The sequence below is a fragment of the Callithrix jacchus genome, chromosome 12 (genome assembly GCF_049354715.1).
Source record: "Callithrix jacchus isolate 240 chromosome 12, calJac240_pri, whole genome shotgun sequence".
NCBI classification, from domain to species: Eukaryota; Metazoa; Chordata; class Mammalia; order Primates; family Cebidae; genus Callithrix; species Callithrix jacchus.
Genome location: NC_133513.1, coordinates 88442188 through 88910309, shown reverse-complemented (window position 1 = coordinate 88910309; position 468122 = coordinate 88442188). Strand labels below are relative to the sequence as shown.

At 40.4% G+C, this 468122-nt stretch overlaps 5 protein-coding genes, 3 long non-coding RNA genes, 2 other non-coding genes and 2 pseudogenes across 44 annotated transcripts; 7 read left to right on the top strand and 5 right to left on the bottom strand.

Moving 5' to 3' along the window:
* Positions 1–6231: 6231 nt before the first annotated feature.
* Positions 6232–26506, bottom strand: CCNJ (cyclin J). 6 transcript variants are annotated; one of them, XM_035268613.3, is made up of 6 exons: positions 26349–26506; positions 25495–25721; positions 17651–17861; positions 10140–10439; positions 9893–10052; positions 6232–9260 (listed from the first exon to the last, which is right to left on the bottom strand). In XM_035268613.3, the coding sequence occupies exons 2-6, from the start codon at positions 25678–25680 to the stop codon at positions 8849–8851; spliced, it is 1269 nt and encodes a 422-aa protein (XP_035124504.1). In that variant the 5' UTR covers positions 25681–25721; positions 26349–26506; the 3' UTR covers positions 6232–8848. The 6 variants fall into 6 exon arrangements, with proteins under 6 accessions (XP_035124504.1, XP_035124505.1, XP_035124506.1 ...); XM_035268614.3 differs by having other exon boundaries at positions 9893–10019; XM_035268615.3 differs by having other exon boundaries at positions 9893–10016.
* Positions 26507–36926: 10420 nt separating this feature from the next.
* CC2D2B (coiled-coil and C2 domain containing 2B) lies at positions 36927–162359 on the bottom strand. 13 transcript variants are annotated; one of them, XM_078346157.1, is made up of 34 exons: positions 162142–162359; positions 154726–154786; positions 153116–153192; positions 152624–152689; positions 143952–144035; positions 132980–133178; positions 132519–132655; positions 132296–132424; positions 117709–117918; positions 112282–112379; positions 104871–105011; positions 101382–101484; positions 101089–101201; positions 98192–98369; positions 94835–94985; positions 92933–93083; positions 84707–84845; positions 76649–76852; positions 74010–74102; positions 70907–70998; positions 69656–69826; positions 68140–68236; positions 67255–67376; positions 62735–62831; positions 59114–59212; positions 56680–56862; positions 56316–56513; positions 55187–55276; positions 52902–53015; positions 49582–49716; positions 49110–49232; positions 43395–43453; positions 41286–41463; positions 36927–38517 (listed from the first exon to the last, which is right to left on the bottom strand). In XM_078346157.1, the coding sequence occupies exons 2-34, from the start codon at positions 154772–154774 to the stop codon at positions 38329–38331; spliced, it is 4269 nt and encodes a 1422-aa protein (XP_078202283.1). In that variant the 5' UTR covers positions 154775–154786; positions 162142–162359; the 3' UTR covers positions 36927–38328. The 13 variants fall into 13 exon arrangements, with proteins under 13 accessions (XP_078202283.1, XP_035124473.1, XP_078202284.1 ...); XM_035268582.3 differs by having other exon boundaries at positions 161807–162206; XM_078346158.1 differs by lacking the exon at positions 153116–153192 and having other exon boundaries at positions 162239–162359.
* Positions 162360–162382: 23 nt separating this feature from the next.
* LOC103796768 (uncharacterized) lies at positions 162383–237685 on the top strand. 6 transcript variants are annotated; one of them, XR_013525032.1, is made up of 10 exons: positions 162383–162626; positions 204858–204901; positions 208957–209057; positions 211113–211293; positions 212213–212353; positions 215544–215680; positions 215776–216958; positions 231043–231208; positions 231970–232086; positions 234194–237685. It is a non-coding gene; the product is annotated as an uncharacterized LOC103796768 (long non-coding RNA). The 6 variants fall into 6 exon arrangements; XR_013525031.1 differs by lacking the exon at positions 208957–209057 and having other exon boundaries at positions 215776–215892; XR_013525028.1 differs by lacking the exon at positions 208957–209057.
* Positions 180699–351813, bottom strand: ENTPD1 (ectonucleoside triphosphate diphosphohydrolase 1). 7 transcript variants are annotated; one of them, XM_054243174.2, is made up of 12 exons: positions 351601–351813; positions 347428–347537; positions 342909–343042; positions 232376–232503; positions 214714–214831; positions 212322–212472; positions 210240–210399; positions 209311–209550; positions 207415–207675; positions 188169–188282; positions 184074–184211; positions 180699–182756 (listed from the first exon to the last, which is right to left on the bottom strand). In XM_054243174.2, exons 3-12 carry the CDS (start codon positions 342943–342945, stop codon positions 182550–182552), a joined length of 1554 nt encoding a protein of 517 aa, XP_054099149.1. In that variant the 5' UTR covers positions 342946–343042; positions 347428–347537; positions 351601–351813; the 3' UTR covers positions 180699–182549. The 7 variants fall into 7 exon arrangements, 5 of the variants coding, with proteins under 5 accessions (XP_054099149.1, XP_078202289.1, XP_078202288.1 ...); XR_013525026.1 differs by lacking the exons at positions 342909–343042; positions 347428–347537; positions 351601–351813 and adding an exon at positions 294317–294405 and having other exon boundaries at positions 180699–182243; positions 182347–182756; XR_004732083.3 differs by lacking the exons at positions 342909–343042; positions 347428–347537; positions 351601–351813 and adding an exon at positions 293842–293928 and having other exon boundaries at positions 180699–182243; positions 182347–182756.
* Positions 256733–263561, bottom strand: LOC108587793 (prefoldin subunit 5 pseudogene; annotated as a pseudogene). Its single transcript, XR_013525027.1, has one exon. The product of XR_013525027.1 is annotated as a prefoldin subunit 5 pseudogene (transcript).
* Positions 274584–274686, top strand: LOC118146534 (U6 spliceosomal RNA). The gene has a single exon (XR_004732394.1). It is a non-coding gene; the product is annotated as a U6 spliceosomal RNA (small nuclear RNA).
* A 122-nt stretch (positions 351814–351935) lies between the features above and the next one.
* On the top strand, positions 351936–378510 carry TCTN3 (tectonic family member 3). 2 transcript variants are annotated; one of them, XR_013525025.1, is made up of 14 exons: positions 351936–352278; positions 352446–352569; positions 352879–352997; positions 358130–358257; positions 358493–358601; positions 358685–358800; positions 359304–359339; positions 360199–360279; positions 361405–361530; positions 362413–362503; positions 362847–362941; positions 363251–363404; positions 365520–365657; positions 377609–378510. XR_013525025.1 is itself a non-coding variant. In XM_009010067.5 (14 exons), exons 1-14 carry the CDS (start codon positions 351939–351941, stop codon positions 377840–377842), a joined length of 1908 nt encoding a protein of 635 aa, XP_009008315.3. In that variant the 5' UTR covers positions 351936–351938; the 3' UTR covers positions 377843–378510. The 2 variants fall into 2 exon arrangements, 1 of the variants encoding a protein (XP_009008315.3); XM_009010067.5 differs by having other exon boundaries at positions 362413–362520.
* A 5865-nt stretch (positions 378511–384375) lies between these two features.
* LOC118146489 (U6 spliceosomal RNA) lies at positions 384376–384478 on the bottom strand. Its single transcript, XR_004732349.1, has one exon. It is a non-coding gene; the product is annotated as a U6 spliceosomal RNA (small nuclear RNA).
* A 1484-nt stretch (positions 384479–385962) lies between these two features.
* Positions 385963–424433, top strand: ALDH18A1 (aldehyde dehydrogenase 18 family member A1). Of its 5 annotated transcripts, none has more exons than XM_009010066.5 (18): positions 385963–386057; positions 388870–388985; positions 393247–393461; positions 395865–396014; positions 396104–396208; positions 400396–400548; positions 400997–401087; positions 404637–404761; positions 405536–405680; positions 406360–406433; positions 407988–408081; positions 411489–411709; positions 413599–413736; positions 416321–416516; positions 416618–416739; positions 418960–419146; positions 420137–420232; positions 423230–424433. In XM_009010066.5, exons 2-18 carry the CDS (start codon positions 388898–388900, stop codon positions 423409–423411), a joined length of 2382 nt encoding a protein of 793 aa, XP_009008314.1. In that variant the 5' UTR covers positions 385963–386057; positions 388870–388897; the 3' UTR covers positions 423412–424433. The 5 variants fall into 5 exon arrangements, with proteins under 5 accessions (XP_009008314.1, XP_009008311.1, XP_035124465.1 ...); XM_009010063.5 differs by having other exon boundaries at positions 400396–400554; XM_035268574.3 differs by having other exon boundaries at positions 385963–386138.
* Positions 424434–424517: 84 nt separating this feature from the next.
* LOC144578714 (uncharacterized) lies at positions 424518–427931 on the top strand. The gene is made up of 2 exons (XR_013525022.1): positions 424518–424636; positions 425533–427931. It is a non-coding gene; the product is annotated as an uncharacterized LOC144578714 (long non-coding RNA).
* Positions 427932–433545: 5614 nt separating this feature from the next.
* Positions 433546–450723, top strand: LOC144578715 (uncharacterized). The gene is made up of 3 exons (XR_013525023.1): positions 433546–433673; positions 440956–441039; positions 450596–450723. It is a non-coding gene; the product is annotated as an uncharacterized LOC144578715 (long non-coding RNA).
* On the top strand, positions 438544–439245 carry LOC100395372 (large ribosomal subunit protein eL15 pseudogene; annotated as a pseudogene).
* Positions 450724–468122: the final 17399 nt, after the last annotated feature.

The window sequence follows — 468122 nt, the reverse complement described above, 5'->3', positions numbered from 1 at the left end:
TCACCACACTGTCTTCCACAAGGGTTGAACTAATTTACACTCTCACCAACAGTGTAAAAGTGTTCCTATTTCTCCACATCCTCTCCAGCATCTGTTGTTTCCTGACTTTTGTTTTGAGTCAGAGTCTCGCTCTGTCGCCCAGAGTGGAGTGGAGTGCAGTGGCATGATCTCGGCTCACTGCAAGCTCTGCCTCCCAAGTTCAAGTGATTCTCCTGCCTCAGCCTTCTGAGTAGCTGGGATTACAGGCACCCGCCACCACATCCAGCTAATTTTTGTCTTTTTAGTAGAGACAGGGTTTCACCATGTTGGTCAGGCTGTTCTCAAACTCCTGACCTTGTGATCCACCTGCCATGGCCTCCCAAAGTGCTGGGAGTGAGCCACCGTGCCCAGCTGCTTCCTGACTTTTTAATGATCACCTTCTAATTGGCATGAGGTGGCATCTCATTGTGGTTTTGATTTGCATTTCTCTAATGATCAGTGATAATGAGCCTGGTCATTTCATATATTTGTTGGCTGCATAAATGTCTTCTTTTGAGAAGTGTCTTCATATCCCCCACTTTTTGATGTTCTTTTTTCCTTGTAAATGTAGTTAAGTTCTTTGTAGATTCTGGATATTAGCCCTTTGTCAGATAGACGGATTGCAAAATTTTTCTCCCATTCTGTAGGTTGCCTGTTCACTCTGATTTCTTATTTGACCTAAAGATTATTTGAGTTCTTTGATTCTATTACATATATCTTTTTAGTCACATTTTCATCAGAATATGTCTTCTGTATTCTACTTTTTAGAATTGATGCAAATTTTTTGGTGGATTAACACATAGTCAAGTTTGTAAAACTTCACATTAGAGTTTATATTATCAAAGAAAACTTACAGAAATACAGTCAGTTATTAGTTCACTGGTGTGTACAGTGAAAGCCAGTAATGGATTAACCTCATCTAACAAAGGCAAAAGTGGAAGTGTTTTTGCAGTTTGGAAACCATCAATTTTATTTTCCCTGGCTAGGCTGCAGATTTGCAGGTAGCTAGCAAAGAGGCCAGTAAGGGTATTCTAATCTCAGGCACCTAGGTGGGTCAACAAAGAAAGCAATTTCAGTTGTCTAATGACTCTTTAGAAGACAGAATTGTGCTGTTGGCGTGCATGACAGGCTGTCTCTGTACATCTGGCAGTGTCCTTTGTTTTCTCTGCCATCTTTGTTATTCCAGGCTTGTACTATTTCCTTCTCAGAATGTGTCCACTAGATGTACCATAATGATATTATTAGGGTTTTTATATCCTTACTTACTTTTTATGTTTCTGATATGTCATGGACTTAGAGAAATAAGTTAGTTTCTCACCTACCATCATGTTTTCCTTTTATTTCTCCATATACCCTTTATAGTTTTTGTATAATATTTCTACAGTTATTTGATCCAGAAGTATTAATAACTGTTCATCCTTATCATGAACTGTAACCTTTAGCATTATAAAGTGCTCTTTTAAAAATCTGGTTTAATACATTTCGGCCAAAATTCAGCCTTGTCTGTTATTAAGATCTTGATCCTTGTTTTTGTTTGAGTTTTTTCCAGTGTCTTTTTACTCATCCTTTGATCTTCAATCTTTCCGAATCATTTTATTTTAGACCCATTTCTCATACAACATAGATTTGAGTTTCACTTTGTGATTTAATCTGAAATTCTTTTTCTCTTAAGAATTTAACTTGTTTTCATTTACTGATATGTTTGGACTTAGTTCTGTCAGACTATTTTGTTATACTTTTGCTATTTATACCTTTAAAGCATATTTTACTATATGGACAATTTGCTTTGTTTTCTTCTTATTTTTTTTTAATAATAAGCTTAGTGTTTTTTTCCCATACTTAACCTTTGTAATGCCGATTGTACAATACCGTTTTCTATTTAGCCAGTATCTCAGTATCTGTGATTCACTTTCATAAGTAATAACAGAATTAGCATATTTCCTTTAATTTATTCTCTCAATTCTGTTATCTTTCTTAGGATTTACCTTTAAACCATTAAATATTAATGTACCACTTTTACTCAACTTGTCAGTATTACAGAAAGCTTTCTGACTCCCATCTCCTCTCACTAACCTACCCTGATACTGTCAGATCTTTCTTGCTAAAACCACCAATTTCTAAAATCATTCTTTCTAAAACCAATCTTTCTAAAATCATTCTTTCTAAAACCAATCTTTCTAAAATCATCATTCTTCCTAAATCACTAGTATCACATCACAAATCCTCAGCAATATCTCTGACCCCACAAAGTCTGCATTCTCTTCTGGCTTTCAAAACTCTATAACCCAACCTCATTCTACTCACTCAATCTTACTTCTTCCAAAACTGCTCAATGAGTCTGCCCTCACTGTCCAACAGTTGAGCTGAGACTGCAAGAAGGGAAGGGCTTCAGCCAAGCTAGTGCAGTCTGCTTTGTGCCAACACTAGGGATGATGACCCCTTCCTACAGACTGCTGATTAGTTGAAGCTTTGCCCTTCTTTCTACACCCAGCCCAAGTCCCAGATCCATAAAGCCTTTAGAAACACTCCAGAAACTCTTTAGAGCCTCAGAAGCTCTTGAGAACAGGAAGATGTCTTTGAAGTCATCCAGTCTGATATACACCCAAGTTCAAGGATTACTTCCATCCCATTTCTGGTCTATGTCAGGGACCTATGTTAACTAGGAACTCAGGAACTCTTAAAGCAGCACTGCTGTGTTTGTAACATTCTGGCTTATTCATTGAAATGTGAGAAACTTTTGACCACTGACTTTATTCTGCCCTTTGGAGTAATGTGACTTCTCACATCTGGGAAGACAGGCATTTTACCTTCCCTTAAGTTTTCCCAGATGAAAACACCACCAGCTCCTTCAGTTGTTACTCACATTACATGATTCCTGGACCCATCACCAGCTTGTGGCCAAACCTGGGTTTATCACCATTCCTCTTAAAATTCAGTCCACACGATCTTTGTAGATACGATCTAACCAGTGCTGAATCTGGTGGGACTGTGCCTTCCTATGATCAGAGTTCTCTATTTTTTAAATCAACCCAAGGTAGCATTTGTTTATTAGTGACTGCCTACTTCTGGACTGCATTTATTGTTTTTGTTGGTGCTGGTGGTGGTGGCGGCGAGACAGGGTCTCACTTTGTCACCTAGGCTGGAGTATTGTGGCACAAACACGGCTCACTGCAGCTTCGACCTCCTGGGCTCAAGCAATTATCCTGCTTCAGCCCCACAAGTAGCTGGGACTATAGGCACACACTACCATAGCCAGCTAATTTGTGTATTTTTTGTAGAGATGGGGTTTTGCCAAGATGGCCAGGCTGGTCTTGAACTCCTGAGCTCAAGTAATCCACCCACCTTGGCCTCCAGAAATGCTGGGATTACGTGAGCCACTGTGCCTGGCCAATTTTTTGTTACCTAAGTCCCAAGAGCCTATGATATGCTATCATACATATCACACAAATCCCCATCACACACAGGGGCATAAGATGAATAAAACAAAATCTCTGCTCTCAAGAAACATATGTTAATTCTGTGAAATACCTAACCAAGGGTCTTTAGAACTGTTAAGGTCATCACAAAGTCTGAGTAACTGTCACAACCCAGAGTTGCCTAAGACCTGAGTGCTAAAGGTAATGTGATATCCTGCATAGTAATCTGGAAGAAAAAAAGGGTATTAGGGAAAAACTAAGGAAATCTGAATAAAGCATGGATTTCTGTTAGTAATAATACATCAGTATTGGTTCATTGTGACAAATGTACCATCCCAATATGTTAATAAGAGGGGAGACGTTGTGGGATATATGAAGGACTCTCTGTACTATCTTAGTAATAATTCTGGACATCTAAGCTGTTCTAAAAAGCTTATTTTAAGAAAAAAAAGGACAGCCTGGGTAACATGGCAAATCCCCATCTCTACAAAAAATCCTAAAAGTTAGCCAGACATGTGGTGGTGTGTGCTTATGATCCTAGCTACCCAGGAGGCTGAAGTGGGAGAATTGTTTGAGCCCAGGAGGTTGAGGCTACAGTTAGCTGTAATGATGACACTGCACTCTATCCTGGCAGACAGAGGAAAATATGTTTAACATAGTTTGGATATTTGTCCCCACCCAAATCACATGTTGAAATATAATCCCCAGTGTTGGAGGTGGGGCCTAGTGGGAGGTGTTTGTGTCATGGGGGCAGATCCCTCATGGCTTGGTGCTGTCTTCACGATACTGAGTTCACTTCACGTGAGATCTGGTTATTAAAGTGGGTGGCACCTCTGCCTATCCCCACTTGCTCCCACCATGTGAGATTCCTGCTCCTGCTTAACCTTCTGCCATGAATAAAAGTTTTTGAGGCCTCCCAGAAGCCAAGCAGATGCTGGTTCCATGCTCCCTGTACAGCCTACAGAAGCATGAGCCAATTAAACCTCTTTTCTTTATACATTACCTGTCTCAGGTATTTCTTTATAGAATGTGAGAATGGCCTAACACAGCGTTCTAGTAGGGAGAAACTAGAAAGTACATGGATAGAAGACAGTGACTCTCACCGTTTTTAATTACAGGTCCCTTTGAGCAACTGACAAAACTTTTACAACAGGGGAAATCATTTACATATAAATTGCATACCATGTCAAGACTTCACAGACTTAAGAACTCTTCAATTCAGGATGGTGATGCTTACCTGGGAGGCAGAGGGTGTTACAGGAGGAAAGACAAGAGTGGTAGTCAGACAAGGATAGGATAGCAGGTGTCCTTCCCATATAACGCCTGAGCCTGGTCTTTATGCTGTTACTTTAAATCTAAGGGAGTGAAAAATGAATGTTGAGTGATGCCTAAGCCAACGTGATATTAAACCAAGTTTCAGACCACAGCAGTCTAATTTTGTGGCAGAGTCTAGCTCTGTTGCCTAGGCTATAGTGCAATGCTGTGATATCAGCTCACTGCAGCCTCCATCTCCTGAGTTCAAGTAATTCTTGTGCCTCAGCCTCCTGAGTAGCTGGGACTACAGGCACATGCCACCATGCCCAGCTAATTTTTGTATTTTTAGTAGGGACAGGGTTTCACCAGGTTGCCCAGGCTGGCTTCAGACTCCTGGCCTCAAGTGATCTGCCAGCTTCAGCCACCCTAAGTGCTGGGATTACAGGCGTGAGCCACTGAGCCTGGCCTATACTAGCCTAATCACTTCAAGTGTGCCAGTCGTATTTATCAAACTAGATGTAAGCTGCTTGAGGCTAGGGAGGCTTTTTACCGTGTGCCTGAGAGGCAGTTATTGGTTGTAAACTTGTCACATGGGGCTCAGATCACCTTAAGTCAAAGCTACCTGGCCTGGTTTGGAATGCTTGTTCTTTTTCTTAAAGTTAGCCCTAAAGAATATGGTATATTAACTCTTGAGGGCTGCTAAACTCTGGCAGTGTGCCAGAACAAGTGACAATACTTTTGAGACTAATTTCAAAAATACTTTTAGAAAAGGCAGTGTAAGCCAGGCGCGGTGGCTCATGCCTGTAATCCCAGCACTTTGGGAGGCCAAGGCGGGTGGATCATGAGGTCAAGAGATCGAGACCATCCTGGTCAACATGGTGAAACCCCGTCTCTACTAAAAATACAAAAAATTAGCTGGGCATGGTGGCACGTGCCTGTAATCCCAGCTACTCAGGAGGCGGAGGTTGCGGTGAGCTGAGATAGCGCCATCGCACTCCAGCCTGGGTAACAAGAGCGAAACTCCGTCTCAAAAAAAAGGAAAGAAAAAAGAAAAGGCAGTGTAAATTCCTAACCCACTTATATAAACCTGTTAAATTTTACTCAAAACAAATTCCAACTGCTACACTTTGAGTTGAATTAAGTAGCAAATAATTATACTCAGGTGAGCAGACCATTCTCACTCACTGTAGACCCTATGTCCCTTCTCACAGCTTTAACCATTTTGTGTCGCTACTTTTGAGATCAAACTTCAGATTTTCTGAAGTTTGCATGATTGTTGAATAAATTAGATTCTGTAGTTGCTAAAATACTAACAACTGGTTTTAAGATCAAAAGGCAACAATGGTGTCCAATATACTTTTGTGGGCTTTAATGCTCAGTATGGAACACATCATGAAAAGATGTTTCATGACACTAATGGTTATATTCTATATCTTGATGGCTCTTAGTAAACATAATCATGATTCCACGTCTGAATTACATGGTGGCATGGTTCAGTAGAGCTGCAAATATGTTTGTATTTAAAACAAAAATACCAAAGCCATTTTACTGAAAACTAGTTTTATTTTAAAATTAAGTGCATAGCACTCATCTAATTCCACTGGCGTAGACTTTAGCACCATACTTGCTATTTGCAATTAATGTCATAACACAGATACATTTTGGTTTGCAGTCTATACTTGAGTAGTGTTTATTTAGTGGACTTTGGTAAAGCCCTTCATACATATTAATCTCTTCACAGTACACATTTAATGATGGTCCAGTAATGTCAAAAAAAAAAAAAGCCTAAAGACTAATCAATAAATTAAAACAAAACCCACACAGTGCTCCCCCACCCCCCAAATCTAGCAGTTATGAGTTGTATTTATACTGAAACCTAATGTTTTAAAAATAGTTCTGGTTTTCCAACCATCCCATCCCACCCCGGGTATGCAGCAATAGTAATCAATTATTTTATTCTACCCCCAAAAAAGATTATTAATCCAGTGTTCTTTCGCTTTTTAAAATATAAATTGGGAAAGTGTTATTAATAAACTTTTTTTAAAAGGCATATTCTTCTATAACAAGAATGGCGTATAAACCAATCAATAAAAGTATTTGACAGACATTAAGTTACCACAGGCACTGGTTGTTGTTTCAAGTTGGGATCTCTATCCCAGTATCTTACATTCATAGCATTATTGAGGTAGTTAAAATACTGAAAACTGGACTCCAGGTTGCTGGGTTCTGAATGTGAATGTGAAAGATATATGCTCTTTTGAGCCCACTGTCCCCCAAATAATTCAAGTTTTCTAGATATAAGAACTACCAAAATCCAGTTAGCAGCCTTCTTTAAAAAGTGATGATATTTTCAGAAAACGATTTTCATGCTTAAAAACTGCCATGAGTGAGTGTTCTTACCTGAGTGGTTTTTCATTTTATCTACCAGACTTATAAATCCACATCATGCCCTATGTACTCTAAATATAAGATATTTTCTGTTTAAGGAAAGGACATTTCTCCAAGCATTCATGCTGGCAGGAGCCACCCACCCACATTCATCCCCAGGAGCCATCTGGATCAGTCCATCACTGTGTTGAGCCCCTTCTCTTCCTAACAAAGGCCATTGGCTTGATTACTGAGACTCCTGCTGCATACCCACGACAACTTTATAATAGTTTGTCTTCAATGTATGTTGTGGCAGTCACATATCTGCCATGCAGATTCCCTTCTATTCAAGTGCTATCTTAAAAAAACACAAAAAGACACACCTTACTAATTTTTAAACCAGAAAGCTTCCCTCCACCAAATCTTTCTTCTCCCACAGAAAGGAGCACAATGTATACAGTCTATCAGTTATTACAATGACTTTTTAACTTTTTAAGGTTATTCCTCCAAAATGCTTTACCCCAAAACTGCCCTTGCTGTAATGACCATTATTGCTGTTTGCAGTTAATACGAGTACAGTGAAATGTCCCAGGGCAATTGCAGGGTCAATCCAATGAAAGTAGCTACTGAAATTTAGTCATCAGTTACCTTTGCCTGCTTAGACTGACTAGCTGGATTCAAAGGTTGCTTAAAAAACCTGTCTTCCATAACAAAGTGCTGCTCTAGCACAACCTGAGAACCACCCTAACTACCCTGGCCACAGTCCCCTCCAAAATAAACCTACGGGACTTTATTCTAGCACTGACCTCTTATAGTTATGCCTTCTCTTGAAATAACTTTTTTTAAAGAATGTCAATTCTGAATATAAATCACGGATTGCACTGAGAAATGCAAAACCTATATATGTATTATGAATCACAGGAACTACCACTTCATTCTGAGCTATAATATTATGCTCTCATTTGAAAACATACCCTCGCAAGAGTATTTTAACCTATGTTATAAAGATAGTTCATACTATAACATTCCCAAGGTATGTTCCATTATAGTTAAGTGTTTCCAAGTAGTACAAATTCCCTGAGTTAAATGTGTTTCAATTCTAAAAATTTGAGGTTGATCACTTAGGGAAAAAAAGAAAAATTATGACCATGATTTAAAAATAAGATATCTACTCCACCCTTAATTTTAGTACATAAATCCAGATACCTATACTATTTATGAGGAAGTTATATAGAATCATCTAAAAAATTCTTTTTTTTTTAAACTGCAGATTGGTATAGTGTAACAATTCATGAGTTTAAACTTAGTCGAAAATTCATCTGTAGAACAAAAATAAAAAATTGCAGAATAAAAATCTTTTCAAAAATTAATACTGTAACTTTCCTTCATAAAAGACTGTTTGGCAAGTTCATAGATAAGATAAATATTTAGTCTTTGACTTAGAAGTCAACATTAGGCCCAGATGCTACTACAGGTCAAATCTCAAAATGGCAAATTGGAGTCTGTCCAAATTTTCTGTTGAATATTTTTGAAATATTTGGACCATCAGCCAGGACTTGAACATTTTTGTCATACAGGGATTTGTTGTAACAGAATTTGACACACTGTTAATTTGCTCAGTCCTCCCAGGATTCACGGTGCATTAAAAGGGATATTCAGTCTTCTTGGTGCTGGTACCTGAAGAGTTCTGATGTCACTTAGATCCCTTTCCTTTTGAACAGAAGTTTACAAAACGTTTACCCATAGCTTCATGTCACAAAACAGTCTGGGTCAGTTATCAGTTTCACACATAATCACCTTTCAAAACATGGAGTAATACAAGGGTAATGTTCACTTATTTGATAACTCCGGTTATAAGAAACACTCAGACAGGGCTTAACTTCTACTGGTATTGCCAGTGACATCCCAGCACCAGTCTGCATGTGCCCAAGGCCCTGAACACTAGTTTGGAAGCCAGCAGGACATGTCTGTAGTGTGTAAGATGAGGTGTGTGTGGTCGATACAATCTGCTGACAGCTTGGTTGTTCTGATGTAGGATGGCGATACTGCAGTGAGGTCTGATGTGTCTGATGGAGATACTGAGGTTGCTGAAAGTGAACTGGCCGTGAGGGCTGGGAGGCTGTCTGGAACATACTTAGTTGTGATGACTGAGGTCCTGCTTGTCCTCTCTGTTTGTTTGCTTCTTTCACATCATTATCGTGAGCGCTGAAACATATAGAGAAAGGAAACTATTAAAAATATTACTTGAGAAGAATTTGCAAGAAAGTCATGCCCCATCCCCAACTCCTCAACAGCTTCTTCTATGACCTGCCTCCACTACCCAGGTAGCAGTCACTGCATCATAATTCCAACAACAGTGAGACCTCACTTGTGTCCTTCTAAAGCTATTTCCCTTGATGTGAACCTTCCTGGTAGCTTTGAGGATTATTTCCAGTTTGGGAGATGTGTCCACAATAAGCACTTACATGTGGCAGACACTTTGGTTAACATTCTGGTGGCCCTCAAAATTCAAAGATGTAGGAATGGGGCACGATTGGCCTGGACCAATCTCAGAGTTACTGACTTACAGACAGACGAGCAACTCTTTTCCTTATCATGTGCCCCTTATCATTGCAGAATCATTCTAGCAATGACACCTTCTAATTGGTTAATGGCCAAAAGGGACTCTCCTTCCCCAGAGTTCTGCTCATGCATGGGCTTGCTCATGGCAGCAAGTAACTCCTACCAAAAGCAAATATCCTTGGAACTCTGTGCCCTTCAGAAGTTGTTTTCAGGGCACCTCATGCATAAAGAAAACTGTTAATGAGAAATTTAGACAGAAGAATAAAAAGGCTTACATCAATAGCCGTTCAATACACTGCATTAAGAAATCCCAAGAGTAAGCAGTAAGACGATGTAGTCTCGTAGGCCATGTTGGAGAAAGACGAAGTATTATCCTCGAAGAAGCCACACATGCAGCAGCTACTAAAGAAGGTGCATAATTTAGAAAGGCATAATCTGTGGAGACACCAAAAACGAACTTAAGGAACAGAATACATGAGTCACAAGTGCACAAGTCACTTACTGGTATTCACAACAACCAACCTTGCAAAGATACTTCCAGGAAGTAATCTGCGTATTTGGCCATGTAGAGTTTAGTCTTTTCCAAGCAAATCATTGGCCAGCCATCATGAAGATCTGTTTCGTGTACTGCTTCAGAGAGATAATACTCAATGAAATGGGCAGCTGTTGGAAGGCAGAGGTTCCACTGAAAGGTTTCTAATAATAATAGTTCCATATGTAGCAAATTTTGTTTTGTTAATACTAGATTCATATTAGTCATACAACCCAGGCTGTTGAGCTGCTCCAGCTTAGGCACACTATCTTCTTTTTCTTCAAATTTACCTTTTAAGAAAAGGGGATGGGAGGGGAGAGAAAATGTTAGGCAAGTGATCATTATAAGTCTAATCAGTAAAATGGGATTTGCTGTCTTACTGCCAGGATCCAAAGATGTACTTACCTTACACAGAAACAACTGTGCCAGAACCCTGTGGTTCTCACATTTGCATATGTTTTCTTTCCCAGAGCCACCACCCCCGACCTTTCCCCAATCCCCTGAAAAAAAAAATCCTTGAAATATGTAAACATTTTGATCTATGTTCTAGTATATAATGGAAATAGTCATGTGCCAATGAAAAAACTAACTCAAATCTCATCAGCTGAATCTTCTCAGGAAATTTTTTTGCTGGTGGGTGGTAGCTGGTAAAATAAATTATTGGATTTTAGAAAAGGTAGTTTTAACAATTTAATGTCATAGCTTTGTCTGAAATCAAAAATAGTTAAGTTTTAAATGTTTCATTCTGGCATATTTTCAACATAATCTCAATTTCAGAGAGAGAGAGAGAGACTGGAGGGAAAAACTGGGTGAATATTTAACAAAAGCACTATCATTCCACAAAAAACCCCATCCCCACCACTTCTAAATTCAAAATAAATATCTAGTTAAGTCTGTTAAAGAAAAAAGAGGCATGTGGGAAATACTTTATATCTGCTTTTAAACTCCCTTATTGAAAGCAGAATAGAAGTAAAGACAGTATCATGGCTGAACATTATTCAAAGTGATTAATTTCTTTTCTGGAAATACTCATCTGTAAGGTTTTACCTATGCACAGCTGAAGAATAAGATTCTATTTCCAGCCCCAGAATAATGTTTCTATAGATTATGTACCATCTTACACGTTACTTTCCAAACAAGCATTTTACTGTGTATATAAAGCCTTCATTTTAGAAAGTATTTCTAGAACTGATGGCTAGAGAACATTTACAAACTATTAAGTACTATTATGATTTTCCAGATGCAGTAACAGAACCAGAGTTGTTATCAGGTCTCTTTGGGTCTTTCTTCCATAGTGGTCCACAGAAGAAAGGAAATTATAACTAAAGCCCCTACTATTGTGTTCTAGTTTAGATTTAAGGTTTAAAACTGTCCTATTGAACTATAATTATTATAGATTTATCAGAATAGGTTTTACACTCATATTTGTTCAAAATCATTTGAATGTTACCAAAGCAACAAATACTACTATATAAAAATTATTTTAATATTTTTATATATTTTCATTTCCTTAGAAATTTTATAATTTTATTATTTAAAACTTTTTTTTTTTTTTTTGGGACAGTGTCTTGCTCTGTCACCAGGCTGGAGTGCAGTGGTGCAATCTTGGCTCACTGCAACCTCTGCCTCCTGGGTTCAAGCGATTCTCCTGTCTCAGCCTCCTGAGTAGCTGGGACTACAGGCATACACCACCACCCCTGGCTAATTTTTTTTGTATTTTTAGTAGAGGGAGGGTTTCACCATATTGGCTAGGATGGTCTCAATCTCTTGACCTCATGATCTGCCTGCCTCGGCCTCCCAAAGTGCTGGGATTACAGGCGTGAGCCACTGCGCCTGGCCTAAAATCATTTTTTTTTTTTAAAGAAGTACCAGAAGGACTACCAAATCAGGAGAAGCCAGAAGAGTTTCTCTGTGATGTTTCTCTTCTAGAGGAGATGGGTTTGCACCGCATGTTAAAGTTGCTATACTCAGCCCAGCCCAGATGCTCAGTGTACAGGCAATGGTGATGGAGCCAGTGGGGGTTTGCTCCCGTTGGTTTGCTTTGGAGCTGGTGGGGAAATGCTGCTGACTGCCTTGGTCTTTGCTTAGGGAGTGGAACTGGGATAAAAGGCATTTGTCTCCTATGCCAGGAGATTCTAAGATCATGTGTTATGAAGAACCTAAGCCGAAAGGAGCAGGAATGATGGCAGAGAGGTGAACTTCCTTAAATCTGAACCACTCTCACTAAATACTGCTGCAGGTAGAAGTCGATCCAAAACTTATGTAATTAAGACTTTAAGAATCTAGATAGCTCTTCTTAATTCAAATCACATAAAGTTATCAATTTCACAAGCTTGCCAATAGCAAATACTTAGTAAAGTTGAAAGCACTAAAGTGGTCTGTATGACATAGTTATCCAGCATCTTGTCTGAAAAAAGAAGAGGAAACCAATATTCTTAGTATGAAGCAAAATTTTTCAGAAGGAGAATGACCTAGGAATTTAGTTCAGTCCTTCTGGATGAATCATTACAGCTTACAAACACCATGCCACTTGTGTAGCAACAGCAATACTGGCAGAATACTTCAAAGTACTACTGTAGAAATTAATGAGTTTATTTATATCATGCTTAAAGTTCCTTTGAAGAAATCAGTAAATCGTAATTCGAGGAGCAAGAATGTTTCATATTATCTCCTTGAAATTTTTAACACTGGAAAAAAAATTGTATATAACCAATTTCATTGCTCAAAAACCAAGGTAGTGAGGGTGGCCAATCCACTTAAGGTCAAATAAGTTAAATCAAATCAAAAATTGAGGGCAAAAGGAAGATTTATGTTTGAATTCCCAAATTAGCACTTCTAGAGCAGAACTGACAGATTTCTATATTATTATGCATCTGTGGGATGTTTACATTTATAAAATATTTGGCTACTATAAGTGTAAAACATTTTGTGTATTGATCTTGCAAAGTTAAGAATAATCTACGTTCTTAACAAATACCCATACTTGGGGTTTTAATTCAGGGTTCAAATTTTTGGAACTTTTTCATTATGTATAGTGATATAAATATTCAGATACATGGATATTAAAAGATTTCAGAACGTGTGATAACATCAATGAGTACCTGCATATCTTTTTTTTTTTTTTTTTGAGATGGGTCTCACTCTGTCACCCAGACTGGAGTGCAGTGGCACAATCTCAGCTCACTACAACCTCCACCTCCCAGTTTCATGCTATTCTCCTGCCTCAGCCTCATGAGTAGCTGGGATTACAGGCGCTGGCCACCATGTCCAGCTAATTTTTTGTATTTTTAGTAGAGACGGGGTTTCACCATGTTGGCCAGGCTGGTCTCAAACTCCTGACCTCAAATGATCCACCCGCTTTGGCCTCCCAAAGTGCTAGGATTACAGGCATGAGCCACCAAGCCCGGCCCCTGAATTCATATCTATAGTTTTTATTGTGTTGACTGCTATGTGTATGTGCATTTTAAGTTTACTTATCCACAATACCACACACAGATTACAAAGATCAGTTTCTTAAATTGAAAGGAAATACCAGAAGCCATGTGATTATATTGATAAAGGCCCCAAACAGGAAATAAGGGCACAGGAAATTCATATCTGCTTCCCAGAAAATAAAGAATTAGAGGCCACAGAAACAAAAACACTGGGTTGTCTTTCCTTTCTAGGATATATTCAGATCAGCCATGGAAACTGATACATTTTCAAAGCCAGCAATGAATGGTAGGTATGTGGTAGAGAAGATTTATATACTGAATAGGGCACGGATCAGATGTCACTGGTGCTCTGCCAACTCACATTCTATTTTTTGTTACTAAGTGGGGGAAAAAAGTCATCCTTAACATGTATGAAGAATTATCACAAATTTATAAGACAAATCTAATATAAAAATGGGCAAAGAAAAAGGTCATTCATAGAAAACAATTCTAAGCTCACTAAAAATTGAGATGTAAATTAAAACAACTGTGAGATAACAAATTTTCACAGATCAATAAAAAGCTTTGCTAATTCAGTATTGGTCAGCAAGTGGAAACAAGCACTTGTCACAAATTGTTACTACTAAAAGCCTCTGTCTCACTTTTCATTTCATCTTGACTGCAAGATCATTTCTTAGTTATGTAAGATCTTGAGCACATTATGAGAAATCTTATCTCCAAGATTACTTCCACGTGCTCCATAAATGTAATGCTGGTCACAGAAGTCAAGGGAAGCCAGGGCATACATGTGAAAGAGTTGGAATAGGAGAACTTCCCTGGACAAATTCGAGACCAGTTTGGAATAGGTCAAAACCTTTAGAGTAATGGAGGCAGGCTAAAGGAAACAAAGCAACTTGGGGGGGAATTAATTATTACCATGCTAATCTTTTTATGTTTCCATTTCCTACATGCTTTTAAACACATTACCCCCAACTTGATCCTCAGAACTACTTTGTAAGGTGTCTTTATTTCCATCTTAAACAACCTGATATTCAAAGGTTGTTGAAATTCATTCTGCTGATGAGAGATTCCAACCCAGGGAATCCATCACTATGGTCATTGCTGCATTTGCTTCTAGAACTTACAAGGTGTGCTCCTTCTTTGGCCAAACCACCTATAGCTTCCCAATATAATGAACTCCACAAATTTTAAACAGGAATCAGACACTGAAAATAGGTTATCAGTTTCTAAGACTCCTAAGCTCAGCTAGACGCGGTGGTTCACACCTGTAATCCCAGCACTTCAGAAGGCAGAGGAGGAAGGATCATGATGTCAGGAGATTGAGACCATCCTGGCTGACACAGTGAAACTTCGTCTCTAATAGAAAAAATTCGCTGGGCATGGTGGCACATGTCTGTAATCCCAGCTACTCAGGAGGCTGAGGCAGGAGAATCGCTTGAACCTGGGAGGCAGAGGTTGCAGTGAGCTGAGATGGCGCCACTGCACTCCAGCCTGGCCAACAGAGCGAGACTCCATCTCAAAAAAGAAAAAAAATTCCTAAGCTCTTCTGCTGTAAAGTTATGGACTGGAGTTGGGGGGCAAGGGTAGAGGCTGCTGCCTACAAAGGACCAGCCTCTTCAATTCCTGACCCTGATGTGAACTGATAGCTCAAACTGTTTTGAACAACTTGCTAGTTGGGAGGAGCAGAGATCCTGAAGAATACCTCACATACATTCCCACTCTCCAGTGCAAAGGAAGAATGTAAAAGCAATTCTCTCCTCAAGGAAAGGGAAATCAAGAGTCAGCAGAAAAAGGAGGGAGGCATCCAGTTCTTTCGGTAATAGGTGATAATTCATATTTGAGCAAATACAGATCCTAATGCCTGATTACTGGAAAATGAGTCCCAAATAACTACATCTTACAACTCATATTAATCCACATATTTCAATACAATAAATTGTTCATGACTTTAAATAGACATATATAATTTAAAAATAAGAACAACTGGAAACTCCATTCCAGCCAACCTAAGATGGTACACAGAGGTGACCCTCCACTTGGCCCACACTACACTTTAAGAATCACAGGCATAAAGCAGGTGGTACGTAGTAGTGTTAAAAAGACAGTGATGGCCATAGCAGGCAACACAATTACTTTCCATTAATGATACCAAGTTTTTAAAAGAATCTAACCTGCATGTGTGATTTCCAATGACACTCTACTATAAACTGATTCTATAATAAACCAACATTCTGTACAGTAACAGAAAGCCATTTTGTGGACTCCCACACATCTAAACTGTCAAGTGTGAGCTTTTCCAATCTTACACAAACTATTAAACCCTAAAGGGCTTCACAGCCAGTGATGAAACATATAGTATTACACACGATTACTTACAAGCATGAAACTTTAATTAGAGGCTAAATTAAACGTTAAATGTACAAGCATTACCTCTCCAGCTCCTGAGTTGGAGGTGAGTGGTGAGTGAGGTGTCTGAATTTTAGAGAACAATAGATTAAAAGGGAAATGTAGATATTCAGGAAGTAAATGGTATTCTAAGAATTTCACTCAGTGTGCATGGGGATGAGACTAGAAAGGTGGCTGGGTCTAGATGAAAGATTCTAAACACTACATTAAGCAGGTTCCACCTTAACATATAGGCAGTGGAAAGTCATGCTGCAGCTGTGTTTTATTTATATTCAGCCTGGTTCTATAATGGATCTGAAATAACTTACGAAAGGACATTCCAGGAGACAAAATAAGTAGTTGAGGTCATCAGAGCAAAGGAAGAATAAGGGTCAGAAAATAAAATCTAAGAAGAGATTAGTACCAGAAATGATACTATAAAGGACTACATTTGGTTTTAGATTTATAAGCAGCCAAGCACAGAGGTGCTAAAGAACTCTGGTGACATGGATGTAGGTGGAATGTTCCTTATTTGATCCCAGCCATATTTGACCCCAAAACCTCAAGTGGGAGTTAGAGGTGAAGGTTATTGATATATCTACATACTACTTTAAGTTTCTATTATAATGACATGGATGCACATTACTGATTTAACCTCAATATCAAATACAATCTTTCTCCCTCAAATGGGAGTTAAAGGTGAAGGTTATCAATATATCTAGATACGACTTTAAATTTCTAATGTAATGACATGGATAATACAGAAACTACAATATTGATTCAACTTCCATATCAAATACAATCTTCCACATCACTAAAAGAAAAAAACACAATTTCAATTTCTTTACTTGCCCTTCAAGGAGAGTACAAATAAGCAATGAAATGAGATATAGAAAGATGAAAAGAGAAAGAGGGGCCAAAAGGCCCACCAGTAAATTCTGTACTGAGTTAAAAATATGGTTGTATCAGATTGTATCTTGGAACCTACTACATGGTTGGCCCAATGCATAAGCAAAAGTTTTCACATTTGTAATAGGTGCACATTAACTTTGAGTTCATTAAGCCAACTCTTCATGTACCAGTAGAAAGTATTCTAATATAAGAGTATGGTGCCTTTAAGACAGTTTCTCAATTTTAGTGCCATTGATGTTTGGGCTGGAGAATTTTGTTATGGGCAACTGTCCTGTACACTACAGGATGTCAGGAGCATCCCAGGCCTCTATGTACTAGATGCTAAAAAAGCATCCTCTACTCTGCCACCAGGTGACAACCAAAACGTCTCTACACATTGCCAAGTGTTCCCTGTGGGACAAAATTGCTCCTGGTTTAGAATAACTGCTTTAAGACAATGGTTCTCAATTGGAAAGGTACATCAAAATCACCTTTGGGACTTTTTAAAAAAGTTAAAAAATACCCAGGACCCATTATGTAGATTTTGTTTTAGTAGATGTGGGGTGGCCTAGGATGTAGGGTTTAGGCACAGATTTTGAACAAGCTCCAAAGCCATTTTTCGATATCTGGTTAAGAATTATTGCACTGAGAAGAACTTTTAACATAAAGTTCCTGATACTAGTGAACTGGAATGAAAGGGATTTAATGATATTTCATTCAGTTTTACATAAATTTATTTTGTTATAGAAACAATAGAAATTTCTAGTCATGCAACTCAGATTCATACTTACTTGCTAGAAGCAGGCAGGAAAGCGCAACTAAATGCAGCTGCTGGATAGAGATGTCATAGCGGTCCATAAACAGGTCCAGTAAATAGACAGCAAGATGGCGGGCAGAAGGGCAGAGTGTGAAGCGATTGCTCACAATGGCAATCAAGTCAGCAAAATACCGTCTGAGACTTAATTGAGGGGACTGGCCTTTGTAGGAGGGCAACTTCAGCTCCTAAGTCAAAAGGAACAACGTTTAGTCTGACCTATCTGTAGATGTATCCCCACTATGCAATGACTTAATGAACATTGTTTTTCCAATATATTAGTATTATGAGTGCCTAAAACGTACTTTTCTTGACTGGAATACAAAAATGAAAAAGTAGAAGGATAATGAATGACATTTAAAATGAAAATTTTCTCCTTATTCTTAACCACCTCTGATGTAAACAATTATAGATGTTCTTGTTTTTTGCTTTCTAGAATGGGTATATTCTAGAAAGATTTTTAGTAAGGGAGTCCTGTTTTCCCTACCAAGTATTTTCAGAAAAACATCCCTGCCAAAAAACCAACTACATACCACACAGGCACACACACACACACACACACCCCTTTTGGTTAGAAGGTAATAGATAAGTGGATATGCTGCATACTGTATTATACTTGCAGTAGTGTAGAAACCAGTATTAGTATTTCTAATTTTGTTTCCCTTTGAACAGTTTTATGATCTGTCTCCTTTGCCATCATCCTCTCATACACCTAAAATCACTGTCCAATCTCAGAACTATATCAACTTGTTTTTTAAAAATTGGAAAAATTCTATACTATTAAAATATTTCCAGAACATAAAGATGGAAAGCTTCCAAATTCATTTTATAAGATCAGCATAATATTGATACTAAACCCAACAGGTATCACAATAGAAGGAAGTAAAAAGGATATGATAACATAAGCAGAACTCCCCCTGCCCTGCAAAAAAAAAAAAAAAAAAAAAAAAAAAAAAGGAGAGAGAGAGAGAGAGAGAGAGAGAGAAATGGGACTTTAACAAAATTAAAAACTTTTATCAAAAGATGCTATCAACAGAGTAAAATGTCAAGCCACAGAATGGATGAAAATAGTTATAATCATATCTGCTAAGGGGTAAATATCTAGATTATAAAGAACTTACACAACTGGCCAATAACAAAAAACCTGATTATAAAAATGGGCAAAAAACTTGAATAGACATATCTCCAAAGGAGATATACAAATACCCAACATGCAAATATCATGAAACATGAAAAAGATGTTTGTTCAGCATCACTAATTATAGGAAATGCAAATCAAAACCACTAAGAGCACTTCATACCTATCTGGATTGCTATTATAAAAAACAAAACAACAAAAAAAAATCACAAGTGTTAACTTGAAGATGGAGAAATTAGAACCCTTGTGCATTACTGGTGGGAATGTAAAACGATGTAGTTGTTTGTTTCAGATAACAATATGGCAATCCCTCAATAAATTAAACATAGAATTACCACATGATCCAGTAATTCCACCTTTCCTACTTGAGTAAAATTCCACTTCACTCAGAAGAACTGAAAGCAGGGACTTGAAGAGAGATTTGTACACACATATTCGTAACAGGATTATTCACAATAACCAAAAGGTAGAAACAATGCAAATGCCCACCAGAGATGAATGCATAAACAAAATGTGGTATATATATATATATATGGAGTATTATTCAGCCTTAGTAAGAAAATTCTGATAATATGCTACATGGATGAACCCTGAAGACAGTATGCTAAATGAAAAACAGTCACAAAAGAACATTTATTATATGGTTCCACTTAATTAGGTACCTAGAATCGTCATACTTATAGGGACAGAAAGTAGAATAGTGGTTATCAAGAGAGGCTAGAGGGTAGCAAATTGGAGAGTATTGTATGGTGTTTCAGTTTGGGAAGATGAAAAAGTTCTAAAGATAGATAGTGGTGACAACAATGCAAAGTACCTAATGTCACTGAACTGTACACTTAAAAATGGTCAGAATGCTAAGTTTTATGTTATGACAGATGCTGGCAAGGTTGTAGAGAAAAAGGAACGTTTTTACACTGTTGGTGGAAGTGTAAATTAGTTCAACCATTGTGGAACACAGTGTGGTGATTTCTCAAAGACCTAGAGGCATAAATACCCTTTGACATAGCAATCCCATCACTGAGTATACAACCAAAGGAATATAAATCATTCTATTATAAAGACACATGCATGTGTATGTTCACTGAAGCACTATCCACAAGAGCAAAGACATGGAATCAACCTAAATGCCCATCAATGATAGACTGGATAAAGAAAATGTGGTACATATAGATCACAGAATACTGTGCGGCCATAAAAAGGAACAAGATCACCTCCTTTGCAGAGATATGGATGGAGCTGGAGGCCATTATCCTTAGTAAATTAAGGCAAGAAAAGAAAACCAAATACTGCATGTTCTCACAAGTAGGAGCTAAATGATGAGAATACATAGTGGGGAGAAAAACACACACTGGGGCCTGTTGGAGGGTCGGGGTGGGAGGAAGCAGAGGATCAGGAAGAATAGCTAGTGGATGCTGGGATGAATACCTGGGTGATGGGATGATCTGTGTAGCAAACCACCATGGCACATGTTTACCTAAGTAACAAACCTGCACATCCTGCAAATGTACCCCTGAACTTAAAAGCTGGGGAAAAAAGTTTTGTTACATACATTTTACAATAAACAAAAAAATGGAAGTTACATATTCACCTATATATTCACCTAATATTCACCTTAATATTACCCAAGATAAATGGATCATAGTCAGTGTAATTTAGTAGGGTAGCCAAAGAATATATCATCAATTATAGAACATCCCAGGAATGCAAGAATGATTGAATATTAGAAAAGCTCTATGACACATTAAAAATTCATACATAAATACACCCAATCATACTGCCAAAATGGCACTTAAAGCCAACCCTGGAAGAAATAAGAACAGATGTACATTTCTTTGATGAAGGAGACAGGTAGGTAAAAAGATGTCAAATATAAGAGCCAGCATCTTACTTGGAGGTAAAGCAACAGAAAGATTACCATTTTAGTGTCTACCATTAGAGTATTATTTAACATTATTTTGTGAGTACTCATCAATCCAAATAGAAAAAAGAGAAAGCAGAATTATGGAAAGGAAGAATCAAAGGCCATCTTCAGGCACACATTATTTTCAGATGGTAGACTGCACATCCAGAAAAACCAAAAAAAATCAAGAGAAAAAGATTAGTAAGAATTTAATAAGCTGCCCAATTATAAAATTAAAATAAAAATTAACAGCTTTTCTGTATACTAACCAGTTAGAAGAATTCATATTCAGTAACTATAAAAATGAAAACCTATATGCCAGCACCGTATGAAAATAACACTAAAATTCTGATGGGATATGGAAGACATACATCCATGGAAGGACTTTTTCTCGGATAGGAGAATCTATAATAACAATGGCATTTCAAATCAGGAGAGAATAGATGCATTTAATATTTCTGTTACATGTGACAAAGACTGGACTTCTTTGTTAGAGAACTATAAAATCAGTAAGACTATATATAAACAGTTCCTAAGAAAAATACAACAAGGTTAAAAACATAACACAATTCCTGATGTAATTAAAAGAATTATGTAACTTTTTCACTTACCAGATTAGATTTTCTCAATTTTTGCTTATGCTATCAAAAGGGAAAATAGAAACTCTCATATACTGTTGGTATGGACAACTGATAACAATCTTTTGGAGGGCAATTAGGCAACATAAATTTTTTTAATCCAGATACTCTTTAACCTAGCAACCCCTACAAATAATCCTCCATATAAGCAGGTCCTTTGCTATTTGTAATAGCAAAATAGTGGAATTAAAAAATTTGATGTCCAAAAACCCATATCAATCCCCAGAGAATTAGACTAAGTAAAAAAGTTAATCTCAAAAGTTCACATACTGTATGACTCAATTTATATAACATTCTTGAAATGACAAAATGACAGAAATAGATCAGATTATTGGCTGCCAGGGGTTAAGGTGCTACATGAGGGTGGGAGGGAACAAGGTATGGCTTATTATAAAGGGGCAACATGAGACATCCTTTGGGTGATGGAAATGTTCTGTATCTTGATTTGGTCTCAATATAAATACCCTAGTTGTGATACAGTACTAGTTATTCAACCTGGTACTACTGGGGGAAACTGAGTAAAGGGTAAAGGGGATCTGTTTGTATCATTTCCTACAATTGCATGTGAATCTACAATTTCAAAATAAAAAGTGTAATTTAGAAAAACAAAAACCTTGATGTCTATGAAAAGGGAACTGGTTAAATAAACTACGAGGTACTGAATAAAGGGCAGGAGAAATATGTGCTGACATAAAAAAATCTGATAAATTGAGGGTGGAATAAAAACAAGGTGCAGGACACTGAATATATATTATGACTTCTGTATCAACAACAAAAATATTTTACTTGAAGATATACTAATTTACGGGGTATCAGGAAAACAAAAGCAGTAACCATAGACCGCCAAATAAGCCTTAAAATGAAGGCTCATTTTAAACCTTCCTCCACTATCTGGATTTTTTTTTAACCATGCGTATACATCACTTAAAATTTTTTAAAATTAAAAATATATATATCAACAGGGGTTACTTAGATGATAGGCTAATGAGCCAATTAATGTTTTACATTTTTGTGTAAGTGAGAAATGCCTAAACAAATGCTACTAAGGGAAAAATATATATTTTTTTTTTTTTGAGTCTCCTTCCATAGCCCAGGCTGGAGTGCAGGGGTGCCATCTTGGCTCAAGGCACCCTCTGCCTCCCAGGTTTAAGCAATCCAACCACCTCAGCCTCCAGAGTAGCTGGGACTATAGGCACTCACTGCCACGCCCAGTTAGTTTTCATAGAGAAAGGGTCTGTGTTGCCCAGGCTGATCTCAAACTCCTAGACTCAAGTGATCCACCTGCTTCCCAAACTGTTGGGATTACAGGTGTGAGCCACCACTCCTGGCCAAAAAAAAAAATTTGTTTTCAAATAAAGGGAAGATGCTGATTTCTCATGTAGCACCTAGGATTTTTCTTTTCTCCTTTTTTTCAGATCTTTACAATGGTGAAAATGAGCTGCAACTTTACTTTTGCTGCCATGATGTGACATTTATTGAGCATCTCTCATGTAGCAGACACTATACTAACCCAGGGATAAAAGCTGGAAAACAGTCTCAAACCTATCTCTAGCAGGTGAATCAAATACAGAGATTACCACACAATATAGTAATCACAGGTTATTATGGCAACAGCTAGGAAGAAAATCTAACTTAGTTAAGGAAATAGGGAATTGGGGAAAAAAGGCAACACCAGGACAGGTTTTCCAGAAAAGTGGCCCAAACATGGTCTTAAAGACTCCCTGGGAAACACCTGGAAAACACTGATGGCCTTAACTTTCTTAATGTTTCCAGAAAAGTGGTCTGAACATAGTCTTAAAAGACTCCCTGGAAAACAATGATGGACTTTATTAAAGTTTCTCACAAAGCTAGAATTGTTCCCATTTGTCATTAAGGCTCCTAAAAACACTTTCCCAAACAGCCTAGGAGACAAACTATACATAGCTAAATAAGAAAAAAAGGAGATAAAAGGGAGTAAGGGGACAGCTACTTTGTAGGGGCTTTTTTTGAGGGGGTGGATAGCTAGCATGAGGATTTCCATTCATTGTCATTTTCACTGTTCCTAAGACACAATGCTAGTCACACCAAATATTTCTCCACAAACCTTGGGTCTAAACACAGAACACCTTCCGCAGTATCTCAATGGCAACTGCCCAAAGGAAAAACCTAAATGTGGATGCTCTAAATTAGAAATAAGATTAGACTATAAAGGCAAGGATCATGTCTGTCTTGTTCACTGTTATTGCTCTAACACCTGGAATATCATTTATGTTATAAATAATCAACGTGTTGAAGAAATAAACAGATGACTATCCAACTGAATCACCAATTAATAGCCCGGAATTACCATGTCTTTTCTATGAGAAAAGTTCATTTTAAATTTCCTCAGTGTATTACAAATAGAGGTCTCTCCAGTTCCACAAGTTTAAGTTTTACTGACTAATGTAAATTCTTTATAAAGTGTTACCAGTAAAAACCGTGGTTTGCATAATGCTTAAATATAAAGACAACCCAGGGCAGTAGGCCATAGGTGGCCCAAGAAAACTTTCAATGGCATTCCTTCAGACCCTGAGTTACCTTGTCCTCTAATAGTTTATAAGCAACTGGAGCATGGAGTTGGGTCTTATGCCTTGGATGCTCCAGAAATTAATGCACAAAAGCCTTCAACAAATCTAAATCTTAAAAAAAAAAAAAAAAAAAACCCATGTCCAACCTCAGCTGACAAAGTTCAGATAATCACTCATGAATTAAAATGATCTACACATAATATGATTGAAAACTATAAAAATCACCAAGAAAAATCTTTTAAGTTTCATGTCCATTAAAAAAATGTACTCTTGGCCAGGGAAAGTGGCTCCTGCCTGTAACCCAGCACTTTGGGAGGCCAAGACAGGCAGATAACCTGAGGTCAGGTGAAACTCCGACTCAAAAAAAAAAAGGTACTCTTAACATCAACTAATTAAAGTCACCACATACCAGAGGGATAAAGAGGCTGACATTTATGTACAACTATTATGTATCACTCTTTTTAAAAAAGAAAACATTTCAAATTGAAAGATGACATCTACCAAAGAAAAAAGATCAAAAATGTATCTGGACAATTTTCCAAGTAAAGAACCTGAAACTCTTTCCTAACCTTCCAAAGATCCCATTAGTTAGAATTTTTATGTGGAACAAACCATCTCCTAGGGGGTTGAATGTATTTTAGTGAATCTAAGACTGAATGTTCGAATTAGTAAGTAGCATTTAGAAATCTCAGGCCTAAAAAAGGTTAACAATTTAAGTCAGAATTAGGTTTTCCAATCTACTTGACCTGGTCAGAAACTCAGGATAAAAGTTACTATCATTCCAGGATCTCAATCCCAAGAGTCAGAATCCTTTTTATTAAAAGTCAGCTGTTTTGCTTCTTTCTCAATTTTCTACATTTAACAAATGGCCTTCTATATCCAAAGTGAAACTGAGTTGAGCTAGAGATCATTTTGGATCTGGTCTCTCTTTTGATTATCAAAGAGGCAGAAATGCCTCATTAATCTGCCTTGCCACACGCAGAGTAAAATCGTTACTTAACAGCAACAACACACAAACTTTGCTTTGTGTTGGAAATTTTCTTTTCTCCAATGTCTATTAAGTATATTAGGTCTACTTTCTGCCTTTATCAGCAGGAAGGAGCAGCCAACTCCCTCCACCTTAGGAGAACAGCCCAAATCTTGAGGGGTAAAAGATAAGACGTTATCACGTAGTGCTGACTATATTGCAAGAGCAGTTTCTAAGCACATGTACAGTACTAACTTAAATTCCACAATCGCCAGAATCATAAGGCACACACTTATTATTCCTCATTTTACAGAGGAGGAAATTAAGAAACAAATTTAACTCGTCCAAAGTCTTACAGCAATTTATGTACAAAAGCGACTTAAACTGGCTGCACGCAACGGCAACTCTCGAACAAAGAGGGCTGTTCTGCCCAACAAAATTCACTGTAGGTATCTTTTAAAATACACGATCAAATTCATGATCCACCCGGAAATCAGAACATCAGAAAGCCCCTTTTCACCTTTCCTGGCCCAACTACCATCTCCCTCCTCATTCAAGTTGCAGGTTCTTCTGATATATCCCAGGGAAGGAGCCAAGAAGTTAATTAACCTTGAGCAAATGAGCAAACTCGCCTTTTCTGGCCCGGAAGGTAAGGAGTAAAGAACCTCATTAGACTTTCCAGGGAGTCGAGGTTCAGAACAACTGGCGAAAGACACCGAAGGAGAAGGCAGGCCGGGCCTCGGAGTTACCTTGTAGCGAAGCGCTTGGTGAATGTCGGCGGCCAGTTGTCCTCGCCACCACTGCCCCTCCAGCTCCATGGGACCCAGCGGCGCGCCCAGCCCGACGCGGCAACTCGAGTCTGTAAGACACACCCCAGGCGCGGTCACGGCCGGCTCTCCCCACGACCCTCTGCGCCCTCTCCCCCGGGGGTGTGACCTCAGGCCACCCGGTGTGGCTGCTCATCTTCATCTGACTTCCTCAACCCAGTCCCGACCCAAGCCTGTTCCCCAACGCCACATGCGAGGCCAGGTCTGCCCCCTCAGGAGGAGCCGAAGGACTTGGAGACTCTGCCCGATTGCGTGTTGGGCAAAAAGGGATCCACTCGGGCCCCGACTTGCCAAAGCGGGGAGCCGGGCGCGAGCTCGAGAAGAGCTGCGGAAGGCCGGGCTGGGGCTCCCTGCGTCCGGGGCTGGAGCTCTCCCGCCCGCCCTGAGGAGTGCGGAGAGGTGACACAGTCACAGCCCCGCTGAGGGGAAACGCTCCCACGGAGAAGCCCGGGGGTGAGCGTCTGCCTGGCCGGGAGTCTCTGCGCAGACATCAGGCGCCTGCTTCTCCCCGGGACCCCCGAGAAACGCACGGTTCCGCGCGGCCTCAGGCGAACAAAAGGCCGGGCCAGCCAGACTCCGCGCCTCGCCCCGGGAGGGTCCGCTGCCTCTCGCCTAGCCCAGGCCTGTCGGGCCGCCAGGTCCCACGCTGGCTCCCTTACCCGGAACCGCGGCCCTCACAGCCCCAGCCCCGCCGGCGTGATAGAGACGCCGGCCCCGCTCATGCTGCGGACAGTCGGCCGCTAAGCGCGGACCTCAGCTCCGGCCCAGCGCCTGGACGCTCGCGCCGCCCATTGTTAAAGGACCGGCAGGCGGCTCTGCGTACAAAGCCAGCGCGGGGGCACTTGAGGCCCCGCCGCTGCCAATCTCGTCTCGCGATACAGTGGGGTCACCCTGAGCCGTCCAATAGGCGGCCGGGCCGACCCAGGTGCAGCTCCCGGTGGCGGCGCGGCAGCTCCTGCCTGGGCCGGGTCAGCATCCCGAACGGCGCGGCGTGGCCTGGCGCTTCGGTTGCGGGGACGCTCAACCGCCACCAACTGCGAAGCCGGCCTGGACTCGTGCTGGGGTCGGCAGAGCGCGCCAGAGAAACTGTAACGTGGATCACTGCAGCCAATCCAGTCAGGCCACTCACCTGCTGGGAACCTTCGATGACTTAGGTGCCCGCGGAGCAAAGTTCCGACGCCTCAGTTTGACCTTTAAAAGTCTTCACAGCATGTATTCAGTTTGCCTTACTTCACATTGCACCAGCCCCTTCCATCCCAGGGGCTGCTGCGTGGATCATCAGGCTCTCCAAATGTGCTCTAGCTGTTTCTGCAGCCCTGAAGCGCTTTTTTTGTGTGAAATTCTGCTGTCTTTTTAAGTTTCACCTCACACTCCACCTTTCTTCTAGAAATCTAATCAGTCTCTCCCCGCTCGTTATTTTCGTTGCTGTAGGGATTCCCAAGAGCTTTGAATGAGATTTAAGATTACTTCTAGTAACCTTGCTTGCCAGACCCATGGTGCATGTAATTAACCATCTGTGCTCGTAAATCAGGAAACTGAAAAACTGTGAAAACCCTCCGACCTCAATTGAGGTGATATGGGGGGCTGAAATGTGATTAGAGGAAACCTAATCAATTGTATTTTAACCTCTTTAGTGGACTATCACAAAAGAAGTGGATGGTAACCCTACCGACAGTGAGACTGTCCACTTTTCTGAGACTGTAGATCAATCTCTTTTAATAGTGAAACGTGAATATTTTTAAAACGTCACCCCTTTTATTTTGAATCCTTTGTCCAAAAAGATACATGATAAAGAATTACTACAAAGTGATAAATAAATGTTATGTGATTCTGACATCTTCATCCGTTTGAAGATATCGGCAGAAGTGTATATAACCCATAGCCTATCCATAGACGATGCTTGTACCCAGGAGAGCAAGGCTGCAGGAACCAAAGGCAAGAAAAGGGAAACTCGGAAGTCGAAGTTGGCAGATGCCAGCCTGGCCCGACATAGTCCAGGGAGGCTGCCCTGGCCTGTCGCAGTTGCAGGGTTCCTCTAGAGAGAAGGTAGACACATCAAGCTAAAAGCTTTATGCCACTTTTAATGACATTTAAATAGTATCTACCTTATTGGGTTCCATTTCATGACTATTAAACAACTTTATAATAATAATTTGGTTTCTATATGACTTAACTGTCCAGGGCCATTTAAGAACACTTTCAGAAAAACGGGTCACAGACTAATCACTAGTATAAGAAATAGACTGTATTTTTGGTTTCTACTTTGAAGATATTGTTCATTGGGATGTATTTGTTCAGAAATCATTATTTTCTGGATTTGCCTTGTGATGAGAAGGCTTCAATGTTCATTTCCTTTTATGAATTAATGTTCATTTTATAGACACATACATATATTTTGCCCCAGTGTGTCTTAGATTGTAAATCCTTAAAAATGGAAAGTTCAGGTTTATTATGATTTCTTGAATTCCTTTAGAGCAAGGTGGACACAATTTGGGTATTTACTTCTAAATAAAGTCTCTGGTCTCATAGAGTTTATATTCTACCAGGAAGAGAGATATAATCAACAACAATAAAATAGCACATGATGACAGTGATATGAAGAAAAACAGAAAAAAAGGCTAGGAAGTGACCATGGGTGGGCCGAGCATGATGGCTCACACCTGTAATCCCAGCACTTTGGGAGGCCAAGGTGAGCAGATTACCTAAGGTTGGCAGTTTGAGACCAGCCTGGCCAACATGGTGAAACCCTGTCTCTACTAAAAATTCAAAAATTAGCTAGGTGTGGTGGTGGGCACCTGTAATCCCAGCTACTCGGGAGGCTGAGGCAGAAGAATTGCTTTAGCTTGGGAGGGGGGAGGTTGCAATGAGCCCTGATCACACCACGCACTCGGGCCTGGGCAACAGAGCCAGAGTCTGTCTCAAAAAAAAAGAAAGAAAGTGACTATGGGTAGACTTTGTTTCATGATAAAGTGAGGCAAGCAAAGGCCTGAGGGCAGTGAGGGAGTAGGCACATACCAGGTGGCTGAGCATTCCAGGCAGAGGGAATGGTACATGCGAAGGCTCTAAGGTGAAGGCATGTTTGGAATGAAAATAGAGGCCACTGTATGCCACTGTATGTCTGGAGTGAAGAGGAGATAGGGAAGACATTCCAAGTCAAGGAAGCAGTGATCAGCAATGGTATGAAACAATGGAAGTAAAAAAGGCAGGACATTCATGTAAAGAGCAGAATAGGGAAACTGCAGAGTCCATTGTGACTGTAGCTAAGGCATTGGTAGATTTGACAGAGATGAGGTGGGACCAGATTCTCTTGAGAGCTTCTGTAACTCATGGAACTTTAGGCATTGGAAAAGCACTGATTTTTGTTAAGTTTTTTGAATGAACGCATGAAAAACGGTAGAAGATTTCAAGCCATAGAAGACTGTATACAGTGACTAGCAAGTCTCTTTCCCTTCCCTGGTCCCAGTTTTTCCCAGAGGTGACACATTACTCTTTTCTTTTGTGCCCTTCCAGGGATATCCAGGTATTTATAACCATGCATAAATTATATATATCTCCCTTGCCTCATTTTGTGTACAAATGGTAGTATGTTACAGGCACTGTTGTGTACCTATATTTTGTCATACAGAATATTCCAGCAAACATTCCATAACAGGACATCCAGGATTCCTTTTAATGGCACCATCATACTCTACTGGATGCAAAGGCCTGGGAGCCAAAAGCCCTTGGCTCTGGTTCTTAGTTCTTGATTTGTTGCTATTTGTAGTATTCAACTCATTGCAACTACTATTCATATCTACCTTCTCTCAGTTGGACTTGTACAGTAGTCTCTTAACTGGTCTTATTGCAACTACTCCTGTCCTTCTTCAAAATATTCATCACTTACCAGTTGGATTGGTCATAAAAAGGTAAATCACATGTTATCAGCTTGATATTAAAAGAGTTCCTAAATCACATTTCTAAACTTTTAGCTTGTTGAAGAATGTTAAGGATAGTTTTTAAGTCTACCTTATAAAAAACTGGTGCCAGGATATGTAGATATTTGTAGTCTGTAATTTATGAAAAGTATTCCAAATTTTAAAATGCTACATAGGATTCTATTTCTGGACAAGATGGATGTGATAGTTAATTTTTTGTGTCAACTTGATTGGGCTACAGGGTGCCAGATATTTGGTTAAATATTATTCTGGGTGTGTCTGTGAGAGTGTTTTTGGATGTGGTTAACATTTGAGTCATAGAGTGAGTAAAGTGGAATGCCTTCCCTAATGTGAGTGGTCCTCATCCAATCAGTTGAAGGCCTGAATAGAATAAAAAAGTTGACCCTTTGTTGAGGAAGAGAGAATTCCTCCTGCCCAACTTATTTGAGCTGGGACATAGGTCCTTTTTGGTCTTCAGACTCAAACCAAAACATCAGTTTTTCTTGCATCTTGAGCTTGCCAGTTTTCAGACTAGAGCTACATGTCAACTCTCCTGGTCTCCAGCTTACTGACAGCAGATGTTGGGACTCCTCAGCCTTTATGATCATGTAAGCTAATTCCTTAGTTTATATATCTATATCTCTCTGTATGTATACACATACATATGCATATAGATATGTATACACACACATATGCACATGTACATTCTGTTGGTTTGGTTTCTCTGGAGAACGCAAACACAATGGATTAAGCCAGCTTCACCATGTCTCTCCCACTAAATGTAACTATACAACCTGCACAGACTGCATGAGCAGCTATTTGAAGACACTGTAGATAGTTGCAGGCAATTGGGGAAGAAGACCATAATTTGAAATATTACCAAACAGGTGGTGAATTACCCCTTCTTCCTCCAGGATCCCCCAGCCTGGATTCAGGCAGCCTAAAATCTAGAAATGGGCATCAGGGCACAGAAAGAGAGAGCCCTAGGAGAATCCCTTTTGTCATAACAGCAAAGGAGTCTCCTAAAGCTCAGAGTGAGGCAATTCCCATTTGTTTTTTTTTTTGTTGTTGTTGTTGTTCCTTTTTTTCTTTCTTTTCCCTGTCTCCTGCTGTAGCCCCCAGGTAATCTTCAGCAGATTGGTGGTAGCCACAACAGTGGTAATAGGGGCCCACAGGTGCCTAAAACTTAAAAAAGGAAAGCCTCCTATCTGATCAGAGCAGCTGTGGTTATTTTCCTTTGTCTTCCCACTGCTTTACTCTGGATGGAGGTACAATAATGGGAAGCGTGGGCAAAGAGGTGTAACTAAAACCACAGCTCTATGGCTGGAGAACTGAAAAAGGGAGACCCAGGGAACTGAAGATTACTGGGGAGACTGTGGAGACGGAGGAGCAGCTTTGGAAAATGATCCCACAAAGTAGTTATGAACGACTGGGCTTACCTCTGATTCGTACATACATAGATCCACTCTGAAAAGACTGAAAACTCTGAGAACTGCCCAGAACACTGGCTGGCCACTAAGCAGCACACACATGTGACAGATTTGAGTAGCACTGAAAGACTTTGAAAATGGACCTGACATTGAAACCACAACCCACAAAAGGCTAGCCAGAACTTGAAGCCTGAACTCAACCAGGTTGATTCCTAGCTTTAACAAAAAACATCAACACTCTCCAAAAGATTTCTTTTCTTTTTTTTTTTTTTGAGGCAGAGTCTCTTACTGGGCTGGAGTGCAATGGCGCGATCTTGGCTCACTGCAATCTCCACCTCCCAGGTTCAAGCAATTCTCCTGCCTCAGCCTACCAAGTAACTGGGATTACAGCCACCCACCACCATGCCCAGCTAATTTTTTGCATTTTTAGTAGAGATAGGGTTTCACTATGATGGCCAGTCTGGTCAAACTCCTGACCTCATGATCCGCCCGCCTGGGCCTCCCAAAGTACTAGGATTACAGGCATGAGCCATTGTGCCTGGACTCCAAAAGATAATAAGTAACACACAGATCTAACATATAGCATTTTCAAATTGACCCAGATATAATCCAAGATTACTCAGCCTATGAAGAACAAAAACAAATCTCAATTCTCATGGGAAAGACAATCAACGGTCCAGGCATGGTGGCTCATGCCTATAATCCCAGCACTTAGGGAAGCCGAGGTGGGCGGATCACTTGAGGTCAGGGGTTTGAGACCAGCCTGACCAACATAGAGAAACCCCATCTCTACTAAAAACACAAAATTAGCTGGGCATGGTGACGCATGCCTGTAATCCCAGATACTGGGAAGGCCAAGGCAGGAGAATCACATGAACCCAGGAGGTGAAGGTTGGGATGAGCCAAGATTGTGTTTTTGCACTCCAGCCTGGATAGCAAGAGCAAAACTTCATCTCAAAAAAAAAAAAAAAAGACAATCAACAGATACCAAAACGAAGATGACAGAGAATTATCTGAAAAGACTTTAAAATAGCTATTAAAATAATGCTCCAAGAAGAAAAATCTTTCTTGAATTGAAAGATAGGAAGTTTCAGCAAAGAAATAGAATACATAAAGAAGTAGGTGGAAATTTTATAACCAAAAAAGAAAAAAACGAAACTTAAAAACATTCCATGGGATCATTAGTAGAACGGAGATGACAGAGTAAATAGTAAGTGAACGTCAAGGTAGATCAATAGAAATAGTACAGTCTGAAAAATGATGGAAACAAATGAACAGAGACTTGTAGAGCTGTGGGATAATACTGAATGGTCTAATGCTTATGTGATTGGAGTCTCTGAAGGAAAAGGGAAAAAGTATGGTACAGAAAGATATTTGGGAAAACAATTTCTCTGAAAATTCCTCTAATTTGGAAAAAAAGACAAAAACTTAACAGATTCAGAAACTCAAGTGTGCTAACAAGGACAAACCCAAAGAAATCTATATCCATACACAGCATCATAAAACTGCTAAAAACTAGGCTGGGCACAGTTGCTCAAACCTGTAATCCCAGCACTTTGGGAGGCAGATTGCTGCATGAGACCAGGTGTTTGAGACCAGCCAGGACAACATGGTGAAACCCCATCTCTACTAAAAATACAAAAATTAGCCAGGCATGTTAACACACACCTGTAATCCCAGCTACTTGGGAGGCTGAGGCAGGAGAATCACTTGAACCCAGGAGGTGGAGATTGCAGTGAGCTGAGATTAAGCCATTGCACTCCAGCCTGGGTGACAGACCAAGACTCTATCTAAAAAAACAACCTGCTAAAAACTAGAGAAAAAAATAATTGAAAACAACCAGAGAGAAACAAACATTATTTCTAGGGGAACAATGAAAAATTCAAAGTATGGTGGGTCTCTCACCAGAAACCAAGAAGACCAGAGAGATTTTTGACATGCTGAGGGGCCACAACAAAAGAATGAAATCATGTCCTCTGCAGCAACATTGTTGCAGCTGGAGACCATTATCCTAAGTGAATTAAGGCAGGAAGAGAAAACCAAATACCACATGTTCTCACTTTTAAGTGGGAGCTAAGCACTGGGTAATCATGGACACAAATATGGCAACAGTAGATACTGGGTACTACTAGAGCAGGGAGGGAGAGAAGAGGGCAAGGAATGAAAAACTAACTGTTGGGTACTGTGCTTATTACCTGAGCAATGGGATCATTCATATCTCAAATCTCAGCATCATCCAATATACCCATGTAACAAACCTACACATATACCCGCTTAACCTAAAATAAAAGTTAAAATTATTTTTTTAAGTGCTGAGAGAAAAGAACTGTCAGGCCCAGAATTCTATATCCTGCAAAAATATCATTCAGAAATGAAATTAAAGACATTCACAGATGAAAGAAACCAAAGATTTGTTGTCAGTAAACCTGCTCTAAAAGAATTGCTAAAGGACATATTTTAAACAGAAGGGAAGTGATACCAGAAGGAAGCTTCACACATCAGGAATGAAGGAAGAACAACAGAAAGCTAAATGTCTGGGGAAACATTCTTCTCCACTTGAATTCTTTAAAATACATTTGATAGTTAAAAGCAAAAAATCTGAACATTGTCTTCTATCGTTTGCAACATATACTTCAACAGATACAATATATTAGAGAATTATACCATCAAGGCAAAAGAACAAAAGAATCTGTGAAAAGTTAAATGTATATTAGAATAATCCCTAGAAAAACTTTAAAAAATATATACAAAAATGTATAGTCAAAAATATAATAGATACATTAAAATGAAATAATAATAAATGTTCAAATACCTTGAGAAAGCAGGAAAGAGGGAACAGTGGAACTGAAACAGAGAAAGCAAATGAAATACAAATAATGAAATAACAGACCTAAGTCCAAACATACCAATAATTACATTAAGTGTAAATTGTCTAAACATACCAATTAAAAAAGAGATTATCAGAGGATATAAAAAAATACCGTAATCCAGCTATATGCTGTCTAAAAGAAACTCATTTCAAATATAATTATATAGGCTATGTTAAAAATAAAAAATGAAAAAATATATATCACATAAACCCTAATCAAAAGAAACCAGGAGTGGCTACATTAACATTAGAGAAAACAGAATTCAGAGCAAAGAAAATTACTAAGACTAAAGAGGGACACTGCATAATGATAAAAGGGTTAATTCATTAAGAAGACATAAATACTAAATGTGTGTGCATCTAACAATAGAATTTAAAATACCTGAAGCAAAAACTAACAAAACTGAAAGAAGAAATAGATAAACTCCCTGGCCAACATGGCGAAACCTTGTCTCTGCTAAAAGTACAAAGGTTAGCTGGGCATGGTGGCAGGTGCCTGTAATCCCAGCAGAATTGCTTGAACCAGGGAGGTGGAGGTTGCAGTGAGCCAAGGTTGTGCCACTGTACTCCAGACTGAGTGACAGAGTGAGATTCCTTCTCAAAAGAAGAAAAGAAATAGATAAACTCATTACAGTTGGCAACTTCAACACTCCTCTTTCAGTAATAGAACTCATAGACAGAAAAGTAGCAAGGATATAGGAAAAATAAACAACATGTCAACAAAGTGGACCAAAAGAAATTCCCATGAGTAGGGGAATCGTTGAATAAGCTGCAACAAATAGCATTTACAAGCAAGGTTGCTGCATACCACACAACTCTAGGGGTCCTTGCACATACACTTTTGAGTCATGTGGTACATAACCTCCTTAAGTGTATGCAGCATAACCCCTGCCCACACTGTAGAATGTTATGCATCCTTTAGGGAACATGAATAGTTAGTTCACTTGGAGGGGTTTTGCTATTTTTGAAGAAAATAATATAGAGAAAAACATACATTATGTGATCTCATTTTTCTAAGACAGTAACAGATGCATATATGTGCATGTGTGTGTGTGTTGGCATATGAACACTTGAGAATGTTGGCAAAGTGAAAGGATAACATACAACATGGTTGGTAAGAAGGTAGAAGAAGTGAACAATATGGGTTGGGGAGGGGAGAGCAGTGGTTAGGGACCCAAGCAAAATAAGGAAAGAAAAATAAAACCTCCATTTCAAAAATCATAACATTTGTGGACTTATATGAGTACCTCTTAAAAATAGTTTTTAAAGTAATATTGAATGTAAAAATTCAGTTGCTCAAAACTTTTCAAAGATTTCCTATTGCACTGTAAATAAAATGCAAACCCTTTACCAAGACCTAAGTGATTTGGTCCTATCTACGTCTCCAGACTTATGTGTTACTACTCTCCCCTCCCCAGGCAAGTCTCTTTCTGGACTGAAGGACTTCACAGTTGCAGCGTTTTCTACCTCAAATGCTTTTTGCACTGGTCTTTGCATGACTGGCTTCCTCTCATCTGTGGCAGATTCTGTGATTTGCCTACCCAACGGTCTCCCTCACCTTCTTCTTTACCAATAGGATACTGATTTTAGTTGGGAGTGCATTATGTCCATTTAAAATACTTGATCTCCAGTCTCCCTTATAGCTAGGAGTGATACAGTTCTGGCCAAAGGGATATTAAGTAGAAGTTACTGGCATGGCTTCTTGGGAAGCTTTCTTAAAAGAATCGAACGAATCGTCATCCTCTGTCTTCCCCTTCCTTTTCCGCATTTTTAAGCCATGAAAATGGTTGTAAAGTTAGAGCTGAGGTTCTCAAAGTGTGCTCCCCAGATGAGCCCGTCTCAGCATCACTAGGGAACTTACACACAGGCAAATCATCAGGCATCATCTCAGACCCACTGAATCAGAAACGCTGGGGATGGGACCCAGCAATCTGTGTTTCAACAAGCCCTTCAGGTGATCTTTATACCTGCTGAAATTTGAAAGTCACTGGGCTAGCAGATAGAAGTTCCGTTCCCCTCCGCTCCCCTCCCCTTTTCCTCCCCTCCCCTCCCCATTTCCTCCCCTCCCCCTTTCCTCCCTTCCCCTTTTCTTCCCCTTCCCTCTCCTCCCCTCCCCTCCCCTCCCCTCCCCTTCCCTTCCCTTCCCTTCCTTTCCCTCCCCTCCCCTTCCCTTTCCTTTCCTTTCCTCTCCTCTCTTTCTCTCTCTCCTTTTTTTTTTGAGATAGAGTTTTGCTCTTGTTGCCCAGGCTGGAGTGCAATGGTGTGATCTCAGCTCACCACAACTTCTGCCTCCTGGGTTCAAGCAGTTCTCCTGCCTCAGCCTCCTGAGTAGCTAGGACTACCGGCATGTGCTACCACCCCTGGCTAATTTTGTATTTTTAGTAGAGAGGGTTTTTCCATGTTGGTCAGGCTGGTCTCAAACTCCTGATCTCAGGTGATCTGCCTGCCTCAGCCTCCCAAAGTGCTGGGATTATAGGCATGAGCCATCGTACCCAGCCAGAAGTCTCTTTAGAGATGGGAAATAAGTTGGATGAAGTTAGTATACCTCTGACATCGAGCCACTGCACCAGACTTGGACTGCCTCCTCTGGACTTGCAGATATGTGGAAAACAATCCCTATTTGGTTAAGCTACTGTGGTTAGGTTTTTGTTACATGCAACTGAACGTAATTCTAATGTTAAATCATTTTTAAAATATCAGCTTAAACATGATCTCCTTAAAGAGGCCTTCCTTGACTGCTCTGCTTACTCCCTTCATCCCCAGAGTCCTTCTCTATCATTTCATCCTATTTGTTTCCTTTACAGCACTCATCATACCCTGAAATCTTTTGACTTACTTGCTGTGGTTTGTTTCTCCTTTAAGAATGTAAGCCTGGCACCAGTAGAGTCTTTGTCTTTTCACTGCTCTGCTCCAGCACATTATTAAATAGATAATACACACTATCTGGCATGTAATGAATGCCCTGTAATTATTTATGGAATGATATAACGAACTTTGCAATTATACATTCCACTTAAAATCATGCATTTTTAAAACGTTTTAATGAACAAAATGATTCACTGCAGATTTTCAGGAAAAAAATTAATTGAAAAAGTAACACACATGTAAAAAGCATACAATATAGAAAGGTCCTCCATGTTTCCCGTGAACACTTGCTACCTTACTCATAAGCAGCCTATCAATTCTAAAAACTGTGAACAACTAATAAAATTGCTGTGTAAATATTCAAAGCTGAACATAAACAAATTGCATGAATTCAGCCTGTCTTTGGCATCCTCATCTTTCCAACAGCATTATTTTGTGCTAAATCAATCGAAGTGGGAGACTTGTTTAATAATAAAACTTTACATTAAATTTAAACAAAAACATTCAAATAAAAGTAAAAATTTTGGTCAGTTTTCTTACACATTCCACAAGACACATACAGTTAGGTTTTAACCTTGGAGAAAAAAAAAAACCATTCCTTCACCTATGTCCCTACTTTGCCTCTTCTAGTAATCTCAAGCTTGGTCCAAGACTAACATCACCATCAGCAAAATGTGCCAGAGGCAGAGTGGGGACTTCTCACTAAGGAGAAAAGGAGTCCTAAGATTTACCAAGACCATTTCCTCCCTCAGGGAATTGGGAGAAATTAGGTTAGACAGTTTCTTGGGAGTTCCTTCCAAATACTTGGAGCTGTAAGAATTTCATGTCAGTAGCATACCAAGTGCAAGCTTTTGAGAAGCTTCCAGAAGCCAACATCAGCCCAACATGTGGATTTTCTTTTTTTCTTCTTACCAGTGAAATAACGTTTTATCCATGAGAGGCAATGACCTTAGTTTTCCGCTTGAGCAGTTTCCATCTTGAATTGTATCAGAACCAGCATCAAATGTGTTAGCTTTAGTTTAGCAATGACAACATTCTTTAAAGCTGGGTTCTGCTTCATCTCAGTGCATCATAATTATCTGGGGAGTTTGCTGAAAATAATGCAGGTTCTGTAGCTTCACTCCCAGAGGTGCTGATTCAGGCTGTCTTGAGTAGGATCTAGTAATCTACATTTTCAACAAAGCTCTCCAGATGATTCTGACAGAGGTGGTATGAGTTCTACAATTTGAGAAACATTGGTCTTAGGAGAAGAGGCCAAAACTGCTTATTTCCCAGAATGAGACCTATTGCAGACAGTGACCTAAGACAGCCAGACTACTCAAAGGTCCTTCTTTTCTGATGAGAAGGTGAAGTTTCTGGTGAGAAGTTCATCTAGACTCCTCCTCAAAGACTCACTCAGGGGTCCGAGTCTCCATAGTGCCTAATTCTGTAAGTGAATAAAAAATTGGACCCAGCACTTGGCTGGACTTGAGAATAAACAGCAAAATTTCAAGGTACCAGAAAAGTTTTTGTTGGTACTAGAGGCCCACAATACAATCTTTTACTTTGCTCTACTTCCTTTTCACTGATGATGAACTAAGGAAGCCAAATAGACCCACACAGATAATATGTTGTTTGGGTATGGGTGAATGTATACAGCTATAGCAAATTCTGTCTGGGGAAATTCAGCAGAGTGAATTCCAGTTTGATAAACAGCATCAATAACTGACTGTACATCAGTGTATGGCATCCGGATGGGAAATCCTGTGACCTAGATCAAAGACAGAACAGCACATAAACCCACATTACAACTGCATAATCTGGAATTACTGTGTACAAAAGGTCACAAAAGCCTCAAAGAAATAGGACTCATAAAATAGTGTAATAGTTGTCTGTGGATGCTGAATTATGTTCTGGGTACAGCTAAATGCTTCACACACATATTTAATCTTCAAACAGCCCTATTAGGTAGGTATTGTTATAATCCTTACTTTACAGATAGGAGCACAACCAGGTCTGATTCCAAAGTCTGCACATTTAACATTCCACAAACTTTCTAGATAGCAAACTGCTGGTGAGAAAATTACTTGGTTCTATATATGAGGGATTTAAGTAAGAATTTCGGAACAACATATTCAATATCAATTCAGTTTATGTTTACTAAGTGACTACTCTGTGATGGAATTAAAGGATTGTGGAGCATGGTCCCATGGAAAAAATTACCTATTTAATAATACCTCGGTGACAACCATAAACCTCTTTCACACTATAATTGCTTAACTCAGGAGGATTTTCCTGATCCTTAAATCTGTTCACATGCTCTTCCGATGTGGTTGTTTAGCATGCTGCCCTTCCCTGAACTTACTTAATAAAATATATTGCAGTTACCTGTTTTCTGGTTACTCTCTCAAGCCCATAATCTCTGCAGATGCACAAGATTTTATCTGTTTTGTGTACTATTATAACTCCAGTACCCAGCACAATGCCTGGCACATAGAAGAAAAAAAATAGCATATACTAAATACTTACTAGGTTTTGGGTGCCATGGTAAGTATTAGCTCACATAATCACCAAGACAATGACAAAATAACTTTTATTATTCCTGTTTTCTAATGGAGTAGAGAGTGTAAATAAAAACAAAACCAAAAATGCCTTGCTTCTTTTAACATATGAGGAAATAGCAAGAAGCTGTATTATATGTAGAAGAGCCCTTTTTCTGCTAGCACTTTGATCTTGGAGTTCTCAGCCTCAAGAACCATGAGAAATAAATTCCTATTGTTTATAAGCTTTAAAATAAAGCAAAGCAAAAACAACTTCCTCCCCCCATTCATGAGTGAATAGTGTCTGTAAGTCTCTCCTGCCCACCTAAGTACTCAACTCCCAATAGATTCCTTACTTCTTCATCTCAGAGAGTTCCCTAGACTAGAAGGTAACTAGAAGGTGTCTACCTTCTAGTCTATTGCATGGTAAGGGGGAAGGAGTCTCACTCTTGGGAGACTGAGTTTTTCAAAAACCCACTAGTCCTGTTTATAGGAAAGAAGAGGTGAAAAGATACCCAGAGTTTGGGGTAGAGTAGGAGAAGGAAAGGAGGATCCTAACAATATAGTAGATGCCCACCATGTTTGCTTATGGACTTGCTGAGTTTGAGATGTCTTTTTACCATCCGAGAAGATGTCAATGGCCTGGTAAATATATGAGAGTGGTGGGGTCAGGAGAAAGGTCCAGACTGAATGTATAAATTTGGAAGTACAGTTGGTCCCTCATATGTGAGTTTCACATTTGAGGATTCAACCAACCACAAATTGAAAATATGCAGAAAAAAATTAAAAATAGGCTGGACACAGTGGCTCATGCCTTTAATCCCAGCACTTCAAGACCAGTCTGGGCAATATCGTGAAACCCCATCTTTACAAAAAGATTTCTCTCAGTCTTTTCACTTCGTTGATTGCTTCCTTTGCCATGCAGAAGGTTTTTAACTTGATGTCATCCCATTTGTCCATTTTTTATTTGGTTGCCTGTGCTTACTCAGGCTGTAAGCCCATTTCTTACTGGGCTCAAGAAATTTTTGCCCAGACCAACATCCTGGAGGCTTTCCCCAATGTTTTCTTGTAGCAATTTCATAGTTTGAGGCCTTATATAAACTCTTTAGTCCTGTGTGATTGGATTTTTATATAAGGTGAGAGATGGGGGCCTCTTTCATTCTGCATATGAATATCCAGTTTTCCCAACATAATTTATTGTCTTTGTTGAAAATGAGTTCACTTAGGTGTGTGGATTTGTTTCTGGGTTGTCTATTCTGTTCCATTGGTCTATGTGTCTATTTTTATGCCAGAACCATCCTGTTTTGCTTACTATAGCCCTATAGTATAATTGGAGTCAGGTAATGTGATTCAGTTTTGTGTTTTTTTGTTCAGGATAGCTTTGACTATTCTGCATCTTTTGTGGTTCCATAAACATTTTATTCTATTTTATTTTATTTTATTTTTTGAGACAGAGTTTTGCTCTTGTTACCCAGGCTGGAGTGCAATAGCGCGATCTCGGCTTACTGCAACCTCCGCCTCCTTGGTTCAGGCAATTCTCCTGCCTCAGCCTCCTGAGTAGCTGGGATTACAGGCACGCACCACCATGCCCAGCTAATTTTTTGTATTTTTAGTAGAGACGGGTTTCACCATGTTGACCAGGATGGTCTCGATCTCTTGACCTCGTGATCCACCCACCTCAGCCTCCCAAAGTGCTGGGATTACAGCGCCTTTGAGCCACCGCATCTGGCAGCCATAAACATTTTAGGATTGGCTTTTCTATTTCTGTGAAGAATGTCATTAGTATTTTAATAGGGATTGCATTGAATCTGTAGATTGCTTCGAGTAGTTTGGACATTTTAACAATATAGATTCTTCAATAAGTATATATTAGTGCTATAGTATCTATCTTTCAGGATGAAGATAAAAGGCATTTCAGAAATATTTAAGATTGCTATTATTTAACAATTAACAACATATATAAAGCAAATGCCATTAATGGATTAAATCATATACAAACCCAATAAAATTGTAGTATTCTGTCAAATTCATTATCTCCTTCAGATGAAACAAAGCTTCCTCTGCCAAGTTCCAGCTTAGGAAGGATGTGTCGCAAAATCAAAGTACACTGTCGATTCCAACGTGTTGGGCATTTAGGTCGCCATTCCATCACTTTATTCTTCAGAGTCCTTTCGATCCTAAGAATGCAAAGCTAATTTTATGTCAAGTTATAACTCATTTAGTAAATGTAGTAAGAGTTTTGTGACTTCTATTCAACTATGAGAATGAATATTTGGACTTAGGAGGAAATCAGACCTCTACTGCTAGAGGTGTCTGCCACCATTCACATTAATGAAACTGGGGAGAGGCAGGCTCTTATTGGGCTTGGGAAGGCAAGAAGTCTCTTGGGGATAGCCAGCAATTAACTCTCTAATTAACCCAGCAGCTGCCTACTGGATATGATTTGACAACACCTACCATCTGATTACTGGGTTGACATTCCTACTCTTCAAGACCCTCCCTTGACTTGGACATTGTTTCCAAGAAACTGCCCTTATGAAAATCCAGAAATCTGGTCTGGGATGATGTTACCAGGGATGGGATTATTAGATGAGTTAATTTAGCAAGCAGAGTTGGGAAGAAGCAAGGCATTGGACTGGTTAAGTTTGGTGATCAGCTTCCCCCTACTTGAATGTAAGGTCCATAAGGAAAGGGATTTTTACCCATATATATCCAGCCCCTAAAACAGTGCCTGGGGATGAATATGCCAGGGAGGAGAGAGGGGCACAATATGGTTGGTGGGGCTCTCCTGAGAAGCCTCTCTGTACAGGATGATTTTGTGGCATTGATTCTCTAACTGCAGTGTATGTTATATAAGAAGGTGCTAGAGGTCTCTTCTTAGCTGAGTTTATGGTGCAACTAAGTAGACTGGAGTTTGTAGAGGGTCTCAACGGTGGCTGTGCATCAGAATCAACTGCAGGGCCTTATCAAAATGTTTCAGCACCAGATATTGATCCAGGGATGCTGACACCTGTATTTTTAAATAGTTCTATAACGATTCTGATGAAAACCAGTTGGGAACCATTTCCTTATTGCATTTCTTTCTTTTTTTGTTAAGAACTGAGAAATGAGGAGTAGGAATGACAGGGTGGGGGGTTGGGAGGAGATGTGTGCTAGTGAGAAAGGGAGCAGCAAAGCTGCCTTGGTCATGCTCTTTGTTGCTTGGTTGGTAGTGGCTTCCATGCCAGCCTGCTGTGTGAGTGTAAGCCACTGGAGGCAGGCAGACCCAGAAGCCTCTGGCGCACATAGCCTGAGAGTAAGTCCTGCTGCAAAGCCTGTGACCCTTCGGGCCTGACCCACTGATTTCCTCAGGCACTATGTGTATGTGCTTGGGAGGCTGGGAGTGTCCAGGAGTGGCAGTACTGCTGTTTCTACTGCCTAACTGGGATTTTTTACCAGACCTTGAGTCATGGGCCATTGACCTTCACGTCCTTTCAAGAAGTGTTAGGTACTGCATTGCTATTACTATAGGCTCAACAGGCAGCTATGTTGAGAACTTTCCAGTCATGACCCACAATGTTTCCAGAGTTAATTTAGTCTGTCCCTCTGCCCTGGATGGCAGAGGGGCCACTTTTCAATGCATGTACCAAGAGCCAGGTGATTCAATGGAACTGTTTATTTTGTTCTTTTTTTGTTTTTTTGTTTTTTAGCAAGGCCTTACTCTGTTGCCCAGGCTAAAATGCAGTGGTGTGTGGTGTGATCATACCTTATTGCAGCCTCAAACTCCTAGGCTCAAGCGATCCTCTCCCTCTCAGTTGCTGAGATTACAGGTATATGGCATCATGCCCAGCTAATTTTTTATTTTATTTTATTTTATTTTATTTTATTTTTTAAGCAGAGATGAGGTTTCCCTATGTTGCCCAGGCTGGTCTCGAACTCCTGGGCTCAAGTGATCCTCCCACCTTGGGTTCCCAAAGAACTAGGATTATAGGCATGAGCCACTGTGCCAGCTAGAAATATTATAATCTCCCTTTTCACACTTCTGTTGCTGAATCTAGCAGGTATTTTGAAAGGCTGGATCAGAGGACTGAAAGGTTACCCAACAAGAGATTAGGGAAAAACACAGTACCTATTCCTTAGATCTTCTACCATGCTTTTATCAGTTTCAGAATAAATTATTTCTTCAGGCTGAAATAGACAACCAAAAGTTAGGAAACATTTTGGAGACCACATTTACATCAGTTACTCCTAGATTGCCAGCTATAATGAGGAGGAAGAAAAGCCAGGCTTCTGTGGCAAAAACACTCAACTCCATAGGTAAAATGCAGACCACAGCATTTTCTTTGATTTTCACACTTCACCACAGCAGGGGATGGGGATGCATTTACAAAAGAAGATATTTTTTCATGGGTAAAACAGACCTGGCATCCCAATTCATTTTTCAAACAAGCATTTGACATGATATGGATTCTACCAAATATTCTTTAGCAGCTGCATTGGTATCTTCCACTGTGACCTTGGCGAAGTCTTCACCTCTCTGTTCTGAGTCTTTAAGATGGGGTAATAATAGTGCCTACTACTCTAGGGTCTTGTGAAGATTTTAAAATAAAGAAATACATGTGAAGACTGACACATATGGAATGCTCAACAAACATCAGACGTTATTATTATTCTTTTTGTTTTTTTTTTTGAGATGGCGTCTCACTCTGTTGTGCAGGCTGGAGTACAGTGGCGTGATCTCAGCTCACTGCAACCTCCGCCTCCGTGGTTCTTGTAATACTCCTGCCTTGGCCTCCTGAGTAGCTGGAACTACAGGCGCACGCTGCCACACCTGGCTAATGTTTTGTATTTTAGTAGAGATGGGGTTTCACTGTGTTGCCCAGGCTGGTCTCAAACTCCTGAGCTCAGGCAATCCGCCTACCGCTGCCTCCCAAAGTGCTGAGATTACAGGCATGAGCCATCACGCCCAGCCAACATTATCATTATTCTAATGTGGTTGATCATCCTCCTTCTTTGATTGTTTCTTTCAGCTGGAAGAAGCCAGTACTTTGTGCACACACGCACGCGTGCACACACACACACACACAATCCATTTCAGTCTCCCCTGTCTCCAAGCCTTTGCCTGGAACAGTGCTATTCCACGTTTCTTCCAGTTCGCTTCCTGGGCAGGATTTGCTGGGAGGAGAGGAGGACTTCTCAAGTTCCTTCCCAACCCATGCTTCAACTCCTTGCAGGGCTCACATGGACAAGAGGTAGGGGCTGGGTTTAGACAGTTTTTACTTTGGTTATTCCTGAGCTGAGGAAGAGGCAGCTGTAGGGACAGGGACAGATGTTCCCCCCTCGTGAGTGGAATGAGGGTTGTGTAAAAAGGAGGCAACATTTGATAGGCCTCTAGATTCCCACGTGTGACCTCCAGACTGGCAACCTCAGATCTGGGAACTTGTTGGAAACACAAATTCTTGGCCCTCACCTGAGATCTACTGAATCAGAAACTGGGGAGGAGGCCTAGGTACCCACATTTCAACAAGCTCCTCCCCCACCCCCTGCTAGCTCTGATGTCTGCCGTGGTGGAGAAGCACTGCATTAGAGATGGTCCCAGGCCCAGGGAGGAGCCCCACACTGCAGCATGGTGGGAGACGGGAGATACTGAGGAAGGGAAGGATGACTTCGTGTCATCTTGCAGGAGCCAGCAGCTATCTCAAATGGGACAGCTAGACAGAATTCCCTGATTACTGTCACCAATGGCTATCTACCCCGCACTGGGCAACTCCTCTGGATTAGTTAGGCCACCTTCAGGCCTGAAAAGGAGGCGTGGTTTATGCTGACTTGAGAAGTTTATGGTGTGTTTGTCCTTTCCTTTTCTGGCAAACAAAGAGCCCTCTTTCTTTCTAGGAACTCATATCCTTTGAAACTCCAAGGGGATTTCCCTGTTAACACCACTTCTGAGTACCCACATTCTCCTCACATACATTCAAATTTGTGTGCACAATTGTGTGTAATAGTGTTCACTCTAGATAGTGGTTTATTCTGGGATGTATGTAGAAAGGCAGCAGGCTGGGCGCGGTGGCTCACACCTATAATCCCAGCACTTTGGGAGGCTGAGGCGGGTGGATCACGAGGTCAAGAGATCGAGACCATCCTGGTCAACATGGTAAAACCCCATCTCTACTAAAAAATACAAAAATTAGCTGGGCATGGTGGCACACGCCTGTAGTCTCACCTACTTGGGAGGCTGAGGCAGGAGAATTGCTTGAAGCTAGGAGGTGGAGGCTGCGGTGAGCTGAGATCGTGCCACTGCACTCCAGCCTGGGTAACAAGAGTGAAACTCCATCTCAAAAAAAAAAAAAAAATAAGAAGAAAGGCAGAATATGGAAAGCCATGAACCCACAGGAAAGAAGTTGATAGAGATACAAGTTAAACACAACTATGAGTTTATATTTATAGATTGAACTTGGCAGAAGGCTTTAGTTTCAGCCCTAAGTAAGAGTGGCTTTTACAAACACAATTTTGATCACAGCTGCCCTTGCCTTGGAGATGCTGGCTTCTGACTGCCCTGAGGACAAAGGCCCCAAACTCTCACCAGGACTCTTCACCCCAGCATTGGCCAGCCTGGCCTTTCAGCTCCTGGACAGATATCTCCTTGCTACTACAGATCTTCTGTTCGCTATTCCCGCTATCTGCCAGGACCATTCTCATTCCTGACTTCTATCTAGGCCAGCTTCTGCTCACCCTTCCTCATTCATGCTTCTCATCACTCTTTCCCAGGAAGCCCCTATGACTCCCCCATCTCTCAGGGCCTCCTGCTGCGTGCTCCCCAAAGCACCATTATATGTTTTGTAACAGCATTCATCACTCTGTACTGCACTTACTTGTTCCCTTCTCTTTCTTCCTCTAGAATACAAGTACCAAGAACAGAGACATGTCTCCTTCCTTGTAGTATCTACACCTAACATCACAGTGGCTCATAGCAGGAAATCAATAAATATCATCTGAATGGAACAGGAGAATGACTATGCATTAAAGAAATAAGAACCTCATCTCAAAATAGATTATTCTCCCACTAGGAGGCGGCAATGCTTTGGGATGGGCAAAGCAAGAAATGGGCTGTACATGCTTTAAATGTGGATGGCTCAAGAGAGATAAGCACATTTCCCCTTCTTTAAAATGAATTTTCAAACAGGAAATATAAAAATACCTACATATGCTTGCAACTGCATGGAGAATGTTAGAAGGATGCATGAGAAACTTCTGATAGCAGTGACTTCTTTGAGAGTGGGAAGATGTGGAAGGAGAAAGAAACCTATGACTTTTTTTTTTTTTTGGAATCCCAGACTGGAGTGTAGTGACACAATTGCCCAGACTGGGGTACAGTGGCATGATTTCAGCTCACTGTAACCTCTGCCTCCCAGGCTCAAGTGATTCTCCTGCCTCAGCCTCCCGAATAGCTTGGATTGCAGGTGTGTGCCACCAAACAGCTAATTTTTTTTTTTTTTTTTGTATTTTCAGTAGAGATGGGATTTTACCATGTTGGCCAGGCTGGTCTTGAACTCCTGACCTCAAATGATCTCTCTGCCTCACCTCCCCAAGTGCTGGTTTTTACAAGTGTGAGCCACCGCACCCAGCCAGAAACCCATCATTTTATACACTTGGGCCTGTTTGATTTCTTCCCCTACAGTCACTATACATTCTTTTTGATAGTGTGAATTGCCTCGAATATACAGGCAAACATAGAAAATAATGTAATGAGCATCCACCTAGCATACCTACCACCTAGCTACATCTGATCTTTGCATTCTTTCATCTTTGTTTTAGACTTAAAAAAATAAGATACTACAAACAGACTTGAATACTTTGTATTCAAGTATATTCTGAATACAGAGCATACTCTGTATACCGCTCCTTGATCTCATTCCTTTTTTTCTTTTCCCAAAAGTGACCTCTAATCTGAATCATTCCCATAATGCTTTTCTACATCACCACATCTATATATACATAAATAATATACAGCTTTCAAACTCCACATAAATGGTTTTGTACTGTATGTTTCACTTCATGTCTTTTTATTTTGCTCAGCATTACATTTTTTTATATTCTTTCACGTAGCTAACGCTGACTCTAGGCCAGTGATTTTCAACCTTGACTGCGCATTGGCATCAACTGTGGAGCCTTCAAAACTACTGGCATGGGGGTTCCACCCTTAGAGATTCTGATGTGATGCATGGACAGTCAAATTGGGAACAACTGTAAATTGGCTCGGTTGGTTCATCTTTTACTGCTGTATAGAAGATTTCATTATATAAGTACTTCACAACTCAGGTACTGATTTCTAGTTGATGAACCATTTCAAATTTTTGTTATTTCAAGCAATACTATAATGAAAGTTGTTGTGCTTGTCCCTGTGAATGTTCCTCTGGGGTATATACTAAGAAGTTTGAATTGGCAGATCAAAGGTTGAACATCTTCAACTTTACCAGGTATTATCACCATATTGTTTTCCAAAGCATTTACAGCAACGTACGCTGCCACCACTTCTCTGCCTCTTTGCCAACACTTAGTACGATCACACTTTTTTGCCAATTTTATGCATGTGAAATAGTTTTATTGTTTTATTTATTTATTTGTCTTATAGACAAGGTCTTGCACTAGGCTCCTAGGCTGGAGTGCAGTGGTGTGATCATAGCTCACTGTAACCTCAACCTCCTCTCACCTAAACAGTCCTCTCACCTAAGCCTCCTAAGTAGCTGGGACTACATGTGCGCATCATCACCATGCCTGGCTAATTCTTTTGTTTTTATTTTTAGAGACGGGTTTTGCTATGCTGTCCAGGCTGGTCTCGAACTCCTGGCCTCAAATGTTCCTCATGGCTTGATCCCCCCAAGTGTTTGGATTACAGGCATAAGCCACCATGTCCAGTGATGGTTTCCTTGTTTTAAATTGTATTTCCTTGATTATGAGTGAGGTTTAGCACTTAAGCTACTGCTTCTATGAATTGTCTTTTGCCTAATTTTTCTATTGTTCTTTTTCTCTCTCTTATACTCTCTCTCTCTTTCTCTCTCCCTCCCTCTGGGCTCCTGTCTCCTCATTTGTGGGCTTTGCAATTGCCTACACCCTGCCACAGCTTGGCCCTCAATCCAGAAACAGGTGTTGACATGGTATTTCTAGTGCCTTCTCAAAGTAGTACTGAGTGTGTCACAGATCCATTGGCCAAGCTATGTAATGACTGGGTTATTTCTTGGTCTCCTGCCTCCTGAGCCCCAAGCAGTGAGTCTACAGCTTTCCGTCCCATCTTCTTTTAAAAACAAGGGAGTAAAAGTAGCCCCACCACAGTCCCTGTCTTTAAAAAGTAATGCTTGCTCTGATTCTCTAGCTTTCGTGAAGCATTTTCAGACCTTGCTGCCATCCCTGCTCCAGCTTACCACTGCTGGTGTTTCTGTCCTTCTATTCCATGAGATAACTATCATGGTTGGGAACCCCAGAAAGCTTTTTGTTTACCAAGTTTTATACTTGATCATCACCATGGATATGGTGCAGGAGGGCTAGGTCAGATTAAGAACTTACTATACATCTTGAACATTATATGCTACATTTTATGATGAAAAATTTTTAAATTCTATTTTGGCATCTAAATTTACATTTGAGTTGTCACTTTCTTCTCAATTTATTTTTCTGCAAATAGGGGAAAGGGGCCATGAGCTGGTTGACAGAGAAAACTAGTTTTTGATTAATATTGCCAAATATTTCAGTAAGCAATCAACTATAAAACATAACAAGAGCTGTCACAACTAGTAAAGATTAGAATGAGTGGTAATTCTCATACAGACACACGTGGAAAAATATCATTTACCTGTATGCTTTGTACTTTTGTCCCTTGAACATTTTTTGGAAGCAATGGCTTCCAGAAACTTTCCTTTGAGTAGTCAAACAATACAGCCATTGGTATATTACTTTGTTGAATATTAAACCAGACCTATGAAAACATCGACATAAAATTAGCGTAGGTCCATGGGAACACAAGTCCCATCATTGGTAAGGAAGGAGCAAAATTTTACAGTCTTACTACTCAATGAAGTGGCTGAATCCCAGGGGAGGTCTGAGGCAGAAGATAAAGAGATTCTGGGGTTTCACGATCATTAGACTACCTCATTGGTTCTCATCCTTGAAGGCACTACACAATCACCTGGAGGAGCTTTAGGGATAAAAGACTGCCCCAGCCCCATGCCCTAGAGAATCTGATAGAATTCCCCAGGTGATTCTAGGGTGTAGGCAGAGTGACTTTTGAGGAGATAACTCAAGACCTTTTTTCCCCATGTACTTACATTTCTATCATCAAACAAACAATCTACACTTTTTAAGGGACAAAATGGGTCAAACTGCTTATAACATTGGCCAGTTGATGGATTCCAAAGCAAATATTCATTAGTTTCTTGAGTTAATACATAAGCCACATGTCCCTGTATGAGAAAAAAAAAGTAATTTTTGGTGGATTTAAGTTATTTCTGTATATGCAAATTATACTCTGTTGATTCTGATTTCTAAAGCCTTTTTTAGCTGAGTGTGGTGGTTTATGCCGGTAATCCCAGATCTTTGGGAGGCTGAGGTAGGAGGATCGCTTGAGCACAGGAGTTTGAGATTGGCCTGGGCAACATAAGGAGACCCTGTATCTACCACAAAAAAAAAAAAAATTAAAAATTTGCTGGGCTCGGTGGTACACACCTGTAGTCCTAGCTACTTGGGAGGCTGAGGTGGAAGGATCACTCGAGCCTGAGAATTGAGGCTGCAGTGAGCTGTGATAATGCCACTGGCCTATAGCCTGAGTGACAGAGTTAGATCCTGTCTTAACAACAAACAAACAACAAAAATAGATAAAAGCTTTTTTGAGGGCTTTTACATTTTCTTTGGAAAAAAACAAACAAACCCCCTCCCCCCGGCAAAGCTCCAGAAATCCTCAGCCCCAGGTTAGCATGAGGATTCAGATGAAAGAACTTGTGAGCCAGTGCTGCCATGTATGGTTCTGTGTGCCCTGATGGCAACACAGCTGTTGTTTTAACAAGTCAGTGTATTACAAGGATTTCCCAATAGATAGTACTACAGTGTTTTAAGGTAGACGCACTTTTGTCTAATCCACACAAGGTGCTATGTGAACTATCCCTGCTTTGGTCAGAATATACTTAGAGACTGAGGGTGAACACCAGGCAGAGATAGGAAATGGAAACTGGCTTAAGGCTCTGACAAAACCAAGTAAAGTTAAAAAGCCATTAAATTAAATTTGGGAACAAGATTTAGAATTAGAAGCTAAAGGGAAAGTATTCAGGAAATCAGTTAAAGGAATAAAAAGTAGTTATTATGTTGTTATTATTTTACTCTGAATGATAGCCCTTTTGTAGTGTAAGCCTATCCTAGCAAATAATAAAACAATTTAGGTAATAATAATGAGACTGCTGGGCATGGTGGCTCATGCCTATAATCCCAGCACTTTGGAAGGCTAAGACAGGTGAATCACAAGATCAGCAGTTCAAGACCAGCCTGGCCAAGATGGTGAAACCCCGTCTCTATTAAAAACACAAAAATTAGCCAGGCATGGTGGTGGGTGCCTAAAATCCCTGCTACTCAGGAGGCTGAGGCAGAGAATTGCTTGAACCCAGGAGGCAGAGGTTCCAGTTAGCTGAGATCGCACCACAGCATTCCAGCCTGGGCAACAAGCAAGACTCTGTGTCTCAAAAATCATAATCATAATAATACTATTTAACACTTATTGAGTATATATGGGCACCAGATACTATGCTAAGAATTAACACTAACTTTCTCACTTTCATTCACATGAAATTCTGAGAGGAAGGGGTGATTATTATGCCCATCTTTCAGATAAAGAATCAGAGGTTAAGGAGCTTGTCAAAAGAGCCCATGAATGGCATTATTCCTGCTTCATGAAGAGGTAACTGAGGCTCAGAGAAGTAAACAAGGCTGAGATCATATAGTTAGTGGCATTGCTGGGTTTTTTTTTGTCTGTGTACGTGGCAGGGTCTCATTCTGCTGCCCAGGTTGGAGTGCAATGATGCTATTATAGCTCACTGCAGCCTCAACCTCCTGGGCTCAAAAGATCCTCCCTCCTCAGTCTTCTAAGTATGTGGGACCACAGGTATGTGCCACTATGCCTGGCTTATTTATTTATTTATTTATTTATTTATTGTAGAGGTGGGGGTCTTCCTATGTAGTCCAAGCTAGTCTTGAACTCCTGAGCTCAAGCAATCCTCCTTCCTCAGCCTCCCAAAGTGCTGGGATTATAGGCATGAGCCACCATGCTCAGCAATTGCTGGGTTTTAAACCTGTGTCTGACTGTCCCCCAAACCCATGTTCTTAACACTACACTGTTCAGTCTGCTCTCCTTTACTCCACAGCCCTTGCTCTTGGTCTCTGTGCTCATTGTCTTTAGAGTAAAGAGGAGGCTTTGCCTTAACCACATGGCTGAGGCGAAACTGCGCAGGGCCACCTCTGGCAGTGCTGGGCCACAGGTACTAACCCAAATAGTTGCCAAAATATTATTGACTATTTACTGCCATCTAGTGGCACTAAAAATATGGCAGGAGATCATATAGAGGGAATGAACCATAGGCTTTTATTAATAGTTAAGAAACTTGGCAATGAAACAGTAAGTGATGCCAAGAAAATACAGGGAAATAAATCATCATAACAGGAACCATAAGGCAAGACTGCAAATACTGACACTTAGCAAGATACTCATGGTAGGGCTAGAAACAATTAAAAAAGAATAGCCTTCTGATGGTACAAATGTAGAAGCATGTAACTTAAGCTGTAAACATTTCAGATAGGGAAACATGAATTCCTGGCTCACTTCTTATAAGATTCAAACCTCAGCAGTGGAGTATGAGGAAAATCATTTTTTACAGACCCTAAAATACACTTATTAGAAACATGATAGGCCAGGCACGGTGGCTCACACCTGTAATCCCAGCACTTTGGGAGACCAAGGAGGGAGGATCACCCGAGGTCAGGAGTTCAAGACCACCTAGCCAACATGATGAAACCCTGACTCTACTAAAAATACAAAAAAATTAGCTGGGCTTGGTGGCAGGCACCTGTAATCCCAGTTACTCAGGAGGCTGAGGCAGAAGAATCACTTGAACCCAGGAGGTGGAGGTTGCAGTGAGCTCAGATTATGCAACTGCACTCCAGCCTGGGCAACAAGAGTGAAACTCCATCTCAAAAAAAAAAAATGAAAGAAACATATAATGATTATGATGTTAAAGATAGATAACAGCTGCCACAACTGTATTATAACTATTACTACATCACCACCACTACCACCACCTTTATTCAGTCCAGGTGCTGCTCTCAGTGCCTTAATATGTACTAAGTTATTTAATATTCCAAGTAACCCTATGACATAGCACCATTTTTAGTACTCTTTTACAAAGGAGAAAAGCAAAAGGAAATCACTATTTATATTGCAGAAATTTTGATGAACCAACATTATCCGCTTAACTAATCATTGCTTGCCCACGAAATTCCAAATTAGTTTGTGAAGACATGGACACCTGGGTTTGAAGTCCTCTAAACTTGCCACTGAAATCTGATTTCCTTTTGCTTACATTATTTCAGTATGAACTCCAGCACTTACTTCTAACCCTGAGGTTCCCAAGAGGACCAGTGCCTTCTTTCCAAAATACAGAAAGAAATTACAGAGAAGGACGGCATGCTCCTCCTTATTTCCAATAGCCAAACTGATGCAGTGCTAAGGCAAAGCAAAAGCAATAGGAATGAAAAAAGAAAGAAAAAGGACAGGAAAGTTGAATAATGCAAGCATCCAACTGATACGGAGCACCTCTACTCACTCTAGTTCCAAACACACTTAAAGTTGCTAAGACGACAGCAGAGCAGACAGCTCTGGCTTTGCTAGGGCATTAGAAGAAGAGAACATTGACTTGGAGCGTTGGGGCCAATGGGACACTTTATTATGGGACACTTAATATAGGTATTGTATAGAGTGACCAATTATATCCAAAATGGGATGTTTTTGTTTAGGAGAAATATTAAAGTGCCCTGGGCAAGAAGGGACATATGGACTGGTATTTTGAGGAACCTTATCTGAAAGAGAATCATATAGTGTTTGTAGGAAGTGATTCTTTGGGCTGTGGAGCCACATCCTGTCCTGTACCAATATTGTACTCTCAACTTAGAGAAAGGAAGAGATCTGAGTTGGATCTTAATCAGGAAGAGTAACTGAAACTTCTTCAACTGAAAGAGCCGAACAGCTGAGCAGGGTGTAACAGATCAAATAGAGATTATCCAGTAAAGCACAGCAATATGGCAGGAGAGAAAAAGTATAGCAGAAGTAGACTGGTGGTCTGTGACCTAGTTCTAGTCTACAGGTGTGTTTTTATTTTTATTTTTTGGCTCCCAGAATATAAAAAAAAAAAGAGAGAGGAAATTTTCATATAAAACTCTGGCTTCTCTTGAAAAATTAAAAAACCTCTAGCAAAGACTTGGGTCCAAATGTTCAGATGGCAACCATTTCTTGCTGACTAGTGGCTATACCATTTAAATGGGACATGTGCTCCCTAGTTCAATACAGTCCCAGAGAAGGGGTTGTGGGGGCCAGGGAGGTGGGGGTAAGGGATAGGGAGCTAGAGAGCTCATGGCAGTGACTATTTGCCAATCAGTATGGAAGCATTGCAATGTTTTTAACAACTGATATGGCCCTATCAGTGTGCACTGGCTGAGCGTTATGGTGAAGGATGGGGGTTAGGGAGGATAGTTAAGGAGGCCCTTCTGAAAGAACAGTGTGACTAGGTGAGCTAACAGCAGAATATGAGAAGAGGAGGGAGAGGATGATAGTTGGAAACTAAGTTTTCCTGAGGTCCAGATGCTTTGCATGTTACTACATTTAGTCTTTTTTAAACTCCTATATGACATAATGAGGAAATTGAGGTCCAAAAAGGTTAATTAACTTATCCTTAGGTCACACATCCATTAAGTCTTTGATCTAGGATTTGAACCAAGGTTTTTTGTTTGTTCGTTTTACTCCAAAGACTGTGTGTTAGGTGAGAGAAAATAACTCTTTTCTTGTGAAATTGAATCAGTTGTACACTCATGGCCATTCTGTGGCTGAACAGTTTGCGTCAATGAGAAGACAGAGGAATCCCAAGCCTGCAGTAACTGCTTAGCTATGTGCATTGTTTGGATTGTGGGGGACACAGGGGAACTAGTATTTTCTTGGATGGTTATTTTTAGCTCACCCTCTTTCAACATTCTGCAGGATCATAATACCACTGAATACAATTGGGATGTACATATATGGGTATGGGTGTGCAGTCCACATATTAGTAATGAAATATAATTTAAGCTGAAATGGAAGAAATGCTCTACTTAGGGTTGCCAAGCTTAGAAAAGAATTTATAGGATGCCCAGTTAGATTTGAATTTCAGATAAACAATAAATCATTTCTTATTATAAGTTTGTCCTGAATATTGCATGGGGCCTGTATTTTATTTGGCAATCAGAATTTAATCCAAGTGCCAAGGAAGAACACTGCTGTATGAGCTCTTCACTCAGATGGGGGCGATGGGGGAAAGCTTTGGAGAGGTGACAGCACTTGCACAAGACTTCAAGGTCTGACCAACTCCATAGTGACAGTCATCTTGCTCTCTGGAGGATGGCATAATATTATACTCCTGGAATTCCCATTGACTCAAAATATTTATGAGCTACCACTTAGAATCTTGAAAAGATTTTTGGTCTTTATGAATTATTTCCATAGACTGTTATAAAGCTGAAGATGATGTATAAAATTATCAAATACTTTTAAATTTCACAAGGCAAAGTAATACAGAAATACATAATATTTTTAAAAGGCTTCCTTAAAAGAAATACTGTACATTTTAATTATAAAATGTAAATTGTTACCTCGGATGTCATCCATATATCAGAACCATCATTTTCCTCTGGTGTATCAGGCATAAAAGGAATCAAAGATACAAATCGAGCAATGAGGTCCTAGAATAATATTAACATCTATTGAGTATGTACTGTATGTCCATCCCTGAGCACAATGCTTTACATGCATTATCTCATTTAGCATATACTCTAAGCCTTTGAAAGCAGACACTATTATTATTCAAGTATTACATAAGAGGAAAGAAGCTTGGAGCGATAAAATAACTTGCCCTGGGTTCCATGGCTAATACAATATGTGAAGTCTCTGGGAAACTGAGCCCAAGTTGGCCTGACTGCACAGGGTGGATGTAACCATTATATTTTATTGTAATAAATTACTAATATTTTAAATATTGTAATAATATGTATCCACATTAAACATGTACTTTAAAGTACAATTGTTAAAAATTTTTAAGATCTTGAAGCACAGCAAAGGTTTTATTGATTTTTGGTTCAAAATCTATCAGAATTATTTTTGTGAATATAATTTTATAATAAGCTGCTACAGCCAGGAGCTCCTAGAGTAGTACAGTGTGCTTTCTCAAACAATAGAAATTATACTATGGATTTTTGCCCTATAGTGCTAGAGACAAAAATTCAGACTAATCTAGGAAAAGAGAAAGGGTGCAAAACAACGAGTTAACATACAAAGTTCATTAATATTTTAACTGATGTTCAATTGCTGCCATTTGTGCACTATTATGACCCTCTACACTGGTGACTTCATGCAATGAATAAACAAGTCTCACAATCCTTGACAAGCAAAAGAGCTATGATTTGTATAAATTTTTTAAAAGATAAAGATAGTCTTTGTAATAGATCCGAGAGGACTGTTGCCTCCTTGGATCCTGGATGTCAGAACACACGGGCAAGAAGAAAACCCATGATGGAAAAGCAGTGTAGGCAAAGCCAATCTAAATAAGACTTTGGATTTTAGCTTAAAGGGTTCAGCTAAGGGAGCTTTACAACTCACAAATAGTACAAATATTCTGAGGACAAACAATGCACTAGATTGAAACCAAATACACAAAAGGTAAAAGTGATTCTTCACAGATGCTCTTCAATCATAATGAAGCTGTTAAAAATAGTTATAACTTACAAGTGTTGCATTAGAATCGTGAAGAAATATATCCAGAAGTTGCTGAGGTGGATTTAATGCCTTGATATATCTTGTGACTAAGAACTGTATCCCTTCATCATTAAAAACAGTAGTTACGATTCTTCGGTTGGGAAAGATTGCCTTACAATTCTTTTTAAAAATCTGTGCTCTCTGCAAGACCTCTGTTTGATCTAAAAACTAGAATCAAATTTAAAGTATTTCAACATTGTGCTATATTGTTCCCACAGGAAATATCAAGAACCAATGTTTATGTTTGCCAGCTTTGAAATTATTATTACTGGTTTTTAAAGTACTTCAAACTTTTTTGATGGTATATATAAAATAAATTCAATGGAAAACCTACCTTATCTAGTGTTGGATTATAGGTGACATATGATATTTGAGGTTCAATGGTAGCAAAAATATTTAAGAATGTACATTCTTTTAAATTCTGTTCATTGGAATCTTCTCTAGGAAATACGTAAGTATTATTCCAAGTATACCCAAGCAAAACTGGTGGAATAGTTACTTGAAATGTTCCACTAATCTGAAAGAGCATATCAGTATAATGGCTTATTCATGATGAAAATAAACATCAGTCAAATATTATAGCCCAGTAGAGTCCTCTCCATCACAGAAAGCATGCTTACTTGCAAGCAGGGGCTTCTAGTCATTTGTACTTGCCCAGGAATGGGCAGGTCCTCTGGGGTGATGTGTTCATAGGCACCCTTGACACCGTGGGACCCTGCCTAATATGTACTATGTAGAGAGGGTAGGAGTAAGAAAGGAATGAAACAAAGAAGCAAGTTACTATACCAGTAATAAAGCTCTTAGAAAATCCAATTCAGGCCCAGAGAAGAAGCTAAAAGATCATGTTACATTTTGTATTGGGTCTAGAAAGAGAAAATACATAACAGCAAGAAAGACAACCCTGAGGTCCACATAGGAGGAAGTGTGTGTGTGTGTGTGTGTGTGTGTGTGTGTGTGTAGGGAAGAGGTAAATTATAATAATAAAAAACATTAGCTGGGAGTGGTGGTACATACCCGTGGTCCCAGCTACCTAAGTGGTTGAGGTAGGAGGATCATTTGGACTCGGGAGGTTGAGGCTGCAATAAGCCATGATTGTGCCACTGCATTCCAGCCCGGGCAACACAGTGAGACTCTGTCTCCAAAAAACATGATAACTAATAGTTACTGAGTGCTTACCATGTGCAAAACCCTGTGCCAAGTGCTCGATGTAGATTGCATCATTCAATGGAGTAGACACTGCCCTTATCTCCATTTCACAAATAAGGAAACTGAGGGTCAGAGAATTGAAGTATTTATGCAAGACCACAAAACTAGTAAGTAGTGGAACCAGGATTACAACCCAGATGTGTCCACCTTTGAAGCTCACACTCTTAACCACCTCTGTATCCTGTAGTCTGGCCTGAGACAGAGCAGTGTCCACAGGGACTTATAAACAGGAAGCCCTGTAGCTGTACCTCCAACAATGTATATTCCTATTACTGTTCTTTGCAACATGCAATATCATGACTTCATGTGACTGCACGTTGTGCGGGCACCTCTACTCTCCTACCTGATATTCCTTCTTTCCTACTTTCTTACCAATAGCTTTAGTTGGTAACAGGACAGCCAGGTAGTAAGAACAGAAACTTCATTAACACTTTAATTGGTATACAATGGCAGCCATTTATGTACTATTGTGAGACTCTACAGTGGTAACTTCCTGTAATTAATAAACAAGGCTCACAATCCTTGACAAGCAAAGGAGCTAGTATTTGTATATATTTTTAAAAGATTGTCTCTGAAATAAATCTGAGAGCACTGTTTTCTCCTTGGAGATTGGGTGTCAGGACACATAGGCAGGAAGAAACCCAGGATGGAAAAGCAGTGTAGCAAAAGGCAATCTAATTTAACCCCTTATTTGCTTGACAAATTCATCTTTAAGGACTTAATTCAAAAGTTATCACCTAAGTAAAGTCTTCTTTGATCTTTCATTTTCCTCCTTAGTCTCCTCTTATCTACCAAACTCTCTGAACTACTCCCCCTGCATTTCCACTTGCAACCCACGGAGAGTAAAGTACTCCCTACTGTATGTTCCCCTGTACTGATCTCATGCCTCTATTAAAGCACTACAGCATTATCACATTGTACTGAAATGTTAGTCTTATTTCATAGACAGTGAACTCACTGAGGTAAAAAATTCATTTCTGAATTTTCACTTTCCAGTGTCTGGCCTGGCGTCACAGATGTCTAGTGCCTTACCTAAAATCACTTAGTGAAGAAGTAACAGTGGAGTCTGGGCTGGTGCTTTTCTACTTTGCTAGTCATGTAGGCATTCTCCTGCTACATAATAACCCAACAGCAGAGCCCTCTGAGGGTCTCACAGAGACCAGGTACAAATCATAGGTCTTACCATTATCAATAAACAATGCTGAAAAGCTGAAACTCCTGGGACCCATGATTACAAAGCAACACCATTAATCAGAATGTTCTATGAATTTGATCTTATAGAACTCTGACATGCAAATACAAATGTTGCTTTAAGATCTAAGACTGGCTGTCCTATTCTTTGTTAGTGAACATTGTAAAGATATAAGAAATAAATTTGTGGGTATCCTCTATTCTAGAGACGGTTCAAACACTTGAAAAGTCCAGAACATTCTAATACAGGATCATCTTAACTGACCTACCAGCCTGCCAATCACAGAGTCTGATTCAAAGACAACAGAAAGTGTTACTATTAGCCAGAGGTCAAAAGTTAGAATAATTAGCAAATAACCATTTTCTCTTACCTCAGACTGTTGCAGAAGAGCAGAAAAAGGGAAGACAATGGATCCAAGCCAATTCTTTCTTATATATGAGTGAACACTACAGCTCTTGAGACAGTGATCCTGGGAAGATAAATAATTTTTATTACCTAATTAATGTCATGTGATGAATAGTTTTACAAACTCATAAGTAAATATAAAAAGTCATTCTCTTTCTCTTAAAAAAGAAACCAAAAGGTAAATAGAAAAGATATATTTTAAAGAAATTTAAAAGCAAGAAAAACATAACTACTTCAAGCAAAAAATAATAGTCTGGGAGAAAATGATCTGTTGTAGAGTTTATGACTTGTGTAAAGTAGAATGTATCACAATACTAGCACAATGCAAGGAGGGGGAAATGGAGGCATTATATTATAGGATCCTGCTCTTACACTGTCCAGAGGCTGACTAGCAACAACAAAGCTGAGCAGATGGACTGTGCTGCTCTAGTCTAAAAAGTAATAGGTACACTTAGGTAGCTTTGTAGCAATCAAGGCCTTGGAATTCTAACTGATGTGCTCCCAACTGAATTAATCTTTTCATCCTAAGTCCCAGGGATGCTGCAGGCTTTTTAGGTCTACCTTGCCTAAGATATAGTTATAGCTCTATCAAGGTTTACTTTAAAATTGGTTCCCTACATGAATGGAGCTGGAAGCCATGATCCTTAGCAAATTAACACAGGAACAGAAAACCAAATACCACATGCTCCCGCTTATAAGTGGGAGCTAAACTATGAGAACGCATGAACACATAGACAGGGATAACACACACTGGGGCCTATTGGAGGGTGGAGGGTGGAGGGTGGGAGGTGGGAGACGATTAGGAAAAACAGCTGATGGGAACTAGGCTAAATACCTGGGTGAAGAAATAATCTGTACAACAAACCCCCAGGAGACAAGTTTACCTGTATAACAAATCCTGCATGTGTACACCTGAACTTAAAAGTCAGATAAAAAGTTCCTTATGCATCCTCTCTGAGATGCAATGAAAGAATTTTAAGATCAACAATATGAATTATATATGAAACAACGTTTAAGGAATATATTAGTATGGGAGTTGTATATATCAAGTGATAAAACGGGACTTAATATCTGGAGTAATAATGTGTGTTGTAAGTCTGCATATCCTGGTGTGAGTTGAAGCAGGGCCAGGCAGTCTGATGGTAAAATAGTGGAAGAGATGCTGCTATGATGGGACCATCTCTTTAAATAACTCATATAAATAAAACTCAGATATTTGTACATTTCATTTCTCAACCCCTTGTAAATCAAAGTAACCCCTTCATCTTTGTACTAGAAGATCATTTCTTCAGGAGTAACATAGCTTGTCCAATAGGGTCCCTTGTCTTGCCATCAGGACGAATACCTTTGTATGTTAATTAGCAGTCATAGAGCTGGGACAGTGGCTTGACTACTGTGGACTAAAGGCTCAAATGTACAGTACAATTTCTACAAGGTAATAAAACTGAAATTTAAAATCAAAAGTTTACAGAAAAGCCTCTCAAACATTTGAAAATGCAAAGATATGATATTGGAAAACAGGCCAAGCAAGAAAATGTAATATATATATAAAATAACAAAAAATAAGTAACTAAATATAAAATACATAGTCTAAGATGTTTTCAGAGATAAAATTATAGTCTCAGAATGTTTCCATTATTTATGAGAAGGCAAGAGATCAAACAAACTAGGCATTGAATACATTTGGTCAAAGTAAGTACAAAAATTATAGGCCTAGGGAAATAGGGAGGAAGAAAATAATTAAAATACAAGCAGAAATAAATGAATTCGAAAACCAAAAAAGAGTGAAAAGTAAAAACAATTTCAGTAGTTGGTTCTTTAAAGAATAGGCAAACATCTTCCAAATTAAATAATTTTTAAAAAATTGAAAGACATGGTTGGATAAAGTTAGAAACCAGAGGATAGTAGATAATGGCAAGTCAAAAATTATAGACTATGCTGAAAATTTATATGATAATAAATTTTAAAATCTTAAAAATAACTAAAAAAAAAGCATTTAAACCAATATTTGAGTTTCAATTTAGTTTAAGGTCTTTCTGTGGCTACTGGGATTTTTGTTAGAGTCACATTTAACCTAAGTTTTAAATCTGGAGTATGCATGGGGCTTGCTTTGCCAGCTCCAAAGGCAGTTCAGTCCATCTCTTTCTTGCCGAGTGTTAAAAATAGGCTATGTGTCTGTGAGAGTTCCAAGTCTTCAGCTTTCTGCTAATACATAACTAAAGAAAGGGAGATCTGTGGGGAGTAAGAAACAGTTGATAGCAGGAAGAAAATATACAGGAGGGGCACAGAGGAAAGAAAGGAAAAATGAAACACTTCTAGACAAAATAGCATTCAGTGATAACTTTAAACCATCTTTCAACTAGATAGCTATCTCAGGGCTCAGTCTAGCACTAGTCTTTTAAAAGACAATGAAATGTTAAAACCCAGTCCATGAGAGGAGGGCAAGAATGCAAGGACCTTTCCTTTTCTGAAGAGCATGCCAACATTGTCACAAACAAGTCTGATACCTAAAGCATGTGGATCTCATTCCAGTAACAACAATCTCACAATGCAAAGCACTTTCAAGGCTTCACTTGTTAACCAACTGCTATTCAATTCTGACCAAATTAGTCTTTGAGATAATTCACTTTTGAGAGAGAAAACTTGTTAGACATTCTTTTGAGATTTTTAAGCTTTCCCATTTATCAGTTTTGATTATCAGAACACTACTCAGTTTAATTCCTTGGAAAAAGCGATCACCAAATTATTGTTTAATATTTTACACTTGGCATTTATCATGTTTGATTTAAAGTTCCTTTAATAAGAATGTGTGTCGTATCTCCTGGAAAACCGGGTTTGAAAACATAGCCATTATGATTTGCAGTGGTTTTTACGAAGGCTCATTCCTGAACCATTCTCTTCAAGGTCTTGTTCAACTTCTCTGACATGGATCCCCAGTCCCTCCAGGTAGAATTAATTGCTCCTTCAACAGCGTTGCCATAGAATTTGGAAAACATTTCTATAGACCTGAAAAGAGTAGATATACTACACCTACTATATATACTATATATAGATCTACTATGTATACCATGGATATGCATCTTTATATTTTTAGTGGCAAGTCCAATAGGGAGGAAACTAACATTTATTTTGGAACTTGCTAGGGTACTAGGCATTGTGCTAGGAACTTTCATACATCTATGAGGAAGACAGTAGAACTGAATTTTAGCCTTAGGAATAATTTGATCTCTTTTGTAGGAGTCATGCATTTTCTTTGATCAGATAATGAGAAATATGTAACCTATTTCTGTATTGGCTACACAAAGCTCACATTTAAATGTAATGTTCAGTTGCAGAAACCTATGTCTCCCAAGTTCTTGGTATATTTATTCCTCCTCCTCCTATATGTGGTTTATGATCTCTGTTATTTTTTAACTGACTTGTCGTATATCTGATTTTATTTCAAGTTGCCTCAAATCCTTTCAAGAAAATGTTGGATACACTCATTGCATCTAAAAGCATATTTACAAATATGTTACTAGACTTCATTCAGTTTGACCTTCTTAGAATAATTTCAGCATTGGCTATTATAATTATTCTACCTTACCTCATGTTTTTCAATCATCATTTCATCAAAAATGTTGATATATATATTATCTTTTATTTTAGATAAGCTTGAGAAGCTATAATCATGTCCTGGTGAGCTGCAAATTAAAAAAATATATATTCAAATGCTTAATTTTCTCAAAATCCACTTATTTTCTAAGAGCATTATTCATAAAGAGCTATAAAATTACCTGTGTTGTTTTCTTTTATGAAGTATGAACTAAGAAAAAGCTATATGCTTTGAAGACTGGCTGCTCCCTTTCATTAGAGCCAGCATGTGCTTTGTAATTTACATCTCTCTTACGATGAAAAATAAAAATGTTTACGTGTAAAACAGAAAGGGCTTTCACTATAGGTATCCACATTGCAAACAGATTATTTGGAGTATTATATAGGTTTTTCAACTGTCTTAAATTCTGCTAGTTTCTGCTAGTTGACACACAGAGATAAAATGCTCTTTTATTCTCAGTTAATAGATATGACTTTAAATACAGAATTTATGGCTGGGCATGGTGTCTCATACCTGTAATACCAGCACTTTGGGAGGGTGAGGTGGGTGGATCACATGAGGTCAGTAATTCAAGACAAGCCTGGCCAACATAGAGAAACCCCATCTCTACTAAAAATACAAACAAACAAACAAAAAATTAGCCAGGTCTGGTGATGGGTGCTTGTAGTCCCAGCTACTCGAGAGGCTGAGGCAGGAGAATCGCTTGAACTCAGGAGGCAGAGGTTGCAGTGAACCGAGATTGTGCCACTGCACCCAGCCTGGGCGACAAGAGCGAAATTCCGTCTAAAAAAAAAAAGATAAAACAGAATTTATTCCCATTCCCATGTCAATTTACTCCAAGCAGAAACTGGAATAATGGAGTGCACTTCATTTTGCAAGCTGTCTGCTGATGGCATTCTTGATTAGGTACATTTTGGAGGTAGTTGAAAGGATAATGTATATCATAAGCAATGAATTTTTACTTTCAGCTCCACCTTGTGCACTGAATCTCCATCAAACATTTAACAGTGATGGAAATCTCAATTCTGTATAATAGGTTACTGTACATAGAGAAACTGAAGCTCAGAGAAGTTAAATAATTTATTCAAGGTAATGCCACCAGCAAATGACAGAGCCTAATATGGACCCAGCTCTTCTTTTAAAATATTTTTGTTTAGTTTACTTATTTATATATGTGTTTTAGAGACCGGGTCTATCTTTCCCAGGCTGATCTTGAATTCCTGGGCTCAAGTGATCCTCCCACCTCAGCTTCTTGAGTAGCTGGGTCTACAGGGTGTATCACCACACTTGGCTGGACCCAGTTCTGACAGACTCCAAAGACCTTTTCACTACACAGCTGCCACTGACATTACTTGTTGAATCTTGTGGCTTAAGCAAGCAACCATATTTCAAAGGATCTTCAACAGCTTCTGTAACTTTCTGAAACCTACAAGCAATGATGATTGAAAATGCTAGTTGAATTTAGAGGACAATTTTAAGTGGAAGTTTCCTTATATTTCCTAATGATAAAACAACTAGCTGATTCCCCTACTTTGTTCCTCAAGGATTTCCTTTCATGTTGCCAGGACCTAAGAAAGAGCAGGGGAGGCAATATTTATTTACAATCTTATGCTAGCAGGAGAAAGGACAACTGACCTCCTTACAACATTTTTTAGCTTGTTAACTTAGTATATTCCTTACATCACTTAAGTTCTTCTGCATTATCTTGCATTTTGTATTTGATTAAAATGTTCTTTAAATGTTATCATAATTCTCCCTCCAAGAAGGGCTCATGGAGCTAATTATTTAATATTACTCATTACTTACACATAATATTTATTATGACTGCTTATCCATTTGCTTATGGTTTTTATTCACTAAAATGTCACAAGAAGAGGGGAGTAGGATCTTGTATCAGAGGCAACAAAAAGTCGTAGCTGGATGGTTTTGGCTTATCTGAAGCCTCTGATCCACCTGGTTGTACTCCAGATTGTTCTTGGCTTATCTCACTGCTATAATTGCAAGGATGTAAACACTCCCAAGTCTTCTCATTAGTTTACTTATAAGTTTATGTATCTTATTGACTGTTTGATATTCTCCTAAATTTATTTAATAAAGTATATTTCTTCTAACACTAATGTCTAAATTAATATTCCAAATATTTCCAAATACACATGACCACATGTTACATTTACATACTGTTCAAACAAATACATTTTATATGTTAATTATTTAACTTGCTATTATATGATATTATATAATAGATTTCCCTTTAAGTCAATAATTTCCTTTACACACAAAGAGTAAATAGTTCAAGAAAGCAAGTGTCAGAGAACAAGGCAAAGTGAAGGTACAAGGTTCAGACAGACAGCCAAATAACAAGAATATCTATTTAGGAACTCTGGCCAATGACTCTGAAAATATAATTGAGCCTATGTTGAATCCGGAAGAACAAATTTGATTTCTGCTAAAAGCAGAAGTTCCATCGCATCTTAGCTAACAAAATCCTAAAGTTTTCTTTGTTATAGTTCTCCTACCCCTAAGTTGAAATAATGGGATAAACAGCATCTCCCTTTCCCTGCAAATCCTGTTTAGGATCTGAAATCTTTCACTTTCAGAAGGGGTGGCTGAGATGTGAATGTTTATTTAGCCTCCAAGATGTCACCACATATATGCAAGTGATTATGTCAGTTCTTCTGAGTTCCTTTAGCCTTTGTTAGTGGGGAATATATGTTAACACAGGCATTGAACAAATCATAGAAATCCTATGAAATCATATAAACTATGAAATAATATGAAATATAAAATATTCACAGAAAATTATGTAAAATAAATTATAGAAAAATAATATAAAATGATGGCTAATCCATAAGATAACCCTGCTCTACATGTATGAATAAGAAGTCAATTTTCCCACCTTTCAAAGTAAAAAGACTCATATTATTGAAAAAAATGTTTAGATGTTTAATAGCTACACATACCTGCTCATGAAAGAAATTTATACCCAGCAGTAAAGCATAGCAATACTAAAGGAAGCAGCCATAGAATTAGATCCATTTTACTGGGTCATGTGTGTGTGTGTGTGTATGTGTATGTTCCTAAACACCATATAAAGGATTATTCTAGTCTATATCTGTTTGTTTCTTCTTGGTAGCAAGCAGGAAGATAGGTGTATATTTCTTCTTGGATTTAAAAATCTGATTTGTTAACTATTTTAATTAAAAATACCTTTATAAACAGGAATATTATTGAAAAAGATATCCTCACTCATTCTTCAGAAAGTGCAATGGTCTAAAATTTTAATGCAAGTTAATGTATGTTTAAAGTAAGGAAAGTAAAGGAAGTCCACTATTTATTAAATTAGACTTTTAAAAGGATATACCATAAAGAAAAGCATTGGTAAAATTTAAAACTTATTTTCATCAAAATACATCATAAAGAAAATGAAAAGTCAAACCATTAGGGAAAGATAGTTTTAACACATATAACTGACAAAGGGCTGGTATCCATAACATATAGAGAACTGCTTTAAAAAAAAAAAAAAGACAGACAAAATAATAGAAAAAGAGAGAAAACTATCCTTTTGGCTGGAATTCCTGTAATTCGCCAAAATGACGAACACAAAGGAAAAGAGGAAAGACACCCAATGTTTGTTCTCTAGGCCGTTTAGAAAACATGCAGTTGTTCCTTTGGCCACGTATATGTGAATGTATAAGAAAGGTGATATTGTAGACATCAAATGAATGAGTACTGTTCAGAAAGGAATGCCCCACAAGTGTTACCATGGCAAAACCAAGAGTCTAGCATGCTGTTGGCATTGTTGTAAACAAATAAGGGCAAGATTGTTGCCAAGAGAATTAATGTGTGTATTGAGCACATAAAGCACAGTAAGCACTCTAAGAGCTGAAATAGCTTCCTGAAATGCATGAAGGAAAATGATCAGAAAAAGAAAGAAGCCAGAGAGAAAGGTACCTGGGTACAACTGAAGCGCCACCCTGCTCCACCCAGAGAAGCACACTTTGTGAGAACCAATGGGAAGGAGCCTGAGCTGCCTGGAACCTCTTTCCCATGAATTCATGGCATAATCAGTGTTAAAAAAAAAAAAAAAAAAAAAAAAAAAGACCTCTGGACTGTAAAAATGTTTCTCTTCATTCAGTGGAAGTGTGGTGCACTCTCCCCCAAGGAAATATTTAAAGAAAATTTTAATTGTGCCCTAATTCATTGTGTAATATCTTCACTATTCAAATTTAATGTATATCTTGCCTAGATGTGAGGTGGCTTATTGTGCAACAAATTACTCAACTGGTTAGAAAACAGACAGATATTATTTATGAAGTATTCGTACTGGTTTGAAGATATTCCCTTTAAATCATCATGGAAGAAATAAAATAATTTACAAAAAGGAAAAAAAAGAAAAACAGATAAAAGTAAATAAAGCCTGTTTCAATGATTATTTCAATAAGTAGCTCAACAAAAAAATTTTGTTTTTGCTCTTTTTTTTAGGAGCTATGGAACAATGAACTCCAACTTACAGAAAGTCTACTTTAATTTCTTCATTCCAGCATGGATGAGATCCACTTGCTGTACTGGTTTGGTATACAGTGTGCTGGAAAGAAACTTCCACAAATGGATATACAGTATCCTGAAACACAGAGTAAACATTGACTAGATTTTGAAATACTTTATATAGTCAATAAAAGTAGAGGTCTAGGAAATTACTTGGCAAGTACATGGCTTCATTTTCCTAGTTTTTCAAACAGCCATTATTTATTTATTTATTGAATCAACATCTATTGGCTCTATTCTATATCAGGTACTTTTCTAGGACCTAAAGATAAACAGAACTTTCTCTTAAGGATTTTATAGTCTTTCAGGGGAAAATATACAGGTAAACAAAGAAGTGCAATGAAATGTGAGAAAAGAGAGAAACATCTTAAAGGTGTGAAAATTATTCAGGAAAAGGCATGATTAACTTTTGGGGGTGACAATAAGGTGGGCATCATGGAGAAAACATTGCTTGAGTGTGTGCTTGGAAACTTCAAGTCATAGTTCATTTGGACAATAACATGGTAATGTGTCGAGGCCATTCCAGGCAAACGAAACAACTAGTAGAGGCCTCGTGGAACAAGGAGTAGCACGACATGGCTACGGGATACAGAGAGATGAGGCTAATTGTAGGCGCAGGCCAGATGCCTGAAGATTTTGTAGCCATTTTAAGGTCTTATACCTTATCATATAGACCCCAAGAGCAGGGAATGAAATGGTTAGAACTACATTTTCTAAAGGCCTCTTTTACTGTGTTATGGAAAATAAACTGGAAGCCAAATAAAATATAGATGGAGAGATTAATTAAGAGCTAACTGTAATTCAGAACAAACATAATAATATTGTACTTTATAGAAGTGTTAAATACTTATCTCACGTAAGATCTCTTCTGAGGCTACTGATTTGATTGTTTCTTTATGTTTGAGGAAAGATATGGATGATTTCAAATGAGTAGACATATCCAAGGCTCTTCAGGGAAAACAATTAGAGACATACACCTTAATTAGTTTTAATATTAGTTTTGGTAGAAGTGGGTGGGTTTTTCCTGTGCTTATGAAGATATATAAGTCAGTTTCTCTGGTTCATACCGAGTTTGCTTTGAATTGTATTATCATGTGTGGTTACAGCTAAACATTTGATAATTACTACTCTGGAAGAGCAACTCCTAAATACTGAACTATGGATTAGATCTAGTCTAAACAAAATATTCACAGGTATTCAGGAAAAGGAAAAGAAAAGGCAAGTTATTCATGATGGATGCCAATTAAAATATAATTATATAAATATTAAAAAAGACAAATTATACTTTAAGGATATATCCTTCCAACTTTTTTGATGTTATAATTTTTTTTAACAGTATGATGCTTTTAGAAAATGGTGATGATTTTATATGTCCTTATTTCACAAAACAGCCTTTGAAATGTAAATTTGTTTTGAGCATATTCAATTCTTTTAGATGAACAAGGCTGTAATTTATTAAGACACTGGCAAAAGCTTCAAGAGGTGTTAACTACAGATTAGCAGAATGTTTGTTTTTCATAGGGAGAATTCATGAGCTGTGGTAAGCATAAATGTAAGCAAGTAGGGCACATGTGTTGGACACAACACCCTCAAAATATAGAGGGGAATGCCTAATATTCTTAAGGCATTTGGATACTGGATATTAGTAATATATAAATCATACTGACGCTAAATATCAGAGACACTAAATAACCAGGATACACTAAATACACATGGGCACTTAATATTCATGATGCCATACTTTGGCCACACACTGGTGATATCCACTCTGGCCCCATGTATCCTCTGCCCCCAAAACACAAATAAAACCCACTGGGGCACCTACAGAAAGGATGGGTGAAGTCCTATATTTGTAGATGTTACCTAAAAACAACAGGTCTAAAACAGAGCAGGGTGTAACTGTAGCAATTCTGATTTTATACACCATTCCACATTTGCTTCACAGCTTTTCTGGGGCATTTCCCAAAACAAAATTAGTGTCCCATTGACTTTCTCCAGCTTTCTGCTTCCAATACTGAGAGAGCCAGTGGCATGGAATAGGGCAGTTGGCAGCAGAAGCTTCAGAATTTTTACAACAGGAAATAGAGATAAAAGCATTTATTTGATATAATATGTGAAGGTGAACATGCAGCCAACACCCTCAAAATATACATGTTAAAGTTACTCTGGGAATGACGAACTTGAGAAAACTCTTAATACATGGCATTGACAGGTTTGATTATGCAAATCAAGATTTCAATTTTCATTCATTTTATGTTTATGGAGCATTAACAAAGTGTAAAGGTTTCCAAATATAACCGCATGAAGAATTAATCACATTTAAGATAGACCTTTTGCAACTCTAAAAATTGGGGCATATTGCCTTACCTATTAATTGCTGTTTTTCTCATAGGAATATTATAGGCCCTCACTATTCGAACAAGAATCTTAATATCTCCATCAGAGATCGTCTGTGCTGTGACTTGTTTCCTTTCTTTCCTCTGAGGTTTTAACTTTCTCCGTGGTTCAACAAACTTAAAAACTGCATCTGTCAATTGGCTAAAGAATAAACAAATGATCATCAGTCTCATTTACATTTTTTTTTAAAAACATGGTTTTAAAAGATATCAGTCTTTTGAGTAACTGAAAGGAGACCATTATTCTGAATCATATTCTCTGCATTGTGGAGGGGAGACGGAGTTGTCTTAAACTCAAGGAAGAAATATTTTTCTTAGCGTAGGAAGGAAAAGATGCCATGTTCCCTCATATTAAGAAAGACCGATTGTTCCTTGCCCTTTGGGTATACGGTTCAAAGAGAGATAGATGTGAACATGGAGCGGTAAAGCCATGAAACATAATGATCTTTTGGAAGATTATTTTTTGTTGAGGAATCATTCTCTTGACAGTGCCTGAATATTAACATTTTCTCCATGGCTCTGAAACTAGAGTTAGTTATATATGCCGCCAACCCGGGCAACACAAATCCATGGAAGTATAGTTTTATGGTCACACCCATTTTTCCCCCGAAAGGACTGAAAAGTAGAACACAATAGAGTTCAGCATCCTAAACCAGTTAAACCTCATTGATCATTCCAAGAGTCTGCATGTGGCCTCCAGGAAGTTTTCCCAGAGACAGCCCTGTTCCTACCCTTAGTTCACAGATAGGACAGTATGATAATCGAGTTACTTCAGCAAACACTCCCCCAACTGCTGCGTGTGGATCTCAGTGCCTTTGTACAGCTGAGGATTCTCCATTTTGCAAAGGGGAGCAGGCTTAGCAAGATGCTAGCAGCAAGAACTTTTCCCACAGCAGTCTCAAGACAGGAAATCTAAGGGCAAAACTAATTTGGGACAAAGATGCTTCTTGTATTTTTCTTTCTTGCCCTAAAGTCTGTCAAAGGAGAGGGCAAAATCTGCCCCCAAATACTATATAATTGAAAATACATCATGTAGATATTCCAAAATGCAACTTTAAGTTGACCAAGTATTTTAAGTCATCATATTTTACTTTATGATCTGAAACTGTATCTTTTGACATATGGCTTAATTAAAATAAAAATAGAAAACTCAGAAGATTTTAAAGGGATAATCTTAAAGGTTATATTTCATACTTTCATATATTTCATCTTTAGCAGTTACCTTGTAGATATAATTTTTTCATAATCAGTCACAATATCTGACAAGTTGTATTTGGTAATTTTAACAGTTCTCTTCATTATCAACCTTCTCACCTAAAAAAAATTAGAATTTAATAAATAAATGTATTGTTTATATTTTAAGGTTAAGCATTTATAATGCTACTGGTGCCACTAGATTTTACTCCTAATTTTTGCCAGCAATGGATGGAGCAGGGGATTAGACAAGTGAAAATACTATTGTTTGTTGCCATTATTAAAGTCATTTCCAAATTTCACATGGTCTCACCAAAGTGAGTTTATTTCTTTCCACTTTTTTTGTGCTTCTACATCCAGTTCATCTCATCTTAAACTCTTTGCTCTCATATCTTTTTTCATCTAACTCACAGTGTACGTTGCCAGAACTAGTTTTCACCAAAGGAGACAACTGCCCTGTGAATCCACTTCTATGATAGCCACTAATGGACATGAGTCTTGATCTGCAAACCCAAGGAAATGTGATCCCATTTCTGCATTTCCTTTGAGTCAATCCTATTCTGACTTTAAGACCTCATTCTGGCAGCCTGGCATGAAAGTCAGTGCTTGAAGGGAGCCATCTCCCTTAGCCCTTCCTACCTGGAGAACTCACTGACCTTAGTTCCTCCAAGGACTCTGAACATCTCCTTTTTAGTCTGAGGAAATCCTTCCCTTTCTTATTTTACCCTGTCTTTGGGTTTTCAGATATGAAACCAGGCAGGGGTGTGTCTGGAGGCGATTTTCTGCTTTCTGTCCTTTCAAAAATCATTCTGGAGACAACATAACCTAGGCCCTAGTTGTCTTCTTGAAGTGGGTAGGAAATGGGAGTGGTGGGAGACAAATGGGAAAAACGTCAACTCCTAAAAACCATCTTGGCACACAGACAACAAATTGTTTACCTTGAAGGTGAACAAGACCCCAGTGGCCCCTTCACTGCCCACTCTCTCTCTTCTCTCCCTTGGCACGACACAGACTGAGCTCCTGGCTGTTTCTCCCACAGGCCAGGTGTGCTTCTACACCAAGTTTTCACGTATGGGTTCCATCAGCCTAGAATATTCTTTTCCAAAACTTCCATGGCTAGGTTCCTCATCTCCTTTAGGTCTTTTGCAGAAGTGCTACCTTCTTACCAGATTCTTTGACCACTTCTACTTAAAATTGTGCCCCTGCTCACCGCAACCCCCACCCCCCACAGAACTCTTGTTCTCTCTTCCTACTTTATTTTTCATAGCACCTTTCGTTCTGTAACATACTAATAACGTGTTTCCCATGATCTGACATAGAATATATACTCAAGGAGCTCAGGGATTACAGTAGGTGCTCAATAAATATTCATTGAATAAATTAATGAAATGGACAGACTGAAGTGATATGCTACCCTCTTAGAGAAAACGCTTCAGTAAAAATTTATCTAGTAATATTTGAGACTACTGGGACCTCACTCTGTACTGCTGTAACCCTGCCCTCAGCCATCACTGACTCCAGTAACACAGCAGGAAATGGAATGCACATAACTCACAGTTCCATGAGTTCCTCCCATGGAAGGATTTGGGCACCTATGGCCCCAAAAGTCCTCCAGAAGAAAACTTTTCCAGTGTCTTTGATTACAGTAATTATCACATAAAACTACCAAACCTGTAGTTTCATTTTAGTTTATTTTTCAAACCTGTAGTTTTAAACTGTTGTCAGATAGCAAAGAAGTCTTCATAAGGAGTTAAAATCTAAACACAAAATATTTATAAAGTTCATGTCCAGGATTCCTGTATGAAGTTCAAGCATCCTCAGATACTTGCTCTCTTATGTCCTTCCTAACCCTCTGCTACCCTCCCTCCTGGGCTTCTCCTTATATAAAAAAGAAGAAACAGGATAAGAAGAGTGTGTGTTCCCCTTTTTTATAAGCAAGAACACATTTTTGTTTCCTGAGACCGCAAACTCGCTATTAAAGCACATCCAAACTTAAAAAACACAGAGAGAGAGCTAGTAAAGAAGGAGTGAGAGAGGCAGGGATGAGTGGGAAAACACATGCCAGTGATAAAGGGGCTCTCTCATTTCTGGAAGAGCTAGAGCAGTCCACATTCCATCTCACAGTTGTGGTGTATGAACTGGAATAGCACTTGTGGTTTTATCTCATTCACCCCTCACATTGGACGTAAAGCAAAGCAAGTGTTAATATTGTCCGGTTTCATAAAATATCAAGTGGGACTCAGTGATTCAGTTACTTGCCAGTGACACACATGGTAGTAAGAACAGATTTTCAGACACCTGCCTGGGGCTTTACTAGCTATATGTGGTTGCCTCTCACCTGTCCCCATGAGGGATCTGGAATGTGTCTCTTATTTATTTCTGTAGCTTTCCTTGCTTCTTTTCAAATTACCCTGCAATGCTGCTCTGGTGCTCTACAGCAAAGAAGATGTAGGGGGTGAGAATCTACTTTTGTAGGAGTTGTTGAAACCACCTCAGCTCTCATCCTTTACTTCATTAATTTCTCAAACATTTATCAGCATTTTCCAAGTGTAAGGTACTACAGTAGGCACTAAGAATCTGTAGATGTAGCCCCTGCACTAAGCTTCTAAGTCTAGTGGAGTGATAAGGGGTTGATAGAAATCGGGTATGAAATGCAGTGAAGGATTCCACTCAAACCTGGTTTGCTAGAGTGTTCTGTAAATGTTTACTATTTGGCTTAGTTTCAAAGCATATCTATTTCTCAAATACTGTCTCTGTGCCTCTGGTAGCTCCTTCATCCCTTCATCTCCTGAATTGCTATGGTTCATGATATGAGGCACCAGTAAATACAGTTCTGGCAAAATGCTGTAGTATCTCTCAAGGTGAACTTTTAGAGTCAAAGAAGAGGTGGGAATTTTTAAAAATTTAAACAGAAAAGGTTGGGATGTGCTTTAATAATGAGTTCACTGTCAATGAAGGAAACTAACTCTGAAAGAACAGAAAACTCCTCAGTGATCAGAAAAGTAACGAGTGAGTGGATTTGTCCATCTGACTCTCTGGAAGGACTGTAATACCATGTATCTAGCAGCCCAGTTTTCATAAAAGCAAATGCAAATATATTGATAATATTGTGTTGCTGTTGCTGTTGTTACCTTTTTCAGAAAATTGGCAGAATTAATCCTTTGTGCTATAATAGAATTTACATCTGAAATGGATACCTCCTTCTCTTTCTGACTTTCATACTCCTAAAAACAGAATTGTTAGTTCCGCTTCTTGAATGTAACAAAGAGTTCATATATGACACATTGCAATAAATATCACTAGTCACTTCAGTTCATGTGTAGGACATTGGAAACATTCTGGCACTTCACTCAGTGCAGCTAGATGCTTCATCGAAATAAAGTAAATTTGCATTTGTTATTTATGCATTTTCTGTATTATATATCCCCAATGTATGTGGAAACAATTTTATATTATAGATATTATTAAAGATGATACAAAAATAATGAAATAAATACTTTAGAATCTTCAGCCATGAAATGACGCATGCTCCATTATCTGAAAGTACATTACTTGTCCTTCTAATTAGCCATTAAAAATCCTGAAATTAATTCTTTTGCAAGTAACAACTTTTATTTAAGAAAATATCATATTACTATTTCATATCACTTTATTTAAAGTATTAATTTTTAGGAGTTAACATAATACTCTGTATATAAATATTTTAATGTTATATGTGTTGGGAATAACTTTTCTAATCTCTAAGTTTTTAATTTTAATGTTACAAAATTTATTAATCTGGCCAGGCACTGCGGCACATGCCTGTAATCCTAACACTTTGGGAGGCAGGGGGGGCGGATCACTTAAAGTCAGGAGTTCAAGACCAGTCTGGTCAACATGCCAAAACCCTGTCTCTATTAAAAATATAAAAATTAGCCAGGTGTGGTGGTGCACACCTGTAGTTCCAGGTACTAGGGAGACTAAGGCATGAGAATCACTTGAACTCAGAAGGTGGAAGTTGCAGTGAGCCTAGATCATGCCATTGCACTTTAGCCTGTGCAACAAAGTGAGACTCCATCTCAAAAAAACAAACAAAAAAACAAATTAATCTTTTTCTTTATAATTTATACTTTTTTGTGTCTTATTTAAGAAATACCTTTGTATCCCAAAATTGAAATGCCCATTTGAAATTTTGCTTTTTACAAGTAATCTTCACGACACAGGGTATTTATTTCTTTTATGATGTCTGAATCTAATTTTATTTCTTTCCACATGTATGAATAATGATTCCAAAACCACTTAATGCATCCTTCGTTCTTTTCCAACTGATTTGTAATGGCAATGCTATCAAATATAAAGTTTCCACATATACATAATAAGTCTATTCTATTTCATTGGTTGGGAATTACATTTCTATATTTACCACTTAATATAGGTAGAATTGGCAGTTTACAATATTGACTCTTCCTATCAATGAACATTTACTCAGATTCTTTTGTCTATCATTCAAAAATATTTCAAAATATTATTTGTTGAGTTTTGCACAACTTTTGTTAAACATATTGCTATGTATCTTACAGTCTTTATTGCTCTTACAAGTGATATATTTGTTAAATTACATTTTTAGTGGGGTTTTACTGGTATGTTAGATGCTATTTATTTTTGTTTAAAATTTTTTTCAAACTTTCAAACATAGAAAAGTAGAAATACATATGCACACACACACCCACACACACATGTGTGTGTGTGTGTAATTTTTTTTTTTTAAGACAGGATCTCACTCTGTCATATAGGCTGGAGTGCAGTGGCGCAATCTCAGCTTACTGCAGCCTTGACCTCAAGTGATCTTCCCACCTCAGCTCCAAGTAGCTGGCACTACAGGTGTGCTCCACCATGCCCAGCTAATTTTGTTTATTTTTTGTAGTGATGAGGTCTCACTATTTTGCCCAGGCTGGTCTCAAACTCCTGGACTCAAACTATTGTTCTGGCTTGGCCTCCCAGAGAAATATTAAAATCCGTATCTCTACCCTGTAGATTAAATAATTAATATTTTATCATATTTGTTTTATCTGTTTTTATTTATTTTATTTTTAGCTAACATATTACCAAGTAAATTACAGCCATCATGACACTTTAAGCATCTCTAGAGAAATACATCAGCATGAATCTTCAAGGACTAAGGACATGCTTCTATGCAACCACAATGCTGTAAGCACTGCCAGTAATTCTCCAATATTATCTAATATTTGATCCATATTCAAATTTTACCAAGTAGCAAACTTAAAGAAACTAATATGAAAAGCTTATTTGAGAGTATGGTAGAGCTGGCTGGCACCAGCTGATGACAACCTATTGTGCATTCCAGCTTTTGTTTTCTTTTAAAAATATTTCAAAGATTCTAACATTGAGATGTGCCTTATAATTGATGTTTAAGTTTATTGTTAATTAATGTTTAAGTTTATTGTTAATTGTTAATATGTTAATGCTTAAGTTTATCTCTCCCCCTTTCTCCCAAAGCTGTGATAACAAAAATATAATAGTAACACACATTTAGAATATGCCTAAAGGATTTGGGCTGTTGAATACTGAATAGACTGTTTGGACAACACTAAATTGCAAAGTCAAGCTGAAGAATTTCTGGAATTTGGGAGATATGTACATTTTTAATCCCTAAAGAGAAGGGAGGAAGTCTGTCTACAGATTATTAGCTTTAGAAAAAAGAAATAAGGTTAAAGCAGCAAAATGTTAACTTTATCATACAAGAAGCCATATTCAAATAGAAACCAAATACCTGGAAGACTAAATCTGGAATCTCTGTATCATGGAGGGGCATTTGCTGTAGAAGGAAATTATCTAATTGACCTGCATTTCTAAGTTGCAATAGCTGGAAACGTTTACTCTTTTCCATTTCCTCTTCTGAAACAAAGTTAAATTCATTTTGCAACTGTTCAAGACGGAAATACTTTGGAATATCCTGCCCCTTGAGGCTCATGTACTGTAAAACATAAAAATGTAAAAGTCTTTACTTAAAATATTATTTTTTTAAATTCAGGAATTACTTCAAAAGACTTTTTCCCTTCAACTGTGAGATCTAAGAGTAGCAATATAAATAGGAAATGGAGCAATTGAATTTGTAGGCTAGAACATACAAAAAACAAAACAAAACAAAAAAATCCAGAATCTAGCCTTTGTGACTTCCCAACCTTTTCCCAGTCATGACTTACAAAGAAAATGAAAATATTTGTATTGTACACTGAAATTTGTATTGTACACTGATAGGACAGATGTGACTGTTTCTATATGGTAATCCTGAGTTGAGCAAGGATCAATATTTCTGTATACTTATAACCAATTCTGCACCTCAGCTGAGCAGCTCTAATCTAGGGAGCTTACTTCCAGTAATCTAATTTATGGGTTGCTTTATTCAACAAATGCAAAGGCAAGTGCATTGTCCATGCAAGGAACAATGCTAGCTGCCATCAGAGAGACACAGATTTATTAGCTGTAGTTCCACAAGGAAAAATAAAATATATGAATGAATAACTACAGTAGGCCAGGCAAGGTGGCTCACGCCTATAATCCCAGCAGTTCTGGAAGCTGAGACAGGCAGATCACCTGAGGTCAGGAGTTTAAGACCAGCCTGGCCAACATGGTGAAACCCTGTCTCTAATGAAAATACAGAAATTAGCCAGGCACAATGGTGCGTGCCTATAATCCCAGGGACTTGGGAAGCTGAGGCAAGAGAATCACTTGAACCTGGGAGGTAGAGGTTGTTGTTAGCTGAGATGGTGCTACTGCACTCCAGCCTGGGAGAGAGAACAAGACTCCATCTCAAAAAATAAAATAAAATAACTATAATAAAAGCCAGATAGAGTCATAAGAGTTGTTGTTGTTGTTGTTGTTTTTAAAAGAAGAAGAAGAAGAAAGGATAACAGGAAAGCAAGGAAAGAAGATGCGGTGCCTAACTGGTTACCAGGTAAGCATTTATCAGCCTTGCAGGGTTAGTAAGATAACCACTATGGATGCCCGTCTAGGCAGAGCAGTGGCATGAATAAAGGTATGAAGAAAGCATGTTTGGGGTATATAGAGAAGTTCAGTTGGGTATAAAGAAGAATAGAAGGGGGAGGACTCAAGATGGCGCTGTGAGAACAACCCAGGATTGAAGCTCGCGGTCAATGCGCAGAGGGGGTGAGTCAGGCCTGCATTTCCAGACGGATCGTTGTTGCCCACAGAACAAGGAAATTCCTAGGTATAGAGGAGACGAGGGACGCCAGCGCAGAGGTTTTGGCTAGCGCAGCCGGCAGCCGGTGCGGCGGCAGCCCATGCTGTGGCGGAGATACACAGCGCTCCACACAAAGCGCGCTCATCCGGGTGCCCTGTTGGGCCGGCAACCTGAGACTTGGGAGGGCTGAACTTGAGACTGAACGGGACTTGGACAGTGAGCCAGCCCAGGAGATTCCAGGGTGACAGCGTTTGGGTTAGCGCAGTGGGACAAACAAAACAGTGATTCCAAACACTCCCCGTGGAGGGGTTCCCTGAGGCCGCAGCTCCATGGGGGAGGGGCGTCCACCATTACCGAGGCAAACCGCCCCTACTGAGGTACACACCCATTGCTGATGCAGCCTGCCGTTGCCGGGGCAACCTGCTACAACAGAGAGACTCCGCAGCAGGGCATAGCCTGTGGCAGCAGGGCGGAGACCACAGCAGAAGGGCAGAGCCTGCAGTAACAGGTCGAACCTCACAACAGCAGGGCGGAGACTCGGCAGGCAAATAGTGACTAGACTGCCTCCTAGCTGGGCAGGACAGCACAGCAGACACTCACAAGGAAAGCCCCAACCCCCCCCCAGACAGAGCATCTGAGAAAAAAAGGGTTTTTTTATGAGTTATGTTGCAGCAGAATTAAACATAGCAGCCTAACAGCCCTGAATGAACAACAGAGCTCACAGCTCAGCAATTGAGCTCCTATAAAGTACAGACCGTCTCCTCAAGCAGCTCCCTGACCCCTCTATATCCAAAAGACTGACATTTGGCAGGCATCATTCTGGGACAAAGATAGCAGAAAAAGAAACTGGTAGAATCCCTTACTGTTCCGCAGCTGCTATAGGTGCACCCCAGACAAGCAGGGCCTGGAGTGGACCTCAGCAGTTGTACAGTGAAGGGGCTAGACTGGTAGAAGGAAAACCAAGTAACAGAAATACTTCAGTATCAACAATCTGGGTGTCCACTCAGAGACCCAATCGAAAAGTCAGCAACTACACAGAAGATAGGTGGATAAATCCACAAAGATGGGAAGAAACCAGTGCAAAAAGGAGGAAAACACCCGAAACGAGAACACCTTGCCTCCTAGAAAGGACCAAAACTCCTCACCAGCAAGGGAACAAAGCTGGATGGAGAATGACTGTGACGAAATGTCAGAATTAGACTTCAGAAGGTGGATAATGAGAAACTTTTGTGAGCTAAAAGAACATGTTTTAAATCAATGCAAAGAAATTAAGAACCTTGAAAAAAGATATGAAAAAAGATTCAAGGAAATGATAACAAGAATGGATAACTTAGAGAGGAATATGAATGAATTAAAGGAGCTGCAAAACACAATACGAGAACTTTGTGAAGCATGCACAAGTTTCAATAGCTGAATTGACCAAGCAGAAGAAAGAATATCAGAAGTCGAAGATCAACTCAATGAAATAAAATGAGAAACCAAGATCAGAGAAAAAAGCGCAAAAAGGAATGAACAAAGTCTCCAAGAAATGTGGGACTATGTGAAGAGACCCAACCTACGTTTGATAGGCGTACCAGAATGTGACGAGGAGAATGAATCCAACCTGGAAAATACTCTTCAGGACATTATCCAGGAAAATTCCCCCACCTAGCAAGACAGGCCAACACTCAAATGCAGGAAGTACAGAGAACACCACAAAGATATTCCGCAAGAAGAGCAACCCCAAGGCACATAATCGTCAGATTCAACAAGGTTGAAATAAAGGAGAAAATACTAAGGGCAGCCAGAGAGAAAGGTCGGGTCACCCACAAAGGGAAGCCCATCAGACTCACAGCAGATCTCTCAGCAGAAACTCTACAAGCCAGAAGAGAGTGGGGCCAATATTCAACATCCTTAAAGAAAAGAACTTTCAACCCAGAATTTCATATGCAGCCAAACTGAGCTTTAGAAGTGAAGGAAAAATAAAATCCTTTGCGAACAAGCAAGTACTCAGAGATTTCGTCATCACCAGGCCTGCTTTACAAGAGCTCCTGAAAGAGGCACTAAACATGGAAAGGAACAACCAGTACCAGCCATTCCAAAATCACACTAAATGCTAAAGAGCATCAACATAATGAAGAATCTACAACAACTAAAGGGCAAAACAGCCAGCTAGCTTCAAAATGGCAGTATCAAATTCACACATAACAATATTAACCCTAAATGTAAATGAACTAAATGCACCAATCAAAAGACACAGACTGGCAAATTAGATAAAAATCCAAAACTCATCAGTGTGCTGTATCCAGGAAACCCATCTCACATGCAAGGATACACAAAGGCTCAAAATAAAGGGATGGAGGAAGATTTACCAAGAAAATCGAGAGCAAAAAAAAGCAGAAGTTGCAATTCTCATCTCTAATAAAACAGACTTTAAAGCAACAAAGATCAAAAGAGACAAAGAAGGCCATTACATAATGATAAAAGGATCGATACAACAAGAAGAGCTAACGATCCTAAACATATATGGACCCAATACAGGAGCACCCAGATACATAAGGCAAGTTCTTAACGACTTGCAAAGAGACTTAGACTCCCACACAATAATAGTGGGAGACTTTAACACTCCACTATCAATATTAGACAGATCAACCAGACAGAAAATCAACAAGGATATCCAGGGCTTGAACTCAGACCCGGAGCAAGCAAACCTGATAGACATTTTCAGAACTCTCCACCCCAAATCCACAGAATATACATTCTTCTCAGCACCACATCACACCTACTCTAAAATTGACCACATAATTGGAAGTAAAGCACTGACCAGCAAATGCAAAACAACTGAAATCATAACAAACAGCCTCTCAGACCATAGTGCAATCAAGTTAGAACTCAGAATTCAGAAACCAACCCAGAACCGCAGAGCTTCATGGAAACTGAACAACTGGCTCTTGAATGTTGACTGGATAAACAATGAAATGAAGGCAGAAATAAAGAAGTTCTTCGAAACCAATGATAACAAAGACACAACATGCCAGAATCTCTGGAACACATTTAAAGCAATCTCTAGAGGAAAGTATATAGCAATAAGTGCCCGTATGAGAAGAATGAAGAGATCCAAAATTGACACCCTATCATCAAAATTGAAAGAGCTAGAGGAGCAAGACCAAAAAAACTCTAAACCCAGCAGAAGACAAGAAATAACTAAGATCAGAGCTGAACTGAAGGAGATTGAGACACGAAAAACCCTCCAAAAAAATCAATAAATCCAAGAGCTGGTTTTTTGAAAAGATCAACAAAATAGACAGACCACTAGCCAGATTGATTAAAAAGAAAAGAGAGAACAACCAAATAGATGCAATAAAAAATGATAAAGGAGAAATCACCACAGATTCCACAGAAATTCAAACCATCATCAGAGAATATTACAAACAACTCTATGCACATAAACTAGTAAACCTGGAAGAAATGGATAAATTCCTGGACTCCTGTGCCCTCCCAAGCCTAAACCAGGAGGAAGCTGAAACTATGAATAGACCAATAACAAGGTCTGAAGTTGAGGCAGCAATTAAGAGCCTACCACACAAAAAAAGCCCAGGTCCAGACGGGTTCACAGCCGAATTCTACCAGACACACAAAGAGGAGCTGGTACCATTCCTTCTGAAACTATTCCAACTAATCCAAAAAGAAGGAATCCTTCCCAAATCATTCTATGAGACCAATATCATCCAGATACCAAAACCCAGCAGAGACCCAACAAGAAAAGAAAACTTCAGGCCAATATCCATGACGAACATAGATGCTAAAATCTTCAATAAAATATTGGCAAACCGATTGCAACAGCAAATCAAAAAACTTATTCATCATGATCAAGTAGGATTCATCCCGGGGATGCAAGGCTGGTTCAACATACGCAAGTCTATAAATGTAATTCACCACATAAACAGAACCAAAAACAAAAACCACATGATTATCTCAATTGATGCAGAGAAGGCATTTGACAAAATTCAACAGCCCTTGATGCTAAAAACCCTCAATAAACTCGGTATCGATGGAACGTATCTCAAAGTAATAAAAGCTATTTATGACAAACCAACAGCCAATATCATACTGAATGGGCAAAAACTGGAAGCATTCCCTTTGAAATCTGGCACTAGACAAGGATGCCCTCTTTCACCACTCCTATTCAATATAGTACTGGAAGTTCTAGCCACAGCAATCAGGCAAGAAAAAGAAATAAAGGGTATTCAAATAGGAAAGGTGGAAGCCAAATTGTCTCTATTTGCAGACGACATGATAGTATATCTAGAAGACCCCATCGCCTCAGCCCAAAAACTCCTGAAACTGATAAGCAACTTCAGCAAAGTCTCAGGATATAAAATCAATGTGCAAAAATCACAAGCCTTCCTCTACACCAATAACAGACTTAAAGAAAGCCAAATCAAGAACGAACTGCCATTCACAGTTGCTACAAAAAGAATAAAATACCTTGGAATACAACTCACAAGGAACGTAAGGGACCTCTTCAAGGAAAACTACAAACCACTGCTCAACGAAATCAGAGAGGACACAAACAGATGGAGAAACATTCCATGTTCATGGTTAGGAAGAATTAATATCATAAAAATGGCTATACGGCCCAAAGTAATTTACAGAATCAATGCTATACCCATCAAGCTACCATTGACTTTCTTCAGAGAACTGGAAAAAACCACCATGAACTTCATATGGAACCAAAAGAGAGCCCACATAGCCAAGTCAATTCTAAGCAAAAAAAACACAGCGGGGGGCACCACACTACCAGATTTCAAACTATACTACAAGGCTACAGTAATCAAAACAGCACGGTACTGGTACCAAAACAGAGATATAGACCATTGGAACAAAACAGAGGCACCGGAGGCAACACAACATATCTACAACCATACAGTCTTTGATAAACCCGACAAAAACAAGCAATGGGGAAAGGATTCCCTGTTCAACAAATGGTGTTGGGAAAACTGACTAGCCATGTGCAGAAAGCAGAAACTGGACCCCTTCCTGACACCTTACACCAAAATTAACTCCAGATGGATTAAAGACTTAAACATAAGACCTGGCACCATAAAAACCCTAGAGGAAAATCTAGGCAAAACCATCCAAGACATAGGAGTAGGCAAGGACTTCATGAACAAAACACCAAAAGCATTGGCAACAAAGGCCAAAATACACAAATGGGACCTAATCAAACTCCACAGCTTCTGCACGGCAAAAGAAACAGTCACTAGAGTGAATCGGCAACCAACAGAATGGGAAAAAATTTTTGCAGTTTACCCATCTGACAAAGGGCTGATATCCAGAATTTACAAAGAACTCAAACAGATTTACAGGAAAAAAACAAACAAGCCCATTCAAAATCGGGCAAAGGATATGAACAGACACTTTACGAAAGAAGACATATATGAGGCCAACAATCATATGAAAAAATGCTCATCGTCACTGGTCATCAGAGAGATGCAAATCAAAACCACATTGAGATACCATCTCACGCCAGTTAGAATGGCGATCATTAAAAAATCTGGAGACAGCAGATGCTGGAGAGGATGTGGAGAAAAAGGAACACTTTTACACTGTTGGTGGGAGTGTAAATTAGTTCAACCTTTGTGGAAGACAGTGTGGCGATTCCTCAAGGCCTTAGAAATAGAAATCCCATTTGACCCAGCAATCCCATTACTGGGTATATATCCAAAGGACTATAAATCGTTCTACTATAAGGACACATGCACACGAATGTTCATTGCAGCACTGTTTACAATAGCAAAGACCTGGAATCAACCAAAATGCCCATCGATGATAGACTGGATTGGGAAAATGTGGCACATATACACTATGGAATATTATGCAGCAATCAGAAATGATGAGTTTGTGTCGTTTGTAGGAACATGGATGAATCTGGAGAACATCATCCTCAGCAAACTGACACAAGAACAGAAAATGAAACACCGCATATTCTCACTCATAGGTGGGTGATGAAAAATGAGAACACATGGACACAGGGAGGGGAGTACTAAACACTGGGGTCTATTGGGGGGAAAAGGGGAGGGCTAGCGGGAGGGGGCGGTGGGGAGGGATAGCCTGGGGAGAAATGCCAAATGTGGGTGAAGGGGAGAAAGGAAGCAAAACACACTGCCATGTGTGTACCTATGCAACTCTCTTGCATGTTCTGCACATGTACCCCCAAACCTAAAATGCAATAAAAAATTAAAAAAAAAAAAAAGAAGAATAGAAGTGACCATATAATGGAGTCTGAGAGAAGGAGCATGTCTAAAAATCATCTCGATATCTCGATACCTTCAGTGTCTAATACTATGGCTGGCACATGGTAACTGCACAATAGATGTTAGCATGAAAGACTGTCAGATATGCTGTGGCTGCTAAGTGGTGGCAGAAGACCATCATCTATCAGGCCTAAAGGAGGAATTATTTCCATTGCTGAGTTTCTAATTGCCTTTACAGTATTGTACACTGGTTGAAAATGGTCTCTGTCCTCAGATTTACTTTTACATGGCCCCAGAGCCTAGAAAAATATATAGCAAACTATGCGGGAGGGAGGGGGTAGAGCTTAGGAAATAGAATATGTTCACAGTATTAATATTTGCTTTAACTCACCATAACAAATTCCATTAAATCAGAATATTCTGGATTATTTGGATCAATTCTGACTTCATTTGCCCATTCAAAAAGCTTCTGTTCATTAATGAGCCATGGAATTCCAGGAACACCTCTTGCATCAACATTCCTTAACATACTAACATAGAGAAAATATCTTATGAACTTGCATACAATATCCAATATATGTATTATATACAGTACATTCTTGTATAGGGCAAAAACATACCCATTCTTGGTATTTGAAGATAAAATTTATCCATCCTCTGTATTTATGGATAGAATAGAAAGTTGAGATGTGATATCTTTCCTAGTTCTCATTCTAACTTCTTCATAGCTTTTTGATTAATGTTTATAAGAGATAGTAACTTTATTAAGAATAGTCTGTAAATATTCATCCTTGCCATCTATATGCCATGTAGTAGCCAAAATATAGTAGATGCTTAAGTGAATGGTGCTTATTGGATATATTATGTAAACCCTAAGCATAGTAATTTATTAAATATTTTCTTTTCACAGGATGGACAATATTGAAATTTAATCAAAATATTCACTTAAGCAAAGTTCAGAAAGCACACAAAATAAAAATCACCTTTAGGCTACATCCTTACAGTTGAAACAAGAAGTAATGCAATTAACTGGGTAAGTATGGGCCAGAGGACCATCCTTGGTCATATGAGATTATCTTAAAAGTTGGAGAGCTATAAAAGATAGGCTAGACTCATAAGATATCCTTAGCGACCTTAGTTGTAGACTAAGTGCAAAAGGAATTCAATCCTAATGAGTAAGGATTTCTTTAGAACCATCGGTTATCCCAACTATTTAATCTCTATCTTCATAGAGAATTTTTCTTACCATGTGTAATTAGAGGAATTTTGACTAGAAGATTTTTACTATCCTTTCTTTAAAATAGTCCAGAAAGGTTCCTGTCTATAAATTGGGATTCCAGAAATACAATTCTGACACAGATTCAACAATGTCTTTGCCCAAGCATGGGCACACATTTTACATTGTCTGCTTCCCATCTCCTCATATTTCTATGATGAATCTTCTGAGGCTATTGCTACAGAAACCAATGTGTGGTATGGTAAGATGTAAGCAAAATTACAAATAGGCAAAATTTACGTATTCTTCTTTTCTTTTGCTTCCTATGTCTGCCCTCATTTTGAACTATTTTGATATCTGTGTCATAAGGGATTGCTAGGACCTGACACCCTTGACACCATGATATAATAAATTTTCCTTCTAGAAACGTCTTAGCCCAGATCCCCTAGAAGACAGCCTCAGGTAAAGCTTAAATCCTAACAAATAGATTAGAGGGAAGCTTATCCCATTATAAGCTTTGTAAGGATATATCCCATTATATCCTTTAACAACAATAAACAACAAAGAAAGTTGTGATTGGATTTCAACATAGTCCCATGATTTCTGCCTCAGAGAAAGTAATAAAAATCTCAGAGCCTTGATGGGAATACAATGATTCCACACCACTCCCTCATAGATGTTTAGCTCCTATATGCTCCTATAGATGTTTAGCTGTGGGCTATGGCTCACAGCAGTGCTGTTCCTTGTGTCAAAACCAGTCAAATGATTGAAGATTTCCCCACCCTCCATCCCTCTCTCCCTCTTCCTTTCAGTTGAATACTACTACTTTGTAGATAGAGAGCTAGAAGCTATGCTTTATAAAAGACATGGGAAACTCTTTGATTGTTGTCTATCTAAAACAGTCCTGACATTTACATCTTATTTCAGACAGAAGAATCGAAGTATAGCATGGCCCCAAGAAAGAGGTAAGCTTTAATACTAGCAGACCCCAAGACACATGGCTTATATACCCAAATGCTAGGCCACAGCTACCATGTTTTTCAATTGAGATAAAATATACATAACATTTATCACTTTATTTATTTATTATTATTTTTTTTTTTTTTTGAGACAGAGTTTTGCTCACTTTACCCAGGCTGGAGTGCAATGGCACGATCTCGGCTCACCACAACCTCTGCCTCCTGGGTTCAGGCAATTCTCCTGCCTCAGCCTCCTGAGTAGCTGGGATTACAGGCGTGTGCCACCATGCCCAGCTAATTTTTTGTATTTTGAGTAGAGACGGGGTTTCACCATGTTGACCAGGATGGTCTCGATATCTTGACCTCGTGATCCACCCGCCTCGGCCTCCCAAAGTGCTGGGATTACAGGCGTAAGCCACCGGGCCTGGCCCCACTTTATTTTAAAATACACAATTCAGTGGCATCAAGTACACTCACAATGTTGTGCAACCATCACCACCTTCTATTTCCAGATTGTAGTGATGGTTGTACAACTCTGTGAATATATTAAAACCACTGCATTGCATATTTTAATTGGTTGAATTTTATGGTGTGTGTATTGTATTTCAATAAAGATGTTAAATAACAGTTAAAAATATAATTGTGCTCAAGCTAAGATAAACATTCCTGTGAACCAGAAATGGAAAAGAATGGGCAGAGTGGTGAGTGGGGATAGTGCTGGGCTTCAGGCCTAGGAGCAGTCTGTGGTGGGTGTGGGCTCAGTTCCTGAGACAGGGAATTAGCACCAGGCTTATTATTTTAAGCCAAAGATTTGGGTGGGATTTTACTTAAATAAAGGGACCATTAAAAAAATACTGACCACTGCATGGGGCTGTGGCTTTTAGAAAGCTAAGTCTAGAGAGGGAAAAGGATATAGACACTGCCTCCTAATGAGGAACTGAACCAGGCTCACAGTTCACCAGATGCCTAGATCTATGATGACTCCAATAGCAAACCAGTATAACAACCTAACCACCCAACCTACCCAGTAATTAGGCTTATGGCCTATTTTTGGATTTAGGAGGACAGATGAAGTCAAATTCAGAACCATTAGGTAAGAAGGGCAGATGCAGAAGGAGAGAGAGGAAAAACAAAAACCAAAGCAAAAACCCAGAAACCTCCAAATCAAAATCCCCTGAAAGTTCTCCAACTCAAAATGACCGGGATAACCAAAACTTCTGAGCAAAGAAGCCACGCTCAGAAAAATAACTAACAGTATCGACATCAGAATATGAATTAATTCTAGCTGAATTAACTTTATGAAAATCTGCCAGACACATTTTAATGAAGTATGCCTAAGATGTTAAAACAAATGAAAACTAACAATTCAGTTTTAAATGCAAGAAATAATGCAAAAAAATGCCAAAATGAAATAAAAAATATAAAGAGAATCAAACAAAACTTAGTAGCAGAAAATACAAGTAAAAATTATAACTTTAAAATCAAATAAACCTTATACTAGACAAAGTTAAATAACAAATTAAGGAACTAAAAAGTAATACCCAGAAATTCACCCAGGATGCAGATGAAATAAATACACAAAAAATATGAAATAATAGGTAAGAGATGTAGCTAAGAGGCTGAGGCTTGGCTGGGCTCAGTGGCTGAAGCCCGTAATCCTAGCACATTGTGAGGCCAAGGTGAGAGGATCTCTTGAGCCCGGGAGTTTATCAGCCTGAGCAACATAGCAAGACCTCCTCCTCTCTTAAAAAGAAAACCAAGAAAGCAAGAAAAAAATTAGCTGGACATAGTGGCACCTGCCTATCATCTCAGCTACTCAGGAAGCTGACACAGGAGGATTGTTGAACCCAGGAGTTTGAGGCTGATACACCACTGCATTCCAGCTTGAGTGACAGAGCGAGACCCTGTCTCAAAAACAAATAAATGAAAAATAGACTGAGAGGCTCCAATACAAATTCAATAAGAAGTCCTGAAGGATACAAAAGTCAGCTTGGCGTGGTGGCGGGCATCTGTAATCCCAGCTACTCGGGAGGCTGAGGCAGAAGAATCGCTTGAGCCCGGAAGGGGGAGGTTGCAGTGAGTGGAGATTGCACCATTGCGCTCCAGCTTGGGTGACTAAAGAAAAACTCCATCTCAAAAAAAAAAAGAAGTCCAGAAGGAGAGAAGAGTGGGAATGGTGAAGAAGTAATATTCAAATACATAGTGGCTGAGAAGTTTCTATAACTGTTGAAAGATGTGAGTCTTTAAACAAAATTTATTCTGCTAAGCAGGAAAAAGAATAATGATACCCCACACATGTATAGTAAAGTTGCAGTACTTTAAGGATAAAGCAAAATATTTTTCATGGCTCAAATGGCAATTTCTTCCTTTTCTATAAAGGTAAAAACACATAATATAAAATTTATCACCATTCTAAAGTGTAAATTCAGCAATATTAAGTATATTCACGGTACTGTGCAACCATCATCACTACCTATTTCCAGAATTTTTTCCTTCATCCCAAACTGAAACTCTGTACACATTAAACAATAACTCCCATTTCTCCCTTCACCATCCCTAGTAACCTTTTTCCACTTCCTGTCTCTGAATTAAGTGAAAAATTTCAACATTATCAGAGGGAAAATATACCCTATAAAAGCCCAACATTTAGACCAACAGGGGACTTAAAAACAGCAATGATAAATCCCAGAAAATAATGCAGTTCTCTAACAGCTTCAAAGTGAAAAATATATAACATCCTCAAATTTTCTACTCACCTAAACTATTACTTAATGAGGCCAAAATAAAGACACTTTTAGATCAAGAAAAGTTAAAGAAATTTGCTACCCATAGAAACTAACTGAAAGAATCATTAAAGGAGCATGCTTTCAGCACAAAAAGTAAATCGAGAATGAAGGACGAGAAATAAGAAATAGAGGTAAACATAAAAGTCAATTAACTATGTTAAAAATTTCATTAACTAGTGAGTGTAAGAAAAACTGTTTTACTTTTAAAAATGAAAACTCTGGACAATGATCATTGAGATTGGAGAGGTGTGGGGTTTTTTGTTTTTGCTTTGTTTTGTTTTTTGTTTATTGAGACAGAGACTCGCTCTGTCACCTAGGCTGGAGTGCAATGGCACAATCCTGGCTCATTGCAACCACCACTTCCCAGGTTCAAGTGATTCTCTTTCCTTAGCCTCCCAGGTAGCTGGGACAACAGGCGCATGCTACCATGCCCAGCTAATTTTTGTATTTTTAGTAGAGATGAGTTTTTACCATGTTGGCCAGACTGGTCTCGAACTCCTGACCTCAGGTGATTCATCCGCCTCAGCCTCCAGAAGTGCTGAGATTATAGTCGTGAGCCACTGCACCCAGCTGAGAGATGTGTTTAATGTGGTATTACAGCATTAAAGCTTGCTGAGACTCTCTTTTGGTTCACTGCTTTATCTCCAGTTCAGTCAGTAGTTAAATGAGTAAGTAAATGAGTGAGTAACAAAACTGTCTTTCAGCTCTCCTTTGGCTTCATTCTCTGATTCCCACAAGTCAGTCCTGCCTTCTGGAGCACCCATCCCAATTCCTAGAACTACTGCTCACAGACAGTCAGTCCTTGAGCTGCCACAAAAGAACTGTGGGAAAGTTCTGTAACTTCCTCTAATTGTAAAGTTTGACTCAGAGAGGGCCCCGGACTTTGAAAACCTCTCTTGCAATTTACTTCTTGCTGAAACCTGTCATTTGTCACACTCTTGCATAGTACTGCTTTCTATCTTTTGTAAGCTTGAGTTTCCAAGTAATAGGAATTGTAAGACAACGAGGACAGGCCAATGAATATGGCTTGAAGGCTTGCTAGTAACCTTAGGTAACAAGTGGGCAGGGTTAGGAAAGGACTGTGTGAACAGTGGAGGGAATGTATGCAGGCCAATAGGCCACACATAGCAAAAACTAGCCAAAATGGGTTTCAGGATTTAATCAGGAGCTTGAGTTTTGCTTGTTTGTTTTAATGCAAAGAAGTGTACAAAAGACTAACGGCCTAGGGAGATGGACAAGTTGAAGATAATGGAAGAAAAAGATATAAATGCATCAGTAGAATTGTAAAAGACAAAAAGCTCCAAATTACCTGCATAAAAGTTAGCCTCAGAGTGAGGAGGACAAACATCTCAAAGTTCCATTTCCGTCTTCATAGTGATGTTGTCTCTTTCCCTGAGTAGAGGAAGAGAAAGTTTCTCTTCTCCAGAACCATACATAGCTTTTCACTTGGGTTCACTTGGGTTCTATTCATGGCTTCAGGGTCCTGACTCTGAAGGACCTCATACTCTTTCCAATATATTGAGCCTTTTCCCCCCACTGATTTCAATCTTTTGTAAGCTTATCACTTGTAATCACTTCTTTTAAGAAGATAAATATTGCCCCAGCTTTCAAGAAATTTGTCCCTTGATTCATTTGTCTTCTATTTTGTAGCATATTTTTTATTGTCAAACTCCTTGGTAAGTAAACTACCCCCACTATTTCAGTTTCCTCCACACCAATGATCTTCTTGTGCTACTGCCATTTAGTTTTTTCTCTCTCAATTTCTTATATACTGAAGAAAAGCATTTATGAACTCTTACTGTGACTCTGGCCGTATGCTTCTGTTTTTCTTTTAAGTTGTACTTTAAGTTCTGGGGTACATGTGCAGAATCTTACAGGATTGTTGCATAGGTACACACATGCCATGGTGGTTTGCTTCTCCATCCCCCCATCACCTACATCAGGCATTTCTCCCAGGAGGTGGTTGTTTTTTAAAAGATCAGCAAAACAGACTGATAGCTAGACTAATAGAAAAGACAGAAGAATTGAATAGATGCAATAAAAAATGATAAAGTGTATACCATCACCAATTCCACAGATAGGCAAACTACCATCAGAGATTACTACAAACAACTCTATGCATATAAACCAGTAAATCTGGACGAAATTGATAAATTCCTGGACACTTGCACCCTCCTATGACTAACCTATTCAGAAAGCAGTTGAAACCCTGAATAGGCCAATAACAAGGTCTGAAGTTGAGGCAGCAATTAATAGCCTACTGACCAAAAAAAGTCCAGGTCCAGATAGGTTCACAATCGAATTCTGCCATACATACAAAGAGGAGCTGGTATCATTCCTTCTGAAACTATTCCAAACAATACAAAAAGAGGGAACCCTCCCTAACTCATTTTATGACACCAACATCATCCTGATATCAAAACCTGGCAGAGACACAACTAAAAAAGAAAACTTCAGGCCAATATCCATGATGAACATCAATGCAAAAATCTTCAATATAATACTGGCAAACCAAATGCAACAGCACATCAAAATGCTATTTTTTTTATATATAATGTTCTCCTGGTTATTTTTTAAACAGTCTCTAATTTTAGTTTCGATTTTCTGTTTAATCCAGTTATATATAACAATTTTCAAAACTATAGTATTTTTAAAAGATAATTTTTAAGAGAAGTTTTAGATTTGCAGCAAACTTGAACAAAAGGCACAGAAAGTTCCCATGTACCCCATCCCCATAAACACACACGGCCTCCCCAGCTGTCAACATCCCACGCCAGAGTGGTACCTTTTTTACAATCCGTGAACCTGCATAGACACATCATTGTCACCCAAAGTCCATAGTTTACATTAGGGTTCACCCTTGGTGTTGTACATTCTCTGGGTTTTGACAACTGCATAATGACATGTATCCATCATGATAATGTTATGCAAAATAGTTTCACTACCCCAAAAATCCTGTGTGCTCCATCTATTCATCCTTCCTTCCCCCCAGAACCTCTGGCAACCAATGATCTTTCTACTGTCTCCATAGTTTTGCCCTTTCTAAAATGCCATAGAGCTGTACATAGCTTTTTATTTCTGTTTGAATATGTGGAGATGGGGAGGAGAGAGGATATCTTTTTGTTATTGTTCATTATTTTAAATGATGAAATCAACTTTTTCCTTTATATTTACCATATCCCTCAAACATAGCACATTATGGAAGCCAGTATTATTATCATTTTTATAGAATTTACTGCACTTATTTCTAGTAATCCTATAAATAATTAATCTGAAAATTAACCCCAGCTCTTCTGGGAACTCCCAGAATGATAATGCATAAATGATTCTTTGCTAATCCAGAATGACTTGGAGATATACAGGCCCCAGAAATAAAGTCCCTGGGAGTCTTGACCTTTGCCTACAAGCAAAGGACTCTGGGAATGCCTCTCTCATCATCCATGTGGCTATAATTCTAAGCATTGAAGGAACACATTCTCTTACATATAAATACACCTACTGCCTTAGTAGAGTGATTTAAATAAAAGATAAATCAACATTCAAATAAACTAAACTCTTCCTATGGCTGCTTGAGTTTTCTCTTTTACAGGTTATTATGTTTTGTGTGATGCTTTGCTGAGATCTGGCATTATTTTTTAAAGACAAAAGCTTATTACCTGCAGTAAGCAGACCTTAATGACTGTGATTTCAGAGGTTTCAGAGGAATACCATTTTTATCTAAGCTCCATGATAGAGAATAGCTAAGTTTTCCTGATGTCAAAAGACAGAGTTCTTCAGTTCCATTTCCCTCAAGAAGAAAAGGCACATCTGTTTAAAAAAGGCATTAAAAACATTTGAATTGTTTTAAGTGCAGTTGGAGCACATTGTGGGTTTTTCTCCCTGACTTTTACTTGTGGAACTCTAAGAACACAATGGAAGATCTGTGCTAACCCCACTGTTATCTGAGTGCTCTCCCTCATCGCTTTACGATACTTCAAGGACAACAAAACAGAAGGTAAAGACTGAGATGAATATGTAGAGGTGAATATCACGCTTTCCTCCTTTTATGTCTGGAGGTTTCTTAACCATTCTCTGTAGGCCTGGCTTTCAGCAAGAAAGGACCATTGACAGTAGAATAAGAGGCCAGCAAGCTGCTCTTTCTCCTCTTCCCCTGCATTCCCGAGTCTTCTGCATCTCCTCTTTTTCTTTCTTAATCTCCAAAGAGTCCAACAACACTTCTTAAAACTTTTGCTGAGTGCCCAGTGTTCCCTAAATTTTTCAAGTCCTGAGTCTTTTCTCCCCTGTCTCCATAAGCCTATTTCTCTGCTTTATCTGGACTTGAAGCAAACTCCATTCTTTCCTCATTCTCTGCCCTTTTTCTTCTCTCTTCCCTTTGCTCACTTGTTCATACTTCCTTACTTTTCTCCAAATGGGCCCAAGTAGTTGCAAAACCCCTAGAAAGATATAAGAAAGGAATCATGGGGAGAAAGAGAGGAACAACAGTGCTCTCAGAGACACACTAACTTACATTTAACCGTATAAAAGCAGCAAAATCGGGCCGGGCGCGGTAGCTCACGCCTGTAATCCCAGCACTTTGGGAGGCCGAGGCGGGTGGATCACGAGGTCAAGAGAGCGAGACCATCCTGGTCAACACAGTGAAACCCCCGTCTCTACTAAAAATTCAAAAAAATTAGCTGTGCATGGTGACGCGTGCCTGCAATCCCAGCTACTCAGGAGGCTGAGGCAGGAGATTTGCCTGAACCCAGGAGGCGGAGGTTGCGGTGAGCCGAGATCGCACAGCCTGGGTAACAAGAGCGAAACTCCGTCTCTAAATAAATAAATAAAAATAAAAGGAGCAAAATCAATTGAAAAAACACAAAGAACAGAAACATCCCTTCTTTCTTCTCCCCTTTTCTCTGTCCCTCCCTCATTTTCTTCTACCCTTCCCTACACAGTTCAAAGACAAATCCATATGTCCACGAGCACCTGTAGGTTCAGTAAAGGAGAGGTAGAGCAAAGCGGCCAGCCCACTCAAAAGCAGAGCTCGCTTTCCAGAGAGCATTCTATCCTTGCCTTGGACGGCCTACAAAAAGCACGGGTGCTAACTGCTCATTTGAAATTTCCCGAAAATCTGACCCAAGACAAGCTTTAAACAATCTAGTTTAACATCTGAATTAATAATTTAATTCATTTTTAACAGAATACTGTAAATACAGGGCCAGGCACCTGTAATCCCAGCACTTTGGGAGGCCGATGTGGGCAAATCACCTGAGGTCAGGAGTTCGAGACCAGCCTGGCTAAAATGGTGAAACCCAATCTCTACTAAAAATATAAAAATTAGCCAGGCATGGTGGTGGGCATCTGAGGCATGAGAATCACTTGAACCTGGGAAGTGAAGGTTGCAGTGAACTGAGATCGAGCTGCTACACTCCATCCTGGGTGAGACTCTGTCTCAAAAAAAAAAAAAAAAGAATATTGTAAATATAGGATTTTGTACTTATGTGAATGACCCAGGGTCATTTAGGAATATGGTACTCAGGAAGAAAATAGGGAGAATGTAATATTTTTAATAAACTCACTGCTTCCTACTTCTCCATCGGCAGGCATAACCAGCTTATGAGAGCTAAACTCTACATATTCCAAAATGTTTTTACCTTTCACCTCTGTGTAGTTAGGTAAAGGTAAATATAGTTTGGCCAGTAAGCTTGTCCTTTTACTTTTTTCATAAACCTAAATATAAAAGAAATGGTTGATAGCTCACCTAAAATACAACATAGAAAAAAGGAAAAAAGAAGCACCCTTAACAACATATTTTTATTCATTTTTTTTAAAATACCAGACTATAAAATAAATATTGCTCTATAGTATTTCCTCCACATGATTATTATAAGAGAAGCCAGTCATGTCCTTGAAAGTGTAATGCCTTTTACTGGCTTCATAGAAAATGAATTGAATACAAGGGATTATGAATACGGTTGTGAGAATACATATCTGAAGTACATATAACATAAAACCATAGTAACTTAATTTTAGGTAGCGCTTAATTCTTTATCTCATGTAAATCTGATAGTAATTATAGGAAATAAATATTATTCTCATTTTATAAATGAGGAAATGGAAGCTCTATATGAAAATATGTTTGTTTTTATTATAAGTGATTCAGACCCAGTTGAATTGCTTAGGAAAAAGGTAGAGTCATTGGTTCATGAAATCCAAGGATGAGTTAAATAAGCCATGGCAGGCAGGGAGGGAGGAAAAGCTCCAGAAGAAAGGAAAAGGGGATGCTGAGTAGACCATCCCATAGAGGTTCACTGAGTGCTAAACCCAGGTCTTCTGATTCTATAGGATAGGCTTTTTACTACAATTCCATGTAAGTTCACTTCCATAACTATAAGCCAAACTTATTTTTTTTTTTTTCTTGAGACGAAGTCTTGCTCTATCACGCAGGCTGGAGTGCAGCGGCTCAATCTTAGCTTACTGCAACCTTTGCCTCCTGGATTCAAGTGGTTCTCCTGACTTGGCCTCCTGAGTAGCTGGGACTACAGGCGCCTGCCACCATGCCCGGCTAATTTTTGTATTTTTAGTAGAGATGAGGTTTCATCATTTTGACCAGGCTGACCTCGAACTCCTGACCGCAGGTGATCCACCTGCCTTGGCCTCCCAAAGTGCTAGGATTACAGGCATGAGCCACCGCACTCAGCCTAAGCAAACTTTTCAATTAAAAAAAACCTCATTTTGATCCATACTCTGTTGCCAGTACATGGGAAAACAGTGGTTGTGCTCTAAGAAGGAAATCAGAGGGGAAGATTTCTCCTTGAAAGATAAGAAAGAATATGCCAATCAAAGTGATGACTTATTAGCCAAGAAATTAAAGAAAAAGTAAAGTCGAAGAGGCACCTATTTTTTCTGGTTATCTAAATACTTCCTTGCAAGAGAGAATTTAAGACACCACACTGGTACCTTTGACGAAGGCATCCCTACTGCAGAGGTTTGTAGGAGTTACAGTTCTGTCAAATAAGTTTCTTATTGTAAATCAGTAAATTGGCTAACTTTCAGAGAAAATGAACTGATAAATATATTCCAATGTTGAGTTGGCATTTACACTTCAGCCTTGTAAATTTGCTTAGGGTGTGTAGGATGCATTCTCAGTGGACTGTCAAATCCAGGTTCTTGGACTACAGGCTGGAAACCAGCCTCTGGACAGCACAGTAAGTGTATTAAGATAGAGAATTGTAACAGTTGAGGGATCCTAGGAGCCAGTCTTGTCCCCTGATTACAACTGTCAACACCATGTTGCAGATGAGATTGAGAATCTAAAGTGTTAAGAGTGAAAATGGGTGTTTTAAATGGAGCAACTAACACATACAAAAGCTCAGAGGTAGGAAATTACAAGGACATATGGCAAAAGACAAGCAGCTCAGTTTGGCTGAAGTGATGAATGAATAAAGAGGAGTAATAAGAAATGAATTAAAGGCAGGGCATGGTGGTTCATGCCTGTAATCCCAGCAGATGCTGAGGTGGGCAGAACCACTTGAGGTCAGGAGTTCAGGACCAGCCTGGCCAACACGGTGAAAATCCATCTCTACTAAAAATACAAAAATTAGTTGGGTGTGGTGGCAGGTGTCTGTTTCCCAGCTACTTGAGAGGCAGAGGAAGGAGAATTGCTTGAACCTGGGAGGTAGAGGCTGCAGTGGCGCCGGGGCCATGCCACTGCACTCCAGCCTGTGCAACAGAGCGAGACTCTGTCTCAAAAAAGAAAAGAAAAGAAAAGAAAAATAAAAAAGAAAGAAAAGAAATAAATGAATTAAAATGTACGTTAAAGTCTGTTAGGCCAGGGCATATCAATTTATTTTGCAATTTTTGCACTTGCTAATGGTGAATTCATTTCTAACTAGATTCATCTCCCTCCCTGCCTCTTAGTTTGTTAGGCTCATACACTAAGTGATAGAATAATAAAGGACTCAAAATACACATTCACCTATTTGGGGAGGCAGATTTTAAACTTCGATTGATTGGATTATTATATCGCCATGTACTTCAGGTACAACAGTAGGAAAGTATAGGCCTCTTTTTTTTTTTGTATTAGGAATTCAGTGTGGAAAGTTGGCATATTTTTAATGTAGGAATTTCAACAGAGGGACATTGTAAGATGATGGAAACTTGGATACATGAATAATGAAGAGAATATCTATCAGGGAGAGAATAAAATTATTCTAGACATTTTAAAATATTTTCATTTATATGTGTAACTATAGTTCTCTCCCTACTCCTCAAGCACTCCCACTTCCTACACATAAATCTTTATTCCCGCCTAACTTTTTATTCAGATCTAGCTTGAAGTTTAACCTTTATATTAGCCACCAGGACTTCTTGTCTAGATTCCTACACTGTCTCTCATTTTTCCCCATCATCCTATTTTCTTCTTCCATTAGTGTGGGGGTTTTTACAGTGGGATCTTTGGACAGAGACTGGGGGTCTCTTGTGTGTATGTTCTTTCATCTGATTCTGAGAGGGATCTAACTTCCAAAAAAGAGGAAGACCAAATACAGCAAGAGACTGAAGCCACCAAGTTAGGGGTGTGGAAGTTTGTATTATTGAAATCATTCAACATTTAAAATAGCTATGCTACTCATTACACTTTAAACAGAACTTTTCTGCCTCATTGCTAATGAATAGTAGTGCTGCACATCTAGGAGTGCAGAAATTTTAGCATGAGAGGAGTATTTGGAACATTACAAATCAAATAACATTGTACTTACAGCATAAAAGACTGTTGGTGAATTATACATTTATAAATATCTTATCATCTATCCATAAAGATTAGTCCATCTCTCAACATCAAAGAAATTACTTATCACATGTAATCATAGCTAACAAAAAGTTTTAAATTACGTATGGCATAAAATAAGATAAAAAAGTAAATGACAATGGCATACCTCCAAGCAAATCACTTCAGGCCAGTATATTAACTGAATATTGAAAATTTGCTGAAACGTGACTTTAAAATCCAACTGTAGGGTAGATATTGAAGTACAAGAAACCTGTTTATTGTTGTAGAATATTTTAATAAAGTATTTGAGCTTTTGAATTTTGGCTCTCCTCTTTTGTTCATGCCTAAAAATTAAACAAACCTTTAAATTACCGTTAAGGAGTAGAACAGATATAAAATATTGTTCTTTCAAAATGTATATTATCATGTTAAACAGAAGATAATTTCAGAGGACCCGTGTTATCTTTACATCAAATAACACTTGTCTACATATGGATAAAAATTTCTTCCCAGTCAAATGTTTTTAATGAAAGAAATATACTCAAAATATGTACTCAAAAATAGAAGAACTAAAATCAAAGTACTATAAATCATTCAGCTATTATATTACTAAATTATAATTTAAAGAGATTACAGCACTTATCTACCAGATGTCTTATGAGAGGAAAAAACTGAGGGGCTTGGGAATGGGTAGGGGAAGTTGAATCAAGAATTTAAAAATATTTCCTAACTTTAAAAAGACATGCACATAGATTACATACACAAACACACAACCCTCCACACACCATACTGTCAATAACTTCAAAGATGGGGCTCTAAGGCAACAGCCTTGCTGTGTCCTCTTAAAGGTCTTTGTAAATCATCATAAGCTTTAGGCTGTGTACCCCTTTTCTCCAGGACAGTGGGGAAGTCACCCTATCTTTGAACCCAAAGATCAAAGGAAAAAGCCAGGTTACTTCCCTGGGGGAAACACTTGTTGAGGCATAAGTTGATCCCTTGACTAATATAAAACTCCTAGAGTCTAAAGTACAATAAAATACATATATATATATATATATATATACACATATACATATATATAAAACTCCTAGAGTTTTTCATTCATTAATTAATTCACTCAATCAACATTTATTGAATATCTTCTTAGCTGCAAGAGAACTGACCTAATGATGTTTAAGACTTGACCCTCTTTTTTAGAAGGGAGAAGGCTGGGTGGAAGATAAATCCTAAGTTGAAACGTAAAATCCCTTTCTGCTACCCAATCTAATCACCCTATGGGCCCAGTATGTTCCTCTCCTATTACCTGTCGGTCTCTGTAAACTTCTCAGAGAGTTAGGGCACAAAAGATTACCTATTCTTATTATCTCCCTGTTGGCCTCCTTCGACCATATTCCCAATCACCTTTCAAGAAATAGCTAAGTAAAAGTTACCTTTCTGTTGTCCTCTAAAAGTAGTTTTAACAATGAGTTCATGGATTGATTATAAAAATTCATTGATTTAGGATTATATTTATCTTCAGGATATCTTGCCTTTCTCTTTACCTATAAACTTTTAAAAATTCTTCTCTAATCTCTGTATTCTTTTCACTTCTATCCTCTATATCAACATATTATTCTTTTCTGGAGAATCAGTTTTTATTCAATTGTTTTTGTTTTTTTTTTTTTTTTTTTGAGACGGAGTTTTGCTCTTGTTACCCAGGCTGGAGTGCAATGGTGCCACCTCGGCTCACCGCAACCTCCGCCTCCTGGGTTCAGGCAATTCTCCTGCCTCAGCCTCCTGAGTAGCTGGGATTACAGGCACACGCCACCATGCCCAGCTAATTTTTTTTGCATTTTTAGTAGAGACAGGGTTTCACCATGTTGACCAGGATAGTCTCAATCTCTTGACCTCGTGATCCACCCGCGTCGGCTTCCCAAAGTGCTGGGATTATAGGCTTGAGCCACTGGCTTTGCAAATGTACAAAACATCATACGTCTTTTTGCCTTGACTTCCACTAAGTTTTAGTCTAGGTTTCCCAGCACAAATATGTTCTTCCTCCTTTCTTCTCTCTCCCTCCAACTTTCATTTTATGGCTCCTGTATTCTTACCCTTATTTATATGGTCTTTTGTATATGGGTGTCCTATATAATAAAAGATCTCAGACCCTTTCTGGAAGGAGGTACAGAACAAATAAAGGATTTCTCCACTGCTGCTCTTCTCTGGTCAGAAAGTGGGTGGTGATAATTGTGACTTTGTGTCTACTACTCTTTAGGTTCATTGTTAATGTAATCATCCAATCATTCATTTAATAAATGTAAACATTTATTGAATACCCACTATGTTCCAACACTGCTAAATGATGCACATTCCCAATAATCAAAGATGGACTGGTACCAAGTGTGCCATGGGATAGAGATGTTGAAAAATTAGACCTGGTACTCTGCCATATCCTCTTTAAGGCAGATGGGATCCATAGGCCTAGTAGATGGAGAAACGGGTTTCCTATGATGTTTGTTTTTGCATAATGTTGTAGGCATAGGGAGAAACATCATAGCTCAAGGAAGAAATCAGAACTGGGAAGTAAAGAAGTTCATAATGTCAAAGAAAATTGTTCAGAGCACCCTCATGATATGAAATCGTTTTTATGAGAACCAGAGTTCCTTTAACAAGCAAAGGCAATGGTATATTACTTTTTACAGTAGCTTTCTATCTCACCTATTTATACCTGAACAAAAATTACTACCATAGCAAACCGCTCCCCCCAACAAAGTATCAATATATGAAGGCTAGCAGTGAAGATACCATAGTTTCTATAGAAAACCAAACTGATTTATGTCCCACCTAAGTCATGTATTAGATGTGTGAACCTGGGCAATTTCACTTCCTATAAGCTATGTTCCTTCTTTAAGATGAGGATAATATGGAATTCCATAGAGCTATGATGACAATTAAATGTGAAAATGAGTTTTTAAAAACTTACAGTGCCTGGCATATGATACTCACTCAAGAAATCCCACTTTAATATTAAAAACAATACAATTAATAGACAATATATAATTTAAAAAATTCTTTAAACATGCTTACAATGAACACTTGGATAAGCTTGTTAATTCTGCAGTGAAAGAAAGTTGTGGCCTCAAGGTAATTGGCTTCATTCTTTCAATTTCTGTTTCATCTGAAGCTAGATATGAGAGGCTCTAGAAATCAAAAAGTAAATATACAATTTACCATGTACATCCCTTGTGTGGGACATTTATTCTTAAAATCCATTTATTTCTTGTATTTGTCATTTTGTTGAAATACTAAGATTTCACATTCTACCAAAAAATGAAATATTATTACTAGTTGAGTTTAATGTTATTTTGTAATATAAATACCTCTTGTTTTTTCCCATTCTTAAGTTCTTTTCCTTCAGTTTTCTTTTCAGTTTCAGACATTTCTGAGATTTGTTCTTGTTCATCACATTTATTTATTTTTATCCTAATTAATAATAAATTTAGAATTATTGAAAGCAGAAATAATGGTGGTATTTGAGAGTTGTTTGAGTTTTTGCCAACACACACACACACACACACACACACACACAATCTATTACAAGTAATTTTATATTCTGAGGAAATTACCAATTTTATAAACATTTTTAAAATCTTTATAAATTTGTTCTTAGCTTTCACAAATTTCTCCCTGCTCAGTAAATTTATCATTGGTGTTTACAGTCCTTTCTAAAGGCATCAAGAAACCTTTCCTTTGGTGAGAGTAAGTAACAGGGCAATACGGAGACAGAAATTAAAGGACACATACCCTATTTCCTCTCATTTTTCTTCCTCTCAGATTTTTTAAGCTGTGAGAACTTGAGCAGGTGATCAGGGTGATATCAAGTGGTGAATCATAGTTGGTGTTTATGCATAAACAGTAAACAGCTCATGGCATTAGCACCATTGCCACTGCTGCTGCTACTACTATTACTACTACTAGCTAATCCTTATATAGTATTTACTAAGTGTGTGCCAATAGTGTAAGTACTTTATTAACTGATTTAATTATCACAACCCTATGAAGTACTATTATTCCCCTTTTATTAGTAGTTCAATAAAATCCCAGTTACCTGATCAGTTTCAGAAAATTATTGATCTAGGAGTCAAGTTTTTCTGATAGTATCAAAGTTTATTGTTTTCAGTATAAGGTTTTGTTTTCCATTTTAATGATTTAAGAAGGAAATCCTTTGGTAAAATATTATATGCTCTGTTGGGAATGTAAAATGGTGCAGCTATTTTGGAAAACAGTTTGGCAGTTCCTCATAAATGTTAACTACAGAGTTACCATATGACCCAGCAATTCCACTCACATACCAAAAAGAAATAAAAGCCTGTGTTTGCACACATGAGGAGTGACCGCTACTGGGAAGAGTATTTCTTTGGCATGAGGGTGACTAAAATGCCCTAAGATTAAATTGCAGAGAGTGTTCTACAATTCTGTGAATTTATTAAAAACCACTGAACTGGATACTTTGAATAGATGAACCACATGGTATGTGAATTATATATCCCAATCGAACTGTTTAAAAGCTATTATATGCTTTTTGCCTTCTGAAATAGAATACAGAGGACCAAGTGCAGGCATTATCTATATGGTACTATCCTGTGCTGAAGACTCAGTCCCATTAATGGAACTAAAGAATTTGGGTGAGTTACTTCAGAACTCTATGCCTTAGTTTTCTCATCTGAAAATTAGGTTGTGAGGAATAAATGCACTAATTTAAGTAAAGTGCCCAGCCCAGGACTTGAGTAAAACAAATACTTAATGTTATTATTGTATTCTTCTGATTCAGGGCAACCAATATGATATCAATTAACTTGCTGTTCTTTAACACAATGGCTTTTAACCTTTATTACATGTTAAAAATCACCGGGGATGCATTTTAAAACTCCTGATGTCGAGACCATTCCCCATACCAATTAACGAGAATAGTGGTTTTTAGAACTTCCTAGGTGATTTCAATCTATAATAATTTAGAGAATAAGTGCTACGAGTAACTTAGAGAATGGGTATAGCTAGATTCTCTTCTGAGGGAAACCATTGAGGCAGTGATCTTGGGCCTACAGCTTCCTCCTTTCTATTCTGGGCCAAATGTCTCTGGCAAATGATGAAGGTCCTGATGCTATTCTACCAAACGTTGTTGCATTTCCTATTTACATAGCTTTCACTTTCTTTCTCATTTTAAAAGTTTATTTGGCAGTTGTCTGAATCTTCTGCAGGTAGGTAGTGCCTAACAGAGAACACAAATGAAGACAAAATAAGAAATCTGGGTTCTTTGTGTTATTTGCCAGTGCTGTGGTTTGGGTTCAGGGGCAGAAGACAATACAATCTATTATCTATAGAGGCTGACTGGGCCAGACTCTTTAAGTTGATTACAGTGTTGCTAACATTTGACAAGGAGAGTTTATCACCTGAAAGAGAAGACAGGGCTATATCCTCAACTTTCTTCCACCTCATTTCTGCCACAATCACTTTATAAAACTTGCTGTAGCTGAGATTATCAATAACCTCCATGTCAGAAAATCCAATGAACATTTTTAGTCCTGAATTTAACTGATAGTAACTACTGACCATTTCCTCCTACTTAAAATATTCCTGTTCCCTTGCCTCTGCGACAAAATATTCTAACTGGTGCTTCTCTGTCCTCTCTGTCCCTCTTCTGGTTTCTCCTCCTCTAACAAGCCATTCAAGCATTTTCTCAAGACTCAGTGCTTGGGGTCTCTTGCCTTATTATCTGTCTCAGCTCTGTAAGCATCATCTCAGCCCAACCTTGGCGGACTGCATGGTGACCACTATGGTGCTCTCCTCAATCTGCTGAGATCAGTATGTGTCCAGCTCCTCTCTGTTCTTACAATCCAGCTCATCACATTGGGCCCAGGTGTCTGCCATGATCTTAGTAAGGTCCTGAGATTTGGGAGCATCTACCTCCATGGTCAACCCAGAGCTGGCAATCTGGGCTGGTAGGCCTTTTACTTCCTCTTTATGGTTCTTCCTCATGAAGACCAGCTCCTCCTTGAGAGCCTTGATCTCTGTCTCTAGCTGCAGTCGAGCGACACTGGTGTCATTAATGACCTTATGAAGCCCATGGATGTCACTCTCCACAGACTGGCACATGGCCAGCTCTATCTCATACTTGACTCTAAAGTCATCAGCAGCAAGATGGGCACTGTCTATCTGCAGAACGATGTGGACATTGTCCACAGCATTTGCGAAGATATGAGCCCTCAGGTCCTCGATGGTCTTGAATTGATGGCTCCAGTCTCTGACCTGGGATTCCTTCTTCTCCAGGTGCTTCCGGATTTTGCTCTCCAGCTTCTGGTTCTCAGTTTCCAGGCTTCTCACTCTGTCCAGGTAGGAGGCCAGGTGGTCATTTAGGCTTTGTATGGTCTCCTTCTCATTCTGGATGTCTCCCATTCCCACCAGACCCCCAGCCATCCCCACAGCGAGGCCCCTGGACCCCATGCTGCCCTGGAAGCTGGTGGATTGGGACACAGAGATCCTGGCAGAGCTCCCGGAGCCTGCATAGACACTGGCCATGCTGCTAACCAGCTGGGCGCTATAGCTGGGCACCTGGATAGAGCCCAGGGACCAGTACTTGGTGGAGAAGGTATAGCGAGTAGTAAAGCTCATGCTGTCCAGGGAAAAGAGTGAGAGGACAAGACTCAGGCTCTGCCAATGACATATATGTTTATATATTTAAGATACAAATTCTTAGTTGACTACATGGAATAGTTGCCTAGCTTCTGGATGTCTTCCTAGTCACTGTGAATTCTGTTATTCATGAGCATTTCCTTAGGAGACCAATAAGAGCAAATAGAGCAGCCACTCACCTCTGAACCTGTAACTTTATTGGGGTGCTCGTAAACCCTTGGTGCTGTCGAAGAGATTTAATCTGTTTCCAAGTTCGTAATATACTGCGTAGTAGGGAGAGGTCCTTTCCCCTTTCTAAGTCATAGAGCTGTTTTGTATTACTACAACAAAAATGCCAGCAAAAATTTGTCAGTGGATTAGAACTAAAAGCCTACAAAAGTGGCATGGAAGAATATATTGCAATAACTCTTGTGAACTCTCTCCCCACTTTCTTTTTTCATTTTATACACATCTGAACCCCCCATCTTACCATATTTTATGTTAACCATGGCAATTCCATTAGAAATTCATTCCTTTATGACTTAAAGGTTTTTCACTATTCAAAAATGCCCTACTAAAATGCAAATGCTCCTGAGAAAGGAACTATCCTAGCTAGAACTCTACAAGATTTTTTTTTTTTCATTTTTGAGACAGAGTCTTGCTCTGTTGCCCAGGCTGGAGTTCTGTGGTGTGATCCCAGCTCACTGCCACCTCTACCTCACAGGTTCAAGCAATTTCCTGCCTCAGCCTCCCAAGTAGCTGGGACTACAGGAATGCACCACTGTGTCTGGCTAATTTTTATATTTTTAGTAGCAATGGGTTTTACCATGTTGGCCAGGCTGGTCCCAAACTTCTGACCTCAAGTGATCTGCCTGCTTCGGCCTCCTAAAGTGCTGGGATTACAAGCATGAGCCACCGAGCCCTGCCAGAACTCCAAAAGATTCTGAAGTACCAAAAAGAGAAGAGCAATAGTGGAAGAAAGCAGTAATAAAAGAAAGGGAGTGGAAAGCCCATATGTTTTGATAATTGCGCTTGCTATCTATTCAGCATTTAGTTAATTTCTGGTTGGCTCTTCACTATTTATAAAAAAGAAGATGCAAACCAGCTGGTGCATGTCCCTTCCAACACTTTGGCGCTCCCACAACTTTTATTTTGCCACCTAAGTTCTATTTGGATGGTTCCAAAGCCACTAGTGAGGGATTGGCTTAGATTAAGGATGGCAAAATCTCAAAAGGTTTTGATGGGAAAGGATGGTGGTAGCCCAACACCATAGAGTTTGAGTCACTCTAAGAAAGGGTGGGGAGGGATTCTTATTTAGTTAAAGTGCATGAAGACAGAAAATATGTGTTTCAAGGCCGAGCATGGTGGCGCATGCCTATAATCTCCGCATTTTAGAGGCCAAGGTCAGGTGGATCACTTGAGCCCAGAAGTTCAAAACCAGCCTGGGTAACATGGCAAAAACCTGTCAATACAAAAATTAGCTGGGCATGGTGGTGCACACTTCCAGTCCCAGCTAACTCAGAAGACTGAGGTAGGAGGACCACTTGAGCCCAGAAAGTTGAGACTGCAGTGAGCCGTGATTGTGCCACTGCACTCCAGGCTGGGTGACAGAGGGAGACCCTGTCTCAAAAAAGGAAAAAAAAAAAGAAAAGAAAATACATATTTCAAAACTCAGTTTATATCACTTCCTCAGTACAGCCTTGTTTGAATACCCCCATAACAAAATTAAATTTTCTTATAGCCCTTCATGCTTTTCTTCTTAAATATCCATCACATTTTTAATAAGTTTTTCAATGTCTGTTTCCCCATGCGATTTCAAGTTTCAGGGTACTGTGGGATGACAGGTGTATATTGTATATGTTACCAACATTTTTTGTAAGCCTAAATTACCTCCCAATCCACTCATGTAGCTGAAGTGTGAAACAAGAATACTTAAAGGTGTGGTCATTTTGAGTAAGTGCTATTGGAAATGTGATGCAGTAGAAAGAAAAGCAAAATACTTGGGAGTCAAACAAACCCAGTGTTAACTGTGGTTCTCCCACTTACTTAAGAAAACTGCTTAATTGCTCTGGGTCTTCATATGCTCAATTTTTCTTCAACCTCCTGACACCTATTTGAATGAAACATCTCTAAACTGAAAGCAATGGATCAAATTATTAATCAGGAAATAATAAAATAAATACACTATTCTCCATGTATTTCCAGATTTTTCTGGAAATTGTATGATGTATTTATTACACTTTTTTCAGGTTAACAATTAGAACATTGCTTGAAGTTTAGAGGTACTTTGCCTGATAGGTTGGTAAGCATATTTTTAGAATATTTAAGTAACATACAGTTTTTAAAAAGTTTCTTCTATGTTTCATAACTTTGCATACACATTGTATTAGTATGTTAAATTACACTAATTAATTTCTAATGTTAAACCATCCTTGTATTCCTGGAATAATCCCAATTTGGTTATAATGTATTATTTAATAAAATTCTGTTTAGCATGTTAGTTTCTATGTTCATGGATGAAATTCAGTTGCAATATTTTTATATGGTTGCCAGGTTTTAATTTCAAGGATATGATAACCTCATTAAATGAGCTGAAAATGTAGCCTCTTTTTCTTTTATTGGAAAGAGTTTGTGAAGAATAGTAGTTATCTTTAAATAAGAGGTTGTGAAACATTTTTTGTGCATCAGAATCACCTGGAGGGCTTGCTAAACACAGATTGCCAGGCTCTACCTGTAGAGTTTCTAATTCAGTGGTCTCTGGCAGACCTGATAATTTGCATTTCTAACAAATTCTCAGCTGATGATGCTGGTCTGGGGACCATACTTTGAGACCCACTGTTTTAAATTTTCTAGAAAGTATTCTAGTCATTTGAGCCTGGAGGGTTTTTTTGCAGAAAGGTTTCAGATTAATGGTTTGATTTCTTTAACAATTATTGAATTACTTAAGGTTTGTTTTTTCTTCTTTGTCTTTCACTTCTTGAATATGTTCTGGTTAGTTGTATTTTGTGTAGATTTGTCTTCTCCATAGAAATATTTACATTTGTTAGCATAAAGTTATTTAAAATATACAGTTCCTTTTCTTTCCTGCCATTGTATATTTGTGCTGTTTCACTTTTCCCCCTTGATCAGCTTTCCCAGAGTTTATCAATTGTTATTCAACATTTGAGTGTGCTGATTTTCTCTATTATAGTTTTATTATTAATTTCTGTCTCTTCGATGCAAATCAAAACCACATTGAGATACCATCTCACGCCAGTTAGAATGGCGATCATTAAAAAATCTAGAGACAACAGATGCTGGAGAGGATGTGGAGAAAAAGGAACACTTTTACACTGTTGGTGGGAGTGTAAATTAGTTCAACCATTGTGGAAGACAGTGTGGCGATTCCTCAAGGCCTTAGAAATAGAAATTCCATTTGACCCAGCAATCCCATTACTGGGTATATATCCAAAAGACTATAAATCGTTCTACTATAAGGACACATGTACACGAATGTTCATTGCAGCACTGTTTACAATAGCAAAGACCTGGAATCAACCCAAATGCCCATTGATAATAGACTGGATTGGAAAAATGTGGCACATATACACCATGGAATATTATGCAGCAATCAGAAATGATGAGTTCGTGTCGTTTGTAGGGACATGGATGAATCTGGAGAACATCATCCTCAGCAAACTGACACAAGAACAGAAAATGAAACACCGCATATTCTCACTCATAGGTGGGTGATGAAAAATGAGAACACATGGACACAGAAAGGGGAGTACTAAACACTGGGGTCTATTGGGGGGAAAAGGGGAGGGCCAGTGGGAGGGGGAGGAGGGGAGGGATAGCCTGGGGAGAAATGCCAAATGTGGGTGAAGGGGAGAAGAAAAGCAAAGCACACTGCCATGTGTGTACCTACGCAACTGTCTCGCATGCTCTGCTCATGTACCCCAAAACCCATAATCAAATAAAAAATTAAAAAAAAAAAAAATTTCTGTCTCTTCATTATTTCATTCCTCTTATCCTTTATCCTATTTTCCTTCTCTCTATCTTTTCCTTTTGAATTTCCTCCAGTGGGTCTGCTGGTCCACTTAATGGTGTTCCACAGGTCTCTTAGGCTCTGTTTGCATTTCTTCAATATTTTTTCTTTCTGTGGCTCAGTCTCAATGATTTACATTGTCCTATATTCAAGATCACTAATTCTTCCTTCTGCTTGCAGTAATCTGCCTTTGAATCTCTCTAGTGACTTTTTCATTTCAGTTATACTTTTCAGCTTTATTCTTTTTTGCAATTTTCTATCTCTTCATTGTTACTTCCATTTTGCTTATGTGTTATTTATTTATTTAGAGACAGAGTCTCACTCTGTTGCCCAGGCTGGAGTGCAGAAGCACAATCTCGGCTCACTGCAGTCTCTGCCTCCCAGGTTCAAACAATTCTCCCACCTCAGCCTCCTGAGTAGCTGAGACTACAGGTGCACACCAGAACATCTGGCTAATTTTTGTATTTTTAGTACAGACAGGGTTTCACCACGTTAGCCAGGCTAGTCTTGAACTCCTGGCCTCAAACAATCTGCCCACCTCAGCCTCTCAGTGCTGAGATTACAGGCTTGGAGCCACCACACCTGGCCTATTTTGTGTATGCATGGTTTAATGTATGGTTTTCTTGACTTTCTTGACATCTTTCTTTAGTTCTTTGAGCATCTTTAAGACAGTTGTTTTAAAGTCTTTATCTAGTAGGTCTTTATCTAGTAAGGTTTTTCTGGCACAGTTTCTGTTGACTTATTCTTTTCCTTGGAGTTGTCCATACTTTCCTGTTTCTTTGTATGACTTTGTGGTTTTTTTTGTTGTTGTTGAAAACTGGATATTTGAATCTAATAATGTGGTAACTCTAGAAATCACTTTGTCCTCCTTTCCCAGGACTTGCTGTATTTTTGTTATTTCTATTTATTTATTTATTTATTATTTTTGAGACAAAGTCTCACTCTGCCACCAGGCTGGAGTGCAGTGGCACAATCTAGGCTCTCTGCAACCTCCACCTCTCAGTTCAAGTGATTCTTCCACCTCAGCCTCTGGAATAGCTGGGACTACAAGCACGCACCACCACATCCAGCTAATTTTTTTTTGTATTTTCAGTAAAGACAGGGTTTCACCATATTGGCCAGAATGGTCTTGATCTCTTGACCTCATGATCTGCCCACCTTGGCCTCCCAAAGTGCTGGGATTGCAGGTGTGAGCCACCACACCCAGCTTGTTATTGTTATTTTTTAGAAAAATCATTGTCATCTGTCTCTGCGCCCGGGGTCAGTCTGAGGTATAAACATAGGGTCCTCTCAGTTCTTTTCTGAGTCTTTGCCTTTCCCTAGGCATGTGTGGTCACTTTCTAATTTTCCCTGAATATGCAGTTGCCTTTAAATGTCCTAGTCTTGGCCGGGCGCATTGGCTCACGACTGTAATCCCAGCACTTTGGGAGGCCGAGGCGGGTGGATCACGAGGTCAAGAGATTGAGACCATCCTGGTCAACATGGTGAAACCCCGTCTCTGCTAAAAATACAAAAAATTAGCTGGGCATGGTGGGGCATGCCTGTAATCCCAGCTACTCAGGAGGCTGAGGCAGGAGAATTGCCTGAACCCAGGAGGCGGAGGTTGTGGTGAGCCGAGATCACGCCATTGCACTCCAGCCTGAGTAACAAGAGTGAAACTCTGTCTCAAAAAAAAAAATTGTCCTAGTTTTTAATATCTGACTCCCAAAAGAGGAAAAAGGAAAAATGAAGGGAGGAGAAGGGGCACCAGACTTTTCAATGCCCTGGAAGTCACTTTACCTAAGATAGAGGGTCTTGCAACAATGGGGATAAGTGCAACAATAATGATTCCCCGCTCACGGCACCTCTGTGATTAGAAGTAAGCAGTGATCAGAGCACAGTCCCCATTATTTGTAGCAAAAGGTCCTTTTTTGCTTACTTTGGCTCCTGAAAACTGTGTGTGGGTTACTCCAGTAACATGCACAGCCGCCTGCCATGGGGCTGAAGGGCAGGGGTGGGGGAATAGCTGATACTGTGCTAAAAGCTGACATTGACCAAAATTAATTCCAATTTACCACCCAAGCCTTCCTCTGGATGTGGCAAGCCTTCCATAGACTCCAGAGTTCCAAAATAGAGGCTTTTCATATCCATAAGTTCTGCATCTTCAGATTAACCAATCTCAGATTTAAAACAGTTTTTAAAAAGCCAATAAAAATAACATGAGTAAAAGATAATGTGAATAAACAAATACAGTAGAACAACTATGTAATAGCATTTACACTGTGGTGGGTATTACAAGTAATCTAGAAATGATTTAAAGTATATGGGAGGATATGCATAGGTTATATGCAAATACTATGCCATTTTATACAAGAGATTTGAACATTCATGAATTTTGGTGTCTGTACGAGATCCTGAAACCAATCCCTTGCAGATACTGAGGGACAACTGTAGTTACATTAGATGGATTCTCTGCCAGTACAACTGTTGTCTAGGTAGGGAGATGAATTCATGGTGCTTCTTCCTCTTCCATCTTCGTAGAAACTACTTCCACTGAATGTTTAAATGTTCATTTTATGTTTTTCATTTCTATAAATTCTCTTTGGTTCTTCTTATATAAAAATAGCTCAAGAAGTACTCAGTAATTTACTATATTTTGTTTGTAGATCACATTTTCAAGCTTGTCTTTTATTTTAAAATCATATTAAACAAAGTTATGTTATTTTCTGTATTTGATAATTCTATTATCTTAAGCTTTTGCCTGTATGAGTCTTCTATTATTTCTACTGGCTCTTATTCATGCTGTCTGTGTGTGTGTGATAGAAGAGGTTGTAAACTATAAGCTCATATTCCTTAGAATGTTATATCTTTGAATAATCTCCTATCTAGGATTAAAATTGTGCTCTTCCAGAAAAAAATATATATTTTATTTGCCAGTTGTTTGGTGCCACTGCCAATCTGGGACTATTTTAAGTTAAGTTCTAAATCTGAGAGTTTAGGCTAAATAAATAATATCAATTCACATCAGAAATCTGAATAAAGGTGGTCTTCTAATTATAAATACCTTCCAGTGAATTTTCCTGCTTTTGGAGATTCTGTGACACATGAATATGTTTTGTCTTGAAATTACCTTTCCAGTTATTTCATACTTCATAACTTTGCTTTGCAGTCTATAAGCCAAAGGATCCCAACTTGTAGACCATATTTTTTACAGGGGTCCTTAAATCTACTGCTTATGAAATATTGCCTTTAGATTGAATTAATAATATATCTTGCACACATGTAAAATGTGCACTAATTCTTAAATATATATTAATACTTCAGATCAATGTAATCCAAGTCAATTTCAAAGTACTCATGAACTCATAGTTGTTCAACGTTTTAAAAAAAATCAGTGGATGTTAAAACTACAACTACTTTCACGTGGCACCCCTGTGAAATATTTTTACACAAACATGGGTCTTAAAAAAGATTGAAACCATTTTTGTAATCTCCTAAAAAGTAGGAATTGTGTACTTTTCTTTATCTTCCATAGAAAGTGCAGTATTTTGTCTAAAGAAGTTACTTAATGAATGCTTGACGAACATGAATGGCTCAAAACCTACCTTATTTGCCAATTATAATCTTGTAAAGATTTCCTGGTCAGCTGGTTTATTTCTGAATTTTCATTTGATAATTTGGTAGCATCCGTCAGTGCTTTCAGCTATAACAAAGAAAAGAGCTCTTTGGTATATTTTATCTACCTGTTACCATTACTCCAACTCACCTGTAGGTTAAGGTATGTGCAGCAGCAAAGCAAATGTATAACTTTGTGTGCATTCTTGGCTTATCTTCCACAATATATTTTATATAAGCACCTTGGAAAATAACTGAGAAGGGCCTCAATATGTATTTAGGCAATAAACATCAATTTAGTATCTAATAACATCTAGTATTTTGAACATTACTAGACTATCAATTAATCAATTGATATAAAGAAATGCCATGAGATCAAGAACGCATGTTGAGCACAGGTATCAATCTTATCTTCCACCTAAAATCCCATAGTTACATAAAAAATATATGTCTCTTTATCCATATCCATTGCCATAATCACATCCATATCTGTATACATATATTGATAACGATCTTTATCTATGCCTTCCATGAAAGAATAAGTGCATAACATAGGAAAACAAGAAAAATAAAATCAAAAGAACAAGATACGCTGAAGAAGGTACAAAACAGTAACATCCATAGAACAACACAACTGAAGGAAACCGGGCCCTAAAACACATAAAGGAGAAGGCTGTCACAGTTGGGGGTAATTTGTGGGAATTTCAAGCCTAGAGTCAATTGATATAAACTTTTACTGGAAGACATATGAGAAGATCTAAACAAACAGGAAAACAAACTATATTCCTGGAAGAGGAAACTCAATTTTTATGAGGATAGAATTTCTTTCAAAATTAATGTAATACCACAACACTCTCACAATAAAGATGGTAACCACGTTCTAAAAATAGAAGGTGACAAGCTAATTCTAAGGCTCATATGGAAGATAAAATCTATGGGGTATACAAAAACATTTTAGAAAAGAACAACAATGAGGAGGCACTTGTCCTATGATATATAATTTAATAATTAATTATGTATGATATATAATTTAATAATTAAATATGGTAATGAAACAGGACAGAACTAGACCAATATATCATATAAGGAACAGGCAGTCCTCAAATAAACCTATAGATTAATAAATATGTATGGCTGGCATAGGATAAAGTTAGTATTTTAAGGCAATAGAGAAATAAATGATGGTATTTGGATATTAGGCTAACCTTTTGGGAGAAGGAGTGGAGTTAGAGCCCAGTCTCACCTGAGACACAGAGATAAACTCTAGATAGAATAGAAGGCTAGAAGTTACATACACACATGCCATTGACACACACACATATATACACACATCCATATGTATACATACACACAAATACATATATAATATATACCACAAGGATATATAAAAGGAAGTCTTTATAATTTTGGTCTTTCAGACACTATTCATTGCCCATAAAGGATCATTTTTCTTCATTGGCAGAACACCAATTTTGTTCAATTGCTCAATCATTTTCCATGTGTTTTTGAGGTAAACTGATTAGCATAGCTATTTGCAGCAATTTTATTCTTGCCAATAAATAGTTTAGGCATGATCATGTGAATTAATTCTAGTCAATGAGATATTAGAGAAAATCTGCTGCAGGGCAGGAGAGATTGGAGAAGGCTCTCAATGTGAGACACTATGCTGCATATTGTGTGTCTGGCCAGCATGCCTTGAGCTGGAGCAGCCACTTGGTTAGCTTTCATGAGTGGAGCTAACCCCAAGTCGACTTGCTGAAGATGAAGAGAAGGACAGAAAAGGCTTGTTGATAATACTGTCAAGACACCAAATTAACCAAACCTAGAGCTGCCCTAACTTGGACAATAGGAGGTAATAATGCCTTTTCCTTATTGTCTGAAGTAACTTAGATGAAGTTTTCTGTGAATTATAACCAAAATATGCTAATTGATAAACTTGAGGTAGAGAAGGTTTTAGGAAGCAACAAAAAAATCTAAACTTCACATGGGAAAAGATTAACAGATTTGAACTTATAAAAATGTAAAATTCTTGCCAAGGTCAGCGGCTCACACCTGTAATCCCAACAATGCAGGAAGCTGAGGTAGGAGGATGGCCTAGATATCAAGGCCATCCTGGCAACACAGCAGGACCTTGTATCTAAAAAAATCTTTTTAAATGATCTGGGAGTTGGTGGCATGTACCTGTGTGTAGTCCCAGCTACTTGGGAGGCTGAGTGAGAGCATCACTTGAGCCCAGGACTTAAAGGGTGCAGTGATTTATAACTACAACACTACACTCCAGTCTGAGTAACAGAGTGAGACCTTTCCCAAAAAAGAAATTTTTTTAATTTAAAATGTTTGCCAAAATATAAAATAAATAAAGTTCAAAAGCAAGTAACAGAATAGGACAAAAATATACAAAACATATTTAAAAGAAATACTACTTTTATGGACTTACATCTAGAATATATATGTATATACTTTCTTTTTTAACTCATGAATTAATTAAAGATAAAGCTAGAGAAAAATACTGAATATTGGTGAAGGCTCTGGGAAGTCAGCTCTGTCCTGCCTTGCCAGTGGAAATTCAAATTGGAAAAACATTTGGGAAAGGCATTTTATCACTTTATTATAAAATTTAAACTGCATATACCCTTATCTTTGACCAGGCAACTTCACTTCTACGGATCTATCCCATAGAAGTTTTCATATGTGTGCTCAAATATATAGGTACAAGGATATTCACTGCTTCGTTATTAATCATAAAGAAATGACCTAAGTGTCATTGGATGGGAGTGATTAAATATATTACAATAAACCTATATTATGGATATATATACACACACATACACATATAGTGATAAATAAAAAGTTCCAAGGTAGAGTATTAATTTTAGAAAACCAGCTGGGCACAGTGGTGCACACCTATAGTCTTCACCTACTTGGGAGGCTGAGGTGGGAGGATAGCTTGAGCCCAGGAATTTGAGTCCAGCCTGGGCAATATAACAAGATGCTGTCTCTAAAACAAAAAACCAAGTTGCCAAATAATACATATGGTAAGATCCAATTTATGTTAAAAACAATCATAGCATACATACATACATATAGAAATACAGGGAAAAGAGAACCATGAGGTGAAGAATGAAGTAGGGCTTTCACATCTTGACACTTCAACAATTAATCTTTTCCAGTGATAATGTATTCCTGTATTACTGTATACTTTTGTTAAAGCTAGAGGGAAAAAGAGCAGAAGTCAGCAGAGCTGAGCATCCTTTCTCCTCACATACTATCTGCAACATCCCTCTTTGTTCTTTAAGTGGAATTCATATTCATATAAAGGAGCATATTTCAGTTTAAGAACTCCTTGGTGCCAATGAGTCTTCCACTATGAATTGGTCTGAAAACACTAGGAATAGGCAAAGCCATACATTTCACACCCAAGGACTAAGTTACCCATGTTTAAGAATTAATCTTTTGGTGGGAGACCAATGGACATGCTCTGCACACCTGGCCTTTTCTTCCCTTCCCCACTGCTCCTCTCCACCTCAGAAGAGATTATGCATACTTCTACCACAGTTATCTTTTTACAATTTACTGGGATATCAGAGAAAACGTTTATATTCACATAAGATAATAAATTTTTAAAAAGTAAAAATCTGCTAACAAATTACCTTTGGCTCCTAATACAATAATAATACTAAAACATGTTGCAAATAATAATCCCAAAAGTTTCATTTTATGCAGAGAGCCATGCATATATATGAAGCATAAACCTAGAGTCTATATATACTTTAATAGATGGTACTCTAATAAACTAAAATTGATATTGCTAGATCAGACTTTAAAGATTCTATAATATTGTTGGAAAAAAATCTGTAAAGTAGTAATCTGTAAATCAAATCATTTTTTAAATGACCTGAATCTTAATCTGAGTTGTTTCCTTCATTCGTTTAAAAAATGGCTGTATTTCACTAAAAGAATATTCAACATTTACTTTAGGAAATATTCTGATATTGCTAATATGGGTGTTCATCTATTAAGTTCTCCTACACAATTGCTACATCAAATCAAATAGATTAACTCCTGGCTGGGCATGGTGGCTCACACCTGTAATCCCAACATTTAAGAAGGCTGAGGCAGGCAAATCGCTTGAGTCCAGGAGTTCAAGAGCAACCTGGGCAACATGGCAAAAGCCTGTCTCTATGAAAAAACAAAACAAAACATTAGCTGGGTGTGGTGGTGCACACTTGTAGTTCTAGCTACTCGGGAGGCTGAAGTGAGAGACCAGTGTGAGCCTGGGAGGTTGAGGCTGCAGTGAGCTGTCACTGAGTCACTGCATTGTAGCCTGAGTAAGACTTTGTCTCAAAAAACTTAAAAAAATGGATTAAGTCCTGTGGGTTTTAAACATATATTTTAAAAAGCAGATATTGGCCAGGATGGTGGCTCATGCATGTAATCCCAGCACTTTGGGAGACCGAAGCAGGCAGATCACCTAAGATCAGGAGTTCGAGATCACCCTGGCCAACATGACGAAACCCCATCTCTACTAAAAATAGAAAAATTAGCCACATGTGGAGGTGGGCACCTGTAGTCCCAACTACTAGGGAGACTGAGGCAGGAGAATTGCTTGAACTTGGGAGGCAGAGGTTGCAGTGAGCCAAGATCATGCCACTGTACTCCATCCTGGGCGACAGAGCAAGACTCCATCTCAAAAAAAAAAAAAAGCAGATATTTATGAAGGTGTAGTTCATGTCCAGTTTATTGAGATGGCTTTGTGACTCCAACAGTATTGAATGTTTCATTAAATACCTTAGTGTGTATTTTATTTCAAATGTATTCATTAGTTGAATGAGACATACTATCAAAATACCTTTCTCAAGAGAACACTAGTTAACAAAATGCTCATATATCAGAAACCCAGCAGAGAGTTTAAATGAACCACAAGTCTGTAAAAGTAATCAGTGGGTACTCCTATTTCTCTTCGGACTTCATATACCCCTCCATATACCCATATACCCTTCTAATGATATCATGATGTCATTAGATTACTATTTGGATCAATCATCTTCAGACCAAGACTCTTCACATTTGTAATGAGAATCAAGATTTCTAATATTTTAATTAAAATACTTCATTGCAAGACTTAAAACAGGTACATGGCTCTTTTCAGTAATAATCATTTCAAATACTCTTCTTGAGTTATAGGACCAAGAATACCATTGATTAGTAAACCATTTGTGGTAAATATCCCATAGAATATATTTAAAGCTTTCTCCCCAGCCAGTCAACTCCTACAGTTTCTTTTCACAGAAACTGAAATTGAACCATTGTTCTACTTAGTTAAATATTTAGAAAATGTTCTGATAATTTGCTCTGCACTAGGAATTTTTTCCCTTTCAATACTAAATGTTTAACTCTGTAGTGAAAGTCATTCTCACCTTCTCATAAAGTAGCTGAGAAACATTCTGTTGCTGCCTGTCCTGAAAACATTCATAAAGATGGAGCAGCCTAGCACATAATACCTGTTCTTGATTGAAGAGATGATGATGGCTGAATTGCAAACCCACAATATTGAGGTCTAATTGGTATATTTCCCTTGGGCCTTCTATTTTGTTCATAAATGAGCTTCCCAGGTCACATTTTACTGCCTTTTAAAGAAAAATAAGTGCACGATGTTAATTTGATTCAGTATCTTTTGAAATTATAAGTAACTTTTCCTTATAAAAGTAACATTTCATTGTAGGAAAATCGATATAGAAAAAAATAATAATTTGATTCTTTTTCTTTAAATTGATTATAGCCCTTAATTTCATCAAATATATTTATATTACAGCATTTTAATCATTGTGCTATTAACTATTGTCGTCTATCTCACTACTGTGTGCTGGTGGAGTGGAAGTTGGACTTTGAATTTATAAAACCAAAAAAATTTCCTATAGAAACACTAAGACAAATGGTGTTTAGAACCTGTGGGCCAGAGTCAAATAATAATTGCTTATTAAAACATTGTTTAGGTTGGGCACGGTGGCTCACACCTGTAATCCCAGCACTTTGGGAGGCCGAGGCAGGTGGATCACAGGGTCAGGATTTCGAGATCAGCCTGATCAATATGGTGGAACCCCATCTCTACTAAAAATACAAAAATTAGCTGGGCATGGTGGTGGGTGCCTGTAGTCCTAGCTACTGGGAAGGCTGAGGCAGGAGAATCACTCGAACCAGGGAGGCAGAAGTTGCAGTGAGCCAAGATAGTGCCACTGCACTCTAGCCTGGGTGATAGAGTGAGACTCCATCTCAAAACAAAAAACAAACAAACAAATATTGTTTATAAATGAATACATTGGTGAACCTCTGGAAAATTTTCTTGAGGAGGCTGGGCCCTCTAAGAAATTTCTATGTTGTAAGAAGAGCACCTGTTTTTGTACATGAGATTGTCTCCATTTGGATACCCAATTGCCCTTAAATTAGCTGAAGTCTGTAGGCCTTAGATCATAAGGAAGATGATTCTTTTGTTTTAGTCCACTTTTTTGTTTCAGATGGAGTCTTGCTTTGTCACCAGACTGCAGTGGTGCGATCTCGGCTCACTGCAACTTCTGCCTCCCTGGTACAAGCAATTCTCCTGCCTCAGCTTCCCAAGTAGCCAGGTTTACAGACGTGTGACATCACACCCAGCTAATTTTTGTATTTTTAGTAACAAGAGAGTTTTGAAATGTTGGCCAGGATGATCTCAATCTCCTGACCTTGTGATCCACCCACCTCGGCCTCTCAAAGTGCTGGGATTACAGGCCTGAGCCACTGCATCCGGCCAACTATTTTTTTTTTAAGTAAAAGCAAATTTATTAAGAAAGGGAAGGAATAGGCTCACATTTGTAACCGTAGAACTTTAGGAGGCCAAAGCGGGTGGATCACCTGAGGTAAGGAATTCAAGACCAGCCTGGCCAATATGACAAAACCCCGTTTACATTAAAAATACAAAAATTAGCCAGGCATGGTGGTGGGCACCTGTAATCCCAGCTACTCAGGAGGCTGAGGAAGGAAAATTGCTAGAACCCAGGAGGTGGAGTTTGCAGTGAGGCAAGATGGCACCATTGCACTCCAGCGTGGGCGACAGAGCCAGCCTCTGTCTCAACAACAACAAAAAAAAAAAACAAACTTTTTTTTAGTCCACTATTTTGAATTTATGCACGTTTGAATACACATGTGCTCAGTATCACTGGCTTTTAGTGAAGCAATTTGTGAGGGTTGGTAAGTTACTTAGAATATGCAGCTTGATTCATCAATGCCTACCCACTCCAGATAAAAGCCATGAATGCATTAACCCAAATAGGAGCACACTGAGCCCACTCTGGATCATTCTGGTGTAATACGATACACTCTCCAGTCTGTGCCATTGCTGTTACACCTGCTGTTACACTAAAGAAGAAAAAAATGTTTTCTCCCCTCTAACCTGGTGTGGCAGACCCAATGTTCCTCTAGGACTGAAAGTCATCTGTACAGTGCCTACATCTCTGCCTCCCTATTTTTTCCTGAGTTAGGAACCTTTCCTTTTTCCTCACTGGGTTTCAGGGAGGCAGAGAAACAGCCATAAAGCTTGTTTATGCCTGGTAAGTCTTTGTTCTCTATGGAAGAGCCAACCCATAAAAAGGGAAACCTACTCTTGATTTCACCTGAGAGATTTAGTCAATTGGTATAGTAAGTTGGTAAATCAGTCATTAAACAGGAAAGAAAACACCAAGGAAAAAATCATTTTGAGTTTAAAACAACAAAATTATAAAGAAACTTTTGAAAATTAAAGTTCCTAAGCTAGAGAAGCCTGTCTTGTTAAGCAGATCCAGCACTGGCTGAATAACTGTTGCTCAGTTGCTTTGGATTTCTACTGGAGTGATACAAGCCTCTGCCCTTGGTCCTATCCTCTTCAGCACCTACTGAATACAGTGCTAAGAAGCTAGAGGATGGTAAATGAGGTGGTGGAATATCTAACAACAACCAAAGGAGGCAATTTAGACTGGAAAGCAAAAACTAAAGGTGGAAGCTACTATAGGCTTCAAATATTTGAGGCGCTGTCACCTAGGTGAAGTACTTTATGTGTTCCCTATGGCCAAACAAAGTCAAATAAGTAGAAGTGATCCAGAGATAGACTTTAAAAACAGAAAACAATCAACAATTAGAACAGTCCACTGGGTGCAGTAGCTCACCCAGCGGACAGTTCTAATCCTAATCCCAGCACTTAGGGAGGCCAAGGTTGGCAGATCACCTGAGGTAAGGAGTTTGAGACCAGCCTGACCAACATGGCAAAACCCCATCTCTATTTAAAATACAAAAATTAGCCAGGAGTGGCGGTGCACACCTGTAATCCCAGCTACTTGGGAGGTTGAGGCAGGAAAATCACTTGAACTTAGTAGGCAGAAGTTGTAGTGAGCCAAGACCGCACCACTGCACTCTGGCCTGGGCAAAAAGAGAAAAACTCCATTTCAAAAAAAAAACAATAGTCCAACATTAGAATGAATTCTCTTGGGAAGTAGCAAACTCCCTGACATACAGGTTATAAGCAGCACCCCACCAAGTGAGTTAAATAGGCTTCTAGAACTAGGTAAGTGTGTTATACCAAAAGCATAAAGATTTGGGAAACAATGAATGAAAGGTTACATAAAAGCACAAAAACATCCAAGCTGGTTGACATATATAAAATCTATGTAAATATAAAAAAAGAGTGCTAGAAATGGGAGCAGAGGGAAGGCCATAGTCAAATGGTCAGACGAAACTTATCGGCAAATAGGGTACCTGGGATAGTAGAGACACAACAAGCTGTTAAAGCACCTGGCAGAGGCAGCAGTGAAGACAGGACTGATACACATGCAACGATTATATCTACTTTGGTTGGTATAAGAATAAATACTTATATTTATTCTGATGAGAGACCGCAAATCAGCTTTTCCTTCAAGACTGGCTGGGCAACACAAAAAATGTAAAAAGGATAGAAGAGAAAGGCAGGTAGAGGCATTTGTCTGACACAAAATCTAGAACATCATCTGTTAAAGATGCTACTGTCTTAGTCAATTTGTGCTGCTATAACAGAGTACCTGAGACTAGGTAAATTATAAAGAACAGAAATTTATTTCTCAGTTCTGGAGGCTGGGAAGTCCAAGATCAAGACACCCACATTTCATGTCTAGTGTGGACCTTTTTGTGTCCACTGGAAGGGAGGAATGCTGTGTCCTCTCATGGAAGATGGTGGAAGAGCAAAAGCTTCTTTATAAGGGCACCTAATCCCATTGACAATGGAGGAGGAGCCATAATGGCCTAGTCACCACTTGTAGGCTCTACCCCTTAATGCTATCACAGATAGATTTAACTAGAGATAAAATATGGCAGAAAATTATGTAAGTGAATGGTAAGACAGGTCAATAGAATATATACAAACTAAAACTCAGAGAGAAAAAAGACTTTAAAAAAGCAAAAGTAGAAGACAAATTAGAGAAAATAGAAAATCTGAATGGGCCTCTTTTTTGTGGTAAAAAATGCAAAGCATTAGATCTACCGTCAACGAATGTTTAAGTTTGCAATACAGCACTATTAACTATAAGAATAATGTTGTACCATAGATCTCCAGAACTTTTTCATCTTGCATGACTGAAACTCTATACCTTTTGAACAGCAACTCCCTATTTCCCTCTCCCCCAAGTGCCTGGTAACCACCATTCTACCTTCTGCTTCCATGAGGCTGACTACTTTGGATACCTCATATAAGTGGAATCACACACAATTTGTTCTTCTGTGATTGACTTATTTCCTTTAGTATAACATCTTCAAGCTTCATCCATGTTTCAGCATATGACAAGATTTGTTATTTATGGCTAAATAATATTCCACTTCATGTACATATACCATGTTTTCTTTATTCAACTGTCAATGAACAGCTAGGCTGTTTCCACCTCTTGGCCATTGTGAAAAATGTTGCAGTAAACATGGAAATGCAAATATCTCTTGAAAATCTTGAATTCAATTTTTCTAGATAAATACCCAGAAGTGAGATTGCTAGATCATATTACAGTTCTATTTTAAATTTGCTGAGGGACTCCATACCACTTTCCATAGTGGTCACACCATTTTACACTCCCACCAACAGTATACAAGGGTTCCAGTTTCTCCATATTGTTGCCAACACTTGTTATTTTTTGGGATTTTAAAAAATAATGACCATTCTAACAGGTATGAGGTGATATATCATTGTGGTTTTGATTTGCATTTCCCTGACAATTAGTGATGTTAGGCATATTTTATATGTCTGTTGGCCATTTGTATGTGTTTTGGGCCTTTTTTGGGGGGTAGAAATGTCTATTCAAGTCCTTTTCCCATTTTTTAAATTGGGATGTATTCTTGTTACTGAGTTGTCGAAGTTCCTTATACATTTCGGATTTCAACCTCTTATGAGATGTATGGTTTGCAAATATTTTCTCCCATCACATAGATTGCCTTCTTTCCCTGGTGCTTGTTTCTTTTGCTGCAACAGATGCATTTTAGTTTGTTGTAGTCTCAGTTCTCTATTTTTGTGTTGTTGCCTATGCTTTTGGTGTCATATCCCGGAAACCATTGCCAAGAACAATGTTATAAAGCCTTTCTGGGGGGACGGATCCAAGATGGCTGATTAGGAGCAGCTCAGGATTGCAGCTCCCAGTGAAAGCGCAGAGGGTGAGTGGACACTGCATTTCCAGACAGATTTTTATTGCCCACAGACAAAGAGATTCCTGGGCTGAGAAGCCCCACGGTCACCAGTGCGGCTGATTTGGCCGGCAGGGCTGTTTTGGCTGAAGTGGCTGTTTTGGCCAGCACCACGGGTCTCTGCACAAAATACACGGGTCCAGGAGCCATTTTAGCTGGCGAGTAGAGCTCCTGGGAGACAGAGTCGCCCATTCAACTGATAAAAAAGGGGACTGAACCAGGGAGCCAGTCCAGGAGATTCCTGGGCAAAAAAGTGCCACAAATCTCAGCGCAGCTGTTTCAGCCAGCACAGTGGGTCGCTTCACGGGAAATCACACAGATCCGGTGCCTTTTCAACAGGTGACTAGAACACCTGGGAGACAGAGTTGCCTGTTCAACTTAAAAAAAAAGGGCTCTGAGGCAGGGAGCCAGGTGATCAGGCTCAGCTGGTCCCACCGCGACAAAAAACAGCAATCTGAAACACTCTGAATGGAGAGTTTCACAGCAAACACAGCTGAACATGGGATGGTCCAGCTCTGTGGGGGAGGGGCGTCCGCCATTACCGAGGCAGTCCACCACTACGGAGGTAGTCCACCATTGCTGAGGCAGCGCACCATTTCAAAGAGAGTCCGCCATTATACAGGTGGGCCGCCATTGCTGAGGCAGTTCTAACTATACCAATATAAACAGGATGCAAGGAAGTTCACATGGCAGTTGGGTAGAGCCCACAGCAGCTCAGCAAAGCCTCTGCAGGCAGACAGTGACTAGGCTGCCTCCTCGCTGGGCAGGCCAGCCCTGAAAAAAGGAAGCAGCAGAACAGAAACTCATACATAAAGCCCTAACTCCCTGGGAAAGAGCACCTGGGAAAAAAAGTGGGGGGGGGTACATGAGTTCTGCTGCAGCAGACTTAAATGTACCTGCCCAGCAGCTCTGAATGAACAATGGGGCTCACAGCTCAGCACCTGAGCTCCTATAAAGGACAGACTGTCTCCTCAAGCAGCTCCCTGACCCCCATATATCCAAAGAGTCACCTCATAAAGGAGAGCTCAGATTGACATCTGGCGGGTATCCTTCTGGAACAAAGATAGCAGAAAAAGAAACTGGCAGCAACTCTTACTGTTCTGCAGCCCCTGCAGGTGATCCCCAGGCAAGCAGGGCCTGGAGTGGACCTCAGCAGTCCTACAGCAGAGGGGCCTGAATGTTAGAAGAAAAACTAAGAAACAAAAAGAAATAACTTCATAATCAACAAACCGGACGTCCACTCAGAGACCCAATCTGAAAGTCAACAACTACAAAGACAACAAGTGGATAAATCCACAAAGATGGGAAGAAACCAGTGCAAAAAGGATGAAAACACCCAAAACCAGGATGCCTCTCCTCCTACAAGGGATCACAACTCCTCACCAGCAAGGGAACAAGGCTGGATGGAGAATGAGTGTAATGAATTGACAGAATCAGGCTTCAGAAGGTGGGTAATAAGAAATTTCTCTGAGCTAAAAGGACATGTTCTAACCCAATGCAAATAAACTAAGAACCTTGAAAAAAGATTTGATGAAATGCTAGCAAGAATAAACAACTTAGAGGGGAATATAAGTGAATTGATGGAGCTGAAAAACACAAGAACTTTGTGGGCATACACAAGTTTCAACAGCTGAACTGACCAAGCAGAAGAAAGGATATCAGAGGTTGAAGATGAACTCAATGAAATAAAATGAGAAGGCAAGATTAGAGAAAAAAGAGTAAAAAGGAATGAATAAAGTCTCCAAGAAATATGGGACTATGTGGAAAGACCTAATCTACATTTGATAGGTGTATCTGAATGTAATGGAGAGAATGAATCCAAGCTGAAAAATACTCTTCAGGATATTACCCAGGAAAACTTCCCCAACCTAGCAAGGCAGGCCAATATTCAACTCCAGGAAATATGGAGAACTCCACAAAGATATTCCTCAAGAAGAGCAACCCCAAGGCACATAATCATCAGATTCACCAGGGTTGAAATGATGGAGAAAATGCTAAGGGCAGCCAGAAAGGTTGGGTTACCCACAAAGGGAAGCCCATCAGACCCACAGCAGATCTCTCAGCAGAAACCCTACAAGCCAGAAGAGGGTGAGGGCCAATATTCAACATCCTTAAAGAAAAGAACTTTCAACTCAGAATTTCATATCCAGCCAAACTAAGCTTTATAATTGAAGAAAAAATAAAATCCTTTAAGAACAAGCAAGTACTCAGAGATTTCATCACCACCAGGCCTGCTTTACAAGAACCCCTGAAAGAGGCACTAAACATAGAAAGGAACAACCAGGAGTAGGCAAGGACTTCATGACCAAAATACCAAAAGCATTGGCAACAAAAGCCAAAATAGACAAATAAGACCTAATCAAACTCCACAGCCTCTGCACAGCAAAAGAAAGTCATTAGAGTGAATCACCAACAAATAGAATGGGAAAAAAATTTTGCAGTTTACCCATCTGACAAAGGGCTGATATACAGAATTTACAAAGAACTAAAACAGATTTACAAGATAAAAACAAACAAGCCCATTCAAAAGTGGGCAAAGGATATAAACAGACACTTTACAAAAGAAGACATACATGAGGCCAACAAACATATGAAAAAATGCTCATCATCACTGGTCATTAGAGAAATGCAAATCAAAACTAATTGAGATACCATCTCACGCCAGTTAGAATGGTAATCATTAAAAAATCGGGAAACAACAGATGCTGGAGAGGATGTGGAGAAATAGGAATACTTTTACACTGTTGGTGGGAGTGTAAATTAGTTCAACCATTGTGGAAGACAGTGTGGTGATTCCTCAAGGACCTAGAAATAGAAATTCCATTTGACCCAGCAATCCCATTACTGGGTATATATCCAAAGGATTATAAATCATTCTACAATAAGGACATATGCACATGAATGTTCATTGCAGCACTGTTTACAATAGCAAAGACCTGGAACCAACCCAAATGCCTATGGATGATAGACTGGACAGGGAAAATGTGGCACATATACACCATGGAATATTACGCAGTGATCAAAAACGATGAGTTCGTGTCCTATGTAGGGACATGGATGAACCTGGAGTCCATCACTCTCAGCAAACTGACACAAGAACAGAAAATGAAATATTGCATGTTCTCACTCATAGGTGGGTGTTGAACAATGAAAACACATGGACACAGGGAGGGGAGCACTACACACTGGGGTCTGTTGGGGAGAATAGGGGAGGGACAGCGGGGGGTGGGGAGTTGGGGAGAGATAGCATGGGGAGAAATGCCAGATATAGGTGAAGGGGAAGAAGGCAGCAAATCACACTGCCACATGTGTACCTATGCAACTATCTTGCATATTTTTCACATGTACCCCAAAACCTAAAATGCAATTAAAAAAAACAGAGAAAAAAAAGGAACAACCAGTACCAGCCACTTCAAACACATACCAAAAGGTAAAGAGCATCAACACAAAGAAGAAACTTCATCAAGCAATGGGCAAAGCAGCCAGCTAGCATCAAAATGGCAGGATCATATTCACATATAACAATATTAACCCTAAATGTAAATGGGCTAAATGCAGCAATAAAAAGACACAGACTGGCAAATAGGATAAAAAGCCAAAACCCATCAGTATGCTGTAACCAGGAAACCCATCTCACATGCAAGGATACAAAAAGGCTGAAAATAAAGGGATGGAAGAAGATTTACCAAGCAAATGGAGAACAAACAAAAAAAAAAGCAGGAGTTGAAATTCTCGTCTCTGATAAAATAGACTTTAAACTAACAAAGATCAAAAGAGACAAAAAAGGACATTACATAATGGTAAAAGGATCAATGCAACAAGAAGAGCTAATAATCCTAAATATATACGCACCCAATACAGGAGCACCCGGATACATAAAGCAAGTTCTTAATGACTTACAAAGAGACTTAGACTCCCACACAATAATAGTGGAAGACTTTAACACCCCATTTTCAATATTAGACAGATCAACAAGACAGAAAATTAACAAGGATATCCGGGACTTGAACTCAGACCTGGACCAAGCAAACCTAATAGACATTTACATAACTCTCCACTCCAAATGCACAGAATATACATTCTTCTCAGCACCACATCACACCTACTCTCAAATGGACCACATAATTGGAAGTAAATCACTGCTCAGCAAATGCAAAACAACTGAAATCATAACAAACAGTCTCTCAGACCACAGTGCAATCAAGTTAGAACTCTGAGTTGAGAAACTAACTCAGAACCGTACAGCTTCATGGAAACTGAACATCTGGCTCTCGAATGTTGACTGGATAAACAATGAAATGAAGGCAGAAATAAAGAAGTTCTTTGAAACCAATGAGAATGAAGACACAACATACCAGAATCTCTGGGACACAGTTAAAGCAGTGTCTAGAGGAAAATATATAGCAATAAATGCCCACAAGAGAAGCAAAGAAAGATCTAAAATCAACACCCTATCGTCAAAATTGAAAGAGCTAGAGGAGCAGGATCAAAAAAACTCAAAACCTAGCAGAAGACAAGAAATAATTAAGATCAGAGCAGAACTGAAGAAGACAGAGACCACAAAAAAAAAAACACCTTTAAAAAGAATCAATAAATCCAGGAGCTGGTTTTTCAAAAAGATCAACAAAATAGACCACTAGCCAGATTAATAAAAAAGAAAAGAGAGAATAATCAAATAGATGCAATAAAAAACGATAAAGGGGATATTACTACAGATTCCAAAGAAATACAAACCATCATCAGAGATTATTACAAACAACTCTATGTACATAAACTAGTAAACCTGGAAGAAATGGATAAATTCCTGGACACTTGCATTCTCCCAAGCCTAAACCAGGAAGAAGTCGAAACCCTGAATAGACCAATAACAAGGTCTGAAGTTGAGGCAGCAATTAAAAGGCTACCACCCAAAAAAAGCCCAGGTCCAGATGGGTTCACAGCCAAATTCTACCAGACATACAAAGAGGAGCTGGTACCATTCCTTCTGAAAGTATTCCAAGCAATCCAAAAAGAGGAAATCCTTCCCAAATCATTTTATGAGACCAACGTCATGCTGATACCAAAACCTGGCAAAGACTCAGCAAGAAAAGAAAACTTCAGGCCAATATCCATGATGAACATAAATGCAAAAATCTTCAATGGAATACTGGCAAACCGATTGCAACAGCACATCAAAAAGCTTATCCACCATGATCAAGTAGGCTTCAACCCGGGGATGCAAGGCTGGTTCAACATACGCAAGTCTATAAACGTAATTCACCACATAAACAGAACCAAAGACAAAAAAACACATGATTATCTCAATTGATGTAGAGAAGGCCTTTGACAAAATTCAACAGCCCTTTATGCTAAAAACTCTCAATAAGCCAGGTGCGGTGGCTCACGCCTGTAATCCCAGCACTTTGGGAGGCCAAGGCGGGTGGATCACGAAGTCAAGGGATCAAGACCATCCTGGTCAACATGGTGAAACCCCGTCTCTACTAAAAATACAAAAAATTAGCTGGGCATGGTGGCGCGTGCCTGTAATCCCAACTACTCAGGAGGCTGAGGCAGGAGAATTGCCTGAACCCAGGAAGCGGAGGTTGTGGTGACCTGCGATCGCGCCATTGCACTCCAGCCTGGGTAACAAGAGCGAAACTCCGTCTCAAAAAAAAAAAAAAAACACTCAATAAACTAGGAATTGATGGAACATATCTCAAAATAATAAAAGCTATTTATGACAAACCAACAGCCAATATACTGAATAGGCAAAAACTGGAAGCATTCCCTTTGAAATCTGGCACTAGACAAGGATGCCCTCTCTAACCACTCTTATTCAATATAGTATTGGAAGTTCTAGCCAGAGCAATCAGGCAAGAAAAAGAAATAAAGGGTATTCAAATAGGAAAGGAGGAAGTCAAATTGTCTCTCTATTTGCAGACAACATAATTGTATATCTAGAAGACCCCATTGTCTCAGCCCCAAATCTCCTAAAACTGATAAGCAATTTCAACAAAGTCTCAGGATACAAAATCAATGTGCAAAAATCACAAACATTCCTATACATCAATAACAGACTTAAAGAAAGAATGAACTGCCATTCACAATTGCTACAAAGACAATAAAATACCTAGGAATACTACTAACAAGGAACATAAAGGACCTCTTCAAGGAGAATTACAAACTGCTGCTCAACGAAATAAGAGAGGACACAAACAGATGGAGAAACATTCCATGTTCATGGTTAGGAAGAATCAATATCATGAAAATGGCCATACTGCCCAATTTACAGATTCAATGCTATCCCCACCAAGCTACCAATGACCTTCTTCACAGAACTGGAAAAAAACACCTTAAACTTCATATGGAACCAAAAGAGAGCCCGCATGGCCAAGTCAATTCTAAGCAAAAAAAACAAAGCAGGAGGCATCACACTACCAGACTTCAAACTATACTACAATGCTACAGTAATCAAAACAGCATGGTACTGGTACCAAAACAGAGATATGGACCAATGGAACAGAACAGAGGCCTTGGAGGCAAGATCACACATCTACAACCATCTGATCTTTGACAAACTTGACAAAAATGAGCAATGGGAAAAGGAGTCCCTGTTTAATAAATGGTGTTGGGAAAACTGGCTAGCTATGTGCAGAAAGCAGAAACTGAATCCTTTCCTGACACCTTACACTAAAATTAACTCCAGATGGATTAAAGACTTAAACATAAGACCTAACACCATAAAACCCTAGAAGAAAACCTAGGCAAAACCATTCAGGATATAGGCATAGGCAAGGACTTCATGACCAAAACACCAAAAGCATTGGCAACAAAAGCCAAAATAGACAAATGGGACCTAATCAAACTCTACAGCTTCTGCACGGCAAAAGAAGCAGTCATTAGAGTGAATAGGCAACCAATAGAATGGGAAAAAAATTTGCAATCTACCCATCTGACAAAGGGCTGATATCCAGAATCTACAAAAAACTAAAACAAATTTACAAGAAAAAAACATAAGCCTATTCAAAAGTGGGCGAAGGATAGGAACAGACACTTTACAAAAGAAGACATACATGAGGCCAACAAACATATGAAAAAATGCTCATCATCACTGGTCATTAGAGAAATGCAAATCAAAACTACATTGAGATACCATTTTGCACCAGTTAGAATGGCGATCATTAAAAAATCGGGAGACAACAGATGCTGGAGAGGATGTGGGAAATAGGAACTCTTTTACACTGTTGGTGGGAGTGTAAATTAGTTCAACCATTGTGGAAGATGGTGTGGCACTTTCTCAAGGACCTAGAAATAGAAATTCCATTTGACACAGCAATCCCATTACTGGATATATACCCAAAGGATTATAAATCATTCTATTATAAAGACACATGCACATGTATGTTCATAGTGGCACTGTTTACAACAGCAAAGACCTGGAACCAACCCAAATGCCCATCAACAATAGACTGGACAAGGAAAATATGGCACATATACACCATGGAATACCATGCAGCCATAAAAAACGATGAGTTTGTGTCCATTGTAGGGACATGGAATCTGGAAACCATCATTCTCAGCAAACTGACACAAGAACAGAAAATCAAACACCACATGTTCTCACTCATAGGCGGGTATTGAACAATGAGAACACATGGAAACAGGCAGAGGAGCATCACACACTGGAGTGTGTTGTTGGGGGCCAAGGGAGGGGCAGCGGGGGAATGAGGAGGTCAAGGAGAGACAACATTGGGAGAAATGCCAGATGTAGGTGATGGGGGGATGAAGGCAGCAAACCACATTGCCATGTGTGTACCTATGCAACAATCCTGCATGATCTGCACATGTACCCCAGAACCTAAAGTACAATAATAAAAATATATATATATATATCTCATCAAAAGCCACCATTAAGAGGGTGATGTGGTTTGAATCTGTGTCCCCACCCAAATCTCATGTTGAGCTGTAATCCACAGTATTGGAGGTAGGGCCTGGAGCAAAGTGATTGGATCATGGGGGTGGGTCCTTCATGAATGGTTTAACACCATCCCCTTGGGGTTGTTCTAGTGATAGAGTTCTCCTGAGATCTAGTTGTTTAAAAGTGTGTGGCACCTCCCCTTTTCTCTCTGTTCTTCCTACTCTGGCCTTGTAAAGTGCCAGCTCCCTCTTTGCCCTCCATCATGATTGCAAGTTTCCTGAGTCCTCCCAAGAGGTTTCTTGAGGCCTCCCCAGAAGCTGAGCAGATGCCAACATCATGCTTCCTGTACAGCCTGTAGAACTGTGAGCCAATTAAACCTCTTTTCTTTATAAACTACCTCGTTTCAAGTATTTCTTTATAGCAGTGTGAGAATGGACTAATACAGACAGTGAGAAGATTAGCCATAGAGTAGATTGAGGGTTCATATCTAGAAATCAACACATCAATAAAAAAAAGCAGACAATCCAACAAGAAAAAGATGGGTAAAAGTCTTAACCAAGCTTTCATAAAAGAGGCTGTCCTAATAGCCAACAGACATGAAAAGGTGTTCAGTTTCATTAGTCATCAGGGAAATGCAGATTAAAATTTGAATAAGTTCCACTTACATACACTAGCATGGCTATGATTTAAAAGGTAATACCAAATGTTGGCAGGAATATAAAGCAGCTGAACACTCACACACTTCTTAGTTTGTGTATAGTTTGGTACAACCATTTTTGAAAATCATTTGGCACTATATAGTAAAACTAAACACACACAAACTGATAACCCAGCATTTCTACTCAGATACATACCCCAGAGAAAATGCATATACATACAGTTATCAGAAGATGCATAAAATTTCATGGTACTGTTATTAGTAATAGCCAACAACTGGATGTAACTTATATCCATCAACAGAAGAATGGTTAATAAATAAATGTATTTTTCATACCATGGAGTTCTATACAACAACAGAAATGAACAAGCTATTGCTGTACACAACAATACAGCACACCTATTGTATTATTCCATTCATACAAAATAGGTAAAACTAACAGACGAGTAATCTATAGCGGTGGAAGTTATAACAGTAGTTATGTATAGTATCATTCATTTACTATTTTTGTAAAATTAAGATCATATATAATTTTGCATTATGCTTTTTTCACTTCACATTTTATTTTGAGCATTTCCCCATATCATTAAATATTCCTTAAACTATAATTTGAAGGGCTATTTAACATTTCATCATAATTTAGACATATTAGTATACATAGTATTTTTAAAGGATAAATCAATAGCACAAAAACATCAGTTATAATTGATATTAGAATTTTAACCATAATTACAAATAAATTGTTGTTGGTTACCTTTCTGTATATGGTCTTAAGTAATGGATTTAAAGATTCCTTCCTTATGTTTAGTCTGAAATTCCATGACTGTTTAATAGGTGTAGGCAATGACAGTATTTCTCCACTTTCTCCAAACCAACGCTTTCCCTATCAAAAATATTTAAGTATAGTAATTAAATATTTTAATTACTATAAAGTCACATACTAGCCAGTGTTCTAAGTTGTTAGCTGCTGCACTTGCCTCTTCTAGTTTAAGCAGGCGATTTTCCATTTTGTTGCAGGTCTTTTTACGTATTTCTGGCTTTCTCTGAATATAGAATCCTTCATCTTCTAAAATACGTGGCATCATATCTTTTGGCAGTTTGCGCTGGTTGACCACTTAATAACAATGAAAGTTAGACATCAAAGTCCAAAACGTTAAATGGATATTGATCAAATAAGTAGTACAAATGACTATAATTACACTCTACTACTTAAGTCTAGCAAAAAGCCTCTCTCTCTACATATATATGTACATTTTTTAAATGGAGAACGGGTTCTCTTAATCAATTCCCTTAATTCAGGAGAGTCATGAAAAACAAATACAGAAAAGTTACTATAATTTTAGATCAGTACTTTTTATTTATCTGGCATACAGAAAAGCTATTATTCCATAATATAATTCATTAATGACTTGAATATTTTACTGGAAAAGAATATTACCTGGAGAACTACTTGGTACAAAAATATTTGCCTTCTGTTTTTTAATTTGTTCTTGATCATCTTCATATTCAGCAGCTTTTACTTTGACTAAATCTGTCAAAATGAATTCTTTCATAAACTCTCCATCTTCACTCTCATCAACATTTTGTAAATCACCACCAAGTGAAAAGCATTTGGGATAACTATGATTTACTGGTCTCTGTTGAATACCAAAAAGGAAAATAAGTTTTCATGCTTGTCTTCAATGATTAATATGCAAATAAATAAAATGTACTGGAACCTTACTGTGAACTGTGCTTCTGATCTTGTCACTCACAGACCAAGTGCTAGCTGAAATTGTGTTACAATGAAATTTCACGGAACTTAAAACTCATTTAAGGTTTAGTATACAATATGATTTTTCTATAGCCTATCTTAGCAATTCTTCACTGAAAGACTGGAAGAGCTGAAATAGCTCTTTCTCCCCTGTGGAAAATGTTCTGTATGGATATGGAAAATGTTCCCCTATGGATAATGAACTGTAATATTTCAACTACTAAGAATACACAGTATAGGGCAGGGTCCAAAAATATCAGACCGTGTGATCCTAAATCCCTTTTTCCCCATCATTGAGAAAACAGTACCACCTAAAGTGTTGTAGAGTAGGCATGCTGTTTTCTACGAGGTATTCATGAAAAAAAAGAAAGATGAAGAAAAAGTAAAGATTCAGCACAGTAGTCTGGCGGAGTGATTACAGTGAAATTCTGAAATATGATATTGATAAAGGTTATAAACAATCTGAACATAGATGTGGAAACAGATACATTATTAAATATTAAAATGAATCTATCATACTCATAAATTTAATATGAGTTAATTTATGAAAGCAAAATCATTATTTTGGATGACTTTACCTGTCTAGTTTGAAATATACACATATTGAACAACAAAGACAGTATGTGAGTCACACAAAAATCCCTTGATTCTCAAAAACATACATTTAGGGTAAATAATAAAGTTTTAAAAGTTAGTCACAGAATTCCTTTGAATAGAGACTCCTACATGGCCTTGATCAACAGTGACAAAGTTAAATAAGTAATGTCACTAGACATCAACTAGGTTCATATAAAATATCATCATACCCTCCCTCTTATATCTCTATCAGGAAATCAGGATATTTTATATCTGGAAATCTTTGTGATATCTTCTTCAGAATTCAAATAAAGAATACCAATGCCTAGGAGCAAGACTTGGGGGATCTCCAAGTGGGAGCTCTCTTTGAAGATTCCAGTCATAGACTACAAAGGCCTCTTTGCTCCAACTGGAGCTCCCATGACAAGCTTCTTTTATAATGGCCATGGTGTGGGCCAGGGTTTGCCACCTGCTTTCAGAGCTAAGGTCTGCCCTCATGGTAGAGTATGTTGGGCTCTCATCTTGGACTCTAGCCTCTGAGATATGACCCTTTGGGTCTTTTTTAATGAGCCCTACCTATATTTTTATCTTGAGACAAGCTGCCTATATTTTTAGCTTGAGACAAGCTGTGATCTGGACTAATGCAAGTCCTACCTACTCAACTGTTCCTCACTTAGTCTAAGTCCAGCTGCTATCCCAGATTACTTCCTTCGTCTTCCCTGTGTAGCTCACAGCAGAGCAATGTGTGTGCTGTTGGCTGTTATGTGATGGGGGAATGGGGTCAGAAGATATAAGTCTAGATGGATACAAGTGAGTATTGTGCAGTAAAAAAGGGATGGTGTCCTCTGTCCCTTCTCACAGGAACATCCTTGTTCACTGTGGTGCAACAAGCAGAAGTTTCTGAAAGTAACCCTAGGCCTCACTTTGAGTTGCCCAGATGAGTTATTTGAAACCAGGGGTACCCTTTCTCCCAGCAGGAAAGGGCCACATTTAAACTCAGCCTCCTACAAAAGGAGTAGCTTTCTCCTTTATGTAATGGGGACAGTAGTCACCAGCTTCAGGGGAAACAGCTTTTCCAAACAACTCCTCTAAACAGCTCACATCTAAACCTTGACTTCCTCATGCCCAAGAAGCCCATTTGCCCCACCCTTTACTCCTACTGACTTAATATCCTTATGCTTGCCCTTCGAGAAGGAAGAGTGGCCACAGCCACAGCACCTGGCCCTGGCATACTCTGCTAGCTGGGAGGATCAGAGTCAGGGCCCACTTTTGTTTCTCCAGAGAAGCCTATTCCTTAACCCAAACTGTGGGATGCTGGGAAGTCGGATGACTAATTAAGATCACAGGAATGTTTGATACCTATTTCATCAATAGTCATACAAATATTCATTGTGTGTCTAATATATTCCAGAAAGAAAATAAACAGACAAATAAGTATATGTTAATTGGTGATAAGTGTTATGAAGAAAAATAAAGCAGGGTGAGAGGATAGGGAATGCTGGGCTGGGTAGGTTTGGGGTGCTATTTTAGATAGGGTTGTCTGGCATAGGATCTTTAATACTATGTCATTTGAAGAGAAATCCAAAGTTAGTGGGGGACAGAGCTTAAGGATAAGCAAAGAGCTTTCCAGGCAGTCACCTCGGTACAAAGGCCCTGAGGCAGAGCTTGCTATAAATGAGAAACAGGAAGGAAGCCAGTGTGGCTGGTGTTAGATGAGAGAGGGGAGAGTAGTGAAAAATAAAATAAAGTCAGAGAGGTACTTTATTTTACAGAGAAGGATCCTGTAAGGACTTCCATTGTGAGTGAGATAAGAAACCATTAGAAGGTGTAAGCAAAAAAAATGATCTTAGATTTTGACAGGTTCACTGTAATAACTGTATGGTATGGAAAATGGACTACAAGGACAATAATGAATACAGAGAGAGACGGTGGCAATGATTCTGATGAGAGGCTATGGTGAAATACCAGATAGGGTGGTGAAAGTGGGTCCGATTCAAGAATACTTTGAAGGCAGAACCAACAGGATTTGTGAGAAATTGGATTTAAAGCATGTGAGTAAATGTGAGTCTAAGGATGATGCCAGGGTTCAAATGAGCAATTGAACAAAAGGAATTGCCATTTACACTATGATTCTGTTTATATAAAACTCTGTGTGGCCAAGTGTGGTGGTTCATGCCTGTAATCCCAGCACTTTGGGAGGCTGAGGTGGGTGGATCAGCTGAGGTTAGGAATTTGAGACCAGCCTGGCCAATATGGCAAAACCCCACCTTTACTAAAAACACAAAAATTAGCCAGGTGTGGTGGCACACACCTGTAATCTCAGCTACTGGGGAGGCTGAGGCAGGAGAATTGATTGAACCCGGGAGACAGATGTTGCAGTGAGCCAAGATCACACCACAGCACTCCGTCTGGGCAACAGAGCAAGACTCCCTCTCAAAAAGAAAAAAAAAACCCTGGTGGCTGGGAAAATGGTCAAATAGGAACACCTCCCATCTGCAGCTCCCAGAGAAACCAATGCAAAGAAAAGAAGGCAGGTAATTTCTGCATTTCCAACTGCGGTACCCAGCTCATTTCATCTGGACTGGTCAGACACCAGGTGTAGCCAATGGGGGGTGAGCAGAAGCAGGGTGGGGTGTCTCCTCACCCATGAAGCACAAGGGGTTGGGGAACTCTCTCCCCTAGCTAACCTAGGGAAGCCGTGAGGGACAGTGCTATGAGGAATGGTGCACTCCGGCCCAGATACTATGTGTTTTCCCACTGTCTCTGCAACCCACAGACCAGAAGATTCCCTCAGGTGCCTATGCCACCAGGGCCCTGGGTTTCAAGCACAAAACTGGGCAGTCATTTAGGCAGACACTGAGCTAGCTGCAGGAGTTTTTTCTTTTTTTTTCATACCCCAGTGGTGCCTGGGAACACCAGTGAGACAGAACAGTTCACTCCCCTGGAAAGGGGGCTGAAGTCAGGGAGCCAAGTGGTCTATCTCAGTGGATCCCACCCCCATGGAGCCCAGCAAGCTAAGATTCACTGGCTTGAAATTCTTGCTGCCAGCACAGCAGTCTGAAGTCAACCTGGGACACTCCAGTGTGGTGAGGGGGAGGGGTGTCCACCATTACTGAGGCTTGAATAGGGAGTTTTCCCCTAACAATGTAAACAAAGCCGCCAGGAAGTTAGAACCAGGCAGAGCCCACCACAGCTCTGCAAAGCCACTGTAGCCAGACTGCCTTTCTACATTCCTCCTCTATAGGAAGGGCATCTCTGAAAGAAAGGCAGCAGCCCCAGTCAGGGGCTTATAGATAAAACTCTCATCCCAGGACAGAACACCTGGGGAAAGGGGCGGCTATGGGCACAGCTTCAGCAGACTTAAACATTCCTGCCTGCCAGTTCTGAAGAGAGCAGCAGATCTCCCAGCACAGTGCTCAAGCTCTGCTAAGGGACAGACTGACTCCTCAAGTGGGTCCCTGACCCCCATGCCTCCTGACTAGGAGATGATACCTCCCAGTGGGGGTAAATAGACAACTCATACAGGAGAGCTCCAGCTGGTATCTGGTGGATGCTCCTCTGGGACAAAACTTCCAGAGGAAGGAACAAGCAGCAATCTTTGCTGTTCTGCAGCCTCTGCTGGTGACACTCAGGTAAACAGGGTCTTGAGTGGATCTCCATCAAACTCCAGCAGACTTGCTGCAGAGGGGCCTGACTGTTAAAAAAAAAAAAAAACTAACAAACAGAAAGGAATAGCATCAATATCAACAAAAAGGACATCCACTCAAAAACACCACCAAAGGTCACCAATATCAAAGACCAAAGGTAGATAAATACACCAAAATGAGGAAAAAAAACAGCACAAAAACGCTGAAAATTCCAAAATCCAGATGCCTCTTCTCCTTCAAAGGATCACAACTCCTCACCAGCAAGGGAACAAAACTGGATGGAGAATGAGTTTGACAAAATGACAGAAGTAGGCTTCAGAAAGTGGGTAATATCAAACTTCTCTGAGCTAAAGGAGCATGTTCTAACCCAATGCAAGGAAGCTAAGAACCTTGAAAAAGGTTAGAGGAATTGCTAACTAGAATAACTAGTTTAGAGAAGAACACAAATGACCTGATGGAACTGAAAAACACAGCAGAAGAAGTTTGTGAAGTATACACAAGTACCAATAGCTGAATCGATCAAGCAGAAGAAAGGATATCAGAGATTGAAGGTCAACTTAAAGAAATAAAGCATGAAAACAAGATTGGAGAAAAAGGAATAAAAAGGAACAAACAAAGCCTCCAAGAAATATGGGACTAAATTCAGATAATACAGAGAACACCACAAAGATACTCCTCAAGAAGACCAACACCCCTGTAATCCCAGCACTTCGGGAGGCTGAGGCGGGCAGATCACGAGGTCAAGAGATTGAGACTAACCTGGCCAACATGGTGAAACCCTGTCTCTTCTAAAAATACAAAAAAAGTAGCTGGGCATGGTGGTACATGCCTGTAGTCCCAGCTACTTGGGAGGCTGAGGCAGGAGAATTGCTTGAACCTGGGAAGCAGAGGTTGCAGTGAGTCGAGGTCACACCACTACACTCCAGCCTGGTGCCTGGTGATGGAGTGAGACTCTGTCTCAAAAAAAAAAAGAAGACCAACACCAAGACACATAATCATCAGATTCACCGAGGTTGAAATGAAAAAAAAAAAAAAATTAAGTCAGCCAGACAGAAAGGTCGGGTTGCCAATATAGGGAAGTCTATCAGACTAACAGCAGATCTCTTTACAGAAACCCTACAAGCCATAAGAGAGTGGGGGCCAATATTCAACATTCTTAAATAAAATAATTTTTAACCTAGAATTTCATATCCAGCCAAACTAAGCTTCATAAATGAAGGAGAAATAAAATCCTTTACAGACAAGCAAATGCTGAGATATTTTGTCACCACTAGGCCTGCCTTACAAGAGCTCCTGAAGGAAGTACTAAATAAGGAAAGGAAAAACCAGTACCATCCACTGCAAAAACATGCCAAATTGTAAGGACCATCAACACTATGAAGAAACTGTATCAACTAATGGACAAAATAACCAGCTAGCATAATGATGGGATCAGATTTGCATATAACAATATTAACTTTAAATGTAAATGGGATGAATGCCCCAATTAAAAGACACAGACCGGCAAATTAGATAAAGAGTCAAAACCCATTGGTGTGCTGTATTCAGGAGACCCATCTCATGCACAAAGACGTGAGGAAGATTTACCAAGCAAATGTAAAGCAAAAAAAAAAAAAAAAAAGCAGGGATTTCAATCCTAGTCTCTGATAAAACAGACTTTAAACCAACAATGATCAAAAAAGACAAAGAAGGGCATTACATAATGGTAAAGTGATCAACACTGCAAGAAAAGCTAACAATCCTAAATATATATGTGCCCAATACAGGAGCAACCAGATTCATAAAGCAAGTTCTTAGAGACCTACAAAGAGACTTAGATTCCCACACAATAACAGTGGGAGACTTTAACACCCCACTGTCAATATTAGACAGATTGATGAAATGGAAAATTAACAAGGATATTGAGGACTTGAACTCAGCTCTGGACTAAGCAGACCTAATAGACATCTACAGAACTCTCAACACCAAATCAACAGAATATACATTGTTCTCAGCACTACATCACACTTATTCTAAAATAGACCACAATTGGAAGTAAAACACTCCTCAGAAAATGCAAAAGAATGCAAATCATAACAGTCTCTCAGACCATAATGCAATCAAATTAGAACTGAGGAATAAGAAACTCACTCAAAATCACACAACTACATGGAAACTGAACAACCTGCTCCCAGATGACTACTGGGTAAATAATCAAATTATGGCAGAAATAAATAAGGTCTTTGAAACCAATGATAACAAAGACACAACATAGCAGACTCTCTAGGACACAGCTAATGCAGTGTTTAGAGCGAAATGTATAGCACTAAAATGCCAACAGGAGAAACCAGGAAAGATCTAAAATCGACACTGTAACATCACAATTAAAAGAACTAGAGAAGCAAGAGCAAACAAATTCAAAAGCTAGCAGAAGACAAGAAATAGCTAAGATCAGAGCAGAACTGAAGGAGATGGAGACACAAAAAAACCCTTAAAAAAAATCAATGAATCCAGGAGCTGGTTTTTTGAAAAGATTAACAAAATAGATAAACTGCTAGCCAGACTAATTAAGAAGAGAAGGAGAAGAATCAAATAGACACAATAAAAATGATAAGGGGAATATCACCACTGATCCCACAAAAATACAAACTACCATCAGAGAATACTATAAACACCTCTACACAAATAAACTAGAAAAATCTAGAAGAAATAGATAAATTCCTGGACACATGCATCCTTCCAAGATTAAACCAGGAAGAAGTCAAAACCCTGAATAGACCAATAATAAGTTCCAAAAATGAGGCAGTTATTAATAGCCTACTAACCAAAAAAAAAGTCCAGGACCAGATAGATTCACAGCTGAATTGTACCAGAGGTACAAAGAAGAGCTGGTACCATTCCTTCTGAAACTATCCCAAACAATAGAAAAAGAAGGAATCCTCCCTAATTCATTTTATGAGGCCAGCATCATCCTGATACCAAAACTTGGCAGAGACACAACAACAACAAAAAAATTTCAGGCCAATATCCCTGATGAATATTGATGTGAAACTCCTCAATAAAATACTGGCAAACCGAATCCAGCAGTACATCAAAAAGCTTATTCATCACAATCAAGTTGGCTTCATCCCTGGCACAAGACTGGTTCAACACATGCAAATCAATAAACGTAATCCATCAAATAAACAGAACCAATGACAAAAACCACATGATTATCTCAATAGATGCAGAAAAGGCCTTCAATAAAAATCAACGCCCCTTCATGTTAAAAACTTTCAATAAACTAGGTATTGACGAAATGTGTCTCTAAATAATAAGAGCTATTTATGACAAACCCATAGCCAATATCATACTGAATGGGCAAAAGCTGGAAGCATTCCCTTTAAAAACCAGCACAAGACACTCCTATTCAACATAGTATTGGAAGTCCTGGCCAGGGAAATCAGGAAAGAGAGAGAAATAAAGGGCACTTAACTAGGAAGACAGGAAGTCAAATTGTCTCTGTTTGCATTTGTTCTGATTGTATATTTAGAAAACCCCATGGCCTCAGCCCAATCTCCTTAAGCTGATAAGTAACTTCAGCAATGTCTCAGGATACCAAATCAATGTGCAAAAATCACAAGCAATCCTAAACACCAAAAACAGATAGAAAGCCAAATCATGAGTGAACTCCCATTCACAATTGCTACAAAGAGAATAAAATACCTAGGAATACAACTTACAAGGGATGTAAAGGACCTCTTCAAAGAGAACTACAAACCACTGCTCGAGGAAATAAAAGAGAACACAAACAAATAGAAAAACATTCCACGCTCATGGATAGGAAGAATCAATATCATGAAAATGGCCATTATAGATTGAATGCTATCCCCATCAAGCTACCATTGACTTTCTTTACAGAATTGGAAAAATTAAATTTCATATGGAACCATAAAAGAGCCCATATAGCCAAGGCAATCCTAAGCAAAAAGAATAAAGCTGATGGCATCATGCCACCTGACTTCAAACTATACTACAAGGCTACAGTAACCAAAACAGCATGGTACTGGTACCAAAACAAATATATAGACCAATGGAACAGAACAGAAGCCTCAAAAATAACACCACACATCTACAACCATCTATCCTTGATAAACCTGACAAAAGCAATGGGGAAATAATTCCCTATTTAATAAATGGTGTTGGGAAAACTGTTTAACAATATGCAGAAAACTGAAACTGTACCCCTTTCTTATATCTTATATAAAAATTAACCCAAGATGGATTAAAGACTTAAACATAAGACCTAAAACCATGCAAACCATAGAAGAAAACCTAGGCAATACCATACAGGACATAGGCATGGACAAAGACTTTATAACTAAAACACCAAACTCAATGGCAACAAAAGCCAAAATTGACAAATGGGATCTAAGTAAACCAAAGAGCTTCTGCACAACAAAAGAAATTGTCACCAGAGTGAACAGGCAACCTACAGAATGTGAGAAAATCTTTGCAATCTATTCATCTGACAAAGGGCTAATATCCAGAATCTACAAAGAATTTAAGCAAATTTACAAGAAAATAACAAACCACCCCATCAAAAAGTGGGGGAATAATATGAACAGTCACTTCTCAAAAGAAGACATTTATGCGGGCAACAAACATATGGAAAAAAGTTCACCATCACTGGTCATTAGAGAAATGAAAATCAAAACCACAATAAAATACCATCTCATGCCAGTTTGAGTCATTAAAAAGTCAGGAAACAACAGATGCTGGAGGGGATGTGGAGAAATAGCAATGCTTTTATACTATTGGTGGGAGTGTAAATTAGTTCAACCATTGTGGAAGACAGTGTGGCGATTCCTCAGTGATCTATAACCAGAAATACCATTTGACCTAGCAATCCATTACTGGGCATATACCCAAAGGATTATAAATCATTCTACTATAAAGACACATATACATGTATGCTTATTGGAGCCCTGTTTACAATAGCAAAGACTTAGAACCAACCCAAATGCCCATCAATGATAGACTGGATAAAGAAAATGTGGCACATATGCACCATGGGATACTATGCAGCCATAAAAAAGGATGGGTTTATGTCCTTTGCAGGGACATGGATGAAACTGGAAACCATCATTCTCAGCAAACTAATACAGGAACAGAAAACCAAACACCACATGTTCTCACTCATAAGTGGGAGTTGAACAATGAGAACACATGGACACAGGGAGGGGAACGTCACACACTGCAGCTTCTCAGGGGGTTTGGGGGATAGAGGAGGCATAGCATTAGGAGAAATACCTAATGTAGATGACAGGTTGATAGATGCCGCAAACCACCGTGGCACGTGTATACCTGTGTAACAAACCTGTACGTTCTGCACATGTATTCCAGCACTTAAAGCATAATTTAAAAAAAAAACCTCTGTGTGCATGTATAGGGCTAAGCATAGAGAAAAGTATGAAAAAACGATAATAGTGACTATCTTAGGACAGCGGGATTTCAGGTGATTTTTATTTTCTTCCTGGAGGCTTCCTGCATTATGTTTTTATACTGTGTATGTTTTATTTCTTCAAAATTTTAAGAATTGTTTTTTTTTAATTGTGGGAAAAACAAGAAAAGAGAATGAAAGGACTGGAGCAGAACGCAAAGAAAGGGGACGGGAAGGGACTGGGAGTTAAGTAGGAAGGCAAATGAGGGTCCTAGAGGGACTTGACAAGAGGCCCCGAGGGATGTGGAGGGACTGAGAGGTGTCAAAAGATATGACGTGGAACTGTGGGGAATAATAGGAGGACTGGGTAGCAGGGGGCTCGAGAAAACCGTGGGGAGACTGGAGGTACAGAGGAACTGAAGAAAGTGTCCGGGAACAACAGCAGACAGGGAGACAAGTGAGGAGATGGGAAAGACCAGTGAGGCTAAGTAGGACTGGAGGAAAAGGCAGCCCCAGAGAAACAGGGAGACTACGCAGTTTGAGGGGTACTGGGAAGGACTGACTAGAAGCAGGGCTTGGGATTGGATTGGGAGGAATGAAGGACGGGGAAACCATGAGGAGTAGTAGAGATTCTGGAGAACAATGTGGGGCCCTTGGAAAGGATAGGAACAAAAAAGATAAAGAAAACACAGGCTTTTGAGCTGACAGCCTAGACTTTCCAGCTCTATCAAGGCTTAACCCTCTTTGCCCGATTTTCCTCACCTGTGAAGATAAGCATGATGCCTGCCTCACAGGGCTAAGATGAGGATTGAATACTACAATCCGTGTTCAAAACTTAGTCATCACTGGGCGTTCAGAATGCACTCAATAAATGCTAGGTTTTATTATTATGAACGGTTCCTTAATTCAAAGAGAAGAGGAAGGCACAATAATAGAACTTCATCTCCTGTCCATGTATTTCATTCTGTGCTTTTAATAAAGAATCATTTTTTCCTGAGAGTGAGATGATGAGAGGGAGGCGAACAAATCCAACCTGCTCTGAAGATTTATCCAAAGCTGAACGTTCTTCACCACTCAGAATGAAAAATGAAAGGCTTTCATCCAATGAGACTTCAGTCTGTGGAGAAAATGATAAACCAGTATTTAGTGTTAAAATAAATACTTTTTCTGCTTATGAGTAAAGGAAATACTATGGTAAACATAACTGTTATCTCACTAGCGAACAGGGAGCATCAAGGCAGAGTATGTCAAGGTATGTTTAGGTCTGAGTTTGTTTGGTTCATGAGTTTTTATTTTTGTTTTGGTAACTGCAAGAAAAGCTAGAATATAGGGCCAAAATCTTTCCCTTCTTTCCAAACTGTCTCCTCACTCTAGTCTGGGTGGTAAGAGTTTAACCAAAATGCTGGCTCTGGTGGAACTTTCTTTTCTCTCCTTGTTTTTGGTGCTGTCTTGTTCAGGTACCCCGACCCCCACCCACCCCACACACAAGTGCCACCTCAGCCCACAATCTTTCATGGAGTTAGAAGTAATTAACAGTCTGAAAAGTGGTATATTCTTAGCTGTAAACTCGCTGATAAAGAAGCTCTCATTTTCCACTCCCGTAAAGTCTGAATCTTTGAATTAACAAATCATATCACTTCTTTCTTACACACATATATTAAAATGAACTGTTTTAAGGAAAGCTTGGGAAAGGAATTAATTCTATAATGAAAAGTAAAACATAGTTACTAGGAATCAAATAATTTAAAATATGTAAAAACAAAAATCATATGAATTTTATGTAAGATATTATAATTTTATAAAATATAAATTTAGAAGATTTTATCTTATAAGATAAAGGCTATCTTATATTATTTGTATCAACAATGTAGCCATCACATTAACTTAAAAGTTATTCACCTTATAACAATGCTGCTTATATGAATTGTCAGTATATGCTTTTATCTCCTATTATCTCTGCACATCTCAAAATCACTTGCTAAAATCGTCTGCTTCCTGAGCAGATATCCCTTGTGTGGTCATTGGGATCGTGTTTCTTAGAAGGGCCAATTTCTCTTCCTTTTAACCCCTTTTCTTGGTACTCAGTGGATTGACCTTGATAAACTTTGTAACTCTTTATAGTTTTTACTATTCATAGTGAAATGAAATCCAATTCAGGCATGTTTTAATTCATGTGTTGAGTGAATAACATGCATATAAACATTACTTTTTAGTCTTTTACCTTTACATTTAATTAAAATAATTTTATTAAGCACCTAAGAGAGGCACTGTGAAGGAGCCAAAGATAAATTAAAAAAAAAAAATCCAGGTAGGGGACTCAAGATGGCGCTGTGAGAACAATGCAGGATTGAAGCTCTCAGTGATTCCGTGGACAGGTGAGTCAGAGCTGCATTTTCAGACTGATCTTTGTTGCCCACAGAACGAGGAAATTCCCAAGTATAAAGGAGACACGGGACGCCAGGCAGAGGCTCTGCCTGGTGAAGCCAGCAGCCAGGGTGGCGGCAGCCGGCCCTACCCAGCGCTCCCCACAGGGCGCGCTTGTCCGGGTGCCCTGTTGAACCAGCAACCTGAGACTTGAGAGGGCTGAACTTGAGACTGAATGAGACTTGGACAGTGGGCCAGCCCAGAGGATTGCAGGGACACAGCGTTTGGGGTAGCACAGTGGGATGAACAATATGGCGATTCCAAACGCTCCCCGTGGAGATGGTCCCTGAGACGCTCCGTGGGGGAGGGGCATCCACCATTACCAAGGCAACCCGCACCTACTGAGATACACGCCCACTGCTGACGCAGCCTGCCGTTGCTGAGGCAACCCGCTACAACAGAGAGACCCCGCTGCAGGGCGTAGCCCGTGGCAGAGACCGCAGCAGAAGAGCAGAGCCTGCAGCAACAGGGCGAACCTCACAACAGCAGGGCGGAGCCTCGGCAGGCAAATAGTGACTAGACTGCTTCCTAGCTGGGCAGGACACCTCAAAGGACATCCAAAAACAAAGCCCCAACCCCCCAAGATGGAGCATTTGAGAAAAAAAGGGTTTTTTAATGAGCTCTGTTGCAGCAGAATCAAACATAGCAGCCTAACAGCCCTGAATGAACAACAGAGCTCACAGCTCAGCAATTGAGCTCCTATAAAGTACAGACTGTCGCCTCAAGCAGCTCCCTGACCCCTCTATATCCAAAAGACTGACATTTGGCAGGCATCATCCTGGGACAAAGATAGCAGAAAAAGAAACTGGTAGCATCCCTCACTGTTCCGCAGCTGCTATAGGTGCACCCCAGACAAGCAGGGCCTGGAGTGGACCTCAGCAGTTGTACAGCGAAGGGGCTAGACTGGTAGAAGGAAAACCAAGCAACAGAAATACTTCATCACCAACAATCTGGTGTCCACTCAGAGACCCAATCAAAAAGTCAGCAACTACGCAGACGACAAGTGGATAAATCCACAAAGATGGGAAGAAACCAGCGCAAAAAGGAGAAAAACACCCGAAACCAGAACACCTCGCCTCCTAGAAAGGACCAAAACTCCTCACCAGCAAGGGAACAAAGCTGGACGGAGAATGACTGTGATGAAATGATGGAATTAGACTTCATAAGGTGGATAATGAGAAACTTTTGTGAGCTAAAAGATCATGTATTAAATCAATGCAAAGAAACTAAGAACCTTAAAAAAAATATGAAAAAAGATTTGAGGAAATGATAACAAGAATGGAAAACTTAGAGAGGAATATGAATGAATTAAAGGAGCTGAAGAACACAATACGAGACCTTCGTGAAGCATGCACAGTTTCAATAGCCGAATTGACCAAGCAGAAGAAAGAATATCTGAAGTTGAAGATCAACTCAATGAAATAAAATGAGAAATCAAGATCAGAGAAAAAAGCGCAAAAAGGAATAAACAAAGTCTCCAAGAAATGTGGGACTATGTGAAAAGACTTAACCTACGTTTGATAGGTGTACCAGAAGGGGACAAAGAGAATGAATCCAAGCTGGAAAATACTCTTCAGGACATCATCCAGGAAAATTTCCCCCACCTAGCAAGACAGGCCAACACTCAAATGCAGGAAATACAGAGAACACCACAAAGATATTCCGCAAGAAGAGCAACCCCAAGGCACATAATCGTCAGATTCAACAAGGTTGAAATGAAGGAGAAAATATTAAGGGCAGCCAGAGAGAAAGGTCGGGTCACCCACAAAGGGAAGCCCATCAGACTCACAGCAGATCTCTTGGCAAAAACACAAGCCAGAAGAGAGTGGGGGCCAATATTCAACTTCCTTAAAGAAAAGAACTTTCAACCCAGAATTTCATATCCAGCCAAACTGAGCTTCAGAAGTGAAGGAAAAATAAAATCCTTTGCGAATAAGCAAGTACTCAGAGATTTTGTCACCACCAGGCCTGCTTTACAAGAGCTCCTAAAAGAGGCACTACACATAGAAAGGAACAACCAGTACCAGCCATTCCAAAATCACACTAAATGCTAAAGAGCCTCAACATAATGAAGAATCTACAACAACTAACAGGCAAAACGGTCACTTAGCATCAAAATGGCAGTGTCAAATTCACACATAACAATATTAACCCTAAATGTAAATGGACTAAATGCACCAATCAAAAGACACAGACTGGCAAATTGGATAAAAAGCCAAAACCCATCAGTGTGCTGTATCCAGGAAACCCATCTCACATGCAAGGATACACAAAGGCTCAAAATACAGGGATAGAGGAAGATTTACCAAGCAAATGGAGAGCAAAAAAAAAGCAGGAGTTGCAATTCTCATCTCTGATAAAATAGACTTTAAAGCAACAAAGATCAAAAGAGACAAAGAAGGCCATTACATAATGGTAAAAGGATCGATACAACAAGAAGAGCTAACGATCCTAAACATATATGGACCCAATGCAGGAGCACCCAGATACATAAGGCAAGTTCTTAATGACTTACAAAGAGACTTAGACTCCCACACAATAATAGTGGGAGACTTTAACACTCCACTGTCAATATTAGACAGATCAACCAGACAGAAAATCAACAAGGATATCCAGGGCTTGAACTCAGACCCGGAGCAAGCAAACCTGATAGACATTTACAGAACTCTCCACCCCAAATCCACAGAATATACATTCTTCTCAGCACCACATCACACCTACTCTAAAATTGACCACATAATTGGAAGTAAAGCACTGCTCAGCAAATGCAAAAAAAATGAAATTATAACAAATAGCTTCTCAGACCATAGTGCAATCAAGTTAGAACTCAGAATTCAGAAACCAACCCAGAACCGCACAGCTTCATGGAAACTGAACAACTGGCTCTTGAATGTTGACTGGGTAAACAATGAAATGAAGGCAGAAATAAAGAAGTTCTTCGAAACCAATGAGAACGAAGACACAACATGCCAGAATCTCTGGGACACATTTAAAGCAGTCTCTAGAGGAAAGTATATAGCAATAAGTGCCCATATGAGGAGAATGGAGAGATCCAAAATTGACACCCTATCATCAAAATTGAAAGAGCTAGAGGAGCAAGACCAAAAAAACTCAAAACCCAGCAGAAGACAAGAAATAACTAAGATCAGAGCTGAACCGAAGGAGATTGAGACACGAAAAACTCTTCAAAAAATCAATAAATCCAAGAGCTGGTTTTTTGAAAAGATCAACAAAATAGACAGACCACTAGCCAGATTGATTAAAAAGAAAAGAGAGAACAACCAAATAGATGCAATAAAAAATGATAAAGGGGAAATCACCACAGATTCCACAGAAATTCAAACCATCATCGGAGAATATTACAAACAACTCTATGCACATAAACTAGTAAACCTGGAAGAAATGGATAAATTCCTGGACTCCTGTGCCCTCCCAAGCCTAAACCAGGAGGAAGCTGAAACTATGAATAGACCAATAACAAGGTCAGAAGTCGAGGCAGCAATTAAGAGCCTACCACACAAAAAAAGCCCAGGTCCAGACGGGTTCACAGCCAAATTCTACCAGACACACAAAGAGGAGCTGGTACCATTCCTTATGAAACTATTCCAAATAATCCAAAAAGAGGGAATCCTTCCCAAATCATTTTATGAGACCAACATCATCCTGATACCAAAACCCGGCAGAGACCCAACAAGAAATGAAAACTTCAGGCCAATATCCATGATGAACATAGATGCAAAAATCTTCAATAAAATATCAGCAAGCCGATTGCAACAGCAAATCAAAAAACTTATTCATCATGATCAAGTAGGATTCATCCCGGGGATGCAAGGCTGGTTCAATATATGCAAGTCTATAAACGTAATTCACCACATAAACAGAACCAAAACCAAAACCCACATGATTATCTCAATTGACGCAGAGAAGGCATTTGACAAAATTCAACAGCCCTTTATGCTAAAAACCCTCAATAAACGTATCTCAAAGTAATAAAAGCTATTTATGACAAACCAACAGCCAATATCATACTGAATGGGCAAAAACTGGAAGCATTCCCTTTGAAATCTGGCACTAGACAAGGATGCCCTCTTTCACCACTCCTATTCAATATAGTACTGGAAGTTCTAGCCAGAGCAATCAGGCAAGAAAAAGAAATAAAGGGTATTCAAATAGGAAAGGTGGAAGCCAAATTGTCTCTATTTGCAGACGACATGATAGCATACCTAGAAGACCCCATCGCCTCAGCCCAAAAACTCCTGAAACTGATAAGCAACTTCAGCAAAGTCTCAGGATATAAAATCAATGTGCAAAAATCACAAGCCTTCCTCTACACCAATAACAGACTTAAAGAAAGCCAAATCAAGAACGAACTGCCATTCACAATTGCTACAAAAAGAATAAAATACCTTGGAATACAACTCACAAGGGACGTAAGGGACCTCTTCAAGGAGAACTACAAACCACTGCTCAACGAAATCAGAGAGGACACAAACAGATGGAGAAACATCCCATGTTCATGGTTAGGAAGAATTAATGTCGTGAAAATGGCTATACTGCCCAAAGTAATTTACAGAATCAACGCTATCCCCATCAAGCTACCATTGACTTTCTTCACAGAACTGGAAAAAACCACCATGAACTTCATATGGAACCAAAAGAGAGCCCACATAGCCAAATCAATTCTAAGCAAAAAGAACACAGCAGGGGGCATCACACTACTGGATTTCAAACTATACTACAAGGCTACAGTAATCAAAACAGCATGGTACTGGTACCAAAACAGAGATATAGACCAATGGAACAGAACAGAGGCACCGGAGGCAACACAACATATCTATAACTATACAATCTTTGATAAACCTGAAAAAAAACAAGCAATGGGGAAAGGATTCCCTGTTTAACAAATGGTGTTGGGAAAACTGGCTAGCCATGTGCAGAAAGCAGAAACTGGACCCCTTCCTGACATCTTACACTAAAATTAACTCCAGATGGATTAAAGACTTAAACATAAGACCTGGCACGATAAAAACCCTAGAAGGAAATCTAGGCAAAACTATCCAGGACATAGGAGTAGGCAAGGACTTCATGAACAAAACACCAAAAGCATTGGCAACAAAAGCCAAAATAGACAAATGGGACCTAATCAAACTCCACAGCTTCTGCACGGTAAAAGAAACAGTCACTAGAGTGAATCAGCAACCAACAGAATGGGAAAAAATTTTTGCAGTTTACTCATCTGACAAAGGGCTGATATCCAGAATTTACAAAGAACTCAAACAGATTTACAGGAAAAAAACAAACAAGCCCATTCAAAAGTGGGCAAAGGATATGAACAGATACTTTACGAAAGAAGACATATATGAGGCCAACAATCATATGAAAAGATTCTCATTGTCACTGGTCATGAGAGAGATGCAAATCAAAACCACACTGAGATACCATCTCACGCCAGTTAGAATGGCGATCATTAAAAAATCTGGAGACAACAGATGCTGGAGAGGATGTGGAGAAAAAGAAACACTTTTACACTGTTGGTGGGAGTGTAAATTAGTTCAACCATTGTGGAAGACAGTGTGGCGATTCCTCAAGGCCTTAGAAATAGAAATTCCATTTGACCCAGCAATCCCATTACTGGGTATATATCCAAAGGACTATAAATCGTTCTACTATAAGGACACATGTACACAAATGTTCATTGCAGCACTGTTTACAATAGCAAAGACCTGGAATCAACCCAAATGCCCATTGGTAATAGACTGGATTGGAAAAATGTGGCACATATACACCATGGAATATTATGCAGCAATCAGAAATGATGAGTTTGTGTCGTTTGTAGGGACATTGATGAATCTGGAGAACATCATCCTCAGCAAACTGACACAAGAACAGAAAATGAAACACCGCATATTCTCACTCATAGGCGGGTGATGAAAAATGAGAACACATGGACACAGGGAGGGGAGTACTAAACACTGGGGTCTATTGGGGGGAAAAGAGGAGGGCCAGTGGGAGGGGGAGGTGGGGAGGGATAGCCTGGGGAGAAATGCCAAATGTGGGTGAAGGGGAGAAAGGAAGCAAAACACACTGCCATGTGTGTACCTATGCAACTGTCTTGCATGTTCTGCACATGTACCCCCAAACCTAAAATGCAATAAAAAAAAATCCTTGCATTTAAAAATTTGCAGAGCTAAATCCTCTAGGTGCTTGTGGCAGAAACTACTAGTTGCCCATTACAGGCTTTTCTCCCATTTCTAATAGTAGAACCTAGACACTTCTTCCACGTTCATTTGGTGGAAATGGTATATGCAGTTTGCAGATCTTGTCCCCTAAAAGATCAACGCAAAATCCTTTGGTTCTTTCTTTCCTACTTCCCTTTTGCTAGCAAATAGAAAAACTAGAGCTTTGCCATTGAACTCATGGATGGAAACCACATATTGGAGATAGCAACACTCTCCTGTCAGCCTGGATTACTTAATTGTTACATTAGAGAATAAAAGGAAACTTCTATCTCAATGAAAACACTTTACTTTGAGTCTTTTTGTTACAGCTACTTAGCTTGTACTCTAAATGATATAACTCTCTAAAAAGAGGAGTTGTTTTATCATTTCAAGTTCCAAATATGTAACTACACATAGAATTTTCAAATATTGGTTACACATTAAAAATCTGTCAGTTGGATATCACCTATAACACTGTTAAAATAATTCATTGGGAGGCCATTAGACTGAAGCAGCTCTAGGGCCCTGAGTTCCTATGTAAGCAAACCAAAACCCAACTCAGTGTGAATGGTCCTATCCAAAGAAAATCAAACTTTAGTTTTACCAATCGGAAACTGCCAACTAATCTCTAACTAGGAACTTTAAGACTATTGCTCCACTTTAGTCAATCAAATGTTTTCTTTGCCTTGCTTCCACATGCACCGTTTAAAAGTTTTCCCCATGTGCCCCTTTGGTAGAGTCCTAACCATCTGTAGATTGGCACTCCTCAATTCACAAATTGTGGTCTGTTCAAACAAACTCTTTAAAAGTTTAAAGTTCCTAAGTCTATCTTTTAACAATATTTTATTATAATTTTTTTAGGATAAAAAGTAACGCAAGTGGGCAATCACTGATAAAGTAGAATCTTTTTCAAGTGATAATTAAACTGTGGTATTGATTGAATAATTCTGTAAATTAACTAAAAATCATTCAGTCATCCACTTCAAATAGGTGAAGTTTCGCTACGTAAACTATACTTCCATAATGCTGTTTTAAAAAGTAAAAAAAGAAAAAAGTTATTCACCTTGGTTCTTTGATATATTTTGCTATCAATGAGCTGCTCAGTTGAAGATTTTTCATCTTTGTTAATCTGAAACACAATATCAATACATCTTTACAGAAATAGACATAATTGTGCTCAAATCTTTTGTCCAAAATGTATAAATATCAAGATTTTGCGATGTTTTCCTTTTAAAAAGTGTGGTATGTGTAGGTGCTCAATAAACATTAGTAGATGAGTGAATGCTCATTATTTTTCTTTAAAGTGGGGTATGTATAGAAGAAATGTCATTTATAATTACTATGACCAAATCACCTAACTCTTCTTGGCTTTAGGTTTGACATCCTAAAGATGTTATGAGACAAAGGGAAAAAATATATATATAGGAAGCTTTTAGGAATTAAGGAGCTATATTAACATTTATTTTTGGCTCTCTTTTGACAAAGAAAACTTTATTGTGCTATATGTCTCATTTAAATAGTAACTTTGAAAACAGGAAAATTTAAAAAGCATTACCTTAGAATTTTTTTGCTTTTCTCTCACTTTGCCTCTCAACGTCTTTACTACATTTTGATTTTCTTCTGCATCTAAATCTATCAGGAAACCAACATAATAAAGGGTTTTTGACACTTTATTATAATTAAACAACAATAGCAGCAAAAGTATTTATTAAATACTTTAATTGCATGCATTCCTAAGACTCATGACAATTATGAAAACTAGGTTACCATCCACTGAGAGCTATAAGATCAATAGATGTCCTTTCTCCTTCTCCATCTGGAACACTTTCACCCATTCAGGACTGATTTTTTTCTTTGTGACAACTTTTCTATCTTCTGTCACCTTCTTTTTACAATTTTTTTTTCTTTGAGATGGAGTTTTGCTCGTTGCCCAGGCTGGGGTGCAGTGGTACAATCTCAGCTCAGTGCAACCTCCCCTTCCTGGGTTCAAGCGATTCACCTGCCTTAGCCTCCAGAGTAGCTGGGACTTGGAATCAACCCAAAAGCCCATAAGTGATAGACTAGATAAAGAAAATGTGGCACATATGCACCATAGAATACTATGCAGCCATGAAAAAGGATGAGTTCGTGTCTTTTGCAGGTACATGGATGAAACTGGAAACCATCATTCTCAGCAAACTAACACAGAAACAGAAAATCAAACACCACATGTTCTCACTCATAAGTGAGAGTTGAACAATGAGAACACATGGACTCAGGAAGGGGAACATCACACACTGGGGCCTTTGGGGGGTAGGGGGAGAGGGGAGGGATAGCATTAGGAGAACTACCTAATGTAGATGATGGAGTGATGGATGCAGGAAACTACCATAGCATGTGTATAACTATATAACAAACCTGCATATTCTGCATATGTACCCCAAAACCTAAAGTATAAAAAGAAAAACTCCCAAGCCCTTGTGTGTACCCCGAGCCATATATTATTTTCTGCTCATCCACTGGGTGGACTGAAAAAAAGATAATGCAAGATCATGCAGGCCTAAGTACAGTAAAAAATTGGGGACCTATAGACCTCTTTGCCTTGCCTTTTGTTTTTTCTATTCCCTGCCTTTGAGTGGTTAAAGGTTAAATAGTAAGATTGTAGAAATAAAGAGTAAGCATAAAGCTAAATAACTGACTATAGGTCATGTTTAACCACAGTATTCCTTGGTAAAATTTAAAAATTACTAGTTGGTTTTGTTTATACTATATTCCCATAACTTAGAATGGTAGATGGCATATAATACATGCTCAATAAATACTTGCTTGGTGAATGAACCAGGGCTCAACCATTATTTTTGTATTTTTCTCCCTAAGAGTTGAAGTTTGCTGAAGCAGGTTCTGTACCTATGTATCTTTGTGGTCTAAAACAGTCTCACCGCCAGTGGACTCTCCATGTTTGTAATGACAAAAAGAAAATGGAATTCAGTTATTTATTATATCCATTGACTTTTCTATGTGTTTTCTTATGCCCATCTTGTTCTATTTAGGAAGTTTAATTTCTCTTTAAACTGATTCCTTAGGAAATCTGTGTTCCCAGCTGAAACTCTGGAACAGGATTAATCGTTTACATCTGTTAAAAACAAAAATGAAGAATATCAGAGTTATGGTATACTTATTGAGAACCTTTTTGAAGATGCTTGTCTCTAATTTCTTCAGCTGTAACGTGATCCATCTCTTCTGATAACTGCAAAAAAAAGCAAGGAGGGTTAAACTTGCATCTTGTTTTGTCATTGAACATCTTTTCAAATATTCATCAGCCCCTTGAACATCATCTCCTTTAAAATACCAGTTCATATATTTTGCTTGTTTTCTTAAATTTCATCTTTTTATCAATTTGCATGAGCTCTTTAAATATGGTGAAACTACTCACTCTTACAAGGTAAAGCAAGATGGCTGAACAGAATCCTCCAGCAATCACCTGCCCTGCAGGAACAACAAATTGAACAACTATCCACATAAGAAGCACCTTCATAAGAACCAAAAAATCAGGTGAGCAATCATCGTGCCTGGTGTTAACATCATATCAAGGAAGGAGCCACTGAAGAGAGTAAGAAAGAAAATCTTGAATTGCCTACACCACCTCTCTCTCATCCCCACGCAGTGTGGCAGGAAGAGAGAATTTGTGCATTTGGGGGAGGAAGAGCAAAGTGACTGGGGAACTTTCATTGGAACTATCTGCTCCCCTAACCTAGTGGAAAGCAACACAGGGCAGAATTTGGCCAGCATCCACAGAGGGAGCATTTAGACAAGCCCTAGCCAGAGGGGAACTGTCCATCCCAGCAGTCAGAACCTGACTTCCAGCTAGCCCTACCACCATTGGCTAAAGCACTCTGGGGTCCTAATAAACTTGAAAGGCAGTCTAGCCCACAAGGACCACAATTCCTGGGCAAGTCCTGGTACTGTGCTGGGCTCAGAGCCAGCAGGCTCAGGGTACACATGATCCAGTGAGACAGCAACTGGGACGGCCAAGGGAGTGCTTGCATCACCCCTCCCCCAACTTCAGGCAGTACAGCTCACAGCTCTAGGAAGAGAGAGAAGAGCAAAGAGTACTTTGTGTTGCAACTTGGATACCAGCTCAGTCCCTGTAAAATAAAGCACCAAGCAGAGTCCTCAAGCCCCCACTCCTGGCGCTATCTCCCAGGTAACATTTTTAGACCAACACGGGGCCAGAAGAGAACCAACTGCCCTGAAGGAAAGGTTGCAATCCTGGCAGAATTCACCATCTGCTGACTAAAGAGCCCTTGGGCCTTGGGTAAACATCAGTGGTAGCCAGTCAGTAGTGATTAGATCATGGGGGTGGTTCCCCAAGCTGTTCTCATGACAGTGAGTGAGTTTTCATGAGATGTGATGGTTTTACAAGCCTCTGGTATTTCCCCTGCTTTTATTTCTCTCTCCTGCCACCATGTGAAGAAGGTCCTTGCTTCCCCTTTGCCTCCCACCATGATTCTAAGTTTCCCAAGGCCTTCCCAACCATGTGGAATTGTAAGTCAATTAAACCTCTTTCCTTTATAAATTACTTTTTAAAGGGTAGTATCTTTATAACAGTGTGAGAATGGACTAATACACTTGGGTATCCAACTCAGCCACAGTCAAATAAAGTGCACCTAGCAGACTCCTTGGTCCCTGATTCCATACCTTAGCTATTGGAGGGCATTTCTAGATCCGTCCGGGGCCAGAAGGGAACCTGCAGCTCTGAAGGGAGAGAACCAGGCTTGCTAGGACTCATCAACTGCTGACTAAAAACCCCTTGGGCCTTGAATAAACATCAGTGGGTAGCCACAGTACAGTCACCACTGGCCTGGGGCAGTGGTGGCCATGAGCACATAGCCCTTCTGCTTAAGAAAAGAAAAGCAGAGAGGATTTAAGTCTTGCAACTTTGGTACCAGTTCAGCCCCAGTAAAATAAAGCACCAGACAAATTCCTAAAACCCCTGACCCCAGGCCCTCATCTTTTAATGGCAGTTCTAAACCCACCCTGGGCCAGAAGGGAACGTGCCTCACTGGAAGGGAAAGACCTAGTCCTGGCAGGATTTAGCGGGTGGCAGGGGAGGGAAGGAAAGCGAAAGGATGGGAAGGGAAGGAGAAGGGACAGGGGACGGGAAGGTAATTTTGAATTTATTATCCATTCTGCAAGAATTCGAAAATACACTTAAAATCAATGGCTGGCTTATTGATGCCTACACTTGTAAATGTTGTCTGCTCAACTAGAGAAAGCATTAGCAGTAGCACACATCCTACAGACAGTAAAATTATAACAAACTATCAAATGAAATGTTATCGTAGAAATTATTAATCATATTTTTTGCAGACTTGGAAGTGTTCCTAACCTGTTCATCTATCATTCTACATAATAGATAAGATAAACAGTCATTTAAAAATTTGGATAAAATTAACAGATCTAAGTGAAAATTACACTTGCTCTGCTGAAATCTCAGGCAGAAGGAAAAATCACAGTGCAGACTTCTGCCTTCTTACAGCAGTTCAATTTTCTGTGTTAGAAAATTGGCTCTAACAGTTAAACCCTATTTTATCTTTGAGGTTACTACAATTTCGATTCTTGCAATTAAAGCTTTTTCTAAAAGGCAAGGAAATTGAGAATAGCTATTTTTGTATCAGATGACCTGAAGTTTCTCTATCACTATGGTGATTTCTGAAATGAAATTTCATAGGGCTTATGTTGTAAGTTTAATATTCAAAAAGAAATGTATCACTTGAAACTTTGAAAAGCTAAAAAATAAAATTAAATTAAATAAAGGTGGGGGCATTGTTCAGGAGATTTTTTCCTAGCTAGGCTTGGTATATGAAAGTATGCAAAAGTCCAATTTGTAGCTTTGCAAGCATTTACCTTTCTATTAATGATGTGCCCACAGGATAACAGATGTAATAAAACATAAAAACTTCTGGCCAGGCACGGTGGCTCAGGCCCTGTAATCTCAGCACTTTGGGAGGCCGCAGTGGGAGGATCACCTGTGGTCAGGAGTTCAAGACCAGCCTGGCAAACATGGTGAAACTCCAACTCCACAAAAATGCCAAAATTAGTTGGGCATGATGGCAGGTGCCTGTAATCTCAGCTACTCAGGAGGCTGAGGTGGGAGAATCGCTTGAACCGGGAGGCAAAGGTTGCAGTGAGCTGAAAGCATGCCATTGCACTCCAGCCTGAGTGACAGAGTGAGACTCAGTCTCAAAATAAATAAATAAATAAAAATAAAAACTTCTTTAGTATTAGTACAATAGATTTTACCATAGTTTATTAATTTATGTTTGTGATTAATGAAATTAAAGTCAAAGATGAAACCAAACATTTTTTTTTTCCATGATTGTAAAGGCCAGAATTCCTAACATGTCATATTCTCATTCGTAGAGTCTTTGGGATGGAAGCCAACTTTTGTAAGTTGGCTTACAAAATAAAAACCAATAAAACATCAATTTAAAAATAATAATAAAAGAACAACTTGTTGATGGTAACACAACAAAATTAGAGGCAATTAACTGATTTCAAATTACTATATTTCTAAATTATAGAAAACATTAAATTTAATTAAAATAGTTTTGGTCAGTGGAGGCTGAAAAGATGAAAAGGGATTTACGTCTCTTTCCACATTCTTTTTTTGGCTCCACAAACAGTTTGCAGCAGAGTTTATATGGTTTGAATGTTATTTTCCTCTTCAATTTTCATGTTGAAATGTATTCCCAATGTTGGAGATGGAGCCTGGTGGGAAATGATTGGATTGTGGGAGTGGATCCCTCAGGGATGGCTTAGCACCATCCCCTTGGTGATGAGTGAGTTCTTGCTCAGTTCACTCACATGAGATCTAATTGCTTAAAAGAGTCTCACACCTCCCTTTTCTCTCTCTTGCTCCCTCTTTCACCATATGGCATGCCAGCTTTCCTTCCCTTCCACCACAATTGTAAGCTTCCTGAGGCCATCACCAGAAGCAGATGCTGGAGCCATACTTGTGCGGCCAGCAGAACTGTGAGCCAATTTAACTTCTTTTCTTTATAAACTACCCAGTCTCAGGAATTCCTTTATAATGACACAAAAACGACCTAACACAGAAAGTTGGTGCCAAGATGTGAAGCATTCTGTACAGATACCTGAAGACATGGAAGTGGCTTTGAACTTGGTAATGGTTATAAGAGTGTGGATGGCTCAGAAGAAGACAGGAAAATGAGGGAATGTTTAGAACTTCTTAGAGACAGCCTAAATGGTTGTGACCAAAACGCTGATAGAGATATAGACGGTGAAGGCCAGGCTGATGCGGTCTCAAACAGAAATGAGAAAGTTATTGGGAACTGGAGTAAAGGTCATCCCTGTTATGCCCTAGCAAAGAGCTTAGCTGCACTGTGTCTATGTCCCAGGAATCTGTGGAAGTTTGAACTTAAGAGTGAAGACTTAAGGTATCTGGCAGAAAAAATTTCTAAGCATCAAAGCATTCAAGAAGTGACATGACTGTTTCTAACATGCTATTATCAGATGTGGGTGTAAAGGAATGATTTAAAGTTGGAAGTTATATTTAAAAGGGAAGCAGAGCACAGAAGTTTGAAACATATGCAGCCTGGCCCTGTGGTATAGAAAGAATTTAAGCAGGCTGTGGAGCAATCACTTGTGAGAGAGATTAACAAGACTAAAAGAGAGCCAAGTGCTATTATCCAAGACAATGACAAAAAGGCCTCAAAGGCATTTCAGAAGTCTTCCAGATTGCCCCTCCAATTACAGGCCCACAGGCCTAGGAGGAATGAATGATTTCAGGGAGCAAGCCCAGGGTCTCACCACCCTGTTCAGCCTCAAGACACTGCACCTTGTATCTCAGCTACTCTGGCTCTAGCCTTGGTTCAAAGAAGCCCAGGTACAAGTCAGGCTGCAGCTCCAGAGGGTGCAAGCTGTCAGCCTTGGTGTTTTCCACAGGGTGTTAAGTCTGCAGATGCTCAGAATGCAAGCATGAAGGAGGATTGGCAGCTTCCACCTGGATATCAGAGGATACATGAAGAAGCCTGGGTGCCCAGGCAGAAGACTGCTACAGGGGTGGAGCTGTCATAGAGAAACTCTACTATGATAATGCTGAGGGGCAGTGTGGGGTTAGAGACCCCACACAGAGTCCCCACTGGGGCACTGGCTAGTGAAGCTATGGGAAGGAGATCATCACCCTTCAGATTCCAGAATGGTAGATTCACCCACAGCTTGCACCCTCTGCCTGGAAAAGCTGCAAGCACTCAACTTTAACCCATGATAGCAGCCATGTGGGCTGCACCCTGCAAAGCCACAGAAGCAAAGCTGCCCAAGACCTTGGGAGCCTGCCCCTTGCACCAGTGTGCCCTGGATGCAGGATATGGAGTCAAGGATTATATTGGAGCTTTAAGATTTAATGCCTAGCCTGCTAGAGTTCAAACTTGGATGGGGCCTATTACTCCTTTCTTTTGGCCAATTTCTCCCTTTTGGAATGAGAATGTTTACCCAATGCCTGCACTGCCATTGTATCTTGGAAGTAAATAACTTGTTTTTTTTTTATTTTACAGGCTCATAGGTGGAAGGAACTTAGCCTTGAATTTCAGATGAGACTTTGGACGTTGGGATTTTTGAGTTGAGGCTGGAATTAATTAAGACTTTGAGGGACTACTGTAAAACCATAATTATATTTTGAAATGTGAGAAGGATATGAGATTTGGGAGGCTAGGGGTGGAATGATACGATTTGGATGTTTGTCTCCTACAAATCTCATGTTAAAATGTTATTCCCAGTAATGGAGATAGGGCCTGGTGGGAAGTGATTGGATTGTTGGGGTGGATCCTTCTTGGCTGGCTTAGTAGCATCCCCTTTGTGATGGCTGAGTTCTTGCTCAGTTAGTTCACATGAGATCTAGTTGTTTAAAATAGTTTGTCTCAGCCCCGCCCCCCCAGCCTTCTCTCCCTTACTTCCTCTCTTGCCTTGTGACATGCTGGCTCCCATTCCCTTCTGCCATGATTGTAAACTCCCTGAGGCCCTTACCAAAAGCAGATATTAGAGCCATGCTTGAATAGCCTGCAGAACTGTGAGCCAGTGAAACCTCTTTTCTTTATAAATTACCCAGTGTTCTTTTATTCCAATGCAAGAATGGCCTAATACAACAGTATCATTCAACATGACAGTTAAATCCAAGTTCATACAATTCCTCAGACATTTATAGAAACTAGCATGCCACACAAGTTTTTGTTTATCTATTTGTTTTTTAGAGACAGGGTCTCACTCTTTTGCTCAGGCTGAAGTGCAGTGGCATGATGATAGCTCACTACAGACTTGAACTCTTGGGCTCAAGGAATCCTTCTGCTTCAGCCTCCTGAGCTGCTAGGACTACAGGCATGTGTCTCTAAGGCTCAGCTAATTATTATTGTTGTTATTGTTATTATTATTATTATTATTATTTAGAGACAGGGTCTCGCTATGTTGCTCATGCTGGTCTTGAACTCTTGCCCTCAAGCAATCCTCCTGCCTTGGCCTCCCAAAGCACTGGAATTATAGGCATGATCCACTGTTCTCGGCCTAAATAAATTTCTAAATCAATTCTGCAGGCACAAAACTATGCAAGATCCCTTGATACTTGCTTTAGTTGTGACAGAATGCTGAAGTGCTGACTACTGCATAGAAATGTACTATAGGAATCAGCAGACTTATTTTTGGCACAATTTTCAATCATCTTGGTTACTTCTGTCACATGCCATTTGGTTTCAGGAGTGTTAGCAAAATAAAACCACAGAAAAACTTCTAGCATGTGGAAATGGTTACACAATGCATCATGAAAATGTGGAAACAGGTTACAAAAACTGTCATATTTTGTAAATTTATATCTAACACACACCATGCAATGTAGTTTTGCTACTCAAAAGTGAATTACAAAATTTATAAAAATGTATTAATTCTTAGAGCAACCACTGGCCAGGAGGTCCAGAAACTCAAAACAATTAAGTCCTGTAATGTTGTCTTTTATTCAAACCTGAAGATGTATCTGTCTATACTTATAGTCTCAATTAGAGAGAAAGTCAACCGGGAGGCCCTTTCTGAAAGTGAAGCCAAAAACTCTCACATCCACTTCCCCATCTAAGCCGCAGTGACCACTCTCCAACATAATCCCTCAATTATAGCTGGATGGGGTTCTTGTTTATACTCCCTGGCATCTCCATACTTTAATTTTTACAACTTTCCCACAAATGGATAGCACACCATGTTTCAAAACCTGATTCAAACTCCACATCTTCAGGAAGTTTTTTCTGTCTCTTGATTTCCAACAGCATTTGTAGTTCGTAATGCGAATTTTTGTTCATTACATTCTACCATGCAAGTTCATCTTTCTGCTTATCCTAATATGAAGACCAAAACTAGGGCAAGGCGTTCAGCACAAACAGTAGGCGCTGAATTAATAATATGCCGACCCGTATTTGATGTAACTCAAACACTGCTCTCGAGTGATTTTCTCATACTCATTCCTAAATTGGACAACGAACGGGTCGGCAAGGCTCCGGGACTACAAGTCCCAGCGACCCGCACGGCCCCGGCTCTGGTTATCCCTACCCCGCTGGTTCTCCCTACGGTGCACAGCTCCACAAAAATGCGGGAATGTCTGACAGGGAAGAATCAAAGGAACCTTCACCAGCAGCCCAATATTCACCTGGACGGATAATGCACTTTTGTTACGTCTGGGCAGCGCAAGCAGAGCGCTTCTTCTACCACCGCAGAATAGGACAATCACCAACCGTCCCACCGCATCCGGCGCCCGCCACACGGCGTCCGCGGGCTGCACCGCGTAGCCGCCAGGAGCGTGCGCGCTGCGGCCCCTGACCGGCCGGGGCCCAACGGGCCGGAGCGCGCGCTTCCGGGAACCTTCGAGGCGCGGGGTCTCTTCGCTGCCTGGGTCTATCACCCTCGCCTTCCCTCTACCCGCGCGCGTTGTAGCGTCCCCTGGAGTCTGTTCTGGAGGAGGCCTGAGAGCTGGGTTGCCTGAGACGTGGGGCCCGCACCCCTCTCGTCGTGGTGAAGAAAAACAGTATCCCCAGCGGGTGAGTACCGGCCGCGAGCTCCCGGCTGAGCGGGCGTCCCCGGGGAGGACGCGCTGCGGGGCACAGCCATGGGAAGAGCGATCGCCCGCGCTGGGCGTGGAGGCGCAAGACCGGGGTACGCTGGCGGGCACGTTGCACGGGTTACAGCGTCCGGGGACCTGCTTTCTCTTTCCCGTAGCCCCTGCCTTGCCAGGAAAAGAGGGGTGCTTTGAATTCAAGTGGTTCCATTGTGGCTTCCAAGAGAGCCCCCTAAGCCGTTCCTTTTATTTCCAGAACTTGCTGTTAGCATGCTAATGTACTGTTTAAAGTCTTAAAAGAGGGCGTGCTAGACACGCTCACCCACGTGCCGTCATTCATTGCTTCATAAACAGAGAACATGCCTCATTGTTTTCTTCCGTTGCCTCGCTCCGAGTTAAGGAGTTAAACTAAACATGATGCGGTTGGGAACTTGTTCAGGGAAACCGGGTGGGACGAACCTCGGAAACTTGCTAGTGTGGAGAGCCGCACGGTGGCGTCTTGTAGCTTTCACTCATTCAAGCTTTCCACAGTGTTTAACTGCGTTCTGTGTCAGTCACTGTGCTTGGCATTTAATTCTGGAAAAATTTAGGTGTTTCAACTTTGGACAGTTTTGTACATTGGGAAAGAAGAGGTGTGGAGATAAACTGCTGCAAAAATAATGTTCCGGGTTATATGGATACATTACGGCATTAGTAGAAGTGGAACTCACGTTCCACTCACCTTGTAATCGAAATAACTACATACCATTAAATGTGTCCAAACTTCAAAATAATTTTAAAATCATTTGCCCAAAATGTCGTTCTGGATGAAATCCTTGATGGTTCTCCATCTATTTTCTAGGGCCCATCTGGTATAGCAGTTTAGAAACAATGATAGTGGAGAGAGAAGAAAACACAAGAAATGCTTTCCTTAAATAGCACTGTAGCAGACTAAACAGAATATGTGTGCATGTTGCAAATATATTAATTTGTGGTGCTTCTTAAGAACACCTAACTTCTGGAGTTATTATAAAGTGGTATTTTTAAAAATACATATAGCATATGTATATTTATATATAGTGATGTATTATATCAACACCTAAGTATTGTGACTTATTTTCCTGTGTAGATACCCAGGAGTGGGATTGCTGGATTAAATGGTAGATCTACTTTTAGTTCTTTAAGGAATCTCCACACTGTTTTCCGTAGTGGTTGTACTAGTTTACATTCCCACCAGCAGTTTAAAAGTGTTCCCTTTTCACCATATCCACACCAACATCTATTTTTTTTTTTTTATTTTTTGATTATGGCCATTCTTGCCAGGAGTAGGTGAAATTGCATTGTGGTTTTGATTTGCATTTCCCCGATAATCAGTGATGTTGAGCATTTTTTCATATGTTTGTCGGCCATTTGTGTATCTTCTTTTGAGAATTGTCTATTCATGTCCTTAGCTCACTTTTTGATGGGACTGTTTATTTTTTTCTTGCTGATGGTTTGAGTTCCTTGTAGATTCTGGATAATAGTCCTTCGTTGGATGGATAGTTTGCAAAGATTTTCTCCCACTCTGTGGGTTTTCTGTTTACTCTGCTGATTATTATTATTTTGTTGTGCAGAAGCTTTTTAGTTTAATGAAGTCCCATCTATTTATGTTTTTGTTACATTTGCTTTTGGGTTCTTGGTCGTGAAGTCTTTGCCTAAGCCAGTGTCTAAAACAATTTTTTCTGATGTTATCTTATAGAATTTTCAGGTTTCAGGTCTTAGATTTAAGTCTTTGATCGATCTTGAGTTGATTTTTTTAATAAGGTGAGAGATGAGGATCCAGTTTCATTCCTCTATATGTGGCTTGCCAATTATCCCAGCACCATTTGTTGAATAAGGGTGTCCTTTCTCCACTTTATGTTTTTGTATGCTTTGTTGAAGATCAGTTGGCTGTGTTTGGCTTTATTTCTGGGTTCTCTATTGTCTTCCATTGGTCTGTGTGCCTGTTTTTACACTGGTATGTTGTTCGGGTGACTGTAGCCTTATAGTATAGTAGGAAGTCGGGTAATGTGATGCCTCCAGATTTGTTCTCTTTGCTTAGTCATGCTTTGGCTGTGTGGGCTCTTTTTTGGTTCTGTATGCATTTTAGGATTGTTTTTTCTAGTTCTGTGAAGGACAGTGGTATTTTTATGGAAATGCATTGAATTCACAGATTGCTTTTTGTGGTATGGTAATTTTCACAATATTAAATCTACCCATCCATGTGCATGGATATGTTTCCATTTCTTTGTTGGTTAGGTATTTAACATACCATACAAATCACCCACTTCAAGGATCAATTTAATGATTTTTATTAAATTTACCAATTCATGCATCTACTACTATAAATCAGTTTTAAAACATTTCTATCTCCCTAATAAGATCCTTCATGTTCATGAACTGTTCATTCTTATTCCACCACCCCAGGCAACAACTAATACAGTTTGTGTCTCTAGAGATTTGCCTCATGTGCACATTTCATATAAATGGAATCATACAATATTGGTCTCTTGTGTTTGGGTTCTTTCATTTAGCATAATGTTTTTGAGGTTTGTCCATGCTGTATAGCATATATCTGTAGTTCATTCTTGTTTTTGCTGAATAATATTACAGTATATGGATATACCACAGTTTGTCTAGCTAGTCATCAGTAGGTGGTGTGAAAGGAAAATTAATCTTGGGGCCCCCAAATCACTAAGCTAAAGAGAAAAGTCAAGCTGGTAACTGCTGAAAGCAAACCTGCCTCCCATTCTATTCAAAGTCACCCCTCTGCTCACTGAAATAAATGCATATCTGATTGCCTCCTTTGGAGAGGCTAATCAGAAACTCAAAAGAATGCAACCATTTGTCTCTTTATCTCCGTATTACCTGGAAGCTCCCTCCCAGCTTCGAGCTGTCCCACCTTTCCAGACCAAACCCATGTTCATCTTACATGTGTTGATTTATGTCTCATGTCTCCCTAAAATGTATAAAACCAAACTGCTCTGACCATCTTGGCCACATTTTGTCCGGACCTCCTGAGGCTGTCTCATGGGCATGCATTCTCAACTTTGGCAAAATAAACTTTCTAAATTAACTGACACCTGTCTCAGATATTCAGGGTTTACAGTAGACATTTAAGATGTTTTCCATTTTTGGCTACTGTTAATAAGGTTGCTAAGAACATTCATGTGGAGGTCTTTGTATGGATATATGTTTTCATTTCTCATGAATTGATATCTAGGAGTTAAATTTCTGGGTCATATGGTAAATTTATATTTAATTTTTAAACAAATTGCCCAACTGTTTTCCAAAGGAAGTTTAGCCATTTCTCTGTATCCTCGCCAATACTTGTTGTCTATCATTTTCATTATTTTAGTGGATTTGAAGGGGTATCTCATTGTGCTTTTAATTTGCATATCCCTATTGACTGTTACATGTAATGCATTTTGTATTACTAAGTTGCTTTCTGTTATCCCATTTAGATTGATTCTTTACAATACAGTTTATGATTATTGGCAATAGAATTTAATTAACACTCTTATAGATCACTACCCCTCTTGCCTTTTTATTAGTCTTTTGCGAAAAAGTTACCATTTTTTTAAAGAAAAAAATCTTTCATTTCTACAGAATATGATTCCGTTTAGTTCTGCAATCTCACTGTCCTTATCACTTTTCCCTGTGGCATCTTAAATATCTCTTGCCACTTTCCTCTTGCTTTCAAACATACCTGGAAGTGTTCTTTTGGTCTTACATGAACTACCATTACATTTTCTTGGTGTATTTATTGTCAAACATTTAAAAACACCTTGTCTGTGATTTCCACCTCTATTTCTGTCCCATTTACTTCCTAAATGTGTGGTTTGTTTTAACTACTTAAGTGCCTTCTCATAAATCACCAACAACCTAGCCAAATCCTGCAGCCTTTTTTTTTTTTTTTTTTTTTTGAGATGGAGTTGCCAGGCTGGACTGCAATGGTGTGATCTTGGCTCACTGCAACCCCCGCCTCCCAGGTTCAAGTGATTCTCCTGCCTCACTCTTTTGCCAGGCTGGAGTGCAATGACGTGATCTTGGCTCACTGCAACCTCCACCTCCCAGGTTCAAGTGATTCTCCTGCCTCAGCCTCCCGAGTAGCTGGGACTACAGGCATGTGCCACCATGCATGGCTAATTTTTTGTATTTTTAGTAGGGGTTTTACTGTGTTAGCCAGGATGGTCTAGATCGCCTGACCTGGTGATCCGCCCACCTCAGCCTCCCACAGTGCTGGGATTGCAGTCATGAGCCATCCCGCCCAGCCTCCTGCAGCCTTTTCTTTTCAGCATCTGGCATCTACACATATAGATTGAAAATCCCAAATCCAAAATTCTGAAAATAGAAATGTTCCAAAATATGGAACTTTTTGAGCACCAACATGACGCTCAAAGGCAATATTCACTAGAGCATTTCAGATTTCAGATTTGGGGATTATGGATGCTAAACTGGCATAGTGCAAATATTCCAAAATCCATAAAAATCTGAAATCCAAAACACTTCTGGTCCTAAGCATCACAGATGAGTGATCCTCAACCTGTACTTAATTTTTTTTTTTATTTTGGACACAGTAATTATCCAGGTTTCCCTCTTAATTTTGTGATAGCTCTCAATCACTTTGGTTGTCTCCTATTATCACTGCAGAGGTTTTCTAAAACTCTGTTCTTTGGCTTTGCTTTTATTCTCATTCTCTTGTCACTTTGGCTGTCATGTCTACCAGATGACCCCTAAATGTTTCTCATACCTCAGTCATGTACAAAATCCCCACTTCTCTAAGGAACACTTTCTGTTCAAATCACAGGTCTTTGGGATAGTTTGTATAGTTCACAAAAAGAATGAATGTTTTATGTATATTTGTTTGTTTGATGCCACATTTGTTTTGTTTGCACTGTGGTCTTTCAGTGTTTCATAAGCTAAATAAAATCAAACCAGAAACTGAATTTTGCCTGAAAGCTAGGGATCTCATTCGCAGTATTTATTCAGGTATTCTGGGAGGAAAATTTATTGGTTACTCATTTCTTATAAGAGCTGCTTGATTAAATGTTCTCCGCTTATAGTCTTCTTCCCTTTGTGCAACCTTTTACTTGTGCTTGCTTCTAGTCCCTACCTAAAGAAATGTTCTTCCCAATAGAGGACATTGAAAATTAACAATACCAGAAAATCTACTTGGGGACCTTTTACTAGAATTCAGATGAGTCATTTTCTGAGCTTATGTCAACATTAATATCCATCTAAGGTTTTGACTGCTATTTATAGATACTATTTTTCCTGTCTTCTCTGGCCTTTAGCCCTGAGAAGATTGCTTTTATAACATGCCTAGATGTCAGTTTCCTACTTTATGAAACTAAACAACACTGGAACAATTCAAAAATCTTAGTGCCTTTTAGCATAAACTCACTGGCATATTCCTAAAGAATACTTTCCATTTAATTTTCTCTTCTCCAATGAAGATAGAGTATTCATGCAACATCTTTTATATGCTGTATGGTACCGAAGAAACATCTTTTATATGCTGCTCAGCAATTCTGTTAAGCACCTCTATGTGCCAGGCATAGAGCTCAACAGTAGACTTACAGCAGTTAGAAGGAGCCCTTGCTCTCAAGGAGATAGGTAAGTAAACCAGAAAATAGACACTTTATCCATTTCTTTCCATTCCACAAGTATTTAGGGAATACCTGCTGTGTCGTGGCACTCTGCTTAGCTCTGAGGATTCAGCAATGAATAAGACAGGTGTGAAAAAAAGTAATTCAAAATCTAAGCTGTTGGAACTCCAAACTATTTTGAACCTTAAAGAAATGTGATTATGGGGCCTGAGTCACATGACAAGTAGCTGTAACCTGGGAAGCTGTAACCTTTGTTTCTATGATTATAGATTAGCCTTCTTCTTACCTACATTATTTTATAAAATGATGCAAATGACTAAAGGGCATCAGGAAAGACTCCTTCCTTCCCTCTTATCATTGATTTTTATTATAGATTAACTTCTCTTTTAGTTTATCATCCAAAGGTTTCATGGCTATCATACTGTGTTAAGATGGAGTGTTAAATATCTCTTTTGAAATGGAAACCAACTGTAAAGAAAACAAGCCATACAGGAAAGAAACTCATAAACTAGCCTTCTAGAAAATGTTATAAACATACTAAACTTCTTTGTTTTCTGCCTATATATGCAAGAATTAACTTTTAACCTTGGAACACTGACCCTATTTCCCTGGAGTCTGTGTCTCCCAGATGGCTATTCGCAGCTTTTTCCTTGAATAAATTCAACTGGATTCCAATCCTTTTGATGATTTCAGGTTAACACAGACCAGGCCATAAAGCTTGTAAATCTATGTGAACTTGCAAGGCTTTATATGATGTGATTTTGCACTCGCTGTTTACTCTGCCTGGAATGCTTTGTCTTTGCATGGCTGACGCCTCAGTTCAAATGTCACCTTCTCAGAGGGCCAGCCTTCCATGACTGTCTTATTTAGTGCTGTTCCTCTCTTCCAGTCACTGTTGATTGCCTGATCTTGGATTCCTTCAAAGGACTTATTACTATCAGAAATTATATATGTATTTGTTTACAGCCTCTCCCTCTTTTGGGGGCATGGACTTTGATTGGTTTGGTATCTCTAAGTGTTAAACGGTGTCTGGAATATTTTGGGCACCTAAAACACATTTGATGATGGGATGAAACAACGAATGTGTGTATGGTGCTGGAGAAAGGCACTCAACAGATAAGGCAATTTCAGATAGTGAAAGTATGGGTACTCAGAGAGGGTAAATGGAGGAGCAGAGTCAGGGTATTCTGTTGTCTGAGCAGAAATGTAAAGGAAGAGTTGGCTAGGCAAAGAAAACAAGGTAAGCTGGGTCACAGAGGTGTGAAAGCATGACACATGTGGGATTCACAAGTAGTGAGAATGTCTAGATTATAGGTTCACTTTGGGGCAGAGCCTAAAGGCATATGTAGTTGTGGAAGCATTTTCTGTGGAAGTCACATAATAAGTTATGTATCTTAGATCACTCTGGCACCAGAGAGTAAGATGGATTTGAATAGATAGGTTATATATAGGGAAAAAAGTGTTTTCTCTGCTCTTACACAGCTACTCAACACTTGTGACACCAGATGTATGGGGATTTTCCCACATACATCAAGCAGTTCTGCTGTGGACACCATCTCGGTGTCATCTAATTCAATTTTGTTGACACTGTCTACCTGGAGATACCATCAGATCCCATAGGTTCAGGACTTAGTCTCACAAAACTGTTCCCCACTTCAGATCAAGCCCCAGTTTGCAGTCTGTTCTTCTGACCTACTGGCTATAAATCAGAGTTCCCACAACCCCTCCTAAATTATTCCATTAATTTCCTAGAATGCATCACAGTATGCAGGGAAACATTTAGGTTTACCCATTCATTATAAAGGACATTGCAGGATAGAGGAACAACCAGACAAGAGATGCATAGGGCAAGGTACACGGGAAGGGGTGCCGGACTTCCGTGCCCTTTCCAAGCAAGCCACCTTCTAGGAACCTCCATGTGTTCAGCTGTCCAGAGGCTGTCCAAACCCAAGCCTTTTGTATTTGATGGAAGCTTCATTAGGTAGGCATGATGGATTAAATCATAGGCCATTAGTGAGCAGATTAACTTTCAGCCATTCTCTCTCCTAAGGTTGGGAGATAGAGCTGAAAGTCCCAAAACTTTAATCCTGCCTTGGTTTTTCTGAGGACCAGTCCCCCATGCTGAGGCTATCAGGGGCCCCAAAGACCAGTCATGTCATTAGTAAACAAAAGGCACTCTTACCATTCCAAAGATTCCAAGGGTTTTGGGAGTTTTCTGTCAGGAAACGGACTATGACCAAATGTATATTTCACAGTATCGCAGAGTGGAAGTAGGTTGGGGGAACAGACGTAAGTTTAGGAACAATTACAGAAATTAAAGGAAAAATTAATCAAGGTCTAATGTAAGGCAGTGGCAGAGGAGATGATGAGGAAAACAGCTGAAGGTTTTTAAAGAGAGACTTATTAAAATTATAGTGAAGAGATGTGGGTGAGTGAGTTGGGTGGGGGCAGGGAATGGATTGATTCCCAGGTTTCTGACTTGGTACCAATCACCCAGGTTGTTGCATTATGTAGAGAGGAGATATTCAGCCTCACCAGCTCTCAAAGTCATTGAACTGTTGGGGCACAGGTGACTGCTGTTGTGTACACAGCCCCTTGGCTAAGATCTAAAGGACAGCCCTTGTAATACTTTAATGAAACACAACTTTGCTCACTCATCTTGGCAACCTGTGTTTACTGCGGTCTATAAAACTGCCAGCTGTACCAGTTTGGGAATAAAGATATGGTGTTTGTCTTCTAAGAAATTCTAGCTACTGACCAGGCACAGTGGCTCACACCTGTGATCCCAGCACTTTGGCTGAGGCAGGAGGATTGCTTGAGCCCAGGAGTTCAAGACCAGCCTGGGCAACATACGAATATCCCACCTCTACAAAAAATAAAAATTTAGCTGTGCATATGGTGTGTACCTGTGGTCCAAGCTACTTGGGAGGCTGAGGTAGGAGAATCACTTGAGCCTGGGAGGTTGAGGGTGCAGTGAGCCATGATGGTGCTGCTGTACTCCAGCCTGGGTGACAGAGACCCTGTCTCTGAAAAAAAGAAAAAGTCCTAGGTAATTCAGGTGTCTGGGTAATCCACAGTTCAGAAAGAGGAAAGGCTTATAGAGGGTGAGTATCAAGATATTTCAGACTAGGGCCAGGTGTGGTGGTTCACACCTGTAATCCCAGCACTTTAGGAGGCCAAGGCAGGTGGATCACCTGCGGTCAGGAGTTTGAGACTAGCCTGGCCAACATGGTGAAACCCCGTCTCTACTAAAAAAAAAAAAAGCGGGGGGACTGCAGTTGGAAAAAAATAGAGTTCTCTATAAACACAATGAACCAGATACATTTAAAACATAGTAGATTATCCCACAAATGTGTATTTCAGTAGAAGTTTACTAAGAGGTTTTAGGGGCCGGGCACAGTAGCTCCCGCCTATAATCCTAGCACTTTGGGAGGCCAAAGTGGGTAAATCACAAGGTCAGGAGATTGAGATCATCCTGGCCAACATGGTGAAACCCCGTCTCTACTAAAATACAAAAAATTAGCTGGGTGTAGTGTGCACCTGTAGTCCCACCTACTTGGGAGGCTGAGGCAGGGGAATTGCTTGAACCAGAGAGGAGATTGCAGTGAGCCCAGATTGCGCCACTGCACTCCAACCTGGTGACAGAGTGAGAGACTGTCTCAAAAAAGAAAAAGAAGTCTTAGGCTTTAAGCAGATGTGAAAAGCAAAAATTACATTTTAAATTATATGACTTGTTTGCATTTTCCACCTTCTCAGTGTCAAAGAAATACTCTAGAGAGACCCTGTAAGTAAGATAGCCAACTGATTTGCTACTACCCTTAAATTTTAGCTTTGTAATTTAAAGATGAATAGGCCAATAGAGCTGCTGTGGTCCTGGTTCTCCCTGCAGGATGAAGGGGTCCTGCAAAATGTCTCCTACTTCCATTCTAGTCAATCTGCAAGGTGCCTTCCTCTGGATGTTTGTTCACTTTTGCTGTGTTGCATCCCATAATGATTCTACCCACCTTCACCATTTGAAACTCTGTCTCTACTAAAAAGTACAAAAATTAGCTGGGTGTGGTGGCACACACTTGTAGTCCCAGCTACTTAGGAGTCTGAGGCAGGAGAATTGCTTGAACCTGGGAGGTGGAGGTTACAATGAGCCACTGCACTCTAACCTAGCACCTGGTGACAAAGTGAGACTCTGTCTCAAAAAAAAAAAGTATGTGCTCATTTCTTCTTTTATTATAGCACAGTGCTCTTCATGAAGTCTGAATCTTGTTTCATCTGTGATTAAAGCAACAATTATTTGTACTCCACATTAGCAGTTTTCTTAGGTATATTTATAAATACTACAAAAAATGGAAAGAAACATAATGTAGATTGCTAATTTTATAATAATGCAAGTTGATTCTGACATCCAACTTTTTTTTATTATGAAATGACTTTTGGCCTAGTAACAATGAAAAGAGGGACAAATACAGATAAATGATAATTCTTAGAATGAACTACTCAGCACCAGTTCTAAGTTTAGCATTTGCTTCTTCAGCACTGGCTAAATGATGATAATCAGTGAAGTTCTGTGATGGGCACATAGATGTGTATTATTCTACTTCAGTTAATATTTGAATATTCCAATGAGTTTTAAAAATAATTTGTTTCTGTTATTAGAATGGCTTGTCCAGGAGACAGTCAAAGAATACATCCTCCAAATGGATTTCACTTCAGGAGACAGAGCAGGTTCATACTGTATTCTTCACATGGACTTCCATCTTCATGAGTATTCCAAGAAGATAGTTCAGTTGACTATTGCAAAGATAAAAATCCAAGAGATACAGAATAGGACAGATAGACATATTTTAAACTATTGATTATAATTATGGTATGCCTATAGATTGCAGAACCGAGTAGAAAGGGAGCATTATGATTTACCATCAAGAAAAACTTAGAATTGGTGCTGAGTAGTTCATTCTAAGAATTATCATTTATCTGTATTTGTGCCTCTTTTCATTGTTACTAGGCCAAAGGTCATTTCATAATAAAAAAAAGTTGGATGTCAAAATCAACTTGTTATTATAAAATTAGCAATCAACGTTATATGTTTCTTTCCATTTTTCATAGGAGTATTTATAAATATACCTAAGAAAACTGACAATGTGGAGTACAAATAATTGTTGCTTTTTCAAAACTGGAAATCTATTTATTGACGCTCTATTTTTAGTTATGTATGATAATAGATTGCATTTCAGGTTTCAAACCTTGTAAAAAATTATTTCCTTATGTTGTAATTACTCATTTTACAGATAATTACTGTGTGCATATGGCAAGATTGTACTTTCATTCAGCTGGTTAAAGTACAAAAATCATTGATATGGTTTGGCTGTGTCCCTACCCAAATCTCAATTGTATCTCCCAGAATTCCCATGGGATTCGGGGGGAGGTAACTGACTCAGGGGGCTGATTTTTCCCATGCTAGTCTCATGATAGTGAATAAATCTCACAAGTTCTGATGAGTTTATCAGGGGTTTCCACTTTTGCTTCTTCCTCATTTTTCTCTTGCTGCTGCCATGTAAGAAGTGCCTTTAGCCTCCTGCCATGATTCTGAGGCCTCTCAGCTATGTGGAACCATAAGTCCAATTAAACGTATTTTTGTTCCAAGTCTTAGGTGTGTCTTTATCAGCAGCATGAAAATGGACTATTACAGTAAATAGCTACCAGTACAGTGGGGTGTTGCTGAAAAGGTACCTGAAAATGTGGAAGCGACTTTGGAACTGGGTAACAGGCAGAGGTTGAAACAGTTTGGAGGACTCAGAAGAAGATAGGATGTTCATCAGGAATATTGGCCTGACATTTTCTTTTGCTGTTGTATCTCTGCCAGGTTTTGGTATCAAGATGATGCTGGCCTCATAAAATGAGTTAGGGAGGATTCCCTCTTTTTCTTTGGTTTGGAATCGTTTCAGAAGGAATGTTACCAGCTCCTTTTTGTACCTCTGGTAGAATTCAGCTGTGAATCCATCTGGTCCTGGACTTTTTTTGATTGGTAAGCTATTAATTACTGCATCAATTTTAGAACTTATTTGTCTATTCAGGGATTCAACTTCTTCCTGGTTTAGACTTGGGAGGGTATATGTGTCCATGAATTTATCCATTTCTTCTAGATTTTCTAGTTTATTTGCGTAGAGGTGTTTATAGTCCTCTGATGGTAGTTTTAATTTCTGTGGGATCAGTGGTGATATCCCCTTTATCATTTTTTTTTATTGCATCTGTGTGATTCTTCTCTCTTTTCTTCTTTATTAGTCTGGCTAGCAGTTTATTTTGTTGATCTTTTCAAAAAATCAGCTCTTGGATTCATTGATTTTTTTTTTTTTTTTGAAGCGTTTTTCATGTCTCTGTCTCCTTCAGTTCTGCCTTAATCTTAGTTATTTATTGTCTTCTGCTAGCTTTTGAATTTGTTTGCTCTTGCTTCTCTAGTTCTTTTGTGATGTTAGGGTATTGATTTTAGATCTTTCCTGCTTTCTCTTGTAGGCATTTAGTGCTATAAATTTCCCTCTACACACTGCTTTAAATGTGTCCCAGAGATTCTGGTATATTGCATGTTTGTTCTCATTGTTTCCAAAGAACTTATTTATTTCTGCCTTAATTTTGTTATTTACCTGGATTCAGGATCAGGTTGTTCAGTTTCCAAGTAGTTGTGCAATTTTGAATGAGTTTCTTAATCCTGAGTTCTAATTAGATTGCACCATGGTCCGAGAGACTGTTTGTTACGAATTTCTGTTCTTTTGCATTTGCTAAGGAATGTTTTACTTCCAAATATATGGCCAATTTTAGAATAAGTATGATGTGGAGCTGATACAAATGTCTTTTCAGTTGATTTGGGGTGGAGAGTTCGGTAGATGTCTATTAGGTCTGCTTGGTCCAGAGCTGAGTTCAAGTCCTGAATAACCTTGTTAATTTTCTGTCTTGTTGATCTAATATTGACAGTGGGGTATTAAAGTCTCCCACTATTCCACCCATTTTTTGAGGAGAAATTCAAGCCAGTTGCAGAAATTTGCATAAGTAGCAAGGTACCTAATGTGAATCCCTAAGACCCTGAGGGAATGTCTCCAGGCCTCATCAGAGACCTTCACAGCAGCCCCTCCCACCACAGGCCCAGAGGCCAGGGAGGAAAAAGTAGTTTCATGGGCCAGGCCCAGGGTCCCATGCTGTGCGCAGCCTAGCGACTTGGTACCCTGTGTCCCAGCCATTCCAGCCATGGCTGAAAGGGGCCAACATAGAGCTTGGGCTGTGGCTTTAGAGGGTGGAAGCCCCAAGCCTTGGTAGCTTCCATGTGGTGTTGAGCCTGTGGGTGCACAGAAGTCAAGAACTGAGGTTTCAGAACCTCTGCCTATATTTCAGATGATATATGGAAGCACCTGGATACCGAGGCAAGTTTGCTGTAGGGGCAGAGCCCTCATGGAGGACCTCTGCTAGAGCAGTGCAGAAGGGAAATGTGGGGCAGAGCCCCCACACAGAGTCATGAAAATGAAATAATACAATCATAGTTTTTAAAAACCCGTCTAAACTTAACTCTTGAACATGATTAGCTCTTTCATCCCTAGTAGAGTGACAGGAGAAGTTTTATTATTATTTATTATTTTTAAGATATTTATTTTATTATTTGTTATTTTTCTATTTATTCCATAGACAGGAATAATAAGAAACCAGCTAAACTTTTAAACCATTTTTAAAGGATGCATGTGAACTGGCAAAACCTACCTACTCTTTCCTATGGGCCTCTACTAACAGCATGGAGGTAATACACCTAATACACTGAAGGGCAGGGAAAGAGAGCTGGGAGAAATCTTTCTGAGGCACTCCAGGCCTTGACTGAGTGCAAGGTGCTGGTCCCCCAAAGGCAGAGGGCAAGGCAGAGAGGGATCTCCTGGGGCACAGAAAACTGACAAAAGAAACACTTGGATTATTGTATAAGAGGAGTGAGCTTTGTAAATGCCACTTTAGTTGGCCCACTGTGGAACAGACTGCCTATGAATGGTAGCAGTCAGGTAGTAGATGAACACTGATCTGTAAAAGAAACTCTTTGGACCCATAATGTGATGTACACCTTTAATACTCAAAGTGTGGTTCCTGAACAGATGTATTGGCATTACCTGGCAGCTTGCTGGAAATGTAGAACCTCAGGCCTCACCCTATTGAATCATTTATGTTAATTAAAATTAATCATTTATGTTAATTAAAATTAAATAATTTTTATTTCAACAAAATCCATTGATAATGTAAAGAGGATATAAAAACAAAAAGTCAACTCTAGTGCTGATGAGGGTGATTATCATCACTGATGATCATGACAGATGATTATCGTGTCAGTTTATAACAGTTTATCTAAAATAGAGCAATGCAAAAGATACAGCAGTCCTCACATCAAATGAAGAGTCTTGAATGCCACTTTTCTAAAGAGAAGGCTCACAGAAGCACCTCTCTCCTCGCTATTGTAAAAAATCCATTGTACCTGTGATAAAACTGATTGTGTTCAGTTATATTAGATTTGTGTGCAAATAAAAAGCTGGATAATTAGCTACACATTGTCCTAAACATATAAAATAAGAAAAATAAATAGATGTATGGTTTCCTAGGAAATCTACCAATTTAGAATGTGAAGCTAATGTGGGAGCTGGAGAGCATCTCGATTAAGGATATGGAAAGAAGTTGCAGACTGATGACGTCCTAGAAGTAATGACATTTTTTAAAGATAATATTTCTTTGGTGAGATAAGCAGATTATATTTTACAGTAAACATATTTTATATTTCAGTTAATGAGACACTGAATATTAAATCATCGAGTTTAATGCTTCACTTTTTTCCTGTGTTAAAATTAATCATGGCCTTTGCCATGTGACTTTGCCATTCTTTCCATTGTTTTTCTAACTCGTTTATATTTTGTTGAGCTTGGTCATATGAGTTACAGTAATAGCCTGTGACGAAGTGACAGGAGACCCCATCCTGGCCAAGGCCTTAAGAGGCATCTTGGCTTCCTCTCACCTTCACAAGCCTCTGTGGAGTTCATTATGAGAACATGTCCTGAGAAACCTCTGGACAAGGAGAACAAGAGGTATATGGAATAGGTCTGATCCAGCCTTACCACCTGAAATAGAGCTGCCAAGCTGGCTTGCAGACCCACAAACATGAAAATCAACGTTTATTGCAGCAAGCCATGAAACTTTGAGGCTGTTATAAAAAGTAAAAAACCAAATACAAATGGAAAGAAACATGGTTAGTAAGCACAGCTAGTTATGAGCAACTATCATGTTCTAACAGGACAGCAACTATTGGAATCTGAATCAGAGAGGGGCCAGACCAGTTCGGGTAAAACTCAGTTCATCTTTTAAACTGACAACAAACGGAAATACATTTTAATAGTAATTTTATCATTACATGGCAAACTTTGTTCTGTGAGCTATTAAAATATTCATCTTGGCCAGGTGTAGTGTCTTACACCTGTAATCTCAACACTCTGGGAGGCCAAGGCAAAAGGATTGCTTGAGGCCAGGAGTTTGAGACTAGCTAGGGCAACATAGGGAGACCCTGTCTCTACAAAAAAAAAAAATAGCCAGGCATGGTGGTGCACACTTGTAGTCTTGGCTACTTAAGAGGCCGAGGCAGGAGGATCGCTTGAGCTTAGGAGGTTGAGACTGCAGTGAGCCATGATCATGCCACTGTATTCCAGCCTGGGCAGCAAAACAAGACTAGCTCCAAAAAAAATTCATCTTTATTTTAATATTGAAATTTACATTTTGTGTATGGAATGTAAGCATCAAGAATTATCTTTAAATCCAGATGAAACTGTCCTAAGGTCTCTTGTCAGGCACCTTGGCCTGAATAACAGACATCCCTTGCCTTCACATCTTTATATGACAGCAACAAAACCTGAGGAATACAATGAGATTCTAACCTAGGATCTCAAAAGCTTTTTTAGGAATAATATTAAGCTTCACATATAATAAATAATAGCAAGAATGTTACAGAATCTATAGCCCTTTCAACTACCTCCCAAGGGAAAGACAATCAGGGCCTAGTTCCTGTGTCTTTTAACCTTTAACTTTATTACATGTATTATTTTGGATATGTGCTGTCCAATATGGTAGCTACAAGCCACATGCGAGCTAAGCACTTGAAATATGGCTAGTCCTAATTAAGACGTGCTGTAAATGTAATATACACAACATATTTTGAAAACTTAGTATGAGGCTGGGTATGGTGGCTCAGGCCTGTAATCCCAGCACTTTGGGAGGCCTAGGCGGGCGGATCTCCTGAGGTTGAGAGTTCGAGACCACCCTGACCAACATGGAGAAACCCCCGTCTCAACTAAAAATATAAAAATTACTTGGGCATGGTAGCACATGCCTGTAATCCCAGCTACTTGAGAGGCTGAGGCAGGAGAATCGCATGAACCTGGGAGGCGGAGGTTGCGGTGAGCCAAGATCACACCATTGCACTCCAGCCTGGGCAACAAGAGAAAACTCTTATCTCAAAAAGAAAAAACAGAAAGAAAGAAAGAAAAAGAAAACTTAGCATGAGAAAAACAAAGATTAATTTTATATTGATTCCTTGTTGATAGTATTTTGGATTTAGTTGCTTTCTTAAAACTCTCCTGTGTTACCCAGTTTGAGTGTGCCATCTGTTTCTTCTAGGGACCTTGACTGATAAAACATTAAAGTGAAGTGTACTTTTAAAAACTTGTATTTATATATTTCTTATTAAGAATTGGATGAACTGAAACTTTTACATTTTCTTTCTCTTTCTCTCTCTCTTACACAGAAAGCCTGATTAAGTAGTGTTATTCTTTTGTCTACAGAAGTAACCACTTCTGGCCGGGCACAGTGGCTCACTCCTTTAATCTCAGCACTTTGGGAGGCTGAGGCAGGTGGATCACCAGAGGTTGGGAGTTTGAGACCTGCCTGGCCAACATGGTGAAAGCTTGTTTCTACTAAAAATACAAAAATTATCTGGGCGTGGTGGTGGGTGCCTATAATCCCAGCTACTCAGGTGGCTGAGGCAGGAGAATCACTTGAACACAGGAGGCACAGGTTGCAGTGAGCCGAGATTGTGCCACTGAATTCCAGCCTGGACAACAGAGTGAGACTCTGTCTCAAAAAAAAAGGAAGTAAGAACTGCTGATCTTTTTTCCCATGTAGATTCAAAGAAAAAAAACCTCCCATCTTCCCATCTTCTAACGGAACAGGGTTAGCAGAACCAAGTTTTGAGTCCTGGGTGAAAATCCAGGGAAGAATGGTAATCAGTTACAGCCAATGACAAATCCAATATTAAAATTAGTTGATAGTGACCCATCTTATTTCACTTACCCCACCCAGAGTGGCCCAAAGCAGATTGCTAGATCTGTCTCCAAACCAACCTTCTCTCTAAAAGAATTGGGGTTGGGTTGTGTCTGCTGATTGTCTCCATAATTTGAGATTTTAACAAATGGAGTTTGGCTCCCAAATACCTTAAACGATTTTTTGTTGTTGTCTGTGGGGAGGGGGAGATTGGACCTAGGCAACAAAACAGGAATGGAATAAGAAAAGATTTATGTTCTCTGAAGGAGACTTGTGAGATCTAATTCCAACTTGCTGAGGGAGAAAGAAAAAGCAATAGACTTCAAGCAGAAAACATGAGTTTGAGTGTCTGCTGTGCCATGTAGTAGTTTGTGTAACTCTCATTTGTAAAATGGAAATAGTATTTACACTTTCATGGGTTGTTGTGAGGGTCAGAATAGATTGTGTACATGACAGTGCTTTGTATATGCAGACAGAAGGAAGAAGGGGGCTGTTATTGGCTCAACTTACTTGACCTTTATTTTTATCATTATCATCAGCCACTATTTTATGTCAATCTACTGTGCAGTGAGCAAGCAGTAAACTTAGGAAGCCAGGAGTATGGGAACGTGATTAGCATCATATGCCACATATGCTTCCATCCAAAGCACATGAACAGAGTATTAAATTACAAGCCTATCGGGAACAGACCAGCTATCTGCCTCCCTTTTTATTAATACCATGTCCCATGAACTCTGTATTCATGTGGAGTTTCAAGTGCATGCTTGGGAGTTATGAGGAGACAGCCTGGTATGTTCAGGAAAGAAAATAACGATTAAGTGCATGCTGGGCTTTGGCTCAGCCATTTGGGCAAATGACTTAATCGTTATTTTCTTTCCTGAACCTCAGTTTCTGTTTCTACGAAGTGGAAATGGTAACACCTACCTTCTTCAGATTGTCATGAGAATTAAATGAGAAGATGAATGTAATGCCCTTGAGCACAGAGCGTGCTACACCACAAATGCTCAGTCAATAAGCAGTGATGACAGTATAGGCAACTACCACTAGAAGGAGAATCTGAACATGTCCCAATTTTAATTTTGATTCCTAATCAAAGTCCAGTGAATTTAATTATAAGTAGCAGAAAAGAAGATTAAGAGTTCCTTTCCACAGCTTTATTAAGTTTTTATATTCACCTGGCTGTTGTCAAAAGTCACTTGATCATTTAAGAGATATAGGGACATGTGGCTTCTAGTTTGTGTGAGAGCTTTTCTCTCCCCATCAGCTCAACAGTCAGTCCCCAGATCTAGAGATGGAGAGCTTGGGACAAGGTCAGAATGAAACATCACGAGGCAATCCTGCTTAACAGGTAACTCTTGCAGCAGTGCTTAAAGGAAAGGGGTACAGTCTCTTCATGTTTCCATGGTAAAGTCCATAGCTGCTGCTTCTTCCACAAAATATTTCATGGAATAAGCAAACAAAGCCCATATTGTAAGATGGGAGTGGCAACAACACTTTCAGACTTGGCTCCTGCACATCTTGATGTGTAAATTCGGCATGATACGGCAAAAGCATGCCACTCTACACTAATGCTGCCCTCTCACTAAATTAAACCCTGGAAATATAAGATGTGGCTTGGCTTTAAAACTCAGTGAGCCATCTTTATGGTACAGTTGGTTTGCACAGCTGTAAACAGAAAGATCTATAATTTGTGCCTACCCAGGATGGTCTTGTCTCTAGACAATTTCTTGATGATGCAAATGTTCTGGAACTAAATAGTGGTGATGGTGGCACAACAAAGTGAATGTATGTATTTATGTATGTCACTGATTTGTATGTATTTAATGGGAATTAAATGTTAAAATGGTGAATTGTATTTATGTATATTTTACCATAGTAAAAAGATGCATTGGAAGATGCATTTTTGTGACCCTGAGTTGTAACTATTTTTCTTTGTGATATGTATATACTACCTACCACATAGTAAGCCCTGATGTTTGAATGCCTATATGTATATCTGCTTTTTGCAAATCTCTGGTCTGAGTGTTCTACTCTGTAGCATTTAGGTATCACCTAGGGATATGTGATTTATTGACATCCCTGCTTTGGGTGGGATTAAGAACTGTACTGACCAGGGCTAGGCACGGTGGCTCACACCTGTAATCCCAGGACTTTGGGAGGCCAAGGCGGGTGGATCACGAGGGCAAGAGATCGAGACCATCTTGGCAAACATAGTGAAACCCTGTCTCTACTAAATACAAAAAATTAGCCGGGCATGGTGGCACATGCCTGTAATCCCAGCTACTTGGGAGGCTGAGACAGGAGAATTGTTTGAACCCAGGAGACGGAGGTTGCGGTGAGCCAAGAATGCGCCATTGCACTCCAGCCTGGGCAACAAGAGCAAAACTCCGTCTCCAAAAAAAAAAAAAAAAAAGAACTGTACTGACTGCATGAGCACATACATTTCCTTATAAAACTGTTTTGCTTTAGCACGTATTTGCCTACTGTAGAAAATTGTCCTACCCATAGGGCAGGCTGGGAATGTGATGTGTATCTGCCTTCTCCAAAGGCATTGTATGGCTTTCTTAATGGATGGCAAACAGGAGAGAGAAAGGAGTTCTTCAAGAGTACAACTGAATCAGTTCCTGAGATTCTTCTTTCAGCCAGCTCAGCCTCCATCACAGGACTCAGGACTCTCAGTTCTTCTAGACAAAGACAATATTGTTCTTTTATAAAGCAAAGATTTTGAAAGGTAGCAGGTCAAGCACAAAGTACAAAGGAGAAAGGGGTAGCTGGGGAAAAACTCACAAAAGAGACTGTTTCTGCCGGAAGTCCTTGAAGCAGAGGATGTTGAATATCTCCAAAAGAAAGGCTTCAGCAAAAGCCAAGGAAGCATCACACTGGTCAAGACTGGCCCTGGCAAACAGGGAAGGATGGCCTTGAACACTGTGATAGAGGAAAATGCTTTATGGACAATTTTTTCTCCAGCCAGCATATTGCAGTTGCTCTTGCTATACCGTATCCTTCCAGAAACATGAAGGCTTGTGAAAGATAAGCAAGCCTATTATGGCCACTGCGACAAGGACCAGGGAGAACAGAACCATGAGGAAGACATAGGTGGAGTGGGAGAGAGGTGCAGACAATGGTTGCTCAGCTGGAATCATGTTGGTCAGGTTCAGCATGTAGCCCAAAGTCCAGCCGGCGTCGCTGCCCTGGATCTGCAAACAGCGGGGAAAGTCTTGTTTGTGGTTGGAGGAGTTAGAAGAGTTATCACCTAGGGCTTACAATTATTAGATCATGCATTGGAAGAGTTCAAAAAATATAAATCACTGGCTGGGCACAGTGGCTCATGTCTATAATCTCAGCACTTTGGGAGGCTATGGAGGGAGAATCACTTGAGGCCAGGAGTTTGAGAGTAGCCTGGGCAACATAGTGAGACCCTGTCTCTCCAAAAAAATCAAATTAGCTGGGCATGGTGGAACATGTCTGTAGTCTCAGCTATTTGGGAGGCTGGGTGGGGAGGATCAGTTAATCCCAGGAGTTGGAGGCTTCCTTCATTGAGCTGTGATTATACCACTGCACTCCAGCCTGGGTCACAGAGTGAGACCCTGTACCTTTTTAAAAAAAAATGTATACTCACACACATATCATAACTGCCTAGTGTGTCAGTCCTAAATTTTGACATAAGTATAATGCTTCAAACAAATAAACTGCTGGAATTAAAGGAAGTCTCAAATACTATAACAAGGAAAAGATTTAAGTTTGAATTAGCAAGATCAGTACCGCCAAGAATGTAATGACACTATTACCCTCAGGGCTGTTACAGCCCTTTCCCTCAATGCTTTGTCGTGCTTGAAATCACCATATTTAATATAGGGGGTGAAATGTTTTCCCCACTAGTGAGCATGGGCTTAAAAAGGTAGAGACACGCTGCTCTGGGTGTTTTTGGTCAAGCATGAGTCACTCAGCTGGGTTCTCTATTCCTAGATGCCTGCAGGTGGTGCTATGGTAAAGCACAGCACTGAGGTTGCTTCTTCAGGGTTCATGCTAACGCTGGCTTCTAAGCAATGGTCTCATCATTCACAGCCACTCAGTCCCCTTCACACAGAGCTTTCAAATTGGTCAACCTTGAAGTAATAAGCAACAAGGATGATGAAACAATGATCATACTTTCCTAGCTTATGGAAGGGGCCTTTCAGAGGGCTGTTGAAGTCAGCACACAGAGTCACTGGGGCTGCTAAAATGCTGTTACTTTAATATCTCATTTTGTGTTTTGTTTTGTAAGGAATTAGTCACTGTTATGTGGGAAGGTGCAACTGAGAATGCAAGTAGCTGTCCTTAGAGAGGATGCTCACAGTGGGCCAACAGACCCAGGAGGGCTTGACACAGAATGCCAGGGTTAGAAGCAGCACGATAGAACAGAACATCCGGCCAAAGCCACACCAGGCTGCCTCCCACCTCTTCCAAGCCCCAAAGTGCTTCAGTCACTACCACTGAACCCCAACTTTCCCCAACCCAACAGGCCCCCAAATTACCTTGCCAATGAAATGGATGTGCTCCCAGGAATCAGCCGTGAAATGATAGCCTTGCAGAAGGAGGGAGAGGATGTAGGTACCAGAAAAGCAGTATTCACTCAGGTACTTCTCCTTTACTCCAGTGAAAGATGTTTTTATCTAGAAGTAAAGTGAAGGAGAGATTATATTCTTACAATAGGCATCTCTCTATGACCCTCTTTTTCTTTACTAGACCTGACGAAGAGAAGGGAAAGCCCCCAGTCTGGTGCACCTGAAGGTTGGCCTCTTCCAGAGACGAAGGGAAAGCCCCCAGTCTGGTGCACCTGAAGGTTGGCCTCTTCCAGAGGCTTTGCGGGTGGTGCTGCACTCCTTCAGTGGGAGCAGGGTTCTATAGTTTAGAGTCTCTTAAGGAAGCTTTTCCTGCACAGGCTTCTATGAGATAATAATAGGTCCTCGAGGAAAAAAAGTAGTTCCTGTGGTCTAGTAGGTTCCAAAATACTAAATTTTAGTACCTCTCTTCATCCCCTAAACTTTGTTTAATCTGAGTTTTCTATATGCTCTTGACCACAGCCTTTGGCCCAGAGCCCCTATGAGCATCTTAACAGTGTCATAAAAAGCCTTACCACTCAGTTTAGTCCCTGGACTGGCAGCATCAGCATCACTTGGGAGCTGGTTAGTCCTCACCCCAGAAATATCAATTCAGAATCTGCATTCCAATATGATTCCCAGGTGTTTTATGTGCACAGTAAAGTTTGAGAAACCCAGCTCTGGAACACCATTTAGGAAGCATTTTGCTGAGGACTGCTAGCAGTGCCCAACATCTCACCTTCTGTCTTCTGTCTTAACGTCTTGCTTTGCATCTGAGTCATGCAAAGTGGTTGTTTCCTTGAGTCCTTCCTGTGTTTACTCATCCTATTCCCTACTAAAAATATTAACAGCTGCCTGCCATCCCTTGCCCTTACCTAGCCTAGCTGTTGTGAATGTACACCTGCATACCCACAGCCTGCTCTGTTCATCTCCTGCCCTCAATTTGAGGACAACAGGCCAAGACCTCTCTATATTCAGCTTGGACTTCTGTCTGCTGCCCTATTCTCTGCCCTTCAGATAGGCATTCCCTCCTGAACACCCTTGGCAGAGAGAGAACATTTGTTATGCATGCATCATGTACCATCTGGAACTATGGCAGGTGTTTTATATGCAGTATCTCCTGGATGCCTAAACCATACCCCTCTTTTCCCAGATTTCTCTCCCTCCCGTGGGTTATCCCTGTGCAAATTCTAACTGCTGGCTGGGTTCTGTTTCTCACTTGGTTCCTGCCTGCCCCCCGTTTCTGGAAGGATAAGTCCATAACCAGACTGCCTTGTCTTGCTCTGATGAAATTCTTAGAATGACCCAGCTTGGAACTTGTCTTTTCAGCACAGTTTTGGAAATTACCCTGTGATTGATTCCTCTGCATGTGACATCCTCTTGAGACCTTGGTGTGGACATCAGTTGACATTGCCTGTCCAGGTCCCTCCCCTTCCTTTCAGTCACTGCATTCTGCTTTCCCTTTGTGGAAAGACCTCATCCCCATCAATGTTGTCTTGGTGGGCCTGTCAACTGAAGGATGCCTATGGGATACAAAATCCCAAGAATTTACTTAGGTCCAACTTGAAAGTGCTGAGCCCCTGTAGGTCCTTGAAGGCTGGCCTATCCCTTGAAGGGGACTGGGAGATGCAATTTGGGCCTAATTTCCCTGAATTATTCAATACCCCTATTCCCATCCTCTTTCTGACAAGCAGTACATTGGCTATGCAGTCTGGCCTCCTGAACGTTATGACAGTAGCCAAAAATATAGAAGCCAAAAAGGCATCCACCTTCTTCATCAATCCAGACTGATCATGCTCATGCCTGTGGGTGGATTCATTACTATGTGCTCTCCAAACTGGGAGGGGAGGCCACACTCCTCTCTCTCTCCCACCTTCCTCTCTCCCTTCTCTCCTTTCTATTCCCAGGACAGTGGAACATGATGAGGTCCTCTTCCCTTCATGGATATCCTCTTTCCGCCCTCAACATAAAGGGGCATTGACAGATCTTCAAGAATGGGACAGCTTTCTCTAGAAAGGCTAAATATTCATGAAGCTGAATGTGCCAATCCAGAGTACACTGAGATATAACCAGTCATCAGTACAAATAGAATCTGATCACATTGTTCTCATGGGCTGACCAGATCTTGAATGACCAGATTTTCAGAGTAGAAGAGTGGCTGTCTTCTGGTTGCTGAAAGATTCTACTAGCCTTCTAATGAAGCTGCCGGAAGACAACTGTGGAGTGTCCCTTCCACTTACTCTCCTAGTCTCTCCACTTCAGAGACACAATTACTTCAGGCACCTGACTGTCAGCAGATATGGTTTGCATTTTATTTCCCTTGCCATAGCAGGGCAGGCAGCATATGATATGATATGCATAAAGCACAGAAAGCAAACGTCCACCACTGTCAACCCCACAGTACATGCTTAAACATTGTTAATTCTCTCTCTACCAAAGGTGGTTAGAAGGAGTATTCCCAAGCACAAGCCATACTGGAATAGCAGTCCTTTCCTATGGTGAAGTTAAGAGGTAAAAAAGAGTCACCTCCTAACAATGTACTCGACAAAACTATGCTTTTTGCCTGGGTGGACGATGCAGCTTGGGAAGATGAACTCTGTAGGCTCTGGGTGAGGACAGGGGTCTAACCCTGCAGCCCCTTCCCCAAATGCTTCAGGAATCCTCCCAAATGCAGGCCCTGCTTAGCTTATTTCTGGGGCTTCTGAACAATTCCCCATGTGACCTACCTGAACAGACCTACAGGTCTGCATATAAGTATTCCTAGCCTAATATAATCTGATGGAGTAAAAATTTAGATGTTGATAAGAGAGGAAACCCGACAGAACTTCTAATCTAAACCATACGTCATTTTTTTTTTTCAAAGAGCAGCATAAGTCTGCTTTCTCAGCAGCCACACATAGGCCTGGTCTCAAATGCCTCCACTCCAACATGCTTGTCTTCCTCCACAGATTACCGCCAGCTGCCAAAAACCACCGCTAAGCATTTTGCATAGTTCTGAGACATATTTGAGCAGCTCTTGCTGAAGGCCCTGACCACATTTCTTTTATGTTCTAGATAAAATACCTGGAGAGAATGCCAAGCTTCCAGGCTCTTGCTCAGCCTTTCTTCCCCCTTGTCAGTGCAGACAGGGATAATCATCTATTTTTAATTAATGGTATTTCTTAAGAAAACACCATTCACTTTTGCAATTGTCAACTTAAAAGCAGCTGCTGTTCTGAGCTATGTCTTTTATAATCAGAGTGGATCCCATGCCTCTCATCCCTGGATTTTCATCCTGTGGCACTGGATGTTAAATGGCTCAGTGCCTTGATAAGAAAAAAATTGTGCTTCAAATTTATGAATAAACAGGAGATATCTTGGACCTGGGGGAAATGCAGAGGATTTTATCACAATGGTGTCTGTGGCAGACTCTTTGAATTGCCTGCTTTCTTGCTAATAGAACTCTGATTTGGGGGTTGGAGGAGGGGAGTAGGCCACAATGTGCCTATCCCAAGGCAGCGGCTCATGATAAATATAAGTCTCTAAGCCAGTGACAAAATTCAACACCTGGTTTTCCCAGTCAATCCTGGCCATTGAGATATAAGGGGAAGACTGCTGAGTCTGGGATAGATTTTGCTTTCCTGTAAAAAGGAACAAATGTATCTGGTTCTATCCCTTTTCTGATCTTTCTGAACATGGCTGTGATGTGTGAAGCTACAGCCACCATGTTGTGTCCATGAAGAAATAGGCACAACAGCAGAGCTGAAGAAGCAATGGCTGAGATAGAGCAGAGCTGCTGACCCCATGTCAGCAACTGCCTACTGCCAGACTTTGTATTAGGTGAGAAATAAGATCTTATTTAAGCCACTGGATGTCAGGTTATTAAGGAATGCTGACAAATTCATTCCTGAGTCCACCATCTGGTCTTCTCTAACACATTTGCTGGATCTTGGTCAAACCAGCAGGAGTTTAAGAGCAGACTCACATCCTCTGCACCAGCAAGGGTACAGGGCACTCATGCTGTTATAGCTGCTGCCCCTAGTCACTTACCTCCTCCCAAGGCTGTGAGCAGAACTTTTTCATCATCTCAGTCACCTTTGCCTGAGAGACTTTCTCTGATGTGAAGTTTAAAAAATTCATCACAAAGTAAAAAGCTGAAAATGCCTACGAGAGAAAAATTGCAGTTTTAGACTATGTTCCACACAGAGGAATGCCAACTTGCTCTCCTAAAAGCTGTATCTTTTGTGCAGGTGCCTGGAAAGTTCTACTGAGTAAATTAACACACAAAGTGATATTGCAGGCCCAAGAACTGTTTCCTTCCTGGAAGAGGAGCCACTGTGCTGCTGACACACATTTCTAAGCCAATTGGCAGTTACTTTTTTCCATAACTGTAATAGGAGAGTCAGGAGAAAGAAAACTGGGGAAAGAGAATAAGAAAAGGAGAAAAAGGTGTTACAAAAATCCCATTTAAAAATACTATGCACTATATATGAATGTTTAATAAATATATAAAACTGGAAAATTCTATACAACATGAGTTATCTCTGCAGAATTTTTTTCCTTGTGCTTATTTTTTGCCTATTTTCTATAATGAATATGTACTGCTTTCCTTTAAAAAATCCATCTTTATTCAACAAATTTATTGCAGGTCTACTATGAGCCAGGTGCTATTTTAGACACAGCCAAAAAACTGCTTTAAATTATTATCATCATCATACATGAGAACTATAGAAAAAAGTTTAAAACAAACAATAAAACAATTCATTAAACAATTTTCTGTTTTTTATTGTTTTGTTTTAAAACAATAAAACAATTCATTAAAATGACCTCTAAATTCTACTACTTAGTGACAACTGCTATTAAATATAGTATGTAGGCTTCTAGCATTTTTTCATTCTATGATACATATATAATTTTTCATACCACCCTATAACTGCCTTTTTTACTCTTTTAATAGAGCATGAATTTAAAGGGGAAAAAATAACTGAGCAGAGCTTGCTGGATGAGAGACAATTCAAACCCCAACTCTAGTGCTTTTCCTCTTTCCTACCCCAAAGGGTGCCAGTTTTTAGGAGAATTCATGTTGGAAATTAAAGGAGCACATCATTTGTTCATTTAGTAAACACACTGAGCTCTGTATGCTAGGCACTGTGCTGAGTCATAGTTTATTGGGATTATTTGAGGGGAGCATAAAGTTTTCCCTGTGACAACATGGTTCAACTGGGGATTATAATTTACCTTCTGTAAAATTACTTAACTAGAAGTGAATATAGAAAGAAAATGTGATTCCCAAAGTGTAATTCTCATAGGTAAAGAAACAAGAGTTTTGGTGGGCAAAGAAACAGGAGGTAGCAGAGATCCCACTGGGGGTGCACTGTGACTCAGATGAGGGAAAATAACCTCCACTAGGAAATTTCCTGCTGCAAACAGGCTGTAGGCCTCAGTTCCAGCTGACATAAACCCAATGCCAGCTTCTTAAAAGTTGCATTTTTTAGTATTCTTATATATATATAACATGTATCTAATATAACAAAAATAAGTAAGTGTGAGCATATTAGTCCCTTTTAATAAATTTTCTTTTTTTGGGAGGAGGCCTTGATTTTTTTCCTTCCACTTTCAGTCCCAACAGGAGTTCTTACTAACAACTTAATATGAAGACTTCCATTTTCCCTGCTCCCATAATCATATACAAACTTTAGAAATGAAATTTTAAACAGATTCTTCATCTTGCTTTTCTTAACAATCCTTTATAGAAATCCCTCCAAGTCAGCTGGGGCCACACTAATGGCCACACGAGAGTCTACGATGTATAAGTATCTTAATTCATTCAACAACTCTCTACTGGTAGATATTCTCCTTATTTCCAGCAATTTCTCCTGTGAGCATTGGTATAAATATTCTGTACATTTAGCCTCTGAACTGGTATGCTCATTCCTTGAGGAAGTTGAGCTTCCCAGAAACTGGAGCGCCTCCATATCCACTGAACTCAGGAATTCCAGCACTTTATCATTGTATCCCAGTTGCAGAAAAAGATGTTGGTATGGTCCTACTTCCACCCTTTTAACCCAAGCCACTATCATCTCCTGTGGACACTGGAATGGCCTCTTAATTGGTCTCCACATTAGATTTCTGGTTCTATTACAACCCATCATGCAAACAGCAGTTACAAGAATCTTTTAAAAACAAATCTGATCATATCACTCCCCTACTTAAAACCTTTGGTGGCTCCTAATTATACTTAAGAATAAAAATCAAATTCTACCAGGTCTCTGAAAGCCAGGCATGTTCTAGCCCTGCCCCCATGCCCACCATACCCAGCCACCCTGACTTTCAATCCCTGCCAAGCCTTTCCTCCCCTAGAGCCTGTACACTTGCTATTCCCTCTGCTGGAATTCCCTAGATTTCCACATGCTCTCCTCAGAGAGGTCTCTAAAACCCGCTGTTACCTCCTTTCACAATGTCTCTTTCTTCCCAGCAGTTCCTTTGGATTTGCAGCAGTCTGATTTTGATCAGCAGCAGTCTGATTTGCCTTTGTTTGTGTTTCTGGTCTCATGTGTGCCTGCCTTCTAGAATGCCAGCTCTGTGATGGCAGGCATGGAATCTCCCTTGTTCTTGGTTGAATCTGCCCCCACTAACATGGCATTTGGCATATGTGAGCGCTCTATAAATAAGTGGCAGAAAACTGCTCTCTTTCTAGTTCCTAAGGCACTATTGTGCCTTAGTTAACAACTGTCTGTTGTTGACTGACAGACTGGATAAATTTATATATGCTTGGATTCACATAGCCAATGCCGGGAAAAGTTCTTTCTGTTTATTACAACTTATTCCTCATTTTTCCTCTAGTGAACTGATGAGGGAGTGAGAGGGTAAGAGGAGACCTTTTTAGCTTTTACTTTCAGCTTTTTGTACACTTTGATTTTTTATAATGAGCATGTAATAAACCAATAATAAATATTTTCTTAAATTGTTAACATTTCAAAAGACTTTCTGAAATTAGCTCTAGAGCTTATCCTATTAGCAAAAGTCTTAATGAGTTAACTAGAAATTCTCTTGCTTTTGCTAAGTCGTGACATTTGCTTAATAAAGTAAGTAAAAATTCTAAAAAACAGATGAACAAACAAAAACTTTCTACCAGGTAGATTTAGCATCATATTGAGCCTTCAATAGGATACACAGCAAGCAAGTCAGCAGAGCCTCCTGGTCCATGCCTCCTCCAACCCCCCAAAACACTATATGCCATGGGCTCTTGAAAATTTTCCCATGACCTTCAGAAGCCTCCCTTTGGCATCTTAGAATCTTACTCTTATTTATTTCTTGACACATGAAGTTTCCCTCTTCCTTTCTTTTCCTTCAAAATAGAAATGTCTTTAAAATGCTGGCTTATTCAAAAGAAACACATGTTTATTGTATAGAATTTAAATAATACAAGCTAAAAATGGAAGTCTCAATCTAACCATCCTCTATAGATATACTACCCTTTTTAATAATTTACTGTTTAATATTTATAGGAAATAAATATGTAATGGAAAATAGTAAATACATATTCTTATAATTATGTGTGTGTGTGTATATAATATGTATGACATTATATCATATATAATATGATAATGCTAGACAAAATGTTTTCTAATACTACTTTGTTTTACTTAATATATCATGGGCAAATTTCCATATATGCTTATTCATTTAAATAACTATAATAGGTTCTTTGTATAGATATATCATAATTTAAACAATCTCCTATTCACGAGTATTTGGGCTTTGTAATATTTCACTTTTATAAACAACACTGCAATATACTTGCATCTTTGTACTTTGCCTACTCACTTCTTTGAGATAATTTCCTTCAGGTAAAATGTTTGGCAACAAGGGAAATATATTTTATGAGAACAAATATCCACTAAAAGACATGAACAAAAATATCTATAAAAACTGAAAACAACCTAAATATCCACCAATAGAATAGGTAAATTTTAGTGTATTCCTACAAAGAAATACCACTTGCAATGAAAGAATAAACTACTGTTACATGCAACAACATGGATAAATCTGACAATAATGAGTGAAAGAAGTCAAATGCAAAAGAATATATACCATACAATTCCAAGAACTGGCAATGCTAATCTATTTTGGTAGATGTCAGAGTAGTGGGACTCTCTGTAGTAGTGGGACTTGGAGAGGGGACTATCAACTAGGAGGCTGGGAAAAGGGAGCCTTTTGGGGTACTGAAACTGTTCTATATCTTCATCTAGATGATGGACTCATGGGTAGATAGCTTTAAAACAATTAGGGTGTGCCCTTAAAATGTGCATACTTTACTGCAGGTATGTCAGACTTAAATTTACAAAGCAGAGGTAAACATATTTTAAAAATGTATCTATCTCTTGTCAGATCTTCTTTCAAAAGATCACTTTACAACTGTTGGAGATAACTTTTTTTTTAACCCTAGTACCTGAAATAAGTTCTATTTTCTGAGGCCCAGAAATGGTCCTTCTGTATGTACTGCCTCACCCCCTCGCTCCCACAACCCCTGCCAAAAAAAGAGCTATTCATTGACTCCAAAGCCTGGAATAATTTTCTTTCCAGACTCTTTTAGCCTATTTTTGTCTTCAGTCTCCCTAAAATTACCATTATTTTCCTGGACTACAGAAACTTGAGTTTATGGATCATAAGCCTCAAACAAAGTCATCTAAAGATCAAAAAGATGGGCCAGGTGCAGTAGCACATGCCTGTAATCCCAGCACTTTGGGAGGCTGAGGTGGGCAGGTCACCTGAGGTCAGCAGATCACCTGAGGTCAGGAGTTCAAGACCAACCTAGTGAAATCCCATCTCTACTAAAAATACAAAATTTAGTCAGGTGTGGTGGCAGCCACCTGTAATCCCAGCTACTTGGGAGGCTGAGGCAGGAGAATCGCTTGAACCTGGGAGGCGGAGGTTGCATGTCCCTATGGGTACATATGGGAACCACTGAATTGTGCCATTGCACTCCAGCCTGGGTGACAGAATGAGACTCTGTCTCAAAAAAAAAAAAAAAAAAAAGATAAATAAAGGTCAAAAAGATGATATTTCAGCTTGGGAAAGAAGCCATCAGTCACTTCCAAAACACAAAATATATAAATAATTTTAAGAAAGACATTAAGGTACCTGAAGTTCTTAACTCAGTAATAATGAGTATAAGAAAATGGATTTAGGTTTTGGTTTATTTGGGGCAGATTCAAAAAACTACAATATAACCAAAATTTTTAAAATGTGAAACATAATCAAAATTTGAAATTTTAGGAAGTTATAGCCCAATAAAAGTAAATCCTTAAAACTAAAATCATTCTAAGGAAAAAATGAAAGGTTTGTAATACAGTGTGCTTTCTGTCTATATAGAGATCCCAACCAGTTGGTAGACCTTTTACTTGGAGCTGTGGTAGAATAGAAGGTATTTCTGCAGGAGATAGAACATCAGATAACATATGTGCTAATGTTCCTTTCAGTACTACATTCTAAAATTTAGGAGGTTGGCTATGGCCAAGAAAAGATTAAGGCAAAATTGATTAATATCAATAAAGATAACACAATAATCACTCTCAAGCTACTGAGAATATATCTAGAGCACCTTACATAAGAGTGTGAATCTCTGGATAGCTCCTACAGTTAATCTCAAACCTCCAGTCAAAGAGAATAAACTGGTGACTTTTTTTCAGATGCTAATACGAAAAGGGAGCCAATCTCAGTATAATTTAAATATCAGAGCTGCCTGAAAATTCTAAGGAAATGGAAAGAAAGCCAGAAATATTCCATTTCAAGCTCATTATATAATTATACTCATCGAGATCTTACAAAGAGGTGAAGAGGAGGCTGTAAAGACATTCGCTTTTTTAAATAAAAATGAAAAAATATTCACAAAAGAAGAGAAGAAATATGTCAGCATGGCTGCTGACACTTTGCACTTACTAATAAACCAAATCTTGAGGATATAGAACCTATGTCAGAAAAAGGTACTTTTCAAAATATGCTCTGGGGGATGATGTGAACAAAAATGTATGAGTGCATGTACTTCTATTAATAAGTGGCTTGGGGGGGTGAGGTCCACATTCTTCTGTTTTGGTTTCATTTTTTTAATATTACCAGAGGCAAGTCTCCTGACTGGTACATATGGGAACCCACTGAATTACCTACAGGTCTCTGAACACGTGTCACTCTTTCCCATCTTCAGGATTCTACGCATGCTGGTCCTCTCCCTAGAATAGTCCAAATACCAGAGTTCTTTTACTGAGCATATACAATGCTCCAGGTACTCTGGCTGGCCCAGAAATGGAAAGATGAAAAAGATAAACCCTGCCTTCCAGGTCCTCAGGACATAATCAAGGAGAAAGACATTAACCTATAAAAACAATTCCTATTCTTTTTTTAAGTTTTACTTTAAGTTCTGGGATACATATGCAGGACCTGCAGGTTTGTTATATAGGTACACATGTACCATGGTGGTTTGCTGCACTTATCAATCCATCATCTAGGTTTTATGTCCCACAAGCATTAGGAAAATACCCATTCTTGCCAGCTATACTTCTGCAACTCATAACCTATGTCAAAATGCAATACAGATGCTCCTCCACCTAACATGGGGTTATGTCCTGATAAACCCATCATAAAGTCAAAAAAAATCTTTAAGTCAAACCATCCTGTTGAGGACATTAATTCTTATCGAATTTAATTGAGTTGGCTTCAGTCCAGCACTCTATTATCTCTCAAATTTTTTCTTGTTTTTGTGACATATTACCCACGCTCCTTCCTGCTCCCCCAACTTTGGGGAGCATCTCCCAGTTATACCTTAATCCAGTCTGACATGACTTCTAAAACTATGGTCATTAAAATCACCAGTGACCTACTATCTACTAAAAATAGCCATTTACAAAATTCCACATCTTAACTTTTCGGCTGTATTTCATTCACTCATTCATTCAGCAAACATTTACTGAGTAAGAGCTACCTTGCAAGAACTATATCTGGCACTGAAATGCAGTGATCAAAACAGATGAGAATTCTGCCTTTGAGTGGAAGGTAGCAGAACTCAAACAAATAAATAACTGATAGAATGATTTACTCTACAGTAAAAGTGCTATAGAGACAATGTCTTTTGTTATATAATCCAGATATACAGCTTTTATGTGGATCAAGGAAACCCATAAAGGTATAGTTTATTTATAATTTCTTCAGTCCAGATGCAACTAACTTCTCAACAGTCATTTTTATCATAAACACTGTTACCTGATAATGTAGCTGACATTCCACTTTTATCAGGTTTCCAGGGGGAGTAAATTAACAACCTAACATCTCACCTCAAGGAACTAGAAAAGCAAGAAAAAAACAAACCCAAAATTAGCAGAAGAAAAGAAATAACAAAAAGATCAGAGCAGAACTAAATGAAATAAAGACAGAAAAAAAAAAAAAAAACACTGCCACAAAGGATCAAATGAAACAAAAAGTTGGTTCTTCAAAAGATAAACAATGAGCTAGCTACATTAACCAAGAGAGAGAATTCAGCATGCCTTCATGATAAAAACCCTCAATTCACTAGTCATAGAAAGAATATACCTTAAAATAATAAAAGACATATCTGACAAGCCCACAGCCAACATCATTTCCTATAAAATCTGGAACAAGACAAGGATGCCCACCTTCACCACTCCTATTCAGCACAGTACTGGAAGTCCAGGCCAGACCGATCAGTCAAGAGAAAGAAAATAAAAGGCATATAAATTGGAAAAGAGCAAGACAAATTATTCCTGTTTGCTAATGATTTTATCTTATATCAGTAAACACAAAGACTCCACCAAAAACTGCTAGATATGATAAATTAGTAAAGTTACAGGATACAAAATCAACATACAAAAATCAGTTGTGTTTCTATATACAATCTAGCTGAGAACAAAATCAAGAAGGCGATCTTATTTACATAGCTATGAAAAGATTAAATACCTAGGAATATATTTAACCGTAAAAATATATTAAATACCTAGGAATATATTTAACCCTAAAAATACCTAAAAATATATTTTACCTCTAAAAATAGAGGTAAAAGATCTCTACAAGGAAAACTACAAAACATTGGTGAAAGAAACTTAGATGATACAAACAAATGGAAAAAATTCCATGTTCATGTATCAGAAGAATCAATATCATTAAAATGACCATACTGCCCAAAGTAATTATAGGTTCAATGCAATCCCTGTCAAAACACCAATATCATTTTTCACAGAATTAGAAAAAACAATCCTAAAATTAATACAGAACCAAAAAAGAGCCTAAATGGCCAAAACAAAAAGATCAAAGCTGAAGACATCACATTATCTGACTTCAAATTATGTATTACATGGCTAAAGTAGCCAAAACAGTATGACACTGGTATAAAAAGTGATATATAGATCAATGGGACAGAGTAGAGAACCTAGAAATAAAGCCACATATTTACAACCAATTGATCTTTAACAAAGTTGACATGATTCACTGGGAAAAGGACACCCTTTTCAACAAATGGTGCTGGGAAAATATGATTTCCATATGCAGAAGAATGAAACTGGACCCTTTCTCTCACTATATAAAAATCACCTCAAGATGGATAAAAATACTAGAGGAAAACCTAGGGAAATCCCTTCTGGGCATTGGTCCAGGGAAAGAATTCATGACTAAGTCCTCAGAAGCACAGCAACATAAACAAAAATAGATAAATGGTTATTCAAAACTAAAAAGCTGCTATACAGCAAAAGAAATAATCAGCACAGTGAATAGGCAATCTGTAGAGCAGGAGAAAAATTTGCATAATATGCATCTGACAAGGGTCTAATGTCCAGCATATACAAGGAACTCAAACAACTCAACAGCAACAAAGGACAATCCCATTGAAATGTAAGCAAAGGATAAGAATAGATATTTTTCAAGAGAAAACATACAAATGGCCAACAGGTATATGAAAAAATGCTCAATATCACTAACCATCAGAGAAATGCAAATTAAAACCACAAGAAGATATCATCTTACTCCAGTCAGGATGGCTATTCTGCACTCATATGTTCAGCACAGCACTATTCACAACCGCAAAGATATAAAACCAACCTAAGTGTCCATCAGTGGACACAATGGAATACTATTCAGCCATAAGAATGAAATCATGTCTTTTGCAGCAATATAAATGTAACTGGACTTTACCATCTTAAATGAAACAAATCAGACACAGAAAGACTAATATTGCATGTTCTCACTCATAAGTGGGACTAAAAAATGTGTACACATGGACATAGAGTATGGAATGATAAACAGTGGAGACATGAAAGGGGGGGGATGATAAGAAATTACTCAATGAATACAATGTATGTTATTTGGGTGATATATACCCTAAATACTCTGACTTGACTACTCCACAATCTATAACAATTGCACTTGAAGCCCATAAATTTATACACATTTTTAAAACAATCTCTAGTTTCTGTGTACTTTTTTGGTTTAGGTTAAGGGCTGATAACCTGCGGTTCACAAATCCACCTCAAGAGATCATGAAGTCTTTTTAATTGTGTGCAAAAATTTTGATAGACCTTTATACATCCATTTTTCTGCTTAGAAGATTCTTAGCTTTCATTAGAGTCTTGAAAGAGCCTTGTGATCCCTTGAAGGATTAAGAATGACTGGACTATTGAAGACAGTATGCCAAATAAAATAAGGCAGTCATAAAAGGACAAATATTGTATGATTCCACTTATAGGATAGTACCTGGAATAGTAAATTCACTCAGAAAGTAGAATGGTGGTACCAGTGGCTGAGGGGAAGAAGTTAATGTTTTGATAATGGGTGCAGAGTTTCAGCCCATCCATCTCCAAATTTCTGGAGATGGATGGTAGAGATAGTTGTACAACAATGTGAAAGTATTTAATGCCACAGAATTGTACACTTAAAAATAGTTAGAATGATAAGTTTTATGCATATTTTACCACATAAAAAGATGAAAAATGACTAAACAGCCTTAGTGTTTTGCTTCTAGTTCTTGCCTTACCTGTGCAGGTTATGACTTAAGAGTTCTCTCATAATAAAATCAAATAAGCAATATGTAATCATGCCATTATACAGGAATAGAAAATATAATAAATATGGTTATGATCTTCTAACTACTACAAACATCTGAATCTAATTTAAGGCCGTATTTTAAATTCTCTCTTCTTCATATATTTTTTAAATTTCTAAAGTAATCATGTTACTTTTGTATTCCACTCCCCCTCAAAAAAAGGGTATGAAAGTAGACCATTTCTCAATAGTCAATAGAGATCAAATCTTAGAATCAAGGGCAAATCCTGCTGCATGAGCAGGGAATATGTTTATTAATCTTTCTCTCTTAAACAGCTATGCTCCAGAATAAGATTACTTATTTCTCTTCCCTTGCTCCAGGGACCAGTTCATTCATATTCACGTTCATTTACTTTTTCATTCCATCTACCTGTCACGCTTCATTGAAAGCCTTCCGTGTGTCAGGGCATAAGTGGTTTTCCTTTTTGTACATGTTCTTCAGAAATTCACCAGCTATTGGGTTAATATCTAAACTGGCCTCTAAAGTTCCTTAGAAAGGTCTCTTCTATAGTAAAATATTGCTTATACCTATGGATCAAAATTGGATCCCCAAAAAATAGTGTTGATGGGATGAGATGGCAGGGTTTAGGGTATTTTTCCTTGATTTACACATATTATATAATGAAAAATAAACTTAAACATTATTCAGAATGCTTTTTCTTTTAAAAAAAAAATAAGGTTATTTTAAAACCCTAAATTTTACCAGTATATAGTCTTCTGAAATTTTAAATTGTAGCATTAAACAAGGAATCTCTAAAGAAATGTTAAAATTACCTAGTTTTATTATAATCCTATATTTTATTACTCTTCAAAGTAAAGACATTTCACATAAAAATTCCCAAATTTGGGAATGTATATCTTTTAAAAATATTTTCCCCAATCTTTTACAAAAGAAAATGTAGGAGTGGTTTGGTTTTCCTTTTATGCATTAGAAATTATTGCTTCTTTGGCTAACATTGAAGATAATTTTTTTTTTCTTAAAACTTCAGTTTTTAAGGAACCAGGTATTTTACTGTATATAATTTCAAATTTTTTTCATTTCAATAGTTTTTGAAGAACAGGTGGTTTTGGTTATATGAATAATTTCTTTAGTGGTGATTTCTGAGATTTTGTTGCACCTGTCACCCAAGCAGTGTACACGGTACCCAATGTGTAGTCTTTTATCCCTCACCCCCTCCCACCATTTCCCCCAAGTCCCCAGTGTTCATTTTATCATTCTTAAGCCTTTGTGTCTTCACAGCTTAGCTCCCACTTATAAGTGAAAACATAGGATGTTTGGTTTTTCATTCCTGAATTACTTCACTTAGAATAATAGTATCCATTTCCATCTGAGTTGCTGCAAATACCATTATTTCATTCCTTTTTATGGCTGAGTAGTGTCCCATAGCGTGTGTGTGTGTGTGTGTGTGTGTGTGTCTCACATTTTCTTTGTCCACATGTTGATGATGGGCATTTGGACTAGGTTCCATATTTTTGCAATTGGGAATCATGCTGCTGTAAACATGTGTGCAAGTATCTTTTTCATATAATGACTTCTTTTCCTCTGGGCAGATATCCAGTAATGGGATTGCTGGATCAAATGGTAGTTGTACTTTTAATTCCTTAAGAAGTCTCTGTATTGTTTTCCATACTGGTTGTACTGGTTTACATTCCTACCAGCAGTGTAAAAGTGTTCCCTTTACACAACATCTATGCCAACATCTATTCTTTTTTTATTTTTAAGTTGGACATTCTTGCAGAAGAGTAAGGTAGTGTCTCACTGTGGTTTTAATTTGCATTTCCCTGATAATTAGTGATGCTGAGCATTTCCATTGTGTTTGTTGGCCATTTGTATATCTTCTTTCAAGAATGGTGAACAGGCAACCTACAAAATGGGAGAAAAGTTTTGCAAGCTACCCATCTGACAAAGGTCTAACATCCAGAATCTACAAGGAACTTAAACAAATTCACAAGAAAAAATACAAACAACCCCATGAAAGTGGGCGGAGGATATGAAAAGACATTTCTCAAAAGAAAACATTTATGCAGCCATCAAATGTGAAAAGAAGCTCATCATCCCTGGTCATTAAACAAATTCAACTCAAGACCACAATGAGATATCATCTCCCAGCCAGTTAGAATAACAGTTATTAAAAAGTCAGGAAACAACAGATCCTACAAGGCTGTGGAGAAACAGGAAAGCTTTTACATTGTTGGTGGGAGTGTAAATTAGCTCAGCCATTGTGGAAGACAGTGTGACAATTTCTCAAGGATCTAGAACCAGAAATACCATTTGGCCCAGCAATCCCATTACTGGGTATATACCCAAAGGATTTTAAGTCATTCTACTATAAAGACACATGCACATGTATGTTGTTTATTGCAGCACTATTTACAATAGCAAAGTAACTTGAAACCAACCCAAATGCCCATCAATTATAGATTGGATAAAGAAAATATGGCACATATATACTGTGGAATACCAGGCAGCCATAAAAAAGAATGAGTTCATGTCCTTTGCAGGGACATGGTAAAGCTGGAAGCCATCATTCTCAGCAAACTAACACAGGAAAAGAAAACCAAACACCACGTTTTCTCACTCATAAATGGGAGTTGAATAATGAGAACACATGAACACAGGGAGGGGAACATCACATAATGGGGCCTGTCAGGGGATGGGGGGCAAGGGGAGGGAGAGCATTAGGACAAATACCTAATGCATGTGAAGCGTAAAACATAGATGACAGGTTGTTAGGTGCAGCAAACCACCATGGCACATGTGTGCCTATGTAACAAACCTGCACATTGTGCACATGTATCCCAGAACTTAAAAATAAAAATTTTAAAAAGAATGGTCAGGCCAGGCACAGTGGCTCACACCTTTAATCCCAGCACTTTGGGAGGCCGAGGTGGGTGGATCACGAGGTCAGGAGTTCAAGACCACCTTGGCCAATATGGTGAAAACTCATCTCTACTAAAATACAAAATACAAAAATTAGCTGGGCATGGTGGCGCGTGCCTGTAGTCCCAGGTGCTCAGGAGGCTGAGGCAGGAGAATCACTTGAATCCAGCAGGTGGAGGTTGAAGTTAAGGAGCTGATCACAAATTTTTACTTCAGTGGTGGAGCATCTCTTTGACATCTAAAGGCAAACTCAGGAAATCCTAGAGCTGAGTCAGTATTTTTCTCAAGAATTAGCTTTGGTTCGATTCTGGCCAAAGAATACCTATGGAATTAACACCACTGTACTACAGCCTGGGTGACAGAGCAAGACTCTGTCCAAAATATTTTTTAAAAATTTTAGGAAGAATGCTCTGTAATGCTTCCATTTTTAATCCCAAGAATTATACTGAAGAGCAAGAACTATCTTCTTTTAATACCCCAGGAAAATACGTTGCTCAAAATCAGATGGTTCAAGGTCACATCACCAAGTTCCTTCCTGTGACTGTGGTAGATGACTCTTTAAAAGTCTTTAGGAATCATCCTGATCCTGTTTTTAGGGGAGGGTTTTAGAGATTGAATTCCATAGGTAATCTTTGGCCAGAATGGAACCAAAGCTAATTCTTGAGAAAAATACTGACTCAGCTCTAGGATTTCCTGAGTTTGCCTTTAGATGTCAAAGAGATGCTCCACCACTGAAGTAAAAATTTGTGATCAGCTCCTTAACATCCAGATTAGAAGTCACCCTTACTTGATAATCTTTTTACTTGATTGGTATCTGTAACCCATGAGTATGTATTAGGTTCATGCAAAAGGAATCGTGATTTTTGCATTGTTGGAATTTGCCCTTTGATGTTGGAATATATTCTTAAATGTGGTTATGTTATACATCATTTTAATGGGCATCTCTTGTTTTATGCTTTTTTGCTAATGAGTTATTTGTTATTTTATGTTTATTTTAGATTATGGAAAAATGTTAGGCAAAAAGCAAATTTGAGCAATTTTCTTATTCAAGTTCAAAATGGGTTATAAAGCAGCAGAAACAACTCACAACATCAACAATGCGTTTGACCCAGGAAGTGTTAACAAATGTACAGTGCAGTGGTGGTTCAAGAAGTTTTGCAAAGAAGACGAGAGCCTTGAAGATGAGGAGCATAGAGGCCGGCCATCAGAAGTTGACAACAACCAGCTGAGAGCAGTCATCGAAGCTGATCCTCTTACAACTACATGAGAAGTTTCTGAAGAACTCAACATCGACCATTCTACAATTGTTTAGCATTTGAAGCAAATTGCAAAAGTGAAAAAGCTTGATAAGTGGGTGCCTCATGAGCTGATCGAAAATCAAAAAAATCATCATTTTGAAAGGTCATCTTCTCTTATTCTGTGCACAACAACAAACTATTTCTCAATCAGATTGTGATGTACAATGAAAACTGGATTTTATATGACAACTGGTGATGACCAGCTCAGTGGTTGGACTGAGAAGATGCTCCAAAGCACATCCCAAAGCCAAACTTGTAACCAAAAAAAAGGTCATGGTCACTGGTGGTCTGCTGCCAGTGTGATCCACTACAGCTTTCTGAATCCCGGCAGAAACATTACATTTGAGAAGTATGCTCAGCAAATTGATGAGATGCACCAGAAACTGAAACACCTGCAGCTCACAATGGTCAACAGAAAGGGCCCAATTCTTCTCCACACAATGCCCTACCACACATTGCACAATCAATGCTTCAAAAGTTGAACAGATTGGGCTATGAAGTTTTGTCTCATCCACTACATTCACCTGACCTCTCGCCAGCCAACTACCACTTCTTCAAGCATCTCAACAACTTTTTGAAAGGAAATCACTTCCACAACCAGCAGGATATGCAGAAAATGCTTTCCAATAGTTCGTCAAATCCCAAAGCACAGATTTTTATGCTACAGGAATAAAGAAACGTATTTCTCATTGGCAAAAATGTGTTGATTGTAATGTTTCCCATTATGATTAATAAAGATGTGTTTCAGCCTAGTTACAATTATTTAAAATTCATGGTGCAAAACTGCAATTATTTTTTCACAAAAAATAAATATAAATATACACACATATTTATGTATTACCTATGTAAACAAATATGTTTTTAATGTTCTTTAATTCCAGTTCACCATTGAACTTGTTTCCTCCCTTTCTTGTTTATATAAACAGAACAATGTGATCTTTAAAAATAATTTCTAAATTACCTCATAAGTAATTCCCTACAGATGTTCCCTCTTTCTTGTTGGTGTTTCTAATTTGCCCACAACATTGGATTCTGTTTAGCAACCAAGGCTACAGTGTAGCCAGGCCGACTAGAGCACTGACAATTTTTAATACTATATTTACGGACTAAGAATTAGATCATCAGTGCTAAATACAACTATGGCAAAAATTCTGTCCCCAACAAATTTTCTGTAACTTGAGAACACCCAAGCTAACTGGTTCTGGAAATAATGGGAACAAAACTGGATTTTTGTGTTGCAAATAGTTACGCTTCAAGAGGCAGGACTTGATCATGGGAACTCCCTGCAGGAAGGACAGCATAGAGTAAAGACTGCTAGGATAAAGAGCTAACCTTGTTAAGAGTGGTGCTGTGGTATGTCAGCTTTTTGCTATTTACAGTGGTGTGCTGAAGCTGACTCTTATGCACTCACAGGAGCTGATTCTTAAAATTTCCAGATTTTTGTGAGCCAGTTGATACCATGTTGATAGCTTGAAATAGGCTATGGTAGAACTATTTACACCATGGAAACTGGTAAATGCTACAAATCAGCTCCCCATTCCTCAAGAGCTGGTTGTTAGGTATTTCCCAGACTATCACTATTGGTCTGGCTCACAGCCATAGATGAGGTAGGTATTACTGCCCCCATTGTACAGATGAGGAAACAGACAAAAAAATCTTTAGGTTTTAGGGAGAAATTACAGAGGGGATAAAACAAAACAGAAAGCCCACTAAAAATCTGAAGCAGAAGGAAATTGCCAAAGTAAAAATAGGGACAGGACAGTCCTGACCCTGAGGGCTGTCTCCAGAGGAGAAAGATACACAGAGGCAGGCAATGAGATAATCTCAGGGAAGGGACTGCCAAACTGAGGTTCAGAAGGCTGGGAGAACAATCTCAGTGAGGAACTAAGGAATCAAACAGAAAAGCCTCAGGAAGAGTTCAAGACTCCTCCACCCTTTTCCAGCCCCTACCTCTCCCTGCTTTGGTTAGATGAATCCCATTCAAAGGCAAGAAATTCCAGTCCCCTAAGGAGGAAGGGTTTGCTCAAGCTTGAAGACAGGAATTGGGCCATGTTTCCCAGGAAGCAACGTTTTCTGGGAAGTTGCAAACTCAAGACACAAGGGTATGTTCATTGCCTTTAGATTTACATCCTTGCTGTGACTGGATTGACAAAGGCCCTTGGCCAAGGTGTTGCTCCTAGAATTACACCTCTGCCCAGGGCCCAGGTGGTTTCTCTATAAGATGGCAGTGCTTAGGCTTCTGTTTTTTCCCCTATCTCAAAGGTGGCACCCTCCTTCCTCTTCAAGGAGTTCAGTGTAAGGCAAGGGCCCTGGCCCCACAAAAGTCCAAGGCAAGCAGTCAGTGCCAGCTCAGCCACAGGGCATTCAAGTGAGATTCCATTTCTTCTGAATTTTGGTTTGCAGCCAACTAATAACCAAATATTACTCTGCCAGTCATTGTCTTTCATGTATTCTCCTCAGGAACCTTGAGGCAAGGGGAGGCTGTGGTTTGGACCATGATTAAGGTAAGCCTGGATCTATGACATTACCTATTGTTGTTTTCTCAAAGACCAAGAAAATGAAGAGCTCATACAGTTCACAGGAAGCCAGAAACAGAATCAGGTCTGATTACGACAGGGCCTGTGTTCTCTTCTTAGAGCTTTGTCGTGGGCCAGGGCAGGTGATCTTGGGAGAAACTCTCTTGCTGGTGTCCTGGAGGGGAGGAGCTAAACCTCCCTTCTCACATACTGATCTGTTTTCTGAAAAGGGAGAAAGCATAAAGGCAGGCAAAAGCCACTGTTTCTTTGGCTTTCTTGATTGAATAAATGAGATAATGGGTCAGGTGCGGTGGCTAGCACCTGTAATCCCAGCACTTTGGGAGGCTGAGGCAGGTGGATCATGAGGTTGGGAATTCAAGACCAGCCTGGCCAATATGGTGAAATCCTGTCTCTACTAAAAATACAAAAATTAGCTGGGTGTGGTGGTGCGCACCTGTAGTCCCAGCTACTTGGGAGGCTGAGACAGGAGAACCCTTGAACCTGGGAGGTGGAGGTTGCAGTGAGCCAAGATTGCACCACTGCACTCTAGCTTGGGCAGCAGAGTGAGACTCTGTCTCAAAAAAAAGAGAGAGAGGGGCCGGGCACAGTGGCTCAAGCCTGTAATTCCAGCACTTTGGGAGGCCGAGTCGGGTGGATCACGAGGTCAAGAGATCAAGACCATCCTGGTCAACATGGTGAAACCCCGTCTCTTCTAAAAATACAAAAAATTAGCTGGGCATGATGGCGCGTGCCTGTAATCCCAGCTACTCAGGAGGCTGAAGCAGGAGAATTGCCTGAACCCAGGAGGCGGAGGTTGCTGTGAGCCAAGATCGTGCCATTGCACTCCAGCCTGGGTAACAAGAGCGAAACTCCATCTCAAAAAAAAAAGAGAGAGAGAATGTACATATAGTGCAATAATGCTCGGCCTCTGGGATCAACATATGAAATCTGAAGAATGAGTTGATTAAGAGGTATCTCTTCTGTCTCTGCTCAAATATTTTATCTTATTCTGGAGTTATTAAGAAAATAAGGAATTTGGAGCTAGGATTCAAATAATCCCCTATCTCTTCAAAACATAATGACAATGATGTTATATTCAATGTTTTCTTGGGATTTCCTGAGTTTCTACTTCCTAAATGTCTTTATAGAGGGAAAATCCCCTCAGCCATGTCATCTAACTGCTGCTTCTCCTCTTTCTGGCATTTGAGAAGCCACCTATGGCAGACTCTAACAGGTACATACCGCATAGCTAGCCCCCTTCTTCCTTGCTTATGAAATCCTGATTTTACCCAAGTAGAGGAAAGCAATATGCTCAGGAAAGACTCCTCAAGAGAGAAACAATAATTAGTCTAAACTAATTATTAATAATTTTAATTATTAATAATTTTAATAATTTTAATTTTTATTTTTAATAAAATCTTTATTTTAATAATTTCTCTTTATCACAGATTGGTTTAGAGTGTATATTTCACCAACTTATGGCCAGCAGGATCTGAAAAGATGTCAGTTGGCACTTCTGCAAAATGTGTGTGCAGAGATGTGTGCAATGGAAACCTCTAAACATCTTTCCTGCTTTGGCTTTGCACGTGAAAGAAAATATGATGCTTGGATGTCTGACTCCAAAATGTGGCATGGAAGCAAGCTGGCTTCATGTCCCCCAACCACAGAAAACCAAAAGCAAATGTACAGCCCTGAGATTATCACCAGCAATATCCCAGAAATCAAATACGAAAATAAGATAGTTCCAGGGCCACAAAGAAGTAAAAAAAACTCCAAGTAGACAGGAAGAGAATCAAACTTCCACATCCATGTCACCTCTTCCCCCATTCTGCCTGGTACCAAGCTTGTGGAAAATTTTCCCCAACAGACAGTTTCTACCATAGAAAAAGTGAGATCAAGGTGGACAATCAGCTTCCCCACCATCTTGGGTTTCCCTAGCAGGAAACTTGTCCTTGTCTTAACCCACAGTAAGCATCATGACATCCTGAAGGGAGAAACATCCCTGGGGACAGGTAGAGACAAGGGAGAGACAGATTTAGCATCCCTAGCCCTGAGAACTCCGCTCTGGGAACTGACCAAAAAAGATGACAAATCATAGTGGCCATTCAGTGGCTGGAGGAGGTTTCTCCCACAAGATCCCCTGGGCACAACCCCCTAGTTAGTTTCCCCACACTGCTGGGGCTAACCTCTTTGGGACCTCCCCAACTCAGGAAAGGCAGTGCTCCTATTGTTGACTAGAATGGAGTTGAACCCAAAAAGGAGGCAGTGACCTAGTGATGTGGTGCTTGGAGCAGTAATATACCTTAGCACGAAAAGATCACCAAGATAGTGGAAAAGTTGATCCCAAGTTCTCATGTAGTTGAGCTAAAGAACCAACCCCCAATCATCTACCTTAGGACATAATGTGAAAGAAAAATACATCCTATTATTTAAATCCTTCGTAGGCACATATTCTATAATTGTAAACAAGACATATATACCTCATCATTTCACAAACTTACCCCAAAATCCCCCTGGAGTGGTGGCAAGAAAATCCCATTAAAGGCACATTGGGAGTAAGGGCAGTAAGTGGTGTTGAAGAGCTCCAGGATGCTTTGATGGCACTGTTGATAGTTTCCAGTACCCTGGATTTCAAACTGCTGGAATGGAAGAGTCATCTCAAATCTTTTGGTGCAGGGGGTCTTGTAAAGGTCACTCACATTCACTACCTTCTTATATCCAGGATGAAAGCATGGGTCCCTGAGAATTTCATTACTTGCAACCTGGATGGAAAAATCACTTGAAAGCATCATTTGTGAATGCTTTGGATACAAAAGGCACAGTCTGACTTAATCAATATGCAGGCACTATACAATGTCCCACCACTTGGCATTGACATCAGTATGTCCTGCCCTGCCTTTTTCACCCTTGGGAATAAATATGAAAAATGGATTGTGAACAGGCACCAGAAGTGGTATCAGATATAAATGTATTTGGCTATTCAAAGAATGCTGATGTAGTTAAAACTGGGCCCAGAAATGCCATTAGTTTGAAATGTCCCTGAGTGCTTAGTCCTAATCATATAGGTCAGGAGCAGATTCAAAAGGAAACTCTCAAGGTTGTCAAAATTTGGGGCCTGAGGGTAGTTCTCCAGAAGCCTACATGATGATAATGATGTTATTACGGATCAACCCTCCCTCCAAGGAGAATCAGAAGCTCCCAGATGCTTTTAGGTCATTCAAGCCAACAGTATCAAAATAATTTTTTTTAAATTATTATTTAAACTTCTTTTAAAAAGTTTTTTTTCCTCCCTCAAACATTCTCCTATGCAATAAAAATTAAAAAAATAATTTCTAACCCACAACCTACTAAAGGAGGCTAGGCTGCTGTGGGTAAGAAGCTTAGTGGAACTTTAAGGCTCAGTGGACATCTCTCAGCACCCCTTACTCCCAGGACCATCTTATTGATAATGGCTTTAAAAACCAGAGAGAATACTTTGGAGGAGACCAGAGAACTGGTTATCCTTTCTGTGGAGACAGGGAACAGCTGGATGTGACATCCTGGCTTTGTGTTTACTTGTCAGGGTGTGCCTGTATACTCACATGATGTTGAGTATGTTTAACGTTATTTATTTTATTTATTTATTATTATTTTTTTTTTTTTAGATGGAGTCTCTGTTGCCCAGGCTGGAGTGCAGTGGTGCAATCTTAGCTCACTGCAACCTCCGCCTCCCGGTTCAAGTGATTCTCCTGCCTGAGACTCCCAGGTAGCTGGGATTACAGGTGTGTGCCACCATGCCCAGCTAATTTTTTTTTTTTTTTTGTATTTTTAGTAAAGATGGGGCCACCATGTTGGCCAGGCTGGTCTCGAACTCGTGATCTCAAGTGATCCACCTGCCTTGGCCTCCCAAAGTATGTTTAGCTTTTCTTGTCTTCAAAATGCAGAAAGCATCTGGGGGCAAGAGTTGAAGTGTCAATTGATACATTTTGTGTTTTACCTGAAGTGGTTTTTTTTCTTCTCCTCTCCAGGTCATTCCTAACAACTCTGTTTTTTGTACTTTGTAGGAAAAGGAGCTTTAAAAGTGGTCTAAAAGAGGTTATAAATTGAATTCCCCCTCCAACAAACAATATTCTATCACATAATTTTTATTATCAACCCCATAAAGGTGAGAAATTACGTCCTGAGAGATATCAGTTGTGTTCGTGGAAATAATGCAGTAAACAAACATGGGAGGTGATGTCTGGTTGAAACAATTTATACGGGTAGACCAGATGTAGTTCAATATCCTGCCTAAAAGGGTTTGGAAAGTACTATAACTAAGTTCAGACAAACTATTGAATTTGAAAGAGAAAACAACAGGGTGTGGGGGCTGGAGGCACAGATGTGAGGAGAGCAGGTCTGGATTGAGTTATACTTGCCTGAATGTCCTTGGCCAGTTTCTGCCAGAGTGCCTGATCCTTCCCATAGCACAAGAAGCTATGTGTGTAGATATTGTAGTCCTTGCCATACAGGCGAAATTGCAGAGCATTATCTGTGGACTCAATAGTCTGGTTTTGGGGTACAAAAGTGATTTGTGTAGAGGCTCCCCCAAGGTCCAAAGCTCCAAAGGTTTTCTGATTATCAGTTTTATATGGGATTATGCTGAACCATCTCCGTTTCTGAAAGACAGTACAGTTACCAGTGCTAGAAGTCCCTGGATACACTGCTTTTCATGCTATTTCTTGGAGTCAGGGATTTCCTAAGGCAAGAAAGAGGGGCATAAACCTCACTAGAGGCTCCTGATCTACAGCAGATTATCAGCAAGAAAAGAGGGGTTTCAAAGCCCTAGCTTAGACTGCCGGACATAGAAGCAGTGTAACTAGTGTTTACAAACAGGAGGTCTGAGGGCAGACACATTCCAGTTCAAATTCTCACTCAGTCGCTCGTTAACTATACAGCCATGGGCAGAATAATGACCCTCTCTAGGCATCAGTACAGGGGTCTAAAATGGGGATGAAGTAGTACCTCATACAGTTGTTCTAAGGATGAAATCAGAGAAAACAGAAGTGCTAAGCACAGCACAAGACAAATAGCAGTAGACAAATGTTAGCTATTCTAATTTTTAATGATAGATTTTTAATTTCCTTTATGCCTCCATAAGGTAAAGACATGTCCTCCTTATTCTCCTAATAATAGAAGGTCTTGTAAGAGACCCTTACAAATATGAGGGTAAATTCATTCATTCATTTATTCATCCATCTATCCATCCATCATTCATTCATTCTGCCTAGCGACCCAAGTACTGCCTGAGATAGCAATGACATTGGCCTCCATGGAGCCACCTTCATGGATGCTGTGAGATATTCACCTGACTGAATTTGCCCAGCAAATAGTTGATAGTAATCCAGCCATAAGCACCTTCCTCTTGGCCAGTAATGATTCTGGCACCCTGGAAGTCAAAAGGGTAGTTGCTGAGGCTCCTCTCTACCATACCCAGGACCCTGTCCGCCAACTCTTCACTTTCCATCCTGCACAAAGGAAGAGCTGAGGTTATCATTTTTGTTTTAATAAGTCACTACCCATTTCAGCTACAGCATCCACACAGTGCTACTAAGAAGTGAGCCATAATACACTGGAATAGAGAGATGAGGATCTCCACACATGGCTGTCAGAGGAACCTTTCTTTCCGATGAGGCAGAATTAATCTTTTCTTTGTCTCTCTCCAAATCCACATCCTTCAAATCCTTTCATAAGTTGGTTTTCCTTAAAATGCTATTTTTGTTCTGAAGTTCTCTGGCTCAAAAAGTTATCAAAGGCTCTTAAAATTACTGTGGTAGTGATAGCTGAGTTAAGTTTGATGACCACACCTGGAGCTGATGTGTGCTATATTAGCCATTGTGGGTGGCTCCTAGCTGGTTACATGGCCAGACTCTGCTCAAGGTTTTTAATTAGAATTTTAATAGAAACCAGGTGACAAATAACCTCTGCTACCAGGCTGGGAAAAATCTTCTTCATATTATAGCTTAGTTCTTGGGTCTGTTTGAGACCTTGAGACCTAAAGAAGGAATCTTCCATGGTTGTCTCAATGAAGATGGGATGCAGTTGCTTCCAAGATCTAGGCTACGCAATACTGGGAGTCTCTCTGAGCAGGAGGATGCTGTCTTCCAGCTGGCATTAGGCCGCTGTAATCGCTCATCTAAATGGCCTCCACGCCTACTAACTGCCTTCCTTTTATCCCCAGCTTTTTTTCCAGCCAATCCATCTTCTCTACCAGTGTCACCAGCTGTGTAGCATCCTTTAATGGCTTCCTGCTATCTCTAAGATAAACTCCAAACTTCCTAGCATGGCCCATGGGGCACTTTGTGACCTGGACCCTGTCTTTTCAGAATCCCACTCAGAATCCCAGCTCCACCACTTCTCAGGTGTGTGACCTTGGGTGAGTTTCTTAACATTTGTAAGCCACAGCTTCCTTATCTGGTTAATAATAATTAGAGTTATTATGATGGGTGCTTAAGAACATAGTATGGGCTCAATAAGTATGAGCTGCTATTATTATTATCATTATTATTTTACACTACGCACCCTATCTTCTATCTATGGAGAACTACTTACAGTCCTCTGAATATGCCCTGGTCTCTCACACTTCCTTGCCTTTGCACATCCAGTAGAACACAAGCTGCATGAAGTCAGACTTTGTCCTGTTCATTGTTATATCCCCAGTACTTAGAACAGTGCCTGACATATAATAGGTGCTGAATAAACATCAGTTACTGAATGCAGGCTGTCTGCTCTGCTGATAAAACCCTCCCCCAATCCACCAACTCATTTTTCATGATTCAGTTCATGCATCCCTTCCTCTAAGTCTTCCTGACCTCCTCTCACCCTGGGCAGGGCCAACTGTGCTCCTGGAGCAGCTCCGAGCACTCCTCTATTAAAACATTGATAAGCCTCTATTGAAACTGATTTCTTTGAGGGTTGAGAGTTTTCATATTCTGGATAGAGCAGGCACTCAATACATGCTGAATGAATAAATGAACAAGTGAACAAATAATTCACACAGGTATCAAGTGATATAAAGATGTGCAATTGTGATTATTTATGACCTGTGATGTCGATGAGTCTCCTCTTATCTTCCTTCTCCCACATATTGAATAGCTAAATATGTAGCCCCAAACCCCAGAGTATGCAGGCCCAGTCTTTCTCTCCCCATGCCCATCCTGCTTGAATTCCCCATAGGGAGATGCACAAAGGCTTTTTTTTTTTTAACATACTTAAAATCATACCTCTATATATACTAAGAATTTGGAATTTGTATTCACTTACTGAAATTTTCTTTCTTAGGTATGGACTTGGGTGTGTAGAGTTTGGGGTATTAGGGAGTGTGGCCCTCTCCCATAACGACAGAGGCTCTTTCACTGCCAAATCTAACTCCCAGATACTCTTGATATACCTGAGCAACCGCATGCCTGCCGTGGCTCCCAGGTAAACGGGTGTCTCTTGGTGTTGGGACCTTGGAATCACTTCCCTAGCTCTTTCCATGCATTCAGTCAGGTACATGCCAATTTCATTTACTTTCTGAACATATTTTGAGATTCCAGGACCTAAGAAAAGATGTAGAAGATAACAATCTTTAAAAAAATACAAAACATACTTTGGCAATAGATCAAAATCTGGTGTTTTGAAGAAAAATAAGAAAACAATTTCCTGATGTACTATACATTATGTTATTATACTTAGAGGGTAACTCACTGGACCTAGCCTTGATAGGATTTAATTTCCAAACTTCGAGTTGAGTCTGTCCAGTGTTCAATAATTTTGCCACTGGATGGTGCAATTTCATATTCACACTGCATAACAGTCTCAGACTTTAATGGGGATCTTATAGCTACTCTATTAGCTGCTTTTTGATATTTCTTCCACAACATTGTAATTAATGACACTAGTTCCTAAAAGACCTAAAGATGACACTTAGAATAAAAATTAAGCAGCAGACAAATTGGCTTTTACTGAAAAGATGGAAGCTGCTACTACCTACCTGTGTGATCCTGGCCAGCACCCTAAGATTTCTGAGGTGGGCTTGCTTCCTGTTACAAGACAGAGGAATAGAATCTACGTCTCCTCAATGACTTTTCTACTCTGATATCCTGCCTCCCTAGCAAAACTGTTTTTCCAGTTTTAGAGCAAAACTGACTGTTGCTGTGGAGGATTGGAGCCAAGTTTCCTTCAGCTTTTTGAAGTTAACAACACTTTCATCTCACATTAAGATAAATGTCTACATTATCGGTGCTTCATAGCAGAGTATTTGCTTTAAAGATAATTTAAAAATAAGTTATCCAGATCATTCATAGGTTTTAAGACAGCCTGATTTCTTAACCATGAGAAAATCAGCTGTAATTTACCAGCTAATTGTTTCGCTTCAGAAAATCTGGTGTTAAATATTTGATTAATTAGAGAACTCTCTCTTTTGAGCAGCAAAAATCCTGCATTTGTTAGGCCAAACGCTCATGGGATGCATCTCATAAGAAAGACATCTGCTGGAGTAAAAATTAAAATAACTTGTAAAAATGAAAGGCAGTGGGTTAAATAAAAGCCAATAAAATGAGGAATTTGGGCTTTAAGAGAGGCTAGAAGTACTGTCTCAGTATTATTGATGGGGCCAAAGTCTCAGGATATCGGGGTACAGTGTAGAATGATCTGCTCTATTGGAAATATCTCCTCTCTACTACTTTCTTGACAAACCGTGAAAATTAGTGGATTCCACAGACTATCAAACTAAAAATCAGTTATCTTCTAGGATCTAGGTTATCACTCTGACTGAAAATAAACAGTGGGTTCCCAGCTCAAAAGGCTAAGAGATATATAAGTCAAGAGATTATGGTGCAATAGTGCATGGTGGGGTCCTGGATAAAGGGAGTGAAAGAGCTGAATGTCACAATTCTAACTTATATTACGACCTTAAAAAAAGTATTGATATATAATGCAGCAGTTCAGAGTAGCAGGAAGCCTAGAGTGTAATTAGGAGACCTAGATTCTTGTCCCAATTCTGTTGCTACTTGCAAGGCACTAATCCTCCAGGTTTTTGTTTCCTTTTCTATGAAACAAAATTTAAATGATCCGTAAGTTCCTTTTCCCAGCCCTAAGAACCTGTAATTTGGTATTTCCTGTCTACACAGAGGCTGAATGCTTTGAAAATTTTCTTCCACACTACAGATCAGAGCACAAAAATTAAGAGAGCAATAAATCTCCAAACCAGCAGGATTGGCATCACCTAGGAACTTCTTAGAAATACAAATTCTCAGCATCCCAGACCTGCTGACTCAGAAACTCTAGGGGATGGGGCCCATCATCTGTGTTTTTTAACAAGCTCATGCAGTTTCAAGTTTGAGAAGCACTGGCTAAGATGTAGATTTGAAGTTGGGCAAAATTTAGTTCGAACCACAGCTCCGTCACTTAGTAGCTCCAGTAACAAACAAGTAGTATAACCTCTCTCAACCTCAGTGCCCTCATTTTAAGAGAAATTAGATAATAATACATTCCTCAAAGGGAGATGATAAGGGTGAACTGAAGTAACACGTTTGGTACTAACTACATAGCATGTAGATGTGTTCTGTTGATGGGAGCTACTATGAATTATATTTATGTGTGTTTATTAGGGTTTGATCATTAAGGACTGATTTCAGTATAATTTCTGTAATAATAACATAGCAATAGCAGATGCAGTGTGTTCTTCACTTGGCGTCCTATGCTTTGGGCTCCTTTTCCTCTTGTGTTCTACTGGCCATACACCTCCCATGTTCTCATGCCCCATTGTCAGCCTCCCCTTCCCTTGGAATTCATCTTACCTTTAACCCTGCATTCTTCTACTTGATGCACCACCCCTGTGTCATTCTCCTTTTCTGCTGGCCACTTATAGATGTATAAACTTGTGTGAGAAGAACCTGCATCCAGCACAATCCCATACTGAAAGCAAAACAGACCAAAAACATCAGTATCACATCACTCATCTCCATATTTGGCTTGCAAGAGAAAGGACTAGAATTTTCTAAAACATGAGGAGAAAGATTTGAGAGGAGCACTGAGCGGGTGGCGCTGGAGTCACTCCAATCACAGGATCTACCAGCCCTGCTAGAACGGGGCTCTTCATGCTGGTTGCACATTAGAAATATTCAGACCTTATGCAGAACAGGGCCCAAGTATTGTTTAGAAGCTTCTTAGGTGATTCTACTGTGCAGCCAAGATTCAGAACCACCTGCTGAAGTAGCTAAGACACTGTGGAAGGAACAAAAAGCCATTAATCTATAGTCCCCAAACTTGTCTACACATTGGAATCAGATTGGAATCACCTGGAAAGCTTCAACAGCTACTGATGCTTGTGTCCTAGATCCAGATATTGTGATCTGACTGATCTGGTATGTGGCCTGGGCTTTGGAATTATTTTATAAGGTCCCATGTGAATCTAATGTGCAGATAAGTTTGTGAACCTCTGAGTTACTCCATTGAGTGCCAGTAAGACATAATAAATACCTCTAATTTTAGTTCAGTAAATGCAGAATTTGTTTTAAAGAGAGGTATAAAAAAACACTAAATGCACTCACTTTTAAATTATGAATATAACTAAAATTGTATTTATTTTAAAAGGTACTTAAATTTCATGTTTTGGCTTTACAATTAGGGAAAAATAAAAAGAAAAAAGGAAAGAAAGTTGGCAGAGGAGGATAGAAGACAGCATGAGGAAGAACTAGATGGTCAGAAGACAAAGAGAGAACAAAGTCGCCATGTTATATTTCATGAGTGTACTAAATGTACCAGGCAGGTATTGTATTAAAGCAACCTATATGAATTATCCAACTTAACTCTCAAAACAATGCTATAAAGCACGTACTATTTTTATCTCTCCTATATAGGTGAGAAACTAAAGTACAAAGAGGTTCAGTATTTACTCAAGATACACAGCTGATGGGTGACAGAGCCTGGACTTGAATCAAAGTCACACCCAAGACCTTATACACAGAAACACAGAAGTGAGGACCGGGCAATAGTTTTCAAATTGGTGCCCCCCCGCAACTTTTTTTTGAGATGGCGTCTCGCTCTGTCACCAGGCTGGAGTACAGTGGCGCGATCTCAGCTCAGTGCAACCTCTGCCTCCCAAGTTCAAGCGACTCTCCTGCCTCAGCTGCCCGAGTAGCTGATAGTACAGGCATGCACCACCACGCCTGGCTAATTTTTGTATTTTCAGTAGAATTGGGGTTTCACCACATTAGCCAGGATGGTCTCGATCTCTTGACCTCATGATCCGCCCACCTCGGCTTCCCAAAGTGCTAGGATTACAGGCGTGAGCCACCGTGCCAGCCAGTGCCCCCTTTTAAGGACATTAAATGAGGGTAGCTACAGTAAAGTATGCACATATTAGGTATATACCTCAATAAATTTTTGCATATGTGCACATCTATATAACCACCACACAGATCAAGATACAGAACACATTCCAGCCCTCATAAGGCTTTCCGATCCCCCCTCAGTTTCCCGCTCTCAGTCAGTTCCACTGTCTTGACTTCTACCACCATGTATGAACTCTGCCTGTTTTTGAACTGCAGTGCATGAACTCACATAGTATGCCTCACCTCCTTTATGTCTAACTTCTTTCACTTTACATTATGTAAGGTGCACTCAAACTGTGTGTATAAGTAGTTCATCTTTTTCCATCACTGCAGAGTATTTCATTATATGGATATACTATATTTTTGTCCATTCAACTTGATGGACATTTGGGTTATTTCCAGTTTGGGGCTACTGGAAATATAGCTACTAGAAACATTTTGTGCATTTCATTTTGTGGAAGAAAGCTTTCATTTCTTTGGGGTATTTACCCAGTAGTACAATGCCCATTTTGATCAATTGATAGTCACCTTCAGTTATATCCCTAGGCTTACTCAGGATTAAAAAAATGCCATGATTAATTAATGACATCTGCCCTGAGCTGGAGAAGAACATGATGGCATATGTGCTTTTTAATCTTTCTGAGAGAAGAAACATAGAGGGAAGTAATGGTGAAGCAAAAGGAAGAGAAGCAGGAGACGCTTCTGAAATGTGAGCCAACTACTTTTGTCACAGGGCTACTTATTTAAGCTACAGTCCTCAAAGTGTGGTCTGCTACTTTAAAATTGCTTAATTTAGCTGTGGGTTTTGTGTGTGTGTGTGTGTCTGTGTGTGTGTCTGTGTGTGTATCACCCTACATACATACACTAGGTTGCTTGAACAGAAGCAGCGGTCTGGAAAGAGGAACAGTAGAAATGACTTTGTTTCATTCATGGAGACACCAATGCAGGGGCCCCAGTGAAGAACTGAAAATGTAGGTGGCAATGGGTACATATATCACCTGCTGGGAACCTAAGAGACTCCAGGGAGAAAAGAAGACAAGAAATAGGTTTTAAGAGACCTCCCTGGACCACTAGGAATAGCTAAAAGTAGAGTCTATTAAGTGTCAAACCTTATTCCATTTCACTAGACCAGGGAGTATCACCATGCAGACCTTGTGAGGATCCTTGACCTTCCATAACCTCCACAGTGGTCTCTTCCTTGTTACACACAGTGGGGATTCCCTCCAGCAATTAGCATTATGCTTTTAGAAAGAAAAGGGCCTGTATGCTTGCTTTGGGCACAGCAAGGAAGAAAGCTGGACAGACTCCTCTGCAGCTAGGCTTGCAGTGAAAGGAATCCAAGAAATGGCTTAGGTGGTGACCATTGTGGGCACAGAGGAACACTGACTGAGGTCTGGGGCCACTGGACCTATGAGAAACCTTCCAGAGTGGAGAAAGAGGCTCGGGGATTACCTGGCAGAATATTCTGTTGCTCCCTAACAGGGCCCCTGATTTCTTCTTGCCAGAAAATGTTCCAACCACAGCAGCATATGACAAAAGCTGGCAAGGTAGAAGCAGCAAGCAGACTTTATCTGGGATCAGGACATTTTATTCTAACTTTGTTGATATGAAAGTCATTCTCCCATAGAGCCAAAGAACAAGGCTTGCTTCTGTCAGCTTGTTTCTCTAAGGCCTTACACAGTGAGGTAGTGGAGAAACAAGAGCTTTTACTACATTTTCATTTGACAAGTGTTTGAGAAGGGAGTAAAGCATATTTTAACGCAGAAATTGAGGACATTTCATCTTGTGTACACAGTACACTAGAACACTAACCTGTGCAACAGTGCCAAACATTGTGTCCTCTAAAATGGCTTGCAGAATAAAAAACTGGCATTGCTTGCTGCTTGAGAGACAGATAAAGCTTGACTGAAAGTTCAGTTTGAGCATTTGGGGAGTTTGCCTTTCTTTGTTACAATATCCATCAGAGCCCAGGTAGCCACAACGTTTTGTTCTCTTTCTACCACGAGCATTTTTCAATCCATGTTCCAGAGAATATGAGGCCGGCAAGGGCTTCAGTAAATAAAGCTTCCAAGAAATTTGGGGAATATTCATGTTCTTGCTGCCTCCTGGGTTCACATGCCCATTAGCTAGTGAATGCCTCAAAGTCTGGCAGTGGAGAAACCCAGTATTTCTCTGTAGTTCATATTTAAAATATTTCCAAAAGTCCCTTTGAGTATATCTTTTAAAGAAAACAGCAAGGTTTGGGTGGTAAGGAAGAGAACTGACACTCCCTCATTATTATTTCATTATTCTTTTCTTTTTTTTTTTTTTTTTTTTTTTGAGACGGAGTTTCGCTTTTGTTACCCAGGCTGGAGTGCAATGGCGCAATCTCGGCTCACTGCAACCTCCGCCTCCTGGGTTCAGGCAATTCTCCTGCCTCAGCCTCCTGAGTAGCTGGGATTACAGGCACGCACCACCATGCCCAGCTAATTTTTTTTTTTGTATTTTTAGTAGAGACGGGGTTTCACCATGTTGACCAGGATGGTCTCGATCTCTTGACCTCGTGATCCACCCGTCTCGGCCTCCCAAAGTGCTGGGATTACAGGCTTGAGCCACCGCGCCCGGCCCATTATTTTCTATTTTAAGAGTACTAGCCCAGGCACGGTGGCTCACGCCTGCAATCCCAGCACTTTGAGAGGCTGAGGTAGGCAGATCACAAAGCAAGAGATCAAGACCATCCCAGCTAACATGGTGAGACCCTGTCTCTACTAAAAATATAAAAATTAGCTGGGTGTGGTGGTGTGCACCTGTAGTCTCAGCTACTCAGGAGGTTGAGGTAGAAGAATTACTTGAATCTGAAGGCAGAGGTTGCAGTGAGCCAAGATTGTGCCACTACACTCCGGCCTGGCGACAGAGCAAGACTCTGTCTCAAAAAAAAAAAGTACTAAAAGTTTCTTAAATATCACTTACAAAATAAAGTAAAAAAAAAAAAAAAAAGATGTTTAAGATTCTACCATTTAGATATCACTGTTATTTTTATTTTCTTCCAAGTATTTTTTGAATGCATAGTATTGCCCAAAGAAATCATAGAATTAGAAAAAAAACTATTCTAAAATTCATATAGAACCAAAAAAGAGCTCAAATAGCCAAGGCAATCCTAAGCAGAAAGAATAATGCCAGAGGCATCACATAAGCTAAGTTTAAACTATACTACAGGGCTATGATAACCAAAACAGCATGGTACTGGTACAGAAATAGACACATAGACCAGGGAAACAGAATAGAAACCCTGAAATAAAGCCATGCACTTACAACCAACTGATCTTTGACAAAGCTGACAAAAATTAAAATGGGAAAAGGACTCCCTATTTAATAAACGGTGATGGGAAAACTGGCTAATCATATGCAGAAGAATGAAGAGCCCTACATTCTCACCATAATCAACTCAAGGTGGATTAAAAACATATCTGTAAGACCCTCAAACTGTAAAAGTCATAAAAGCTGGGCATGGTGGCACATGCCTGTAGTCCCAGCTACTTGGGAGGCTGAGGTGGGAGGATTGCTTGAGCCCAGGAGTTCTGGGCTGTAGTGCACTATGCCAATCAGGTGTCCGCACTAAGTTCAGCATCTATATGGTGACCTCCCAGGAGCAGAGGACCACCAGGTTGCCTAAGGAAGGAGGAACCGGCCGAGGTCGGAAATGACACAGTCAAAACTCCCCTGCTGATCAGTAGTGGGATCTCACCTGTGAAGAGCCACTGCACTCCAACCTGGGCAACATATCGAGACCTGGTCTCTTTAAAAAAAAAGTCATAATGCCAGGCGCGGTGGCTCATGCCTGTAATCCCAGCACTTTGGGAGGCCAAGGCAGGTGGATCACAAGGTCAAGAGATCGAGACCATCCTGGTCAACATGGTGAAACCCCGTCTCTACTAAAAATACAAAAAATCAATTGGGCATGGTGGGGCATGCCTGTAATCCCAGCTACTCAGGAGGCTGAAGCAGGAGAATTGCCTGAACCCAGGAGGCAGAAATTGCGGTGAGCCGAGATTGCACCATTGCACTCCAGCCTGGGTAACAAGAGCGAAACTCCGTTTCAAAAAAAAAAAAAGTCATAAAAGAAAACCTAGGAAATACCCTCCCAGACATTGGCCTCAGTAAAGAATTTATGACTTAAGTCCTCAAAAGCAAATGCAATGATAACAAAAATTGACAATTGGGACCTAATTAAACTAAAGAGCTTCTGCACAGCAAAAGAAACCACTGACAGAGTAAACATGCAACCTACAGAATGGGAGAAAATATTTTCCAACTGTGTATCCAACAAAGGACTAATATTCAGAATCTACAAGGAACTCAGCTCAACAGGAAAATAAATAAACCCATTAAAAAGTGGGCCAAAGACATGAACAGACCACTTCTCAAAAAAGAGACATATAAGAAGTGGCCAATACACTGTTGAAAAAATGCTCATCATCACTAGTCATCAGAGAGATGAACATTAAAACCACAATGAGATACCGTCTCATACCAGTCAGAATGGCTATTAAGAAGTCAGAAAATAACAGATGCTGGCAAGATTGTGGATAAAAGGGAATGCTTACACACTGTTAGTGGGCATGCAATCTATTCAGGTTAGAGATTTCTCAAAGAGCTAAAACTAAAATCATTGTTTGACCCCACAATCCCATTACTAGGCATATGCCCAAAGGAAAACAAATTCTACCAAAAAGACACCTGCATTTTATGTATTTTATCACAGCATTATTCATAATAGAAAAGACATGAAATCAACCTAGGTGTCCATCAGTGAAATGTGGTACATATGTACCATGGAATACTATGCAGCCATATAAAAGAATAAAGTCATGTCCTTTGCAGCAACATGAATGCAGCTGGAGGCCATTACCCTAAGCGAATTAACACAGGAACAGAAAATCAAATACTGCATATTCTTAAAAGTGGAAGCTAAACATTGGGTTCACAGGAACACAAAGACAGGAACAATAAACACGGGGATTTCAAAAGGGGGTGGGGGGAGGAGGGCAAAGGTTGAAAAACTACCTATCAGGTTCTATGTTCACTACTTGGGTGACAGGATCATTAGAAGCCCAAACCTCAACATCGTACAATATACCCATATAATAAATCTGCACATGTGCCCCATGAATCTAAAAATAAATTTTTTTTAATTTACATGTATATTATTTTTATATAGTTGTAATTTTACTGTGCATACAGTTTTGTTCTAAGGTAGCTTTTAATCATGCACATGATTTTAGTGATCATAACTGATCTTCACGAGCTAGGTTGCATGAACAGAAGCGGTGGTCCAGAAAGAGGAACAGTAGAAGTGACCTTGCTTGGTTTATGGAAACAGCAATGCAGGGGCCTTGGTGAAGACCTGGAAATGTAGGCTCAACAGACCCTGAGCTCGCTGAGACTGGAGGCCACATAGAAATGGGCAGATTTCTCCTTAGGATGGAGATAATTCTACCTACACAATGTCATAGTTCCAGGCTTCTGGGTAAATCTCTTTAGAAGCAGAAAGAAAGAGAAACTGGGGCATCAGACAGCCTGCTTCCTGGCTCTATAGAAGTAGAATATTTCACCTTCTGCTCATTCAGAAAACACCCCTGGTGGAACTGGTCTGCTTACAGTTGCCCATACATGGCTTCTTCTCCAGGGCCTTTACCCAGAAAGCCCTTCACTTGACCTCTCAGCCTTCTCTGACCTCAGTTTAGATCCTACCCTCCTGATTAGAATGCCTGTATTTTCCCTCTAAAGACAGTACTGGCCACATGGCATATTTACATATTTATGCAGCTATTTTATTAATGTCTATCTTTCCTATTAGATTATAAGCTACATGAGGGCAGGTATACTTTGTTTACCACAGTATATACAGCATCCACGGTGGCATATCTTACTATACATTAGGCACAGAGAAAGAATTCAACAGATAATTATTAAATCAAAGGGATGAATGAGGGGGGTTGGAACTGGATGGTTCCTAAATTCCTTCCAGTCCCAAAAGAGGTTAATATTCATTGTCTAATATAAATAGCACCATTGGAGTTGTCCTATATGGCCTCTCCAAAGCCCGTAAGACAGATGCTATGGTTTGAGTGTTTTCCCCTCCAAAACTCTGTGTTGAAAACTTCATCAGCGTCAGGAGGTGGGCCCTAGTGGGAAGTTTTTAGGTATTCTAGTACTCTGCCCTCTTAAATGAATTAATGCCACAATTAAATTGAGTTTGGGGAGTTTGCTATCTCCTGCTCTTCTGCCATGTGAAAAACAGCACTCCTCCCTCCAGAGGATGCAGAGACCAGGCCCTTACCAGACACCAAGCCTGCCAGCACCTTGATCTTGGGCTTCTTGGCCGCCAGAACTGTGAGAAAATTAATTTCTGTTTTTTATATTAGTAAATTACCAAGTTTGCCATATTCTGTTACAGCCACACAAAACAGACTAAGACATCTGGTAACACAGGCAACGGTATGATCGTTAATTTCTCATGGTCTCTTCAGACTCAACAGGCCTTCAATAGCTTTCTTAAAAGTTCCTGTAGCTTTAATGGTAACTTCAGCAGACTCATCAGTCTGTCTCAGTGAGCCTGGGTTTATAAACAAAGCTTATAATTTTGAGTAAGACTGTAGTACTGTATAAACAAACCAGATTAGCTACAGAGATGCTAGCGGGCCTATAAACATTTAGAGACCATTTTCTTCCTTTCCTTTTTCTTTAATTAGAATTACTAGATCTTTAATACAAACCACAGATCTCTTATTGTCTTATTTTTTAATTGCTGTAAAACATACATAACATGTACCATTGTAACCATTTTTAAGTGCAGGTTTGTGCTAGTAAGGATATTCACATTGTTGTGCAACCATCATCTATCTCCAGATATTGTTTTTTAAAACACACATTAAAATCCAATAGAGTAAAAATAATACATATATTTTCCAAGAGTATTTGAGGTTGGAAATCAGAGCAAATCTTTCCAAAGTCTCTGTTAAAAAAAAAAAAAAAAAATCACAAATGCTTATCTAAGAACAGAACTTTTGTTCATTTTGAAAAAGCAGATGCATGAGGAAAGATCATTACCCTTTACCAGTAGTTGGAAATCCTACAGAGTGCTGGTTCCATGACCATAATACACTAATAGCTAAGGGCATTCCCTAGGACATCTCTTCATTAAAGCAGGTAGTCTCCATTGAGGACCTCTGATGTGCTGGTAACTCTGACAATTAAATTACTTGTATTATTCCATTTAATCTTCACAGTCGTCTCCTCAGTAGGTACTATTACTATCTTGATTTCACATAGAAGGGTAGGCATAGAGAATTTTTTTTGTCCAAAGTCTCAGCTAGAAAGTAGCATATCTGATATTAAAATCAAAGTGGCCTGGTCCCTGAGCCTGCATTCACAGAAGAGGCAGCTTTTGATGAAGCCTAGTTGTTTGGTATTGGGTCAGTCTGGTACTTGTGTGATAGAGCCTCAGTATGTGCCAACATGTGGAATGTTTGTGCTAAAAGGAATATCCAACAACCACTAACTGCCACTGTTCAGTGATGAGTAGGCAAGGAAGTGGGGAAGTAGGCAGATGTCAAAGCTACCTCCCTACCTAGGCCCACCAGAACAAAGGTACTTTCCCAGGGGAAGTACCTTTGGGTACAGGTAATGACTCTTAAGTTCATTAAGGCTATTTTTTTTAAGTTCTTATTCTGTCTAATAGGCCGTGGTTCACAGACTTCAGTAGCATAAGAATGCCCCAGAATGCTGCTAACACATGTAGCTTCCGAGGCCCTGTACTCTGAAGGTTCAAAGTGAGAGAGCTCTGAGGGTAAGAGTGGGGAAGCAGGATCTCTAGAGAACTCTGAGGCAGAGGTCTGCTTTCCACACTGACACTGCATGGCTACCATGCTGGTCCTGGACTCTTCACATACAAGGAGGGAACAGTTTTATCTGTTCAAGGTGCTTACTCTATTCAGAGTCAGCAAACTTCTATGGAGCAACTATCCAAATCAGATACTGTGCTGGCTGTAACTTAACATTTATTTTATTATTATATGATTAACAGTTATCTCCCTCACTAGACTATAAGTTCAACAAGGGTATAATAACTTTGCCCATCTTGCTCACTGATATATGCCAGGGCCTATAATAGATTTGATGTTCAATGGCTATTTGTTAAATGAATGAATGGAGTCAATGAATAAATAAAATGCACACAAAGACAAATCCAGTCCCTGTCTTCAGTGTGCTTATAACTGGGTAGGTAGCTGGTCAAATAAATATATCAGAACAATAGAGTTCTTGCTGTGTTATGCCACATGTGGCACAAGCATGAGGCCACCACCTCCCCAGCAAGTCTGAACCCAAACTAAAACTAGGTCAGGCAGAAAGATGACAAGACTGGATCATCAGCACAGGTGGGCTGACCTGAAATGGGCTAGACAAGGGCAAGTTAGATGGGGAATAGTGTGAATAAAATAAAGATAACTGTCAATTTGTCACTCAGGCAGGCAAGCTGCAAAAACGATAAAACATGAGTTATCAATCACTGAGTGTTTGCAGTGGGCCAGGCCTCCTGCTTTGCACTCATATTTGCATGTACTTTATCCCACTGAATTCTTATGGTAATCTTACAATAGAAGAATCATCAGCTCCATCATACAAGTAGAGGAACTAAGGCTTAGAGAGGTTAAGTCCTGTGACTCTAAGAGCACAGCTGGCCGGGCACTGTGGCAAAGTGCTAGGATGCACCTGTAATCTCAGTACTTTGGAAGGCCAAGGAGGGTAGATCATGAGGTCAAGAGATCAAGATCATCCTGGCCAACATAGTGAAACTCCGTCTCTACTAAAATACAAAAATTAGCTGAGTTGGTGACACATGCCTGTAGTCCCAGCTACTCAGGAAGCTGAGGCAGGAGAACTGCTTGAAACCCAGGAGGTGGAGGTTGCAGTGAGCTGAGATCGTGCCACTGTACTCTAGCCTGGCGCCTGGGACAGAGCGAGACTGTCTCGGAAAAAAAAAAAAAGATCAGAGCTAAGATTCAAACCCAAGGCAGTGTAAGTCCATGGCCCAAGTTGTGCTGTATTCTGGGCAGGCAGAATAATGATGCCTGCAAGAGTACAGGGATGACAAATCAGAGGAAATGAGTACAGGGACAGGTGAAAGTCTTTCCATGTATGAAGTTGCACCAAAAGACACTTGTGGCCAACATCCTCTTTAAACAAGCATTCAGAGCTTTCTCTCAGCATTTACTGTCCCAAGGTACCTGTTCTATCTTAACCTTAAAAGGTCATTTAAGGAATTTGGTCACGAAGATCTGGTCAACCCAAGTGTTGTTCACGTTATCCCCTCCCCTCATGCCACAGACAGTGCCTTAATTCTGGCCTTACCTGCCTTGCCTAGACCGTGGCAGGAGCATCCTAACTGGTCTCTCCTCCTCTAATCTACTCTCCAGCCAAAAGGAATCTTGGGAACACAAATCTTGGATCACTTCCTTGTATGAAACCCTTCAAAGAAGTGGTCCTCAATCAAAACTGCTCATTAGAATCACATGAAACCTTTTAAAACCTATTGGTCCCTGGGCTTTAACTGCCAAAGATGATTTAATTGACCCAGAATGGGGCCCAGCCATATTTTTTAAATCCTCCCCAGGTGCTTCTAATATGGAGCCAAGTTTGAACACCACTGCAGTTTAATGGATGAGATGACCGCTTTTAAGCCGGAAATACTAAGCTCAGATTTGGACCTCATCTTCCACCACTCCTTCCTGCCCCCATATTCAACATTTTAGCCATACTGAGCTGCTGATTCCTCAGGGGATTGCGCATGATTAAAAGCTGTCACTCTTCAACACATGATATGATCTTTGTCTGGAACATGTCGTCCTACACCACCTTCTGGAAAACTCCTTACTATTTGTCTTAGTCCGTTCTCTGTTGCTATCACTGAATACTTGAGACTGGGTAATTTATTTTAAAAATAAATTTATTTCTTACAGTTCTGGAGGCTATGAAGTCCAAGGTCAAGAGACAACATCTCATGAGGGCCTTCTTGCTGGTGGGGACTCTCTGCAGAGTCCCAAGGTGGCACAGGGCATCATATGACAAAGGGGGCATACTGAGAGACACACTAGCTTTTAGTACAGACCTACTCTAATGATAACTAACCCACCCTGTGATAATTTGATCCATTTATCCATGAATGACTTAATCCATTCATGAGGTCAGAGCCCTCATCACCCACCACCACCTCCTAAAGGCCCTGCCTCTTAATATTATTACACTGGGGATTAAGTTTCAACATGAGTTTTGGAGGGATCAAACATTCAAGCCATAGCACTTAAGATTCAGCTCCAAGGCCATCTTCTCTGGGAAGTCTCCATGTAATCAGGCACAATTGGCGGCTTCTTTTTCTGGGCTTTCATAGCACTGTCTACCTATCTCCGTATGACTGTATCTCTATTGTATTGAAATTATTTGTACAAAGAACCCTCACCTCCACAAAAAGCAGGAGGTACAATGATACTTCAGATACCTCTTATGTCCATTTCACATCTTGGCCAACTTTTTACTCCAGCCCCAGCAGTATCTCCTTGTCTCTCTATTTCTGCTCAGGAGCTTCTCTCCTGCTGCCTAGGTCATCACCTATGGTACCCACATGGCCCCTGTGACACACGTGCAAACATTGAAGTGACAGGGACTTAACACCAGATGGGAGCAACCCTTGATGGGAGCAACAGGTGATAAGAACCAGGGGATAAATCCCTAGGGCAGACAATTCTAAAGTTCACTCTCCACAGCTCTTCAGGGGGTCCCTGGGAGGATTAAGCCTCAGTTGCCCAATGTGGTAATTTGTTCCTGACTCTCTCTTGGGATAGCTTTCCCTCTTTGTTTCCTTGGAATCACTTCCCAAAATAAACATCCTGCATGCAATTTCTGTTAATAGAATGTGTTGTTTGGAAAAACTCACTAAGACAAATGAAAAGAACATTAGTCTTCGGATCAGAAAACTGGAATTCTAGTTTTAGCTCCACCTCTGCCTTGGGTTAGAGAACATCTTAGGTTTTGATTTTGTTATGTATAAAATGGGGATAACCTTCCATTCTTCACAGTACTGATAGGAAGAAACAATGGAAATGCATGTGGAAATGATTTATAACTGCAAAACACTACATAATGTTATTATGCTTTAGGAAAAATTCCTTCCCTATTCACCCTTTAAATTAGTGGTCCCCAACTTTTTTGGCACCAGGGACCAGTTTCTTGGAGGACAATTTTTCCATAGACCCAGGGGTGGTGAGGAGGGAGCAATGGTTTTGGGATGATTTGAGTGCATTACATTTATTGTGCACTTTATTTCTATTATTACATTGTAATATATAATGAAATAATTATACAACTCACCATAATGTAGAATAAATAGGAGCCTTGAGCTTGCTTTCCTGCAACTAGACAGTCCCATCTGGGGGTGACAGGAGACACTGAAAGATCATTTGGCATTAGATTCCCACAAGGAGCGCGCAATCCAGATCCTCCCACATATGTGCAGTTTGCAATAGGGTTCGCTCTCCTATGAGAATCTAATGCTGACACTAATCTGACAGGAGATGGAGCTCAGGCAGTAATGCAGGTGATGGGGAGCAACTATAAATACAGATGAAGTTTTGCTCACTCACCTGCTGCTTACCTCATGCTGTTCTGGTCTGTGGCCTGGGGGATGGGGACCCTGCTTTAAATGATAGAGCTTCTCAGGAGTTGGACCTTGACCCTCTTCTTACTTTATACCTGCTTCCTAGATGAACTCTTCCATTTCTAAGGCATTAGTCAATCAATGCCATTAGAGACATACCTTTAATCTAGGCCTGTACTATCTAACAGGGCAACAAATAGCTGGTAACTGAGCACTTGAAATGTGACTAGTTGGAATTCAGATATGCTGTAAGTTAAAATTTGAAGACAGTATGAAAAAAGAATGTAATATATATGATTAACAATTTTATTTTGAGACAGTCTCACTGTGTCGCCCAGACTGGAATGCAATGGCATGATCTCGGCTCACTGCAACCTCTGCCTCCTGGGTTCAAGTGATTCTCCTGCCTCAGCCCCTCCCAAGTAGCTGAGACTACAGGCACCCGACACCATCCCTGGCCTTTTTTTTTTTTTTTTTTTTTTTTTTGTAGTTTTAGTAGACACAGGGTTTCACTATGTTGGACAGGCTGGTCTTGAATTCCTGACCTTGTGATCTGCCTGCCTCAGCCTCCCAAAGTGCTGGGATTACAGGCGTGAGCCACCCCGCCCAGCCAACAACTCTTTATTTTCATGAAATGTTGAAATAATATTTTGGATGCATTGGACTACATAAAATATGTTATTAAAGTTAATTTCACCTCTTTAACTTTTTAAAATGTGGCCCTTTGAAAATTAAAATTTGGCTTGCATTATTTTTCTGTTGAGCACGGCAGTAGACATCTGCTCAGAAAAGAAAGGTCCAAAACTGATTATCCAACTGCTTTCTTGACATTTCCCCTTGGCTTTCCAACACTCAAAACAATTCTTCAAAAACAGAACCCAAAACCTCCCCCTCTTTCCAAATTTTTGTCGTAGCCTCTTATTGGTATCCTCCTCCATCTCATCCCCCTCTAATTCGTTGAAATCAGAGTGATCTTTGCAAAAACAAATCTGATCACATAACTAGCTTCCCACTGCTCTGAGGATTAAAACTGAAATCCTCAACCTGTCTTGCAGGGTCCTGCCTGTACCACCTACCTCCCCATCTTTATGTAACATGTGGCCCACTCCTGTGCTCCAACTAGTTTCTAGGAGATATCCAACTCCTTCCTGTTTCAGGACTCTTATACCTACTTTCCTTCTGCCTGGAATACTCTTTTTTTTTTTTTTTTTTGAGATGGAGTCTCACTCTGTAGCCCAAGCTGGAATGCAGTGACACAATTTTGGCTCACTGCAACCTCTGCCCCCAGGGCTCAAGCAATTCCAAATTTCCTCAGCCTCATGAGAAGCTGGTATTACAAGTATGCGCCACCACACCCAGCTAATTTTTTTGTATTTTAGTGGAGTCAGTGTTTCACCATGTTGTCCAGGGTGGTCTTGAACTCCTGAGCTCAGGCGATCCACCCACCTTGGCCTCCCAAAGTGCTGGGATTACAGGCATGAGCCACTGCACCTGGCCTTGCCTGGAATATTTTTTAACTGTCTCTTTCTCAGCTAACTTCCAATCATTCTTTGGATATTATTGTTAATGTCATTTTTTTTTTTCAGGGAAGAACTTGCCTGGCCCCAAAACTTTCATTTGGTGGCAATTTATCACAATTATAATTAATAATATGTGTTACTAAATATGTTTGCTTCCCCAGATGGTAAGCTCAGTCATATCTATATATACTGGCTTCCCAATTGTGTAGCCCAATGCCTAACACAGACAATGAATATTTTTTATTTTACTTTTTTTTTGAGACAGAGTCTTAGCTTGTCACCCAGGCTGGAGTGCAATAAATTTCATTGCATAATTTTATGAAAAATGAATGAAGAACTGCTGAATGAGGTATGGTCATAAAGTCATGTCATTGTGTGTTCTTAAAACACATGTATCAGTACAAATATCCAAACAAGTATTATCTTTTAAATGGTCATTTTTGGAAGCAAATATATTTATTTCAATAAACTACTCAAAACAGTTTAGTAGCCCATCATATTTGGGATGATCCTGAACTAGTTTACAGATCACGCAAGAAAAAAAGTTGTTTTGTTTCTTTTTTTTTTTTTTTTTTGTTTTTTTGTTTTTTTGTTTTGTTTCTTATTGTAGATTTTATAAAATGTTTTATCATATACCTTATTCATTAAACTTAGTTTTGAATGATTTCAGAGTTATCATTAAAGAGTATGCTTTAAAGTGGCAATGTCCGATAGAACTTTCTGCAGCAATGGAAATATTCTTTACCTGTGTTGTCCAATTCAGTAGCCACCAACCATGTGTGGCTATTGAGCACTTGAAATGTGGCTAATGCAACAGAGGGACAGAATTTTTTATTTTATTTAATTTTAATTGACAGCTGTAAAGATCTGCATGTGGCTAGTGGCTATCAAATGGGACAGCACATCTGGTTTAAAGCCATCACCAAAATACAAGTTCCTGAAATATTTTGCCCCCAATATATGCCAGGAATCTTACTAAAATTATTGTATAACTTCAACAAATGGCTAGTTTGCATAAATAAAACTATCTTTCTATAAAATGAATCGGTGAAAGTATTAAAAAGATTCACTTCAGATGCCAGTAACTGCTCTTCAATACTCCTACCTTTTATTTAAAGAAGGCCAAATAGCCGGGCACGGTGGCTCACGCCTATAATCCCAGCACTTTGGGAGGCAGAGGCAGGTGGATCACAAGGTCAAGAGATCGAGACCATCCTGGTCAACAAGGTTAAAACCCCGTCTCTACTAAAAATACAAAAATTAGGTGGGCATGGTGGTGCGCACCTGTAGTCCCAGCTACTCGGGAGGCTGAGGCAGGAGAATTGCTTGAACCCAGGAGGCAGAGGTTGCAGTGAGCCGAGATCGTGCCATTGCACTCCAGTCTGGGTAACAACAGTGAAACTCCGTCTCAAAAAAAAAAAAAAAAAAGAAGGCCAAAGACCTTGTTCCATTTTTCCAGGCCCATATAACAATGCAGAAGCACAACAGACTTGAAGGAGACCACTGTGAATGAGGGAAGGTTGTCCGTGACCACACATATTTTTGGGAACATAATTCAAGTTTGTCATGGATTTTGTCTCCTAGGCGTCCCCCTCTCCAGTGATGCAATACTGAACATGCAAAAAGGTCAAATTAAGAAGGCAATCATGTATTTTTGGAGCTGGTAAACAAATAATGGAACCAAGATGTCATGAGGCTTCAACTGTGAGTGAAGTTCTGCCAAGGAAACAACATCACTCAACATTAAAAGGCAAGCGACCCTTCACAATGAGATAGTATCAGCCTTCTGTCTTGACAAAGGGGCTGCTGTACACAGCCCCACTGGGTTGAACTTGACAAAAAGATGCCAGTGTGACACCCACGCTTCTTCTATACAGTGATTTGGGTGGATGGCAAAAGTTTCAGAGGCCTGGTATATGTAACCATCCTTATTGCCTCCCAGTTCAACATCTTCAAATACAGGAGAATATACTTCTACACATGTATTCTCAGGCCTCCACGGTCAAGTTAACTTCTGGATATATTACTGCCCACATGTACATACATGCTTATTAACATATTGGTATCATCTAGGCCCTTGTATATTTGTTTACTATAATTTCAGTGAAAGTTTAAAATGGTATATTTACAATATAAATTTTGATTTACCACATAGTTTTTAATTAACTGATTAAATAATGACCATATTACAAAGTACTTGTGAGATATTCGTGTCTGAAATTTTATTTCAATGAACTGGAAAGAAAACAGAAATATGTTACAGTTAATGATCCTAATGATTTTTAATGATATTAACTAGTTGTTCAAATGTAGAGATTTCACAAGAAATCTGCCTATCCGTGAATTCATTTCAAATGACTATATCAATACATATATATGTTTGCTGATTTGCTTTTATTGATTTTTTTGATTCTTTACTATATCTGGAGATAGCATGTCTTCTCTACAATCTCTGACTTCCAAAGTGCTTTATACAGAGTTGTATAATAAACATTATTGTTTTGGTGATAGTGATAATAATGAAGTAAAAAGAACAGAGTGCAGTACTGTGATCCACCCATGATGAAGAAGTAGAAATATACTAGAATATAGAATCGTGTGGCATAGTATTACACAGATCTGGATGAGGTGAGTAAAGCATTCATTTCTGTCAGAGAATCAATTTAATGAGTTTTTGCTAAACAATCATAAAGGCAGTTATCTTCCCACCACTAATTGATTCAAGGCATTTTCTCTTCTAGAATGAGCACCCATTTCCATTTTACTTGCCTAATTCAGTGAAAATGGACTTGTTCCTGGGCTGTTAGAACCTCAACTCCCCTCTGATGCTCTGTATTCCTTACCCGTCCTCCCCTGTCCCACCCAGATCTCTTCTTACATACACATACACACAAACACACACACGTATTTGACTTACCTTAACATTTTCTGGCAATGCTTTGTTCTGAGTCAGCCCTACAGCAAGCAAAGCTATCACAGCTATGATAGAGGCGAAGCCAAGGATGGCTAGGATATTCGTGGAGCAAAATGTCTTCACGTTAGACTCTAAAACCAAAAGCAGAAGAGAAAATATCAACAAGAAATCAAAAACACTGATTTTCCTCCCTTTTCTGTTTGGTCTTGTAATGGCTACCTGGGAACATCAGAGACAGATTAGAAGCCAATCTTTTTATCAGTGAAGCACTTAAAAGTAATTGGGAAATTTCAAGAACAAAAGGATTTATTTGTACTTTGACAAAGGCCAAGACTGAGTTAGTGGCTGTGGAAAGGACAAAACTAAGTCAGTAATCAGATATGGAATGAGGAGTGAGAAAAGCCCTGATCTATGAAGGTACAAGTAACAAATAAAACACACACACACACACACACACACACACACACACACACACAAGGCTAGCCCTCCTCATTTTTGAAATCTACTACAAAATGTTTAAGATGTTAAAAAGTATTAAGAATGTATCCTCAAACAACATATCCCATTATTCCATGACATTTCCTGGCTTGACATACCTCTTGCATTTAAACCACCCTTATATAGTCAGCAATTGGTAATGGCATAGAGGCTGAGGAGTCTTGAACATTTTGGATCATAATTCATATTATCTTATCTATTTTGTCCTTAGTCTCATTCTGTCATGGGACATTTAAAAAGCTCCAATAGAATTATATAAAAGGCAAAAGAAGCCGGGCACAGTGGCTCACACCTGTAGTCCCAACACTTTGGGAGGCTGAGGTGAGCGGATCAGAAGGTCAGGAGTTCGAGACCAGCCTGGCCAATATGGTGAAACCCCATCTCTACTAAAAATACAAAAATTAGCTAGGCGTGGTAGCAGGTACCTGTAGTCCCAGCTACTCGGGAGGCTGAGGCAGGAGAATCACTTGAACCCGGGAGGCGGAGGTTGTGGTGAGCTGAGATTACACCACTGCACTCCAGCCTGGGCGAGAGTGAGATTCCATCTCAAAAAAAAAAAAGAAAGAAAAGGCAAAAGCTACTTTGGTCAGATGTAAAAAGACTGCATAGAGGAAGTGAACAGGAAATGAAATGGTTGCACCATTCCCTCCATTTTGACAACTCAACCTCCTCCTCTCTCACCTCCCTAAACTAGCTCCATACATTTTTCTTAGGCTTTGGGAATAAAGGATAAGATAACATAATTTAAAAGCATATGGAAATGGGATGGGTTCCCTAGAATAGTTTATACTTCTCTAAGGTCAGATAGGGGGATCAAAAAGCTAAAAGAGGAACCCAAGTCTCCTCTTTCTCTTTCCCCCTTTGGAGTAGAAGCTGGCTGGGCACTGAAATGGGAGCTCCCCTTGAAGCTTTTGAGTGGAAGATTGAACTTAATCCAAGTCCAAGCTTGGATTAAGGTATGGGTCTCCATTCCATCTCAGTCCCCAGAATCTTGAAGCAGTCTTTACCCATCAGACTAAACAATACAAAATTTAGGAGAAAAAGTTTTAGCAACATCATTATCTGTTGCTTCCAAACAAGGAACAGCAGATTAAATATACAATACTTCCCTGTTTCTTCCTTCACAAAAGAACCTCAATTTTGTTCAGATGCCTGCCTCTCCCCCAAGCTCAGGTATAAACTTATCTGTGTAATTTATTCCCTTACCAATGATTGGTTTAACAATGGGTATGCCAACCTAATTATGGCCCATGAGACCTATCAGGAAGTCTTCTGGGTCAAGTCTAGGAAAAATAAAAGAAAACATTCTCTCTTCATCCTCAGACTTTGTCCTGCCTGGAAGGGATGACATCCAATGATGGCAGACCAGAGAGATGTAGAAAACCTGAATCCGGGGCCGGGCGTGGTGGCTCAAGCCTGTAATCCCAGCACTTTGGGAGGCCGAGGCGGGTTGATTACGAGGTCAAGAGATCGAGACCATCCTGGTCAACATGGTGAAACCCCGTCTCTCCTAAAAATACCAAAAAATTAGCTGGGCATGGTGGCGTGTGCCTGTAATCCCAACTACTCAGGAGGCTGAGGCAGGAAAATTGCCTGAACCCAGGAGGCAGAGGTTGCGGTGAGCTGAGATTGCGCCATTGCACTCCAGCCTGGGTAACAAGAGCAAAACTCTGTCTCAAAAAAAAAAAAGAAAAGAAAACCTGAATCCTTGATGGAATTTTAAACTGCTAAATCAACCAATGCTGAGCCCTTCCTTCCATAAGACTTATGTTTTCACCCGATTAGAGTCAGGATTTTAATTACGTGAAGCTAAAACATCCTAATACAACTGGTATGGGAGAGATGTCCTCTTTGATGCCAGTGTTCTGGAATCTGGAAAAGAGCCCTCTAGGTGCACCCCACTTTGGTTCCCAAAGTTGTGATGTTGACAAATACAGCCCTAATGAGCATGTGCTTTAGATAAACAATTATAAATATAACAACCAAATATAAATATAACAACAAACTGTATCAATATTTCTACTATAATAAAATTTTTAATGTTTTACTCCCTCAAGCTATTCAACAAGGTCTACCTATTAACTTCTTTTGTTTTTGTAAATATAACAATATTGCTATCTCATTGTCCATCCACGTCCATTTCGGGCACTATTCTTAGCATCCAAGTTACTACAGTAAAAAAAACTGATATGGCCCCTACTCTTTGGAATTTACAGCCAAGTTAGGGAGACAGTTAAACCAGAAAAGCAACACATAAATAGGTGATTTCAGGACAGGATTCGTGCTAAGAAAAAATGTAAACCAAGGAATGTGATAAGAGTTGGGAATGAAGGGAAAGGTATCAGATTGAGGGTCAAGAAAGCCTCTCTGAGATGATGACATTTGAGCTGAGACCTAGAAGGTGACATTTGAGGAGAAAACACCAGCCTGGAAAAAGAGTAAGAATGTAAGAGGAAGAAGGAATAGAAACTGCAAGAGCCCAGAGATGGGAACCAACTTGATGTGACTATAATTATCTTCCTTTTCCTAATGAGAATATTACTAACTTCTTCTTGTCATTGAAGAGTTGGATGTATAGTTTTCCACATTTTCCCAGCTTTTGCAATGATATCCAGGTTACAAGAATATAAGCAAGCCTTTCTTCCTACTCTTATTTCTTATTAAAAATATAATAAAAAGAATTTAGGTCAGAGAGAAAAATCTAGGAATTTTTCGTACATGATTTTTCAAATGTTTTTGTTACCAAAAAAAAACTACAATGTTTTTCATGTAACGGACTAGATTACCCAGAGAGCAGTAATTTTAAAAATGCTGTCTTCCATGGGTTATATGACAGGCAGTTTTCAAAAGCCTGATCACATGCAGGGAGCAGGAGAGTTGTCTCAGAAATGGTGCTAGAGGTATGGGATGCAGGTTCACATATCTTGGATGTGCTCATAAAAAGGGAATTACTTAGGGAACTGCCCCTTCTTCTTGGACCCCCCAGAGAACTTTCAGATCCCATGACTGCCACAGTCAAGCTCTATTATGGAAAATTCACACCGATTTTCAGGAAGGGCTTCCCCCTGAAAAGCCCTTCATTTGACTTGCGGATAACAGAAATGTGGTTTCTGTCATGCAATACAAAATGGTATTTCAAAACAATTTCAACAAATGGTTTTACCAAAAATATCCCACGGCAAAGTGTTATCATTGTTTTCCCTTTGAATTGGCTTAGTGTACTAAAGAATTTAAGACTGCCACTTCCTTTGCATTTTTTTCTTTTCATGTGATATGACAAGGGAGAGGAATTTTCTGTTTAAAGTGAGAGAACAAGGTAATGTTAATAACTTCAACTCTTCACCTGACAGAGAGACAAAACTGAAGGAAACCCAAGCTTTGAAAAAACACAGGCTGATTTCAAGCCAGTTAGTTGTGTCAGAGGAAAAATACCTTCAAGATTTTTTTTAAGAATCAAAGGAAGCAAAAGTTATTTTGATTCTCATAGAGATAGCCATCATGAAGTACACTTACAATCATACTAAGGTGAAAATCAAAATTATTTAATTTTGGCAAGGTGCAATGGCTCACACCTGTAATCCCAGCACTTCAGGAGGCCAAGGTGGGTGGATCACTTGAGTCCAGGAATTTGAGACTGGGGGTGAGCATGGTGAAAACCTGTCTCTATAAAAAAATACAAAAATTAGCCAAGCGTGGTGGCACGTGTCTGTAGTCCCAGCTACTTGGGAGGCTGAGGTGGGAGGATTGCTTGAGCCCAGGACACTGAGATTGTAGTGAGCCAAGATCACACCACTGCACTCTAGCCAGGGCAACAGAGTGAGACGCTGTCTCCAAAACAAATTATTTAATTTTGTCCATAGTCGAAATTCTGTTGTACAGAGAAATCACAGCATTGCTACTTTGTGATAATAAAAATATAACATCTTAACATTTTACTCCATGAATAATCAGATTTGGGGTGTTGACAGATGTGGTGGATTTCAGGCAAAAACAAGTTTTGCTTTGTAGATCCAATGTGACTGACTAGATTCAAACTGTTTCCAAGTTCTTATGGGTCATATCTGGACTAAGTTTTCTTGTCATATAGAGAATAAAACAGCAAATGTGGACAAGTGTTGATGAGCAAACATCCAAGGAACGTTGAGGTCCTTCCTGTGTTTACATAGTCTAATGATGGAACAATCACTGAAGCCCATAAGACTGGTCCTAATCTGGCCTTGTCATTCCTCCAACTCCCAGAGTCAGAGTTTCCACACCACCTCTTCTACCTTCCTTCTTCTCCATCAGGGGACTCTTCTTGAGGATACACATATGGGTTGTTCTCACACTCAGGGGTTTGAAGATCCTTTCTCAGTTACTTCATCCCAAGCCCCTTAAACCTACCTTCTTCTATAGTGATATCTACATCCCCCATTCCAGTCACCCTTACCGCATATCTGATCTTGTACAATGGCCCTCTCTGGTGACTCCCACACTTCCTAATTCTCTTCCTTATCAGAATCCCTCCTTCATGTGGTGGTAGAAATCTTACACAATTGACATTCCTAAGACTCTTCCTTATCAAGAACCTATGGCCTGCTGTGTGCCAGATGAAAGCCATATTGGTCTACCTAGACCTCCAAGCCCTTCAGAAATTTCAGTCCCTCCCATTTTACCATTCCAACCAACATATCAGTTTGGGTCCAAGATGAGAATTCCTGACATAATGACTATTAGAATGTAAGCTCCCTGAGGGCAGGGACTTTTTCTGGCTTGTTCCTTGCTATATCCCATGCTGAATGAATGAATGAATAAATTAATGGACAAATGAATGAATTTTGGATTCTCTGATATTTTTTCAATGTGGGACTTCCTTCATTTGTAATTCCATTCCCCCCATTCTCCAAGTCTTTTTGTCTCCTACGAAATCAAACTCAGCTGGAAGCTATGTACCCCCCATAGTCTACAAAGCTCAGTTATGTCAGTAGTCCTCTCTTCATGTGCTACCTCTAGTTTATAGTTTAAACAATTTCAGTTTAGGAGTTCTATAGTTGTTTGAGAGGGGGCTATGCCTCATTCAGTTTTTCCAACTGGTCACTCAACAATTATTTAATGAATACATTATTACTATGAATTAGATCTTCCCTAGGCACTGAGCTACCACAGTAACCCAAACAGAAATGTCCCTATCCTCATGGTACTTATATTCTAGTTTGGAGAAAAATACAATAAGCAAGATAAATAACAAAAATTAACAGTATATTACATAATTTTACATGCTAAAGAGGAAGAAAAAGCAAGGAAGTAAAGAGGAAGGATGTAGTGATTAGGACTAGCCTGAAAAGGTGATTTCTATCGTAGGGAGATAGCCTGCATAACTCTGAGGCAAGAGCTTTACAGCAACATGGAAAGGCCCTGAGGGGAGAATAGTAGTAGGAGCTGGTCAGAGGAACAATGGGGTACCCTGCTCATAAGGCCTTGAAGGCACTAGTGAGGGCTTTGCCTTATTCTAAGTGGTGTAACTTACTTCTAAAGCCATTTGTATAATCTATGCTTAGCAATTTAGGGGTGAACAAGGAACTATGGGGGCTGTTGAAGTCCCTGGAGAGTGAGGGTATGGCCTTTTAGGGTGGCACACCCCTGCCTCTTATGGTAATGATGTGCTGAGGCTACCCAAATGAGGTCAGGCTACACAGCCAAGCGTGGACAGAGCCTGGCTCCGTCAGCGCAGAGCTTGTGCCAAAACCAGGTCTAGGCAGATGCAACCAGGAAGAGTAAACATAACCACATGAGACAGCCTTCTCAATACCTTCTAGACTTCTCGATGGCTCAGCACTGGAGAGTCTTTTCCGAGAGTCCATCATCAGGAAGGTCACTGAGCCAACAGTCACCAGGATCCATCACCAGATAGTCAAACTCCACAGACTTCTGGGGAATGATTCAAGCTAGAACAGAGTTCAAACCAGCTTACCTTTACTTAGTCTCTGTAAGCCTCTATTTCCTCATGTGTGGAATGGGAGTGACAATAGTATCTGCTTCATAGGATGCCTATGTGAGTGTCAATGAGCTAACAACACATAATAGCCTGCACTAAAGAGTTCTTACTGTATTCCAGATTCCACTCTTAGCACTTTAAATGCAGCCATTAATTTAAATGGCTACAATCCTATAAGGTGCATGTAATATTATCATCTCTATAAAATCTATATCTGCATTTTTACAGCGGCCACAACAAGTTATCACGAACTTGCTGGTTTCAAACAGAAATTTATTCTTTCATAATTCTGGAAGGCCAGAAGTCCAAAAGTTAAGGTATCAGCGGGAATCCCTTTGAGGGTTCTAGAAGAGATGACTTTCTTGTCTTTTTCAGCCTCTTAGCATTCCTTGGCTTTTGGCTGTATCGCTCCAATCTCTACCTCCGTCTTCATATGGCCTTTTCCCCGGTTGCTCTGTGTGTCAAATTTCCTTTTCCTTTCTCGTATAAGGACACCAGTCATCAGATTTACAGCCCATCCTAAATTCAGGAGGATTTCATCTCAAGATCCTTAGCTTAATTACATCTACAAATACCTACCGTTTTTCCAAATAAAGTCACACTCACAGTCACTATTATTGTCATTATTGTTACTTAACAGATGAGGAAACTGAGTCACAGATTAACTTCCCAAATTTACACTGATGTAAATGTTGGGCTGTTACAGGTAGTTAGACAGGCATGGCAGGAAAGGGCTCTTCTCCCCCACCCACTAGGAATGTCAGGTGATAGTCTGACAATGATCACGTTGCCTCTCTAAAAATGATAATTTGGCAGCTGGAGCCAGGGAGAGAGACAATCTCCTGCTGATCCAGCAGGAGATTTTTTTTTCACTGTTAGCATTAGAGCGTCAACTGAATTCAGGCACCAGGGAGAAGCAACTTCCTGGGCATGCACATTAAAAGACAAATGGTGGAAGATGACTTCCCAGGGGCACTGCATGAGAAAAGGAAAGAAAGCCTCAGATGAGCATGCACACAACTTCCTAAACACACTGCTCAATTTACAAAGGTAAGGAGGGTACTATGCAGGCAGGCAGCCCACTCTAAGGGAGGAATCACAGGAAAAGGGCACAAGGTGGCAGCCTATAAAGTCCTAGGATCACAGTTAAACACCATGTTTGTTCTCCAAGTTGCCCATTTGGATTTCTTCCTGTTCTAAAACCTTTTCAATAAACTTCCACTCCTGCTCTGAAACTTGACTCACTCTCTTTTCCTACTTTATGCCCCTCAAATTCTTTCTTCTGAGGAGGCAAGAATTGAGGTTACTGTAGACCCGTATGGATATGCCACCAGTAACTCAGATATCTGCCACGGGTAATGGGGCCAGGAATTAAACATGGGCACTCTGGCTTCAAAGACCAGGCCTTTAGCCATCACCCTACCCTACAATACATGACTGAGGCTCATACAGTGCCTGGGCTGTGCTACCAGTACTGTTATGTGGTAGCCAATCTCATTATCCAGAAATAAAAAGTAACTAACATTGAGGATTTGGCTGGAGGGGTTGTCTGGACTGTTCTCCCTGAGGACACCAGTGTTTCCTACCTTTTGAAATCATGAATCTGATCCCTGACTGTCAGAAGCTTACAGCTAAATGACAAAAGGCTGAGACTGTGATTCTCAGGAAGCTTAAGGGACTTCCCCAAGTCATATACCTTACACATGGCAGAGCAGGGATTTGATCCAAATGGCTCAATTCCACTCCAATGCCTTAAACCATTGTCCCACATTAGAGATGTGTACACATTTTTCAATTCTATTCTTTCTCAGCTGACCCGATGCAAAAGCACTAGTCCAAAACTCTATCTAAATGGAAAGGTCTTATTCTATTTCAGACACCCCCACTCTATATTTCTCCAATTAACCAATCCAGAGTCACATTCAAGGATAAAGCAGTTTAATTTAGTGGGTTTTATCCTGCCTATATTTTACTTGAAGTCAGCACAAACATCAATAAAAACACAATTGCTATCCAGGATTATCCGGAATGGCATGGAGGCGGGTGGGGGGGGTTCTGTCCCTCCCTCAGGAATAAAATAAAAAATAAATTTAAAAAGAAACACACACAAGTGCTAAAGATGAACTTTGAAGCTAAAGACCTCAGTGATGACCAGTTAGTTAAAGGGCAAAAGGCAAAAGAGAAAGAGGGAAAGTAAGATGGACACTGCGTTGGGAGAAACAGGCAAGAAAATAGAGCCAAAAAATAAGAAGGAAGGGGAGGGGTGGGGGTGAGAACGAAAAGAGAGGTAGAAAGACAAGGTAATTGAGTAAATAACCTGTGTCCTGTTCCACTGATCTCCTGAACAACAGAGGAAGAGGAAGTTACTGGCTTTTTTTTTTTTAATTGCATTTTAGGTTTTGGGGTACATGTGAAGAACATGCAAGATAGTTGCATAGGTACACACGTGGCAGTGTTATTTGCTGCCTTCCTCCCCTTCACCTATATCTGGCATTTCTCCCCATGCTATCTCTCCCCAACTCCCCATCCCCCGCTGTCCCTCCTCTATTCCCCGCAACAGACCCCAGTGTGTAGTGCTCCCCTCCCTGTGTCCATGTGTTCTCATTGTTCAACACCCACCTATGAGTGAGAACATGCGGTATTTCATTTTTTGTTGTGTCAGTTTGCAGAGAATGATGGTCTCCAGGTTCATCCATGTCCCTACAAAGGGCACGAACTTTTTTTTTTTTTAGGCAGGAAGGGAGGGAAGGAGGACGGTAGGGAGGAAGGAAGGGATGAAGGAAGGAAGGAAGGGAAGAAGGGGGGAGGGAGGGTGGAAGGGAGGGAGGGAAGGGAAGGAAGGAAATCAAGCAATGAGAGAGACATCGCCGACCTGGATCTAGAGGTTTACAAGTTGATTTCTTTTTCTGAGAGAAGGAAAGAAAAAATAAAATAAAAATAAGTAAAGGAGAGGAAGAAAGAGAAAGAGGGAGAGTAAACGGAAATATTGCTATATTCTGAAAAAAATTGGGTATTAATAATGGCCAATCACTGTTTCATTTAAACTTATGAGTAGGTGTGATGTGGTATTGACAAGAATGTATATTTTGTGTATTTGAAGTGGAGAGCTCTATAAATATTTATTAAGTTTACTTGTTCCGGATCTGAGTTCGAGTCCTTGATATCCTTATTAATTTTCTGTCTCATTGAGTCTAAGTCTTTATGTATCTGGGTGTTAGGATCGTTAGCTCTTGTTGTTGCATTGATCCTTTTACCACTGTATCTTTGTTGCTTTAAAATCTATTTTATAGGATACGAGATTTGCAACTCCTGCTTTTTATTTATTTATTATTTATTTTTGCTCTCCATTTGGTTGGTAAATCTTTCTCCATCCCTTTGTTTTGAGTCTTTGTGTATCCTTGCATGTGAAACAGGTCTGGATGTAACATGCCGTTGGGTTTTGGCTGTGTCTTTTTATTGGGAAATTTTAGTCAATTTAAATTTAGGGTTACTGCCATTTGATGTTGACTGGCTGTTTTATCCATTTGTTGGTGTAAATTCTTCTTTATGTTGGTGCTCTTTACTTTTTGGTGTATTTTTAGAAAGGCTAATACTGGTTGTTTCTTTCTGTGTGTAATGCTTCTTTCAGAAGCTCTTGTAAAGCAGGCCTGGTGGTAATAAAATCTCTGAGTTCTTGCTTGTTCATAAAAGATTTTATTTTTCCTTCAGTTGTGAAGTTTAGTTTGGCTGGATATGAAATTCTGGGCTGAAGGTTCTGTTCTTTGAGGATGTTGAATATTGGCCCCCACTCTCTTCTGGCTTGTAGAGTTTCTGCCGAGAGATCTGCTGTAAGTCTGATAGGGTTGCCTTTGTGGGTAACCTGACTGCCCTTTCTCTCTGGCTGCCCTTAGTATTTTCTCCTTCATTTCAACCCTGGTGAATCTAACGATTATGTGCCTTGGGGTTGCTCTTCTTGAGGAATATCTTTGTGGTGTTCTCTGTATTATCTGGGGTTAAATATTGACCTGCTTTGCTAGTTTAGGAAAATTTTCCTGAATAATATCCTGAAGGATATTTTCCAGCTGGGATTCATTCTCTCCATCGCATTCAGGTACACCTATCAAATGTAAATTTGGTCTTTTCACATAGTCCCACATTTCTTGGAGACTTTGCTCATTCCTTTTTATCCTTTTTTCTCTAATCTTTTCTTCACATTTTATTTCATTAAGTTGGACTTTGACCTCTGATATCCCTTCTTCTGCTTGAACAATTCGAGTGTTTAAACCTGTGCACACTTCTCGGAGTTCCTGTATTGTATTCTTCAGTTCCATTAATTCACTTATATTCCTCTCTAAGTTGTCTATTCTCAATAGGATTTCATCAAACCTTTTTTCAAAGTTCCTAGTTTCTTTACGTTGGGTTACAACATGTTCTTTTAACTCACCGAAGTTTGTTATTATCCATTCCTTGAAGAGTACTTCTGTCATTGGGATGCGCTCGTTCTCTATCAAGCCTTGTTCCATTGTCGATGTGGAACTGTGATCATCTTTAGAGGGAGAGGCGTTCTGACTTTGAGTATTCTCAGCTTTTTTATGCTGGTTTCTTCCTGTCATTGTAAATTTATCCTCCTGTCGTCTTTGAATTTACCAACTTTCAGATTAGGTCTCTTGAGTGGGCGTCCAGGTTGTTAGTTCCCAGGGCCAGAGCAGCGGAGTTAAAACTGATGGTGCTTTTCTTCCCAGGATTCTCCTGTCGGGCTTCCTTCTTGTGTCCCTAGTAGGCGACTCTGCCTTCCCGGGGCTCCAAACCTCGGTCAGAAGGGGAACCGGTCCCGTTTACTCTGCACCGAGCGCTGCCGCGCCGAGGTGCCGTCACAGCCACTGCGCCGGGCTCTGGTGTTGTGCTGGGGGCCTGTGCAGGTCCTCCAAACCTGTTTACTCTGCTCCAAGAGCTGCCGTGCCTAGGTGCCGGTGGAACCGCTGCGCTGGCCATGAGAGTCGCGCTGGCGACCCGTGTGTTTCCTCCATTGGGGCTCTTCTTCTCCGTGAGCGACCAGAATTTGTCTGAAAGTGTGGCGTCCTCTAGTTCCCCCTGCCTTCACTGAGAGCTGCAATCCCGGGATGTTAGCGATCGGCCATCTTGGATCGTCTCTGGGCACGAACTTTTTAATGCTGTTTTATTTCTACTCTTTGAAATTTTAATTAACTGATTAATCTCTGTTTGCAGCTCCTTAGAAACGAATACATTTATTTTAACAACGTTGTCTTGCTGATACTGAGTAGACCCCTTGAGACTCAGCTTTGGGTGGGGACAGCCTATTTGGTGACATCCAAATAGTGGAGATGTGGGTGGGGGTTCAGAACAAGCTCTTCCTGCAAATCAGATTCAGACCACCTTAGGCTCCCCACCCACAGTTCTTAGGCAACAAGCTCCTCTCCGATTAGTAGCACATAACTGACTTAGCACTTGGTTGTACCTGACTCTAAAAATGTTAATGATCATAAAACTCAAATACTGACAGAGGCTCTATGTGTGGGAAATAAGGAAGCCAAGGAGTCCCCTTCCCTGGTTTTTCTCACTTCTTCCCACTAAACCATCCACTGTCTCTTCACCCACCCCTTCTGGCCTTCCCTGAATTCTTTTGCCCATAGATTGCATTGAGTATAATAGGCCTTTGTGGTCAGTGTGGAATCCCATGTTTAAGTGTAGGGTTGGCAGGGAGAAAGGCTGTTTCCGGCAAAGTGATGTCACTGACACTGCAGATAGGAATTCCCTGTGTCCCAGCCAAAAGGCATAACAATCTGGTGTATTGATGGCCTCTCTAATAAGCACATTGCTTCCACTAAACGAGTCTTCTTCCACATCTGAAATTGAGAAATTGTGCCCTGGGGACTCTACCCTTTCTCAAAGCAGCTGCCTCTGTCAACAAGCCTTGGTTATTTGCAGATGGTGAGAAAAATCAAGAAAATCTGTATTGGCCATGCATCTCTAGTGTTGGGCAATAGTGAAAGCAGGGTGAACTGACTCAAGTAGGGTCCCTAGCCTTATAGTCCTGTCTTGTATACCTTGCCTTTATAAACTCTCTCGTTTCTACTACCTTATTTTTGTACCAATGAGGTACAAAATTTAGAGGTTACATACAAATATTACTATAGAAAAATATGCTATAAGCTATAAAAAATAAAATTCTAAGCACCCCCAACTGACTGACCAGACCATCTTTTGATCAAGGGGACCCCAGAGAAACCCTGAAAACTGAGTTCTCAGCCAAGATGGAATGGAGGGTGAGAGGGGCTCAGACCCTCTCCCTTGCTAACCAGGATTGGGTTTTCCTTCTCAAGGGCCTAACAGAAACCAGCCTTTTCAAAAGGCTCCACCACTGATATCAACCAAACACCTGATGTTGCCTCACCTTTTCTGCCTAATAAGAGACCACTGACCATGGGGTGGTTCTGGTCAGTCTACAAAGAATAGGTAGCAAGTGTTTTCACATCCTCTGCTTCACCTTTTGATGTCAGAGGGCCAAAAACTCCCCCTAAGATAACCACCATTTTTTTTTTTTTTTTGAGACAGAGTCTCACACTGTCGCCCAGGCTGGAGTACAGTGGTGCAATCTCGGCTTACTGCAATCTCTGCCTCCTGGGTTCAAGCAATTCTCCTGCCCCAGCCTCCCGAGCAGCTGGTACTATAGGCATGCACCACCACACCCAGCTAATTTTTTTTTTTTGTATTTTTAGTAGGGACAGAGTTTCACCATATTGGCCAGGATGGTTTCGATTTCCTGACCTGATGATCTGCCCACCTCAGCCTCCTGAGCCCGGTTGATCAGCACCAGTTTTTTTAACATGGAAAAGCAGAAGTCTCAATTACACATGCACATGGTTCTCCCTTCATAAATATTCATGAATCCTTCTATAGCTTATTGAATATGTACATTTGGCCACCAGCTCTGTGTAAATTCCTGTTCACTTCCCCCAAAGTATGTTTGTGGCTTCTGACTGGAGACTATGCTTCCCAATCTGTCAGAATGGCCACCCTACAGGCTATAATAATTTTTATAAAAATAAAAAATAAAGTCTCCTCTTCTCTTCTAAATTTGTAAATTATATTTCTTTAAGTTAACAAATCAAATTTTGAAAATGACAAACAGAAAAAAGTTTGCAACAATTATGAGATAGTTGGATTTGCTAATATATAAGCATCATTTTAAAATCATTAAGAAAATGATCAGCTCACCTAATAGAAAAATGGGCAAAGAAGATGAATAGGCAATTTAAAAAAATAATAAATATGTGTTATCAACATACTGAATGTATTCTAACTATCCTTAAAGAAATGTAAATGAAAAAAATAATTCAGAATAGCAAAGTTTTTAAAGTTTAATAAATACCTAATATTTACCACATACTTATTAGAATGGCCAAAATTTTTTAAATATTGACAATATGAAATGTTGGTAAGAATGCACACACTTGTGCATTGCTGCCAGGGATGCAAAATAACAAAGCCATTTTGAAAAAATGTTTGGCAGTTTCTTATAAAGTTAAATATAAACTCACCATAAAATCCAGCAATCCCACACTGAAGCATTTACCCGAGAAAAGCAAAGACCTATGTCCAGATAATGACATGTACCTAAACATTTCTAACTGCTTTCTTCATAATTGCCAAAAACTCAAAACAATCCAAATGCCATCAACTGGCAAATGTATACAAACTGGAAACAATCATACAATAAAATTCTACTCAGCAACAAAGAAAAAGAATAAACTACTGATAAATGTAACATGTATGAATCTCAAAAGGATTATGCTAAGTAAAATAAGTCATCTCAAACAGGATATTAACTTTATGCTTTCATTGGTATGATATTCTGGAAAAGGCAAAATTAAGAACAGAAATTAGATCAGTAGGGAAAGACTCAGGATGGGGCCAGAGGATTGACTACAAAGGGCCACAAAGGAGCTTTTTGAAATAATAGAAATACTCTAGATCTTGATTGTGGTGGTAGTTAAATGACTTTATATATTTGTCAAAATTCATAGAACTTTACACCTAAAAAGAATGAAGTTTACCCTAAATTCGGTAATTATATATGTTGACAAAGATATGGGAAAACATACTTCTTCCTGTATGTTGGTAGGAGTAAACATTTGTAGAACGTTTTGATGGGGAGGCAATTGAGCAACAACTATCAAAGGGTAAAGCACATATATCCTTTGACTGAAGAATTCTAGAAATTTAACCTGCTGATATACTTATGCATGTGTGAAAAGATGCATAGATAGAGATGTTCAGCGCAACATCGTTTGTAATGGCAAGAGACTAAAAATGATTAAAGGTCCATCAACTAGTGTCTGGATATATAAACCTACTGCATTCATATGCAGGCATGAAAAAGACTGAGCTAGATCTAGGAATGTTGATGCAAACTGTCTTCAAAACATTCATTATGTGAAAAGCAAGATGTGGGGCTAGGCGTAACGGCTCATAATCCCAGTGCTTTGGGAGGCCAAGGCAGAAGAATCACTTGAGCACAGGAGTTCGAGACTAGCCTGGGCAACATAGGGAGACCCTGTCTCTATAGAAAATTTAAAAGCAGCGACCTTTGGGTTTCCATTCATTCTTTCTTGCCAGATCAATGTAATTTCTGTACTTTTTGGGCAGAATTGTGAAGTCTCACTTGGTACACTTTGGGTGGATTCGACTTTATTTTGAGAGAAATTTGACATCTCCCTCTCTGCCTCTCTGGTGTTATGTATCAGTGTAAATTAGAAATGCCATCTGGGTAAGATATGGTCACACAATTAAGTGTCTATGGTAACACTGTCACGGATCACACTGTCACGGATCATCTGACATATAACCAGCTGGCTCTCTCTTTAACTATCACCACAGAGTATCTGAACTTTAGATATATGAAAACTCAATCTTATAAATTGATTAGTTCATGTCAAAATGTGACACATACAACTGATATTTCAAAATGACAATATAAGAGTCCCCTGCATTTTTTTTTGAGATGGAGTCCCACTCTGTTGCCCAGGCTGGAGTGCAGTGGCATGATCTTGGCTCACTGCAATCTTCGCCTCCTGGGTTCAAGTGATTCTCCTGCCTCAGCCTCCCGAGTAGCTTGGACTACAGATGTGTACCACCAGGCATGGCTAATTTTTGTATTCTCAGTAGAGATGGGATTTCACCGTATTGGTCAGGCTGGTTGTGAACTCCAGACCTCATGACCCACCCAACTCAGCCTCCCAAAGTGCTGTGATTAAGCTATGAGCCACCTCGCCCAGGCCCCTGCATTTTTTTCCTAAGTATATTTTCTGTACCCTAACTGATTCTGTGAGGCCAGCATCATCTTGATACTAAAAGCTGGCAGAGATGAAAAAAAAAAGAAAGAAAGAAAACTTCAGTCCAATATCCTTGATGAATATGGATGCAAAAATTCTCAACAAAATACTGACAAACCAAATCCAGCAGCACATCAAAAACTTATCCACCACAATCAAGTAGGCTTTATCCCTGGGATATAAGGTTGGCTCAAAATATGCAAATCAATAAATGATTCATCTTGTAAACAGAATTAAAGACAAAAACCACGATTATCTCAATAGAGGCAGAAAAGGATTTCTATAAAATTCAACACCCCTTCATGTTAAAAACTCTCTGTAAACTAGATATTGAAGGAACATCCCTCAAAATAATAAGATCCATCTATAACAAACCCACAGCCAACATCACACTGAATGGGCAAAAGCTGGAAGCATTCCCCTTGGAAAACTGGCACAAGGCAAGGATGTCCTCTCTTACCACTCCTATTCAACACAGTATTGGAAGTCCTGGCTAGGGCAATCAGGCAAGAGAAAGAAATAAAGGGCATCCAAATAGGTAGGGAAGAAGTCAAACTATCCCTGTTTGCAGACCACATGATCCTATGTCTAGAAAACCCATAGTCTCAGCCCCAAAGCTCTTTAAGCTGATAAACAACTTCAGCAAAGTCTCAGGATACAAAATCAATGTGCAAAACTCACTAACATTCCATACACCAACAACAGTCGAGCCCAGAGCCAAATTAGGAAGAGCTCTACAAGGAGAATTACAAAACACTGCTCAAAAAAGTCAGACACGACATAAACAAACGGACAAACACTCCATGCTCATGTATAAGAAGAACCAATATGGTTAAAATGGCCATATTGCCCAAAGCAATTTATAGATTCAATGATATTCCTATTAAACTACCACTGAGATTCTTCACAGAACTAGAACAAGCTATTTTAAAATTCATATGGAACCAAAAAAGAGCCCAAATGACCAAGGCAATCCTAAGCAAAAAGAATGAAGCTGGAGGTATCATGCTACCTGACCTCAAACTATACTACAGAGCCACAGTAACCAAAACAGCATGGTACTGGCACAAAATTAGACACATAGATCAATGGAGCAGAATAGAAAACCCAGAAATGGGCTGAGCATAGTGGCTCATGCCTGTAATCCCAGCACTTTGGAAGACCGAGGTGAGCAGATTATGAGATCAGGAGATCAAGACCATCCTGGTTAACATGAAACCAGGTGAAACTCTGTCTCTACTAAAAAATTTTTTAAAAATTAGCCAGGCGTGGTGGGGGGTGCCTGTAGTCCTAGCTACTCGGGAGGCTGAGGGAGGAGAATCTCTTGTACCCAGGAGGCAGAGGTTGCAGTGGGCCAAGATCACGCCACTGCACTCCAGCCTGGGTGACAGAGTGAGACTTGGTCTCAAAAAAAAAAAAAAAAGAAAAGAAAACCTAGAAATGTGGCCACGCATCTACAACCATCTGATTTTGGATAAGCCTGATAAAAACAAACAATAGTGAAAGGATTCCCTACTCGATAAATGGTGCGGGGATAACTGGCTAGACATATGCATAAGATTGAAGCTGGACTCCTTTCTTATGCCATATACAAAAGTTAACTCAAGACGGATTAAAGACTTAAATGTAAAATCCCAAACTATAAAAATCACCAGATATAGGTGATGGGGAGGAAGGCAGCAAATCACACTGCCATGTGTGTACCTATGCAACAATCTTGCATGTTCTTCACATGTACCCCAAAACTGAAACACAACAACAAAAAAAAGAAAAAAGAAAAATTATATATGTATATACATATATATAAAAAATCCTGGAAGACAGCCTAAGCAATACCATTCCATATGTATGAATGGCCAAAGATTTCAAGAGGAAGACATCAAAAGCAATAGCAAAAAAGAAAAAATTGACAAATGGGATCTAATTGAACTACAGAGCTTCTGTACAGCAAAATAAACTATCAACAGAGTAAACAGACAACCTACAGAATGGGAGAAAATTTTTTCAAACTAGGCATCCAACAAAGATCTAATATCCAGCATTTAAAAGAAATTTAAACAAATTTACAAGAAAAAACAACCAACCATTAAAAAGCAAGCAAAGGACATGAACAGACACTTTTCAGAAGAAAACATACATGTGGCCAACAATCATATGAACTGATCATGAGAGAAATGCAAATCAAAACCACAATGAGATACCATCTCACACCAGGCAGAATGGCTATCATTAAAAAGTCAAAAAATAGGCTGGGTGCAGTGGCTCACCCCTGTAATCCCTGCACTTTGAGAGGCTGAGGCAGGTAGATCAGGAGGTCGGGAGTTTGAGACCAGCCTACCCAACATAGTGAAACCCTGTCTCTACCAAAAATACAAAAAATTAGCTGGGCATGGTGGCACACGCCTGTAATCCCAGCTACTCAGTGTTAGGGAATGAGCTGTGCTGCCTCAGAAAACCCCTTCCGCACAGGCTGACCCCAGCCCCCTCTGATTGCTCTGCAGCTGTACTGCTGAACCCCTACCTAGGCACCACACCAAGGCAGCTAGACATGTGGCAATTAAGCAAAGCCTGATTACTGCCATCTGGGCAGTTCGAGGGAGGACAGGGAAAACATATGTTGGTTATCCATACTTGTAAATTCCTGTTTGACACATATCTGTAAAAAATCCTAGTTTCTGTCTTTTTTTTAAAAGACTGCCGCCACAAAAGTCACAGGATGATGTATTGTAGGTCTGTTACAAGTTAACAAACTATGTCTGTGCCTGTTACTTGAAACTCCCTTATGTCCCTCTCAGCCCACATAAACCGCTTGTTTTATAAGCCCGGGGCTGCCTCCTCTGACTGTTACGGACCAGTCAGGCAAGTTAATAAAACTTTCTTGCCTGACTTTGGGTCTATTCTCCTTTCTCTCAGCTACCCTTGCACTCAGGAGACTGAGGCAGAAGAATCGCTCCAACCCAGGAGGAGGAGGTTGCAGTGAGCTGAGATCATGCCATTGCACTCCAGCCTAGGCAACAGGGCAAGATTCCATCTCAAAAAAAAAAAAACCAAAAAACAAAAAAAACAGATGCTGACAAGATTGTGGAGAAAAAAGAATGCCTATACATCACTGGTGGTAGTGTAAATTAGTTTATTTTTTAAAACAATGCAGTGATTCCTCAAAGACCTAAAAACAGAAATAAAATTTGACCCAGAAATCCCATCACTGGATATATACCTAAAGTCAAATTATCCCTGTTTGCCGACAACATGATTCTATGCCTAGAAAACCCCATGGTCTCAGCCCCAAAGCTCCTTAAGCTGATAAACAACTTCAGCAAAGTCTCAGCATACAAAATCAATATGAAAGACAAAATGGATGGATGTCTTTAATCCATTTTGAGTTAACTTTTGTATATGATATAAAGAATAAATCATTCTATCATAAAGACACATGCACAAGTATATTCACTGCCGTACTATTCACAATAGCAAAGACATGGAATCAGCCTAAATGCCCATCAATAATAGACCAGATAAAATGTGGTACATATATACCATAGAGTACTATGCAGCCATAAAAAAGAACAAGATCATGTCCTTTGCAGGAACAGGGATGGAGCTAGAGGCCATTATCCTCAGCAAATTAATGCAGGAACAGAAAACCAAAAATACCACATATTCTCACTTGTAAGTGAGAGCCAAATGGTAAGAGTACATGGACATATAAAATGGCATAACACACACTAGGGCCTACTGGAGGGTGGAAGGTGGGAGGAGGGAGACGATCAGAAAAAATAACTAATGGGAACTAGGCTTAGTACCTGGGTGATGAGATAATCTATACAATAAACTCCCGTGATACAAGTTTACCTATATAACAGACCTGTACATGTACCCCTAAACTTAAAAGTTTAAAAAATGAGCTGATCATTGTTAATGAGTATTATGCCTTAGACACCCATCTTTTGTATGTTTGGTTTCACATGATTCTCACTCTTTTCATTCCATAAAGTGAAACAGATTGTCTGTCTGTATAAAACCTGGGCTACCTATAGAACACAGAAGCAATGTGAAGACCACCGAAATCACATATCCAGCAAAATCTACATGCTTCTTGCACACACGCAGGTGGTCTGTGTTCTCATTTGCTCAGATTCACAGAAGCAGGAGTGGTGTAGCCACGGAAGGAAGGCCAATGCAGACAACAGTTACTGTACATGCCTCTTCTCCTTCAGAGTTATAATAATGTTCTGAGTGGAGGGAAATGTATCTCCACCTTAGCAAAAGCTTGGGATACTAAACTGAAGGAAGAATATATTGTGGTACTTGGAGATGACTTGTAAAATATTTGAAAATCTTTATAGAAATTCCTAAAAACCCAAAGACTCTGGAGAACACATGAGTTAAAGAGGAAAATTTTACCCCACCTTCTGGGAAAGTCTCGTTACCTAGAACTGACCTCTGGGAATGGCTTGTCCCATCTTTAGGGAAAGAATAGCTAGCAAAGACAATGTTTGGATAACAAAGACAATATTAGGCCCACCCTCCACCCATTCTCTCAGGATTGGGTGGGGTGAAGCCACATCCTCTCTTCTCAGAGTTTTTTGTGTTTATTCCACTTCTCTTCCCTTCAGTTCTCTCCCTCCAGCATCCCCAGAGAGCTGATCCATGCCACACCAGTTCTTATTATTTGACTTCCTCTAATTTGCTTTCTTTTAAAAATTCTCCTGGCACTAAGTGCCTTTCTAAACTCCACCTCCCTACAACCCACTCACTGAATCCACTGCATCTGGCTCCTGACCCCCATTCCACTAAAGCTGTTCACACAAATATCACCAACAACCTCATAGTGCCAAACCCAGAGGACACATCTCAGCAACTACATTTCATGTACAATTTGGCATTTGACATCTCAGCACTCAGAGTACATAAGCACTCTCCATTCCTGGCTCCCATGACACCAGGTTGTTCTAGTAACCATCCTACTTCCCCTACTTTGCCAGCTCCTCTTTTACAGCATACCCTTTAAACATGAATGATCTACAGTGCTCCATCTTGGGATACTGGTTCATCTCATTTTACATACATACGCCAACTGAATGGTGATGACTCCCTACTCTCTCTGGGGATGGCAAGTCCTTAATCTCTATGAGGGCAACTCCCCAACCTCTATAGGAACAACATCCTACTCTCTATGGGGACGATGCTTGATATAGTCTGGATGTTTGCCTCCTCCAAATCTCATGTTAAAATGTGACCTTCAGTGTTGAAGGTGGGTCTAGTAGGAAGTTTTTGGGTCATAAGGATGGATCCCTCATGAATGGCATCGTGCCCTCTCCATGGTAATGAATGAGTTATTGTTCTGTAGTTCACACAAGAGCTGGTTCTTTAAAAGAGGCTGGCACCTCCTCCTTTCTCTCTTGCTCCCTCTCTCACCATGTGATATGCCCATTGCCTTCTGCCATGATTGTAAGTTTTCTGAGTCCCTCACCAGAAGCAATTGCTGGCACCATGTTACAGGCTGTACCTGCAGGACCGTAAGCCAAATAAACCTCTTTTCTTTATAAATTACCCAGTCTCAGGCAGTCCTTTATAGAATGCAAACAGACTAACAACACAATGCCTTAATGTCTATGAGGATACCTTCCTAATCTCTATGATGACAAGTCCCCAGTCTTTATGGCCATGATTCCCGGATCCGTATTTTCAGCCCAGGCCTTTCTCTTGAGCTCAAGATTCATAATGCTAGTCACCTACTGGACATACCTGCTTGATGTTCTACAGCCAAACTTACCATGTCTAAAATTTAAGTTTTTACCTACTCTAATCTTTTTGCATAATCAGCCCAGTAAAGATCACCGCTTTCCTTCTAAGTCTCCCTATATTCCCTCTTCTCCCTCCAATCCCCAGGTTTTATTCATTCCACCCACTAAATATCCTTCAAATCCATTTGTTTATCTGATTTTGTTTTTGTGTTTTTTTGAGATAAAGTCTTTCTCTGTCACCCAGGCTGGAGTGCAGTGGCACAATTATAGCTCACTGCATCCTTGAACTCCTGGACTGAAGTGATTCTCCTGTCTCAACCTCCTGAGTAGCTAGGGACTATGGGTGTTCACCATCGCACCTAGCTAATTTTTTTGAAGAGACAGAGTCTCACTATATCGCCCAGGCTGGTCTCAATCTCCTGGCCTCAAGGGACCCTCCTGCCATAGCCTCCCAAAGAACTGGGATTACCAGTATAAGCCACCATGCTCAGCCCATTTCTCTCTGTATTTCTTCCCCAGACTCCCACAATAACTTCTGTAGAGGCCTCCCCACCTCTAGGCTCTTCCCCTTTCAACCCAACATCTACTTAAAAGCTCACGTGATAATCCTAAAAACACAAACCTCAATATGTGCCCCTAACCAGTGTGAAGCTCTTCAATTATGCCTCTATGTCTCTTAAAAGCCAAATTCTTTAACAATTTTAAGGCCATGCTAACCATCTACCTACACGATCCATGCGTAGTTTTAGGTGTTAGTCTCTAAACGGGGTCTTTTTGTCCTATTCTTCTGCCTTGTATATGTTCCTGTTTCTTTCTTGTACCTGAAACAGTATTTTTTCCTCTCTTATTTATTTAACTAAGTCTACCTTATGAGGAAATTGAGGCTCAAATAATTAGTTTATGTGTCATCCCTTCCAGGAAGTCTCTGAGAAAGGCTTGCCCCTCCTCTAATGATGGATGAAATACCCTCCTCTGCAATCCTCTCACAGCACCCTTCTCACAGCGCTGTAATAGCCTTTGACTTGTGTCAGTCTTCCCCGTGAGACAGAGCACCTTAAGAACAAGGTGTGCCTCTCCGGAGCCCAGCAAAGGGTCTGGCCTATAGCAGTGTTCCATATGTCAGTTGAATGGGTGAAATGGATTTAGACTTTTAGTACACAATGTTTTCCATCAAAAAAGTGGAGGTATTTATTTGAGGTATCAAATGTGTTTTAACTTCTCAATTCCATGGTTCTCACTATTTTTACTAAGCTTCCAGGCAACCTCAACTTCAGTTTGTGTGTTTTCTAGGAAGTAAGGGGACAGATGTTTGGGCAGTAAACCCAAAATCTGGATCTCAGAGCTTAGTCATAACCTCCATGGGATATTTTTTCAGTGAATTTCCAAGAATAGTAGACTCAAATGCCATGTTTATAATGGAAGGAAATATATACTCAGCTGGTTATTGGTCATTCCTTAGCAAACATGGTTAACTCTCCATTGTGTCTGAGAATCAGTCATTCTGATTAAGGAAATGCAGTTTAAGACTAGGTACTAATGCATCTCCTGTGAGATAGGATCTCAAACCCTGCCTCTTACTAGCTGCATGACCTGGGCAAGTTATTTAACCTTTCTAAATTTTCATATCCTAGACTAAAATTTTAAAGACATTAACTTATTGGCCAGGCTCAGTGGCTCACGCCTGTAATCCCAGCACTTTGGGAGGCCAAGGTGGGAGGATCACAGGGTCAAGAGATCGAAACCATCCTGCCTAACATGGTGAAACCCCGTCTCTACTAAAAATACAAAAAATTAGCCAGATGTGGTGGTGGGCGCCTATAATCCCAGCTACTGAGGGAGGACAATCGCTTGAACCTGGGAGACGGAGGTTGCAGTGAGCTGAGATTGCACCACTGCACTCCAGCCTGGGTGACAGAGGGAGACTCCGTCTAAAAAAAAATGATATAACTTATTTTGGTAAGTTGACATGAAGATATAGTGAGCTCTGTGTGAAAATAATGATTAGCGTGATCTCACTGGACCCCGTGGTCTTAGTTATTGTTCATATGTGGAAAATACACTATATTTGGTCCAGACATATGTATTATTGAACTTTCAGCTGCCTCTTTTACCTTTTAGCTTGGATATCTCACAGGCACCTTAAACCTATTGTGCCCAAACAGAATTCATGCTTCCTCCTTTCCTCTGCAAAACTGTTTCTCCTCCAGCTTTCCATAGCTCAACATTCATAGCTCAGTGAACAAATCACTACTCATTCAGTTACTGATACCAAGAACAGTGGCATCATCCTGTATTCCTTCCCCACCCTCACTCTTTACAACCAAGCAACTCACTAATTCAGCAAATGTCCCTGAGGCCTTGTACCAAGTCTTGGAACCTCCCAAAGATTCTGATGCCATGTACCCCTCTCCATCACTCTAGTGTCTTCTTAGTCCAGTCATCATGCCCTCCCCCAGAAGACTCCTAACTGCTCCCCCTGCATCCACTCTTACCTATCACCAATCTGCTTTCCAACTACAGCCAGAGTAATCTTTTCAAAGTGTCTATATGAGCACATCATCCACTAGTTATTTAGAATACTGCATAGCTTCCCATTACTCTTACAAGAAAAAATACAATCCTTTATATAGCCCATATATCCTGCATGTTCTGGCCCCTTCCTGAGTCTCCAGCTTCTCTAATCACCATCTTTCCTTCACTGTTTGCCCCCTTTCAGCCCTCACTTCACTATGCTGTCCCTGCCCAGAGCCCTATCACGATTTATGTACTCTGCCTAGAACATTCTCTCCCCACCCTGTTTGCTTAGCTATTTTCTTTTTGTTTTTTTGTTGTTTTTTTTTTTGCCCAGCTGGCACATTTATTGGCATTAAACACAAGACCCTTCCCTTTCCAGCACCAGGAAGCCACGCCCAAAGGGTGTCCCTCTGCCCAATTTCTGCAAAAACTCTCAGGCCTTAGCAGTAACCTGAGCTGCCCCCAGGGCTGTGAGCTGCTGAATCTTCTGGCTCATCATTTCCATGACAGCCTGTTTCATGGCGTGCTTCTCCTGGAGAACTGGTTGGATTTTCTCCATCTGCTTGGTTAGAAAATCTGTCTTCCTCTTGAAGAAGTCCTTGGCATCCTCAGCTGTCTTCTCTACATAGTACCCAGTTCCCACATCGATGAGCACATGCTCCACATCATGCAGCTTCCCAGGGACATACATAGAACTTGTCAGTGGGACAAGTAGTTCTTTCCCCTCGTTGCTCTTGTTCAGCACGTTCAGACAGTCCTTGGCTTCCACATACTTGGTCTGTACCACTTTGAGCTGGGCAATGGACGTGGACAAGAACTCTACTTCCTGGTCCAGCGCGTTTTTGAGCATTTCTAGCTGCGGCAGATTCAGCTCCGTGATGTTAATCAGCTGCGCCGTGTTGGGAAGGAGGACTAACCTGCTTAGCTATTTTCTATTCATCCTTCAGATCCCAGCTGCAAGTCATTTCCTTAAGGATGCCTCAGAAAATCCTACCCTGAATCCCATGCTAGCCAGTGCCCTTCACAGCACTCTGAGCTTTTTTTTTCATAGCACTTAAGGCTATTATAATGAATTGTCTACATGTGTAAGTCTTTCACCAGAACAATCCTCAATTCTGGATGTATACATTAAGTTCACTGGAGACCTTTGTAAAAATGCCAACTCTGGGGTCCCATCTCAAAGCAATTAAATCAGAATCACTGGAGATGGGCCCTGGGCACTCACATTTTTTAACAGCTCCCTGGTGCATCTAATGTGCAGCCAAGGTTGGGAATCACTGAGTAGGAGGGCAAGGGCCATGTCTGCTGCTTACCCATGACTTTATCCCTCATGCTGAACACTCAGAAGTGTCTGCATGGAATAGGCACTCAATAATGGCAACTGTAGTTACGACTTGTTTTTGTTATGGTTGATAGGGTTATAATTACAAAGATCATTAAGCCATATGATCTTTTTTTTCACATTTTTTTGGCCTCTGCGATTCTTTGCCACAGAACTCTAAAAAAATAAATAAAACTGTAGTAGTCAAATCATCTTTTTAAAATTCAATAAGTTTCCATTTTCCTGTCAAAATAGAGCTTCAATTAAGGATTGACCAGAACCTTCTAGACATGTTTTTACTAAAAGCAATATCTCCAAAATGAGACAAAATACAGTGTACTTTAAAATCCAATTCATATCATACAGGGCCCTTTTGTACAAGTATAGATCAGAAATTATAGTCATTAGTGACTTTCTAATTTTGTAACAATATGAATTAAGTGAATTGACCACTGTGACATCATTCTTATCCTATTTGATTTCACAGTTCTCTATCCATTTTTCTCTCCTGTCACATTACCTATCTTACCACCTAAATGTCAAACCACCACCCACCATGCCTCGGCGGTTACTTCTGAAGTTTCTTCAGCTTGCTGCTTTCCTGTTCAGCCCCGTATCAGAGGGCAGGCCCTGGACAACTTCTCCTTTAAAGAACCTTCTAAAGACATAGTTTCTCCAATCCAATTCTTAACCATAAACCTGCATCAGAATCACCTGGAAGGCTTGTTACAACTGCTGGACCCCATCCTCAGAGTTTCTGATTCAATAAGTCTGAGGTGAGGCCAGGGGATCTGCATTTCTAACAAGTTGCTAGGTGCTCTACTGCAGGGCCAAGGACTACACTTTGAGAACCACTGCTTTAATTCATAACACACAGAGCTAACCCCGATTAAAGGCAGATGAGAGAAGGAGAGAGAGAGAGAGAGGAGCAACTGTGAGGCCTTTTAGGAATACAGTGGGTGAAGATTACCCAATTTATCCTCTATAATTAAAGCACACCCAGGAGGCTTTTCCCCATAATTTTAGGGGGATTTTTCCCTTTGTTATTTTTTATAAACAACTCAGCATATCCCATCCTTACTTCTCTTTTCATAAGAAAGAGATTATGAAGGTATGTAGGGGCACCATGCCTCCCGTGTATTCCCTATTAGGCAATTTCCTCTCACTACTAGACTGCTTTTTAGAAGTAGCTGTAGTTCACCATCCCTGAAGTCAGCCATTTAATGAAATTGCTTTTGGGATTGTTTAACACAATGGTGTGAGGGGAACTAAAATAGCAGTGAGGAAATTGCTAAGAAGCTATTCAAAGAAACAAGCTTCAAAATCACATTAGGAGGTTTCAGCTGGAGTTGGGAGGAAGGGATGACATAGGAAATGCCCAGGCACCCCAAAGAAGGCATAGTAAGCCCAAGACCAGCACCCTGGCAAAATGCTGGGCATGCGAGCAATGTACTATGATTGGAATACACAGCCGGAGTGAATGCGACATTTCAGTCTTTGCAGTTACACACACCAAAGCCGTGAATTCAGACGAATGCTGAGCACATCTTTACTCTGCAGGAAAAGTGACTAGAATAACAAAAGGTTTCCCAAGTTGCCTTCATTTATGGGTATTAAAAAGTATAGGAGGACACTGTTTTGGACTCAAATCCTGCACTAGGCCCCAACAGACCAGACTAAAAATCAAAAGGGAGTCATTTATCTAAGGTTCTGCTTCTCTAAACCTTGAGTTGGTTATCTGTCCTTCCATAAAATCAGGAGAGAGGCAACAGCCTAATTTCCCAACAGGCTAGTTTCAATGTTCAGTTGACAATCATGAAGTTCCCTCTGTTTTAATACTTACAACAGAGTAACCTGATGTTAACCAGTTATCTTTATATTGTTCTATCTCCCTATTGCCACAAGGAAAATAACTTTGAAATGACCGATCTATTTTTCGTTCTTCGTTTCTAATTTCTTCAGCTCTTTCTCCATCTAGAAAGCCTGCCGCCTCTCCTCAGCTCATTGGAACCCTTTGACGTGTTGCCCAATTCTAAAATTGCAATAAAGTCTATTGAGATATTTAAACTAAATTTGTCGTAATTTTGTCTTTTTACAGGGCCCTGCAGGGCACTCAGGTGACCAACCATTCCAGTTTGCCTGAGATTGTCCTGGTTTTAACACTGAAACTGCTGCATCCCAAGAAACGTCTCAGTCCCAGGCAAACCCCATCAGATGGACACTCCCATCGTCTTCAGCCACATTCTCTTCTCCTCATACCATCACACTCAGCCTCACTCCTACCCTTTTGTTTTTTTAACTATGCAAGGCACCCTCTCCTCTAAGCTGTGCTGTCTCCTGGTAAGCTCTGGCACTTTTAGTCTCTCCTAAGCAATTCTCTTTTCTCCCCTGAGCTCAGTTTTGTGCCTGACTTCACTGTCATCTTCAGGTTTTCTGCCATTCTGATTTCTAAAACACCCCCCGTGAACACAGTTTCTCTTTATCAGATCAAAAAAAAATCTCAAAGTTGAAAGGATCCTTAGAGTTCACTCACTCCAGAATTCCGTGGGTACTTTCTGCAGTCCTGCCTAGAGCAATTGCATCAGAATCTCTGGCATGGGGCCCAGGCACTGTTCACTTTTAACACCTTCACCCCCTGCCAGGTAATTCTAATGTATAGCCAAGGCTCTCCCTGTGAACCTCTGACTTAGTCCAACTCCTTCCAAGTGGCAATCTTGTTTAAAAGATGGAAATTTAACCTCTGCAGTACAATTCTCCACTGATGGGACAGAAGTGCATATCCATATATTCCAGGCCATTGCCAAATATCTGTGTTAGCAATCTGTCTCCACTCAAGTTCTGTTTCATTCTAACTTATACTCTCTGATCCCAGCTTGAACCTTACAAAGCAAGTTAAAATTTGTTTACTTCGTTAAAAAAATTGTTTTCAAGTTCTCAAAGGTTGCCAGTATATAGACCCCTCAAGTCCTCCTATTCTCCAGGCTAAATAGCTCCAGTTCCATTTATCATTCTTTACATATCATGATTTTCAAATTTTATGTCATCCTAATTACCCTCCATGAGATGCCCTTCAGTTTGTAATGTTCCTCTCAAAATATACTGCTCTGAACTGAATAGCAGATACAGTGAAGTTATTATAGCCCTTCACCTGGAAACTAAACATTAATTAACACTGTTTGACATGACTCATCATTATAGATACTCATACTGAGGACTATGGTCTAGTTAAATCTACAGATCTTCACATGAACTACCTCCAAGTCAGGAATCTTACCCTGTGTGTATCAATTAAATGTCAACCTATGGTTTCAGCTCATTTTTCCAGCCTGATGATACTTGATCATCTCATGTAATAGATGTCTCACTAAAAGCTATGTATTGTTGGCAAATCTGCTAAGCATACCTTCTAAATTTTTGGTCATATCATTGATAAATCATGCCATATAAGACAAGGACAAGGACAGAATTTTGTGGTATATTTTCCTACCACCTTTCGTCAAGGTAGATTTCAAACTATTTATCAACATTTGGCCATGGTTTATGTTAGTACCAATCCTTTTAGTTCATTCTTATCCAATCTCTATTTCTCCAGCTCACCTTTAAGCATATCATGACAGACTCTGCTATCCATTTTTTTATACTGAAGTACTTACAAGTAAAATGATATCTAGGATTTGCTTAAAATATTCCAATAACAACAAAAAAGGAAAGTGATAGATGAAACAAAAAAATCTTAGAATCTTGATAGTTTGTGATGATGGGTAATGGGTATATAGTGGTTTATTATATTTTTCTCTTCATCTTGTATTTGTTTGAAAATTTCTACAACTAAAAAAACATTTTAAACCTCTTGATGAATAAACTTCAGTTAACCCTTGAACAACATGGAAGTTAAGGGTACAGACCTCCACACAGTTGAAAATCTGCATGTAACTTTTGACTCCCCAAAAACTTAACTAGTAGCCTGTTGACCAATAACGTACACAGTCAATTTATACATATTTTCCATTTTACATGTATTATATGTTCTATTCTTACAATACAGACACATAAAAGAAAATGTTATTAAGAAAATCATAAAGAAGAGAAAATACATTTATAGTCCTGTATTATATTTATCGATATCATAAGTTTGCAAGACTCCCATCTACTAGATGAATCATCTGTCTGAAGTGGTGGGCAACCACTGCTGCAGACCTCAACCTACAGTTCATATCAAGCAATTCAACTTTTTCTTGAAATGTCATGAGTCATGTATTTTCTCTGCTTCTTGAGAGCAGTTCCAACATCGCTAGTGGTACTTGGTATGGGTCCCATGGTATCATTCGAAGTTTACAGTGTTGTACTAAACACAATGAAAAATACTCAAACTACTCGAGAACTATTAGAGATCACTTTTTACTGCAGTGTATGGCATTCTAAGCAGATACTTGGAACACCTGAGCTCAGTGTAATAGCAAGAAGAGGTGGCTACAAAATTATCACAGTAGTATAGTATGAACTGCAGTTAATTTGGTGCAGTTATGACTCAATACTGCATCTTTATATTTGTTTAAATTTCTCCCAACTGTAAGTGGTGCCATGTATGGTCTTTAAGGTATACACATTGATAAATTTTAACTTTTTATAATAGATTTGTGCATATGTCATGGTAGTAATGATAGAATAGATTAATAACTACATATATTTTATGCATACATGACATGACTTTTACCTAATTTTTTTCAATATTTCTAGCCTATGTGGTTCATCTTTGAGTTTTTCCAGTTGTTGCAGAGTGGACCCATATAATTCAAACCTATGTTGTGCAAGGGTGAACTGTACACTATTTATATGAATTTGGGAGACTGCCAAAATTTCTTAACCCTAGAGCCCTTGTAAATATTTTACAAATTGAAGTAATTTGATATAAGTTGATCCAGTAAATGCCTGCCAGTTTCAAGTGAATAGAGCTTTCTTTTTTATGTGCTAACAAATCTTTCATATTTATTTTAAGACTTTGCCAAGTATCAACTCATATGGAGTTTCCCGGATCTATCCTCTTTCATCTTTTACTATTTAGATTACCAATTTCAAGAATTTAAAGAGCATATCTCTCTAAAATTCTTTAAACTCGTTTAGAAAAGAGCTGTCAATAAATTCTCACCCTTTTCAATGACTTCTTAATTATGTATGTTTTACTTTATACTGATTGAGCTCCATTTTTTTAGATGGAAGCAAAATACAAGTTCAGAAGTTCCAATTCCTTTGCATCATCCATTATCACTGGTCATCTCCTTTCCTGTTCATGTACTTGCACTGAACTGTAATCCAAATAACTTTTGTTATCTTTAGCATTTTTTCCTCCATGCCTCATCGCCAATAGATATTTAGTCCAAGTGATGCTACTTTTAAAAGAATTCTCCTAGCTTCTAAACATTCTTCTCAATTACTTGCCATCCCCTTTCTCTTTTGTACAAATCCTTCCTTGGGGGAAAGCTGTTTATTTTATAAATGCCATGGTCACCATAGATATTTTTAGAAAATAGAGAAATAATACATAAGAAAATCAAACTCACCCATACTTTCTGGGCTCCTCATAAAGTTTCTCTGATCAAATAAGTGTTTTAACTGTTTGTCATTTTTCTTTTCTTTTTTTTTTTTTTTTTTTGAGACGGAGTTTCGCTCTTGTTACCCAGGCTGGAGTGCAATGGCGCCATCTCAGCTCACCGCAACCTCCGCCTCCTGGGTTCAGGCAATTCTCCTGCCTCAGCCTCCCGAGAAGCTGGGATTACAGGCACGCACCACCATGCCCAGCTAATATTTTGTATTTTTAGTAGAGAAGGGGTTTCACCATGTTGAAACCCCTAGCCATCCTAGCAGGTGTGAAGTGATATTTTATTGAGTTTGATTTGCATTTCCTTAATCATTAATGATATAGATGATTTTATTTTTTTTGAGACAGGGTCTCATTCTGTTGCCCAGGCAGGAGTGCAGTGATACAATCACGGCTCACTGCAGCCTCAACCTCCCCAGGCTCAGGTGATCCTCCTAGCTCAGCCTGCCAAGTAGCTGGGACTATAGGCACATACCACGACGCCTGGCTAATGTTTTGATTTTTCGTAAAGATGGGGTTCCGCCATGTTGCCTAACCTGGTCTCAAACTCATGAGCTCAAACGATCTGCCCACCTCAGCCTCCCAAAGTGTTAGGATTAACAGGAGTGAACCACCATGCTTGGCCCAGACAATTTTCTCACATACTTATTGGCTACTCGTATATTTTTTTTAAGAGCAACATCTATTCAAGTTCTTTGCCCCCACCCCTTTTGTTCATAAATAGAGATGGAGTTTTGCCATTTTACCCAGGCTGGTCTCAAACTCCTGGACTCAAACGACCCTCCCGCCCCTGCCTCCCAAAGTGCTGATATTACAGGCATGACCCACTGTGTCCAGCCCTATAGCACTGTTTTTAACTAAGCCTGGATAGGGTTTCCCAATCCTCAACCCAGTACTCTGGGCAATTGATCTCGATCTCTTGACCTCGTGATCCACCCGCCTCAGCCTCCCAAAGTGCTGGGATTACAGGTTTGAGCCACTGCGCCCAGCCAACTGGTTTGTCATTTTTCTTACCATTATGATTATTTATCATTATATAATCAGATTTCTCATTTGGTTATTTCTTTTTAGACTTTTTTTTTTTGACAGAGTTACTCTGTCACCCAGGCTGGAGTGCAGTGGTGCAATCTTGGGTCACTGCAACTTCCACCTCCCATATTCAAGCGATTTTCCTACCTCAGCCTCCCAAGTAGCTGGGATTATAGGTGTCCACTGCCATGCCTGGCTAATTTTTGTATTTTTAGCAGAGATGGGATTTTACTATGTTGGCCAGGCTAGTCTTGAACTCCTGATCTCAAATGATCGACCCACCTCAGCCTCCCAAAGTACTGGGATTACAGTCATGAGCCACTGCACCCCAACTAGCTCTTTTTTTTTTTTTTTTGAGACGGAGTTTCGCTCTTGTTACCCAGGCTGGAGTGCAATGGCACGATCTCGGCTCACAGCAACCTCCGCCTCCTGGGTTCAGGCAATTCTCTGCCTCAGCCTCCCGAGTAGCTGGGATTACAGGCACGCACCACCATGCCCAGCTAATTTTTTGTATTTTTAGTAGAGACGGGGTTTCACCATGTTGACCAGGATGGTCTCGATCTCTTGACCTCGTGATCCACCCGCCTCGGCCTCCCAAAGTGCAGGGATTATAGGCTTGAGCCACCACGCCCGGCGTTAGACTCATCTTTTAAAGCCATATTATTTTGAGTAAATTTGATCATGAGAATTATTTTTTCTGGTTTTATTTTTAAATTTTATATACGTATTTGTTTTTAAATCTGCCTTCTTAAAAAACTGAGGCTATGTGTTTGGTTGCCTTACAGTTCCCTCTTTTAGGATTATTAATGCCTAAATGAACTAGTCAGTCATTTCTCCTACCTTGTCAATCATGTCTTTCTTTTGAATTAAAATTAAACCAAGGAAGACAGGCACTACTATATTCCTCTAACTTGCAAAGGAAAAATCAGTAATTCTTCACATATTCTACTTTTGGAAAAGTAGATATCCAATAAAAATATAGGTACAGTTACACTGTTTCAGAATTTTCATAACTGAAAGGAATTTGGGGGTGGGGTTGGTAGAGGAAAGTGTTGCCATATCCACTGCAACATTCTTTGTGACAGGCACTGTAGCAGCCACTTCACATAATTTTTTTCATTTAATACTCTCAAAGATTATATATGATAAGAACTGTACTGTTTTAGTCCCATTTTACAAATAAAAAAATGCAAATGATATAGGTTAAGCAACTTCCCAAAGATGAAAGAATATCTTTAAACTAACAATAATAATTTACATATCCAATATGCAAACTCCCCTCGAGATACTCCATCAACAGTCTACACTGCTTCTGTCCCAGCTTTGTAATTTGTAATAGAAACATTTCATACAGAGCCTGTACTTAACTGGAGTGGTTTATATTATATTCATACAACAATGTACTTCTCAAGTTCTCTCCTTTGTATTCTCTCATCTAAAGCCCTCTACAGAGCTGCCAATCTCATACTTCCATATTTTCATAGAGCCAAATACTATTTTTAACAGCCCTTCTCCTTTCTAAAACATCTATATCTTTAGATTAAAAATAGACTTTGTTGCTCTGTACTAATTAGTAGGCCCATCCTTCCAAGCCCTCTTGTAATATATGGAGCTTCATGTTTACACAGAGTAAAAGAAGATGTCTATTTTAACAGCTTAAACTCTGGCTTGAAAATTATCAAAATAAAGCTTGGAATACTACACTGATCAAATTTCCCTAAAAGTTGTATCAATAAATCATATTCCCAGGCCAGGCACAGTGGCTCACACTTGTAATCCCAGCACTTTGGGAGGCCGAGGTGGGCAGATCACCAGGTCAAGAGATTGAGACCATCCTGGCCAACACAGTGAAACCCTGTCTCTATTAAAAAAAAAAAAAAAAGATAAAAATCATATTCCCCCTTTTTTCTTTTTTCTCCCTCAGCTGTTTTCCTGAAAATTAATGTATCTTATTATGTTTTATTGGAAGATGCAAAGACCATAGCCCAACACCTTTCTATGTGTCATTCTAATATTGGTAGCTCATTACCTAAATTGAAAACAAAAAAAAAGAAAAAACCTCAAGGTACTAGCTCTGGGATCTTGAGTAAATCACCTTTCCACCTGGTTTCCTCAGCTGCAAAATGAGGATTAATGGTAATACCTACTTGATAGGGTTAAGAGGATTAAATTAAATTTAATAACGTATAAGAAACTGCCATATGAACCATAAATTCAATGACTATAATGATGATTATGATGGTTCACAGGGCCACAACTCCATTTGCAATCAATATACAAAATCAAATATGTAAATGTGCAACACTCAAGTAACCAGAGACTTTTTATATCTGTAAATGGTGTTGAAAATTTTAAGTTTTCCAGATTTCCAGGGGTCATCTTTTTCCCATGGCAGAAAAGTCTAGGTTGGATATGGTGGTTTCCAATTTGCTGAAAAAAAGTTTCCACTTGCTGAAACATTTTCTTACTGGATTTGGTGCTTTTTCTGCTGACTGTGGGCACAGGGAGCCAGAATCTAGGACTGCACTTGGTTTGGTTGGAACCAGTCCTGAGTTGCCCTCCTCCTTGGGGAACAACATTAGTCTCAGATTATAAAACTAGGGTTCACTTTTCTCAGGCAAAGGAGGGTCGTACAGTATGGAAGCTCGGGATATGCATACCTTCTCCCTTCTCTACTGATCCTGCCCCTCCTTCAAGCTTGTCTTTCAGGGTCCTTTTCAGGGCAATATGGAAGTCCCTGTGCTCAAAGTACCCTCCGTCCTCCATCGCTTATTGCTCCACTAATTTCCAATTTGGTGGAGTTAATGGCCTTAAAGGTCAAAGGGAGCTGCGTAGTAATTGCTGTGGCAAAGGTGAAGAGAATAAACAGAAATTTAGAGTCATTATGGGAAGGGGAGGGGCAAACCAACCCTAGGAAGTTTGCAGCAAAGGGCTTTAGGCAGCACGCAAGCACTGGGTAGCAGGGTGGGAGGACATAAGGGGTCAGGAGGTAGAAGACAGGCTCAGAAATGAGGCCCTCACATAAACACATCTCTTTCAACTACATCCAGTTTTTACCAAGTACCCACTCTGTCTCCTTCCTGCCTCCTTAGATAACAAGAGCAGCATTACTGGATGTTAGGCCAAGAAAAACGCCTGCCATCTTCACAACCATCCTTTTCCCCTTAGACACAGTCTCACAATGTCACCCAGGCTGGAGTGCAGTGGTGCAATCTTGACTCACTGCAACCTCTGCCTCTCGGGTTCCAGCGATTCTCCTGCCTCAGCCTCCTGAGTAGCTGGGACTAGAGGTGCCTGCCACCAGGCCTGGCTAATTATTTTTTTGTATTTTTAGTAGAGACAGGGTTTCATCATATTGACCAGGCTGCTCTTGAACTGGCCTTGTGATCCACCCACCTCGGCCTCCCAAAGTGCTGGGATTACAAGTGTGAGCCACCATGCCTGATGTCCCCATTTGTTACATGCTTACTGGGTAGCATGCACTGTGCTAAGTACTTTATACTCATTTTCCATGAAATTATCACACCATAGATATCATTAGCCTATTTTGCATGTGAGAAAACTGGGGCATGAAAGTTGGATAACCATGGTCACACAAGTGGTGAGCACAGAGCTGGAATTTGAACACAAGCTTGTCTGACTCTGGGTATTCTAAAGCTTTCCATTATTAGGAGACATTGACACTCAAGATACTCATTTAACTCTTCTCTTTTATTCCCCTAATCTACCTTCAGCCAAATGAGGCCAGGTTAAATAACCACCTTCTGAGAAAAGTTATCACAGGTGGTTTCTGTTTCATAAGTTGCTAGGTTGGTTTTGTGGCCAGCCTTGTATCCTGAGACCTTATGATGTTGGCCACAATAGATTGTTCTAACAACTGCTGCGTAAGCCAAAGTCAACTATAGGCTAGACTTGCATTTAATCCTCATAACAAAGCTTTAAATTAAGTACTAATACCAACTGCATTTTACAAGTGGGAAAACTGACATTCAGAGAAGTTACCTGCCTATGGAGGAACAGCTAGTCAGAAGCAGAACTACGAAGGTAGGCTTATCTGAATGCTTGAACACTGTTCTACCTCCCATTTTTTCAGAGATCAATGGAGTTGGCCTGGAACAAGAGATGCTCTTGAATGCAAGTTGTAACAATTGAGGGGAATTGCCCAGACACTGCAACAGGAGATGCAGACAAAGTAACAGAGTCAGAGAAGAGCTGAGTCTTGAGAATGAAAAAGTGAGGAGGGAGTTTCCACAGTAGTTGTCTGGTCATCTGGGCTGCTGCCCTGCCCTCCTGAAAGGGATTTCCATTTCGTTAGTCTCTGATAGGCAGCTACAGAACCTGTTGCCTGTGTTTCCTGATTTCTCCATGTGTGCCTTCCAACTCTCATCACCTCAGGTAACAAAGCCCAATCCTTGTTACTTTGAGCCTCACACATAAACTCCTTTAGGCCTGAACTCCCTGCAATACCACTCCCGCCAAACCCCATGATTGTCCTGGTCTGATGGGATGAAGTAATGAGAGCTTTGGAGCCTTGTAGACCTGAATGCTCATACCCTGCCACTACCCTAGCCTCCAGCTTTTCTTCCTCCTCCAATGGGTAGCTCTCTCTCTTCCTTTCATTGTCTTCCAGCCCCAGGGAAAAGAGTACTGAGGCCTATGGGTGTTTTCCAAATGGCCCTGCATACACTGGATGTACATCAGATGTTTCCTGAGACAACAGCAAGACAAAGGCAGTAGGCAGTGAAGAAAGCCATATAGCTGTTGGTCTCTGGAACTGCTTCTTCCAGGGTCCACCAAGGTCTTGGGGTGACTAGGAAACACAGCCAGAGTTTTTGTCCCCAGACCTTCACACTCTACAGTTAGACCCATTCTCTACACAAGACAACAGAGCTCATAGGAGTCTCCCTGTCTCTGAGCTTGCCTAGGGCAAACAGAGAGTTGCAGCTAGTGAGAGTCAGTGCTGAAAATGCTGGCAGCAAGCCACATAAGACATTTTTAGTGGCCCCGTAACATCTATATACTCTGAGGAACTTGTATTTGTGAACAGCTTGTGCCACATCATTAGATGTCATACATGACATCTAACATTCCAAGAAAGATCCAGAAATACAAGAAGCTGGATTTCCTGATTTCAGTGTCCCTGGATTTTTAATGCCTACCCTCTCTTATGGATAATTTGGCAAAGAGTCAAATTGCTACCCTAATCTTTTCTACAATTAAAAAAAAAAAACAGGGCCGGCGTGGTGGCTCATGCTTGTAATCTCAGCACTTGGGGGAGGCCGAGGCAGGCGGATCATGAGGTCAGGAGTTTAAGACCAGCCTGGCCAATATGGTGAAACACATCTCTACTAAAAATACAAAAAAAAGAAAAAAAAATTAGCTATGCGTGGTGGCGTGCACCTGTAGTCCCAGCTACTCAGGAGGTTGAGGCAGAAGTATAGCTTGAACCCGGAGGTGAAGGTTGCAGTGAGCCAAGATCACGCCATTGCACTCCAGCCTGGGCGACAGAGCAAGACTTCCTTTCAAAAACGAACAAACAGAAAGAACAAGCAAAGCACCTGATTATACAAAGCATCTTATTACATTCCTCCCATAGGAAGTAGGATATAGTAATCAGAAACAGACAAAAGGAAAAAAAATGACTAGGAACCTACATTTTTGCATAGATTTTCTACCTGCTTTCACCCCTACCCCTTCCCAGGCCGCCTGCTATTCTAGTTCTTGGTCACCAATTTTGCCTCATCCCCAAATCTGTTCCTCTTTCCCATAATCAGTAGTATCTAGAAGCTGAGTTTCCCAGGCAACCATAAATATTTGTTGTTCTTTCTGCCATGTGACTTGCCCTAAAAATAAATTCAAATATTTTTCCTACTATCAAAATTCCAGGAAGAATGTGAGTGGATATTTGGTTTTTTTTTAATGCCTACCTGTAAAACAGAGAAGGCCTAATGCTACTTAGCCAAAATTTTTAGGAATCCTAAGAAAGTCCTAAAATAGAAGATAATATAAAAAGCTGGGTGTTATCCTATTTTGAAAATGGGACAAGCAAAGAAGGGGTTGGAAAAAGAGAATTAGAACAAGCTGATACGCACATGCTCACACAAACCCAGACCAGTAGAATTTGTTTTTCTTTTTAGAAAGGGAGTAGCAAAGAAAAGAGTGCATGTTTGCTCTGAAGTTTAGTACAGATTTTGCCACGTTCCTTTGAAATGCCCCCTTGATGTGCCAGCCAAGGACCCTTAGAGACATCCATTTGAAGCTGAAAGTACTTAAAAGCAATTAACAAAAAAGATTTGCTTTCTAGTCTCATGTGACTCTGGGGTGAGTGACCTTTTGGAAATCATGGACAAAGTCTCCATTTAGAGCTGTATGGAGTGATGACCCCACTATACAAATCATTGTGAATTAGGGAGCTTCCAAATTCAGCAAACAGAACAGCTACAATGGTAACAATTATACTCATAAAACTACATTTACATAGTCTCAAAAACAGTTTACAAAATTCATTTATGTCCACTCTTTTTTGATCCTCAGAGAAACTCCCTAGGACACAAAGGAAACACACACACACACACACACACACACCCCACTCCCATTTTACAGGTGTGCAAAAGCTGAGGCTAAAGAACAAGGCAACTTGCCCAACCTGTATGTGGCTAAGTAAAATTCAACCATGGCTTCTACTTCCAGCTCTGTATCTTTTTTTTTTTTTTGAGACGGAGTTTCGCTCTTGCTACCCAGGCTGGAGTGCAATGGCGTGATCTCGGCTCACCGCAATCTCCGCCTCCTGGGTTCAGGCAATTCTCCTGCCTCAGCCTCCCGAGCAGCTGGGATTACAGGCACGCACCACCGGGCCCAGCTAATTTTTTGTATTTTTAGTAGAGACGGGGTTTCACCATGTTGACCAAGATGGTCTCGATCTGTTGACCTCGTGATCCACCCGCCTCGGCCTCCCAAAGTGCTGGGATTACAGGCTTGAGCCACCGCGCCCGGCCCAGCTCTGTATCTTTTTAACCTAGACATTCTCCTCCCATGCCTCCATCCCATTATCCCCAAGAATTCTGAAAACAATAGTGATCCAGATGACCAGGAGCTGAAAAAGCAGCCTTAGAGCTTTTAGACAATCAATTCAGAAATAGATAAAAGAACAGAAAAACTGTTGGGGATGGGGGAACAGGAAGAGCTGAAATGAACTAATGCAGGATGAAGTCGATAAGGCAAGAGGGAAGATTCTCTCCTTTTTCCTTCACATCTTCCCTGTTCATCACCAGCTAGCTTAGGCTCCAGGACTTCCCCAAATGGCCCTAACTCCTTCGCCCAATGCTAGGTTGTCTTTACCAGGTTCTCGTGATCACCCTGAAAATATTTTAGCTAAACCTTCTAATTAGCCAGGAGCAAGTTTGCAATCTTTTCTTGGAACTACTAGCCCCAGTCATATTCATTTTTACTGCCTCCTTTGACACATGTTCCTTATATGACATAGTCTCTGCATCCTTTCCCATTTTGGACATACCCACCCAATTTGTCAACATCTCACTTCAAACGAGATACAAAAAAGGAAATGTACTACCCATAACGTGATTTTCATTTCTTCGCTCAATAAATCAACCAAAAAGTAAGTAAATATATCCTGAATCACAGGAAACATTTTAGAATGATAGAATGCTCTAAATTTTAATAGGGCAATTTAAAAAGTGTTGTCGTAGTAGTAAACAAGGTGGTGAAAGTCAAGCGCTTAGCACAGAGCCTGGCATATTAGTCCTTTATAGATCACTGCAAACCAATGCCTTCATGGCACTCTATCTGCAGTATTATCTTCAGCTCAGAGCTGTGTGTTTTGAGAGTAGCATTAACAACTTGGAGGCAGAAGTTCTAAAGAAGAGAAAGGAGTTTCTACTCACAGAACTCTCATCAATAATTTGTCCCTTTCTGTTCACACTTATCCAGCTCTTACCTGCCCTGGTGAAGGCAGGACAGTCTTGTCTCCTGAGGCTGTGTCTCACCTAATTCCTAGAATATATTATGGACATTTTTGCTTTAGTGGGAGAGCACCTGAAAACCCACCATCACTCCCATGCCTGGGGTCAAGTGTCCTGGAAGGAATTTAACATCACCTATGGGAAAATCTGGATAAACTTCCTTAGCTAAATCCATTCCAGAGTATATAACACAGTTGTGAACTTCTGTCTGGCTACCAAGGCCCTGGACCTCATTTTGTTTCCACCCTTAAGACTACAACCTGGCTTAAATTGTTGACTAAATTAGTAGGAGACTGGTTCCCTATGCTGACTTTATTTTTATTTTTAATTTTTGCAGGTACACAGTAGGTATCTATATTTTTGGGGTACTTGAGATATTTTATCTTTTGTGTTACAAACAATCAAATTATACTCTTTTAGTTACTTTTAAATGTTCAATTAAATTATTACTGTCTATAGTCAACCTATTGCAAACCAATGCAATGGGTTTGACAGTACCCTGTTGTGCTGTCAAATACCAGGTCTTAGTCATTCTTTCTCATTATTTTTTGTACTCACTATCCATCCCCTCTTCCACTCCACCCCAGCCCCACTACCCTTCCCACGTTCTAGTAACCATCCTTCACTCTCTCTCAGTTCAACTATTTTAATTTTTAGCTCTCACAGATAAGTGAGAACATGTAAAGTTCGTCTTTCTGTGTCTGATTTATTTCACTTAATATAATGACCTCCAGTTCTATCCATGTTATTGTGAATGACAGGATTTTATTAGGCTTATGGCTGAACAGCAGACCATTGTGTATATGTACCACATTTTCTTTATCCATTCATCTATCGATGGACAGTTAGGTTGCTTCCAAATCTTAGCTATTGTGAATAGTGCTGCAATAAACATGGGAGGGCAGATATCTCTTCTATATACAGATTTCCTTTCTTTTGGGTGTATACCTAGCTGCGGGATTGCTGGATCCTATGCCTACACTGGTTTTAGTCTGCCCCTGTCACATAAGGTCTGAATTCAGTTTCCCGTCTCCATGGTGCTCACTAAGGCACACTTCCCTGACCAATGACTTGGACAGAGACCAAGAATGTACTTCCCAGCTGCTCCTACAGCTGGACCCCATACCTAGGGTCAAATCCCTTGAATACAGTCATGACCTGGGTCAAACATGAATTTGTTGCTCTCTTGGACACAATGATCTGAACTGCCTGGGGCAACTTCCTTTTAGTCTTCCATTTGCAAAGAACTTCAGACACATTTCATGTCTATAGATATTCTATTTACACTGACAGGAAGAAAGGAAAAAAGTTATGAAGACCAGACACACAGACTCATAAAGCAAAACAGTTTATAAAAGATTTAGTATAGTGGCAAATAGTTCTAAAAACTTTAATAGACCTTAAGGTCATTGCTGTTTTATAACTTCATTGATTCATTCATGTACTCATTTAATATGTGTGTGTGCACTGATTTGAATCATAGTTGCCTATAACATACTTGGCACTGTCAATATAAATATAATTAAGATTCACATTTATAGGGCCATGTACTACTTATTCATACTTAAAGGGCCATAAAAATTAATGTTCAAAATGTCAATGTCATCATCTTGACCTATTAAAAGTTTTCCTATTTGGTATGTTCTGTTAAAGAAGAGAAATATGCAGTACATAATAGATTATATAATTCCATCCAACATCGGTTATCATTGGCATAAATATATGTGAGCTTCATTTCTGTCGTATGTTTAGGTCTGCAATACACCTCTGGCCCTCCTAGTTGTATGGGACTAGCCATACTTTCCCACATCTAAATTGAGAATAACAGTAGTTCTTACCTCATAATGCAATAATGTATACTAAGTGCTTAACATGGTGCCTGAAAAGCCCCCATTTACATTGTATTTTCCTTCTCAAATATACACTATAGTTTTTTGATCATGCAATTTAAATTAGGATCTTTCCATTTTTTAAATCACCTTAGCACCTCCACTTGGGCTTAATAGCTAAAGTTAAGTGAAAATGGCCTTGAAAAAAAGACCCGAGGAGGTAAAAGCAGTAACCAATAAGGACAACACACACACAAAGCTAATTAAAAATGAGGTAAGTAGAAGCAGGCAGTTCAGAGTCCTAGAAATTATAATTTATGAGGAACGTCAAAACTATCACTTCCTAGTGAAAAGAAGTTGCAGCACATGAAACTCCTCAAATTGAAACTAGGCCAACTCCAGGATGCATTAATAAAATGACAGTATCCCCAGAGAAGACTAGCATGGCCCCTATGCAAAGATGACATGCAAATTTGTGAAGCGTTCCATATTTTTCAGACACTTTTCAAAAGACATTTGTGAGGCCAACAAACATATGAAAAAATGCTCATGATCACTAGTCATTAGAGAAATGCAAATCAAAACCACTTTGTGGTGACTGTGTCAAGTAAATCTATTGGCTCCACTTTTACAACAGCATGTGCTCACTTTGTCTCTGTGATATATTTTGGTAATTCTTACCACATATAAAACTTTTTCTTTTTCACTTTTTTTTTTTTTTTTGAGATGAAGTCTCACTCTGTCATCAGGCTGGAGTACAGTGGCATGATCTCGGCTCACTGCAACCTTTGCCTCCCAGGTTCAAGCAATTCTCCTGCCTCAGCTTCCTGAGTAGCTGGGATTACAGGCGCCTGCCACCACGCCCAGCTAATTTTTTGTATTTTTAGTAGATATGGGGTTTCACCATGTTGGCTAGGATGGTCTCGATCTCCTGACCTCATGATCCACCCGCCTCGGCCTCCCAAAGTGCTAGGATTACAGATGTGATAGCTGTTATATAGATCTGTGATCAGTGATCTTTGATGTCACTATTGCAATTGTTTTGGGATGCCATGAACTGCACGCAGATAAGATGGCAAATTTAATAAACATTGTGTATGTTCTGACTGCTCCGCTACCATCTGTTTTCTTGTCTCCATCATTCTCCATGGGCCTCCCTATTCCCTGAGACACAACATACCAAATTAGGCCAATTAATGATGCTATAATGACCTCTAAGTTTTCAAGTGAAAGGAAGAGCCACACATTTCTCACTTGAAGTCAAAACCTAGAAACGATTAAGCTTAGCAAGGAAGGCATGTCGAAAGCTAAGACAGGCCAAAAACTAAGCTTCTTGCATAAAACAGCCAAGTTGTGAATGCAAAGAAAAACTATTTAAAAAAAGTAAACATACTACTCCAGTGAACACACAAATGATAGGAAAGAGAAACAAACTTATTGCTGATACAGAGAAAGTCTGAGTGGTCTGGATAGCAGATCAAACCAGCTACAATATTCCCTTAAGCCAAAGCCTAAGGCTTTGACCAGAGCAAGACCTTAACTCTCTTCAGTGGCTGAGAGAGGTGAGGAAACTGCAGAAAAAAAGTTAGAAGCCAGCAGAGGTTGGTTCGTGAGGTTTAAGAAAAGAAGCCATCTCCGTAATGTAAAAGTGCAAGGTGAAGCAGCAAGTGCTGATGGAGAAGCTGCAGCGAGGTATCCAGAAGCACATGCTATGATCATTGATGAAGGTGGTTACATGAACAACAAAATGTAGATGAAATAGCCTTCTTTTGGAAGAAGATGCCATCTAGAACTTTCATAGCTAGAGAGGTGAAATGCCTGGCTTCAAAGCTTCAAAAGGACAGGATGACTCTCTTGTTAAGGGATAATGAAGGTGGTGACTTATAAGTTGAAGCCATTGTTAATGGACAATTCTGAAAATCCTAGGGCCTTTAAGAATTACATTAAATCTCCTCTGCCTGTGCTTTATAAATGGAAGAAAAAGGCTGGATGACCACAACACACAGTAAGTAAACATACTGTTTACAGTATGGTTTACTAAATATTTTAGGCCCACTGTTGATGTCTGCTTCTCAGAAAAAAAATATTCCATTCAAAATATTACTGTCCATTGACAATGTACCTGGTCACCCAAGAGCCCTGATGAAGATATACAAAAGAACATACATGTTGTTTTCATGCCTGCTAACACCACATCCATCCTGCAGGCTATGGATCAAGGAGTGCTACGGTTTGGATGTTTGTCTCCTCCAAGCCTCACACTGAAATTCCATCCCCAGTGTTGGAGGTGGGGTCAAATTGGAGACGTTTGGTCATGAAGGCAGATCCCTCATGCATAATAGATCAATGACCTTCTTTGGGGGTGAGTGAGTTCTTAATCTATTAGTTTCCATTAGAACTGGTTGATTAAAAGAGTCTAGCATCAGCCCCTCTATACCTTGCTCCCTCTCTTGTCATGTGATCTCTGCACACTCTGGCTCCCCTTCACCTTCTTCCAAGAGTGGAAGCAGCCTGAGGCCCTCACCAGATGTCCAGTCTAGAGCTTTCAAGCCATCAGAATTGTGAGCCAAATAAACTTTCTTTCTTTATCAATTGTCCTGTCTCTGGTATTCCTTTATAGCAACACAAAACAGACAAAGTAATTTTGACTTTCAAGTCTTATTTAAGAAATACATTTAGTAAGGCTATAGCTATCATACATGATGATTTTTCTGATGGATGTGGGAAAAGTAAACTGAAAGCCTTTTGGAAAAAATTGGCCATTCTAGATGCCATTAACAACATTCATAATTCATGGGAGGAGGTCAAAATACCAACATTGTCCAGGCGCGGTGGCTCAAGCCTGTAATCCCAGCACTTTGGGAGGCCGAGGCGGGTGGATCACGAGGTCAAGAGATCGAGACCATCCTGCTCAAAATGGTGAAACCCCGTCTCTACTAAAGATACAAAAAATTAGCTGGGCATGGTGGCGCATGCCTGTAATCCCAGCTACTTGGGAGGCTGAGGCAGGAGAATTGCCTGAACCCAGGAAGCGGAGGTTGCAGTGAGCCGAGATCGCGCCATTGCACTCCAGCCTGGGTAACAAGAGCGAAACTCCGTCTCAAAAAAAAAAAAAAAAAAAAAACCAACATTAACAGGAGTTTGGAAGACGTTGACTCAAACCCTCATGAATGACTTGGAGGAGCTCAAGACTTCAGCAGAGAAAGTGATTGCAGAAGTGATGGAAACAGCAGGAGAACTAGAATTAGGAGTGGAACCTGAAGATGTGAATGAATGGCTGCAATCTCCTGATAAAACTTGAACAGGTATGGAGTTGCTTCTTACGGATGAGCAAAGAAAGTGGTTTCTTGAGATGGAATCTACTTCCAGGGAAGATACCGTGAACATTGTTGAAATGACAGCAAAGGATTTCGAATATCACGTAAACTTGCTTGATGAAACAGCAGCAGTGCTTGAGGAAGACTGACTCCAATTTTGAAAGAAGTTTTACATTAGTAAAATGTTATCAAACAGCACCACGTGCTACAGAGAAATCTGTCATAAAAGGAAGAGTTATTCAATGTGGCAAACATCACTGTTGTCTTATTTCAGGAAATTACCACAGACACTCCAACCTTAGCAACCAACACCTGATATGTCAGTAGCATAAACATCAAGGCAAGACTCTCCACCAGCAAAAAGAGTACCACTCATTGAAGGTTCAGATGACTGTTAGCATTTTTTTGCTACAAAGTATTTTTAATTGAGGTACACTGTTTAATTTTAGACATAATGCTATTGTACACTTTAACATAACTTTTATATGCACTGAGAAACCAAAAAATTCATACTACTCTTTTAATCATGTTACTTCTTTTGTAGCAGCCTGGAACAAAACTTGCAGTATCTTTGAAGTATGTCTGTACTACAGTGAAGTAAGATTTTAGAGAGAAAATATGTGGATGGTAAAGCTAAAAAGAAGTCAGGAAAACTCCGGGAAGCCATCAGATACATGAAGGAATATTTAATGGGTAGCAGTTCTTGACTAATGGGGAAACATTTGTACCCCTAAAGAGGTCATGTGTCCAAGAAGCACATCTTCTCTCATGAAATAGGAGGACATCTCTAATTGTTCAGAGTTCATGCCCAGAGATACACTGGGGGACTAGTTTGGGATAAGTGGGAGATAGGAGTTTTCAGGAAAAGGTTAAATGTCATCAAGGTCCAAGGAGTCATATAGGACATCACTAACGGGGGGCTGAAATGCTCTAGGAAGCATGGTAGCAAGAACAGGAGTGGGGTTCTTTCAAAAAGGCAAGGGAACTGGGCACACTCAGCCACCAACCAGTTGTGCAACTGGAGCACATTCCTTCCCACCCCAGGACTTCAGTATTTCTATCAATCATACACTGCTGAAATTTGGAAATTCCACTTTTAGGAATTGATCCTAAAGAAATTGTCAAAGATATAAAATGAGATTAATCCACAGAAGTTATAATGTAATCATATATTTAGAAAATAATTTACAAATGTTTTTGGAAAATAAGTGCAAGTTTCCCAAATGTTTCCCAATAGGAAATGGTTAAATAGACATATGGTATATGTTCAAATGATGGACTATTACATGCAGCATTAAAAAGATCGTATGGTAAAAGCCATTCAATTGTCACAACAAATTGTAAAGTAAAATTGAGGATTACAATTGGTATGCATAATATGGCCCCAAATTTGTAGAAAATAAATGATAAAAAACAGTAAAATCCAGAGAGAGGGAACAAGACAAAGATGAAAAAGTCATATGACAGAGTTATGAGTAGTAAGCTTACACCAATTTTTATTTTATTTATTCTTTATATATTCTAAATTTTGTATAAACTTTTTATAATTAAAACAGATAACAAATGCAATTAATTTCATTTTAATTAAGAGATCTGAGGATATTTAAGTCTCTTCCAGCACTAAAATCCATTGAATCTTTTTAAAATGCCAAATGCATAGATACCTATACCATCTTTGAAATGTGATCTACTCCTCCCCAGCCTTAATCCTCCATTCGTTTTGCAAACAGATATGCTCTCTGAAGCCATAAGGCAGTTCTGGGAAGAGTAACAGTAGGTAGGGGCCTGGAGTTTGGGCTGTCTTCACAATCTGAATCTTGGAGCAAGTTTTTGAGAAAAACACAATTGAAAAAGACCATACTTCCTGGCCCTGAAGGCCTCTGGCTTTTTTTTTACAGAAAATGTCTGCAGTCTAGATGGACATCAGCACCAGGAAGCTACACACCCTTCTGTAAATATTTTCATCCCTAAAACGACTTCCTCTACCTGTGAAGTCTTTACTAACAACCTGCAACATTCACTGTGCCAAATGCCAGGGTCAATTCTCAGTTTCATCTTATTTTACCCATGAGCAGCATTAGACTCAGTTGAAACACTTTTCTCTGATGGTTCCCAGGACACCATACTCTCCTAGTTTATCCCCCTTTCCCCACTCCAATACACACTCACTCACACTCACACACACTCTCTCTCTTCTTGGATGGTTTCTCCTCCTGTCCCCAACCTTTAAAGTTGGAGCATCCAGCTCAGTCCTTAGAGCATTGTTGTTGCTGTTGCTTTTGTTGTTGTTTTCTAGCTACCTCACTTACCCAGTCTCATTGCATTTAAATCGTGTCTCACTCCTTTTAAACACTACCTGATGACCTAAATTTATATTTCCAGTCCAGTCTTCTTCCCCAAACTCCAAATTTGTATATCTGTCTGCTGTATTTGAAAGCCCCATGGCAAATAGGCATCTGAAAATTAACACCCAAAATTGAGATCGTGATCTTCCCACTCAAACCTATTCCTCTTAATCTTCTAATCTCAAGGCAACACCATCCTTCTAGTTTCTTGGAAGGCCCAGAACCTTGGAGTCAAGTTTCCTTCTCTCTTATTTCACATCCAAATCCAACTAGGAGATTTTATTGGCTCTATTAGACCAAAAATCCAATCACCTTTCATCACTTCCACTGCTGTTACCTAGAAATGGACACCATCATCTTTTCTCTGTATTACTGCAGTAGTCTTCCAACTGGTCTCTCTTCTTCTGCTCATATTCCTTTATATCTATTCTCTACAACGCAGCCAGAGTGATCCTCTTAAAACGTGAATTGGATAAAGTCACTCCGGTGCTCAACACCCACAATGGTTCCCATTGCTCTATAAGTAAAAGCCAAAGGCTATACAGTGGCCTGCAAGACCCTAGGCATTCTGTTTAGGAGAAACCTATCTCTGAGCTCTCACCTCCTTGCTTTCTTTACTCCAACCATACTGGATTCCTTGTTCTTCCTTAAACACCTAATTACTCCTCAGGACTTTGCACATGTTAGTTCCTTTGCCTGAAATGTTCTTCACAGAAACAGCCACATTAGCAGCCGTATGTCTATCACAAGTCTAAAGAGATCTTAGAAATTATATCCAACAAAGTCTCAGGAAAAGTGCTAAGCAGTGGAACAGGAGCTTACTTCCTAAATCAACGGAGGTTCGCTCTCAGTGGGGAAGGAGCAAAGGCTCCTTCCTGAATGCCTTTATGCCTCTGGACACCCATATTGACAGAACTCTGACAGCCCTACTCACTCTATCCTCTGGAACATGACTACTGTATATGGCCAGAAGACTTCTCCCTTCTTTCCTGGATCTGAGTGAACTTTTCTGCCTAGAGGATTTAGATGTCTTCTCATACTTAGATAGGTATCTAGCATTTGGTGACTGCATTTTTCCAAGATCTCAACAGAACCTGAGGGAGCCATGAGCAGACTATGCATTCCATCCCTATCTAACATGAGACTGGGATGACTCTCCCCTACTGCATCCTTAAATACTTTTTAGGATAAGGTGAAAAACGCATTCATCTATATACACATACAAAAGAAATATCTTTTCTTTCAAGGATAAGGCCTTGGATTAAATAAATTTTGCAAGAAAATGAAAGAACAGTGAAGGAAAAGCTTGCCTTTAAAATAGATATGAAGCGGGAACAAGATGGGAATCTTAACTCTACACAGGAAAATGTTGCCATGAGAAAAAAATAAGCTAAAATAAAAGATTTCATGGAAGCCAAAAACATTGTAGCTAAATGAAAGTTTATACTGGAGATAGTTAAGGAAAATTGAATCAGAGAAATAGAGGAAATTCTTAGGAAAATAGTTTCAGAATGCAATGAAAACTAAATGAAGAAAATGAAAGGAATAAAAGGAGAAAGAAAGAAAGGAAGGAAGGAAGGAGGAAAGAAAAAGAAGGGAAGGAAGAAAGAAGGGAAGGAAGGAAAGGCAGGCAGGCAGGCAAGCAGTTTAGAGATAAGAGATTAAAATAATATGTCCCTGAAGAAGAAAAGAAAAAAAGCAGAAGCATTAATCAAAGTTATGACAGAAGAAATCTTTCTTGCTCCTAAATAAGTCCTAAATTTGGAAATCAAGAGGGTTTACATGTTCCAGGCAAAAATTTTTGAAAGGAAGTCTATATCCAGTTATCTTATTGTGAAAGTTGTAAATTTCAGAAATGGGGAACAAAAACCCCATTACAAAATAGTTGTTCTCAACTTCTGAGTCTGTTTTGTGCTGCTACAACAGACTGAGTCATTTATAAACAATAGAAGTTCATTTGGCTCACAGTTCTGGAGGCTGGGAAGTTCTGGATTAAGGGGCCAGCATCTTGTGAGGGCCTTCTTGCTGTGTCATCCCATTGCAGAAAGCAAAGGGCAAGAGAGCATAAGAGCAAGAGATCAAACTCATAGCCTCAAGTCCTCTTCTTATTGGCATTGGTCCATTCATGAAGGTGGAGCCCTCATGACCTCAACACCTTCCAATAGGTCTTGCCTCTCAACACTGTTATATTGGGGATTAAGTTTTGGGCATATGCTTCTGGGGGGACATATTCAAACTATAACAACTTCTTTACAGCATCAAATTTCTCAAGACAATGGAGGATTATTTCCAATGACTTGAGGGGGAGAGATTGCTATATTTAAGACAAGTTGTCTCTGTTTTATACACTGATAGCCTTTCTAGGAAATTAATATGTTTACTATATCATTATGAAAGGAATCAAGATTAAGGACCCAAGAATGGGAAAAGGCATAGTGAGATAAGAACTAGATTAAAATTCATTAAATTCATGGAGGAATGAGTTTGATTCTTAATATCCAAATAAAGAGAAAAAAAATCTTGTTAAATTAATGACTACACAATTTTTATTATTTGAATTCATAATATCAAATAAAATAAATAAGAAAAAGGAGGAGGACACAGGGACACAAAAGCTCTTAATCCTCTCATAATGAGGTCAAAAATTACTAATTTCACTTTGATATTAAGATAAATTTAAGCTCAGGAATGCTTTTATTTCCACAATCTGGACAACATAACAAGACCCTGTCTCTACAAAAAATAAAAAATCAGCTGGGTATGGTGGTACACACCTGTAGTCCTAGCTACTTGGAAGGCTGAGGCAGGAGGATTGCCTGAGCCCAGGAGTTCAAGGTTGCAGTGAGCTATGATTATGCTGCTGCACTCCAGCCTGAATGGCAGAGCATGACCCTGTCTCAAAAATAAATAAATAAATAAAGATGGCTACAAATACAATTAAAAATAAGATGTCTGTTAGCCACAGCTTTGTGGAAATATAAAACAAAGTCCAGAGTCTGTATAGCAAAAAGCATAACAGAAAAAAACTTTAAACACTAAAGAGAATAAAACAAAAAAAGGCAGATAAAATAAATGTGAATTATTTAAACACCTCTATTAAAACAATGAATAAGAGATAAAGAAAAAAAAGAAACCAGAGAATCAAAATGGGTTTAGAAAGATATGTCAACCAAATGAGAGAGAAGGGGAACAGAATTTAAGACTAAAAAAGCAGATAAAAAGGAGTTATTTCAATATTTTATCAAAATATGAACTGCAAAAACCATACAAAATATGAGTAGAGGTAAATGGACAACAGATAATTGCATTGAATTAAATGTGTCTTAATTGAAAGAGCATAAAGTCGTTATTATTTGAAGCACTGTTAAAGAATCTAAGAACTTATGAGAAATATAGTGTTGAGGGTAATTAAGGTTAAAGGTAAATCTATGATAACAATTGTTTGACCAAAATTTGATTACGGACTATAGTTAAAAGTATTCTATCAGTGTCAGATTTCCTGAGTTATATTACTGTACTGTGGTTATATAAGAGAATATCTTTCTTCTTCTTAGGAAATACATACTGAAATATTTAGGGGTAAAGGAATATAATTATACAACTTACTCTCAAATGGTTCAGAAAAAATGCTATATGTGACTGTAGTGTGGGGAGGGAGAGAAAGGGAATACAGAATGATAAAGCAGATGTGGCAGAATTTTTAAAGTTGGTGAATATTTGTGAAGTGTTCTTTAAAGTGTTCTTATAACTTTTCTGTAATTTTGAATTTTTGAATTTGTAATTTTTTATTCTCAAAATAAAAAAATTAATACAACAAAAAAGCAAATCTATGATAACAAACCAAAAATGAAATTTTTAAACAATTACATTTATAATAGCATCAAAAAGAAAATCATACTTAGGAATAAATTTAATAGAAGAAGTATAAAATTATACTTTGAAAACTACAAATATTACTTAAGGAAATTAAATAAGACCTACATACATAGAAAGACATCACATGTTCATGGATTGGAATATTTAATATTTTTAAGATGGCAGTATTCTCCAAATAGATTTACATAGTTGATGCAATCTTTATTAAAATCTCAGCTGGCTTTCTTGCAAAAGTGGACAAGCCGATCTTAAAATTCATGTGGAAATTCATGGGTCCCATAATACCCAAAACAATATTTTAAAACATAAAATGAAATTGGAAGACTCACAATGCCCGATTTCAAAACTTACTATAAAACTGTAGTAATCAAAAAATGTGGAACTGGCTAGCTACATATATAGAAAAATGGAATATAACTAAGAGTCTAGAAAAAAACCCTCACACTTATGGGAAATTGACTTTCAACAAGGTGCCAAAAACAATTAACTGGAGAAAAGAATAATCTTTTCAACAAATTGTGCTGGAACAACTAGATATTCACACACAAAATCATGAAGTTTGGCCCCTACCTCATAACCTATACAAAAATTAACTCAAAGTGGATCAAAAACCTAAGTGCAAGGGCTAAAACTGTCATTCTTTGAAGAAAATATAGATGTACAACCTCATGACTTTGGATTAGGCAATGGCTTTTTAGATAGGACAACAAAAGCATAAGAACCAAAGAAAATATAGATTGAGTATCATCAAAATTTAAAACTTTTGTGCTGCAAACAACACTATCAAGAAAGTGAAAAGACAACCCACGGAATGGGAGAAAATTTTTGGAAATCATCTACCTGAAAAGGGAATATATAAGGAATCACTATAACTCAATTATACAAAGGTGAACCAATTTCAAAAATGGGCAACGGGGCCAGGCGTGGTGGCTTACACCTGTAATCCCAGCACTTTGGGAGGCAAGGAGGGGGGATCACGTGAAGTTGGGAGTTTGAAAGTAGTCTGGCCAACATGGTGAAACCCTGTTTCTATTAAAAATACAAAATTAGCCAGGCGTGGTGGCATGCGCCTATAATCCCAGCTACTCAGGAGGCTGAAGCAGGGCAATTGCTTGAATTCGGGAGGCGGAGGTTGCAGTGAGCTGAGATCACACCATTGCACTCCAGCCTGGGCAACAAGAGCAAAACTCCATCTCAAAAAAAAAAAAAAAGCAAAGGATATGAACAGACATTTTTCCAAAAAAGATCTACAAATGCCCACTAAACACATACATTTTCAAAACCATCAGCCATCAAGGAAATACAAATCAAAATCTCAGTGAGATACTACTGCACACTCATTAGGGAGGCTATAATCAAAGATAAATAATAACAAGTGTTGGCAAGGATGTGGAGAAATTGGAATCACCATATATTGCTGGTGGAAATATAAAATGGTGCAGCCACTTTGGAAAATAGTCTGGCAGTTCCTCAAATGGTTAAACATAGACATACAAGTGACTCAGCAATTTTGCTCCTAGGTATATAATCAAGAGAAATTAAAAACATAAGTCCGCATCAAAACTTGTCCATGGATGCTCACAGCAGCATTATTCATAATGTCAAAAAGTAAAAACAATCCAAACATTCATCAACTGATGAATAAAATGTGATGCTTGCATTCAATGGGATATATGCTATAAAATGAATGTCCAGAATAGGCAAAATTGTGAAGACAGACAGTAGATTGGTGTTTGCCTAGGACTCAGAAGGGTGGGGGCCATGTAGAGAGGAAATGGGGAGTGACCATTCATAGATATGAAGTTTCTTTTCAGGGTGGTAAAATGTTGCAAAACTAATTGTGGTGGTAGGCAATTCTGTGAATACACTAAAAACCACTGATTTGTAGACTTTAAGTGAGTGAATTGTATCATATGTGAATTATATGTGAATTATATCCCCACATAATAAGAACAACTATGGATTTGAATCTCTACTCCAACACTTACCAGTTGAGAGACTTTAGATGAGTCACTTAACAGTAAATAATACCAACCTCCTAGGATTGCTGGAGAATCGAATTAACATCTGTAAGGTGATTAGAACAGTGTGTGAACCAATGCCCACTGTAAACCTGTGTGTTAACTAACTAAAGCCACCAGCACTTCCTTTCATTAAACACTTACCATATTCGTTTCCTATGGCTGCTGTAACAAATTACCATAAAAAACTCAGTGGTTTAAAACAACACACATTTATTCTCTTATAGTTCTGAAAGTCTGAAGCCTGAAATCAGTTTCACTGGACTGAAATCAAGGTGTTGGTAGGACTAAGCTCCTCTCTACCCATAGGAGAATATTATGGTTGGAGATATATTACCATATAATTGAAAAGATTGGATTGATGAATAAATATCCAATTTTATATCCTAAAAACAATACAGCTTCTTCATAAGTGTTCACAGATTTATACAAACCCACCATACACTTAGTTACAAGGAAACCTCAGAAATTAGAAAGCCATATCTAATCATCATGGAAAAAATGAAAAATTAATTATAATGGCTAAACAAAAATAAAAATCATTTAGAATCTTTTAAAAATAATATCCTGGGACAGAGGGAATAAAATGTGATTCAAACTATTTAGAAAAATATGACACCACATATAAAACTGTGTTGAGTCTATTCACAGTAAGAACAGATTCAGAAAAACTATCACAGGCCAGGTGCGGTGGCTCACACCTGTAATCCCAGCATTTTGGGAGGCCTAGGCAGGCAGATTGCTTGAGTCCAGGAGCCTGGGCAACATAGTGAAACCCTGTCAGAACATAAATAAATAAATACAGAAAAACTATTATAAGTATGGCAGGAACACTTGAATACTTTATATGATAAAGCACTCACATAATTTAAAATGTCAAATCCAAATAAGTATTATAATAAATAGGAAAGCGATATCAAAAGTATACAAAGGAAGTGTATCATGTGAAAAATGTCAAGTTTACTGTAATTAAACAAATACTAAAACAATCTAAAAATGAATAAGATTATTTAAAAACAAAAACACCAAAGCTGTCAGGGATGCTGCCAAACAGGAACTGCTTCTAACAGCCTGAAGGGCCCACCCTTTGGGAATGTGACCTGGCAACAGTAATCAAGAACTTTAAAAAACATTAACAAGTTTCAGTCCAGTAATTATATTTCTGGGATCCTAGCCTATGTAAGTTTTTTCCGTATGTAGGATTGCATACAGAAGGGACAGGATATCCCTTCCATATGTCTGGATGTAATCCTACATATGGAAAAAACTTCCTGCATGAAGACATTTACTGGAAATGGAAACAACCTCAATGTTCAATCACAGGAGAATTGTTAAATAAACTATGTGACTATAAAAATTATGCTAACCAAGACCACGCTATAAAATGGAAAATACTAGTGCTTCACTGCCACAGTAAAAGCCAGGCTTTAAAACTGTATACAGAGCCTAATGATCATGGTGCCATCTCATAATTTTTCAAGGTCCTACTCAAGTGAATGCCAAATGAGAGAAACAACCCAGGCATAGTAAAAAAGTACCGCCAGGGAACAGCACCAAAATATTATGATTGTTTTTCTTCCGTACTGTAATCTGTAGTATCCTGTTTTATTTAACGGGCAAATGCTGTGTTACTTATATCCACACCGGCATAAAGCAATGCTTTACTTCCTTCCTGGAAACACTTCATTTTTGGTTTTTGGGTTTTTTTTTTTTTTTTGCTTCTTCTTTTTTTTTTAATCAAGTAATGGTTATATAAGGAAACAACTCTTTGTGTAGGGGCATGTACTGCCATTGTGGGTCTCTAAAGTCACTTTCATATTCTAACAAAAACTGTATGTTGCATACATGTTAGACAACCTCTACTCTGGATTCTTTTCTCCAACAATTTATTTTCTCTTCACAACCCCCTCAAGTTTCCAAACCTAAAGACATTCTATCAGTTCTCTCTGCATCCATTTTCCTTGCTTTGCTCCTAGAATTATTCCCACCTTTCTTCTGCAGAAGGAAGACAATGCCTCAGGCACACTGTTCCCAGTCTCAGAGCCCTGAGTCCCTGCTACTCTAGCTCCTTGGGATCCAACACCCAGCACAAGGTTCTGCAGGCAGACACACATACTGCTCCAGTACTTCTCAAGTTGAAGGCAGAGAACAAGGGAAGTTTATGGAAGCTTGGAGCCGCAGAGAAAAGGTGGAGATGTGTAGGAAATCTGACACAAGGCCATTTTGTGTAACAGTACTTTGTGTGTGCTGAATATTCTGGTTTCTAGGATTTGGCAAATTGGGAGCCTCAATTTTTTGTTCTAAGGCATATATTTGCTGAATGAATAAATGAATTTGGCTTCCGATCACCCCCAGTGACAGTTGATCAGTGACCAGAAGTGGAAGATTGGCAAGGGGGTCGAGGGTGGGAAGACCTTGATCATTCAGTATCAAAATAAGCCCTGAGACTAAGGCATCCAATGACTCTGTCACACTGCTAGTCAAAGTGTGGCCTATGGAGGGGCAGCATTATCATCACCTGGGAACTTGTTAGAACTGTAGAATCTCAGGCCCTACTCCAGGGCTATTGGACCAGAACCTGCATTTTAACAAGTTCTCTAGTGATACACACCCATGTTAAAGTTTGAGAAGCACTACCTCAGAACACACACAAACACCAAAATAACCAAGACAAACAAGTGACTCCACTCTTCCACACTTCCACCAAACCATCAAGACGTTTAGTGATTCTTTGCCACAGGGGCTGCCTTTGATTTTGGTCTTCCACCGAAGTACTTAAGAGAATTGACTCCATGTAATTTACTCCAGGCTTCACCTTTACTCTACACAGATGAAGCCCAGCATGTCTAGACAGTAGTGGGTGGTATTAAACACTTCTGCCTTGAGCACCATTACCAGTTATAAAGAGCAGAGACACAATCACAAAGAAAACACAAGGGAGAAAGCACTCTTAAAATGTAATTTGACCAAGTAAAGGCAATACCAATCACAATGATTTATAAAAACTATTTACCAGATGTACCTTATTACCATGCAGTGCAATCATAATTAAGGAAATCATTAATGTGCAGCTGATTGCTTTGTAAAGGTTTATTTGATTACATGACACTTAGAGAAGGATAAACTACTTCTGCCTTCAAATCTCTAAGATGGACATTTAAATAGGTCAACTGTTCAGAGCCTGAGGACAAAAGGGGGCTTTTTACTCTTTTTTTTTTTGAGACAGAGTCTCCCTTTGTCACCAGGCTGGAGTGCAGTGCCATGATCGCGGCTCACTGCAACCTCCACCTCCCGGGTCCAAGCAGTTCTCCTGCCTCAGCCTCCTAATTATTTGGGACTACAGGCACACGCCACCACACTCGGCTAATTTTTGTATATTTAGTAGAGATGAGGTTTCACCATGTTGGCCAGGATGGTCTCAATCTCCTGACCTCGTGATCCACCCGTCTCAGCCTCCCAAAGTGCTGGGATTACAGGCGTGAGCCACTGCGCCCAGCCCGGCTTTTTACTCTTAAATCTACACTGTAGTTAAGGTAAAAGAGAGAAAAGATCCTTAAGCACTGCTGGGAGGGTGAAGGGGCTTGCCATGGGCACCAGATCCAACTGATGTGTCCCATCCTTTGAGAAGTTTCTTCAGAAGCCATCCCTCCCTATTCTGCTTCTCATGGCACTTTCTCCTGTATTCTTTATTTTTATTTTTAGTATTTTTATATTAGAGACAAAGTCTCATTACATGGCCCAGGCTAGGGTGCAGTAGTTATTCATAGGTGCAAATATACCCATGAATACATTACATCCTCGAACTCCTGGGCCCAAGTGATCTTCCTGCCTCAACCTCCTAAGTAGCTGGAATTACAGGCATGTATCACTGTGTCATGGCACTTTGTTTAGACTTCTATTACAGCTCTTCGGGAGGCAGAACTTATCCACTAGGTTCTCAGACTTTGTAGCCTAACCACATCAGTCAAAATTTCCCCTCTGTCTATTACTAGCTGTATGACCTTGACCAAATGACCTTCTTCCCACAGGTGGAAGATGCAGAAACCAATATAAAGTTTTTGTAAAGATTACATGAGACAACACACATAAAGCATTACAATGTTTGGCACATAATAAATAATCAATGTTAGCTATTATTATTAGCTCTTCCCAGAGTCTGGCTTTCCCAGTAGACCGTGAGCAAACTGTTTATCCAAGGATCTGTGGCGTGGGGACTTACAAATGGTAGACACACAATAATATTTGTCAAACTGGTTTGAAGTTATGCCAGGAAGAGGAAAGGGAGGATGCTGGGAAACAACATAACATATTTTATGATTTTACCCAGGGTCAACTTCTGTATTGTTTGTTTTTCTTTCATTACCAGAGTACATTGTCTCAAATAGCAAGATTGCTATAAAGCAGGGCTGGAGAGACACTATTTATGGAACCAGATGTTCTGTTCAGAGAAAGCAAAGTTGGATATGAGGCATCTGAAATCTACAGTTTGGTCCTTGGCCAAGTGGGGAGTGGGGGCTGAAGTTCAGCACGGCTTTACTTGCCAAACAGGATGTCCTGGCACGGGGTTACATTAGCTCTGAAAACCATCCACCCGGGGGATGCATTTTGTTTTTCAGTGTATCCACATAGAGGGGCGTCTTTACAGACTGTGCAAAAGATCTACACGTACCAGAGGGGAGCCCTACTGCAAACTCAAAGGTCCCCTTTTTTCTTTTTCTTTTTTTTTTTCCTTTTTTGAGACAGAGTTTCGCTCTTGTTACTCAGGCTGGAGTGCAATGGCGCGATCTTGGCTCACCACAACCTCCGCCTCCTGGGTTCAGGCAATTCTCCTGCCTCAGCCTCCTAAAGGTCCCCTTTTAAACCAGCCTCCTGAGTCTCAAATGAGCATCAGCTAAAATAATAATGCTTCCTTTACTAAGTATTTATTGAGCTCCAATTAAGGAGCTCAAGATGCTAATGGCTGACAAGGACCTTTTGGACTTGCATAAGAGCCTGGAGTGTACCACCCTCTAAGGAAAGCTTGGCATGTTCTCTAAGATGGACACCAAATCCGAGAATCTGTCCTAGGGGCTGATAAATGTGGCTGCCAAGCTGACCCACAATAAGTACATCAGAGGACCTCACAGACATCATGGAGAAGTTCACTGAACTCTGATATCTTAACCATTGGCTGCTGAATGACGTGTTCTTCCGGAATCAGTACTCATCTCTGTCCACTTCCTGCGTGGCTTCTGGCCCTCTAGGACTACTATATGGTCACCTTCTGTGGCTGCCTCCTGTACCCTATCATGACTGAGGCCCCTCCCCCATCACTCTGCCCACACTGATGAGAAAGTTGCCATAAGTTTAGACACTAAAAATAAAACTGCACTAGACACTGCAGATCTAAAGGTGAATACAGAAATTATAATTGGGGAGGGAGAGAAGGTGATGCAGGGGTCAGGAGTGTGGACAAGTATGATGAGTGCCACCTTAGGCATACCTGATGAGGTACTATAGAAGCATCCAATATGAGGCCAAATCTAGACTTGAAGAATTAGAGAAGGTTTAAAAGGGGGAACCACACCCAAAATGAGGCTTCAAGGAGTGATAACAAGTGTTAATATTTATTTAGTGATACTGTACATCATGCCCTGTTCTAAGAATCTTGCACGAATCCCTCATTCAGTCCTTACCACAACCCTATAAGATAGATGTTATTGGCCGGGCATGGTGGCTCACACCTGTAATCCCAGTACTTTGGGAGGCAGATATGGGTGGATCACGAGGTCAGGAGTTCAAGACCAGACTGGCCAACAAGGTGAAACCCCGTCTCTACTAAAAAATACAAAAGTTAGCTGGGCATAGCAGCTCATGCCTGTAATCCCAGCTACTTGGGAGGCTGAGGTAGGAGAATTGCTTGAAGCAGGACCCGGGAGGTGGAGGTTGCAGTGAGCAGAGATGGCGCCACTGCACTCCAGCCTGGGCTATAGAGCGAGACTTGGTATCTCAAAAAAAAAAAAAAAAAAAAAAAAAAAGATAGATGTTATTGTTATTCTCTTCATTTAACAGACGAGGAAACTGAGACACACAGTAAATGGTGGAGCTAAAATTCAAACCCAGGCAGCTTGGCTTCAGACTAAGGAAGGAGAACACAGGACAGGCCTTTAAAACAGAAGAAAGGACCTAGCTGCAGTCTGAGGAAAGAAGCAGTTCCCTTGGGGAACTGAAAGCAACTCAGTGAGGCCCAGCTTGGGGTGGGAACAGATTCAGATGACTGGGCCTGCTCTGCAGGTTGAAAGAAAAACCAGAAGCAGAGGATTTCAGATCCAGTTCACATGTATACATATATATATTTTTTTCTTTCTTTCTTTTTTTTTTTTTTTTTTGAGACAGAGTCTCACTCGGCACCCAGGCTGGAGTGCAGTGGTGCAATCTTAGCTCATTGCAACCTCCCCCTCCTGGGTTCAGGTGATTCTCTTGCCTCAGCCTTCCAAGTAGGTATAACTACAGGCACACACCACCACACCCGGCTAATTTTTGTATTTTTAATAGAGACGGGGTTTTACCATGTTGGCCAGGCTGGTCTTGAATTCCGGACCTCAGAAGATCTGCCCACCTCAGCCTCCCAAAGTGCTGGGATTATAGGTGTGAGCCACCATGCCCAGCCTACCAGGCCAGAGTTTTGACAACTAGCTGTGACTAGTGTCATCTAACCCCTTCTGACCTTAGTTTCTTCTTTTTATAAAAGACCTAATAACAATACCTGCTTCTCATAGAGAATGGCTATGAGCGCCAACTGAAGAAAATGTATGGGAACTTGAGTGCAAAGTACACATTCCTTCACAGACTTAAGATCTTATCAGTATCATTCTGCAGTAGCTTCCAGAATTTGCAAACCTGAAATCCACAATGTGAGGGCATGAGAAAAAGCAGACCAACAGTGTCGGGGAGTGGAAAAGCCCTCCAGCCGTGCCTCAGACTACCTCCATCCACACCCAGCACTTACTATGAGATCTCGAGTCGAGTTATTCTCTCAGTACTTTAATTTTGCCATCGGGAAAATGGGAATAACAATGATAGCACTTATAAGGTTCATATGATAAGTAAGTAGCATGTGTAATATGTACAGCTCCCAACACAGAATAAAGACTTAATCAACATGAACAGCTCTCATTATTATAAGTATTAAGAAATCAATTGGCTACTCATGCTCTTCTTCCATGTTCCATGCGGTATAAGCCTGTGGGAATGTCAGAGGTTAGAGAGATAAAGAAAAAGGTTTGCAACCCTGCACTCCCTCACTGCTGCACAGATTCTTCCTGGCTCTCACAGGCTGGCAAGCAGCTGGCTCTCTGTCCTGGCAGAAAATGCCCAAAAGAGGTAAAAGATAGAGACTGCACACCATCTGTGCAAACCAGGCTGCTCTTGTAGTTTTTAGACAAAATCGAAATGTAGTTAGATATGACCTGCCCTTTTAAGATAGAACTAGTTATTCTATTTCCTTCCTCCACCCATCCCCATCCCCCACTTCTGTCCCCCACATACAAACTCCCCCACATATCTCAAGAAACTTTCTGCGTTTTGAAAGACATACCCTGGGGTCCTGTTGTGACAACCTCGTGCCACATTAACTTCTCTATCTTGCTCCCAGAAAAGAAGCCTTTGCTAATTTCAAAACAGGAAAGCACGCAAGAAATTCGAGAACAAAACAAATCTACACACAGAGCCCAGCATCTTCAAGCAAACACCCTGAGATACAGATCCGAGGCTAGATGAGTCCGGACTGTAGATGAGGCAGCTGCCTCTTAAACTGCAAGGGGACTGAAAAAGTCATTTGCCTCTAAAAAAACCAACTCTGAATACAAATTGATAATGAATATTCATGAGCCCCTCCAGCTTGCTCTAGAGCCACCCTTGACTGCAACCCTGGACTCTGCTTCCTAAAAAGTTTCCCAAAGCTCTTTCTCTGCCTCCTCTCAGAAGGAAGAGGGTAGGAAAATTCATTCATAGCTTTCTGCCTCTGGCTTTCAAGTACTAGCTTTTCGTTTGGGCTTTGTTTTCTCCTATTTTTTTTCTTAAGGATTCGGATCAAATCAATTGTGGTCTTACCCTTTGTATCTTCCATAAGTAGCAGCTTTTGTTTTCCTCTTTCTTCGTTTCTTCCCCCCCAGCCTCTGCTTGCTGTGGTCAGTCTCCGAAAGAGAGGTACTCAAGGAAACAGATATAACAGACCCTTGGGTTCGTGGGAGGGGCTAAATTAGCCGGCCCCGTTTCGGAAGGAACTTCAAACCGGGTCTTTTTCATTGACTAGAAAGGACAGATTGACTGAGGACTCCAGCAGCTCATTTTCCTCAAGTTACTCGAAGCCTTTCCCAGGTTGTAATTTTTTGTATCCTTGAAGCAATGTATATTCAGATCTCTCTCTTTCTCCCTCCTTCCCTCTCTCCCTTACTCCTTCCCTCTTCATCTCTCTCCCTTTGTTATAGAACTCCCTTTTTCTCCCTTGAAAAAGTCATCTCGGCTGCAAGCAATAAAGCTTTTTCCTTACTGCAGTTATGAAGCTAGAAAATAAGAAACTTGTTACCTTGAAACACACTGGAAAAACTGTGAAAGGCGAGAACAATTCTTCCCTCCCCATAAAGCATCTGGTCCCATGACCTGCAATCCTTTCTCAAGGCTCATTAGAGCAAAGAGCAACAGGTGACCCAAGTGATGTGTTTCCTGCGGGAGAAGCCGCATTATTGGCTGGAAGGCTGGGTGGAACCAGAGGCGCTGCTCTCTGGGAACCGCTGCCTGGCTATGAGTTGACAAAAGTCATCCACCATTTCCCAACTTTGACTTCCTACCTTTGAAGTCTAATGAGCATGAATTGCCACATCAAGACTGTCAAGATTACTCCAATGTACATGAGAGCCCGACCAAATTACTTTTAAACTGTGTAACAATTATTTTGAAATCAAAACAAGGGCTAACCCTTTGACAGGAAGGTAAGTCCTCAAGTCCCAAGGCCACTTGGCAGCTTCTCCCTCCCCAAGGCTGTTGCAAACCTTAGCATTTCAGGTTTGAAAGACACCTCAGACACCGAGTCTAAACAAGGTTAGAGGTGTGGAGAAGCTAAGCCACTTGCTTAGGCTCACACATGGTCTCTCTTATTTGCTACCATGCTCCCCAGCACCTAATACAGTTTCTCTCACAGCATGGTCTCTCCATAAATATTTCAAGAATGGCTGAAAAAAAAAAAGAATGAATTGCCGCAAAGCAGAAACGTAGGTCTGTTTTCCTGTTTCCTAGTTCTTGCTTTTTCTACATTGCCTGTCCAGCATGTAAATTTGCATCTGAAGCCAGTTATACCATATAAATCATTCAATCTGTGAGCCCTAGGGACTGTTTTGATTCTATGTAGAAACTGTATTCTCCAGGGAACTTTCAGTCATACTTTAATAAGGACAAAGGATAACCTTTTAGTTTAGGCATCTCTGCTACTTTGCGCAGTGCCACGTGATATATACTCAAGACTTCCTTTATCTCCTAAATGCTTCATATTTATATGATTTTGCATGTAAAATAACAACTAATTATACTGAATGAAAGATTCAATGGATGTCTCCTCTCGAGCCAGTTGAGATTACATCTCTAATAATGAATATTGGTCTGATAGTCAACCTGTTACGATAAAATTGGTTTTAGTTGATATGATGGGATTTTTTGCAAAATTCAACAACATAATGGGTTTACGTACTATTGCTTTGGAGAGAAATTTGGAAAGAGCATGCCCACAAAATATTCTGTGAATTACAGAATGGAAACCAGAAACATCAAAGCCAGAAAGAAAAAAGAATGATCAAAGGAAAGATCCAGAGTGGCTGAGGGGTAGGCAGGAGAAACAGACAGACAAGTACTTAAACCTGTCGATGAGAGACACACTTTGGTGGGTGCTGTGGCAACAGTTCTCTACTTTATTACATTACATTCTTTTTTTTTTTTTGAGATAGAGCTTCAATCTTGTCTCCAGGCTGGAGTGCAAGGATGCGATCTGCGCTCACTGCAACCTCCGCCTCCTGGGTTCAAGCCATTCTCCTGCCTGAGTCACCTGAGTAGCTGGGATTACAGGCACCTGCCGCCTTGCCTGGCTAATTTTTGTATTTTTAGTATATACGGGGTTTCACCATGTTGGTCAGGCTGGTCTCCAACTCTTGACCTCAGGTGATCCACCCACCTCAGCCTCCCAATGTGTTGGGATTACAGGCATGAGCCACACCACACTCAGCCTATTTTATTACATTCTTCAATTCTTCTTTTTTTGACACAGAGTCTCACTCTGTCACCCAGGCTGGAGTGCAGTGGTACTATCTCGGCTCACTGCAACCTCCGCCTCCCGGATTCAAGAGATTCTCGTGCCTCAGCCTCCCGAGTAGCTGAGATTACAGGCATGCACCACCACGCCCAGCTAATTTTTGTATTGTTAGCAGAGATGGGGTTTCATGGAGTTGTTCAGGCTAGTCTTGAACTCCTGGCCTCAAGTGATCTGCCTGCCTTGGCCTCCCAAAGTGCTAGGATTACAGGTATGAGCCACAGGGCCTGACCACAGTTCTCTATTTTAAATAAAATTAAAATTCAGAGTCACTTCTATCATGTTCTATCAGATGTTGTTGATGAAAGGTTACTTTGACAATTGACTCATTCTCTTTACATTTCATCGGAGAGAAAGAGGCAGTAAAAAGCAAATTGTTGTTCTACCCAACTTCTGGTTTAATCAAGAGGTAAAATCTCATTATAATAACTAGTGCTTCATAAATATTTGAAGTTCATTCAAACTGAATATAGAGTGATAGAAACATAGTTTTAACCCCTAACTAATATTATATGAGCCTTTTGACACATTTAATGCTTTTTTTTTTTATTTTTTGAGACGGAGTTTCCCTGTTTTTACCCAGACTGGAGTGCAATGGCAAGATCTCAGCTCACTGCAACCTCTGCCTCCTAGGTTCAAGCAATTCTCCTGCCTCAGCCTCCTGAGTAGCTGGGACTACAGGCGCGCACCACCAAGCCCAGCTAATTTTTGTATTTTTAGTAGAGACGGGGTTTCACCATGTTGACCAGGATGGTCTCGATCTCTTGACCTCGTGATCCACCCGCCTCAGCCTCCCAAAGTGCTGGGATTATAGGTGTGAGCCACCGCACCGGCCCCATTTAATGCTTTTTATGGTAATATTCTCTGTGCTACAAATTAATCATGTTGTCCAGGTTCACACCCTCCTCAGCATCATGAGAATAGTTTGGTTAAGAATATATTACCACCAATTCATACAAAAATAATTACAAAAGAGATGGGAGTTTGTGTGTATCTTTCTAAAGGCCTCAGAATTAATCTTAAAAAAATAAATCTTGTTTCTCAACAAAAAAAATTATCATTTTTAATTTTATTGTTTTTTGTAATAGAAAGTAAAAAATTAAAACTGCACTCAGAAAGATGGGGGGAGCTGTTAGAAAGGGGTAAAGATATTTGTCTTTTAATGGTGAAATGGTCTTATAAAGTTCTTAGAATGGTAGGATTTTCATTTTTCCTACACCTTCATCCTCTTTCATTGTACTGGTTCATCCCCTATGCATGTAAAATATTTAAGTAATTCTCATTCTTAAAAACAAATTCTGTTGTATAATAGTGTAGAGTTTTAGTGTGACAAGACGAAAAAGTTCTTGAGATTGGCTGCACAACGTGAATGTACTTAACAAGACTTAAGTGTACAGTTAAAAATGATTAATATGGGCCAGGTGCATTGGCTCACCCTGTAATCCCAGCATTTTGGGAGGCTGAAGCAGTAGGCTGTCTTGAGGCCTGGAGTTTGAGAGCAGCCTAGGCAACATAACAAGACCCCAAGTTTACAAAAATAAAAATAAATTTTAAATGTTTAATATGGTAACTTTTCTACTGTGTACACTTTATCATAATTTGTAAAAAATTAATTTAAAAAAACAGTTCCTTCACAAACAACCTACTTGAGACTATGGTCTACCTTTGCCTTCCCTTCAGCACCTCCACTCCTCGTTTATTTACTTCTCCGTCCATTACATTCCCATTTCTCACCGCACCACTCCAATGAAACTGCCCTAAGATTTCCAATGGCCTCTAAAGCAAAGACCAGTTTTTGTGTTTTATCTTCTTGGATCTCTGTAGCATGAGCCATTGTGGGCCTTACTTCTTTCTTGAAAATTTATCTTTCCTTATTTTTCAGAACCCCCCTCATGTCTGATTTTCCTCCTCCTCTGTGTATGATGGCTCCTTTTCAGTCAACTTTTGTGTGTCATAAATGTTGGTATTCCCTAGACCTTCATCCTTTGCCTTCTCTCCCTACTGCACTTATTCAACCTAGGTCATAACTTCTCATGCCTTTACATTTCTGCCTAGTCCACTCCCATGAGCTCCAGATCCATATTTCCACCCACCTCCTGGGTGTCAAGAGACTATCCCACAAGCAGCTCAAACTCAGCATCCAAACTGTACTCTGTATCTTTACTTCCAAATCTGCTCCCATCCAGTACCAGTTCCCTACATTTTTTTTTTTTTTTTTTTTTGAGCTAGAGTCTCACTCTATGCCCCAGGCTGGAGTGCAGTGGCATGATCTTGGCTCACTGCAATTCAGCCTCCTGAGTAGCTGGAATTACAAGTGCGCAGCATCATGCCTGGCTAATTTTGTGTTAGTAGAGATGGGGTTTCACCAGATTTTTCAAGCTGGTCTTGAACTCGTGACCTCAGGTGACTGGCCGCCTTGGCCTCCCAAAGTTCTGGGATTACAGGTGTGAGCCACTGCACACAGCCGGTGGTGCCATTATCTAATGTAGGGGCCAAGTGCAGTGGCTCACACCTGTAATCCCAGCACTTTGGGAGGCCGAGGCGGGCAGATACCGAGGTCAGATTGAGACCATTCTGGCCAAATTCTGGCCAACATGGTGAAACCGTGTCTCTACTAAAATGCAAAAAAAAAATTAGCTGGGCGTGCTGGTGCCTGCCTGTAGTTCCAGCTACTCAGGAGGCTGAGGCAGAGGAATCGCTTGAACCCAGGCAGCGGAGGATGCCGTGAGCTGAGATCGTGCCACTGCACTACAGCCTGGGCAACAGAGCAAGACTCCATCTCAAAAAAATAATAAAATAAATAAAGGCACCACCATCTACCTGGTCACACAACCCAGCAACCTCAGGGTACTCTTAGACCCCTCCCCACATCCCACATCTTACTGTTTACCAAATCCTGTTTTTTCTATTCCTTAAGACGTCTCAAATTCATCTCCTCTCTCCATTCCCATCACTTCCACCATAGTGCATATTCTCCTTATCTTTCTGAAATGGATATCTGATAATGTCATTGACAGATTTTAAGAATTCTAGTCTCCTTATGCATAAAATAAAATTCAAAGTCCTATCATAGAATATGTAAGGACTCTCTTTACCTCTCTAAACTTATTTCTTGTTATAGGCTTCCTGCACACCAAAAACTGAATTTAATTCCAGAACTCATAATCCTTGTACAACTCCGAATTTTTACAAGCTATTATCCTGCTCAGAATGTTCTTTCCTCTCTTATCTTCCTGGTCCTCCTATATATTGTTCATGACTCAAATATATGGTCCCCTGTGTTAGGCTCTTTTTGCACTGCAATATAGAAATACCTGAGACTAGGTAATTTGTAAAGAAAAGAGATGTACTTGGCTCACGGTTCTGCAGTCTGTACAAGAAGCATGGCACCAACATCTGCTTCTGGTGAGGACGTCAAGAAACTTACAGTCATGGCAGAAGGGAAGTGGGAGCTGGTGCATCACATAGCAAGAGAGGGACACAAGAGAGAAGGGGGAGGAGCCAGACTCTTTTAAACAACCAGATTTCAAATGACCTCGGTTTCACCAAGTCATTCATGAAGGATCTGCCCCCATGACCCAAACACCTCCCACCAGGTCTCAACTCCAACATTGGGGATCACATTTCAAGGAAATTTGGAAGTGACAAATATCCAAACCACATCATCCCCTGTGAAGTTTTGCCTGACCCATCCCTGCTCCTTTCCCACAGACACAAATACTGCACTGACCCACAGAAAAGAGGCCATTCACGTTCCCATGTTTTATAATTTCATTTACACCTCAGGCCATAAACCTTGGAGTCACATTTGAATCCTCTTTCCTTACAATCCAAGTCCAATCCTTTAGCGAATTCTGCGGGTTCTGTCTTCCACATATATCCAGGATCTGACCTCTTCTCGTTACCTTTACTGCTACCACACTGATCCAAGCCACATCATCTCTCACCTGTATCCTATATTATTGTGATAGCCTCCTCACTGGTCTCCCAGATTCTGCTCTTCAAACTCTTCACCCTATTTTCAACCCAGAGCCCATAATAATTCAGTTAAAATTAAACAAAAGAAAAGATTATGGAACTCCTTTGCTCAAAACTTATCAAAGGCTCCATCTCACCCCAAGAAAAGCCAAAGTCCTCCCAACCTCCCACCAGGCCCTGCCTGGCCTGCTCCTCATCACCTCTCTTCCCTTCCTACTACTCTCTTCTTGCTCCCACCGCTCCAGCCTCCGAGTCTTTGCACATGCTGTTCTTTCTGCCTGCAATGATGTCCTCCCGAATATCCACGTGGCTCACTGCCTCCTTCCGATAGTTTTTATTAAATTATTACCTCTATCCCAGCACCAAGATTGCTATTTCTAAATGCTATTTTCTATTAAAATGACCCAAGTTCCTTTGGAAAAATAGCTAACCAAGTCTGGGGCAGGAATTATACCAGAAAGCAAGGAAACTATCTAAAATTACTAGGGTTGTGTCAAAAGGACTCAGGAGCCAAACTTAAGTGGCTCCTACTGGCCAAAGTAGAAGTTTAAGCAGCAATAAAAATAATAACTCAATGGATTGAAATGTATCAGATACATTGTGCTCTACATAGTCATAATGCTGCTATGAAGAAATCACCGTTCACCTTTAGAACCAATTCATTATTGTGAAAACACACAACAGGGATAATAGCAACACTCAGCCTCCCTTTGCTGCACAAACTGTACCACAGGGCAACCAAATTGTTGATGGGGAAAAGTCTCTTTAAAGTATTCCAAATAATGAAAGACTAAATAGGTAGCATTTGGATATCACCATTTTGCAATACCTCATAAAGGAATGAATCTAAACAATAATCACCAATGACTTTTCACATTACAAAAGGGGGTTCAAAGATATATTTTGTGCCTTCTGATGGAAGCACGCATCACATTGTCTGAAGTTGTCTTGCCAAAAATGGAAACTTCTAAACCTAATTACCAGTTTATGGGGAAAAAAGGTGATGGATACCCATGTTAAAAAAAAATACAACAGGAATGCAATCAGTAAAATCCAGTCTGTATGAGACTAGATTAAAACAATCAATAAAACAACCCAATTTCTTAACAAATAAATTGCAGAGAAGAAAAAAAGAGAATGAAATATATATAATTTAAAAGATATACCAACAAAATTAATACCAGGACCTTGAAATTCTGATTCAAACCAATTTAATTAACAATTCTAATATTACAGAATTGTTAATTTTTAAGGTGTGGTAATAGTATTGTGGCTGTAACTTTTCAGAAGTCCTTATCTACTGGAGACACACACTGAAATATGTACAGATGAAATCTAGGGTTAGTTTGAAAAAGAGGAGGAATGGGTGCGGTACAGATAAGATTAGAGATGAGATTATAACTACTGAAGCTGGATGGTATGTGGGGATATGTTTTATTATTTTACTTTCTATATTTGAAACTTTTTGCAACAAAATGCAAGAAAGAATCCTGGTGAAAAAGTGGGAGATTATTCATTGATGTGCAGTGGTTATATGGGGTATATTATTACTCATATTTAAGAAATGTAACTGACTATTTCCTGAGTCAGGAGCAGTATGCAAAATGGACTTGGGGAGTTAAAAATAATTGCTATAATTTGGCAAGATGATCCTTACAAAGGAGGATATTTTATTTTAAGGGCAAATAGGGGCAGAAAGAAGAAATCATTTGTCAGAAAAATATAAGTAATTGAACATAAACTGATCAAAGCTAAAAAGAAAATAAAACTTATTATCAGTGTAATAAAGAAAAGTATATTCACCATGCAATTTGTCTGTAGTGCAATAATCAGGCAGCAATATCAAGGTTTCCTTAGATTTCCCTGTGGAACTTAACATTAGATGTAGAAATCAGGAAGGACCATACACAATGTCCAACATGCAATATGCTATTGTGGTTTGATGGTTTAAGCCATGCTCCATAAACCCAGCAGTGACCAAGCAGGAACCACATAAATTGGACTGAATAGTAATGGCAGTTTCTGCATCACTGGGGACCAGATAGTCAGGGCAGGAAGGATGGAGCCAGTTGGATAGGGTGGAAGATGAGCATTCAGTTCTCTATGTTGTTTCTAATTCTCCATTATATTGATAAAACTCAGGAGAGGCGGTACTCTGGTTTTACGTATCTTAAAATAAATGCCCAAGGTAACTATTGTACAAAATGACATGTTTTGCCAATTCCAAGAATGACTGTGTTTATGTATTCAACTTTAGTTATAGATGAATATGTGAAAAGATTCTTCATAACATATGACAAAGTGTTCAAAATATTATGACATTTTGATATTTTTAAACAATCCTTGTTCATGGTCAATTTCAAGGCTAAAAGGAGACTGTAAAATAATGGATTTTTGGGAGTGTGGATGGTGTGAAAAAACTTAAAAAATAATAATAATGGATTTTTATAATTGAGATGCCATAGATGTGGTAAATCACATTACTTCAAAAATCTTGGGGTAAAATGTTACGTGTTATATGGCAATTAACGAATCTAATCTCAGGAATTCAAAATTGTTTTCCCACCAGCAATAGATCCCTGCCCCATCCTATGTATGATCTCTATCAGCCAAGATACTAAGTCAGTACTCTTTGGTATTGGTGTATCCATATTCAACAAATCAAGGGTGTCGACAAGTCTGGAAAACTATATCAAATTTTCTTGACGCTACTTGACATTGTGCTTTGACAGTCTGTCAGCACTACACATACATGTTTTATCAAAAGATAAATACTGATTAAAATTAATTCAGTCAAATTTGTATTTCTCCACCATCAGTAACAACCTCTCCCCTCTCTCCATCTGCTTGCTTACAGATATCCAGAGATGAGAAGGACCCCGGTGGTACAAGGGAGGAGGAGCAGAGAAAAAGGGATGGATGTATCTGAAAGTGTTCCAAGAGTATTTAGAATGCACACTCATTGAAAACATGCCCTGTCCCTTCTTGCGGAGAGCAGTAGGAGAGGCACTGTCTCTTCAGTCAGAGCCATGGTTCTCAACTCTGACTGTACATTATAATCATGGGGCCAATTATAAAAAATACTAATGCCCATCCAAACCCTCAGAGATTGGAATTTAATTGGGTTTGGGGTAGGTTTCAGCCATGTTTTTTGTTTGATTGATTTTTTGAGACGGAATCTCTCTCTGTTGCTCAGGCTGGAGTGCAGTTGTGCAATCTCAGCTCACTGCAACCTCTACTTCCCAGGTTCAAGCGATTCTCCTGCCTCAGCCTCCTGAGTAGCTGGGACTACAGAGGCACATCATCACACCCAGCTAATTTTTGTATTTTTAGTAGAGACAGGGTTTCACCATGTTGCCCAGCCAGGATGGTCTCGATCTCCTGACCTCATAATCCACCCACCGTGACCCCCAAAAGTGCTGGAATTACAGGCATAAGCCACTGCACCCAGACTCAGCTATGTTTATTTTAAAGGCCAAGATGATTTTAGAGTGCCGCCAGGGCATTAAGAAGATCTGAATTCAATTCTTTTTCTATGATCTTAGACAAGTTAGTGAGCCCTTCTGAATCCCAATGTATCTGTAAACTAAAGATGTTGTCTCTTCTTTTTTTTTTTAAATCTACTTCACAAGAGCCATGGTTGGGGGGAAAAAAAGAATCAATATGTGAGAACTCCCAACATAGACTCTGGCACATAGGTGGCACTCAGTAAGAGTGAGTTCCGTTCCTCTTCACTATGTGTTAATCTATGTTCGTATTAAACATTGTCTTTTGTACTTGTGTCTCTTGCTTTTCCCCCTCTGATACCTTCTACTTATTTTTCAGAAGTAACCTAAGGGTATTTGAGGGAAATGAGAGTCAAAGTCCTTTCCCTTCTATAGCACAAAGGATCTCTCCACCCCTTTTCCCAAAGTTAAGTGATTCTATGTATCCAACCAGCAACTGTGGAACTGAGGCCCTATTGGGAGAAGGAGTGAAGTATGACCTGACATCACCCATGTCTTCCTATTTCCAGGTAGTCAGGGAGGAATGCCCTACCTGAGCTTGGGGAAGCTCCTGAATGTTGCAGAATGGCAAACCCTTCCAAAGTGAAAGTACACAACCAAACATGGCACCAGAAGAAGATAAGCCTAGAGTACGCAGCACAGCAGCTTCAAGCAGAGCAGGCACCCAGTGAGAGTTTGCTGAACTGAAACAAAGCTCTTACACTTATCAGTATTTCTCTTTTGATAAAACATGTTTGAGTAGTACTGATAGACTGTCAAAGCACAATGTCAAGTAGTGACTTTTGCAAAAGCTTCAGGAAAGTTTTATGGCTGAAGGCAGCCTAATCTTCTTACCTTGAGCTAATGGCAGAGAGTAGATAACAAGGGAGTGCAAAGGAATTTATCTAGATAAGTTTGTTTACCTATTTCTCTGGAAACCAACCTTTGATCATCCACTTGGGGGTCGACAATGTTAATTAGCCACAATGGTGTTTTCTCCAGGCGTTTGTCGTTAAATCTGTACTAAATAAATGCAGGCATCTCTGGCTTACCTGGGCCACACTTTCTCATTGGCGGTGCTAAGCCGTGGGTCCCCTAGCCATGCTCAGAGGCAAAATACCTGTGTCTGTGTACTCCGTTCATCCATCCCTTGACCAGAATCTGCAGGACAGACTCTGCAGCTGTTGCCCCTGCATGAGGAACGCTGCAATGGATCACAATGGAACTCTCAAAAAGGAAGGTGAAGAGATTGTGCAGTCAGTACATCAGTAAGTCATTGGTGCCCACTAGAGATTTCCAAGTTTGAGGGAATTGTTCAGGCTAGGGTTCAATCATGGGAAAACAGTTATCAGCTCAACAGAAACAGTATATAAAAGTATTGAAGCAGCTGCTTAAAGCTAGTGGAGACTTGGTTTTGCAGGCTCAATTAAGGGACCTAATGCAAACTATTGTTTCCCATAACCCATGGTTCCCAGGAGAAGGCAGGCTACACACAGAGCTCTGGGAACAAGTGGGAAGAAATCTTAACCAATATCATGCACAAGGGCTATGGGTCCCAGTAACATCTTTAACAAGGGCCTTAGGGCCGCTTTGGCCACACTCTACACAGAAGAGCCTAAAAAGGGAAGGGAGGAGGAACCACCTACCTTACCACGTCCTACTTCTCCCTCAGCCTTGCAATTTCTGGGTAATAATACCAAAGAGGAAACAAAGGTCTTGCCTGAGCCTCCTTCCCCAATAAATTGGAAAAAAGACAAGGGAGACACTACAGCTATGGGACCCCATCTTAGGCAAGCAGCATTAGAAGGGGAGCTCTTGGCCTGCCTGGTAATGCAAGATCAACATTGCTTGGCCTGCCTGGTAATGCAAGATAACAAGCAATGAGTTATTTGAACCCATTTCTTTTGACACTTATAAAAAGATAAGAAAAAGCATTAGAGAAAACAGAGCCAATAGCCCATTTATGAAAGGATTAATTGAGGCCATAGCAAACAACTACCACATGACCTCTTTGTAATATTGGCCACTGTTATTCCAAGGGCTGAACCTTGAAACAGCCCTATCGCTAACATGGCTCTCTCAAAATCCTATTTGGGTAGAACAGTAGCCTTTAAAGGAAGAGAAATTACAATGAGTCCATGAATAACTAATTCATTATTCAATTAAATAGTTGATTCTATTAATTAATTAATAGCTAGCCATATGGAATCATCAAGCAGCCCTTGGAATTCGCCCATTTTCTTCACTTCAAAAGGTCTGGCAAATGGAGACATTTGCATGACTTATAGGCTATTAATGCTAATCTGAAACCTATAGGGCCTCTTCAACTGGGGCCCCCTTCCCCCACTGCAATTCCTCAAGATTGGCCAATAGTCATTATTGATGAAAAAGACTTCTTTTATACTATTCCCCTGGCAGAACAGGACAGAAAAATTTGTGTTTACATTACCAGCTATCAATAATGAAAGGCCAGCTTGCTGATTTCATTGGAAAGTGCTTCCTCAAGGAATACTAACAGTCTCACCCTGTGTCAGTATCATGTAAATCAGGCTTTGCTCCCCAGTAGAAAAGAGTTTCCTAATTGCAAGATTATTCATTTTATAGATGATATTTTACTAGTATCCCCAATGGAGCCAGTACTTTTAACTTTATATGCCTCTGCCCAAAGGAGTACACAGTTAGGTTTAATCAGAGGGCATGAAAAAGTACAGATGTCCTCTCCTTGGAAATATCTTGGATACATACTAACTCCTTGGTCAGTAAGATCTCAAAAGTTAAATTCAATACTAGCAACTTATATACTTTAAATGATTATCAAAAATTACTGGGTGATATTATCTAGCTTCACCCTAGTTGGGCATAACTACTCATAAGTTGCAAAACCTGTTTTCTATCTTAAAAGGCAATAGAGTCCTAGATTCTCCCAGGTATTTAACTCCCCCCCCCAGAAAAAAAGGGAATTGAGGAAATAGAGCAAGCTATTTCTAAGAGGCAACTAGATCTCATAGACCTACAATATTCAGTTCAATTGTTTGTTTTTCCTACTAAACATTCCCCAACAGAATTAATACGACAGATGGCCCCAGTACTGTGCTTCCTAGAATGGGATTTTTGCTCACATACTGGAACTATCTCCCTATATCCAGCTAGTTAGTAAAATCATCTATACGGGCCACAGATGATGCAATCTGTTGCTAGGTTATGACCCTGATGTCTTAAGAATTCACTGAGTAAAAAGCAATTTGAAGCAGTATTGCCCCTATCTCTAGATCTTCAATAGCACTCTCTGATTATGCAGGCCATATAGATCATGCAGTTCCTGCTGGCAAACTACTTCAGTTCTTATCTTGTACTTCTGTAGTTTTGCCTACAAAAGTAATTCGCTCCCTCATACCTAACACTTTAATGCTTTTTACTGATGGCTCTGGTAAAAATGGAAAAGCTCCTATTTGGTGGGAACTGCATAACTCCCTCACTTGATCTGGATTTAATTGCATTCAAAGAGTTGAGGTTGGAGCCCTAATAATAGCCCTGGAAACCTTTTCTGCTCGGCCCATCTATATTGTTAGTGACTGCTTACTCTGTTTATTTATTGCAGAATCTTGAGACAGCCCTCACTCAGTCTACTCTCGAGCCGACCCTGTGTGCCCTTTTTCTTTGGCTTCAGCAATTGCTAGATCTATGAACACATCCTATTTTTATTACACGTATTCAAGCCCACAGCTCACTGCCTGGCCCACTGGCTTATGGCAATGATCAAGCAGAACTGCAGGTTATGATGTCTCTGCTTGACCAAGCCCCCCAATCACATCAATTTTGGAGAAACTTAACAATTTCAACTTTCTCAAAGACTAGCTAAACAAAGTATCCTGCAGTGCCCAGATTGCCAGCTCACAAGCACGCCCCCTCCTTCAACAGGTGTTAACCCTAGAGGACTAGAACCTAATCAGTTATGCAAACAGATGTTATACACATCCCTGAATTTGGAAAACTCAGATATGTACATGTATCCATTGATACCAATTCTCACCTAATTAGCACACATGCTCTTCCTGGAGAGTCTACCTGATAAGTTAAACATCTTCTTTTAACTTTTGCATTTACGGGGCAGCCCACAAAAAGTAAAACTGACAATGAATTGTCTGGCTTATACCAGCTGACAATTTCAACAATTTTGTCACACATGGAACATCTAACATTCCACTGGCATCCATAGAACCCCCAAGGACAGGCCATAGTAGAACATACCCACTTCACCCTTAAAAATATGCTCAGAAAACAAAAAAAGGGGAATATAAGTAAGGATGCTGGAACACTACTAGCACAAGCCTTATTTACCTTTAATTTCTTAAATTTAGATGACAAATGTCAATCAGCTATAGAAGAGGATTTTGCTAAAACCACTCAAGACATAGAAACCTGCAGTTTTATGGAAAGATGTAAATAGTAATGTATGGTAAGGTCCAAATGATTTGCTAACATGGGGAAGAGGATATGCTTGTGTTCACACCTCCTCGGGCCCCTTTGGATTCCAGCATGATGCATCAAACCATACCATGGCATGGCTAGGACCCAACCCAGTACCAGAAATGATGGAAATGGCCCTGCAGGACCCGCAGCCCTGGATATCATGCTGAAGAAGACAACTCAGGAGGCTGAGCAAATCCTTCTCTGGACACAGACACCATTCATTCCAGATAATTTGTTCCTTGCTATGCTCTCTATTGTACATTGCAACTCTTGCAATGTATTAACCTTTTTTATTCTCTCAGTCTGCAACCCATACCTGCTACACTCTCTTGGGCTCATCTCTTATATGTGCCTTTTTTTTCTCTATTACTTAGGCAGCACCCCCTTCCCAGCCTCTAATAACATAGCTGTTTGGCTAGGAAGGATTGACATACCCCCAGTGAGGTCCCTCAGTAATGGACACAGTGGCCTGAGGTGCCAAGTAACACTACATGTCACTCCTTGAGTCACTACATGTTACTGATTATACTCATGTTTGTCATATGTTATTTACTAATTCTAGGATGCAAAGCCAGAACATGACATAACCGCTGTGCCTGACAAACCTGTTGCTGCACATATCTGTACTCTTCAATCAATAAAACCTGATGAAAAAAAAAACAGAAAAAGGGGAGATGTAGGAGATCAGTCAGGGTGGTGGGAAAAATTATAGGAAATATGCAAAAGCTTCCTGGAAGGACAGGAGGTTTTGCAAAAGTTTCAGGAAAGGATTATGGCTGAAGGCAGCCTAATCCTCTTACCTTGAGCTAATAGCAGAGAGTAGTAACAAGGGAGCACAAAGGAATTTATCTAGATAAGTTTGTTTACCTATTTCTCTATAAAACAGACTACTTCAGGGAGCTGACAATGTTAATTACCCACAACTGCTGTTTGCTCCAGGCCTTTGTCATTAAATCTGTACTAAATAAATGCGAGCATCTTTGGCTTATCAAAGCTCATTGGTGGTGCTAAGCTGTGCAGTCCCCTAGCAGAGCTCACAGGCAAAATACCTGTGTCTGCATACTCTGTTATTCTGTAGCTTGGTCAAAGTCTGCAGGACAGATTCAGCACTATGCTATGGTAAATATCTAACCCAACTCTAGTACTTAATGAAGTCAGTGCTGTGTAGGCATTACCTTAGTTTACAGCAAGTATTTCTCAATGATTATAACCACTCTTGTTTGAGCTATAATTACCATCTCTCTCTTGCCTTGTATTAGTGAATTCTCTTACCTAAATGTTCTGTTGAAATATCCTCTTTACCTCCTTTATCCTACTCCCCACGTCAAGTGCTTCAATTTGTCTAAATGTCTCAAAGGTCTGCAGAGATAATGAGCGAGCTGTCACTTCATCAAAAATGATAAGGCTGGCCAGGTGCAGTGTCTCACACCTGTAATCCTAGTAACACATCCATAATCCTAGTACTTTGGGAGGTCAATTCAGGAGGATTGCTTAAGGCCAGGAGACCAACCTGGGCAAGATAATGGGGTCTCATCTTTAAAAAATGAAAATAAAAACATTAACTGGGCATGGTGGCTTATGTTTATAGTCCCATCTACTTAAGAGGCCAAGACAAGAGGATCACTTGAGCACAGGAGTTCAGGGCTAAGATTATGCCACTGCACTCCAACCTAAGCAACAGAGCAAGACCCTATTTCTTAAAAAATAAATAAATAAAAGTAAAAAAGATAAGATGTTATTGCTACTTCAAAACACAAACCCAAATCCATGAGTTGCAAGTATAACTGATCAAAGCTATAATTTCTTTAAAGTCAGGGATATTTAATCCCAGCTACTTAGGAGGCTGAGACAGGAGAATTGCTTGAACCTGGTAGGTAGAGATTTTAGTGAGCTGAGATCACGCCATTACACTCCAGCCTGAGCAACAAGAGCGAAATTCTGTCTCAGAAAAAAAAGGACTCATTATCTATGAAACACCAATCAACTTATTAAAGCTCCAAAACTTAAAAATATTTTTTAAAATTTAAATTTTTTAAAAACTGCTAAATTTAAAGAGATATGATAAATAGATCAGTGATTACTAAAGATTCATCAGGATAGGGAAAGGTTGAATAGGTACAGTAGAGGGGATATTTTTAGAGTGATAGAATTTTTCAGTATGGTTCTGTAATGGTGGATGCATGACAATATGCATTTGTCAAAATCTATAAAACTTTAAATCACAAAGAATGAACCTTAACCTATACAAAGTTTTCAAAAATTATTCAGGAAGTCAAGGGAGCCCAGAATAAAATGTAAGTTGTGACAAAATAAGTGAACTGTATTACAAATGCATGAAATAACCTCACAGAGGGAGGTAGAGGAAAAGGGTGCTGACCTAAGTCCTTTTTTGTTTTTGAGATAGAGTCTTACTCTGTAACACAGGCTGGACTTCAGTGGCATGATCTTGGCTCACTGCAACCTCCATCTCCCTGGTTCAAGTGATTCTTGTGCCTCAGCCTCCCAAGTAGCTGGAACTACAGGTGCACACCACCACACCTGGCTAATTTTGTATTTTTAGTCAAGATGGGGTTTCATCACGTTGGTCAGGCTGGTCTTGAACTCCTTGCCTCAAGCAATCCACCCACCTTGGCCTCCCAAAGTCTAGGATTACAGGCATGAGTCCCTACTCCTGGCCCTAAGTTACTTTAGATGTGAGTAAAGTCTGTAAGACCAAAGGCAAAAGGAACATACAAAAGCACATTACTGTTTCCCAAGATTCATAATTCTGAAACCACTATAACATGTATGCTAGAAACAGAAAATTACATAAATGGATGACAGACAATAGGAGTCAGGCTTCTCAGTGTGGGAGTGGAAGGTTATAGACAAATAAGGGGAGATGGCTAGAATGATCCATGTGGTAATGGATTAAAGTTAGAGACATCAATATGAACTCAGGTTTAGCTTAAGAGATATACATATGAATAAATACAGAACTATTTATAGTTGTTCATATATATGTATATATATGGTCTAGAATATGTCTATATTTTCTTGCTCTGTCAGCTGAGTGGGCCTTTAAGCAATAATACTGCAGTAGCAATAAGCACATCTAACCCCAGATTTTTGTTTCTAAATCATTCCCCAGTAAAAGGAACCAGAGTTTCCCTGATAAATAGATGACTCTAGGCTGGGGACAGGAAATATTACAAGGTAATCCTTGAGAATCCTATAGGGCCAGAAAGTAATTAAGAAAAAAACAAAAGCTTACAATGATGGCGTGGGTCAAAGTGACACAAGAGCCAACTGTAAGAGCTTCCAATAGCCAAAATTAGAGGAATTTGAGCAATAAAATAGAATCCTATTCAATGATAATCCAAAGTCTAAAATAAATATCCATGTCTATATTGAAATGGACTATTAATTTATGAAATAGAATATTTAACAAATGAATTATTAAATAAACACATGGAAGAGAATAGACAAATCCATACAGAAGAATTTCAAATAAATTATGTAAATACTCCACTCGCTAGGAGGAAAAGTATAACTCCCCACTCCTTAAATGCAGCCTGGATAGTGACTTCTTCCCAAAGAGTGCAGTAGAGAAAAGGAGTAAGAAAGAATGACTTTACAGTGGAAAATCCTGAAAAACACTACCTCAGAAAGGTCATCTAGATTAACATCAACAGTGATAAATCATGTTGACAACACATATCCTTGGTATGATGTGATGAAAATGGCACCCTGTGGTCTTCCTCCGAAAAGTGCATAACTCAAATCGAATAATGAGAAAGATATCAGACAAATCCCAGTTGAAGGACATTATAAAAAATTTCTGACCAATATTTTTCAAAACTGCTGAGGTCATCTAAAATAAAAATTCTGAGAAATTGTCACAGCCAAGAGGAGCCTAAGGAGTCATGAAGATTAAATGCAATTTGAAATCTTGTGCCAGAAAAGAACACTGGGTAAAAACTAAAGAAATCTGAATAAAGTATGGACTTTAGTTGAAATCAAGGTATCAGTAATTGTTCATTTATTATATCATATTTACCACACTAATGTAAGATGTTAATAATCAGGAAACTGGGTAGAGTACCTGGGAACTTTCTGTACTATCTTCATTACTTTTCTGTAAACTGAAAACTATTCTATAATTAAAAGTTTATTAAAAAATATGTTAACAGTGTATAGATATTTCACTGCAGCCGTTGTACCAGAAACCCCTTAGTGAAGCCCATCTTTATTAAATTAACTGCTTTAATGACACGACATGATTTTGCAAAAGCATGTTCACATGATTTCTTGTTTGAACAGAATTCATTGTATCCACATCCAGCAAAGCAAAGTTAACTCAGGCTGTGTGCCAAGACGTGGAAATAACCTTGTTATATTGAACTTAATGTGAAAATAGTAGCATTCAGATCTTTCCATCCACGACACACAATATTCCCATTGGTCTAAAAAAAAAAGAAGAAGAAAAAGACAGTCTCTAAGTTGATTTTCTACTATCTTAAAAAGTTTCCACATATATGTCACTGGGGAGAAGTCAGCAATTCTGTGGGGAAGGCAGGAAGGAGTAGCGACTGCTGGTTGTAGCACTTGAAAAAAAAACAACAAAAGGAAGGAAAAGGCCTAGGCTTCTCCAGACAGGGTTACCCTTATTTGGGAACGTTGCCAGATAACTTAAAGCTTAAACATTGCCAGATAACTTAAAACTTAACTCTGAGAGGGAGAAAAGCTGGTGTTAAGCAAAATTTACCCCACTAAACAACCGTAAGTGCTCCAGAATTGTATTAATACTTGCCAAGCAATCAAGACTCCAAACAGCATAAATCTCTGTCTTCTACTTCTGGACCTTGCTGGTCCTAAGAGTCAGTGGAAAGTTTTGAAGAACACATGGCCCTTAGACTGATGCCGATGACCTTATCATCATGGCCCACACACCCAGCTTTTGAGGACAATAATATCCCACAATACCAGACCAGCCTATAGCAGGAAGCTCCCATGTTCCTTTTAACGGCTCCGCCTTTGCAGAGATCAGCCAGGGGTGACAAATCTTTGAGGTAATGCCAAAATCAGGCCTCTGTTTTTACATTAGGCCCTTCATTCTCTGGGGGGGGCCAGTAAAGTCCAAAGAAATAGGAGAACAGAAAAAGATAATAGTAATAGCAATTTTCACACTTTTGAGATCATTAGTTAGCTGAAGACAACTCTCTCAGCTCATCTTTCAAGGTCTGGCTCAAACCTTAAATCTTTCAAGTCTTATAGCCAACCCTCTCTCCTCCAAATTCGAAGAGCCTTTTGTAAGTGCCAAGCAACTTGGCAATTGCTTAATGCCTTGCACTGCTGATTTTTCATATGTGATGTTTCTTACAGGCATACTCCACTTGATTGTGCTTGGCTTTATTGTGTTTCACAGACATTGACGTTTTTACAAATTGATGGTTTGTGGCAACTCTGCATTGAACAAGTCTATCAGTGCATTATTGCAATACCATGTGCTCACTATATGTCTCTGTGTCACATCTTGGTAATTCTTGCAATATTTAAAATGTTTTCATTACTATTATACTTCTTATGATGATCTGGGATAAGTGATGTTTGATATTAAAATTGTAACTGTTTTGGGGCACCACAAATCACACCCATATAAGATGGTGAATTTAATTGATAACTGCTGTTTGTGGTCTGATTGTTCCACTCATTGGCTGTCCCACTATCTCCCCTTCTCCTTAGGCTTCCCGTTCCTTGAGTCACAACATACTGAAATTAGGCCAATTATTAATCTTACAATGGCCTCTAAGTGTTCAAGTAAAAGGAAAAGTCACACGTCTCTCACTGGAAATCAAAAGCTAGAAATGATTAAGCTTAGCGAGGAAGGCATGTCGAAAGCTGAGACAGGATAAAAGGCTAAGCTGCTTGCAGAAAACAGCCAAGTTGTGAATGCAAAGAAAAAGTTTTTTGAAAAAAGTCAACACACTACTCCAGTGAACACACATATGATAGCAAGAGAAACAGCCGTATTACTGATATGGAGGAAGTCGGAGTGATCTGGATAGAAGATCAAACCAGCAACAACATTCCCTTGAGTCAACACCTAATCTAGAGTAAGACTTTAACTCTATTCAGTTCTATGGAGGCTGAGAGAGGTAAGGACACTGCAAAAAAAAAAGTCGGAAGCCAGCAGAGATTAGTTCATGAGGTCTATGAAAATAAGCCATCTCCGTAATGTAAAACTGCAAGGTAAAGCAGCAAGTGTTGATGGAGAAGCTGCAGCAAAGTATCCAGAAGAGCATGCTAAGACCGTTGATGAAGGTAGGTACATGAAAAAACAGATTTTCATTTGTAGATCAAATCGCCTTCTTTTGGAAGAAGGTGCAATCTTAGATGCCACATTAGGCCCTTCATCCTCTGGGACCAGTAGAGTTTTTCATAATAGCTAGAGAGGAGAAGTCAATGCCTGGCTTCAAATCTTCAAAGGACAGGATGACTCTCTTATTAGGGCCTAATGAAGCTGGTGACTTTAAGTTGAAGCCATTATTACTTGACCATTCTGAAAATCCTAGGGCCTTTAAGAAATACGTTAAATCGGACGAGCACAGTGGCTCACGCCTATAATCCCAACACCTTAGGAAGCCAAGGCGGGCAGATCACCTGATGTTAGGAGTTTGAGACCAGCCTGGCCAACATGCTAAAACCCTATCTCTACTAAAAATACAAAAAATTAGCAGCGCTTGGTGGTGCATGCCTGTAGTTCCAGCTACTCAGAAGGCTGATGCACGAGAATTGCTTGAAACTAGGAGGTGAAAGTTGCAGTGAGCCAAGATTGTGCCACTGCACTCTAGCCTGGGTGACAGAGTGATACTTCATCTAAAAAAAATTACATTAAATCTACTCTGCCTGTGCTCTATAACTGGAATGAAAAAGCCTGGATGAGTGTAAATCTGTCTACAGCATGGTTCACCGAACATTTCAAGCTCGTGTTGATGTCTGCTACATCAGAAAAAATACTCCTTTCAAAATATTACTGTTCATTGACAATGCACCTGATCACCCAAGAGCTCTGATGGAGGTGTAGTTCCACCTCCATCAAAAAAAAAAATGTTATTTTTATGCAGGCTAACACAACCTTCATTCTGCAGCCCATGGATCAAGAAGTAATTTCAAGTCTTACTACTTAAGAAATAAGTTTCATAAGGCTGTAGCTAACTTAAGAAATACATTTCATAAGTATTTCATTCTTATCACAGATAGTAGCTACCATAGATAGTTCCTCTAATGGATCTGAGCAAAGTAAATCAAAAATTTTCTGGAAAGAATTCACCATTCTAGATACCATTAATAACATTCGTGATTCCTGGGAGGAGGTGAAAATATCAACTTCAACAAGGATTTAGAAGAAGTTAGTTCCAGCCCTTACAGATGACTTGGAGGGGTTTGAGACTTCAGTGAAGGAAGTAACTGCAGATGTGCTGGAAACAGCAAGAAAACTAGAATTAGAAGTGGGGTCTGAAGACGCGACTGAGATGTGACTACAATCTCATGATCCAGCTAGAGCAGATGAGAACTTCTTTCTTACGGATAAGCAAAGAAACTGGTTTCTTGAGATGGAATCTGCTCATGGGGAAAAAGCAGTGAACATCATTGAAATGACAGCAAAGGATTTAAAATGTTACATAAACGTACTTGATAAAGCAGCAACAGGGCTTGAGAGGACTGACACCAATTGTGAAAGTCCTACTGTGGGTAAAATGTCATCAAACAGCATCACAGGCTACAGAGAAATCTGTCATAAAAGGAAGAGTCAATTGATGTGGCAGACCTCACTGTTGTCTTCTTTTAAGAAATTGCCACAGCCACCCCAACCTTCAGCAACCACCATGCCGATCAGTCAGCAGCAATTAACATTGAGGTAAAATCCTCCACCAGCAAAAAGATTACAACTCACAGAAGGTTTAGATGATTATTGGCATTTTTAACAATAAAGTACCTTTAATCAAGGTATATGCATTGTACTTCTAGCCATAATGCTATTGCACACTTTATAGACTATAATATAATGTAAACATAACTTTTATGGGCCCTGGAAAACCAAAAAAGTGTGTAACTTGCTTGATTATAATATTTGCTTTATTTTGGTGGTCTGGAACTGAACTTGCAATATCTCTAAAGTATGCCTATATGCCTGTGTATACAATCCAGAGTGTGACTTCAAATTCTTGAGTCTGAATGCAAATTCTTTTTCTCTCCTCCTCATCCAAATCCTCCAATATCCCACAGCACCTAAACCAGAGTGTGCATATGTGCTTAATAAATAGCTAATCTTTTTTTGGCTACTGTGATCTCCCTCTAATTGCCATTTTAAAAATGCAAATTCGATCTCTTTTCTTATCTTACCTTTCTGGTAAGCTACTCAAAACAGTCAGGAGATCATCATGATTATGAATAGCATATTTACGGTGAGTCTTGGTTTAAGGTGAGAAGGAATAGGTCTTCTCCTCTCACCAACGGGGTATGCATTTCTCTAACCAATTTTGCCTTTTTTGACCCTGATCACACACAACTCCCTGCACCCTGCTGACTGTCCACTACATCCAGCTTTGGTGCAGGAAAATGATGAGATCTGAGCCTCTGGACAGTGACTCCTAATCTGGCCAAGCAAGGGGCCTCCCTCACCTCTATTTTGGCCCTAGGTTTGCCTACTGCCATACTTCATTAGTATCTGATAATTATCCCATCTTTGGAAAAGCTGGTTCATATTCTTACCTGAGCCCTTACCATCTAAAAATCAAGGCAGGCACAGGACATTACCAGTGTAATCATCAGACTACCATGCACACATAGAGATTCCAGGGGCTGATGCGAAACAGCGTTTTCTCTCTCTGAGGTTGCTGAGCGGTCCGTGTGCAATATACCCCTGCTGAGCATCATTCATGTAATCATTTATTCAATAAATATGGACTGGACACCTACCATGTGCCAGGGACATCTTTGGGCATTAGGATCCTCTCCTGGTCTCCTTCATATTCCCTCTCTTCCTTTCTCCCTACCCTAGAAGTCCCAGCCCTCAGTTAGTTCCACTAGGTTTTCCTCTTACAGCGTGATGGTGGGATTCAGATGCTCCAGATACCCCAGCATGATACATTTACAAGTCAAACATTTCTCCAGCTACTCTGGCCACCTATCACACTTACAGATTTATTGCTGTTCTCTCATAAGGGATTGAGAGAAAGTCTGCAAAAAAGGTGGCTGTTCCGCAGCCATTGCGAGTTGGAGCAAAACTCAATTTCAAGTCTATTCAATTAAAATAAACACAAAATAAAATTCTTTAGAATAAATTTTAGGGCTGTGCAAATAATTTAAACATTGGGGAAAAGTTTTAATATTTAAGTCAGTTGCGGTGTCTCAAGCCTATAATCCCAGCACTTTGGGAGGCCAAAGCAGGTGGATCATCAGAGATCAGGAGTTCGAGACCAGCTGGGATAACAGTGAAACTCCGTCTCTACTAAAAATACAAAAAAAATTACCCAGGACTGGTGGCGGGCGCCTGTAATCCCAGCTACTCAGGAGGCTGAGGCAGAATAATTGCTTGAACCTGGGAAGCAGAGGTTGCAGTGAGCTGAGATGGCACCACTGTACTCCATCCAGCCTGGGGAAACAGAGCAAGATTCTGTTTCAAAAAAAAAAAAAGCTTTAATTGTTTTTCTCTACCAACTGTCAATTCTTCAAAGAGGTTTTTCCATTTCTAAATTAGGCCCCTAATTAACTCTCACAGAGCACCTTCTATCCATTCTTCCTATCACTTCTTCAATTTGCAAAGATTTACATATGACATCTTTGCTTAATATCTTACTCCACTACCAGACAGCTCCATGAGGGCAGGAACCATTTCTTTTTTGTCCTGCACTGGACAGTAGACTCTACACAGAGCCTGCACATAGTAGGAGAACTGTAAACATTTGCTGAAAGGACAAAGATTCCTTTGCCCCCCATAGCTCCCTCTTCATACTTCTAGCTCCACCACTTCATCTCAGTATTGCAGAAAGTGGCTAAGTTCAACTTCAGTAGACTCAAGTGGAGGATCTCTTTCACAAAAAAAAAAAAAAAAAAAAAGGACGTTTGGTAAATACAGATTATATGTAGAAAGTTATATATTATAGCATTGTTTTTAGTGTCAAAAAGCAAAACAATGCTGGGAAACTACCTGGAATGACTGACTAAATTATACTGATGAGGGAAGCAAGAGAGCCAAAGTTTATATTTCTGCACCTATCAGTCATTAGTTAAGGGCTGGGAGGTGGGAGCACAAATTCTTTTTTTTTTTTCCAAGACAGTGTCTGCTCTTTTGCCCAGGCTGGAGTGCAATGGCACGATCTTGGCTCACTGCAACCTCTGCCTCCTGGGTTCAAGGGATTCTCCTGCCTCAGCCTCCCAAGTAGCTGAGATTACAGGCACGCACTACCATGCCCAGCTAATTTTTGTATTTTTAATAAAGACAGGTTCACCATGTTGGCCAGGATGGTCTTGATCTCTTGACCTCATGATCCGCCCTCCTTGGCCTCCCAAAGTGCTGGGCAGGTGTGAGCCACTGCACCCAGCTGGAAGCATAAATTTTTAGGCACTTATGGCCCCCAGTGTGCACAAATGAAGCACATTCCATTAACTTGAGGGCCATTTGCTCACAAAGTGATGCAGGGCTGGGCTGTTGGGAGGATAACTACACCAGGAGTTGAGTGCACAGAAATAGTAAAGAGATCTGAGGGGTGTGAGTACAACCATCATTGCTGTATTTTAACAAAAACCTATATATGCACATCATGCAAGAGCATGAAAAAAGATGGATAAGAATCCTCCTCTGAGGGAGGAACAGAAGAGAAAATGGCTGGAGAGGTGGTAAAGGGGATTATTAACTTTTTCTTTATATTTTGTCATATTATTTCTATTAAATATTAAACATTTTAATAAACACTTTAGGGGAAAAGGTTAGCTAGAACCTTTTAATAGATGTACCAATCCCAAGCAAAACTCTCCTTCAAAACACGAATTGGTCACACAAATCTCTCAAAACTTTGGAAGTTTTCTAGCCGGGTGCGATGACTCACACCTGTAATCACAGCACTTTCAGAGGCTGAGACAGGCGGATCACTTGAGGCCAGGAGTTTGAAAGCAGCCTGGGCAACGTAGCGAAACCCCACCTCTAATAAAAATGCAAAAATTAGCTGCGCATGGTGTCATGAGCCTGTAATCCCAGCTACTCCGGAGGCTGAGGAAGGAGAATTCCTTGAACCACGGAGGTGGACATTGCCTTGAGCTGATACCGTGCCACTGGTCTGGGCAAACAGTGAGACTGTCTCAAAAAAAAAAAAAAAAAACCTTCGAAAATTTTCTAATATAGCCCAAAGTATGTAACAACCTCTATTATTTAAACATCCATTGTTCAGCTAAAACAGGCAATCTTCCATATTAAAAAATAAGGTTGGCTGGGTGCGGTAGTTCACGCCTGTAATCCCAGCACTTTGGGAGGCCGAGGCAGGAGGATCACCTGAGGTCGGGAGTTCAAGACCAGCTTGACCAACATGGAGAAACCCTGGTGAGCCAAGATCCTGCCATTGCACTCCAGCCTGAGCAACAAGAGCAAAACTCCATCTCAAGAAAAAAAAATCAGCAGGTTATGGTGGTACGTGCCTGTAATCCCAGCTACTTGGGAGGCTGAGGCAGGAGAATTGCTTGAACCCAGGAGGCAGAGGTTGCAGTGAGCCGAGATTGCACCATTTTGTTCCAGCCTGGGTGACAGGGCGAGACTCCATCTCAAAAAATTAATAAATAAGGCCAGGTGTGGTGGCTCACACCTGTAGTCCCAGCACTTTGGGAGGCTGAGGCAGGCAGATCACAAGGTCAGGAGTTTGAGACCACCCTGTCCAACATAGTGAAACCCCGTCTCTACTAAAAATACAAAAATTAGCTGGGTGTGGTGGTGCACGCCTATAATCTTAGCTATTCAAGAGGCTGAGGCAGGAGAATTGCTTGAACCTGGGAGGCGGAGGTTGCAGTGAGCTGAGATGACACCATTGCACTCCAGCCTGGGCAATGGAGCAAGACTCTGTCTCAAAAATAAAAATAAAAAAATAATATTTAGTTTTTGCTTAATTATATTAAATGTTTAAAAGGTTTTAAAAGCCATTTGGAGGTCTAGAATTAAATTAAAATTCACTTGCATCAAGTACTGTTACAAATAACTCATCTGCATAGGCGATCAGATTAAGTATCTTCCATGAACTACTAAGCATGTTTGTGCACAATGATAAACACAGCTTAACTTGAGATTCTCTGGAAACAAATAGATTTCTTTTGACTTTGACTGAAAGAAACATCTTGAATTCCAAACATTAAAAATCTATTTTCACTGGGTACGGTGGCTCACGCCTGTAATCCTAGCACTTTAGGAGGCCAAGGTGGGTGAATCACCTGAGGTCAGTTTGAGATCAGCCTGGCCAACATGGTGAAACCTTGTCTCTACTAAAAATAGGAAATTAGCTGGGTGTGGTGGCGTGTGCCTGTAGTCCCAGCTACTCAGGAGACTGAGACAGGAGAATGGCTTGAACCTGGGAGAAGGGGGCTGCAATGAGCCGGGATCGCGCCACTGCACTCCAGCATGGGCAAGACAGATTGAGACTCCGTGTCAAAAAAAATAATCTATTTTCATCAAGTGCTTTGGAATCCAGGAAATACAGATTCCATGTAGAAAATGCCTGCACCCAGCTATAATTTCTTCCAGGAAAAACAGAAATCGCTTAGAGGTCTCTGCTCTGAAGCCGGCCGAATGACAAAGGAGTCTTCGAGACGGAGAAATAGAAGAGTGATCTTCACCCTGTGTGCCATGATGCCTTGATACTGACACCAGACAATGTTGTGTCTGTCTCCATAATCCAACGGATGGGCAATATGGATTTTATGACATAAAAATCAGTGTGACATATGACTATCGAAAAAGGAGGAATTAACAAAGTATTTTCTTAATACTTGACTAATAAACATTTACTGCATGTACAATTACTTGTTACTATATTTTATGTTATGAAATCTGAGCAAGCGAGAAAAGAATCCAAGAAGAAAATCATTCCTTCCTCCTTCTCCATTTAACTGTTCTTTCCTCTGTTCAGCTGGAAGATGCTCTGTGGAGAAGAGACTACAATGTTCCCAAATTGCAAATAACGTGTCATGATTTATTACAGCCACATTCTTCTGTTGCTTCCCTCCCCTAGAGCCCTTGCCATATTCGGCCCTTTTTGTCTCTGTTTTTTATGCAGGGAGCAGATTCCATCTTAATCCACCACATTTAGGTGTCGAATACATTCTGCTCTTTATTTTCTTTATATCAACTTAAATTCATCTCAAGTCTCTGGCTCTCTAGGCTGGCAAGAAATTCAATCTGTCATTATTGGAGTCCTCTTACCTCCTTGGCTTACACCAGAATCTGGGGAAAGTGCATCTATAGAAACTGGAAGAAGTGTTTCTAATCTCTCACCTACTCTGAGCTCATCTGATATTGTGGCTGCCCAACTTTTCTGTTCCAATGCTAAGTAGGAAAGGGGGAGTGCAGTGAAGGGCTTTGCCTAAGCTGGACGTCCTGGTGCTTGGAGTGGAGCATCTCTGAGACACCATGCAGCCGTCCTTTCTGACGTACTACCCAGCAGGACATGACTACAGAATGGGCAAGAGTCCCCACTACCCACAGGCACACCAACCTTCAACCCTTCCCAGTGACCCAAAACTTCCACTCTTTCTTGGTCTTCAAAGATACCCCTTTATTCTTCCCTTTTACCTTATTGCTTTAGGGAAGCTTGCATAATTTTGACAATGAGCCAGGGTAGGACTGGGAACCCACAATAATTAACACCTTAACAGAGAATTCTGCCACTCACACTTGTGTTATCATGTCTTCCCACACAGAATTTATCTTCACTCCTCACCCAATCTCCATTACTACCAAGTCTGTTTATTACTTATTTTATATTTCCTAAAATACCTAACGTGAGAATTCACAACTGCTGCATTTAAGACAGCAAATCCCTCCTAGCAGCCCCTACAAATTTTCACTGAAATGTAAAAAGAAAATTTGTATTTTTCTTTTGTTGTAAAAGTTTTTACAACTGAATGTAAATATTGTCACAGCAATGCCTGAGACAGAAACAAAGTAGGTTAGGTGGCTGGCTGTGGAGCAGCTTTGTTGTAACTAAGAAGTACATGGTTTTTAAAACCATCAGAACTAAAAAAAGTAAATAAATAAAAATAAAATAAAATAAAGAAGTGCATGGTTAATGTGTCATCAGGTCGGCACTACAGAAAAATTGCAAGAACTTCTGCCTCCTTCAGCCAGGGCAGAACAACCTCTTCTCAAACAGCAATCATCCTGACAGCAACCAATAACCCCAACCTTATACTGACATTATGGGGGCAACAGCACTGTAATCATTGCTGGCCTAATTAGTATTGTTGTTGATCATTTAATTATCTCATAATGTGTCTCAAAAAATTATAGTATTTGAAGCATGCCTCTCAACTGATCCACATGGTAAAACCCCATCTCTACCAAAAATTTAAAAATTAGCTGGGCGTGGTGGTGGGTGCCTGTAACCCCAGCTATTCAGGAGGCTGAGACATGAGAATAGCTTGAACCTGGGAGGCAGAGGTTGCAGTGAGCCGAGATTGCAACACTGTACTCCAGCCTAAGTGAAAGAACAAGACTTCATATCAAAAAAAAAAAAGATGTCTACTCCTATAATTCTTACCTTCTTCCTAACTAAAAGACTATCCAGCTGGGTGCAGTGGCTCATGCCTATAATCCTAGCACTTTGGGAGGCGGTGGGCGGATCACCTGAGGTCAGGAGTTTGAGACCAGCCTGACTAACAAGAAGAAACCCTGTCTCTACTAAACACACAAAAATTAGCTGGGCGTGGTGGTACATGCCTGTAATTGCAGTTACTTGGGAGGCTGAGGCCGGAGAATCACTTGAACCCAGGAGGCAGAGGTTGCGATGAGCCGAGATCACACCATTGCACTCCAGCAGCCTAGGCAACAAGAATGAATCTCCATCTCAATTAAAAAAAAAAGGATATCCAATGTTAGTCACACTCAGGATAAAGACTACACTGACCAGTCTATCTTGCATCTGTGTGCACAAGGGATGGTGAATCATCTGGTGCTAGCAACAATGTGTTTCTGTGACTATGCCTAGCCTGAAGAGATAAGAGGAGGAAGCACTTCCCAGAATGTGTAGAGCAAGCTATGGCTATAGGAGGCAGCTGTCTTATACAAGCTATGGCTTCTATATTGGATTGGGAGTCCCTAGAAGCTGAACTTGAAGCAAGGATTTGAGCACTACTAGTTAATTTTGACGGCAATTTCAGGAAGCACTGGAAGAGGAGTGGGTAAATGAGACAGGGCAGGGAAAGAGGCCAACACAGAATGCATAGATTAGCAGATCTGAGAGCATTTGGGGAACTGTCTTAATAGGGACCCCCTGGAAAATGGGTGTAGAATACAGCTCATGGCTGTTCTAATTCAGGGAAACAGAAACAGACATTTATCCACCAATTCCTACACATCATTTCCCTGGAGAAAGCAACTATCCAGAACCTGTGGTCTGTCCTGCTCATGGACTGAGCATTTTTCTACGGCCAGAAAAAGCCATCAGGCAGAGAGTGGCAGGTATGTTCAAAAGAAGAAGCCACCTCCATGCATAAGGAATGGTGACAGCTGAGAATACATGGTGAGGGGGCCCATAGGGTCGGCTACACCTTCCGTTAAAGTGTACACCCACTGCCGGTCCATGGCCCAGCAGGGAAGGAGCTGAGGAATAAATGCCAGATCTTGCTCTGCTCACAGGCTTCAATCTCCTGCTGAACCTAACCAGAAGCCCCCGATGCAGTTCACTCTGGCTGGCCTCCCAGGACCCAGAGCAGGGCAGAGGAGGATGGAGAGTGAACAGAGAATATCCAGCACACTGGCCTTCAGGCATTTTTAAGTTTCAAGATTTAAAATCTCACACAACACTGTTTGGTTACAAAAATATTATGACATGTTTATATATTAGCTAAAACTAGTGAAACTGGAAAAGATCTTGGAAAAGTTACCTGAGAGTCCAAACACTTGAAGAAAATTCCTAAATAAGAGGAGACGAGATTTCTAGTTCCAGCACTGATAATTATGAATGATACCACTTTAGGCAAGTCCTTAGCAGCTCAGGCTGTTTCCTCAACTTTATGATAGAGTAAGATCTATTGACCTAATGAAGCTATTATAAAAATCCAAATAATGTGAAAATGCTCTGTTATTACAAAGGCTATACAAGTCTGAGGTGTTAATATACCATCACTTTCCCAGACAGATAGGAAGCAATTGCATTGTTAAACACAACACTGTTAAAAAGAAATGCCACTATTTTTGTTTCAATGTGTTTTTCAGTTAGGAAGACATTTTCATAAAAATTTACCACCACATATCTTTTTTAAAATATGAATGGGTATAAATAAATAACACATATTTGTTTACAATTATTTTCTTATTAATAATCCCTCACCAAAAATCTATACTTTAATTATACATCAGTTTCTAATAAAGACATGGTTTCTTCCCCATTATTTCCTTTTATTTTTCAGTGTACTTTACTCTTTTGTCCTTATATGCTTTAACATTTCTAATGACCCAGTAATTATTCCCAAGATTATGATTCTTTGTCCCTTCTCTTTTCAATTCCCTTTTGATGTAGAAATATAAGACAAATGGTGGTGGCACCATTTGATTATAGTGGGAAATACTGCTCACGCTTGTAATCCCAGCATTTTGGGAAGCTGAGACAGGAAGATCACTTGAGCTCAGGAATTTGAGACTAGCCTGGGCAACATGACAAGACGTCTGAAAAACAAAACAAAACAAAAAACAAATTAACCAAGTGTGGTGGCACATATCTATAGTCCTAGCTACTCAGGAGGCTGAGGTGGGAAGATTGCTTGAGCCTAGGAAGTTGAAGCTGCAATGAGCTGTAATCATGCCACTGCACTCCAGTCTGGGCAACAGAGTGAAAACTTGTCTCAAAAAGAAAGAAAGAAGCCCAGGCGCCATGGTTCATGCCTGTAATCCTAGCACTTTGGGAGGCTAAGGTGGATCACCTGAGGTCAGGAGTTCGAGACCAGCCTTACCAACATGGTGAAACCCCGTCTCTACTAAAAGAACAAAAGTTAGCTGGATGTGATGGCATGCTCCTGTAATCCCAGCTACTTGGGACGTTGAGGCAGGAGAATTGCTTGAATCCAGGAGGTGGAGGTTGCAGTGAGCTGAGATTGTGTCTACACTCCAGCCTGGGCAGTAGAACAAGACTCTGTTTCAAAAGAAAAAGAAAAGAACAGAAAAAGAAATACTGGGAATAATAGCTTCTGTGTGCAATAATCAAATCTAGTGAATTAGTAAAATTATTATTAATGTTCCTAAGTGGAGATTTCAGTGTTTCTGACTTGTTACAAGTCAGGAATCAGGACATCACTAAGTCAGAGAAATTCATGAAACAAAGGCAAATATTTCTTCTAGGGCTATCTCACCGTTATTGTCTTAGGATCCCCCCAGTGTAAAGTCACTCATTTGGCTGGAATTAAGTTTTCTAAAAGGAGCATTAGGGGAAGGGAGATTGTTTTTAATTGTACCACTACTAGGAAAATAAGTATTTGTCAATTCTTACATACCCAAGACAACACAGAGGGAGGTAGAGACTTAAGGAAACAAAATTAGAAATTTTATAAAAGTGGACTTAAAGTTGTCCTTCTTATTGCTGACTCTATTGTTTCAAGTCTTTGCAGTGGGTGGGAGTAGGAAATTTTTCTGGGAAGGAAAAGGTTTTGCCCTCTTCCTTAAAGCAAGTCTACTCTATTTTAATTAGCTTTCTAGCTGTTATCTCTCTATTTCACAGAAAGAGCACTGCCAACACTCCATTATGACACCATCCTGAGGAAACGGATAGTGCCCTCCTGAACTTTGGCAAGAAGCATAACGAGTAGAGCAGCTTAGGACTGATTACTCCAGGAAATAAAGTTTTTGCATGGAACCTCCTTCCCAGTAAGGTTAAAGGAACTTACTTTTAAAAAGTCTCTATGAAGTAATAAGCCACTTTCCATATAGGTAATTTTCATGCTTCATACTGTGTTTCTCTGAATATAATTGGTAGGAACTCCATTTAAAATGTTAGAATGTTTAATGTGTTTAAGGAGAGAAAGAGAAAGACTAGAGAGAATTCAAGTACAATTGACCTTTGAACAACAAAAAGTTTCAACAGTGAGAGTCCACTTATATGTGGATTTCAAAATATATATATATTTACAATTTTTTAAAATTTACAACTTGAAAAAAGATGCAGATGAACCGTGTAGCTTAGAAATATTGAAAATATTAAGAAAAAGTTAGCTATGTCATAAATGCATAAAATATATGTAGATATTAGTCTATTTTATCATTTACTAACATGAAACATGTAACTATTATAAAAAGTTAAAATTTATCAAAACTTACACAGAGACTGTACATAATGCAATTTGCAGTTGAGAGAAATAGAAATAGACATAAAGAGGTAGCATTAAATCATATGTTCCTAAAATTCACTGTAAAACACACTGTGCTATTGTAATGATTTCATAGCTACCTTCTGTTGCCATTGTGGGGAGCTCAAGTGTTCCAAGCATCTGCTTAAAACACCGTGTGATGATAATCTCTGTATGAGCGGTTTCTTTCCAGTAAATTGTGTGTCATGGTAAAAAGTGATCTCTCATGGCTGTCACATATTTTTCATTGTGTTTAGTGCAACACCATCAACCTTGAATAACACCATGGGATCCATATAAAGTGCCACTAGTGATGCTGGAAGTGCTCTCAAGAAGCGAAGTCATGCCTTTACAAGAAAATGGTGAATTGCTTGATATGTACCAAAAATCGAGGTCTGCATTTGCAGCTGCCCACCATTTCAGATGGACAATTCACCTTATAAACAGGCAACATAAACTTACAGTATCTGTAAACACAGTATAGTACTGTAAATATAATTTCTCTTCCTTATGATTTTCTTAATAATCTTTCCTTCGCTTACTATATTATAAAAATATAAAATATAATACATATAACATGCAAAATATGTGTTAATCAACTGTTTATAAGGCTCTGGCCAATAGTAGGCTATTAATAGATAAGCTTCTGGGAAGCCAACAGTTACATGCAAAGTTTTCATGAGGGTCAGCACCCTAGCCCCCACATTGTTCAAAGGTGAACTTAAATATGAAACAATTTCAATAGTTAGATAGCCTAAATAAGCTATTATTTTCATATTCCCAAACTTGCTAAAGATTGCCCTAGTTTGGCCGGGCGCGGCGCGGTGGCTCAAGCCTGTAATCCCAGCACTTTGGGAGGCCGAGGTGGGTGGATCACGAGGTCAAGAGATCGAGACCATCCTGGTCAACATGGTGAAACCCCGTCTCTACTAAAAATACAAAAAATTAGCTGGGCATGGTGGCGCGTGCCTGTAATCCCAGCTACTCGGGAGGCTGAGGCAGGAGAATTGCCTGAACCCAGGAGGTGGAGGTTGCGGTGAGCCGAGATTGCGCCATTGCACTCCCGCCTGGGTAACAAGAGCGAAACTCCGTCTCAAAAAAAAAAAAAAAAAAAGATTGCTCTAATTTGTAATAACTAAAACTACAATGAAGTTGTCTTAGGATTTAAAAAATATTTTGGATGGGAAAGATAATAACTTAATAATATACTTAAATAATTTAACTTATACAGAATATTTATGTGAATACTCTGATGTTTGTACAATGGTCACTCCAAATATAAAAATTCTAGATTTGTTTAGATTTTAGCATTGGACTGCTAGGAGTAACCATTTAGGTAGATGATATTATTTCAGTATTATTTTTAACATGCAGCTAAGAGAACTTTTATTAAAAATGCCTCTATCACTTGCCTGCTGAAATCTTAAATTTTTTAAAACATGGCTAAATTCATTTACTCCACAATTAGTTGTAAATAACTACGAGAAAAGTAACATAAGCATATGTCATTCCCAGGTTAAAATAATAAGAAAATACATGTGCTGAAAGGAGTTAAAACATGGATCTCACAAGCAAATGGTGAGATTGGAGGTAGAGAGATTGCATTCTCTCCATAGCTCATTTTGAGTCCTTCTTATCGCTGATTGACAAGTTAGGGAATTCTTTCTACAAAGAAATGGGTAATAAATGAAACAAATCTTTATGATTGTAAAATATGAATTGCATATAAGTTATCAAAGGAATTTCCTAGATAACTTGCAAATAGGAGGTAGAGACCTTGAGGTCATCTCTAGACTGAATTTTGACCACTATTCTCAGATACGGGGAAAAAATTTCTAGAGAGTAAATAGAAATGGAAGCCTTATGTTTTGGAGGTTGTCTAGGCTTCTTAATAATACAAGAGTTGGTCTTGATTAAATGAGTCTCTCCTTTTCTTCCTCAAATAAATGGGAAAATTCAATATACCAACACTGTGACTCAAATCTAAAGGTGACACTATGAATCTCCTAATATTAGAGCTCCATGTTTTGTCCAAACAAACCTCATCACCTGACTAGACTCTTGGACTACATGAGACAAACTGGCATTCCATCAACTTCTGAACCTGAGCTGGTACATAATTTACTGTGGAAACACTGACAAAGGAGCTTCATGTTCTTGGGAGCTCTCTGGATTTTAAATTCTAAACTGGAGATAGCAGTGAGCCAGTGATCCTGACCTGAGTTTGAAGGTGGTGCTGCTTCTCTGGGAGCACAAAGTTCAAAAGGATGAATCTGGGAAAAAAACCTCACTTCTGTCACTCAGGACCCAGTGTGCAGGGATGATACTGGGACCTAAAAAAACTAAAAATAGAAGAAATGGAGTGAACCCTCCCATAGATAAACCCCTCAAAATACACCAAGACATATCAACCATCAAACTTTTGAAAACTAAAGACAAAGAAAATATCTTGAAATTCGAGAGAAACAACACTTTACCTATAGAAGGAAAATAATTTGACTCACAATCTCTTTCTCATCAGAAACCACAGAGGCCAGAGAAAACAGCACAGTATTTTTTCAACTACTAAAATAAAATAATTGTCAACACAGAATCCTTTATCTAGCACAAATATTCTTAAGGAATGAAAGGAAAATTAAGACATTCTCAGATGAAGGAAAATGAAGAGAATCTATCACCAGCATATTTACCCTTAAAAAATAGTTATAGGATTTTTCTATGCAGAAAAGAAATTTTAAATAAGAATTTTTGGAAGACAGGAGGAAAGGAATAACACAACAAAAATATGAATAAATATAATAGGCTTTCCTTCTCTTGAGTTTTTAAAATTATGTTTGAATTATAACACTTTCATTGTGGTTCTAGTATATATAGAGGATAATATTTATGAAAATTATAAATAGAAGAGGGCAAAGTGATCTAAAGGGAGGTAAGCTTTCTATTATCAAACACAGCAATTTCAGCACACCAGAAATTGAGCAAAGGCAGACAACAAGTTGAAAGCATTTATTCATGAAAAATATCCAAAACTTTGGGTAAGAACAATGGGAAACTGTGACCTGCTTGCCAGGGATAACTCCCCTTTCTTTTCTACCCATAACATGCACACAGCTTGGCAAAAATAGTAGTCCAGTGTGAAAACCAACAGCTTTCCTCCAGAATGGCCAGATTCAACGCAAGGTGGGAAGAGAAAACCACTTTTGCCAGCGAAATGTGGCAGACTTAGTCAGACATGAATGGGGAAAATCCTACGGTTCTGTAGTTTTAACTGGGATGAGAAGTGGACCAACCAGAAATTTAATGGAATTATCTGAGCCGATATAGGCACTCTACATCTCTCTCTCTCTCTCTGATCTGTGTATAGTGGAAATCCAAGAGAGCCTAGAAAAAAGTGAAAGCCAGAGATTTGAGAACTGGCTTTAACTTTGAAAGCATTCTCTAACTCACAAACAGATTCAATAGCAGGGAGTGGAATCCCTATGGACTCAAGGATTTGAACACAACCTCTTCTAAAGTATAGGCTGTCCACTAAACTAAAGCAGGCATGAAGGCAACTTGCAGGAAGCCAGGCTAAAAATCAAGAGTAAAAAGCTGAGCAGAGATATCAGTAGCTATACACCACAGAGAAGGGAGAATCTGCAGTTTAAGCCCAGACAAATTGCTAGAAAAACAATCCTCAGAAAAATAAAACAGAATCCTGAGTTGCTCTATTAGCTCATATGTCCAGTATCTAATTAAAAATCACTAGATATGCAAAGAACTATGAAAGTATGACCCATACTCACAGAGGGGGGAAAAAGAAGTTAGTATAAACTGACTCTGAATGGGGCCAGATATATAGGATTTAGCAGAGATTTCAAGAAGTTATTATGATGTTCAAAAATCAAGAAAAATATGATATAATTCAGCAATAGGAAGTATCAGTAAGAAACAGAAGCCACAGCAAAGAACCAAATAAAAATTCTAGAGAAGAAAAGCAACATAACCAGCATGAAAAATTCACTAGATGGGCCCAAAAGTATAATACATTGAAGATATCAGAATAAAGAATCAGTTAATTTAACAATACATCAATAGAAAGTATCTGATCCAAGTAACAGAAAACAGATTGATGAAAAACAAACAGAGGAAGCTCTGTTCATCATGCCCAGGCCTCAAACTTTAATTTAACCAAAATCTGTATGTCATTTCTGTGATAATGGCGCCATTATTCTAGTAATGGTATAAATAAATAATGTCACCATTATTTATTTATTCTATTAAATAATAAATAAATAAAATACAGACTTACTACACTTTGATCTGTATAAAAATTTGCACTTACGCCAAAACAGCCAAAATAGCTGTAACTATTTAAATTGATGACTGTATGGATATATGGATGGATATAAAAATAGTTGAAAATAGTTGATAGATTTTTTTTCCTTTCTGCTCCTGCTTCATGGTAGAGCTAACCCACTCCTAGTCTCTTACTCCAACTGCAGTGGATATCCTGTCTACCTTTTTTGTGGACATTTGTCCATCATAACAAATGGGTACTCCAAAAGTCAAGAGTCATGCAAATATTAAACCAAGTTTTATAAATGTTTGAGGAGATCTATAGGACCATTTAAAGTGTCCCAACACACATTTAAGAGATGTCTCAGACAAAGAGGAGAGTGAAAAAATGAGCAGAAAACATACTAGAAGAAATAATGGCCCAGGCTGGACACGGTGGCTAAAGCCTATAGTCCCAGCACTTTGGAAGGCCGAGACAGGTGGATCTTGAGGTCAGGAGATTAAGAGCATCCTGGCCAACATGTGAAACCCTGTCTCTACTAAAAAGTACAAAAAATAGCTGGGCCTGGGGTGCATGCTTGTAGTCCCAGCTACTTGGGAGGCTGAGGCAGGAGAATCACTTGAACCTGGGAGGCGGAAATTGCAATGGGCCGAGATTGTGCCATTGCACTCCAGCCTGGTGACAGAGGGAGACTCTGTCTCAAAAAAAAAAAGAGAACGGGGAAATTCCCAGGTATAAAAGAGACGCGGGACGCCAGGCAGAGGTCTCGGCTGGTGTAGCCGGCAGCCGGTGCGGCTCTGGCCCACGCCGGAACGCAGAGGCGCCCCACAGCGCTCCATACAAAAGCGCACTGTTACGGGTGCCCTGTTGAACCGGCAAACTGAGACCTGAGAGGGCTGAACTTGAGACTGAACAGGACTTGGGCAGGGAGCCAGCCCAGGAAATCCCAGGGACAAAGCGTTTGGGCTAGCGCAGTGCAACAAACAAAACGGCGATTCCAAATGCTCCCGGTGAGGAGGTTTTCTTAAAGTGCAGCTCCGTGGGGGAGGGGCGTCTGCCATTACCGAGGCAATCAGCCCCCACTGAGGTACACGCCCATTGCTGACGTACCCTGCCGTTGCGGAAGAAACCCGGTACAACAGAGAGACTCCGCTACAGGGCGTAGCCCGTGGCAACAGGGTGGAGACCACAGCAGAAGGTCAGAGCCTGCAGCAACAGGGCGAACCTCACACCAGCAAGGCAGAGCCTCGGCAGGCAAATAGTGACTTGACTGCCTCCTAGCTGGGTAGGACAGCGAGGCGGACACTCACAAGGAAAGCCTCAACCCCAACCCCCGACAGAGCATCTGAGAAAAAAAGGGTTTTTTTCAGCCTAACAGCCCTGAATGAACAACAGAGCTCACAGCTCAGCAATTGAGCTCATACAAAGTACAGACTGTCTCCTCAAGCAGCTCCCTGACCCCTCTATATCCAAAAGACTGACATTTGGCAGGCATCATTCAGGGACAAAGATAGCAAAAAAAGAAACTGGTAGCATCCCTCGCTTTTCCACAGCTGCTATAGGTGCACCCCAGACAAGCAGGGCCTGGAGTGGACCTCAGCAGTCATACAGCGAAGGGGCTAGACTGGTAGAAGGAAAACCAAGTAACAGAAATACTTCATCACCAACAATCTGGGTGTCCACTCAGAGACCCAATCGAAAAGTCAGCAACTACGCAGACGACAAGTGGATAAATCCACAAAGATGGGAAGAAACCAGAGCAAAAAAGAGGAAAACACCCGAAACCAGAACACCTTGCCTCCTAGAAAGGACCAAAACTCCTCACCAGCAAGGGAACAAAGCTGGATGGAGAATGACTGTGATGAAATGACGGAATTAGACTTCAGAAGGTGGATAATGAGAAACTTTTGTGAGCTAAAAGAACATGTATTAAATCAATGCAAAGAAACTAAGAACCTTGAAAAAAGATATGAAAAAGATTTGAGGAAATGATAACAAGAATGGATAACTTAGAGAGGAATATGAATTAAAGGAGCTGAAAAACACAATATGGGAACTTCGCGAAGCATGCACAAGTTTCAATAGCCGAATTGACCAAGTAGAAGAAAGAATATCTGAAGTCAAAGATCAACTCAATGAAATAAAATGAGAAACCAAGATCAGAGAAAAAAGCGCAAAAAGGAATAAACAAAGTCTCAAGAAATGTGGGACTATGTGAAAAGACCTAACCTATGTTTGATAGGTGTACCAGAAGGGGAAGAAGAGAATGAATCCAAGCTGGAAAATACTCTTCAGGACATCATCCAGGAAAATTTCCCCCACCTAGAAAGACAGGCCAACACTCAAATGCAGGAAATACAGAGAACACCACAAAGATATTCCACAAGAAGAGCAACCCCAAGGCACATAATCGTCAGATTCAACAAGGTTGAAATAAAGGAGAAAATACTAAGGGCAGCCAGAGAGAAAGGTCGGGTCACCCACAAAGGGAAGCCCATCAGACTCACAGCAGATCTCTCGGCAGAAACACTACAAGCCAGAAGAGAGTGGGGGCCAATATTCAACATTCTTAAAGAAAAGAACTTTCAACCCAGAATTTCATATCCAGCCAAACTGAGCTTCAGAAGTGAAGGAAGAATAAAATCCTTTGCGAACAAGCAAGTACTCAGAGATTTTGTCACCACTAGGCCTGCTTTACAAGAGCTCCTGAAAGAGGCACTACACATAGAAAGGAACAACCAGCACCAGCCATTCCAAAATCACACTAAATGCTAAAGAGCATCAACATAATGAAGAATCTACAACAACTAAAGGGCAAAACAACCACTTAGCATCAAAATGGCAGTATCAAATTCACACATAATAATATTAACCCTAAATGTAAATGGACTAAATGCACCAATCAAAAGACACAGACTGGCAAATTGGATAAAAAGCCAAAACCCATCAGTGTGCTGTATCCAGGAAACCCATCTCACATGCAAGGATACACAAAGGCTCAAAATAAAGGGATGGAGGAAGATTTACCAAGAAAATGGAGAGCAAAAAAAAGCAGGAGTTGCAATTCTCATCTCTGATAAAATAGACTTTAAAGCAACAAAATTAAAAGAGACAAAGAAGGCCATTACATAATGGGAAAAGGATCGATACAACAAGAAGAGCTAACAATCCTAAACATATATGGGCCCAATGCAGGAGCACCCAGATACATAAGAGAAGTTCTTAATGACTTACAAAGAGACTTAGACTCCCACACAATAATAGTGGGAGACTTTAACACTCCACTGTCAATATTAGACAGATCAACCAGACAGAAAATCAACAAGGATATCCAGGGCTTGAACTTCAGACCTGGAGCAAGCAAACCTGATAGACATTTACAGAACTCTCCACCCCAAATCCACAGAATATACATTCTTCTCAGCACCACATTACACCTACTCTAAAATTGACCACATAATTGGAAGTAAAGCACTGCTCAGCAAATGCAAAACAACTGAAATCATAACCAACAGCCTCTCAGACCATAGTGCAATCAAGTTAGAACTCAGAATTCAGAAACCAACCCAGAACCGCACAGCTTCATGGAAACTGAACAACTGGCTCTTGAATGTTGACTGGGTAAACAATGAAATGAAGGCAGAAATAAAGAAGTTCTTCAAAACCAATGAGAACGAAGACACAACATGCCAGAATCTCTGGGACACATTTAAAGCAGTCTCTAGAGGAAAGTATATAGCAATAAGTGCCCATATGAGGAGAATGGAGAGATCCAAAATTGACACCCTATCATCAAAATTGAAAGAGCTAGAGGAGCAAGATCAAAAAAACTCAAAAACCCAGCAGAACACAAGAAATAACTAAGATCAGAGCTGAACTGAAGGAGATTGAGACACGAAAAACCCTTCAAAAAATCAATAAATCCAAGAGCTGGTTTTTTGAAAAGATCAACAAAATAGACAGACCACTAGCCAGATTGATTAAAAATAAAAGAAAGAACAACCAAATAAATGCAATAAAAAATGATAAAGGGGAAATCACCACAGATTCCACAGAAATTCAAACCATCATCGGAGAATATTACAAACAACTCTATGCACATAAACTAGTAAACCTGGAAGAAATGGATAAATTCCTGGACTGCTGTGTCCTCCCAAGCCTAAACCAGGAGGAAGCTGAAACTATGAATAGACCAATAACAAGGTCAGAAGTCGAGGCAGCAATTAAGAGCCTACCACACAAAAAAAGCCCAGGTCCAGACGGGTTCACAGACAAATTCTACCAGACACACAAAGAGGAGCTGGTATCATTCCTTATGAAACTATTCCAAATAATCCAAAAAGAGGGAATCCTTCCCAAATCATTTTATGAGACCAACATCATCCTGATACCAAAACCCGGCAGAGACCCAACAAGAAAAGAAAACTTCAGGCCAATATCCATGATGAACACAGATGCAAAAATCTTCAATAAAATATTGGCAAGCCGATTGCAACAGCAAATCAAAAAACTTATTCATCATGATCAAGTAGGATTCATCCCAGGGATGCAAGGCTGGTTCAACATATGCAAGTCTATAAACGTAATTCACCAGAACCAAAACCAAAAACCACACAATTATCTCAATTGACGTAGAGAAGGCATTTGACAAAATTCAACAGCCCTTTATGCTAAAAACCCTCAATAAACTCGGTATCGATGGAACGTATCTCAAAGTAATAAAAGCTATTTATGACAAACCAACAGCCAATATCATACTGAATGGGCAAAAACTGGAAGCATTCCCTTTGAAATCCGGCACTAGACAAGGATGCCCTCTTTCACCACTCCTATTCAATATAGTACTGGAAGTTCTAGCCAGAGCAATCAGGCAAGAAAAAGAAAGGGTATTCAAATAGGAAAGGTGGAAGCCAAATTGTCTGTATTTGCAGACGACATGATAGTATACCTAGAAGACCCCATCACCTCAGCCCAAAAACTCCTGAAACTGATAAGCAACTTCAGCAAAGTCTCAGGATATAAAATCAATGTGCAAAAATCACAAGCCTTCCTCTACACCAATAACAGACTTAAAAAAAGCCAAATCAAGAACGAACTGCCATTCACAATTGCTACAAAAAGAATAAAATACCTTGGAATACAACTCACAAGGAACGTAAGGGACCTCTTCAAGGAGAACTACAAACCACTGCTCAACAAAATCAGAGAAGACACAAACAGATGGAGAAACATTCCATGTTTAAGGTTAGGAGGAACTAATATCGTGAAAATGGCTATACTGCCCAAAGTAATTTACAGAATCAACGCTATCCCCATCAAGCTACCATTGACTTTCTTCACAGAACTGGAAAAAACACCACCATGAACTTCATATGGAACCAAAAGAGAGCCTGCATAGCCAAGTCAATTCTAAGCAAAAAGAACACAGCGGGGGGCATCACACTACCGGATTTCAAACTATACTACAAGGCTACAGTAATCAAAACAGCATGGTACTGGTACCAAAACAGAGATATAGACCAATGGAACAGAACAGAGGCACCGGAGGCAACACAACATATCTACAACTATACAATTGTTGATAAACCTGACAAAGACAAGTAATGGGGAAAGGATTCCCTGTTTAACAAATGGTGTTGGGAAAACTGGCTAGCCATGTGCAGAAAGCAGAAACTGGACCCCTTCCTGACACCTTACACTAAAATTAACTCCAGATGGATTAAAGACTTAAACATAAGACCTGGCACGATAAAATCCCTAGAAGGAAATCTAGGCAAAACCATCCAGGACATAGGAGTAGGCAAGGACTTCATGAACAAAACACCAAAAGCATTGGCAACAAAAGCCAAAATAGACAAATGGGACCTAATCAAACTCCACAGCTTCTGCACGGCAAAAGAAACAGTCACTAGAGTGAATCGGCAAACAACAGAATGGGAAAAAATTTTTGCAGTTTACCCATCTGACAAAGGGCTGATATCCAGAATTTACAAAGAACTCAAACAGATTTACAGGAAAAAAACAAACAAGCCCATTCAAAAGTGGGCAAAGGATATGAACAGACACTTTACAAAAGAAGACATATATGAGGCCAACAGTCATATGAAAAAATGCTCATCGTCACTGGTCATCAGAGAGATGCAAATCAAAACCACATTGAGATACCATCTCACGCCAGTTAGAATGGCGATCATTAAAAAATCTGAAGACAACAGATGCTGGAGAGTATGTGGAGAAAAAGGAACACTTTTACACTGTTGGTGGGAGTGTAAATTAGTTCAACCATTGTGGAAGACAGTGTGGCGATTCCTCAAGGCCTTAGAAATAGAAATTCCATTTGACCCAGCAATCCCATTACTGGGTATATATCCAAAGGACTATAAATCGTTCTACTATAAGGACACATGTACACGAATGTTCATTGCAGCACTGTTTACAATAGCAAAGACCTGGAATCAACCCAAATGCCCATTGATAATAGATTGGATGGGAAAAATGTGGCACATATACACCATGGAATATTATGCAGCAATCAGAAATGATGAGTTTGTGTCATTTGTAGGGACATGGATGAATCTGGAGAACATCATCCTCAGCAAACTGACACAAGAACAGAAAATGAAACACTGCATATTCTCACTCATAGGCGGGTGATGAAAAATGAGAACACATGGACACAGGGAGGGGAGTACTAAACACTGGGGTCTATTGGGGGGAAAAGGGGAGGGCCAGTGGGAGGGGGAGGTGGGGAGGGATAGCCTGGGGAGATATGCCAAATGTGGGTGAAGGGGAGAAAGGAAGCAAAACACACTGCCATGTGTGTACCTACGCAACTGTCTTGCATGTTCTGCTCATGTACCCCAAAACCTAAAATGCAATAAAAAATTAAAAAAAAAAAAAAGAAAGAAAAAGAAATAATGGCCCAAAACTTCCCAAATTTTCCATTTAAAAATTAACCTGCAGATCCAAGAACCTTAATGAACCTCAATGAACAATGTGTGTAAGATAAACACAAAGAGAAGGACATCTAGATAGCTAGGTGAATTGCTGGAAACAAATTTAAAAGGTGAAGGATTTGGGATTGTAGCTTACTTAAAGCTTACAGTTATCTTGTCACTGTCTCATGGAAACAGGCAGAAGACACATGATTCCTGCACCATAAAGACTTTATTACTCATAGAACAGCAAGAAGAATGAGCATCAACACATTTGCCTCAGTTCCTCATGGCTAAATCCCGCAAGGCCCATCCTACCCACACAGTGGGTTGCAACCCAGGCAAAGGGCCCAACACTTTTTGAACAAGCAGCATATTCCGTTTCCCTCCCTCTCCTTAGGCAGTGAGCAGGTACACAGTATCACTCTAAGGTCACCTTGACCAGCTAGTTGACTTTATGACTAGCTACAGGAACAGCTCAGTGTCAGAAGATGAATAAAGTTTGCAGTCTGGCATGCTCAGCAAGAATATGCATGTTTTAGTTCATTTTACATTGCTATAATGGAATATCTGAGACTGGGTAATTGACTTTAAAAAGAAGTTTATTTAGCTCATGCTTCTGGAGACTGGGAAGTTTAAGACTGGGAAGCCATATGTGACAAAGGCTTCATGTTGCATCATAACATGGCAGATGGCATCACATGGCAGGAGCATCCACGTGATGGCAGCAAGCAGGTATGTGCAGAAGAGACAAAACATGAGAGGCAACCTCACTTTATAACCACCTGCTCTCTCAGTAACGAATCCAGTCCTACAAGAGACATAACTCACTCACTCTCACAATATGGCATTAATCGTTTCATCAGAGCAGATCCTTCATGACTCAAATACCTTTTAAAGTCTTGCCACCTCTCAACACATTACACTGGGGACCAAGCCTCAACATGAGTTTTGGTGGGGACAAACCATATTCAAACCACAGCAATGCAGGAACAAATAGGAGCCAAAGGACTGCCTTTCACAAGCAAAATAAAAGGGAGAAAATTGAGCTATAATGGAGAAAAGTTGCCATATTTTATCACAAGTATATTATCATTAACCTGAAGTGGATTTTAAGTTGAAGTTATTATGAAGTTCCAGAAAAATTAAAATCCCTAGAGCAACCACTGAAAAATGAAAACTTTAAAAATATACTTCAAAATGGGCTGGGCACAGTGGTTCATACTTGCAATAACAACACTTTGGGAGGCCAACGGAGAAGGATTGCTAGAGACCAGGACTTTGAGACCAGCATGGGCCACAGAGTGAGACCCCGACTCCACAGAAATTTTTTAAATTAGCTGGATGTGGTGTCACACACCTGTAGTCCCAGCTACTCAGAAGGCTGAGGTGGAAGGACCGCTTGAGCCTGGGAGGTCAAGGCTGCAGTGATCCATGATCACCCCACTGCACTTCAGCCTGAGTGACAGAATGAAACCCTGTCTCAAGCAAACAACAACAAAAATACAAATGAGTGGTTTTCAGGGGATGAGGGATATGGAAATGGGAGTGACTGCTTATAGATACAGGATTTCTTTTGGGAGTGATTAAAATGTTCTGAAATTAGATGATTCTATAAATATACCAAAAACCACTGAATTATGCACTGTAAAGAGGTGAATTTAATGGTATGTGAATTATATCTCACTAAAGGAATTAAAATATTGATTTAAAGCAAAACAAGGCAATAAAAGGGTAAGAGAGGAAAAACAAGAAATAAAACATATAGAAAACAAATAACAAAATAGACAAATCCAAACATATCAATAGTTACATTGAATGTGAATGAATTAAACAAACAGTTCAATCAAAATACAAAAATTGTCAGAATGTATTAAAAAATAAAAAACAAGATCTAACTATATGCTGCCTAAAAGAAACACAGTTTAGATTCAAATATACAATAGGTTGAATAGCATGCATAAATAGCTGCTGTGAAAGTGCTGGAATGGCTATATGAATATCAGGCGAAATAGACTTTATGACAAAGGACATTAAGACATACAAGGAAAGACATCTAATCATAATAAAGAGGTTAACACATCTGGAAAATATAATGATTATAAACATCTAACACTTAACCATGGAGCCCAAATACATGAAGCAAATACTGGCAGAATTGAAAGGAGAAACAAAGGGTATGACTCAGTTATCTGAAATGACTCCTGATTAAGTAATGTTCACCAAAAATAAATATTGTTATTGTGAAGTTCCAGGAGAAATAAAAAAGGCAAAACAAGAATCCTTGCGTAAGCCTTTTATTTAAATAAGTTCATAAACTGTAACGTTTCCAGATTGCAGGGATAACTGAGGGGAATTACTCTCTCCAATGAAAACTTAATAATTATTTTCATTCCCATCGTCCTTTTGCAAAACAATTCCAAGGCTTGCTGAAACAGTAAGATAGTGCCCAGAATGTGCACTCTCACAAGGTGTAAGAAAGTAGACCTGAAAATACTGTATTGATAATATGTGGTCTAATCTTTCTTAAACTGCTGTTGCTGCTGCTGTAGTTTTACAAAGACTGCATATTCTTTAAAAAATTTTTTTGAAACTCTATTTGAAAAATAAATAGATGATAAATATATTCCTTCCGTGAAGTAAAGTAATGCACAAATGAATAAATAAGTGATAGCATTTGTGCAAAGATTAAGAGATTGTAAACTTTAGTTTCAAAATGAGCTTTGTTTGGTATAATACACAATATCATAAAGTGTTGTAAGCTATTCTGTTTTTCAAGTGGCACAATCGTGGTTCACTGAAGCCTTGCCCTCTCACATTCAAGGGATTCTCCCACCTCAGCCTCCCAAGTAGCTGGGACCACAGGCCTGTGCCACCACACCCGGCTAATTTTTGTATTTTTTGTAGAGATGGGGTTTTACCATGTTACCCAGGGTGGTGGTCTTGAACTCCTGAGCTTAACCAATCCAGCCACCTCAGCCTCCCAAAGTGCTGGGAGTACAAGAGTGAGCCATCACTCCCAGGCCTCAAACTTTAACTTAAGCAAAATGTATATGTCATTTCTCTGATAATGGTGCCATTATTCTAGACAGTAAATAAACAAATAAATAAAATATAGGCTTACTACACTTTGATCTGTACAAAAATTTGCACTTATGCCAAAATAGCTAAAATAGCTGTAACTATTTAAATTGATGAATGGATGGATGAAGATATGGATGGATATAAAAATAGTTGATAGATTTTTTTCCTTTCTGGCTCCTGCTTCATGGTAGAGCTAACCTACTCCTAGTCACTTACTCCAACTGCAGTGGATATCCTGTCTACCTTTTTTGTGGACGTTTGTCCAATAACAAATGAGTACCCCTAAAGTCAAGAGTCACACAAATATTAAACCAAGTTTTATAAATGTTTGTGCTATTGAGTTAAAGAGCTTACATGTACTATAGGGACTGATTCTATGACAAAGAATCAAATCCAGGCCACAGTTGTGAAAGCACAGAATCTTAGCCACTACACCACAAGCTGAAATGCCTTCTTTGTAAATCCCACAGGGAATTCAAAGCAGGCAGTTTGAGTGCACAAATAATTTTAATTTTGTTTTGGGTTAGATTTTTGCATTTTAATTTTGTCAAGAGAATTTCTAAGCCAAGACACTATTGTGCCTTTCTTTAATTTTATTATCCCATAAATGCAAGTAAGACAATTATTTAGAATGAGAGATCTCCAAAATCTTCTTTTTTTAAAAAAAAAAAATTACGGTTCTTTTTAATTTAAAGGATCCATCTTTTGGCCACTGATGATTAGAATTTCCAGTGGTTGGCCAGGTGTGGCTGCTCACGCCTGTAATCTCACCATTTTGGGAGGCTGAGGCAGGCGGATCACAAGGTCAGGAGCTCAAGACCATCCTGGACAACATGGTAAAGCCCTGTCTCTACTAAAAAATACTAAAAAAAAAAAATTAGTTGGGTGTGGTGGTGCACACCTGTAATCCCAGCTACTCAGGAGGCTGAGGCAAGAGAATTGTTTGAACCTGGGAGGCGGAGGTTGCAGTCAGCTGAGATCATACCACAGCACTCCAGCCTGGTAACAGAGCAACACTCTATCTCAAAAAAAAAAAAAAAGAATTGCCAATGGTTTACAAATTACAGTAGTAACTCAACAATGCCTCTTCCTGGAAAATCCCAGAGATAATTTTCCGGGTTTAGAATAAGTTTTTACCATACAAACAAGAGGTGTTCCTTGAGAACATATAGAGGAGACAGTCTCCATGATCCCCAAAAGTTAACTCAGCAGTAGACTTAAGATAACAAAGACTCTTGTTGCCACAGACTGTTAAGGCTGGTGTTTGTGCATATGGTGCCACTAGCAACCCACAAATTTTCCAGGGGCCACCAGTCACAGACCCGTTAATCCACTTACACCAGGTAGACCCTCCTGGGATTGGAATTTTCCCAGCCTAACCAGGCAACAAGAGCCCCTTACAGATGAAACTTGTTAAGACAAACTCCCCTGAAAACTTGACATATTTGGAAAAAAAGTGTACTTCTTAAAATCTTTTGTGACCAGCCATTTTTAGACTGGTCACCCAATGTGACCCGAAAATCATACTCCCCAGAATGGCAGGGACCAAGAGAAAATGCTCTCAAAAGTTGAGGTCTTATATGGACATGAAACAAAACAATAGAAGAATCTCATCTGGTTTTTATTTTGGGGACTGCAGAGAAGTTTATTAAGAAATCTGAAAGGACTCCTATGCATATCTGGTCTAGTCAGAACCGCAAAACTAATCAGTCTTCAGGGACAGCTCAGAGGGTTTATGGGGGTGTAGACCCATGTTCTACCCTATGGCATCCTTGTTTATGACAGAACAACACAGGAAGACAAAGACTATTTCTGGAGGGCAACTGACCAAACAATGGTAATATTCATACCAAAAAAGAACACCAGAGCCGCTACACCCAAAACTAGCCACACATACCCTTTTATCCCATTAATCAAGGTTTTGGAGATGAAAATGAGACAAACAGCGATTTTTACCAACATCTCTACCAGATTCCACAGAAGGAGAGAGGCCAGGAGCCCAACTGGTAGGAATTTCTTACCCTTCTGCTGGCTTGTCAGATCCTCTGTTCCCTTCATTGCAGCTTCCAGAAGACCAGAACCAGTTTTCACAGCACCAAAACTGGAGGGGCCAAGGAAAATTTCCCTTTGCCCTCTGAAGTTTCACTGAAAATCACTGACAAAAAAAGGCAGATTAATAGAAGAAAAGGCATACACATTTATTTGATCACAGTTTTACATGTACACAGGAGACTTCGGAATGAAGACCTGTAGGGGAGGCTGGGCACAGTGTCACATGCCTGTGACCTCAGCACTTTGGGAGGCCAAGGAGGGAGGATGGCCTGAGGCCAACAGTTTAAGATCAGCCTTAGGAACAAAGCAAGACTCAATCTGTACAAAAAATTTTAAAATTAGCCAGGTATGCTGGGCCCAGGAGTTGGAGGCTGCATGAGCTGCGATTGTGCCAGTGAGCTCCAGCTCGGGTGACAGTGTGAGACCCTGTCTCTAAATAAAATAAATAAAAGATACAGAGGAAATTGTCCACTTTTATGCTTAGGTTCAACCAAGAATGGAGAGCTGTGTAGAAATATGTCGGGACAAAGAAAGAGTATGATCTAAAGATCTAGACTGAGTGGGGGGAACTCAGCAATGCTGTCTGTCTAGATTCTTCTTGACCTCTGTGCATTCCTTCCTTCTGGATGTGGGACTGGACTGTCTTCGGAATGGGCTTCAACAATCTGAAACAGTCAAACAAGGCAAGTCAGATCATTTCTTCATGGCAAGTTTTTATATGGAAAGGCTGGGAGAAAGTTAGAGTAATATTTTTAGCTTTTGTGGCTGGCTTCTATGACCCACCTGAGGCAAGAGGAATTCTACTTTCCAAGCTAGCCTTGGGGAGAATGAGAGGCCAGAGACAGAAGGGCAGGAGAAAGTCCAAGAGGCCACCACCACAGGAAAGATACAGGGCAGTTCTGCTTCAGAGGCCTTCATTTGGGACTACCGTTTTCTGAGAGCCTGGAATAGCTACAGCTCTCTGCAAAAAAGGCCGGGCAATATTACCCTTTGTCTACATTTTGTTCAGTAAAAATTTGGGGCTCTGTTTATTTGAGAGAAGAGAGAACAAATATATGGTCAGCAACTAACAGTTACTACTATAGAGTCAAAGTTACACAGATTCAGAACTAGAGAAAATGTGGAACTATAGACAGTCTCCAAAGGGTGAAATGAGGAAGAAGAGCAAAGAAAAAAAAGGAGCAGAAACCCCTCTTTGCTTGATATTAATACTAAATGGCTAAAGAGAAATTTTTTCAAAGGTTTCAAAGTGAAAACACTTCTTTCCTCTACAATGTATTCATTGTTTATTAATCTCTTAAAAAGCAAGGAGATAAATCTGCCAGAACTATTAACATTTGTTTTCTAATAAACATGTAGACACTGTTCATTCAATTTATTTAGATGAATGCTTATAAACAATAATTTAGATAGATTACAGTCATTTTAATCATTACTATTTAAAAAAATTTTTTTTTAGACAGTCTGACTCTGTTGCCCAGGCTGAAGTGCAGTGGTGCAATCTTGGCTCACTGCAACCTCCACCTCCCCGGTTCAAGTGATTCTTCTGAGAAGCTGGGATTACAAGCATGCACCATCAGGCCTGGCTAATTTTTGTATTTTTAGTAGAAAAAGGGTTTCACCATGTTGGCCAGACTAGTTTGGAACTCCTGACCTCAAGTGATCTGTCCACCTCAGCCTCGAAAATGCTGGGATTACAGGCGAGAGCCACTGCACCTGGCCTATCATGGTTATCATAAAAATTAATGAGGGGGCCAGGCACAGTGGCTCACACCTGTAATCCCAGCACTTTGGAAGGCCTAGGTGGGTGGACCACCAGGTCAGGAGATCCAGACCCTCCTGGCTAACATGGTGAAACCCCGTCTCTACTAAAAATACAAAAATTAGCTCGGTGTGGTGGTGTGCACCTGTAGTCCCAGCTACTTGAGAGGCTGAACCAGGAGAATCACTTGAACCTGGGAGGCAGAGGTTGCAGTGAGCTGAGATCGTGCCACTGCACTCCAGCCAGGGCAACAGAGCAAAAGGCTCGGTCTCAAAAAAATAAACAAAAATTAATTAATGATGGTTTAAAACTGCGTCTTGGGAAGCAGGATTGGGATGAGAAAGGTGTGTTATGAAAAAATAAGAGGAGAAGTTTTCAGGGAGATGGAACTGCTCTGTTTTTTTTTTTTTTTTTTTTTTCTGAGATGGAGTCTCGCTTTGTTGCCCAGGTTGGAATTCAGTGGCGCGATCTCCACTCCCTGCAACCTCTGCCTCCCGGGTTCAAGCAATTCTCCTGCCTCTGCCTTCTGAGTAGCTGGGACTACAGGCTGCGCGCCACCATGCCCGGCTAATTTTTGTATTTTTAGTAGAGACAGGGTTTCACCATGTTGGCCAGGATGGTCTCAATCTCTTGATCTTGTGATCTGCCTGCCTTGGCCTCCCAGAGTGCTGGGATTACAGGCCTGAGCCACCCGACCTCTCTTTCTTTCTTTCTTTCTTTCTTTCTTTCTTTCTTTCTTTCTCTCCTTTACCTCCCCTCCCCTCCCCTCCCTTCCCCTCACTTCCCTTCCTTTTCTTCCTCTTTCTTTCTTTCTTCCTTTCTTCCTTCCTTTCTTTCTTTTCATTCTTTCTCTTCCTTTTTCCTTCCTCTTTTTTTCTTCATTCTTTTCTTTCTTTCTCTCTTTCTCTTTCTCGCTCTCTCTCCCTCCTCTCTCTCTCCCTCCTCTCTCTCTCTCTCTCCCTCCTCTCTCTCTCTCTCTCTCCCTCCTCTCTCTCTCTCTCTCTCTCTCTCTCTCTCTCTCTCTCTCTCTCTCTCTCTCTCTCTCTCTCTCTTTGACAAGCTCTTGCTCTGTCACCCAGGCTGGAGTGCTGTGGTGCAATCAGGGCTCACTGCAGCCTCAACCTCCTGGGTTCAAGTGATCCTCCCAACCTTCAGCCTCCTGGGTAGCTGGAACTATAGGTGTGCACTATTACACCCACCTAGTTTTTACTTTTTGTAGAAACAGGGTTTCACCCTGTTGCCCAAGCTGGTCTGTAACTCCTGAACTTAGGCAATCATCCTGCCTCAGCCTCCCAAACTGCAAGGATTACAGAGGCATTAGCCATCACACCCAGCCCAAATGTGCATTTTTCTTCAATCTTTAACCACAATTCCTAGTTTATTCCTCTTTAATAGATGCAAAATTCTCTTGTGTCTCTCTATAAATGTTAATTATATTTGTTCTAAACTGTTTTTCTAACTTGTGCTTTAAAATCTTTTTTTTCTTTTTTTAGAGACAGGGTCTCACTCTGTCGCCCAGGGTGGAGCGCACTGGTGTGATCATGGCTCCCTGCAGCCTCAACCTCCCTGGCTCAAGCAGTCCTCCTGCTTCTGCCTCCCAAATGCTAGGATAACAGGTGTGAGCCACGGTACTCGGCCTCAGGTTTTAATGTTTCTTGAGTATTATACCCTTTTTTTTGTTTGCTGGGTTTTTTCGTTTTCAAATGTAGATCTTTTGAGTGTGTGTTCACCTTGGTAACTGAGATTCCCTGTTAGCCTGTGCACATGTGGGATCTGCTTATTGCATTCCACCTGCAGGATTTTTGAAGGAGAAGATGGTAGATGTGGAGTTTCACAAGGTGTGTACCTTAGTCCATTTTCTGTTGCTTATAACAGAATACCTAAAACTGGGTAATTTACAAAGAAAAGAAATTTGTTTCTTACAGTTATGGAGCCTGGGAAGTCCAAGGTCAAAGAGGCATATCTGGAGAGAGCTGGTGGGGACTCTTGAGGTGGCCCTGGGCAGTGAGCCTGTGCAAATTACCCTTACCTGTCCTCTGAAATAATTCTGTCCTCCTATGCCTCTGGGCCTATGATGGTAGGGGCACCCTCTAAAATCTTTAAAATGCCTTTGGTATTTTTCTTCCCTTGTCTAAAGGAATAGCACCTGTCTCTCTTTTATCCAAGCTAATCTCTTTAGCAAACAGTCACTGGGCTTCACCCTTGGTTTCCTCTGCTGAACATGCTTTTATACTCTTTACATGGTCAGGCTGAGCGTTATCCAAATCTTTCCACTCTGCTTACCTTTTCATGATAAATTCTACCTTTAATTATTTCTTTGTTTCTGAAAGCAGCTTAAGCTGCCAAATGTAATCATGTAGCTCCTTCCACATTTCGCTTAGGAATTTCTTTTGCCAGATACTCTAGTTCATTAATCTCAAGTTTGGCCCCCCACCACACCCTCAGGCACGGACACAGTTCAGCCAAGTTCTTTGCCAATTTATAACAAGGATGGCCTTTACTCCAGTTTCCAATACCACCTTCCTCAGTTTCAACTCGAATCTCAGAAATACATATTTCTATCTGTATTCTGGTTACAACCGCTTAACAAATCTTGAAGAAATTCCAAATGTGCCCTTGCCTTTTTGTTTTCTGAGTCTCACTAGAATCACCTTTAATGCTCCATTCACTGAAATACAGTCATTTTATACCTGCTCCTTCAAACTCTTCCAGCCCCTGCTCCTTACCTAGTTCCAAAGCTGCTTCCCCATTTTCAGGTATTCGTCATCAGCAAAATCCCACTTCTTGGTACCAGTTTTCTGTCTTCATTCATTTTCTTTTGCTTATAACAGAATGCCTGAAACAGGGTAGGTTATAAAGACAAGGAATTCATTTCTTACAGTGTGGAGGCCGGGAAGCCCATAAGAACTTTCTTGCTGGTGGGAACTCTCTTCGGTGTCCCAAGGGGGCACAAGACATCACATGGTGAGGAAGCTGAGCGTGTTAACTTGCTAACTCAGGTCTCTCTTCCTCTTCTTGTAAAGCCACCAGTTCCTCTTGCATGACAACATGTTAATCCATTAAACCATTAATCCATTAACCCGTTAATGGATTGGATCAGAGACCTCATGATCCAATCATGCCTTAAAGGTCCCACCTCTCAATACTGCACATTGGGGGTTTAAGTTTCAAAATGAATTTTGGAGGAGACATGTGAAACTAGCAGTGGGCTAGGACCAGTCTCAAAATATGGGGCCTCTCTTTTCCTTCTAAATGTCAGAAGCCATCCAGGGCACTGTCCTGCCTTTTCAGTAAAAGTGTACATGGACTGCCTCCCGCTAACCCCACCACCACCTTTAGGGGCAAATTCTTCTGCTATCCACTGCAAATAAAAGTAGGGGTAAGGTTGAGAAGCTGACCTGGCTCTTCCTACAGTGGTTTCAATCAATAACTCATAGAATTGCTTAAAGGCCGCTATTGATAAACAATAGCTTCTTTCTGTGTGCTTAGAACACTCTGAGAGTCACTTCCATTTCTGCATAAGGCCTTTATTATACAACTGTTGTCTGTCCACCTTCAATTCAATCCCATCTGCCTTCTATTTTTCAAGTATTCTTACAATGTCTGGCCCATGAGAGCACACCTTCATGTATTTCAATTCTAGGCATGGTCATGTATGCACAAGTATGTGTGTATCTAAGTTTTCTGTAATTTTTAGAGATTTTGGAAAAGGAGGGAGAAGTGGGAAAAGGATAGAACTTGTTTTTGTCTGCCATCTCAGTACAATCTCCTTGTAAATTTCCAGTTACATGTTAAACTCTTTTAATCCCAAACACAGACAACTGCTAGTATCATATGATCTAATTTGGAAATCTCTGCTTCTGAGGTGATGTCATATGATCTCAGTTTAAGACTTGGTCCCCATACTAAAACTGACATCTGCATGACACATGTGAATAAATTTCATTCTTCATCCACAAAATTATCTTTCAGATTTTAATATTAGTTCTTAAAAGTATTGAGAGTTCTGTATTACAGAGATTCTTACAAACACAAAACAGCAATACAGCCTAGGCACAGTGGCTCATGCCTGTAATTCCAGCACTTTGGAAGGCTGAGGTGGGTGAATCACTTGAGGTCAGGAGTTTGAGACCAGCTTGGCCAACGTGATGAAACTCTGTCTCTGTTAAAAATGCAAAAATAAGCTGGGCATGGTGGGTACACCCATAGTCCCAGCTTCTAGGGAGGCTGAGGCAGGAAAATCGTTTGAACCTAGGAGGTATAGGTTGCAGTGACCCAAGATCATGCCACTGCACTCCAGCCTGGATTACAGACTCTGTCTCAAATAAATAAATAAGTAAAGCAAAAGAAGTTTAAAAACAGAAATACAAATATTTTTGCTCAACTATAAAAAAAGAGAAAAAATTTAACTTTTCTAAAAAAGGGTTGTGTTAAAATTCAAAAATAAGAAAAAGCAACTCAAAAAGATCCTGAAACATTATTTCCTTGTCACTCATCCCTAAAATTATTTGAACCAACAGTATTTTGCCAACACTAATAAATTAATAATTTAATTGATTGAGAGTTGCCATTTAAATTCCAAACTTTGAAATCTAAAATAGTCTCTAATCAGATGTACAATAGAAATTTTATAGAAAGATCGTTACATGGTAAATTGGTTGCAAAAAAAAAAAGAAATTGTATAGAAAGCAATACAATCCTGAAATAAACTAAAAATGTTCAAATAATTCTAAAGAGTTCAACAAAACAATTTTTAATATATTTTTAAAATATTTAATAGACATCTAACACGTCCCAGACACTGTTCTAGGCATGGCGATACTTCAATGAACAAACAGACAAAATTCCCTGTTTCTCGGAATTTACGTTCTAGTATATACATATAATCATATAATTTAAATAATCTGAACTTTGCCTTTTCCTATAGAAATTACTAGTAAGGTAAATAAATGTTTTAAGACCAAACACAAATATGCATATCTCTCATAGCTGTCCATCACACAATAACATAAAAACATATTTGAAAACATTTATAACACAGAGATACATTTAGCTACTGACTTCAAAACATTAGAAAATAAAGATCTTGTAAAAGAATGCAAGTAAAGTCAAGTGTCCTAAAACTTACCTGAGTTAAGTGATTCACTTGTAAAGGGAGCTATTGACTAGATTTTAGGTAAGTGTACTAGATTTTAGATAACTCTGTTTTTTTTTTTTTGAGACGGAGTTTCGCTGTTGTTACCCAGACTGGAGTGCAATGGCACAATCTCGGCTCACTGCAACCTCTGCCTCCTAGGTTCAAGCAATTCTCTTGCCTCAGCCTCCCGAGTAGCTGGGACTACAGGCGCACACCACCATGCCCAGCTAATTTTTGTATTTTTAGTAGAGACGGGGTTTCACCTCATTGACCAGGATGGACTCGATCTCTTGACCTCGTGATCCACCCGCCTCGGCCTCCCAAAGTGCTGGGATTGTAGGCGTGAGCCCCCGTGCCCAGCCTAGATAACTCTTAACAGATGTTAATTATATACTAAAACTAAATATCTGAAATAATCCTGATGTCAGAACTGAGGACACAGAAAAACACTGGGTCTAGGAGGAACAAGATTTTGATCATCTAAGGTCCCACTGTACAATATGGTAGCTACTCACACCCATGGTTAACTTTGAATTCATTACAATTTAAAAATTAAAAATTCAGGCCCGGCACAGTGGCTCACACCTGTAATCCTAGCACTTTGGAAAGGCCAAGGTGGACCGATTACTTAAGGTTAGGAGTTCGAGACCAGCCTGGACAACATGGTGAAACCTACATCTCTATTAAAAAAAAAAAAAAAATTAGCCAGGCTGGTGGTGTGCGCCTGTAATCCCAGCTACTTGGGAGGCTGAAGCAGGTGAATCACTCAAATCCTGGAGGCAGAGGTTGCAGTGAGCTAAGATCACACCACTGCACTCCAGCCTGGGTGACAGAGCAAAACTCTGTCTCAAAAAAAAAAAAATTGACTCCTCAGTCACACTAGCCACAATTCGAGGGCACAATTGCCACATAAAGCTTATGACTCCCATGCTGGACAGTGCAGTTATGGCACATTTCCAACACTGCAGGAAGGTCCCAGGGCCCACGCTGCTGTGAGGAATCAAGAAGCACGCCATTCCTGGGACGAATAAGAACCTCCTAGAGAGGCTTTTAAAATTGGCCATTAACACAGCAAAAAAAGATTTTCTTCTCTATGCCTTGGCTATTTGCATTCCTGCATCTTAATTTTCTCACCTCCTAGACAATGTTCCTTTTTTTTTTTTTTTTTACTATTGCTTTCCCTATTTTCTTACATTTTTCCTACCCTTTTTTATTTCTCTCTCACTATTTTTTCTTTTCTTCTTTTGAGACGGAGTTTCGCTGTTGTTACCCAGGCTGGAGTGCAATGGCGCGATCTCGGTTCACCGCAACCTCCGCCTCCTGGGTTCAGGCAATTCTCCTGCCTCAGCCTCCCAAGTAGCTGAGATTACAGGCACATGCCACCATGCCCAGCTAATTTTTTGTATTTTTAGTAGAGACAGGGTTTCACCATATTGACCAGGATGGTCTCGATCTCTTGACCTCGTGATCCACCCGCCTCAGCCTCCCAGTGCTGGGATTACAGGCTTGAGCCACCGCGCCCGGCCCCTTCTCTCACTACTTTTTCTAACAACAAATATGCAGCCCACCTTTAATGATTTGATGCATTTATTGAGGATTTTTAAAATTTCTCAATGTTAAAATGTTAGGAGCTGAATGGGCATTATTTCTAGTGCGTTTTCAAAAAGATCCATATTTAGAGGAAACTGTTTTTAAGGTATGTGACCTTACGTGTGTTTTCCCCCACCTGAGAACATTATGCTTCATAGAAAGGGTTTCTCACCGTTGGAATCCGGGGTGAAAAAAAATGTGCAATTCTAGTTCCGGCCTCTGGGGTTTCCCTGCACCGAGGCCGGGCTCAGTCCTCTGGACCGCGAAGTCTGCGTGGAATTTGTCGGTCCGCCGAACTCCTACCGCCACCCAGCGGAGAGAAGGCGCAAGGGTTCCTTCGCCAGTCGCGGTTGCCAGGCAACGGAGACACGGCTCGGTCCGTATTAAGGAGGAGGGAGCTGACCGAAGGATCCTGAAAAAAACTGTAATAACCTCGCTTTCCATTGGCTGAAGAGCGCTCAGCCTTCGCAAGGGCCAATGAGAAGAGGCACGCGGTTGGCGTCAGACGCTATGCGACCCCTCCCACCCACGCTCTGGCAACGCGTCTGGAGACTGCGGAGGCTCACGTTGGACCGAAGAGGTCCTGACTGCCCCATGTGCACCTCACAGCTCGCGCTCCTGCAAGTGTTCTTCCTGATGTTCCCCAAGGGCATCCGGCCTCAGCACTCTTCCTCCCCATCAGGGGCAGTGCCCACGTCTTCGGCGTTGGAGCCAGGGACGCATGGCGGAAACCTCCAGTCCTCCTCAGAGGCGACTGCAACTCCCCCGGCCGTGCCTGGGATCTCTACAGTGGTCCCTACTCTCGTGACCCCCTCGGCGCCTGGGAATAGGACTGTGGACCTCTTCCCAGGTAAGGGGAAACGTTGTGGGGATGGAAACTTAATTCTGAGATCTAAAATTCTGGGAGCAAAGTGAACTGCCACAAAGCCAGGAGTGGGGCTGTCGGAAGAAGTGGGGTGAGCACCTGGGAGAGTTTGGGGATCCTCATCCCACTCACTCTGTGTTGTACTTTCATAGTCTTACCGATCTGTGTCTGTGACTTGACTCCTGGTACCTGTGATATAAATTGCTGCTGCGACAGGGACTGCTATCTTCTCCATCCGAGGACAGTTTTCTCCTTCTGCCTTCCTGGCAGCGTAAGGTGAGCTTCGTTGCTCAGACTGAATCCTAAAGGGGATTGGGGCCTTTAGTGGGTAACATTTGGTTGTAAGAAGAGTTAGTCTTTGTGCCTCTCGCCCCTACTTCTACTCCTAGGACATTCCCTTGGTTTTTCCTAGGAATTGCTTTTTCTGATTCTCTATAGCAGGGCTGGCCAGTAGAATAAGACCTTCGTGTCCTATGGGTGCCAAGGAGTCCTCTCTTTGGAATCTGACCAATATTGCTAGGGCACTCTTCTTTGGACCTGCCCCGCCCCTTCTAAATATATCTTCTCCCTCCTCTTTCCTCACAGGTCTTCAAGCTGGGTTTGTGTAGACAGCTCTCTTATCTTCAGGAGTAATTCCCCATTTCCTTCAAGAGTTTTCATGGATTCTAATGGAATCAGGCAGTTTTGTGTACATGTGAACAACTGTGAGTAGAAACATGTTGGCTGTTTGCATTTTCTAACACAGGAGTGTTTATCTTTTATCTTCCCTGGGCCATGTTGGAAGAAGAATTGGCTTGGGCCAAACATAAAATACACTAATGATAGCTGATGAGCTTAAAAAAAAAAAAGCAAAACAATCTCATAATGTTTTAAGAAAGTTTACATATTTGTGTTGTTGGACTGCATTCACAGCCATCCTGGGCTGCATGCGGCCAGCGTGGGTTGGACAAGCTTGGAGTAACATTTATTGAGAGTTGTCTTTTATTCCGATCTTTTTTCCATTTCTTTCTTTTTTAAACTTTTTTCCTTTTTTTTTTTTTCCAGACAGCACTGAAGAAATAAACTTTTTTTTTTTTTTTTTGTCCTTTGACTCTCTACCCCGATTTCTGCTGCTTTTCTCTTTGTTATTGAATACATGTGCAGTATTTTATATTCTGTTGGCTGTGGATCGGAAAACTCATAGAGAATTTTAATTTCAATCCTTTTAATCATCCCTCTTTACTCAGATAGACAATATCCCCCACTTGCTGCAATCTCCGTGAGGGTACTAACTGAATCTCCAGTGCCTAATACGTAGTAAGCACCAAATAATGTTTGAATGAACATCTTTGACAAATGAGTCTATGCCAACTTTACTTTCATTTCATGAGGCAGTAGTATAGGAGGAGCATTAGATTAGGATCTCAGTCCTGCTGTTTCCTTACCAGCTGTACAGACTTGTGCAAATGCCTTAGCATTTCCAGGGCTGTTTCTTCAACTGCAAAGTAAGAAATTATATCATTGGCTTTGTATATGAAAGTGCTCTACAACTGTGGAGTACAATAAAAATTAGAGGTTATTATTATTGGGGATGGTTAGTGGACTTAGAAATTTGCTGGTGATGGCTATAACATTTCTAAAGATATGAAGCTAATCTATCTTTTTAAAATGCCTATGAAGCAAAATAATGTTCCTGCACAAAATGGATTTAAATGTCTCTTGCATCCTGAAAGTCACCTCATCCTGATTTCATCTGACTGTTAAAAGAAATTGCAAAACTATATTTGTCTCAGGAAACAACCAATTTTTTGTTTTGGGGGACTTCAATTTGAAAGCAGTTATCAGGAGCCTTGCGGTTATTTATTTTATTTTTTATTTTTTTTCTGAGACGGAGTCTTACTCTGCACCCAAGCTGGAGTGCAATGGCGTGATCTTGACTCACTGCAATCTCTGCCTCCTGAGTTCAAGCAGTTCTCCTGCCTCAGCCCCTTGAGTAGCTAGGATTATAGACATGCACCACCACACCCGGCTAATTTTATATTTTTAATAGAGATGAGTTTTCACTATGTTGGTCTCAAACTTCTGACCTCGTGATCTGCCTGCTTTGGCCTCCCAATGTGCTGGGATTACAGGCATGAGCCACTGCACCCGGACGCCTTGTGGTTATTTAGATTGTAATAGGGTAATGGGCGCAAGGCGAATACTTCATTTTAAGAAAGGTTGTGGCCTGGAGTGGTGGCTCATGCCTGTAATCCCAGGACTTTGTGAGGCCAAGATGGGCAGATCACTTAAGGTCAGGAATTCGAGACCAGCCTGACCAACATGGTGAAACCCTATCTCTACCAAAAATACAAAATATTATCAGGGCATGGTGGTGGGCACCTGTAATTTCAGCTACTTGGGAGGCTGAGGCAGAATTGTGTGAGCCTGGGAGGTGGAGTTTTCAGTGAGCCGAGATTGGACAACTGCACTCCAGCCTGGATGGCAGAATCAGAGTCTGTCTCAAAAAAAAAAAAAAGATAAGGTTGCCTCTTCCTTTCTAAATATTTTTACTGCCTTTTAAATCTAGCCTTATGATCATGCTCCAGGGTTATTGCAGTGGCACCTACCTGGTGCTCCCTGCTTTTAATCCCCACTCCTGCCTCTCACACAGTCCTGCACACTCCATCAGGACCAGTGGATCTGAATTTTTCTTACCCAACAACACCTGAGGAATATGACCACTTCCAATAGTAATTATGGTTCATTACATCAATGAACTTTCCCTGAATGAGGCTGGGGAATAGATTCATGTTTAGTATGAAAAAGGCAAAAGCTTCCCTTTGGTTCTGATTATTTGCCTACCTTCCTCACAAATACACACATAGCATGTACACACAGTATACATAGCTATGGAGAATCACTTCACTAGATTCATATTTCCATAACATTGCATTATGTTGCTCTCTTATTCAGAAACCTCCATTACTTCGTACTACCCATAGAATAATAGCCAACTTCTTAGCCTGCCAGCAGATCTCCTATTTGATCCAACTTAGCTTTCCTGGCTCTTTTAGCATTACTCTCCACTCAGCTGAATTCATTTACTCATTAGCCTCAAGATATGCCCTGTATTTTTCCCAAGTTTGTATTTGTTTTTCTTTCTGACTCTATAGTTCCTTTTTCTCTCTGCATTTTGAAATCCCTTTATTTTCCATGAGTGTTTTCTTGCTCATCTACTGGAAGTAAGCCCATCCTCAGAAGTTCTAAAGCATTTATTGTTTGAGTCACCCCCTTGGAACCTGTGGGATTTTTAATATTGTTATTAATTTATGTAAACATCATGACTTTCCAGGAAAATTGTCAACACCTTGAAAGGATGGACCATATCTTTGTTTCCCCATGGTGCTTAGTATCTATTGGTACAGCCAGGCATGGCGGCTCATGCCTGTAATCCCAGCACTTTGGGAGGCCAAGGCAGAAGTATTGCATGCACCCAGGAGTCTGAGACCAATCCTGGCAACATAGTGAGACCCGGTCTTTACAAAAAATAGAAAAATTAGCTGGTTGTGGTGGTGCGTGTCTGTAGTGTCAGCTACTTGGGGAGGCTGAGATGGGAGGATTGCTTGAGCCCAGGAATTTGAGGCTGCAGTGAACTGTGATCATGCTCCTGTATTGCAGCCTGGGCAACAGAGTGAGATCCTGTCTCCAAAATAAAATAAAATTTAAAAATATACATATCTACTGATAATGATCATGAGTAAATTATGTTTTTAGTCAAAGTCTGTACAGTTTTTAGTCAAAGTCTGATGGAGTGGGGAAAAAACAAATCAGAAATAGGAGATCTGCAATCTACTCTCACCTCTGCAAGCTGGCTCTCTGGCCTTTTGCTACTCTTTTACCTCTGAGGAGGTAATGGGATTCACATGGGCTTTGACATCTGAGATTGTAACAATAGAAATCTAAATACCTTTAAGTTGTTTTAGGAGTAATATATTATCTATGATAGTAGAAATTTTAGGCAAAAATTCTACTTAGCCTATATTTACCATCACTACCACCAATATCTTTGCACTGAAGTGAGAGACAAAATGTTAACTTTCTCTGATTCATTTAAGTCCTGAAAAAATAGATATTTTGCCATCTCATTTCACCTTCTTTCTTAGCTTAACTTTAACTTTTACTTCATTTATAGAGATACAAATAACTGCATTTAGTGTAAGGTAAATATCTCTTCCATGTGGTTTGCTGGGTATGAGTTCTGAAGGAAATGTTAAAATAGCACTTGGACTATAATCCCAGCACTTTGGGAGGCCAAGACAGGTGGATTATGAGGTTAGAGTTCAAGACCAGCCTGACCAACATGGTGAAACCCCATCTCTACTAAAAATACAAAAATTAGCCAGGGCTGGTGGCGTGTGCCTGTAATCCCAGCTACTCAGGAGGCTGAGGCAGGAGTATCACTTGAACCCGTGAGGAGGTTAAAGTGAGCCAAGATCATGCCACTGCACTCCAGTCTGGGCAACAGAGTGAGACTCCATCTCAAAAAAAAAAGTTCTTGGAAGCTTTAGAGTTTGAAGATTTCAGATCGGAGGTAGAAAGTGGCCCATAGACGAGCAGCATCAGCATCACCTATTTTAGAGCAGTGCTTTTCAAATTCTAGTATGCATGCATATTACCTGGAGATCTTGTTAACACGGAGATTTTGACTCAGGTCTGGGGAGTGGCCTGAGAGTCTACATTTCTGAGAAGCTCCCAGGTAATACTGGAGCTACTAATCTGTGCACCCCACTTTGAGTAAAAAGGATCTAGGAGATGTGTAGAGTGAGTAGTCTGAAAAGTCCCAGCATTGAGAGTTGCATTTATGCTGTATCAGAAAGCGGAAAAGTCGCATAATTAAGATGTTATCACAGAGGATAAAGGACGGGTTCATTTAACGTGGAATCCTCATTTGCTTTCAATGATGCAGATATTGTAATATCTTTTACTCTGTCCAAATGACCATTAATTATATGAAGAATGAAACTGGCAAGGGGCATGTTTCGCTATGTTATTTTTCAATTTAGCAGATGGAGTAGTAAAGCAGACAATGTGTTGTCAGTCACCTGCCATCCTCTGGGCAGGAGATAGCACCACAGCCTTTCCTACATCTCCCTACTGGTTCTGAAGTGCCATAAAGAGATGACTGCAGGAACTTGGGTAGATTTATACATTGATATCATAGAAATTATAGAATTGTTCCAGAAAATAACGTTTTGAAATATCTAAAATCTTGAATGGAGGAATTATAAGCCTTAAGGAATAAAATGCAACATATCTCAAAACTTGAGAGATGGAAACATTATTAGGACTGGTCAGTTGAAGTTTAGAGGAATCAGGAAGATTTGGGAAGGACAGATCAAATATTGTCTCTAGCTTCACCATGTTCCTATGGAAATAGTGCAATTCTGTTGTATTAGAGACTCATCTGCTATGGGGCAGATATGAGCATTATTGAGCTTCCTATTTTCATCACAAATTGCTGATCATACACATTCTTGGTCATCGGTGACTTGAAACTGATGCATTCATTGACCATATTCTTTAATATTAAAACAATAATTCAGTCAGTAGATTGTGAATAAATTAAGAAGTGATAGAAGTCAGAATTTTTATTTCTGGAGATGGAGTATTGATTGAGAGCCTTCTGGGGAAATGTTCTATAACTTGATCTGGGTAGTTGGTAATATAGTATATAAATTTGTAAAAACTCTTTGAGTTTTCACTTGATTTGCACCTTGTATATTATGCTTCAGTAAAATATAATATTTTAAAAAATTAGTTACTTGGCATGTTTTTCTTTTATCTAAACTTCTTTTCTTTTTAAAAAACATTTTAGCAAAATTAAACTATTTCCAGAAGCTCCAAAAGGTCAATGCAACCAACTTCCAGGGCCTGGCTGCAGAGTTTGGAGGCGAATCATTCACTTCAACATTCCAAACTCAGTCACCACCATCCTTTTACAGAGTGAGCCTGGGGAAGGGGATGGGATTGTTTGGTTTGGTTTTTACTCTAAAGCAGACAACTGACAAGGTATCTTTGCAGTACTACCCTGCAGCTGGCTAAACCATTGTCAGCTCTTTGGAGGGCAGTACTGTCCATGTAATCAAGCCCTTGAGTTAACCTTGTTTCTACTCTTTCTTTTCTGTTGTAGTTTAGTCCAGTCTCACTGTGAACAAAGCTGCTTTTATATTTTACTTAGGCCGGGGACCCCATTCTGACTTACTTCCCCAAGTGGTCTGTAATAAGCTTGCTGAGACAACCTGTAGGAGTTGGAGCTGGGGGACTCTGTGCTGAAAGCAATCCTGCAGGTGAGTCCAGAGCAAACGTACCAACCTTTTCATTCAGTTTAAAACAGGCTTTCTTATTTACCACTCTCTTATTTGTGTTTCAGGTTTCCTAGAGAGTAAAAGTACAACCTGCACTCGTTTTTTCAAGAACCTGGCTAGTAGTTGTACCTTGGATTCAGCCCTCAATGCTGCCTCTTACTATAACTTCACAGTGTTAAAGGTAGGTGCCCTTTCTCTCCCTACACTGTCACCACCATGAAGCTGAAGTGAACATGCTTTTCACTGTGTGGGTTGTGGAAAGAGCATTGAACTAGAAGTTGGAATCTTCAGGAGCCACGTAAAAGAGGGCCTGGAAACCATACTGAAGACAAATGAAATAATTAGGGATATATATCCAGGATAAGAGTTCATCACCCTTCTCACCAATGAGATTGGCTTGTGAGGGTGGAAGGGGGAAGACATCTATTTCACCAAATGTCTTGTTTCTGCTGTTCAGTAGAGTCTGTCAGAGTAGGCAGGCATCACAGTCTATCACCCTCTTGTCTAGCTCCACTTCCTGGCATTTCAGTGTAAAGATGAGTCAGGTGGAATAGAGGAAGTAAATTATTCTAATATATTGGTTTCTCCCCTCAAAGCAAAGCCTATTGTTAGTAATACGAATCCACAAGCTCCTGGTGATTTTTGGTAAGGTATATGCACCCTAACGTTCCTGCTTTCTCCTAGGTTCCGAGAGGCATAACTGATCCACAGAACATGGAGGTATGAACCTGTTGTATCAGGAAAAAGGAAAAAATATATTTGGCTCCTCTGCATCTGAGGCAGTTTTAGTCTAGGCTGTACTGTTGAAAGATAAATGTAAGTGTGATGTAGCAGTTAAGTAGGGATCTAAAAGAGTGCTTTTGCGAGTACGTCCAATACAATTAATAGCCTCCTATGAAACCAGGATCCATAAGGTGTTAGATAAGTTTGTAAACATTGGGTTAAATAAACTATATTTAGGGTGAGCTTCTTAATTTTTTTTTTGGAGACAGGGTCTCACCCAGTCACCCTGGCTGGAGTGCAGTAGCGTGGTCATGTTCACTGCAGCCTCAGCCTCCTGGGCTCAAGCAATCCTTCCACCTCAGCCTTCCAAGTAGCTGGGACTACAGGCGTGTGCCAGCAAACCTAGCTAATTTTTTAAATATTTTGTAGAGATGGAGGGTCTCGCTATGTTGTCCATGCTGGTGTTGAACTCCTGACCTCAAGCAATTCTCCTGACTTGGCTTCCCAAAGTATTGAGATTATAAGTGTGAGCCATCTCATCCTGCCTTCAGTCTTTAATTTGCTAGAGGGCCTTATTAATCCCTAAGGGGAGCACTGAATGTAGTATTTCTAACACTTACTTGACTGTGGAACCCTTATTTTATATTTAATAGAACTAGTGTTCTGAGAAATAAGTTTTAAGAAGTGCTGCTTTAGAAAGACTTTTGAATTTAAGTTGTTGGCTGGTGGGGAAGAAGAGAGAAAGGGGGTGGTCAAGGGGGAAGGAAAAATACTTACCTTAGCATGGTGTCTATTAATAGGTAAAAGACAAAATACTGCCTTCAGTTTTAGTTAATTTGCTTCTTTTCATTGCTAGTTCCAGGTTCCTGTAATACTTACTTCACAGGCTAATGCTCCTTTGTTGGCTGGAAACACTTGCCAGAATGTAGTTTCCCAGGTGAGGAAGCTGACCTTAGATTCTGGACTGATGTATGTTGATCCAACACTGCCAGAGGTGCCTCATCTTCCATTAAGTACCACACTGACCGCATATGAATTTTGTTTGCATTCTCTAACAATTTGGGAATGCAAACTTGTTGCAGTGCAAGACTCTTGGTTGTAATCCTTGGTAAAATTAGCACGTTGTGAATTTCAACAATTCCGAACAAGTTGGAAATTTAACTTGTCAATAATTGAGCCCATTATCCTCCCTACTACTTTTCAGTTATTTCCATCACCACCATCCTCCAGTATTTCAGGTCTAGGACATTAAAATTATTTCTGACTCCTCTTCCTTTGCCCATCTGCAGTCTGTTACCGATTCTTACTGACTGACCACATTTTCTTTTATTGACCCAGTCAGTGTCATCTGAAAATCTGAAGTAGATTAATTCATTTCTATTCCTCCGTTCTCTCTGTTACAAACAATCCAACCTAAAAGATTAAGAATTAGCTTAAAGCATCTTCTTAAAGACTGTGTTCAGAAATTTAAGGTTACTTTCAATTGCCTGCAACTTGTATCCCCAGCAACTATATTTATTAATTATCAGACATTGTCAGAGTCAAGCAAACCATATTTCTGTTCCATGCTCACCTCTGGCTGTTTCTGCTTGACCTTTTCTACCTGTAACCAACTTATTTTTCTTCCCTTTCAATTCCTACCATAAACTCACCTACCTATAAATGCTTTTTCTTTTTCTTTTTTTTGGAGATAGAGTCTTGCTCTGTCACCCATGCTGGAGTGCAGTGTGGCACAGTCTCGGCTCACTGCAATCTCCACCTCCCCGGTTCAAGCAATTCTCCTGCCTCAGCCTCCTGAGTAGCTGGGATTACAGGCATCTTCCACCATGCCCGGCCCCCGTGAACCATTTTAAAGAGCTCTATCCAGTTTCTTTTTCATATACAAGTACAATATGAAATTATCTTTATCTTTCATAGTATTTGTGTTTGATATTTTTAACAGTACTGTTTCAGTCTACCTCATTTAGTTACAGTAAAACCCTTGAAGACAGAAAATCTTCTGTCCTAAACATATTTAGCCCAATAACTATTTTTTATCAATTGATTCTTTTTTGCATTTCAGGTTACATATGAGATAGAGACCAATGGGACTTTTGGAATCCAGAAGGTGTCTGTCAGTTTTGGACAAACCAACCTGACTGTTGAGCCAGACACTTCTTTACAGCAACACTTCATCATTCACTTCAGGGTTAGGGCCCTTCTCTTATCGGGGATTTAGAGAGGAGGAAATATCGGGTTAGAAACAGTTCGTTTGCTTTGGTAATACATGTGAAATAGAGTAAGAATATGAAAGCCGAGTTCAGTCTGTCAGTTGAGGCCTCAACATTTAATACTGCACAATTTAACTGCAAGTTGTAAGTATTCTACAAGTGTTTACTCATCAACATTTTCTCCAGTTCTCTATCTGGGCCCCAACAAAGCGGGACATCAATCTCAAATCTAAACTTCTTTTTTAATAGTCATTTTGAATAATAAATTCAGCCAACACCTACAACATTTCTTTAACTAGCTTTGCTCATATTTCTGGGCAGTCAGCATTTTACTCATTTCCCACTTAATCTGAGTGCCCAGTCTTAATCACCACCATTTTGCTTCTGCTACTTCTTTCCTCTATTTGAACCCAGCATAGTGTTTCCGAACTGTACCCTCAGGTGATCGATCAACTGTGGTGTCTCTCAGAGCTCATCTCTGGAACATCTATAGTTAATTAAAATATATTTTTAAAATTACAGTTAAATTCTTCAGATTTTGTCCAGGCTGTGTTATTATTGCTAAATTGCTAGTAATTTTTGAGAAACAGGGTTAAGGGATCCTTGGTAGATTCTTGGTTTTAATCCTTGGTAAAAGTAGCATATTGTGAATTTCAATATTCAGATCATGAAGGATTTATTTTAGTGAATGTAAAAAGTGAAAGAAGCAAAATGCTACACTGTGGAAAGAAGCCAGATTGTCCAGTGTAGTTCATTTATTGCATTGCCTTGCCTTAAGGAAGGGTACAGTGAAGCCAAGCAGTGGGAGGTGGGAAAGCATGCTTACCTCCATAATTGACTTCTCTTCACTCTTTCTGCAGGCTTTTCAACAGAGCACAGCTGCTTCTCTCACTGGTCCTAGAAGTGGGAATCCTGGCTATATCTTTGGGAAGCCACTCTTGGCTCTGACTGGTAATATAAGTTACTCAGTATCCTTTTTAGAGCTGGGTGGTCTGTTGCAGCCTAATAAGAAAAGCTGCAAAGGCTTTCAGACTTAGGTTAGACTAGCCAAAGGTCAGGAATTTTTTGTTTGCTTTAATGAGGTACTTATACACTAATATATGGCTAAACATTTTTGGAATCGTAGTTGTCTCTCTGGTTTTTTGAGAAAAAAAGCACAAATTTGTGACTTGAACATTATGATAGTAATACAGTTTAAATAGTGTTAAGGGAGAATGAGAGCATAAATTTTGCAATGCTGCCTCCTTTTTTTTTTTCCTGTTATGATGTCCTTGATCGTCACTTCCCACCTCAGATGACCCTCCTACAGAACCAGGGTAATGGAAGTTGCTCTGTTAACAAACATGAAGTACAATTTGGAGTGAATGCAATATCTGGATGCAAGCTCAGGTAGTTCTTTGCTTCCACATCATTTCTTGCAATTTCATCAGGAATATGTAGGGAATATGTTGGGAATATGTTGATATGGTAACTTTTTTATTTTGAATGACAGTTCAGAAGATACTAGGAATAGTCTTTTAGTCTAAATAGTGTTAATATTGCTAAGAGTTTTCTGGCAGTCATTAATACCTACAAAGGATTATACCCTCTGGTCTATTTTATAATATTATTTTCAATGTTTGGTTTAATATATAGTACCAATATGGGTATATTATTATGTTAGCATCAGACTCCAGCCTCCATGGTGTTGAATTACAGGTTGAAGAAGGCAGACTGCAGCCACTTGCAGCAGGAGATTTATCAGACTCTTCATGGAAGGGTCAGACCAGAGCACGTTGCCATCTTTGGTAATGCTGACCCAGCCCAGAAAGGAGGGTGGACGAAGATCCTCAACAGGCACTGCGGCATTTCAGTAAGGAGAGAAATACAGTTTCTGATGAAGACTCATTTTTACCCCTTTGTGAATCATGGATAGTAAGGTTAAAGCTAATCTTGTCTCCACAGATAATGCGTTTGTCATAGAAGGAAAAGTATAAGAAATCATGCCAGCCGGCTATGTTAGCTTACACCTGTAATCTCAGCACTTTGGGAGGCTGAGGGGGGTGGATCATGAAGTCAGTAGATCAAGACCATCCTGGCTAACACAGTGAAACACCATCTCTACTAAAAATACAAAAAATTAGCCTGGCATGGTGGTGGGCGCTTATAATCCCAGTTACTTGGGAGGCTGAGGCAGGAGAATCTTTTGAACACGGGAGGTGGAGGTTGCAGTGAGCCGAGATCGTGCCACTGCACTCCAGCCTGGCGACAGAGGGAGACTCTGTCTAAAAAAAAACAGAAAGAAATAATGCCCACTTGAAGCCTTTTATTTTTTAAATACAGGATCTTGCTCTGTTACCTAAGCTGGAGTGCAGTGGCACGATCATGGTTCACTGCAGTCTTGACCTTCTGGGCTCAAGTGATCCTCCCACCTCAGCCCCTCAAGTAGCTGGGACCACAGGCACATGCCACCATGCCCAGATAATTTTTTGATTTTTTTGTAGAGATAAGGTCTCACTAAGTTGTCCAGACTGGTCTCAAACTGCTGGGCTCAAACTGCTGGGCTCAAGTGATCTTCCTGCCTTGGCCTCCCAAAGTGCTGGGATTACAGGCATCAGCCACTGTGCCCAGCCTAAAGTCATTATTTCAGGTTATGTTTTAAATGCCTAAAGTATTTTCCTTACTTAGAAAAAAATTTGAAGGCAGATAATCTAGAGACTTCTGTTGTTCAAAAATCTCATCGTATATTTCACATACTCTTATGTTCTTTTATGTTGTTGTTTTTTTGAGATGGAGTTTCGCTATTGTTAAACCAGACTGGAGAGCAATGGCACGATCTCGGCTCACCGCAACCTCCGCCTCCTGGGTTCAAGCAATTCTCCTGCCTCAGCCTCCCATAGGACTACAGGCACGCACCACCATGCCCAGCTAATTTTTGTATTTTTAGTAGATACTGGGTTTCATCTTGTTGACCAGGATGGTCTCGATCTCTTGACCTTGTGATCCACCCGCCTCAGCCTCCCAAAGTGCTGGGATTATAGGCGTGAGCCACCACACCCGGCCTACTCTTATATTCTTGAATATTTGGTCAGCGTAGATTTTCATGAGGTTAAAATTGTAATCTTTCTGTTAAAAATTTTTTCATTTTTACATTTATTTACATGAAAATGCATTATCTGGTTAAAAATCAAAACCAAAAAGAATGATATGTCTTTCTGTATCTTGCAATTAATCCTCCTAGAGTACTGCATTAGGTATGCTATGTTTCTATTCTAGAAACTTTCAGGTTCTTTGCTGGCTTCCAGACTACTTGGATGCACTTCATAATCTAACCCTTAGGTGTCGTCATCTTTGACTTTTCACTGTTCCTATATTTAGATCCTTTAATTACGTGATCTGCTCAAGCCAGTGCCTACTACGCACCTCACACATAGGAGATACTCAGCAGTATCTGAGTACTCAGTAGTATCTCCTATGTGTGAGGTGCGTAGTAGGCACTGGCTTGAGTTAAATTATATCAGTGAGGCCAGGTGCCATGGCTAACACCTGTAATCCCAGCACTTTGGAAGGCCCAGGCAAGCAGATCACTTGAGGTCAGGAGTTTGAGACCAGCCTGGCCAACATGGTGAATCCCCGTCTCTACTAAAAATGCAGAAATTAGCCAGGCATAGTGGTGGGCATCTGTAATTCCTGCTACTGGGGAGGCTGAGGCAGGAGAATCGCTTGAATCCAGGAGGCAGAAGTTGCAGTGAACCGAAATCACACCACTGCATTCCAGCCTGGACAACAGAGCAAGACTCCATCTCAAAAAAAAAAAAAGATCAGGAATGATAATATAGTCTTATTGTGAACTTTTGTGTTCTCCATTAAGCTACATTGCCTTCCTTATTATGAATAATGCTTAAAAAAAACAGTGGCTTAATGGATGGTGATTGACTATAGGCAACTATGAGGCAATTTAAGCAGATGTGTCTTTACCCTTCTGCAGGCTATGAACTGTACTTCCTGCTGTCTCATACCAGTTTCCCTGGAGATCCAGGTATTATGGGCATATGTAGGCCTCCAGTCCAACCCGCAAGCTCATGTATCAGGAGTTCAATTCGTATACCAATGCCAGTCCATACAGGTAAGTCATGGCTCATAAAGGACTACTAAGTATTGCAAAGCCTAGATTGTCTTATCAGCCATTTGTTGACCAGATTGTTTTTACCTACCAAGAGCCAATTTATGTTAGCAACCAATGTTTGTTTAAAGTGAGCTGACATTATTTTCAAGTCTATTCACCCTGCCTGGTTATTAAAATTAACGTGTCATGAATTACAGCTTATAGCCTTTAAAAAAAAAAATTCTGACCCCAGATTACAGTACAGGTTAATTTCTTTTAAATAATCCTACCATTATTTCTATTCTGATTGATTCAACCACAGAAAACACCTTCCATAATTGTTCAGTGTGGCAGTCACACAGTTATATATAAGCATCTGAGCCTGCTGATTGTGATTAAAGTTACCGCTTAATATCTTAATAGCTAGCATATCTTAATAGCTAGCGTAGAAGAAACTGACCTAGTTCCTTCAGCTGGGGTTTATTTTTTAATTATTTTATTACCTTTTTAAGAAAAGAACTTCTTAAAGTCTGCTTAATGTTTTCTATGTTAAAATGTATAACCAACCAGGTATGGTGGCTCACATCTGTAATCCCAGCATTTTGGAAGCCGAGGCAGGTAGATCACTTGAGGTAAGGAGTTTGAGACCAGCCTGGCCAACATGGCAAAACCCTGTCTCTACTAAAAATACAAAGATTAGCCAGGTGTGGTGGTGCACGCCTGTAAACCCAGCTACTTGGGAGGCTGAGGCAGGAGAATTGCTTGAACCCAAGAGGCAGAGGTTGCGGTGAACTGAGATCGTGCCACTGAACTCCAGCCTGGGTGACAGAGTGAGATCCTGTCTCAAATAAATAAATAAATAAAACATAACCACTTGAAATCTCTCCCTGATACATGACATTTAACCACCTTTATCCTTTAATATATTCATTCTCAGTGACTCATTTGAAAATTTGGATAACTTCATTGACATCTTTAAGTTAGGGAATTTAAAGGTTTCAGTGGCTTCTCTCTCAAATATATGTTTATCCATAAGAAAAAGGATGGAGCTGGCCGGGCGCGGTGGCTCACGCCTGTAATCCTAGCACTTTGGGAGGCCGAGGCGGGTGGATCACGAGGTTAAGAGATCAAAACCATCCTGGTCAACATGGTGAAACCCCATCTCTACTAAAAATACAAAAAGTTAGCTGGGCATGGTGGCGCATGCCTGTAATCCTAGCTACTCAGGAGGCTGAGGCAGGAGAATTGCCTGAACCCAGGAGGCGGAGGTTGCGGTGAGCTGAGATCGCACCATTGCACTCCAGCCTGGGTAACAAGAGTGAAACTGTCTCAAAAAAAAAAAAAAAAAAGAAAAGAAAAGAAAAAGAATGGAGCTATTTAAAGAAATATTACCTTTACATGGACATTTACAATATGCTTTATTCATTTATTCATTCATTCATTCTAGAGGTGGGATCTCGCTCTGTCACCCTGGTTAGAGTGGCAATATGCTTTATTAAATAAGGTCTAACATTCATAATAGAAATCACCATATCTGATTATGTTAAATCAAAAGAGACTTGTAGATATACAGATGCAGTTTATGTTTTTGGATAGAGTCTGATTTGGACAAATAAATGTAAAGCACCTTTTGGGATAGTTGGGGAAACTTGAATATGGACTGTATTTTAGATAGAAATGTTATTGACATGAAAAGGTAGACACTATTTTTTTTAAAGCAGATTGTAAAACAGCCTGTACAGTATGATCTCATGTGGTTAGAAATATACATATGGGGCCAGGCATGGTGGCTCATGCCTGTAATCCCAGCACTTTGGGAGGCCGAGGTGGGTGAATCACCTGAGGTTAGGAGTTCAAGACCAGCCTGGCCATCATGGTGAAACCCTATCTTAAAAAAATATAAATATAAATATATATATATATATATATATGCACACACACACATATGGATATCTGTATGTATAGATGAAATATAGATATTAATAATGGTATTCTTTGTGGTAGAAATATAGTTTTGTTATTTTTACTTATCTATATTAACTTTATAATATAATTTACTGCTTTTGTAAAATTAAAATCACTAGAAAACTCTAAAAATAACTAGATGTTATTTAAAAATGGATTTATTCCGTTTCATTTGCAGTACCATGGAAAAATTACTTAGGAACAATTTAGCAAAAAGAATGTAAGACTTCTTCACTATAAAACATTACTGAGATAAATTAAAGGACATCTAAATAAATGGTTCATGAAGAGGACTTAACATTGAGGTTTCTATCCTCAAATGGATCTATAAATTTAATGTAGACCCAATAAAATCCTAGAAGGCATTTATTTTTTAAGACAGAGTTTTGCTCTTGTTACCAAGGCTGGAGTGCAATAGTGCAATTTTGGCTCACTGCAAACTCTGCCTTCTGGGTTCAAGTGATTCTCCTGCTTCAGCCTCCCAAGTAGCTGGGATGACAGGCATGCACCACCATGCCGCTAATTTTGTATTTTTAGTAGAGATGGGGTTTCTCTATGTTGGTCAGGCTGGTCTTGAACTCTCAACCTCAGGTAATCCACCCCCTCAGCCTTCCAAAGTGCTGGGATTACAGGCATGAGCCACTATACCCAGTCCTAGAGGCATTTTTATAGAAATTGATGAGCTGATTCTAAAATATGCATGGAATTGCTAAGGACTTAGAATAGCAAAAACAGTTTTTAAAAAGAACAAAGTTGGAGGACTTAACTCTAAATCTCAGACAGAGTTGTACTTAGTATAAAGATAGACAAATAGACCAATGGGACAGAAGAGAGTTCAAAAATAGGTTCATAAAGCACATCAATTCAATGGGAAAAAGAAAAAAGTATTTATTTATTTATTCTTAGAGACAGGGTCTTATTATATTACAGCCCAGGCTGGGGTACAGTGGTGCCATCATAGTTGACTGCATCCTTGAACTCCTGGGTTCAAGTGATCCTCCTGCCTCAACATTCGGAGATAGCTAGGGCTACAGGCACATGCCACCATGCCCAACTAATTTTTTTATTTTTTGTTGAGATGAAGTCTCACTATGTGGCCCAGGATGGTCTCAAACTCCTGGTTTCCAAGTGTTCCTCTCACCTTAGCCTCTCAAAATTCTGGGATTATAGGCATGAGCCACCTTCCCTGAAAAAAAATAAAAATTAAAAAAAAAAAAAAGAATTTCTTTTTTAATAGCTGATGCTGCTAAAATCTCAGAATTCATTATTAAAGAGCTCATCCATGTAACCAAAAACTATTTCATCCAGCTGGAACAACTGGATGAAACTGGAACTACTGGATAAACATCGGGGAAAATGAACTCTAACCTATATCTCATTCTGCACATAGTGTACTTATATCTGGATCATAGACTAATACAAAAAATCCAAAATTGTAACGCTTCTAAAAGAAACATAAGAGACTATCTTTACAAGTTTGAAGAAAGCAAAGATTTCTTAGACAACAAACAAAAAATAATTGACCATAAACTTTAAAACATTGATAAATTGGACTTTAGCAAAATTAAAAATCTCTGTTCACCAAAAGGATGCCATTGTGAAAATGAAAAGACAGGCTGGTTTGGGAGAAAATGTTTCCCAATAGTTTATCTGACTAAAGACTCCTGTCTAAAATATAAAAAGACTATTATAAATAATATAATGGCAAACTAAAAATGGGCAAAAGATTTGAACAGATACTTCAGCTGCGTGCGGTGGATCACACCTGTAATTCCAGCATGTAATCCCTTGCCCTTCGAGAGGCCCCCATCTCTACTAAAAACCCCATCTCTACTAAAACACAAAAATTTGCTGGGTGTGGTGGTGCATGCTTGTAGTCCCAGCTACTTGGGAGGCTGAAGCACGAGAATCACTTGAACCCTGAAGGTGGAGGTTGCAGTGAGCCAAGATCATGCCATTACACTCCAGCCTGGGCAGTAGAGTGAGACTCCATCTCAAAAAAAAAGAAAAAATGATTTGAACAGATACTTCACAATTGGAGATAAACAATTGATCAATAAACATAGAAAGGTATTCAACATCATTAATCATTCAAGATATGCAAATTAAAACCATGCGCTACTACTTATGCCCACAAGAATGGCTAAAACAAAAAAGACCGACAATCATGTTCCTAGAAGGTAGAACAACTGGAATTCTCATACATTGCTATATGAATCTGCAGTTTTTACCCAAGAGACATTAAAACATAAGCCCCAAAAAAGTTGTGCAAAAAAGTTCATAACAGCCGTATTCATAATAGCTCAAAACTGTAAAAACCCGAATATCCATCTTGATGAGAATGGGCAAATTATGATACATTCACACAATGGAATACTACTTAGCAGAAAAACAGAAAGAATTACTGATACACAGAACAACATAGATGAATGTCAGAAACATTTATCTTTAGTGAAAGAAGCCACACACACACACACACACACACACACACACACACACACACTGTAAGATTCCATTTATAGAAGTACAAGAACAGGGAAAATCTTTAATGATCAAAGTCAGAAAGTGGCTACTTCTGGGAAAAGGACAGAATAGACTGGAAAGGGACACGAAGGAGCTCTGAAATGATGGACATATTCCAGACCTTGCTTTGGGTATTGGCTATAAAGCATATATAATTGGTAAAACTCATTGAACTCAACACTTAAGATGTATATATTTTATTGTTTATAATAAAATTATACCTCAATAAAACTATTAAAACCAAATAAAAAGACATTTAAGAAAAGATGAAAAGGAAAATATTTGTAATATATGTGTGTGACAAAGTTCTTGTATATGTAAAATAAGGAACACTTACAGCTCATTAATGAATTACACACTTGCACCAAAGATGAATTTGTTCTAGTTCATAGTCTGAATGCAGCTATGAAAACACACCTAAAAGATACTGTCCACAACTTTAACAGCTTTCATTTGTACTGATTTTACATAGGGCATTAACATACAATGGTTTAAAAATTGTGATCATACAGATGTAATACATAGGGTGTACTTCTTATTACGAAAGCCTAACATAACCTAACCCAAGCTCTTCGTGTTGTTACAAAGTAAATCTTATTTTGGAACAAAGGATTTTATTGCACTGTAAATTGAATTGAAGCAAATAACCCCCAAAACTTTACAAAGTGTTAAAACAAAGTTGCTGGTGGTAATTTCTTAAGTAAACATCATGAAATATTATAGCTTAAAGTAGAAATAAATTAAGTCAACTGTACATAACAGAGTTGGACCCACAGTAAATGAAATGTGCTGACTGGGCTATGCATCTTTTGTCTGTCTTGATAAAAGAAATGAGGTAACCAGACTTTGAGGGAGTTATTTTTCCCCAATGCCCTTCTTGTTGCACACACTAAATAAACAGTGAATTCTCTAATTTTGCCTATCTATAACTTCTAAAAAACAAATGGAAAAACTTTAGAATTGAGAATCAAAACATAACACACTGAATATACTCAAAGAACCTTGTTCTTCATGTGATACTAAAACTCAAATTCCAAAAAGGGGTCTATAGGCTGGGTGCAGTGGCTCACACCTGTAATCTCAGCACTTTGGGAGGCTGAGGTAGGAGGATCACTTGAGCCTAGGAACTCAACACCAGCCCAGGCAATATTGTGAGACCTTATCTGTACAAAACATCAAAACATCAGCTGGGCATGGTGGCATACGCCTGTAGTCCTAGTTATTCAGAAGGCTGAGGTGGGAGGATTGCTTGATTCCAAGAGGTCAAGGGTGCAGTGAGCCATGTTTGTGCTACTGCACTCCAGCTTGGGTGACAGAGTGAGACCCTGTCTCAAAATAAAATAGGCCAGGCATGATGGCTCATACTTATAATACCAGCACTTTGGGAGGCTGAGGTGGGTGGATTGCCTCAGTCCAGGAATTTGAGACCAGCCTGGGTAACATGGCGAAACCCCATCTCTACTGAAAAAAAAAAAGGGAAAAAAGCTGGTCATGGTGGCACACATCTGAATCTTGCCTTCTTGGGAGGCTGAGGCAGGAGAATCACCTGAGCCAGGGGAGGTCCAGGCTGCAGTGAGCCAATATTGCACCACTGCCTTCCAGCCTGGGCAATGGGAGTGAGACCCTGTCTTAATTAATAAATAAATAAATGAATAAAATAGGTCAATAACATTAGGCATTATCTGGTTACCTGGTAAGTGCAATTTAAGCTCCTTTTAATTGGACTGTATACTAGGCTGGATTTATTCCAAACTTCTAAACAAATGCAGCATAAGCACTTCATTTGAAATATTTGTTAATAAATACATGAATCAATTAAGCACAACCATTAAGACCCTAATTACAGTGTGGTGGGAAGGAAAAAGGGTCAAATAGATCTGTAATTGCTAACTCTTAAATAGCTCTGACATAGTTTCTACCTTGTGATTTATTAATCTTTTTTTTTGAGATGGAGTCTTGCTCTGTTGCCCAGGCTGGAGTGCAGTGGCACCATCTCGGCTCACTGCAACCTCACCTCCAGGTTCAAGCAGTTCTCTGCCTCAGCCTCCCGGGTAGCTAGGAATTCAGGCACCCGCCACCATGCTCAGCTAATTTTTTGTATTTTCAGTAGAGATGGGGTTTCACCATGTGGTCAGGCTAGTCTTGAACGCCTGACCTCATAATCCACCTGCCTTGGCCTCACAAGTTATTAATCTCTTATGTTCCCTACCTCCAAAAATACCTCTAATCATTTGTTTAAAAAAAAAAATCTTTATTGAGTGCTTACTCTGTGCCAAGTAATATGCCTGGAGCTGGGTATAGAGAGGTGAATCAGATAGACATCATCCCTGGAAGTTGTGAGGCACTACTGAGGTGAAATTAGAACAGTTCTAATCTGTTATAGAAATTCACCAGCAGATACTGATGGCCTGAACTTGAGTGGGGGCTTTGAGGGCTGTGAGAAGTGACAGAATTCAGAGTTAGAGATGTCACAGGTAACACTTCACTGTGTAGATGTGGAAGTTGAAGGGGAAGGTGTCAAGGATCCATGCGTTATTTTGAAAAATTCATACAATATGTAATGATCAAATCAGGGTATTTAGGATACCCATCACCTTGAACATTTGTCATTTCTTTGTGGTTGGGAACATTTAAAATCTCCTCTTCCAGCTATTTTGAAATACGCAATATATTGTTATTAATATAGTTGCCCTACTATTCTGTTGAACACTTAGTTATCTCTTGTCTGTTTCAGAGATAATGTACTGACTTCCTATTTTTGTAGGTCAGTTCAAGCTCTGTTATTTTCCTCTTACCCCTCCTGCCACTCTCCCAATGTATTTGCATCAAATTATTAAATCACTATTCAATGTTTCATCATGATGTTTATGTACATATGCATGCTAGGCAAGTATTCAATTTTGTGGAATTTTTTATTCTGAAATTAATAATTACCTATTTCACTCATATTTTCTTTGAGCTAATAGCTAAGGCTTCTCACACTCAATAGCTCTGTAAAATTTCTCTCAGTGCAGTTTTTCAAGCAGTTGAACTTGCCATATTATCTATCAGTTTCACATTTTCCTGCATCTTTTCTTCATGGAGACCTCCATAAACTGATGTAGTGTGGACTAGCTGCTGCCCCACAGTTGTCATGGGACTTTGCTGTACTGCCATCTAGGGAATTATTCTTCTTATTTGCCTTCGATTCACTATTTACTGGATACTACTACTTTTTTCTTGGTTTATTCTCTTGGAGCTTACATTCTAATAATTTTGGGGGGAAAGATGCATTTTTTTTCTTTAGTTTACATTGTCTGAAAATATCTTCAGTCATCATCATCGTGCTTATGATCATTTGGTTAGATATAACATTCTAGATTGAAAATTATTTTCACTCACAATTTTGAAGGCATTCTTTCATTGTCTTTAGTTTCCAGTATTGCTGTTCAGAAGCCATTTTAAGATCTTTTTATTCCTAATAGTCTGAGGTTGCCACAAATTTATGCCTTGAGTAGATTCATTATGCCAAATCTCTGAAACTCTGTTCTGAGAATTTTCAATTATTATTACATGATTAATAATTTCCCACTCTTTTCTTTGACCTCTCTCTTTTTTTTTTAACTCCTATTAATCCGTTAGGGTGTCACTAGATTGAATCTGTTTCTTTTTCTTTTCTCTCATTGTCTATCTCCTTATCTTTTTGTTCTTCCTAAAAAAGATTCTCAATTTTAAAACCTTTTTACTGAATTTTTTATTTTGGCCATCAGATTTTTAATACCTAAGCTCTTTCTTCTGTTTCTTTTCATAGTATCTTTTTTCATATATCTCTGAAGATACTAACAACTTTGCATCTTCATCTGTCATTGTCTGTGTTTCCTCAGAGTTGTTTATTCTGTTCATTTGGTATAGTTTGTGAGAAATTTTCTCCATGTTTGTCAATCTTTAGCTCTCTATCTGAAATAAGACTAAGCTGTTACGTGGACTGAAAGCTCTGTGATTGTGGGTGATACTCATTGACTTGTGGCCTTCACTGTGGAGCACTTAGTATCTTTGTGTCTTTGCTGAAATTGTTAATTTTCTTCTAGAGAAAACTCCCTAGTTTCTCTAGGACTGAACGTATGGGTGTAAAACCATCTGTAAGCATTTTGGAGCTAAATGAGAGAAGGGATAATTCCCCAATTTTCGTTCCATGCCTCACTCTGTCCTTCTCTATGCCCAATGTCCCTGAGTCCAGAATGTCTCTGGCTTAAATTGTTCAGTCTTTTGTTGAGGGGGAGAGGATATAGTTGCCTGATTGCATTGAAGGGATATCATTCAGTAATGATCTTCCATCCATCCTTCATCCCTTCCTCCGTTACCTCCTGTTACTGAGTCTTTAGAGTTCCACAGAGAAAAATCTGCTTGTGTCTAGTCTCTGAAAACTTTCAAGGTTGGACTTCTTTCCCTCTGTTAAACCTTGCTGCCATCTGCCTTCTGTTTTCACATATTATGATGTCTCCCCATTCCAGGGAACATGGAGTTTTTGTATCTGTTTCTTGTTGGATTGGAGTGGTTTTAAGATACAAAGGGAGAAGACATGTCTTTATGCTGCTGTTTTAAAATCAAATCTAGTAGTAGCTCTTAATGAGCACATATTCTGGGTGACTCTGAAAGAACAACTCCATTAGAACAATTTTTGTCATGTGGGGTTTCTCAGCCAGTGAAACGCCACTGTAGACTTAAAGATATTAATATATACTTGAGTGGACATCAGCCTAAAATTTGCCTTCTTGGGTTTATAGTTATACTAGAGTTCAAATCTGGGTATGGGATGACCTTGAGGCTACAGAAATTCCCTGATTTGGGAGTTTGAGGAGGCTAATGATACTCTTTTTCCCTGCCTAAGTTTGAAACCAATTAAAAGGAGTCAGGCAGATAAAGATCATCAAATATCAGTTTTATTACTAAGTAATGCTAGGTGGATGTGATTTGGGTATATAGCAGTGAGGTTCCTAATTCAATACTATACTCTTCTAACATGAAGCCACTTTCCCAATTCCAACCACAGCTCCTATGGGGATTCTCCTGGGACTGCTAGTGGGCAGTTTCAAATTTGCCCCCCTCATAAAGGCTCTGAAATAAGTTAGAATAACACATTGATTCAATCAACTTCTAGATGACACTGAACCCATAGCTGAAAAATCTTCCCTATTGTTTCCCATCCCAAAGTATTTCTAGCCATTTCAGCCAGTATAGGTCACCAGGTGTTCTGCAGTGAGTTTATATAAATAATATTAACATGCTTCAATAATGTCAGCTATAAAGATTTGCTCCAAAATTGAATATATGTCCTCTCCCCATTATAAAATTTTTGAAGGAAAACTAAAGTCATAATAGTAATTCCTTAAGTTTAAGTCAAAAGAAAGTTTATTACTTGTTCATAGGTAATAAGTTCCTATCCATTTTCTTTCTCTGATTAGTCTCAGCCTGTCTTCGATGGCTAGCTGGAGTTAGGAATCCCTTGGCAGCTTCAGCCCAGGCTGGCCATCCTTGTAATTTATGTGGTTCTTTCAGTGCCTCAGAAGTTATATGAATTCTAGCCAAGTTCCTCATGAGCCTCAGGAGGCTGAGGCAGGAGAATTGCCTGAACCCAGGAGGCGGAGGTTGCGGTGAGCCGAGATCGCGCCATTGCACTCCAGCCTGGGTAACAAGAGCGAAACTCCGTCTCAAAAAAAAAAAAAACCAAAAAAAAAACCTAAAGAATTAATTTGAGTGTAAGATTAGCACAGGACTGACTCCATACCCACTTAAAAACAAACAAACTTTGGGAAGCTAAGGAAGAAGGATCACTTGAGGCCAGGAATTCAAGATCAGCCTGGGCAGCATAGCAAGATTAACATGGAAATTCTCCTGGGACTGTAAACAACTATTTTGTTAAACTTGAAGATTTTCTTCATTCGCCTTTCTTCATTCTGATGCACATATTATGCATCAGAGTGCACAGTTTCAAATATGCCCTCCTCCTAAAGGCTCTGAAGTGAGTTAGAATAGCACATTGATTAAATCAACTCATAGGCAACACTGACAACTGCTTCTACAAAAAAAAATATAGTAATAAAAATTAGTAAGGCCGGGCACAGTGGCTCACACCTGTAATCCTAGCACTTTGGGAGGCTGAGGTGGGCGGCTGACTTGAGGTCAGGGGTTCAAGAGCAGCCTGGCCAACATGGTAAAACCCCATCTCTACTAAAAATGCAAAAAAATTAGCCGGGCATGGTGGTGGGTGCCTGTAATCCCAGCTACTCAAGAGGCTGAGACGAGAATCACTTCAATATGGAAGGCAGAGGTTGCAGTGAGCCAAGATTGTGCCACTTTACTTCAGCCTGAGTGACAGAGTGATACTCTGTCTCAACAACAACAAATCAGCTCTACCTTTATCTCATATTGGTCCTATGTAGTTCTCTTACAGTGAGACACAAGAAAATGAATTATCTTAGCACAGTCAGATAGCAGAACTATTAACAGTTATACCCACCTAAACACTGACTCTAGCTTGTCTTGTGGTGCACTCAGAGCTATAATCTTAGCTACTCAGGAGGCTGAGGCAGGAGGATCACTTGAGTCCAAGAGGTCAAGGCTGCGGTGAGCTATAATTGTACCATTGTACCACTCCACTTTAGCCTGGGTGACAGAGCAAGACCCTGTCTCTAAAAACAAATAGACAAACAAATGACAATCCCTAGAAGGGTTTTTCTAGGCAAAATTATATTCCCAGAGCTTGGTACTTAACTGTAGCTGAAGACCACAGCAAATGCATAATATGTTCATCAGAGTGAAGGAAGGTGAATGAAGACAATCTTCCAAGTTTAACAAAATATTTACTCTCCAAAAATTGTAATCAAAAGTTTGTTTGTTGAGCTGAGTCAAAACAAAGGGAATTCATTTTAGATAAACATGATTCCAGACATCACCAGGCTGCAGCCATATCTACCAAAGCTACATCTGTTAGATCAGATACTTGAGTCAGTCTGACAAGATCCCTTCTCCCAGGGACATCTATTTTATTTGACATGAATTGGTGGGTGGGTGGAAGGATCCTTTCAACTCAGAGTCTGTAAGTGACCTTTTTTTCTGCCATTTAAGAAGGAATAAAATGACTACTACTATTTCCACTTGTACATATGTGGTGTTTCAGAGCTTGGAGCCTTCAGATAGAGTAGAGCCGCTAAGCACGTAACAGCAGCAGTTTTGCCATGTGGCCTTTCTGATATCAGGCAGCTCCCCAGCTGGGAAAAGCTAGAGTCAGTGTTTCAGATAGGTGTAACTGTTCATAGTTCTGCTATCTGACTGTTGCTAAAATATTCATTTCCTTGTGTCTCACTAAAAGAGAACTACATAGGACCAATATATCTTGCTTAGAACAATTCATTTGTCTCTTCAGGGAAAATAATAATAACAGCCAAGTTAGAGCGCTATAAGAATGAGTACCAAGAGCTGACCTGTCATTGACTTTCTTTCTGTAGGATTCTCAACAAGTTACAGAAGTATCTTTGACAACTCTTGTGAACTTTGTGGACATTACCCAGAAGCCAGAGCCTTCAAGGGGCCAACCCAAAATGGACTGGAAATTGCCATTCGACATCTTTCCCTTCAAAGTGGCATTCAGCAGAGGAGTATTCTCTCAAAAATGCTCAATCTCTCCCATCCTTATCATGTGCCTCTTACTACTTGGAGTTCTCAACCTAGAGACTAAGTGAAGGAAAGAAAATAATCAGATTTCAATTTTCCCTATGGGAAACTCTGAGGTAGCCACTTATCTTGGCTAAATAGATCCTCACCTGCTCATGACAAGAGGAGAGCATTTAGGATAATAAAGGATCTAACTGAAAGAATCCTTGTATATGAAAGGAGTTATTTTAGAAAAGCAATAAAAATATTGTATTCATTATAACTCTCTGCTATGGGCTCTGCAGACCACCAGTTACATATTAGGTCCTCTACTTCTCAAGCTGGGAAGGCCAAGAGCCTTCCTCCAGCCTTTCTGGTTGTGTTATACCTACCTTAGTGTTTACAAGGCCTGGATCCACCTGCCCTCACGCACAGTTGGGCCCAGCAGAAAGAGAGGAACACTTCTACTGTCACCTTGAACGAACTCAGGAGTAGCTTCTCTCTGGACTTGAGAGGAGCTAACTGTTTGGAACGGAAAACTGCTGGCTGTTTATTTTGTCTGGTTTCTTTGCCAATGTCTGGGCACACCCTTTGCCCAGACTCGAGTGGGCAAAGCAGTTCTTTCTACTCAGTTTCCAAAGTAAATGGGGAAATCCCAGCTTTCTTTTCTACTAGCAAATGACCTTACCATGTATTTCTGCCTTTTTCTTCCATTCATTGTGGTAAAGAAAAATAAAACTGGTTGAGAGCTTTGTTGTACTAATGCCAACAGCATGCTAGAAGGCAGCTGACCTGTGGTCTGCCTCCTGATTATGCTCATGTGTGCCTGAGGTTTGAGGAAAAAAAAAAAGGCCAGGTAGAGTGCCTCATTCCTGTAATCCCAGCATTTTGGGAGGCTGAGGCAAGAGGATTACTTGACAGGAGTTCAAGACCAGCCTGAGCAACATAGCAAGACCCCATCTCTGCAAAAAATGAAAGCTTAGCCAGCCATGGTGGCACACACTTGTGGTCCCAGCTACTCAGGAGGCTGAGGTGGGAAGATCACTTGAGCCCAGGGAGTCAAGGCTGCAAGAAGCCATTATCATGCCACTGTACTCTAGCCTGGGCAACAGAGCAAAACCATCTCCAAAAAAGGTGCAGGGAGGGAGAAAACTTTCATGAATGCACAATACCATTTAAGTCAGGGGACTTGGGTTCTTTGCCTTGGAGATATGCTCTGAAGACCCCAATTTTGTGACACTGACATTAGTGAGTTCAGCATAAAATCTTTTTTTTTTTTTTTGAGATAGAGTCTCACTCTGTCACCCAGGCTGGAGTGCAGTAGTGTGATCTCGGCTCACTGTAACCTCCACCTCCTGGGTTCACATGATTCTCCCGCCTCAGCCTCCTGAGTAGCTGAGACTACAGGCATGTACCATCATACCCGGCTAATTTTTTGTATTTTTAGTAGAGACAGGGTTTCACCATGTTAGCCAGGATGGTCTCGATCTCCTGACCTCATGATCCACCTGCCTCAGCCTCCCAAAATGCTGGGATTACAGGCATAAACCACCATGAATATATTTTTTTTAAAAGGTAATCTGTTATTTAATTAGATTCTTAAGACATTTAGAACACCAATTTGTGAGGCTAAATTCCGCTCGTTAGGACGAACACCGATCACAGGTAGCCCTGGAGCTAAGGAGTAGCTTTCATTTTTGGTAAAATTTGTGAGTCCGCAGTTTATCAATTTTCTGCTTGTCTGTAATCTCATAATTTCTTCTTTTCTGTGTCGAAGATCTCACCTTCCTGGTGTCTGGGCTTCCCTAGCTGCTTCTTGAAGTAAGCATCAGTAAGATGTTTCAGGATTTTTACACTGCTGTCGATTTTGGTTGAGGTGGCAATGACAAATTTCTGGTGTGTCCTTCGTAGAGGAACTCAATTTAGGACAAGAAGTCCAGTCACAAGTAACAAGCCACTACTAGCCAGCTACTTCAGGAAAACCACCCTCTTGCCCTTGTGGCATCCAGTGAGGATGATCAGAATGGTTCTGGGAGTAATGCTGGCTCACAGTTTTCTCACATGCTGACTCACATTTTGCCATGGCTCAACAGCTTTTGAGGCACATCTTCATTAGGATAATACCTAGGCATTTTGCAAAGTTTAACCACCTGGGTACCGCCGTTCTTGTCACCACCAACTGGTTTTGTAACAGTTGCAAGAACCTTCTCCTCCTTTTTCTTTCAACCTTGGATTTAGCAGCTGAGTACTTCCTCTTGTACCTGGTATATGTGGCAGATTGGGAACACCTGCCAGTTCCTCCGACAAGGACAGGATTACGGTTGCAATGGGGCTTCCCCTTCTTGGGGTTTTTAGCCTTGTACCCCTTTTCACTTTGCCGCTAGCATCAGCCTTCTTGGCTTCAGGTTTCTTCTTTTTAGTATCTGGCTTCTCAACTTTTTCACCTGCCATCTTGCAAGATGGGAAAGAGCCAAAAATCTGTTTTGTTAGCATAAGGCAGTGGCAGCTTACAAAGGGCTCTGCCTGCCCTGCCAATTCAGAGATTCTGGCTTGCAGAGAAAACAAAGTAATTTCCTATTATCATTCTTGGGTGGATAGGAATTGGTTGGGAACTGTGATAGAAAACATTAAAAGTTTTAGGTCTAGAGCAGACTTATGCTAGCCTTGTAATTAAGGCAGATTTTTGGTGGAAGATATAAAATCTACTTGTTTTAAACTTTAAATCCATTTTACAAAGAATTGAATCTAAAGAACAGAATGTACTGGAACAACTTTAGTGAAACTCAGAAATGTGGAATTGTAAGGTGCACCTCCTCAGTGACCTAACAATTTAGTGGGGGAAGATCGACATGTGACACAGACTACATTTGTCCAGAAAAGCAAATATCAATGTGGCCTAGACTAGAGAGGGGCAAGTTTGGAGGAGACGGTGAGTTTGGAACTAACGTGGCAGGATGAGGGGATTGGGAGAGTGGGTGAGGGAAGGTGATCCCAGGAGCCTAGAACACCTCTGCACATTTCATTTCCTTATTTTCTCTTCCTCATGAAGGCCCAGGGTGTTTCATGGACAGGAGGGTTTGGGGGCTGAAATGACTAGTAGAATTGAATGTGCCAAACAGCCAAGATAAGCAGGATGGCAGCTCCTTTTATGGGGACTTGAAAGCCAGACAGAATTCAAAGATAGTTTGGTTTTCTTCACAGCATATTAATGCTCTGAAATTAAAATGCCTTTTAATAAATCATATGCTTATTTATAATCCTGCTTCATGAGAAGAAAATGCTCATTTGTAAATACCATCTCTGGTTTATCATTTTGCCCTTTTCCAAAGTACCTGGAAAGTAGCCAGCTTCCCTGAAAGAAAATGGCAAAATTTTTTAGCAGTTGTTATTAAACTAGAGGAAGTGCTTCTGTACAAGGGAGATTGTGCACAAGGGGAGGCTGGTCGCTGGGAACCTGATAGCACAGATTCCCACCAAAGTCCATTTCCTAGACATTTAATTCAGTAATTCTGCCTCCGAGGAGACCTGCAGAAAACTGACCAGAAAGCTAATAGAGTATTTAAGTTCTCCAGGTTTGGGCTCCTTAAAGGGACATAATCTTATGTGACAACTTATTCTTATTGATGGAGTAACAGACATCCAATCCACTGGTAACAGACAACCTGCCCCTTTCAGAATCTGGTCCCTCTTACTCCCTGATTCAGATCTTTAGCCCTATGCCCAAGTGCTATGAGACCATTCTGTGCCTTTAAGCAAATTATATTCACATACCATAGAATTCGTCCTCTTAAAATGTACAAATCAGTGGTTTTAAATATACTCACAGAGTAACACAACCATCACCAGAACGTTTGTATTCCCAGCTATTTGTGAGGCAGAAGCAGGAGGATCACTTGAGCCCAGGAGGTTTAGGCTGCAGTGAGCCATGATCATGCCACTGCACTCCAGCCTGGGCAACAGAGTGAGACCCTTCTCAAAACAAAACAAAAACTCAACTTCTTGTTTATTGTATGTAATACTCCATATTTATGAGTAGCTTCCTATTTTTATCATTTTATTTGTTCAGTATTCCAGGTCTTTTAAAGTAGTGGTTCCCAAAGGTTAGTCACAAAGTAATCTTCTAGGGTGTTTTGTAAAAATACTGATTCCTGGGCCTTACCCCTAGAGATTCTGAACCACTGGTGGAAGAGGCAGGTCTGGGAAGTGGGGACTCCAAGATCTGCATTTTGTAAAGTTTTCCAGATGTACAGCTTGGTTTGTGAAACTAGTGATGCTGCATAGTGTGGCTGAAACTGGTTTCATTTAAGTGTCCCATCATGACCAACTCCTGAATATGTCTACCATTTCTCTGAGAATTCCAGCTGCTCAGAGCTTTGCTTAAGAAGGGGAGGGAACAGCCTCCATGTTTCCATGACATGTGTGACTGGACCAAGGATGGAGTCCTGAACCAGTCTAGGCCAGTACAATTTTCTCTCCCAGGAGCTTGGAATTTAGACCAAGACTTGAAATCAGTCATAAGTGGGTACTAACTGGAAAGATTTTTTAGAGCTGGGGAAGCCATTTTCCACCAAATGTTCATTAATGGAGACTGTATCTTAAAAGAAAAGTAGAGAAAAGGAAACAGATGGGCAAAGAAAAGTTTGTTTTTTCTACCCTACTGCAAATCCAAAATACTCCAAATTTAACACATTCCATATTCTCATTCCTCACCCAGAAGAACTGTTCCCTCATCGATTTCTTGATTCCTGGTATTGCAGCACCATCAGATTCGCAAGCACTGCCCTTCTTCTCTCACCCTCCTACTCTGAATAAGTGTTAGTTCTCTCCTTTTTGTTCCTCATTCCTCTGCTGGAGCCTTTTTTGGGGCACCATTTCTTACTCGGGCTGACCAACATTCCAGCTCTAGGCCTCTTTACTGACTTCTGGCACAAAATTTGATCAGACCATTCCAGCACTTTAAAAGTCATGGCCCTCTGTTTATGAGGATTATGAAATTCAAAATCTTTAGCATAGCACAAAAATCCCTTTGAAAGATAGGATCCCAGCCAGACCCCTCTCCTGTTATGTCTTACTGCAAGTAGCCTCTTTTCACAGGGTGCCTCACACCTCTGCATATTTCATTCCCTTATTCCCTCTTCCTCATATGATCCTGTACTCCTCTTTTAGGTACACCCCTTACTTCTAGTGCTTCAAAGCACAATTTGAATATCAACTCTTTTTAATGTCATTGTATTAGTCCTTTTTCACACTGTTATAAAGACATACGCAAGACTGGGTAATCTATAAAGAAAAGAGGTTTAGTTGACTTACAGTTCCATATGGCTGGGGAGGTCTCAGGAAACTTACAATCATAGCGGAAGGGGAAGAGACATGTCTTACATGGTGGCAGGCACAAGAGAGCAATCCAGTGAAGGGGGAAGAATCCATTATAAAACCATCAGATCTCATGAGAACTCATATCACAAGAACAGCATGGGGGAAATCACCCCCATGATCCAGTCACCTCCCACCAGGTCCCACCCTCCACAGGTGGGGATAAGGGGGATTACAATTCAAGGTGAGATTTGGGTGGGCACACAAAGCCAAACCATATCTGCCATCTCAATGTCTGGGCATCCCATTCTCTAGTATTTATCACATGGTATTTTTTTTCCTCTCTTTTTTAAAATTTGCTTATTTTACTTTAGGTGCATACTATATCTGGCATTTCTCCCCATGTTATCCCTCCCCACCCCCCACTCTCTCTCCCCTACCCCCCCAACTGCCCCAGTGTGTGATGCTCCTCTCCCTGAGTCCATGTGTTCTTGTTGTTCAACACCCACTTATGAGTGAGAACATACAGTGTTTGGCTTTCTGTTCTTGTGTCAGTTTGCTGAGAATGATGGTTTCCAAATTCATCCCAAGTCCCTACAAAGGACACAAACTCATTGTTTTTTATGGCTGCATAGTATTCCACGGTGTATATGCACCACATTTTCTTTGTCCAGTCTATTATTGATGGGCATTTGGGTTGGTTCCAGGTCTTTGCTATTGTACACAGGGCTGCAAGGAACATACGTGTGCATGTGTCTTTACAGTAGAATGATTTATAGTTCTTTGGGTATATACCCAGTAATGGGATTGCTGGGTCAAATAGAATTTCTATTTCTAGATCCTTGAGAAATCGCCACACTGTCTTCCACAATGGTTGTACTAATTTACACTCCCACCAACTGTGAAGAGTGTTTCTATTTCTCCACATCCTCTCCAGAATCTGTTGTCTCCAGATTGTTTTTTTCTTTTTTTGAGACGGAGTTTCACTCTTGTTACCTACCCAGGCTGGAGTGCAATGGCGCGATCTCGGCTCACCACAACCTCCGCCTCCTGGGTTCAGGCAATTCTCCTGCCTCAGCCTCCTGAGTAGCTGGGATTACAGGCATGCACCACCATGCCCAGCTAATTTTTGTATTTTTAGTAGAGACGGGGTTTCACCATGTTGACCAGGATGGTCTCAATCTTTTGGCCTCGTGATCCACCCGCCTCGGCCTCCCAAAGTGCTGGGATTATAGGTGTGAGCCACTGTGCCTGGCCTCCAGGTTTTTTAATGATTGCCATTCTAACTGGTGTGAGGTGGTATCTCAAAAAAAATATGGAACGATTCATGAATTTGCATGTCATCCTTGCACAGGGGCCATGCTAATCTTCTCTGTACTGTTCTAGTTTAAGTATATGTGCTGCTGAAGCAAGCATGGTGTGTTTTTTTCTTTTTATTTACTGAGAGACTGAGGTCTCCATTATCCATGGTATTGTAATTATTTGCTCATGTATCTCTTTCTTCCATAGGACTGTGAACTCAACTATGTCTCCTTCCACACCCAGGGAATGCTTGGCACATTAACTAGGTGTCTCAGTCTATTTCGTGATGCTAAAACACAATAACAGACTAGATAATATTTAAATAATAGAAATTTATCTATCACAGTTCTAGAATCCAAGATCAAGGTGCCAGCATCTTGTGAGGGCCTTCTTGCTGTATGCTCACAGGGTAGAAGGGAAGAAGAGCAGAAGAGGACACCCACTCCGCAAACCTTTTGATAGCAGCATTAATCTATTCATGAGGGTCACTCTATTCATGAAGGTGGAGCACTCTTGATCCAAATGCCTCCCATTAGGCCCCACCTCCCAATATTCTTGCATTGGAAATATAAGTTTCTGATATATGAATTTTGGGGGACATATTCAGACTACAGCAGTAGTCAGTGTTTAATGAACAAGAAGATGAATAAGCAGGCTTAGCAATGTTATCAGGGACAATAGATGGGCAAGATGCCTTTCTGTGCTCAATCTCCTATCAAGTTCTGCCCTCCCACCACCCAGCACTATGTGCCTATGCAGGTATGTGTCCTTTGAGCAAAACACAGCAAGGAAAGAGGGAGAAAAATCTGTGTTTTCACTTTTTTTCTTTTTAAGAGATGGGGTCTTGCTGTGTTGTCCAGGCTGGATTTGAACTCCTGGGCTCAGATGGTTTTCCTGCCTCTACCTGCAAGAAGCTGGGACTAAAGGTGCGCACCACTGTTCCAGGTGTTTGTGGTCTCTCTTTAAAGGTGAGTCTGCATTCACCTTTGGAATAGTTCAAGTTGTCAGAGATTGAATATCCTATTTTAAAAAGCAATATCCTTACAACTGCCTTTGATGATTTGAGATGGGACCACTGGGGAAACCTCCAGATGACTAGGGGACAAGTAATTTGATTGCAGTACCAAAATGCTTCCATTTAAGGAGCCAAAGTGTGCAAATGTGTGTAAATGGATCCAATCTATTTCCAGGATGTGCCTGGAGTAACTGTAATGTATGTAAGTTGATCCAACCTATTTCCGAGGTGTGCCCAGACATAAATGGTTAACACTGACAAACACATCTTCTGAAATCTACCAACAGCTGAGGGTGCCAGGCACCTCTTCTACCTCCCTGGAAGGCCAGCTGGGGCGGCGTTTGGAAGTTGTCTTCGGCCCCAGTCCCCTCCTGGGACGTGGACGTTCCCCTTGAACTTGAGCCCCGCCTGCAGAGGCCTGATGGGCGGGCCCGCCACGTGGAGCACGGGCCGGATTCTCGGAAGGTGCCTACGGCATTGCAGCGCCGCAACTCCGGGCCAGGCCCTCGCCCTACGTCAACAGCGTAGGCCTAGCTGCTCAGGTTTACTCTTACGCCACTGACGTAACGTCATCGTGCTGGACGTGTACGGAAGGAAAAAGAGAGTGAGCTGGCGCCGGAATCCGCCCGGCGTGGAGTGCGGACCCGCGGCTGGCCCGCGTGGCGGTGAGGCAGGTAGGCGGCGAGCGGCGGGGATGGCTAGGCGCCCGCGTTTCTGCGAAGGCTGATACTCGCCCAGGCTCAAGCGCGTGGGGGGTGAGCGCCGGGTCGCACGTCACGGAGGAAGCTCGGGGGGCGCGGCCGGAGCAGCTGCCAGAGCCTGGGGATCTGGCCCGCGGGAGGATGTGGGTCTCGGCGGAGGGATGGCGGCTGCACCGGGCCGCCCAGGGCGTGCTCCCATATGCCGGAGCGCGGCGGCCCCGGGATCTACGGAGGGCTACGGGCCTCCGGCTTCCCTTGCCGCCGCTGGCTACACCAAGTGAGGAACTGGGCCAAGTGGAGAATTCAGGCCCCTTCTCGGTCCAAGAATCCGGAGCCTGTACTGGTGTTGGCCGTGGTGACTGCGCCGGGATGCCGCGGGTTGTAGGTGACCACACGCCGACGGGGGTCTGGGTCTCTAGTTACCCGCGGCCCTCTGGCGTTAGTGATCCCCTCCTCAAAGCCGGACTCCCTTTGCAGTATGGCATACTGTGTACGCTGGGGCCTTTCTGTTACAGAAGGGCGCACTCAGATCCCTTCCCCCATTATTGTCCCCTGCCCTCTAAGGTGGTGAGGCCCTTCGGGTCTTTGTGTTTAAGTAGTGAGCCATATACCGAGCATGTGTCTGTGGGTGAACTGTGTTGGGACTGAAGTTCATTCCCTGTTCCAATCAGTTAGATAAGGGCTTTCTGTTTACAGTCCGTAAAGAGATACTTGAGAAATATCTTGAGTCAAAGCATGACAACCTTTTTCAAATGATGATATGGAGTCTAAACACACACAGTCTAGACACAGTCACACGAATCTAGACACACGAGTCCACACACACAAACACACACACACACCCACACACACCCTTTGCTCCTTGAGATCAACTATGTGCTTCTCCAGGGCGTAATACACTCTGGCAAGGTGAGCTATCCATTGCCGCGAGACAGCAGATGTAACCTCCGAGGTCAGTCAGATGGTGGTACAGGGGAGAGGCCAGGAAGTTTGGTTTCTACATCAGTCTTCAACTTCTAACTCAGTGACAGTAAATGTTCAAAGCTTTCAATCACTCTTGGGTAATAGGTAAACAATCAATATATGTGTGATTATATCTAACAGTGAATATTCATTGAATTCTTTGTTCCGTGATGGATCTTGAAGGAAATTAAGGAAAAAATAATTGTAAGGCATCATTAGTGGCTAAAAGACAAAAGGAGGAAAACTGACATTAACTGACCATCTGTTGTACCCGCATATTATCTCATTTAATTCTCAGTGTAATTTCATGAGATCCTTAGTGTTAGTATCCCTGATTTATAAGTGAGGAAGCAGAGGCTTAGAAAAATTAAGTAACTCTCCACAAGACACACAGTTGGCAAGTGCAGACAGAGCTCGAACCCAAATCTGACCAACTCCATAGGCCTTGTTCCTCATTGTTTTTGCCATATTGTCAATGGGAAGTTTGTAATCCAGATGGGAAACGCAGTAGTCATGAACTACTTAAAAGCTAACCCATAAAATTATATCCAGCCATGAAAACCTATAGAGTTGCTGGGGAAGGTTTCTTAGGGAGGTGGAACTAGAATTTGATTATTTTACCCTTTGGCTCTTCTATAAGTATTTTGGAGAATTCACATCTAAATAATTGTTTAACAGCCATTATTGAAGGAACTTATATAAGCAGCAAACATAGATCATGGGCTAAAACCATACTTCAGTGTTATGAAAAAACTGAAATCAACAAAGATCAATTAATACTTTCTGATGCCTGCTAAATGCCATATGTTTTAGAATAGCTGTATCCTGCCAGTCTCTTCTGTGTCCCATTTCGGTGCTGTCGTGCTGTGTAAGTTATAAAGCAATACATCCCTGATTTTTCTTCACTATGGGGCTAAATGCTAGTCTTCTGAGGCACATTTAAGAGGGCTGGGATATATCCACCAATCCATAGAGCAAAAGTTAAAAGGAGGTCCACAAACGAAATATTTTTCTTACCTTGTGAAAACAGCAGTGTCTCTATAGCATAAAAAGAGCTACAATAATAAATGGCTTGTTCTCTGTGTACATATGGGAAGGAGTCCCTGCTTTTTTGTGAAATATACTATTTGTCTAAAGTCTCAAATTTTGACCCAAGGTGGGGAAATGCCCATAACCGCCTCATGTTTTCAACTGAGATTTGTAGCCATGTTCTCATCCTCCACAGGATTAAGATGTTAACACCTGTTGCAGGCATTGCCGCTGCCTTCTAGGGGTGCAAGAGTTAATTTATAATCCTGTGGGCATCAAAGACATGGCAGCAGCCTTTGGCCTTTCGTCTTGCTTCTCATGGCTGTCTGGCAGGGATCAAGCTGACATTTCATTTATGTATATTTCCCGGTTCTGTTGGGAGGTGTTAGCAGAAAGGTGGACATGGTTGCTTTAGGATGTTGGATCTGTTATAGGAATTATATGAAGGTTTAGTATTAATACATAAGCATTGCACCTGAAAGATTTTTTTTTTAATTTGGAAGATGCCAAAAAGACCAGATTTTTTTTGACCATCAAAATGTTCATAGCCCTGCATTGTTATTTGCTTACATAAATACTAAGATGGTCCTAGAAAAGGAAGGGCTAGGGTTAAGGCCTAGGAAGGAGCCACTTACTCTTTCTCTCTTTTCTATAATATAGAGGAGGTGGAAGTTTCCCTAATACAGAGGAGTTTGGAGCAGGAGAGTCAGATTTTTACTCCAAGAGTAAGGGGAAATAGAGGGAAATAAAATGAATTTTTCATTATTCACTTTTTAAAAATTGTATTCTGCAGATACTTTGGTCAGTGACCACATCGCAGCATGCTGAGTCAAGTTTACCGCTGTGGGTTCCAGCCCTTCAACCAACATCTCCTGCCCTGGGTCCAGTGCACAGCCGTCTCCAGATCTCGTATGTACCATAGGAAACTTATGAGTATCTGGAAAGTTTGGTTGTCAAAGTATGTTTCAGATGAGGTTTTAAAAGAGGAAACGGTGTTTGCTTGGAGACAGGGTCTCATTTTGTCACTGAGTCTGGAGTGCAGTGGCACAAACATGGCTGAGTGCAGCCCAGACCTCCTGGACTCAAGCAATCCTCCTGCCTCAGCCCACCAAGTACTTGTGACTACAGGCACACACCACCATGCTGACTTTTTTTAATTTTTTTGTAGAGACAGGATTTTGCCATGTTGCCTAGGCTGGTCTTAAACTCCTGAGATCAAATAATCTGCCCAACCTGGCTTCTCAAAGTGCTGGGATTACAGGCATGAGCCAACATGCCCAACCAAGAAAAAAGGTTTAAAAGAGAGACAGGGAAGAAGATGTAATTTGGCAGAATTAGACAAAATTCTGCCAAATAGCAAGGAGGCAAAGAGGCAGCCTCCTAGTGAAATGTTCTAAGTGTTTGTGTCAATAAAGTGTTCCCTGTATTTATTGCCTCCAAATTTTTACATGCTACTTTTTTTTTTTTTTTTTTTTGAGGAGTCTCACTCTGTCGCCCAGGCTAGAGTGCAGTGGCACAATCTCAGCTCACTGCAGCCTCCACCTCCCAGGTTCAAGTGATTCTCCTGCCTCAGCCTCTCTAGCAGCTGAGATTACAGGCGTGCACCACCATGCCCAGCTAATTTTTGTATTTTTAGTAGAGACAGGCTTTCACCATGTTGGCCAGGCTGGTCTCAAACTCCTGACCTCAGGTGATCTGCTCACCTTGGCCTCCCAAAGTGCTGGGATTACAGGTAAGCCACTGCGCCTGGCCCTGTGCTATTTTTGTTCATTACTTTTTTTTTGTAATTAAGTTGTACATGTTGAGTTAATTATAAATTTACTTGTAGTTTTAAGAAATGGTACAAAGAGGTCCCTTATGCCCTTTTCCCAATTTCACCCAGTATCTCAACCACATTTCGAGGTCAGGATAGGGCCTCCAGCAGAGGGGAGAAAGCCAAAAAGCCTAGATCTGATAGCTGCCCAAAGGGTAATGCACAATACTTGACATAGCTCTGAGCTCTGCAAACAACCACTGATGATTCCTGGTTGAAATCCTAGGGGAGTAAGCCTGTCTCTCCACCACCCTTCTCTCTATCAGATCAGTGAGACCAGACCATTATGTGTACAACTTTTAATCTTAAGACTTAAGTGTACATATTACTTAGGATAATATTCCTGAAAACAGATTAGTGTACCTATATTATTAATAATTAACCTAATGAAGGAAAGTAGCACTCCAAAAAACTTAGCCTCAACAACAAACCAGTCCTTTAGCCCCAGGGACTTCTGCAGCAGGAAGAGACCATGCACCTGTGGATCCAGCAATACTGCCCGAACCCCGGTGCCGTCCCAGATGATGGCTTACATCTGTGTACATCTGTGCCAGGATCTAGATGGCAAGCCTATTGTGAAAAAAGATCATATTAACTTTGTTATATCTCCACAAACCTGAAACATAGTCACTTGAAAAATGGTTATTTAAAGGAAGGAAGAAATGACTCTTTACTACTTCGTTAGAAATGTTCTTTCTAAGATTTGTGTTTGAAGGAGGCAGGAAGGCAGGAGAACCCACAGGTACCTTCCCATTTATGAGAATAAGCTCCTACCTGCTTCACCCATCATCAGTAGATTGTGGTTAGGGAGTGAGTTAGTGGCCAGGAGATAGAGTCAGAAGGTCAAAAGAAATTTTGAGAAAATTGTCATTTATAGACAGACACTTTAAAGGGAAGTGATAATGGTTGGTTCAAGTGAAAGTAGTTAACTCTCTAATAAATTTGTAGAACAGTGGTTCAAAGGGTGGCTTGGAATAATTATTTTAGTAATTCATTTAAATATTTGTGAGTTGTTTGTAATGAGATGTAGAAGAGTCTTTGCAGGGAATTGCTTAAAGTTTAGTCCTGCTGAGAACCAATGTTACCCACCTTGTCTTGCTTCTTGCTATCAAGGAGGAAGGTCTGTTTGCTCTAAGCACCCCTCCCACCCTTCTCCACCCCCATTGATTTGACAGCATCTTTTCTCCCACATAGGCCTCACCCAGCCCATCTGCCTGTGCACTCATTCTCCTGTGTCAGTTTCAATTATGTGCATGTAGTAGGAAACTCAAAATACTAGTGGCTCAAACAGAATAGAAATGTATTTCTCTTTTCTCCTGAAGCCTAGCAGTCCTGCAAGAAGGTAGGCAGTCCAGGGCTTCTAGAATAGCACTGTGAAATCATCAGGGATCCCTGCTTGTTCATTCCTGTTTCTTCACAGTTCCTTGTAGTTCAAAATGAATGATTGAGCTCTAGCCTTCATACCCATATTCAAAGCAGCAGTGGGGATGAAGAGAAGAAAGCACGTCTCTTTTAAGTTCTTAGAAACCCCACATAACATTTTCACTTGTCTCATTAGCCAGACTTGGTCACATGGTCCTATCTATCTGAGCAAGAAAGGCTGGGAAATGTAGTCTTTCAACTGGTGGCAGTATGCCCGGCTAATACTTGGGTATCTGATAATTGTGTGAGAAAGGGCGAATGGGTAATTAGTAAGCAGCTAAGCAGGAGGTGTTGGGCCCATGAGAATTGTTGAAGGGGTTCTGTGCCTGACATTCAGCTTTTACTCTTTTACTTTTGGCTTTATGCAGGTATCTATTCAGGTTTTTAATCAAGATTTTTTTTCCTCCTTAGAAATCTTGTACATTTTTCTGTTTGTTTGTTCATCTATACAAATTATCTGTAATCTTGTACAATGTTATAAGAAAAAAAATCAGGAAAGAATTGGTTAGAGGCAGATGTCTAATGGGGTGAAAAGGATCTGACTCTAACATTGCTTTTCCTTCAGAAAGCTCTCCGGTTTCTTTTATCATTGTTTACAGGCATCTGGATTCATACTGCCATGTCAGAAAGAGAAATTGCAGATAGACTAGTTAAGATTTTTTATTCATACCACTTACTCTGTGTGTGTATCTCGGAGTCTTGCTCTGTTGCCCAGGTTGGAGTGCAATGGTGCTATCTCAGTTCACTGCAACTTCTGCCTTCTGGGTTCAAGCAATTCTCCTGCCTCAGCCTCCTGAGTAGCTGGGACTACAGGTGCCCACCACCACACCCGGCTAATTTTAGTATTTTTAGTAGAGACGGGGTTTCACTGTATTGGCTGGGCTAATCTCGAACTCCTGACCTCATGATCCACCCGCCTCGGCCTCCCAAAGTGCTGGGATACTTTGTTCTTTAATGTCTTTGCTAATCAGGCTCTTCCCTCTTTTTTTTCCTGAGACGGAGTGCAGGCTGGAGTGCAATGGCACAATCTCAGCTCACAGCAACTTCCATCTCCTGGGTTCAAGTGATTCTCCTGCCTCAGCCACCTGAGTAGCTAGGATTACAGGTGCCTGCCACCACACTCATCTAAGTTTTGTATTTTAGTAGAGACGAGGTTTCACCATGTTGGCCAGGCTGGTCTCAAACTCCTGACCTCGGGCCTCCCAAAGTGCTGGGATTATAGGTGTGAGCCTCCAAGCCTGGCCAGCTCTTTCCTCTTTTTATAATAATATGGTTTCTTTAGAAACACCCATGTTTTTCTGATTATAAAAGCAGTGCATCTTAACTGCATAAACTTGGAAAATACAAGAAAGAACAACGAATAAAATTTAAAGTTGCTTATAATCCTATCGAGATAAAATATTTTTCATTAATTTTATCCATCTGTGTGTTTATTGTATATGAAATTAACATAAGCATTTTTCTGCATTATTAAAAATTCTAAAAATGTTATCTCCTTTTATTCAACATTTACTCTGCTTCTGATTTTTCTGATAATAAATAAGAGTGATGAACACTGTCTTTCTGATAAATATCCTTTTTAGAGAACTTTTTTCTGAGGCTTTTTATAAATATGCCAACCTAAATTCAGGAGAGATTAATTTGTACTCTTCACCAACGGCATTTGAGTGTGCCTATGAGCTGCATACTGGGTGTAAATTCCATACAATACATAAAATAAGAATATGCTAGATAGAATATATAAAATAAGAATATGCTAGCATAAAATAAAAATATGCTAGATAGAGCTTTTGATATACTGTGCTAGTTTTACACAGTTAATGATAATGCTATTTTTTTGTTATCTAAACTGGTTAATACTGGACATGGATATTTTTATTGAAAAACTAAATTGAGTATTTCTTTCCTTCTTGCATTTGACCTTGGTGGCTACAGATCGTATCCAGCCTTCAGTCATCAGACATGTTCGTTCTTGGAGCAACATCCCCTTTATCACTGTACCCCTCAGTCGTGCACATGGCAAGTCCTTTGCCCACCGCAGTGAGCTGAAGCATGCCAAGAGAATCGTGGTGAAGCTCGGCAGTGCCGTGGTGACCCGAGGGGATGAATGTGGCCTGGCCCTGGGGCGTTTGGCATCTATTGTTGAGCAGGTGATTGCCAAGATAGAAATTATGCCGTACTAAATTGGGGTTTTGAGTTGCTAGTTCAAATTGGGTTTAAGTTGCTCATCAACTTATAAAAATAATTATGATTTCAGTGCAATAGATTTAACCCCGTGTGAAACTGTTTCCCAGTATAGATGCCAGTAAGAGATAGCATCTTAGGGCAAGAAAAGGGAATGTTACGGCGTAGGGGTGATTTCATGCAGTTCACGCCTCAGACTTCATAGTGATTAAGAGCTGTTTCTGTCAGAGATTCTTAGTTCTGATTATGCAGTAAAATCATCTCAGGCCTGGAGATGCCTGGGCTTCACACCTATTCATTTAATAAGTGTCTCTGGGATGAGGCAGCTGTGTTTCTTTGTTTTGAGAGGATCTCACTCTGTCACCCCGGTTGGACTGTTATGATATGATCACAGCTCACTGCAACCTCAATCTACCAAGCTCAAGTGATACTCCCACCTCAGCCTCCCAAGTAGCTGCAGCTATAGGCACAAACCACCATGCCCAGCTAATTTTTGTAAGTTTGTAGAGACAGGGTCTCACTTTGTTGCTCACCCTTGATAATTGTTTAGAATGGAAAATGTAAGAAAAAAATTCTATCAGATTACAGGTTAGCAGTTTCCCAATATTAACTCCTCAGGAAAGTTGTTTTTTAAAAACTGAAAATTTAATTATGGAGGGTAGCGTAAAATTTCAGCTGCCATGGAAGAGCTCTTGCTTTATCTGTGGGATGCCCAGATGTCTGGTTTCTGACTTTTGGCCAAATCTGGCATGCTGCCTGTTTTTGTAAATGAAGTTTTATCAGCTCTCAACCATGCTCATTCCTGTAATCCAGTACTTTGGAAGGCTGAGGCGGGAGGATTGCTTGAGCCCAAGAGTTCAAGACTAGCCTAAGCCATATAGTGAAACGCTGACTCTACAAAAAATTTTTTAAAAATTAGCCAGGCATGATGGCATGTTCCTGTGGCCCCAGCTACTCAGGAGGCTGAGATAGGAGGATTGCTTGAGCCTGGTAGGTTGAGGCTCCAATGAGCTATGATCATACCATTGCCTTCCAGCCTTGGTGACAGAGCAAGACCCTGTCTCAAAAAGTTCTAACTTCTTGGGAGGCTGAGGCAGGAGGATTGCTTGAGCCCAGGAGCCCGAGGTTGCAGTGAACTATGATAAAGTGTTGGGGTGAACCGGCCCAGGTCAGAAACGGAGCAGGTCAAAACTCCCATGCTGATCAGTAGTGGGAATCAGTGCCTATGAATAGCCACTGCACTCCAGCCTGGGCAACATAGCGAGATCTTGGCAATGATCATCAAACAGATGCTAATACCACAAAAAGAAAAATAACCAGGCATTATGTATCCCCTTGATGGACTGTACACCACAACCTATTAAGAATTGTTGGGGGAAAAAAAAAACAAGCCTTCATACCAAACAGCAGTTTATAGGAAATACAAAGTGCAGTGTTAAGACCATAGGGACACAATTGGGAAAATGTAGGCTGGGAAATCCTAAAGAATAAACAACTGAGTTTAACAAAAAATTACAAGGAGGAAAACTGATGGAGAGGGGAACCCATGAATTAAAGAGACTCAAGAGACACTCCAATTAATTTGTAAGGCAGGGTTTAGCTTGCATCTCAATTTGAGCAAGCTAAAAAAAATTGGCAAAATATGAACACTGGCTCTTTGATATGAAGGAAATCACTGAAATGTTTCAGATGAAAATGGTTTTGTGGAGAGAGAAATATATATAATTATAACTTTATAATTGTTATAAAATGTTTAAAATATAATTACGTTATATGTTACATATATATATACATATATATATATATATATATATATAATCTTTTAGCGGTTACTGCCAAACTGTTTACAGATGAAATAACGTCTGTTGCCTGGGATTTATATTAAAACAATGGTTCCAGCTACTCGTGAGGCTGAGGCTGGAGGATCACTTCAGCCTAGGCAGCCAAGGCTGCAGTGAGCCACATTTATGCTACTGCACTCCAACATGGGTGACAGAGCAAGACTCTGTCTTAAGAAAATTTTTTAATAGGGTTTTTTTTCTATGAGACAATGTCTCTCTCATTCTGTTGCCCAGGTTGGAGTTTGGTGGCACCATCACGGCTCACTGCAGCCTCAATTTCCCTCAGCTCAGGTGATTCTCCTACCCCAGCCTCCCAGGTACCTGGCATGCCCCACCATGCATGGCTAAATTTTGTATTCTTTGTAGAAACTCGGTCTTGCCATGTTACCCAGGATGGTCTTGAACCTCCTGGGCTCAGGCATTCTGCATTTGGGTTCTACTCAATAGTCTACCCTACCTCTATCCCTTGTGAGGAGATGAAAGAGACAATATGTTGACTTGTGATTCCCTTTCCTTTCTCAATGCCAGGTATCAGTGCTGCAGAATCAGGGCAGAGAGATGATGCTGGTGACCAGTGGAGCCGTAGCCTTTGGCAAGCAACGCTTGCGCCATGAGATCCTTCTGTCTCAGAGTGTGCGGCAGGCCCTACACTCAGGGCAGAACCAGCTGAAAGAGATGGTGAGTGCTGCTTCCCCACTCGTTGAAATGGATCCTCAGGTCTTCTTCCCTCATTCCCGACCATACCTTGTCTGATTGGTATGTTACAGGCAATTCCAGTCTTAGAGGCACGAGCCTGTGCAGCTGCCGGACAGAGTGGGCTGATGGCTTTGTACGAGGCTATGTTTACCCAGTACAGCATCTGTGCTGCCCAGGTGAGAGGGTGGGCTTTGCAAAGGGTGTGAGACCTGTGAGGGTGGTTCTTGTGGAACAAAGAGCTCTGGAGCCAGACTCGTGGAATATGGCATCAGCTTCATCATTTGCTATTTGAGAGATCTGAAGGAAGTTTCTTTTTTTTTTTTTTGAGACGGAGTTTCACTGTTGTTACCCAGACTGGAGTACAATGGCACGATCTCGGCTCACTGCAACCTCTGCCGTCTGGGTTCAAGCAATTCTCCTGCCTCAGCCTCCCGAGTAGCTGGGACTACAGGCGCGCACCACCATGCCCAGCTAATTTTTCTATTTTTAGTAGAGACGGGGATTCACCTTGTTGACCAGGATGGTCTTGATCTCTTGACCTCGTGATCCACCCTCCTCGGCCTCCCAAAGTGCTGGGATTATAGGTGTGAGCCACCACGTCCAGCCGAAAGTTTCTTATCTAACTTCTTTGTGCCTCAGTTTCCTCATCTGAAAATGGGGATAATATCAGTGCCTATTTCAGAGAGTTTTTGGAAGGACTCAGTGAGAAAATATATGAAAAGCATTTAGTATAGTGTTTGGTACATAATACATTCTCAGTAAATATTAGCTCTTGTTACACTAATAACTCTTAGGATTACAAGTGCGAACACTTCTGAAGACAGAGAAGTTAAATGTCTTTATTTCACTTCAGGTGGCCTGCTTCTCTTTGCACCTGGTTGGTTGCCTTTTATAGCAGATATTTATTAAGCTTTGAAGGGAAAGAGGAATGCTGGTAGTTGGTTTGTTTTTTTACTAATTCAGCAAATATTTATTGAGCACCTTTGGTGTACCTAGCAGTCTTGGGCATTGGGGATACTGTGGTGAACAAGTCAGACATGATTTCAGTCCTCATGGGACTTACAAATTCGTGGTGCCTGCCCCAAAATGTTCTAGAACCTTCTTGCTACATTGTTTTATTTTTACCTAATTCTCCTGAATTTTTTTACAGTTGTATTCTTAATCAACTGTACAACTACACACTAAATAGAGACATCTAAATAACAGTCACCTCAGGAAACAACTGAAAAAAATCTAACTCCCAAATTATTTTATTTTGAAACTCATTTATCTGCAAAGATATGAAATATCTGTTATTTTATATTATGGATATTATTTTACATGTACACCACATGTAACAATATCACCTGTGTAAAATAACATCCAGGCATGTGGTGTACATGTAAAATAATATCCATAATATAAAATAACATATAAGGTGATATTGTATATCTATATAACAATATCACTTGTGTAAATACATATATATCAGGTTTTTCTTCTTCATTTTTCTGTTACTTTTTTTGTTTCTCCATTATTTGCCTGTTTGTACCCACAGTAATATTCAGGTATTATACCAGAGTGTCTTCAAGTCAGTGAGCTGACACAGAAAGGCATGGACTTGTCCCATTGCCTATGACTGGGGACCCCACATTCTGTAGTCTTAGCTTTTTTTTTTCTCCTAGTACAATATAAATCTCTGTTCCTATCACTCTTTTTATTATCTGCTTTCTCTTCTCCACAGTCCAATGACAATTTTGTCTTTAATTTTTTTTAAGTGCCTAGAGCCAGGTGAGGAAACTCAAGTCCAAGAGCTATGGTTTTGCTTTGGTTTGGTTTTTCTCAGGGATGGTACTTTTTGAGAGTTTGTTTTTGTTTTGTTTTGAATGACAGTAGCATTAAGAGTCAGTGCAGCATCAGCCATTGTTTTAATTCACATTGAGTGAAAGAAGAGCTCTGCCCCCTCTAGTTCCCAAAAAGCTTCAATCCCTGGGCTCTTTCCTCAAACACCTGTGTCTTCCCCAAAGACCATGATATCTACAGAAAATATTTGTTCTTTGTACCTTATCTTCTGGTTCCTTATTTTCTTCAATAGTCCTATATAGAAGACTATTATCAGTGGCTTTTGAAAATTTCCAGTAGGTCATTTGCCGGGTTAAAGACTTAAACACTGCAACAGCTTTTTTTTTCTTCATAGAAGGGAAACTGATTTGTCCTCAACAGATTGCCCTTGTCTAAACACGTACTTTTCCCTCCTGGGACTCTTTATCTCTTACCTTTTTTTGTGAAGCTATTTTGGTGACGGGTATTTTTCCTGGACCTTTAGACCTGCTGCTTGCCTCTCCTACACACATGTTTATATTAATTGTTTGCTCTTTCACCATCGTGACTAGAATCTGTATGTTCAGCCTTGACCTATGCCTGTGTCCTACAGAACTGAGCCTTTCTGAAAGGAGTTCATGATCTTCCCTTTCAAAAATATGCCTCCCATCTTTTTTTTTTTTTTTTTTTGAGATGGAGTTTTGCACTTGTTGCACAGGCTGGCATGCAATGGCACAATCTCAGCTCACTGCAACCTCTGCCTCCTGGGTTCAAGTGATTCTCCTGCCTCAGCCTCCTGAGTAGCTGGGATTACAGGCATGCACCACCATGCCTGGCTAATTTTGTATTTTTAGTAGAGACAGGGTTTCTCCATGTTGGTCAGGCTGGTCTCAAACTCCTGACCTCAGGTGATCTGCCCTCCTGGGCCTCCCAAAGTGCTGGGATAACAAGTGTGAGCCACCGTGCCCAGCCTTAAATATGCCCCATTTTATTTTTCCCCAAACTATCAACATTCTTATTCTCTATTCCAGCAGCTAGACCCTGGCATTTCAGATACTCAACAAATTTTTTATCAAGTGAGTGAGTGAATTATTTTTCTATATATATGTTTCCAATGTCTTATATACCATTAAGGCTACTCACTTATTGTAACCAGACCCTTAACCATCCTCACTTTGACTGTTTGAGTGCCTGCTTTCTTTACTGTTTGCTTCCAACTTTCCCTACCACATCCTGCCCTACATAGCAAGAACTCTTTTCCTTAAACATTGGAGAGATTATATTAAAGTATTTGTTGAGCTTCAAGGTTTGTTGCCATTTAGTTTCTTGCTATCTCCATTTACCCATTTATCTTTTTCTCCTAAACATTGTGTAAAATTCTGGTTCAAGCAAGAAAGCAGAGCTGTTTTCCAGCCCACACACCCAGCTATTCATTCTACCTTTGAGCACCTTATGCTCATCTCTTCCCTTGAACTAAGTTGCCTTCTGTCCCTCTTTCAGCTTGTGACTAAAGACTAACCTCTGTAAATTTCTCAGACTAACCCCACATGCTCACACACAGTCTTTCTTAACTCCAGTAATGGTCTGCTTCAGAGCAACAGCAGTAACAACACAGCACTATATCATGTTGTCTAACACACTTTTCTAAGCAGAGTAAATAATTTATTCACTCATTCACCAAATATTTAAGGGCCTACTAGGGCCAGGCCCTGAATCAGATGCTAGGATACAGAGATATTTTAGAAATTGCTGCACACAGTTGTGTGTATCTTTAGTCCCAGTTATTCAAGAGGCTGAGGTGGGAAGATCACTTGAGACTAGGAGTTCAAGTCCAGCGTGGACAACAGAGCAAGACCCTCTCTATAAAAAAAGAAAATAAATTAATGGATAATCACTGATTCCCCTAGTATCCCTCTGAAATAGTTATATTAATTTTCTTAATTTTGTAAATGAATGAGATTTTGAGATTTGGTAGCTCTCTGAGGATTGAAGTACTTTAGCAAGAAGTCTTAAATAAATTCTTAAATAAATCTTTCAGATTATTGTACTTTTTTTTTTTTTTTAAATCTGTACAAGAATTAGGGCCAGGCGCAGTGGATCACACTTATAATCCCATCACTTGAGGCCAGGAGTTCGAGACCAACCTGGCCAACATGGCAAAACACTGTCTCTACTAAAAATACAAAAATTAGCTGCATGTGCCCATAATCCTAGCTGCTTGGAAAGCTGAAGCATGAGAATTGCTTGAACCCAAGAGGTGGAGATTGCAGTGAGCAGAGATTATGCCACTGCATTCCAGGCAACAGAGTTGAGACCCTATCTAAAAAAAAAAAAAAAAAAAAAGAATTGGATAAACACTCAGATATGTGTATTTCATTCTCATCTATATAGGGCCCCAGAAACCTAACGTTACCTCCCCTACTCTTAGCATCTTTTTAAAATTCTACTCTGTATGGGTCCCTAGAAACCCAAAGTTAACTCCCCTACTCTTAGCATCTTTTGTATGCTGGGAAGTTTATCATTTTTCTCCCTCCTGCATTTTCAATCTGTTTAATCCTTTTAGATTTTGGTGACCAATTTGGATTTTCACGATGAGCAGAAGCGCCGAAACCTCAATGGAACACTTCATGAACTCCTTAGAATGAACATTGTCCCCATTGTCAACACAAATGATGCTGTTGTCCCCCCAGCTGAGCCCAACAGTGACCTGCAGGGGGTAAATGTGGGTAAAGTATTTTAAGGGTTAAGCATGCTGGAGACACTAACACCACGCTGTGATGCATGCACTAACACCAGAAATTTGGCATGAACAAGATGGAAAAATTATGAGAGAAACTGTTGTCATGGAGCAGTGACTGCATAAGCTCTTCTGAACTTGGGGTTGCATTCAACAGGTTGAGGTGCTATAGTCACTTAAGACGGTACAATGAGCATGGCGTTGTATATTTCAGTGGCCGAAAGACTGCATGTTTGGAAAAGGGGTTGCCAGTAGACAGTGTGTTTGCAGACAGAAGGGGCCTGCAAGAGCTGTCATCTACGTATTTGGGTTCATTGGTTTTGCCTGAGCCTAGCTTGGTTTTGCCTGAGCTTAGCTGGGTGCTTCCATTAATTTCTTTTTGGACTGTTTAGCTCACTCACTTATGACTTTTTAATCTGCATTCTAGGTTATTAGTGTTAAAGATAATGATAGTCTGGCTGCTCGTCTGGCTGTGGAAATGAAAACTGACCTCTTGATTGTTCTTTCAGATGTAGAAGGTACAAAGTAATGCTTTTTTTCTTTTTATCTGCCCTTTGTTCTAGATGCTACATGTGTGAGGGAAAGTTTCCCTCTTTCTCTGAGTCCCTGTGATCTTTTTTTGCTATAGATCATTAGCCATATGGTCTGACAAAGGGCTTTTATGACTCAGAAGAGGGTGGGCGAGTCTAAGAGATGTAGTTTGAATACTGAAATGTTATTTCTAGGTGCTTTCAGTTGTTTTTCTTAAATAACAGCTTTATGGAGATATAATTTATATACCATACAATTCACTTATTTGAAATTTACAATGCTGTCTTGGCGTGGTGGCTCACACCTATGATCCCAACACTTTAGGAGGCCAAAGCAGGAGGATTAATTAAGCCCAGGAATTTGAGATCAACTTGGGCAATATAGTGAATCCCTGTCTCTACAAAAAATAGAAAAGTTAGCTGGACGTCATGGTATGCACCTGTGGTTCCAACTACTTGGGACTGAGGCATAAAGATCACTTGGGCCTGGGAGTTACAGTCTGCAGTGAGCTGTTATCACACCACTGCACTCCAGCCTGGGTGACAGAGCAAGACCCTGACTCAAAAATAAATAAATAAAAGTTTACAATTCGGTGACTTTTAGTATATTCATATAATTGTGCAACTATAACAACAGTCATTTGTAGAACACTTTTCCTTTTATCACCCCAACAAGAGACTCCATAACCTTTAGCAGTCACTCCCCACTTCTACCCAAACTCCCCATCCCTAGGCAGCCTCCAGGATATTTTCTGTTTCTATGGATTAACCTGTTCTGGACATTTTATTTAAATGGTATCATATAATATGGTGGCCCTTTGTGACTGGCTTTTTTCACTTAGCATATTTTCAAAGTTTATCCACTTTAAAGCATGTATCAATACTTCATTTCTTTTTATTGCTGAATAATATTCTACTCTGTGGATATACTGTGTTTTATTTATCAGTTCATCAATTGATAGACATTAGATATGAATATTTATAAGACGTTTTTGTGTGAACATGTTTTTATTTCACCCAAGAGTAGAATTGCAGGGTCATATAGTAACTGTTTAAAAGACTTTTGAGGAACTACTAGACTGTTTTTCAAAGCAGCTGTACCGTTTCATATTCTTACCAGCATTGTATGAGGGTTCTAATGTGTTTACATCATTGCTATTATTCAATGATGTAATTTTTGTATTTTTAGTAGAGACAGGGTTTCACCATGTTGGCCAGGCTAGTCTCGAACTCCTTGTGATCTGCCTGCCTCGGCCTCCCAAATCCCTACCTCAGGATTACAGGTGTGAGCCAAGGCGCCTGGCCAATCAGCAGGTTTTTATTGAATTTCTACTATGAGCACATAGTGTGCTAGGTGCTTAATAGATATAACTTTCAATCTTTATAGGAACCCTACAAAGTAAATAGGTAGGTTAACCTAATTTTACAGAAGAAGAAATTAAAAATTAAGTTGAAGCGGGGCACAGTGGCACATACCTGTAATCCCAGCTACTTGGGGGGTGCTGAGGCAGTAAGATCACTTGAGCCCAGGAAGCTGAGGCTACAGTGAACTGTGATCATGCACTGCAGCCTGAGTGACAGAAACAGAGACCCTGTCTGGTGGGGGTGGGGGTAGGGGGCGGAAAGAGGAGAATAAATAATTTTTTTAAAAATTTAATTTAAAATTAAATTCGGATCTATTAAATGGTATATCTAAAGTCACATAGCAAGTGCTTGACAGAGGCTAGTTTCAAATCTGAGTCTGTACAATTAAAAAAGCTACACTCTTCCTTCTCTCTTATACTTAACATTAAAAAAAAAAGTTAAGTCTTTGAGATTCGTTTATAGAATCCAATTTGAATGAGACTCCAGCAGACAGTTTTGATGCAGCTTCAAACACCAAAATTAGGTCATTGGCAGACTGGCATTCTTATTGAAATTATCCTAATTCATTTTCCACTGAGTGTTGACTTTTTAGAATAGTATCTGAATTTTACCTATGCTCTTGGTGGGGTAAGGGGAAAAGAGGAGTAGGCACATTATCAGAATGCTAGGAACCCCTCACCGTCTTGGGAGAAGGTTTGGCTAGAATTGTCTAATCTTTCCTATACTTTTTATTTATTTATTTTTTTGAGACAGAGTCTCGCTCTGACACCAGGCTGGAGTGCAGTGGCACAGTCTCAGCTTACTCTAACCTCCACATCCTGGTTCAAGTGATTCTTCCACCTCAGCCTCCCGAGTAGCTGGGACTACAGGCGCGCACCACCATGCCCAGCTAATTTTTGTATTTTTTAGTAGAGAAGGGGTTTCACCATGTTGGTCAGGATGGTCTCTGTCTCTTGACCTCATGATCCACCCACCTTGGACCCCCAAAGTGCTCGGATTACACATGTGAGCCACCGCACCCAGCCCCTATACTATTATATGAAATGGAAACAGCTTCTAAATCTAAATCTGTGATCTCATAGCACTGTATCTTCTGGGAAGATCCTAACCCTAAATCTTGGAGAGCTGTGGAGTTGAGACTGACAGATTATAAAAAATCATTTTTCCTTCTCCTGTAATAATTTGCATGGCTTATGGTTGGTACTGCTTTGCTCTACATTGGACATTGATATCCTCACTTCCCTGATTCACTTACTCCCCCAGAGAGGTAGTATATAGCAAGATTGTCTTCAAGGTTTGGAATAATAGAGGGGAGAGGTGTACTACAGTGCAGGAAAAGCAGTAACTTGACACCAGAAAAATCACTGCCCAAAATGCCCTTCAGCCAGTCCTCAGCCTCCCCATCTGTGTCCACTTAGGTCTCGATTGAACTATTTTCTCAGACCCCTCTTACCCCCACTTTTTCTTGTCCAAGCTGCTACTCACTCTTTTTCAAAGTGAAATTGTGAGGATTTTTCATCTTGGATTGTATGCATGTAACATTTCATGTAACTATTTTATGTCACTCCACTCAGTTATAAAAGGGACATATGCTTTATGGTAATAAGTCCAGACTAAATGCCAAGAGTCATGCGCTTTCTTTCTGACTCAGCCTAACCTCTACAGTGACTCACTCATAAAATTGGAAGTGTAAATTAGTGACTGTTTCAAAGGGTACCGTGCGAGTTAATGAGTACCTCTGTTGCATTTCTTACTGCTTGGAAACAGTCACATTAAACAGTATATGGCTGATGTGCCATTTTTGCAATAGCCACTCTTCTTTTTCAGTTCCATCCTTAAGGCACAGCATCATAAGTAGCAATGGCATAACTAAGGACACCTTGCCAGGGATATGCGCAGGGCTAATAAATGTTGTGCCGAGTATGTGGCCATGGTCTGATGTTGGGAAACATTTGTTTATTAAGCCAGGTTATAGAACTATGTAAGGTGAGTCCTCTGGAGCTGTTCGTCAGTGTCAAATCCTTTGTTCTCTTTATCCAGTTAGAGCAGGTGGTAGTTGAGTGGAATTCATTTGGATGAGTAAAGTACAGAGTGATTTGCAGGTGCCCTGGGGAGGCCTGTCTTGGAGACACTTCCGTCAAAGCAATATTACTGACCCTGTCTATTTTTTAGGCCTTTTTGACAGCCCCCCAGGGTCAGATGATGCAAAGCTTATTGACATATTTTATCCTGGAGATCAGCAGTCCGTGACATTTGGAACCAAGTCTAGAGTGGGAATGGGTGGCATGGAAGCCAAGGTAAGAATCTGATGCCTTAACTGCCTGTAACAATTTTAAAGCCCAAACTATATTTTATCCTTTTTACTTTTGTAATTATATGGGGGTTAATGGTTCAGATAGTAGGCACATACTCACTAAATATGTACATATCTAAATACAGATTTAATGAGTGTTGTGTTCCAATGTTTAGTTATGTCTGTGTATGTGGTTTTTTCATTAACAATATATAAACAGTGTGTTCATGTTGTAAACTCTGCATGAGCAGGGCCTATATATTTTTCATAATTCATAAATCCTCTAATTTATCAGCTCAGATATTTCTTGGTGAAATCTTTCAAAAATTCTGTCCCATTAATTGTTCTTAGAAGTTATACCCCTAAGGTACAGCATCACATGTATCAACAGCAGAGATGATGACAAGATCCCCACTTAGAAAACCTAAAAGTACTCAAGATCAGACTCTGGTCAAACCCCCAGGCTGTTGGTCTACTTAGCTGTTTCTAAATTGAGGCACAGTAAATCAAATGCAGAAGTTATGAGTCCCATACTAGAGAAGACTGAAGAGAGAACAGACTGGAAACAGGATAGGTTGGTTTACTTTGAAGCAACAAATGCCACGGTTGAGCTGTAAAGTGTGTGAGTTGTGTGTATTTTCAGAGCTCTTAAGCTTTTAAAAACATTCTCTCATATACTTAAGTTGTTTGATATCAACTTATTTTATATCTTTTTGCAAGTTTAAAATGTGGGTGAATAGGTCTGAATCTCATCTTTGGACCTCACCTGTCTCATCAGGTGAAAGCAGCCCTCTGGGCTTTGCAAGGTGGCACTTCTGTTGTTATTGCCAATGGAACCCACCCTAAGGTGTCCGGACACGTCATCACAGACATCGTGGAGGGGAAGAAAGTTGGTACCTTCTTTTCAGAAGTAAAGCCTGCAGGTAAATAGTTCTTCATAAGGTCCCAAGGCCTGTGGATGGGAGCTAGTGACACCTGGCTTAGATGGGACTGAAGACTGACTTTTAATTGTGGGGCTATAGATCACAAATTGTTATGCTAATATTATGAAATAAGGCATTGTTTGGAACACTATTTGCAGAATTGGATTTTGCTTTACTTTTGTGAAATTCTAACTAACCTGCCTAGCTAGGCCTATGTTCTGGAAAATCACTAGGTTAAAGTATATAAGCATTCATTTTCTCAAGAAACAGTTGCTAGGCCTATGTTAGATGCCAGGTACTGATAAGCAGTAGAGATGCAAAGGTGCCTATGATACAGTATTTGCTCTTGAGTGTTTACAGAGGACAGAATTGCCTCCTAATCTGCATTCAGAAATGCAAGCACATTAAAAAATATTAGCCAAAGTGGAATTCAGAAGAATTCTAGAAAACATAAAGTATATTGTTTACCCCAGAAATACAGGCAAGTTCTTATGTTTACACCTGAGTGAATCTGGCACATTCTTTTGCTATTTTATTGGTCATAGTGATACCCTATGTGAAACAAGCATACCAGGATGCCATGTGTTCCTTCTATGGGCGTGATGAGCCTGTGCATGTGCTGGCAAAGTGAGAGAGAACTAAGGTTACCATGACCTGATATTTGCACATATTCTCGCAGGGCCTACTGTTGAGCAACAGGGAGAAATGGCTCGATCTGGAGGAAGGATGTTGGCCACGTTGGAACCTGAGCAGGTAATAAACCTTAGCTGATATTTTGTTCTAGCTTTCAGAGTGAGTCATGCTGTATGGTTACAGAAGTCAAACCTGCTGACTCCCTCTTTATTCCTAGTGACCCACAGAGTTATCCAAGGTACAAGTCTGATTCAAATTTGGTCTGCCTTTTTTTTTTCTTAACTTTATTTTCCCTTTAATCTTTTATAGACAGAGGCCCAAGATAACTTTTCACCACTATGATGCTTTGATTAAAAGCATCATAAAAATGATGAGATTAGGAAGGTTACCTAATTCTGCCACATACTGGGAATGGAAATGTGGGAAAATTACTTATCCCGACCCATTCCAAATCCCTTGACTTGCCTAGAAGATGGGAAGCTCAAGAGCCTGCTCCATAGTTGGTAGCTCTGACCTGTCTTGCATGAATTAGTCATGAGTTAGTCTAAGTAGTAGACACAATGAGGCTGTAAGTGGTAAGGAGGTCAAGTGGAAGCTGGGAGCTGGTCCTTCAGGGGTTATGTTGTCAAGGATGGATTTGAGAGTGATGATGTATGTGGGTTCATACTGGTGCATCCTTTGGCCTGAGAAAAGAGAAAGTAACTCCAACGGCAGAGAAAGGAAAGCAAAGAAGGAGCCTAGCTTCCCTTTCAAACCACTTCTCTCTACTCCTTCAGTAATCAGCATACTGATTTGCCACATTTCCTAATCTAGCAAGGTCAGGTTTGGGGTGTCTTCAAATACTTAGGACTGAATTTTTTCACTTTGACTGAATGCATTAAATAAATAATTTACAAGGAAGAAAAAACAGATGTAAAAACTTACCTGGAAATAAAAGAACTAATGATATTAAATATGTAAGACTGTATGTATCATGTTAATTCAAAGCAGTGGCCCTGTACGGTTACATAATCTATCATGCCCCCTCCCCCTCCTCTTTTTTTTTTCTTATGACTCCTGATTATAATAATTAGCCATGGTTTGCTAATTATAATAATCAGGAGTCTGACCAGGTATGATGGCTCACATCTGTAATCCCAGCACTTTGGGAGGCTGAGCTGGGTAGATCACCTGAGGTCAGGCATTTGAAACCAGCCTGGCTAACATCGTGAAACCCCGTCCCTACTAAAAATACAAAAATTAGCTAGGTACGGTGGTGGGTGCCTGTAATCCCAGCTGCTTGAGAGACTGAGGCAGGAGGGTCTCTTAAACCTGGGAGGCAGAGGTTGCAGTGAGCCAAGATTGCAACATTGCACTCCAGCCTGAGCGACACAGCGAGACTCTGCCTCAAAAAAAAAAAAAAAAAAAAAAATCAGGAGTCATAAGGAAAAAAAAAGAGGAAAAGTAAGAAGTGACAAGAGAGGTTGGCAGTGAGAGAGGAAGGAAGAAATAAGGGGAGCAGTGGTGGGAATGAGTGATGGGAAGTCAGGAAATTTCATTTGGTGGTGACCTTGGATGTGGGAGCAAGGCCTGGCACTCTCAGTAGAGTAGGTTTAAAAACTGTGGTGTGCACTCTTCTTGGATTAACATCTCTGTTTGTTTTTTTTTTTTTTTAATGGTGTACCTTTCTTCTAGAGAGCAGAAATTATCCATCATCTGGCTGATCTGTTGACGGACCAGCGTGATGAGATCCTGTTAGCCAACAAAAAAGACTTGGAGGAGGCAGAGGGTAAAGACCAGGCAATTTAGGGTCAATATTATGGAGGGGTGGGGGTCATTTTGGTTTTTAGTTTTACTAATAATTGTTATGTCTACCTATAGATAAGATTGTTATAAAAGAAATTGTATATTATGTATCATTTCTATTGAGGGTAGGTGGGTGGCTGGTATTCTTCCACAGATACTTTAGTACAACCCCCAAAGGAGCTTTTTTTCATTCCCTATAGGTCACAAGCTGTGGCTACTATGGCGGTCAGGACAAAAAAGAACAAGATTGAGAACCTCACTGTTCAAGACATTAAGCTAATAGCTAGCATTTACTGAGGACTTTCTGTGTTGCCAGGCCCTGTGCTAAGGGCTATACAGTCAGGATGTCATTTAATCTCCATAACATAGTACCTCTGAGATAGCTACTATTTATTATCCCCATTTGACAGAGAAGGAAACTGAAGCTCACAGAAGTTGTCAGTTGCCCAAAGCCATACAGTCAGTGACAGACCAGGATTTAAACACAGATGGACTGTACATGGGAAAGAGTTGTAGAAATAGTTTGTGCAGCCCATGAAGAAAGAATAAAGATAGCTTGTTTCTTAGTTAATTAACCAGTCTTTTGTCTTCCCTGAGTTAGCACCAGGTGCTATCCAGAAATACCCTTTAGGTGCTAATGGTATAGTAAGATGAACTCACATAGCAAACACCTAGACATGTAGAGAGTCAGTTAGGGTCCTGACTCTTTCTCTTCTTTTCCTAATTCTCTGTTTTTTCCACCTTAAAATAATAGGGATTGATTTTATGGGGTTTTGAATTTCCTTTGCATTAACTTGAACATCCATATTAATGGTGTTTTGTTCAAAGAACTTTTGCAAGGTTCAACAACATTGCTTTCATTCCTTAAAACATTTTTTAACCATTGTTTTAGAACTTCCTCTAGAATTTATACCTGGTCTTTTGAATTTTTATAATATTAGAGAATGTAAAGTAGATTTTCAGAACTGAAAGAAATCTTTGATACTATCCAGTCATTAATTTAAAGTAAAAGAATTAAGACCCACAGAGGGTAAAGCGGTTGTTGCCCAAGGTTCTACAGCATGTTGTTGGCAGAACTTTGACTGCTGGTTCCAGCTGAACTCGCATAAGGATGCACAGTGGGTTAAGGACAAAGCCCTGAGCATGGCTTAGCAATCCCAGTTTGGGGAATTTATTCTCAAAAAATATTTCTAAAGAAAATAACTCGGCTGGGCGCAGTGGCTCATGCCTGTAATCCCAGCACTTTGGGAGGCTGAGACAAGGTGGATCATGAGGTCAAGAGATCGAGACCATCTTGGCCAACATGGTGAAATCCCATCTCTACTAAAAAATAAAAAAATTAGCTGGGGGTGGTGGCGCATGCCTGTACTCCCAGCTGCTCAGTGGTGGATCACCTGAAGTTGGGAGTTTGAGACCAGCTTGGCCAACATGGTAAAACATGTATAAAAATACAAAAATTAGCCGGGCATGGTGGCACATGTCTGTAATCCCAGCTACTCTTGAGACTGAGGCAGGAGAATTTCCTGAACCCAGGAGGCGGAGGTTGCGGTGAGCCAAGATCGCGCCATTGCACTCCAGCCTGGGTAACAAGAGCGAAACTCCGTCTCAAAAAAAAAAAAGAAAATAGCTCTTTATCTAAAGTTTCTTAGAGCAGGATTTACCACACTGAAAAACTGGAAACAACCTGAGCATTTAATAACATAGGTGTGGATAAGTACATTCAGCTGTATCAAATTAATGGAATATTTAGTAGTAATTAATATAATTTTTGCAACATGGAAAACATACTTGCATTGTGAGGTGAAAAGCTAGTGAAAGTAACATTTAATATATACTATAATTAAAACTTGCTTTTTAGCATGTAGGAAAAGTAAAGAAAATTAATTAATTTGTAAATTGGTTGGTAGAAAGACGGTTTAATTTTTTTCTTAATATAATGTCAATTGCTTCCACCCAAAGTGGAAATCTTTTTATTATTTTATCTTGGTGGCTGTGACTGTAAAAAATAGAGAAAATTTTTGTGATCTCATCTCAACATTGACCACAGTAATGATTTGTGATGTATGTTTTCAGATGGTTTTCTGAGTATCTACATGTACATATCTATATATATGAATATGTACGTACATGTTTATGTGTGGAGAGAGGGTATCACACCATGCATACTACTGTTTTTAAAGAAAATTCTGCATAGGAACTTGCCGTAATTTAACATTTGTTTTTGGCCAAGCATGGTCACTCATGCCTGTAATCCCAGCACTTTGGGAGGTGGAGACAGAAGAATCACTTTAGTCCAGGAGCTCAAGACCAGCCTGGGCAACACAGTGAGACCCCTACCTCTACAAAATATTTTTTAAAATTAGCTAGCTATGGTGATGCATGCCTGTAGTCCTAGCTGCTCTGGAGACTGAAGCAGGTGGATCACTTGAGCACAGGCGTTCAAGGCCACAGTGAGCTGTGATTGCATCACTGCGCTCTAGCCTGAGGGACAGACCAAGACCCTGTCTCTTAAAAAAAAGCAACAAAAAATCTTCGTTGGTTCTTATAAAAATAATTCACTCATTATAAAAAATAAAATAATATAGAACGATAAAGTAGATTATTACTATCCTGGATGTCTTCCATATTTCCTCTGTGCACACATACATGTGCAGTGTTTGATAAATAAGATTATATCATACATGCTGTTTTATAGTTTGCCATTTTCGTAGACTATGTCTTAGCTTTCCATGTCAGTAAGCCTAGATATATTATTTATGATAACTGAATTATAACCCACTGTCTGAATATTTAGGTAGAATTCAGTTTCTCAGTATTACAAAAATGCTGTGGTAAGTATCCTCATTACATGCCTGCTTGTTCACACAAATGATAAATTTCTGGAACTGAAATTGGTGGCACAAAGGGTTATCAGTGTACACAGCTTTCCATAATGCTGTGTACTGCCAAATGGACCCCCAAAAAAGACAGTTTAAATGGCATGTCATTGCCTTCCCAAGTCTATTCCTAATGCAGTTCACATGTTCAGTAAAACATCAAGACAGCTCGCACCTGTAATCCTAGCACTTTGGGAGGCCGAGGCAGGCAGATCAGTTGAGGTGAGGAGTTCAAGATCAGCCTGGCCAACCTGATGAAACCCCATCTCTACCAAAAAATACAAAAATTAGCCAGGTGGCGCATGCCTGTAGACCCATCTACTCAGGAGACTGAGGCGGGAGAACTGCTTGAACCCAAGAGGCAGAACTTTCGGTGAGCCAAGATCATGCCACTGCACTCCAGCCTGGGCATCAGAGTGAGACCTTGGCTCAAAGAAAAAAAAAAGACACATTACTTGGTGGCTGTAGCCTGCCAGGTCTGCTACTTCATCCTGTTCTCTTAATGCCTTTTCAGGGAGACTTGCAGCTCCTCTGCTGAAACGTTTAAGCCTCTCCACATCCAAACTGAACAGCCTGGCCATCGGTCTGCGACAGATCGCAGCCTCCTCCCAGGACAGCGTGGGGCGTGTTTTGCGTCGCACCCGAATTGCCAAAAACCTGGAACTGGAACAAGTGACTGTCCCAATTGGAGTTCTGCTGGTGATCTTTGAATCTCGTCCTGACTGTCTACCCCAGGTATGTATATACCCCAGGGGAATAAATACCCTGCTATTGGGGGCTGGTGCGGAAATTGAAGGAAGAATATATTTTCAATACTGGAGATAAGTTTCCCAAAGACAATTGTATGTGTATGTGTGTGAAGGTCTTTTATTTTAACCAGAAAAAGATAATTTTTGAGAAAGATAATTCTCAGATTGTTCTTCAGTAATTTATGGTTCTTGATTCTTCCAGTATCCTAAAGTACTTTCATATGTCCATTTTAGAGCTGGAGAACTGAACCTCTTAGAAGGTAGTAGTCCTGTCACACTTGTAAGGTGCAACTGAGACTGAAGCCCATATCAACCTACCTTACCACAGTGCAGGAGCAAATTTCTAAATATCTTAACCTGTGGTTCACTTTGTTCTCTGACCTCGAGTCTCTGCTAGCCTGCTGCAGTCATTCATGAATAACTGGCTTGGCCCACGTGAAAAGGACCCCTTTATTGTCAGTGTCACAGATGGCTTCCTATAGGTACGTCTGTTAGGAAAAAGAACTTTCAGTAGTTAATGGAAATTAGAATGCAACCCTCTTTAACCAAGTCGACATATCACAGGCTACTGTTGAGAAAGCATGTATTAAAAGTTTTTGACGAGCAGCCATTCTGGGAAATACAAGGTGTCATTATCGAATGACCCCACTTTATAACCCTAAACTCCCTCCTGGAACTCTGGGAGCATTTCCTCCACTGGACTGTCCTGTAGGATGATACCAGCTCTTTCTTTGCACTAGCCCTAAAGTCTCAAAGGGAAATTCTGTTTTAAAAACAAAACACCAGCCACTCTACTCTCTGACATCCTCTAAAACCAGCCTGTTCACCAAGGAATTCCCATAGCACTGAGGCCTATCCTCAGTCCCTGGCTGATGCTGGCACACTGCCTCTCTGGCCACATAGCCGTCTTGCAGAAATGCCCCAGTGATGACTGCCAAACTCACCTCTGCTAGTAGAAATGGGCCTAAATCTCTGTGGACTGTATCCATGAACTTACTTTGCTACCACTCATCCATACAAGCTGATCCCTCACAAGGAGTAAGTTTTCCTCATTAGCTAACAGCAGCTGAGGCTCCTCTTCTGGACCTAACCCTGGATGGTTTCACAGAATCTATGAATCCTAAAAATTGTGTGCAGTATTCTGTGTCTGTGCATTGGTCTGGAGAAAGTTTATGTAACTTATAAGAGGAAGGATGATCAGTGCAGTGTCACTCACTCTTTGCCCTGACAGGGTAACTAGCCCTCCTCCTGGATGGTCTACCTTTTCCTCCCCAGACAGGCATGTCGGAAAGACTCTGTTCTCAGCATTCTCTACCATAGCTACCCAAGGGCTGGCAGGAGCTCTAGTTTTCTCCAGATTCTTAGCAGCAAGCACTGGAGATCTCAGAACAATTCCAAGGCCAGAGTAGGATGTGGCCAGAGGAGCTGCCCAGCCTCAGCCTGGTCAGATAAAGCAAGTGCTTCCCTAAAAAGGTGGCTGAAGACCCTGTTCTCCACAGTGGGGGGTGCCGTATGGCCCTGGCCTTAACTCAGTTCTCTTTGCTAATGGTGCTAAAGAAGCCGTATAGTTTAGTTGCTAAAATCCAGTGATTCCTTCTGGAGTCAAACCACCTCAGTCTGGTTCACCGCCCTACCATTTATAAGCTGTGTAACTCTGGGGAGTCATCAACCTCTCTGGGCTTCAGTGTCCCTTGTCTGTAAAGTAGGGGATAAAACAAACACTTAATTCACTGCAGTGTTGTGAGGATGAAACAGCATAGGCCTTATAAAATGATGAAGACTGCTCAGCACAGGAAGAGTGCTTATGAACGCTAACATTACTGTCACTATTACTGTTTGTCCCCTTTGATCCACTGCTCTCCCTTTGATCTGCAGGTGGCAGCTTTGGCTATTGCAAGTGGTAACGGCTTGTTACTCAAAGGAGGGAAAGAGGCTACACACAGCAACCGGATTCTCCACCTCCTGACCCAGGAGGCCCTCTCAATCCATGGAGTCAAGGAGGCCGTGCAGCTGGTAGGTCCCTGGGAATGCACCAACTCAAGCCCAGTGGGGCCAGATCAGGTGTTTAGGAATTTAAAGTAAAACTTAGGCCACATAGGGCCAAGACACTCCTACAGGCAGGCTTGACACTCCAGCAGGCCTGTGAGCCTACAGACTTTAGGCCATTCTGCAGAGCCAGATGGGTCCTCAGTGGCTTAGGAAGGCCCTCCCTTATAGCTGTGTCTTGGTACTAGTTATTTACAAGAATGCCAATTAGACCTTCATTCTTTGGGTCACAAGGCAGCAGTAGTCCCAGACCTAGAGTGTGAGGCCTAAGTTCTTGTCATTGGCAGAGTGATTTAGGGTAAGTCAGATGAGAAACTTTATGAAAGTTGGTCATAAACTGTCATGCAGTGTGTGAGTATGAGATCATGCTGTTGTCACTATTATTACTAAGATCATTGCTTTGACCATTTCTCACTCTCCTCAACTGTCAAATGAAGTTTGATAATTATAGCTGTGACTTACTGAGCACCTGCTATGTGCAGGGCTCATTTATTTTATCCAGTATCTCATCTGATCCTCACAAGAGTCCCATGAGTAAAATAACGTTAATTATTAGACCCATTTTCTAGATTGGAAAAAACAGATTCAGAGTCACAGAGTCACATGGTGTGTGGTAGAGTTTAGATGTGGACCTAGGCTGACTCCAGATCCTTGTTTTTGGCTCATTTGCGCCAGCATTCCAGGATTCTGTTGGCTGCTGGGAGAATGTCTACAAACCTGCTCATTACACACTCAGTGACCAGAATCTGGCTTTTTCCTTATGCCAACATAGTGGTTGGAAAGAGCACAGATTTTAGGGATTCAAATCCCAGCTCTACCACATCCTAACTTACACAGGTTCCTTCCTTCCTTTTCTTTCTAGTGATGTGTAACATGCATACAGTAAAGTACACAGATTCTGTGAACAACTCTGACTGTTCACATGCACACACATCTATAACCACCAGCCGTATCAAGATAAGAAGAGTCCAATATCCTGGAGGGCACCTTGTGCCCAGTCAATATGTAGCTCCCCCCCACCCCACAAACTATTTTTTTTACCTCTGTCACATTAAATTACTTTTGCCTTTTATTTTTGAAATGGAGTTTCACACCTATTGCCCAGGCTGGAGTGCAGTGGCGCAATCTCGGCTCACTGCAATCTCCACCTCCCAGTTCAAGTGATTCTCCTGCCTCAACCTCTCGAGTAGCTGGGATTACAGGCACGTGCCACGAGGCCAGGCTAATTTTTTTGTATTTTTAGTAGAGACGAGGTTTCACCATGTTGGCCAGGCTTGTCGCAAACTCCTTACCTCAGGTGATCCACCCACCTTGGCCTCCCAGAGTGCTGGCATTACAGGCATGAGCCCTTTTTTTTTCTTTGAGACATAGTCTTGCTCTATTGCCCAGGCTGGAGTGCAGTGGCACAATCTCTGCTCTCGGCTCACTGCAGCCTCAGCCTCCCAGGCTCAAGCAGTCCACCCACCTCAGCCTTCCTAGCCGTTGGAACTACAGGTGCATGCCTCCAGACCTGGCTAATTTGTGTGTGTGTGTGTGTGTGCTTGTTTTTTTTTTTGTAGAGACAGAATTTCACCATGTTGCCCAGTCTTGAACTCCTGAGCTCAAGCAATCTACTTGCCTCCACCTCCCAAAGTGATGGGAATGTGCCACCATGCCCAGCCTTTTGCTTATTCTCAAACTTCATGTAAACGAAATCAAACAAAATACACATTTTTGTTGCCTGTCATTTGTTCATTATGTCTGTGGAATTCATTCACATTGTTGCATCTAGCAGTAGTTTTCTCATTTAATCGCTACGTAGTATTCCATTTACCTGCATATACTACAGTCCATCTTTTCTTCTGTTGATGAATATTTAAGTTGTTTCCAGTTTTGGGCTGTGTGGAATAAAGTTGCTGTGAACATTCTGATACATACATATATTTGTTGTAAAAGTAATATGACCACATGGAGAAAAATTAAAAATCAAAAGCAAACAAAATGTCCATAATCTTAGTATCCTCCCACAGGCTTTTTAAGTCATTTCAATCCATGTCCCAAGGTAGGAGTTCTCATCAGAACTCATGAGAACCATGACTCCCTAGCAAGACCAACCCAACATTTTCTTAGTGCTATGAATAGAAAACCAACAGAGCAGCCATTCCCTTTTGTGATCCTCATGGCCTAGAGTAGTCTATACTGCATTTAACCTCCACAGACAACCCTTAGTGCTTCTTCTGGCACTTTGAAAATTGTCTGTCCTATGTTATGGCTAGCAGTACCCTAGTGCTTCCTTCCCTACTCAACTCAGCTCTTTGAGGGCATGAACTGTGTCCTGCATGATCTGTAATGCGGAGCACAGCACCGGATGTATAGTGTTTGATAAGCATTTGCTGGACAACTTTTTGATTCCCAGGATCGGGAACTTAATTTTATTTTTAGAATAAGTTTTCACAGTGTCTCATTTAGTTCTCAGAGTGTACAGGTGTTTATCTGTAAAAGGGAAGGTGCAGTTTTTATATTTTGTGTCATCGGAAGATGCTCTTTATCTTTTTCTTCTTTCCTTCTAAAGGTCAATACCAGAGAAGAAGTTGAGGATCTTTGCCGCCTAGACAAGATGATAGATCTGATTATTCCACGTGGCTCTTCCCAGCTAGTCAGAGACATCCAGAAAGCTGCTAAGGGAATTCCAGTGATGGGGCACAGCGAAGGGATCTGCCACATGTATGTGGATTCCGAGGCCAGTGTCGATAAGGTCACCAGGCTAGGTGAGCTGGTTGGAGTCTCCTCTTTTACAAGGGGGAAATAGTACATCCTCTGAAGCTCTGGATCATGTTAATGGAAACAATTCTTTCTCATTTTCTTTCAGTCAGAGACTCTAAATGTGAATATCCAGCTGCCTGTAATGCTTTGGAGACTTTGTTAATCCATCGGGATCTGCTCAGGACACCGTTATTTGACCAGATCATTGATATGCTGAGAGTGGAACAGGTAAGCCAGTTTCACAGGACTAGTACATTACTTCCCGTCTTTTAGAAGCCTGCAGAATTAGACCAGGCACAGCCATACCATATAAGGCAGTTTAAGAAACAATATTTGTGAACATCTCCTATGTACAAAGTTCCATGCTAAGTACAGAGGTGAGTAAAACACAACCCCCGCCCTCTAGAAAGCGAACCAAACCAAGATACAAATAGCTTTATTACAAGGTGGAATGTGTTGTGTGCTAAAGAGGGTCCAAAGGTAAGACAGACTACATGACACTATGCTGACCGAACTGTTTCTGACCTTTTATTCAGGTGTCAAGGTGTAAAGTTTGTTCCCAAACATATATTCTTTTTTGGATTTGATTTGAAGAGATGGTGCAGAAATGTTTCAAACCAAAAACTTATATGCATTCACTGCCCACCACCAGTGTCTTTGGTTACCATTATTAATGTACTTAATGCGGTGATATTTGGGAGTCAGTAATTTGTAGAATGTCTCCCTGGGTTGTGTTTTTACCATGTTATTAAGGTCATAAACAAACCAAAAGCCAATACGTTTCAAATATAAAGTTGTGCTGTGTCCTAACTTCATGACTGCAAGAAAATATGATAGATGCCCTCACGGCAAAACTGGATAATCTGTTAAACTCTCTGCATGGATGCATTTTAAGCTTTAATATCTGATGTCACAGTACTCTTTTAGAATCATATAAACCAGCATGGCAGTAAAGAAGGTGCTTTTTGGCCTTGGTTGCTTTGACCCTAAACATGTGTCTCTTCCCTTCCAACATTTGGCTGGAAAGGAAGGCTCCAGTTAGCTTATAAATGTGGCATGGTCCCAGTGAGAACTGGAAAGAATTGTTTTGAAAACAAAAATGCACTCCATGGATTAAAAGGAAGTTAGGTCACATGATCATTCATGTTCAGGGGCCTTACTTTACTTTGGTAAGGAAGCCTGTTGATTGGGCACGTGTGTTTGCCAAGCACCAGAGTGAACTGGATGAGACGGGAGGAAAGCTCTCCTTTAGTCAGGACTAAATGCCCCCAGACCTAATTTGAAGACACCTCAGTCATTAAAATGAGGATGGCCTTGAAATTCCTCATCAAAATGAGTTACTGTGTGTACTTCATGCAACACTTTTGTATGGCAGGAAGTAAAGCCAGAAGGATGACTTGAACAGGGATGAGGTTCCATTCCCCAAGGAACATGGAGGAAGTGAGATCCCAGATAGGAAACAGTGGGAGGGCCTCAGGAATAATGAGGATAAGGCAGACATCGCTTATAACTTGAGCCAAGGCCAAAGCTTGGTCTCAAAGAATCAAGGCATGACCTCTGTCCCAGGGACGTCTCAGAGAACAAGGCTTATGTGGAATCCAGCTTGTATCCCAGATTGGGGGCCTTGGCGAGCAGCCTCAAAATCCTTAAATTCCTCCAACCAGAAGCAGGATTAGAGCCAGAGCCTGGGGCTGAGCTGAACCTAGGGGTAGGGCCAGACTGACATAGTTGGAATTGTACGAGTAGCCACAGTTCGAGGTGCTGAAAGAACCTGACCAAGTACTGCTTACCTCTAAAGTAGAGAAAACCGGGTACTTCACCAGGGTGCAGGGAATAGGAATGTATATGTGGCACCTCCCTCTTTCCACCTGAGTCCAGTGCCTATGTCCCATATGCAGAGACTGGGATCTTTATTGTCAAGTATTCATTTCAGTAAAATGCCAGAAGTCAAGGCTTATGTTGATAGCCCATTAAACGCCTTGCACATTCCTTTGCTTCCTAGATTAAAGCAATTCTCGTGCCTCAGCCTCCAAGTAGCTGGGATTACAGGCACCCACCACCATGCCTGGCTAATTTTTTTGTATTTTTAGTAGAGACAGGGTTTCACCATGTTGGCCAGGCTTGTTTTGAACTCCTGACCTCAAGTTATCCACCTGCCTTGGCCTCCCAAAGTGCTGGGTTTATAGGTGTGAGCCATCATGCCTGGCACACCTTGCACATTCGTAACGTTCAAAGGCTTCCTGCTTCAATCCCTGCTCCTGTCTTGAGGGCCCATTGCTGGCGAGTGGCTGGTCAAAGCATGGAGGGAGGAAAGTAGGACTAGTTCAGTTGTCCAGGCCATAGGAGCCACTTTGGTCTGATTTTACAGGCTCACCTTTCTGTTCTCTCCTAGAGCTTGCTTATTTCAGTTGTTTTTATGTTGTTGCCCCTGGACTTCCTCTGTTCTAGGTAAAAATTCACGCAGGCCCCAAATTTGCCTCCTATCTGACCTTCAGCCCCTCCGAAGTAAAGTCACTCCGAACTGAGTATGGGGACCTGGAATTATGCATTGAAGTAGTGGACAACGTTCAGGATGCTATTGACCACATCCACAAGTATGGCAGCTCCCACACTGATGTCATTGTCACAGAGAACGGTCAGTGTCCAGATGCTTCCCCCATAGTGTCTGCCTTTGCTGCTTTCATCCCCAAGGTGATTCTGCTCCTCTTAGTCCCCTCTTGGCCTGCAAAAAAACACATAATTTGAGTAGGCTTTTACAGTAATGCTTAGGTGTGGCTGCATTTGGTACTTGGCTAAGTGTTTTCATATCACTTCATTATATTGTCACAGCCAGGGGAGGTGGGGCAGGGATGGTTAGCTCTGCCTTGAAGATGACTAACCCTGTCAGAGGCATTATCTTTAAATGCATGCAACTAATCTTATGAGGTAGTTAAAATAAACCCATTTTATAGCTAAAGAAACCAAGGCCCACGAGATTAAGGACAGAACCAACTCTGCACATTATTTGTTCATTTATTCCACAAATATATATACAGGGACACTCCTGGATGTCAGGCACTAGAGACTCAATGGTGAAGGTTGCTAGTAGGGCCCCCTTGAGGAAATTACAGTCAGTTATTGTGGCACCAGAGCAGTACCACCCTTATTAACAGCCAACATTTACCAACCACTCACTGTGTGCTAGGCATTAGGATGAGTACTCCCAGGTGCTAACTCATTTCATCCTCTCTACAACCCTGTCAGCTAGGTAATGTCAGTCCCCTTTGACTTGGACACAGAGAGTTTTATACACCTGCGGAAGGTCACACAGCTAGTGGGTATACAGCTGGAGTTCAGGCCTAGGCAGTCTGGCTCTGGAGTCCATAAGTAGGAAGTGTAGGCAGGTCACCTGCATGGGAGATCTGGATTCCAACCCAGTCTTTCCACAACACTGTGATTGATGAAGCTGACTTGCCTTCTTCCTCTTGAGACTTTTCACAAGCCCGAATGTTTAATATGTGACAACACATGAGGATGCTCCAGTGGGGACACAGACCCCACCCTGATCTGTGACCAGTGAATGACTGGAAATGGGGATGTTCTCTGGGTATCATCCTAACTTGGTTTCTCTTTTTTTACCCTGCAGAAAATACAGCAGAGTTCTTCCTGCAGCATGTAGATAGTGCCTGTGTGTTCTGGAATGCCAGCACTCGCTTTTCTGATGGTTACCGCTTTGGACTGGGTAAGAAAGACTCTGGTTGGGAAGAAAGAAGTTCCCTGTGAAGCACTGTTGGGTGCTTCCTGCCATACAAAAGTGTTGCATGAAGTACACACAGTAACTCATTTTGATGAGGAATTTCAAGGCCATCCTCATTTTAATGACTGAGGTGTCTTCAAATTAGGTCTGGGGGCATTTAGTCCTGACTAAAGGAGAGCTTTCCTCCCGTCTCATCCAGTTCACTCTGGTGCTTGGCAAACACACGTGCCCAATCAACAGGCTTCCTTACCAAAGTAAAGTAAGGCCCCTGAACATGAATGATCATGTGACCTAACTTCCTTTTAATCCATGGAGTGCATTTTTGTTTTCAAAACAATTCTTTCCAGTTCTCACTGGGACCATGCCACATTTATAAGCTAACTGGAGCCTTCCTTTCCAGCCAAATGTTGGAAGGGAAGAGACACATGTTTAGGGTCAAAGCAACCAAGGCCAAAAAGCACCTTCTTTACTGCTATGCTGGTTTATATGATTCTAAAAGAGTACTGTGACATCAGATATTAAAGCTGTAGGATTATCAGAGAGAATAATTAATGAAACCTCCGATGAGGTGGTGGAAGGCCTGTTTTCTAAGCATTTCACATGCTAATAAGGCAGTTACTTGTATTTCATTTTTCATAGAGAGAGAATGAGATTCAGAGAAGTGTAGTAACTTGTCAAAAGTTCCACAGCTGGCATTCAGACCCAAACTTGTGTGTCCAAAGCCTGGGTTCTCCCACTACAGCATGGGCAGACCACAGCCTGCCTTTGTGCACAGGCTGCTACAGAGGTACGTGCTGCGTCCCTCAAAAACATTTTTTTACAGACTTATTTCTTCAAAGTGTCACCACCAGGTTGCCTTCAGAGGTAGGAAACCTCACAAGAGTAGGACCAAAGAAGGTGCCCTGGGACTAAGTACCAGCATCAAAACCAACAGACCAGCCAGAAGTGCAAGGTTCCCTTCTACAGCAGACTTTGAAATAAAAAGCATCAGAAGGATGCTTTTCTCTTCCCTTCCATTAGGTATAAAATCTCCAGCCCTCTGTAATGTTGGGGTTATTTGGACAGTCTCTGGTTTTCAGGCATACCATTATATAAAACTCTAAGAAGATGTTTGTGACACATTTTCTGAATATTTGAGAATTATTTCAACCACTCAGAACATTTTAGATCACATGCAGTGGCTCATGCCCGTAATCCCAGTACTTTGAGAGGCGGAGGCAGGAGGATCTCATGAGTCGGGGTGTTCGAGACCAGCCTGGGCAATGCAGTGAGACCTCCTCCCTACAGAGATGAAAAATTATCCAGGTGTGGTGGTGTGAGCCTGTAGTCCCAGTTACTCAGGAGGCTGAGGCAAGAGGATCCCTTGAGCCCAGGAGTTCGAGGTTGCAGTGAGCTAAGATGGTGCCACTGTACTCCAACCTGGGAGAGAGTGAGGCCTATCTCTAAAACAAAATGAAACAAGACAGAAAAACACACATCGTAATCCCTCTGAACTTTCTGAGTAGATAATCTGCCTGGAGAAATAGTTCTCACCAAATTGTTAAAGATTATGAAAGGGAATTTAACTCAGTTATTCTTAGTCATTGTGCTCTTTATTTTTAGTTCCCCATTTCTATTATCTTGGGATTTTGATGTAATTATCATGTCACTTGCACTGATCTTTGTACTCCATCTTTGTACTTGAAAAAGAAATGGCAACATATTTTTAAGGGTTGGGGTACCCAGCGTTCAAATGAAAATCCAGGATGAGGGACGAAGAAAAGACCATTTCACTGTCCTTCCAACACCAGCTCCGAGCGAAAGCTGGTTGAGTTAAATTCCTTGTGAAATCCATTAATGACAGTAACAGATTTTATTGAGCATTTACTGCATTCCCAGCACTGTGCTAAATGTGTTGCAAGCATGCTGTCACTTCATTCTACAAAATGAATTCTTGTTTTCCAGATGAAAAGACTGAAGCATGAGACATGAAGTTAGGTAGCGTGTCCAAAGTGATCTGGTCTCTATGCCATTGAACCAGGATTTGAATCCTGATGGTTTCACTCTCCTTACCAACCACTACCCAGAGCACATCCCCTGACTCTCCTGCTTGCTCTTCTCTCTGCCTGCAACACCTCTGTCTTGTTTTCCCCAGCCAGCTCCTTCTCACTGTTTAGGTCTCAAGCAAAAGGCACTTCCTTAGGGAGGCTTTCCCTGACCACCCTACCCAGCGTGTCCCCAACTCCACCACACAGTCTCTGTCATAGCACCCATTACTGCACTTGAGCACCACAGGAGATTATTTACTCACCTGTCCTTTGGCTGCCTTGCCTGCTATAATATCAGCTCCACAAAAACAGGACCTTGTATCTGTTATTCTCTTTATCCCCAGGGCTTAACACTGTGCCTAGTACATACTACATGCTCCGTGACGAACGAGAGAACCCTGCCTCCACTGTATACAGAGCAGAACACGATGCCAGGCTCAGGAAAACCCCTGATGTCCCCTAGGTCTGAGCTGGCAGCAAGAGGAAGGGGAAGGAACAGTAACCCTTTGATGTATTCAGTAACTGTCTAATGAGTGCCTATGTCTAAGACTTCTAGGGGATACTAAGAACATGTCCCTTTCTTTCTAAGATTTAAAGAGTATTTGAGGAGATGAAACCATCATGGTAAACATTGTTGTACCCCTCAAAACATGCCCAGATGTCAAAATGTGGTATGCAATTCAGATGCTAAACTGATATCAGAGACAGCACTTATATTAATAGCATTGTCAAAATGCGCTGGGGTTAAAATACAGAAGAGGGGGCATCATGATTTGTAGTAACCAGAGAGCATGCTTATGGGCACAGGGTGATTCAGCTGTCCTGGGGAGGACGGGTGAGGAGTTAGCAGGAAGACAGGGTACCAAGTAAGGGGAAAGAAGTAGTGTGGGTCTGGGGCATGGACAGGAACCAAGAGGCTGGGAAAAGCCACATCTTTATTCATACTTTTTCACAGGAGCTGAAGTGGGAATCAGTACATCAAGAATCCACGCCCGGGGACCAGTAGGACTTGAGGGACTGCTTACTACTAAGTGGCTGCTGCGAGGGAAGGACCACGTGGTCTCAGATTTCTCAGAGCATGGAAGTTTAAAATATCTTCATGAGAACCTCCCTGTTCCTCAGAGAAACACCAACTGAAAAGAGCCAGGAAAACCCGGGAATGCTCCGAAAGGTCTTCACAGTTAAACTTGTCTCATTTCAGGAGAGAGCCCGCTCCTGTCTCCCAATTCCTGATAGGGTCTGCCTGTTGGAAAATGTACATGGATGCCTCTGGGCTCAGTTTGGCAATATCAGTCTTGGCTGATGTGCACAGTCCAGCTCCCAGCTCACCCTTTTTTTTTTTTCAGTAAGAAATCTGCCACTTTCTGGCATTGTGACAATGGGTAACTACTTAAACATTTTTGCCTCAGTTTCCACACTCACAAATGGGAGCTTGGATCAGCTTTCTAGTTAGATGAGGGTGTGGGAGGCTCTTCATCACTAAATTGCAAATTAGCCAAACAAGGTGTTTTTCCTATCTGACATCCACAACTGGCCAAGTTTTTGGTAGCCATTGAAAGCTAAATAGGGACTTTGCCAGGTCCAATTCTCTTCAAGGATGGAAGGGTGCATTTTCCCCATATAAAAGGTGAGGAAAAACCATGGCTGCTTTGTGTCACCTCAGTGAGTCACAGTCTCCCTTGGCATTTAGTCGGTACTAGAGCCAGTCATCCTTAACAAATCTTTTCACATTTTATTTCTTTCATACATAGTCATTTTCAAAAAGGAAAGATTTGGAATTTTAGAAGAGGAGCAACTCTTCTTTTTAGCATTCTCATCAGAAAGTCACAAAAATAGATGGAATCATTTCCACTGTGAAGATTGATCTTTTGTATTTATTTGCGGGGTAAATAAATAAGCATTCCAGATGCTTGCAGCTTCCCGCATCCAAGAGATGCTGTGTTCCCCGTGATGCAGCTGGAACCTGAGCTGCAGACAGGAGTTGCGAGTTTCAGGATGTTCCCCACTGAGCCGGAGGAATATCTATGGCAGTGATGCTTCAAATTTTTGTATGAATTATTTGTCATCCTATCCTTTTCCTTCAAAACAAACATTAGAGGATTATTTTAATACTTTGGATTCTTCCCCCTATTTTGAGAAATAAACTTTTTTAATGAAAAGCCTGCAGCCTGATTAAAGTTTTCTCCCTTATTTGTCTTAACCCCTTCCTTTTCCTTTCTTGTGACCCTCGTGCGCCTGCTTGCAGGCATGGTCTCTTCTCTGGAAGCAGTCTGGGGAGAAAGGACATCAGCCTGAACAGTGTTTTTGGTGGAAGCAGCACAGGCAAATCTCACAGAGGGACTCCAGCTGGGAGAGAGAAAAGGTAAACAGAAGGTTAAGCTTCAAGAGCTTGAAGACTAAAAATGTGAGATCTGAAGTTGGTGGGGTTTGACCTGAGCAAGCTACCACGGTGGCACATCGCCCCAGCTGACATCCTTAGTTCACTGCATCCCCCCAGCTCCTCCCTGCCAGTCCTGTTGCCTCAGGATCACCTGACAGCTTGGGCCCTCCTCACTCTCCCTCCATCTAGCTCCTGTCCCTAAGGCCCCTGGAGCCTGACAGTCTGCAGTTGAAAGATTTCTTGTCTCATGGGGGCCTCCTAAAGAAATAAGCACTCACTCACATGCTGCTCCTTTTACTCTGAGGATGTTTTACCAGCACAAGAATGAAGGTGTCATGTGGAACATGTTTCCAGGCCGGCTGCAAAGCCTGCCTCTCATCCAGACCCTTACATGGTCTGGCAAGTCACCCCGACTGCCCTGCCCTCTGGATGGGGAGTTCTGGCATAGCTTGCCTGAAAAGGCTATAAAAAAAGTCCTGCCTGAAACTGTGTCACAAATACCACAGTGAGCTCCCAACCAGACAACAAATGCCCAGGAATCTTAAATAGAAGGTAACCCACGAGAGCTGGGGCCCTTTGTGAAGACCACTGAGAAGGCAGGACTGCATCTGGGCCCTGAGAAAGACCACTACTATCATCAGACAGAAACCCCAAGCTCCACTCATTAAACTGGCCTGCAGCAATCATTGCTATAACTGCACACATTAAGTTGAACTGCATGCCACAGAAAGTTCAAAGAATTAGGGCTTAAACATGGTTGTTCCTTTTTCTCTCATGTAAAAAGAGCTCTGGAGGTAGGCAGCTTCAAGGCTGAGGTAATGCCTCCACGATGGCATCAGGCCCTGGGGCTGCTTTTAATTTGTGCTCTTCTGTCCTAGGGCAAGGCTCTTGTCCATGTGGTAGTGGCATTCCAACCATCAGGACTGCATTCCAGCCAGCAGGAAGAAGGAAGAACCATAGGCAGAGGAGTGTCTGCCAGCTGCTCCTTATAAGTGACATTCCAGGAAGAACCCCCAGCCACCCAGTGGCTTGACCAGAACCAGCTCATGGCCTCCTCTCTCTAAAAGGGATCTGGGAGGTGTAGCTTTTTTATTTGGGCACATTGCAGCTCCAAGAAAATAAGTGTTCTACTGGTAAGAAAGGAGGAAATTTGCATGGAGGAAGAGGGTTATCCTAATTGATTCATGGAGCTGAGAGCTAGATTCATTCACTTAAACGGTATGGCTGCTAGAGAACAAAAAAGGGCTGGGATGGGGGCCACAGTGGCAGCCACAGTGTCCTACTGCACTGCTTCACAGAAAGGAAATGGGAGGGAGAGGTGAGCAGACACTTTAAAGGTTCATGGTACTATCTGCAGCCCAGTGTCATGGAGGGAGCACTGAACTGGGACTCTAGAATTTTTTTGAGCTCTGCCACTTTCTGGCATTGTGACAATGGGTAACTACTTAAACATTTTTGCCTGTTTCCACACTCACAAATGGGAGCTTGGATCAGCTTTCTAGTTAGATGAGGGTGTGGGAGGCTCTTCATCACTAAATTGCAAATTAGCCAAACAAGGTGTTTTTCCTATCTGACATCCACACCTGGCCAAGTTTTTGGTAGCCATTGAAAGCTAAACTCAAGATCACTGACATGCTCTTCTCCACACACACACACCCCTCTGCTCCTTGCTGGATTTGTGAGCCTCAGACTACTTCACACAGTGGTTCAAGGATCATTGTAGCAGAATGACCACAGGGGCTAGCTAAAACTATAGATTCTCCCACCCAGACCTGCTAAGCCAAAATTTCTGAGGGTAGGCCAAGGAATTGGAATTTGTAGTAAGACCCTTATATAATTTATCCCAGCATTACCACTACTGCAAGTAACTTGAGAGTTTTGTTTTTCTCCTATAATGAGAAGTCCAGAAGTAGCCCAAGACTAACAAGGCAGCTCTGTGATGCTATTAGGAACCCAGACTCTTTCCAGCTTTCAGCCCTGACCTTCTTAACTCTGCAGCTTCCCTTGCACCGTGATAGCTGTTCCATCTCCACACCTGTGTTCCATCTATGCCCCAGTCAGGAAGAAGGGCAGGGGGAAGAGGCATGCACAGCTGAGTTTGCCCACCACACCTGCATTTAAAGAGCTTTCCTGAAAGCCCCAGTTGGTGACTTCCCTTACATCTCATCGGAAGGAACTGTTTCTTGTGGCCACATGAGCAACTGTAGCTGCAAGAGAGGCTGGGAAATAGAGCTTTATAGCTGGGCACATTCCTGCGCAAACAAAAATCAGGATCCTCTTTGTAAGGAAGAGGGGAAGATAAATACCGGTAAGCTACTACATTAGTGGGTAGCAATGTTAGCTACAGTTACCCCTAGTGACTGTCCAAAGAGTAGATTTTCTTGGAAAGCTCTTTTGTTCCCTTGAGCTCGTTGATGAGTTTTGTAATGCAGGTTTACATGGGAGAGCTGAAGTGCTCCATAAGAGATGGAAAAAGACAAAATTCACGGACAGTTTTGGAGAGGAAAGCATGAATTGCATGCTGGTGCAGTGTCTCATGCCTGTAATCCCAGTGCTTTGGGAGGCTGAGGTGGGTGGATCACCTGAGGTCAGGAATTTGAGACCAGCCTGGCCAACGTGGGGAAATCTTGTCTCTACTAAAAATACAAAAATTAGCCGGGAGTGGTGCCGGGCACCTGTAATCACAGCTACTTTGAGAGGCTGAGGCAGGAGAATTGCTTGAACCTGAGAGATGGAGGTTGCAGTGAGCTGAGATCGTGCCATTGCACTCCAGCCTGGGCGACAAAAGCAAAACTCTGTCTCAAAAAAAAAAAAAAAATTGTTGTGGACTTGCCCTAGGCAGAGGCTGCAGACTAAGGGTCAATTGGAAATTAGGCTAGAGAAAGCTAACTATAAGAAACAAAGTATAAGCCATCTGTTTTTAGACTGATGGCTTGCTGGGGATTGTTACGGACTGAATGCCCCCTTCCCAGATTCCTTCGTTGAAACCCCACCCCTCAATGTGATGGAGTTTGGAGACATTTGGGTTAGATGAGGTCATGTGGTGGGGCCCTCATGGTGGGATTGGTGCTTTCGTGGGAGTCACCGTGTCTCTAAACAAACTGTTGAGTAAAAAGTAAAATAAGAGACTCTAGAGAGCTTGACCTCCTGCCCCTCATGTGAAGACACAGTGAGAAGCAAGCTAGGAAGCAGAGCCCTCACCAGGACCAGAACTGGCCAGGACCTTAATCTTGGACTTCCCAATCTCCAGACTGAGAAATAAATGCATGTTGTTTGATCCTCCTAGTCTATGATATTTTGTTACGGCAGCCCGAGCAGACAAAAACAGGAGTAATTGTCTTGGAGATACCTGCATTTTGGAAAAGGAGTCCTATTATTTCAAAGCATTGGCCAGAGTGGCATAGTGGAAAGAGTACGCATTTGGGAGTCATATGACTTGCACTGCCATCTATAAATTGTAGGAACTTGCAGGATTGTGTTTGCTGCAATGAGCCTCAATTTTCTTATTTGGAAAAAAGTAGACAGCTAATACTTACCTTGAAGATTCCCATCAGTAAATAATCAGGTAATGGACTGGACACCTAGCTCATGGAAGAATTACCATCTGTGTTGGCCACAATTAGCCGCATCTGGTATATCTGTCTTTGTATTCACCACGGAGACCCGCAAGGCACAGTGCCCACAGATGTTCTCTGAGTAGCTATTGAAACAGTCTACTTGGGCAGAGCTATAGAGGTGAGGGGGCTTTCTCTGAGATCCATGGACCATTAGGGACACTGGAATGAGGCTGGCAGTCTAAGATGACCATGTCATCACTGACTCCAACTTATTTCTAAGCCATTGATGAGTGTCATTGTTCCCTCTTCGTTGTGAAAGTGCCCTGTAAAGTCTTGCAGTAGACAATGTGTTAAATGTTACAGTATCTTTTCCACTAGCACTTCTGGCAAAAATCCATGAATAACTTCATAACCACACTTAAGTTCACCTCATTTAAGTTTGCAGATCTCTGATATATTGCAGAACTCTGCTATTAGAATAAGATTTTTAAAGCCTTGTTCAGGATTCAGTGAGCACCCACTATGTGCCAGGTACCGGGGATAAGAGACATTCCCTTCACCTGGTGGTTTAACATTATTCTGTCTGAGAATTGCTGCTCTAAACTCAGGTAATTCTTATTCATAACTCCCACCTTTACTGCCTATTTTACCCTAATCCCTAGGAGAAACTCTTTGGCCAATGGGAAAACAGGAAACTAGACAGATGTGATCCCATGCTGAAGGCAGGAGGATTCACCACAACCTAAGAAAAACAACTCGTTGTTTATTCCATCTGGCCCCAGGATTCCTCTAACGCTAGAGGGCAATCGGGTCCCATGGACCTAAGGAAGTCGGCCTGCTCTCCCTCAAGGTCCAGCAAATTATCCCCTTCCCTGGCTGTCCTCCTGGAAATGAAGTGCTGATCAGTAAAATAACTTCCAGCGATCCTCTTCCCTACAAGGTAGGAACACACGCCTTTTCAGTTTAGAGGCTGAATAGGGTTTGGACCTTGATTCTGACACCTACTAGTTGTTTGACCTGGGGAAAGTGTCTTAACTTCTCTGAACTTTGGTAATATACATCCACAAGTAGTTTTGCAAGAGTAAATATAAAGCAGTCAGCACAGTATTCAGCATATGGTTAACCTTCAGTAACTATTGGCTGTTACTATTCATGATTCTAAGGAATGGCTTTCTCTTAGTTCCGGACACTGCTTTTTTTTCTCCTTTTAGACGGGGTCTTACTCTGTCACTCAGAATGGTCTCAAACTCAACTCCTGGGCTCAAGCAGTCCTCCTGTCTCAGCTCCTGAGTAGCTCGGATTACAAGTGCATGCCACCACACCAGGCCCTACATTTCTCTTTTGAGGAATTGATGTCCAAGCATGGACATCATGGACATGAAGTGAGGACATTCTTAGGACAGATCTACTGTGTACTAAGCACCATAGTAAGAGGGCTAGATGAATTATGATGCCACAATAATCTGAGTTGGGGAGTTGTTACCCCTATTTTACAGGCATAGAACCTAAAGATCAGTAAATTGCCCAAGATCACACTGTAGTAGAGGAACCTGGATTTGAACCCAAGACAACGGGGCTTCAAAACTCTTCACCATCACAGGGGGCTGTAGCAGTAGTGTTTTCTCAGAAGCTTCTTGTACCTTATCCCAAAGGAAAGTTGTAAGGCTGAATATGGAGGTTGCCATAGCTACTAACGGAACCCCTTTTCACGTAATCAGATCCTTGGTCTGCTCCAGTTTTGCAAGAGGAGCTGCTTGTCTGGAAACTCTCCTCAACACCTGCCCCTGGAGGGAGCCAACTGCGCCTGAATTATTTAGAGAGTCTCTAGACACTTGATATAATGAGCAGGTGTGGATGTTTCTCTGACTTCCCCAACATGCCTTTACTTACCTCCTTTCCCCACCCTCAAGTTGCCTATGAGGAAAAAAGAGGCATCATTCTTTTCCTCACTGTAGATGTGTCTGCCTCATCCTTCATTTTTCCATCCTGAAGTCTATTTGTAAGAAGTGGACCATTTTCCTTGCAAATATCAAAAATGTTGATTTCCACTGAAGGTGGTGATTGAATGGACCCTAACAAGTAAATGCATAAATTGACCTGGCGTGGTAGCTCATGACTGTAATCCCAGCATCTTGGGAGGCCAATGCAGGAGGATCACTTGAGCCCAGGAGTCTGAGACAAGCCTAGGCAATATAGTGAGACCCTCTCTCTAATTTTTTAAAAAAGAAAAGTGGCCAGGCACAATGGCTTATGCCTGTAATCCCTGCACTTGGGAGGCTAAGGTGGACAGATCACCTGAGGTCAGGAGTTTGAGACCAGCCTGGCCAATATAGTGAAACCCCATCTCTAATAAAATACAAAAAAGTTAGCCAGGTGTGGTGGTGCATGCCTGCAATCCCAGCTACTCAGGAGACTGAGACAAAAAAATTGCTTGAACCCAGAAAGCAGAGGTTGCAGTGAGCCGAGATCGCACCATTGCACTCCAGCCTGGGCGTTACAGCAAGACTCCATCTCAAAACAAAAAAGAAAAAGAAAAAGTAGTCTTTTTCTATTGATATACAATTCATTTTTCTCTATTCTAAGTTTATACAAATCAAACCTAAAGACTGCATTTGTATAAATGAGAAAAAAGTAACCAAAATATCCATATTATGGATTTCAACTATGTGAACAGGGAAGAACACTATGCTTAGAGAAAAGACTGGAAGGCAGAAAAAAAGAGAAAAAAGATTGGAAGGAAATATGAATATAATGGTGGCAGTTGGCCTATAGTTCTTAGGTCGTAACAGAATATGCAGCAGTGTAACAGCAGGTATTAATAAATTCAGCGGCGAGGGCCATGTGTTTCCTTAGATCTGCTCCCTACGCATGTGCGCTCACCTGAAGGCTTACATACACCCCACCCCTTGACCCTCCATCCACCCATCACTCCATTTCTCTCACTTCCCATTCATAGGCTAGTAGTGTGGGGTGCTGCTGGATATTGTCCTTAGAGGAAATCATTGTGTCAGGTTTGTCCCTGATCTCCACCGAGTGACTTTGTATTGTTATCAGCATCCTGTTTAGTACCCTGTTGGATTTTAATGTGAAATAAAATGAATCCATTGGATCATAATCATGCATATACCTCCTTCTTTTTAAGAATTGGGATTGGCTGGGCGCGGTGGCTCATGCCTGTAATCCCAGCACTTTGGGAGCCAAAGCGGGTAGATCACAAGGTCAGGAGTTCAAGACCAGACTGGCCAACATGGTGAAACCCTGTCTCTACTAAAAAATGCCAACATTAACTGGGCATGGTGGCTCATGCCTGTAATCCCAGCTACTTGGGAGGCTGAGGTAGGAGAATGCTTGAATCAGGACCCAGAAGGCAGAGGTTGCAGAGGGGTGAGATCATGCCACTGCATTCCAGCCTGGGCTACAGAGCGAGACTCCATCTCAAAGAAAAAAAAAAGAGAGAGAGAGAAATGGGATCTTGCTCATTGCCCAGGGTGGCCTCAAACTCTTAGGCTCAAGCCTCAGCCCCCTGCATAGCTAGGGCTACAGATGTGTGCTGCTGTGCCTGGCTACAGGAAACTATTTGAAAACAGCCATTAAAAGTCTTGTGTGTGTTTTTTTTCTTTTTTTCTTTTTTTTGAGATGGAGTCTTGTTGATGCCCAGGCTGGAGTGCAGTGGCGTGATCTTGGCTCACCAAAACCTCTGCTTCCCGGGTTCAAGTGATTCTCCTGTGTCAGCCTCCTGAGTAGCTGGGAGTACAGGCATGCACCGCTATGCCCAGCTAACTTTTATGTTTTTAGTAGAGATGGGGTTTCACTATGTTGGCCAGATCTCGAACTCCTGACATTGTGATCTGCCCGCCTCAGCATCTCATAGTGCTGAGATTGCAGGTGTGAGCCACCATGCCCAGACAAGAGTCTTGTTTTTGAAGAATATTTACTGACATGGAGAAGAGACACACTAGAAAATATTGAATAGGGAAAAACTAAGCTATAAAACAGTAAAATTTAAATTTCTTAATTATATATATTTAGTTAGGAAAAGACTGGAAGGCAATGTATCAAATAATATTATGGGCTGGGCACAGTGGCTCACAACTGTAATCCTAGCATTTTGGGAAGCTGAAGGTGGGGGATCACTTGAGGACAGGAGTTCAAGACCAGCCTGGGCAACATATCAAGACCCTGTCTACAAGCCAATCTACTTAGCCAGGCATGTTGTGTGTAACTACAGTCTCAGCTACTTGGGAGGCTGAGGCAGGAGGGTGTCTTGAGCCCAGGAGGTTGAAGCTACAGTGAGCAATAATCAAGCCACTGCACTCCAGCCTGGGTGACAGAATGAGACCTGTCTCAAAAAAAAAAAAAAAAAAAAAAAAAAAGGCCAGGCATGGTGGCTCATTCCTGTAATCCCAGCACTTTGGGAGGCTGAGGCAGGTGGATCACCTAAGGTCGGGAGTTCAAGACCAGCCTACCCAACATGAAGAAACCCTCTCTCTATAAAAAAAAAAATTAAATAAAGGATATATATATATAAAATCAGTGATTCCTACTGAGCAGTGAGACAAGTGAGTTGTTTTTTTTTTTTTAAGATGGGGTTTCACCATGATGACCAGGCTGGTCTTGAACTCCTGATCTCAGGTGATCCACCCACCTCAGCCTCTGAAAGTGCTAGGATTACAGGCATGAGCCACCATGCCCAGCTGACAAGTGAGTTTTATTTGTTGTTATACTTTTCTAAGTTTTCTACTTTATTTTAAAATTTTCATAGCTACTAATATTTCTTTCTATGGTAAATATTGGTGTAGGCCAGGCATGTGGCTCATACCTCTAATCCCAACACTGGGAAGTCTAGGCCAGAGGATTGCTTGAGCCCAGGAGTTTGAGACGAGACCAGCTTAGGCAATATGGTGAGACCCTGTCTCTACAAAAAAAAAGAATAATACAAAAAGTAGCCAAGCATGGTGGCGCACATCTGTGGTCCTAGCTACTAGGGAGGCTGAGGTGGAAGGATCGCTTGAGCTCAGGCATTTGAGACAGTAGGGAGTCAAGACTGTGCCACTGCACTCCAGCTTGGGCCACAGAGTGAGACCTGAAAAGAAAGAAAGAGAGAGGGAAGGGAAGGGAAGGGGAAGGGAGGGGAGAGGAAGGAAGAGGAAGGAAAGGGAAGGGACTATTGGTACAATGGTGAAAATAAAATTTGTGATAACACTTTTTAAAATTTATAGACAGGCTTATTTTCCATCCCATCTTCCTTTGTATTCTGTCTTTTGCAGATGAAGAAATCAAGGTTCAGGGTGACATAGCCAGCTGAGGGGAAAGTACAGACTAGACGCCAGACCTCTACACTGGAGGGAGAGAGTGACCTCAGAAGGGAGGCTGGACTAGTGACTTTTAAGGCACCTTCCAGCCTGAGGCTCTCTTTCTGCTACTGTGCTGGTTTCACCCCCTGTAGTCACTGCCCTTTCAAGGTAAGAGAACTTCAGAAATCCATGAAGTGTTTCTGCCCCAGGTACTTCACTGAACTCTAGTTTTCTTTCTCTAACTTGCAAATAGGGCTACAACTCTGACTCTGTGTTTCCAGATTCTGTTTCAATGCAGACAATTAGATGGTAAATAATTCAAGAGAACGGAAACTGGCAAAGTGGTGTGTGATGTCCAAATAGCTATCTTGTTTACTCTCTGGTGTAAACTTCAGGCTCCTCTGCAACTCCGGAGCCCCAGGAGTAAGTGAAATGTACAAACACAGGAATCTCCCCTGTTTCCCTTTTCCCCATTTAAAAATATTGTTTGGGGGGTAGGAATGCAGTTTACTTTAATCAAAGATTAAAGTAAGACAAATTGGCTTCAGATGACAGATTCAGACAACTTCTTAGGCATGTCTGAAGTTCCTCCCACAGTGGAGTACAGTGATCAAAATCCAGAGGCATTAGTTTCTCCTTAGGCCAAGGATACATGATCCAAAGTTGTGGTCTCAGAAATATCACCATTCATCCTCTTTCTCTTCCTTCTGTGTAATGATGGAGACACATTTCACCAGACTCTTTTAAACCTGCCCCACCATTAAAGAAGTGGTCTTAGTTAAGACTCGTTGAATTACAGGTAACATAAACCACCTCCACCTTGCCTAAGAAGAAAAGGATAATGTATTATATGGACACAGGGGTGTCTTATAAAGCCCAAGGGCAAAGAAAATAGAGATGGTTCAGCCTTGGAAGAAACTGGAGCTAGAGGTATGTCACGGGACTTTAAAATATATTACAAGGCTATAGTAACCAAAACAGCATGGTGTTGGTATGAAAATAACACATAGACCAATGGAACAGGCAAGAGAACACAGCCAACTGATCTTCAACAAAGGTGCCAAGAGCTTACACTGGGGAAAGGACACCCACTTCCATAAAGGGTGCTGGGAAAATTGGATAGCCACATGTAGAAGAATGAAACTGGATCCTTCTCTCTCATCATATGCAAAAATAATTTCAAAATGGATTAAAGACTGAAACATAAGATCTAAAACTATAAAAATACGAGGAAAAACTCTCCTGGACATTGGCCCAAGCAAAGAAGTTATGACTAAGACCTCAAAAGCACAGACAACAAAACCAAAAATAAACAAATGGGACTATATTAAACTAAAAATCTTCTGAACAGCAAAGGAAACAATCAACAGAGTGAAGAGACAACTTGTTGAAAGGGAGAAAACATTTGCAAGCTATTCATTCAACAAGGAACTAAGATCCAGAATATAAAAGGAACTCAAAAATCTCAAAAAGGAAAAAACAAATAATCCCATTAAAAAGTGGGCAAAGGACATACACAGACACTTCTTAAAAGAAGACACGTAAAGTGTTCTGCCTGCTTTCAGATGCGCGAGGAGACTTGTTCCCTGGTTCTCAGACTTCCCCAGCAGCATGGCCCACAAGTGCCAGTCTCCACTCCCTCCTCAAAAGAAGAAACCAGGACTACCTCCTGCTCTGCAACCAGAGGAGACATCGGCCTCTGCAGGCTTGCCGAAGAAGGGAGAAAATGAACAGCAAGAAGCAATTGAACACACTGATGAAGTACAAAATGAAATAGATTTAATGAACAAACCAGTGAGGAGATTTTGAAAGTAGAACAGAAATATGACAAACTCTGCCAACCATTTTTTCGGAAGAGGTCAGAATTGATTGCCAAAATCCCAAATTTTGGGGTAACAACATGTGTCAACCATCCACAAGTGTCTGCACTGCTTGGGGAGGAGGACGAAGAAGCACTAAATTATTTGACCAGAGTTGAAGTGACAGAATTTGAAAATATTCAATCAGGTTACAGAATAGATTTTTATTTTGATGAAAATTCTTCCTTTGAAAATAAATTTCTCTCCAAAGAATTTCATCTGAATGAGAGTGATGATCCATCTTCAAAGTCCACCAAAATCAAATGGAAATCTGGAAAGGATTTGATGAAACGTTCAAGTCAAACACAGAATAAAGCCAGCAGGAAGAGGCAGCATGAGAAACAAGAGATCTTCTTTACCTGGTTTACTAACCATTCTGATGCAGGTGCTGATGAGTTAGGAGAGGTCATCAAAGATGGTATTTGGCCAAACCCATTCCAATACTACTTGGTTCCCAATATGGTTGATGAAGAGGAGAAAGAGAAGATGATGATGATGAAGAGGAGGAAGGATTAGAAGATATTGGTGAAGAAGAGGATGAGGATGAAGGTGACGAAGATGAAGATGATGATGAAGGTAATGAAGGAGAGGAGCATGAAGGAGAAGATGACTAATAGAACACTGATGGAGTCCAACCTTCCTTTTTAAAATTTTCTCCAGTCCCTGGGAGCAAGTTGCAGCCGTTTTTTTTTTCCTCTTGTGCTCGATCACCCTGTTCTTGAGGTCTCTTGGTTCTCAACTTATTTTGGGGGAAATACCTTGAGCAGAATACAATTGGAAAAGAGTCTCTACCCCTTTCTGTTTGAGATTCATTTTTATCCCTTCCTGTCTGAACAAAAACTGTGTGGAATCAACATCACCGAGCTCTGTGGGAAAAAAGAAAAACTTGCTCTCTTTGCTCTGCTGGAAGCTGGAGGGTGCTACGCCCCTGCGTAGTAGTGCATAGAATTCTAGCTTTTTTCCTTCTTTCTCTGTATATTGGGCTCAGAGAGTACACTGTGTCTCTATATGAATATGGACAGTTAGCATTTATCAACATGTATCTGTCTACTTGCTCTTGGTCAAAAACAGAAAAAAAAGTTGAAAAAATTAGGTTGTAGAGGTCAGCAAAGGGTGGGCTTTAGATGCTCATGTGGGTTAAGTGGTCATTTTGACAACATGGCTTCACCTTTGGCATGTTTAATTGTGGTATTTGACAGGCATCCTTGCAGTTTAAAATGACACTTTTAAAATGAATTATCTCCTAATGATGACTTGAGCGCTGCCACTCAGCAGAACCTGTAGGATCTTATTTGGAATTGACATTCTCTATTGTAATTTTGTTCCTGTTTATTTTTTAATTTTCTTTTTGTTTCACTGGAAAGGAAAGATGATGCTCAGTTTTAAAAGTTAAAAGTATACAAGTTGTTTTGTTACAATAAAACTAAATGTGTACACACACACACACACACACACACACACACACAAGAAGACATGTAGCCGGGCGTGGTGGCTCATGCCTATAATTCCAGCACTTTGGGAGGCTGAGGCGGGTGGATCACGAGGTCAAGAGATCGAGACTGTCCTGGTCAACAAGGTGAAACCCTGTCTCTACTAAAAATACAAAAATTAGCTGGGCATGGTAGTGCGTGCCTGTATTCCCAGCTACTCAGGAAGCTGAGGCAGGAGAATTGCTTGAACCCAGGATATAGAGGTTGCGGTGAGCCGAGATCGTGCCATTGCACTCCAGTCTGGGTAAAAACAGTGAAACTCCATCTCAAAAAAAAAAGAAGACATGTAAACAGCCAACAGGTATATGAAGAAATGCTCACCATCACTAATCCTCAGAGAAATAGAAATCAAAACCACAATGAGATCTTATTCCAATCAGAATGGCCTTTATTAAAAAGACAAAAAATATCCATGTAAACATATGAAGAAAAAAAAAAAGAACATCTTGGTGAGGACATGGAAAAAGGGGAACTCTTTTACACTGTTGATGGGAATGTAAACTAGTACAACCACAATGGAAAATTTCTTTCTTTCTTTCCTTCCCTCCCTCCCTCTCTCCCTTTCTCCCTCCCTTCCTTCCTTCCTTTTTCTTTTTTGATGGAGACTCACTCTGTCGCCCAGGCTGGTTGGAATGCAGTGGCACAATCTCGACTCACTGCAACCTCCACATTCTGGGTTCAAGCGACTCTTCTACCTCAGTCTCCTGAGTAGATGGGATTACAGGCACCTGCCATCACACTCAGCTAATTTTTATATTTTTAGTAGAGACAGTATTTTGCCATGTCAGCCAGGTTGGTCCTGAACTCCTGATCTCAGGTGATCTACCTGCCTTGGCCTCCCAAAGTGCAGGGATTACAGATGTGAGCCACTGCGCCTGGTGGGAGATTTCTTAAAAAACTAAAAGTAGAATTACCATTTGATCCAGTGACCCTACTACTGGGTATCTACCCAATGGAAAAGAAATCAATATATCAAAGGGATATCTGCAAACTTGCATGTTTATTGCAGCACTAGGCACAATAGCTAAGATATGGAATCAACCTATGTGTCCATCGATGGACAAATAAATGAAGAAAATGTGGTTCATATACACAATGATACTGTTCAGCCACAAAAAGAATGAAATAATGTCATTTGCAGCAACATGGATGGAACTAAAGGTTATTCTTTTAAGTGAAAAAAGCCAGACACAGAAAGACAAATACTGTATGTTCTCACTTATATATAGGAGCTAAAAAACAATTGAACAGGGGCCGGGCGTGGTGGCTCACGCCTGTAATCCCAGCACTTTGGGAGGCTGAGGCGGGTGGATCCCGAAGTTAAGCGCTCAAGACCATCCTGACCAACTCAGTGAAACCATCTCCACTGAAAATACAAAAAAATTAGCTGGGCATGGTGGCACATGCCCGTAGTCCCAGCTACTTCGGAGCTGAGACAGGAGAATCACTTGAACCCGGGGGCGGAGGTTGCAGTGAGCCAAGATTGCAGCACTGCACTCCAGCCTGGCAACAGAACAAGACTCTGTCTCAAAAAAAAAAAAAAAAAAAAAGAACACATGGAGCTAGAGAATGGAAAAACAGAAAATGGAGATGGAAAGGACAGTGGTGGGGGGCAAGCAGATAAAGAGAAGTGTTAAAACATACAAACATACAGTAAGATAAAAGGAATAAATTCGAGTATAGCTCTTTCCTTTTCGTCTGGTGGCAGCCATCAGGTAAGCCAAGATGGGTGCATACAAGTATATCCAGGAGCTATGGAGAAAGAAGCAGTCTGATGTCATGCGCTTTCTTCTGAGGGTCCGCTGCTGGCAGTACCGCCAGCTCTCTGCTCTCCACAGGGCTCCCCGCCCCACCCGGCCTGATAAAGCGCGCCGACTGGGCTACAAGGCCAAGCAAGGCTACGTTATATATAGGATTCGTGTTCGCCGTGGTGGCCAAAAACGCCCAGTTCCTAAGGGTGCAACTTACGGCAAGCCTGTCCATCATGGTGTTAACCAGCTGAAGTTTGCTCGAAGCCTTCAGTCTGTTGCAGAGGAGCGAGCTGGACGCCGCTGTGGGGCTCTAAGAGTCCTGAATTCTTACTGGGTTGGCGAAGATTCCACATACAAATTTTTTGAGGTTATTCTCATTGATCCATTCCATAAAGCTATCAGAAGAAATCCTGACACCCAATGGATCACCAAACCAGTCCACAAGCACAGGGAGATGCGTGGGCTGACATCTGCAGGCCGAAAGAGCCGTGGCCTTGGAAAGGGCCATAAGTTCCACCACACTATTGGTGGTTCTCGCCGGGCAGCTTGGACAAGGCGTAATACTCTCCAGCTCCACCATTACCGCTAATATAAGTAAAGTTTGTAAAATTCATGCCTAATAAACAATTTAGGACAGTCATGTCTGCTTACAGGTGTTCTTTGTTAAAATTAGTCTGCTGATTGTTTCATGAATGCTTTGTCAAATTAAGAAAGTTAAAGTGCAATAATGTTTGAAGACAATAAGACCCCATCGCCTCAGCCCAAAAACTCCTGAAACTGATAAGCAACTTCAGCAAAGTCTCAGGATATAAAATCAATGTGCAAAAATCACAAGCATTCCTATACACCAATAACAGACTTAAAGAAAGCCAAATCAAGAACGAACTGCCATTCACAATTGCTACAAAAAGAATAAAATACCTTGGAATACAACTCACAAGGAACGTAAGGGACCTCTTCAAGGAAAACTACAAACCACTGCTCAACGAAATAAGAGGGGACACAAACAGATGGAGAAACATTCCATGTTCATGGTTAGGAAGAATTAATATCGTGAAAATGGCTATACTGCCCAAAGTAATTTGCAGAATCAACGCTATCCCCATCAAGCTACCATTGACTTTCTTCACAGAACTGGAAAAAACCACCATGAACTTCATATGGAAGCAAAAGAGAGCCCGCATAGCCAAGTCAATTCTAAGCAAAAAGAACACAGCGGGGGGCATCACACTACTGGATTTCAAACTATACTACAAGGCTACAGTAATCAAAACAGCATGGTACTGGTACCAAAACAGAGATATAGACCAATAGAACAAAACAGAGGCACCGGAGGCAACACAACATATCTACAACTATACAATCTTTGATAAACCTGACAAAAACAAGCAATGGGGAAAGGATTCCCTGTTTAACAAATGGTGTTGGGAAAACTGGCTAGCCATGTGCAGAAAGCAGAAACTGGACCCCTTCCTGACACCTTACACTAAAATTAACTCCAGATGGATTAAAGACTTAAACATAAGACCTGGCATGATAAAAACCCTAGAAGGAAATCTAGGCAAAACTATCCAGGACATAGGAGTAGGCAAGGACTTCATGTACAAAACACCAAAAGCATTGGCAACAAAAGCCAAAATAGACAAATGGGACCTAATCAAACTCCACAGCTTCTGCACGGCAAAAGAAACAGTCACTAGAGTGAATCGGCAAACAACAGAATGGGAAAAAATTTTTGCAGTTTACCCATCTGACAAAGGGCTGATATCCAGAATTTACAAAGAACTCAAACAGATTTACAGGAAAAAAACAAACAAGCCCATTCAAAAGTGGGCAAAGGATATGAACAGACACTTTACGAAAGAAGACATATATGAGGCCAACAATCATATGAGAAAATGCTCATCATCACTGGTCATCAGAGAGATGCAAATCAAAACCACATTGAGATACCATCTCACGCCAGTTAGAATGGCGATCATTAAAAAATCTGGAGACAACAGATGCTGGAGAGGATGTGGAGAAAAAGGAACACTTTTACACTGTTGGTGGGAGTGTAAATTAGTTCAACCATTGTGGAAGACAGTGTGGCAATTCCTCAAAGCCTCAGAAATAGAAATTCCATTTGACCCAGCAATCCCATTACTGGGTATATATCCAAAAGACTATAAATTGTTCTACTATAAGGACACATGTACACGAATGTTCATTGCAGCACTGTTTACAATAGCAAAGACCTGGAATTAACCCAAATGCCCATTGATAATAGACTAGATTGGAAAAATGTGGCACATATACACCATGGAATATTATGCAGCAATCAGAAATGATGAGTTTGTGTCGTTTGTAGGGACATGGATGAATCTGAAGAACATCATCCTCAGCAAACTGACACAAGAACAGAAAATGAAACACCGCATATTTTCACTCATAGGTGGGTGATGAAAAATGAGAACACATGGACACAGGGAGGGGAGTACTAAACACTGGGGTCTATTGGGGGGAAAGGGGAAGGCCAGTGGGAGGGGGAAGTGGGGAGGGATAGCCTGGGGAGAAATGCCAAATGTGGGTGAAGGGGAGAAAGGAAGCAAAAGCCATGTGTGTACCTACGCAACTGTCTTGCATGCTCTGCTCATGTACCCCAAAACCTAAAATGCAATAAAAAAAAATTTAAAAAAAAAGGAATAAATTCAATATTCCACAGCAGAGTAAGATGACTATACTTAACAAAAATGTGTTGTACTCACATGGTGGATGCCCTGAATGCCCCTTCTTGATCACTGTGTATTATATACATATAACAGATTTTCTCATGTACTCCATAGATACACACAAATAAATTTAATTTTTTTTTTTTTGAGACGGAGTTTCGCTCTTGTTACCCAGGCTGGAGTGCAATGCCGCAATCTCGGCTCACTGCAACCTCCGCCTTCTGGGTTCAGGCAATTCTCCTGTCTCAGCCTCCTGAGTAGCTGGGATTACAGGCACGTGCCACCATGCCCAGCTAATTTTTTGTATTTTTAGTAGAGACGGGGTTTCACCATGTTGATCAGGCTGGTCTTGAACTCCTGACCTCGTGATCCACCCGCCTCGGCCTCCCAAAGTGCCTGGATCACAGGCGTGAGCCACCGCGCCTGGCCACAAATAAATTTTTTTTTAAGCAAAGAAACCAGAACTAGCTCAGGCAGAAAAGGGAAGCATGGCTCAGGTAACCACAGCAGGAGCAAGTGACTGGAATCAGGGACTCCAACATCCCCTGGGTGCTCCCCATGCCTCTCCTTTCCATGGAAGGGCTTCATTTCCTCCAGCTGGAGACTGGCCTCTTCCATGAGCATGGACCATAGCCAGTGGAAACTTCCAGACTTATTCTCACAGCTTTGTCACACTTTCCACCCACTGCAAAAATAAAAAGTCTTATGGTCCCCAGTTTCAATGCAAAAAGACTCTGACTGGTCTGCTTGGGCCACCTGTCCTCACTATAGGGGAGGCGTGGAGTGGGGGCCACGGTAAGCTCTGGGTTGATTCAGCTGTGTATACCGGGGTGACCGCACCAGGGTTAAATGTTGAAAGGATTTTGGAGGGCTTCCTCTTTTGGATAGGATGTATATGCAGCAACAATCCAACACTCCTGCTGAAACAACTAGAAAAAACAGTAAGTTACAAAAGTTGCCTTTTTAAGACATTGCAGAGTTGTGCCATCAATGAGGACTAATGAAATGAAATTCTGGAGAGGAAAGAGCCTTTTTCTTTTTTTGAGATGGAGCTTTGCTCTTGTTGCCCAGGCTGGAGTGTAATGGCGCGATCTAGGCTCACTGCAACCTCCACCTCCCGGTTTCAAGCAATTCTCCTGCCTCAGACTCTCGAGTAGCTGGGATTGCAGGCATGTGCCACAACACCCCGCTAATTTTGTATTTTTAGTAGAGATGGGGTTTCACCATGTTGGTGAGGCTGGTCTTGAACTCCTGACCTCAGGTGATCAGCCAACCTTGGCCTCCCAAAGTGCTGGGATTACAGGCATGAGCCATTGTGCCTGGCCGGAAAGAGCCCTTTCTAAATGTACTGATTGTCTCTGACCATTTTCTTCCTCTGTGGTTATTTGCCAAATCCATGCACAGGCCAAGAATAGGGCTTGCCCCAGACATGGGGCCTCTACTGGGGCAAAGAGAAACTGGTAGAGTTTTTGATGATCAATGTGATCTGGTGCAATGTTAGAATCTAGAGCTAAGCTGAAGCTCCTAAGAACAGAGCTGAATCTTTCATAGGCTTTCAGGGATGAGAAGACAGAGACATGCCAGTGAGAAGCTTGAGTGGGCTCCATCCAAGGAACGGGGAACCCAGAGGTGGACTGGGACTAAGACTGCAATCCAGCCTCAACCCACCTGAATTCTTGATTAGATTGAGGTAATCAGTCCTTCACCCCATCTGCTAACAGAAAGAAAAGAAATTAATAGCTGGTGGAAAATAACATCATCTGCTGCCTCTGTCTTCTTTTATATAATTATAAGGCATCCAAAAAGCAGGAGAATGTGACTGATAAGAAAAAAAGCAGGGGCTGGGTGTGGTGGTTTATGCCTGTAATCCCAGCACTTTGGGAGGCCGAGTGGGTGGATAACCTGAGGTCAAGAGTTATTTCACCAACATGGCAAAATCCTGTCTCTACTAAAATTACAAACATTAGCCAGGTGTGGTGGCAGGTGCCTGTAATCCCAACTCCTCAGGAGGCTGAGGCAGAAGAATTGCTTGAACCCGGCAGCCAGAGGTTGCAGTGAGCCTAGATCATGCAACTGCACTCCAGCCTGGGTGACAAGGACAAAATTCCATCTCAAAAAGAAAGAAAAGAGAAAGAAAGAAAAAGCAAGCAAGCAAGCAAGCAAGCAGGTTGGGTGCAATGGCTCACGCCTGTAATCCCAGCACTTTGGGAGGCGGGGTAGGTGGATCTCTTAAACTCAGGAGTTTGAGACCAGCCTGGACAACATGGCAAAATCCCATCTCTCCTAAAAATACAAAAATTGGCCAGGTGTGGTGGCATGTGCCTATAGTCCCAGCTACTTGGGAGGCTGAGGTGGGAGAATAACTTGAGCCCAGGAGGCAGAGGTTTCAGTGAGTAGAGATTGCACCACTGCACTCCAGCCTGGGTGATAGAGTGAGACCCTGTCTTAAAAAAAAAAAATAGTTAAAGAATTACCTGGGCATGGTCACATGTACCTGTAGTCCCAGCTACTTGGGAGGTTAGGAAGGGAGGATTGTTTAAGTCCAGGAGGTCAAGGTTGCAGTGAGCCATGATTACACCACCACACTCCAGCTTGGGCAACAGAGCAAGCTGTCTCAAAAAAAAAAAAGAGCAGACAGTAGAAGCAAACCCACAAATAAATGATTCTGATATTTGAGTTAGCAGACAAGGACTTTATAATAAGTAGTATAAATATGGTAAATAGAAGAAAGTAATACAATAGATGAAAAATAAAGAATTTCAACAGAGAATTTGAATATATATAAAAAGAATCAAATGAGCATTCTAGAACTGAAAAATACAGTATCTGTAATTAGGAACTCATTAAGTGAAGTATTTCCGTCGCTGTTGGTAAATACCTACTGGCCCAAGACACCTAAGTTCCCTGTCCTCATCTCCTAGTCATCCTGGACTTCCTTGGGACGCCCTGGGCTTCCCCATGGTCCTACAACTAAGAGTTAATGGCTAGCCCAGCCAAGGGCATTCAGGAGCCTGCTTTGACACTGCTGCAAATGTCCCTTGTAATTGGTTGGTGTCTGTGCTTGCCTGTGCTTTCCCATTTTTAAACTATTTTTATGTCATTTCTGATGAACTGACTGATAGAGATGAGGTCTTACTGTGTTGCCCAGGCTGATCTCACAGTCCTGCCTTGGCCTCCTGAATAGCTGGGACTTGATGTTGTGTCTTGGTAGTGTCATTGGAAGTCCCTATCAGAACCAAATAATTGAAATTGGGTAGAAAGAATTCCCCAAAGGGGGCAATATCAGAATAAGAGGAGACATGGAAGGACACAGAAAGGATTTGTTCACTTCTGATGCCCACTGAGAAAGCCAGATAGGAGACTGAAGCCTGCCGTTTGCTGAGTTGAGCTTCTTTTGTTTCCTCACCTCTGTATTTGAAGAGACTTGAGTGAGCCAGAGGGAAACAGATTTAGTGAGGCTAGATAAGTTTGCTGTGTGGCGTGGTCTTTTGTAGCCCCCAAACAAGTTCTTTTCATGAAATACTTGAGTTTCTCAAGGGCAAAATAATACAGTGTGGACTAACTGCCTCTCGGAATATAGGTTAAAAGGGTAGATTTTAGAGATGGTTAGTTCTGGGTTCAGACTCCATATCTGCCATTAACTGGTTGTGTGACCTTGGGCAAGTCACTCTACCCCTCTGAACTGCTCATATGTATCTCGAAGGTTTGCAGCCGACACTGTCGGTTAACTACCTAATGGGTTCCTACCCTTTTCTTTGTTGAAAAGATTTTATTTTTTGTTTCAAAGTGTTTCATCTCTTTCTCTCTCAGCTCAGGGGTGAATTATGCTTGGTGGAGGCCCATTGCAATCATCCCACTTTTGGGTCAATGGTTGGATTAAGCATGCCTGTATGACCCAGTTCTGGCCACTGAGATGAGAGGAGTGATCAACTAGAGGCTTTTTGGAAAGCTTTTCTTTCTTTCTTTTTTTTTTTTTTGAGACAGAGTTTCGCTCTTGTTACCCAGGCTGGAGTGCAATGGTGCGATCTTGGCTCACCGCAACCTCCGCCTCCTGGGTTCAAGCAATTCTCCTGCCTCAGCCTCCTGAGTAGCTGGGATTCAGGCACGCGCCACCATGCCCAGCTAATTTTTTGTATTTTTAGTAGAGACGGGGTTTCACCATGTTGACCAGGATGGTCTCGATCTCTTGACCTCATGATCCACCCGACTCGGCCTTCCAAAGTGCTGGGATTACAGGCTTGAGCCACCCCACCCGGCCGGAAAGCTTTTCTTATACTTAAAAAAGATACAAGGAAGAGATCATCCCTCTGCTAAATACTGTCATGTCCAGATGAGACGCCTGGAAGTGTAACAGCCATTTTGTGGTCATGAGGGGAGCCAGGCTGAAGATCCATGCCAACTAAGGATGGCAAAGTGAAAAGATGGCAAGAAACTGAGTCCCTGATGACATCATCAAGCTTCTAATTTAACCAACCCTAAAACTACTCCTGCTAGGGATTTATTATTACATAGAAAAATAACTCATTTCCTCATGTTTAAGCTATTTTGAGTTGGGATTTGTCTTATGTGGAGTCAAAAGCATCCTAACAAACCCAGAGTTGTTTATGAGGATTTGAGTCAATAAAATGATTTATGTAAAGCGCTTAACATAATTCCTGATATAAAACGTGCTCAAAAAGTATTATCATCATCATCATCATCATTTTTTCCCTCATTTTTATTTCCCCTTGTTGCCTCAGTTCTGGCTCTAGGCAGAGGATAATGGGCCTGGGATTTAAAGCGTGATGACAGGGGGTGGTGGAGTCAGACGGAAAGGGATGAATTTAGGTGCGTAGGCTCTTCGTCCAGAGCACCTTTAAACAGTAATTTTAGTTAGCGTTTTTCATCTGTGTGTGGATGCTGGCAACAGAAACTGACTTGGGTTAGCTTGAATGAGCAAAAAGCCATTTTTTTTAAGGGTATGGAGTGTGCCACATAATTGAAGGAAGAGATGAACAGTGAAGATTTAGGAAAGGAAGGAATTAAGTTTCCAAAATTCCCAGCCTCTGAATATCTCTCTCTGTTTGGAGCTCTCAGATAAGGAAATTTGGGAAAGGTGTCTGCACCGTGCTAATCAGCTTTGGCCAAGGAGCAGGGGCATACAGATGGGGTCATTGCAAGGGACCATCCTTGGCTAATAGGACCTTTCTGAGAGAAGGAAGAACCCAATATATATCTCTTGCTCCCAGCTGCTCTTCCAAAACTTCAGGTTTACTCCAACTTTACACACAGAGCAGCAGCCCCAAGCCAAATTCTGGACATGCTCAGAATTCAATAATGCCAAAGACAGTCTGTTTTCCACGGTGACTGGGAAAGGAAAAGAAAAACCTGGGCAAAGGACTAGGCTGGACCATGAAGTCTAACCAGATCTCCTCACTCGGGGCATCCAAACACTCACTCGGAATGTCCAAGCCTGAAGGACCAACACTGCCCTGGCGTTTGCAAAAGTGCAAATATTGTCCCACGTAACAAATGTCTAAGTGCTTAAAAGCTGTAAATCAAGTTATGCCCAGCTCTATCCAACATTCCTAACCAGGCTTTTCCCTCCCACAAAGCTCACTTCTTTGAGTCTTAGAAGCTGAAGGAGCCAGGTTCTCTCTGCGTCACTCCTTCCATCTGGATGCCTGAGTTGTCATACCCTGGTTATGCTGGGACAGGGCAGGGCAGTGCAAAAGCTGGCCTCAGGCCCAGGACTCTTGGGTGGCAATTGGATCCACCCAATCTTGGGTTAGGGACTGACTCAGTCAAGCTTTCTTTTTTGCCAGGGTGGGCGGGTTCCTTCCTCACACCTTACTTTTCCAATTTAAGATCTCCAGGTATTTTTACATGCCTCCCCAAACTACACTACCCTAACTGAAGAGCAGGGAGTGGGGAAGAGAAGACTGGCAGGAAAGAAGTTGTGAGGAATCAGTTCTGTCGAGACTCGCACTTGGGTTGATTTGAAGGAATAACTTTAAATTGAAGCAACCACTCTTTCCCTGATTTCCCAGGACAGAGCTGTGATTCTGTCCCCCTACTCCCCACCCCAACCCCACTCACTGACAGCCTCGGGCCTCCTCCTTTAGCCTGAGGTGATGAGTTGGGTTAACACACACCCCCTTTCTCCTGCCTTTCAGAAAACTTTCCTGTAAGACCCAAGAAGAAAAAAACCTTTGTGTCTCAATGTGTATACTATATGAGGCCAAGGGCAGGCGCTCTTCTTTGCCTGATCTGAGGGCACGACTAAGAAGGACCTTAGAGATTATCTCACAAGTTGAGTTCACAGAAAGTAAGAACCTATCAAACACCACTGGAGCTGGGTCAAGAGGGCTCAGGAGTAAATTGAGGCTCCCACAGTCCCATGGGCCAATGGTAGAAGAATCAATGCGGATTATAACTCCATTGAACTGAAACTCATTAAATATATTAAACCCACGAATTTGTAATGATACTTAGAAAAAAAAGTCCTCATTTGTCATCTTTAGAAGGATGGAAATAGCTAGGAAATCAACCTATTATTTTGAAACTGATAAGGAAAAGAAACAGCATTTGATGCTGCCTTTTCTTTTTCAACTGTGTGTCATGATAACCAAGTAGTTGATAAGAAGATGATTTTCTTTGTAGAAACATTCTAGCTAATAAATGAAGAAATGAAGCCAAGAAATGCTAGCATATCAACATTTTGCACATTGGAATTTTGCAACTCTTAATGAAATAATGGAGCTAGGTAATGATCATCAATAGCTGCTAACATCAAAAAAAGATAACAGGGCATTATGTGCCTCCTGATGGAAACACAAAGAGCTGGGCTGGGGGCCTGGGCTGGGCTCACGCCTGTAATCCCAGTGCTTTGGGAGGCCAAGACGGGCAGATCACCTGAGGTCAGGAGTTTGAGACCAGCCTGGCCAACCTGGTGAAACCCTGTCACTAAAAAAAGAAAGAAAGAAAGAAAAAATGCTGGGCCGGGTGCAGTGGCTGATATCTGTAATCCCAGGACTTTGGGAGGCTGAGGCAGGTGGATCACTTGAGGTCAGGAGTTTGAGACCATCCTGGTCAATATGGTGAAACCCTGTCTCTACTAATAATACAAAAATTGGCCGGGCATGGTGACGCATGCTTATAATCCCAGCTACTCAGGAAGCTGAGGCTGGAGAATCACTTGAACCTGGGTGGCAGAGGTTGCAGTGAGCCAAAATTGCGCCACTGCATTCCAGGCTGGGCGACAGAGTGAGACTCCATCTCAAAAGAAAAAAAAAGTCTTTATGATGCAATCAGTGAAATTTTAACACAGAATTAAAATTAAATGATATTTTAGGAGGCTGGATGTGGTGGGTCATGCTTATAATCCCAGCACTTTGAGAGACAGAGGCGGGAAGATCACTTGAGCCCAGGAATTCAAGACCAGCCTGGGCAACAAAGTGAGACCCTCCTTCCTACAAAAAATAGAAAAAAAAAGAGCTGGGCCATGGCGGCATGTACCTTTAGGCTGAGCTGGGACAATCGCTTGAAACCACGAGGTTGAGGCTGCAGTGAACCATGATCATGCCACTATACTCCAGCCTGGGTGACAGAGCCAGGCCCTGTCTCAAAAAAATCATAATGATTAAAAAAAGATATTTAAGGAAGTATTATTAACTTTTTAGGTCTGATAATGATTTTGTGGCTATATTTACATAGTACTTATTCAGAGTTATACATTGAAATATTTGTGGGTGAAATTATATGATTTCTGGTACTTGCTTCAAAATAATCTTTGGGACATTTAGAGGTCAGCTGATGAGAGCATAGAAAAGCTGGGCTGGCCTTGAGGGATGGTTCTTGGGGCTGGGTAATGGCCTTGAGGGATGGTTCTTGGGGCTGGGTAATGGCCTTGAGGGATTGTTCTTGGGGCTGGGTAATCGGTGCATGGGAGGCTACTGTGTCCTTTTTGTGTGTGTATTTGGAACATAATGAGCACATAATGTGTGTGTGCTAAGAAGGCATGGTACTGGGTGCTAATGATTCTGAAATGACGTAGCACCATCCCTGCCCTAGAGGGATGTCAGTCTGGTTCCCAAACTGTTCTCACTGAGTACCTCTTTTATTTTTGTTTTCCCTCATGAGTCCTGTGTTTGGGAGATTCTCATCACCTAATAAATGTATGTATGTATTTATTTATAAGGTAGAGTTTTACTCTGTTGCCCAGGCTGAGTGCAGTGGTGTGATCTCGGCTCACTGCAACCTCTGCCTCCCAGGTTCAAGCAATTCTCATGCCTCAGCCTCTCCAGTAGCTGGGATTACAGGCACGCATGGCCATGCCTGGCTAATTTTTGTATTTTTAGTAGAGATAGGTTTCACCATGCTGGTCAGGCTGGTCTCAAACTCCTGGCCTCAAGTGATCTGCTCTCCTCGGCCTCCCAAAGTGCTGAGATTACAGAAGTGAGTCACCATGCCTGGCCAATGCATTTATTATGTAATAATTTTAAAGTACTCTTTGTGGTGTGTCCAAACATTTCTTCTTTTGTGAAGTCTTAAGGGAAGATTGGGAATCCCAAAGTCACCCAACCTTTTCATTTTACAGAGACAGAAAATGAGGCCTAGCCAGGGAGATTGCCCAGGCCACATGCATTGGCAGAGGTGAGACTGGAGTCCACTTCTAGAGCTCAGTCTCTGCTTGTCCAATGCAGCACCACTGGCTGAGAACAGATGGCATTTTGGAGTGTGTAGCTGATCTAGTTTACAGAAACAGTCACTACACTAGCCTGTCACCCTCCCTTTAAAAACTAATCGATGCCAATGTCTTCAACTTTTCTTTTTAAATTTTTTGCTTAATTCTTTGTGTGTGTGTGTGCGTTTGTAGAGACAGGATTTCACTTTGCTGAGCAGGCTGATCTCAAACTCCTGGGCTCAAGCGATCCTCCCACCATGGCCTCCCAAAGTGCTGGGATTACAGGTGTGAGCCACCGGGCCCAGCCCAACTTTTCTCATAGATTTTCTTTACTTGCCACCTTCTGAGACTATCCCAAAGCTGTCTGACACATTGCCAGTTGTTTAAATTTTACCTGTATGACAGGTTGCTGAGTACTTATTTTCTTCACCCCTCTGTAGTAAAGAAGGGAGCTAGAAAAGAAGTCAAGCACAGTCAACTACTGGTTATCCCAGGGCAGGGTGGCCAATTTTCCATCATTCATGCTGAAAACAAAACAAATGCAACCGCATGATAGGGGTAGAAGAGCAATCATTACATTGCCACACTGGGTAACATATTGTTTTTTTTTTAAGATTGGTGAAGTACAGTAATGAGAAGGTGAAGAAGTAGAACAAGCAGTTTGGTCTGTAACTGACTGAAAAATCAACTGAGATACTCACTGCCTTCGGACCAGCCTACACTGGGTAGCTTTAATGTTAATATGCCCGTCATTTCACCAGTCCCGCAGGATGTGCAGGTTGGTTTACTGAGAGTTCTCTATATCTGAGTGTTTATTACTTTATTTTGGATGCTTATCACAAACACTTTTACTGAAATGTTTCCAGTGGTAAGTGCACCTCATCAATGTTTCTCTTGCAACCTCCTCTCACTCAGGACAATTTTCCTGTCTAAATGGTAGAACCATGTCCTCCTTCCCAGCCTCTCATCAAGCTGACAATGGAGTGTGAGCAACCAACTTCACTTGCCAACATTCTCACATGCGAGATTGAAATCTTTAAAAGCCCTTTTGGATGGCACTGTGGTCAACTCTTGTATCTATGGGGAATTATTTGGTTTCTTTCCTGAATTTCCATCAGGGAGAAAAGGAAGCTTGATCTGCCCATAGCAAGAACAAGAAGTGACTTTCACAGCACTGATTGGAATAGAAAACCAGCATCAGATCCACCTCCAAAAAAGCTTTCACTTGAAAAAGGATGCAGTTTCAGTTATTTGCTCCAATTTTTACCAAAAAGCTCTTGGAAAATCCAGAATTGCTTATATAAATTAATAAAAGAAGCGGCTGGGCACGGTGGCTCAAGCCTATAATCCCAGCACTTTGGGAGGCTGAGGCAGGCGGATCACGAGGTCAAGAGATCGAGACCATCCTGGCCAAAATGGTGAAACCCCGTCTCTACTAAAAATACAAAAATTATCTGGGCGTGGTGGCGTGCGCCTGTAGTCCCAGCTACTCAGGAGGCTGAGGCAGGAGAATTGCTTGAACCCAGGAGGCAGAGGTTGCAGTGAGCCGAGATTGTGCCACTGCACTCCAGCCTGGCACCTGGTGACAAAGTGAGACTCTGTCTCAAAAATAAATAAATAAATAAATAAAAGAAGCAAGAACTATAACTAGAGCTTAGTTTTGTTGTTGCCACACTCAAGGGTCACCTGAAATGTGAATTGCAACATCTCAGTTTCTGAGCAGTAACTCTCAGCACCATGACAGTCCCTCAGGACAGGATTCTCTACCATGCCCCAGCCTGCCCACTTGGCCTCAAATCTTTTTTCTGATATTCCCTGGATACCTCCCAAGCCAACCTACTTGTTACCCTGCTTCCCTGACTTTCAGTGCTCGATTTCCTACCTAGAAACTCAAGTCCAATAGCCACAACTACATATTATATAAGCTTAGCAAACTTGGCACAGAAGAGATCTCCCCCTAACTGGATAAAGACTATTTGGCACAAAACCTATAAAAAAACCATAATTAATGGCAAAATATTAAAGATATTTCCATCAAAGCTGGAACGAGATAGACATCTATTACTGCAGTGGAGATCTTTACTATTACAACAGGTAAGAAATCAAAATCGTTCATATAGGTGAGAGGGAAAGAGAGCTTTTTTTTTATCTGCCCTCACTGCTGACTGCTTCCCTCCTAACTTGGATTTTTACCTTTCCGTCTGTGGCAAGGAGCAGATGAAAAATGGCCTGTAGCTTAAGATGCCTAAGTGATGAGAAAATGAGGATTTACCGATTTTGCTGTTATTATATTGACCATTTTCTTCCAGCTCTCTGCAGCCAAGGTAAAAGGCAGAACAGAAGGGGAAAATTTTTTTTTAAAATAATCTTACTGATTAGAGTTTCCATGCTAAAAAGAAAGATACGGGGAAAGAAAATAAGCAAGAAAGAATTAACTGAGCAAGAAAGACACATAAAAGAGAAAGGGAGAATGTATATGTGGTGGATACATGAATGAGTAGTAAGGAGTGGATAGGTAGGTGGAAAATGAGAATGAGAAAATGGGAAGAAAAATAGGAAATCACCTAGAAGCTTATCATGACTGAAAAAGTGTGGAGGTGGGCTGGGCACAGTGGCTCACACCTGTAATCCTAGCACTTTGGGAGGCCGAGGTGGGTGGATCACCTGAGGTCAGAAGTTTGAGACCAGCCTGCCCAACATGGTGAAACCCTGTCTCTACTAAAAATATAAAAATTAGCTGGGCATGGTGGTGGGTGCCTGTAATCCCAACTACTCAGGAGGCTGAGGCAGGAGAATTGCTTGAACCCAGGAGGCAGAGGTTGTAGTGAGCTGAGACTGTGCCATTGCACTCCAGCCTAGGTAATAAGAGCAAAACTCCATCTAAAAAAACAAAACAAAACAAAAAAACATGTGGAGGTGTCCGAGACAATGTTGGGGGTTAACAGGAGGTTTTGTTTTGTTTTCTAACAGTCTCACTCATGAGGTTTTACCATGTTGGCCAGGCTGGTCTTGAGCTCCTGACCTCAGGTGATCTGCCTGCCTCGGCCTCCCAAAGTGCTGGGATTACAGGCGTGGGCCATCGTTCCCAGCCAACAGGAAGATTTGACTGGGAAAAGTGGAGCTTGTCGGGGCATGGAGAACCATTTAGGTCAGAGGTAAAGTTTGGGGAATCTCTGAGTCCTTAAAGATGTGTCAGGCACTCTGCTAAAAGTGGTTTGCATTTATTGTCTTATTTAACTCTTAGAGTAACTCTGTAATGTGGATGCCATTATTTTTCCCATCGTACAGAAGAAGAAACTGAGGTTCAGAGAAAGTAACCATTTTGCCCATGATCAGTCTTCCAACAATGAGTGGAGCCGAGATTCAGCTGTGCTTGGATCTGCTGACTCTAGAGCTCTGGCTGGGTAATCTCAGCTTCCCTCTTCCAGATTCTTGTCTCACCTGACCCAGTTTCTCTTCTAAGATAGGGTGTATTCAGGGTAATATGGGAGGGATTGGTATGCATTTTATGAATAGGTGAAAACTTATGGATGCCAATGGGTACAACATCCATGTCAAGTGAGGAACCTTTGGAGAAGCTGGAGTTGATTAGTCTGGGTGAGAGAAAGGTGGGACATTGGATAGCTGAAGCACTGAATAGAAGAAGCAATCATCTGCTGGGTTGTTCCAGAGAGGAGATCAGTTGATGCAAATGACAGGGAAGTGGATTACAATTCAGTCTTGGGACAGACACTCAATTAAGGCTTTCTGAAAATGGATGAGCTGCTACATGCTGTAGAAACTCCCCATCACTGAAAGTGTCTAAAGCAAGGTTCCATCATTCATTCATTCATTCCTACACATTTTTGTGGAGGATCCACAATATGTCATCACTGTTCTAGGAACTGGGTTACAAAAAGCAACAAGACAAACATACTACTTCCTAGAGACTTAATTTTAGTGGGAAAGACAGACAACAAACAAGGATGGAGACAAATAATTACACAAATTACTTGTAAACCATGAGTTGTTCTATCAAGGAAACAAACACGGGTCTGAGATAAGAAATAAGGGAGGAACTGCAGTTGATCCTGTTGGTTGATGCTCTGCTGAGGTTTACTTGAACCGCTTTTGCAGTTTGATGTGCTGGTCCTCCAGCTTCTGTGTGCTTTAATTTTAAGGACTGGCACATATAACTTTGTTCCAAGAATAGCCCTTCAGCTACCAGAGTTCTTTGCTTACATGCACAGAAAGACTTTTTAGCCAAGCAAGCACTCAGCTAGTCAGGTGAGGGTACAAAAGCCCAGCCCTGTTATCTTTAGGAGGAACAAGTTCTGACTGCAATGTATTCCCCAGTTTTCCTGAGGAATCAGGCTGAGGCTGGGTCTGGGCCTGAAATCCAGGCTTCCAGGCTTTTCTTTGCCTGATGTCTTCTACTTCCCCGTCCAGCTTTCCCTATTTTCTTACTAGCTTCTGCCTTGGGCACTTTTAAAATAAAACAGTTGTTTATGAATTTCTGTGTCAGGGTCTGCTTCTGGGAACCCAGCTCAGGACAGAGAAAGAGAGTCATAATCTGATTTACATTTTTAGAAGGTACCTTGGTTCCTGGGGGAAGAATAGGCAGTAGGTCTGTTAGGGGCTGGTTGCCTAGGTAACGGGTGAAGGAGGCTTACTCTAGGAGAGTGCCAACAGATATGGTGCTAGCAGGAGAGGAGAGATCTAAGATCTTTTTTGAAGATAGAAACGACAAGGTCTGCTTGGGAGTGACTGAAGTAAAGGGAGGAATCTAGGATATCTCCTAGATTAGATGAGGACCTGTAGAAGTATTTTGCACAGAAATCCCCTCATTGGGTGGGAAGTAGAACTAGGTGATTTCAAAGGCCATGTATCCATTTGAAAATCCATCTGCTATGGCTGGACTCAGCAACCGAACAAAAGGTAGGAGCTAGAGATTATTACAGATGAGAACAAACATAAAACACAGAGGGCATACATATAGACTGGCAGATCGCTTGCAAAACTCATTCAAGTTGCCCAAATACCTTTTGAGTTGTCAAATGGAGTGTTTCTATTTCCTGCTCCTGCAAGGCCCCACCCACTTGAATCCAGGCCATGCCTGCCTTGGTGAAATGTTCTGGGCCTTTCTCTAGGTGGGAGTGTCAGTGTGAGAATCATGGTGATCTTCTTGTCTTGGCTATCTTATGCTCTCGGTGCCTTTTTTTTTTTTTTTCCAGACGAAGTCTTACTCTTGTTGCCAGGCTAGAATGCAGTGGTGTGACCTTGGCTCACTGCAACCTCTGCCTCCCGGGTTCAAGCAATTCTCCTGCCTCAGCCTCCCTAGTAGCTGAAATTACAAGTGCCTGCCACCACGCCCAGGTAATTTTTGTATTTTTAGTAGAGAAGGGTTTCACCATGTTGGCCGGCTGATCTACCTTTCTTTTTAAAAGAACAGGTACTAAGCTTTATTATCACTATCATCATTATTGTTGCTCGCATTTACCAAGCACTCACTAAGTGTCAGGTACTTTGCATATATAATCTCACTAAACCTTCACAGTAACTTTTTTTTTTTTTTTTAGACAGAGTCTCACTCTGTCACCCAGACTAGAGTGCAATGGCACAATCTTGGCTCACTGCAGCCTCTGTCTCCCAGGTTCCAGCAATTCTTCTGCCTCAGCCTCCTGAGTAGCTGGGATTACAGGTGTGTGCCACCACGCCCAGCTAATTTTTGTATTTTTGGTAGAGACGGGGTTTCACCATGTTGGTCAGGCTGGTCTTGAACTCCTGACCTCGTGATCCACCTGCCTCAGCCTCCCAAAGTGCTGGGATTACAGACGTGAGCCACCACACTCGGCCACATAACTCTTATATTCCCCTTCTGGGATTGAGCCATCATGGCTTAGCCATTTGCCCAAAGCCGATTAGCCAGAGAGTGGTTGAGTGGGGTTTTGAACCAGAAGTCCCATACTAGATCCCAAGTTCTCAAGCAGTGTGATAAACTGATTAAAACGAGTAAACACTTCCAGAGGAGCCTGTGGACTTCCTCCATCTACCCAGAACCCCAGCGCCCTCATGACTGCTGGGCTGCAGGGCAGCAGTGCTGGCTCTCACTTTCCCACCCTCCAGATTCTCTGAGCAGACACACCCTATGCCCTCTGTCCCCACCCAGTCTGTCATCCCAGTTCTTCATAGCACCTGTCTTGCTCTGCTCTACAAAACAGGGCACCCTCTGACCCCTCTGGTGTCTTTCTTAGTTCCTAGTGCACAGTACGAGCTCTTAAGGAGTCAGCACCCTGTGTGGCTTGAGAATTTCCTTAGAGATTACTCCAAAGTGACTTGTTTCAGGGCAATTTGGATCCACTCCACCGTGTTCATCAACACCTGCTGCATGTGTTTGGCAATGAGGGGAGAAGTGGTTGACAATGTCCTTGATTGCTGAGAACTCACACTTAATGTCAAATATGTTATACAAGTGCTACATATCTAGACAGGTATTTCTAATAGCCTTCTATCTCCATGTTATGTACAAACTTTTTTTGTGTGTATGCTGTGAAGAAAAATTAGTACTGGAACAAAGGATCTCTCAGCAAAGCAATTATTTTTACTTCCTACATAAAGGGTACTCCCACTAGCAATCTTGCCACGAGAGTACAATGAACAAAGGAAAACAGATATATTTATTTCTTATGCATTTGGGGTTGTCCTTACTGCTGTGTCTGATTTCCATTGGCTGGAGCCAGACCTCACAATCTAAATTAGTAACTTGAGACTTTTCTAAACAGGTAAGAGCAATAGAGAGCTGGGACATGCCTGTGAGCACATCCAGTGCAGATATCTTGGTTAAAGTCAAGGACATAGAATGTACTATCTATGGGGCTTTTAGCAAAAAGGCAAGAAGGCTTTTGAAAAAAGTGTTTAAAACAAACTGTTATTTCTAACACTTATGAATTTTTCTTAAACAAGACAGAGAACTTTGAAGGGGAACTTTTCTACTTCCCACACCCCAGTTCTCTGGAGACTTCAAGGGCCTTTTCTAGTGTAAGAGGGGATCCTCAAAGCCAGGAAAACTTCCTGCCATACATGAAAGCCTAATAGTCTGAAAGTAAAAGATTGGTTAGCTCACTAATTTAATCCACATCATAAAACATTTTTGTAGACCTTTAAAAAAAAAAAGAAAAATCCTGAATTACATAGTTTCATACTATGATATGAAGCAGGAAAACGAAAGGTAATGCGGTATTTTGTACACTATTGTCCCATGTACACGAAAAAAATAAATCGTGTATATGGTTAATAGTGATTATCTTGAAATAGTGAAGTTCCTGATGATTTTTGCTTTCTTATTGTGGTTCGCTTTAAATTTTTGATTTAAAAAATAAATTATTCAGGAGCCTATCTGAAAAGACACACTGTATGATTCCAAGTCTGACTTTCTAGAAAAGGCAAAGCTGAGACAGTGGAAAGATCAGTGGTTTCCAGGTGTTTGGCTGGAGGGAGGGATGAATAGTTGGAGCATGGAGAATTTTTAGGGCAGTGAAACTACTCTGTATGACACTCCTATGCCGGATCTGTGTCGTTAATCATTGTCAAAATCCATAGAATGTATACCACAGAGTGAACCCTAATGAAAACTGTGGACTTTAGCTAATAATAAGGTATCAATATGGGCTCATCGGTTGTAACACATGACCCACAGTAATGCAAGATGGTAATAACAGAGGAAACTCTGGGGTGGGAATTTAAGAAGAAACTCCTTGTACTTTCTGCTCGACTTTTCTGTAAACCTAAAACTTCTCTAAAAAAATGAATACTATGAATTAAAAAAATAATAATGTAGTCTCTATTTCAAACATGCAGAAAAATACAGCCTATAAAGAACACACATTTATTCATCACAGATTTAATATGCTTTCAGATTTTGTTATATTTGTTTTAAATCTTTTTAAAAGAAATAAGCTGGGTGTGGTGGCTCATGCCTGTCATCCCTGCACTTTAGGAGCCCAGGGTTGGGGATCTCTTGAGCTTGGGAGTTTGAAACTAGCCTGGGCAACATGGTGGAACCCTGTCTCTACAAAAAGTGCAAAAATTAGCCTGGCGTGGTGGTGCATGCCTGTAATCCAGCTACTCAGGAAGCAAAGGTGGGAGGATGGCTTGAGACTGGGAGACGGAAGTTGCAGTGAGCTGAGATCGTGTCACTGCACTCCAGCCTGGGAGACAGAGCCAGACCTTGTTTCAAAAAAAAAACAAAAAACAAAAACCAAATTACAGAAGCAATTAAAGCGCCTTTATGCCCCTCCTTAATTTCTACCTTTTCCTCCTTCCCTGGAGAAAAGTCTTTCTATACATTTTTTATACTTTTTATATGTAAGTCAACATAAACAATGCATAATATTGTTTCAGATTTTTTTTTGAGACAGAGTTGCCCTGCTGTCCAGGCTGGAGTACAGTGGCATGATCATGGCTCACTGCAGCCTCTGTCTCTCAGGCTAAAGCAATCCTCCCACCACAGCCTTGGAGTAGCTGGGACTATACCAACTAATTTTTGTATTTTTGTAAAGGCAGAGTTTCTCCATGTTGCCCAGACTGATCTCAGACTCCTAGGCTCAAGCAATCCACAGGCCTTGCCCTTGAAAAGTGCTGCGGGTGTGAGCCACTGCTTCCAGCCTTAGAGCTTTTAACTTCTCAAAAATGGCACTGAATTATATATTAATACCTGGCTCTGCAAATTACCTTTTTATTAAACCTATATTAACAATTAAATTATCTGTGTTGATATGTGAAGCTCTAGTTTATTCATTTTAATGGCTGTATGGTATTCCAGTTCATAAAAATACTACAGTAAAAGGTTTTAACTTATTGTTCTGTGGTTGTTTTCCCCCTACTTCTACCTGCAATACCACAGTAAAATAATGTTTTGGAATATATCTTAACAATATGAGTAAATATGATATTAAATGAAATAAACAAGATGTTGAATGTTATAACATGACACAAAACACATATATGCAAAGTAAAATACTATAACAACAAATGTTAAAATGTTAGCAAGCAATGCTTTTTTTTTTTTTGAGACAGAGCTTCACTCTTGTTGCCCAGGCTGGAGTGCAATGGCATGATCTCGTATCACTGCAACCTCTGCCTCCCCGATTCAAGCAATTCTCCTGCCTCCGGAGTAGCAGGGACTACAGGCATGTGCCACTACTAGGCTAATTTTTTTGATATTTTTAGTAAAGATGAAGTTTTGCCATGTTGGTCAGGCTGGTCTCGAACTCCTGACCTCAGGTGATCCACCCACCTAGGCCTCCCAAAGTGCTAGGATTATAGGTGTGAGGCACCGTGCCCGCCCCTCCCCTTTTTTTTATATAGGGTCTTGCCTTGTTGCCCAGGCTGCAGTGCAGGGTGCTATGATGGCTCACTCAAGCCTTGAATTTGTGGGCTGAAGGGATCCTCCCAACTTAGCCTCTTGAGTAGCTAAGGCTGCAAGTGCATGTCACCATGCCTGGCTAATATATTTATTTTTGTAGAGACAGGGTCTCACTGTGTTGCCTGGGCTGGTCTTAAATGCCTGGCCTCAAGCCATCCTTCCACCTTGGGCTCTCAGAGTGCTGGGGTTACAGGCATAAATAAGCCACTGCACCAGCAACAATACTATTTTTGGATTGTGAGATTATAGACCCTTTCCCATATTTCCTAAACCTTGTACAATAAATAAGCATTGATTTTATAATTTTTTAAAAGTTACAAATAAAAGCATGCAGTACTACTGAAACTGGAGTTTGAGCTATGTAATCCATGAAATTATCACATCCCTCTCCACCTCCATTGGCAGAGCCCTTCCATAATCTGTAAATAGTCCCACCCTGCTTCTGCCCAGGGGTCTCTCAGGGGCAGCAGCTGCCTCTGCAGCTCCCATATCTCCCTGGTCTCTCTGTGGCACATTGGTTGGTTTTTCTGATGCCTGATACCCGCAGCACAATTGCAGGATTGGCTATAATTATGCCTGCAGTGATATTATGGGATTGGATATAAATATTCTTGCTACATGTGAACAGGGTTTATTTCTGTCCACAGTTTACCATCTGGTTGCAGCACACCCTTTTCTAGCTGGGACAGAGGGAGAAGAGCACTATTCAATCCAGAGGTGAAACAGGAGTCGGATTGGAGGTTTTAAGTAATCAGCTTCTGAAAAATAATCTCAACATGTGTGCTGCTGATGGGGCCATTGTGTCAGGAATCACAGGAAAGCGGCACAAGTTTTTACCAGGTTGATATTGCACCTAATGCAGAGGAGGTAGGCAAAGAGATCTCAATTTCTCTCCCTGCTCTGAGCTCAGCATGAAGCTCAGTCAGGCTGGCTCAGACCTTCCCAAGTCACAGTGCTCCCGTGAATGTGATGCTCCCCTGTGCACAGAGGTACCCACATCTCCACTTTCTGCCTTGGCCTCCCTCTCCAGGTCAAGTCCTACATTTTCTCCTGCCTGTTGGATAGTTCCATCTGCCTTCCCTACTGTGCCATCAAACTAGATTCAGAATTATTTGTTCTTAGATGCCCAAACTAGTTCTTTCTCCTGACTTTCCTATTTCTCTTAAGAGCAACACCACGGTCCTAGTCATCTAGGGGATATCTTTGGTCAACTTCTGCCTAGGACCTGGTATTCCAGCAGAAGGCAAATCTTGTCACACCTTCCTTGATGAACTTAGTGCCCGATCTAATACAGTTAGTTCCTGGTTGTCAGTGATTAACAAATACTTGTTAGATGGATGAGTGAGTCGATGAATGAAATGTCTCTTCCTTTCCATTCCTCATGGTCACCTCCCTTGTTCCAGCCCTCATTACCTCACACATGGACTATTACAGCAACCTCTCGACTGGTTGTTCTGCCTCTGATCTTTCTCAGCTCCAGTTCCTTGTCCTTATGTATCACCTAGGATTGGGTGGTACACAAGGAGTCACCGAGGTTTTTAAACAGGGAATTACACCAGTTCCCTGTTTAAAAACCTCGGGGACTCCTCAGTGGCTACCACATAAATTCAGTCATGACAAAGCCACCCAATTAATATCTTTAGCGTTTGACTAAAATTATTCACATTTCTAACCCTGTGTTCTGTTCTCACACATCTTTCACTGGACCATCTACGTGGCTACGCCCAGACCATTCTCTTAGTTTGAGCTAATGTTGCCATTTTCATCAGTTCTCCAAACCTTCCCATCTTTCAGAACCCAGCTCACCTTCCTTCCTTCTATCAAGTTTGCTCAGGTTATCCCACCCCTGAATTCCTGGCCTAGGACTCACTGTCTATGCTATTGTTGGAAAGCTAATCATGTTCTGCCTTGTGCCATGTTTAAATAAACTTACTGTTTATCTCTTGTTTTTGTTTTACCCTTTTTTATGCTTTTCTTAGTTTTCTAACTAGATCATACAATCCTTGCAGGGGAGACTATTCTGTCTTAGGGACATTTTTGTTTGGGTGCTTTTGTGCTTTATCCATCCCCTCCCCTCCTCCATGTCTATTTCCCACTATGATGTGTGACCTGGACCAGACATTCATAGTACCCAATCCCCTTGTCACATTGATTATGCCAGGGATGACTCATCATGGTCTATGACCCCAACTCATCCAACCCCTGTCTTTTCCCAGTATTTGTCCAACTGAAGCTAGTGGGGAAAGACCTCTCACCTCTGGATTCCCACAGTAGAAAAGTGTTAATCTGAGACCACCAAGTTCCCCTTCAAGTGGAAAAAGGTGGAAGTGGCCTGGTTTGCAGTAGGAGAGGATGTGGCCAACACTCAAAGAAAAACGGTCAGAACCGAAAAGAGAGAACTCTGATGATGGCTCTTGGATTGCTGGATCCAGTTGTGCCTAAAGTCAGATTTACCCTTAACATTTTAATTACCAAACCAGCAAATATCTCATAGAGGCTAATACACCTTACTGAATTAAAAGAACGGGACTTTAAATTGATTACATTTGTGCTATTTTATTACTTTATGTGTTTCACTAAAATTTTCTGAGGATAAGTGTGCTGTAATCATTTTAGACAGTTTTGAAAATGCAGAAAAGTTTAAAGAAAAAAATAATCATCATCCATATCCCCACTACCCATAGTTACTGCTGTCTACATTTGGCATGCTTTTTTTCTATTTAATCCTTTTTTCTATGTATACTTTTTATAAAGCAATGTCACTGTACTGTATGTTGTTTTATATTCTGCTTTTCTTTCTAATCACTGTATTGTAAGTAGTTCGGCATTCACTGTTTTATAAACTAGTCTCCAAATTGTTTATGTTTTTCTCTTAAAACTGTTTTTATTTTTTTAACTTTTGAAGACGAGGGCTAAGATGAGAGAGGGGAAGGGATTGGAAGAAAGATGAGAGTGATGCCAGGGAGAATACATGAGAAAGAAAGAAAAGATCGCAGAGATGCCCCTCGCTTGCTTTCTTAGAAGTCCATATTTGATGCTGCCTGGTACCAGAGAAGATTTAAGGCACTGTTGTCCTTGTGGCCTTAGAACACCTCTCCAGGTTCTTTTTCAGTGGTGCTGGCTGCAGTGGCTGCTGTTATTCTGAGTGTCTGTGCCCCTGAGGCTGAGCCAGAGCTGGCTTCTGCAGGCTGCAATTCAAGATGGCCAATTCGCAATCCTAGCAAAATCAATCTATTGGAAACTAATGAGGCACAAATAGTTCATGCACTTTGAGGCTGATCTGCCAAATGAGATAAACAGGGCTCAATCAGCAGGGAAAATCAGTGATGCAAAAATTCATTTCAATCTAGCATTATTTCCCCCTGGGATGCCCACGACATCACATTCTATTGTTTTGATGCTTCTGTGGCAATTCTTGTCTAAGCTTCTGTAGACCAGGCCAGGAGAACTCCCTCACTCAGGGTTTTATGCTTCCAGAGGCTGGTAAATGCCAAGATTTGGTGGCTAAGACTGGGAGGTCTGGACAGCGAATATGTGCAAGAAGCAAAGGTTTTATGTTTCGTATATAATACTAACCTCTGTTTCTAAACCATCTTCTGTATTAGGCAATGTAATTAGCAAATAACATGATTATGAACTTTGCGAGAGAGCAAATCACAAAAGTATTATACTATTAATTCACATTTATAACATGCAAAATATAGAGTGATATTTTTAAAATCCTATAATTTTTGTGCCACTAAGTTTATTTTTCCTTAAATGTTATACAAGCAAGATATGATCATTGCAAAAAATTTAAAAAGTACTGGTAAGCAAAAATAAAAAAATTATCATCTCTATTATTTTTTATTTATTTATTTTTTATTTTTGGAGACAGAATCTCGCTCTGTCACCAGTCTGAAGAGCAGTGCCGTGATCTTAACTCACTGCAACCTCCGCCTCCCAGGTTCAAGTGATTCTGGTGCCTCAGCCTCCCAAGTAGCTGTGATTACAGGCATGCACCACCACAGCCAGCTAATTTTTATATTTTTAGTAGAGATGGGACTTCATCATGTTGGCCAGGCTGGTCTTGAACTCCTGAGCTCAGGCAATCTGCTGCCTCGGCCTCCTGAAATACTGAGCTTATAGGTGTGAGCCACTGCACCTGGCCTCTATTATATATAATTTTAGAAACAGAGTTTCATTGTGTTGCTCAGGCTGGAGTGCAGTGGTGCAGTCATAGCTCACTGCAGCCTTGAACTCCTGGGTGCAAGCAATCCTCCCACTCAGCCTGCAAAGAGCTGGGACTACAGGCTTGTGCAACTATGCCTGGCTAAATTTTTTTTTTGTAGGCAAGAAATCTTGCTATGTTGTCAGGCTTGTCTTAAACTCCTGACTTTAAGTGATCCTCCAGCCTCAGCCTCCCAGAGTGCTAGGATTACAGGTATAAGCCACCACACCTGGCCCCTCATCTCTATTAAATTTTATTTATACATGTCAAATTTCTTTCCATGTAGAATTATTGAAAAAATAAGATCACGTGATTCATGCTGTTGTATAACCTACTTTAAAAAATTGCAATATAGCCGGGCACGGTGGCTCACGCCTGTAAATCCCAGCACTTTGGGAGGCTGAGGCAGGTAGATCACAAGGTCAAGAGATGGAGACTATCCTGGCCAACATGGTGAAACCCCGTCTCTACTAAAAACAAACATTAGCTGGGCATGGTGGCGCACGCCTGTAGTCCCAGCTACTCGGGAGGCTGAGGCAGGAGAATTGCTTGAACCCAGGAGGCAAGATGTAGTGAGCCGAGATCCTGCCACTGCACTCCAGCCTGACGCCTGGTGACAGAGCGAGACTCTGTCTAAAAAAAAAAAAAAAAAAAAAATGGTAATATATTGGAGTTGCGTATTCTATAAAAAACAGGCCTCTTCTGCTGTCATAGTGTTGCTTGGATGGGTAAAGCCTCTGTTGATGCCCTGCATGTTTAGAGACCCACTTTCTTCTCGAGAGGCCTCGTTAGAATAGATGATTTGGCTCAGAAAAGTGGGGAAGGAATCAGGAAACACCAAGTCTGATCCTAGCTAAGTGGTGTCCTGCTGAAATTGGGGCCCAGGCAACAGGCCTAATCAGTCAGCTAGCTCCACCGCAACCACTGGGGATAAATGTCCACCCACCTTCCTGTATGGGTCATGTGGTGAAACCCAAGGATGACCAGCAAACTGAGGTTTGAGATTCAAGGCCCAGCCTAACCAAGAAGACTCAGGGTGGGGTTATGCTGGGGTCCTGTAGAACCTGTGGGGGCTGTGAAATCATTGATCCTCTCCTTGAGAGCAAGGAATGAGTCAATTTATACCAGTCTCAGTGCCTGGTAGAGTAGAAATCCAGTAAATATTTGTAGAATACAAGAATGATGGTTCTACTTCTTCCTAATATCTGAGTTTTGGCTCAGATATTATCTCCTCCAGGAAGCCTTATCTAAGCAATACTCTTTTATTCATCATTTGTACCCTCATACTTGGATAAATGCTCTCCACTGAGACCCATTATACAACTTAACAATCAAAAGATGAATAATCCAGCTTAAAAAGGTGAAAGATTTGAATGGGCATATCTTCAGAGAAAATATACAAATGGCCAATAAGTACATGAAAAGATACTCAATATCATTGATCATTAGAGAAATGTAAATCAAAACCACAATAAGAAGTTGGGCACGGTGTTAAGTGCTTATAGTCCCAACTACTCAGAAGGCTGAGGCCAGGAGTTCGAGGTTGCAATGTGCTATGATTTCATCTGAGAATAGACACCCTACTCCAACCGGGGCAGCTTAGAGAAACCCTGTCTTTAATAAAAATAAAAGAAAAATAAAAAACCAACCAACCAACCAACCAGAATGAGATACCACTTTATACGCACTGAGATGACTATAATAAAAAGTATACACAATAACAAGTATTGGTGAGGATTTGGAGAAATTGTAACACATACATTGCTGGTGTGAATGTAAAATGGTACAGCTGCTTTGGAAACCAGTCTGGCAGTACCTCAAAAACTTAAACACAGAGTTTCCATATGAGTCAGCAATTCCACTCCTAGGTAATATACAAGAAACTTGAAAACATATGTTCATACAAAGACTTGTACATAAATGTTCATGGCAGCATTATTCATAACAGCTGAAAAGTAGAAACAACCCCAAATGTCTATCAGCTGAGGAATAGATAAACAAATTGTGCTATATACATACAATGAAATATTATTCAGCCATAAAAGGGGCAAAATACTGATACATGCTACAAGGATGAACCTTGAAAACATCATGCTGGCCAGGCGTGGTGGCTCACGCATGTAATCTCAGCACTTTGGGAGGCTGAGGTGGGTGGATCACCTGAGGTCAGGGGTTCGAGACCAGCCTGGGCAACATGGTAAAACCCTGTCTCTACTAGAAATGCAAAATTAGCCAGGCATGGTGGCACGTGCCTGTAGTCCCAGCTATTTGGGTGGCTGAGGCAGGAGAATCTCTTGAACCCAGGAGGTGGAGGTTGCAGTGAGCTGAGATCGTACCATTGCACTACAGTCTGGACAACCAAAGCAAAACTCTGTCTCAAAAACAAACAGACAAACAAACAAAAACATGCCAAATGATTGAGGCCAGATGCAAAAGGCCACATATTTCATGATTCCATTTATATGAGATGTCTAGAATAGGCAAATCTATAGAGATAGAAAGTATATTAGTTATCACCAGGGATTAGGGGAGAAGGAAAATGGGGAGTGACTGCTGATAGATAGTACTTTTTATGCATGTGGTGATGGTTGCACAATCTTATGACTATACTAAAAACCACTGGATTATGTACTTTAAACAGGTAAATTTCATGTATGTGAATTGTATCTCAAAAAAAGAGAAGAGTATGTCTATCACACTGTCCTGTGATTGACTGTCTATTTATTGGTCTACAGGATAGGGTCCTTATTTTCTGGTTCTCCAACACTGAGACCTGGAACACAGTAGGCACAAGATGTTGGTGAACTGAAGAGTTTGAGAGTTCTCTTTCTATTATCCCAGGGCCACCTGTCTGGCTACTCCCCACACTCTGAGAATTATTTGGGAGTTAGCAGCCCTAGTCCAGGTATAACGTCCTCCAGAATCAAAGAGTAGGCCTCATCCATCCAGCAGCCTATGGTTTGTATACCAACCAGGGGAACCACGTTGTTTAATGTATTAAGCCTTGTCAACAGGGGCCACACCAAGTCCAAGTGAAGGGGCTGCCGCTGAGGGAGTCCTTACTTTGCTCCTGTTGGAGGATTCACTGTGAATAACACTTCTTCTCTGGTGGAAGTAGCCTGGGCTGCAACAGGTTCTGGAAACCTGGTTCAAGCATGCTCTCTGTTTCTGCTCTACTTCTACTTCAAGGTCAAATAAAGAAATCCTTGGTTCTTTTGGCCTAAGGGAGGAGATAGGTATCTCTGTCCAATTCTCCCATCTACAAGGTCCCGTTGCTCTCACTCCCTTGGCTGTAGGACATGGTTCTTTCAGAATATCTCCTTTTTACAAACTAAGCCACATAATTAGATAGGTCATGCAAGCATGTCTTAGATTTGTCCGTTTACAGAGGGCTCCAAACATCCCTGGAAACAGAGGACTTTCCCAGGCCTCCTCTGAGAGACAGCCTACGAACACCTGAATGAATCATTTGGTTCAGACAGTTGGGTGAGCAGGTGGTAAGATCCCTAAGGGGCATGGCCAGGTGACCAGAGATGGTTACTAAACTGCCCTTCAAGAAAGTGGGTTGAGGTAACTTTGTTTTGCTGAGAGGGGACAGGGAAAGCAAGTTCAGGGACAGGACAGACTTGCTGAGATAATGGAGAGGGGCTAATACCCCGTGGGCCGTCCAGCAGCCTTCACTTCTGCCCTCCTCCACTCCCTCCAGCACTCCACATCTCCACTTGAGAAATGCTGAAGAAGTGGAATTGCCTTCCCAGGATATCCCTGGGACTTGATTTGGTCCTGTGTAATGAGTTCCCTCAGTGAACTCTTTTAATCACGTCTGACAAGCTTCCAGCAGCTTCCAGAACATCTGTTACTCTCTTAACACCATTGTTGTTGATTTTTTAACCTTGTTAGGGTTGTATTAGTGAGGCTAGCTGCTCGGTTTCTGAAGTTGCAGTGTTTTTCTCTCAGTCCATCAGGATGGTCTCACTTTCTCTGGCTCTCTCCCAATTTCCCTGTGCCACCTTCTTCCTCCTCTCTCCCTCCTTATTCCTCCTCCCTGGCACCTCTCCTCATCTCTCCAGACTCAATCACAATGCCTCTCTTAGAGTTATCAGCTGTATCTGCCAACCTAAAAATTGTTTTCTCAAGTAAACATTTCATTAATATAATTATTTTAGAGTAGTGAGTCTTCTAAGGTAAACTCAGCATTTTCTAACCAATAAATCCCCTGCCCCAGTCAGAAAAAAAAAAAACTGATCTCTCAGCAGCTGCCTTCAGACTGGCACCTTGTCTTACCTCTCCCAAACCACAGCCTTCCATTGACACAGTAGAAGTTGATAGAAGTGCATTCTGTACTTGTAATTTCTCTCAAAGGTGTATTGAGGTCAACTTCCTCCTTCCTCCCCACCCCCCACCGCCCCGCTTCTTTTCTCCCCTCTCCTCCCTCCCTTCTCCTCCCCTCTTCTCTCCTCCCCTCGCCTTCTTTCTCTTCCCTTCCTTTCCCTCCCTCCCTCCTTTTCTCCCTCCCTCCTTTCCTTTC

Excerpts from the sequence above, each read along its gene's own strand:
- CC2D2B (XM_035268582.3), bottom strand. Across the intron at positions 153,193-154,725 it reads AGACAAGCATCTTCAAAAAG|ATTTAGATGCAGAAGAAAAT; the intron begins GTTCTCAATAAG and ends GTTTCCTGATAG. Across the intron at positions 152,690-153,115 it reads AAAAGCAAAAAAATTCTAAG|ATTAACAAAGATGAAAAATC; the intron begins GTAATGCTTTTT and ends ATTGTGTTTCAG.
- ENTPD1 (XM_035268599.3), bottom strand. The coding sequence starts at position 294,377 with ATGCTTTATGGGGAGGGAAGAATTGTTCTCGCCTTTCACAGTTTTTCC. Across the intron at positions 209,551-210,239 it reads TGCTGGGCAAATTCAGTCAG|AAACGGAGATGGTTCAGCAT; the intron begins GTGAATATCTCA and ends ACTGTCTTTCAG. Across the intron at positions 188,283-207,414 it reads CACTCCAGGGGGATTTTGGG|GCATTTTCAGCTTTTTACTT; the intron begins GTAAGTTTGTGA and ends TTTCTCTCGTAG.
- TCTN3 (XM_009010067.5), top strand. The coding sequence starts at position 351,939 with ATGCGACCCCTCCCACCCACGCTCTGGCAACGCGTCTGGAGACTGCGG. Across the intron at positions 352,570-352,878 it reads TGCCTTCCTGGCAGCGTAAG|GTCTTCAAGCTGGGTTTGTG; the intron begins GTGAGCTTCGTT and ends CTTTCCTCACAG. Across the intron at positions 363,405-365,519 it reads ACAGGCACTGCGGCATTTCA|GCTATGAACTGTACTTCCTG; the intron begins GTAAGGAGAGAA and ends ACCCTTCTGCAG.
- CCNJ (XM_035268613.3), bottom strand. The coding sequence starts at position 25,680 with ATGGAGCTGGAGGGGCAGTGGTGGCGAGGACAACTGGCCGCCGACATT. Across the intron at positions 17,862-25,494 it reads TACCTTCCGGGCCAGAAAAG|GAGCTGAAGTTGCCCTCCTA; the intron begins GCGAGTTTGCTC and ends CTTTTGACTTAG. Across the intron at positions 10,053-10,139 it reads CCTGGAAGTATCTTTGCAAG|ATTATGCCTTTCTAAATTAT; the intron begins GTTGGTTGTTGT and ends GTGTCTCCACAG.
- ALDH18A1 (XM_009010063.5), top strand. The coding sequence starts at position 388,898 with ATGCTGAGTCAAGTTTACCGCTGTGGGTTCCAGCCCTTCAACCAACAT. Across the intron at positions 396,015-396,103 it reads AGAACCAGCTGAAAGAGATG|GCAATTCCAGTCTTAGAGGC; the intron begins GTGAGTGCTGCT and ends GGTATGTTACAG. Across the intron at positions 405,681-406,359 it reads TTCAGAAGTAAAGCCTGCAG|GGCCTACTGTTGAGCAACAG; the intron begins GTAAATAGTTCT and ends ATATTCTCGCAG.